This window comes from Phlebotomus argentipes, unplaced genomic scaffold (genome assembly GCF_947086385.1).
Source record: "Phlebotomus argentipes unplaced genomic scaffold, Phlebotomus argentipes genome assembly scaffold_18, whole genome shotgun sequence".
In the NCBI taxonomy this organism is placed as follows: domain Eukaryota; kingdom Metazoa; phylum Arthropoda; class Insecta; order Diptera; family Psychodidae; genus Phlebotomus; species Phlebotomus argentipes.
Window position 1 is genome coordinate 2,877,457 of NW_026776177.1, and position 534,311 is coordinate 3,411,767.

At 41.8% G+C, this 534,311-nt stretch overlaps 56 protein-coding genes and 4 non-coding genes across 102 annotated transcripts; 33 read left to right on the forward strand and 27 right to left on the reverse strand.

The window, feature by feature from the left end:
* Window positions 1–7,101: 7,101 nt before the first annotated feature.
* On the forward strand, window positions 7,102–42,839 carry LOC132260101 (glutamate receptor 1-like). Its single transcript, XM_059758030.1, has 13 exons — window positions 7,102–7,737; window positions 9,639–9,791; window positions 22,089–22,216; window positions 25,803–25,932; window positions 27,463–27,716; window positions 28,791–28,955; window positions 31,209–31,463; window positions 33,484–34,095; window positions 36,904–36,997; window positions 37,333–37,667; window positions 37,992–38,236; window positions 40,251–40,563; window positions 40,626–42,839. The coding sequence occupies exons 1-13, from the start codon at window positions 7,638–7,640 to the stop codon at window positions 40,704–40,706; spliced, it is 2,865 nt and encodes a 954-aa protein (XP_059614013.1). The 5' UTR covers window positions 7,102–7,637; the 3' UTR covers window positions 40,707–42,839.
* Window positions 42,840–44,162: 1,323 nt separating this feature from the next.
* On the forward strand, window positions 44,163–71,480 carry LOC132260559 (gamma-aminobutyric acid receptor subunit beta). Its single transcript, XM_059758767.1, has 10 exons — window positions 44,163–45,898; window positions 47,223–47,320; window positions 49,391–49,458; window positions 57,593–57,819; window positions 57,896–57,978; window positions 60,970–61,107; window positions 63,882–64,019; window positions 65,645–65,929; window positions 66,509–67,002; window positions 67,196–71,480. The coding sequence occupies exons 1-10, from the start codon at window positions 45,783–45,785 to the stop codon at window positions 67,358–67,360; spliced, it is 1,812 nt and encodes a 603-aa protein (XP_059614750.1). The 5' UTR covers window positions 44,163–45,782; the 3' UTR covers window positions 67,361–71,480.
* A 128-nt stretch (window positions 71,481–71,608) lies between these two features.
* Window positions 71,609–79,048, forward strand: LOC132260549 (BTB/POZ domain-containing protein 8). The gene is made up of 6 exons (XM_059758750.1): window positions 71,609–73,784; window positions 73,887–74,874; window positions 74,944–75,789; window positions 75,976–76,101; window positions 76,158–76,750; window positions 77,056–79,048. The coding sequence occupies exons 2-6, from the start codon at window positions 73,887–73,889 to the stop codon at window positions 78,550–78,552; spliced, it is 4,050 nt and encodes a 1,349-aa protein (XP_059614733.1). The 5' UTR covers window positions 71,609–73,784; the 3' UTR covers window positions 78,553–79,048.
* Window positions 79,049–79,873: 825 nt separating this feature from the next.
* Window positions 79,874–86,592, forward strand: LOC132260552 (protein SCAI). 3 transcript variants are annotated; one of them, XM_059758754.1, is made up of 9 exons: window positions 79,874–80,451; window positions 81,446–81,570; window positions 81,629–81,811; window positions 81,881–82,234; window positions 83,432–83,688; window positions 84,099–84,483; window positions 84,558–84,619; window positions 84,917–85,129; window positions 85,192–86,592. In XM_059758754.1, the coding sequence occupies exons 2-9, from the start codon at window positions 81,473–81,475 to the stop codon at window positions 85,434–85,436; spliced, it is 1,797 nt and encodes a 598-aa protein (XP_059614737.1). In that variant the 5' UTR covers window positions 79,874–80,451; window positions 81,446–81,472; the 3' UTR covers window positions 85,437–86,592. The 3 variants fall into 3 exon arrangements, with proteins under 3 accessions (XP_059614737.1, XP_059614739.1, XP_059614738.1); XM_059758756.1 differs by having other exon boundaries at window positions 84,929–85,129; XM_059758755.1 differs by having other exon boundaries at window positions 81,459–81,570.
* A 481-nt stretch (window positions 86,593–87,073) lies between these two features.
* LOC132260906 (lipase member H-like) lies at window positions 87,074–88,238 on the reverse strand. Its single transcript, XM_059759301.1, has 2 exons — window positions 87,755–88,238; window positions 87,074–87,698 (listed from the first exon to the last, which is right to left on the reverse strand). The coding sequence occupies exons 1-2, from the start codon at window positions 88,236–88,238 to the stop codon at window positions 87,316–87,318; spliced, it is 867 nt and encodes a 288-aa protein (XP_059615284.1). The 3' UTR covers window positions 87,074–87,315.
* A 1,176-nt stretch (window positions 88,239–89,414) lies between these two features.
* On the reverse strand, window positions 89,415–101,978 carry LOC132260907 (hemocytin). Its single transcript, XM_059759302.1, has 10 exons — window positions 101,872–101,978; window positions 100,838–101,382; window positions 100,493–100,780; window positions 94,559–100,434; window positions 93,943–94,519; window positions 92,891–93,883; window positions 92,355–92,829; window positions 90,678–92,287; window positions 89,750–90,532; window positions 89,415–89,693 (listed from the first exon to the last, which is right to left on the reverse strand). Exons 1-10 carry the CDS (start codon window positions 101,976–101,978, stop codon window positions 89,485–89,487), a joined length of 11,463 nt encoding a protein of 3,820 aa, XP_059615285.1. The 3' UTR covers window positions 89,415–89,484.
* A 538-nt stretch (window positions 101,979–102,516) lies between these two features.
* LOC132260908 (gustatory and pheromone receptor 33a) lies at window positions 102,517–104,451 on the forward strand. Its single transcript, XM_059759303.1, has 5 exons — window positions 102,517–102,802; window positions 102,874–103,117; window positions 103,185–103,313; window positions 103,395–103,821; window positions 104,123–104,451. Exons 1-5 carry the CDS (start codon window positions 102,517–102,519, stop codon window positions 104,399–104,401), a joined length of 1,365 nt encoding a protein of 454 aa, XP_059615286.1. The 3' UTR covers window positions 104,402–104,451.
* Window positions 104,452–104,582: 131 nt separating this feature from the next.
* Window positions 104,583–108,968, forward strand: LOC132259682 (CTP synthase). Its single transcript, XM_059757414.1, has 6 exons — window positions 104,583–104,848; window positions 105,098–105,268; window positions 105,327–105,499; window positions 107,505–108,381; window positions 108,443–108,763; window positions 108,829–108,968. Exons 1-6 carry the CDS (start codon window positions 104,644–104,646, stop codon window positions 108,966–108,968), a joined length of 1,887 nt encoding a protein of 628 aa, XP_059613397.1. The 5' UTR covers window positions 104,583–104,643.
* Window positions 108,969–109,250: 282 nt separating this feature from the next.
* LOC132259683 (SURF1-like protein) lies at window positions 109,251–110,375 on the reverse strand. Its single transcript, XM_059757415.1, has 4 exons — window positions 110,146–110,375; window positions 109,962–110,083; window positions 109,698–109,892; window positions 109,251–109,638 (listed from the first exon to the last, which is right to left on the reverse strand). The coding sequence occupies exons 1-4, from the start codon at window positions 110,323–110,325 to the stop codon at window positions 109,260–109,262; spliced, it is 876 nt and encodes a 291-aa protein (XP_059613398.1). The 5' UTR covers window positions 110,326–110,375; the 3' UTR covers window positions 109,251–109,259.
* Window positions 110,376–111,115, forward strand: LOC132259685 (NADH dehydrogenase [ubiquinone] 1 alpha subcomplex subunit 5). The gene is made up of 4 exons (XM_059757418.1): window positions 110,376–110,463; window positions 110,526–110,586; window positions 110,649–110,810; window positions 110,876–111,115. Exons 2-4 carry the CDS (start codon window positions 110,566–110,568, stop codon window positions 111,062–111,064), a joined length of 372 nt encoding a protein of 123 aa, XP_059613401.1. The 5' UTR covers window positions 110,376–110,463; window positions 110,526–110,565; the 3' UTR covers window positions 111,065–111,115.
* A 63-nt stretch (window positions 111,116–111,178) lies between these two features.
* Window positions 111,179–111,896, reverse strand: LOC132259684 (uncharacterized). 2 transcript variants are annotated; one of them, XM_059757416.1, is made up of 2 exons: window positions 111,315–111,896; window positions 111,179–111,267 (listed from the first exon to the last, which is right to left on the reverse strand). In XM_059757416.1, the coding sequence occupies exons 1-2, from the start codon at window positions 111,712–111,714 to the stop codon at window positions 111,200–111,202; spliced, it is 468 nt and encodes a 155-aa protein (XP_059613399.1). In that variant the 5' UTR covers window positions 111,715–111,896; the 3' UTR covers window positions 111,179–111,199. The 2 variants fall into 2 exon arrangements, with proteins under 2 accessions (XP_059613399.1, XP_059613400.1); XM_059757417.1 differs by having other exon boundaries at window positions 111,179–111,244; window positions 111,315–111,771.
* Window positions 111,897–112,719: 823 nt separating this feature from the next.
* Window positions 112,720–129,840, reverse strand: LOC132259488 (transcriptional repressor p66-beta). 9 transcript variants are annotated; one of them, XM_059757142.1, is made up of 11 exons: window positions 129,305–129,840; window positions 121,922–122,520; window positions 120,350–120,827; window positions 120,072–120,273; window positions 118,421–118,528; window positions 118,026–118,127; window positions 117,683–117,923; window positions 116,484–116,814; window positions 116,105–116,346; window positions 115,922–116,029; window positions 112,720–114,866 (listed from the first exon to the last, which is right to left on the reverse strand). In XM_059757142.1, the coding sequence occupies exons 2-11, from the start codon at window positions 122,184–122,186 to the stop codon at window positions 114,739–114,741; spliced, it is 2,205 nt and encodes a 734-aa protein (XP_059613125.1). In that variant the 5' UTR covers window positions 122,187–122,520; window positions 129,305–129,840; the 3' UTR covers window positions 112,720–114,738. The 9 variants fall into 9 exon arrangements, with proteins under 9 accessions (XP_059613125.1, XP_059613124.1, XP_059613129.1 ...); XM_059757141.1 differs by having other exon boundaries at window positions 120,350–120,830; XM_059757146.1 differs by having other exon boundaries at window positions 118,430–118,504; window positions 120,350–120,833.
* Window positions 129,841–130,177: 337 nt separating this feature from the next.
* On the reverse strand, window positions 130,178–131,057 carry LOC132259818 (acireductone dioxygenase). The gene is made up of 4 exons (XM_059757603.1): window positions 130,885–131,057; window positions 130,612–130,817; window positions 130,457–130,550; window positions 130,178–130,391 (listed from the first exon to the last, which is right to left on the reverse strand). The coding sequence occupies exons 1-4, from the start codon at window positions 131,005–131,007 to the stop codon at window positions 130,269–130,271; spliced, it is 546 nt and encodes a 181-aa protein (XP_059613586.1). The 5' UTR covers window positions 131,008–131,057; the 3' UTR covers window positions 130,178–130,268.
* Window positions 131,058–131,509: 452 nt separating this feature from the next.
* On the forward strand, window positions 131,510–147,479 carry LOC132260567 (activated Cdc42 kinase-like). 3 transcript variants are annotated; one of them, XM_059758780.1, is made up of 8 exons: window positions 131,527–131,839; window positions 132,150–132,222; window positions 133,747–133,930; window positions 134,002–134,172; window positions 136,890–138,757; window positions 138,833–139,043; window positions 144,901–146,202; window positions 147,226–147,479. In XM_059758780.1, the coding sequence occupies exons 1-8, from the start codon at window positions 131,833–131,835 to the stop codon at window positions 147,406–147,408; spliced, it is 3,999 nt and encodes a 1,332-aa protein (XP_059614763.1). In that variant the 5' UTR covers window positions 131,527–131,832; the 3' UTR covers window positions 147,409–147,479. The 3 variants fall into 3 exon arrangements, with proteins under 3 accessions (XP_059614761.1, XP_059614762.1, XP_059614763.1); XM_059758778.1 differs by lacking the exons at window positions 144,901–146,202; window positions 147,226–147,479 and adding an exon at window positions 140,259–143,223 and having other exon boundaries at window positions 131,510–131,839; XM_059758779.1 differs by lacking the exons at window positions 144,901–146,202; window positions 147,226–147,479 and adding an exon at window positions 140,259–143,223 and having other exon boundaries at window positions 131,510–131,839; window positions 132,153–132,222.
* Window positions 147,480–149,394: 1,915 nt separating this feature from the next.
* LOC132260570 (phosphatidate cytidylyltransferase, photoreceptor-specific-like) lies at window positions 149,395–153,454 on the forward strand. The gene is made up of 4 exons (XM_059758783.1): window positions 149,395–149,927; window positions 150,158–150,312; window positions 150,382–150,478; window positions 152,284–153,454. The coding sequence occupies exons 1-4, from the start codon at window positions 149,853–149,855 to the stop codon at window positions 153,286–153,288; spliced, it is 1,332 nt and encodes a 443-aa protein (XP_059614766.1). The 5' UTR covers window positions 149,395–149,852; the 3' UTR covers window positions 153,289–153,454.
* Window positions 153,455–153,914: 460 nt separating this feature from the next.
* LOC132260571 (zinc finger protein 865-like) lies at window positions 153,915–154,548 on the forward strand. Its single transcript, XM_059758784.1, has 2 exons — window positions 153,915–154,115; window positions 154,188–154,548. Exons 1-2 carry the CDS (start codon window positions 154,009–154,011, stop codon window positions 154,429–154,431), a joined length of 351 nt encoding a protein of 116 aa, XP_059614767.1. The 5' UTR covers window positions 153,915–154,008; the 3' UTR covers window positions 154,432–154,548.
* Window positions 154,518–159,050, reverse strand: LOC132260569 (integrator complex subunit 14). The gene is made up of 2 exons (XM_059758782.1): window positions 158,596–159,050; window positions 154,518–156,138 (listed from the first exon to the last, which is right to left on the reverse strand). Exons 1-2 carry the CDS (start codon window positions 158,755–158,757, stop codon window positions 154,600–154,602), a joined length of 1,701 nt encoding a protein of 566 aa, XP_059614765.1. The 5' UTR covers window positions 158,758–159,050; the 3' UTR covers window positions 154,518–154,599.
* LOC132260568 (dnaJ homolog subfamily C member 2) lies at window positions 156,216–158,425 on the reverse strand. Its single transcript, XM_059758781.1, has 2 exons — window positions 157,903–158,425; window positions 156,216–157,836 (listed from the first exon to the last, which is right to left on the reverse strand). The coding sequence occupies exons 1-2, from the start codon at window positions 158,175–158,177 to the stop codon at window positions 156,261–156,263; spliced, it is 1,851 nt and encodes a 616-aa protein (XP_059614764.1). The 5' UTR covers window positions 158,178–158,425; the 3' UTR covers window positions 156,216–156,260.
* On the reverse strand, window positions 158,896–160,122 carry LOC132260909 (glucose-6-phosphatase catalytic subunit 1). Its single transcript, XM_059759304.1, has 4 exons — window positions 160,058–160,122; window positions 159,358–159,988; window positions 159,177–159,298; window positions 158,896–159,118 (listed from the first exon to the last, which is right to left on the reverse strand). Exons 1-4 carry the CDS (start codon window positions 160,120–160,122, stop codon window positions 158,896–158,898), a joined length of 1,041 nt encoding a protein of 346 aa, XP_059615287.1.
* A 3,715-nt stretch (window positions 160,123–163,837) lies between these two features.
* On the reverse strand, window positions 163,838–171,064 carry LOC132259948 (segmentation protein even-skipped). The gene is made up of 3 exons (XM_059757792.1): window positions 170,932–171,064; window positions 166,365–166,552; window positions 163,838–164,531 (listed from the first exon to the last, which is right to left on the reverse strand). The coding sequence occupies exons 1-3, from the start codon at window positions 171,053–171,055 to the stop codon at window positions 163,998–164,000; spliced, it is 846 nt and encodes a 281-aa protein (XP_059613775.1). The 5' UTR covers window positions 171,056–171,064; the 3' UTR covers window positions 163,838–163,997.
* A 4,059-nt stretch (window positions 171,065–175,123) lies between these two features.
* Window positions 175,124–178,208, reverse strand: LOC132260550 (spermatogenesis-associated protein 20). 3 transcript variants are annotated; one of them, XM_059758752.1, is made up of 4 exons: window positions 177,956–178,208; window positions 175,888–177,887; window positions 175,530–175,820; window positions 175,124–175,357 (listed from the first exon to the last, which is right to left on the reverse strand). In XM_059758752.1, exons 1-3 carry the CDS (start codon window positions 178,021–178,023, stop codon window positions 175,573–175,575), a joined length of 2,316 nt encoding a protein of 771 aa, XP_059614735.1. In that variant the 5' UTR covers window positions 178,024–178,208; the 3' UTR covers window positions 175,124–175,357; window positions 175,530–175,572. The 3 variants fall into 3 exon arrangements, with proteins under 3 accessions (XP_059614735.1, XP_059614734.1, XP_059614736.1); XM_059758751.1 differs by having other exon boundaries at window positions 175,124–175,820; XM_059758753.1 differs by having other exon boundaries at window positions 175,124–175,820; window positions 177,952–178,208.
* A 223-nt stretch (window positions 178,209–178,431) lies between these two features.
* On the forward strand, window positions 178,432–179,511 carry LOC132260558 (putative inhibitor of apoptosis). The gene has a single exon (XM_059758766.1). It carries the CDS (start codon window positions 178,818–178,820, stop codon window positions 179,394–179,396), a length of 579 nt encoding a protein of 192 aa, XP_059614749.1. The 5' UTR covers window positions 178,432–178,817; the 3' UTR covers window positions 179,397–179,511.
* A 147-nt stretch (window positions 179,512–179,658) lies between these two features.
* LOC132260555 (baculoviral IAP repeat-containing protein 3-like) lies at window positions 179,659–180,943 on the forward strand. Its single transcript, XM_059758764.1, has one exon. The coding sequence runs from the start codon at window positions 180,128–180,130 to the stop codon at window positions 180,926–180,928; it is 801 nt and encodes a 266-aa protein (XP_059614747.1). The 5' UTR covers window positions 179,659–180,127; the 3' UTR covers window positions 180,929–180,943.
* Window positions 180,944–181,018: 75 nt separating this feature from the next.
* Window positions 181,019–189,475, forward strand: LOC132260554 (death-associated inhibitor of apoptosis 1-like). Of its 5 annotated transcripts, none has more exons than XM_059758760.1 (2): window positions 181,019–181,135; window positions 187,851–189,475. In XM_059758760.1, exon 2 carries the CDS (start codon window positions 187,855–187,857, stop codon window positions 189,121–189,123), a length of 1,269 nt encoding a protein of 422 aa, XP_059614743.1. In that variant the 5' UTR covers window positions 181,019–181,135; window positions 187,851–187,854; the 3' UTR covers window positions 189,124–189,475. The 5 variants fall into 5 exon arrangements, with proteins under 5 accessions (XP_059614743.1, XP_059614746.1, XP_059614742.1 ...); XM_059758763.1 differs by having other exon boundaries at window positions 181,076–181,168; XM_059758759.1 differs by lacking the exon at window positions 181,019–181,135 and adding an exon at window positions 182,563–182,741.
* Window positions 189,476–190,576: 1,101 nt separating this feature from the next.
* Window positions 190,577–192,250, reverse strand: LOC132259703 (uncharacterized). Its single transcript, XM_059757435.1, has one exon. It carries the CDS (start codon window positions 192,167–192,169, stop codon window positions 190,868–190,870), a length of 1,302 nt encoding a protein of 433 aa, XP_059613418.1. The 5' UTR covers window positions 192,170–192,250; the 3' UTR covers window positions 190,577–190,867.
* Window positions 192,251–193,559: 1,309 nt separating this feature from the next.
* Window positions 193,560–196,919, reverse strand: LOC132260910 (palmitoleoyl-protein carboxylesterase NOTUM). Its single transcript, XM_059759305.1, has 6 exons — window positions 196,908–196,919; window positions 196,447–196,807; window positions 196,086–196,382; window positions 195,816–196,022; window positions 195,342–195,761; window positions 193,560–195,171 (listed from the first exon to the last, which is right to left on the reverse strand). Exons 1-6 carry the CDS (start codon window positions 196,917–196,919, stop codon window positions 194,762–194,764), a joined length of 1,707 nt encoding a protein of 568 aa, XP_059615288.1. The 3' UTR covers window positions 193,560–194,761.
* A 17,519-nt stretch (window positions 196,920–214,438) lies between these two features.
* LOC132260911 (antigen 5 like allergen Cul n 1-like) lies at window positions 214,439–215,317 on the reverse strand. Its single transcript, XM_059759306.1, has one exon. The coding sequence runs from the start codon at window positions 215,204–215,206 to the stop codon at window positions 214,439–214,441; it is 768 nt and encodes a 255-aa protein (XP_059615289.1). The 5' UTR covers window positions 215,207–215,317.
* A 120-nt stretch (window positions 215,318–215,437) lies between these two features.
* Window positions 215,438–218,858, forward strand: LOC132260138 (molybdenum cofactor biosynthesis protein 1). Of its 2 annotated transcripts, none has more exons than XM_059758084.1 (4): window positions 215,438–216,026; window positions 216,167–216,994; window positions 217,058–217,178; window positions 217,526–218,858. In XM_059758084.1, the coding sequence occupies exons 1-4, from the start codon at window positions 215,925–215,927 to the stop codon at window positions 218,209–218,211; spliced, it is 1,737 nt and encodes a 578-aa protein (XP_059614067.1). In that variant the 5' UTR covers window positions 215,438–215,924; the 3' UTR covers window positions 218,212–218,858. The 2 variants fall into 2 exon arrangements, with proteins under 2 accessions (XP_059614067.1, XP_059614068.1); XM_059758085.1 differs by lacking the exon at window positions 217,526–218,858 and adding an exon at window positions 217,331–217,519.
* Window positions 218,257–219,574, reverse strand: LOC132260142 (probable prefoldin subunit 2). The gene is made up of 2 exons (XM_059758092.1): window positions 219,343–219,574; window positions 218,257–219,251 (listed from the first exon to the last, which is right to left on the reverse strand). The coding sequence occupies exons 1-2, from the start codon at window positions 219,480–219,482 to the stop codon at window positions 218,942–218,944; spliced, it is 450 nt and encodes a 149-aa protein (XP_059614075.1). The 5' UTR covers window positions 219,483–219,574; the 3' UTR covers window positions 218,257–218,941.
* Window positions 219,575–219,820: 246 nt separating this feature from the next.
* LOC132260143 (uncharacterized) lies at window positions 219,821–220,493 on the forward strand. Its single transcript, XM_059758093.1, has 3 exons — window positions 219,821–220,034; window positions 220,125–220,180; window positions 220,254–220,493. The coding sequence occupies exons 1-3, from the start codon at window positions 219,985–219,987 to the stop codon at window positions 220,397–220,399; spliced, it is 252 nt and encodes an 83-aa protein (XP_059614076.1). The 5' UTR covers window positions 219,821–219,984; the 3' UTR covers window positions 220,400–220,493.
* A 117-nt stretch (window positions 220,494–220,610) lies between these two features.
* LOC132260141 (F-box only protein 28) lies at window positions 220,611–222,966 on the reverse strand. The gene is made up of 3 exons (XM_059758091.1): window positions 222,759–222,966; window positions 222,566–222,693; window positions 220,611–222,489 (listed from the first exon to the last, which is right to left on the reverse strand). Exons 1-3 carry the CDS (start codon window positions 222,840–222,842, stop codon window positions 221,688–221,690), a joined length of 1,014 nt encoding a protein of 337 aa, XP_059614074.1. The 5' UTR covers window positions 222,843–222,966; the 3' UTR covers window positions 220,611–221,687.
* A 265-nt stretch (window positions 222,967–223,231) lies between these two features.
* Window positions 223,232–224,864, forward strand: LOC132260140 (kelch domain-containing protein 10 homolog). The gene is made up of 3 exons (XM_059758090.1): window positions 223,232–223,751; window positions 223,811–224,016; window positions 224,076–224,864. The coding sequence occupies exons 1-3, from the start codon at window positions 223,356–223,358 to the stop codon at window positions 224,758–224,760; spliced, it is 1,287 nt and encodes a 428-aa protein (XP_059614073.1). The 5' UTR covers window positions 223,232–223,355; the 3' UTR covers window positions 224,761–224,864.
* A 253-nt stretch (window positions 224,865–225,117) lies between these two features.
* LOC132260139 (TRPL translocation defect protein 14) lies at window positions 225,118–236,774 on the forward strand. Of its 4 annotated transcripts, none has more exons than XR_009468345.1 (10): window positions 225,120–225,543; window positions 229,196–229,263; window positions 230,594–230,631; window positions 231,342–231,379; window positions 232,167–232,310; window positions 232,388–232,524; window positions 233,736–233,949; window positions 234,038–234,368; window positions 235,347–235,677; window positions 236,257–236,774. XR_009468345.1 is itself a non-coding variant. In XM_059758086.1 (10 exons), the coding sequence occupies exons 1-10, from the start codon at window positions 225,489–225,491 to the stop codon at window positions 236,331–236,333; spliced, it is 1,284 nt and encodes a 427-aa protein (XP_059614069.1). In that variant the 5' UTR covers window positions 225,122–225,488; the 3' UTR covers window positions 236,334–236,774. The 4 variants fall into 4 exon arrangements, 2 of the variants coding, with proteins under 2 accessions (XP_059614072.1, XP_059614069.1); XM_059758086.1 differs by having other exon boundaries at window positions 225,122–225,543; window positions 235,347–235,528; XM_059758089.1 differs by lacking the exon at window positions 235,347–235,677 and having other exon boundaries at window positions 225,118–225,543.
* Window positions 236,775–236,906: 132 nt separating this feature from the next.
* On the forward strand, window positions 236,907–260,845 carry LOC132260595 (helicase domino). 3 transcript variants are annotated; one of them, XM_059758819.1, is made up of 21 exons: window positions 236,907–237,115; window positions 238,139–238,721; window positions 238,806–238,971; window positions 239,596–239,713; window positions 241,146–241,247; window positions 242,080–242,772; window positions 242,847–243,196; window positions 243,279–243,378; window positions 243,464–243,729; window positions 243,800–243,926; window positions 243,992–244,304; window positions 244,375–244,561; window positions 244,648–244,784; window positions 244,869–245,055; window positions 245,135–246,418; window positions 246,667–247,524; window positions 247,838–248,056; window positions 250,373–250,408; window positions 250,587–253,406; window positions 253,476–253,850; window positions 260,407–260,845. In XM_059758819.1, exons 2-21 carry the CDS (start codon window positions 238,150–238,152, stop codon window positions 260,413–260,415), a joined length of 8,919 nt encoding a protein of 2,972 aa, XP_059614802.1. In that variant the 5' UTR covers window positions 236,907–237,115; window positions 238,139–238,149; the 3' UTR covers window positions 260,416–260,845. The 3 variants fall into 3 exon arrangements, with proteins under 3 accessions (XP_059614802.1, XP_059614801.1, XP_059614803.1); XM_059758818.1 differs by lacking the exon at window positions 260,407–260,845 and having other exon boundaries at window positions 253,476–254,091; XM_059758820.1 differs by lacking the exons at window positions 241,146–241,247; window positions 260,407–260,845 and having other exon boundaries at window positions 253,476–254,091.
* Window positions 239,407–239,515, forward strand: LOC132261352 (small nucleolar RNA Me28S-Am2589). The gene has a single exon (XR_009468420.1). It is a non-coding gene; the product is annotated as a small nucleolar RNA Me28S-Am2589 (small nucleolar RNA).
* On the forward strand, window positions 241,854–241,960 carry LOC132261351 (small nucleolar RNA Me28S-Am2589). Its single transcript, XR_009468419.1, has one exon. It is a non-coding gene; the product is annotated as a small nucleolar RNA Me28S-Am2589 (small nucleolar RNA).
* A 7,714-nt stretch (window positions 260,846–268,559) lies between the features above and the next one.
* Window positions 268,560–300,357, forward strand: LOC132260137 (BMP-binding endothelial regulator protein). The gene is made up of 8 exons (XM_059758083.1): window positions 268,560–269,936; window positions 287,097–287,249; window positions 291,507–291,595; window positions 295,588–295,687; window positions 296,898–297,074; window positions 297,552–298,151; window positions 298,213–298,577; window positions 298,639–300,357. Exons 2-8 carry the CDS (start codon window positions 287,165–287,167, stop codon window positions 299,251–299,253), a joined length of 2,031 nt encoding a protein of 676 aa, XP_059614066.1. The 5' UTR covers window positions 268,560–269,936; window positions 287,097–287,164; the 3' UTR covers window positions 299,254–300,357.
* Window positions 300,358–301,378: 1,021 nt separating this feature from the next.
* LOC132260136 (diacylglycerol kinase 1) lies at window positions 301,379–344,851 on the reverse strand. 2 transcript variants are annotated; one of them, XM_059758082.1, is made up of 16 exons: window positions 344,261–344,851; window positions 343,034–343,228; window positions 322,618–322,693; window positions 320,837–320,913; window positions 310,672–310,870; window positions 310,437–310,601; window positions 308,291–308,458; window positions 307,316–307,438; window positions 307,104–307,228; window positions 305,763–306,000; window positions 305,076–305,693; window positions 304,956–305,009; window positions 303,763–303,920; window positions 303,071–303,676; window positions 302,595–303,002; window positions 301,379–302,535 (listed from the first exon to the last, which is right to left on the reverse strand). In XM_059758082.1, exons 3-16 carry the CDS (start codon window positions 322,688–322,690, stop codon window positions 302,428–302,430), a joined length of 3,120 nt encoding a protein of 1,039 aa, XP_059614065.1. In that variant the 5' UTR covers window positions 322,691–322,693; window positions 343,034–343,228; window positions 344,261–344,851; the 3' UTR covers window positions 301,379–302,427. The 2 variants fall into 2 exon arrangements, with proteins under 2 accessions (XP_059614065.1, XP_059614064.1); XM_059758081.1 differs by having other exon boundaries at window positions 303,754–303,920.
* LOC132260630 (endoribonuclease ZC3H12A-like) lies at window positions 319,136–319,810 on the forward strand. Its single transcript, XM_059758874.1, has 3 exons — window positions 319,136–319,304; window positions 319,371–319,472; window positions 319,531–319,810. Exons 1-3 carry the CDS (start codon window positions 319,165–319,167, stop codon window positions 319,808–319,810), a joined length of 522 nt encoding a protein of 173 aa, XP_059614857.1. The 5' UTR covers window positions 319,136–319,164.
* Window positions 321,023–322,014, forward strand: LOC132260631 (protein KHNYN-like). Its single transcript, XM_059758875.1, has 3 exons — window positions 321,023–321,138; window positions 321,199–321,491; window positions 321,881–322,014. The coding sequence occupies exons 1-3, from the start codon at window positions 321,023–321,025 to the stop codon at window positions 322,006–322,008; spliced, it is 537 nt and encodes a 178-aa protein (XP_059614858.1). The 3' UTR covers window positions 322,009–322,014.
* Window positions 344,852–345,938: 1,087 nt separating the features above from the next.
* LOC132260917 (protein PTHB1) lies at window positions 345,939–349,571 on the forward strand. The gene is made up of 4 exons (XM_059759312.1): window positions 345,939–346,681; window positions 346,748–346,881; window positions 347,628–349,015; window positions 349,299–349,571. The coding sequence occupies exons 1-4, from the start codon at window positions 345,939–345,941 to the stop codon at window positions 349,569–349,571; spliced, it is 2,538 nt and encodes an 845-aa protein (XP_059615295.1).
* A 24-nt stretch (window positions 349,572–349,595) lies between these two features.
* Window positions 349,596–350,326, reverse strand: LOC132260860 (ARL14 effector protein-like). Its single transcript, XM_059759240.1, has 2 exons — window positions 350,158–350,326; window positions 349,596–350,092 (listed from the first exon to the last, which is right to left on the reverse strand). Exons 1-2 carry the CDS (start codon window positions 350,234–350,236, stop codon window positions 349,596–349,598), a joined length of 576 nt encoding a protein of 191 aa, XP_059615223.1. The 5' UTR covers window positions 350,237–350,326.
* A 335-nt stretch (window positions 350,327–350,661) lies between these two features.
* Window positions 350,662–350,734, forward strand: Trnam-cau (transfer RNA methionine (anticodon CAU)). The gene has a single exon. It is a non-coding gene; the product is annotated as a tRNA-Met (tRNA).
* On the reverse strand, window positions 350,666–352,189 carry LOC132260859 (probable trafficking protein particle complex subunit 13 homolog). Its single transcript, XM_059759238.1, has 2 exons — window positions 352,073–352,189; window positions 350,666–352,016 (listed from the first exon to the last, which is right to left on the reverse strand). Exons 1-2 carry the CDS (start codon window positions 352,113–352,115, stop codon window positions 350,791–350,793), a joined length of 1,269 nt encoding a protein of 422 aa, XP_059615221.1. The 5' UTR covers window positions 352,116–352,189; the 3' UTR covers window positions 350,666–350,790.
* An 88-nt stretch (window positions 352,190–352,277) lies between these two features.
* On the forward strand, window positions 352,278–353,782 carry LOC132260856 (differentially expressed in FDCP 8 homolog). Of its 2 annotated transcripts, none has more exons than XM_059759235.1 (2): window positions 352,278–353,037; window positions 353,095–353,782. In XM_059759235.1, the coding sequence occupies exons 1-2, from the start codon at window positions 352,317–352,319 to the stop codon at window positions 353,748–353,750; spliced, it is 1,377 nt and encodes a 458-aa protein (XP_059615218.1). In that variant the 5' UTR covers window positions 352,278–352,316; the 3' UTR covers window positions 353,751–353,782. The 2 variants fall into 2 exon arrangements, with proteins under 2 accessions (XP_059615218.1, XP_059615219.1); XM_059759236.1 differs by having other exon boundaries at window positions 352,278–352,968.
* A 17-nt stretch (window positions 353,783–353,799) lies between these two features.
* Window positions 353,800–355,868, forward strand: LOC132260858 (RNA-binding protein 45). Its single transcript, XM_059759237.1, has 3 exons — window positions 353,800–354,488; window positions 354,557–355,160; window positions 355,643–355,868. The coding sequence occupies exons 1-3, from the start codon at window positions 353,989–353,991 to the stop codon at window positions 355,865–355,867; spliced, it is 1,329 nt and encodes a 442-aa protein (XP_059615220.1). The 5' UTR covers window positions 353,800–353,988; the 3' UTR covers window position 355,868.
* Window positions 355,869–356,722: 854 nt separating this feature from the next.
* LOC132260855 (glycogenin-1) lies at window positions 356,723–366,219 on the reverse strand. 5 transcript variants are annotated; one of them, XM_059759234.1, is made up of 8 exons: window positions 363,889–364,103; window positions 363,383–363,693; window positions 362,815–362,988; window positions 362,448–362,744; window positions 361,225–361,836; window positions 360,560–360,770; window positions 359,829–359,922; window positions 359,622–359,735 (listed from the first exon to the last, which is right to left on the reverse strand). In XM_059759234.1, exons 1-7 carry the CDS (start codon window positions 363,911–363,913, stop codon window positions 359,864–359,866), a joined length of 1,689 nt encoding a protein of 562 aa, XP_059615217.1. In that variant the 5' UTR covers window positions 363,914–364,103; the 3' UTR covers window positions 359,622–359,735; window positions 359,829–359,863. The 5 variants fall into 5 exon arrangements, with proteins under 5 accessions (XP_059615214.1, XP_059615213.1, XP_059615215.1 ...); XM_059759231.1 differs by lacking the exons at window positions 359,829–359,922; window positions 363,889–364,103 and adding an exon at window positions 366,082–366,219 and having other exon boundaries at window positions 356,723–359,735; XM_059759230.1 differs by lacking the exon at window positions 359,829–359,922 and having other exon boundaries at window positions 356,723–359,735; window positions 363,889–364,060.
* Window positions 366,220–367,733: 1,514 nt separating this feature from the next.
* Window positions 367,734–399,137, forward strand: LOC132259804 (guanine nucleotide exchange factor DBS-like). Of its 6 annotated transcripts, none has more exons than XR_009468326.1 (15): window positions 367,734–368,079; window positions 375,894–376,302; window positions 376,623–377,210; window positions 377,634–377,811; window positions 377,879–378,187; window positions 378,247–378,456; window positions 380,256–380,429; window positions 391,161–391,286; window positions 391,888–391,983; window positions 395,306–395,491; window positions 395,555–396,070; window positions 396,131–396,336; window positions 396,539–396,782; window positions 396,940–397,266; window positions 397,621–397,729. XR_009468326.1 is itself a non-coding variant. In XM_059757576.1 (15 exons), exons 1-15 carry the CDS (start codon window positions 367,914–367,916, stop codon window positions 397,999–398,001), a joined length of 3,633 nt encoding a protein of 1,210 aa, XP_059613559.1. In that variant the 5' UTR covers window positions 367,734–367,913; the 3' UTR covers window positions 398,002–399,137. The 6 variants fall into 6 exon arrangements, 5 of the variants coding, with proteins under 5 accessions (XP_059613559.1, XP_059613560.1, XP_059613561.1 ...); XM_059757576.1 differs by lacking the exon at window positions 396,940–397,266 and adding an exon at window positions 397,904–399,137 and having other exon boundaries at window positions 397,621–397,747; XM_059757577.1 differs by lacking the exon at window positions 396,940–397,266 and adding an exon at window positions 397,904–399,137 and having other exon boundaries at window positions 377,676–377,811; window positions 397,621–397,747.
* A 27-nt stretch (window positions 399,138–399,164) lies between these two features.
* On the forward strand, window positions 399,165–400,229 carry LOC132259805 (uncharacterized). The gene is made up of 2 exons (XM_059757581.1): window positions 399,165–399,275; window positions 399,341–400,229. Exons 1-2 carry the CDS (start codon window positions 399,180–399,182, stop codon window positions 399,923–399,925), a joined length of 681 nt encoding a protein of 226 aa, XP_059613564.1. The 5' UTR covers window positions 399,165–399,179; the 3' UTR covers window positions 399,926–400,229.
* A 583-nt stretch (window positions 400,230–400,812) lies between these two features.
* LOC132259310 (band 7 protein AGAP004871) lies at window positions 400,813–418,538 on the forward strand. Of its 2 annotated transcripts, XM_059756877.1 has the most exons (6): window positions 400,813–400,870; window positions 401,645–401,779; window positions 401,849–401,866; window positions 415,978–416,243; window positions 416,312–416,515; window positions 417,276–418,538. In XM_059756877.1, exons 2-6 carry the CDS (start codon window positions 401,659–401,661, stop codon window positions 417,642–417,644), a joined length of 978 nt encoding a protein of 325 aa, XP_059612860.1. In that variant the 5' UTR covers window positions 400,813–400,870; window positions 401,645–401,658; the 3' UTR covers window positions 417,645–418,538. The 2 variants fall into 2 exon arrangements, with proteins under 2 accessions (XP_059612860.1, XP_059612861.1); XM_059756878.1 differs by lacking the exons at window positions 400,813–400,870; window positions 401,645–401,779; window positions 401,849–401,866 and adding an exon at window positions 409,230–409,336.
* Trnaa-agc (transfer RNA alanine (anticodon AGC)) lies at window positions 403,802–403,874 on the reverse strand. Its single transcript has one exon. It is a non-coding gene; the product is annotated as a tRNA-Ala (tRNA).
* Window positions 418,539–418,572: 34 nt separating the features above from the next.
* On the reverse strand, window positions 418,573–420,040 carry LOC132259309 (protein-serine O-palmitoleoyltransferase porcupine). Its single transcript, XM_059756876.1, has 3 exons — window positions 419,822–420,040; window positions 419,354–419,766; window positions 418,573–419,294 (listed from the first exon to the last, which is right to left on the reverse strand). The coding sequence occupies exons 1-3, from the start codon at window positions 420,009–420,011 to the stop codon at window positions 418,581–418,583; spliced, it is 1,317 nt and encodes a 438-aa protein (XP_059612859.1). The 5' UTR covers window positions 420,012–420,040; the 3' UTR covers window positions 418,573–418,580.
* A 107-nt stretch (window positions 420,041–420,147) lies between these two features.
* On the forward strand, window positions 420,148–421,835 carry LOC132259726 (transmembrane protein 104 homolog). Its single transcript, XM_059757474.1, has 3 exons — window positions 420,148–420,262; window positions 420,329–420,947; window positions 421,012–421,835. Exons 1-3 carry the CDS (start codon window positions 420,227–420,229, stop codon window positions 421,761–421,763), a joined length of 1,407 nt encoding a protein of 468 aa, XP_059613457.1. The 5' UTR covers window positions 420,148–420,226; the 3' UTR covers window positions 421,764–421,835.
* A 783-nt stretch (window positions 421,836–422,618) lies between these two features.
* On the reverse strand, window positions 422,619–424,401 carry LOC132260918 (uncharacterized). Its single transcript, XM_059759313.1, has 4 exons — window positions 424,260–424,401; window positions 424,042–424,194; window positions 423,190–423,578; window positions 422,619–423,128 (listed from the first exon to the last, which is right to left on the reverse strand). The coding sequence occupies exons 1-4, from the start codon at window positions 424,399–424,401 to the stop codon at window positions 422,619–422,621; spliced, it is 1,194 nt and encodes a 397-aa protein (XP_059615296.1).
* Window positions 424,402–424,762: 361 nt separating this feature from the next.
* On the reverse strand, window positions 424,763–465,833 carry LOC132260417 (FH1/FH2 domain-containing protein 3). Of its 6 annotated transcripts, XM_059758497.1 has the most exons (17): window positions 452,623–452,658; window positions 451,245–451,298; window positions 449,021–451,029; window positions 448,133–448,954; window positions 448,026–448,062; window positions 438,999–439,108; window positions 438,863–438,921; window positions 431,671–431,855; window positions 431,156–431,379; window positions 430,143–430,364; window positions 429,775–430,028; window positions 429,561–429,701; window positions 428,432–429,105; window positions 426,277–427,331; window positions 425,594–425,832; window positions 425,411–425,498; window positions 424,763–425,214 (listed from the first exon to the last, which is right to left on the reverse strand). In XM_059758497.1, exons 1-16 carry the CDS (start codon window positions 452,641–452,643, stop codon window positions 425,434–425,436), a joined length of 6,171 nt encoding a protein of 2,056 aa, XP_059614480.1. In that variant the 5' UTR covers window positions 452,644–452,658; the 3' UTR covers window positions 424,763–425,214; window positions 425,411–425,433. The 6 variants fall into 6 exon arrangements, 5 of the variants coding, with proteins under 5 accessions (XP_059614480.1, XP_059614479.1, XP_059614481.1 ...); XM_059758496.1 differs by lacking the exon at window positions 425,411–425,498; XM_059758498.1 differs by lacking the exons at window positions 425,411–425,498; window positions 451,245–451,298; window positions 452,623–452,658 and adding an exon at window positions 465,753–465,833.
* On the forward strand, window positions 457,444–465,263 carry LOC132260418 (paramyosin, long form). Its single transcript, XM_059758502.1, has 12 exons — window positions 457,444–457,595; window positions 457,794–457,956; window positions 458,074–458,130; window positions 459,449–459,535; window positions 459,604–459,770; window positions 460,525–461,396; window positions 461,463–461,590; window positions 461,650–461,762; window positions 463,393–463,912; window positions 463,976–464,071; window positions 464,278–464,559; window positions 464,624–465,263. The coding sequence occupies exons 2-12, from the start codon at window positions 457,846–457,848 to the stop codon at window positions 464,819–464,821; spliced, it is 2,631 nt and encodes an 876-aa protein (XP_059614485.1). The 5' UTR covers window positions 457,444–457,595; window positions 457,794–457,845; the 3' UTR covers window positions 464,822–465,263.
* On the reverse strand, window positions 465,215–467,252 carry LOC132260419 (queuine tRNA-ribosyltransferase accessory subunit 2). Its single transcript, XM_059758503.1, has 3 exons — window positions 467,068–467,252; window positions 466,028–466,980; window positions 465,215–465,973 (listed from the first exon to the last, which is right to left on the reverse strand). Exons 1-3 carry the CDS (start codon window positions 467,182–467,184, stop codon window positions 465,757–465,759), a joined length of 1,287 nt encoding a protein of 428 aa, XP_059614486.1. The 5' UTR covers window positions 467,185–467,252; the 3' UTR covers window positions 465,215–465,756.
* Window positions 467,253–467,326: 74 nt separating this feature from the next.
* On the reverse strand, window positions 467,327–474,288 carry LOC132259772 (uncharacterized). The gene is made up of 2 exons (XM_059757530.1): window positions 474,198–474,288; window positions 467,327–468,989 (listed from the first exon to the last, which is right to left on the reverse strand). The coding sequence occupies exons 1-2, from the start codon at window positions 474,215–474,217 to the stop codon at window positions 467,390–467,392; spliced, it is 1,620 nt and encodes a 539-aa protein (XP_059613513.1). The 5' UTR covers window positions 474,218–474,288; the 3' UTR covers window positions 467,327–467,389.
* LOC132260207 (uncharacterized) lies at window positions 469,135–470,099 on the forward strand. Its single transcript, XM_059758184.1, has 2 exons — window positions 469,135–469,317; window positions 469,383–470,099. The coding sequence occupies exons 1-2, from the start codon at window positions 469,189–469,191 to the stop codon at window positions 470,052–470,054; spliced, it is 801 nt and encodes a 266-aa protein (XP_059614167.1). The 5' UTR covers window positions 469,135–469,188; the 3' UTR covers window positions 470,055–470,099.
* On the reverse strand, window positions 470,167–472,367 carry LOC132260637 (glucose dehydrogenase [FAD, quinone]-like). Its single transcript, XM_059758883.1, has 3 exons — window positions 472,214–472,367; window positions 471,798–471,931; window positions 470,167–471,732 (listed from the first exon to the last, which is right to left on the reverse strand). Exons 1-3 carry the CDS (start codon window positions 472,365–472,367, stop codon window positions 470,167–470,169), a joined length of 1,854 nt encoding a protein of 617 aa, XP_059614866.1.
* Window positions 474,289–534,311: the final 60,023 nt, after the last annotated feature.

The window sequence follows — 534,311 nt, forward strand, 5'->3', positions numbered from 1 at the left end:
CTGCAGTGTCAAGATTCTTGGTCACACTTTCGACACACTCGCAAATCCATTTAGCGAAGCCGAAGGAGTGAGAGAGAGAGAGAGAGAGTGAAGAAAGTGGATTTGCAGGAGTCTTAAAGGCGAAAATGCATGAGGAAAGTAAGCAGAGGAAGAGGAAAAGCTTGTTGGGAAAGTGCTGAGGTCGATTCATGCAAAAAGAGCTTTCAAATTATCATCATCCACTCCAAATGCACTGAAGAAATGGGTTTCTCTTTTTAAGCCATTTGCAGAGAAAATGGGAAATCCGATGAATAGATTTCTAAAATCATTATACTTTCATCTATTAAACACCTATTACTGCTCCAGTTCTTGCATTTGCCCATTTCTACACAGAATGGAATCAATTTCACACTCATTGCAGCACACAAATCACCATCAAAGTCACTCAATACTAATGAGAATGTGTATTTAGTTTTTCGTCAGGGGGAAGATAATACAGTCAGAAGAGGTGTACAACTCAATGAAAGTCTTGGGAAGTAAAAGTGTCTCAAAAACTTACAGACTGTTTCTTTTATAAACAAATTGTCACAATTCTTAAGATTTCTTCTGATTTTTCACGTAGAAATAATCACAATAATCAATTTCTAGGTTATGTGATAAATTTCACGGACGGATTTAGTGAATAAGTCGCACTAGAACATCAATTCTTATGCTCAAATGGAAAAGATTAAGCATTTACATGCAATAAACTTGGCTTTTCTGAACCTTTGATGCCAAGAAACACTGAAAATTGTGTAAACATCGAACATAACCTCAAAAATTATCATTTAGGCTTGAAAAATGCTTACTTATAAAACTTTCTGGACAATTTTGATTTTGAATCAGCAATTATTTTATTTGCAAAGCATAAAAGACGATTCTGTGATCTAGAAAGCTTCCAAATGGAATCTTTAAAGATTTATTAGTGATATTTTGGGGTTATGGTCGAAAAAATACTCTAAAAGCAGTTTAAAATGAATTCTTCTAGAAATATCGGATGGAAACTTGGGAGATTTATCATAATTTAAGAATAAGTGTGCAAATATCCTTAAAATTGACTGTATCCTGAAATCCTTCATGATTATTGCTAGAATTTAATTTCTAAACCTGTTTAATTTTCCACTTTTTTAACAGCAAAACCAATTCGAAACCACATTGAATCTGATACAAAACTTGAAATTCATGAATCATTTGGAATGAATAGATTTTGTATACAAAAAATAAACTTTAGCCAAAAAGGATGCTGTATATTTGAACATAATCCCATAAATTGGCTGCACAGAATTTCTGATAACACAGTCTATTTGTGCGGAGTGAAAAAGGCCAAAACTATCATGACAACAAATCACATTGTTATCAATAATCGCAACCATTGGGAATTGATGATGTTTCCGGAGCCACGCATTTTGTCAAATTCACTCCATTACGGTGGAATTTTCCAATTTTTCTCCATCAATTATTCCCATCGGCGTGAATGTTTACACCACAGAACCCCTTGCCGCCCAGTTTGGGGGTGAATAAAATGCTCATTTTCATCAAGGGTGTGCTTGGAAGCCCAGAGAAAATATTGATTGTGAGCCCCTCCTTCGCTCGTGCTCCGCCCGGGGTTGTATTTGCGCAATCATTTGGATAATCAATCAATTTAGAGGCAGATGTTCTCCGGCTGCATGTGGAAGAATGCCCGATTTTATATAATTACCACCCCCGCCACTGGGGCGATCCTTCTTCTGCGTCTCTCTTCTGTTGACACGATTCGAGCACATCATTCAGTCCGCACCATCACGTTTGCGGGTCGCAATCGAATGTTGTGCTCCATTGGCCGCTTATGGGGCCGTGAGCCAATATGTCTCAATGGTGGGCGATGAGAGCGGCTGCAGGTGCACTTAATTGGCGAGATCCTCTCGCCGGCGAGGAGTCCATTCACCCCAGAAGCCGCCCTCCATCAGATCATCTCTGGCCTCGCCGCGCTGGCGAAAAGTGCGCGTCAACTTAATCACTGGGCGAGAAGGGGTTTGTTGATTTTGCCCCAAAAGTTCCTTAATTAAACTTTCAAAGTTTGCCATTTGGGCGAATGCAAAAAAGGACTTCCTCACTCGGTGCGCCGGCCAAAAAATTCAAATGTTTTCCAAACTCTCAACACAAGAGGGTGGAATGAATTAAGAATCACTGTGAATTTTTCATTAGGACACATTAGCCAACTCTCTCGCCTTTGTCCCACTGATCAACCTCTTTTGCATGTGAGCGAAGCATTAGCAGTGGCTCATGTTGCGAAGAATGCTGCACGTTTCGCTTCAATTGGCCATTGTGGTGGAATAAAACAGACCACAAACTTGTTGTCACGCTATAAGATTCCCTCAACCGACCAATGCTGAGCGAAGCTCGGGTTAGAAGCACTAGAAGTCTGTGTTTCTGATATTGATTTAATAAATTTTGATTTGAGCCAAGGGGGAGATAAAATGGCTACAATCTGTACATCACTATTTTAACTGTTATAGAATCTTAAGAGAATCTCAGAAGAAGTCACGAGAAACTTCTGATATTGTGAGCCTAAGTTTATACTGTTGCCTCTACCATCAAATATTGCTAGCAGCGAGAATCTCGTCAGAGGGAGAAGGCCGCCATAACCGTGGTATTCCCGCTACAATATCTCCAGGGATATCAATTGGGCAGATTTCGATGTGTTTTGCCGGTTGGTATAGAGAATTTGACTTGCAAAATGTTATTTTTCAACTTTAAATAAGAAATTTAAAAAGCTCTCGATCAATATTTCTGTGAAAGGTGTTTTTAATAACTTTTCTGGTAATTTTTCCTATCATAACCAAAGAAAAATAACTTTAGCAGGCTTTAAACAAACGCTCCAAACATTTAAAATATACAAATGGTATATTTTCAACTGTTTCAATTCGTTTTGAAGCTCATAATTGAAGATTTGAGCTCAAAATTTGGAGTGAAAAGATTCTTTAAATTGATCTGAACCACATCTTTGTGGTTATGTTTCACTTTCATACAATTTGAACCTTTTTTATTTGCCGAAAATGCTTAATTCTATCGATAAAGCAGATTGTTTCCACTCTGACTGCTTTAAAGTCTTGCTTTAATTCATCACATAACCTAGAAAATTACTTTGAAGAATTCTTCCAGAGGATAAATAGAATGAGTTTCAAGTTCTTATTCAAAAAATGTTTCAATTGGCTTAGAAAGTCCTTCTGCTGAGCTGTACTTCTGACTATTGTATCTCCCCCTTGATTTGAGTGATGCTCGAGCATTTCTATGTAATCAATTGGATGTGAACTTTCAAATCGAACGTCTGGCGGGCATTTGATCGAAATTCATTCAAATGAATATCACAAATTTCCACCCCCGAAAGCCCCGATTGTTTTGGCAGTATTCACAAGATAAACTCCAAGTCCATTTACTTGTGCATCCCAGTTGCCCATCCAGGGACTAAACCAACACAACTCCCTGGCATTCACTTCATGATAATCCCGGACTCTCAACTATTTTACTTGATTAAAATTTTCTCACGACGCTTGCGAAGACGGTGGAATGCTCGACGCTTCAGCGACCCTTTTGATAATGAAGCAGACGCTGCAATTAAAATTCTTATCTGACTCTTCATAAACAGACTCCGCATGTAAGAAAACTCACAAGTGCCCTCAGCTGAATCCTCGGGACGCCGAGCGGCTTTTGGGGGGGGGGGGGAATCAGTGAGAAAAGAAGAAAGTGAGGGCCCTTCTTGCCACTCCGGCTGGGCTGCATTGCAGATAATGCCAATTATGTTGCGAGCCATGAGCGATTAAACTTGCAACATAATATTGCGTGCGTGGCAAATGCTTGATTGTGTGCGATATGGCGAATTTGTTGATGTTATGACACTTTCCGCTGTTGCCGTGAAATTAATGATGTTCAAATAATACAATATGAATGCACTCAATTTCGCAATTTGTTTATTTATTCAGCAGAAAACACAGCCCCACCATATGTGAGGGGGTGGTGAAACCGTGCCCCGGGATTAGGGACGTTGCTCTCGCGCCCGTGAAGCCCGACAAAAATTGCAACCCTGGTCCAAAAATGCTCTCGCGCGCGCTTCCCCCCCAAAAAGGGGAGCCGGTGGAATTGGGAATTGATTCGGATTGAAGGGTGTGTGGGGGGAGGCAAAAAGAGCTGTATCGGATGAAACAATGGGATGAACAAATAGCGTACTTGAGGGTGCTTCTGCGAGAAGACTGCGGTGGATAATGGTGCTTCTCGCTGGCAAAGGGTGTATTATTGAATTTAATCTGTGAGAAAGTTGCTCACTCATCTTCTGGAAAAAAGGCGATGAAATGAAAATTCAATGGGTGAGCTGGTTTTCCCCTTGATATAAAGAGAGAGAGCGTCGACGGGTGGGAAAAAAACAAAGAGAACTCCCCGTCAAAGTCTTCGACACATTCATACATAGGATTCACTCCTCGGCAGAACTTTTCCATTCGCTGAATTACAATGTTGAGTTTGTTTCAAAAGTTTTCATCTTTCAGAAAAGTTCCACACACACACACTCGCACACATTCACCCCCATTTTTGCCCACCAAATTGGAGTGAGTTTAGAGCCCAGAGAGAGAAGGAAGAAGACGGAATACGTCGGAGCTGAGAAACTCACCCTTATTTACCAGATTACAGGCGCAGACTTTCTATCTGCAGCATGATTGTTATGATACTCACTACTTTATACTCTTGTGTGTGCAGAATGATAGAAGAGATAAAGTTCAACTTGACTGACACGGAAAATATACAAAAGCCATGAGACGAAATACGAGAGACAGCAAAAGTGAAGTTATAAGAAATTCATCATAGGACTTTCTCTCTCTCTAAATAGATTTTTATATCCCATTGAAGACTCTTGGCCACACACATACACCACATTATTGGCTGTTTATTGTATGAAATTGGCAGCTTCTTCGGCGATTTAATTGATTCTACCCCAGCACACAAATTCCCGCCACGCCACTCATCCCTCCCGAAATTTATCCACCCTCGGCGCACAGCCGCCCCAAAATCTCCATTATCATGAAATTTATTCTCTTGTTAAACAAATAAAAATCAAATTTCACCTTCCACAGCGCCATTTCACGATATGACTTCACGACAACCTCTTAAAGTTTGCTCAAGTGGAAATTCTTTTTCACCCAATCTTATACCCAATTTTTTCCGCCTCCGCCGAGGGTGGAAAAGGTCACAAAATTTCCCCGTGACAAAATAAGAAGTAATGTGCTTTTCAAGTTTTCTGACTTTTGCAATATTCGCAACACACGCACGCCTAGAGTTGGGGCGTTGAGCACAAGCCTGCGGAGTATCTTAAGATCAAAAGCAAGTTCACAATAAGAATCTTTCCTGGTCAATGGAGATGTACGAATTTCAGGTGAAAAAAAAACGAGGTGAAAGTCACGAGCCAATTTATGAGGAATCTTAATGGTCGCAATCAAACATTTTAATATTGATTTTTACTTTAAGATAATAAAAATTGAATAAAAATGGTCAAAAATGATTATTTTCCAAGGAAAATTGGGCCAATTTTTGGTGCTAAAAATTCAATATTTCCTTCAATTTTCAAGACAATTACCTTAAGACATAAAATGGCTAGAATTTCATAATCTTTCAAATGACGTAGAGATCATGGCGATATCTTAATTTTGTGCTGAGATATAGCCAAATGCAGAGAGAGATGTGCGTAAGAACAGCGAAAGTTACGTTGTAATTTTTATTGACGAAAGAAATTTCTTCACTTTGATCAATAATCAAAGTTTGAAAAAAAATCAAAAATAAAATATTTTTACCAACATTTTTAAATTCACAACACAAAATTTACTACAAGTTGAATTAGAACACTTAAAATTAGGAGGAAATACAATCGAAACTCCAACATGACTGTGAAGTTTAAATATTTTAATTTTGATAAAATATCCAGGACTTTTCCGTTGGGAAAAAATATGTTAACTGAGAAATTGAGCAATTTCAGCCTGAATTTTTAATTGAAAGATCAACTGCGGATGGTTTTTGGATCAAGATTATTATTCTGTGAGTGCAGAAATTGAGTCAACTCGTGATTACACGACGAAAGCGTATAAAGTTAATTCGGGCAGTGGGAAGATAAGGCTTGCAATCAAGAGGGAAGAAGTGAATTTCTGCATTACCTTTATGCCCACATTTTGACCTCTCAAGCGGAAGCGCTTGGCATTGCGACGGTTCATCTTGTGAAAGGACGATAAGGAAAAGTCAAAGTCTGCACAAGTTGAAATTATAAATACCTGTGCTGCCTTTTGAGCAACTGTCTTGTGTAATGTCGCTGTGCCTGAGTTTCCGGGAGGTTTTTCCACCACCGCCGCGTGCGCGTCTTGTGGCAGCAAGACTGTGACAATTACGATGTAATTGGGTATTCTATTGGTGGATAATCTGATTAGGAGATGAAATATATCACATGGTTTGGTGTGTAAATGTTGCTCATCCTCTTTAAATTTGCTGCAAAGTGCTCAGAAGCCCGCAAGAGTTGCATTCCGCCTTGGAGGAAATCCAATTAGACTGGGTTAATTTTGTTGATGGACTGAGAACAGATGCAGCTTAGCCAGGCTCTCTCCTCCTTTTGCATCCTCTTCCTGTCTCTCCTTCGCGGTCTCCGGATGAGCACCGGGGCTCACCAGTTAATTTCTGCAATATTTTCTGTAATTCCGCACAGAGAAGCCAGTGGTGAATTGGGAGTGCGACTGGTGTGATGTATAAATTATGCACAGACTGAGGGGAATATATAGTGCGCTATGATGGAGCATTATTGCGAATAATTTTGCATTTTGGGCCAAAGTTGGGGCTGAACTCGCATTTGATTTGTGTGAATTTTCTCTTAATAACAATTTAATACCTTATTCCCCGTGATCTTTCTCCCTCTCCAGCACCCATAACTCCTTATCAGTGCACCCTCGCCAACCCTCTCGGCGCTGGTGGAGAGCTTTCGTGGCGGAGAGGCTGCGAAAGCTGGGCGTCTGCGCGGGTGAACTTGCAGATTCTCCCGATGGACTCGAGAGCAAGCTCTCCTCCTGGTGACACTTTTAGTACAGTGGAGCATCTCGAGCTACTCGGTCATGCGATCACGCGCGTCTTTGGTGAAATCTCGCGAACACCTCACAAGGATTAATCTTGAGGAAAACTCACCGATTTATCACCCCCGAAACAGTGGATGTTTGGGCCCGTGTGTGGCACTGCAAGTGATTTGATTGATTTCTCAATGTGAAGCTGAAAGAAGAGAGAGAGAGTAAAAAAAAAACCCGTGTGTTCTGTCAAGTGTGTGAGGATTGATCCTTAGGCCTGAGGAGGAGAGAATTTAATACTGCCGGATTGTGATGGATTTTCTACCCTCCAATTGCGATTGATGAGATTTCTGGTTGTTGGGACGGGGTGACGGGGATAGTGAAGAACAGGCTGGGAAGAAAAATGTGCGACATGGGAAGGATTTCCTCACTGCAGCGAGGAAATTTCTGAAAATTTCCCACGAGAAGGCCCGGAAAAAGGAGCATAGAAAAAAACAGTGAAAGAGGAGGATTAATAAATCACGCGCCGAGGCAACATTTTTGTCTTAACCCCAGCACAGTAAAATGATTTTCACCACAAGAGCATCAATCTCACTAATCATTGTGGTTTTGACCACAATGGACAGTGGATTAACACAGATATCGACGGAAAAAATACCCCTTGGTTAGTACAACACACAAATGCCACCCTTTTCTCAGTGCATTGCCGAGCTTGAGAGGAGCTTTTCCCGCCACATTCGCAGCCAAATCCCACCAGATCTTGCGATAACTTGTGCCATGGCATTTTCTGATGTGTATCATTAATTACGAAAACATCAACATGACTAATAAATCTGTGAGGTTGAACTTTTTCGCCTGCCTCGCAGGCACAAGAAGTTCTGCCGCTGAAAATCGTCACTTGTATCAGCATTTGTGCTATTTGCATTTTTCCAGCGCCGACAATCTTCCCAAACTACCATCAAAATGAAGATTGTTTCATTACAGAAGTGTGTTGTATAGAAAATTAGAGCCTCAGGGAAGTAATATTAATTCTCCAGAAGGAATTCTGGGCTAAACAGGATATTTATTCTGATGGAATAAACAGTGAAAATCCCTCGAAGGGGTTTACAGAAGCTCCACTGCAAATTCAGTGGAAAGCATTCACTCTTTTCCACAAGAAAGTTTTCAAACTCTGGAGTTCTTCTCGAGAAGTCATTATTGTAATATTTTCAAAATACATGGAGAACATTTGTCGCATTCTTAAATTCTTCCCAAAGTGAAATGTAAGAAAGACTGAAATGCAAGTTTCCTGTTTTTCCACACTGTGAGAAAATTGCAATTCAATTCACTTCAATTCCGGACTATCTTTTCCACACATATTTGCTGAATTGGAAATTGTACAACTTTTTATTCGCCAAAATTAACTCAAAATACATTTAAGCAGAAATATCTATGAAGCTCGTGTCTCATTATTAGTGAATTGAGGATTTAATTGTACAATTTTGGCTTATTTAACTGATTTTGTATGAAATTCACACGATTTTCGGACATTTTAACACGTTCGAGAGTGACAAAGTTTCGCGCCAAATGATTGACAATAGGAAGTTCCGCTTACACAAGTATATTCGTGAACATCAAAAGCTCCCAGATAGCATTTATGTCGATGATGGCAACGAAATGTAATATTCCTGGCAGAGCGGCGGGAAAAAAGAGTGAGATGGGAAGCCTCAGGGTGTATCTCTCCTTTGATATCTAAACTCAAACTCCCCGCGCGAAGGGGTGTTTGTGACAAAAACAGGGCGGGATTCGCACCATCAAAGCACAGCGATAAACTAAAAGCTATAGAAAGTAGAGGAGTGTATAAACACTTTCGCCACCACCTCTAGAGGGGATGCTGTCTTGTGATGTTCACTTTCAAGTGACGCCAGACTTGCCTTTAAAAGTTAGCGACAAATGCGAGTTAAATTGAAGGGTGAGAAAGGCGGTTTCTTGGAGCATTTTGCAAATATGTATAGTGAAAGATAGTTGGGGAATGCCGTGTGACCCCAAATTCCCCCAATCCGACCTTCAATGGTGATTTCTTCACCTCACAGACTCCCCGTCACAGTGTGGACACGATGAGCAAACAACTTTGCATACCGGCGACGCTTAAGCAGCGGCGGTAATTAAACTTTTTGGTAGCCTGAAAGCTCAGCCCCACCCACAGAGACGCTTCAATCTAATCCGCCATGGCACATCTTCGTCTCCCCGGGCCGCCGAGAATGATAAATGAAAATAGTAATTATCAAATAATTAACAAGTGCTTCGGGAAGACATGAAAAACCCACCTCGCGCCCCAAAAATCATCAACTCCGTGGGTGGGAAAATTAGAGAAGGGTGAAAAAGAATCCCTTTGGCGACACTTTTTCCCAACCAGACAAATAATTGCGTCAATTGAGAGGCGCTTTTTCCCTCCCCCACGCCATTTTCCAGATCAATTAGGCTCTCTCGGCTCGGCGAGGAAAAGCGGCAAAATCAAAGAGAAAAGCTTCTCATGCGTAGCTGAATAAAAGCTTGAGTGGGTGATTGAATGGTGGAATTTTTCAGGTGCAATATTCGAACAGGGAACAGATGAAGTGCAGAGTGCTTTCAAATTTGCTGTCCTCAACCACAATTTGAACATTTCAGCCAGGAGATTTGAGTTGCAGGCTTATGTGGATGTTATAAATACAGCGGATGCATTTAAACTTTCCCGCCTCAGTAAGTAACTTTGTACACTAAATTTCTGCATGCACGTACAAAAAGCTCTCTCCTCCCTTGTGGCAATATAATAAAGCGATAAATCACAAAATACCCACCGCTGGTATTACAGTGAAATATGTCGGGATTGTGTCGACTCCGTACGTGAGACACTGCAGTGGAAAAGTACAGTAGAAATTGTCACTGACCACTGAAAAGCTCTCGTTTGGGGAAAAATTAATGTTGCACTTGAGTGAAATGCGAGGAAAATACAATTTGACCCAATCTAGGTGTCTTTCAGGAGCAATTCCAGCGTCGTCTCTGAATGTTTTATGCTCCAATTCAAGAATGGAAAGCCACTTGATACAGAACGTCTTGGAGTTAAGCAATGCAATTCCTTTATCAAGTGACATACAAGTGAGCTTAAGTGACTTTAATATAGAATTTATTAATAAACCATAGATTAATATTGAAAGATTAAGTGGAAGTGTTGCAATTTATGCAGTATTTGGTTCACAGCTTCGGGTTTCTGTTGATTATTTTACTCTCAGAAATACATTTAAAACCAAATCTTAGTTTTGACATATTTTTCTAGGTTTTGGGACTGATTTAAAACTAAATAATATGATAAGAATTGCGTCTTTTTACTCAATGAAAATCGTGATTTTAGGAAACAACGCAAAAATCGAACATAACTTCATCTTTTTTTAAATATTCGGTCCCAATTTGAGTTAGAAATAAAAAAAGAATATTAATTTAAGGATTATGATTAAGAAAAATACGCAAAAGTGCAATTTTAGCGGAAGAAAATCAATAAATATTGTATGAAAACGTTGAGTTTTAAGGTTGTCAGTTAGATTTCAGGTATATTTTGGTTAGATTTCGGTTAAATCATCTGTGAAGTCTGAAGTCCCGAGAAGTGTTAAGGATTCTTTATAAAAATTGCGAAAGTGTCAGAAAGTGATGTACAAATTTTAGACATATTATCTTCTCCTTGAATTTTCGAGAAACTTTGAATTTATTCAATGAAAGAATATTTCTGACTCTGGAATTAACTGAAACTTTCTGAATTATTTTTCTCAGTTATTTATTCTTATCATTCTTTGCTCTCAAAGTCCGACAACTTCGCTCCGACTGTGCTGAACTGCAATAGTTTATGCTGAGCAGATCATTCAACTCAGGCCATCGTGTGAAGCAATTTTTCCCCGAGATAAATTCACAGACGACTGACGGATAAATAAGAATGAGTAATATTTGATTCCATGAGAAATTCCTCCGCAGTCCTTTTTCATCCATCTCAATTCAATACTATCGGGGAAAATGATTTATCGTCTTTTTTTCTCGCGCCGTTTCACTCTCACTCAAATGCACAAGGGGAAATTTATGGGTTTTTAAAGAGGTGGAAGGAATGTATCTAAGAGAGCGAATATCTTGCGCGGGAAGCCAGATAAAGTGCAGCTTCCGTGTTAATATTTCGTGTGCTCCTGCCACTAATTGCACCCCAGGATTATTGATGGAATTTCCGGCGAAATGTGCGATGGAGAATTTTTCAATTATCCACTCTCATGATCGAGTGCTGGCGGAATTTTCGTCCAGGCAAGAATTCACTTTGCTCCGGCGAAGAATCCGTGCTGAGAGAGATTGATTTTTAATTCGCCACCCACATGAAGAATAGAGGAAGAAACTTATTAAATTCCTTGTCATCCACCAATTGAGATTTATGCACGCGATGAGCAATCTTGGCGCGGTATTTTATTTCCACAGTCTTCAAAATTAAATATCAATTTCACTCATGAGGGAAAATTCTCATGTATTCCATTTCCAATTTTTCATGCAGGTTTATCTCAATTGATATCAAATTACTCCCCCCGAAACCGTCATACATATATTCATGTTTGTTTTTTTCTCGGCCTCTTGGCTCCTCCACGAAAATACGCTGGAAAATAGGCCTCACACCACACATTCTCACAGAGAGAAAGGGAGAGAGAGTGAAAAAAAGAAGCACAAAAGACAATATTTATCGAACACAGTTCAGTATTTTATGTTTATTTTTCCCATCATATCAAAATAAACACACCATTTACAGTGAATTGCTTTGCAATCATATATTACTGGGAATGAATTGCGTCAAGTTGCTGAGAATTCATTAAAATAATAAGTCAGAACTTTCAGAATTGAGAATCAAAAATGCACTTTTAAAACAACCAACGATTGCAAAAAGAACTTCATTGAACAATTTTTGCCATGAACAGCGAAAATGCACATTTTCAAAGCTCTCTCGTGGCCTTTTTTTATAGCTTTTCCTCTGGACTTTTTTTGTCTTGCGCTCTCTTTTTCTGCACTGAGAAAAAAGGATAGAATACAAAAAGCGAGAGACAATTTGAATGAAAAATGCGATTCTGAAATCCTCAGGCTCCATTTCCCAACATACAAACTTCTTCAGCATCTTTCGCTTACTTTTATGTTTATTGGGAGATTTGCTCCAATGTGATTTCGCGCTTCTTCTTGCATCAGATTTCTCCTTGAGCTCCTTTTCGCTGTGAGAGAGAAAACAAATTTGTTTGTGAATTAAGTGATGTTTTCCACAATAAGCATTTAATTTGTATGAATATTTACATCGCTTTTCAGCAGTGCAACGTCACAATTAGGAGATTTATTTCAGTTTTCACATTTCCTCAACTCAAAGCTTTAAAGAAAAGTCTGCTGAAAGTTTATGACAACTTGCATATTCACGCCTAAGAACTTGAGTAGTGTAGAAAAGATGTTGCAAAAGCATAGAAAGTATTATACTCATTAAACTTGTATATTTTCCCATTTCATATTTTAAAGAACTTTTCATCCTTTTTTCCCATCAAAGTTCTGTATAAAAGAATATTTACACTGAATTGCAATAAAATCTTGATCGAAAATCCAGCAAAATATCTTTTCCAGTCTGCAAAATCTTTAATATCAAGACAATGTGGAGATAAATATAAAGAAAAACGTTCAAAAGCTCCCAATTCTTTAGATTTCTTTTGATGTTTTCGCTAGAAATCATCACAAATAATCCTTTTATAGGTTATGTGTTAAATTTATGACGGATTTAGTGAATAATTTGCATTCTTAGCACATTAATCGCTACTTATTAGAAGAATTAAGCAAAAAAAATCGAATGCGGACTTGAAAAATGTAAATTCAATAAACTTTCTGGGTGATTTTGACTATGAATTAGCAATTTTTACTTCATTAACAATTCATAAGAGCTAATTTTGTGTCCTAGAAAGTTTCCAAACAGAGTCTTTGATCTCCTATAGTAATATTTTGAGGTTATGCTTGGAAAATGATCCGAAAAAAGCGAGTTTAAGTCGATTATTAGCATAGAAACTGTCCAAAAACTTGAAGTGTTGGAAGCGTTAAGAAGTGATGTACAGATTCAAGGCATATTATCTCCCCCTTGTAGCCAGACACATGGATCGATCCATGTTGTGTGCAAATTAGAGGAGAATTCAGAGCAATATTCGCACGTCTGAGCTGTAGATCTTTTCAATTCTAGCCCAAATTCGCGCACAATGAAAGGTATTTCTCACGCAAAAGCACACGGAGAGTCTTCTAATTAGTGAGACATTTGTAGACAATTTATTAATTTAATGTGTCTGTAGGAATTTGTGTAGAAGAACATAGCTAGGAAGAAACTTTCGGGGAATTTCGTGTAAAAACATTGCGTTCAGAGTGGCACAATTTAAGCACAGCGTTTAATTAAGGAGAAATTTAGATGACCAAACAATTTGCCGTGCTGTGCTGAGGAGAGCTGCAGCAAAATATGATACAATTTATAGACTTGTGTGTCAGAGAAGAATTATCCTGTCACGAGGAATTGTAAATCAAATGTGAAAGAAATTCCTACGAGAAGGAAACAAATGTAGAAATTCGCCAACATGTATTCGCAATATTAAAGATTTTCGATATGTCATGCTGCGCAGCAGATCTCCCAAGAGCCCGAGGGGGAATCCCACCCCCAGCCACCACCACCCTTTAGACCCTCGAGATGTTGCGAGGGTTGGAAAAAAGTGAAAGCTCACACGGATTTCAATGCGCCGAAAGTGGATGCAAAGTGGGTAAAAAGAAGGCATTCCACGTGAAGAAGTCACAATAGTTGGGAAACTTTTGCTATTTCCCATCGCATTTTCATATTGCATCCGAAATATTTCCACCACGTTGCACAAGGAGAAAGGGAAGCCGCCGAAGGCAATGGGACGCCCTATACATAATGCTCTGGCAGCGTGAGGTGAAAGCAAGGGGTTTCTGTCTCACAAGATTGCAAAAGCCAAGGAAGATATTAAATTCAATTTACTGGCTCTCATTGCAATTCACGATGGCAATTGAATCAATACCAGCCAATGAGCAAAGAAGAGCAATATTAATAATGTATTTTGTAGTACAGATAGAGAAAAAGCACAAAAGTTCAAAAGTTTTCAACGCAACAAGGAATCAAACATTGATTGTGATACAAATACAATTGTATCAGATGTGAAAGATCTATAATATTATATTGTAGAATTTTACTGTAAGCATAAAAGTTGGAAATAAAACTCAATAACATATTCAAATGCAATTGAAAATTATTTGCTGATAAATCAAAACAGCGCAATTCCCTTTTTTTCTTCCTTGCTGCTTCACTTCTCTAACCGCCATCAAATTATTCAGAATAACATTGCCAAACATGTGAAAATCAATGGTAGCAATATTAAAATATTCATGGAAAACATATGAATTCAAATGAGTGATAATAATGTGTAATTCACTCAACTGTCTAAAATTACCATATCAGACTTTTCAATCGCAATCAAGTGAATTATCACGGAATTTGTCACAGCATAAACGGATCATAAATTCTGCAGACTTTATGCTCTCTTTTTCTCCTTTTCTCTCTCTCTCCGTGAGAGCAATTTGCAAAATTCCATCCTTGGACTGGCGCTGAGAAATTAAAAATTTATTACCAGCACGTTTTCAGCACAGCAAAATCAACCGCCGAAGTGCCATTTAATGACCCGAAATATTTTCGAGATGATAAAATCCCCATCGACTCACATCCGGGAGTGAGAGCATAAATGCTTGCAAATTTCTATTTGATATTCACCCCTTGTTCTTGGCTCGCAAATAAAGTGTGAGCATAATATCAGATATATCGATTACGAATGTGTTTGCATATGTGGTGTATTAAGCATTCTAAAATACCACCCCTTCCCTCCCCCACCCCGCCGGATGGGGTGGCTGTATATATTTAGTACCCAGCCCGCACCTTTGACGCTCCTAGAGGTACATAGTCAGGAGATGGCATCATCAAAAAGGGATCGAAATCCATTTCCCTCTTTGCCCTGAATAGAAATCGTGTTTTTATTCCACTCCCCTGCGGTTATAGATCAATCGTTTTGTGCGATGAAGACGACGTCGGAAAATAATCATATATATAAGGTCGCTGGGAGGGAGTTCTGGTTGCTCACGAGGGAGAGGTCTTATCGCAGTCAGGGGGCGGTCATCCAGCCACAATGCATACCTTTGGGAGCTTCACGCGCATTAAAGATGGATTTCATCGCAGATGAGTTGGAACTAATTATATCATTTAGCTCGGTTATAATCACACAATGTGTCGGAAATCATGGACTCATGTAGGGGAGAGCGGGGGGAACAAATTCAGTACAAAACTGCCCTACTTTGGAGTCATTTCGGACAATTTTGCTGCACATTTTGACTGCAAAAAGACAAAGAAAGCCTTCGAATGACTGAAAAATGTTATTTCATGGCCAATAGATTATCTAATTAAGAATAAACTTAGAGATTTTCATTGGGTTTTCTGACTTAGCAGAGAAACATTTAGTGGAAAATTCATTTCTACAATTCTTGGAAGAACACTATTGAATAAAATGAAGAATATCAAGATATTTAACTTTAAAATACGTGACTTTAGTTCTATTTTCTCTTCGAAAAAGACGCTGTACAAAGCTGCCCCACTCAAAATTCCTGCATTTGCAAATAATTTATCTAATTACTAAAATATACTCCCAAGAAATTCTATAATAGTAGATTTATTTCTTGTTCTTTCGTGGCCTGGATAAGAAACACGATGTCTGAATTCAGCCTACTCCGATTCTGCCCCTCTCTCCCCTACAGAACATCCCGTCTGTGTTCTTCAGGCCTTTGAATACAAGAAGCAGACCAAACTGAAGAGACAGCGACTGTTTGGATTGACGAAGGGAACTATTTTAGTCCATTCAGAAGAGTTCTTGAGGAATACTTTAACAGAAACTAAACAAAAGATTATTATTTCACTTAAAAATCAACACGTTTTGCTAGAAGAACTTCAATTCGCAGTTCTTGGCCCAGAAAATAGCCATTCATGGTCGCTTTCTGAGCCACACAATCAATGTCTCTGCGCTACAAGACGAGAAGATTACAAGTGAAAAGTGATAAAAGGGAGGTTAAGGAAGAGTTCAGCTATTAGCATCTCATCATTTCTGCGATCGTTAGTCAGTGTCAGCTGAGTTGCTGCCATATTTTCCCAATTCTGCGACTATGACTGTGTATAAATGAGCGATTGGATATATCTGAGCCTCGTGTGGCAATTTTCCGCTCAATTAGTCGCCCCTCGAGTGTGGTTTTCTTCACCAACGCGTCATCACGTTGGGCGAAAGCTTTCGTCTGATTGATAACTAGCTGGCATTTCAATCAACCGTCATCGTCACTTCAAAGCTCCGTCGCTCCGCATCCTTCCTGGGCTACACCTTGTCAAAAGCAGCCCTCGAGTGGGTGGCGAAGGGGGTGGCGAAAGACAAACCGAAGAAATGTGGTGCGAAAGGCGGGAAAAATTGACTGTTGTCAGTGTTGGAAAGTCTCTTACACGTCCAATGGAAATTTATGTGGAGGAAAAGTTGCACACATAAATCGTCGTGTCAGTGTAGAAGCCATTTGAGCGCGCACAACATTTACACAACTATCAAGAATTCATTTGTAGGAGATTAAGAGGGGAATTGAGGAAATGGCAGAATTGTAGAGCACAAAATTTTCTACCATGTTTCCCGCGTGTGCTTTCGCGAATTAAGTGCATATATACCAAACATTTTTCATCTCTCCCGCGTTTTGGCAAAACACGCCGGTATGATGGTAAGTTCTTGAATACAGCTGAAAGTCTTATTGCCATCTCACTTATTTATGGAATAAATTCTAATTATCTTGTTAAGGAGTGGAGTCTATTAAAGTTATATACATCCCCAATGTGTTCGCACAGCGCGCCTCGCACTGTTTTGTATGCGAAAAGGCAAATTCTCGCCCTCAACTTTTAACAAACACACACCCCGAGACACAAGGAGATACAGGAGCAACTTTTTGGGGGTGGTGAAAACTTTCTGCAATGCCCGTCTTCTGCCACGGGTGTATTTCCTCAGTCGTTTAGAGTCCGTGGGCCAAAAAGAAGGGGCGACGGCGGAAAAAAGTGTGCGATATTTTTGCATTGCAGCGAACAAGATGTAAAACATTTCCATAAAATTCCGCCAGCAAAGTGAGAGAGAGAGAATAAAAAAAAAAGTCCGCCCAGCAGAATTCTGTACAGAATATTTCCATAATTCATTAAATGCATCGTGTTGTGTCTGTATCTTTTTGTCCATTTCACCCTCTGTCAGGGTTGCGCCAACGCTGTGGCGTTATTAGGGAGTTTGATGTCGCTTTATTTGATTACACACAGAGTTGAGCTGGATTTCCACAGACTGGAGCAAATAATAAATAATTACAAACCAGCAAATATCCCTTGATCTCAATTTGCTAAGACAAGAGTTTAACTATGCAGAACATCAGCAAGAGTAGTTTTTCACTCATTCTCCCCCTGTTGAAACTTAATTCAAAGGGGCAGATATCACGATTAAAAGTGGTGTACAGCTTTCAAGGAAGAGTTAGCAACAAATTGAGGCATTTTCTATATTATTTTGCATAAAAATATCACTTTTCTTGCTTTTCTAGGTTATGTTCTTGATTTTAGACAGATTCTGTGGTGATTAAAAACACTCAAAATCATCAAATTTTGTGTTCAAGCTAAGAATATTTCTCTTTTTCTGAGCAGAGTTGAGCATTTTGTTGCGAAAAAGCTTCATATTGATTAAGAAAAAGCTTTCAAATCAATCATAACCTCACAAAATATCATTTCAGCGTAGTAAAATGTCTCTTTGATTAGTGTTTCCCGCGGTTTGTGCATTAAACTGGCAAATTCAACCTCAATTTCTTGTAGAAACATTGAGATATTCGCAATATATATCCATTTTCCAGATTTAAAATGGTTAGTATAGACATTAAAATCATTTCTTACAATCTTTAATCTAAACTTTTGAAGAGCTTAAGCTTCTTGAGACGGAAAAGGAGTCTAAAAAGCGATGGAAAATGTCTGTAAAGGCGTTCAGAAGTGTCTGAAGTGTTCAAGATTCTGCACAGAGGCTAAGAAAGTGTCAGAAAGTGGTGTACAAATTTAAGACAAATTATCTCCCCTTCGCCTAATTCAAGCGTGCAAAGTTATGCAAATATTTTGGTAGTAAAGTGCAAAACACGTTCTCCAATTAATTAAAATGCAAAAGAATAGTAAATAATTTAGAATGGCGTGTCGGGAGAATATTTATTGTGGGTATTCTGTGAGGGGGTGGCTTTTAGTGACAAAAGTGGAGCAAGAAGGAAAAACCAGCAGTGGAAATTTTTGATTCTCTGCGGCATTTTGGTGAATATTGAGGGGCAAAAAAAAAACTGTTCGATGGACTCCAATTAGTGCCATTTTTCATGTTAAAACATGAAAATCTTTCACTGTGCATTTTAATCTGATTTCAACTCGCCCGCGAGTCACATTAATCAATGACAATTGTATTAAAATCGAACGCAATAAAACTTTATGTCCATTTTTGTGTCACGAGCATCGCGGGAATTTGTATGGAGTGACAAATTAATTAGGGAAATTTCCACGTAGGGTTAACATGGCAATTTCATAAAATTGGAACAATTGAATACAACCAATCAGAGGTGGTATTAAATATGTAAATAAATTGATTTACGGTTCGTGTTTATCAAACAATGTATCACAATTTCACATCTCGAATTTCCAATTAAGATCACATTTCAGGAAACCAACGAGATTGCGTCATTATGCGTCAGCACAAGAGCCTTTAGACTTCGTGTGCTGGGATATTCTGAGATGGTCTGGAATTTCCAGCAGATGTAATTCTCATTTTTTCCCAGTCATTTTTCCTGGGTGGAAATACCTCAATTCGCGTGGAAGTTCTCTAAGTGCCTTTCTTTCCACCTGCGCATGAACGTCAAAATTGAGTTCAATGTATTAATTTCAAATGGCAGCTTTTTTGGGATGAAAGTGGAGAAATAAATTAGAATACTTAAAATGATTGCGATCCTTTCCTTCTTGGGCTCCCTTGGGGAATTTATTTGAAAAGTTTTTGCAGATTTCTCCTCTGCTTCTGCCGTTGGAGAAAGAAAAAAAAGTCCTGGTAAACGCGTTTTCGTCATTACTCTTCACGAAGATTGCAATTGAGTGTCTTGAAAGAGGAGCTCGCTTTTTCGCGGAACAATTTTATAATGTCCCCATTTCAGCTATTTGTACTTTTTTAATTGCTTCCGCGTCTCTTCGCGCTCCTCTCCTTTTGCAATGGGAAATTTAATGAGTACTGGTTGCATCTGTAATGCACGGCGTGGAATTATTGCGCGCAAGGAGTTTGTGTGATTGCCAGAAAGGATGTCTCTTTATGGAGAGAATCAATTACACTAGCACGTTGGAGAGACATAGAAAAAAAAACTCCATCTCAGATCCTTCTTGGAAGAGAAACTTTGAGCATTATCTGCCATCAAATCCTTCTTTTTTTCCCCATCTATTGACTTGCATGACTCTCCTTGCCGGGTGTCTCTCAGGGGTGCTTCGGGGGACAGCGAAGAAGCTCTGGGACGACGCCAGATGAGAGAAAGTTTGTAGGCGTTGTCGGAATAATTAAAGGCGGATTTGCTCGCCGGGCACAATATGTTACATGTCAGGCGATGGAGAATTTTATTTAAGGCTTCAGCAGGAGCACAAAAAAAACGAGTGGTTTGAATTAAATTTGAAATGTTAATCCACTGAAATTTCCCAAACGAAAACTCCCTTAATTTATGAGGGGGTGGAAAAAGCCACGGAAAGTATCGATCCCCAATTCATCATCCAACAAATTATATTGAAGAACGCTGAGCAAAAACACTGCAATTCCCAGACGAAATACCATTTCCGCTCTCACCATTCGCGCAATTTTGTATGGAATTTTTAATTGGATTCCTCGCTGCAAAAACAATAAATTGGAAATGAAGAAACACACCCGTGCGCATTGAGAAATTGTTAATCAATTTTATGATTTATATTTGCAAAGTGCTCAAAAGCCCAACAATATTTGTGTGTGTGGGTGAGGAAATTGAGCAAGAAACAATGAATGGTTTCCCACTTGGCAGTTTGTGCTGGGAAAAAGTTTCCCTCAGCGCCTCTGCAACTTTAGCAAATGAATGAAATTGACCCCCTAATTGTTGGTAATTAGACGAGAGGACCCATTTTGAAATTTGTTGTGAATATTTATTCAAGAGATTAAATTATGTCTGCTTCCTCCATTGTATTGTATAATATTCTGTGCTGTTGAGCTTTTGGCAAGTTTCATGGCACTTTTTCTGGTCGTTGTCCTCTCCCCAAAAGCCCACCCACTGGGCGGCCCTTTAATTTAAATGGGTCACAATCTCAGACGAAATACTGCGCGCCCCATCTTCCAAAAGGCATTCCTCGGGCCGAGGAACTCCCCTAAAGAAAATGGCAAGAGAAGCGCGCAAGGGAGAAAAAGATAAATTATTTTGCTCCATTCTCAATCTCATCTCGCAACTATCACACAGTGTTGTAAGTCAAACACTATCACGGGTGAGCGAAACTGGGAGGGTTTTTTGCCTTCTGCAAAATACAATTTTGCCGGGGTGGAAAAGAAAATCGGAATCCTCGAAGATTTTCGCCTCGCCATGTCATTTCTGCTGTGCAACATTTTTCTCAACATTTCTCTGTAGCTCCAAGCGACACAAATCCACCTCTTATTGCTGGATATCCACTCACTTTACTGCTGGATTATATTTGTAATGAGAAAATTCCTCCCAATTGAAAACAAAAAAGCATGCGAACAAGCGAAATTGTATAATTGCTAATTGTATAAAAGCAAGATTATAATAATATTCACTAATAAAAATCCTTTTCACGCTAAATTTGCTAACTTTGCACAAAAACCACAACACAATTTGGCTAAACAGGATCAAAACTTACTTCCGAATTGTTTTTAGTTCTATCAAGGGGGAGATAAAACGACGAATAAAGTCAAAATCAACAATATTCTGCAAATTATACTACCAATTTTGGTTTTATCCCCTGAAAATTAACTGGAAATTAACTGGAAACTAACAGAAATACAACTTATATTTAAAAATTTTCATCCTTTTACTGCCTTTTTGATCTTAGTTCGATTCTTTCTAGCTTAGAATGACAGATAATAGGTAAGAAATTGAGGTTATGTTTTACTTTAGCGCTGTTTTTAACAACTCAGCTTCTAAAATCATGATTTTCATTGAGTTTAAAAGAAAAATTCTATTAATAAATGTAAATAATTACAATTTATGTGAAATATTTCTTACTTCACATAAAAGTCACATAACCTAGAAAAATATATCAAAATGACGATCTAAATAGTAAAAATGAATCCTAAGAGTAAAATAATGAATTGAAATTGCTCAATTTAACCACATCCTCTTCCTAATACATCTGGCTAAGCTGTACACCACTTCTGATCAGATTATCTCCCCCTTGATTTATGTGAAACACGAAAATTTATAGAAAATGTTCAGTGATTTCATATGAAATACGCTTGAAACTCTTCTCAAATTCTCATTAGCATTTTGCGCGGAGTTTTCACGTGAAACTTTCGTGATTAAAAGAACATCCTTTGTACTTAAATTTTAGCAGTAAATTTTCATAGAGCTTCAGCCACTTGCGGACACTCTGGGGCGAATGAAAGCCGTGATAAATGATTGTGGATTAAAGCAAAACTGTCGAGTGTCAGAAAAAATTTCAATGCATTTCGTATGAAATGGAATTTAAGAACCTCCGGAATGACATGCCAAAAAGTCACTGGACGCTTTTCAAACCCCCTCTTTTTTTTCCTCGCGCATAACAATTGAGAGTGTAAAGTTTTTGCCATTTGTCTTGAGCGCCTTTTCGCTGTGAAATTAAATAAAGATGAACTTTTTCTTCTTCCTTTGCAGTCTGCAACCAATTCTCGCGGGGCGTCTTCTCGATGCTGGGCGCCGTGTCACCGGACTCCTTCGACACCCTGCACTCGTACTGCAACACATTCCAGATGCCATTCATCACACCCTGGTTCCCAGAGAAGGTGAGAGACCGCGAGGGTGGCTGTGAATTTTCATTAGATCTCATGCCATCGCGCTTCATCGCATTATTTAATAACGTCATTTATCACACAACTTTTCTGATATTTCACCATTTTTTTTCGCCGCGCACCCATTCCATGTCCTTTTAGGCGCAATGCCGGTGGAATCGCGCCAGCCCACTTGGCGTGGAGTTTTATTTAATGTTTTGTGGATAGAATGGCGAAAGGAGAGTGGCCGCTGAAGAGGGTGTTGATAATGAAAATTTAATGAGTCGCGCCCAGATATCGTGGTTCATTGAAAAAGGGAACCACGAGGAAAACTACCACGCCGAAGGAGGGTGTGTACTTAACAATTTTCGGACAAAACATGATGTGATTATTCGATGGGAACAAATTAATAATGGGCCAAGATTGATGATGTTGTTGTGTTACGGATGAGTTGCCATCGAGATTGTATGACACATAATAAGGCGAAAGAAAGTTGAATGTTATTTTAATGGATAGAATTTTCCATCCAATACACACACAAGGAGCTCACCCTTCGGCACTCAATGCTTCGCAGATTTTACGATGAAAATCATCTTCGGGGGTGCTTTTATGATAAATTTCCACCCGCGGTGTATGCGTGAAAAGCCCCTGGTAATAGAATTATGCCATCGAGCACTTCAAGTCACGACATTACAGCTTTCTCTTGTCATTCGCACCACCCCTTCCTTGGCCCACCCACCGAGGCATTTTCACCTCCACAGCGCCAAGCGGCGGGGGTGGGGCGGAAAAATACTCTGGGCGACAATTAAAACAACTCGAGGCACTTCCGTTTCGGAGTGTCGTAAATTTGTGCTGTTTATCAACTCAACTCCGCTTGGCAATGTGACAAAACTTATGTAATCGCTCTGCAATCAATTCCTGTCGGATGTATCAATAAAAATCTCAGTTTCCGCTGACACTCCAACACACACACGTGGACTTTCACGGGACAATTACGTGTGTCTAAAGGGATGAAAACCGAGGGGTTGCTAATACAGATTTTGCTGATGCTGAGGCATCAAGAAAGCTCCGTTCAGGATTTAGATCTTAGAAAATATGCCCAAAATGACACAGTCGAAGATTCTGTGTGGGATTTAGAATAAAAAAAAAGTGGAAAATGAAGGAGAAAAACATATTTTAGGTATCAAATTGTCTCTTCGAGAGATGCTTTAGGTCTTAAGATGGATTTTAGAGCGTTGAGAGAATCATTTCAACCCAGTTTTGAGAACATTTCCAAAGTCTATAAGAGAAGAGAAGGAATTTGAGGTGAAGTTTAGGAAGGATATTGAACGATTAAAGAACAGTTTACGGTTTTTCTCTACTCTTGATTACAGATTTTCGTCAACAATATTAATAATCAGAAGGTTTTCCAGGTTCACAGTTGTTTTTATCGTAAAACCTTGAGTAAATCCGAAAATATTCGACTTAAGATCAAATATTAAAGTAATATTGTCCAATAATTGATGCTTGCAAGCTTTTCAGCTGAGAAAATTTTTTTTTAGTCTTTAAACATTATAAGAATGATAAAATATCTGTTTTTTTATAGAGAACAACTGCAAAATGCACTGAAAATTAACCCTTTAGCAATCCCTAGGCTGCAAATTGTCTTATTTGGTGATTTAGTTTAGAATCTTGTGTCCTGTCATCTTCACTTGAGTCTCTAAATAATTATTCCAATTACTATAAACTCTCCAATCAATATTTGAACACTAATAAAGCACGTTTCGATTAGAAATAAACTAAATTTCAATGCATAAGTTTAACATCAATGGTGAAAATGGGAAAGTTTTCGATACATTTTTGTAGTAAAGTTTGCTGATTTCAATGCTCTGAAAACGTTTAAACACCGACTAAAGAAAAACATAATTTGAATAATCACTCAAAGCACTGAGAATTAATAGTTTGGCAGCATAAAATTTCAATTCCTATCATGAAACCATCGATCTTGGCGTCATTGGGATAAATAATCCAATTCACAAATGGAAGAAAGGATATATTTTCTGTGCTCTCAATCTTCCCGGTGGTTTTTCTTTGTTCTTCTTGTCCCTCTAAATAGGATTCATTGTTAAAAATCGTGTTGAGATAGTCTGAAGAAAAGCTTATTCTCGATGAGTTCAAAGAATTCACCACATTTCTCGAGAATTGATTCCTCCTTGAGAGATTTTCTCTGCCTCCTGTGTATCCATATAACCTAGTTCAGAATACAATTACAATGCATGAAGGCATTGTGGAAAGGGGGCGGAAATGTGTAGAGCGGAAAATATTACATATGATGAAAGAAAGCAACGAAGTACTTTTGTGAAGTGAAACTCTGTGTGAGTTTTTGTAGCAACATTTCTCCAGTTTATTAAATTTCCATTTGTCTCTGGGCTGCGGGGCAAAATGATAGAACAATAAACACTGGGCGCAAACGACAAAAGCCTATACATTTTCCCACCCCCTCTCCCCCTTCTCGAAACAGGAGAATTAATTCAACAATGAAAATCTCCCTTTTTTCCAGCCATTCTTCTTCTCCTCGACAAAATATTCCCCAAACAAAGACAAATCTTCTTTGCTCAGGACTCTCTAGATGTTAAATATTATCCACTGAAATTTTAATGTTTAACCAGACAGCATAAGAGGTTCTAGCATTACTTATTTACAATAGGGTCGCTTTCGCACAACGATTGAAAACCCCCTTTTCTAATGACGTATTAGAGACGTTTCATTAGAGTGCTTTAAATTTTAAATGCTTCGCCATGTCATCTGTGGCGAAGTTCCACATTAATTCAGGGCAAAAGTGCATAAGCTGAGGAAATTGTAACACACAAAGTTCAACTTTAAGACACACACTCGCCCATTAACATCAGCTGTGACGCTCGAGGAGGCGAGAAAAAAGTACACCGCAGCTTTTAACCTCATTTTAACACCCCATGTTCGTTTTACTCATTAATTTTATGGTAAAGAATAAGTTGCTTTTGCCTGCGCTTATCGCGGATATCTTAAGACATTTAATTTTATGACTTTAATAAGATTTTTTTTTTCGAGAAGAGAAATTGCTGTGTAGTTAAATTTTGCTGCTGATTTCTTTACGGTCTGCGATGGATAATTGGCAATTTGGAGGAAATCAGTTGGAAAATAGAATGAAAGACAATTTCCCTCAAATTTATAGTGTTGCACTTCATTAGGCCGAAAGTGACGAGATTTGGCAATTTCATGATTAACTTCACATGCAATAAACTCTGGGATGAATTTGGGAATTTATATTTTATAAATTTTTTCTCCCATGAAAATCTTAAGAGCATAATGCAAGAGGATGAATTAGGGTAAAAATTTGAGAGGGGGTGGGATAATAATCAGCCACTTCCCCTTGGCTTGGTCGCGGGGGATGAAAAATGAGAGCGACGGAATGCCATCAACTTCTCATGTTGCGGCATTTTGCTAACCGCGAGTGATTTATGCCAGCGCGAAAATCACCCTTTTGATCCATCTGTATCGCGCGGCGAAATTGAATTCCGCACACCTCGCGTTTCAGGGTCGCCAACATGTTTGGGCGTAAGTGAAAAATTGCCCCTTTTTGCAGGTCCAGAGTCCGTCGTCGGGCTTCCTGGATTTCGCCGTGAGCATGCGGCCCAATTACCACGAAGCCATCATCGACACGATCCGCTTCTACGGATGGCGGAAAATCATCTACGTGTACGACTCGCACGATGGTAAGCGATTGTATGTATTAAAGGGGGTTTTTCATCCCACCGAAGATTTACAAACCGTAGTGCTGATGGAAATGATAGAATTTAGGGTAATTGTGGTCAGTTTGGCGGAGAAAGATTTATTTGAAAAGATACATAAGAAAAACACACACATTTACGATTGCCATATATATGATAAAATATGATATATTTTATTACTCCATGTAATATAACTTCACTCATAAAAAATATTACCCAATTTACACACAGTCACTTAACCTTAAATCTCGTCTTTGGTTTTACGATTTTGCCCGAATTCTTACGTTGAATAAACAAAGTCAACGTTTTTTCCATTGACTGAAAACATTCAAATCAAGACTTGTTTTGGTCAGTTAAATATTTAGAATGGTAAGTATAAAATGCAGTAAATAATTCTTTTGGTCAGTTTGGAGGATTCGACAGTTTAATGACCAAAATTACTTATTTACTGACAAAACTGTAAAAATATTAATTTTTACTATCAATTTTACTGACAAAACTGATTTTTATACCGAGAAAACTGAAATGTAACTGAAAACACACGATTAGAATCACTAAACTTTAAAATTCGTTTTTAATTGAAGTTTCTCCGTTTAATTAAAAATCATAATTTGAGAAAAATAATAAAAAATGACTATTTTCTAGGTAAAATTGCACAATTGATTAAAATTGATTATTTTAGCAAAATATTTAAATAAATTTTATTATATTTTATATTTTCAATATATTTTAAAAAATCACAAATAAAATTATTCAAACATGATTATTTACTAAGTAAATTTGCAAAATTGATAAAAATTGTATATTTTTGTCAAAATATTTAAATAAATTTCACTATATTTAAATATTTTATATAAATTAAATAGCAAAAAGTCACAAAATCTACCAGAAACTGGATTTGAACTTGCCTTTAAAGTTGAAATTGCTGCCCTCTGGCGGCAATATATGGAGAAAATAGTCGAATATTTCAATTTTGATAAAATATTCCGAAAAAAAATCAAATAATTCTAATATATTTTGATGAAATTAACAATAAATATAGAGTATTCACAAATTTAGTTGTCTTAAATTGCGAATAATTTTCCTCCTTGCTTGAAATTTCAAGAAATTCAAGCAAAACAGGAATAAAACAGTGCAGAAGAATTCAATAAAAGTGCGCAAAAATTGAAGAACAACATAAGAAGCGGGAGAGAATTTCGCCATGAGAAGCACTTCAGGGTGAAATACTTGCAGAAAAGAGCGGTGCTTTTTTTCCACAATAAATTTAGTGAATAAAAGTGGCATTTAGTGCCTCGCCTGGTCAGATGAACGCCCTCCGTCCGCATCCCTTAATACTCTCACTTGAGTCTCGGAGATTATAATGCTAACTCGCACATAATCTCTCTTGATATGAGTTTTTTGTGTGAAAAATGAGAGTGGGCGGCCAATGGGTGGGGCACGTGAAGAATGAAGATGTTGGAAAGGACAAATCCCACGACCTTTTCTCACCCTCCCCCGCCGTCGTTGTCGTTGCAGGACTTTTACGACTCCAGCAAATCTACCAGGGCCTCCAGCCGGGCAATCAAACATTTCAAGTGGAAACTGTAAAACGCATATCGAACGCCAGCGAAGCGATAGAATTCCTGCGAGTGCTGGAGAATGTTGACCGCTGGTCGAGAAAGTACATCGTTCTCGATTGCTCAACTGATATGGCTAAGGAGATTATCGTGAATCACGTTAGAGACATTTCGCTCGGCCGTAGAACTTATCACTACTTGCTGAGTGGTCTTGTAAGTATTTTATTTTCCATCCGTCATAAATTGTGTGCCTTTTATATCCATTTCAGTCACCCTTTTCGCCCCACTTTCCCGTCGCCCGCCCACACTCCTCGTCCCGCCCACTCCCGCAGGACACGGGCTCGTGGACAGAAAATCATGTTACGCAAACCCCTCAAGTTTCCATCTTCTCCCCATCCGTCCACTGAGCAGCGTATAAAATCCTTCCTGAAGAGAGGCTCAATCCGAGAAATCTCGTGAACTTTGGAGATTTTCTCCCGCCACGAGAGTGAAATTCTAGGAATTAATGATCACTCTCGTCCCGTAAATTCTTTAGAGGGTCTCCTCGTTTGAATAATCCTGCATTTTTCACACACCGCCCGAGGACATTTCGTTCTCTATTCAATTGATATTCAGAGACACCTCGCAAGGACATAATTTGCACAATATAAGTGATTTTTCATGAGGTGAACTTTCCCGTGGCACGGTAAACTTCTCAGCGACACACAATTTTTCCGGGGCACGGAAACTTTCTTCATTTCCCCCACATTTTGATCCTCTTATTTTCGGACAAATCTTTAAATGTATTATCGCCTTTATACCGAAAGAATAATAAATTCAATTCAGTGTGAAACATTGGGTGGAATATTATATATATATATATATACGAATCCTTCTCAGCGACCTTCAGTGCTAAATATCGCTTAAGTTGGGAATTTCTTTGACTGTATTTCAATGTAATTTTGAGAGAAATCTTGGGTTACTCTTCATGGAATCCCAATTGAAGCCTTTACTGGAGAAAATTCCTTTCGATTCCTCATAAGAATTGTCTCTTGTCCTCCCCGACTTTTACGAGCACACTCAATTCCCGCTCCATGACTTTTCCTCTCAGTGTTTCAAATTTAGAGATACAAATCTTCCGAAATTGGACTCTCGGGGGGGGGAGAGACTTTGGTGAAGATATGGAAATTGGAACCCAACCGAAATTGTCACTGTAAAACCGAGCAAAATGTGCTCCCATTACGCCAACTGAAAAAGGACATGTGAGCGGATATTTTAAGTAAAATTGTAATTTATTGTAATTCACAGATCATGGATGATAGATGGGAGACCGAAGTGATAGAATATGGTGCCATCAACATAACTGGCTTCCGAATTGTGGACACGACGAGGCGCTATGTGAGGGACTTTCTCGATGGCTGGAAGAAGCTCGACCCGGCCACGTCTCAAGGGGCCGGCAAAGAATCAATATCGGTAAATTACTTTTCCCGTCTTTTTACACCCTCGCCTTTATCTCACCCCACGCCACACACACCCGCCACAGCTTTTTCCCCACCCCCCTGAGCTTCTTGGCAAATAAACTTTTGCCCACACACACACACACACACACATATTTCCACCCTTCACGGATTCGCCTGGTGTGGAGCATTTTTCATATTTTATCTCCCCGTCCAACAATTCACAACTTGATCTCTTGACACATTGTATTTAATAGTTAATAGAGTCTGGCTGAACTATTCGTGTGCTGAAGCTTCTGGGGGAGGAAAAAGCGACCATGAGACGAGCTTTTGCTTTTTCTCATTTTCATCTGTGGAAAAAAAACAGAGACACAAAAGCATGGCATTTAATAGAGATGGAAGAGGCGAATTAATTGCAAATTGAGTGAAACAAGCGAGTAGATTTTCCAGCAAAACCATATGTGGATTGATACACCAAAAATATGCAATCAATCATTTCAAATTAATGGGATTTCACGGGAAATGGATTACACGTAAACAAGCCCAAGTGCCTTTATTGTTATTCAACCCAAACTACCCACGCGCGTGTCCCAAAACGAAAACCACCCCCCAAAAAGCTCACTCTCTCACTCCTCATTGTGATCTGCCATCTTCCCAAAGCCATAAATTGACGGTGATGAGTTCGTTATGACAACATTATTTTCCACAAGAGAAGATGTACTGCAAATGCCCCCTAATTAGAGCTGCCCTGCAAGGGAATGCTTGAGATTCCACCCATGTAATCTCATATGAAAGACCTCCGCCTCCAGTGGCATCGAGTGAGGCGAAGTCTAAATTTGATTAAGCTTGTTTGCGCAGCATAAAAAATATATTAATCCTATTGATGGCATGCCATTGAGGGCTCCGTCTCAATGCGGAATTTATTTTTAAGGACGCCTGAATTGAATGTAAGGAGAGTCAATTCAGAGGGATTTCTCAACTCAAAAAGATGTTTTCTTTTTCCTCCGCAACCACTGAATCGTCGTAATTGATTGGCCAGAGTCAAGAAAAGTACATGAATTACCTCAACATCCATGAGAATATGATGAAATATGAGAATATGGATGAATCTAGAGTTCGTTGAGTATGATAATCAGGCAATTTCAATGACCGAATTTCTATGATTTCACTTTCTTTGATCCAAAATCCATTAATATACACACATATTTAATGAGACCATAATTAGAATGGTGCCAGAAAGGGGATTCTTCACCTTACAATATGAAGAAAATTAAGATAACAAGTCAAATAAATTTAGAAAAGTAATTTACTAAGAATTGTAAACGATTCTTAGCTTTTGAAGCGATTCCCATTAAAATGAGAAATGTTAAGAATGTGTTACACCCTATATGTTTAGGGTTTCCGACGACAGCGCGATCGACAGAAATTTGCAGAATCATTTGACAGCTCAAAATGCACAAAATGGCGGATATTTTGCGTATGATTTCGTGCGGGCTCTTAAAATCATTAAATTCTTCTGTGAATCTTCCTTTTTCGTAGTTGCAATGTGAATTTTTACGCTTTTTGACAAAATCTAGACGAAATAAACAAATCAAGTGACAGCTGAAAGCCGCACACGGAGCAAAATTGTCGCTAGTGTCGACAAAGAAGAATAACTCCTGACTGTGTTTAGCGCCAAATCAACCACAACTTGTCGCTGATCTAAATTTTACACACAGCAAGAAATTATTCCAGATTCCGTCGATTTTTTAATAATTCTGGCAAATTTCGCTTCTGTCACAATGTGAAATCGCCTTGAATTTCTTAACACTCCTCAATTTTAAGTGAAATTTGCAGCCATTTATTTGTGGAAAATTCACAAAAGTTGGCACTTTTTGTTCGAATCCATTTTGCAAAGTTGAAAATTAATTTTCCCTAAGAAGATTAAAATCGAAAACTTCACGAATTCTCCAATAAATGAAGGGAGGACACTCGGCGTGGAGCGCCTAATGAAGTATACTTGAATGGTTTGGTCACCTGAATTAAACTCACAGTTCATTGCTAGAACAGTGCATTTATCACTTCTTTGCCGCTCCGCCGAGCATTTCATTCGAGTGCCGTGAAGCTTGTTCTTTTGGCGCATTGTAAATTAATTGAAGCGGAAAATATTCCCCATTTCATCCATTTTTGTAAATGCCACAATTTACACCCTCACGCCCTCGTCGCATTCGTGGAGGGTTGGAAAGGGTGAGTCGGTATCAGCAATGGCAGCGATTTTGTTATTCCACAGGCGCAAGCTGCACTCATGTACGATGCTGTGTTCGTGCTGGTGGAAGCTTTCAATAAGCTGCTGCAGAAGAAGCCTGACCAATTTCGCAGCTACACCACAAGACGAAGTCAACCGTTCAACACCTCCTACGCGGCCGCCATGGCATCTGGTGGCTCCGCGGGAGCCGCAAACAACAGGGGATTGGATTGCAACACCGCCAAAGGTTGGGTCACCCCGTGGGAGCATGGCGATAAAATTTCCCGATATCTCAGAAAGGTGAGTCTCAACTGGGAGAGCGCAGAAATCACCATATATTCAAATTTTCCCCCAACACACACCCCCAAAAGTGGCACATCTTTATTTCGACGGGTCGCACGGAGAAATTTATTGGCGTCCCTCGTGGAATAGCTAAGAAAAAAGTTGCGGAAGAAGAAATGAAGAACCTTCTCTGTCGCTGAGAAAGTGGGGAATTTTCTTGGGATGAGAAAGAGTGTGAAAAGCCACCTCACGGACACACCCAATAGAAATGTCCGTGGAAGAGGAAATGGAAGTCAATGTAGGACTTTTTTTTTACTGTCCTTCTCACTCGCCTTAGGCCACACACTATTCACTGTGGGCTTTTCTCCTTGTCCCGATATTGGTAAAACCCCAAAAGTCTGGGCTATTCTCTGTCATTGTGAGCAATATTTCACCATTTCTCCTCCTTTACACTCAATCCATGGTAAAATATTCAATCAAAATGTGACTTTTATATTTGAGTCATTTGCATAAAGATATTTTCCCAAATAGGATCTTTTTCTCATTTAAACTTTTGCCTCTGACTTGTCACTTTTCCGCCCCGCTCCAACACGGAATTCAACACATATATATATATATTGAATAATTCCTAATGTGGCTGACATAATGATTGTCCTTGAGAGTTTTCTTAGGGCCCCGAAAAATCAGGAGAAAAGTTTCACACTCTTTTGTATTTAGTTTGCAAATTGTCCAAAGAGAGGCGGAAAGAACAACTTTTTCTCTTTTCCAGCCAAAGCTTTCGAGCTTTTTTCCCGCGTGTATTTTGATGAGTTAAATCAATTGATGTTGTTCCATTTATTGTGTCGTCGAATCAAAAAACTAATTTCAGTAAATAATTGCTCAGCATCGCAACCACTGAGATAACACTGGCAGAACTATTGATTGTCAAGCAAACACAAATTTCCATGAATGAACACCACCAGGCGCCTCCACTGGACTATTCACAACAGCCTGGCAGAGTTTGTCATTCAAAACATGAAAAGTTTTAGAAGCACAATAAACTCAATTACACGATACATTTTCCCACCAGCGCGAATCGGATTTTCGGAGGCGAAATTTACTGTCGCGTTTGTAGAAGAAAAAAAAGGGCTCAGGCTGTGTTTCTTGAATCACAAGATCAAAGATACACTCCAGAGCCATTGAGTCCTTTCGTGAGGAGCTTCATAATGTCTCAATCAGATTACTTTAATGGCTAAACTTGGTGATTTTCATCGTGGATTACACTCTCGCCACGAGAAGAGGGTTTTGAATATTATATCTATGATTTATTTCAAGTGGGGACAAAATTTTATCACTTCACTTCATCTCTAAAGCAAAAGAGCTTTCCACGGCTTTCCCTGGAAACAATCGCGTGAAAATTTTGTCTAAAATTATACAGCTTATAGTAAAATTAAAATTATTAACGAATATATTTCAATGCAGCGCTTCCCAGTTAAATGAGAAAATGAAAAATTAATTCCCATTAGGTGGCTTTTGAAACATATTTCAGCGCTGCACCGCATAAAATATGAATGAAAAATTTTGTACAGGGAAAAATATACACATTAAATTAATGCACTTTAGTGCTGCCACACCGGAAATGCTCACTTAATGGCTCACTGAGGGAGTTTAGAGCGAAAGAGAGGCTCAATCGATATAATATTGCAAACTATTTTACCTGAGTTATGCCGTTTGATCCGGAAACTTTTGCAATTTAATTTATACACTCTGCTGCATCATTCTGGAGCATAATCTAATTGTTCGTCATGTCAATTAAGTGATATTGAAAAATAGTTGCTCGTGGAGAATTTAATTTCCCATAATAACGATGTGTTATTATGAACTTTTGCTCTGCCCAAAATGGATGTTTTACAGCAAATTATTATTGCTTTTCGCGGTGCAATTTGTGAGACACAAACTGTGCACTGCATTTTGTGAAATTTTCATGAATTTCAGGCTGTTTTTCATAAATCTTAACCGTTTTTGATATTGTTTGCCTGTTTTGTATACTAATTTGCAGGTGGAAATTGAGGGATTAACTGGCCAAATACGCTTCGCTGCGGACGGTTTGGCGTGCAGGAGGAACTACACGCTGCATGTGGTGGAGATGACTGTCAACAGCGCCATGGTGAAGGTGGCAGAGTGGTCGGACGTCTCCAGGTTCACACCTGTGGCGGCCAAGTACGTCCGCCTGCGACCGCACTCGGACATCGAGCGCAACAGGACGTACGTCGTGACGAGCATCATGGAGGAGCCGTACATGATGGAGAGGGCGGCGGAGCCGGGCCAGGTGCTGGAGGGCAACGACCGCTTCGAGGGCTACTGCAAGGATCTGGCCGAGCTGCTGGCCAAGCGGCTGGGCATCAACTACGAGCTGCGCATCGTCAAGGACGGCAACTACGGCGCGGAGAACTCCGAGGCTCCCGGCGGCTGGGACGGCATGGTTGGCGAGCTGATAAGACATGAGGCTGACGTGGCAATCGCATCGATGACGATCACAGCCGAGCGTGAGAGAGTCATTGATTTCAGCAAACCCTTCATGTCGCTCGGCATTTCCATCATGATAAAGAAGCCCATGAAGCAGCAACCTGGAGTCTTCAGCTTCCTCAATCCGCTATCCAAGGAGATTTGGGTAATTTTGCACTCTGTGGCAACCACTTGAATGGGTATTATTTCTTCTCATATTTTCTCCCTCCGAGACAATCTCGGTGGAATCATCTCGGCTTGGCGTGGCACACAATTTTCTCTCGAAATAGCTCAAAAGGGACGGATTTCTTCTCCACTGTCACTCAGCAACGAATCCCCAGGACCAGAAATATCCATTCCGATAATAAAAAGGAAAACTTTTCTCTCTCTCTTGCACACTTTGCCACTGATAAAATTGCGATAAGACAAGGGTGGAAATGTTGGCAAGTTCTCTCCGGATTTCATAAACTGCTGGGAATTAGCATATAGAGAGTAACGCGGATCAGAATGCATTCGCCGATAGCTTCCCAACCATTGAGCTTCTGAGCTCTATCTGTAATCGCGCAAAAAATCAAACGCCGCAAAATCGACTAAAATGACATCAGGGAGGCTAATTATGACGAAATCCGTCGTAAAGCGACTTGTAGTGCCTAAACGGTTATAGATATCGACATGCGGTTTTCACCAAAGGTCAAAAGTCTTACTGTCGCTGGAACTTAGTGATGTCAAAACCAACCCCCCACCCCTCCGACGGTCATTTTGAACACCCTCAAAAAACGTTTTGCTCATTTGTTCACCCCCTATGACATAGATCTGCCTCAAATTCCAGTATGTTATAGCTGGCATCAAGACCTCAAGAACGAACCATCATTTAAGAACCTAAGTCCTTCCGGATCCTAGATATTAGGGTCCATATTTCAAAAATCAAAATGGCTCTAACTCCGGTTATAATTAACCGTTCGGAATGATTTTGTATTCATTGGAAAGGTATCGTAAAATGCCATATCCTACCTGAACAGCATAACTTAGTAGGACCACCGCTAGAGGCGCTAAAGTCGAAAAAACCATTTTCAGAGTTTCAAAATCGAATAATTCGGAAACTAGATCTTCAATTTTCTTCAAATTTTAGTATGTTGTAGCTGAGGTCGAGACCTTTCCAACGAACCCCCATTTGTGGGGCTTGAAATCATAGGAGGGGAGATATGGGGGTTTAAAGCTCACATCTTTAAATCGAGTCTGGTGGTCATGTGATAAGCGAACGTACGCGTTGGCTTATCACGTGTCTTGGATTGGGTACAAATCCCACCCACACTTTGGCACTCCAGATGCAATGTTGCGAGACACTCTTCGCGCCACTTGGCAGTGTAAATAATTTTGAGTTTTAAGTGCAAGTGCACGAAAAGACAGGAATAATGAGGGAGAGAAACTTATATATTCGCCTGTGCTGTAAATCAAAAGTCACAAGTATGTGCAAAGAAACGAGAGGGTGGAGAATTATTTATTTCCCGCCACTTGGGAATTTTCGCGAAGTCAACAAGCTACCCTTGAGGTCACTGTGCCAGTGAAGAGGAGAGCACCCTGAGGGAATTTTTAATTTGAGCACTAATGCAGAATGCACAAGTCCTTGTAAGTTTTCTCCCAACAAAATAAGCAGAGTCCTTCGAGAGAGAGAGACTCTGAATTGAGAGGACGTCATGCGTGAAATTTATGCAAATTCCCAGAGAGAAAGAACTGCAATAGAATTTCTCTAGATAGTAAAATGATTTCGCATCGATGGATTTATCAATACAATGACTGTGATTCAATTCAATTCACCACGAAGAATGGCGTATTTTAAGTAACTTAATAAGAGAGAATTACACATTTTCTCAGTGGTTTTCAGAAAATCCTCTTTCCATGCATTGTTTCAGGAAACATTCTCTAAATAATATAATAACTCCTTTGTCAAACTAATCTAACCCTTATCTGGTTTCATTCCTTTTCATCCCAATTCGTTGGTTTCTGGGATAAAAATACCCCATTTGTGGAATAAATTGTGATAATTTCATCGTTAAATGGGAAATTCAAACCGAAAAGTGCCTCGAAAACCAGCAAATGTCAAAATCGGCATTTTTCAGAAGAGCAAATTGATGTTAGAGACTTGAAATCGCTTTGTGATTTCCATAAACTTCCTTTTTTCTATAACTTCTAGTTGATTTCATTGGTTAGTTATTGAAATATTAACTAAAATGTGCAGAATAAGTACAATAATGCGATTTTTGATAGTTTTCTTTGTGCTTTATTTTGAATTTATTATTTTCTTTATCCAAATAATAATTATGTAACTTGCTTTTCCAAATAGAATTTCCAGATTTTGACTGATCTTGCATATAATTTCATTGATTTTATTCAGTATTTTGAATTATTCAATAAGATTCTTTTCCTTATTTACTATTTTTCACCATACAAAATTATGCCACACTAATTTCTGTCGTTTTGAGAGATTTAAAGTTGATTTAAGAAGGCAAAACAACTGAAAAGATCTAATATTTCTGAACTTTATTAAATAAATCAAATTTCTTTCATTTAATTTTCGATACACTTAATCTAACATTTTCAGACGTACAAAAAAACATTAAAATCTATCCAAAAATGCATAAGACGTCAACTACTTAAAGGCGATTCAATTCAATTCAATTGAATTTCTGCATAAATTATCGGGTAACTCGAGACTTGCCGCAATCTTGATAAAAAAAAACATTGTTTCAAAACAATAAGAAATCCGTTTGGAGAAAGAGAAATATTTCATGTGTGGAAGAACAAAGAAGTTGAGAAATCCACATTTGTTCCCCTGAGCAATTTTCCCATCCATTCGATGCAGTGTTGTGATAAGGAAAATGAAAAGTGAGCAATACCCACGAAGTGATATCTTTAGTATATATTTTTCTGTGCCACTTCAACCACCTGTACGATGTGTATTTGTTAAAATCCACAGGTTTGCGTGCTGCTCAGCTATTTCGGCGTGAGCATTGTGCTCTTTATTGTGTCCAGATTCTCTCCCTACGAATGGCGATTATTCAGTTCCACAGGTAAGAGATAAAAATGAGGAGCCACCATGTGCCACCCGTAATATTCCGCCGTTTCCTCCCCCCATTTCCCAGCCCCGGCTGCTCCTCTTTTGTCCCCGCCGAGCAGTGATTCCTTGTGTGTGCGGCAAGAAACAAAGCTCTCTTTTTTAATAGGCACCCCTCAGCAGACGATGTAAATTCTAAATGCGATGTAAACTCCCATCCATCCTTGTGAAAAATTTCAATTTCATTCCTTTGTGTCCCCGAAGCTCTCTCTGCGCCTTTTTTTTAATACAACACTTTGTATTGCGCCGTGTGCCGCCTCCACTCATGCTCCTTTTTGTGACTTCCAACAGGAGAGGAGAGCCACCACCTTGAACAAATTTCCGGGGGCCAAACGTCGCACACGGTCGTAAATGAATTTAGTATTCTCAATTCATTTTGGTTCGCCTTGGGAGCTTTCATGCAGCAGGGATGTGACATATCTCCACGCTCCATATCTGGCCGCATTGTCGGATCCGTGTGGTGGTTCTTCGCCCTCATCTTAATATCATCCTACACCGCTAATTTGGCCGCTTTCTTGACACTGGAGAGGATGTCCTCCCCCATTGACTCACCGGAAGACTTGGCGGCGCAAACTGACGTTCAGTACGGCACACTCTACCACGGCGCCACTTGGGACTTCTTCAGGGTAAGAATCTTCTTCGCCCACGCGCCAGAGCGTCTTGCAAGGCGGAGTGAAAGCGAGCCAGAGACTTTCTTACAGACAAAAACCGCGCTGCAATTACGAACAACCAAACAAACCGCAGGCTAATGAACTTATATCACTCCTCGTCACACATGTGGAGGAATCCCTTCACAAGGATACATTTCGCCATGCAAAAAGCACTTGTCTTTGACGATTTTCTGCGCTCGCTTCCATTCTCTCTCTCACCCCCCCACACACATATAATCTTTTGTGGAATTTAAATCATTCATGCGCCCGAAGTACATGAGCGCCTCTTCATCATTCCAGAGATCCCAAATAACGCTGTACACAAAAATGTGGGAGTACATGAACTCCCGGAAGCAGGTCTTCGTGCGCTCCTACGACGAGGGTGTGCGACGTGTGAGAACATCCAAAGGAAAATACGCCCTTCTAATTGAATCACCCAAGAATGATTATATTAATGAACGAGAGCCGTGCGACACAATGAAGGTCGGCCGTAATCTCGATGCCAAAGGCTTTGGCGTCGCCACACCACTCGGATCCCCCTTGAGGTGAGGCGCACAGATTAAGATACACATCTCATGCCACGCATAGTCTGCGGATCAAGAACTTATAGCCACGATATTTCAATTGAGGTCTAACAATTTTAATAGGATTCACCCACACTCTCTGTATTCACATGTGGCGCTTTTGGGGATGGAGGAATGCTAATATGAGAAGCAGAATGCTTTCCAAAGCACTGTATATATGCGAAGATTATGGGCAACCATAGGATGGGTCAATGCAATACGTTAGAATTTTGGAAACTCATGCATTTCCACATGAGCAAAGCCAGAGTCTTGCTACATTTTCATCGTGGAAATAAGGTCACAGCAGAGCCGTTACAGGAATTAACGAGAAAGATTCCAAAAATTCTTATCTTTTTTCCCTTGTGACATGATGAAAAAAACGTTTTCAACTCAATTTTCAGTTTTAATGTAATTTTTTCGTGGCGTCAAGGGGGAGATAATAAGACTTGAACTCTGTACACCACTTCCTGACACTTCCACAATTTCTGTGAAGAATCACAGACACTTGCGGAACTTCAGCAGTGCCGAAAACATGCGTTTTCCTTATTTTTGCAACCGTATAAAGTATCATAACCTCAAATTTAGGACTCTTTGACCCATAAAGACGCCATTTTTGCAAGTATTTTTGAAATATTTGAAGTTTCCAGCGGATATTTTGATGTGATTTAATTTTCAAATACTTTTTGGATGAACTTTCGAACATAACCTAAAAAATACTTTGAGATATACAAAAGAATCCTTGAAAGAAACTTATTCGGAGTTTTTCAAAGGCTAAACCAATTGACAATAAGTTGAAATTTTCTGTTTCAGAGTAGAAAATCAATCAAAAATCTCTTGAAATAGACATTTTTGCATCCTGAAACAATATTTTAGAGGTTATGATCAATCTCAGCATAATAAACATCAATTTAACATTGAAAGCTTGTAATTTCCAACAGATTTCATTATTATTGAGTCAGTAAATAGCAAATTACATCAGCTTAGCGACGGGAATGAATGATTTTAGAGGTTATTTTATTGCAAAATTTGTCTTAAATTCACAACATAACCTATAAAAATGTAAAAAAAAGCTCTTTTTCATCAATTATTGTAGTAATTCCTTTTGAAAGTAACTTGAAAGCACTTCCAAATACTTCTACTGCGCTGTACATCACTGCTAACCATAATATCTCCGCCTTGAGTTGCGTAATATCAGCACATTTCCTCTCTAAGCGCGGGGTTTAGTTATTAACTGTGAATCATCTCACCTTCAAAATTTTAATTAAATTCATGAAATACTCTGCCACATGCCAATATTTTCCCCCAAATTTCCGCAGTTGGAATTTATGTGTGTGTGTTTTGAAGAGATTGTTAAAATTCATACTTAAACATTGCACTGGCGGCATTAAATCGATTGACCGTCTTCCGGTTGGATGTTGAGCTGATGAGAAGTGTGCATAATTCATGGGTGTTTGTGATAAGTTCTTGCAAATCCACAAAGTTTTTCACTGTTCATCGTGACCCATTTTCTCTCTCTCTCCCTTAATTAGCATTGCGGCTGCCAATTCGGCACGAGCAAGTCCACGTCCGCCTGTCCATCAAACAGAGAGAGAGAGAGAGAGAGTATAGTTATTGAGAAGTCAGAAATTTGCACCAATTAATCATTTTCTGACTCCTCGGGGACTTTTTTTTCCATGGCCTCCCAAATGCGGGTGATATTGACAGAGGAGCTGTTCAGGAAGTGTGACCCAAAAATCTATCTCCGTCAAGCACGAGGGTCAGTTTTGATTGTGCTGTGCCTTCGGAGGTACATTTCTTGGCTGCGTGGGAAACCCTTTGGGGGAAAGCTCCCCCGGTTGGGGGTGACATCTGCGCGAAAGCTCGCAAACTCTTCGCGCGGAGCTTTGTGGTGTAGCGAAGCTCTCGCGAGCTTTCGCCAGTTGAGACACTGACAGTGAACTCGCGGGGATATTGCGACGTGAAGAGCGTGGACTGATTGGTGGTGCATTTCTTTCAGGGACCCCATAAACTTGGCCGTGCTGTCGCTGAAGGAGACCGGTGAGCTGACCAAGCTGATGAACAAATGGTGGTACGATCGCACCGAGTGTCGCCACGACAAGTTCGATACATCCTACAATGAGTTATCGCTGAGCAATGTCGCTGGCATCTTCTACATCCTAATTGGTGGTCTGTTGCTCGCACTCATGGTGGCCCTTGTGGAGTTTTGCTTCAAGAGTCGCTCGACAAACAGCCAAATGGACGCTGTGAAAACAAAGCCCAAATTAACAATTCAAATGACCGGCCGAGAGTTTGATAATGGGCGTGTTGGGGTGAGTTTTGCTGAATGGGGAGAACAATTGGGCACCAATTTCACGGTATTTTCTTCCGCCAGTACTACACACCGTCCAGCCAGATGCCGGGCCATGTCGAACCACCGGACCAGATGCACGGCAATCCCCATGTCCAGGTCTGACGGGAACTTGCGCAGGAGTCCCGCCTATGACGGCCACCCTGCGCCCCATCGATACGCCGGATATTGGCCAACAGCCGCCAGGAGACGGAGAAAATGCTGGGCCACGACACCCTCAATCGACACCCTGTCGGGTCATCGTCATCCCCCTACCTCGAGACCTGAGCCACGGGGACGCAAACTGGCGGGCCGACGGTGGAAGGCACAATCAACACCCACACTTCTAAATCAAATCCACTGATGGTTCATGACGTGGCCTCTCCGTATCACTCGTGAGAGGGCGTCTTTTTTTGCTAAGGATACACACAATAATTTATTACGATGAGGGAGTCATTTTGGCGAAAATGGACGCTCAGGCCCCGGACATGCTATATGCGAATACAGGAGTTTGTGTTACGGTTCTTTTTTTTTGTATAAATGAGAATGATATAACATTATTTTCTAACATTTGAGATATTCATCAAAGAAAACATCTTTTTGTCATACCAAATCTCCATTGAGATCCCTATAAAGAACGCCCAGTGGAGTTTGCTGAGGAATTTCATGCGATTTATCCCATGTTCTCTGTGAAATTTCCCATGAATTAAGCCAATTATTATATTTTTTAATCAATCAAACACACTTTTTATCAGTCAATCATGAGCATTTTGTAGTAAATTTATGTGACTTGCTGTTAGTGTAATGCTTTCATTATATGTTTTCCCAAAGAAACCCCTCTTAATGTCAGTGGAAATTTCTTGGAACGGATTTCGAATCAAAATCAGTTACACGGAATCTGGGAGATTAATTCTTTATAGGGATGCCCATTTAATAGATAAATTATACATATAATATAATGAAAAGAATAATCGTAAGATGAATGAAAAAGTCTAAAATCCACCCCCTAAATTATTGTCTTACAAAGAGAAAAAAAAACATTATACATTATAATCCACAAAATGAAAATTCCTAGTAGTTACATTAAATGCTGTCATAGATAGTTGTTATAATCATATCCAAATTGAAATTTATTACTGTGGTACTAAGAGTGAAAATGGATGAATCACACTAATTACCTGTACATAGTCTTCATTTTGCCCCCCAAAAAGGATGGATAAAATCGTCAAGTCATGTTCAATCGTGAACGCATATTAATTAATCTACACAATAAATAAATGTAAGATGAATCTCTCAGATGAGATTACGCTTAAATTTTGGAGGTGAGTTTGTACATATTTTTCGTAATTGTTAAACTAAACAAACACTTTTCATACATTCAGTGCTCTCTTCGTGACGAAAGGGCGCGGGAAAGAGAGGGAAATGTGAGGTGCTTTTCTTAGAAAAGGGCATAGAATGTGTGGGGAGGAGGGTGCAAATGATCATTGCAACCCTGGGCTTCATGGCCTCGGCAGAAGGCTTTTCGCGTGTGAAAGGCGGAAAAGCACTTCACAACAATCAAGTCCACAGTTTCGCGCTGACTGAAGTATGGTTTTTTTTTTGGAGAAGGTAAATGGAGAGGCGAAGAGAAGGTTGAGGCTGTCTTGGCGGCGGATGGAAAAATGCAATTATGACGGAAGACACACTCATTCGCGTAGCATTTCATTTTGCGGTAAACACATCCCCCAGCATTGCTACATATACATATCCGCCCCGAAATCTCTCTGTCTTATAACATTTTCGCCAGTGAAACACCCACGAGAGTCATTATCGCCAGTGGAATAAAACACAATAATAACCCTCGTAAAATTATTCGCATCAGCAAACATTAATATATCCCCCTCCTTGTGCGAAGAGTATTGTTTACACTTGAAATCTCATTCTCTATCCCTTGGAAAATATTTATATTGCGCGCCATAATTGCGGAGTGTGAAAAAAGGAGCCGCGCGACGAGAAAAGTATTTATTAGTGAAATTAACTGATTTCATAGATAAGAGCAAGAGAAAGCGAGAGAGAGAGACAGTGTGTGTAAGGGTGAAGAGTGAATTTATATTGTTTCCACTGAGATGAGATGGAATATGAAATATTTACGACATTTAATTGGACTGACTGGTGTACATAGAAGATTTATTAAAAATAATTGTATGTTCTCCCCAAGCCCATGACAGTGGAGAGAATAATTCGGAGACTCACAAGTAAATAAAAATGAATTATGTTACAGAAGAATGTCAATTTTATCTTGTTTCTCTTTTACTCATCGCTCACCCTCCCCCGAAAAAAAAGAAGCGTCGATGGAGACGCCAGGTTAACCAGGCGTCCTCATCGTTCAACTTTGACATTTTCCGCGGAAACTCCAGAATAAATAAATAAAAGCGACCGGGAATGTGGGGTCGCTGGGTGGGGCGGAATAATTCTCCAGGGAGGAATGGATGCCCCTTTTAGCCGGGGCGCTCATCTCACCCCCCGCAACTACATCACACTGAAAATAATATGCTCTTGTCGCCAGCAAAGGGAAGCGATGTGAGATGAGAGCAGTTGGATGTTTGCTGCAGATTTTCTACCGCAATTTTATACAGAACCACCAAGCAGGGTAAGAAAAACACACGGCTTTTCCCTCTGTGCTCCTCAATGTTGTGTCTTTGACACAAACTGTCTACGACGTCCACAAAACGTAAGTTGAAACAGTCTATTTACAAATAAACCATAGCTCTTCTGTGGCTCTTCTTTTGCTGGCCGAAATGCCACGCCCACTCAGAAGCCCCGCCCAATATGTGTCGCCTTGCTGTAAATGGTTTCACCTTCATCGACCCTGTCGAAAAATAAGCAAGCGACCGCTTGAGTGTGGACAGATTTCTTCATTAAAAAGTTTCGGGCACATAAATTAAAGAGCAGCTCAACTCTCAATTCGCAATATCCCCAAAATCCGCGAGAGCAGGTCCTTCGCTTATTGATCGACGAGAGAGAGAGACGCCGGGTCAACCAGGCGTCTCCATCGCATTTTCTACCGTCGCAAAAGGCATGTGCCGAGCATATTTTGGCAAAAACGGCATCTGTGGAGGCTCGGGGAGAAAAAAATTCCTAGAGCCATTCTCTACGAATATGAAATATGTCTCTCCATCTTCAGTGGCAGTTTTTCCCCTCCGCCGAAGCGCCCGGACTTGAGCTTTTTTGCCACGGTGCGTGGCAGATTGAATTCTTCAATTCACCTGACCGTTGGGGGTCGCCTACATTTCGCCAGTGTGTGTGCGTCACCACGACAGCGGGAAAAAGTGAGGCCCCCAGTGTAAATATTGCCCCACTGCCGCCCTCGAAAATATGGTTGGAGAAATCACAACTTGGGCGCGCACAAATCAATATCCCAAATACAGAGCTTTCCACAGAGATTCCCGGGGAAAACGCTTGCGCTCAAAACAAGTCCTTAGACTGGGCGCACCGCCCCGTGTGTCACTGTGCGCCGGGGTGCCGTCTAAGGGTGGCCAAATTGAACGCAATCCTTATGACGTATGTGAGAAATTCAATTCAAGAAGTACGTTCGCGAATTTCGCTCCGTGAAACTGTGCTTCGTGCAACGGTTGTAGATCGAATGGAACTTTCATACCTTACACAACTCGATTCGCGGGCGTATGCTAAAGTTAAGTGACTGGAGTGAAAAACTTGCAGGAGAAAAAATGATTTAAAAGTGTGTTTCAATATTTCGCGTGTGATAGTCGCGCCTGAGGTGGGCGAATTTCTCCCGGAGAGACCAGAGAAAGAAAGGAAGAGAATTATGTGACAACGGATGATGTTCACACCAGGAGATAGGCCATTTTGCAAGACGTAAAGACACTAAAGCCGTACTTAGTTGGGGGAAGAAAGCACTGTGAACTCAAGTGAAAAAAAAGGATAAAAGGGAAGCCAAGGAGAGTAGTTTTTAAGGAATAACCCGTGCTCAAAAGCTGTGATTAAAACCTCATATAGAGGGAGAGTTGTAAGGGACAGTGTGAGAAATCCAGATACACACCCCAAAAAAGGCCATCACCCCGCGCAGCCCTCTTAAGTAAATTATTAAGTATCATCCTCGCAGGTGGATCCCCTCGGCTAAGGGACATTTTGGGACACCACGGCAGCGACACAGGCACTTTAATTGCCACGGAGGGTCAGAGAAGAAAAAAAAATCGACAAAGTGCTCGCAATTTGTGTGCTCTTTCCCCAAGCTCGGAAAGCTCCACACACACACACACACACACGCGCAGGCAGAGTTCTATATCTGTGCATATATCGCCCTGAGTGTACATAGGGGGTTGCATGGGCGCAGGCGCGAGGCTCGACACGAGAAGGTCTTCTCCTCGACGGGTCGCCAGTGTGCGTGAGCCGTAGTGAGTGTGGTGGTGAGAATTTTGCTTTTCCGTGTCCCGCCCAACATTTTTGCTAGTGCAAGGCGGAAAATTGTCTGTTACGGCTGTCGTGTGTCGTGTAAAAGGGAAATTTTTTCACCACCACCTTTGGTTGCCACTTGTACAACATCCCAGCCATCCAGAATCGGTTCTCTCCTAAGCATTAGTTCGCGCCCCATCGCAAAGTCATCTCCGCAGCACACTCCCTTTTTTCCCAACCAAAAATAATTTCACCACAGAAAGCCACCCCGCCCAGCCGTGCGGAGTCGAGAATCAAAACAGTATATATAGTGTCAAAAAAGAAAAGCTCCATTTCACGCTACTAAAAAGCCCCAGTGCAATGGAGGCGATTAGTGGGGACACTTTGGCAAAGCCGATGATGGAACTGAGCGCAGAATGAAGGGCCATTTGCACCTCTGAGAGTGTCCTTTTCTTCAGGCCCCCTTGAGAAAACGCCCTCGCGCGAGAGACTGTGGACTTTCTCCGTCTTGGCACAAAAAATGGAGTACCCAATTCATCTGTGTGCAGATCAATATGTGATGCTGAACACTAATTGGGAGAAGTGTGTTCGGTGAGATGAGCTTCTCTATGAAACAATTGGGGTGACAAGAGTGCATTCAGGGGGGGCGCAAGGCACATTGTCGTCAAGAGATATAAACCTACATAGCACGGCACCCGTATAATACGTCTGGCATTGGGGGTGTTGCGATATTTCATCCCCCGAAGACCACACGAGAGAGGCTGCAAGTGGATTAAGCGACACTGACAAGGTACACACCGAGTGATCAACATGCACCTATTGAAGGATACACTTCTGTCGAAAGCCCAATTCGGAGCACTCTGGGTGGTACTTACCTTCGTCATATTTGTACCCCCGTCAAGGAGGCTGGCACTTGTCGATGCTGCGTGAGTATTTAGAAGTTTAAGCGCCCCAAACCCCCCGTCAGAGCGCCCCAGTGTGGCAAGGGGAGAGCCGCCCAAGATTACAATGCAAAAGGGGGGTGTGTGAGACCCACCTTTGAGTACACATGAGCCAAAAAGTCCCGCATGAGCATATTTTCGCCATGAGTGTACACAAGAGCTCAGTATGTATGCATTCCCATACGATGGCGCACACTTTACACCCAATATAGAACGAGGGAGAGAGCGTGCACAAGTCTGCGCCCCATGCCACACGGGGTGGCATCCCCAAGAATAAAATCGATACGTGAGCGACACACAGGGCAAACATTGCGATAAGCCTGGCTGCTGGAGGAGTCTTCAGGGATATCGAGGCACTCCATGGCACCCCAGCTCCCCGTAGAGTGGCTCAGCGTTGCGGGGGGGTGTGGTGCGGAGGGGCGCGCTATCAGAGTGAAAGTGCCTCTTCGTCTTATGTGAAGTGGGAAACAATTCAATTAAGAGAACAATCTTAACGAGTGCGGCACTTGTTGTTTTATTGATCCCACACAGCCTCTCCTTTCCTGCACTCCAAGCCCCATTGTGGCCCCCTCCATCGATTGATGGGAAAAGAGCCTTCACACAGACACTTGCCGCCCTACGCCCTGGAATTCACGTCAGAAAGAAAAGTTCTACACTGGGAAAATAAGGGAAAAAATGGGTTCGTTTCACGTCCTCAAAGAGCGCTCATCTTGTGGCTTCTCTTGCAGAGATTTTTGAGACCCAATATAGAATGCATTAGTTCTTCTTTAGGGGCTCATCAATTGCCAAAATATCATAAATATAAACCTCTAATCTACAAACCAAAGTGACCTATCACGGCAGTTGTATACAATTGCCTTCCGGGCATCAGACATGGTTTGTTAGGCACATAGACAATCCCCGAGTTCAATTTTCCATGGCAGATATTTAGGCATAGATACGCGACTTGAAGTGTATATGGAAAAATCCCATTTCCCAGAGATGAATGAAGGGTAATTTTTCCTCATTTATTTCTCACCCAGTCGTGCTGATCTGGCGCGGAGCGCGCTTTTTGCCACATTTTAATGCGTGGCATATTAATCATCCATAGTTGAAGATGGCACAATGTGAGTGGCGCGGAGGGGGAGGGGGGATGAAAAGCTCACTATTGTTGCGAGGGGTGTGTTGCACCCCAAAGCTCTCCCCCCGCCGAAAGCTCTGTCAATTTATGCTCTGCTGATATAGTAATTTCTCAGTTGAAATTTATTACCCTGAAAAAAGCTCCGCAGGGGAATTTCTCAATTTTCCACCCTCCCTTCTCTCTTCACAGCACCGGGGGTGGAAGTATGCTGGGCGACGTCAACATATCGGCTATTCTGGACTCCTTCAGTATTAGCTATGACAAAAGAGTAAGACCAAACTATGGAGGTAAGACATTTCTTTTCCTGCTGCTCGCCTTACGTAAGACTTGTCACACTGTACTTAAGCCACACCACTTCTGCCCCGTCACCCTGCGGGCCATTTGGGGCTGGACCGCGCGGCACTTCTTGCAGAATCATTGCAAGCGCAGGCATAGCGCGGGGAGGCGAAAAAGCCGCGGGAGGCCCGATGGGGGCGCCTAGTAGCTCGGGTTTTGTTCTATTTTTGTTGTGCAACACACAAAACACACATAAATAGCTCGGTACACACACAAGAGCATTACTTGCGGATGAGAGGAGTCGCGGCCCAGGCTGCGGCTACAGCGGCGCCGGATGGGAGTCTGCGGCGGAGGAGAAATATAAATACCCAGCGAGAAGTGCCCACCCCCGCCTTGCCAGACGCAATACCCCCACAGACTCCGATACTCCAGTCGCCTCGCAGTAGAATGTGTCAGTAACAAGGGCGGATCCTTTGTACAGTATATGTATAGCGAAAGCGGGGAGAGATGCTATAGAGATACATTATGTAGAGTTTGGAGCATTTATATATCCCTTTTTATATGTACCCAAGAGAGAGTGGTTATATATAGTTGTGCTCCCAGAGCTTTTGCTGGGCTTTCGCCTCTCGTCGACATCTCACCGATCGATTTATGGTAACCATGCCGACCTTTCTAGGCAACATCCCGCTGCTGTCCGTCATTTATATTCTCTTTTCAACAACACACCGAGTCGCTTCATTTTCCTTGATTTCCTCCACACGATTCGCACTTTTTCCCACCCTTTCTCTCCCTCTCTCTGAGTCCCCTCGGACCCCATCAGTCCCGAACTCTTTTCCACCGCACTATCCGGACTTCTTTCTCCGATTTCCCAAATCGCGCGGATGATAAGAAAAAGGATTCATTAAGCGCGCAGACACTATTAAAACTGCAAGCTTACGCGATAGTTTAATTAATAGCAACTGCCGGTTAATGAGTAATAAAATTTTACATATTTAATTAACTTCATGGCGAATAAAAAAAAGGCTACCATAAAAGCACTGGAAACACCGTGCAATTATAGTGTGTGAGCGCGTTATAAAACTATAAACAAATCTGTAAAATTGATATTTTAATTTTAATAACAAGTTTAATAATGCAAAAAACTTCCTTTACGATTCAAAGAGTGAAACTTTTATGCATTTGCACAACAACAAAGCACGGTTTAACCCCAGGAAAATTCCCATGAGTTTCTTAGAAATCATTGTCACGATCGTAAGTTCAAAACCTCCGATGTTAGGATTGAGATGTTTCAGTGTAGAAGGAAAGAAAAAATTTATTTTCTAGAAATTCCCACAGTGATTTTCTGCTATGTTAACCACGCACAATGGCCTTATTCGGGAAAAAAAAACCTCCCTGAGCCACCCTTAAAGCCTGACCCTCTGCTCGAGGAAAAGTGTGTTTCCATTGTCCGGAAAGGGTCAATAGCAATCACGTCCGGTTTCTAGCCGTGCATTGCTGTAGAAGAGGTAAAAAAAAATCAATTATTACCTGCTCCATTGAAAATCGTGTCTAATGATACTGGCAATCTCATTAAAAATACTCACACCCCTTCGGCAAAAGGGGGCGGAATAAGGGGATGTGGAGAAGTGTGAGAGTCTATAATTAAAAAATAGTTTCATGTGGAATTTCAAGAGACTCTCTTTGAGCTGATTGAGTCGTGAATAGAGTCTAATTATAAACTCTGGTAGTTGGAGATTAGATAACAGAGGATAATTTATGTGTGTGTGAGAGTGTAATATTTCACAAAGGACATTCACGGATGAGCAAAGCTCAACATCATATCCAATTTTATGTGTTTAGAGCGCCAAATCTATTTTCTATCCATGCCCGGAATGAAGCGATTAAAGCTCTCTTGCAGCAGTGAAAAGCTTTATTGTAGAAAACACCCCTATTTCCCAATTCTCTCTCTCTCTCTCTCTCTCGCCCCTGACTTAGTGTGTTATATTGTAACCATAAAGAAACTAGAGACGAAAGACTGAATTTATAAGAAGCCAAGAAGGCAACAATAGCGTGTTTTTTCCTACTACTTATCCGTATTTCAGGACCTCCGGTAGAAGTTGGAGTCACCATGTATGTGCTGTCCATAAGTTCGCTGTCTGAAGTCAAAATGGTACATGAAGACTTTGTACCTTTTTCCTCATCTTTTTTCTGTTTTACTCCATTTTTTTTCCTTTTTCTCTCTCTCTGTTTCTTCTCACCATTTTGCCACCTTCAGTGCCATTCATTTACCTTTTCACAAGTGATATATTTTCCGCTCTCTTCTTTTTTCCCAACTCAAATATTTACGTACACCATCAAAAATGAGAAGCGCTACATTTTTCATAAAGATTTTGTGTAACACGAGAAAGCTCTTAATTTCTGCGTTTTCTTTTCTTGGTCATTCCTCTTCCACACCATCTCACTATCATTTCGCCTCCTCCAGCCCACATTCTCCCTTTGCGTAGTCAATTATTTTTAATATTTCATCACGGACTCTCTCTCTCCATCCAAAAAGAAAATGTGTGAATTTTTATCATTTATCTCATTCTGTGTTCCTCCAATCATTTCAATGTTGAAATTCCCCTTGTTAAGATCTCTGTTTTTGCTCCAGAAAATTCTTTTTCTTTCTCTTATTCACCGTTTCACGTAATTTTTATCTCGCATATGAATAATAATGAAACTTTTCGTAAGAAAAAAAAGGCGTTTTACATTCGCAAAAGTATAATTGTGTATAGAAAGTGTCACACTCTTGCCTCTGAACTCTTGAACTTTTTGCGTGTTAATCACAAGTTTATTTTAGAAGACAACATACTTTTTTCTCTCTTTCTCTCTTCTCGACCTTTTTTTTGCCAACTTCACACGGAGAAAAAAATGGCCAGAAAACTAATAACACTTATATTAGAAAAATATGAGATTTTTTAAATCTACTGAGTTGGCGCAAGAAATAAGTAGAATTTTTTTAGGTAGAAATTTATCAATTTTATCACCATTTATTTTTTTCTCTCTCTCTCTCTCTGTGCAATGAAATCTCTCGCTTTCTTGCTGTCTTTTGAACCTTTTTCCACTCTAATATCATTTTCTTTCTTCTTTGGATATTTTGCGCATAGAGAAATCTCCGTCACTATTCATTTTTTGGGTTGTTTTGCTGATATGCTTCTTATTTTTTTTTGTTGTTGGTCCCACATTTTCCCTCTCGTCACCGCGGAGAGAAGAACAACACACCACCAAAGAAAAGCGTGGTGTGTGTGTGTGTGGTGAAGAGGCAAGAAAGCAATGTGTAATAAGTGATAAGAGAGAACATGAAAAATATGTTCTTTCTGTGCGGCGCCTCGTCGGAATGACCCGAAAAAAGTGCCTTCGAATGAGATAAAAGTTTGATTATTAGATGAAAAATTAGAAAGCTCACCAAGTCACACAACACACACACACACTTATGTACTTAAGCATAGTGTATAATTATGTATATGATGTAAAAGAGAAAATGAGTGGAATTAATGTTACAGGACATACACTGCGCAGGCGATGGGGACACATTGAGCAAATGTTGCAAAAGACAGCCTTTTGCAAGAAGGAAAAAGATATGAAAGAATTTTCATGTGAATTAGCACTTTTTTCTTACAACTCGTGACAAATCCACCTTGTCTCGACACATTCGACAAAGACATTTTTTTTGTGCTGTGCGATTTACCACGTCTGTTGATTTGGTTTTCATTCAGTCTCCTTGTGTATGAAGTTTTTTTGCCAAAGAGAGATTATCCCTCGTCAGCGACACTTTTTTTCTTCTTCTTCACAGTCCTCCCTTCGATACAACCCCCCTCCCGATTATAGGAGAGATTGATAAGGGTTGCGATTCTCTGAGTCCAATTCTCACCCTTTACAATTCCCATCCGCCAAAGAGTGGGTGTTTTGTGAAGTGGCGCCAGAATTGCCACCCTGAAACACAGTTGGTAACTTGATAAGGAAATTGACAGGAAATTGTTTTGAGAAATAAGAAGCAATTGTTAAGACTTAAGCCATAATGCAATTAGTGTATTAAGTGTAACCACATATTTCAGGTCCCCCCGTGGAAGTCGGCGTCACCATGTATGTCTTGAGTATCAGTTCAGTTTCGGAAGTTCTCATGGTACACAACTCAACCTCTTTACCTTTACCTCTCTCTTTTCCTCTATTCTTATCTCACCAACAAAAGTATAGTAATAAGACAGTATTTTTGACAAACTAAAGGCCATTATTCAACTTTCAGTTTCACACTTTTCTTTTCTCTCTCTTCATTTTCGCCCAAAATTTTACATGTCTTTCAGTTTTACCCCTGTTAATTTCAGTTATTTACACCCCCTTTACCACCCCCTTATATCAATTCGAAAGGCCGTGATTTTACACAGAAATTTACACCAAAAAAAACTATAAAATAGTAATATTGATTTTGGGTTCTTTTCTGTTCACAAATCAAATCGGTTTTGTCAGTGACTTATTGTCCGCTACTTCAGAATACAATTCACCAAATCTCTGTCTCTGTTTTATGTTGTCAGTGTTTCCTGTCTGTACTCTATGAATATTTATTTTCAAAAAAAAAAATATCATTTTTCACCGTAAACTTTGTTTCATTTCTCAAAATTCACTCTAAAACAATAATTATTCAAATTATGTGATTTGAGAAGAGACGTTGTGGCTTTTATCACCCTCACACAGATCCTTGTTTCTTATCTGTTTTTCATTCCAGTGATATATATATGAAAATTTATATATATATGCGTATATATTTGTTTATCAATGAGAACGAAACAAACTTATAGTATGTCTCAGAAAGTCTTCCTTTTTATTACCATTATTTTTCATTCGCTTAATCACACATTGATGTTGCATTTAAATTGGGATATAATCAAATTTATGTTTTATTCATCACATATATCGTCGGTTCGAAAGCCCGCTGTCGTAACTGCAAAAGAACCTCTGCAAATTGACAGTGAAAATACGGTTTTTCAGCTTATTTTCATCAATAAAATGACTTAGAATCCCAAAAGAAAATCAACCGAAAGACGTGAAACTACAGAAAAATTGCAGATACGACAGTGGATGATGGAACCAACCATATATATATATAGAGAGAATTCACAATGACCGAACTTTATGTATGATTTTCGTCATCATTTCTCCCTCACCTTTGATACGGCATTAGTGGAGCGAAATTTAGGCCACTTTAAATGGTTCATTGATCATGTGAGAGTCGCAAATGACTGTTATTTAGAGCCAGAGAACCACCCCTGCCCATAGCCAGCCGATTTCTTTATTCTGTATTTGTGTTATGTTCCAGAACGCACGCAAGTCTGGACAGTGACTGGTTGACCTGTGCGTCTCTGACCCGGCAATTGAGTCCCTGAGAGGCCAAATCATATGCGTCCTGCCCAGAGAGAACGGAATTGCTAATGATTCTCTATTTTCTCTAATATAGATTTATGGAGAAATTCTCAGTCACACACAGACACATGTTAAACTTCAAACATGTTAAAGTTAACCATTCGAAATAAATAAAGGAAAAAAATCGTGAAATTCCAGTTCATACTTAGTAAATCCATGATAAAAAGAATTTACTGCAAATATCTTTCATGTTTATGCCCTTAAATGAGACTCACAATGACAGATTGATTCATTATTGCAAGATATTAGCAGATTTCGATCTGTTATTCTGCTTTTTACACACTGAAAAATGAAACAACTTCTGGAGATCGTGTTAATATTAATACATTCAGACGAATGAAAATGGTTTAACACATGTTGGCCAGAATAGAAAATAACACGAGTGGTAAAATTTTTAACATGTGTGACTCAGAATAGCAAAGGCGTGTGTTAAACTAAGTTAACACATTTCTTACATTCCTTGTGTGACTGAGAATTGCTCCATTAATGGCTAAATACATTTGCATGGCATCAGAAGCGAATAAAAAAGCATCTCTCAGATGATACACTCCAAGCCATCAATATAGATCCACTGCGCTCTTTTGACATGATAGTTTCGCTTTTGGATGTTGAGAATTGCGGCGCGTCGAACCATGAAATTTAATTTAATCCATAAACATTTTAATTATCGTCCATAACATAAAGTTGCCGCTGCTCATGGGCTATTGTATTTCAGGCTCTATTAACGTGGTTTTAATGGTCTTTTATTCACACACACATACTGGAATATCTGAATTAGCGAGTGGATTTATATTTATGCCCGGAAGTGTATGGCTTCCCTCCACCCCCAAACATCTCCCACAAAGGGAGGACAATTTAGTGTGAAATTTTGCAGTAAAAGCGCCGCAGTTATTGCAAAATTGTACGCGCGAGAGATCCTGAATTCTGCCTCAAATTGACTCTAATGAATAACAACCCCATAATTCCTAAGCTCGTGCTTTTGATCATCCCTTCTCCTGGTGGTTGAGGACACATTCTCGGTGGAAGACGAAGATGGCAGAGAAACACACAAAGCGATCATTTTTAGCATTATTAATTGCATTTGTATGTGGGCGATTGTGGCGAGTGGAAACCAAATCAAAAGCTCAAGAATGGCAAAATGTATACAAGAAATTTTTGCCATATCGAGAAAAAGTTTGTCAAATGAACAAAAGTACATGAAAATGATGTTACCAAAGAGATCAAAGTCACTACAAAACGTGACCCATTGCCCGCCTGTATTCGTGTAAATAATCACAAAACCTCAGAAGTACAATGAGAGTGTTGTTAGACTTTATTTCTCACACTGATAATAATCATTTGCAGGTTTATTTCTGTTCACGCTATCAAATCTATTCACCTCCTTTCATATTTCTTTTCTTCACTAGTCAGAAGAAATATACATTATTACAACTTCTCATATTTCCACCACCCCAAAGAAAAAAAAAATGAGGAGAGAATATTTATACTGAAAAATGTTGGAAAAAATTCCTCACCATTCTCTTTACATCTCTCTTGTGATTTTGTGCTCGTTTGCTTGGTCCCAAGCTATTAGTGTGTAAGATCGACGCGAGGATGTCGTCAAGATAGATTGAAGAAAAGGAGGACAAATGCTGAAAGCAGTGCAAAATGTTGTGGAAAACAAGATGTCGCAGACAATCTATCTCAGAGACCAAAGCTTTCTCAAATTGAAGTGCTTTCTTATGACTTTTTTTTCTCTCTCTCCTTATGATTTCTCGAAAAAAAAACTCCTTCACAGCATGTCTCTTGTCCCACCTTTTTCTCTTTCTCGTATCTTCATTAAGAAATGCGCTTTCACTGCCAGTGTTTAGGGTAAAAATGCCATACTTCTGCATGTATTTATAGTGGCTGAAGCCTTTTTTTTCTTTTGCTTGCCGCACGCCGGAAAAAAGCTCTCTCGCGCGCGCTGTTCAACTTTTTCACCAGCATAGAAACAACACACGCCCCATTCCATCCATCTGTTCAATTAAAATCCACACCCTGAAGACGTTGTGGCGCAAGAAATGGGGCAAAAGTGTTTTTCACTGTGATGGAAAGATCCTTGAATGTGGTGAGACTTTTCTTGAGACCATTCTGGGTCAATGTTTCAAATTCAGCCTTCGAGGTATTGAAAATGAGGGTTGTGCGGCGCTATGGTGGAAACCCCAAGGAAAAATATCTCATGAGAGCATGACGATGGCGGAAAAGGGACAAAAAAAAGCACCGACTAAATGAGAAATCCCTTTTCTAATTTCATTTTCTCACTGTTGTCCTTTTTCTCCTGGCCACTTCTCACGCTGCTCCACTTCTTAGCACACTTGCTTACAATTGAACACAGAGAACAGTGGCGAAAATAACAGCAGGACAACACAGGAGCCACAGAAGGATAACTTGAAAGACATAGAAATCTAGTTGCAACTTTCGAATGATTTCAATCAATTGTCTGGCTTTTAGCATTGAACTGCATTTTGCTTTAATATTTGCAATTAATCTGCATTGAAATCCTTAAAGTCCTTGGAGACTGTGAAGTTCCATTATATCGCTTTGAGTGAAATCCACCAAAAGTGACGAAAGCTTCTTTGAAGAGTGAATGAGAAAGCTGAGAAATCATTTTCGTTCATTTCATCGCACTTTTTACTCCACTCAAAAAAGGGGGACAAAAAAACACATTTTTTACATATAATGAAACATAGAAATAGCATGGAAAGAAGAAACAATTTTCACATTACTTGGAATATTTCTACACTCGCAAAATACACACAATTTTCCACCACGAGAAGAAAACAACCCCACCCAGAGAGCTTTGAAAATTCGTTTCGGGAAAATTTACATTTTTCCAATTTTAATATTCGAATCCTGCAAAACAGTAATATTTTATCCGAGCCATAAATGTTGTTGCATGTTACGGGAGCATTGCATGTAGACATTTTTTTTTCTCTACTTCTATGAATTACATACTAAACACATACACTTGTGCAATTTTTTGTGCTAAGCCATGAGTGTGTTGTGCTGGTAGAAGAGAGGCAGAAAAAGGCACAAAATAGCACTGCATTATAAGCTTTTTTCTGTATATTATAATAACTTTTCGAGAGCAAAATATTCCCCACTTATACACACTCTGACAAATTACAATTTCCATTAATTGGTTTTTGTGATAAAACATGGCACACTATATATGTACACTTTCGAGAAAATCTCACATGAGTCACTGCAATTGCTCTTTGCATACTTTGAGTTGTGACGGTTTTCTCGATTCACTTTGAAAAGCGCATATCCTTAACACAGAATGTATAATGACACTTTAATATATTTTTTTTTAACATAATTCAGCAATTAACACACTTCACTTAACATACATCTTTGACCCACATTCACTATACGAGCCATTCTCAACTTTGCCAGACTTGCTCGAGAGCAGTGATGGGATTTTAAAGAGTCTGACCATTAATCCCGACTTTGCAGACACTCGCAAAAATTTGGATAGGGGAGAGTGGGGGAGACTGGAGCGTCAGATTGCAAAAACAAATACATATATACAGCAGGCAAACATTTTCATGGAAAGAGTCAAAACTTTAGTTTGTGCGCAAGATTCATCAGATTTTGGCACCCCTTAGCAGAGCCATCAAATTGATGTGAAAATTGAATAAAAAGATTCATACATTATAAGAGTGACGAAACTGACCAGTTTGAAGCAAAAGATGAGTGAAATAATCAGGGATGGTCAAGATACAAAAGGATACGATCATCAACGCCTCAAATAAATATACGAAGTGCGTACAAATCTCACTGTTTCCAAATACTAGAACACAGCAGAGTGAGAACAGATTAGGTTTTTCAATGACAAAGAAGCAATTGAATGTTCCAGATGAAACATACGCTTCACTGAAATTGTTGTCTTGCGCTCTGTCCTTAAATATAAAGTGGTAGACGTTAGAACCATTATGGTTGGCCGGCAAATAGAATAGAATAGACTATTTATTTACACTCAAGCCTCTTTTACATGGGATTACAAATAAGTCTGCGAGTGGCGGCCGCCGCCATCATTCACAAATTGACAATCTGCCGCTGTTAAAACAAATTTGCCAATGGGAGTGACATTAATTATATGACAAGTTCGCAGAAACGTTGAAACCGCTGAAACGAAAGCAAGAAAACCTAAATTACGCTGTTGTAGATTCATAATGACTAAGATAGGGATCATATTATTCGGGAAAGTGGGGTTGCCAGATTAAGAGGTGTTACGAATCAGAAACGGACGCGAGGAAAGCCTTAAGCTGAGATCAATTTGGATTGAGCTAGAGTTTAAGGAAGGATTGATTTGCATATTTAATAAAGCAGACTAGGACCAGGATGACAGCTCATATAACATAAGTTCTAGCTACAACTGTACTGTCCAACGCTTCCTCCCTTTCCCCTATTGCAAAAGTGGTTATACAAAGTTGACAAGGGTCGATTGCCCCATGGATTTTTATTGAGAGACATTTTATCACTACTCTCGATTGTCAGTCTTCAGAACTTTAATATTCCTCTGTATATATATAGTGCCTTGCTGTTTGATTTTTTAGTTCTTTATTATTAAGAGAAGAACCTACAACCCGATCTCTAATGAACGCTCTTTTAAATCCCGAAATAAATTCCTCCTTAGATGTAAAGAAAAATGAAGATTTCTTTTATTTTACAAAAGCTTTCCTATATTTCTTTATTTTCTAATTTTTTTATTTCCTAATTTATGTAAAAATTAGTAATTTTTTTTTCCTTGGAAATAATACAAAACTGATCGATTTTCTTCTTTCTCTCTCTCTCCAAAACCACACTTTCTCCACCTGTTGTAGGACTTTACACTGGATTTCTACTTTCGCCAATTCTGGACGGATCCACGATTGGCGTATAGAAAGCGACCCGGTGTTGAAACGCTTTCCGTCGGCTCCGAATTCATCAAAAATATATGGGTACCTGATACATTTTTTGTAAATGAAAAACAGTCGTACTTCCATATCGCAACAACAAGCAATGAATTTATAAGAATTCATCATTCAGGTTCCATAACTAGAAGTATTCGGTATGACAACACTTTGTGTCCTGTTTTACCCCTTTTCTTATCTGACTAACCTGAATTCTTGCTCGGATTCTTTCAGTCTCACAATCACAGCATCCTGTCCAATGAATCTTCAGTATTTCCCAATGGATCGACAGCTATGTCACATAGAAATAGAGAGCTGTAAGTATCACAATTCTCCAAATTTATCACACACTATATAGATGCAAAATCTTACAATGAACTATAGATTATAGGCCCGAGAAATACTAACAAAAAAAAATTTCTTTCTTTGACAAGAAATGTTGATTCACAAAATTAGCGTGGAAGAGAAAAAATTATATAATATATTGAAATAATATTTCCAGGGGGTGAAAACAATAAATAAAAAAACTATCAAATGAAATCAATTTGTGAAAGAGCAATGAAATCTGTTGTTGAATACAGATAAACTCGCACATTAACTATACTTTGACTAATGCCAGTCTTCAATGTTCTTTTTGCAAAAAAATAAGAAACTCAAGATTAATTAAACAGCCCCTGTTTGTGTTAAACGGTTATATATATTTCAATATGTATATTCACATATACAGAATATTTACTATTTATTTTATCTAACAATTGTGTATATTATGAGTAAATAAATATTGTTTGATATTTATTGGTTGGTTTTCGGTCGCCTTCTCTCTTATACAGCAACCGCAGAAGGTTGACTTGTTACTCTATATATAAACATTGACTAAATAGACTACAGAATAGTCTCTCAGTGTCACCCACCCAGGTGGAAAATATTGCACTATGACGTGACAAACATATAAGAAGTTCAATATTTGGCAATAAACGTGCCCGAGAAGAAAAAAAAATGCCAAGCAGCATATAAGAGCTCAGTGAGACAGAAACACAAGACGGTTCCATAAGACAATGGCAGTTGATTAACAACCGAAACTGTCGTATTCGAAAAAAAATAACCATCAAGGTTTTCGAGGCATTTTAACCCTCTTTCACTCTATCTTTTTCATTCTCTGTTACTCTCTCTCTTTCTCTTCTCACCACCTTTAAATGTGTTATGAGAACAAGCAAGAAAAGAAACCCCATGAATTTTCATTTTCAAGACCTCCTTTCTTTTCACCAAAGAACATGTATTTATTATTGAATTGAGAAAGAAAAGAAGAAGAAACGCTAAAGAAAGTATAACCATATATTGCTATAATATTTTTTTTGCTATTCGGAACACGACAATGACACCTCTTAAAAATAAAAGTCGACCTTTTCTGCTAATATTTCTCACTCTTTCTCTCTCTCTTTTAAAAATTGCAATAGGTTGTGTAATTTCCATTTGTTTCCCACTCTCTTCGAATTTCTTTCTTGAACTCTCTTTATATACAATTCTTAACCACATATCGATAAAAGAATGCGTGAGCAATTTTCATGAATTCTTTATTTTTGATGAAAAATAAAAAGATATGCCAATTGAATGAAATATATAAAGACAATCTTATTGAGGACAGAACAAACTAAGAATATTATATTGTGAAAAGATGACACATCAAAGAAAAATGTTGAAGGAAGTTGAATATAGAATTGCCGGAAATCTCGTAATTGGTACACCGAGTCCGATTTTTTTACCTTATATCTTCTCATTCAGTATTTTTATACTCGCATATTTTATTATCCATTGACTTTTTTCAATAAACCATATGACAGAAAGAATTATATATATATACATATCGATAATATTTCTTGCATGTCTAATAATGCTTCTTTTAGTCATTTATTTTGTACATTTCGTATTAAGATCCATTGAAAATACGCCAAAATATCTTGATTTCTGTAAATTTTAATCACTTCACACGATCAACATTTAGGATTTATTATAGTGACAACAAAAAGAGCTGTTTAGTGTCCCGATTTTGTGTCCCCCAAAAAAGGACACACAACAAAATCATCCTTCAGTAGTTTTTTTCTTTCAAAATGATCGATGAACACCAATTTTAGTGGCATGTTCTCTCATTTATATTTTACTTTCTTCCCTCTACTTCGACATTTTATACCCCTTTTTTGATCTTTTATAGGCTCTTGACATTTTTTAAACGCCTAACATTCAAGACATAAAAAGAGGACATTTTTTTTTATATCTCTAGCATAAAATATCAATAATCGAGACTTTGTGGTATACAAAGAAAAGACAGAGACCAAAAAAATGTTCACATCAATATAGTTTGAGGAAGAGGAAAATATAGAAAATCATTTGCATGTTTATCCGCAATCTGCATGACTTGGGTGACATTCGATTGTTAGTTCTAACTATATTTTTGTCTCATTTCTTTGTGACTTTTGTATATTCAATTTTCTGTGATTCTTTCTTTCAAATTCTCTCTCTCTCTCTGTAGTTTATCATTTTTATGTGTCATTTTCGTTCTCCTGATTTTCCTCTTATTAGTCTCTCTCTCTCATTTTACGTTCTTCACATCGATTTATAATCAAACAGGAGCGCTTTAATTACAACTATACTGAAAGATTTTTTCCCATTTTAAACAAATAAAAGTTCCAATGTGAAATGTGATACCTTTTTTTCACCTTCTGTACTCAAAATGCTCAGATCTTAAGAGTGAAAAGTTGCTAAAATCACATAAAGAAAAAAGAAAAATGATATGAAGGGTAATGAAAAACTTCATTGTGCATGATTTTTTCTAACCTTTAAAAGCATAATGTTTCATATTTTTTATTCCGTTTGCTCAATACATTCCATAAGCTTTTTCAAAATTGACCATTTTCACATATTCGTCAAGTGTTTGTGATTAACTTTGCGCGCGACATCTTTGTGAGCAAACTGGATAGGAAGTGAAAGATTTTTAGTTTGTCTTTTTTTTCTTTTCTCCTCTCAATCAGGATCACAGAAAGATTTTTTGATTTTCAAAAAAAAAAAAAAAAAACTTGCAATGGAACCAATTTTTTTTTACCATGAGAAATAAGGAATATATTTTTTTTGTTTTGATTTTCAAACTTCTCCAAATATTGTGTTTGTTTCTTGCGACAATTTTTTGTGACCGAATTTTAATAACAGAAAAAAGAAACCATATATTTTTGGAATTTGAACTATCTCATAACTTGGCTGACATTGACATTGTATTTGGTGAATGATGGCATTATTTGTGTATTGTTATGGCTCTGGAGTCGGTTACACAATGCGAGATATCCGTTACTTCTGGAGAGATGGCCTAAGTAGTGTTGGAATGAGCAGCGAAGTCGAACTTCCGCAATTTCGAGTTTTAGGACACAGGCAGAGGGCGACCGAAATTAACCTAACCACAGGTACCCAAACAACACGCTCTCTCAATCAAATTTCTTTTAAGCCCATATCAACCTATACTTTCTTTCTTTTTTTCCTTTGGTTCTTGTCAACACCTCAGTTTCTTGTCTCTATGTCTCCCTGTCAGCTGACAGGGCAAGTGTGACAACAACTAAACCACCTTGAATGGAGTGTTGAATCTTACATGTTGTTTTTTTTACGTTCCTTACAACATATCACAATTTCTTTTCTTCTCTTATTTGTTCGTCTTGTTTGGCTTCATTGTTTTTTTCTTTTTCTTTTACACTCGTCTCCTTGTGTTGGACTCTCAGTTGTCACTGTCCACGGAGATTCTCTCGACCGACCCGACTTTTGTCAAATGCTTTCGTGTTGAGCTTCACGATCCCCCAAACAAACTCCCACCCCCAAAAGAACCAATCTCTGAAGAATCTGTCTGTGATTTTACCGCGTTTCGCGCCACCAAAAAAGTGTCCAACAGTGGAGAGAAAGGCAAAATCATCGTCTCCGTCGAAAGCGCATCAGAAGAAAATATGATGTTAAGAATGTTATGCGATGGAGACGATGATGAATTATACCTTGACTCAGTTTTTCTTTGATTACAAATTAATTTTCCAGCGAAAGTATATATATTTTTGAGTGAATTTCAACAAGAAACTCACACGCACGTAACACAACACCACACAACACTGCAAATATCAAAGTGGTAAAAGAAAATTAACATAATACCTTCAATCTTTAGAACACACTCACACTACTATTTTCAAAAAAATACACACGATGAAATTAGGGCGAATAAATTTTAGTAATTTTCTTGTCACGTTTTTCAGTTCTCCCTTTTTCCACAAACACACACACACACACACAAACACACACACAGACACAAAATGCGATCTCGTCATGAATATACATATGTGAGAAAAAGTTTATACATCAACTGCATAAGCAAAAAAATACAGAATGTGCAGTGCAAGAAGAACCTTATCTCGTTCCTCTTAATCCTTAAATACTGTTCTCTTAAAATGATGCTACTTGGAAGAGAATAAAAGACATCTTTTTTTAAAACTCTTTATTGAAATGAAGATGCGAGAATTTGACTGAATGCTCGATTATTGCCCGAAAGAAAAGAAAAAAAAACACTGCCAGAAACGGTACGTTGTGCAGTGCTCGTAATGTTTTCTCAATCTTTCCACTCACTTCATCATCCCACCCACTCTCGAGACACGTGAAATTACCCAAAATTTCCGTAAGAGTGGAGAAAATTGTGGCAATTGCAATGTATATAATAAATATATTATATAATTTACATCACATGAGGACTCCTAATGGGACTACCATAATGTCCGCTGAGTTTTATCGCTGCAGCATTTAGAAAAGTATACATATATATAATCATTTATGGCAAATAAATAATTATGCATAATTACGCCCGAGTTGCTGGATTGTTTGGAACTCATCAAAATCACATTTGAATTAATTCCAAATTACACTGTTGGAAATCAGTGACTTTGTGCTAATCCCATTGGAGATCTTCTAAAGGAATATTAGCAAATTTAACCGAAAACAATTAGTGAAAGTTATCGAAAGTCCAGTAGAGACTTTATTGGATAAAAAATCACCCACGGCACTGTTCAAATTTCACAAGACGCTGAAAAAGTCATAAAAAATACCTAGAAAGAATCACTTTTGAGTGTTTTCTAAAATAGGGGAGAGCGGGGACCCACAGGAAGATATAGGATAGGAATAGAAAGATAGGATTTGGAAGGCGTAAAACATTTAGAATATTTGCATTGCAAAAGCTTCTGTTTCATCTAATTGCTTTTCTAGGTTATGTGTTTGATTTAAACCAGATTCTGATGTTCAAATAACCCTCAAAATCATCAAAATTGTGTTTAAATTGGGAATATTTCTCTTTTTTACACAATTGAACATTTCTGCTCGTAAAACTTTAGATAGGGTAAATTTCTGAAGTAAAAAACAGCTTTAAAGTCAAACATAACCTCAAAAATGTCATTAAAGCCTAGAAGGATGGTTTTTCCGCGGTTTGTACGTTATTATCAAATAAAAGAATTGTGATATTCTCTAAATTTCCTCGTTTAAAAATTTTTAATCAGTCCAAGAAGGTTTTAAAGCTGATTTTCATAACCTCACAATTTGGTCAGAATTTTTCTTGGCATTTTTCGAAGATAAAACTAGGAAATTAAGACAGAAATTGTTCATTAATAAATCGTGAGACACAAAGATTAGTTCATGAAATCTAAAATCTAAACATTTGTAGAATTTAAACCTCTAAAATACCGAAAATACCTTTAAAATGTTCAGAAGTGTCTGACGTGTTAAAAATACCAAACAGAGGCTAAGGAAGTGTCCGGAATTTGTGTACAGATTTAAGAAGTATTATCACCCAATTAGATATCAATTTAAATGCTTTTAAATTAATTAAGGTAATTTTACATTTCCTTTCCTCTCCCGGAAAATCTTCTGCTTCAGTAGTGAATTTGAGAATTTGTAGGTTAACGGCTTCCGCTCTCTCCTAGAACTTAGAAGAAGAAAAAAACAACCTGAAGAAGAATTGGAGGAATTGTGAAGGAAATTTGAACTTTGTCGCGGGTTTTGCGACTTTTGAATCAGAAGAGCAATGTTGTTATGAAGAACGAAAAGGCAGTATCACGCCGGTTACTCTTTATTTGTGTATGCTTGCATTTTTCTATCCAAACCATAATCAACTTGCGACCATCGTACGCTTTTTACAACCCGCCCGCCAACTGTCCACCAACAGTCGGATACACAATGAGAGATATCCGATATAAGTGGAACGAGGGTCCCAATTCGGTTGGTGTCTCGAGCGAAGTGTCTCTACCCCAATTTAAGGTTTTAGGACACCGACAGAGGGCAATGGAGATCAGTCTTACCACAGGTACCTGTAGACGGTCACCGATTAAAACTTTTATTTCATTCTTTTCCAAACTTTATTATATACTCTCTCATATTCTTGATTTCCTTTTACAACAACAACAAAAAATACTTTTTCCAAATTCTCAATATTCATAAATAGAGAAAAAAAGATGAAAATTTGGCTAATCAAGAGATGGAATAATTCAAAATGGACAGATTTTTATTTTTGGTTTTTGAAAGAATTTTCTCTAAGAAAAAAGAACAAGAAAGAAAAAAGAAGAAAAATGTACTTGACTATGAGATGAGACTCTTAACTTTTTCTTTCCATATCTCAGACATACCTTTGCCAGTGATAAGATCATGTCCATAAACATTTTGCGAGATAAACAGATAACCAGTTTTTGAATCTTGTCATATAAGAAATAGCTTCATTTTGTTGTTTATGCTATCTTGAATTGAGAATGATTTTACTGAAGACAATTGATAAAAAAAGGAAAAACAACTCAATTCGCATCAAATGCACTGTCGAAAAAAAAATCCCAATTGGTCAGAATTAAAGTCTACAGTAAAATATTTCAAGACCTATATTGGATGCATTTGCGAAATGTTTGTCATGCGAATCTTTCAATTATTAATTTACATAATATTCATCTTCTCTGTTGATTAAGCATCAAATAAATATATAGTATTTGCAATTTCATTAATTTTACAATTCATTCCACATAGTTTTTATGGTAGACAATTTTTTACTATTACATTCCCTTGCATTTTGTGCAATTATAATAAATATAATATAATATAATCATAGCTATATTTCTCTCCTCTTTTTCTCTTTCTCCAGTTTTTTTTTTTCTTTTGTAATTTCCCTAACAAACTCCTTATATGACATTATACTGAAAAATTTATCTAGCCAGTGCATTTGATATATTGTAACATAGAGACGTGTATTTTTTCTTCAATGTATACAACTAATTTTCCTCCCGCAATAAAAAAAAAGAAACACCCTCGTCCGAGTGAGATAGAGTTGTGAAAAAACCCGGGAAACACATAACAAGCCGAATATATAGCCGAAGAGTTATAGCGCAATAAGATAATTACAATTTTTTCTGCATGCAATTCACGAGAAAGGCAGAAGAGCATTTTTTGAGTTTGTTTGTTTTTTTTTAGGACATAAATCCGCAAAAAAGAAGAATAAAAAAAACACATAACCAAACAAATACACCATGCAAATTAATCAGAGATTCGTTTTTACCCTGGATGCCAAAGAAGAAAAAAAAATATATATGAGCAAGAATTTATTTACAGAGAATTTTACACCAATATTATCGATTAGCCTGAGTTTTGGTCACTTTATTTAGTACCTATCAACAATTGAGACACCAAAAATGATACGCTTTGTAAAATCCACCGTCCCAAGATTTTTTCCTGTTTCTTTTTTAGTTTTGTGTATTTCCCATCGTGTGTGAGCAATTGTTACGTGTTGATTATTGTTTTTATTTGAGAGATATTTTTTCCGTTGTATTTTCTATATAGACATGACTGAATCCTAGCCTCCCAGACAACAAATTCCCTGTCCTTGCTGAGTGTCTTGCCATCTGAAATTTCGATCATAAGCAATTCTATTATCGCTTTTATTATATCTTCTAGGAAACTACTCACGACTCGCGTGTGAAATCCAATTTGTGCGATCGATGGGATACTATCTCATTCAGATATACATCCCATCGGGATTGATTGTGATCATATCGTGGGTATCGTTCTGGCTCAACAGGAACGCCACGCCAGCCAGAGTTGCTCTCGGTGTTACCACAGTGTTGACCATGACAACACTCATGTCGTCTACAAATGCAGCTCTGCCGAAAATATCCTACGTTAAATCCATTGACGTTTATTTAGGAACGTGTTTCGTCATGGTTTTCGCTAGTTTACTGGGTAAACAGACTATCTTACCGCTGAATCGTAACTTTGATGTAATGTCCCAAACACTGTATTGTCCCTTAAGGTGACGGCACGTCCACGCGACAGGACGGCACACCATCACTTGCTTTCATTATTGTGTCGATGTGAATCATTTTCCTTAATTTATGTTGCTCTGGTAATAATCTTCCCCTTAAAAAGGATGCAGAGGTGAAAAGAGAATTGTGACGAAACACCTCTGAGTTTGAGAAGACTTCTTGTAGAACACACATTCAAACTCCTCCATCAAGCCTTTTATTTTCTCTCGCTTCCCTCAAATCTGACCCCCATCAGAACGGACAAGATTTTCTCTCCACTTTTCATATATATATATCCTCCTGTATTTGGTGTTGAGTGTCATAATCGGATTGAGTATATGTGACAGCATGGTATAAACGTGTTAATTTCTGTGGTCACGTTCAACAGGAAAGCCACAGAGTAATCGCTGTATCTCCTCTCTTTCAATTTTTCACCAATACCTCTGTGGTTGAAGTCTCTTGCACCCCTCCCACCCCGACGCCACCGACTAACACACCCTTGTTGATGCTCTTGCAGAATACGCCACGGTCGGCTACATGGCGAAGCGCATTCAGATGCGCAAACAACGATTTATGGCAATCCAGAAGATTGCCGAGCAGAAGAAGCTGCAAGTAGACGGCGGCCAGCCGCCACCGGGCGGCGGTGGCGGCGGCGGTGATCATGGACATGGCCATGGCCATGGACACAGCCATGGGCACATCCATGCACCGAAACAAACAGTGAGTAGCCGCCCAGCTGGTTTTTCAAGTGTGCAACCAAACGTTGGATCGCGCGGTTGCTCGATAGTGGGACCCTTGTTCCAGGAGGTGCGCTTCAAAGTCAACGATCCCAAGGCTCACTCGAAGGGTGGCACCCTCGAGAACACAATCAATGGCGGTCGCGGCGGCGCAGCAGGACCAGGCGGCGGAGATCGCGGCGGCGGCGGCGGCGGTGGCGGCGGCAGCGGCAGTGGACCCGATGAGGAGGCCGGCGGCGGACCATCACCTCCTCACCTCATTCACCCGGGAAAGGTAGGTTGAGTAGCCAGACAGACGGCGCTGCAGTTGAAACAAGCCAGAAAATACCGCATTCTGGGCGGAGCACGAGAGTGGGCGGAGCCTCGCGGACCAATAATGAATGGCTTCGCTAAACTGCAAACGCTCTCTAAATGTTTTCTGCAACAATAACTCAACTGATCGATGCTTTTCTCTCTTACTCTTGCAGGATATAAATAAGCTTCTAGGAATAACACCGTCTGATATTGACAAGTACTCTCGAATAGTCTTTCCCGTGTGTTTTGTGTGCTTCAATCTTATGTACTGGATAATTTATCTGCATGTCAGCGATGTAGTGGCCGATGATTTGGTGCTCCTGGGTGAAGATAAATAGATAAGATATAGCGAAAAGAAAAACTCCACCCGCATAAGAACTGAAGTTCTCATTCTACACGTTAAAGATTACACTAGACATGAAAATTCAAGAACACTTTTTTATATCAAAAGAGACAAAAGTTTACAAAAAAAAAATCCATTGAGTCATCCCGATGTGCTTTTCTGTTAAGATTTAAAATGCCCGGTACCAAAATTGATAAAACTTGTAATAATGAAAAGGAAAAACACTTTTCAAGTGCTCTGCTCTTTAAAGAAGAACAAATATTTTTTAATTTTTCTCTTTTCGTGGAAACCAAAAAATTGCGAGATAAATTAACTTTGTGTGGTGTAAGAATTTGCTTCCAACTAAGATGCCAAAGATATTTAAAAGAAAGAAAAAAAACGACGTTATAAGATTTGTGTTCATGAGACATTTCGCGCTCTCTATGTAAAATTCTCTTTTTTCTATTAATGAGTGAAATCCTGCACAAATCTCGAATATTGCAGCACACTTTTCTCTCTTATATCACACAATTTTTCACACGCATCGGGATGTGAATTATTGCCAAAAATCCAATTTATTGCATTTGAGAGTGGTCCAACATTCATTGCAATCCGCTTAAGTCATCGAAGGCAAAAATCTTCTCTTTTTTATCACACCACACGTAAAATCTAATTTCTAAAAATAAATAAAGAAATAAAATTCTCTCGATAATGTGGGAAATCCAGGATGAACTTGAAAACGCCAGTGGATTTTTCTCATCGAGTTCATTTGTGATTGAATATCCAGAAACGCTTTACCCCAAGTGTAGCCTTGAGGTTAGGTTCACAAGAGAGTGTCGTAAACATACCCTCAGAGCACCTTGGCTCAAACCCGACAAAAAGAAGTAAAAAAGAAAAACACGTTAAGCAAAAACAAAACACGGAATCAAAAGAATTAATCAGAAATAGATTTGCAGAGAGAGCCATGCCAGGATATTCGGTGGGGAAGACGTGACAAAAATGTGATGATATATTTGAGTTGAAGGAGTAAACGGTCTTTCAGCTCCGCGAGAGACGCGCGCGCGCGATTGTCAGGCGGAACGTCCGAAGTCCCTCATTGCACCTCACCACAAATCGTCAAGTAATTAACAAAACATAGACGTGTTAGAATTTCAAGAGTCCCCGCCAAAGTCATCAATCAAAATGTATCATTGAGATTTAGATGTAAAAAAAAAGAAAGAAAGTCACATTTCAGACTGCAAAATCCTCCTTCCGCGGTTTGCTCAATTTAACGCAATCATTCTTACTAATGGACTTCTTTTGCTGTTCTCTTAAGAGTCACTCTATTTTCTTCAAAAAGCGATCTGAATGGGGGCTAAGAAAAATAGGGGGGGGGGTCATAAATTTTCATGACAAATAAAACTGGGAGTAATTTCACAAGGAAAACTCCGCGAAATGCTCCACAATCTCTCTTATCTATTATGAGAGAAAGAGAGAGAGACAGATTTTCTACTCTACTTAAGTCACATACACACACAACTTAATCATTTCTTTGAGTGTCGTACGTCTTTTTCTCGGTAAACAAGTAAAAATTTTTCTTTCGGTTTTTAAAGAAGACAAGAAAGTAACCTTAGGAAAATACGGGGCGAGCGAAAAATGAAACGAGGGGACAAAAGTAGATTACTTAGAGTAAAATTAAAAGGCAGGGTATTATAGGAAAAAAAAACCATGATAAATTATCCTTCATGTTTGCATTGAACCTTACAAATAAGGGAAATATTCACGAACGAGCACTTGAGGTTTTTCACACTATAATAAAAATGACGATGAGACAATTGTTATGTGGAAATATGAAATGAAAAAAAAAATGAAGAAAAAAAATTCATTGTAAGTTGTGAAATGCGCAAAAAATGAATTTTGAGTCGCCTCAGCTAAAAGAAAAAAAAGGTGAGAAAAAAGGACAGCCAATTGAGAAAATGTGTATCCAGGTGATGAAGCAGACTTAGTGCTAATAGTAGGACAATTAAAATGAACAATTGATATGATTAATGCACCCTGAAAACACACATTACCACACCAGTTTATGTAAAGTCAAGTTACATTACAAAAAAAATGTATATTACATAGCGATTATTATTAGTAAATTTACTACACACGAAATCACACGAAAGTGAAAGTAATCTAAAGAAAAAAAACTATACAATGCTAATATATTAATATTATATATTGAATAAAAGAAGTGAAAAACACCTACATATTATATAATCGTATATATACATTTATGTATAAAAAAGATTGAACGGAATTCCAAATGTAGATGACTCAAGCCCAATATGGCGCTGGCATGGCGCGCGCTTCCTTTGACAGCTGTCAAACGCAGCGCACGTCTTGTCAGCGTGTGAAGTTTAGCTGTCAAATTTATTTTAAGCGCAGAACAACCATCCAAGTCTTTCTTTACTATGGAATAAAAAAAAACCACTATATAACTACAAAAAAATCTCATTTCACGTTTAATGTAAAATGATCATTGAAATTATTAACAAAATAAAAAGAAAACTGCACACAAATTCATTGTAGATTTAAAAAAAAAATAAAAATCACGCTACAAGATATTAAAAATGAAAAATTCTAATAGAGATGATCGCAATACTCAAACTCATTATTTCACCAAAAAATGAAATGTAAATTTTATATAGATATTAAAAGATGCAAGGAAGTTAAATGAAGAAGAGAAAAAAAAACAGTCACGAGGAAGCTGAGGAAATACCATTTTATCAAGTCCTTTGAATCAATGTGCAAGTTAGGGAAAAAAAAATTACTAATGACTAAATGATGAGGAAATATGACAGAAAAAGATATATTTAAAAGTTTAAGCAATATCTTTTCATACATAAAAAAAAGTGGAAAAAAGTGAAGAATAAGTAACCTAATAAATTATGAAGAAAAAAAAAATAATAAAAAGTAATATTAAACGTATTTAAAAGTTATTATAAAGGGTAAAAAAAGAAAGAAGGAAATCTAATGAGGAGATGAGAAAAATTAATAAGGCACGTTGATTCTGAAGCCACTTTATATAAAGAGAAGAAGAAAAAAAACGTATTGGATGTAAACGTATAGGGGATCCCCTAGGCGATGACACTTTGTCAGGTTCTCAACAACAACAAAAACAACCACTCGGAAAATGGTTATCATTCTTGTTCACGCGATCACACGCATTGAAGCTCTGAACCTGGCCGCGTGATCACCACCTAAGGCGGTGCCTGTTTATGTCTGCTACAAACGAAATTCTAAATTTAAATATAAAATATAACATAATTATATGTAGATATTACACACATGAAAATATACCTACAATATTAATTTAATATTATTTGTAAGGTGAAAATGATGAAGAAAAAAAATCTACCAATTACAAGACGTGAAGTTATGTTATCGAAGAAGAAGAAAAAAAAACAACCAAATATGAAACTTCTTTACTTTGGTGGGACTTTTTAAATTTTTGCTAAACCATTAAAATCGGTGAAAGAAAAAAAAAACTCTGTTCTCGCTTATCATCTTCTCTGTGCGCATTCATTTCATATATATAGACATGTTTTCGGAAAACATACTCCCCTTTTTACCCACATGTTATGGCTCTGAGTTTCCAATGATCCAATGAATAGTTGGTGAAAGTTAAAATGTCCCACTCAAGCAAAGTTGAACACAATTTTCCCTCAACCCCATGAATTCCCCCATCAAACCATGAGTGAGCAAAACTTGTGAAGAAGGTGAGAAAAATTCCAAGAAGAACTCCATTTTATTCGGCGAAAGAAAAAATCCTTATTTTCTATATACAATCCAAAATGTCCATCAAAAAAACACACTCATGGAGCGAAGCTAAAAAATTCTAAGGGAAAGTCAAGCAGAAGGTCGTGCAATGTAAACCAAGACAAAACAAGAAGAAGATAGTGAAGAAAAACAACAAAAAATACCTAAATGTGTTCTTTTAGTTGATTTTTGTATAAAAAAAATGAAACTTTTTAATGAGCTGATGAACAAGCGATGAAAAAAACAACTCTCAAAAAGGACAGTAAATTTAAATTTGTAAATATTAGATGAAAAACAATACACTAATTTCACCCCTCCAAAGTAAAAAGGCAAAAATTACTACAAAAAAAGAAGAAGAAGAACGAGATAAGGATGTGAGAAAAAAAAGTTGTATTGAAGGCAAAGAAAAAAGCAAACCTTTTGCTTTGATTTTTTCATTTGAACTGTTCGAGGAAGTCAATTTTAATGTACTTTTAATATTAAAAGTAATGGATAATATAAATAAAGAATGAAAGTAATGAATTATATAGATAATTAAAAAGACAAGTGAAAAAAAGTGAAAATCTCTTAATAATTTGCACAATTTTCTATATAATAAATGACAAAGAAAAAAATTAGGCACATTATCATTTGTGTTTTTTCATATAATAAAGCGATTTAAAAAAGAAAAGGTGGAAGAAAGAGAACTTAACAATGTATTAAATACACCCATAAAATGAGATGAAATAATAAGTTACTATTCTAAAATAGAGATTATTGCATAAATAAAAAAATAATGGGAGCGATTAACAAAGGATAAAAAGACGTGTCATTTCCTACAATATTATAGAAAAGAAAAAAAATTTCAGAAAATCGAACAGAAAATGAACCTTTAGAAGGTCAAAACATACTTTGCAAATTTATTTTTTCTTTCTCTCCATTGCATAACGTCATGTGAGATATTTTCGATTGTTTTACATGATAGAGTAAAAAATAGTGACAAAAAAATGAAGTAAAAGTTTTTATATACAAAAAAACACACACACATCAGATATGCATTAATTTTGATGAGCGTTGGAAAAATTTGAAAAAAAAAGAACATATTGGTAAAATTTATAATTACCCCATATTTAATATGAATTAGATTTGTTAATTGTATATTTTTTGTATCGGGAAAAAAAGTTTAAAAAAAAAACAAGAAGAAATATTGGTTTAGTAAAGAATCATTGAATGAAATAAAACTGATAAAGATTCATTAAGATGAAGAAAAAAAAAAGAAGAAAAACTAAATAGTAAACAAGAGCCGTTGGAATGGAGATGAAGAAAAACTAGCTACTCTAGAATAAACAACACATATTAAAAGATGAATATATTCTAAAGATATAAAAAATAGAAAGCATTTATGGTTACCAAGAAAAAAACAAATACGGTAGTTATATTTTCATGAGAGATGAAACATTAAACTGAAAGTAAAAAAAAGGTGAAATATACAAATTGATAATTTAAAATTGCACACAATTTCTAAAAATAAACTCGTATACTCGATGAAAGAAAACAACAAACCATTGCAAACGGTTCAGTTAGAGAATCTCTTCAGCCATCCTTATTATTAAAAAAGAAAAAGAAGAAAACCCATTTATTGAAAAGACGTAAAAAGAGTCACAGTGAATGGAAGAAACAAAACAGAAAAAAACACACCATAGAAATGAAAATTGATAATTATTTGTTATAATCTCTATTCGACGTTAGATCACAAAGTGGAAAAAAACGTGAGAAGAAGAAGAAAAAATTATATGTAAAACTATATTGAAAAGAGGTAAAGAAAAAAAATCAATTATTTCATATTTAAACTCTATTTAAACGACACATGATATTATTGTACTTATCTGATTATAAATTATGATTATTGTTACTGTTGAACAAGAATGAAAAAAATGAAATACAATTTATGTTTATGAAGATGAAAAAAAACAATGATATAAAAATATAAAAAATTTTAAATGGAAAAATGAATAACTTTTCTATTTGAAGTGACAAAAAAAGTACTTTAAAAATGAAGAGAAAGAGTTAAAAAAAAATCAGATGAAAAATATGAGAGAAGAAATATTGGAAATATACGAGAAATAGCGCAAAATAAAACCAAAATAATTTTGTTATACAAATAAAGAATGAGAAAAAATACAAAAAATACCACTTTTATCTCTTCTCTGTCCCAAAATTCCCCAAAATCCGACGCATTACCAATTCTGACCTAAAGAGTAAGTTACTTTTTGAAATGTGCACGATTTTTAGCAGTGTTTAACGAACATATTTCAAACTGTTCCGTATAACGACGCATGCCAATCCACCAGAACCCATCCAAAGTGGGTTTATCTCTTTGTCTCACTCTCGCCAATACATCTGCACAATGCCTAAAGTCAGAATAAACCTCTCTTGTGGTATGTTTGATGCAGAGAGACGACACAAGTTGGAGAGAGCATTAATTCGGTCTCTCGTCGAAATTGGTGGTTTTTAGCATAAAAATATTTGGAATATATCAAGTGCGGTGCAGAAATTCGCGTCTTGGACAGCGTCCAACAATCCCAGAGTGGAATTTCTCAGTGAATTCGCGTCCCTCCCGCGCAGCAATGTAATTAAATCTGTGGGTGTTGTGTGAAGATTGTGGAAGAAAGAAGGTAGGACGGCACTGTAAAATCTGTCTGAATATCGATTTTCCGTAATTGGACTCACACGGCATTTGGATGATTTAATTTTGCACGCCAAATCCACTTGTCCAGATGAGCGACAGCTCAGCCAGTGAGTCACGGCGTCTGCTGGGCGGCGATGAGCGACCCAGGGCGGCCAAGTCGTCATCCAAGGAGGAGAAGCAGCGCCACAATGAGGAAATTGTGACCCTAGAGACCAGCTCAGTGTCGTCAGAGAGTGGCTCTTGGGAGATCTTCCCCGCGCCCTCGAAGACCGCCAGCGCCAGTTCGCTCATCAAGCAGCCACTGTCCCTCCAGGACACCTGTCGCCAGTTCCTGGACCATCAGTCCGACGAGAAGGCAGAGGTGGAGACGGCCAGGAATCCACCAGTGTCTGCGTGCTTCATCGACGCCTCGACGCTCTTGGACGACACTGAGCTGGCGTATGCCTCACAGGCCAGGACCAGAGACTACGACATCAAGGATCAATTCTCCGGGGCTGAGGCGAAATTCCCATCGGGACTGGAGCTGTTCAGCACAGATAATCCGCCGAGGGAGCAGAAGAATGTTGTGAAGGAGTGCGAGAAGAAGCAGGGCAGCGTGGTGTTTAAGGGCGCCATCCGGCAGTATTCTGGTCACTTTGTCGATCCCGCTCTCGTGGACGAAGCTCTCAGCGAATCCTCAGCCTCAGCCTCTAACCAGATGCCAACTGACAGGGAGGATTCCGATGAGACGCCCTCCTCAAGGAAAGGCTCCACATCGCCTCCCATCATGTCTGGCGGCGTGTCAGTGGAGGACTTCTCGCCCAAGGTCTTCAGCAGTCCGCACTTGAGGAGGCGGACAGAGATGTGTCCCATTCTGTCTGGCGGCGTGAGCCAGGAGGACTTTGCCTCGTCCTCCAAGCCTGATCTCCTGAAGCACGCCACCGTGAAGCAGGCTTCATGGGTGATTGACATGTCTCTGTCGCCGAAATCCCACGAGCCAGACATCATCACGTCAGAATCCCTGGACACAGACTCCCTGAAGTGCAAGAGCGCGCCCATCGTGGTCACCTGCGAGACACCCATGAAGAAATCCACAGGTAAACTCACTTATTAAGCCGTAAAATTCTCAGAAGGCTCTCTAAGCGCACTTTTCTCTGGTCTTTCAGGGTTTTACATTCCGCTGAACAGCGAAGAGGTGAAAGAGCCCACCTCTCTACCTGACCTGGGCACTTCCAAGAGCGGCAGCAGCAAGAATATCTTCTCAATGTTCATTGACATCGGCGAGAAGAAGCCAGTCGCAAAGAAGGCACCAGTAAAGTCACGCCTCGCCAAGACATTGGCGCAGTCGAAGGAGGAGGAAAAAGGTCCGTCAACATCTGTGGAGTCTGGCAAGTGCATCATGAACATCTTCGAGAGCATTCCCATCCTCTCGAGCTCCTCGTGCACATCCAATGACTTCACGGCGTCCAACAAGGAGTCATCGAACTCTGACAGAGACAAATCGCTGACTTCTGAGGAAAATGCTCCAGTTGAGAAGATGAAGAACGATGAGACGTACGTGATGCCACTGCAGGAAGGTGGGAAGCTCTCAAACACCCTCTCCCTCACCTCCATCGCCACGGACGTGGAGGACAACACTCTGCAGAATGGTGAGACTTCGGGATGCTCAACGGATGACCAAGAAACGCCGGGAAGAAGTGGGAAGAGTGTCAAGATATCAGATAAGGGAGACAGAGCCCACACTATGGAGTCCCTGAGGGCGACCATTGAGAAGCAGAGACAACTCCTGGACACCGTGGTGGAGGGAGGAGATCCGGGATTTGTCAGATTGTCAGATCTCGACAAGCCCAAGTCATTTCATCTGAAACAGTCGCAACACAAGCGCGTCAAATCGTATGAGAAGAGCCTCTGGAACATGTCCAAATCCACGGAATTCGGCAACAGAGTGAACTTGGCGTCCTCCTTTGAGAACTCACGCAGTCTCAGCCGACTTTTTCCGCACCTCAACTCAGGTAAGTTTCAAGTGTCTCAAGAATAGATGAGAGTTTAAAAACAGTCATTATTACCGAGCTGAGCTTCAGGGCCATAAATCAAGCAAAGTTTTTTTCTTATCTGCCCTCTGGCTTTGGATGCAATCCAGAAGAATTGGCAGAGATTGCATTGTGTTCTTGGCAAAGTCTCAAGTGTCCATTTTGCAGTTTTCAGCCACAGCCTGCCGAACAATGTAGGCGAGGAGACGATATCGGAGATTCAGGACATGTTCATCTCAGACATGTCGGGAGAATCCAGCGCCACCAGCACCACTTACAGCCGATCCGGATTGGGTAAGGCATTTTAAGGCATGTTTGCCCTGAGATTCAACGCTTCGCTCTCTTCTCAGAATCCGTCGATGAGTCGACAATATCAAGTCGGCAGCCGCGGCGCCTCGGGGAGGATCTGCTGAAGCTCTTCCTGCAGGAATTGGGCACAGATGTGTCCATTGACATTGATGGGCGCAAGATTGGAGCCCACAAGTGCATCCTTCGCTCGCGATGTCAGTACTTTGCGGCCATTCTGGCGGGCGATTGGATCACCACTGCCGGCAACACCATCCCACTCCCGGGCTACTCCTACGAGGCTGTGCACTTCGCCCTGTGCCACATCTACTCGGGCGCCACGCATCCGCCGGAGGGCATCAGCCTGATGGAATTGGCGGCGCTGGCGGACCTCCTGGGACTCGAGGGCCTCCGGGAGATCACAGCGTACGCGCTGAAGACCAACTACTGCCACAACTTCCACAAGCCGTGCTCCAGCTGCATCGACGGGGTGCTGAAAGTGCTCCCGGTGGCGCTCACGCATGGACTGGACGACTTGTACAGGAAGTGCCTGAAGTGGTGCTGCAAGTATTACATGAAGATCTGGAGCACCAGAGCCTTCAACAATCTCTCGTCCGATCTCAGGCTCAGACTTCAGCAGCAGATTGTCAACCACATTGTAAGTGAAGGCTTTGCTCGGCCACTTGACATGACTTTAAAGATCTCTCCTTCAGGTGAAGATGATTGCCAAGAGAAAAGTGATAATATGGGTAATAATTTGGGTTCTTCAAATTAATTTCAGCATTGAATTTAGATTAGATTTGACTTGTTGAACTTTTTCAACTCAATTCAGTTAAAGTGTTTATTAGATTAGTGACTTTTTCAAGGTTTTTCAATACTCTGTTCCTCTAGATTTTAGTCACATTTGTAACTTTAATTAGTCTCTTTATATTCAGTGTTTTAATGACAATCCTTAATTTCCAGACCAGCGAAAATGTGCTGAATCTCTACTTGGAAAGTGAGGATCTGCTGTCTGTTCTTGCACCTTGTCGCTGGGCTCTTCACGTGGATCACACCATTAGAAACATCATGGACGCTGCTGCTGTTTATGTGTCTGACCACTTCTCATCACTCCTGGCCAGTGATTCCTTCTTGTCTCTCGGCCACGATCGCAGTGGTGACATTGCACGCTTGGAGACTTTCCTCCTCCGCACAGCGACCACACTCAGTCCAGAGCAGGCTTGCAGGACTTACCAGAGAGCCAACAGACTCAACATTGTCCTGACGGAGAAGAGGAACATCCACGAGGACAGGGACTCTGTGGACTGGAGCACTGACTTCATCCATCTTGTGGCTGCAATTGTGTCGGCAGTGGAACAGTGCCTGGTGAGACAGTGCTCAAAGGCGATGCGGACCAATGCGTGGCAGAGGATGGATGGTGAGCTGAAGAAGAAGATCCAGAAGCTCTCCCGAATCCCAGACAATCACCCAGAGAGGAGATCTCGTCCCATCAACAGAGATCTACACAATCAATCGCCCAGTTATCACAACAGGAACCAAAGTCTCCACCAGATCAGACTGGCGATCCACGCCCACTCTGCTGGGCGTCACATTATTCCACCGATTGTCGCCAGTTCGGGCAGTCTGAGGCCCAGCACGTACACTCAGACATCCCATGCGGTTGACAACCACACTTTGCATGCCTATCAGAAGGTGGACAAGAGCGTTCAGGCCAACAGAGACTTGTCCAAACCAAAGGTGAAGGAGGAAGAGGCTAAGACCCGGAAGGATCCGGTCAAGACCAAATCTACAGCTCCTAGGACCACCAAAGCGGCTTCTAGCAATCCCAACAATGTCTTCAATCGCTTGAGCAACACCAATGCCTTCCCCAAGCGACTGAAGCCAATGAAAGTGGAGAGTCTGGAGTCAGGGAAGTTGCAAAAGAAAGACTCCGGAACCAATTTGTCCATTGACTCACTGGCAGAGTCCGTGAAGAGCAGTCACAAGTCTCAAGAGTCACTGAAGCGCAGCAACACAAAGTCTGTGCAGAGTTCCTACAGTGACTTCCCATCGATCGCCTCGACGGTGGCTAACAATGCTAAGAACAGACCCAAGAGTGGCAGCAAGATTCCCTTGTCAACCATGCCAACCACAAATCCACCGTCGGTGCGGAAGAGCTTCCTGTCGGAGAGATCCAGGCAGATTCTGAACAGAAAGAAGGCGCAGCAGGAGAAGCTGCAGGTGCAGGGAGAGGAGAGCAAGGACTCCAAGAGCTCAACACCATCCAGGCGAACGCCTCGGACAGCAACCAAAGACGGAATTAAGAGAGGCACTGAGAAGAAGACAACCAAGAAGCCGGCGAAGGAGAAGAGCGACGAGGTGATTCTGAAGGAGAGCACCAGCAAGCTGGAGAGATCCAGCACATTTTGCAAGGAGAAATCTGACATCCCAGGCTTTGACCTGAACATCGTGGAAGATTAATCGAACCAAAGGCATCCTTAACTCCCTGTAATGTAGTTTGCTTGAAGCCAAATTGCATTAGGATCTTATCAAGTTAGGCTATGTGTGTGGTAGATCTGTACCCATTTTAGATGATAGTGTACTCTAGGTTCCGTTCAGTCCCTTCCTAGGTTCTCAAAGTTGCTCCTCTTCGAATATTTTGCCATTCCACCTTGTGATGTATCTCTTGGATGTATTTTAATTTAACCACAGGGCGAAGTCTAGGCCAGACAGAGTCACTCTAGGCTCTGCTGTGCAATCTTACGTTACTCAATTGTAGACATCTAGCTTTAAGTGGACGGAACAACTCAGTGAATATCAATCACAAACACCGAAAGCTAGTCATGAAACGTACAAAATGGTATTATTATTAGTTCTTTTTATTAATTGTATTAAAATATCGCTAATGCAAAAGTTATTCCATTACGCAATTTCTGTGTCTTTTCTTTGTGATTCTTCGACACACAAAAAAATAAATCTCATGTGTTTATTATCTACAATTCTGAGCATTTTTTTCTTTCTGTGACATTTTCTTGATAGAACATTCCAAGGGGGAGATAATACAGTCAAAAGTACTTAAGAAGTGAAAGTATTCTAAAGCTTAAAGCATTCCTTTCGCGAGTGCTTATTTTACTGACAAATTGTGCCAATTCTTTGGACTTCCTTCGGTTTTCACGCAGAATTAATAATAAAAATCATTTTCTAGGTTATGTAACGAATCATGGACAGATTTAGTGAATAATTCGCACTTAATTCATCACTTGAGCATCAATTCTTATGCTCAAGTCAGAGAGGTCGTTAGTTTCTGCACCATTGCTGCCAAGTAGTTCTAGAAGTGTCAGGGGAAATTTGGAAGTGTTTGGAAGTGTTGTGCAGATTTAAGACATTTTATCTCCCCCTTTGAGACATTCGCTCACAATGTGATCATCAATCAAGCACTTGCGTTGAACAATTCATGGCAGTGTGTCTCAGAGGAGGACAACTGTCGCATGACTGAGTCCAGATTGTTGTTGGAAGCCCTGAGGGTGCAGAAGGGTTTGAATTTCCCCGTGAGGTGGCATGAATGTCGTGGCATGGCAGGAAAAATCGATAGTTAGAACAATATGCCGGATTTTCTCACCCAACCAACCCTCATTTCTGGCGAAAATCGCGTGGGAAAGTGAGTTTGTCGCGCTCACTCTCACCCAGCCGGGCATCTTGCCACCCCCTCGCTCGGGTGTGTACTAAAGGAAATCGGCGGCTGAGGGGTGCCTTCAGCCATCGTCGGAGACGCCATTGTGATTCGGACTTTTTACACACCACACACACAATATTAACACCTTCTTTTAGTGAAGAAAAGAATACTGCTTTTGCCTTACTACCAAATAATTACTGTATTTGATTACTCATCGTAGCGAGTTCAGCGTGTGTCGTGTGATTAGAATTTTTTAAAAAAGAAGAGCCCAAAACCCAAAGGGGCGCTGCAGAGAAGACCAAACAGTCCCCGCGATGGTGTGTCGACAATTTTAAAGTTGTGATTTCCTCCGTATCTTCAGCTCTCGCTCTCTCTCTCAGTCTCGCTCTCTGGCCGCAAATTTTTCACATACGTAGGCTTCTATTCGCGCTCAGTAGGCAAGTTTGATAGTTAATTGAATTGTGAAAAAGGGAAACAAAAGTGGTGAAGACGGTGAGGGTTCACCGCAAGAGTTGTGTGCCCAATTCACAAGTGACACAGATATCGGAGTTGTGTGCGATTTGGAGGGCAGTGAAAAATTTCTCTGACAATCCCAGTGAATCATTGCTGTTGAGATTTTGAGTCACGGGAAGTAAATTGCACAGACTTGAAGTGAAGGCAATATGTGGCGAAAACGTTGAGTTAGACAGTGTGTCGTGGTGTTTGAGGTGAGAACATCAATCAATTATTGCTCCTCTCTCCTTCGCTCGTTGGCCCAAAATAGCCGCTCTGCTGGAGTCCAAAAATAGCCCCCAACAAAACTCCCGGACAGCCCACGGAGGCGAGGAGGATCCCGTGTGGCTCATTTCACCCATTCGAGAGCCCGTACACATGAAAAAATCAATATAAACTACACATTTACTCACTGCACAAACACACCTCCAGCCCAATGTTCCCCCTATTAGTGCATCTTCAGGGGTTGTGGGATTGTTGTTGGGCTGCGGAGGGCGAGCGCGGCGCGCCCGAGGGGTTGAGGATCGAAGGGGTTTGGCTCGAGAAGTGGGACTTCGCCACAAGGAAACACGATACCGAAGAGTGTCCGGCAATTTCCCAGGATAAATTTAGAGCGATTGTGGGATAAAAAAGAGTGGAAAAGTTGCGGGAAAAATCAATTGTGTGCTACACCGCCCTATATTTGCAATATTGCAACTTAGTCCCGCCTGATAAATGCATCTTCAATCTCCAAGCAATTCCATCACTTTGCCCACCCTCGCATTTTTACACCACCACCACACACTCACATATATATACTGTGTGGCGGTGACCAGACTTGGGGGAAGATTACTCAGGATTTTTCCCATTACCGACAGTTTCTTCTCTGCGTAGACTTTGAGTTGTTGGTAAAGAAATCATTCCAACTTTCCAAGAAGTATGTGCAATTGTGGACGTTTTTTCCACTTTTCTCCGATTCGTTGGCATTTCTTAATTGATTACACACATTTGTAGTGTATTAACCCATCCTTGGTAGCAATATTGCAGAGCGGCAAATCACTCAAAACACTGCAGATATTCATCAACATTCTCTGGCCGAGGGTGGGAATAAAATATGTTGAGGCATTGGCACAGATCTCCCATTAAATTTAAAATCTCATTTTTCGCCACCCTCCCGGCCGGCATCCCGGCCGGAACATGCCACTGACGTCCATCTGAAATATTCACAAGGATGATTCGTAAGATTGCCAAAGCGGAATGGTGAAAATGGAGTCGAGTGAGGAGCAGGATAGAAAAATCGTCTTGGAATTTTGTCACCTCCTGGAGAAGTCGAAGCAGTTGTTCAATGGACTGAGGTGAGACTGGTGAGGCTTGTGCATTGAGGATGCTCTAATTCAAAGGGTTTTCTTGCAGAGATTTGCCTCAGTATGGCCATCGACAGTGGCAAGCTTACTTCGGGCGCACATTCGATGTGTACACAAAGCTGTGGAAGTTCCAGCAGCAGCACCGCCTGATCCTGGACTCCAAGTATGGTCTCAAGCGGTGGCAGATTGGCGAGATTGCCAGCAAGATTGGGCAGCTGTACTACCACTACTAGTGAGTTGTGTGGGCAGTTTGGGGCAGTGGCGGATGGATTGTTGGCAAAGCGTGTCTCTTCTTCCGCAGCTTGCGCACCAGTGAGACCAACTATCTCAATGAGGCGTACCAGTTCTACGCCGCCATCCGCGGACGGGCCTACTACTCGCGGGCCATCAAGGAGGACCGGCCCGACCTGATGGTGAAGAAGCTGCGCTACTACGCGCGCTTCATCGTTGTGTGCCTGCTGCTGAAGAAGATGAAGCTGGTGCGCGAGCTGGTCGTGGAGCTGGACAAGCAGATTGCCGAGTACACGACCACGTACGAACCGGAGGACCAGCTGGAGTGGTCGCTGGTCCTGGAGGAGATCAAGGGCTTCATCAAGGCGGAGGCGGCCGTGGCCGTCCTCCATGCAGACACCAATCCCATCGTCCTGTCGCACAGGTGAGAGGAGCCTTAGACGCGTCTACACGCCTTTCCTTCACATCTCTTTGTCAGTATCTTTTTTTGCCAGAAAAAAAAAACGTTCTTTCGACCAACACTAGAAGCCAAAGTGTAGTGTAGTTGAGGCCCGTGCTTTCAACAAGTTTTTGCCTTTTTGAGCTCACTTATTTTTACTTCTCTTCCTATATATATATATATATATATATATATATATTTGGTCTGTAAATTTTATAAATCAATTTTCCGTCCAGACTAACACTCTCAGTTCTCTTATTTTGTTTTTATGGGTTCTTTTCATCTAAATAAATCAATCACCTGTCCACTCAAAACACAACACAGTTGAACATTCAGATATATGTATTTTAATTCTGTTCCTCACCTTCTATTTTTGAACTCGCTCACCGATTTATTTCAAAACTACACTACACAAAAGTATATGTTCTAACAATGGATATAACACATATATAACAGAATAAAATGCAATTAGTGTCGCTACACGTTAACACGTAAAAGTCAGCTTCTAAATTGTGAGTGTGTCTAGAATATTTATTATTTGCTGTATCTTCTGTGTAATAATCTTGCTATTGTGACCGGCAAAGATGGACTGTCTTTGTGGTCACAATTGCCTATCTTATTCTTTTATTTGAGTCTTTATCCAAAGTGATGCTATTCTCAGTGTCCAAACTTGTATTTTTTCTCGTATAAATGTGTGCTATAAATGGATTCTGTGTTTCTTCCAGGAGACTATAAGTAATATGTAAGAAAAGACTGTGATCATCCCATGTTTTAATGAATTTATTTTTCTGAATGAGAATCATGACAAATTGGCCCGTTTAGGATGCATCTCAAAGTTCCCTCATCAAAATTCCTCTAACGTTCATTCCATGAAAAAAGGTTGTAGGCGATCACCGCCGATCTTATCACAAAACCGCCCTTCTCTTTCAGTAACAATCCAAAGCATATTTGACAAGAAGGTAGAGACGCCAGCCGTAAGTACACCACCATATCATGTCACGTAGAGAGATTTGCCATAATAGAAGGAGATCTCACATCTCCAAACCTCTTTAACTTCATTAACTCATTCGATCACACATCAACACCACACATCACATTTCTTTCGAAAGCACGGGCCATTTGTGTGCGGCAGCAGAACTGCGCGGCTACACCTGTTAATTGGTCAAGTGGTTCTGGTTCCAGGCTGAGTCCGCTCACGACTCCACCGTGCGAGCGGTCGCCCCACATGACGCTCACGCTGCAGGAGATCCTCATCGTGGGCTCCACTTGCGAGCAGGCCAAGTTCTCCGAGCTCACCATGGACATGTTCAGGATGCTGCAAACCCTGGAGCGGGAGCCCCAGGAGTCTGCCGCCGCTCATCATCCGCACGTCAGTCACGTTGTCCACGACGCCAGTCCGGCCGGCGGACGGAGCTACGGATGCGTTCCAGGCTCAAAGGGTGAGTTGACCAGGGAAGAGTTACTCGCGATTTCAGGCCATAAACTTTGATTATTTTCGCTGCATATTTCCGCCAGAGGGCAGCAATTTAAGCTTTAAAGGCATGTAGAAGTTCAATCAGAATTTCTTGGGCTCAAATTTCCTTCTCTCCTGATCAGGATCACGTTAGGAAGTCAAGAGATAAAATTATTCGGAAAATGCGATACAAATAGCGTCCCCTACGCCAACTTTGCTGCCCTCTGGCGGCAATATGTGGAGAAAATAATCAAATATTCAAATATAATTAAATTCTACTCAAATATTCAGAAAATTAATGTGATTTCTTTAAATATTTTACACAAAATATTCAATTTTTGATTTTTCCCCATGAATCAATACAAAATTCAAGCCTTTCTTTCACATCCTCCTTAGGGTACATTGAGAATGGCGATCGGCGTCACTATCGAGACAATCCACACAAATATCTACTCTACAAGCCTTCAATTAGTCAACTGTTAGTGTTCTTAGCTAGTGGATTGAAAGAATTGCCACCGGGCGGGGCGCTGCTACTCTACATGTCTGCAGACGGCTGCTTCTCCACCACCAAACACCCCGAGGACTATGGATACGAGCTCGGTGGCCTCGCGACCAGCATAAAGCGCGACGGGACTGACGCTGGACTGTCGAGTCGCGGCAAATCGACTGTGTTCAAGGAGCCTCATTGCCTCTACCCGGGTGATCTCTATCCCTTCACCCGCCGCCCCATGTTCATCATCATAGACTCTGACAACTCCTTCGTCTTTCAGCACATTCCGAGGTTCGCACGCCACAGGACCCTTCCGTCTCCTTGCCATCATCATCTCACACACAAATCTCTCTCTGTCTTTGCAGATACTTTGGTCAACCTCTCGTTACACTCATGTCGCCTCAGGATATTCCAATTGCTTTCCAAGGTAATAAATTTGCCGCCTTACTTGGCACTCGAAGACGTAATGCGAGCCATAAAGTTGCAGGACCTTTCATGCGGTTGACAAAAGGGATTCTTGGCACAATTCCGCAAGTCAATAATCTCTGAGACTATTGAAACTAAAACAAAAGGCTCTAGAGAGAGAGTCATTTTCCGCGCCACATTTGCAAACGTGGAAGGATTTATCTAGAGATGTCCTGCATTTTTCATCGCGTCCGTCTTCGAGTGCAATTGAGGGCGTGTGTGTGGGCTGAACTTTGACACGATGGGGCTTTATGTGAAGAAATCCGCACAGATATGCAGCACCACGGATCTCTGTTCACGCTCTTCCTCCACTCGCCCCTGACCGCCATCTGCTACGTCTGCCACGTTGGCGACGTTCCAATTCATCACTGGGAGCGATGTCAGGGATATGTGGACCGCTTCGTGACGGAAGCCTCGCGCCTCGTCACCCGATGCAGAATTGATGAGATTGAGCAAGGAATTGGATATATCGGTGAGTCATTCAGCCAGCATGAATCTTTTTTACAGTCAATTCACCCCCTCGCGTCTCCGCAGACTCTTCCTATGTCCAGTTCTTCGGCGACGACTTCCTGCGAACGCTCATCCTGCGGTTCGTGTTCTGCGACGTCGTGCTGCGCCTGCACAGGGGCTTCAGGGGTCGCCATCAGCGTCCTCGGTGCGAACCTCCGCTGCCGGCGGCGGAGCTGCTGGAGCATCCGTCGCTCTCCCACATCATCCTGCAGCTGGCCAGCGCCCTGGACGTCAGAGGGCACTTCTCCGAGGGCTCCGAGGGTGAATGATTGCGCGATGCCGCGAGCAGAAATCCACGCTCTTCCCGCGGAAAGGCGCCACACCAAGTCAAGCTGTTTTCCCTGCAGAGCCACTTCATCTTCATATAGGCATAACTCTTTGGCACTCTCTGCTCCCCCCAAATTCGCAAAGGTAGAACTCAGTTCAGTGTAGGATAAGAAGAAGAAAAAAAACCGAAGAGAGATCGCATACAGGTGCCAAAAACCCTTCAGTTCCATTTTCATCATCTCTAGTTGTCTTCAGTATCAGAAATTCTGTTCAGAGACTTTTTGCAACACTTCAACCACAACAGTATTCTTTCCCTTCAAGCGCTATCCTTTTTCCAACACTCGATGGGATATTTCCGTCCGACTTTGTATGATGATATTTGAGAGAAATAGAGATGTCGAGCATGTCATCACAACCCAGTGATTTCTCTGCATTTAATTATTCCTTTTTAAGAGAAAAAGAAAAAAAACGCGCCATTATTTCAACCAAACTTTGTATGTCTCTTCTCTTTCCATAAACAATTTCTCACAAGGAAGAAAAAAAACAAGAAAAAATACCTTTGACTCTCTGTAATTCGTATATAAGATGAGATAAGGAATAATGAAGAAAGAAAAAAAAATTGAACAAGATAATATTCAATGGGCTTTTCCATCATGACAATTGCGTGTATTTAAGGATGAAAAATCACAAGATTCATAAAGAAAAAAAAAACGTAATGTGAAACATAATTACAAATTTATAAAATGACAGAAAAGAAGTAAAAAAAGACATTATCACTGCCCTCATAATGAAGAATAGAATATACAAGAGAAGAAGAAAGAAATATGAGAGAAAAATATGTACTCGTAAAATGTACATAAGGAGAAAATAAAATTATATACAAAATGTACTATAACGGCATGTGAAGTGAGGATATTGCAAAGACAACTTATATTGTAATCGTATGAGAAGAATAGAGATCAATAAAAACAAATATGTAAATATAGAGATATTTAATGAAAGAAACATGAAAAAAATGAACAAGAAACTAATAACTATAATAACTTTTAATACCTTTTTGCCATTGAAAATCAGCTTTTTCATTTCCCCTCGAGACATGATAAGAAATTATTGAAAAAAAAATTTAAGAAAAAAAAACGTTTCCCCTTTTAAGATGAAGAAGAAGAAAAAGAGAGCAACACATGAATCCAAGAAGAAAAAAAAAACAGTTTACTGTATTATCATTTAGCTGTTAAAAAAAAAAAGAAGAATGAAACAAACCAAGACATATGTAAACTTATATAATATTGGTGCTGATTTATGTAAAAAAAAAATTCTCATAAATGAAGAATGAACAAATAATGGAAATAATTTCAAAAGAAGTGAATGAAAAAAAAGAATCTTTACTCACAAAGGATGAAGCGATAAATTGTCGATACTCAAATAAAATGCTTATGGGAGATAAAGAAGAGATTTTTTTCTCGTACAAAGAAGCTTTTAAAAGTATATAATTCCTTTATTAACCACCATTTATGCGATGAACAGACAACTGCACTTAACTTTCATGATAAATCTTAGGCTTAAGTTACAAACAATTCCATATCTAACCGAAATTGCCAAGGAAATTCCATATGTTATTGACCCCTCGATAGACTTTCCGAAATTCTTTTAAATTTCATCAATTACCAACTGAAGAACCGAAACTACATTTTTCGCTTAAAAGATATCTCTGTTGATATTTGCTAACAAATTTATGGTTCATTTTTCTGTTGTGTTTGATAAAGTTGACGTCTGTTTGCGAAGCTTTTCACTGTTTTTCCCCCAAATGTGTGTCTCTTCCTGAGGAATTTCAATTAGCCACTCAAGCAGGTGCTGATGGTAGAAATTAATAATAATTAGCGATTAATTGTAGGGAAATGTTCGCGTGGTCGCGGCGTAAAGTGTGCCGAAGACTTTATGCTTGCGTCTCTCCATGTAGCCCATCTGGAAGTTCTCGGGATAGTCAGTGCAGTCCCTCTCCGTCTTGGCGCAGAAGGGGGGCTTCGGGATGGCTACGAAGGAGCTGCGGAAGGCGCTGTTGTAGAAGTAAGGACACAGGCCGTGGGATCCCTTGGGATACGGTCCAGCGCCGATTTGGCTTCTTCCGCACTGGCCCATGTTCCAGTTCTGGTGGCAGTTCCTCTTGTGCGTGCCCTTGTCGGCGCTCGTGTGCACGCACTGGACATTCTCGGCGGAAATCGTGGCGTCGGGCATATTTGGGAAGCCTGGCCCAGCAGGATCGCACACTGAATCACAGAATATTTAGTGATCAATTCACTGATATCGCTGTCAAATCACTCACCATCGATCTCTTTGACCACTCGCTCGCCAAGCAGAGCCGCCGATTGGAGACACAAGTGAGCTCCATAGCTAAACCCGAACATGTACATATCACTGGGATCCAGACCGGATCTTCTGTAGTCCACTAATTGTTCGTAGAGAACATTATTGATCTTGTCAAATTGTCGCACAAGGGCGAAATAGTCGGGATTCTTGGAGAAGCGACTGTAATCCATGCAAACGATGCATTCGCCACGGAATTCAGTCAAATTTGAAATGAGATCCAAAACCCATTCAGTTGAGCAACTCTCAGTCCATCCGTGAACAACCATTGCCACCTCATCGCCCGGATTGCAGAAGCCAAGATCAACTGGATTTCGAGTGGAATATTCAGAAGTGTTCCTGGGTTGATTGTCTTTATAAACGATAAAGTGAATCTCTTCGGTGAAATTCTGCGCGAGCGCCGAAGTGAAGAAGAAGGAGAGAAGAAGCCAAAAATCTCTCATGATTGCAAGAAGACAATTTAGAGTTCACTCACTGAGGTCTTGAAGCCGAAAACTGAGGTTTGCTGAAGAAGGTGTCTTTTATATGGCAAAGACACTGAGCAGTGATAAGCTTGTTAGGAGTTAAAATTGCCTCAACACACTCGTTCTGAGACAGAGGCGTAGTTTTTAGTGAATTTGCAATTATCAAGGGGAAAATAATAAGGCTTAACTGTGTACACCACTTCCTGACACTTCCAAAACTTTGGGTGTGCTTAAAACATGCTTTTTCCTTTTTTTTCAACAGTTTAAAGTATCATAACCTCAAATTTAGGCGTCTTTTACCTAAAAAGACGCCATTTTCACTTTTATGACCTTGAAAACTTACGGAAAAACAGTACTTTTGAAATAATTGAAGTTCCCAACGGATATTAATAACATAACCTAAAAGTAATCTTGAGATATCAAAAAGAATCTTTAAAAGAAATTTATTCAGAGTCTTTCAAAGACAAGACTAATCGACAATAAGTTTAAATTTCCTATTTCAGAGTAGAAAATCAATCAAAAGGCTCTGGAAATAGACATTTTGCATTCTGAAGCAATATTTTAGAGGTTATGATTGACTTTAGCGTAATTAACATCAGTTTAACATTGAAATCTTTTGATCTTCGCAGATTTCACTTATTATTGTGTCAGTAAATTGCAAATTATATCAGTTTAGGCTCAAGAATGAACGAATTTGGAGGTTATTATTGGCAAAACAATGCAAAAATCACTTCTTTTTCTCCAAATATTGCGTTAATTCCTTAAAAAAAAGTGACTTTTGAACGCACTGTATTCGAAATATTGAAGCAATTTCACTTCCAAATACTTCCACTGAATTTTTCACCACTTCTGACCATAATATATCCCCCTTGGTAATATTAAATCACTCAATATTCATAATAAATTTGCCTTAAAGTGCATTTCTCAACCATACAAACTATTTGTGATCTTACAATCAAGTCCTGATGGAGGAATATCTCAACTACGCCACTGGTGGAATTTTTCAAATTTAACCAATATACTTTCGCGACGAAATATTTCACGACAGCGAAGAAAAACTCACATATTTTAACAGTTGCACTACATGTCGATGGCGCGAAAAAAATATAGAACATTAGTGATAAAGTGTCTATAAAATAGTCGCTTTTATGTGTGTACTGACGACCTTTTATTAGCATCAAATAATACAAGCCACACTTACCAGTGGAGTTATTATGCCTTCTCTTCAATGCTTCACAAAGCCAGGACATTGAGAGCAATTGCAAGTCTGCGGAATAGGAACCTTCTTGCTGATCTTGTGTCCATCTGTGCAGGTGAGGAGAACATCGAGGAGCGGCAAGGGAGTGAGATTTGTGCACTGGCCATGATCGGGAGTGGATTGTGTGACCAATCCGACTGTGTCGCTCTCGCTGTGAACCTCCGGAATACATTTCTCTGCGGAAGAAAGGCAAGTTAAGTGTGTGCAGGAAAACCAGTGATAATATCCTTACTCTGATCAGAAATCTCCGGCTGACAGAAGACACAGCAGCCCTTCGTGTATCTCTTCTCCTGCGGACAATCGTGCACATCCGGACAAGACTCCTGCTCGGACACAATGTAGAACTGGCCATCCTTCATCTCACACCGGAAGGTTGTGCAATTATCTGAACTCCTCCACGTCGAGCCGATCTCAAAGAATCCAGTCACATCTTTGCAGTGTGATTGAACGCATTCGCCGCAGCATTTGTCGGATCCCATCGTGGGCGCCGCGTATTTGAAGCCCATTTTACAGTCATCTTCGCAAATCTCCTTCTCAGCACTCACAATGACGCTCCCACTCAGAGACACGGTGCAGACGAGAAGGAGACAAGGATCGGATGACTTCCACTTGTCCCCAATCTTCTTGATGCTGTTCTTTCCATTCTCCTGGACAATGCACACTCCCTTGGGCTCTGTGCACTTGAAGGAATCACAGCATTCGTCGCTCTTTGCCTCCGTCTTCACCACCTCGAAGAACTCCTCTGAGCATTGAGTGATCGGCGGCGGACAGAGGGATTTGTCACATTCCAGCCGAGCCGTCGGACAGCATCCTGAGGTGTCCTCGAACACCTTGAATCCCGGCAGAAGTTGTGCTGGGAATACTTCAGGTGGCGGACAATCAGAAGCTGGTTTGCATTCGCAGATGATTTTCGTGCAATTATTGCTATCATACTCGATCTTCTTCACCTGATCCTGACCACACTTCGGCAAGGCCGTCAAAGGACACTCCTCCTTCGGCTGGACTTCCTCGGGAACTGCAGAAAGAGAAGAGAATTGCATCATTTGATTTATCAGGTCAGTGGGTTTGGGTCACAGAACTAGATCTCCAAACCCTAATAAAACGCAAAACATTATCTTTATTGGCGCACATTGTGAAGTCATTATGAGACAACAACTCACCGCAGACGAACTTCTTGCAACATGAGTCAACAGTGGGCATCTCAATGGCTCTGAATCCCCGGCGACACACCACATCATCAGCTGGGCACTCTGTCTTCGTGCAGATGATCTTCCCATCGGCGAAGCATTCGCATCTGTTGCACTTGTCTTTGAACCAAACATCTCCGGCAAAGTGATCATCATCGCAAGCTTGGCACATCTTCGGCACGATGCAGACGCCGTTGTGGAGGAGTTTTCCCTCCCCGCAGAAGCATCCCTCCTCGCGATTCACCGTGCAAACGTCGAGGAGGACATGCTGCTGTTCCTTCTTCAGGAATGACTCACAAGAATCTCGACATCCACACGCCTGATACTCAAGCGGCTGCGGACAGTCGTGCGGACAGAAATCGGGCTTTCTCCAGTCAATGCAGATCCCATTCTGAGCGCATTCTCTGGCGTAGGCAGCAAGGGATTCACACGAGCCCTTCTCATTCCGACAGAGATCCTTCTGACAGGCGGAAACGTACATGATAGGATCGACAACTAAGTGGCACTGCGCGAAGACATCCAACTCAAGTAGCTTCATACAAGGATCCGCGTCATGCTGAGCACACTCAACTTCCTTCCTCTCCTCACTCACGCACTCATCGTCAGGCAGATTGAGGGCGGGATTTCGTGACTGCCAACTCATGACAATGTCCTGAACAGTGGGATTTTCCACCACTGCCACCTCTTTGTTCATCACAAGATCATTCTCATCCTCGCCATCACAGTCTCCACACAATCCCTCCAACTTCCCGCCATACTTGAGACTCGGCACTCGAAGGGAGAAAGACATATCCTCGAAAGTCGTCGTCAGCTCGAGGAAAGACAGCGGCAGAAGCACTCTAATCAGTTTCCCAGGCTCCTCAGTGACTTTCACCCACTCCTTGGCATAAGGAAGTTGCCTCACTTGAGCCCCATTCACGAAAATCTCAATCTCCGCCGTTCCCTTCTTCCTCTGCAGATGCAATATGTTGTCATTGTGCAGGACATGAAGAGCTTCTGTGCACGTTGAGCCTCCTTTGCATCGACCAAGATTCACAAACACCTCAAAAGTGTGCAATCCTGGGAAGATCAGATCCCTCGTGAGCAAATACGTGCAATTTCCGTCGAAAGTGAAATTGCTCCTGTCGTAAGTCACATATTGACTCTGTCCGAATCCATCACAAACGCAGTCCAGACACTCCTGCGTTGGATTCACGCACTTATCGCCCTTCCTCACGGTTCCCTCGGGACAGTAGCAGCCTGAGAAGCACGTTCCCGGCAAATACGGACAGTCTTCGCTCTTCAGCGTGTCGCAGGAGAGCTCGCAACGTCGTCTGTAGCAATCGCGATGGACCAAGGATGGCGGACAAGGCAATTCACAGTCGTAAGTTGACCTCCAAGTGTCCAGATGCACTTTATCATCAGCCGCCAAGCACTCCCTAACGAATCCCTGAAGAATTGAGCATTTGCACCGATGCGCCGGGGATTTTCCAGATGTTTCAGAACTCTTGGAAGATCTCAGACATTCACAAGCAGTTTCAATGCACTTGGAAGTGAATTTTTCTATATCCATTGATTTCTCACAAACACTGAAAGTTTCGCCACTGAAAGCAAAATAAATCATTATTTTGAATATATCTAAGATTGTTTGAGAAATAAAATTCTTACGACACTGCATTGCAGATCCTCCAGGCTTCCTCTTGAATATCCCGCGGACAAGCATGAGGCTGACAATTCTCCTTGGACATCCGATCAACATACCACGCCTCACCAAACTCCACTGTCGACTGAGCATCATCGCCATTGGGCAGTCTCTTGTCGTCTCTCATCTGACCGTTGAAGAATCCACAGAGTCCGTCCACTTGGGATGAATACTTCTGACTCACTCCGATCTTGATGTCTCCGTACTCATCCAGAGTCACCCAGAAACCGTGATTGTGTGAGACAAAGACGATCGTCGCACCAACTTTTGACACAGCGAAGTTCATCTTATCCTTGCCCTTCTGCAGCTGATCCACAGTGTAAATGTAGCCATTGTACTTCACCGTCAGATCAGGATAGAGAGTCACGATGCACTCCAGCTCAGTGTCCGTGATCTCGACTTCCTTCGTGCAGAGAAAATCGCCGGCAGAACAATTTTTCAGCACTAAAAAGGAAGAAACATTGAACAGCATTTATTAGTGATGAATTTTAGATGAAGAACTTACGAGTAATTGTCCAATTCCCTCCTGAGAATTCTCTGGCCAGAACGTGACTGCAAATATCAAATTTAAATTCCATTCCATCGAACGTGTTGAAATTCCTCCCAGTCACATTGCACACTGCATCTCTCTGTGGCTGCGGTTCGCAGTCGAAGACAGGACAAATGCTGGGTGGAATTGGCTTCTCCGACACCAGATTGTATCCTTCTGGACACTGAGGCTTCACGCACTTCACAGCCACAATCGTGTCATTCTTCGGCACAAGCATTTTCTCCGGCACGCAAATGAATTCAATGCACTTCTCAGGCTCGTCGACAATTGATGGTGAGCTTGATGGCGTGGCGAGATGAGAATTGTAGCGATTCTTGTGGAAATTGAACTTTGAGTATTTCGATGGTTTCTTCCGCCATCGTCCTTTGGTTTTATGCGTAAACATCGCCGATTCGACGGGCTTCTTTTCAATCACCTTCACCCGATAACCAGGCAGACAATGTGGAGCTGGACAAGTCTTTGTGATATTCAGAACAGTCTCAATTGTTGGTCCTTTCGGTTTGCAATTGATCTCATCATCAGGACAATCCATCACGCCGTTGCACCACAAGTGCTCAGCAATGCATTCTCCACTTGTGGGACAGAGAATCGTGGATTGTGGACAAGTTTCGCAGGAACATTGGCAATTGGGAGACTTCACCGGTCGCAGTCCTTTCTCACAGGCAGGACACACTTTCTGCTGACACTGGGAATTTCCTCCCAACACGCAAACACACTCTGAACAGTCCTCGAGTTCAAAGTGCGCTCCAACTTCATAGGGAATGTGTCCAACCATGCAAGGACATTGGCTGGGCTGAACACACTCCTGACCGTTCCACACTTGAGGCGGATAGCAATTGCAAACGCCCACAACACCAGTGAGAGGTGGAAGAACTCCTGCACAAATGCCACACTTAATCTTAGGCACAGACTTGACCTCCTCAATTTTCTTCTCCTGCTCAACATGCGCTGCAAAAGAAGACAGAAACTAACTTTCATTGTCCCAGAATTACATCTCAAATACTCACGATATGGCTGGAAGCATCCCAGTGGTTCGATCTTCATCTCAATCTTCTCCTGCCACTTCTCAGGGACGATTTTAAGGTATCTCGCTTGGATTGGATACTTAAACATGTTAACCTTCACAATCTGGCTATCAATACAGCCGCCAAAGAGCTTTCCTGATCCATCAGGACCCTGAATAAGATTCCAGAGCACCTCATCCTGGCTGTAGTAGACCCTGAAGGCCGTCACCCATCCGTAATCACCTCCCTTGACCTTCAATCCGGTGAGATTTCTCTTCTCCAGGAAGTCGAAGATGACAAATTCATTGGGTGTGTCCACATTGGGCAGCCATCCTTGAGGAGAGGACAACTTCAGCTGCTCTATGGCGCTCGGAGGTTTCCTCAACACCAAATGATCAGCCTTTGAGGAGCTGAATTTGATCTGTGGCGGACTCATCTTTCCATTTTCCACCCCCATCGGATCATCACAGATGGGCTGAACCAATTCCTCCGTTATCGACGTGGTGAGTTTGATGGGAATCGGAGTGGATTTCTTGGTTGTCGCTTCAGTGGTTGGCTTGGGAGTGGTTGTCGTCAGCACCTTCTTCTGAGGCAGCTTCTGAGCCGCTTTGGGCAGGACTTTTCCACAGCCAAGCAATTCAATCCGGATGGCGATGGCTTCATGCCACTTGAGTGGATAAATTCTCACCACCTTCGCCTCAATGGGGATGCTGAAGAGAGACTGAGTCATCGCACTGGACTCTACAGGGCCGTAGAAGAGCTGATCTTCAGCTGTTCCGTCCTTGAGACAGCTGAAAGCCACCCCATCGTGACTGTAGAGGATCTTGAAGAGCTTCACATAGTGATTGTAGAGAGGACTTCCGCTGATCTGCACCCCATAGAGTGGCATTTGCTGAGGGAATGTGATCTGAAGATACTGAGAATCGTCATTGGTGGCAGGAGACCAGCTTCCGCTGCAGATTTCGCTGGGCTTGGAGTTGATCCTGGCAAAGTGTGCCTCGAAGAATGATCCCAAGACACTGGACGCCGAGAAGGCTGAATCTGGCATGTGAGTATCTTCGCCACTGAGCACGGGAATCAGCTGATACTTGGTCAGATCACACACTGGCGGCGGAGAGACTGTAGTTTGGATGATCAGCGGACGCTCAGTGGTGACTGGTCGTGTGAAGATCACCGGAGGATGTTCAGTTTTGTCCTCAACAGCAACAGTGTACTCGACTTTCTGTCTTGTACACGTTGAAGTGTCGCAGACATAGGCATTGTCTATGCACTGACACAGCTCACAATCTGACTCCCTGAACACTTCTCCAGGCTTCACCAGAGTTCCACTCTTGCTGGCGCAAGTGCACTGATTGCGCTGCACGCATGAGGATTTGTCCCTCCAGAGTCCTGGAGCAGGGCAAGGGATCTCCAATTGACTGGCGTCAACACATCCACCAGCACATCCCACCAATTCATCCCACATGTTGCTGCAGAAGCCATTCTTCTTCAGCACCCACACGTAATAGTGGCAAGAGTTCGCACAGGGAATCACACAATCTGTCCACGCCTCGCCAGGAGGACACTTGTCAACCTTAATCTTAATGTCTTCCTTGGGCTTTCCGGGTTTTCCACACTCTGGCTTGATCTCCATCACGGAAAACACCCAGTCGCAGATCATCGTCTTGGGATTGAACATCATTGTTGGACCACAAGTCTTCTCCGCATATTGCCACGATCCATCCGGCATTGGCATGCAGTGGCGGAACTTGAAGCAATCTCCGGGATACTCAACGTGAGGAATACTGGGATCACACACTGTCACAGGCACTGAAGCGATGGGAGCCAGTGTCTTTTGCTCCACATAAGTTCCATCGCAGTCACACAGAACGCGGATCTCGTAGTCTGAACAGGATCCCTCGCAAACGAGTCCTCTCTCGAGGGAACATTCGCAGTTTTCTCCCGTTGACTTGACCGATTTGTGATCGCCCACAGTTCTGCACTCAATTTTGCTGATCTTGTCCGGCGAACAAGTGGCTCCAATGACGTTCTTCATGAGCAGATAGTTAGGAATTGGTTCCTTCTCGCCAATCTTCTTTCCCTTCTTGACTGTCTTCACACCAAGCGTGGCGGAAACATCTTGATTGATCCACTCAGACCATCCGCTGACACACTTCAAGTCCTCATCCTGATCAGGCTTCCGTGTGACGAACATATGATCCACTGTCGTCACACCTTCAGCACACGGAGCGCCGCTGCATATCTTCTTGTTCCTGGAACAGCGGCACGTCTGGCAGAGATCAGACGACAAAATGTCTCCTTCGTAGTAAGAAACGCCATTGATTTCCATGCACAACGGTTTGCAGATTGATTTGGGAACACAATCAGAGAAGGTTTCGTTCGAATAGATGTGTCCTGCTGGACATCCCTTGAGTTTGCATCCCTCCACGCACGAATCCTCGCTGCACATCCACTTGTCCTTGCTCGTGGTGATGACATTGTCGCACGTTTCGACAGGACACGAAGAAATGCAAGGACTGTAGGATGAACACTCCGGATCGCATTGCATTGGGCACAAGTCTGGAGTTCTCCAGCGGATCGAGACGCCTTTGAGAGTGCAAGCGTGTGCATAAGCAGCCAGAGCAGTGCAGAGACACTCACAATCTCCTCCCTGATCGCAAGCGCAAGTGTCGTGAGTGCAGCGTTTCAGGAAGTTCTCCACGGGAACCTCAGCGTGACAGGCCTGGAAGACGCCACTCTTGAGTATTCCGCACTTCCTCTGAGCCCACATGGTTCTGTGCGGATGCTTGGCGCACGAATCCACCTGTTCCGTTGTCTTTGGACAGTAATCCTGAAGCTTCCACGAATCGCCAAAGATGATGGGATTCGTCTCAACTCCGGCTGAGGGTGTTTTGAAGTCATCCTGAAGATCATTGTTGAAATTTCCACACAATCCTTGCACTTTTCCACGCCATTGATTGCTCAGTGTGATGTAGACTCGTGTTCCTCTGTCCCATTTCACTTGTAATCCCATCTCAGGCGCCTCCACGACAATAAATATGCCTGCCCTGTAGACCAGAAGGGATTTCAGAGGAGGACTCTGCTTCCCCTTCTGCGCCACTGAGGTGTCCTTCATTCCAGGAATTGGAGAATCCGCTGAGAGTGTTAGAGATTCCGAATTGCTGCCCAAGATTGAGATGTGAACAGATTTAGAGCATGTTTCGCCCAGAGAACCACAAAGAACATTCTGAATAGTCACGGAAAATCCTCCATCGGCGCCTAAACTTCCCTTAGAGAGGACATAATTGCACACTCCCTGGAAGTCAAAGTCCTTTCCGTCGTACGTCGTGAAGTGTGAATCTCCCCAAGACGTACAAATTCCCGGACACTGATGATCTGTGCACTTCCACGTTCCTCCTTCGCACTCGCACTTGTTGCACAGCTCCGTAATCTCATCGCCATCCTTGTAGCTGACGCCTCCGTGGTGGCAGGAGCAGTCCTTCGGACGGACACACTTCTTCGTGGCCATGTCCAGCACGAAGCCTTTCTTGCAAACACACCCAGCAACACACTCCATGGGCGATGATTCCTGGATTGTGTGCATATTCTTGCAAGTCACCGGTTCCGGTGGTTCGCACGTTGTGAACTCCTCATTGTTGCTGGCCAGGCATTTGCTGCGTATATCAGCCGCTGGTGGATACTTCGTCGCATCCTCATCATTCGCCTCCGCGCAATCCCACTTTGCACTGGAACACGTGCACAACTCCAGGAATTTGCTTCCTGGACGCACTTCTTTGTAGCCTGGCCGGAAAGTGAGACCCTTGTAAGCACACGGACACATTCCGATCGGAACGCACTCATTGTCCTCATTGAGAGCCTGTCCGTCCGGGCAGCGGCATCCCTCGACACAGTGCTTCCTGCAGGGATAGTCCCCCTGGAGATCCTCACACGTGAGCGAGCAGGAATCGCCGCATTCCTCAAACACTTGTCCCGGAGGACACTTGACGCCGCATTCAGTGACGGAGAGTCGCCAGTTGATCACGACTCCTTGGCGAGCACACTCGGCTGCGTAGGAGGAGAGAATCGGACAGAGACAGGCATTCACGTCGTCTCCTTTGCACGCGCACACATCGTAGAGACAATCCTCATAGAAGGGCATGTAGTCAACATACCAGTGACAATCCTCGAACACCTTTGCTTTCAACTTCCCGCACATCTTCTCCGCCTTGCTCTTGTTCTCCAGATTCACCTGGCAAGGATGAGGCACTGGAACTGTGTCTGTCACATAGGGACAAGTCTCTTTGGTTCGCCACTTGTCAGCGAATGGCTCCACAACGGACTCAATGTCTCCTTCGGGAGTGAGAAAATCGTCCTGCTGATTGGAATTGAAGGTGCCGCAGAGTCCTTTGGTCTTGTCACGATACGTAGCCGGCGTGTCGATGTACACTCTCGTGATTCCATCCCACCAAACCTTGAGACCGTCCTGAAATTCCACAGACAAGAATGTCGAGCTGGCCTGACGGATCTTCAGTAGACCTTGGACGAGAGTCTTGGGCAGCTTAATCACCTCTTGATCATCCACAAACACTGTTCTTCCCTGCTTCAGCTTGATGCTTCGCAGTTTATCTCCGATCTTATACGAAATCGTCACAGATTTCGTGCAGGAAGGCAAATCAAGACTTGTGGGGATGAGTTCCATGGCTTCAGAGATACTTCCTGGACAAGCCACATTCTCAGCATCGACTGTGACGTTCTCCGTGAGGAGGAGGCGATAGGAACACTTTCCCATGAAGTCAAAGCGTCTGCCATCGAAGGTCACATAGTGAGGATCACCAATGGCTCCACAGCGAGATCCACAGCTCACATCCGTGCACTTCCACGATCCATTGTCACAAGTACACGTGTTGCAGTCCTTCTTCACCTTCGATCCGGGCTTGAAGGACTTGCCACGCAATTGACAAGGACACTGGAAGGGATCAATGCACTTTCCTTCGTGTTGAATTGTTCCCTCAGGACAGAAGCATCCTTCTCTGCAGTGAGAATCCTTCTCATTTGTCACGGCCACTCCACAGGATGGCTCGGAAGAGGGTCCGCAGGCTCTGTAGATCCTGCCGTCAGGACAGGGAAGAGGACACAACTCCATATCTCTCCATCCGTGTTCGAGTTCAACTCCTTGAAAGGCACAATCCTGAGCAAACACGGAAATCCCATCGCAGGAACACTTCTCGGGATGCTCAGTGTCCGGACAGAAACAGTAGTCAGAGATGCAGGACTGAATGAGCATCTCACTGTTGTACTTCTCCAGACACTCGATGAACTTTGAGCTCTTCACGAGATTCTCACAGATAATCTTGGCTTTCGCCTTCTTCTCAGCATCACACTTGGCCGTGTCCATATCCTCCACTGATCCCATGATGCACTTGCTCTTGTCTATGTCCACATTCGGTGTGCGCCAGGAGTCGACGAATGTCCTGGCCAGTTTCTGCTGCGCGCCAGTCTTAGAAATGAAGTCATTCCTCACATCCATGTCCATGGTTCCGCACAATCCGCCTGTTCTGTTCCACAGCGAAGGCGAAGCCTCCACGACGACGAGCTTGTCTGTGTCCCAGAGAATAGAAGTCTGCACAGACTCCAGGACAATCTTCACCCGATGCCCAATCATCGTCACCTTCATTCCCGTGAGCTGGGAAGGAATGGGCAAGACGGACTTTGGACTGGAGAAGCGCACACTTCCGTTGACATTCTCAAAAGTGTACATCATGTTGAGGAGGAAGACAACCAGACTGTGTGAGCATGGCTGAGGAGATCCCATCGGACAGGATCTCACAATGACACTGAAGGATCCATCAACCTGATCGTGGATCAGTGTGTGGGCACAGAAGAGCGGTGAGCTGTAAATGAGGCCATCGAACGTCTTCACCTTGTTCCCATTCCAGGTCATGCAGATCGAAGGCTTCGGCTGGCGATAAACTATTCCCACCTCATTGGAGATGTAGAGATTGTACACTCCAGGCAGCTGAATCACCTCGAACTCCTCCCCACCGCCATCAACATAGTACTTGTCGCCATCCTTGTACTTCCTGGTCTTGGTGATCTCAATCTCCTGATATCCTCCGCCACCGCCGCCGCCGTGGGAATACGACCAGCCGCCGCCGTGGAGCGTCTGACCAGTGCGAATTTGAGTGCTCTGACTGTATCCGCCCATCGACACGACATCCATATCACTGCTGAAGATGCATTTGGGCACAAAGGAAGGTGAGAAGACGCCACTGGCGTAGCTACAAGTGTATTGAGGCGCTGGCTGCTGGTCAAACTCCACTCCTTGAGGGCAATAAAGGGTACAAGTGATTGTGTCGCCAGTGCCTGAACAATTGTATCCACCATTGAACTTCAGCTTCTTCGGAGCACAATTCTCCACGCTGTACTGACACTGCGGACCACGAAACTCCGGAGGACACTGGCACACGTTGAAGGATAAGCAATTGCCGCCATTCCTGCACCGCGGAATGCAGACAGCTGAAGAAAAAATCAGGATTTATAGCTGAAAAGTCTCTGAAAACAATTATCTACTCACGTTGGCAATCAGGCACTGTTGACCAATCTCCTCTGGTCGGTTTCCACTCCCCATCGCGACACACCACATTCGACACAGTTGTTCCGTCCGGGAAGCGATATCCCTTCGCACAGGATATCGTGCATTGACTTGACGTGCACGTTTGCCTGGAATTGGAGGGCAAACTGGGTTTCTGCAGGCACATCTTCTTCTCATATTGACACTGAGGACCACGGAAGTTGTCAGGACACGTGCAGATTCCAGGCGACACGCAAATGCCATTATTCAGACACTGAGGCGAGCAAATTGCTGCAAAATCGCCGGAATCATTGCAAGAACAAGTAAGAAACTCACTGAACTACTCACGCTCGCACGAAGGCACTTGAGGCCACTCAGCGCCCTGAACAATCCACTCTCCTTCCACACAGGAGATCAGGAGACTCGTCTCGCCATTGGGGAACTTGTAGTCCGGCATGCACGTGGCTTTGCAAGTGTTGCTGTTGGATGTGCACTTGAGCACGGCGTTCAGGGGTTGATTGGGTTGTCCTGCGCATCCCTGCATCGGATTCACCAGTCCAGTGGGAAAGGATGCGCCCTCGTGCGTCCACTGATGATGATGCTGATGTCCGTAGGGAAACTTTCCCTTCACCTGATAACTATATCCACCGCCGTGATGCATTCCGTGATGCAATCCGGGATGCATTCCGTGCTTCTCATGCCCCAAAAACATGGACTTCTTCATGTCAATCATGTTTTCCATCAAGTTCTTCACCGCATGGGCGTCATTTTGAATCTGAGGCGCTTCCTCGGTGCTTCCGGTGAATGTGTCTTTCACCAACTGATCCAATTGGATGGGAATTTGGTCTCTAATCAACTCCAATTCCGGCCCAAACCGCATTGCCGGATCACCGCTGTGGGTAAAAGAAGGACTTTCTGCAATTTCACTTCGCGATAGCCAAGAAAGCATGTGAGAATTGCAATTTTCCCAGGCCTTGACTGAGTCGCGTCTCGTGATGAGGGAATTCCCGTCGTCACTGACTTTGCACTCTCAGTGGGTGTGAGAGGAAGAACAAGTGCGATAAATGTTGATCGAGGTTGAGGACGCGAAATGTGGAAGAATTACAAAGCGATAAACACAGCCAAAATTTGCAAATTTTTTATCATGCATTTCCTTAAGATATCAGCGCTTAAAGCGGATTTGGAGATCCGAACAGCCTTGAAAATGGAAGAAGGCGTTCATTTGAAAATGTTCCGCCGAAGGGAACAGAACGAACAGAATAAATTGAATGAATAAAGGACATTTGCTCCAATTTTTACAGCCTTTTCAATGATTTTAAGCAACTCTCAAGCTCAGATCAAGATTTTCACAAACACTACAAAAGGCAAGGAAAGGGAATTACACTGGCTGTGCATCCTGAGGAGGAGCTTCGGGATCCTGATCTGCAACAACACTGATACATCCAAAAACTGCCAAGAGCAGAATTCCCACAAATCTCTGGGAATTCATCACTCCACAAGCACTCAATTCCAACTTGTTCAGAACTTCACTTCACCACTTATTTGCACTTCTTAAAACCACCAGTAAATCCGGAGAGAGACTGAAAATCTCGGCGCTCCTCTGGCCCTTTTATAGTGGCGCGCTTATCGAATTGGCACATTTTTTTGTGGCCTCAGAGAAATTATCAGAAACAGCGTATCCTGGCCAGACATTTTTTCCCCTCCGGCGCCATATCGCGGAGCGACATTCCCGAGATGAATGTCTGACAATGGTTTGTTATAAATAGACGACGGGAGAACGGTTTTTTGGAGGTCAATTCCACCCAGAGTCGCGTGGGATCGCGAAATCGATAAAATTGTCCGCTAATGGGATTAAAGAGGGCGATTGGCAGGATAAAAAGGAGCCCATTAGCTAATAGTCTGTGCTTGAGCAATTAATTATCCGCCATCAATTATTCAGCCAGGTGATTTCCATTATCTGCCCCAGACTGGGAGCTTCGGAAGTCAGTTTGTCCTGGTCAGTTATCAAGTGTGGATCACCTTTGACGATGTTGTCCTTCTTCGCCAATCGTCTGGAGGGTCTTCCCTTTCACGAGTCCTACGCTCCCACTTATGTCGTGTCGAAGATTCTCGGACTCCTGCCGTACTCTCGGAATAGCATTGAGGACAAGTCTGGCAAGAAGATCCCCGAAAAGACGGTGTTCAGCTTCTCCTTCGCCCTGTCCTTGATCACAATCCTCTGGGCAATATCCTACGTCATCTCGTACGTCCTGGCCAATGAGAGCGTCCTGGCCATTCCCTCCAGTCGCAACTACCCAATCATCAGCGTCGTGGGTGAGCGAGATAATCCCCCAGCAGGAAATCCTCCTGACCCGCTGACCCACTTTCTCTCCTCTCGCCGCAAGGTCACTTGATGCACATCTACTTGGGCATTTGCATCTTTATCACCAGCTACATTTTCACCCCACGCAAGATCTACCGCTACAACGTCATGTCGATCCGCATGGACTTCCTGGACTCTGAGCTCACCAGTATTTGCGGAAAGTCCGTCGATTATCGCACAACAGTCATCTTTCAGTACTTCTTCATCGTCGGCGGCGCTCTCCTCGTCGCCACGGCCTTCCTGTTCGACTACTTCGTCTTCATGGAGTGAGACTTCCTTGCCCTTGCTTACCCTTGAACTCCCGAAGAGTTCACTCGATTCCTCTCCTTGCAGCATGTACGGAAACTACATGATAATCATCTGCTTCGCCTACGTTTATCCTTACGTCTGTTCCGGAGTAATTCATCTGCAATTCATCGCCATTGTTCACTCAATCTACCAGCGCTTCAAGGCAATCAATACGTGAGTAATTCCTATTACTTCTTTTCCATTCATTATCAAGGATATCAGGAGTAAATTAATTGGTTTTCCACTCTCTTCTAGCTTCCTCCAACACATCGCCGACATCAATGTTCCCACATCCAATGCCGCTCTGCAAATGAAACTCAAGAGTGCGCAGACAGAGAAGCCCGAGAAGACAAATCCTGACACGAAGCAAGCCTTCGTCAGCAACTCTTCACTCCCGGCAAACGCTCACATGCGTCTCAATGAGATTTTCATCCTCCACGACAAACTCTGTGACGCTTCTGAAAGCATCAACGACATCTTCTCCCTCCAGATCGTGTCCAGCATCACGGCGGGCTTCATTATCATCATCTTCGGCTTCTTCATCGAGACAAAGGTGGCCTTCTGGGCCTGGGGACAGAATGTGACTCTCATCCTCATCGCTACGTCCTATGTCATCTGGGGAGCCATCAACTGTCTCTCCATCTACGTCATGCTTTCCTGCACGACCAATGCTAAGGAAACGGTGAGTGTTCAGTTGAGACCATTAACTTTGAGATTTTTATTAAAATTCTTATTATTTCATACAAAATTCAATCATTTATCATCATATATTCCAATATTTGATCATTTTCTCCATATTTTACCGCCAGAGGGCAGAAATTTAAACTTCAAAGACATGTAGAAGTTCCGATTGTATTTCCCAAACGCAAATTTGGCCCTGTGACGTTCAAATACAGCTTGTCGCAAGCTTTGGGACTTATTTTGCAATTTTACTTGGAAAATAATCATTTTTACAATCATTTTATACAATCTCCGAATTGTAGGCCAACGCTGCTGCTCTGGTTGTGCACAAGATTCTGCAGAACAAGCCGGCTTTCATGCTCAACGACGAGATCTACTACAACAAGATGAAGAGTTTCACTCTCCAGATCCTCCACCGGAAGAATACGTTCCACTTCAATGCCTTGGGGCTGTTCCGGCTCGATTACACCTTTATCTTCTCAGCCGTTAGCGCTGCCACGAGTTACCTTATCGTGTTGCTGCAATTCGACCTGACCGACTACTTGGTGGCCTTCGACGTGATGCTCCAGAAGAACTCCTAAGCCGTGCGGAGAAGCTTCAGGATCCAAAATCACAGTTTTTGTCACTTTTGTGGGAAATAAAGAGCACTCGCCTTGGCATTTGTGGGCATTACAAATCTTGGCGCGTTGACGCCATTGAGGTTATGTCGACCGATTCGCGCATGATACGCAGCCCGATTCACTGGAATCGGTTGGGATTTGAGTGTGAGCCGAAAAGGACGACAGCGAGTGTTTGGTAGCGTGACAGATTTGTGCGTACACAAATGAGCAAAATCGTTCAGACTGTGCAAAGAGTGGCGAAAATGAAGTACATTTTAGTGACTGGCGGTGTTATAAGTGGCGTGGGAAAAGGCGTCATTGCCAGCTCCTTCGGCACACTCCTGAATTCCTGCGGCATCGACGTGACTTCCATCAAGATTGATCCGTACATCAACATAGACGCTGGCACATTTTCTCCCTACGAGCATGGTTAGTGGAAAATTACACCATCTGTCTGAGGTTTGGGGGGGCAACGTGGGCGCCAGGGAGCCTCAGTGACCTCGGGCTCCGTGTCACGGGAATTTGCGTTGCAGACATATTCACGGCGCATGAGTGATTGGGGCTCAATAGTGGCGGAGAAGCACGTGGTTTGGCGCGTCACAAACCCATCGGCGCGGATTAGGTTATGCTGGGGAGGCAGAAGAAGCCTAATTGTGCGGCGTTTTGTGGTCATTTCAGGTGAAGTGTACGTCCTGGATGATGGCGGCGAGGTGGATCTGGATCTTGGCAACTACGAGAGATTCCTCGACGTCACGCTGCATCGTGACAACAACATCACGACAGGGAAAGTCTACAAGCATGTGATCGAGAAGGAGCGCAGAGGAGACTATCTGGGCAAGACTGTGCAAGGTAATCAGCATCCCAAATCCTCTCCTGAGTCCACTGACTAACTTCCCCTGCCTTGCAGTGGTGCCGCACGTCACGGACGCCATCCAGGAGTGGGTGGAGAAAGTGGCGCACCGGCCCGTGAAGGGCACAGCTCAGCCCCAAGTGTGCATCGTGGAGCTGGGCGGCACGATTGGCGACATCGAGGGAATGGCCTTCGTCGAGAGCTTCCGACAGTTTCAGTTCAAAGTCAAGGTGAGACGCGACGAGAGGCCGAGAGCGAGGTCTTGCCCTACTTTTCGCACTCGCGCCGCACTTTTCTGGCAAGCAATTTTCGACAGCACGACAGCTTCCGAGCCCCGCAATCGCGCTCCAGATTGAATTTCAAGACTTCTCAATTGGCGCTGATTGGATTCTTTATCTCAATCCAATGCGATTCTTTGTCACTCTGCTTAAGTATTAATATTTGCAGAAAATGTCGATGAAGAGCGAAACAGTTCAAGTGAGGCTAATGAGAAACTTTCACTGTTGTGCAAATTTATTATTCTTCCTTTAATTGGCAAATGCCCAAAAGCGAACGAGAGAAAACACACAAAACACCTGTTAAAGTGTATATATTTGGACTGAATATTGCCAATAAATTCATTGTCAAATCACAACCAAAATTTGGGGTAATTTTGGATCAAAATCTTCATCTCATTATTACCTATTTTCTAATTCAATTTAATGCCACAGAAAGCAATTTCAACACACTGTATTTCAATCATGAATTCATAGGGAGAAAATAGCTCACAATCTCTTATAAATTAATTGTATTGAAATTACTGAAAATCTCGTAAAGACGTAAATGCCTGTAAATGTCTTCAAGGTTAAAGACAAACCAATTAAGAGCAAAAATCTGAGCCATGAGGAAATCCGTGTATGTAAAAGCGCCAAAAAGCAGGAAAACAGAATTTAAACAGGTTTAAAATGATATTTAAGCGTCGTTGCAACTTTACTTTCATAACATTTTAAATAAGCTGTCAAAGTTATGAATTCATAAAACTGTGTTGCAAGATTACGATTAATATCATTTACGAAAGTGTTGAATTTATTTTCTGCGAGATTGTTGGCATTTATCTGGCTATTTATGTGATTTTTCGGACATCTTTCGAGTCTTGCCAAGGAAACTGATTGGTTTTCCAAAGAATTTGCAACTCTTTACGTTGAAAAGATCTCTCGGTAAAACGGAAAAATACGCTTCAAATACGGATAAATACGCTCAATTAACACTGACAAACATTTCCTTACGTCAACGTAGAGAAAATGGACAGAAATTGAGCGAAATTTGAAATATTTTGCCCTGAAAATCTCTTAAAACCGCTACTCAAAAGTTGAAACATGAAAATGGTTTTATGACACCTGAAATTCGTATTAAATAAATTCCCAACTTCGCTTTTCATCGCCTTTTCGTTCGTATCAAATTCGGCCACAAATATAAGCTATAAAAACGTTAAGTTGCAACATCAAATTGGTAGCTTTTACGAACTTAAATACAAAATCCGTAATGTTGCAACGACCCATTAATTCGCAGAATCGAGACTTTGGTAGTTGCAGTGTTAAATGACTAATCAAATAGGAAATATTGCGAATGCAGATTCTTGGATCTGCAAAAGTAAACTGCTTAGAAAAATAATTATTTCTGGGTGTGAAAATGCAACAACAACGTCTGAATTATAAGAAGTCCAAATGATAAGTTAATGATGAACGCTCTTCCCGAACAGTGACTTTTTTTCTATCATCTGTTCTTTTATATAAAAGATAAGATAAACTATATATTTTGATGGTTGTTTAAAATAAGAAATTAATCATTGAGAAGAGGAAGAATTTTCTGGAACATTGAAACGCAGGAATTGTATTTTATCTCTTCGGGGATTCACCAATTTCTGTCTAAGAAACATGTTTTATTTCATCATAAATGGCGTGATCAAGATGATCTCATCCTGAAAAGGCGTCGAAGGGCGTTTTCACCGGCTTTTACCTCTTTTTTAACTGCAAAATGTCACATCACAATTGAAACACACTCATTACGCACATTTCTCACTATTATTCACGTGATTTTCCGCCTAAATTATCACATAATTTAAGAAAAAAACACTAGAGAAGTTCCACTGCTGTTTTCCACACCGTTTGGCAGACACTGCGCGCATCGACACTTCATCTGTCTGCGGAAAGACAAGGAGTTTAGATAACACAATCCCGCCATTTTTTGTCTTTGCAGCGCGAAAACTTCTGCTGCGCTCACGTGTCACTCGTGCCAAAGCCCAAAGCGACTGGAGAGCACAAGACGAAGCCCACGCAGGCGAGCGTGCGGGAATTGCGCGGTCTCGGACTGAGTCCTGACTTGATTGTCTGTCGCTCTGAGGAGCCGATTGGCAAGGAGGTGAAGGAGAAGATCAGCAATTTCTGCCACGTGGCGACTGAGCAAGTGATCTGCATCCACGATCTGCCCTCAATCTATCACGTGCCGCTGCTGATGGAGCAGGATGGCGTCGTGGACTTCCTGGCCGAGCGACTGCAGCTGAAGATTCAGCGCGAGAGTCGCTTCATTGAGCGCTGGCGGAATTTGGCGCATCGCGTGAACACCATCAATCGCCACGTGCAGATCACGCTGGTGGGGAAGTACACGAAGCTGGAGGATGCGTATGCGTCCGTGACGAAGGCGCTGCAGCACGCGGGCATCGCCAGTGGCTATCAGGTGAATGTGAAGTTCATTGAGGCGTGTCACTTGGAGGAACAGATGAGATCTGAGGATCCGCCCAAGTATTACGAGGCGTGGCGAGAGCTCAGCGTGAGCAAAGGTGTCATCGTGCCGGGTGGCTTCGGGTCGCGTGGCATTGAGGGGAAGATCAAGGCTTGCCAGTGGTGCAGAGAGAACAACAAACCCCTTCTGGGCATCTGTCTTGGCCTGCAGGCGATGGTGATTGAGTTTGCGCGCAATGTGATGGGCTTGAAGGATGCCAACTCGACGGAAGTGGCGCCAGAGACGCTCAATCCCCTCGTGATCGACATGCCAGAGTATCATCCGGGCGACATGGGTGGCACAATGAGACTGGGCAAGAGGACGACTCTGTTCAAGGACTGCGACAGCACAATTAGTGAGTATTTTCAGCATGTCAGGAGAGGATTTCCTCATCAAGTTGTTCCTGAATCTTCCAGAGAAACTGTATGGGAATCCCAAGAGCGTGAGTGAGAGACATCGACACAGGTATGAAGTGAATCCGGACTATGTGGAGAAATTGGAGGCGAAAGGACTGCACTTTGTGGGCTACGATGCTGATAAGAAACGCATGGAGATTCTAGAATATCCCAATCATCCCTACTATGTGGCCACACAGTTTCATCCTGAATATCTCTCGCGGCCTCTCAAGCCTTCTCCGCCTTTCCTCGGACTCATCCTGGCCGCGACAGGACGTCTGGAGAAGTTTATCAACCAAGGATGTCCTCTGAATCAACGACACAGCGACGATAGTGGCGAAGGTGGAGCCTAAATGTCGGTTTTGTGTGTGAGAAAATCGTGCCTAACGAACATTCTCTCTTTGCAGATGATGTGATTGAGTTGCCGAGAAGAAGTCAACCGATCGTCGTCAGTGGGATTAATAAGGCAGTGAAGAGTGTGGAAATGAATGGCGTAAATGGCATTAATGGCCACGAAAGTGAGGCGAGTGAGGACAATGAAAAGTGAATTTTAGCACAATTTTCCTTCACTTCTCTTCTACTTCTTCCAACATCCTTGACTCCCCGAGTGAGGCGCAGGACGCGCGCGCCTTCTCATCGAATATCGGGTTGATTTTAGGTTTTTCCCAATTACACAATATTTTACAATGTATAATTTTAAGCTGAATAGTCTATAATTCTCAGCATAAAGTGGATATTTAGTAATAATTTGCATTTAAGCGAGAGACTACATATATTTTCTCAAATATTGTAACTTACGTGCATCCAATAAAGGCCATAAATGCGGAAAAGAGAGACTCTAGAAAGCCTTTCTCCTGAAGATCTGTCGATACCACATAAATGCCGTGCCGCCTGACAGGCCAAACCACGTGATAATGTACGAGAGATGCTCATTTCTCATGGTGACACGCGTCTGGCCACCGATTGGACCTCCAGGGAGGGATGAGGATTCCACAGCGTCCAGAAAATACGGACTTGCGCCCGTGATTGCGCACATTTTGGCCAAATCACGGTACAAGAAGTGCTTTCCTTTGCTCTCCGGCGTGAATTGTGGCCGTGCTTCGCCTAATCTCACAATTCCCACCAATTCCACTGCTTCTGAGACTTGTCCTTCGGCTCTGGATGAGGCTTTCATGCGATTCTTCGGCACCCAGCCGCGATTCACGAGGATGATTTCCCTGAAAGAAGGCAAAAAACGCTCAGAAATGATCTCAAATCAAGCAATTTGTCTGCTTACTCTCTCCCCTCGAGCTTCAGCGGAGTCACCACGAGATAACCACTGGTGTTTCCCTGCTTGGAGAACACGCTCGACTTGGTGGTTCCGTCGCCGTGCTGAATAAGACTCCGCGGACCCATGAAGATTTCCCTGTCGTGCAGAAAATGCCCTCGGACAATCACCGAACGATACTCCAGATTCTCCAGTTCATCCAGACTACAAGCAAGCGAAGGAAACAGGATAATAACAATCTCAATCTCTTGAAAATCCTGCTTGAAAACCTACTTTTCAGGCAGCTCAATTGCCGGCAGTTGAGTTTTCTCACCCAATTCCGCTATCAGACCTTCTTTCCACTTCTTCCGCTGCACTTGCCAGCAACCCAGGCTGAAGGTGGAAGCAGGGATGACCTTTGGAATACAGAGAGTAATTATTTCACTCATTTTCAAGAGTATTTCGCCAAAATACTCACCAATAAGAACCATTGCCAAGGAGTTATATATCTGGTTCGCACACTGGAAAAGCTCCTGTGCTGAATGATTCTCCAGTTTCCCGACACATTTGCCTTCGGCAGAGAGCAAAGATGATTTCTGTACTGACCTTCAGTGAAAATAGTTCTGCAAATGCGCGGAAAAACCCAAAATTTCAGCATTTTTCACACAGTGTACAATGCAAATCTTCAATCGGTAATTTTTTCCACCGGCCAATCAGCTGCTCTTCCAGTTGTCAAATTGGAAAAAGGCTGCGCGCAGATATACGCAGCCGTCGGGAGGATTGTTGTTTCTTTTGGGTAAATTCACAGGAAAAATTGTGTTTTCACCCTAGAAAATCAGTGTTTTCTTGCTATTTCAGTATATTATCTCAAGTGTGAATCCTTTGGGGGTGTGTGAAGATGTCAGGGGCACTGAAATTGGTGAGTTTTGTGCGTGAAATGGGAAAATCCGCAGAGTTAACCTCAATATTATGTAATTGTAGACGACAGGATTGACTGGATTGGCTGTCTCTGCGAATCCTCATCACACCCTCGGTGTGCTGTACAGCAAGATCCTCAGGGCGCTGCAGAAGATGCCCCAGGATGCGGCGTACAGGAAATACACGGAGAAAGTCGTGCAGGAGAGAGCGACAATCGTGTCAACTGTGAGTTTCCCTTCCGGACGCGCTTTCCTGTCTGTGGTTCGCTAATTTCCTTTTCCCACCTGCAGACAGCCGACGTGAAGGCTATAGAGTCCCGGATTGGGTGCGGTCAGGTGGAGGAGTTGATCGTGCAGGCGGAGAATGAGTTGATTCTGGCGCGCAAGATGCTCGGCTGGAAGCCCTGGGAGACGCTGGCCACCAAAGCACCTGCCAATCAGTGGGATTGGCCGCCGGCGCAGATCAAGCAGGGCCAGTAGATCACGTGTGACGTGTAGATGGATCCTTGGGAGAATATATATTGATAGATATTTGGCGCGAAATTTACTCTTATCACGATCCGGAGGTCGAGAGATCATCACACAGGGTGAGAATTATTCCGAAGGCATCTTTATTCAACTACAAGAACCACAGTTTGAGTTTGAGCGAGAAATCCTGATCTGCGGAGAAGCGAGAAGAGGAACTAGAAATTGTGGTGGAATGTGATCTTCGCCCCATAGCGAGCATTACCCGTGGGATTTCCGTGGACGCCAAAGTGTCGATTGTACGACGCCGAGCCGTCCAGGCGCGTCGAGGCGTCGTCATTCTTCCACAGATTCGTGGCCACTTCCGCTGACAAATCCGTGCCCACGTTCTCCTCATGGTCGGCCGAGAGCATGAAGTCAAACTGCCTCTTCTCGCGCAATCGCTTCCGCTCGTCCCGGAAGCGATTCTTGTGATACTCAACGTGTTGATTCTTCTCGTGGTCTGAGATTCCGTTCAGATGCAGCGCCTGCGGACGTCTGTGTTCCGGATTGAGGTGGGATTTCCCCAGAGGTTCTGAGCTGTCCGTGGGATTCTCCAGCGGAAGGCCGCTGAACAGAGGCAGCAGAGCACAGAGAACAAACAGAATCACAGCAACTCTAGACATTGTTTTGCTCGCGAATCTCGTCAACAACTGCGCGTCTTTGATTGTCTCTGAAGTCCCGAGAGATTCTCCGAAGGCGATAAGAGCTTTCAGAGGGTTTTTTCAGTTCCATTCCCAAGTTAAGTTGCGTGAAACACGCTGGTTTTACGCAACTTCAAAAGCCTCTGATGAGGGGCGAACCAAGGGGGAGATAATACAATCAGAAGTGGTTCACAGCTCAGCGGGAGTTTTGAGAAGCGAATCCTTTCCTAAAAGCTTCTTATGTTGACAAATTATCCAAATTCTTTGGATTTCCTTCGATTATTACGCAGAATCAATCAAAAAAATCTTTTCTAGGTTATGTAATGAATCAAGGACGGATTTAGTGAATATTTTGAATTCAAGCACATTAATTCTTAAGCAAAAATCGCCAAAACTGCTAGTCATTGGCAAAATAAGGCATTTTCATGCAATATACATTGCTTTTCTGGACAATTGTCCTTTGAAACTCGAACATAACCTCAAATACAGTCATTTGCACTTGGAAAATGTTAATTTAGAAATATTTCAACATTTTTCAGTTCATTAGTAAATTATAATACATGATTTTGTGAACTAGAAAACTTCCAAATTGGGTTTATTTTAAATTTCTTGGTTTTATTTATAGGTTATGGTCGAAAAAGATGTCCAAAAAGGGTTTTAAAATGGATTCTTGTAGAAATATTGAATGGAGACTTTAAAAATTCATTATAATTGGGAAATCAATGTGGAAACAGTCTAAAAACTTCAAGTTCTTTTTTTAGGGTGGATTTAAGGCACATTATCTCCCCCTCGGGGTGAACAAATGGCATTTCTCAGGTGGCAGAATTTCACTTGAGAACTTAAAGTGAGCCAAAAACCCAGCAAAAAAATACCAGACGATTTCAATCAACTACAAATTTATTATTTCTTTCTTTGATGAATGAAAATAGCACACAAAAGTGGAAGGAAAACCGGAAACATACACCTATAAATTTTTGTGTGTCTGTGTTTTAGTTCACTTCTTAAACTATTTTCTCTCCACATTTTATTATATTAGTTTCTGTCTCTTGCAAGAAGACAAAGTCTGTGAAAATGTTAAGTTCATTTTCATGCTGAAATTTACATAGTAGGAATTTTCAGTGTGATTTTTCATCTCAGTGATTTTTTTTTATCTCTCATTACAAAAAAGAAAAGATCACGCACGCATTCAATTCACTCTAGCCTTAAATATTAATTTTCCTTTTTAATTGATTATTTTATACTGTCCTTACTTTTATACCTTAAAATCCATCTTTATGACAAAAGAGCGGTGATAATTTTTCATTATAGATTTCTTCTTCAACTCCTTTCTTTTCTCTCTTCTCTTCTCTTCTTTTCGTGATTTGCTATAATTTCTCTTTCTTTCTTTCTATTTTTCTTGCCTTATTGAAATTGCTTTGAATGCTTCTAAATATTCTTTTCAGTCAAAATACAAAAAAGATTGTAGTATTTACAGCTTTAAAAAACTTTTCGATGGAGATTTTTCACTTTTTCCTCTCTTTCTTTCACTCATTTATACCGATAAAATTGCCTTAAAAACTAACCATCAATATTTACAGTGGTTCATGTTCACTTACGCGGATTTATCTCTAATTCTCTTACTCTTTTTTGTTGCCAAAAAAAAGGTGTCATTTTTATCTAATATATTAAGTGTATTTTTTTCGCCTTTTTTTACCCTCTCTCTTAATTTTCACTTGTTTTTTTTTTCTTTATAAATTTGTTAACAAAGACACTCAATTCCATGTTAAATTTAGTTTTATCGGTGTTTTCGGTTAAATTTTTTTTTCACGTGAACTTTTTTTTGCTAATAATTTTCTTTACCCTTTTTTTTTTGTTCTTGTTGTCTTCAAAATCAATTTTAATCTGCAAAATTCCAATTAAAGAAAAATAATAAACGAAAACGACAAAAGAATGCAGTTCCAAATAAAAATGCACTGAAATTATTTCTCTCTGTGTTTTCTATCATCGAATTTTCAATATAATTGACGTGACTATGTCTACAAAATGTCTATTTTACTCTTTATCAGTTTATTTTCCTATCATACACAATTTTCTTTTATCTATTTTTCTCACCCATTTTTCTTGTAGCTTCTCTTTAGGTTTCCTCTATTAAATCTACTTCACTTTCTCCGTCTTTCTCTCTCTCTTTCTGGCTTCAACCCCAAAAATGTGTACAAAGTTTAGCGTTATTTGAAAGGAATTTCTTGGAACAACCATTTAAAAAAAAAATCAAAATTTGCTGCATTTGTTTCATCGTTATCACAAGTTTTTCATCTACAAATATTTTATCATCCGGTTTCACGCGAAAGAAAGGTTTTAACACAAAAACAAAGAGCAACTAAAACAGAACTTGAAAGTTTTCTTTTTTCTTCAATGTCTCTCAATCGTTTCGCATTCGCAACACATTTTTTTTGTTGTAATCCTTAAACAAAAATAATACCATAAATTATGACAAACTAATTTTAAAAAAAGGGGGAAATTATAGGAAAAATCTACTGTGCAAAAATGTAATTTTGTGTTCCCATCTTCCATTGTATTTTATATCTTCATTTTCACCTCCTTTTCCTTTTTCTCTCCTCCCAAAAGAATTGGGCATATAAATACTCATATTTTCACATGATTCTCTCATTTCTCAATATATTCTTTCACTTCTCTCATTACGACAATATTTTACAAAAAAGGATTTCAAAGAAATGAGCTTTTCTTCTCAAAACTTCTCCAATAACAAAAATTTTTGCGCACGAGAACATGTAAAAAGTCCAAAAAAAAGCACTTTGCTTTCATTCTTCCGAGCAAAACACCAAGAGAATCTCTTCTCTGGCGCACAGTTTTCTTCTCTCTCTTTCTTTAATTTAAACAAAACGAAGAAGGGAAAGTGTCTAACGAAACCATTACTTAAAAATCGAGAACTAATTAATAGGAAAGAAAGAATCCTAAGACAAATCTTCTCTCACTTGATCAACATATCAACACAGCGCGCTCACTTGCTTATGTCTTCCAGTTGTTCTGGCGATTGTTGCTCGGGCCAGGCGGCTGAGGTGAGTTCATGTCCATGAAGAATTGCCTCAAGTCGGCAGCTCTCTGGATGTCCGCCAAACTGGCGTTCTTGCCAGCAGCTGCAAAGCAAACGCGAAAAGAGCGCCGTTAGAAATCAATCTTCCTCCCAATGCGCAAGCAATTGACGAGTCGTTGCAACTTTAAATGCCTTAAACTATTCATAGCTTTTATTGATGACTCTTCAGCAACTATCAATGTAAAGCACGAATGAAATACGAACAAGAATGCGTTACAAGGAAAAGTTGGGAGTTTATTTAATACGAATTTCAGCTGTCAAAAAGTCCTTTGTGTAAAATTTGCCATTTGAGACTGTTTTTGAGGCAGAATATTTCAATTTCACCCGGTTTTTAGCCATTTTCCACCAATTTGAAGTAAGAAAATATTCTTCAGTGCAAGTAAATCACAATTTTCAACTTTTCCAACGCGAATAATGAGTTCAACAGGACAAAATAGTGAATCCCAGTGACAAAACACTTTAATCTGCGACTGTTTCTGACATTTAATTTATTTAAAACGGGATATTTGAAGGATTCTGCTGACCGGAATGTCCGGGAAGGATGTATATTTGCTATGACATTGTATGTTAAGACAGAAAGAATGCATAAAATCAAATAGTTGCTTCTAAATCCTTTGGCAAAGCAATCAATTTCCCTGGAAAATGTCAAAGAACGTTCAGGAACACATAACCTCAATCTCGTGCATTGAAATGTGCAGAAATGACTCGAAAAACCCAATCAATTTGTACAAATCAACTTTAAAACATAAATTACTGCCTATTTCCTCGGATTCACTTGAATTTTCGCAATTTTACAAATCCTTAACTTTGACAGCTTATTTAAAATGACGAGAAAATAAAATTGCAACGACTCTTTTGCTATTTCTTCGGATGCTATTAAAAATAATATCAACTCTTCAATCCCTTTTTGCTTTCAGTGAATGACAAACTGTAAAATTTCCCATAATTTCAACCGTGTAATCAGATTAAAACCATCTTGATATATCTTTCTATGCTCAAAGTGATTCATCTTTCTCAAGAATTTCACAATAAATTCCACCACTTCTTCACACACTGCTTGCAACACAGTGTTTGTACTTGTGATGCACAATCTCTTACCTGCTGCTTGAGCCGCTTGTGCCATTAAGAATTGATAGGAGTACAGGAAGGGTGTAAACTGCATCATGTGGCTTGGAATATTTCCCGCCGCGAGTCCTTGTTGCAAACCTACACAGGAGAATACAAAATACACATTAACAACTCGCCATCTCTCATCGATGATGCAGAAAAAAAAACACTCACTTCTGAAGATCTGCTGCTGAAGAGCTTGCATCGCTGCCGCCGTTGGTGTGTTGGCCAAATTGCCAAGATTTGCGAGATTTCCAAGGTTGCCCAGATTTCCGAGATTGCCCAAATTTCCCAGATTACCCAGATTTCCTAAACTACTCAAATTGGCAAGATTACTGAAAGCACCAAGCTGGGCGGCTGGAAATTTGTCGAATTGCGATGCACTCGACGATTGAGAGTCATGTCTGGAGGATCGACTGCAAAGAAAAAGAAGAAAAGCGACTCTTGGCAACACTTTCCCATCGTGAAAATCACTCTCGCGCTCAACTAATTAATTGAGCCACTCTCTCGAAACTTGTTGAGAGGCCTGAAAAGCGGGTGGCTTTCGGCATACCTTGAACTTGCCGGCGGCGGCGTCGGCTGACTTGGGGGTGTCGGAGTGGGTCGAGGCGTGGGCGTCGCTGACGGCGTCGGAGTCTGCGATTTGCTCGGCACCGGACCCGGCGGTGGTGGTGGCGGCGGCGCCACAGAATTCACAACACTGGCCGCGTGCGTCTCAACAGGTGACGGACTGCTCTGCGTGGAGAGACGCTGCTCAATCTCCTGCTCCTGCTGCAGCGCCTTCACGAACGCCGTCTTCAGGCGATTCGTGTGCTCCGCCTTCAGCGCCTTCTTCACATTTGTCGTGACACACTGCTCACAGATGACTTTTGGATCCTTTCCAGCTGCAAGAGTGAAGCCAAGAAGATCGAATTTTGGGGACATTAGAACCACTTTGTGCCGTCAATTAGAGTTCCAAAGCAATTGATAGAAAATCTAATGAGAAGTGAGCTGGACAAATTGAAAACGAGCCTTAATATCGCAGCGAAGTTTGCCTAATTCACTTCAAAACCCCTCAAAACACCTTCTAATCGTTCGTTAAAGTGCTAATATTGCTCTGTAAGAATTATTTTGTGAATATTTCAGTTGATTTTACTGGAAAAATTGACAATATTACTTTCCAAAGTTGATTTTTATTAGTCTTCGAGTCGATTTTATCTAAAAAGTATCAAAAAATCTCCTTTTCAAACATTACAAAGAATTAAAAGATATGAGAAATATTTATTCAAGATCTAAGATGATTTTAAGATAAATTTTGAAAATCCTAAATTATTTAAGACGGTGTTTTTTCATAGATTTCGTCGCAAAACATGAAAATTTCATACATTTTTTACTATTTTTCCCCAAATTTTTGCAAAAGAAGAACAAATAAAAAGCTTTTCAAAACTGCATAAGACGTAAACTATGAAAAAATCGACTTTTCACCCCTCGATATTCACCCTCTTTCTGTTTATCTGTCCAATTCACATCTCGCAATTAATGATAAAAATGATTTAAGGACGGTGATTAGCGAACAAAAGTGCAAAATGTGCAATTTTTGAGCTTCACTCAAAACTTGCCTTCAAAAACCTAATAAAATCTACAAAAGCAAAAAAATAAGGAGCGAAATAAGCAATATTTCAACGGGGAATGGAAGGAAATAAAAGGAAAGCAAAGGCAACAAATTTCTATCAAATACCATATAAAAATGTTTCTTAATGAAAATGAATAAACCTGAAATGTCTTTGACAAAAGTAGCATCATTTCCTCTTTTACCCTGTTTCTCCCATTTCCAAACAGGTGTGAAATCGATTTTGCACTGTGCACAGCGAAAGGGTTGCGATGTCATCGGACCCTTCTTGTCCTTGGTCAGATAGTCCACAACATGCTCCAGTCCGAGCAAGTACACGAACTCAGTATTGCTCGGATTTGGGATGAAGTGCATTTCTGGCGGCGGCGGTTTTGGCGGTGGAATCTGCAAAACGCCAAATGCAATTTGTTAATCAATGTGTTTCGTCGTCACACAAGCACACCACAGAGCATTGAAGCACGTTTTCTCTGGATGTTAAACACTCACCTGAAGGAGTGTTTTCTCCAGTTGTTTCCGCAGTGCCAATTTGGCCGCTGCTTGCCTCTGTGCTGGCGTCTGTCCGTCATCGCGCGGCGTCGATCGATCACTCTGAAATGCACACGAGTGAGAAGAGAAACACATCTTAAGCCATTGCATTCCTCAGGCGTCCAAAGTGTCAAATAAAATGTTTGTAGTAAAAACCAAATCTCTTTCTTTTTTTTTCAAAGCTGTTAGGATAAAAACCAAAATATTGCGCAGAAAATCATCAATTTTTTTTTTGATTGAAGGGGAAATAAAATATTATCAATTTAGAGAACATAAAATTCACCAAAATATAAAGTGAGACAGAAGGTGGGAAAAAAAGCGTAGAAGAAGAAGTAATAATAAAAACGAACCGAAACCTTTGCTACCTGGTCTCCTGAATTAGAAGGTAAAGACGGTGCAGGTGTAATGGACACTGAACTGCTGATACTGCCCGTTGGCACCTTCGAATTATCCGAAACAGTGAGCTGCTTGCGCATTTTTGTTAGTTTTCATTAACATTACATCTAAATTTACGGGTTAACTTTTCTGACTACTTCTCAACATATTGCATCACGCCTAATGTTACAGAATTCAATATTTTTGCGTACCGATCAATATCAAATTTAACACACTTTCTATTTATACTCAGTAATTCTTTTGCGCACACACAAACACACATGAATAAAAGGTGATTTGTTGCAGAGAATATTCAATAAATGGAGCAATTCTCAGTCACACGAGAAATGTTAAAAATGTGTTATATTTGTTTAACACACGCCTTTGCTTTGTATCACTTGAATGTGTAGAAAAAACAGAGCAACAGATCGGAAACTGCGGAACATCTTGCAAAAATGGATCAATCTGCAATTGTGGCTTTAATTTTCAAGCATGATTACGAATAATTTTTGCAGTAAATTCCTTTTTTGTCACGAATTTACCAATTATAAACTTGAATTTTAATTTTTTGGAAAAGTTTACGATTTTCTTCTCTTACACATTGTGGAATCTCTTAAAACCCTGACGATTTCAGACCAAAAACTTTGTGATTATTTAATATTTATATGAATTATACCATGAAATATTTATATACTTGATTATTTTCTCCACATATTGCCGCCAGAGGGCAGCAAATTAACTTTAAAGGCATGTTGAATTTCCGATTATATTTCCTCTTGATTTTAGGTCTTCAAATCCGGCTTGTGACTTATTCAAATTTAAATATTTATTAAATTTTCTAAAAATATTAAAATATTACTAGATTTATTTAAAAATTTTGTCAAAAATATTCAATTTCTTTGTTATTATTTTGCAAATTTACTTAGAAAATAATAATTCTTGATTTTTTATTCAAGTTATATAATTTAAAAAGAAAAATAAATATTTAAATATATTTCCTTCTTCATTTCAAATGTTATTCTTTTACATATTTAAAGTTTAACACTCCCTTGTTTGACTGGGAATCGATTCAGAACTCGAGATGATTTAGGAATCAATTCAAGCTGTTTTGTCTTAGGAAAAAAGCAAAGAAAAACCACTAAATGGTGTGAAAGTTATGTGAAAAATTCGCGAATATTTCACAACCACCCTGAGATATTAGTTTACTTTAATTGTGCTGAAAACATGTCAATAAATATATCAATGGAAAAGCAAACAATAGTCTTCTTCACTTAATCTCATGTGCAAATATGGAAAGCCTCCAAAAATTATCACAACACTTTGTTATCTTCAATTGATCCCTTCTAAAGCTGCAGTTTTCTTATTGATATTAATCACCAAAAACTCTCATTTGGTAAATAAAGTGTGCATGTTTTGTTACCCAACAAGTAAAATTACACGTGAAAATTAATTTTGTGTGTGTGTGTCTTCGAAAAATGCAAAACCACATCCAAAATTCAGTCTATTCGTGCGCGTAAAAACCATGGATAATAATACGGGCTTTTTAGCCTCTCTTGTGCGAGAGAGAAACCAGGAGAATTTATCTGAAAGTATGCATACATATAGTGAATCGGAGAATACATTACAACTCACATTGCGTGGCTTTGATCCTGCCGGCGGTGCACTCGTGGGTGTAATTGTCACCGATGGAGTTATCGTGAGATTCGAATTGGTTCTCGCGTGTCCCAGCGACGAGCGGTGCGGCGGTCCGGGCGTCAGGGTGGCTCCGCCCGGGAGCGCCGCAGTCCGCGGCGGTGGCAGAACCGAAGTGGTTCTCCCTGGAGTCGGTTGTCCTCTGCAAAAGGAAAAGGAAGCAAACACACACGTGCTGGTCAGCGTCTGTGGTCATCAATGGCACCGCAAAAACTCACCTGAGAATAGCTGAGCGATTCTTGTTGTGCGCCGGCAATGGGATGGCCGTGGTGGTTGTGACGCTGAGTGTGCCCTTTGTGAGTGCCGCCGGAATGGCTGCAAGTGGATTGTTTGCATTTGGTAGATTTGTCGGTGTCACAATCAAATTCTCCTTCATCATCTGCTGTGATTGTTTCAACTTCTTGAGGAGCACCAGCTTTGTCTCCTCATTACGCAACTCCTCCCTCAGCTTCCTCAGGCCGCGCTCTCTCTCCCACAGTTCGGCCGCCGTGAGCTCCTTTATCGGATAAATGGGTGGCATTTCCTCATCATCATCATCGTCATCTGTCTCCGAATCGATATTCCCATTCTGTTGACGACCATTTATTTTAGCCGGCAGCAGCACGATGTCCGGACTCTCGGCATATGAGCGGGGCTCCGTGCGGGGACGCAGAACACGTCTCGTTCGATTTGCATCGTGCCCAACCACTGCTGCTGCTGCTGCTGCACACCCACCCCCATTTTCCCAGGGTGAGAGCAGAGTCGATGGGTGGATGGAATGGTGCAGTTTTGAACGTGGCGTGTGGGTGGGCATGGAAAAGAGGAAGAGGCTTTATTAGTGCACTCCATACATATTCACATATTGTCATTCTATAAGCTCTTCCATTCTCTCACACCCCCTGCCAACCCCTCAAGCCCATCTGCCCCACATCCTTTCTTGTCAATTCACACAAAATTCAACCACAACGGGGGGTCAAATGCACCCAACAGCAGCAACTCCACTCCGTGTCGCTCTCATCAATAGGCATTCAAGTGGAGGAAAAAAGCTATTTGCGTGCGATCTCCACAACTCATTCTCCCTCCCTTGCTCACCTATCAGCTCGCATTCGGTTGCAAAAGAAGATCATTAGAGTTTCATGTATTGGCCTACTTTACACCGCGAGCACCAATAAAATACCGACTTATTCTCTTCTTTTTTTATTGCTGTAATACAACCGAAATTTACACCCATTTTTACTCCATCATTAGCCATTATATGCACTCTTTTGGCCCCCCGTTCAACAATTCCTCTCATTCCACTGTTGATTATATTAACATTTAAGAAAGAAAAAATCATCATAAAATCATTGCTTAGAATACAAACATTTGATTTATTACTCCTCAATTTTTGCATAAGCATTTTTATGACTTACTTTGGCGTGTTGATATGGCAAATAAAAAGAATGTTTAAGAGTCTTTTTATGAGTTATTTTTCATCAATTGTGAATATAATTTAGTGAGCAATTGAAGAGGATCAATAGTCAATTATTGCTGTAATCTTTTACATTTAACAGGGAGAGATAATGATTATTATTGTTGCCTTGTTTAGAATATGATAGAATTTGTGTGATCAATACACAAACTCATATAGAATAATCCAACCAATGCGATCGATCCTCAACGGCGACACACTTCAAAACAAGAAGAGAGGAGCAGCAATTAGGTGCATTTGAAACCCCTCGCAATCACCCACATGACACTATCGAGCAGCACACATATATTATGTGTCTCTCTGCACAGTGAGATAACAAATAGAGAGAGAGAAGCTTCACCATTATCCGGAGCCACGGAGGACGAAGCCGAGGTGGCGAATGCTGTTCCACTGCTATTGTTCCCAGGAGCGCCACCACCAGAACTGACACCCACCGAAATGCCAGGGATGACTGGCGGCGGCGGCGGTGCTGGTGTTATAGTCAATCCCGAATTCTGTGTCAAAGCGCGCAAATCACGTGCCGTGGACTGAGTTATCGTCAGCGACGCGTCACGGCCCGATGCAATGCTCAAATCGACCACGTCGTCGACCTCCATTTTCTCCATCTAAACACACAAAACACTGCGCCTCTCTCTGGCTCTGGCACAATCCAACAACAACAACCACAGAGAGCGAGAGAGAGAATCACTACCGAAAACGCCAAGGAAAAAAAACAAACACCGCGTATTGCAAGTTGTCCAAAAAGCGCCCCAAACAAACCACTCTTCGATCGCTTTTCCCCCTGTTCACATTCACTATCAAACTCAATTATTAATTGGATTATTCAATTTTCCCTCCTCAACGCGATTATCGTCTTGTTCTTTTTGTCCACTTCACTGTCTTTGTCTCTTCACTCCTTAATAATCTCTTACTCCTCTCGCATTAACCGCAGTGTGTCATCTGAAAGAGAAAAATAAACATCAGCAATTAATGGCGAATTAATTGTATCACTCACACAAGCTATCTTTCATAAATACTACTCATTAGAACTACTGCTCTTCATCTTCTTCCTCCTCTGTACCTCTTCTTCTTCTCATGGTCAAAAGACCAACAAACAGATCTCCATTGAAATGGTAAGAAAATCCCGCTAGTATTTAAGAAACAATATCCATTTAACCTCTTCTTCTCTCACTGATATTATTACTGGTGTATTTCTCATATTTCTCCCCAAATCAGCAGAAAAATTAGCACCTAAATGCCAATTTAGCACCATCAAACATTCAAATTTCACGTCATCAGCAATTCCTTCGCCATTAATTTAATTATTTGCACTTTTGTGATAATCCAAAACCCTCATTCGCAAATGACGCTCACATTGCGCGCCAAACACACAAAATGTTGAATTGTTCTAAAAGGAAAATCACTCGCTTTCTAATTACGATGAAAATTGTGCAATTTTGATCGGATTTGCGTGCTCAGAGTTACACCTAAAAGTCATCCAATATCAAGGGCCATCCAAATACCCTTTTCCAATTCCATTGAATTTCCATAATAGTGTTTATGTAATACGAAATATTTTCCCTTTTTCTCCCCCCCACTTTTGTGGCAAACACACAGAGAAAAACCATTTCTTCATACCTTTCAACGTATATTTTATTATATATTGAGAATTTGGGATTGCGTTTAACATCACAATAAATTGCATTTTAATGCGCCTTCCCGACATTTCCCAACACTTTTCACAACTCCACATATTCCTCTCTCTCTCTGGCAAATTAACATCAATTACCTTTTTATTAAATTCAATTTTACATGTAATTCCCCACAATTGATAATCACTTTGACCAAAAATGTCAATAAACCATTTTCAACATATTTCCAATCACGATGAATAAATTACAAGACAACATTTTCATTTGAAATAAACTAATAATGCGCGCTCTTTCAACATCTCTCTCCTCACTCAGCTTATCTGATAGATAAAGATTATTCTTTCAACTATTATTATTATTATTTCTGTCTCAGAGATTTTTTTACACGTCCATTACAATTTGTCTGTTAAGCCTTCTCCTCGCAATACAGAATAAAAATTGCGAGCTTCCCTTTCCAAAACACACTCCCCCGAATGGTGGAAAGTTTTCCCCATTTTTCCTGACCAACGTTGTGTATTTATTTTTTAGCCCACCCACACTTTTTTCCCTCCATCTCGTCCGCAAAATTAAAGTGCATTTTCCCCATTTCCACACACACACACAAACACAGTCACACACGTTACGTTGTCAGAAGTTTCGCGCTGGACTGTATTTTTTACACCCTACAAAAAAATTAAATAAAAAATTCTGTGAGGAAATTTCTAACCAATATTTGCCATATAGAAGATAAGTTTCAACTTTTCATGAAATTTCACCCAGTGAAATTTTAGATTTCAAAGATAAGGATTTGTTAAAGTTTATCACGGTTTGTCTAATAATTTATCAGACATTCAATAAATAGCGCTTTTATGGATGTTTAAATTTTTTTAAAGAATTTTCTGCATAAATATTAACAAATATGCCTTAAAATTCTTTACAACAATTTGTAAAATTAGACTTTCAATTCCTATTGAATGTAAGAAATTGTCTTAAAGACTTGAAATGCCTAAAATTCCTTTCGAAAATTTCTAAACAGGCCGTGTTCCAGAGGAAAATCAAGAAAAGCTTCTGTTCAAGCTTCTCTTACTTCACATTTTGTGTCAAGAAATGAAAGATTCTGGTGTTAAAAAGATTTAGAACGCCTTTCGCTTACTCACTTCGATTATACATCGACAAATCTAATTGTTATCCACTAATTAGAACTAATTCTACACCATTAATCTGAAATTTCACTTCACCATGAAACTTTTAGCGAAACATTTCACCTTTCCCACGGAAGTTTCAATGCACAATGCGCCAGTTTCTATCATGATCTAACTTTTTCTCCGCTCTCTCTCGTCATCTGTGCTTGCTCTGTGGGCAGCAGTGGGCCACAGACTCACCCAGTTTGGCTGATGGGGTGGGGGTGAAACATCCCCATCCTTCTGGCCACTGTTTCGTGAGTGCACATTCCCCGAAACCTTCCTGAGCCTTGTGTATTTTTGGCGGCATCGCATCCAGTATGACTGTGTATTTCGCAATTTCTCTCTGTTTGTACGTGTGATGGAGGCGATCACCCACCCCAACCCCCACGGCCAGACTCAGCCCGCCACCCACGAGTCCCTTCTCGCTCTCTCGCCGTGGAGATGATACCCCGGTGAAGCAGATAGAAGGCACATACACAGCGCCAAAAACACACGTACAGCGCGCGCGGGCGACCGGGCGCTTTGGGGCCGGCGGGTGGCATCTGGGCGGCAGTCGGAGGGATGGTGATGTTCGAGAGAGCGACAGAGAGACAGAGTGGGCAGAGAGATGAGGAGATGTGTGGCGTGGGGTGGCCTGGGAGGGGTGGGGAGGGCTTTATTATAAAACGGATGTTGTACGCAGTCGTCGAAATGCGATGCATCGCTGAATATGTTATTGAGAACATTTTCAAGCGGCTTCACTTGGGACAGGCTCACGACTCTGGGTGTGTGTGGGAGAGGGTGTGTGGGCTCAGCGTCCCGGTGGGGTTTTTGAATTTTGTGCGTGGGCCAGAGCGGGTGTGAGCGGCTTGATTTATTCCAGCACACACACTCATTCACTCACTCACAGAGCATCAAGTGAAATTTGTGGCGATTGAGCGCCCAAACCAGCACAACCCCGAGTGAGTGAGACAACGAAACCGCCACGGTGGGTGGGCCTTTCGGGGGGTGGGGTGGGTGAGAGAGAGAATGAGGAAATTGCTGGTTTCCCACCCTCAAACCCACCCAATCTGTATAGCAGAAAACTCGTTTCTCTGTCTCTTCGCGTCCTCTTCGTTTGAATGTTTCTGAATTCACTCTCTCTCACTCTGTCTTTCACCCACTCACACCTCCGCCACCCCCTCACCAACCCGACCCAGCCCAGCCCAGCCGAAAAGCCCACCGCCACCCACGGTTGTCGATACACACTCCACACTCCGGACAACCCAAACCCATGGCAACAGCAGCATCAGGCAGCAACACAACACCGCCACCCCCGGAGCAAGCAAATACATGAGAAATCCACCCTCGGAAAAGGGGTGGCGGCGCTGGTGGAGCTCGAAACAGAAAAATGCCACCAGCACCAATGTTTTCGCGATACATCCTCGCTATGTAATTCAACGGAGAGATGTACATACATATATTATAACCTCTCTCTTCCTCTCCCCACTTCACCCCCCAAAAAAGCAACCCCCAACACAGGCGGTTTGAGTTTAGCGTGAATCCACCAGCACAGCCCCAACAAAGGTCCAGAATCACATAACATTCCCGTCATATCACACGCAGAGCCAGAGATGCACTTTCGCGTGCATCCAAACCACCGCCCAGGAAGAGACTCGCCTTTGATTGCAAAAACCACAAAATTTCACATAAATTAAGTTCCCCAAACAAAGACAAACGCGCACAAATGAACTCGATTCGCCATAAGATATTACAACAAAGTGTCCACTTTGATAGCAATGATAAAAAAAGCCCCTCAAGAGACCTCTTGAGTCGTCCGAAAAGGTGAACGATTGCAATCATTGGCAAAAGTGCTTCAACTGAATTATTGGTAAGAAATCTTTTTCAACTCTCTTCGCCACTTCCGCTTTTATGGCTTAATGAAATTCTTAGACCAAATTTCATCACCTCTTCTAATCACGTTCAGAGAAATACCAATGAGAACATTGCCATCGACCAGATAAATCAAAGTCCGGCAAATTTATTGCACAAGAAAGCAGAAATACTCCCAAATTTGAACATATTAACAGTGTTTTCCGGAGTCATTATTCAAGTATTCTATTTTCAATGTTCTGAAGAAAATACTCAGCGAGCACAAAATGCCAAGATCTCAACGTTAAGCATTAAAAAGCTAATTGTTTGGCTTTCTTTCGCTAAAAACTTGGAAATTCGGTTGATACACTAGCGAACGTAGCAGCGACCAGTCAAAGTACTGATGCGCATTAAAGTGCATAGATGTCGCAGCATGCCATTTCAATAATATACTTCGTGATAACAACACTCAAGTGAATTTTATAAATAGCGCTTTTAAAATCACCTCAAATTTGAGAGATTTGCATGCTTCAGGGCTTTTCCTTCATAGAAATTAGATTTCCTGTTTTCTTGCTAAGTTTTGATCAGAAAGAAGCCATAAATTTAGCAAAATATTCATCAAAAACAACAGGAAAATACACGATATTTAGAAAATTGATGAAAATTTAGCTAATTAAACAAAAAATCGGCTCAATATTTTGCTTAAAATTGCTGTGTTTGTAACGCTTTTGTTTTTCCTCCTTTTTTACTCAGTCACCTTAACAATTTTCAGCTAAATTAGCTGCTTTTTTGGCTCGCTGAATTCTGTGCAAGTTTCAAATCATACTAACAATAAAATAAAGACAGCGATATTTTTATTACTGCCCAAAATTTCCCCCCCACAAAACGCATCTCATAACGCAAGATTTTTTTTTTGAATATTTATAAAGACGATCATCAACGTTAGTCTTACATGAAATTTCATTTTTTTCTCCTTCTCTGTAACACATCAATCATTGAGCTCTATTTTATGTTCTCAAATAACGGTGCAATTCTTGCTAAAACAATGCTTTACTATCCAAATTTATACCACAACTTTTTCTCTCTCTCTAACTTCCTTCCTCATTTGAATTACAACTAAATTCATAATGACGAGCATAAAATATTTAATAATATTTGCATATCACCCAAAAAAAGCCACAGTTGATTTATCGAGAATTTGGAGAATTGTCAGCAATTTTGCGATGCAATCTTCAATGTGAAAAATTAAACACTTTTAATGGAATTTCGTACTTTCAATTTCATCTCTCAAATCCACAAATTGCAGTTGGAAAATGGTCAGAAAAGCATTCTCTTCATCTTGCGCTGAATCAAGAATTCAGCAATTATTAGAAGACTCTCCGCAAGAGTGGGAAAGAAGCGGTGAATATGTTGCAGGTCGGAAAAAATTGTGCATGAGCTTGGTATTTAAAAGTGTGGTTTATTGTGAAAGAAGTTAACAATGAAAATGGGGACGAGACTTCTTCACTTTTCTTCTCTCTCGCGCGCTCGCGAGTCTCGCATGTAATTTCTTTTCTTTTTTTCTCTCCCCTGAATTGGCGAGTGTGTAAATACAGAAATTGCTTATATCGAAAGAAAATTTCTGCCTCGACACTTCTTCTTCTTCTTCTTCTTGTACATTTTGGGAGGAAGCGGCAGAAGATGTCGAAGAAGAAGAAAAAAAACCGATATGTATATATACACGATTTTGTTGGAAATACAGAGACACGAAGCGGAACAAAATAGAGTGCCAGATGATGGGTAACTCTTCTTTCTCTCCTCTCTTCTTCTCCACATCTTTCTCCGTCTCTCTCTCTTCAGCCGCCTGGCCGAAGGAAGGGAGGGCGGAGGGGACCCGAAACCGTCAGCATTTGAACGCATTTTGAAAGGTAGAATCGCCGTGGATTTTTCTGAATTGCCACCACGAAGAAAGAGATCATTGGCGGGTACTTCCAAGCTCAACACACACTTGCAATAAACCATTTTGGTGACTCTTCGGCTCTCTCGCAAGATGAACTGCGAGACTCTCTTCAGTGTCTTCAGCTCAAGCTTTTCACACATTATCATCATTGCATTATAAATACGTCTCCAGAGAAGTTATTCAAGTGAATTTTTGCAAAAAATCTGGGCATAATAAATCGCTTTTCCCGGAAAAATGATAAAGCCAAATGATTAAGCATTTAATTGATAATCAAAATCCTTCAGACATTCACTCGCCTCTAAATGGAAGATTCCGTCCGATTTGGAGATCATTAACAGCCCTTTTTCTCTCTCTCTCTCTAATCAGAGAACATAAAATTGATTAGATAACCGCGAAATTTAGCATGACTTGAGCTTAGATTCTGGCTTTAGTCACCTTATTATTATTGAACACCATTCTTTGTCTTCGCCAGGCGCTTGATTGGAATGTGGACTAAAGGGAGTAAACGCGACAATTGGATTTGATCCTTGCGTGAATGTCCGAAGGCGAACGACCTTCACCTCATTTTCATTGATCAGCACGAGGACAATTGTGCGGCATTGGCGTGAATCTAGAGGATAATCCTCTTCACCTTTGACCCCAGCGCGGGAGGATTGGATTCCGCGGGAGCATTTGTGGGTGGCTGTCGTGGGAATCCTGGCGGCGCGAAAGCTCAATTGATTTTCCCAGCGATTGTGTGTCATTTCGAGTGTGGAATTTTTGGTGGTGATTTGCGAATGAGTCCCGAAGAGACTCGTGTGTCCCACAGAGAGTGGTTTTTCACAAACCAAGCCAGCCAGCGGAGATGATGATAAGGAAAGAGGCCCACAAATCTAATTATATTGCCTTATGTCGCGATCTATTATTATCCATGAAGGAGAGGAGGCGCACCGCGAGTGCAACTTCCCAAGCGGGTCATCCAGGGCCGCCGAAAAAGAGCCACGCCGCGGAGGGAAGGCAATTCGTGGCCTCGTCTTCTCCACTGGGACAATTGGCTGGGAGGGAATTTTTCCCACTCGCGCGCGCTGTGTGCGTGCGATTGTCTCAACCACCACGAAAGAGACACCAAATAATTACAATCGCTGGACTGAGAAGTTGCTCTCTGTGTTGCTTCCAATTACCTGCGTTTGCGGCGGGGTCAATAAATTCCAGCTCCTCGCTCGCTCTCTCGCCCACGGAGATTTTCCTCTCGGGAGCGTGTGTGTGGGGCGGGGGGCGCGCGCTCCCCCTGTCGCCGCACAAAACTCTTGCCGAAAAACCGGGGGGCTCCGCGGCCGACGCTGTCTCGCGGGGGCGCCGCGCGGCTTCCGCGATCGCACGAGATGAAAACGGTGGTGGAAAACAGAAGCGCCGCCTGCCTTTTCGCCACTCTCGAGCCCCGAATGCCGATGTGTTTTTTTGTCAACCGGAGCCAGCGATGAAATTGAGATCGATTATCAGCCGTCGAAGTTCACCACTTTATCACACATTTTTCCCAGCTCTCGCCACAGGTGAGCACCCCGGAAGTACGCTCAATCGACACACCAGCGCGTGCACTACACGATTGGTGTCCTTTTGCGCCCGCACTCGGCCACTGTAGGTGGTAATTTTTGCGATTATTTTCCCACAACACCGCGCGTCTCGACGTGAAGCTGTCATTCAATGGAAATCGCTCACGAGGGTTGCCAGATGCGCTTTATGGTCGTCTCGTGTCGTGGGGAAATTTGCTGGAGGTACGAAATTTCCCACTCACAGCATCGCCCGACTGACGCACCGCCTTCGCATGCCGGCTGCAGACCCGCAATTGCACCCACAATTCACTGCAATCTGCGCATAATTCTGTCCCACCACCGTTCACGCGAGAAACACAATCAACAGAAAAAGGGTGAAAGATTCACGACAAAATTGTTGGAAGGAATTCGAGATTAGCAAGCGTACGAAGCGATGCGCATAGTGATTATGGGCAGAGATTTACAGCCGGGAGACCGACAGCATTTCCCCATGCCATACAAACACACCATTTTTATGGCAAACATGCTGAAATGGAAATTTTATTGCTGATAAAATCTCCCAAATCCCAAATAATCACCCAATAACCGTGGAAAATCACTTGAAGCCCTCAGACAGCCTCTTCACGTACTGCTGTCGGCATTCCATGTCGTCAGCGGGGCGATTGTACGGAAGCCACACTGGCTCTCCGATAAAGTATCGCTTAGCCGTGATGAAGTTCTGCAAATCACAATAAATTCATTAATCAAACACTCTCTGTAGATTGCTTTTCGGGGCATTTTCACCTTTGAATCCAGCGTGAATCTGTGATAGATTCCACTGGGAATGATAATCATGTCTCCGCGCACAACAGAAATTCGGATCCACTGTTCTTCGCCACTGAAATTAGTTTTTAAGTTTCTAAACTGTCGAAAAAATATCTATTACCTAAGAAACTCACTCTCTGACATCGAAATACCCAGAACCATCCATCACCAGCCGAATCTCTTCATCCGTGTGCAGATGTTCCGTGAAGAAGTTCTTCAGCTTCGTCTCGTAATCCGGAAGGCATTCTTTAGAGCAGGTTATTTGATCTTCATAGCTATATCCACGCTCCTTCCGAATCTTCTCCAGGGCCTCATCCGCCTGCGGTCCGTCAACATTAATCTACAGCAGAGCAATGGAGATAGTAGAAAAACAATGCAAGTATAGATAAGAGAGGCAACAAGTTCACCTTGAAATACTCCACTCCGGTTTTGGCATACAAATCATCGAGGGAAACATATTCCGGCGGATTGCGGTGATGCTCCAGACGCTGATCAGTCGTCTCGGTGTCCATAAACCATGCTTGAACCATGATTTCACGAATATTAGGCACTTCTTGGATGGGAGAATTGATAGCGCAAAAATACACTGACTGACACTCAAAGGCGGGACTTGTGCTATAAAAATAACCCCCGTAAGATTCAGGAAAGGAAAATCAAAGAAAATTCCTACGAACTCTTTTAAAATCTTTACTTTTGCAGTAAGAAAAAGGTCAATAACCTGACAAATTGCAAGCCAAAGTAAGAAAAAAATACAGTCACTGACTGAAAAAAAAAGAAAAGAATGATAAACCATGGAATTTTAAGCTTCTTGTAAAAATATATTCAACATGGAAATCCATTCAATTCACAGCGCATAAATTTGTCGTTCCATCAATTTCAGATCCTCAAGATCTATATATTATTGTTTTAAGATGAGTTTTCTGGCTGTGAATTAGGAGGTTTAACTCCAGTTGAACCCGTTCGTCATCTCTGAATTTCTCTACGCCGCCAAGCGTAAAATATTGCCATCTGACCGCGCGATCTGGCAACACCAGTCCCGTCGCAGAGTTGTCAATGTTGTGTTTTTCTCGGGGAGCAATTGATTTCTTTTTCCCTTTTATTTCCCACTCAATGTCCAGCGCGGCGGTGGAAAAGGTGCTCAGTGTGTAGTCAGGTGGCCAGAGCGTGGGTGTGCGATGAAATTGGGACGGTGCAGTGCCTGGCGGATGTGATAGGGCCAGTGGATTTTGGTGCGACGCCCCTCGAGCGACTCTGTGCAAAAACTTGGGCGGAAGCGACGTCGTCTGTGTCTTCCGACGCGGAAAAAGGCTCCATCGCGCTGCTCGAGCTCACTTCCTGGACGCCCTCCCGGCAGGATGATGGGTAAAAAACCGTCCCGGAGCCACGCGGGGCGCCACTCGTGCGGACTCGCATTCCCAGACGCCGTTCTCTCTTTTGTGCTTGCGAGAAGAAAATTGATGGTTTTGCGGGGGAAAAAACGCCCAGCAAATGTGTGAATCGCAGTTTTCTCTTCCTGTTTGCTCGCACCGCAGTCGCGAGACGGCGGCCGGCGCAAGAGAGACGCGGCGGAACGCCCGGAATGCGGGTCCAGCATCTATAAATACACACACAAACGCCGTCTGGTTCCGTGGAATTCCACGCAGCATCTCACGAGCCCTTCTCTCTCCTCCAGCAGAGCCCAAGTGCATCGATCTGTGCGAGTTCCTGGCCGAGTCGGAGCTGCAGCAGTACTACAATTCCATCAAGTGAGTCCCATTTTGTGCCTCTCAGTCCAAAGTGCCCCTCAAGAGTCGGAAGTGAAACACTGACGAACACAATTCCCAAAACACCATCAACGCACTTTTGCTGGATTTGCAGTCTCTGTGAAAATTTCCAGCAGAAAAGCTTATCAAATCGTAGATTTATGCCAATTCTGCTGAATTCCTTATCAAAGATAAGTTAAGAATAAGATTACTGTGAAGAAGTGTTGCAATCATTAAAGCACTTTTACAGACATTTTGCAGCCAAATGTTTTCTTCGCACAAATAAAATAATTAAAGTAAATATGGGAGAGCGGGGCAGAATTGGAAGGGTTTTTTTCGGTCAACGTGTTTCTTATCCAGGCTATGAAAGACCAAGGAATAAATCTGCTATTACAGAATGGTTTGGGAGTATATTTCAGTAATTAGACAAATTTGTTGAAAAAAATCGATGGATTTTCAGTGGGGCAGCTTTGAACAGCGTCTTTTTCGCACAGAAAAATTCAAATTAAGTACGTATTTTTACTATTTTCAATTATTTAGCGTTGATAAAGTTTAATGTTATTCATTTTATTCATGATTTGCTTGTAAGAATTGAAGAAAAAGTGAATCTTGGTCTCTAAGTTACAGAATTCAATGAAAAACCTTCAGTTTTCTCTCCATTAGATAAGTCTATCGACCAGGAAATAATGATAAAGATTTCCTTAATCATTTCTTAAGGATTGCACTGTAAAAATAAGAGAAGAATTGTCTAATTATGCCCCAAAATTGTCCGAAAATGCCCCAAAATTGGGCAAATTTGTACAAAATGCTGTGAAAACTATCTTTAGAAAGTTCGAAAATGCATCGACAGTTGATAAAATACATTTTCCCTTGGGAAAATCGTTAAATCTTGTGAATAATACAAGAATTCTTATCCTGAGTGGAAGTTGTGAAAATTTCAGCGTTCCAAACTTGTTGCAGAGTCACTGTATTGTCTTCTATCTTTGAGCATAATCAATACAACATAGCTTAATTCTTCCGAAGATTAATAAGACAGATATCAGTCTTATGTAAAGCGTTGTCATGCTGTATTAGGAAAGCACAAAGGATATTTTATATAGCGTCCCATACAATGTACAGAAAGTCTCCCGCTAATCTATACTTTTCCTCTCTTCGCGTGTCCTATGTAAATTCGACCAAATGTACGTATAAAATGATGGATTTGGCTTTTTTTTATTGTTATTTCTAAATAATTTGATAATGCACTTTATATTATGTACAAGAGAGAGTTTTGGGAGCATATTTGATTGTTTACTCATTCGCCCACACACAGAAGGGAAAATGGACCATGTGAAATGGCAGGCAATTGTGGGAAATTGGATCGATAATTGTGTTCGCGGGTGTAATCATTCGGAAGCGATGATACAAGAGAGGAGATGAAATAGTGTCCTACTTTTCTCCCACCAACACACACACACACACACACGTGTCATGCATATTATCTATGAATTTTCCTGTTTTTCTCTCCCTTTCCGTCGTTTTGCCCAGAAATGAGCTAAAAATAACCACGGTTGTGCATCTGAAGTACGCGAATGACGAGGACCTGAAGCAGATCGGACTGTCGCGTCCGGAGATTCGGCGCCTAAGGAAGTTCTACGACAAATACTACCCACACGGGTATCTCAGCAAGATCAAGCGACTCCTGCAGAATCCCAAGGCCTTCGATGGCAATGTGAGTGTGTGTGGAATCGATTGGGTGGATATTGAATTGGTTTGGTTGATTCTGGGCAAATATTCCGGCAGGCCACAACACCTGGAGCCACATCGGATGTGATGAAGACCACAAGTTCTCCCAGCAAAGTGCCAAGCAACAAGCACATCATTCCGCCCGATGCCATCTGTGTCAACAAGCAGCTCGGGATTGGGGAGTTCGGGATTGTTCAGCAGGGCGTCTGGACCAATGGCACTGAGAGAGTGAGTGTTGATCTATTTCCCAGCCACACTTCAATTCCTCATTATCGCTGGCTACTCCTTTTCCTCACTCTGTCCAAGCTAAATCCGGAGGGTGAATCGAAAACTGTGAAAAGTCAATTTTTCACAGATTACGTTTAATGTATTTTTAATAAAACTGTTTATTTGTTCTACAACAAAGTAGTAAAAATCTTATTTATCCAAAAAATCGTCTCAAATTGCAGTTTTACGCGTAAAACGCCTCTTTAATAAACATATTAATTCTGGATTTCCCTAAAATATTCTTAGACTTTGAATTATTTGATTATTTGTCACATCTTTTGAATTCTTCACTTGAAAACTTACAAAAAAATCATGTAAAGTGAGAAAACTTGATTTTTTAGAAGTTGTTTGGATAAAATCGAATCGAAGACAATTTTAAATCGACTTTGTGAACTTATATTTTCAGTTTTTCTATTAATTTTGTCATATTTTTAAATTTTTCACTTGAAAATTGTTAAGAAAAGATCATGTGAAGTGTGAAAAGACAATTTCTTAGAAGTTTCTTGATAAAATGTACGCGAAAACAATTAAATATCGACTTTGTAAACTGATATTTTCAGTTTTTCCATCATCTTTGCTATATTTTAGTCAAAAATTCCAGTAAATACCAATAAAATCAACTGAAATATTCACAAAATTAGAATTACAGAGTGATTAGAAAGTGTTTTGAGGATTTTGAAGTCAATTTGGCAAATTTATCAGCGATATTAACGCTAAATTCTCAACTCGTTCTCTTGAAAAATGATGATTTTGACTTTTAATCGTTTTCGATTCACCCGTCGAACCACGCGAATGTGAAATGCTCAGCAAAATCATGAGTAACAGAGTCAATATATTATCTCGCTTGCATATTCCAACTTCTTATCATCTCTGGGAGTAAGAATTTTTATAAATTCCTTCCTCACATTTATATTAATATCGTGGATTTATTATCTGTGTACATTATTATTTAGCATTAAATACATCGCGGGTGGAAGACAGAGAGAGAGAGAGCGAAAGCTTAGAGTGCAAAAAATTGCTGATAATACTATTTATCTGCAGAATAACAATTGAGCAAATTCCAACAAGGCACCAAAATACTCTTATTTCTCGACTTAATTTCATGCAATGCCACTATAAAATTTCCATTATAAAGCAATATTTTCTCCCCTGTCTCGCCACAAATTGTGTACCAGCGAGAATGGGCGGAATGAGGGTGAAATGTGTGCGCGCCCTTCCGCGGGTGAAATGCAAAGAAAAGCCCAACACGATATTTTGGGGGTTGATTGTCAAAAACAAAAAGGTGGCTGAAAGTGGAATTTACCTGCTTTTTAATTGCTACAAGTTTCTGTTGGATTGCAATTCAGATGGATTTAAACATAGCAGAAAACTGACAGGATAACTTTTGAGAAACTCGCCTTACTTTCCCTCAAAGGGGGGCGGCGTTTTTGTGGGTGGGTTGGAAGTGTGGATGGGAGAGTTTAAAAGAAGTTCTCTGTCAAATTTATCTTCATTTTCATGCATGAAGGCAAATTAAAGTGAACAGTTTGTGAAAAGTGCCACAGACATTGAGACTCTCTTGTGCACTCAATTTCATTATTATATATTTTCTCAGTTTTCACATGAATATGAAAAGGCGGTGAAGAAAGTGAAGGAAAAAGAAAAATATGTAGTGAGAATTCTTTTCCGAAAAAGTCTTTCATTTAATGAGATGCATAAATTTTATTATGAAGATTCATTTCAATAAAGAGACACAATGAAAGAAATTGAAAACTATGAAAAAGCGATTTTTCATAGTTTTCGTCTTATTTTATCAAAAAAAAACATGAATGTAAAAAATTTTCATCTGTTGCGGCGTAGAAGATGGAAAATCGAGTTAAGAAAAGTCAATTGAACTTCGAAAAATAAACTTTTCAAAAATATTTATGACGAAAATTATAAAAATCGCATTTCATAGTTTTCAATTCCTTTCATTGTGTTCTTTTTATTGGAATAATAAAATTTCTCATTACGCTGTACTTTTTCCAAGGTCCGAAACTGTATTAAAAACGTATAAAAACACTTTTTAGATACTCAAGACTTGTTCTAAAATTCCCATAAACTTTGAATAATAACAATATTTATCATGTTTATAAAAATTTTTACTTGAAACTCTGAAAAAGTACATGAAAAGCATGAAAAATTGATTTTTAAAATCTCTTTTGGATAAAATGTATTTGAAGATTTATTTAAAATCGTCTTTGGAAAGTAATATTTTCAATTTTTCTATAATCTTTGCAATATTTTAGTAAAAAATTCAATTTTTAGCATTCTAATTATCGATTAAAAGATGTTTTGAGATAAATTTGTTAAATTTCGCACCGACTTTAACACTAAAATTCTCAATTCGCTCTGCTAAAGAATGTTGCTTTTGACTTTTCATAGTTTTCAATTCACCTGTCGTGAATTGAAGTGGATAAAATCCAGTTGCAGTGAATTTTTTACAGGGAGAAGAATTGAAATGGAGTAATTACAAGTCGACATTTATCCGCATTGAGTGTCCTGGAAGAGCGTGGGTGGCATTTCAGTGCTTCCGAATATACGTTGTTCGGGGCGTAATTAAATTCCCACATACCTTTGACGCAACAATTAGGTCTCATTTGTTTGTCATAAAGCAATATCCACATGGTTGTCTCTCTTGTCTTTTCTACTAATTCCAGATTCAAGTGGCCATAAAGTGTCTGTGTCGAGAGAGAATGCAGTCTAATCCGATGGAATTCCTCAAGGAGGCCGCCATTATGCATTCAATTGAGCACGAGAACATCGTGAGGCTGTACGGTGTGGTGCTGGACACGGACTCACTCATGCTGGTCACCGAATTGGCTCACTTGCGTTCCCTCCTTGAGTGCCTCAAGGATTCCGGATTGCGCGTGAGTTTCCTCACAGTGCCGACTCTGTGTGAATTTGCTCAGCAAATTTGCAATGGAATGATGTATTTGGAGAACAAGAGACTCATCCATCGGGACTTGGCGGCCAGGAATATCTTGGTGTTCAGCAAGAATAAGGTGAAGATATCGGATTTTGGCCTATCGCGTGCGCTTGGTGTGGGCAAGGATTACTATCAGACGAATTTCAATGTGAATCTGAAACTGCCAATCGCCTGGTGTGCTCCGGAGTGCATCAATTTCCTCAGATTCACGAATGCCTCTGATGTGTGGGCGTATGGGGTGTGTCTGTGGGAGATGTTCTCGTATGGATTTCAACCCTGGGCCGCTCTCACGGGTCATCAGATTCTCGAGGCGATTGATGAGCCGAACTATCAGCGTCTGGAGCCGCCGGAGTGCTGTCCGCGTGAGTATTACGCCCTCATGCTTAAGTGTTGGCAACACGATCCGAACAAGAGGCCTAAATTCTCTGAGATTTACGGCACATTGCCGGACATGAAGCCGGAACAGCTGAAGACGGTGACGAATTGTGGTGAGGCGAAGAAGGATCACTTGATGTATCGACAGGGGGAGATTGTCACGGTGCTGGACAAGGGGGCGAATTCACCCTATTGGAAGGGTGTTCTCAATTCCGGCAAGACGGGACTGTTTAATCCCGCCAACACGGTCACATATCTGGGCAGTCTTCCGTCATCCACGAACAGGGATGCCTTCACGCGCAGCACCGATCGGTCGAGCAAGAGGAAATTGCGCACAGAAATGATATCACGACCGCAGAATGATCTCAAGCACACAGGACATGTGGGACTTGATGGTGCATATTTTGGGGATGTGGCTTTTTTGGCCTCATCTCAGCCCTACAATCATCTGCCAAGGCAAATTGTCACGCCGTACAAACCATCTGAGGACATCGAGCAGACGCCACTGCTTCATCCAACCACGCCAACCAGTCCGGACTCCATTCAGACGGCCAGTGGATACTTCTCTGAGAATGTCAACGCGTCGACGAATCATCTCTTCACGCAGTCAAATGGTGCTGTCAATCCTCTGGCCACCAATTTTGGCTCCTATTTCGATTTTGCCGGCGGTTCTGCTGCTCAAGTGCCAACCACGACGACATTCAGTGACTCCAATCCCTTCGCCAGTGCGGCCAAGGATGAGAGGGACTTTGCTCACACTTCCGGACGCGATGGACCCTTCTCCAGCTCCGATGTGCTGCACGATATGTTCCACAGTGAGGCGAAGGGGAGTGCCAAGTGGCCTGAGACGACGGTGGATGGGCCGCATGAGTACCATGAGATCTCGGATGATGAGATGCCGGCGGAGAAATTCGATCTGGGACCTTCTCTCCTGGATGAGATGGATCTCATGTTTCGCTCCATGACAGCCACCACGGGCAATAATGCCCAGGCATTTGGCCAGGGCCCAGATTTTGAGCATACGAACAAGAAGAATGAAATTGCCGAGTTGACGTCGAAGCTGGCGAGGAAGAACAGTTCCGGAGCGGGAAGCAGTGTGAGCAGTTCCGGGAATTCGTCCAACAGCAAGGCGAAGAAGAAGGCAGGAACGGTGAAACCACTCTCAGTGAAGGATGACAAGATTCTCAATCAAGCCATTGAGTTTGCCAATGAGATCAGTGCCAGGTGAGAAGGAGAAACTTTCCTTATCGATGTTTTTGCAGAATGCTAAAGAGATGAATCTCTGTTCTTTTTGCCCAGATCCATGACGGATTTGGTGTCTGACGGTGTGACGCAGAGTCCCAAGAGGAAGTTCAGCTTTCGCTTCCCAAATCTCTCAGTTGCGGGCTCACATGGTGGTGAAAAGGATGCCACTGTGAATGGAAGTGGCAACAATTCCAACTCAAATACTCTCACGAACAAGGAGCGAAAGAATTTCTCTGAGGAATTGAAGAATGTTCCCGATTTGCAGGTGAGTCAAGAAGCATTTTCTTGCCAATCATTTCACGCTGTTTTTTTTTTCTCTCGTAACACTGTAGTTTTATCCGTTCTTATGGTATTTTTTTTTTTAAGTATTAGTTTCACTTAAGTTTGGGATGTGTTGGAAGAGAGAGAAAGTGTAGATATATTTTAGAGAAAGAGCTAAGAAAAAAATGCAAATTGAGTGATTTATATTATATGTCTTATATGGTTTTCAGAACAGAAGTAAAAAGAAAAATAACTTGTTATTTTTATCGTTGACTTCCTATAATTTCCCCTTTTTCATTATCATTTTTATTGATTGTGTTTTATGATATATCATCACCTCTTAATGCTTCTCCATCTCTTTTATTGGTTCTTTCATTGTTTTTTTTCGGATTCTTATGCATACATTTTTTTCCACGTCGTGTGTGTGTGACAATTTGCTGTGTTTCATTTTCTGGACTACAACATTTCTTACCATTCTTTTGTCTTAAGTTTGTTGAGTACATTGACAAGGCAATTGATTTGTAAATTCTTGTACAGATAAAGAAAAAAAAAACCAGAAAGGGAACATCAAGAGGAATTTTATGTTTTGGCTGTTAATAATTATGATTTCTGTCCATCAAATGCGGTTGATATTTTGAGGCGTGCAATGTAAAAAATGATTTGAATGTGTTGTAATTCAAGTGGGCGGGGCTTTAGAGTGGGCGGAGCTTCGCAATAACAGCCGCATTTGGTGAAATTTGTGTGCTAAAAAATTGTCTCTCACATGCCAAAAAGGCCAAAAGCAAAAAAAAATGAACAAACGAAATGCTAAAATTGTGTTAAATCTTTTTTTTCGGTGAAGAATATATATATTTTTTATTTATGATTTTGTGCCATTTGTGATATTTCATTCATGCCGAGAAAGTCTGCATTATTCAACAGTTCTTCAACATAACAATACTGATTGATTTACTAAAAAAGGAAATCACTTGTACACCTCTTTTCTGAATCCTCCACTGAATACTCCTTTAATTTTTGACTTTGTTTTCTTCAAAAAAACTACGTTATTATTTTCCTCTCGCTGTTTAATCAAACACTTTATTATTATTATTATTATTCCATTCGCTGTGATGATATTTTGTACGTTTAACTGTTGGGCGTCTGGACGAATTCACACACACACAAAACACACACACTCGAAAACATTGATGTGAAATGCAAATTTGGTCGTGAATTGAAGCGTTTTCGCTCGCTGACGGAAATTGAAAAGTGCCACAAACAGTCGAATATACGTATTCCATTGTTTGATAAAGAGACTGCGGATTTCTGTTTTGAGAAATCCCGTGAAATTCTCACGAAGCCCTTCAATTTGCCCACAACGCCTCTGGGTGGGAAGGAGGAAATGGATCGCAAGACGAGAGATTTAATTGGTGAAAATCTCATAGATATTGAGAATACGCTGAAGGCGCTCAATTTGGACTTTATGCAGACGTACAATGAGTTGGAGAAGACAGATTCGGCGGAAACTCTCTTTGGCGATGCGAATTATTGTGTGGATAAGAACCCAAAGATACGCAATTCGGCGATAAAGCTGTCCAAGTTGTATGATTTGGGAAATTATGGGGTGGAGAAGATGTCCGGAAGGCGATCACAGACACCGGAAGCACTGTCATTCAGCCCCAAGTCGGAGCAATATAATAATGTGAGGCGAAGCAGTGCGAGTCCGCAGGAGAAGTCCTTCAGTCCGCGCGACATGAAGTTCTCGTCGCATGGCTATGTGAATTTGAACAGGGAGAGCGCGGGATTTGCGACTGGGAAGAGTGTGATGTCAGCCTCGCCGCCGGTTCGCACGAATTACTCAAGCAATAACTCCATCCACACACTCATGCAAATGTATACGACGAATCAGGCGCAGGCGATGCAGCAGCAGAGACTGATGCAGATGGAGAATGAGGGCACATTCCCGCACAGGAAGCGCTCGATGTCCTTCACGGAGAACTATGAGCTCAAGTCGCCGCCGCAGCCGCTGGGCACGGCGCCCGGGCAGCCGGCGTTCGCGCGTGGTCAGGCCACGGTGCGTGTTCATGTGGGCAATAAGTCCAAGAGCGCCAAGGCCAGGACGCTGCGCCGGCTGAGCTACAATCCCATCGTGCTGGACAGCAGCTCGTCGTCGAGCAGTGAGAGTGAATTCGATCGCTCCATTGCGCATTCGGAGTGTGACATTCGCACGAAGATGCTGACGTCGCGCCGGAAGAGGCAGTATTTGAACAGGAAGAGTGTCGCCAACTCCAATCCGGACAAGCTGTATGGCTCCAACACCAGCATCAAGAGTGCGCCGCAATACAACTACTCCAACGGCAGAGAGCCCAATCGCAATCAGGGCAGGTATGGGGATGAGCGATTCGGGGATTATGGGGAGGATCTGGCGCTGCGGCGGGATATCTATGACTACAGCAATGGCTATCAGAAGTTCATTCAGCCCAGGGAGTTTCTCTATCCGCCGGAGTTCGATGTGAGCAAGCTCACGGGCAAGAGTCCCACTACGCAGGGATTCTTCCCACCTGGACAGCCCACGAATGGCGCCGCCGGGGCCACAACATCGCGGCCGGTGTTTCAGTGGCCGGAGAAGATTCATGCGTCCACGGTGAAGAGGAATGATCTGCTGTGGCGACAGCGTCAGGAGAGGAATCACAACGTGAGGCGATCGGAGATGCCCACGTACGAGTTGGGAATGGGACAGAGCTTCTCCAGCGACAGCTCGTCATCCACTGAGACGGATTCCGTGGACTTTCAGCACGTGGGAGAGTTTCCGCTAAGCACACGAATGCCACCAAGTCCGGCACCGTAGAAAAGTGTGTGAAATATCATTTTAGTCTGTAGTCTTGGTTTCGTTGTAATTGTGATTTGTCGCGTGTGTGAAAGCAAAACTTTTTTCTATAGCATTTAAGCTTCTTCTATACTTCTATAAAAAAAAAATGAGAAAGAGAAAAGAAATCATGGAGATACGTAATGGAAAATTTTCAAGAAAAAAAAAATGTAACATTTAAAAAAGTTAATTGTATCTTTAGTGAGAAATAACTCAGATCGCCTTTCATGGAGCTAAAAAAGAAAAGAAGAAGAATCTTGTGAGAAAATTAAAAGTAATAAGGAAGCCGTTGAATAGCAAAGCTTCTCAAGAAGAAGGTTTTCCAAAAATAAAAAAAAGATAAATTGACGAGTTAACAATTAAATGTGAGGTCTCATATTCAAAATCATGCTAATTGGATGTAAGAAATTTTCATATAAGAAACAAGAATGAAAGAAAACATTAGAGAAGACAGTGCAATTAGCAAAACACTTTGCGTGTGAATTTAATTGAATGATTGTTTACTGCACAATTTCTATGCCTTTCTGTCTGTTTTTTTCTTTCTTATCATTCTCTCGTCAGAATTTGTGCTGTGCATTTAACTCATTTTCTTTCTTCTTCTTAATGGCCGAGAGGAGAGAATATTTATACAGAAAACTAACTCATCTACCTCTGATGGTTACTCAAAGAATTTACACACCACTCAAAAGCTTTCAATTCTGTCGATGATTTTTATACACCACAAAAGAAATACTTGTAATTATTTCAAAATACAATCGCTATGCAAAAAAGCTTCTCTCTTATTGATAAAGTATCTAAAAAATGCTCTCTCAAATTAATACCCACTAATCCCTCTCTATTTGATTATCATTAGAGCACACAAAATATCCAAAGCTAACAAACAATCCCTCAGAATCTTCTTAGAAGATTAAACTTATATATTTCTATCATGTAGAATGCAAAGAAAAGCCTCTTGACTTAATATCTCTTGCTTGTATCAAGTATTAATGAGCGGATGAGGAGTTTTAGGGTTGGACTTCAGGTACAGACACACTCTGAATTCACGAATGAATATTAAGTTGGCTATGAATAAAGTGGCAACTTAGGAGTCGTTGCAACATTACAGATTTCGTATTTCAATTATCATAGCTTATAGTGGCGGCCGTCCGGTGGCGCTAGTGTGCAGTACGAATTAAATACGAACGAGAAGGCGTCGCAAGGCGAAATTGGGAACTTATTTAATACGAATTGCGGCTAATTTGCTCTGTGATTAGATTAAATTTAGATTTATTATAAGTTACAGCCTATTTGCGGCCATCGCCCGCCGTCTTAGCGATTAATTATCTTTTTGAAGGCAGAATTTTCCAAGTTCCACTCCAGTTTCTGGCCATTTTTCTCCAAGTGAAAGTTAGAAAATGTTCTTCACTGTAAATGATACGCAATTTTCTGACAAATCTCAAAGAACTTCCAGTAGTTTTCCGCGATGTTCAAGGGATATTTTGAATTCTAGTGACAAGATATCTTGAACTGCGAAAATCCTGGACATTTGGTGTGTTTTCAATGGGATTCTTAAAGAATTCTGTTGATCAGAATGTTCGGAACGAAACGTGTGAACAATAAATAGGATTAAAACAAGGTTTTTAAATTTTCACGCGAATTTTCCGACTTTTCCTGTCTTAACTCGACGAAATATGTTAAATAATTTCAGTCGCCAAAATTTGATCAGTTTCGTAAATATTATGAATCACAATCTTACAACGCAAAAATACAAATTAATAACTTTGACAGCTTATTTAAAATGGTTTGAAAGTAAAGTTGCAACGACCTCTTAATATCCATCCAACAATAAAACACAACCATATTGCACCTTAAGTGACTCCATAATTCATATATCAATCAACAGTGGCGTAGAAAGCAGCAATTTGAATAAATGTTATCACACAAAAATGCATTTAAAAAAAACCTCAATTTACTTGCTGTACTGGAAAAATACTCTTTTTGTGTTAATCAGTTTGTTAAGGAAGCTTCTGCGCCACTGGATAATCAATAAAATAATGTAATCATTGACCCACCATGAAATGTTGAATATTTTTCCATTGAGACAGACGTCCAATTCAGAAGGCAAAGAAAGAATGCACATTAGAGAAAAGAGCATGTCTTGAATTCCCTTTTGGGTATTTTAATAGTGTGAAAAGTGGAGCGAGAAATCCAGTGAGAAAATGGAAGATTTGTGATGGTATTTTATGCACAAGGGAATTTGAAGGAAAGGCGCGGGAAAAGGTGAAAATTTATCAAAGAGTAAAAACTCTTGAGAAGGAGTGGTGGTTTATTGTGTGTGTGGTGAAAAGTATATAAAAACACTGATAACACGGAGAAGAGAATTGTAAGAAAGTGACTTGAGAAGTTGTACATAAATCACAAGATACCATTAAAAACATATTAAACATAATCATGAGAAAAGGGAAAACATGGCAAAATGGGTGTGTGTATTTAACCAAACACGTACATATGTGTGTGTGGGGTGGCGAGAAAAGGGGGTGGAATCGTTCCTTTGCGCTCCCCAAACAGTATTTCTCTCTCACATTTACTTTTTGAATACTTCTTTTCCACGCATATTTTCCACTGTACAAATTTTTCTTTTTCGGCGAAGGACTAACAATTCAACATGTTTTTTTTAATGCTTCTGCGAGTCTGATTTCTCTCTTTTATTTCTTCTTCTTTACTCAACTTACGAAATGGTTTCTCTTTATTGAATAATTTGAGGAACAAAAAAAATGCCAATTTGAGTGATTTTTTGTTGATTTTTTTTATGATTTAATATTACAATTTCGTTATCATCCTCCTCTGCCTCACTGTCGCCTCTCTCTCTCTCTCTCTCATTTAACTTCCTCTTCCTTCACCATCACGGTCAAATCACCTCCACCCTCATTGGCAAATGCATTGTCCCTCGTTTTCTATCACTCCTGATCCTCCAAATCCGCTCCTCTGGTCTTTATTTCTGCCTCCTCCGTCCCGACTTGTGGTCTTTCCGTTGCAGAGCTCCATCACGGAGGAGCACAGGCAGGCGTACAACAGTCTGGTGGAGAAGCCCTCGTCCACACTGTCCAAGTTGGACTTCATGAAGACGTGCTTTGACGGTGGCGCTGATGAGGACAGAGATGACGCGAAGCACTCGACGACGCTGCCGAGGAATCTCATCAGAACCACTCTGGCCAATCGACGCACCGGCGGCAGTCTGGGCAGGACGAAGGAGGTGGAATTGACAGTGCCCAGTCATCAGGCGCCTCGTCCTGAAGTCACAGACGCCAATCCGCTGAGGATTCTGCGGAACAAGAACTTCCCAATTGTGCGGCCGCGACTGAAGCACTTGCCGAGCGTCCAGGGCGACAGTCAGCCGCCGGTGGAGGCTGGAGATGATGCTGGACTGTGCGAGAGTCCGAGTTACTTGGTCAACATGGAGTACACGTATCCGGAAAGGGATGTCAGCGATGCAGCATCGAATCCCATTCCACTGCCGCCGCGTGATCGCAACAAGATCATCACGACGAATGCCAAGCGACACGTGAGGAAGCACGCGCTGATCATTCCGGCGTCGGGACTCCAGAGGACGCTTAACAAAGTGTCGCAGGGATCGGAATTGAAGGTGAACAACGTCACGGACAACAACTACAACACGCATTCGCTGATCAAGCGAAGCATGCAAGTGTCGAAGCTGCCAGAGATTGATCAGACGGACGCTGTTCTCCGCGGACTGTCCAGGGCTTCGAATGGGCACGACTTGCCGGACACGCCGGGCATCAGTGAGAGCATCAACATGTTTGCCTGCGACAGCCCCAATGCCGACACTGCCAGTCTCCACTTCGAGTCCATTCTGGAGAGTGAGATCAACAAGGTGGGCGAAATGTCGTCGCCAGATGTGGTGGATGGCTTCTCGTGCTTCGAGATCCAGAAGGACACGTACGACAAGTACTGCTCCAGCTTCGAGGGTGGCGTGGGCAGTGATTCTGAGCTAAGGAATCTCGATACGGAGCGCAAGAAGAGATTCGCCCAGCGCAATGAACTTGCCGACAATGCGCTCTTCAATCGCGTTCGGGAGTCCGTGAATGCCGCCACGGGCGCTTCACGGGTGGCGCCAAAGGCCGTGCCGGAGAGCAGTGAGAGCTACACGACGTCCGATGAGGAGCAGATGATCATGGCGGAGCCTCAGCGTCTCCAGGAGGCGTCCAACTCTGTCAGCTGTGAGGATTTGCTGGAGTTCTCAGAGAAGAAGCCCAGAGGACGCGAAAGGGGCGCCGAATCTGACGAAGTGCGCATCATGATTAAAGTGTTGGGGAAAAAGGTGAGGCTTTGATGGTTTTTTTTTTACCGTTCTTTCTATCACACACACTTTTGTGCTGAAAATATGGCGAGTTTGTTGCTCTCAAAAGTTGAAACTTGAAAATCTAGCATGGAAATTAGAGCCTATTATTTACCAGCCACAAGGTGTTTCGCAAAAATTGCAAAGCAGTGCAATTAATTGATCATGTTCTATTGATAAAATTGAGTTCTTCAGTATATTGAGCAGTCAGACTGATTTATTTCTCTCAAGGGGGAGATAATATGGCTTATTTATGCAAAGATTCTCAGACACTTAAAGTATTATAACCTAAAATTCAGAGTTTTTAGCTTGAAAAGACACAATTTTTACTTGTATAACCTTGAAAATTTACAGAGAAAAAGCATTTTAATTTTTTCTTTAAAGTTCCAGGGTTTTTTTGTTGTGATTAAATTTTAAATCGCTTTTTTGATGCACTTAAACACATAACCTAAAAATAAGTTTAAGTTATTGAAAATAATCTTTGAAAGAAACTTATTCGGAACGTTTTAAAGGCAACACTGGGGAAAATGTGCTATTTTAGAGTAGAAAATCAATCAGACAGCTATTCTGAAACAATATTTCAGAGGTTATGATCAATTTAAGCGTAATTAAAATCAGTTTTCTATATTGAAAGATTGTAATCTTCATCAGATGGTTTTTATTATGTTGTCAGTGAAAGAAATGAATGATTTTGAAGGTTATTTAATGCCAAAGTATGTCTTAAATTCATAACATAACCTAGAAAAATTCTTTTTATCCCAATATTGCATTAGTTTCTATTGAAAACAACTAAAACAGACCATATTGGAAATAGTCAAGCACTGCTACTTCCAAATATTTCCACTTCTGACCATAATATCTCCTCCTTGATTTCTCTCAGTGTTTGCTGTGATTAATTTGTATTTTATGACAAATTTCGACCTCCAATGGAATTTGAGAGCCATGAAGTGAAGAAAAGCGTCCTTGTAGTCGCGATGAATGCTGAAACCTTGCAATTTCTTGCAGATTCCGCCGGAAATGTGCCTGGAAACGCTGGAACTGGTGGATTGGGATGTTCACAAGGCCATAAAAATCATGAAATTGTCCAATATGTGCAATGTGACGACGCTGGGAACTTGCATGGATGTCCTGCAGGAGAACGAGTGGGATTTGCCGAAAGCAGCTCTGAAATTGTCCACCAGACAGTAGTGAAGAAAAATACTCGCAATTGGAAGGGATCACATGAAATCAAAAGAAGAGGAAAGAGGGAGAGAGAGAGAGAGAAAAAGAAGTCGTACTTATTCGGTATGTGTTGCTAATTGACCTAGTGGATATATTTTATATGGATAAACTTTTATACACGCAATTTTTTATATATGGAAAGAGAAAAAAATGAGGAGAAAAAGGCCTTCTTATGTATGTCCGAATAAAGAGAAAATCTCCAAGTGTTTAAGAGAGGAAAAACCACAGTGTATTCCGCTGGTGTGACACCAAAACAACTCTGCGTCAGAGTGCATTTAATTAGCATCTTTCTTATCTTCATCTGTGGGAGAGCCAAGTTTAATTGTATAGACGCAAAACAAACAATTCATCGCAACGTCTCGTGAGATGACTTCGCTCACAGTGCGCGCCGTGATTCTGCCCGAGAACATAATCTTCTCATGGGACAAAGTGCAATCGAGTCGGAAGTTCATCGTATTTCAAGTACAACTGCTTCTCAAATCTCTCGCCAGTGTAAAATGTTGCTCTGCGCGACTTGTGAATGTCGCGCGCGAGCTCGTATTCCAAGCGTTGCCCAATAAGTAAATCAACAAGAACGAGAGTGTTGTTCAATTGACTGTGGCCCAAGAGTGGCTGGTTTTAAGACGCGTCGGAAATGGCAGACAATTGGTGGTTTTGAGAGCGAAAAACATTTGTGTGTATCGAAAACCTTGAAATCAATATTGGTTTTAATTGATCAGTTTGCATGCAAAGTCGTGCATGCGATCGATGATCTTGCTCGTAATATATTTTTAAGGCACTGGTGAAAAAGCATATTGTTCACTTCCTGGCGATAATTCAACAGATTCATTCGCAAAATGAGGACGCATTCTAAACAGTAAAAAATGTTCAGTTGTTAGACAGACACAAATATGAAAATGAGCTAAGATTTCGATCTAAATTGGCTTATGAAAAGTGAGCTCATCGTTCACTTAATGAGCGTGTTGAGCAACTGTGAAACTCATGCAATTTCTGCCAATTCAATTTGGCTTAGAGCAAGACTGTGACATTTTCATAATTCATTCAAGACATTCTAAGTGTCTAGCAAGGGGGAGATAATATAGTCAGAAATACTTAAGAAGTGGAAGTGTTCAAAAACTCACAATCATCATCCCAATTTTTTCGATTTCTTTTGAATTGTAGGAAGAAACAATCATTTTCTAGGTTATGTCACGAATCACGATCGAATTTAGTGATTATTTCGCATTCTAACACATCAATTCTTGTGCTAAAGTCACAAAGATTGCTAGTCATTACTTTTCTAAACCTTTTATGCCAAGAAATACTGAAAATTGTACTGAAACTCGAACATAACCTCAAAAATAGTCATTTGAACTTGAAGAATGCTTATTTAGAAAACTTTCTGGACTATTTTGACTCTCTTAAGCTTTCAAACGGAGTCTTTTAAGATCTCCTAGTGATATTTTTGAGGTTATGGTCAGAAAAGACGCTCAAAAAAGCGGTTTGAAGTGGATTTTTACAGAAATATCGCATAAAACCTTTAGATATTTAATAAAATTTACAAACTATTGTAAAAACTGTCTGAAAATTTGAAGTGATACACATTGAGAGCACATTATCTCCCCCTTGATGTATATCAAACTGGAAGATCGTTCGATATTCTGCAGCAAAAGTGTAATTTACGCTTCAAGCCCACAAAGTAATAATCCATCACAAAAATGGGGTTCTTTTCCCGAAAATCTCGGTGATTTTGGTGATTTTCTTTTCGCGCAGTGCATCAATAAATCACGATACGCGATAGTGTTAATACCTCAAAATGCTCGAAATCCACACTGGACTTATCCAAGGAGGCGCTGTGCAATCGCTGGCAGTTGTTTATGAAACAGTCTGTGAATCATTTCTCATATTTTTCACTCCTCCCGAGTGCCCAAGTAAAAGCAAAAGGCATTTTTTCTAGCCAGACGGTCTCTAATACGCGTAGAATAAAGCTCTTGGGCAATTCGAGTCTCTCCGCATTCCGCTTTCATTCTCGGCGGCACACCAGCGCGAAGAACCGCGCGCCAAACTGGAGTTTCGGTGTGTGCGGCGCGCGATCAGTGCGCGGAGGTGATTCCACGGCGCTGGTGTGTGGCATTGATAACGGGCTCCGAGCGCGACCACCTGACCTCTCCCACCTGAGACGATCGCCCGCGAGCCCACTTGGCGCAGTCGTTCGCCAGCACCCGATGGAAGCGTCCGCGGAAGAGGCTGGCCCGGGCATTGTCATCATCGCGTGTCGCCTGAATAGCAGACAACTGCGAGTCTGCTGGTGAAATTGCTGTGTGGCGTGTGGGAATTTTCCTCCTGGAGAACTATATTCACGAGGTGGGGCGCCATTGATGGGAGTGCGCGGAGTGTGAGTGCGAAGTGTGAGTGAAGTAAACACACAAGAAATGGACGCGAAGAGTGCGCGGCGGCGCAGAGCGGCCGCGGAGTCACCCAAGAAGAATGACCATAAGTTTCGTCACGTAAGTCCACCGAAAAGCAAAGGTCGCGCAGCGTCGAAAAGTGGTTCGATGCACAGCCAAATTGATAAGGCGCAAAGTTGAGCTTTTCCAACTAACATCGGCGTTTCTGTGCGCTATCGGGAGAGGTCGAATCAATCAGCGGCCCAGATTAGTTCCACGGCTTCTCTCGCGCCTTATCGCCCAACAACAGCCCAATAACTCAAAGATCACCGTGCGCGCGCTCTTTTCAGGACATCCGCGAGACGAACTCCAGCACAAATGAGGAGGAGGAGGAGGAGGATCTGCCCGGCGTGTCCAGCACAGCCGCTCTGACCAAAGAAGTCCCCCAAGGCACGGACAAAGTGCCCGAGATATTAAGGCATTTGCTCATCAGACTCCCACACAAGTGAGTCGAAATCGCTTCTGGCGTCTCGGCGCGACCCTAAAATCTCTCCTGTTATCCTGTGCCTTCCAGATGGCGAAATGCTCTCGTGCGATCGATCTTCGGCTTCGTCATGATCTCATTCTTCTCCCTCATCATCTATCTAGGACCGATTGGACTCATTGTTCTGGTAAGAAATGCGCGCCGCAGAAATTTCACTGCCGCGCAATTTCATTGTTTTATTTCCACTTTTGTGTCACCCGAAAATCCGTCGGAATTTCACCCGCAAACTTGCAGCGTGACTAATTCACAGTGGGTGGCAAAATGTTGACAAACGCACTTAAGAATTAAATTGAGAAATTCGTCGTCTTTGAAAACACTGAGATATATTTTAGGTGACTCTGCAGAAAATGGTATATTATAATCTGTCTGGCGTCGTCACGATAAGAACAGTCATACAAAAGATTAGTTTGCCGTTCATTTCTGTATAATTTATTTCCATTGATAATAATTAATATAATAATCAAGGGGGAGATAATATGTCTGATAGCTGTACACAATTTCCTGACGCTTCCGAGACACTTCTGAAGGCTTTTAAAAGACATTTTCCGCATTTTCCATTGGTGTAGTTTCTAGATTTTTCGTCTGAAGAGATTTAAATCCATTAAACGACTTAAATGCTTGGATTTAAGATTGTAAGAACTGGAATTTTTTGTCCCAGGATGTGTTCATGAACACTTTATGTCTTAATTTCTTAGTTTTGTCTTCGGAAAATGCTTAAAAAACTTCTGATCCAATTGTGAGGTTATGAATCCGGCTTAAAAACGCTATCTTGGACTAATTGTTATTCCTTTCAAACATATTACAATGCTTTTGCGAGATATTAACCCTAAATTTCCCAATTTTAATCACAAACTGCAGAAATAATGAATCAAAATGACATTTTTGAGGTTATGATTGACTTAAAAGCTATTTTCTACTCTTGAAATCCCATCAATCTGAAGTTTTTCAACAAAAATACTTAACTTTACCAAGAATACAAGAAATTTTCTCAGCATAAAAGTAAATTTAGCGATTTTGAGGGTTATTTGATCATCACATAACCTAGAAAAGCAATAAAAGCAATTTTACTAATTAAAATAATTTACAAAATGCCTCAATTTGTTAAAACAATGCGAATATTCTAAATATTTCACCACTTTTAATTTCTAGCACTTCCGCAGAAAGCTGTACACCACTTCCGACCACAATTTCTGCCCCTTGGCAGTAATTCAATCCAGAAATCCGTAATGGATTTGGTCTATAAATCGTATAATATTATTGATTCAAGGCGAAAATGTGAAATTTACACTTCTTAATTAGCAAACAATTCTTAGGATTAAAGCAACCGCAGAAAAAAAATAATGAATAAAGCGCGTTTTTGTGATAAGGTTGAAGAAACAAAAAGAAATTAGAATTAACGTCTATGTCAAAGTTAATGATATTAAAGCTTCACAGCGTTAATTGCAGATTTTATTTGTGCTTGAAGTCAAACTTTCGCTTCTCTCGCAGTGTTGTAAATATTCGCGTACAAAAACATCGCAGAAAAAGCCAAAGTCAGCAAATTCAGCAGTAGTTTTTGATTCCTCATTTCTGTTCTTATCAGTTCTCGAGGCAAAAAAACCGCATTTCATTGACCAAATCGACCAAATCTGATTAATGAGCGGAATTATTTCTTTTACAATCTCACTAAAGCAATATTGATGATGCAAGATCGCTTCGCGAAGGGCTTTGAGGGACTCTGTTGAGCTCTGGGCGAGTGATTTATTGGTAATTCCGCGAGGAAAGACACCATAATTTATTCTTTCGCCATGTCTTTGGCGATAAACCGTGAAATTTCTTGTATTTCAAGCGCCACAAAGAAGTTTATTGAATATTTATGGGAAAGCCTTATTTACACACACGCTCGATTCAAGGCAAATTGATGTCGAATCGTCGCCTTTTGTGCCATTGCAGATCCTGGCGATTCAGGTGAAGTGCTTCCAGGAGATCATCTCCATCGGCCACTCGGTGTACAGAATCCACGGCCTGCCCTGGTTCCGCAGTCTGTCGTGGTATTTCCTGCTCACGACGAATTACTTCTTCTACGGCGAGAACGTGATTGACTTCTTCGGCGTGCTGGTGGACAAGGTGGAGTCGCTGCACTTCCTGGTCAAGTACCACAGATTCCTGTCCTTCAGCCTCTACTGCGTGGGCTTCATCTGGTTCGTGCTGTCGCTGGTGAAGAAGTACTATCTGAAGCAGTTCTCCCTGTTCGCCTGGACGCACGTGGCTCTGCTCATTGTCGTCACGCAGAGCTATCTCATCATCCAGAATGTCTTCCAGGGCATCATCTGGTTCCTGGCGCCCGTCTCCATGATCATCTGCAATGATCTCATGGCGTACTTCTTCGGGCTGCTGTTCGGGCGCACGCCGCTCATCAAGCTGAGCCCCAAGAAGACCTGGGAGGGCTTCATTGGCGGCGGAGTGGCGACTGTGGCCTTCGGAGCGTTGCTCTCGTGGTGCCTCTGCCACTCCAGCTACTTCACCTGCCCAGTGGAGTTCGACGAGGCGCTGGGCAGGATCGTGGTGAGCAGCTGCAAGCGCAGCTACATGTTCCGGCCGCTGCCGACGGAGGTCTTCGGCTGGCACTTCTCCGTCTTCCCCTTCATGATCCACTCGCTGTGGCTCAGCCTGTTCAGCGCCGTGATCGGACCGTTCGGGGGCTTCTTCGCGTCCGGCTTCAAGCGCGCATTCAAGATCAAGGACTTTGGCGACGTGATTCCCGGCCATGGCGGCATCATGGATCGCTTCGATTGCCAATTCCTCATGGCCACCTTCGTCAACGTGTACATCTACAGCTTCATCCGGACGGCGTCGCCGGCCAAGCTGCTGACGCAGGTCTTCACGCTGAAGCCCGACCAGCAGCTGGACTTCTACCACACACTGAAGGAGCATCTTCAGCAGCTGGGCGTCCTGTGAATCCACCTGTATTACCCTGGTTATCTGTCTCTGCGGCAGTGTTTGTACAATTTCTATTATAATTTCGTTCTAATGTAAAAAGGATATTCCGGACCGCGTTGAAGGTCTTCCAAATTGTGAATACATAAAGAGGAGAATATATAATATGTTGTGTATTGTAAAGGAAGTGATTTGTTGTTGCCATTGAACTTGATCCGTAGCTTATCTTGAGATACGAAAAGAGTGATTCATTTCCTTGAAATGCTTGCAGAAGCGCTACTGTGGCCTCTTCGCTATCAGAGGATCAACAAAAGGGACTGAATGGGTTAAATCATAATCCTAATTGATTTCTTCTCAGGATGCGAAATTAATTCAATGCAATATGGCGGCGTTTGCTGTGATAACACAGAATAAAAATAGATTTTGCGGATTTTGCTTACTGCAGCGCTCATGCATATACAGAGAATGATTAATTAGCAAACTAGATTGCTAATTAGAAGTTTGAGTTCCATTGACCTGAAAAAAGAGCCAAAAAGGCAGCAAATTCGTGAAATGAACATTGCGATGTCGGACAAGTCCAGCGGAATTCGGCGCGTCGTCGCGCGACGTCTTCCCGGCGTGCTGGCATGCCAGTGGGGAGTTGACCTCGCAGGGTTTTTTGTACGGGCTGACAGTTGCTGAGGAGGAGGCGAGGAAAAAGTGCATCACTCCCGTTTTTCGGGATTTTCACTTGGAAAAATAATGAAAAATAAGGCTGCTGAATGTAGCAGTGGTGCGAAGAAGCGCAAGAGCAAGGTGAGCACTGCCAGGGGGCAGCAGGCGCCCAAGGAGACGACCAAGAGTGAGAGGTAAGCGCTGCTGTCACTGCCCTTTCTGGCGATGGTCAGATTCAGGAGGCTCTCCTCGCGCTTCCTTTGCAGCATCAATGGCCACGACAATAAGGCGGAGAGACCCTTCAAGTGTGAGATGTGCAGTCGGACGTTCAACGTGCGACAGGCCCTCACCACGCACATGAGACTCCATCGCCTGGACGAGGAGGAAGCGCCCGCTGGCGAGACGAAGGACGTGGTGGACTTCGAGACACTGATCGACGAGACGCGCTCCAGCGATCCCGGCTCCCTGGCGCGCCCCCCGCGGGCGGGCAGCAAGCGGAAGGCACCGTAAGCAGTATGAGTGAATCTCTTTTTGTTCGCAGAACGGAAAAGACTGGCTGAGAGATCTTCGAAATTATGCGCATCTTTCTTAACAACTTATTTTCCTATTGAATTTTTATTTATTATTGATAATTGTGAGAAAATGTATACTAATTTAAAGAGTCACCCACTTCGTCCTCTATTGATTGTACTTGGTGGGATACGGCACGATCGAGTGCTTCATGTCGCGACTCAGGTTGAACTTCTTCAGCTCCATCGCGGCGTGCTTGAGTTGCATGGCGCAATCCGGGCTGGCATTGGGCGGCAGCGTGGGTATTTCGCGCTCGAAGATGCACGCCAGGCCCTCGAGGAGCTCCACGAAGCCCAGGGAGAGGGCGGCGCGCCGGATGCGGTTGAGCTCCTTGTAGAAGTGCTGCGTCTTCTCGGGCAGCTTCTTGGCGTGGCGCAACACCTTCTGGATGTCCGACTGCAGGCCGGATTGCTTGATCCACACCACGCAGTTCTGCGAGTAGCTCCTCTTGTCCGGCTTCACGGGGAAGCTCGGCATCGCCTCGCCGTGCATCAGATCCTCCAGCGTGCCCAGGAGCCGCAGATCGCCCAGCCACGGCACCACATCCGCTCCCGGCGGCAGAATCGTCAGCATCATGTTGGACTTCTTCTTGCTGTCGGCATAGGAGTAGATGAAGCCGTACCAGTTGTCGCCCAGGAGCACCAGAGCGGCCATATTCTCAATCTTCAGCGCTCCGTGGAGCAGCACGCAGATGGACTCGCGCGTGGACTCATTGGACGTGGCATTGCCGGAGCCCTCGTCGTCGGAATTCGTCTCGCCCTTCGCATAGAAGTTCTTGATCTCCGCCTCCAGACGCTCATAGTCCATGGACAGCAGATCCCCGCCCTGGCGTCCCGTGCGCAGGATCTTCTCGTTCTTCACCGGCTTCTCCTCCGTCTTGGGCATCAGCAAGTGTCGACTCACGGACATGGGCGAGCCGATGTCCGAGATGTTGATGAAGCCGCACACCTCGATCTTCCGGGAGATGTGCCTCGTGCTCTCCATGCCCAGCAGATCGGTGGTGGTGTAGGGCAGCGGCGGCGGCCAGATCAGCACCGGACACTCCAGCTTGAAGTAGCTGCCACAGTTGAGGATGGCATCGAACTGCCTGTAGTTCATCTCGCACACGCGCTCCGTCATCTCGCGGACGCTCTGGCGCGTCAATCCGGGCGCAATTGGGATTTCCACCTTCACCACGTCGTCCTCCTTCGAGGAGGACGAGCCGTACTTGTCCTCCTTCTTGATCTTCACAAACTCCACATTCTCTATCGCCTTCGGGATGAACAATTGACCCTTCTGGCCACTGATGTCCAGCATTTTCTGGTACACTTTCGTCGCGTCCAGGAATTGCGTGTCCAACGTGTTTCCCAGGCAGATGAAGTTCAATTTGCTGGGCGAGGCGAAGGGCAGCGGTTGCTTCGTGGTCACAATCCGCTGGATGACATTGTCAATGGACGTGGAGCCGAAGCCCAGGCCACAATCTGTGAAGACCAGGATTTGGCAGTGATTCTGCGTGCCCCAATTCGTCAGCAAGATGCTGTTGAGCGCGTGCAGGACATTCTCCAGGCACGTCTTGTCATAGTGATCCACCTTGCCCAGAGCCTTCCGGATGGCGTCATAGTCCCTGGTGAAGTCCACCACAACTTCGTACAGGGAAGAGTAGATGACCTGCAAGAGGAAGCAGGAAGAAACCAGTGAGAAAGCGACAAAATCAGGGCGTAAAGCAGAAGATAAAAGACGCAAAATTTCTTCTCCTGGTGGAAAACAACAGTTTATTGATTAGCTTCTCGTCACTTGACACTCTGCTGGGCTTCCTTCTTGGCATTCACGCGATCCACGAGCTCCTTCACGCGCTTCAGGCACTCCTTCTTCGTCCTATTGGGGATGCACTCGGCAATCCTGTCCCAGCGCTCTGGGGTGGAGATGGGATACGTCTTTATGGCCTGCTCCAGCAGCGCTTGCTCCTCTTTGGTCCACGTGCGCGCCTCCTTGTCCGCCCCATTCATCTCAGCCCTCTCCGCCTTCTTGGGCTCCGCCGCCGCCTCGTCCTTCACACTAATCTCCGCATTGTCCACCACCTTGAGATCCTTCTTCGTCTTCTCGAAGCTCTCAAAGGCATTCTCATTGGCCTGCGCCTTCAGCACGCTCTTGGAGAAGTCTCCACTCTGCAGCACCTTCGCCTTGTTCAGCACATCGCGCGACGTGTACTTCTGCTCCGCCGCCGTGGGCGAGTGCATGTTCATGAAGTTGGCAATCACATCCCAGCGCTGTGCCGTGCCGGCCGGGAAGAGATTCACCGCCTTGATGAGGATCTGCATGTTCTCCGGGCCCCACATCTGGTTCTTGTCCACCATCCGGAGGGCTGTGTTGAGAGACGTGGACGAAGTGTTCTTCGTCAGCATGGCACGGCGTTCCTCCTCCAGCTTCTCCTCCGTCTCGCGCAGCACCCGCAGGAACACCTCCTGCCCACCCGACTGCAGCTCCCGATTGAACTCCTGCAGCTCCAGCGCCTTCATCATCTCGCAGATCTTCTCCACGCCCTCCATGTTCTTCACGCGCGTCCTGTCGTCGTCGCCGGCAAAGTAGTTGTTGCTCTTCGCCAGATCGCGCAGGATCTTGCGCTCCTTCTTCAGCGCCTTCTTCTGCTGCTCACGCTCCAGCCGAATCCCCTCGATGCGCTTCTGCTCCTCCTCCTCCGCCCGCACGCGCGCCATCGCCGCCTCGCGCACCAGTCGCTCCTCCTCCGCCTTCTGCGCCTGGATGGCGTCCTGCTTCGCCCTCTTGGCCGCCATCCGGCGCTCCTTCTCCTCCTGCTTGAACTTCTGTATGCGCGGATCGTGATTGTACGCCAAATCCACCAGAGCACGTATTCTGGACATCTCCTCCTTCTTCCTCTTCGCCCGGATCGCCTTGTTCTGCTTCTCAATCCACCGTCGCTCATCCCTATCCTGGCCGCGCTCCTTGTCCTCCTCATCCAAGTAACTGTACTCGCGCCACGATTCGAAATTATACCAGAAATTGTAGAAGAGATCCACATGCTCCCGGCTGGACTCCATTGTGCCCACGCTCGGCACATTCTTGCGCTCACTCCAGCGTGCATTCAGCGCAAAGGACTTTCCCATCGCGCGGAAGAAGTCCTTCTTCACCTCCGCCTCCGTTGGCAGATTGTCATCGAACTCCGGATCGACAGAATCGTAGGAGCGGCGCTTAAGTGGCGTGCCAAGAGTCTCATAAGCGCGCGTGATGCACGTGAAATAGTCGTCATCCTGCCTCACATCCTCGCCTTTAGCTTTTCTCTTGTCCGGATGGTGAATTAATACAATTTTCCTATAAGCTCGCCTAATGTCCTCCTCAGTGGCGTTGAATCTGCCGAGAAAAAACACCCCGAAATTAGCCAGAATCCTCCTGAGAAAGCCTCCAAATCCAACTCACCTGAGACTCTTCAATCCCAGCACAGCATAGTGATCCTGATCCTTCCACTCCTTCGGATCCAGACTCCGCAGAAAGTCCACATCCACGCAAAACTTGTCGTCATTCTCAGAGATGTCCGAGTCGGAGTTTGAGTGGGAAAGCCCAGACTCACGCTGCTCCCGGACTCTCAAGTCGTCGTCGTAGGGCTTGAGAAAGGGCGATTCTGTGCACACCAGTCGGATTCGAGTGTACGGTGATATCAGTGCGACTGTCGTTACGGTATTTTCCGGCTCCATTGTACGCGTGCTGCGCCCCAAATGCGCCTCCAAATATGACAGCAGTCTCTAACCTCAAACACGTGGAGAACACCTTTTCCCCACCTTTTACGCCTAATCTCTGCGTGATTGATCAATTTTCGCAACACTATCACCTTCACTATCACAAGCACCAGCCCTTTTGTGCGCTATATCGCGAAATTGAGGCGCAAAAGCGAGATTTTTCTCGCGTTTCCCAGCTTCTCGCGATTCGGTCGATGCAGAGAAAGTGGTATAAACTGCACGAAAATGGCCAATGCGCCGTATAACACCGCAATGCGAATGTGAGGTTATCTTGTTTACCTTTCCAGAAACCCTCAAATTCAGCACCAAATGACGAATTTTCTCACATTTCCACACACAAATCAACCACTTGGCTATTTCACATGCGCAAACTTACCAGAGATACAAATTCCAACTTGGAATTATTGGCCAAGAGATGATCCAAGAATTGATTGACTGCCGCTATCGCCAATTGATGATATGTCGTATTTTCACTGCCCTGCGTCGAAACACACCTCGACATCGATAGAGACACATCTAGGGCGATTACTGTGGGCATTTTTGTGCTTATTTCATTTGTAAATGTGGTATTATTTGCAGAAATCCTAGTCAAAACACGATTATTGTTTGCTCTTCTTCTAATGTCACTGTATGTCAAGATTACAATTTTTCACGCCAGGTGGCTTCGTACCCGCCATTATTCACTTCCCGCCTTTCCCGCGAATAATTTGAGTTTTGTCGGTAATTTCAGCTTGAAAATGCCGTACAAAAGGAAGTAGTACATAGCGTAGAAAGTCACTGTGGTTATGTAGTAGATGTAGACTCCCTGATGTCGAGGCATATAGTGGAAAATGAGCAGTCCAACAGTGATTTTCGCGATGGTGTACAAGGAAGACACGCAGCAATCGACAACGCATGGCCTGAAAGAAAGGCAGAATCAGCAATTTTGCTGTGGATTCTTTCCCTCTTTTCACTCACCTGCAATTGCTGAGCGGCACAAATGCTGTTAGTCCGATAAAGATTCCCAAATTCCTCATCAGAGAATAAATTATGAGCGACTCTGGCAAAATTGCGTCAGAATTTTCACAATACATGAAAGACTAGAGAAGGATTTTTGTGAGTTAATTTGACGAAATAGAAGGACAATAAAACATCTTACCATTCTCGTTGACCAATTCGGATCGACTCCAAAGAATTCCAACAGTGAATATGTCACACAGTCAGTGGCAAACATCCCGATGACGAGGAGAGAAGATTTGTATCTGGACAAGTTGAAGACACTGTCGATGAACTTTGGGGAGGAAAAGATGCATCCAATGATGGTTCCTGCAATTGCTCCCAGGATGCATTGATGAAGGAAGTGCAGCCCCAGGAACATCTGGCCGATCGTCTGGAGGATCATCAGAGCCACGAAGGATGTCCAAAGAAGACGATTGCAGCACTTTGTCAAGCTGCATCGCTTCTCGAGTGAGCTGATGAGGATGAAGAACAGCGCAGCGGTGATCATAATTTCGCTGGACGGCGATCCGGGAGTGCATTCGCACGTCCCGTCGAATTGCTGCAGCCTCAGGCGCTTCCCATCGTTCTCATGAATCCACCAATGCGGCCGAGGCTCAGACAGAAACCACTTCATCAGCAAACTGCAGTAATCCGCCACCAAACCGCCAAGAGTCATCCTCAGGAACACATCCTTGTCCATCCCGGAGACGATTGGCAGGAGAAAGTTGAAGAAGATCGACGGATTTAGGGCATCGTTGAGGAATAGGAAGAATTTCGAGTGATTTTGCAGGCTGAAGAGAAGAAATTATCAGCATTGAAAAGTGGATTTAACAGCTTTTTTCAACACTTCTTTCACTTACTTCGACTGCAAAAAGACATTTTGAGAAATTTCGTATTGGTAAATTTGACACTCCTCAGATTCCATGGTGTGAAAAAGAGTTGAAAATTATCCGCTGAAAAATCTCGAGACAAAATATGAAGACAAAAAGTGAATCAATGAATAATTTGATTGCAATGCTGAACATTTTCTCATGACTTTTGCGAATAAAGCGGATTAATGGCAAAATGTAGCGTCAATTATACACATGTAAAGGGGAAAATAATATGCTTAAATTCTGTACATATTTTCTTAACATTTTCAAATATCAAATTATAATGAATCTGCTAAGTTTCTATCCAATATTTCTGGAAAAATCCATATAAAAGCACTTTTGAAGTATCTCTCTAACCATAACCTAAAAATATTACCGAAACATCTTTAAAAACTTTAAAATCATTTGTTATCATTTACCAATCAACAGAAAATTGCTCATTCAGAGTGAAAATCAACTCAAAATTATCCAGAAAGTGTTCTAAATAAGCATTTTTCCAAGTTCACATGACTATTTTTGAGGTTATGTTCGAGTTTCAGTACAATTTTCAGTGTTTCTTGGCATCAAATGTCCAGAAAACTAATGTTTATTGTATGAAAATGCTTAATTCTGCCACTGACTGCCGATCTTTCCGACTTCAGCGCAAGAATTGATGTGATAAAATGTGAATTATTCACTAAATCTGTCTTAGATTCGTCACATAACCTCGAAAAGGAATATTATGATTGATTCTAAGTGAGAAATAAAAGAAATCCACAGAATTGGGATGATTTATTAATAAAAGAAGCACTCAGAAAATGAATATTGTAAGTTTTTGAGCACTTCTACTTCCCAATAACTTCCGTTGAGCTGTAGACCACATTATTTCCCCCTTGAATAATTCTTCGCATGTATTTTGCATTAATATTTAAAAAAAAAGATCTCAGAAGGTAAATATAAATTCTGTAATAAACACGTAATTTTGTTCATTTCTCTAGTGAAATAATTTTCCTAAATAATAACTACAAATAGTAAAAACAATTGTGTTTTAGAGATTTTGAAAAGACTTTTATTGCGCCAATTTTGTGCACCAATAAAAATTCATGAAGCCAATCAGGCGCACAGCCAGAAGAGAGGGAGAGACAGAGAGTGGCCAGGAGGAAGCTTCTGCTGGTGCTATCATTTGGGATTTAAATGCTAATACCCCAGAAAATTAAATAAAGCCCCTTTCATTGAAATCCCTGCACGTTTTTTGAGGGTGTGAATCTGACTTTCTCCCATCTGTGTTGGGCTCTTCTTTGTCAAAATAAACAAATTATCAAGTGAACAATAATTGGAGGATGACATAAAAAACACGCACCCCTTTTTATTGTTGAATAATCACAAGTGGAAAATATGTTTTCCATTTTTGCCCAAAACCCTCGGGGTGAAATTGCTCTGCGCGTCTCATAACATCGCAACCCCCGAAATGAGAAATGTTTTTCTCTCGTCGCGCGCGCATGAATATAAAAATGAGTATGAAATTGATGTGAAATGATGTTGAATCTTTATGAAAATATGCGTATGATGGCCATAGTGAGGGTGAGAGAGAGAGAGATGAGAGTTTTGTATCTCTGAGATCCCTTTTCTCAGCTATTTCCATAATTCCTCCTTCTGTGCGCGGCGGGACAGAAAGGGAGGAGGAGATCGGGTCAATTATAATTGTGTTATGCGAAAGGGATGGCAGAAAAATACAGCCCTATTAAATATTTATCAACTTGATACTGTTTTTATTATTTTGATACACCGATAGATGACACGGAGAGAGAATTACAATTGGATAATTTGATATTATCTCTGCATTTTCTCGGGGCGACAGAGGGTTGATTTTTGTCAAGGGGACGAAGAGTTAACTGGGCGAAATCTGTTGTTAACACAACATCCCCCAGTATTTGATGGAGGGTTGAATGAACCGAAGCGCTTTATTAATTTGAGATAAATCAGTTTTTTCTGATCGTTTATCTTATTGCCGCTTTTCGCGCAAAATCACTTTTTCTCTATCGATTTCTTGGCCAACAAATCGATTTATCTAGCCTAGAGATTTCCTGTGTGCGCTTTGTTCACCACGCTAAAGACTCTTTATTGCCTGCGTAAATGCATCCCTGCGATCCCGATAATAGGCTGACCACCTGGGAAGCGAGATGGACAACAATGATCTGGACAAACGGTGCGGCATTTTAATTATTTTGACCACAAATTGACGTCGAGCGAAAGGCATTTAATTGTGCGATCAGGATAATACAGGGTGAGTGATTTAATTTTCCCTCGCACAGGAGGAGCGCAATCAATGTGACAATATTCCACCCTCGCAATATCCAATAAATACTTGGGCGATAGGCAGGCAATTTAGCAATTAGACACGTTATTTGGTTGCACATGCCATTTAATTGCTCCGCCGTTTATCTAGTTACACATAATAGACATTTATTCTCCCCCATTCTGCCGCTCCGTGTCCTTGTTTATCTCATTTTCGGATGCTGGGCGGGCGATAAAAAGAGATTCCGATTATTCATTGTGTGGCCATTTGTCTGCAGAGGAAGACACTCTCGCGCTTGATATTGATGGGATGCTCTTCATCCGTCCACATGTGGCAGCTCAGTCCGTCGATTTGCATCCTCAGCAAGACCCTCCGACACCTCGTGGGCACTTCTGGCCGGCAGAACCGCTCCGGCCGGGGAAATCTTAGGTACAATTTAACCCATCAACTCAAGGGGTTGCTTTTGCAAAGCACGCTGAAGCTCTCTCTCACCTTTAAACCGTCTAAAATGATATTTCAACACGATTAAAGAGACGATTTTACATCTTCTTGGAGAATTTTCAGTGGAAACTCAAGGAAAACGTGAGGATTGAACAGAACATTTCACCAAGAGGTAGATAATATGCTCTTAATTTGTACAAACCTTCGATATTTCTGTAAAAATCTACTTGAAACCGCTAATTTGGATGTATTTTTCGTCCATAACCCTAAAATATTACTAATAAATCCTTAAAGACTCCGTTTGGAAGCTTTCTAAATCACAAAATCGACTCTTTAAATTTGCCAATGAACTTAAAATTGCTGATTCAGAGTAAAATCGTCCAGAAAGGTTTCAAAATTAACATTTTCCGAGTCTAAATGATTATTTTAGAGATTATGTTCGACTTTAGCACAATTTAAAGTGTTTCTTGGCATTAAAGACTCTAATTATTAATGAATAATGCATGCAAATGCTTAATTTTGTCTATGATTAACGATTTCTTCCACTTGAGCATAAGAATTGATGTGAAACAATACAAATAATTCATTAAATCTGCTCTTGATTCATTGCATAACCTAGAAAAAGTAATATTACGATTGTTTCTGCGTGAAAATCAAAGGAAATCCAAAGAATATTGTAAGTTTTTGAGCACTTGCGACTTCTGCACTCAATCCTCACCTTTCCAATATCTTCAGGATGATGATTATTCGCCTAACTTGTGTGTTTAACACTAAACAGCAAAATCTCTTCATGGTTTTTAGCAGTTCTTTCTTCTCGCATGCTTTACATGGAAGTGAGCGCCTTCTGGAAACTTGAGAAGTGCGGAAGAAGGAAGAATGGCATGAGCCTGAGAGGCTGAATGGACTCCAGTAGTCCTGAGACTAATTAGATGTCTCAAGTGGCGATCCGTGTAGTGTCAACAGGGTGAGAAGATGAAAGAGAGACGCACAGAGGAGCTCCTTTTGACCGTCGAGTAAATAATGTGACATCTTCGAACAATGCGATTTTCATGTTTATTCCAGTATTTTACACTAAAATGGTAAAATTGCCTCCTCAATCTCGCTCGTACCCTAATTTGGATCACCTATTTTTCTTTTTTTTATCTTTACAATTAGCACATACAGACTACACTCAAATACTTCCAATATCGGCTAAACACTTGGGAACTGTATTTACATCTCTGACTTGTAGGGCTTAAATAGCTTTGGTTTCTCAGGTAGCTTCGGCAGGCTGGTCTGGCAGCCGCCCAGGTCCGTCGGCGGCTGCTCGGCTATGCACTTGAGCGGCTCCAGCTTGCTCATGTCGGGGCTGAGGGAGACGCCGTCGGAGTGTGGCGACGCGGGGCTCTGCATGTCGTGCGGCGGCGGCGTGTGCGGCGGGTGTGTCATGGGCGGCGTGTAGTCCTGGTGGCTGGGCAGCATGGAGCCCGGGTAGGGCGGCATGGGCGGCCCGGAGCGCTGCGGAATGGGGTACGGGGCGTAGCGGTAGCCGTAGGAGAAGTGGTTGGAGGAGAGCTGCGGCGAGATGACGGGCAGCTGCGGCAGCAGGTGGTGTCCTGGCGGGTAGCCGTACGGCAGGCCCACGGAGTTGGCGGCCGCCTGGAGGATGGAGGCGGCGAACGCGGGATCTGAGTACACGGCGGCGTACGGCCAGGCCACGGCGATCCTCTGCCGCTTGTCCTTCATCCGTCGATTCTGGAACCACACCTAGAGAGCGACAGAGAGAGAGAGGGTCGTTTAGAAAGCGTCCTTGGGCGGTGGGAAGAAGTCACGATTGCTTCTGGGAAGGATGTTTGCAGTCGGTAGACTAATAAGCTCTGCCGCAACTCGTCATGGTGCGTCTTTTTTATTATGCCGTGTGTGTGTGGAATACTGGACAGCCTTGTCACATGATTATTAATTTGAGAGATTTCTTAGCAATATTGCACACACACTCTTCTTCCCAGACTCCGCATGCCATCAAAGCATGACACAAAATGATGACTTTAAAATTACAGTCGTGCCTTTTTCTTCATCCGGCCATTGATGGTGTGATAAAAATGAATCGTGGTGGTTGAAAACAAAGGCACTTTTTGACTATGGAAATTGATGAAGAACACAGAGGAATATCGAGGTTTGGTCACTTAGCACCCATGTGGCAAAGTGTTATTATAAAATGTCTTTATTTCGGTAGCCGCGCTTTAGCCATCACTTGCCAATTATACATATTTTATTAACTGCTAACAGCTTATTTAGAATTTCGAGTTATACCTCTTGAAAAATATAATACATTGTAACCGAAAAGTTAAACTCATTATCACATACATTGAATATCTGTATGTCTTCTCTCTTTCTGTCTCTGCTTCTTGGATGCCCAATAAATGCCCCGAAGTGGCCTCAGCATATCATATTGTACCGTCTTTGGCCGGTGTGAGATCAAAGGCACAACCATTGTGTGAAGCATCATAATCTTACCATTGTTTCAATTAGGAGAGTTTATTCCTCACGAAGCGGAAAAAAGGAAACCGTGAAATTGCTCCCACTTATTAAACATCGTGTAAAGGATTCGATCAATCGTCTTCAATTTCTTCAGCCACAATTTTGCGCCTCACTGTAAAATTGTCTCTTCAATTTATTCCCCCCATTTTGTCTTTTTTTTCTTTTCTTCTCTCTCTCACGACGCTTTGACGCCCACAAGAGGCAAAGAGCGAAGATTTTTAGAGACCTCCTAAAAGAGGAAATTCGTCGGAAAAATTGCCTCTCACTTATGTAAAATGAATGACTGTTTATATTCCTTAGCAGTTAAATCATGTTGGTATTAAAGTGGCACTCAATATGCCTGAGAAACAATTATCCAGTGTGTTTGAGACGGCATGGAAAAATTAGTTTTATGGATTTTTTTTACCACATTTCACACCTCCAAACCTCGAAAAATGTCACTGTGGCTTTTTTTATTCATACCAACTGTCGAATTGATCATCTTTTCACTCAACATTTACTCCTAATGAATTCTATTTTTGTCCACCCGCAAACGCTCCAAAATCATTCTCTTCTCCTTCAAGTTGTCAAAAATATCGTGAGAATTTTATATGAGAGCCTGTGAAGGAGTTCTCAAGAGTCTCATTGGTCGACAGACTGTCGAAGGGAAGGGTTTTTTGAGAGTGCCGGAAGTGTTTACTTCTTTTAATGGAGTATTAATTGACGCCAGAGAAGAAAACTTTTATCTCAATGAGCCCATTAGGCACATGTCATTGATAATGCCTCGGATTGCAATTAATCCTCACCCAATTATCCTACACAAGGACGACTTTAAAATGCCAACTCTGGCGATGCCCAACAAAGATACTCATTGCAATTTTATGCTCAAACATCCCTTAAATTGGCCAAAAAGCATGGGGAAATAACTTTGATTCTCAACTGCGATAGAAATCAATTTGGTCAGATTGCGAGTGTGATTTTTGCTCAAGTGTGCATAAATTGTGATATTTTACGGGTTTTGGCAAACTTCTTTTGCAAAACATCCCCACACAGTTGAATAAATAGAGAGTATGGAAAACCAACCTTTATTGTGGATTCGGGTAAATTGAGTTGAGCCGCCAATTCGCATCTTCTTGGTCGTGAGACGTAGTTTTCCTTAAAAAATTCCTTCTCTAATCTCGAGAGTTGATCCCTCGTGAATGCCGTTCTGTACCTTCGCACCGACGGATCTGCGGGAGCATTTTGATTGTCCGTGCTGGAATTTGAGCCATCTGCAAAGAGAGACAGTTGGACAATCTTATTTACAGCAGATTTGCAAGTTTAAGCAAGTGAAAGTGTTTCAATTTATGCAATATTTGGTTCACAGCTTTGATTTTCTGCTGATTATTTTACTTCTATTGTTTTATTTCTGGATTTTTGATAAATTTAAGACTAAATAACATGTTAAAGTAGAAATTCTAGTGCTTTAATTGAAAATATTGTGTCTTTTTATTCAATGAAAATTGTGATTTTAAGAAATAATGCTAAAGTGAAACATAACCTCAATTTTTGTTAATAAACTGTTTCGATTTTGAGTTAGAAATAAAAAAGAAGATAATTTAAGCATTCTTAGGGGACGAAACTCCTTAAATATTGTATGAAAACGTGAATTTTAAAATTGTGAGTAAGATTTCAGTTAGTTTTCGGTTAGATTTCAGTCATTTTTGAGTTAAATCCCAGTTATTAATTGATTTTAGTCTTGTTTTCAACAATCCATGAAGTCTGAAGTTCTAGAAAGTGTCAGGAAATTGTGGTGTACAGATTTAAGGCATATTATCTTCCCCGTGATTTGTTGTAATTTATGTTCAATAATATCGTTCTTTGAATACAACAGCAAAATTTAAGGGAAAATCAAAGTGAATTTTTATTGAAACTTCTTTGTTGTATGTTTGATTGGATTGAACAAGATAAACAATAACTTTCTTCATCGCTGATCAGCATACATTCTCCTTAATATATGACCAAATCTTCTCCGACACGAAGCCAGAAATTTCCGATACTTTATGCATCAGGCAGAAAAGGAGTTCCTCGTCAGCCAGAAGGGAAATCAGGCTATCGGACTGTGTGAGAGTGCTGAGCAATTTGAAGTCGGGCGATTGACCAGTGTTAATATTTGATGCCACGAGAAGCGAAGAGACAGCAATTGTGTCGCCCTCGACGGAGGGAAAAGCGTCTCTTCCAGCTCCGCTCGCACGTCTTTTCCCCGGTTCCGGAGGTTGCGCGCGAAGCGGGAAGGAGCCATTGAGGGCGGCGCCAGAGAGTGGTGAAAATGGGATTTTGTCTCAAACGTGAAAATCTTCTATGCTACGCCTCCCGAAAATGGTGAAAGAATGGCTACACGGTGGATTTTTCCCAACCCAAGCAAGCACGTCGGCGGCGGGGTTGTGGAAAATGGCCAAAGAGGGAGACCGTTTTTCGTCGGCGCGCAAAATTCAAATAATAATGTGCCCAAAAGGGAGGGTGGAAAAAAAATATACATTTTCCTCCCGGGATTTCAGTCAAGCATTTGGGGAAAATGAGAAGCCATAAGCTGGAAGCGAAGGGATTATCTGAGCCGGAGAGAAAATAATAAAGGGCGACCGGGGAGAGGGTGAAAGATGAAAATCAGCAGGTGGAAACTCTGCGTGTGACTCATGTTTGAGTCGGTGAAAAAACACACACACACTGGCAATAATGTGTCGTAATCGAATTTTCGTCCTAATCTCCTTAAAAGGTGCTCGAGTGGTAATTGGAGAAAAACGGGCTGAGCAATGAACTAAAAGGATTAGCTTTATGCTGATTGCATGTTGTTCGGCAGTCATATTTTTGTGCGAAGGATAGAATTTATTGCATCTAACGGGACTCGGTCAGTCTAAGGAGAAATTTATTGTTCTTGAAAAAGAGCCTCAAACCCCCAAAGTCACCCAAAAGACAGACCAGAGATACTGAGAAAGGAGCCCCGAAACAGGCCAATGTTGGCCGCGCCGAGGGAGAAAAAGTTTTTCAAGGCATCGCAGCAACTTTGATTTTTACCGACCATTTATGACTTGTAAATTATTTTATTACACCATCATTAGGTACACCATGGGGATTTTTTTTATCTTTTATCACTATATTGACAATTATGTATTACTAATTTGGCATTTTCGACGCATTCTGCCCACATTTTTTTCCCTCCCTTTTGACAGTGAAATTTCGCTGAAACCAATTCACGCCATGAATGCGCGCCTATTAAATCATTTCCGGATTTCGACCATCTTCCGACAATTTTCGTGGCGAGAGAGATGATCCGGTGGGAAAAAGGAAGAGCGATTAAAAGTGTTGGCGACCAATTTCCGTGCGCCACTCGAGTTGAGGAAGGAAGCCAAAAAGACAGAAAGAGTCTCGTTGTCTAGTCGATCTGAAGTGGAAACATGCAAAAATGCCTTCTGATTTGCCGTCTTATGAGCCCAAAGTGGATTTCTTTGTTCAATGTGTTGCTGAATTAGCTGAGCACGTGTTCCTAATACACTTATTTACGGTAGAATATTTGAGACACTGGAATCTTTACCAGTTTTTCCTCTCAAGCTTCGCAAATAAACTTTTCGATTTTGGCTAGAAATAAGCTGTCTGATAAAATCCTGAGATTATTGGACTGAAAGAAGTTATCGACACTTATCGACACTCATTGGAAAGTTACTAATTAGTCCTTTAAATGTCAGTTTTAACTATTTTTTCCCATAAAATTGTGCTAGAAAAGGAAATGGCATGCAAACTGTATCGATCAAGAGGGAGATAATATGCCTGAAATTTGTACCCTACTTCCGAACACTTTCACAATTTCTCTGCAGGATCTTCAGCACTTCAGACACTTCAGAACGCCTAAAAAAGGCATTTTTCAGTGCTTTTTAGAGTTTTGCCTTCAGAAAATGCTTTAAAGAATTCAGAACAACTTTTTAGGTTATGAATTAAACTTAAAAATTCCTTTCTGGACTAATTTAGAACTTAATAAACTAGAAAATTAGTGAATATAGTGAATCTCTGAATGCTCCTACAAGATATTGAGGTTGAATAAAAGAATAATTCTTCTAGACTGAAATAACATTTTTTTTAAGGTTATGATTGACCTTAAAACTTTCTCTCAATCAATATCAAATTTTTTTTCTATAAAAAATGCTCAATTCTGTGGAGAAAAAGTGTAATAATCCCATTTTAAGCACAAATTTAATGACTTTGAGGGTTTTCAAAGCGACAGAATCTGTATTAAATCAATCACATAACCTAGAAAAGCAAAAATTTGTTTATCTAAGTAATATTTTTTAGAAAATGCCTAAATTTGTTGAAACTGAAGCTTTTGCTATGCAAATATTCCAAATATTTGATCACTTCCAATTCCCAAACACTTCCACAAAGCTGTACACCACTTCTGACTTTAATATCTGCCCCTTGGTATCGATAACTTCAGCGCAAATGAGATAATGCGCTAAGATTCTTACGGCGTTATCGCACGATTTTGTTACGCGTATTAAATTGACAGAGTCTGAAGAGTGCAAATCTTTTGATTCATCACCGCCTTTATTCTCTCGTGTGCAGGAGTGAAATCAGCCGTTCTTAAATTAACATCTCTTATCCTGAGCATCATTTCCCAGTCTGGATGACTGTCTCTAAATGGTAAATCAAACTTGGAAGCCTTCACCATTTCCGCTTTTGCCGCGTCGCGGTGAACCCTTCATCAATTACCACAAATTATTATCGGTTATTTGGCCCCCGAGGTGATCTGGACGGCCGAAGCAAGGAAAAAAAAAACGTGTTAAAAGAGGCTGCGCGTGTTTCAAACGTCGCAGTATTTTGAATTCTTTAATCGCGTAAAATTAGTGTTTGCTGTTTCTGGTCTTTCGTGTAAATTAAGACCATTTATAAACTAATAATTCTCGTTTATACGAAAGCTTGAGAGACTTTAAAAATTCATTTAGCAATATTAGCGCACTCTTATTAACTAATGTTTGTGGGCTTTCTTGCCGAAAGAGAGAAACAATTAATATTCGGCATTTTCATATGCCGCGCAAGGGTCGTAAAATATGAAAAGATGGAATGTGCTCATCTTGATCTAGAGTCACGAGAATTTTATTTAGTTTTTGGCCAGCAATATAAATGCTATTTCTGTTCTTTGCACAGATTTCTCACACTTTCACGAGTTGGGCTTTAATCTTTAAAATTCTTCTTAATTATTATCGAATGCCGGGCGATGAAAGTTGATGATCAAGTGCAATTACTAGGCTTAAGATGAATTGCTGCAGGTTTGCTTTTGGCAAGGGTATTTCAGAGATAATTTACACTTGGTTTCTCGGAATGAATTCTTAAAATAATTAGTGATGAACGATCTGTTAATTTTTCCGAGAAAAAAAAGCCTCAAAACGCTTCTGCAAATCTTATGGGCAGTAATTGAAGATTCTTGGCGATGTGTTGTAGAGTTTTCGTACATCATTATAAGGACATTTCTTACCTGTGTAAAAATTTCCCTTAAGCCTTTAATGATTGTAAACTTAATCCTATTACGACATATTAGGAGGGATTTTAGCCAGTGCAATAAAGAGTTACTTGTCGCACGTGGTTTCTTACGGTTTTGGGTGAGCGTTTTTGGGGTGATGCTTACCGTTTAGTGGCGGCGTGGGTGGCGGAGTGGAAGACTTTGTGTATTGCGAAGGCATCAAATCAATGATAATTTGCTGCTGATCTCTCTTGGGTGTGTTGAGGGAATATGCATGGAATCCTTGCATTTTTCTCTGTCCACCTCTTCACTGTGGCGCGAAAAGGAGGCTCAAAAGAATGTCCACAGAACAAACACACTGGCTAGAAAACGTCCACAGGTTCTCGCTGAAGGATATTATAGTGTCTGAGGGTTGGGAGGATCACTCTGGAAAATGTACGAAAACTCGATGATAGGCGAAGGGAGAGTGAACAGACGATCGCTCGCGTTCGACCGACAAGAACTGGTCACTGGCGTGGAGTGTTCGGCTGGCTGAGCGCAGTGAAGTCGGCGTTGGGCAGGCAGGGATGAGTCTGACTGAGGGGCGGAGCCTCGAGATGAGACGCCAGCCAATGGCGGACGAGTGAATGGGGCAGAAGTGCGCCCGAGATGAATTGATAAGCGACTCTGGTGGATTCGATAAATATTTTATCCATTTTATATTCAGCAACATAGTGGGGAGTTAGCATATAATCTGAAATAATGTTTTAAATGAGGCGAAATGTACCATATTATACGGGGAGCTTTATTCCAACTCCAACGAGGGTTGGTGGGGCGGAAATACCCGGCCTGGCCTCCGCACCCCCGCCGCTCAGTTATTAATCATTGAGGATTTTATAAGCGGCAGCGCCTTTCCCGTCGGAGAGACGCGCAGCAGGACGAGAGGAATGAGGATATTGAGCGAGTCTGGGACGGGGAGGAAAGGATGCATTAAGAACATTTTATGAGCTTTTATTCTCTCCCCCCCACAACCCCCGAAAGCTCTGCCCCAGCGCCAGGGCGGAAAATTCCATCTACACAGGCATATATATGCAACGTACCGTAATTGCTCCATATATAATTGTTATATATTCACCGAGTTTATCCCTCGCACCTTCCTTCACAAGCCAACCCAGAGCAATTTTCTGACAATTTATTATTGTTGGCAAAGTTTTGCCGTTGATGGCACGAGAGAGAGAGAGAAGAAGAAGCGGAGGATATTTGATTAGGACATTTATGAGCTTTATAATCGACAATTATGCTGCTTATGTACAATTTCAAACTGTTTATTATCTGATACGTATCAGAAGCCAACAGATAAGCACACCCACTTTTGCCCGAAATTCAATGCAATTTATATGTTTATCCAAAAAAGTGTATGTCTTCATTTTGTTGTGTGTTTGGTTATCTTTTGGACGGGCTTTTCTCATTCGCTTTTTGGCGCTTTTATTAAATGCCAACGCATTTGTATACCTTGACGAGGTGATTTTCCCTCTCCAACATCTTTTCTTCCCTTTCTCTCTCTTTCACGCGTGGCGCAATATTGGACGAATATATGTGAGACTCTTTAGGGCGAATGGATGCTTTTTCTCCTCTATTTTCACCATTTTCACAACGTAATGAAAATCGCTAATTGGATCATTTCATGCTATATATTTTCTCTGCGTCCTTTTCACCAGCACTAATTGGAAACTGTGGAGGTTTTTCCACCAGATAATCAAGATATTTTCCTCGGCGCTCCGGCACATTCAGATGCCGAGGAATTATTAAGACACCCTTTTATGAGGTGGGAAAATTATCCAGAGATAAAATGTTTATCTTGGAGCCTCTAGAGTGACTTTTTACCAATTCCTAATTCATAAACACACACAAAACACAATTAATAAGCACCACTTTGAGCACGATTTCTCCACAATTTAGTATGCAAATATGCCCTGAGTGAGAATTGAGATGCTTCTTCGTCTCTCTGCAAGGGGCAGCTATTGTGGTCGGAAGTGGTGTACAATTTCACGAAAGTGTTACGGATTAGAAGTGTTAAAATCGTTAAAATATTTTAAGTATTCGCACTGTCTAAGCTTTTTTTCAGCAAATTTAGGTATTTCCCAAAGTTATTTTGCTAAAAAAATAGAATTTATTGCTTTTTTAGGTTATGTGATTGATTTAAGACAGATTTTAGTGATTAAACATTGCTCTGGGAATAATATCTGAGATTATTTCTGTTTTTCTCGACAGAATTTGGCATTTTTGCTCAAAAAAAACTTTATATTGGTTGAGAAAAATCCCTAAAATCAATCATAACCTCAAAAATACATATTTCAGTCTAGAAGAATGTCTATTTTCTTAGTTATTTCCGCGGTTTGTGCCTTAAAGTGGGAAACTAAACTGAATTATCTTGCAAAAACATTGAGATATTCATTATATTTATTCATTTTTAAGTCTGAAAGAAATAAAATTAGTCAAAAAAGGGTTTTAAGACCAATTTCATAACCTCACAATTTGTTCAGAAGTTTTCAAAGCATTTTCAGTCAGAATTGAGTGTGAAAAACAGTTGAAAATGACTCTAAAGACGTTCATAAGTGTCCGAAGTGTTTGAAATTCAGCACAGAATCTGTGGAAGTGTGAGGAAGTGGTGTACATATTTGTGGCACATTATCTCCCCCTTGTCTCTCTGTACATAATTTGAGGATAAATTTCTTCGTGAGGCATGAGTAATTTACCGAAAATACTTTATAGACCCCGCGAGAGTGAGAGAAGATAATTGCTGGAAGCCCACTGAAGCAATTTGAAGACGCTCTGAGCTGATTTTCCCGGCGCGCGGGCAAAGTGAAAGTTTCCCTCCGCCGTCGGAAGTGGCGAAGTGAGGAGAAAATGCGCGGCGGCGACGGAGGAGGAATTCCAGGGCAGGGGGAGGAGGACAAAGAGAGTGCCTGTGTTCCGAAAACCATAAAAATTAAACTGTGCGGTTGAGTGTAAACTGAAGTTTGGAGTCCCGCATCTTCAACACCCCATCGATATAGTTTACCACCCCCGCGGTGAGTGTTGTCCTCTATTTTCGGTAGTTCCTTCCACGAAGAATTCACAACATTTTACGCCTGAATTAGGGAAATACAGCAAAACAGTGAATTTCTCCAATCCCTGCCGGTCCCGCCGCAGTCCTCGGAGGTGGAGCAAATGGGCATGACATTCGGCCAACAATGACGAATGTCCGCATCGCCTTTATGGCATAGTTTCTGGCCTATCGGTAGCAATTTAGCATGTTGGGCGAAGGCAATCGCTCTGCCACGGAGTTTCACAGGACAACCAATTTCTGTGAGATTGTAAAATATTTACTAGAAGGTCGCTATCGATTATTAAAAATACGTCCTCTTCGCCTCTTTCTTTCTCACTCTGCGGAGGCCAAATGAGGCATTCACTCCTGAGCCAAAGGATCTCAGCGGAATGTTCAATTCTCTGACTTTGTTGGACAAGACAAGGAGGAAATAATATGCCTCAAATCTTTACAACACTTCCTAACACTCCTTAACCTATTGAAAGGCATTTTTCATCGCTTTTCAGACTTCTTCAACTGTTTCTCACACTCAATTCAGACTTATCAGAATCTAATCTAAGTTTTGCCTTCAGAAAATGCTTTGAAAAATTGTGAGGTTATGAATTCGACTTAAAATATCCTTCTTTGACTAATTTTAGTCCTTCCAAACCTGGAAATTAGTGAATATAGTGAATCTTTGAATGTTTCTTCAAGATAATGAGGTTGAATTAGTCACTTTAAAGCAAAAACCGCGGAAATAATCATGCAAAGAAACATTCTTCTAGACTGAAATAATATTTTTTAAGGTTATGGTTGACTTTTAAACTTTTTCTCGGACAATATGAAATTTTTTCGATGAAAAATGCTCAAATTTTTCAAGAAAAAGAGAATTATTCACAGTTTAAACATAAATTTAATGATTTTGAGGATCATTTAATTACCAGAATCTGTTTTATATAAATCACCTAACCTAAAAATTCAATAAAATTGATTTTTTAAGTTAAATTAATTAAGAAATGCCTCAATTTGTTGAAACTGAAGCTTTTGCTATGCAATGATTTTAAATATTTTACTACTTCCACTTCTCTAACACTTCTACAATGTTGTACACCACTTCCGACTGAAATATCTGCCCCTTGGACAAGAGTTTCTCGTGTCAATTGCATCGATAACACTTTTCACTCAAATACATTGAAAATATCCTGAATTAAAGACCTGTTTAAGGAGGAAGGAAAGTCTTTTGATCGCGTTTAATTCTAGAAAGAGATTTTTACTCCGGAATTTCTCTCTGTGCTGAAAAACCATAAAACATCATATCAAATGCCATTTATTTATCTTCCTTTTGTATTTCCATATTTATCTGTTAAACAAATACATGTGTTTTCCTGAAATCCTTCCCGTCCATTGCATATAGTTGGACCTTTGCAAAGCTCAACACTTTCGACGCCTTATTGAGTCGTTTCGCTGCCGTTTCACTCTTCTTCTCTTTCACCCATCTTTCCGCAATGGTCATGGTCGTTTCGTAATTATTCCTTTTATTGAGGTCTCTGAGGCAGAGGAAAAAGGACACATATTTTGAGGGATTCATTTATTTATGAGGGCGCAATATAGTTGGGAAAATGCATTATTTACACATAAATATTTTTGAGAAAAAATCCCTTTTTGCAAAATCGCACATGCGAAAACATAAAACAATTTACTCTCTCTCAACTCTAACCTTTCGAAGGGTGGAAAAGAAAGGGGATTTCGGCGAAATTGCCTCAATTGCGACTTGTGTACTTTTCCGCCAAGATTCGCCTGACATTGTCAACACTCGTCTCAGGCGGCAAACAAGTCTGATTGAAGCAAATGTGCACTGTGGGCAAATTATTGAGCATCTTGTGTGTGTCCTTCTTGATCTTCGCAAACTCCTTCGCACTGTCCGTGTTCACACGGAAGATCGTCAGTCCGGGAATATAGAATTCTCTGATCACCTTGACAAATTCCATGCTGGCCTCATTGTCAGGACCTGAGGAGGAGTGTGAATCAATCAACATTCTGTCTCTCAAGGGCAAAGGATTAATCTCTAAACTTACCCACAATGACGATCTCATTCACGCCAGTGTCGTGAATCAGAGCCGAAGACATCATTTCCGGCAGCGCGTATCCAAAGTGACTCATTGCACTGAAGTGCTTGAGAGTGTTCTTGGCCTTATCGCGATAATCACTGCTATCAAAATACCCGCCAAGCAGGAGGAGATTCTTCACGCTCATGCTATTGCCCGAGGGTTCAGCGCCATCGTAGTCTTCCTTCATCCGCACAATCAAATTGTCCGAATTGGCCTCCGTGTAGAAATATCCGCCCTTCTCGGCGTCCCAGAACAATTTATCCTGGATGTCCTGCAAGTCTTTGGCGAAGAGCAGAACATCTTCTCTCAGGGAGAATTCATAGTAGTCCAGAAGACCTCTGATCATAAAGGCATAATCATCCAAGAAGCCATAAATGGGAGCATTAGAGGTGCTCTGCTCACTTGGTGAGTAACAAACTCTCTTCAGCTTCCCCGCTTCGTGGTCAAAGAAGTTCTCCTGGATGAATTTGAACAGTTCTCCGGCCACTTTGCCACAATCTTCCTGCACTGAAGACTCCTTGAGCGACGCCAGCTTCGACAATCCCGTCAAAACCAGCCCATTCCATGAACACACCATCTTCACGTCCAGATGTGGCCGCGGACGCTTGTTGCGAATCCCGTGGAGAAACTCATTGGCGATGCTGAGCATCTTCTGGAGCTCCTCAACGGATATTTTGAAGTGTTCCGCCGTCTTCTGCACAGATCCTGTGATCATGAGGATGTTTTTCGACTGAAGATGTCCATGAGGATCACTCCTGTGATCCACATTGCCCTCTTCCTTCGCCGAGTAGTGATGCAAGAAGACTTCCAGGGCGTTGAAGGAGAATTCAGCAAGTTTCCCTGCATTCTCCTCGAAAGCCTCCTCAATTTCACTCTGCAACCACGCATAGAAAGCGCCCTCGATCTTCTCCGGCGACGCATGAGTGGGAAAGGAGTCAGCATCCTCACCACTGAAGAATGCCCCTCGAGACTCCCTCAAATCACTGCACATGTACTCAAACACTCTGTCCACGACGTCCAGGAAGAGCTTCCGCGGCCTCATGCGATAACTATTGCAGAGAATCGTCATGAGTTGCGCCTGATCGTAGAGCATCTTCTCGAAGTGCGGCACGTGCCACTTCTGATCCACGGAGTAGCGCGAGAAGCCGCCAAAGACGTGATCGTGAATGCCTCCGTGGCAGATTTTCTCCAGCGTGTACGAGACGGAATGGAAGATGTCCTCGTCCGTCTTGCCGAGGAAGATCTTCGCGTGCAGAAAAGCGTGGAGGAGGAAATTGAGACGAGAGACTTCGGGAAACTTTGGCGAATGGCCAAATCCTCCCCAGACGCCGTCAAAGCGACCTTTGTAGATTTTCGTGCACTCCTTGAATTTCTCCTCAATCGCCAAGTCATCCGACGTGTTCTCAGCCATCTTCAGGCTCTCCTGCATTGCCGCGACAACGGACGAACTGAATCCCTCCAGCTCGCCCGAGTCTCGGCGCCACTTGTCCGCCATCCGCTGCAGAATCGTCCGGAAGCCCGGCTGACCCCAGCGATCGACGGGCGGAAAGTACGTTCCGGCCATGATGGGACGCAACTCAGGCGTGATCCACACGGACATTGGCCAGCCTCCGCCTCCGCTGGTCATCTGGATGAAGCTCATGTAGATTCTGTCCACGTCCGGACGCTCTTCCCGATCAACCTTCACGTTCACGAAGTTGTCATTCATCACCTTCGCGATTGTCTCATCCTCGAAGGACTCCTTCTCCATCACGTGACACCAGTGGCACGTGGAGTAGCCCACGGACAGGAAGATGAGCTTGTTCTCCCGCTTGGCCCTCTCGATGGCCTCCTGGCCAAACGGATACCAATCCACGGGATTGTGCGCGTGCTGCAGCAAATACGGCGACTTCTCATTAATCAGCCGATTTGTGTGCTCTCCACTCGTGGCCATCCTGATTCCTTGCCAGCAATTCCCCACACTTCCTCTGCAGACACACAAAAAATGCGCAAATGAGGTGGAAAACGGGAGAAAACAGTGGAAAATTGTACCTGCCTTGTGAAGTCACTCAGTCGTTGCGTGATCTTTGCCGCTAGTCTACCAGTGCTGAGAAGTCTTGCCATAACACGGCAAATTGCCAGTCATTCAACTTCTTTTCTCTCCTTGATGTCTCAACTCGCAAAAATATCCACAATCTCACCGCTCGTGTTGCTATTTAGCCGAATATTTCCATGCCAAAAAACACAACCGGACGCTCAGCTTCGCAGCTGATGCAACTTCACCTCTTCACTCAGCGAAGCGACTCCTTGCGGCGAAGAGCCTTACTAAGCTGTAATAAAATGTGTTCGGTGTAAAATTGACACCGAAAGATTACACTTCGTTTTTAACACTTCAAGGAATAATCTTCGAAACTCTACTGAAATGTTTAATATCGATTTATTGAATTTTCTGATGGAAATAAATCGAGAATCAGACAAATCATAGCAGGAAATTCGATTGACAGAACTTTTAAAAAAGATTTCCTTCAAATCTCTTAATTATTCCGCGCAAAACATTTTACTTTGAAAACATTTCTTATCAATGAGAAGCGCATGGCGCCTTTCTTTCAATATTCGATATTTTATGCATCGTAGCTTCGAATTCCTATAAAAAATATGCTTTTATCTTATCTCGTAAAAGTTATTATCATTAAGTGTTTACTAGTATTACCGTCATTGTATCTTATCTTATAATTTCCCAGCAATCCAGGCGACAGTTTGGCGCTCATTTTGTGATAAGAGAAATGCTTAAATAAGACTGATTTCTTGCAAAGTCCCTTTGAGTGGAAAGAGAAGCGTATCGCGAAGGTAGTAGAGCTTTAGATTAACTGCAAGGAAAATGAAAAAAAGGAAGAATTAAGTGCTATTAGTATTTAAAAATGAGTGTTATTTCGAGTGCAGTTGATGGCGTCGGATCTGTTCGGCCGCTTTCTGCGGATATGTGTGGATTCGATCGACCCAGAGATCCGTACAAGATCTACAAACATATCTACAGAAGGCAAGCGTCAAGGGAGGCGACATTCAAGAACTGGCCGCAGCAGCTCAATCCGTCACCCAAGGAGCTCGTGGAGGCGGGATTTATCTACAAGGATCGCAACGACATTGTCAAGTGCATCAGTTGCAAAGTGAGACTGGGCGGTTGGCAGCCTGATGACGATCCTTGGGTGGAACACGCCAAAGCCAATGCTTCCTGTGAATATCTAATTCACCACAAGGGAGAGAACTTTGCACAAGAAGCTCTTGAGCAGCAAAATCCTTCCGCTGATGCCGAAGACGATCAACCCTCGGCGCATCTCGATGCTCCTGTTGGCATCTGCAAGCTCTGCGGCGAGGAAAAGTCCAACATTATGTTCATTCCTTGCGGACACATCGTCACTTGCGCAAACTGCTCAACCAAAGTCAAGAAGTGCTTCTACTGCAACCACAGAGTCGATAAATACCAGAGAGTCTATCTATAAAGTTGTGATGAATTAATAAACTCATCCATCCGTTTCATATAAGTGTGATATAATAATAAAAGTAGCTTTAAGGATGAACTGATGCAAGTTTTCTTGGAAATGCGGTCATGTGATTCATTTGAACCGCTAAAATTCCTCACTTTTTCACAATTTCCGTGATAAGAGGTTCGAACGTCATTGTGATAAGTTCAAAAAGAACAAAGACTGATGGATTGAAGGAATTCAAATGTTGGTTTTTCCCAAGCTCATTATCTCTTATCTAAAGTCCTAGAATTCCTGATTTATTCAAATATTCAGAAACGATAAATTTATTTTTAAATCAATGCGTGAAGAAAGTGTTAGTCAGAGTTCTTAGAAAACGAGGAGCATTTCCGGAAATTTCTTGATGACTGATAACGAAGTACGTGTCTTGTTTACCAGGATTTCCTTCCGCAAGGGCTTAGACCAGGGCTTAGACTCAACTCACAAATGACTAAACTTCTTAGAAGGGTGTGAATATGAACATAATGATGCATTGTTTAGCCGTAAACACTTTAAACATGTCAATTTTCTATTTCCACTGAACTTGAAACACTGCAAATTGTCCACAAGTGTTTCTCCTGAGGACTTTATCTTATCAGGCATTTATTGACAGAGATACAAGTTGGCAATCAGTGATCCGAGTTCAGTACAAAGAAGACTGGCACCAAAGTTGAACGAATAAATGCGTTCTTTCGCCACCCTAATTAACCATGAGTGATTTGAATTTATTTAAAGAACGTGATCGTCTAACTACCTTTGAAGCCTGTCCTCTTGATAACATCGACACGGGATTCCTGGCCAAGTTGGGCTTTTATTACGACACTCAAGATCGTGCGGTGAAATGCAAATTCTGTGATCTTTCCTTCGACGTCTGGCGAGAAGAGTATCGCAATCCTCTGCTGTATCATCGCGTCTTCTCTCCAGTGTGTCCCATCGTGACTCACCAGGCGCACAGGAATGATCCTCTAGTGGTGGATGATCTGACACGCGTCAGGAACGATGTGGAGGACGTCTCGAATTGCTGCAATGGTCCAAACGAGCATTATGTGACGCTGGAGAGTCGCCTCGAGAGCTTCTCCAGCTGGCCTGTGGCCATGCAAACCCGACCCGAAGATCTCGCATCGGCTGGCTTCTACTATTCAGGACGCGGCGACATCGTCTTCTGCTTCGTCTGCGGCCTGAGGCTGAATCAGTGGAGAGTCAGTGATGATCCGCACGTGAGACACGCTAAAATGTCCCACAATTGCGAGTTTCTGCGATCCACGAAAGGTCAGGACTTCATCCAAGGTGTTCTGCAAGCCGAATTGGAGCGACAACACGAGCTGGAGTCTCAAAACTACGACGATCTGCCAGATGATGAGCTGTGCTCGGTCTGTTATCTGCGCAGGAGGGCAATAGTGTGTGTGCCTTGTGGACACTTTGTCATGTGTGAGCAGTGCAGTGACTTCCTGGCCAACTGTCCACTGTGCGGACAAACACTGTGGAAGAAAATCCCCGCGATCATTCTGTGAATGAAATTGCAAACAATTCCCCCCAAAAACATGCGTAAATTATGACTTTTTCCTTTCTTTTCCCTATCGCGCCTTATCGTCTCTGTTGCTGATAACATGTTGATGGCTTTATTGATTTACACTACAACTGTTGCTCACGATCAGTTTCCGAGCAGATTCTGAACAGAACACACGCGTTCTGCCGTGTGATCGCAGTTGTGGTTGATTGTAAGTGATTTTGAGATGGATTCAGAAACTAAGGTCATTTTTAATTAACACTATTAACCAAGTATTATGTCACCGCATTTGTTGCAATTTTAATTACTTATGCCACTGCTGTTTGTGAAGTCTGTGCGAATAATTGTATCACTTCATAAAATCACCCGAGCTTGAAGGCGTGAGCGGAAATTGATTGTGAAATAAAAAAATGCGCAGTTTAGGTAGGAAAATTCTCCAAACACCTGAAAACTCATTTGAATATGCGACGCAAAAGATGGAAATAAGTCACCTCATTACGTCAATTCACCCTTTGGTCAGCAAGAATGAGAAGTCAATTGAGAAAATCGCGTGGGCAGCAATAAAACCAATAAAACAGATCATGAAAGGTCAATTTTGGAGCATCTTCTAAGTATTAACAGGCGCCAAACTAAGGGAATTATCACACTACGTTGAAATATCGTTGAGTTATTGAACTTACCGATACTTATCGACACGAACTTGAATTTTAACCAGGTTTTAACACAATTTTAAGGGAAAAATAGAACTAATATGGACTATTTGGTTCTTAGATTGTCGATTTTTAACTATTTTTCCCCTGAAATTGTGTTAAAACTTGGGTAAAAATCATTGTCGATAACTAGTTTGTCGATAACTCCTTATTTTCACGTTATTTTTGCAAATTTGTGCATAAATACACAAAATTAATTTTGCAAATCATCATTTATGATTTAACTTTGCATAAAACACTGATTCTTATGTTTACTTCTGTCTCTTTGGACTTTGCTTTGCATTCCATATTGTTATCAGTCGCTTTAATATTTCACATCATGGCATAATATTCATATGAACAGCCTTTGAACAATATAATTAAAAGGTTTTATCTCTGCTATGAAAATCTGTGACTCATTGTTTGTGGCATTTCATGAAGAGAACCTCTCGAATTGCGATCTCGCGCTGGCACGTGATCTGGAAAATTACATTTTACCGCGGTTTGTCGCTAGAGATGCAAATACGAAAAAATCCCAATCACCCATCAATTAATGAATGAAATAGTAGAAGGTCACTCTTGGGCTTCTGCGCGATTGCGTGTGATCTTGAGATGTGTGCGATATGAAGAATGTGTGGGGATTTCCGTTCATAAAATCGCGATCGTGCGCGAGTGTTGGTGATTTGTGAGTTGTTTCCCACCCCATCCCTGCTATCTGTAATACTTTAGCACTGTCATTTTCTGGGTTATCCATGTTTTAACCCCAAAACGCGTGACACTTTTTTGAATCTTTTGAATAACATTTTTTGCAACAGCTCCACTGAAATTTTTGCAAAAACCGTGACGCTTTGAATTTTTGAAAAGCGTCGCTCCGCGTGCAGCGCTCCCAGTGGCAAATAGGCGAATATGTGGTATTCCACTTCCATTTGTCGCTTTTTTTCGAGTCTCTTTTATTACACACTGCGCATTTCACAAAGATGGCTTCTAGTGCCAAGTAGTCGCGTTGTCTGTCAAATTTTCTCGTGAGTTTTTCGCCACTTTAAACCCAAATCTACCTCTCGAAAGTACTGCAAAGTCAGTGTTTGTGACCTTCTTCACACTTTTCAGCAGTCGTTAACGCAAAAGCAGGTTTGTGAAGTGCTCAAATAGTCCCTCAAGTGAGCAGCATTTTTCACATTGAGCTGTCCTCAAATGTGAAAGCGCTGATTTTCTTAGTGTACAGCCAAGAAAAAAAATACAGACTTTGCGCTAATGGAGATGCTGGGCATAATCTAGAGAAGATTACCCTCTCACAAAACCGTAACACGCACTAACATTACCATCTGGGACGCCATCAAGTAATTATTCGAAGAAAATATCCTCCCGTTTTTGTGCCAACGTAGAAGAGTTTTTGTGTTAACTTTGAAGTTTATTCTGTGGTTGAGGCGCTTTTTGCATGCTAAAAATTATGTCTATTTTCTTGCTATTTTCCCTCGTATCTCCAGTGCTTCTCTCTCTCTGCAAATTGCTGGGCTGTGTTTTCAATAACTCCGCTTTTTCCTCTGTGATAATCATTCGGCCTTTTGCACACGACCTCTATTATATGTGGAATTGTTGGGTGGAAAAGTACTGTTTGCCATTCGAGCCCCCTTTTTCTCGCGCTCCCCTCGTGCTCGAGCGCCTGGGTAAATAATGTACTTTCCATTCAACACCGTTCGCAACTCTCAATAAGCAGAATAAAGCGACGGCTTTGCCAACTTTGCAATTGCACGGCAAAATAAAGCCGAGTCGCACGGAGCCCAGAGAGAACAGGCGCCCTTCTGGGCCTCTCCTGACCCTCGCCTGGGCTGAGAACAGCTGCCGAGGCGCACAAGATGTGGCCGAAGACGAGCCAGGTGCGGAGCCCTTGAGAGACTTTCGCGAGGGGAGTTTTCGGGGGATCAAAAGAGGGAATTAGAATACCAAATTTTCAACAAGGTGCCGCCAGAGCAGCTGCTCAGCGAGACGAAAACACACTCCAATGAAGATCTCTAGAGTCACCCGGACTTCCACGAATTCTCGCGTGAATCACATTCTTGCCAAGGCTTCAGCCGAAAAGTAACATTCCGTCTTGTGACGTAATTCTCGATCTCAAGGACATGCAGTTTGCCAAAGGAAAACACAAATTTGTGGCTTTGGTTTACCACTGGATAAACCTCTCTTTCTGCAGTGTTTTTATCCTCCGCACGAGGGCGTTGGTGTCGGAGAAATCAGTCAAAACACTCGACTTGCGATAGAGTGGATAGAGTTATTAAGAAATTGAAGTTTTAGCAAGATAACAGCAATAATTCTTGAGTTTTGATTGTCTTGAAGATGCCTAGAAGAAATTTCCTTCATAAGAGGTCTTTTTACAGACAATTTTGACTTTTTTTTGGTCCAAAATCTCCTCTACAGAAGTCAGAACTTTATTTTCATGACATTTTAAATATGCTGTCATATTTTTCAATTCTTAAAACTGCGTTGCAAAAAGAAAAACCTTAAATTTTACGTGAAAATCAAGTAAATAGACAAAATCTATGTTTTTTAGTTAATAAATACAGATTGTTGACATTTTATGTCTTTTGGATATCTTTCGAGCCTAGGCAATAAAACTAATTGGAAAACAACTAAGTGAACTGAAAAATACGCTTCACTGACACTGAAGAACATTTCACGGCTGAAAACTGACAATTGAGAGCTAAAATCGTATTAAATAAACTACCAAATTCGTCTTGCATCGTCATTTCTTTCGTATTTCATTCGTACTTTACACTAGCGCCGCCGGGCGGACGCCAATATAAGCTATTAAACTACGTTAGAATGTGATTGTAGAGCTAGAAGTTAAGCTAGACTGTTGTTTTAGGGAGGATTTCAGCTTCAATTACTCTCATTTTCTCATCATCGCGAGAGTTTCTTCACCCTCTGAAAGCGCGAATATTAAGCAACTTCACAATTCAGCATTGGGCGATTAAGTGCTGAAATGGCGACTGGATTGGCAAGAATTGTGTACCCCTTAATCCGCGAATTTCCAACTGTAGTACGAGAGCAACTTTTTGCTCTTACATCACCAACAACACAAGGCAGGAACCACACAAAGAGATTCGTGACTGTAAACCGAATTTTACTCACTCAACCATGATATTTTTCGCAGACTCTCGCTGAGGTTTGTGTTTTCGTTGAGCGATGAGTGTGGCGAGAATTAATATAGAATTGCTGCTGTTGTCTGCAAAAGGCTTTGCCTGTGGCTAAATGACAATGAGCAATATATTAAAATGTTTAATTTGGTGTTGTTTTTGCACAATAGCAAAGGAGAGAGATATTGATGGGGTTTTTTTTTTGCTGAGTTGCTGACATTTTTCTCAATTGTTTCTCGGCGTATTTTCCCAATTGGAAATATATATTTGCTGTGGATATATTTTCAAGATCACCCTGCCCACAAGAGTTGTGTTGTATGGCTGTTTATGCGCCTCTGCTGAGTGCATATTTCTTGGAAATTGCTCTCTTTCTCCCTCACACGGCGTGTCGCTGAGCGAGAGAGACTCTATGTGGCCAGTCTTGAGTACATTTCATGTAATGCTGCTGTTGTGTGGTGTGTTTTTTTTCGTGAAAGAATGTTTTTTGTTGACTTCTTCTCCTCTCTTTTTCCTCTAACTAGTCCGACTGCATTCCAATGTAGGTTCCCATGGACGTGGGGTCTCTTTTCGCGCGCGCGGCATTAGAACCTCTCCTGGGGCCGCGCGGATCGATGCATGGGAGAGAGTCAGAGAGAGAGTCTCTCTGCTGTCCAGGTGATGCGATCTCTCTTCCACTCACGGTTTGTTTGCACGGGAGGACGTGAGCAGACGGACGAGACGCACACACACACGCGCACGCGATGGATTTGGTGCAAATGCACTCTGGCGCGCGAGAGGAGAGAAAAGTGGTGGAAATGTACTCTTGCACAGCATCTCGGTGGTCCATGGGAGAGACATGTTTCCACTGCACTTCGATCCATTGTGTCTCTCACAGTCGTCCGGAGTGCTTGCCAAGCAGAGGCTCTCGAGCAGTGTGTGTTTAGAAGAGTGTGATTGGGTGTTGAGGATTTTATTTAGAGGAAGAAGTTGTGTGTTGAAGACTGGCAAAAGAAGAAGAATATTGTCTCTGAGAATTGTGAGTGTTTATATTCTCTTCTCTCTTTTTCCCTCTTTGGACGAATGATGAGGTTTATTTTCGTGTGTGTTTTTTTTTTTTGGGGGGAGGAAATGAAGAATGCCACAGTTTTGTTTTGTATAAATTAAAATACTTTGTCTGATTCTCTGTGGAGTTCAGTTGCGAGCCTCCCTCGAAAGAAATTAAAAGAAGTAAAAGAACTCCAGAGAGGAAAATTGAATGGAGAAAAAACAAGACATCAAAGCGAGTGAGAGAGAGAGAAAGACGTGAAGTAACGAGAGACTCATTGGGTTTGTGGCTTTTTTCTCTCTCCACACACATTTTATATACAAAACCCAACCATATAGTGGGTATTTTTTTTTTCATTATTCCTCTCTTCCCTTCGGAGCTCAATAATAAATGAAAATAAATAAGAGCGCGCTGGAATGTGGGTTTTGATAGTTTGTGTGTGAAATAGTAATAGTGTTTCCGAGCTCAATTCATACGTTGGCTGGCTTATGTGCGCTGTGAGAAAAGAGGAAGTGTGGGCCGGATTCATGAATCACAGTTGCACATAACTTTGTTGTAATTGAGGAGAGAGAAAGAGAAAAAATGTCAGAATTATTAACATGCATGAGCGCAAATGCACACAGGATTTCACCTTTTCTGTCCAATTGCTTCAAATATGGCTGGTCATAATTGTCACCGCACTGTGTTTGATTTGATGATGCTTTGGGCGAGTTTGTGTGGGTGTTTTTGATGCACATATAAGGATGGATTGAGGAAAAATAATGCATATTGTGGGAATTTTCTCATGACACTCTTGCTTTGAAGACTCACAGAAACAGAGATTATCTTCTCTCACAATTGTCTGAGGCGCAATTGAGGGAATTGTGAAAGAAACCAGCAGCAATTTCACTCCCTCTGAGAGTTGAGTGTGAATTTTTACGTTGATTGAAGTTGAGAAAAGATGGTGAGAAAGTATCTTTTGGCTTCAATGAAATTCTTCTTTTTCTTTACCGCTTTGTGGGGGTAAAAAAAAAACGAGTTTCAATGTTCTTATTTTCAATTTTGCCTTGCAGGCATTCTTAAAGTTTATATTATCGAGCGATGTTTGCGCTTAGCAACTCAGTAATCTCAGTGTGTGAGTAATTATTGAATGATTATGACTATTCTCAGAAGTATTATCTCACACACTTGTTGGGGAATTTGAGCTTTGGATGTCAATATTGTTGGGGCGTTTTCCGTTCATTATGATATTATAAGTTGATTATGAAAGTATTTGCGGCATAAAAGCGTCGTTGCAACATTATGGATTTCATATTTCAAGCATCATAGCTTATATTAGCGGCCGCTCGGCGGCGCTAGTGTAAAGTGTGAATGAAATACGAACGTAAAGCGATGCAAGGCGAAGTTGAGAGTTTATTTAATATGAATTTGAGCTGTCAATCTCAATTTATTGCATTGAAATGTGAACAAAATCTTGTTAATCAACCTAAAGACATCCTTTCTGTCTATTTTCTTGGTTTCTACGTGAATTTTACAGCATATCTTGAATTTGCTTCAGATATCGATGTTTGAAACGTTTCAACAGCTTTCTATGAATAGTTTTTTTTGACAGCTTATTTTAAATGTTATGAAAGTAAAGTTGCAACGACGACAAAATCTGTTTTTGCACATTTTTTACACTGAGTTGCGATTAGAAGTTTTGAATAGGTAAATTTACTGGATAAATCTGCTTTTACAGCACAAACTCTCAGCTTTTTCTCATCATAAATCAAAATAACAATTCTAATCTTATCTAAGGCTATTTTACAGCTTAAGATTGATTATTTTGATTGATTTCTCATAAGAGATTTGCGCTGTAGAAGAGCTCAAAGAATGCAGAGGCTTGAATGAAGAGTACTTGGCGTTGTTATCATTAAATATTTGCTTCTTGTGTCTCACTTAGATAGTTCTATTTGGTGTAATTAGCTTCGCTGCACACGTTCTCAATACTCAAGCATGCAATTGTGATTGTTGTGTGTCTTCTTGTGTTGTACAAGTTGTGAGATTGTGTCTCTTGTGATTGATATTTATAGGGTTTTTGCCTGTTTTCTCGTATCATTGCAGACAAATGCTAACTCTCGATCTTCTTCTGAGGGCTAAAATGGCAGTATGTCAATTGCTGCCAAAAATTCACAAATACACAAATCCAGGCTACGATTGTTGTGACAATCGCACGAGAGAGAGTGGTGAAAGTGCAACGGATGTTGGCTCTGGCTCATCATCTACTGCTGCCAGTTCAAATTCTCAAGCCGTTGTAGGCAGCAGTGATGATGTGGGACCGACGATAAATCGCGCTCAGGCGATCGCCTGTCGTCCGACGCCCGTCATGTCCACAATTGAGGAGTTGCATCGCGAGGAGAATCGTCTGCTGACGTTCGAGAATTGGAGTGTTGAGTTTATTGATCGGCAGAAGCTGGCGCTGCTGGGATTCTACTTCCTCGGCTATCAGGATGTGGTGAAGTGTGCGTTCTGTCGTGTGGAGATCGGCAGGTGGGAGCCGGCTGATGATGTCTTCACCGAGCACTACCGCTGGAGTACAAATTGTCCACTGTTGCGTCGTCGTCCCACCGCCAATGTTCCTATTGACGCCGAGGCGCTCAATCGCGTGCTGCCCAGCGTCTCGTACGACACGTGCGGCCCGTGCGGCGTGACAACGCAGCGTCCGGCCGCTTTCGCTGAGGCGTCACATCCCAGCATCAGCACGGACACATTCACGCCGGCCGCGGTGTTCTTCAGTCCGCCGCGGCGCTGCGACTATGCCGAGTTGGAGATTGAGGCCAATCGGCTGGCCACGTTTCGTGAGTGGCCGCGGAATCTCAAGATGAAGCCCGAGGAGCTGTGCGACGCTGGCTTCTTCTACACAGGCATTGGCGATCGCGTGCAGTGCTTCAGCTGCGGCGGTGGCCTCAAGGATTGGGAGGACAATGACTGCGCCTGGGAGCAGCACGCGCGGTGGTATGACAACTGCGAGTATCTCAAGTTGATCAAGGGCCAGAAGTACATTGATGAGGTGAAGGCGAAGAATGCACAGACACTCAGTCCGTCTGAGGGACTGCAAGAGTGCTCTGCGTCGTCCAGCGTCTCGCCCGTGGCGGTGGTCAAGGAGCAGGAGAGCCCCAAAGTTGAGGATGTGGCGACGACGGTGAAGCCGATCGGGGCGTCAGCGGGTGATGCGCTTGAGAATAAGCTTTGCAAAATATGCTTCGTTAATGAGTACAACACGGCTTTTTTGCCATGCGGTCACGTTGTTGCGTGCGCCAAGTGTGCATCGTCAGTCACGAGTTGCCCACTGTGCCGGGAACCGTTCACCACAGTGACAAGGATATACTTTTCATAGACAGAATGATGATGATGAATTATTTAACAATGTTTTTGTATAAAATCTTCCTTACTAGTCCAACCCATGCAAATCATTTTTCTCTGCTCGCGTTGCGCTCACGCTGATCACGTGAGTTATTGGCGTGAGCGCGACAATCACTCGATTAAGCGTAAAATTATATACTATGTATAGAGCGTATATGAAAATATTCAAGATGATACCTTTTTTCGTGTTAGTTATTATGATTTATTGCTTATTAAAAAAGAAAACCATCAAAAAAGAAGAAATACTGAAATGATGCGTTAGATTAACTCTTTTTTTTCAATTGATTTAGTGTAAGCTTTGAAGAATAAAATATGTGAAATTGAAAGGAGGCTTTTTGCTTTCATCATTATTATTGCAATTCTCGAGGGGCATCGAGGCCAATTAACTTTGGCGCCTCGCGCTGAGGCATTGGCGGGAAATTCGGCGGTATCGCGCCTTATCAACCGAGATTATGCGCCGCACAGAGTCACATTTTCGCGGTGGAATTGCCAGCAAGTGGTTGTATTTTCGCTTGGAGGCACGATTTCGACGCACAAGAATGCAAATTAGAAGCATTCGTGCGATTCGTGCTCATTTCTCACCGGAGTTGTGAATTGTGGTCAATGTCCACTATAGATAGGATTGAAACTTTTCTTGTGTTTCTCTTAAAATACATTTTGTATGGATTTATCAAGGGGGATAATATGCTCTTGGTCTGTATATCACTTCATAACACTTCTAGCAATTCAAATTTTTAGACGTTTTCCGCAATAATTTGCAAATTTTATAAAATATCTTAAGGTTTCATGCGATATTTCTGTAAAAATCCACTTAAAACCACTTTTTTTAGAGTAATGTCCGACCATAACCTCAAAAATATCACTAAAACATCTTAAAAGACTCCAATTTTAGGCTTTTTAGAATCAAAATAGTGCAGAAAGTAATCAAAATAAACATTTTTCAAGTTCACAGTGCTCTTTTTGAGGTTATGTTCTACTTTAATACAATTCGCAGTGTTTTTTGGCATCAAATGCTCCGAATTGCGATGTTTATCGTAAGAAAATGCTTAATTTCGCCAATTATCAGCAATCTTGGCGACTTTGGGATAAGAATTGATGTGCTAGAATGTGAAATATTCACTAAATCCGTCCGTAATTCGTTACATAACCTAGAAAAGGAATGTTTTTCCGTATGCTTTCTAAAGAAATTGAAAGAATCGGGATGATTAGTCATTAGATTGTAAGTTTTTGAGCACTTTTGCTGAGCTGTAAACCACTTCTGACCATATATTTCTCCCTTGGTGTGGATTTCTTTGCTGAATCCTCATCTTTATCTTGAAACTGCAGACGAAGCAACTCTTTATGCACTTATTCACACTTGATGACTCTATTTCTCTCTATGATATCAAAATAGCATGAAATATGTGATTAATAAGGCAAAATTTCACATGGAACAGTTTTATTGGCTGCGCAGTGGAAAAGTTATCGTGAATTGTATGATAGATTGCACGCAAAAGTGGCTCTTGGGCAGCACTTGTGTGACCCAGTGCGGATTGAGTGAATGTCGCCGCCAGTTGACATGCAAATAGAATAGCAGCATTCCGGAGGTCGTCGTCGGTGCAAGGCTGCTGCTCAGAGAGTCTCGTGAAGAATTCCATTCACTCTGACTCACACCGATGCGGAGGCTGGGAATGTCTGGGAAGGTCACTGTCACCAGGATCTGCGGGGAGAGTCTGTCTCTAATAGTCCATGTTGAGGAGCGGCGAAGTCTTGTGGGCTTTGTGGCGATTTGTGTGCAAGGCAATGTCCAGGAGATTCGACGACAGGATGAAATCCACCGCCACGGCGTTGGCTGTGAGACTCCACGGACCGCTGAGCCACGTCGTGAGGTTCCTGTTGATGGCAGCCGCTCTCTCGCGCGAGGATTGAAGCTTCCTCGAGCCGCCGATTGTTCCCTCGATCGACTGAACACCGTAGAAAATCCATCCGAAGTTTTCAGCGTCGGAATTCCTTCGGCCGAAGAGATTTCTCACATATTCCCTGACTTCTGAGTCTGTTAGAGCGGCGCTGGAGTGCTTCTCCCAGGATTTCCACAGGATTTCACTCTCTCCACTCACTTTATCATCTCCGTACGTGACGATGAGAGTTTTCCCGGTGGATTGAATCTCATTCAGGGTGAAATCGAAGGATTCTCTGGTGTCTGTGTGTCGATGGAAAGCCACATCCTTGAGTTCCTGCTCGAGAAACACTCTCAATTCCGCGTGTCTCTCGTGATGACCACGGAATCCCAGTGGAAAATCGCCAAAGTCCAGAATCACCACTTCTCCAGTCTGCTGGACAAATCGCCGGACGTCCTGGAGGAGTTTCTCCAGAGGCGACACCATAATATTGTCGGCAACCACCCAGAACTTCCCACTGTGATAGCCCACGCTGACGTCCAGGAATCTCACGCCGAAGACAAGTTGCGTCCACACGTCGAAGTCCTGCGTGAAGACGAATCGCCTCAGGAGCTGCATTCGCGACTGCGTGTCGTTCACGAAGCACGCGGAACAGTGCGTGCCCGGGATGAAGAGCTCCTTGAGTCGCGAGTTGCCGATGAGATCCTTCATTTGCGTCTGCCACTGAGGCTGAATCTTCAGGCAATCCAGCGCCACGAGATCATCACCCGAGAATCCGGCCACGAAGTACGGCAAACACTGCGTGCGGAAGTTCTGTTTCTCCCCAGCGGAGTCCAGCCACTCTGTCGGCATGTCCAGACGGCCCAGCTGAATGCCCGTCATCTCGTAGCCGGACGCCTGGCTGTGCGTCTCGAGGTAGTGAATGGGCTGCTCGTTGTACAGCGAGGGATTCTTCTGGAACACACCAATCCACATCTTCTCCTCACATTCACTGCCCCAATTCACCTCCAGGAATCGCTCTGCGGCATTCCTCGCCAGTGGCGTCAAGGTGAGATAGATTCTGCATCCTGGCGCACTCTCGACTCCACGAACAGTCAGAATCACAGCGGCAATAAGAAAAATCCCCAACTTCTCCAGCTCCATCGCGTCTCAGAACTGATTCTGCGAAGATTCTCCAAGACACTCAAGTGACGCTCAAGAGTGGAAGATAATTTGCTAAATTGACGCCCACACGAAGAGATGTTGATGATGATTTCCGGGCCATAAAACTGCCTTCAGACCAAGATCACATTGCCTTTGATGAGCAGAATGCACACGCGAATTGCGATCAGCGTATCTTAAAAGTCTTATCATCTTATCAGTGGATTCCACACATGTTGATCTGCTGAATTTTCGCAATTCTTTCACCTAAACACAATTGCGCAAGTGTTTTTTAATGGAATTTTGGCTCATTTTTGATAGTAGAATTTGAACTGTGTCAATATTGATATCCCGTTTTATTGCCTGGACTAAATCGTGTGTTTTTTCAGTTTCTTTCACACCTTCAAGAACAAGAATGATGTGAAAATTACTCTGAAAACTCATCTTCATATCCTTAGAGCGTTATTCCACTACGACTAATACTACCACAACTACTAATACTACGAATTATATGAAATTTTCTCTATTTTAAGATCATTTTAAGGAGAAAAATAGTTAAAATCAAGAATCTAATGGAATTATTCCACAAGACGTTGAAATGTCGGTAAATTATTGAACTTAAACTTATAAGAAATGCAAGAAATTTTCTTAGTTTAGTCCTCAGACTTTCTATTTAAACCTTTTTAACTATTTTTCCCCTGGAAATGTGTTAAAACTTGGTTAAAATTCATTATCGATAACTCGTTTGTCGATAACTTTAAAGCAGATGGAATAACTCTCTAAGAATAAGTGTAAAATTGCTCAAAATCCGGTAAAATATTCTAATGATTTAGCGTTTGAATCATGTTTAGTCACTTGAATGATTTTCAATTGAAATTTGTGACTATTGTTATGTTCTTTAACAATGAAAAGCCGAATTTCCCACCAATTTATTGTGTGCAAAACTCCTCGAAATTCTTTTCAACTTGTCCACATTCAAATTCAATGGATTAGAATTAATCAACGGAATTGATAATCAATTTATCGTTGTGTTTTCACGAAAATTCCGTATGATTTCATTCCTCTTTATCTCTCAATGCACCGCCGAAGATGAAGAAGGCAAATAATAACTTCTTCGTAAGCATTCTTAATATATTCTGAGAATTAACGATTGGCTATTTTGGTAGTGTGAGAACATTGTTTTCTATAAATCGCTACGCATGGCCAGAAGTCTCTTGTGAATTTCACAATGATGACTCGCGCTGCTCGAGTGCGAAGACGATGCGAAGAAAATGTGAAGAAGTCAAGAAGTGGAAACGACGACGACATCCTCATTCGCTGGTCTTTTCTATTGAATAATTGCACGGGGCGTAATTGAGTCAAATTGACCCAACGCGCAGGTTTAATTACGAAATTTTAGGCAATAATCGCTTTTATTCAAGAGACTTGCTTTTCTCTCCTTCTATACAAAAGTGTGAATAATAAAAAAAAAGAAGAGTTCTTAATGCTTTTTTTCTTCTTCTCCTATTTACAATCGATACAATTGTTGTGTTTCCACAATCTAGAGACAAAACTAAAGAGTAGAAAGAAAGAGTGAAATTAAATTAATAATTTATTATCTTATGTGCTAAAGCTAGAGAATCATTTCAATGGGGTTTTTGCATGAGAATTTCCACTTGCATTCTTCGCTGTTGACAATAAAACTTGTGGGGAATGAACTGATTTTCTTGTGCAACGCCAGACAATGGCGACTGTTTGTCTCCTTATTGGCGCAGTTAAGTGACTAAAAACAGGTACTATTTATGCTGTTATCGTTCATTTTGGGCACGATAACCTCCTTTTTTCTCCGGCTGAATTGATTGTGAACAATGAATCTCATATTATAAAAAATTTACAATAATTAATTACTTTTATTCCTGAGGTAGATAAAAAATGATTATGTCCAAAAATAACCCTCTTATCATTCTTAAAAGACCAACTAAATGAAAAGGGTTTTGTGTGTGTGTGTTTTTGTGTGTAAAAAAACAGGACAGTCTTTGTTAGAATTTACCAGAAGAGGAAAATCTTCTTTGCAAAAAAATATTTAAATTAAACTTACAAATAGAATAAATAAATTAAATGTTAACTTACTTAACAAAACATACTTTGACTCTCTTTCTCTTTCTTCTAAAAGTATTCGAGTTCTCTTAATTCCTTTAAGAAAAAAAAATACAATGCAGAGTTGGAGTTTCTGCTTAAACTCCACAAAAGACTGCCAAAAACTCTGCCAAAGCAACGATTTCGTGCCATTTGATTTCTATGTACAAAATACGATTTCATGCGTTGTTGTTGTTCCTCAGGAAGGATCCTCAAGTCCTTTCTCTCCCCGTCGTGTGTGTGTGTGTGTGTTTTGAATACTGTTTAAGCCTGGAGAGTGATTCCTCGCTCCTCCGCGTTGTCCACAAGTCCGGAAAGGACATTTTTCTACTGTAAGAGCTTTGACGTGATAAAAAAACAAAAATAATTGACTAGAACACCCTGAACAGGAATTTCAGTGTATCCCGAAGTTGTGCCATGAGATTCATCGAGCATCCACACAACTCCCTCGTGAGATTGTCATCCGGCGGGCGGCGCGCGCTACGTCAGCACCGTGATGAGATCCATATTCTTCAGCGTCTGCATGTCCACGCCCAGCGCCGACGCGGCGGCCTCAACTTCCATGCCGAAGGACGACAGCAGCTCCAGGTCAGTCATCTTCTTGCCCGTCACGGGATTCGTGAACGTGGGACAGGAGTGATTGCACTGCGGCCAGCTGCAGCGCTCCAGCAGACGCAGCGTGGAGCACTTCTGCGTGTCCGGCGCGCGTCGCTGATTGTGACGTCGCTTCTGGTTCTTCCGCTTCTTGCGCTGCCGGTTGGACTGCGTGGCATTCGCCTCGTCCTGCACATAAGTGGCCGTGTCATCTCCGCCCGCCGGCTTGGCCATCAAGAGTGTGTTGAGATTTCGCTTTGGCATTCTCGTGGAGCGATTGTGGTTCTTCTTGTGCTCTGGAAAAAGTCAGATTAGAATTTGATCACAAACACGCGCTTTGTCAGCAATATGAATCAGTTTTCCCCCCATTAATCGGTGTCAAAGTTTGAAGAACCGTAAATAGGGGAAATGATTGTAAACAATAATATTTACTCTCTTTTCAAGCAGCTTAAAAGGGAAAATCTACCTTGATTCTTTCTGTGCTTCTTCACATTCTTGCCTTGCTCTTTCTTCTCCTGAGCAGCATTCTGCTTAAGTCTCTTCTGGAGCCTCTTCAGCCTTCTCTCCTCCTGCTTCTGTCGCCTCCTGTCCCTCTCCTCCTTTGTCCTGGGCTTCCGACGCGTGCGCTCCGTCGATTGCTCCCAGCAGCGAAGCGCATCCGACAGCGAAATGTTATTCACGCGAATGTGAAGCCAATCGCGACTGTTGAGCACAGAATGGCCAATGCAGGAGGGCGCAAACACCGCTGTCACATTGTCCAGGGAGTCTCTGAGTGCGTTGCCCATGCCGTGGATGTAGTCCCACTGCTGAGGCGACTTTGGGGCCCACACACTGTCCGCCTTCATCTGCTCCTCATCGAACAGCCATTGAAAGACGAAGAGAGGAGCTGAAAATGGGCAAGATTAGAAGCTTCCTTAAGATTGTTTCATGTCTCTCTCACCTTTCAGGGTGGGATACAGGCGATGGCCGAAGTAGCAGCGCCAGGGTTCACTGGGATGCTTCTTGCGACAAGCTTCCGGAATCGCGCCATTCCACAGATTCCATCCTTGCTTCACAACATCCGTCGACGCTATTGCTCCTGGCACGTAGGGCTCTCTGTCCAGAAACCATCCAGAGTCGCTGATGCCTCTCACAGTCACCTTGAGACCTGGAACACAGACACAGAGCGTTGAGAAGAGTGATCAAGATGCGTGAAATTATGGTTTTTTACCTCTTTCCTGCACGAGAAAGTGACGAATCTTGTCCAGGTTCAGCATCACACCAACACCACCGGCGGACGAGCCGGCGAGGAGCAGTTCAGAGCCCTGAGTATTGCCCAATCCCAGTGGAATGAGATCCGATATGATTTGTCTGACGATCAGAGATCCCATGAAACGCCATCCATCTCTGGTGTCCGGCGTGGTTTTCGTCCCACTCCAGGAGTCACTGCTGCAGTAGGGCACCAGGACGTGATTGGCGTCGTGCCAGTAGGGATTCTCCTCCGGATGAGGTGACAAAATGCCTCCGACTAGAGCAGAATCATCAGTTAAATTGGGTGTTTTTGTGGAGGAAAACACTAACAAAACTCTCACCATCTTTCGTCTCTGACCACTGCGTGGATGTCATGAGATGACGCACGTTGAGCCACCTGTCGCGGCAGGACTTCTGGTCGTAGCAGTGCATCCCGCCCTCCAGGTAGACAATCCATCTCCGGGAGAAGACGGAGGAGCGCCTGAGATAGAATCCCGCTTGCGAGCCATCGTTGCACGCCACTGTTCGGTTGGACAAAAACACTCGCTTGAGGCCCGACACGGCCCGACTGCGAGACTCGGCCAGCCGACGTGTTTCGCCTACCACCCGCTGCACCGAGTTGCTCTCGATGAGAATGGAATTCTGCCGAACAGCTGCGGCCTCATTGGCGGGAATGTGGACGAGTGTCAATGCGAGAAGAATCTGCGGGAAAAGTAATGGACAATTTGCTGAGAAATGCGCCAAAATCGCAGTCTTTAGCAACACCATCAGCCATGGTAAGTACTCTTGTATCTTTTCTCACAGACATTTGCATTTTTACAGCTGCAGAAGTGTCTTTATTTCAATTGATTCGGCGGCATTCATTTGAGTGCTCAGAAGAGTCAGAAATAATTGTGGTGAAGGAGAAAAATTTTGATTATGGACAAATATCAGCTCAAAGGAAGGTTTTCTCATGTAAAATACCCTTTAAACCCGATCATTTCCTCCTAAAACCGAGTGTCAGAGCTTAGAAAGTGCAAATATCGCCAAACGTGAGATCATTACATAAAAACCTGCCTAAGGCGTAGGCAATTAGCTCTCCGACAGGCTAATCCTGTAATCCTAGCGCTTATCCTTGGGAAATCTATTCGGAAATCCCTTCTGAAATCACATCCCGGCGAGGAAGTGTGGCTGATGGAGAGAGAGAGAGAGAGAGAGAGTGGAGGAAATGGAGATGTGCCACGACATTTGTCAAGAGGCGAAACGATCTTATTTCACACTCACGGTGAAAATGATCAAGGAAAAAGGGGGATGAGAAAAGAGGGAGAGAGAGAATTGGCAGACGAGCTCAGGTGCGGCGGTTGTGCGCGAGCGAGAGCGAGAGGTGACGTGAGTGTGGAAGTGAGAGGGAATGTTTGGCTGGTGCAAACGGCGGCATTTCACTTTGATGTAATGACCAGCTCCTTGCTCGCATTCTGATCAAAGACTCCGCCAAAACACTGTTTACCTGTTTACGTTCTTCGAGTCTTGGGGCTATCATCATCAGCAGCAACAGCAGCCGCAGCGATCCCGCCGAGAGCGTGTCTGTGTGCTCTCGCGGTACAATAAAAATCCACGAGAGTGCGAGTGCGCGCAGAGATTTGATCGGGAGAACGCGCCAAAGATGAAGATCACAGGCGAGCAGCTCGCGCAGCGCGCCAAATAGGATTAATAGGGAAGCGCGCGGAGATCCTTGCCGCGAGACCGTCATCCAGCCCAATGGCCATTAATTGATCGTTTAATGGCGTTCAATTGTTGAGCAGCTCTTTGGTTGTGCGCGCGGCCAAAAGCAGCCTCTCCACATCTTGGAGACTTGGTGCCGGTGTTAAATTACCCCATGAATTTTATTACCGTAATTAAAGTGTGCAATTCAAGTGGGATAAATTGCAGTAGTTGAGCACTTTTGATGGGAAAAATCAACAGCGCGCACTTTGCGGTGGAATTTTCTTGGTGTCTCCCCGAAGAAGAAGAGAGTTCAGAAAGGTCATAACATTTTGCCGTTTTACATTCAGCTTCATTAGTGTGGTGGTGTTTATTGTGGAGAAAATAGAGACATGGAGAGCTTCTGAAGAGCCAGTTATGCTGTGATTTCAATTGGCAATTTGGTGTTGCTATAAAAGTTAAGGATGTTTCGCAGCTTTCACTGCGCGGAAAGGGTTGAGAATTCGTACAGATAAATGGTTGATTTACGTGTAATTTAACAACACATTCACAGCCAAGGCAAGTGGTTTTCTATATCTATCGGAGGGAAAGACGATGTGGGGAGTTTTGTAAAGGAGAGAGAGAAGAAAATGACAAATACCCTTTAATTACTTTTTATCTTCGATTGCAGGTAGCTTTCATGAGTGAGTGTTCGGCTGAGACTTTACGGTTAAACCCCAGCGATAATCTATATAACATAATTAATTAGTCGAAGACATTTCAAAGGCATACAATAATACTTAAAAACGGAAAATGGAGAGAGAGAGAGAGAGAGAGAGAAACTGTGCAGCAGAAGCAGCCAAAGTGATGATTCCTCGATAAATGTGCGCCTTTAATGGTGCCGCGGCGCTTCGCATTTCATTTTATATATGACCCTTCCTTTCTCCCCCCCTTTCACGATAGCGCCCCGCGCGCTTCTCCACCAGCCAAGCACACATTTTAACATTGAAAAATTGAGCGCCACAACTCGCATTCTCAAATAAATGACTCTCACTCTTTTGGCTCAATTGCATTGGCGATCGCGCGCGACGCTTTGGCGGGCTTTTCACTTGACTTCTAGGCTGATCGCGAACCTGGAGAACCTGGCGAAGAGTGTGATTTTTAGGCAGGCTAGAGATCCGTCGCGCGCGAAGGATGCTCAGAGGCTGCACATCGAGGAAATGTTGCATGAGTTATAACCACTGGAGTACATAATCAAGGGAGCCGACAAACGAACAGCAATTTTATGCTTCACCGCATAAATTGGGGTGGAGGAAGAGAGAAAGAGAGAGCCGAAGGAGGTTGAGAATCACCAACAAACAGGTGCTGATTTATAGCAGTGTGAGTTCGTTGGGTGTTTTGGTGGAGCGAAAAACGGGGCGAGGAAAAAACTGCCACAATCAGAGAGAGAGTAATAATGTTGGAATAAGGAATGGTTGCGAGAGGCACAAAGAGAGATATTTATCACTGGAGGGAGCCCCACATGAGGCCCCACAGCAGAGTGCTGCCCCTCTTACGCCAAATCACAGCCCAGGAGCCTCTCGGCAATTGCGGAGATTTTCCGGGACTTCTGCAGCACTTTTTCGGCTCTCTCTGTTGATCAATTTCTCCCATCTAAGACCGCGCCTTTGTTATACGTTCCAATTGCGCCTCCGCAGGAAACCAGAGATCTCTTTGAGCTAAGCTAGATATTCCATCTTGTCGCTCTTTTTGCCATGCTTCAGCGCACGAATTGCGCTTTTTGTGAGACCTTTTATCAATGGAGCTCTTTTTCGTCTGTGTCAGCATCTTCTCGTGTTTCTCGGCTGATCTACAACACACCATCAAAGGCCGACTGAGTAAGAAGCAATGATGATAATAGCAAGGGGGAGATAATGTGCCTCAAATCTGTACAACACTTTCTGACACTTCCACAATTCCTCTGCAGAATCTTCAACACTTCAGACACTTCTAAACGGCTTTACAGGTATTTTTCATCGCTTTTAAGACTACTTCAACTGTTTTTTACACTAAATTCTGACTGAAAATGCTTGAAAAACTTCTGATCAAATTGTGAGGTTATGAATTCGATTTCAAATATCCTTCTTTGACTAATTTTTATCCGTCCAAACCTGGAAATGAGTCAACATTGTGAATCTCTGAATGCTTCTACTAGATAATGAGATTAAATTTGCCATTTTATAGCAAAAACCTCGGAAATAACTAAACAAAGAAACATTCTTCTAGACTGAAATGAATTTTTGTGAGGTTATGATTGACATTAAGGCTTTTTCTCAATCAATATGAAGTTTTTTGGATCAAAAATGCTCAAATTTGCCAAGAAAAAGAGAATTATTCTCAGTTTAAACACAAATTTAATGATTTTGAGGATCATTTAATTGTCAGTATCTGTATTAAATCAATCACATAACCTAGAAAAGCAATAAAATCTGTTTTTCCAAGCAAAATGACTTAGAATATGCCTCAATTTTTTGAAACTGAAGCTTTTGCTATGCAAATATTCCAAATATTTGATCCCTTCCAATTGCCAAACACTTCCACAAAGCTGTACACCACTTCTGACTGTGATATCTGCCCCTTGGATAATAGGAGAGGGACAGACAGCATCCGAAAGAGGGGCGATCGGAATGGATGTGCATGAAAAAAGGCGGCAGACTTTGATTATTATTTGGGTGCACACGAAGCCAAAGAGAGAGAGAAAGAGAGCGTGAGAGAGAGAGAGAGATGGGAATGGAGAACAGGTGCAAAATTTGCATCATTTTCCCTTATCTATTTCGCACCCAGAAAGCACAGACGAAGCCCCGAAAGATGCCGCAAAAGTCGTACGGAAAGAGATTTAAGTTGTGTGTGATTGAGTTTGGCGCATGAAATTTCCACCCGCAAAAACACTCAAGACTTTGTGGAATCTGGCCAAATAATTGATGTTGCTCTTCACTTCTCATTGCGTTAGGTCGGGAATTTCTGTATTGAAGCGTGCGTGAAGCCCCAAACACACTTTTCATCTCACTCGCTCGCGCATTGGCGCTCAGTGAAATCTTTCACATAGCATTTAATAAATTCGTGGGATTGCTTAGCGCGGGTCTTACCTTAATGACGAATAAATTACTCCACATTTTCGCATGAGTTTCATCAATGTTGTGGCGCACTTTTATGCACAAACGGAATCAACACGCACACTTATAATCGTTCAAAATACAACTAAATTGTTTTCTTTCAAAAAATCACTGTTTATCAATGCAAATCTCACTCACTGAACACTTCCTTTTTCCTCACACTCTCTCTCTCTCCCTCGAGATCCGATCACAAGAGGTTGAAGATCGCTTGGCAAGTGCGGTGTGAGTCGACAGGGAGCAGGAGAAGCACTGCGCTCAGGCACATCTTGTCGCGCCAACAGCTTGAGACGAAGTGAGTGAAGTTGTTGTGGCGGAGCTCGAAGGAAATGCGCGGCAACTCACCTTACAAATTTGTTATATTTTTATTTTCTTTCAGTCTCTCTTGCCTTTCGGTTATTGGTTCAAATATTACAACTCTCGCGCGGGTCTCCGTGGGCGCGCAAAGTGGATGAGAATTTCTTCATCGTGCGTGTGCTTCAAAAAGGTGAATTTTTTCACCATTGCGCGCGCTGCAGCGCAAATCAAAATCACGACAATGCAGATCAATTGTGGGAAAGTGTCTCGGAAATTGTGGACAAATCACATGGGATGGCATTAGATAAACACAAGAGTGAGAGAGAAATGTGTGGAAACAATTATACACCGAGAGAGTGTTCCATTCGTTCATTCATAAAATGATAAAATAGCATTCATTCTCCGCCAACACGTCTCTCAAGAGTCTCCCCACATATATCTCAGGCAATTGCTATATACAACTGCACAAACACCATCAACCCATGGGTGGTGTTTACGCTGTGCAAATAGTACAAAACTCCTCGACTTTGGAGCTCGCGATTGCGCGCGCCACTTGATCATCAAGCCGCACAAATAACTCATCGCGGGCTTCATGGGCTCGTTCTCCTCCTGCGCAGACACCCAACAACTCCCAACAACTCTTCGAATAATAATGTGGTATTTTGTAAACAGTGCACGAGAGATAATCCCAGGAATTGTGCCAATTTGTCTCCCCGAAAGACTTCCTCTTGCCAATCAACCGAAAAATTGAACTGCAACATTCCAAGAATTCCATCGCGATTCAAGCAAAGGAATGCGAGCGCCTGAGAGATTGGCTTTGAGATAATTTTCACGTAGAGTGAAATATTGGCGAATTTTCATCTCCTATGAATGAGATCATAAATTAAGTCAATCTCTTTCTCCACAATGTATTTAGCAAAATTGCCAAGAGATGGAATTTTCATTGCTTCTCGTGCTCAACAGTGATCAATTTCACGCGTGTCTCTTTGCAGGGAATATATTTCTCATCTCCACACGGTGTGTTGAAAGGCTTTTTCTCTGGCCGCGCGGCGTTATCAGCGGAAAAACAGTGAGTATAAAATTGTATATAAACAAATGATTTCCTGTCGAACTGGCCAATTCCTCAATTGCACCGCGGCGTGAGCTGGGGAAATTCTTGGCTCTCCGTGGAATTTTCACTGGGTGGGATTTTCCCAAGTAGCTCAGCGAGGGGCCACAACACATCTGAGTGGATGCGCCAAGAGAAGTTCTTAATTATCTTCCTCTCTGCGCTTCAATGATGTTTTTCGTTTGTTTGATGTTTCAGACCTCATATATTTTTCGTCACCCAAACAAATTAAATCCCTCTTGGATGTTTTTCTCAAACTTGGCGCGCTTTTGTGTCTCTCTCCCCCTGACTTCACCTCGCCACCAGTTCAATTTTTAATTTCTCAGCACAATAAAAGAGATTCGGAGTCATTTGCTCTCCACCAGCGATCATCGCGCCATGGTGCATTTAGTCTATCACGAGAGTGGGGCGAAAAATAATAAATAAACATGGACAAATTCCTCTTGATCTTCATAGCTCCAAAGAGTTTTTGAGTAGAATATATTCTTGGGTGCCTTCGCCATGAGTGTTCTCTCGTGCGTTGTGACGCCAAAAACAACACGCACTTCTTTCACAAGAAATTATTATTATTATTGAACAAGTGCCGAATGTACACAGAGACTAAATGAGTAAAATAAATCCTCTAGACCATTTTCTCTTCACTCAATATGACCGTACAGTGGCCAGAATGTGAATAGCACACGCTACAGCCAATGATGTGAATATTAGATAAGCCACGCCTTCTCGAATGCTCCGCCCTCTTTTTTTGATGTGAGCGTAATATTTGAAGAACCCTGAGAATTAGCAGCAATAATTCTTACACAATCAAAGAGTTATTGTTTCATTTAAGCGTCATTTAAGCGAAGTAGACTTAGACTCGAACTGTTGAAATGTCCTTTCTCTTTCCCCCGATAAAGTCGCTAAAACACTTTTACGACTAGCAGTGCTGCAGTTGATGATGTGCTTAGCTTGAAATCCACGTGAGAACCAGAAGAGTAGGGAATCGAATGTCGGACAAAGTCTGCACAGTAAAAGGCGCCGAAATTAATTTTAATTTTAATATCCCCACCCATTTGATACCTCCACTAATTTCTGACTCTATTTCACTATGAAGTTGCCCGCGAGGCAGTAACAATTTGCTGATATTATTCGTTTGGAATATGCGAGGGGTTTGCAACTTGTTGCTGGGAAGTTGCAAACATTTTGGATTTGGCACTTGATGTCAACCCCCGGCTCTTGACTTCTCACGACCATTTCGTTGGCCTCTTTGTGCGTGTACGCATTTCTTTTGCCACAGATCCGACGATAGACATCAAAGACGTTGCGGAGTTGATGGTAGGGACAGTTTTTTTTTGAGAGCAAATGATGGGTGCGAGGAAGAGATATTGGCATTTCTCACAGCTCTTGATTTATGTCCACTAAATCGTCTCTCTTGGGTGATAAAAAGAATCACAAAATGACATTTATAGCTTCGATAATTATGATTTTCACCGGAATCTCATCTATGAGACGAATCTCCTTTATTATTCTGATGATTCTGATGCTTCATTTTCACGGTGTGTCTCGAGAGAGAGAGAGAGAGTTTGGAGGGAATTCACATGCGCAGAGACGCGATGCGTGATCCTCGTACGCACTGGAAGACGGCACAAAAGTCCACGCACACGCAGAGGTGCGCAGAGAGAGTGTGTTGTGCTCGATGGGGCGCTCTTTTGGATTGAATCTGGGAGAACATAATACGCGCATACTCACCACAGTGAAAGACGCGGGGAAAAAATCGCTGTGTATGGTATCAAATGATCCTCTTTTTTATCCCCCAATCATATAGCGAAGTGAGTGAGACAGAGAGCCAGTGAGGGCCCGTAATGTGTGCTACGATCACGTATTATATTATATTGATGTGGAAAGAGATTCGTACAGCTGTTACCGGTCGGCACCTTTCATCTTGCCACTCTATTGTTTCCGTATCAAAAGACCACTATTATGTAAACAACAGCTCTTTTGAACTGCGCCGCTCGCAAAGGCGCACCGACAAATGGAGTGCTTTCCCTCATTCGCGCTCACCGATCGTCGGATACGACTGTCCCATTTTGGCGCGCGTTCGCCCAATCCAACCACCACGGCGCGCATTTTCATTTGTCAGACTCCCCCTGGTGAGATGGTGGAGATTGATCGGCCGCGGCATTGGCGCGCGGGGTGGAATTTTCCTCCTCTTCCGCTCTTGGCGCGCACACAGCCCAGGAGGAGAGACACACTACCGCGCGTTTGTCCTGAGTGATCTTCAGCGCGGTCTGAGAAGGTCGATTGGATCGCTTGAGTGCATTTTCCCCGGCATCTCTCGTCCTCTCTGTCGCTCAGCGGGCATTCCTGGCCACTTCCCTGTCGCCGTTCGTCTCGCTCACTCATTTCTCACACGATCTCTGCACTCAATTCTTCGGCAACCGCAGATCCAGCGGCTCCTTTGATCTCACCAATGGCGTGTGCCCCAGTGATGATATCGTTTTTTAACTACACCATCGAACTGTGGTGTACAAGCACTGCCCGTGCGACTGTGTTCGCTGCCAGAGAGCGAGACGGGACACTCATCGGCTTCCCTGTGTGTGCGACTCTTTGGCGGGAAAAAAATCACCTCGATCGCCACTCTCTAGCCAATCTATCCGCGTACAATTTCAGCCTCAGCGATCAATTCCATGGTAATTTCTTGGGGGCATAATTGCCCCGCGACAGAATAAAGTCTCCGCGAGAGTGTGTGTGTTGATCGAGTGATCGGGAAAACCAATGACAATTTCCATGAATTGATCTTGATGTTTTGCTCAATTTTCATATAATTTCATGCTTTGCAAAAGGCGCTGTCAAAGGAAACGGCGACAAAAGTGCGATTAAATTGATTATAGAAGATGATCTGGAGGAAATTCTGCAACATTTCTCGGAATTCTTTCATAAATCAGTGGAATTTTAAGCCCAATGGATTTAACGTGAAATCTTTCACACATCTAATCTTTCAGCAAACACCTCAAAGTCAATCTCTCAAAAGTGTTCTTGGGGCTTTTATTGTATGTGTTTGTGCAATTTAACAATTTAATATCACATCTTTTGCGCGCCGCGCCAATTTAATAAGTTAATATGAAAACAGGAGAGAAAGAGAGAAGTTGTATGATCACAATTATCATGCGAATGAGCGTTCTATAAAGCCTCTTTTTCGTTTGTAGTGTTCCGAAAAGGCCTCGAGGCGCGGCGGCGAGTTGGTTGGGCTAGTTATATTTTTCATTTCGAATGGCATCTATTATTATTAATTATTAGATACGTAATCACACCGACATGAAGGAGAAGCATTACTTCAAGTGTGTATTACTGGCGTTGTGTGTCTGAGTGTCATGTTCGAAATGAGTAAATAATTGCACGTGGAAGAAGAACTATTCCAGAGTTGAGGAAGAACACATTCCCTATTTAGAATGCAAAGTGTTTTGATGTAACCACCATTTAATGTCCATAAAGAGAGGAAAAGATGTTGTGAAGAAGGAAGAAATCTCGCGCTTGACGCGCGAAAAAATACGCGTAATTGCGTAAATTGCTTCTTTTAACCTGTCCAAAAAGGTGATGGTGTGGATTTTCTACTCCATTAGAGTTGCAATAGATCGACAGTAATTGTTTTGAAATTGAATGGAATTGCTCAAATTTCCCGCCATTTCTTCTACCACAATTCACTTCTGGGATGTTGTCTTGTCTTTTTTTTGTGCGTATCACAGTAGCCAGCATCTCAAGCTTCTTCTCTTCTCCTCTCTCCATCGTGAAATGATGTTCCTCTAAATTGCTTTCGACATGGATTTTATAGCCCATCCCGCAAGAGAAGAAAACGTGCCGAAACCAATTCACCTCATCCCGGTGTATCCTTTTTTCGTTGCGTAATCTCATACCACAATTTGTGTGGGTTTTGTCCTCTCTTCCCAGGGTGTTTTAATGGCCTTTTCAGGTTCTTTTCACGTCCAAATGGTCAGGGACGTAACGCATTACGGATGCCAGAGAAATCATGAATTGAACGCATAAAATCTTGAATTGAAAACTATGTGAAAAATTGGTTTGATTCGCTGTGTTAAGCGAGAGAAAAGCACTTGCGCGTGGGCGGGGCAAGTGAGTGGGCGGAGCGATTAGTTGGTTTATCAATTACGTGCCAGTGATTGACAATAAGCTTCTGGACGAATTTACTCCATACAATGTTTGGGCTGAGAGAAGGGGAGAAGTTGTGAAGAGTAATAAAGGAAAGAGACAAAGCAAGGGGGAGATAATGTGCCTTCCAAATTTTCCTGACACTTCTAGAACATGAAATTTGTAGTCTGTTTCTACGTCCATTCGATATTTCTACAAGAATTCACTTAAAACTGCTTTTATGGGTATCTTTTCCAACCATAACCTTAAAATAACACGTAGTGATCTTCATAAACTTCGTTCAGAAGTATTCTAGATCACAAAATCATCTCTCATCATTTGTCAATGAATTCAAAATTGCCCATTTACATTCAGAATCTTGAAAAAAGTTTTGAGTTTTGAGGTTATGTTCAATTTCAATACAATTTACAGTGTTTCTTGGCATTGAAGGATCAGAATAAAGATGTTTATTTGCATGAAAATGCTTCAAGCTTAAGAATTAATGTGCTAAAATACAAATTAACCACTAAATTTGTCTGTGATTTGTTACATAACCTAGAAAAAAGATTATTACGATTGCTTCTACGTGAAAATCAAGAGAAATCCAACAAATCGGTATAATTTTTCAGTAGAAAAAGCACTCAGGAAAGGATTATTGTAGTTTTATGAGTACTTCTGCACTTCTTAAATACTTCTGCTGAGCTGTACACCATTTCTCTCTATATTATCTCCCCCTTGAGCCAAAGTTGTGCGGCATAATCTGAGATAAAAAAATGATAAAAATAAAATGATTTTCAATGGGTTTCTTTCTGTCTTCCATCCAGTGGAGCGGGGGAAAATTGTCGAGATTATTTTGTTTGGTCAAAGAGTGCCGCACTTTTTGGCGGGACACTGGATTGATGAGGACACAAGAGAGAAAGTGACGACTGAGAAATGTCTTCCAAGGATGCCCAGATCGGAGATAATTGACATTTCTTCACAGTTTGATGGCACTTTAGCAATTCTAAGTGACTCTCTGCCACACAAATTGCCAAATATTTCCATTATAGAAGAGTTTTTCTTCTCTTTTGCTGGAGGTCAATTTCGATTGGGGGACGAATTGAGTTAACTTTTGAGGTGATCTTTTGACGTGGACAAACATAAAGCGCCAAATTCTTGGAGATGTGGATATTTCAAATGCTGAAGAAGCGCGTCTCCTTGCGCCGGTGCCGAAGAATGGACAAGAGAAGAAGAAGCCAGTAAGAGGATGATTGTGAGATGACGGCGGAAAAGAAGCGATATTACAATATTTATAATAATAATAATAGTGATTTTTTCTTCCAAACCACCGACAATAAGCACGGCATACGGCATTTAATGTGATTGAGGTTGGATGAACTTAAAAAAAAAACTGTCATTGTCGGCGAAAGATGAAAGAGTCCAACAGTTGTTTTTCTGTTTTTCTTGTCCTCATACTATCGCCAGGAAAAATCAAAAGTAAAAAGACAGAATGAAAGAAAAAACTATAGAGATTGCGGGTAAGATGCGAGAAATTACATCAATTCACACTCCAATTTGGTATTACGGAAATTATGTGCGCACATATTTTCTCTAAATCCCTTTTTTCTTGCCCTCCTCGCAATCCGGATGGATGTGCGCGCCCTCACGTGAGGCTGCGGCGCGGCTTTGTCGGCTCTGGTGTCCTTTCATAGACAAAGACAATTACCCAGAGAGAGAGACATGAGGAGGAGGAGGAGAAGAGGAAGATTCTGGGGCCCCACGAAGCGCCTTCACACACGCATCTGAAAATTTATTGATTTGCCAAAAAGAAACATGGCACGAGTTAATTTATGGCGCCGCCTTCTGCACAGACACCCAGACTTTTTGGAGTGATAGAGTGTGATTGATGGAAATGCTATTTGTTAAATCGCTGTGAATTAATCAATTCACAAAATTTAACAATCATTCGTAGAAATTTTCAGGAAAAATGCACCGAAGAATCAAAGCGAATTCTCCGACGCGAGAAACGTCGAGATTGGTCATTATGATTGAACGTGCTCGTGGGATTAAGCATTTTCCCTGTCTGTCGCAAATAAATTTGTGGTTAGATTTAATCTATAACTGGAATTGTCGACCAGAGGCTGTATTAATAAGATTCAAATGTATTTTTAGGGCGAATTTTGCATGACAAATTTCGCATGGGGACAAAATAAATGAGAAAAGCGTGAGAAGCTCGAGAATCTTCTCCATTTCTTCAGTGAAATTGATACATTTTTAATTAAACAATCACTTGTGAACTTAAGGAGCTTAATGTGTGATGAGAAATCTATTTTCTTGCAAAGTTTTCTTTAGATTTAGAAGAAATTACAAGGGTAAATCCGGACATCACGTTTTTTATCCAGGCCATGAAAGATTGTAGATTGAAACATCGCGCAATCAATACCGCCACTTAAAATCACTCTTTGGACATCTTTTCCGACCATAACCTCAAAATATCACTAAGAATGCTTTTAGGACTCCATTTGAAAGTTTTTTAAATAACAAAATCACCAAAAATTGCTAAGTCAGTGTCAAAATTGGCTAAAAAGTTTTCTAAATGAACATTTTCCAAGTCCTCATTATTCTTTTTGAGGTTAAGTTCGATCTCAATACAATTTCTAGTGTTTCTTGCTATCAAAGATTCAGAATAACAGTGTCACTTTCCATGCTATTGTTTAATTCTGCCAACGAATAGCAATCTTGTCGACTTTAGCGTAAGATTTGATGTGCTAGAATGCGAATTATTCACTAAATCTGTCCTTGAATGTCTTAAAAGAAGTATTGAATGTTTCTCCAGCATTTAAGCATCGATATTAAGGTAATTTGTACCAAATTCCCCCGCTCTTCCCTATGAAAATGTAGCAAATTTTTGGATAATTTTCTTTATTCACTAAAATATTGTCTTTTAATTTCCAAGCTTCGCTTTCCTCTGTAATCATTCTTCACCTTGACACATTTGCGCGCTGACGATGGCGTGTCCTGATAGTGTCCTTCGTGGTGAACTACTGCGCGGCGATTTTTCACGAGGGTGAAGAAGAATGGCCACGTCAATTTGTTATGGGAATGCGCGGAATTTCGAGGCGAAAAGGTCCCCGAAAAAAATCGTTAAACGTATGGAGAGTTTCAAATTTCATTGGACTGCTTATAAATTATTTGACGGCGGCTCTTCTCAGCCTCCATGGCAATTATTGAAAAGTCTCCGTGATCTTATCTCGTATGTGGGTCTCTCTCTCTCTGTGCGCAATATTCTCTCGGGCATCACACAAAAGTGAAATGAATGAGTGAGGATCGGCGATTATTCAAATATTTCGGCTGTGTTTGATATCGAAACCGCGTGGTGGCGGCGTCGAGGAGCCCCCCGGAGGGCACACGGGGCAGAGCGCGGAGCGCGGAGGAGAGAAAAAAAGCAGAGAAGAAGAGATTCGAGTTTGTGGCCACAGAGGAGTGTGTGTTATAGGATGCGCCAATATAATAACATAAATAACATCTCAAATTGAGCAGTCAGGAGATTTATCGACCAACAACAATACGATATGTAAATAAATTTTTCTCATTATTAATATTGTGGGTTGAATTTGTATGTTTTTCCCCTCTGGCTGCCCCACCTCTTCGTCTTCACCCGCCGCCGTCGTTGAGATAAAACCGTCCAAACGGCAAAACTCACAAGCAGGAGATTTAAAAGGCAAAATGATCCCTAAAATTTTTACCTCCGCGTATAACAAATTGATTATTATCATCAACAACTTCTTGGACTCGCGCGCGGGAATCGCTTTTTTCTGCCATCCTCCGAGAAGAGCCTCTCCGCCGAGAGGAGATTGTGATCTTCTGTTCGCGGAGAAGCTCTTCACTCAAGTCTCGGGAAGCCACAGAGCGCGCAATGGTTCTAAGAATTGAACAAGAATTTGATTGTTACGTTTATTGTATTTTCTGTATTAGAGGCATTTCTTAGGCGCGCGGACGCATCGTTTGAAGTGCACCTTGATTAATATCGATGATGTTGATCATTCATCTCTTGACACACCTCATCATCGTCACGGACAGAGACAAACATGTGCGCCTCCACCGGAGATCAAAGGGGGTGGAAAATTGTTTTGAGCATGAGGTTTAAGTATTTATCGAGCACGCACCGAATAAACAGTCGAAAACAGTCAAATAAGACAGGCTCTGGACAAACACTGGGCTTACTATTGACACTCCTGTGGTCCTTGTCAACTATTCCTGGTATGAAATGTCCCAGGAATGTAGCCGAGAGAAAAGGGATAATTCCTTAAACAAATATACAGCATCTTGGCGGGCCGCCATGAGAATTCTCACGAAATGCCATCGCGCAGAGCATTTGAACCCTTTCGGGGCCTGAGGAGAGAGACTGATCAGCTGCAGAATTGACATTCCCGCGAGACAATGGCACACGACCTCCTTGTAGCGCAGCAGAAATGACTAAATTGAGTTGCTTGGGAGAGATTTGAAATTTAATTAGAGATACCGTCCAGTGGAGAATCACGCAATAAACGCCAAAGCCAGCGCACAGACTTTTGATCTCCGGCCGACGTGTCTCTGCATGACATCGGCGAGGAAAAAGAAAACATAGCGAGAGGTGGTGGTAATTAATTTCAGCACTGATTAATAAATTGTCTGTTTTCATGGAGATTATGGCGCTGAGACAAAATGGGACAAAACCAATGTCACAAATTGCCACATTTATTGATCTTTCGGTGTGGCGATCGCCGATAAATTGCCTCATTGATCACTCTGTTATAGAAAGAAGGCCTCAACTAACAATGGAAAGTAGAACTTCTAAGATATTCTGTGAATGAAAGTTACGAAAATTTTGCAATTTACTGTCAAGTTCCTTTCTTTTTTAATGCAAAACCAATGTGCAGATATAGGATAGATAAAGGAAGAGTTAGCAAATTGCAAAAGCTTCTGTTTCAACAGGATTGAGGCATTTTCTAAACACTTAGAAAAATCAATTTTATTGCTTTTCTAGGTTATGTGATTGATTTAAACAAGATTTTGGCGCTCAAATAATCCTCAAAATTGCCAAATTTGTGTTTTAAACTGGGAGTATTTCTCGTTTTCTTGCACAGAGTTGAGTATTGTGCTTAAAAAACATCAAATTGGCTAAAATTCAGTTGAAAAACACAGGCTAAGAACCAACCATAACCTCAAAATATCTTTTCAATCTAGAATAAAGTCACTTTGCTTGGTTTTTTTGTGGTTTGTGCTTGAAAGTGGCAAATTCAAGTTCAATATCGCGATTTAAACATTGTAAGATGTTTGAAAGGATTAAAATTCGTCCAATGTGGATATTTAACCTCACATTTTGGTCCAAATGACTATGTATTTGTCAAAAGACAACCTCTTTGTCTGTTTAAACCTCTTTAGACGTTTAAACGCCTTTAAATGCTAAAGATTCTGCACAAAGACTGCAAAAACACCCAATTTCTCATGAAAGATTTCAACGGAAAGTTTCAGCGCGAAGCGTAGTCTTTGAGAGATTCCCAGGAGCGCGATTGCCCTGGATGAGGAGGAACGCGAGGAGGTGTTGCTGGACCGTCTGCGGCCGAGTGTGTGGGGTTGCGGCGTCTGGGCCTCTGTGAGTCGCTTTTTGGTCACCGGAGGATGGCTTTCCCGTGTGATTCCCGGCGAGGTGCTCGCTTGTGTGGGTGGCGAAATCAAAGATCCGATTTCCGATTTGGTTTATTGGCGTGGTGCGACGGAATGCCAACAGTCGTGCTGTGTGATTGCCCAGAAATCAAAGCGGAAGAGGCGTTCTTTGGGGCGATCATAAAAGTCGCCGCGCAGCATCCTCAAAAGGAGTTTATTCCCTGGCCAGAGAGAGAGAGAGAAACTGTGGAGCTTCTTCTGTTGGTCCCGCGATCGCGGCAAGAGCTAATGAATATTGAATAAAATGGAAATTACTGGGCCATTGTGGGGCATCTGAGCATGGCGAGGAGGTGAAAAAGAAGTCGGCAGCGTCGATTGGCGTGTTTGTAAATTTATCTTGTTACGAAAATTATAAATCGAATCAAACACGACAGACAAGGGAGATAAAGTTTATTAATTACCAACATTCTTGTGTTTGAATATTTCGTGTGTGTTTGGCGTCTTTTGCGACATCATCGGGAACCGCGCGACTTGCTTTGGAGTTGTAATAAAAGTCCAATTTGGGTAGTTGTGAGCATTTCTGCATTTTTATGCCACTCAGCAGTTCAAGAATGCTCGTGCAATTACCATAAATATCTCCATTGCACACTGGACAATGCCTAGATTCTCTGGACTTGGGAGATCCTTGGTGGGAGATTTATTGGGCATTCACTGTGTCCCCTTGACTCGACCACCGAGGGATGATGATGGGCTGCAAAAGGCCCGACAATGGGGTGATTTCTGAAGTCAAACCCCGAGAAGAGGGGCTGTTGTGACAATGTCTCGCCTTTGAGCTCGTCGGCGGTCCTTTATTTACACGGCGCGGCTCCTTTGGCCAGGATCTCATTTTTCTCCGAAAATGTCACAGTGCGAGTCAAAATAGAGTGTTAATGCTCGTTCGTCGGGATGAAATATGATGGGCGACGATCAAAGGTGGCTGACAGTAGCTTCACGTGTTGAGTGATCTTTCCTGGGAAACTTCCTCGTCTGCCCAAGAGTGAGAAATATGCCGATGGTGTTGACCTAGGCCAGGGCAGTTTCTCTCTCTGTCTCACTCTCGCCTTGTCTCTCTAGGTCATTGGCAATGGGGAGGGACTGTGAGCCACCCGCGTCGTCGGCCAGTGGCTGTAAATTGACAATTTCCAGGGGGATTTGTGAGTGTGTGTGTGTGCGTGGAAAAAGGCATTCTCTGCGGCGTGAAACATTTCAATTCACTCTGGATGAGTGATTGCGGCACTCACAGTGTTATAATACACATGCGATGCCTCTTTATTCAGAAGTCCGTATGAGCAGTTAAGTTGAAACGAATTGAGAAAATCAGTCACTCCGTTTGATCTTCACCGATCTTTTGATACTTTGTCTCTCCACTTGTCCTGCCTCGGCTTCTCTCCTCTCTCGCTCTCTCTCCCTCTCGCTCTCCACCCCGATTTTCCCGCCATGGCGAGTCGGTGATTTTCCTGGCGGATTCTCTGGCCAGGACCACAGAGAGAATGGCCACTTATCCTTCGCCGCGTTCTGCCCTCTTGAGATGAACGCAAAGTGGTTCTCTGCTCTCTCGGCTTCAGGAGATGAGAGAAAGAACCAGCTGCATCGGAGATTTACGACAAGCGTATCATACCGACAAAGTTGTAAACCAAATCAAACGAGCCGACTTTTGGGACACCCAGAGCACAGGCATGAGCGAGAGAAGCGACTCCAGGCATCAGTCAAGCGGAGATTCCGCCAAGACAACCCCACAGATTTGGTTGCAAAACGAGGCAATGAATTGCCCGTGTTAAAAGGGGTAATAACTAATCTGTGTGAGGTCCAATTCGACACTCCTTCAATTCCACGCTTTCCTGGCTCTCAAAAGTGTGGAACAGAAGGTCGAGTTGTTCCTTGAATCTCAGGTTGAGGTGTAATTTCTTTATGATATTAACACAAGGCGAAAATCAGTAGCGAATTGTGATTATTCAATCATTTTTCTTATTATTCCATAAAATTTTCAATCATTCTTCCATTATGCCGAAATATATTGAAATATTTGATTATTTTCTCCAAATATTGCCGCCAGAGGGCAGCTGTCTAAACTCTAAAGACATGTAGAAGTTCCGATTGTCCTTCCCAAAGGCAAATTTGGCCCTTCTAATAACATTTCCATTACAAAAGATGTATAATTTGCTTTATTCAATTGAATAGAAGAGAGAGAATTGTGATTTTGCTCTGCAACTCGTCAACCCTCTGACTTTGACTGGTGAAGCAGACGAATAGAATGATCGTGCGCATTTCTGCATGCAAATGCCTTTTATATCTCCATCAATGCGCCACAATTAGTGACTTGAATTGATTGAGGACGGCTTAAGGAGCGCACAGAGCTTCGTATTCCTTGCTGGGCGCCTTACCGATGCTGTGGCAGCCGGAAAGGGGTGATCCTGGGGTGTAAATGGGCCTGTTGAGGATGTTTGTCTTCGCATAATTGCACGTGAGCAGGACAGCATTCCACTGGTATGAATCCTCGTGGTAATTGTACGTGATCATGGCGCATCCCACGCGGTTGTTCTTCTCGTTCACCATCACGGTAAAGTGGCCGCCTTTGAGATCGCTTCTCTCGAACTTGCTCACCACGGACTCATCCAGCAGCGTGTTCTCCGCGAACCACTCGTCAATCATGAAGCTGGATATGTTGACCAGAGGCTCCAGGTGTCCTGTGGTGGCGTGGAAGCCGAGATTTTGGCCGGCGTGCGGATAATCCGGCGTCGCGCGGCAGCCGTCGTGATCGAAATTGCAATGCTTCACGTGCTCAGTGGCGAGGAAGGCCAGCTCGTCGTCCCAGGCCATCTGCTGCATCTTCTCAGCCTGCGGGTACTTTCCCACGAGTCCCTGGGCGATGTCATTGCGATAGTAATTGTGCCTGTGCAGAATGCCACGCACCAGATCCTCGTCCATCTTCACGATCTTCACATTCGCGCATGATCCTTGAGGAAACTTTGTGTGCTTGCAAGCAATGTGCTGCTGTCCGCGACAGAACTCCTTCTCAACAGCACACCAATCCACGCAATTCACCACCGAAGCCCCGAAGAGGAAAACACGGAGGAAGAGCAGAAGAATCCTCTCTGAATTTCCCATCGTTTAAAGTCATACTAAAACGTATCACCAAATGTGCATTATCTTTTAAAGAGTTTGACTCCATTAAGTCACGCGATATTGTTCATAGTGTCACGTTTCCGGGGCGTTTGCACAAAAAACTGCTTAAAATTGCATCAAAAAGACAGATTACGGCAAAAAAATGCACTTGGCTTTTTCAGAGCGAGAATTATCGCTTAATAAACATTTTCTTTATTTGATAAAATATGGTGGAAAAATAAATAAATTTCAACACAATTAACATTATATTCTCCGCTCAACGTTCTCAATGAAGACACGCTTTTCGACGTATTTTCTTGTTATTCATTGAAAAAAAAAAACTATTGATTTTCTGCTTCTGAGTAAACTTTTTCTCCTGTTTTTGATAAAGTTATAAATACGCAACTGAAACGACTCAACGATTGATCAAATAGAGACACAAATAATGATTTTATCATCAAAAGTTTGCAAAGATGTGAAATTGAGGCACAAATTAGGGTTAAATTGATCGTAGTTTCGTGCAACTGAAGCTTTTGAGCGGGAACAGGGGAGTTGCATGAGACTGGTTTCCTCTGATTTGCCTACTTCGCGGCGCTTGAGCAGTTCGATTGTCAAATATGACGACATAGCGGACAGTTTTTTCTGACTGGAATTAATTGTTTCCAGCTTTTTGCCATCCATAGAATAGTGGGCCGTGCGATTGGGCGCGAGTGTCTGTGAAATGTTGAGACCGTTGGGATCGCGTTTGGGTGTTTTGGGTCGCTTTTGGGGCATTGGCGGCAGAAGTTTTTCCGCCGATCCACCACCTGTTGCTCCCGGAAAGGTGAGTCTCTTCCTGCTGCTGTCCTGCTCTCTTCGAGATTGCGTGTAAATTGGCTGAGTGGACAGAGAGAATGACTGGGAGATTGGCACAAGGTCGCTGATTAAGTGGATGATAATCAATGTTGTCTGTCTCGTTTGCAGAGCATTTTGGGCGACAGGGAGTCGCCCACGCTGACGGACACTTTCGGGCGCCACCACACGTATCTGAGGATCTCCCTGACGGAGAGATGCAATCTGCGGTGTCAGTATTGCATGCCAGAGGAGGGCGTGCAGCTCACGGCTGGCGGTGAGTTGCTGACCAATGCGGAGATGTTCAAGCTGGCGGAGTTGTTTGTCCGCGAAGGAGTGAGGAAGATCAGGCTCACTGGCGGTGAGCCAACAGTGCGGAAGGATATCGTCGAGATTGTGGGCACACTGAAGAGCATCCCGCAGCTGGAGAGTGTCTCAATCACCACGAATGCTCTGGTGCTCACGCGAATCCTCGTGCCGCTGCAGAGAGCCGGTCTGGATGCCTTGAATATCAGCCTGGACACGCTCGTGCCCAAGAAGTTCGAGAAGATCACCCGTCGCCGGGGCTTTGAGCGTGTCATCGCTGGAATCGACCTGGCCATTCAGCTGGGATATCGTCCGAAAGTGAATTGCGTGGTGATGAATGGCCTGAATGAGGAGGAAATTGTGGACTTTGTGGAGTTCACAAGGGACAGAAATGTCGACATTCGCTTCATTGAGTACATGCCATTCTCCGGGAACAAGTGGGAGACGGAGAAGATGGTCTCCTTCCGCGATATGTTGTCTCTCATCAGGGCGAAGTATCCGGACTTTCATGCCCTGCCAAATGGACCAAATGACACTTCCAAGGCCTTCAAAGTTCCCTCCTTTGCCGGCCAAGTGGGCTTCATCACATCCATGACGGAGCACTTCTGTGGCTCCTGCAATCGCCTCCGGATCACAGCCGATGGGAACCTGAAGGTGACTCCAGGCTTCAGCGCTTCCGCGCGCACATGCGCTAAAGAATCTCTCTCTGGATTGCAGGTTTGTCTGTTCGGGAACACGGAAGTCTCCTTGAGGGATGCTCTGCGCGGCGGATGCTCAGAAGGTGATCTGGTGGCTCTCATCTCAGCAGCTGTGAACAGGAAGAAGAAGCAGCATGCGGGTGAGTATCAGAAATCATCCATGAGAACTGTAGATAGTAGATCAGCCTCTCTAGTCGCTTCGGTTAGTTGAAGAAACGGGAGTTGAGATACAAGAAAAAGATGTCCCAGAAGTGCAAATGAGACATTGGACGTTGCTCTATCCTTCTTCTAGGCATGCTGAATTTATCTAAAATGGAAAATCGACCCATGATCCTAATAGGAGGATGACAAATCCTCCTCCTGTCCACAAAAAACAAAATCTTGCCACAACTTAGAACAAATAGATACTTAACAGTAGTCAAAATAGAACTTGTGTAGGTTCTTCTGTGGATGGGATTGAAACTCTCTGTGCTGTGCGCGATTGCAGATCCCGCCAAGGCAGTGCCGGGAGTGTCTCTGCGTGACATGACAGGGGATCTCTTGGCGGCGCAGCGCCCGGCCGGGCGATCGCTCGTGCGCTGCATGTCCACGGGCAGTTTGTCTCACGTGACGCCCGAGGGGAAGGCGAAGATGGTGGATGTGAGTGGGAAGAGCGTGAGCCGGCGCGAGGCCAGAGCGAGAGCCGTGGTGTCCGTGGGGCCCACAATCTCCCATCTCATTCGCAGCAATGAGATCCGCAAGGGTGACGTGCTGTCCGTGTCGAAGATCGCCGCAATTCTCGCGTCCAAGCGCACATCAGAGATCATTCCGCTGTGCCACAACATTCCGCTGAGTCTGGTGGACGTGACCACGAAGCTCAACACGCGCACGCACGAGGTGATCGTGGAGGCGCTGGTGCGCTGCGACGGGAAGACGGGCGTCGAGATGGAGGCGCTCACGGCCGTCACGGTGGCCTCGCTCACGATCTACGACATGTGCAAGGCCGTGTCGCACGACATCGTCATCCGGGACGTGATGCTGGTGGCGAAGTCCGGCGGCAAGAGCGACTACAAGCGCCAGGCGATCGAGAAGGCGGACGACAGTGAGGATGGAAATCTCAAGGAGATCACGCTCAAGTACAATCGTGATCCTCACGATGAGAAAGACGAGCGATTCTATCCCACGCCAATTTAGTCCTGCTTCTCTTTCTCTTTTCCCCCCTCTTTTCCTGTGATTGGCACGCAAACACTCTGTCCTTAGCAGCAGCCACGAAATCCTGTGCATTCTCTCCAGCAGCTACGCGCATTGTCCCTAATCCCGCCGCAAAACCAGGGATACTGAGTGATGAATTCGCTAAAATCTCGACAAAAGACTGATAAAGACACTTTGTTGGTTTTATTAGCGACAATTTTGAGAATATGCTAATAAAATCAACGACTTTTGGATTGAAAATCGAGTCAATATAAGTTTAGTTAAAGCCAAATGAAATCTCTATGTTGAATTTTTGTTTAGACGTGCCATTTTTCTTTCAGAACTAATTATCAGTTTTGCTCCAGTCTTAAAGTATACGATCTTTTGAAGCGTGATAATCTCATTTCCAAAGTCTCCGGAACTGTTTTTCTTCTATCGAATATGCTTTTATGCCAAAAAGAACCAAGAGAAAATATGCAGCTAATGGCTAGTTTCCATCCTCAGTATCCCTGCTCTTGCAGCTGAAGCTCCCAGAAGAGCAAATATATATTGTTTTACATCTCTTGCATTGACTTTTTAAAGGCTTTTATACATTGTTATACTCACGGAGGAATAATAAAATCTATTTTGTATAATCGTTTTACTGGAAAGAGGCTGATGTTTTTAATGTGAGAAGCGCGATGGTGAAACAAGACTTTTGCTTTTAAGTAAACTGGTGAGGAGCAGAGGTGATTCAGTTGTTCACCACCAGAACGTTCCTGCTCTGCTGGCTCTCGTCGGGCTTCGTGTCGGTCTCCTCGGCGGGCGCTGTGGCGGCGCCGGGTGTGCCGATTCGTATGTTGTTCTCCTCCTTGAATTTGTTAATCTCCTGCCCCTTCTTCGTCAGCTGCTCCGTGACGGCGCCGATCAGCTTCTCCAGCTGCTCCTTGCTGTCCGTAAGCTGCGGCAGGACAGCCTTCACGGTGCCCTCGCACAGCACGCCGCCGATCAGCCGGAAGCACTTTCTGCTCTCGTCCACCGTCTTCAGTGTGTCGATCACGGTCCTGCAAGGGGGGGCAGAGAGCAGTGGCGTCAGCCAACAGGAGAAGCGCCCCGATTGAGGGGAAAATGTGCAAAGAGTGAGGTTATGCGCACCTGTGCTCCTTCAAGTCCATCTCATATTCCGCTATCCGATTGGCTAGACTGCGCTGTTCATTGCGTAGTGTTTGAAATTCCGCGAAGATCTCCTCGGCCGTCTTTGCCTTGGGGGCCTTTTTCGACGATTCACTTGCCATTCTGTCGCACACGGAAATTTCCTGTCTACAACCCACACAAAACACAGCGACTGACAAAAAACCCCAGAAAATGACAAGTTGTGGAAAGAGATCTGCGCCGAGCCAATTACTCCAATTCCACCGAATCAACTCAGTTTCAACGATTCTGCCAGCTAAAGTTCGTTTCACTCTGGTTTAAAGCAATTGAGGAGTGAGAGAAAAGGGAGAAAAGTGTAAAAAATAGAGTAGATTCTTTCAATTTTACTCATAAACCGATGAAAATGAATGAAATGCTAGAGCGCCAGTAATTCTGTGGAACTCATTCTCACCGCCACGAGCGCCTCTGGCGGAAAGTTACGCGGCGAGAAATTGCAAGAGAGATTTTTTGTGGGCCGACAAAATATCAATTGAAGTGAAGAAATTGTACTTATCGCGCGACAATCCACGGCGAGTGTCTCGAGTGCCGGTGATAAAGCCTCAGTGAGTGTCTGTGCGGAGGCGTGAGTAAGAGGCAACTGAGACAATGGAGGCAATTTCGGGAATTTGGAAGTTTATCAGCTACTGGTGGTTCAGGTGCGGCGAACACAGGCCATTTCCTGCAATTTCCTGCCATTACCGGAAAAGTTTAACGCCCAGAATTCCTTCTCTCACTCTCTCTTGCAGATGGTCACTCGTCACGGAGATGTACATGGTGGAGAAGTGGGAGAGAATCACCATGAGTATCCTTTTTTGGCTGCGTGAAATTCGAAAGCTTGCGCTTCCGGTTGAATTTTCCTCAATTTTCGCGTGCAGATTGTCTCTTTGTCGTTCTCTTTCTAGCCTTCTGGTACTTCAACTACAAGGTCTTTCTCTCATTCACCACACACCTCACGGCCTCCCTCATTTGGGGCGACAGCGGCGCCGGCAAGGCGGACTCCGCGGTCGCCGGGAATCTCTGAGACCAACTGATCCACTCCGCGCCAGCTTCCTCCACATTCTCTTCACCTCTGAACAGACGGGAAATTCGTAAATAAACCACGAGATAAACACTCATTCCAGACAATCCGGCGCTCCCCAATCGCCCGATAAGGAGACTCGCGCGCGTCCATCAATCATGGTTGTGGGATTAGCGCACTGATTCGATTGCAAATTCATCCCTTTATCTCGCACCAATTGCGCGTGATAAGTTAACACTCCGGCTCGTGCATTATCACCAATACTCAGTCGACTCAGTCAGTGATTCCGGCGCTATCCCGATGGGTATCTCAATCCACGATCGACGTCCGCGATGATAAAGCGCCGCTCTTCATTCGCACTTTCGTGGCTTTGATGAGTTTCAATTCTGACGTGGTTTTGTTCAATTCTGAAGACTTTGAAATTTGTGAATCGTTGCAACATTGTGGATTTCGTATTTCAGTTCGTAAAAGCTACCAATTCGGTGTTGCAACTTTACGTTCTCATTTTTTTGGCGTCCGCTCGGCACGAATGAAATGCGAACGAAAAGGTGTTGCAAGGCGAAATTGAGAGTTTATTTCATACGAATTTTAGCTGTCAGAAAGTTATTTCATTGAACCTCTTTTTAAGTAGCGGAAAAGTGCAAGATTTTGCTCCAAGTTACGCTCCAGTTTCTGATCATATTCCTCCACATAGCTTTATATGAGCTTGAAAATGCTTTGGGAAACCAATTATTTTCCTTGGAAAGGATCAAAGAATGTTCGAAAATATATAATCTTAAGTATATGAATTGACGCCAAACGTCAATGCGTTTGAAACATTTCAGGTCTCTCGTAGAAGATATAAATTGAAGAAGATATGAATTGTAATCTTGCAACACCTTTTTACGAATTCATATTTTTGACAACTTGTTATGAAAGCTTAAAGTTGCAACGACGGTTTGGCTGAAGATCGAACTTTTTGTAACATATTCAGCACGTCACTGATTTTTCCTGATTTGTTGTACATTTTGAGAAGATATAATTTATTATTTTGTTCGCCAACAAGTTCTGTTGTAAATTTCATCTTTTTTCTTACAAAAATCCATGTCTACAGTTGATTAAATATATATATATCATTTCGTATTGAAATTAATCGCGTAATTCGTATGTTCTGTGAAATACACACAAAATATAAGTTCAAGAGAAGCAGTTTTGTAGGATTTACATTAATTCTAACGAGACATAATGATTTATGTGGAGAGGAGAGAAAATAATCGGGGCTGTGAATACTTGAGACGGCTCTCTGTGTCACTCACTCCACCGGCCGGAGCTTCTTCGAGCTCTCGCCGGCCTCGTCCGGCGCCGCGCTGCTGCCGGAGATGCGCCGCTTGAGGATGATCGTGGCCATGCGCGGCTTGATGTGACTCGTGCGGATTGGGGCGCTCTGCGGGATTTGCCCGGTCTCCTTGATTTGGCTGATGTTGGCCGAGATCTCGCGATTCTTGGCCTCAGACTCGTCCAGACGGCGCCGCAGGTCGGCGATCTGCGTCCTCATCTCCGTCATGTTGGTGACGTTGGCGCGCATGAGGCGCACCTGCTTGTTCTGCAGCTGAATCAGGCGATTCACCTTGTTCATGGCCCTGTTGTAGCGCTGCTCCATCTTGCCGATGGTCACGCGGTTGCGGCGCGCCGTGATGCAGTCCGGGCGATTCCTCACAACCTGGGCGTCCTGGGCGCTGGTGCTGGGGCGGGCGGGATTGAAGTCGGTCAGGAGGACGTGATCTGTGATGATTTGCGTGAGGCTGGGCGCGGCCGCGTGACGCTGCTTTGTCGTCTCGATGAAGGTCTTCTTCAGCGCCAGTGAGATCTTCTCGTCAAAGTGCTCGATCGCCATCGAGGAGATGTCGCGCAGCTCTTGCAGAATCTCGTGCGAGCGCACCTGCAGGGTCGTCTCCTGCACGAGACGCAGCAAACGCAGCACCTCGTCGATCACTTTGCCGGGAATGAAGCAGCACAGCTTCGCGTCAATGTACTTCCCATAAGTCATCGTGAGCATGGAAATGCGCGTCTCGATGCACGTGAGAATGTCCGCGTGGCGCGCCAGAGGATGATTCCTGTGGAGAGAGAGAGAGAGAGATGTGCTCATTAGGAAACACACACGGGAAAATGCCACTCAGAATGGCCAGAAACCTTCGCTCAGATTCCCTGCGTGGCAGCTTCGATTTGATCTTCTTCATGTTGATCCCGTGCAGGCGAACCATCTTCATGAAGCCCCTGTTGAGAATTCTCTGGCATATTGCGTCCACGCGCTTGCAAACCTGTCTCAAGGAGGAATTTCAATGAGCTCGTTGGAATGACGTGCGTGGACAAAGAATATTCTCACCAGGCGCTTCTTTGCCACTTCGTCGTACGGCAGATGCTCAAATATCTGAGCTATCATGCAGTCGGGCAGGTGGAGGATGTTCATCTTCACCCAAGGAGACTCTTATGCGGCACACAAAAGAAATTCTTACAGTGAGTTTTTCTAGCGAAAAAATGTCACCTTCTTCCCAAAAAACACACTTTCCCACCTTTTCTGCACGAGGGCGCTGCGGAGGAGAAACAGCTGATGAGTGGTGAAAAAGGGCAGCAAACAAAAACCGCTACTTCTCGTCGCTCAACTCTTCTTGCATTGCGATGTCACATTCCAGACAGCTTGTCATGGATTGAAGTAAATCCTCATGTTGCCACTATCACCTTCTACACTCTTTGCAATTAATCTTTTCGGGAAATTTCCGCGGAATTTCACAAGGAATTCAATTTTGAGGGGTGAATACGAAAAAGTGGTGAGATTCTTGACGTTGCGTATAACAGATTTGTAGCACAGTTGTGACACGTAGAACATGTTGGTTTTTCCTAATCGCGGAAGTATTTCTCTAAATTTGTGGTAATTTCTCGTGAATACGGCGTGCGAATATTCACGAAAATGCGTAGATAGATTATGCTGTGGCATATTGTCGCGCTAATCGAACTCTGGTTGGTAAAACTGCAGCAATTTCTACTGGAATTCTTCGGGATGATTCGACGAAAGAGGAGCCTTCCCGTGTACACTTTTCGCCCCTACCAGGTGAATCGCCTGCAATACGCGAGCATCGTGGCCCCCAAGCCACGGAGTGGCCACAGGATTGTGTGCAATGACCGCGAGATTTACTGCTTCGGCGGATTCAATCCGGACATACCGTCCAACACGGGACCCTATCGGGATGTGTCGATGTTCCAGGAGCTGTGGCGCTTCGACACTCTCACGCTGGAGTGGGAGCTGATCTTTGGGCCTGGCGAGCAGATGCCCGCCGAGCTTGCGTCGCACGCAATGCTAATGCTGGGCAATTCAATTCTGGTGCGTGGAATTTGCTTCCTTTTCCTGCATTCGCTCACTTCTCTCTCTTCCTCTGGCAGATCTTCGGCGGGACGTGCTATCCCTTCGGCATGAGCTGCTCGAATAAGCTCCACATTTTTAACATCACGACCAGGAAGCTGAAGACCGTGGCCACGACCGGGACTCCGCCGCAAGAGATGTACGGCCAGGCGATGGTGATTCACGAGGAGTTCCTGTACGTCGTCGGCGGCACGACGGGATATGACTACTCCTGCGATGTGCACAGGTCAGTGCCGATCGGGCAGATCCAGAGGGAAGAGAATTTGCACTGATTTCCCCTTTCAGATTGAACCTGATGACGTACGAGTGGGAGTTGGTTTATCACTGTGATGAGAATAACGAGGACGATCCGCCGGGCAGATATCGCCACGAGCTGGCGTACGACGGGGAGCGGATTTTCGTGCTGGGCGGCGGAACGTCTCAAGTGGCCTTCACACTCTCGAAGATTCCTGCCTTCAATCTCAGGACGAACACGTGGGCGATGGTGCAGACCAAGCCGGATCCCACAATCTCGCAGCCCGGCGACAAGACGGCCTTCCCGGAGGCGCGCAAGTGTCACTCGTGCGTGCAGATCGAGAGCCCGCACGGACCATCGGCGGTGATCATTGGTGGCTACGATTCGTGCTTCTACAATGATATTTGGCGCCTGGACTTGAGCACTCTGGAGTGGCGATGCTTCGGCAAGTTGTCCTCCTTCAGGCCGCTCTTCTTTCACGACGCCACAGTCACGCGCAGCGGCTGCGTGTACATCTACGGTGGCATCACGTGCAACGTGCTGACGAATGCCACGCGCATCAAGAGAACCACGAACATGTACAAGATCTGGATGGCGATTCCGAAGCTGTCCGAGATGTGCATCGAGGCGCTCAACTTCTATGCGCCCCGCCTGAAGGATTCCTCCACCGAGGAGCTGATCAAGCTGGGCGTGCCACCGCCATTCGTTGAGCGACTGACAACGAGGATCAACTGATTTTCCTCCTCTCTTCAGCTCCCAGTGTTTTGATGCCATTTTGGCGCTGAGAATTCTGCAATTTTTGCTTTTTGCTCAAAATTTACCGAAGCGTGGGTCGAAATTATTGGATTTGCGGCGCATTTTTTGGATTTCAAATGATTATTATTGTTTCCAACATCACAATGGTTGAGTGATACATATAATAAAACATCACATAGTCCGCTGTACAGGCTGTACATTGAGAGAAGATCACGGTGTTTTAAATGGGTTAAGACGACTGGCGATGGCGAGTTCGAAAGTCGCTTCGCGCGCGCGGCGACTTTCGAACTTTCGACTGACAGCGGCGAAGATGGCTTGACAGCTCGTCCGGCGAGCACGCTCAAGCGCCCGCAGTTCTTCACCATCCCTCGTCGGATTGGCAGCAATTTTCAGCGAGAGATGAAAAGCCTCCGTCTCGCATCTGTGTGATTTTCCACTGGGGAAGAGAGCGAGCTGAACGTGCAAGTCGCCAAAATGCATTTATCACTGGTGTTGCTCTGATAAATACCATCCATCAATCGCGGTGCGCGCGGTGTGTGTGAAAATTAAATTTCGTGAAAAGAGCGAATCTCGCGTGCGAAGCTTTTCCTCGTGTGTGAGTTGAGTGAGAGAGAGTGTGTGGCGAGGAAAAAGGGAGCGTGGTGGAAATCTGCTTGCATCTCAGGGCGCGTTCGTGAAGTTGAGTTCCACGGAGTCCCGGCGGACGGATGAAAATGGAGAAAAACCTGGAAAAGCGTGTCTACATGCTGGTGCTGACAGGAGGTGAGGCTCCTATTGATTTTCCGCCACTCTTTTCCCCCGCAATGCCTCGCGCCACGTGCTCGCGGAGACTTTGTGTGCACAGAGTTGGATAAAAAAGAGTTGCTGTTTGACGATGATTCCCCGGAAAAACGTGCTCTCGATGCCCGTCAAATTTAGAACGCAATTTCACGACCACGTTTTTCTCGTCTTTTTTTTTCTCCTTTCCCCCGCCAACATTAGCGCACGCGGTGAACGCGATTTTTCCACCGCAGTCGCGCGCTTGGGAAAAAAAGTGTCTTATTTTGCTGCTGCTGTAATTGTGGGTGGAAAAGTGGCAATGCAACAATTGCAAGAGACTTTCGCAATGGGCGGGAAAACAATTCAACAATTGGATAAACGCTGTGACGCACTTTTCCCAACTATTTTTAGCGTGTTTTGTAACTTTGGAAGGCACTCCTGTGAGATAGAACATCTCTGGGACTTTGTTCTCTCCCGCGGATCAATTGACCGCCAAATCACAGCTATTGCGACGGAGCGAGAAGTGCGATTTTTGGGGGAAATTTGTTGATCAATTTGCGATGTTTTCAGGGTGTTTTTGTAAATTGAATAAGTGTTGGAAAATAGAGGGTTTTCTAGCAAAACAATAATGTTAGGGGGTTTTCTCATACTGTAAAGTTATCTACAATGAATTTTGACACAACTTTGGGGGGAAATTAGTTAAAAATCGACAGTCTAAGGACTAATATTTTTCCCTAAAATTGTGTTAAAAATGTAATTTCACGCAATTTCTCAGCGAGCTAAAAAAGCTAAAAAGGAACTAATTTAGCTGAAAAGAGCAACAAAGCCGAAGTATTAAAGAAACAAATGAAAAAACGAAATGAGCAATTTCAAACAAAATATTAAACATCTTTTTTTGCTAAATTTAACGCATTTTTCATCGATTTTCTTAGCAATTTGTTCAAATTTTCCTACTTTTTCTTTGCTAAATATTGTGCTAAATTTATTGTTCAATACTTATCAAGGGCAACAGGAAGTCTAACTTCTATAGATTTCCCTAAAAGGCCTCAGAAAATGGAAATCTCTCTATTTTGGAAGAATTTAGATTGCGCTTTTTATACAATTAACTTTGTGTGTTGTTATCACGAAGTATATTATCGAATCGGCATGGTTTTACATGATGCGACATCTATGCACTTAAGTGCGCATCAGTATTTTGACTGATCGCCGCTACGTTCGCTAGTGCATCAACAGAATTGCTAAGTTGTTAGCGAAAGAAAGCCAAACAAATAGCTTTTTAATGCTTATCGTTGAAATCTTAGCATTTTTTGCTCGCTGGGATGGCAAAGATAACTGCTTAATTTCTAGACAAATAAATTATTCATTTTGTTCGTGTCTGGTCGCAAATTCTCCAAATTGTCTGGCGTGAGAATCCTTTGACACCCGTGAACTTGACATCGTCTATGAGAGGACTTTGGGCCACTAATCGTCTGTCGAGAGAAGAATTATTGCGGGATATTTTTAGCTAAAGAGACTCACTAATTTATCTCTGCATCTCGCCTTCTCTCAACTTGCCACGCATTCGCGAGCACAATCGACAGTATAAATTGCGACAAAAGCGCAAAATTCTTTTCGGGGTTTATTTATCTTGGAATTCCCACAATTTTCAAGCCATTAAAGTGGCGGTGATATTTTACATTTGATGAAAATGCCTCACAATCTCGCCAAGAAGTGGTGTGTTTGAGGGCCCCAGCGGAACAATTGGGTCACGCTTTCTATAAATGACATCCCTCTTTTTTGGCAACGCGACGCAGTGCGCGCGATTGAGGGAGAAAAGATTGGGAGTAAGGCTCTGGGAGTGCGAAGAGATAGCGGCGATTCAATGTCAACTGTTGAGCCGCGCTAGCCACGCTCTGTATGCACACAGAAATGAAATGAAATCAGCGAAATTATCGGGAATATGAGACTATATTGGTGGAGGTGTAGAAAAACAGCGTAAATTCACATGCCAAATTCTCATATCTTTCGCCGGGGCTTTTGTTGTGTGTGGGTCAACGGAAATTACGTGGCTGACTGACGACGGAGTGATGAAAAGGCAGGAGAAAAGTATAATTCGGGATTGCCAAGGTCAGCGAGAGTCTCCGAAGCACGTGGCTTGAGAGCTGCCATTGTCACATGGCCACGCAATTGTAATGCCAGATGACGATCAAATGAGGCCTAATCGCTCGGCTATCATTTCCCACCAGCAATTGCGGCGTGATCGGAAGAAGCTCAATCGGAGGTGAAGAGCGATAAGTTTGCAATCATGCGACATTCTAGATTTGCTCATTTCTTCACTTGAAGGCCTATTTTTGGGCGCGCGAGTTCAAAATGTCAAGTGAATTTTTGTATATTTTTCAATCTTGTTTATTTAGCCAAGAAACACAGACCATGAATCCTTTTTGCCAACTGCTTCGTTCTGCCTTAGATTTCTATGGCCAGTTCAAGGTGAAAAATATCTCAAGCTGGAAACAAATGTGCTTCACTTCCTTATAATTACAATGAAAAGTAAACTAGAAACAGTTTTATTACTTGAGCAATAAAGGAGTAATTTATAAAATTTTGCCAATTGTGCAGCTGTGAAATTGACTAAACAACTAATCAGTTGCGAAAATGCAACAGATTTCAGTCGTTTTCGCAATGCAACTCTGGATACAGAAGGATTAATTATGGAGTGATTCTCAATTAAACTTGAGAATGTAAAATTTATAAAATGGTCAAATTTGCCAAGATTCTTAAAATACAAGTAAATAGTTAGTAAATTTATGACTAAAATTTATTTAAGCTTGAAAATTAGAGCCACAATTGCAGATTAATTCATCATCGCATGTTATTCTGCAGTTTCCGATCTTCCAATCGATACAAATTGGCTTAACACGTGTCAATCCGAATAGTAAATAACACAAGTGTGCAGCGTTTCTTAGTCAAACACAAGAATGTTTAACTTCAAACACGTAAAAGTTTAACATTCCAAATGAATAAGGAAAAACAGTATTAAATTTGCCAAAATTATTGAAAAAACATGAGTATATAATTGAGTATGTAATATTGCTTAACACGTGTGAGACAGAAGAGCAGAATAGCAAATAAATCACCTTTTTAAGTCTTACAAGAGTGATTGAGAATAGCAAAAAAAAACACTCTGTTAAACTTATATAATATATTTTTTACAATTCTTGTTTGATTGGGAATTGCTTCATTAGAAAAGAAACCATTTCAATGTTAATTAATCTATGGTATTTTAAATTTGCAAGTCTACATCTTTATTTAAGCTAACGAAACTGAATTACAAATTTTTCCAACTTGTCATAAATTAGGTTGAAAAAATGACTGTTTCTCCTTGTTTGTTTACTTCTGTATTAATAAATTCTGCACATTTGTTTAACCGAATGCAAGACATTATCACGGGAGGGAGAAAGAGAGAGAGAAAAATTACACACTCCCACTCGTGAGCAGATGTAAACAAAGTGCGGAAAAGTTATCATGTTCTTGGCAGATGAGAGGAACTTATAAATTTCTCCCGCCTCTCGCCCAATGTGGGTCAGAGATGCACGTCAGGCGTGTGCATATTAATGGCGATAAGAGATATTTGCACTGTCACAACTAAATGATTCACTATTTTTATCCATATTTGCAGGACCGTGCGGAGGAAAAACCACGGGACAGGCGCGCCTGAGCACATTTTTCGAGAATCTGGGATGGAAGGTAATGAGAAATTGCGTTATCACGTTATCTGTAGCGTTGTTTATCTGTGAGATGAGACGGATTTTTTTTGGGGTGGGATATTTGGATTTCGGTGGTGTTTTGAGCGTGTATTTTTTTCACCTACTGCAAAATAAAGACACGCCGTCAGCGCTCAAGATAAGGAGAAGAGTGAGAGAGAGAGGATTAGTGCTGTCGATGGAGCACATCTTATCGGTGAAGAGCAAAGACTTTAATACTTCTGGCTGGTGTTAATTGATTTGCAAGAATATTGGCGATTTTCCATACGGAAAATGTGTGTTTCGGATGAATTTTTGTATATAAATGTCGTCTTGATAATTGCAAGTCGAAATGACGCCACTTTTCTCAAGGTGAAAACAATTTTTACGGCAAATTAACTCGACTGGTTGATAAACAATTCAATTGAGAGGGTGGGCGAAATGTGACATTGAGCGGGTGGTGGATTATTTGGCTGTGCTGCTGCTGTGCTGTTGGGGGTGGTAAAAAAAGAGGAAGAATTGCGCTCGGGAAGTTTGTAATGGAATTATAATTACACGAGGATACCTTAAAAGATAGTTTGTGTGACACAATTTTACCTCGAGTCACGTAAATACTTAAAGTCACTCCGCCAAGATGAAGAAGGGGTGGCAAAGTGGCTCCCGATCGATCGAATGTGAGGTGAAAAATTGAACGGGGAGAATGGGGAGGACTGATAGTAAAGTTTTCAATTTGATGAGAAGCCAGAAGAGTGTCATTGGCGGTAATTGATGAAATATAGGGTGATTCGAGATTTATTACTTTTATTTTACACTTTTATGGTTTATTTTGTTGATGATTTATTGAGGGTGAAAAAAAGAGAGACATATTTTCAGCAGTAGTTCTCATTTTAATAAAGTCACTGAAGTGATGAAATTATCATTGTTGTGTTAATTTCTTCATGTTGCGATAATAATGACAAAAATAAAGATCACACAGTATTTTTGGAGTGACCTTGATTGTAGTGAAGCGCAGATATTTACTTCAACCATTAACAAATTTTTGCCTGAGAAAACTGCTATTATAGCTGGGCATTATCACCATCAAAATTTAGGGTAGAACAAACTAAAAGAAAATAAAAGACAAACATGTGTTTTCATACTAGTTAAAGTCATGGGATTAACTGATAAAAAAAAACCCTGATAAATTGATTAGAGTCTTACATAGAGTCTGTTTTTTTTTTAGAGGAAGTAACTAAATAGCTTTATTAGGCATATTTCGTTCCTTTAGAATTCACACCGTCTCACTGTTTGACGGGGGTTTTTCTTCGTTTCTGGTTCAATATTCATTTTTTCAGGTGTTCCGAGTGCCTGAAGCCGCATCAATTTTGCTGAGGTACGGTTAAAATTTACCACAAAAATACCACTTTGCAAGCCAACAACAAAAAAACAATCTAATTAAGAAGAGCAATTAGTCTTTTATTAAAAAAAATACATAAATGTAATCTATTAGAATTAAATCTGCGAGAGAATTAATGACAAACCAAGAGAGAGAGAGAGAGAAACGTTGAACAGCAACATGCTTGGAATAGTAATGCTCTTTCTGTTGTTAGATTCTAGGATATTTCATATATAATCACTCATTTGTATCCCACGAATTTTTGGACTAAAATTCATCGAGAGATCACTTCATGCTTGAGTATAATTCATATGAATGGTGCAAAGATTACAATTCATTTTAGTGTTTCATCACAGCATTTCGTATTTGTTTTTTTTATTCTTTGGCTCATGAGAATGAGAGAGTTTTTTAGTGGAAAGTGGCAACTTTTTCTCTGTTTTGACTAGAGACACACTTCTTGTAATATGGAGAAAAAAAAGAATGTTTTTAGAATCATCTCTTCATGCTTTCTTTTCTTTGTGATATATGCCCATGTACAAGCATTTTTTTCTCAGCAGGAAATCCTCACAATGTCTCCCCATCATTATCTCTTATCTTATCCAACACTCTGCAGAAGAAAAATCACTTAGAACATCGACATAGAGAAGCGTTGTTATTGATTACAATAGATGACTTATCTTTTGCATCTTCTTTTCCTTCAATTTCAGTGGTGGTGTGAAGTTTTCCGAGTTGACTCGAGATGAAGGTGGGTTTTTTTTCTGCTGACCCAGCGAGCACAAAATGCTGAGATTTAAAAAGCTAATTGTTTGGCTTTCTTTCGCTAACAACTTAGCAATTCGGTTGATGCACTAGCGAACGTAGCGGCGATCAGTCAAAATACTGATGCGCATTTGAATGCATAGATGTCGCATCATGTAAAACCATGCCGTTTCGATAATATACTTCGTGATAGCAACACTCAGGGAATTGTATAAATATCGCCAAGCAAATAACCTCAAAAGTGAGAGATTTGAAGGGTTCTCAGGCCTTTTAGGCCACCAAGACATATTTTATGGCACGGGAAACCCTTATTCCATATGTGGAATAAGACGAGAATAACCAAGAACAAGTGCAGAATATTAGGAATAACATATTGTGAGAATAACGAGGAATAACTGACTGAATTGGGGGAAACCGGATGAAGGGAAGTTCATAGAAATTGAACTTCCTGTTTTCTTGCTAAGTTATGATCAGAAAAAAGCAATAAATTTAGCAAAATATTAAGCGAAAAATTGTAAAAAATTCGGAAAATTCAGAAAATTGATTAAAAATTAGCTAATTGAAGCAATAACAAAATTGGCTAAATATTTTGCTTGAGATTGCTGCGTTTATTGCGCTATTGAGTTTCCTTGAGTTTCATTTAATAAATACTTCGGCTTAGCACTTTTCAGCTAAATTAGCTGCTTTGTTTTTAGCAATTTTGGCTCGCTGGGGAATTGCTGTGCATTTTTTCAAGTTGTAGATGAAAAAACAGGCAATTTCTCTCCCTGCAGCCCTGCAATTCCAGGAGAATCTCGTGAAGACAATGCTCCAGCTCGAGAACACATACTATGAACTGGCGAAGGGACACATTCTGAAGCAGAATGCTCGAGGATGTCTCATTATATGTGATCGTGGCATAATGGATGCGGGTGCATGTAAGTTTTAATTGGCTCCTTAATATCTGATACACACAAATGGGAGGACTTTGCAAACTTTCCTCCATCATCTGCAGATATACCAAAAGAGGATTGGGAGAAGCTTCTCACGGCCAATGCTTGGAACACGGTTGAATTGCGGGACAATCGCTATAACCAAATTGTTCACATGGTGTCTGCTGCGAATGGTGCTGAAGATTTCTACAGTGTCGAGGTGAGTTGACTCTGTAATTCCCCACAAATGTGTGTCAATCGCGGACGTAACTTCTTATCAAATACACCCAGTGATTACGATACGTCACTTCGAGCGGTTGATATTGATTCAACATTGAAAATTTGTCTCTCTTTCCTCAGCTTACAATGTATCATCAGCAGTGAAAGAGAGAATGTCAAGTGCACTCAATTGCTAATAAGATTTCTGGATGACTGAAATGATTCTCATTCTTTCTTCTCGAATGTCTTTCATGCTTTTCCATGCCTGAAATTCCAATTGTAACACAGATACAATGATGATTGTTGTATTAAGAACAGCTGTATTAGGAAATTGTTATGGCTTCGTTAAAGAATTCTCAATTTCATGATCGATTCGTGAAACGTTTCTGTACAGTAGTGAAAATTTGCTTAGGACACCTAAGAAATTTTGAGTCAATTTTCCTCGTGGAAATGAAGAAATGGTACAAAAGCGTTAAACAATCAATTAATCAAGGCTTCTTATGATGTAAATGTCTTCTAGACATTCCAAACTCATGATTTAATGTGTTTATCTGTTTGTTTTAATTTAATTTTCACACTTTTCTCTGTATTTTGTAATATCTCAGCACAGAATTGAGATATCGCCATGATTTCAACGTCATTTAACAGATCATAAAATTCGAATCATTTTTCGTTTTAAGGTAAATATCTCGAAAATTGAAAGAAATATCGAATTTTTAGCACAAAAACTGTCTTAGGTGTCCTAAGTTAATTTTCTCTACTGTATCTCAGTGTTGAACAATATTAATTCACTGAACAAAAACTTCTTAACGCTTCTGGGTTGATTTATTTATTTAGCAAGAGCATCACAAATATATTAGTCATCAACTATATAAGTTTTATCACTGGTGAAATCCATTTGTATATGGCATAGAAAAAAAAACAGCAAACTTGCTGAGCACAGCAGAAAAAGTACTTGTGCGATGAATCATCCATTCTTTCTCACAGAGTTTGAAGAGAGTGAATTCTTGTGAAATTTGAAATTCTACAGAAAACCTTCCTGCATTCTTCTTGTCTCTCGGTGAATAAGAGGGAAAAATATTTGACGGGAATTGAGAAAGTAAATAGTGTTTAAAGCACATAGATGAAATTTGCTGAAAAATGCAGAAAATTTCCTCATCTAAGGGCGATCATTTCATCTCTCTTTCTTCTCTTGTCTCTCGCTCTGCACAGGGTCACAATTGCCGATCTGAAGATGTGGATCTGGCCCGTGAACTTGACTACAAGGCGGCCGCCGCGTGGGTTGGTCATCCCTATTTCGATGTGATTGACAATTCAACGGACTTTGAGACGAAAATAAAGCGTATGATCAGCAGTGTTTGCCAGAAGGTTGGCATCGACACCGGCGATCGTTTGTTGACCACGTCGAAGAAGCTGAAATTTCACGGTGAGTCGCGCGGCGCGTGATGCAAAAGGCGCGAGAGAGAGAGAGAATTTTGGGGGCTGATTGATGTGTGAATGTGATTTATTTGCAGTTCTTGGGCCTCTGCCACCGGATTCGGCGTTCCCGGCGTTTCAGGACTTCGAGGTGGAGCATCACTATTTGCAGTCGACGAGCGGCCGCGTGCAGGCGCGGCTGAGGAAGCGCGGCCAGAAGGGACACTGGAGCTACATTCACACCATCAGGAAGCCGCATCCCAATGGCCAGTACGTGGAGGTGAAGACTCAGATGACGGCCAGGGACTATAACAACCTGCTGAACCAGGTCGATGATGCCCACTTCAACATCATGAAGACAAGACGGTGCTTTCTCGTGAACAATCAGTACTTCCAGCTGGACATCTACAAGGAGCCGTGTCACTCCAGGTGAGAGCTCTTCGTGTTTCTCCACCTGCTCTGCGCCTCGGCAGTTGATTCTGAGAATGTGTGAGCTCTGTGAAATGCACACGGAGGACATTGAAGGACAGGCACGGCGAAAGGAATAGAATAATGAGGGATTCATTGGTCGTTGCAACTTTAATTTCATAACATATGAATGTTTCAAATGTTGGCGCATGAAATTAAACCATTAATTTTGTAGTTTGAAGGCAAGAAGAGCTGAAAAATTCAGGTGAAAACTAAGAAAATAGTCGATATTGATGTTTTCTGGTTACTAAATATAAATTGTTTACATTTATCCGGACATTTTTGCACATTTCAATGCACCAAATTGAGATTATGTGTTTTCAGGCATCCTTCGAGCCTTGCCAAGGAAACTAAGTGATTTTCTAAAGCATTTGCAACTCTTTGTGTTGAAAATATCTCTAGATATTCGCCAAAGAGCATTTCCTTACGTCAATGTGGAGGAAAATGGTTAGAAATTGGAATATTCTGTTCGAAAAACATTCTTTAGAGCCGGAAAGAAATGGCGTTTTAACGAAATTCGTATTAAATAATCTCCCAATTTCGTATTTTGGCCGTCAATATAAGCTATGAAAACGTAAAATTGCAACACCAGAAATTGATAGTTTTTACGAATTGAAATACAAAATCTGCAATGTTGCAACGACTCATCAATTTAGTAATTTATGTTTGGTTATATTTGTAGGGGGGAAAAGAAATCGTCGAGAGAATTGTGTAGTTTTCGTCTTGGGTTAAATCTTAAGCAGTTATTCAGAAATGCACACAAACACATAATAATTAGATGTTCTTTGACTTTGCTAATTTGTTACACACATTTTCTGGAGTTTGTTGACTAACAAGAGTTGAGCTCACACACTTTCTCACATGCTTTTCCCCTTTTCACTGCCGCACAGCCAGAATGTTATCTCTAATAATCCTGTTCTCATTTGTTTCCCCGTGCAGATGCGTTGGCTTGATGCTCCTCGAGACGTACACGTCGCTCGAGGGCAAGGCACTTGAGGATTGCCTGCCGAAATTCCTCAACATCAACAAGGAAGTGACCGGCGATCCCAATTACTCCATGTTCAATTTGTCCCTGCGCGAAGAGTGGGATAGGACGCAGAAATTCTGTCGCTCCTTGCATGGTAAAAAGAACATGAATGATGTGTGCAGTGCAAATGCCCGTGAAAATGATGATGCATGCAATGAATGTCAGCATCAAGGCAAATAACTTCCAAAAAAAGAAAGAAAAACCAATGCATTGTTCAAAAAAAAAAACACTGTCCCAAAGAAGGTACACAAAACAAACATTTCTATCGAAAATATAAATATCATTGAGGGGTGTGCAGAGGACGAGATTTGATCGCTGTTTGAAGCGCGAGGGTGGAAATGTACAGAGGGTTAAAGAGTATTTTTTGAAATGTGTGTTTATAAAGAGGGGAAAAGGTCAAAAGTTGATGAAAGGGGAGAAAAAGCAGTATTATCTATACAACTTTCTAGAATTTTTTTCCTTCAAATTTCTCAAGATTTGTGTGTAAATAGAATTTTAGGAGCAATAGAAGTGTCAGTAAATTATAGATAGTAATTCAAAGGGGGAATTTTTCCTAATAAACATACTTTTTATTCATATATTTTCACATAGATTTTACGCCACATAATCAATTTTACTTTTTTTTCTTCTTCTAAAACCAACGAAAACAACCGAAATTAATAATAATGAGCTTAACAAATTTTTGTCAAAAGAGAGAGAAGAAAAATGCTTTCAATGTTTATTTACTGCACATATGATTTATTGAGTTATCATTTCTTTCTTTTCCTTTTCCACAAAGCACATTTTCATTTATCTCGATTTATTTGCTCTCTTATTTTTCAGATGATGGCGAAGTACATAAGAAAATTAATGGCTGTTCTAATCCATACATGAATGGAAATAAGACTGGGGCCATTTAACATTTGAGGAAGAAGAGTTTGAAATATTATTTGATTTTCTCCAAACATTAACTATAAATTTTTAGTTCAATCTTTTTAGCACTTATTATTTAATCAAATTGATTTTTTACTGTTGTTTTTGTGCATAAATTGCGCTCGAGCAATGGTCAAAGGTCAACTGCTTCTTACCTCATTTCACAACATATATTGTTTTTAAGGATAAATTGAAAAGATTACTATGATAAAAAATGCGGAGAATGAATTTTATTGAAATTCTCGAATTGATTTGAAATGGATTAAAATGAAAAAATAGTTTTACGCTGCAAAATGAGTGATTCAAGTACATTTTGTGCCCCAAAATAGTGTTAATGTTACTGACGAGTTGCCACCAAATTGAGTACTTACAACATGTATGATTTTATTCACTATAAATAAAAAAATGAAGGATGAAATACAAGAAAATCTCTTTTATTCGCGTGATTCACTTGGTTTTGAGCGCCCGTGGAGTTGTTCGACTTTTTGAATGGCGGTTCGCCGCGCCGCCTTTCGAACATCCAACATGGCGCGACTTTTCGGACGTGGCACGATGCGCCCCCTGCGAGCGGACATTCATGAGCACGTTCTCCTCAGTTCAGTTTTTGGTGCGGTTCAGTGTGAAAATTCTGGAGAAAATTGCATTTTTCAACTAGTGTATGGTGATTTTGTGGCTCAATAGTGAGTTGAGTGCGTGGTGAAAGTGTTTTCTGTGGCGTGAAGGTGGGAAAAAGCGTGAAAATCTGCCCATTTGTCGACACCCAGGCGAGGTAGGTGTGTGCTTGGGTGGCTTGAAAATTCTCTGCTGCGGAAACAAAAGCATCAACATGGCCGCCCTGAAAAATGTCTCACCGTCTCGTTGAGGCGAAAATAAAATAAAATTCCCCACCAGCGACCGTGGCGTCGCATTTCCATGGGGATTTCGCGGGGAGTCTCAGTGTGGGGTGCTGCACAATGGAAAATTACCACCATTGGCGCCCGGGGGGCGCTTCGCACCGGCTGGCGAGTGGCTTTTCTGTCCGCCTTGTGTGTGTGTTTGGGAGTCTCTCTAGCCAGCTTCCACCCCTCGGAGTTCCTCTTCTTTTCCTTCTTCGCGCGCGCCGCGATGGTCTTGCGCGCACGGGAGAAAGAGAGACACTCCACCGCTCGTGAGACGGGGAATGTTTGATGCTTCGGAATAAAGTTTCCATTTGTTGAAAATTGCATGAACACGTTTTTTCGGGCGGATGGCATGAGCTGAGAGCATGAAGAATTGGACGCTCTTTCCGCACTTAAAGCGGCCACAAAGAGCAGAAGAGCGTCCGGAAGGGTGGGCAGTGTTTTGTTTCCGCACAGCAGATAAGCTGTCCTGTTTTGGCGGGAAGGGGGCTGCAATGGCATCCGTGTGAGCCCGAGATGGATTTTCCAGGGTTGCGACCTCTTTTCCATCACTTTCCCTCACTTCAATCTGACCCATTTATTCGCGGGCATTCCCTTTAATTGCTCAGCGCTCAATCGAGAGACGCTTACCTGTGAATGCTCTGCAATTCGGGGGTTTGAAGCTGAAATAAATCCCCCTAAGAACAAATAGTCTTGAAAATAATAGCGTCAATTCAGGTGGAAAAAGTCAAGAGCAAACGAAGATATTGACAACATGTGATTTCGGGGGTTCTGAAGGATATTAAAGTGTCTCAAGAGAGAATTGAATTGCAGTAATTTAATGGGGGAAACAAAGCTGGGCAGAAGGAATTGCTCGTGTTGAGATATTTGGCCTGTTGTGATTCTCTAATGCGTGTGCTTTCGCCCCGTTGCAGATGCATCAAACATGAATGAAGCTGATTCAGCAGGGGGGCCCCGAGGGCGAAGCTCAGCCCCTCCTGCTGCAGCTGACCGCAGATCGTTGAATTTGACAGCGGGTACAGCGGTGCGCGTGAGTGGGGCATCTGCGTTGATAAATCCACAGCAAATGTCCCGACTGGCCGCGGACAATCGTGTCCTGTTGATGAGCAGCAGCAGCCCGAGGAGTCAGCAGCAGCCTGGCCAGGGCAATTTGATTTTCATCTCGACGGCGGCGGCGTCGGGTGACTTGAGCGGTGGCAATCTCAATAGTATTAGCGGTGGTGTCGTCCTGAGGACACACGCGGCCGCCGGTGAGACGTCCAGTGGCATTGTCGGCGTCGGCAATGTGACGGGCTCCGTTGTCTCATCCACGGCGACGTCAACAGCGCTGGCGTCTGTGCAGGAGGCGACGATTGTGACGACGTCGTCTGGTGATTTGCACAATTTGCTCAGTGCACAGCGAAAGAGGGTGAAAGTGGAGGATCGTGATAGTATTGCTGCCATAAAGAAGCGCATCTTGGAGCACAAATACTCGCGATTGAGGAGTCTCAAGGATAAGTAAGTGTTGGCTGACTTCTTGGTTGTGATGTTTGACGAGGATTTGGCAATGTTGAGTGAGTGTTTCTTGATGTCTTTTGCCAGGCACACAGAGCATGTGGCTGAACTCTTCTTCCTCCAAGCGTCTGGCAACATGATGGATTATCCGACGTGGCGAAAGAAACCACAGACGCCGGAATTGATTAATTTTGCCAAAACATGGAGATTAGATCAGACAGCAAGTGCATCTGATGATACAGCAGCCAAACTGGTAAGGCTTCTTCCTCTTCTTGTGCTTTTATGCGAAGTTGTATATATTTGAAATTCTAACGCTTCTCACTGTTAAAAGTTTCCACAAGTCGCTATGAATAATTCATGGGGACAAATTGTTGGGGATATTTTGTTGTTTTTTGAAGGGAGTTCATGATCTTCTTTCCAAGAGAAAGAGATAGAAAGAGAGAGAGAATGAGAGATGTTTTTACAAATTAATTGAAGTTGCTGATGAAATTGCGATAGTCACAACAATGACCTTCACAAATTTGTTTTGTGTTTATTAAATAAGACTCTAGTCAGTGTAATTTTGTAGTGATTGTAATCAAAGTTAAGGATGTTTTTGTTGAAAATATTTTTGACAAAAATTCAACAGTCGAGAGAGAAGTTCATTGTAAAGTCAAAGCGTGTGGAAGCGAAGGAAGAGCAAAACAATTACAAAATGATGAATTCACCACCACTGAAATTGTGTAAAGTTCTCTATTCTTGAGAATTTAACGCATATTCAAAGAGGATGTGTCTTGAGGCATTTGTCTGATGAAAATTTCACTCTCTTAAAATGGGATTTTTTGAATTGTGTGTGTTGTTTTCGCTAATTTTATTTTTCTCTTTTCATCTCGCCCAGCTTCAAAACTCATCTGGACAATCGTACGGGACAGAGATTAAGATTCCCGGAGTGGGAGTGACTCCAGTGGCTGTCTCGACAACTCTGCCAACAGCTGTTGTACAATTGACACAGCAAGGTAAATGTCCGTCTTTGTGTTTCTCTTTGAAATGTGATAAATCACTTTGGCAAATTTCAATATAACACGCGTGAACACGAGTGTGTGTGTTTCCTCAAAGTGCGCACATTTATCAAAATTGAAATATATCCTAAATGTAGAGATATACATGTATTGCGAAGGATTTATGGCAAAGCATTCGTTTAGCCTCAATTGAGGGATGGCTGAGGAGGAGGTGTGGTTGTGTCGCTGAAGGATTCTTTGCCACAAACTCTGACATAAAATCACTTATAAAAGAAGCAATTGGTAGTTCCAGAAGCACAACGAATGTGTGAATTGCTTGAGAGCACTAGCGCGAAAATAGTAATACTTTTTCTTCTTCTTTTTGTTTTTTAAATGAAATTAACACTGAATTTCTGCAATAACACAATCTCTGGAGATTGCTACAATATTTACATGTTGTTTGGACCAAAAAAGAAAAAAAACAGAAACAAGAATGTGAACAGAAACGAAGATAGAGAGACAGAGAGAGAGAAGCATTAACTTGAAATGTGGAGTTCGTTGTTCTATTGGTTCTACAATTTATATAAATATATATATTTTGTGCTATTTTATAAAATTTGTAAAAGAAAAATTAGGAATAGTAATGTTTATTGACTGACAAAAAGAGTTGAAGAGTAAATAAAAAAAACACTGTTTCGACGGGTGAATTGAAAATGATGAAAGGTCAAAATTATCATGTTTTTTCAAAAGAAAGAGCGAGTTGAAAATTTAACGTTAATTTCGTAGTGAAATAATTTATTAAATTTACTTCAAGATCATAAAAACAAACTAATTTTGTTAGTATTTATTGGAATATTTGACTGAAAAATGGCAAAAATAATAGAAAAACTGAAACAATTACTTTTCCAAAGTTGATTTTTATTCATCTTTCTTGTCTATTTTATCCAAACAAGTTAAAAAATTAACTTTTCATACATTTCATGAACATTTCTTTGGGGTTTTCAAGTGACAAAAATTAAAAGATATGAGAAATATTCATTCAAAGTCTGAAAAACACTTTGTGATTAATTTAAAAAATGTAAAATCATTTCACAAAAAGGCGTTTTATACGTTTGACAGCAATTTGAGACGATTTTGAACAATGAATAGTTGACTTTTTATACTTTAATGTCGCAAAACATGATAATTTCAATCATTTGTGCTTTTTGAATGAATAACATTTTATACAATTGTCTCATAAAGAGCTTTTCAAAAATACATAAGATGTAAAAACTGACTTTTCATAGTTTTCGATTCACCCCTTCGAGCGTGTTTGGAAATGAGAATGATAGCAAAGAAAAGAAAAGATAAAAAAAAGACACACAAAAATATTTTGTGGCGGATAAAAATTGGTGAAAAACGGAGGGCAAAAATGCAACTTGCCGACTTGATTCTCTTTTCCCTTCCATAGGTCATATACCCGGAAGACCCCAGGGGGGTCGTCACGGGATGGTGTTTGGCCAAATTCCGGTTCCTACAACACAAGGCAATTTATCGATTCCTCTGGTGCCAGGTAGCACCCTTAAAGTCATTCTCATTCTTTTCTTTTTCCAAGATTTGTTCAATTGATTTTCTCATTTTTTTTTTAAATTTAGTTTCTCTTATTTGATCTCATCATCTTCTTTTTTTGTCTTTATCTAAGTGTCGTGTCAATATATCTTTTTGCAAAAGTGTTTTTCTTTTTGTTTTTTTTTGGTCTTCAAAAATTATGTAGCATGAATTTGGATTTTCATTTGCTCTCTGTTGTTGAGAGTCTTTTTTCGTTATATTTTAGTTATTATTATTATTATTATTATTTTAGTGAAGATTCTTTGCTGAAAATTCTCGCATGAAAATTTAATGCTTTTCAAAATACATTCATTAGAAAAAAAAACTATATTATAGAGCAAAAGAGAGAGAAAGAGCGAGAGAGAAGAGAGAGAGAGAACGTTTCAATATTGTGAGAGAGCGAGAGATCTGTAAATTTGCGCAATTCTCCAATGATTACATGTTTAAAAAAATAAAAAAAGAGTGGAAATACAAAAGAAAGAAAGAAAGAATGATGAAAGGGATTGATTAGTAATCAATATCCTTTCCATCGACACCAACCCAACAATTTTCATATATATATTTATACATATATAAAATGATGATAAATGTCAACTGATTGTGATATTTTTCTCTATTCTTGAGAAATTCTTCACATTTTATGTTTGATGTGAAATGAGGCATTTGTCTGATTATACTTTATAACCATTGATTTTTCTTCTTTTGACTGTCTTTTTTGTGTTGTATTTTCTCGTGTGACTTGTGAAAAACTAATGTCTGATTTTGTGGCATCATTTCATGTTGTGACACAACAAAAGGTGGAACACCTTTGGTACCTGAGACATCATCAGGAGTCGATGCGCCTGATAAGAAGCCACTGCTGACGTCCATTGCGGCGCCATCGACACCCACGACGCCGGTGACTGTTGCCACGGCCGCGGCGGGTGCTCAGGAGCAGTTCTCGGTGAAGGCGAAGCAAGAGGTGTACGTGATGCAGCGCGTGTCGGAGTTGCAGCGCGAGGGTTTGTGGGCGGAGAAGCGACTGCCGAAGCTGCAGGAGCCGTCGCGGACGAAGGCGCACTGGGATTATCTGCTGGAGGAGATGGTGTGGCTGTCGGCGGACTTTGCCCAGGAGCGCAAGTGGAAGAAGGCGGCGGCCAAGAAGTGTGCCCGAATGGTGCAGAAGTACTTCCAGGACAAGGCGCTGGCGGCTCAGCGGGCGGAACGCGCCCAGGAGGCACAGCTGAAGCGAATAGCGGCCTTTGTGGCCAAGGAGATCAAAGTGTTTTGGTCAAATGTGGAGAAACTCGTGGAGTATAAGCAGCAGACGAAGCTGGAGGAGAAGCGGAAGAAGGCATTGGATCAGCATTTGAGCTTCATTGTCGATCAGACGGAGAAGTTCTCGCAACAGCTGGCCGAGGGCATGAATAAGAGTGTTGTTGATGGCAGTGCAGCGCCAAGTCTCAATTCCAGTCGCATCTCATCGCCAAAGCGTTCAGCACAATCTGATGGTTTGTGCTTTTCTCTGAATAGATGGAGAGAGAAAGAGATTCAATGGTTTTTTTCTGTTTTTCTCTCTTTGCAGATGAATTTTCTCCGGGAAATGAATTGTCGGATGACGATGAGGAGACAATTGCAAAGGCTGAAGCTGAGGCAACGTGTGTGAATGAGGAAATTCTTGCCCTACAGCGTGAATCTGAGATGGATTTCGATGATTTCCTGAAGGAGTTGCCAAAGGATTATCTGAAGAATCGGGAAAATATCGTTCTCTCAGATGACGATGACAATGGTGGGCGTGAGGATGAGAAGATGGAGAGTTCGGGCGATGAGGAGTTTAAAGCCACCGCCTCGAGTACGGACGATGAGGAATCAATAATGGAGCAGGAGAATAAGGAGAAGAACAAGGATCATAAGAAGGAAATTGCCGAACTTGAGGTGGGATGATATTTGAGATAAATATTTGCTCAAGGCGCAATTTTATTGATATGACTATTTTTGGGACTCTTTTTCTTCTTAGGCTGACAATGAAATGAGCATTGAGGATCTCATGGCGAAATATAAGACCTTGTCAAAGGCGGAGAAGATGGAAGTGGATTCGGACGATGATGATGATGAGAGTGAGTTAATAGAGAAGAATTTGTGTGATATTGAGAAATTTGACTAAATGTTTGTTGTGTGTGTTTTGTGTTTGATTTCTTGTAGCATCAGATGATGAAGGTTCAGATGACAAGTCGGAGAATGAGAGCGAAGAGGAGGAGGAGGAAAGTGAGGAGGATGAGCCGAAGGACGATGGCTTAAGTCTACAGAATTTATTCAATGAGGATGGCGGCGGAAACAACAAAGATCAGTTGATTGATGATGCCGCCGCGATTGCTGAGAGTATTCAACCGAAGGGAAATACACTGTCGTCGACGAATGTTGTCACAGAAGTGCCATTTTTACTCAAGCACACCCTCAGAGAATATCAGGTGAGTTTTAATGTCCTGATAAAGGGATATTAATTGATGGGATGATATTATTTTTTTTCCTTCTGAATAGCACATTGGATTGGATTGGCTCGTCACGATGCATGATAGGAAATTGAATGGTATTCTGGCTGATGAAATGGGCTTGGGAAAAACCATCCAGACTATTTCACTTCTCGCCCATTTGGCTTGTTGCAAGGGTGAGTTTTTCATTCATTTATTGTTCTTCTTCTGTGTGAATTTTAATGGTTAATATGTTTTGCAGGAAATTGGGGTCCTCACTTGATTATTGTTCCGTCATCTGTGATGCTTAATTGGGAGATGGAGTTCAAAAAGTGGTGTCCGGGATTCAAGATTCTCACATATTATGGTAATCAGAAGGAGCGAAAGGCCAAGAGGATTGGATGGACAAAGGCGAATGCATTTCACATTTGTATAACATCATATAAACTTGTCATACAAGATCATCAGAGCTTCAGGAGGAAGAAATGGAAATATCTTATACTTGATGAGGCACAAAATATTAAGAATTTCAAGTCACAACGTTGGCAATTGTTGCTCAACTTCCAAACAGAACAGTGAGTAAAGAGAGAGAGAGAGAAAGAGAGTTGAGAATATATTAACATAATTGTGTGTTTGCTTTTTCAGACGACTTCTACTTACGGGAACACCATTGCAGAATAATTTAATGGAACTCTGGTCCCTGATGCACTTCTTAATGCCACATGTTTTTCAATCACATAAAGAATTTAAGGAGTGGTTTTCAAATCCAATGACTGGAATGATTGAAGGAAACTCAGAGTACAATGACTCAATTATAAAGCGTCTTCACAAGGTGATGTTTCTTTAATTACTGTGTATATAAATTGTGTGGATTTTCTGGAAGTGAAATGCTGATGAAATGTGTGTGTTCTTTCTCAGGTTTTGCGACCATTCCTCCTGAGACGATTAAAGTGTGAAGTGGAGAAGCAAATGCCGAAAAAGTATGAACATGTTGTGATGTGTCGACTTTCCAAGCGTCAACGATATCTCTATGATGACTTTATGAGTCGTGCAAAGTAAGAAAAGAAAAGTGCAGTGAATTGAAATTTGTGCAAAGAAAAAAGACTACAATCAACATACTTTTCCTTGTTCAATTGCAGAACGAGAGAAACTCTTGCATCTGGAAATCTACTCAGTGTCATCAATGTGCTTATGCAATTGCGCAAAGTTTGCAATCATCCCAATTTGTTTGAAGTTCGACCCACAATTTCGCCATTCCGCATGGATGGTATTAAGTATTGGACAGCTTCGTTGGTGTGTAATGTATTGGATTACAATCCATTGGAGGTAAAAGTTTAATTATTCTTCATGCATATTGATTTGGTGTTCACTTCTCTTCTCTTTTCCTCTCTTTTTTTTCTTGCAGCAAATTGATCTCCACTCTTTGAATTTAGTGTTAATTAATTTAGAGCTAAGTCTCACAGCGTATGTGGCGCATAGATCTAAGCAATTGTCAACGCCGAGGAAGTTGATTGAGGAGATTGACACGGCGCCGGAATTGCCGCCACAGTGTCCCACGGGAAAGTTGCGATTGCACGTGAAGGTGCGCGATGGTCGTGTTCAGGAGACGCTGAGCGGTGGGAGTGTGAAAGTGGGTACAAGTCCGGCAATGCGTGTGGAGGGAACGAAGTATGTGCCGATTGCAAAGTTCCTAACAGCGACGACGAAGAGTGGTAGTAAGATTGGTGGTGAGAGCGATGTGGCAACAATAGCGCAGATTGTTCAGTCCACGAGTGACGGTGGCTCGTCGTCGGGGACGCAGCAGATTGGGGGTGTGCAGACGTCCACGGTGGTGGTGAATAGTACATCGCCTGGCGGCGGCACGGCGACAATCAATCTGAGGCGGCGACATGATCTGTCGAAGGTGATTGGCGAGAATGCCGGGATGATTGTTCAGACTTCCAATGGGCGACACATTCTCATTCCCACATCATCGACGGCGGGCACGGCGACGACGGTGTTTGCACAGAATGGACAGCGATTGACGGTGGTGAGTAAGAATATTGGGCAAGTGAATAAGATCACGCAGCACGTGATCACGAAGCCCATCTTCAAGATGTCACCACTCGTTGGTGGCAACAGTCAACCGCTGGCGGCAGTTGTGGCGCAGCATCTCAAATACTATTCCGCCCCACCGACAACTGGACAGCCGGCCGTTGTCAATCAGACAGTCGAGTCGGAGTTTCTCGTTGCGGAGACTGAAGAGGCGCGCCGTGAGAGGCGTGTTAATCAATTGCGTCTGCTGAGTCGGACAAACAGGAGACGAATCGATGCCACACCGGTTTATGGTGAGGATCTGAGAGAGTCAATTGTTGACTTGAGCAGAGGCAGAGCGAGAGATGAGGCGCCGTGGACGTGTCGAAGTTATGAGACTTGCCAGTATGCCATGAAGCGCCAGAGGCGAGATTTGGACACCACCTTGACTAGCACGATAAAGACGTATGAGGAGAGGACGCGAGATTTGTCGTCGATCTTCAATAATTTTGTCACTTTTGTACCAAATGTCTCAGCACCAATGCCAACACTGCACGTGTCCCACCCGTCCCCGTCGCGCTACAATGAGGAGCGCGACAGACAGACTGTCATGCAGGAAGAGTTGTCATCGAAGCTCATCCTTCTCCATCCCATCATCTCAGCCATGAGCACACAGGTGAGTTTGGCAGAAGCTTCTCCTTCTTTCTGTCTTTTGTGCATCAGATAAATCAATGAATTATACTATTGACTCAATGTTATCATTCATTTTTGCACTGATGCAAGAGAAATTGCGTTTTTAACAAAGTCTATATCAAGTCAATATTATTCTATTGATTGATTTTCTTTTGTAAATTGCAACAATTGAAGGAAGATGGAATTATTGATTGAAATTATATCTTATTGTGTGTGATTCTCTATTTACAGTTTCCCGATCCGAGATTGATTCAATATGATTGTGGGAAATTGCAAACGTTGAATCGTCTGTTGAGGAAATTGAAAACTGACGGACACAGAGTGTTGATATTCACACAGATGACGAGGATGTTGGATGTGTTGGAGGCTTTTCTCAACTATCACGGACATATTTATCTACGTCTCGATGGTACGACGAGAATTGAGCAGAGACAAATCCTGATGGAGCGCTTCAATGGTGACAAGAGGATATTTGTGTTTATCCTGTCAACACGATCCGGTGGTGTTGGTGTTAATTTAACTGGTGCTGATACTGTGATATTTTATGATTCCGATTGGAATCCGACAATGGATGCACAAGCACAGGATCGATGTCATCGGATTGGACAGACGAGGGATGTTCATATTTATAGATTAGTTAGTGAAAAGACAATTGAGGAGAATATCCTGAAGAAGGCAAATCAGAAGCGACTTCTCGGTGATTTGGCCATTGAGGGTGGAAACTTCACAACGGCCTTCTTCAAGTCATCCACCATTCAGGATTTGTTCAATGTGGACACAACTGGAAGTGATGCGTCGTCGCGCTTTCAGGAGCTCCTTGATCGTGACAAGGAGCGCAAGCAGAAGTTGTATGAGAGCATAGCGGGACCTTCTGTCGTGCCGGATGAGAGTAAGCAAAATGTGGGCGCTTTTGAGACAGCTCTGGCCGCTGCTGAGGACGAACAGGATGTTCAGGCGGCAAAGACGGCCACAGCTGAGGCTGCTGCTGATTTGGCGGAGTTTGACGAGAACATTCCACTCGAGGATATTGCGGAGAAGACACAGGAAGTCAGCAAGGCCGATCAGGAGGTGGAACACCTAATGAAACAGGTATGAAGAATACTCACTTATCAATTCATCTCTCTTTGACGATTTGTGCGTTGATGTTTTGGAAAATTCTCTTGATTTTTCACACTTGTGAACAAGAGAGAGAGAGAAAGAGTGAATTAACGCATAGATTAAGCATGGATTGCCAGACAGAATACAATTCATTAACAATAGTTGTAGCCTATCACTATCAATCCGACAGAACAAATTGCCTGTGGATATTAATGAATATTTCTCTTGTGAAGCTGGGCGGTTCTGTGTGATTAATCATGACAACTCCTCTATACATCTTGACTGTGTTGTGTGTGCATTTCAGTTGAGCCCCATTGAGCGATATGCGATGCGTTTCGTGGAAGAGACGGGCGGCGCTTGGACGGCGGAACAGCTGAAGGCGGCTGAGGCGGAAATTGAGCAGCAGAAGCGCGAATGGGAGGCAAATCGTCAGGCGGCGTTGCTGAAGGAGGAGGAGGAGATGAAGCAGGCTGAGGAGGAGGATATTATGCTAACATACTCTAGTGAAGACGCCAAAAATCAGGTTAAACATAACAATATGAAGAGGAGGAATAGGGATAATCGTAGGAATAGCGATAGGGAGAATTGTAGGAAGGGTGGGATGATGGTGAAGAAGAAGGTTGTGAAGGTGACTGGCGGAGGGGGAGGAGGGAAGATGACGATGAAGAAGAAGGTGAGGCGGTGTGTGAGGAATAATCTGAAGCCAGTGAAGATGCTGAAGAAATCGATGGATGTGAGACAGAAGAGGCAAAAGCAGCAGCAACAGCAGCAGCAGGAGCAGAAGAGTGTTGAGAGTAGATTGAGGACGAGAGGCGGTGGTGGTGGTGGACTCGTGAGTGGCGGCGATGTGCAGGAGAATAGCGTGAGCAGTGGCAGGAGTGAGACAAATAGTAGTGCATCGAATGGTAGTCAGAGATCGGATGAGGATGATTTTGACAGTGAGTGCAGTTTGGATGTGATGATAGATTCAAATGATGCTCCAGAATCGACAGATTCCAATGTGAATAAGAATGATAATGACACGGCGTCACTGAATTCCCTGCCGGCCAGCGATAGTGGAAGTGTGGCATCGTCAAAGAATTCAGATGATAGAAAATTATCGTCATATCTGCCGAAGAATCATGTTGATGTGGTGAATAGTCCGCGCACGAGATCACGTGGTGCGGTGAAGATTAATTTGTGGACACTCGATGTGTCGCCGATATTGCCAAAAATGCGTAATCTTCGCAACACTCCTGGACGAATGACGCGATCGTCAATTGGGGAAAATACCGCCACAGATGATCCGGAGGTGGAGAATGTCAATGGGAATGTGAGGAATCACAAGAAGGCCAACTCTTTGACACCAACAAGTCGTGTCACGGCCAAAAGCACACCCAAAAGCGCCGCTGCTGTTGCTTCTGCTGCTGCTGCTGGTGTGAAGAAGAGGAAGTCAGTGCTGGAGAGTTCGGGCAAGAATAGCACTTTGGACGGTTGGGTGACGAAGATTCCGCGATTGGTGGCTCAGGATGGCAGTGAGACGATTGTGGATGAGAGTGAAGTGGCGAGAATGATGAATCCGACGGTGCGTCTCACGCGCAGACAGTCCGTGATGAGGGCGCACATGGACGGCGGCCCGTCGTGACAGGTTGGCGTGAAGAGTGGCAGGAAATGCGCCAAGTAACAACTGAACTGATTTGTGGGTCAGGAATCATGTCAGAGTCGTCCCTTTGAGGGAGGGAATTGCATGGGAAGGATGCGTTTGTATAGTGTGAATTGTGTCTTCATATTTGTGGGGAGGGGATGAAATGGGGGCGTGAGGACATAACAACATTATTGTCTAAATAACGTAAATTGCAACTATTGACGATAAAAGATGACGGCTAAATGATAACAGAAATATTATAGCAGTTTATTGTAATTCTGTGAAGCAAGAGAATATGAAGAGAAGAAGAAGGAAGAATGTCCGAATAGACAGGCAAAGATAGTGAGAAAGAGAGAGCATTTAAGGGCAGAAAATGGGTAGAAATCTCAGACGTTGACGATAAAGAGCGTAAGAGAAACAGAGAAAGAGAGAGAGAATTAAACGATATGATGTAAAAACTGATAAATTGACCTTTTCCTTGCTTTCAAGTTGTGTTGTTTTACTCCCCCGTCAGAGAAATGTGCCGCGAAAACGATGGATTTGGAATTGGTATTGCCTTGTTTTGGTGTCACACTTGCAACTGTGTTAATTGTTTCAAAATGCGAAAGAAAAAAAATGATAATTGATTGTGCTCGCGAATACAGAGAGAGAGAGAAAGAGAGAAGAAGAGAGAAAATAGATGCGATTTTTGTTAAGCAACATGATTTCCAGTCTTGCAACATTTAATATGTTTGGCAATGGCATAGGCTCTCTGGTGGATCTCGAGCAAAATAAGATTGTTTTCCATGCTAAAATCTTGTCAAATCGCGCACACAGAGTGTGAGATGAGAAAGAGAAAAGAGGAAGATTAATATATATATTTTTAGCATTTTTGAGATACTTTGGCACCAAAACAGCCTTGCCATTCCAAACTCTGTTGTAAAAGAAGACAGAATTAATATGAAAAAAAATACATAAATAGTTATTTTGGGGCGTTGAAATGTGAAACAGCACAGCGGCAAGGTGATTTGGAGAATTTTTCATAACTTCCAACAATCACAATCGGCAAATTTTCCTGTTTTTTCCGTTCTTTTTCTTGTGAAAAGATGGGAAAAATTTGACGATTTGTGATTGGATTTTTTGTGTGTGGTAGAAAAATTCTCACCAAAACAAATTTGATCTTAAGTGATTGAGTGGCAGTACTTAATTCTATCTTTTTCTCTCCTCCGTGTTCAGATTTGGATATCCGATAAAACGGGTGACTTAATGCCGGTAAGTAGAGTGTTAGATTGTTGTCCTTTCCTCGACTGTGAGAGACATTTTCCAATCTAACAATGAAGAGAACTTCATACAAATTCCTTCCATTCTTTTCTTTTCTGTGATCAATTTTCTCTAGTCTCTCGCTCAAGTCTCAATAAGCGATGCCAATAATCTTGTTATCCTTCCCCAGATGTGGTGTCCACCGACTCCGCCGCAGGACGACAATGATCTGTACACGGACTTCTCGCTGGGATATCTGTATGAGTTGGAGACGATGCCGGAGTCTCAGCTGCCGCCGGTGTATGTGAAGAAGGAGTACAAGAGGAGTCGCTCCGAGGCGGGATTGTACGTGGACAGTCGACGACAGGTGAAAGTGCGCAAGGAGGACACTTACTATCCGCCGCGCTCCCTGTTCGATCGTCCATCGCCGGCGCTGGCGAAGATGCGGCGCGATCTGAAGCTGCAAAAGTACAGAGGAATCTTCAAGCCGACTCTTCACATGGCGGCGGTGAAGCACCAAATAACACCAGTGAAGCCTCTTGTGGAGCCCGAGGGAATGATTGAGTGGTTCATCTATGAGGACATGGCAATGCTGAATGTCATCCAGAATCTGCAGGGCTTCAATCTCAGTCTGGTGCTCGTGTCGCCCGGTCACACGCCCAATTGGGATCTCGTGGCGGATATTGTGAATCAGACAAGCCGAACGTACAGATCGCCGAAACAGTGTCGCTATCGCTACGAAGCGGTGATTGTGCCGCGCGAGGAGGGGAAGCTGCAGGAGAGTCCGAAGAAACAGAAGAAGAGCAAGCACCAGCAGAAGGGGAGCATCAAGAATTGCCGGTCGATGCGAACGAGTCAGTTGTACGCCAGTGACAACAATAGTAGCTTCACGAAGCTGATGAGGCAGAAGTTTGACAATATCAAGACGGTGATGATGAAGAAGGCGCCACAGTTGAAGCAAATGCTGGTGAATCCCACCATGAAGAATCCCAAGCATGCCGCCCTGTTGGCAGAATACGGAATCACAAATTACGACAGTCCGCCCAGTCCGATGGAGATTGCTCAGCGTCGGGTGGACAGGATAACCAAGGAGAAGCAGAAGTTGACGCCTGCCAGTCAAGCTGCTGCTGCTGCTGCTGCTGCTGCGGCGCAGATGCCGGAATTGACGACGCCCACGACGCCAGGAGTGGCCACAGTGAGTCAGCAGATGGCGTCCAGGCAGGAGATCACCGTTCCGGCTGTGCTGCAGCAGCCGCAGACAATTGTGGTGCAGCAGCAGAGTCCGGCGGTACTCCAGACGCCAGTGGCGGCTCTCGTGCAATCCTCCACTCAGCTGCAGACCATCCGTGCCGTGCAGTCGGCCGTTAACATCTCGCAGCAGCAATCTCCGCAGATTGTCAAGGCTATTGTGGCTTCCGGACAGAATATCATTGCCACTCCCGTGCAGCAGATCGCCGTGGCGCAGGCTTCGGCTCAGGCGACAGCTGGTCAGGGTCAGCAGGGCGTGACGGGGAGTCCGAGTGGGCAGCAAGCGACACAGCAAACCGTCGTTGTGCCCTCGTCGGTGTCTGTCGTGCTCACAACGCCCGTGACGACGATTTCCAGTGGCCAGACGACGCAGCAGATTGTGTCCATTCATCAGGCAACGGTGTCGAATGCCAGCTCTGCGGCAGGAACTCTCGTGCAGACAATTGCCTCTTCTGTGCCGCAAGTCATGAGCCAGCTGCCGACTGTTGGAACGGTGATTGCCACAACAGCCCTTCCGCCAAATGCCACCGTGGCCACTTTGACCACGTCGGCGCTCAGGGCGCAGCGAATTGTTCCGGCAAATCTGCAAGAAGTTGTGCTGCATCAGCGCGGCGGTTCGCAGAGTCCAACGGTGGTGTCTGTGAGTGGACTTGGACAGGGATTGACGCCAGCTCATCTCCAGGCGGCGCAATTCCGTCTGTCAATGGCTGCAGCTGCCGCTGGTGGTCAACACGTTGTGGCGGCCGCCAAGGGCATTCCTCTGGGTTCAGTGACAACATCTCCGGCCAATAAGGCTGTCACGACGTCGCATCCGCAGATCCAGTTCTATCGGCAGCAATCCATCAGGCAACAGCTGAAGGTTCTGCACACGGCGCCGGCCAGTGGAACGCCGGGACAACAGCAGTCGGGCACAACGGCGGCCGTTGTGCAAACGGCTGGCGGCCAGACGACCCTCGTGAGTCCCGCCGGAGCGATAATCCAGGGTGGAATTGTGCAAGCGACGGGAAATCTCGCCCAGGCGGTACAAGTGCAGCAAGCCGGTGGCCAGAAAGTGGCCGTGGCGAGCGTGAGCGGCGCTCCGGCGAGCGGCGTGGTGACGAATGTGGCGACGGTTCAAGTGACACCCGGACAGCAGGCCCGAACGCAGTTCATTAAGCAAGTGGGTGGGAAGCAGACGACAATCGCCCGTCAGGTGACGGACAATGAGATGCAGGCGATCATGATGAAGCGACAGATAATCAATCAGCAGCACAAGGGTCAGGTGTTGCCGCAGGCGCAAATCTTTGCGCCCACCAGTGTTCAGATGCAGCAGGCCACATCGTCGGCCACGGTGGCCGTTGGCGGTCAGCAAGCGGCCGCCGGCGGCGCGGGGGCGCAACAGCAGGCGGGTCAGCAGCAGATTGCGACGCTGGTGAAGACGTCCACGGGCACTGTGGCCGCGGCAGCGCCGGGCATGACGTTCTCGCAGGTGAAGCCCAATCAGCTGAAGGCGACGGCAATCGCGAGTCCTGGACAGACGCGGCCGGTGCAGATTCAGCAGCAGATTGCGATCACGCCACAGAGGAAGCCGAAGGTGGCGCAGATCACGCAAGTGGCGGGCAAGGCGGGTGTTCAGACGCAGCTGATTGTGCAGAATCCCAAAGGACTGCCCGTGACGATGCAACAGCTGTTCAGGCAGGGCCAGCAAGGGATTGTGCTCAGCAAGAGTCGGGTGATTCCCGTCTCGATGGCGTCGCAGCCCAACAATCGGCAAACTATTCAGGTGAGTTTTGAGGGGGTGAGAATTGGCTTCCGGATGATTCTAATCCTGTGTGTGTGTGTGGCTTCGCAGGTGGTGACAGCTCCTCCGGGCGCTCAGACGCTGCGCACTCACGTGACGCCGGGGAATCTCACGGGCACTCTTCAGGGGGCCATCAAGGTGGCCGCGGCGGCTGGAGCCACGCAAGCTCAGCAGCAGCAAGCGCTCCTCACAGCATTCCAGAATCAGCAGAACCAGCGACAGAACGTGAGTCCGGTGCGCCTGCAGACGTCCTCGGGGGGCTCGCTGGTGGCACTGGCGGTGCAGCAGGCGCCGCAGATTGTCACGCAGTCCACCAGTGGCGCCGGCAGCATCGTGGAAGTGGCGGCGAGTGGCTCAGCCGGTGGCTCTGGTCAGGCTCAGCAGCAGCAGGCGCAGCAGCAATCGCAAAATCCTCATCATTCCCAGGTTGGTGGACGCAAACACACATTCTAATTGCTTGGCCCTCTTGCGTTGCTGAGGTTTTTAGAACAAGAAGAAAAAGGAGAAAAAGAAAGGATTTTTCTGTTTGCTTTCCACGCTAAAAAAAATAGATATTTTTAATTAATCAAAAGAATCGAATTTGTCTCTGTTAGGATATGATTTTGAAGGCTTTTGAAGGTGGTGAAGAAGAAGAATGAAACAATAAATTGATGTTTACCTTTTATAATTGTGAAGGGTATGAAAAATTGATATTCATCCAAGATTTTCAATTAATCTCTCTAAATCTCAGACGCTCTAAATCCCCTTTCTTAATCGCCAAAGCTGGGCAACAACTCTGTTCGCTTCCCATGTTTTTGAGCTAATCAAGCTATTTTGTAGACCTTCTAAATTATTCATGGCTTGAATGCCTGAAGCTGCGCTTTTTATTACTCAACAATGAAAGAGTCTTTCAATGAACCGCGCGAGCTGATGATGAACTCTCCGATTTGACGACATTATGAATTCCCTTCTAATAGATGCGCCGTGGTTTCTTCTCAGCTGCATGACAGTCGGAATGCCTTCTTGTACATGATATTGGATTGTGCAATTGTGAATTTATGCAATATTCGACCTCCTTGTCTCTGTCAATTCCGTCTCCCGCTCAAATATTGTTATGACAACACTCTTGGCGTTGTTCTGCCGCGCGCGGCCTTTGATGTCACATGGGCTTTGGGGGGTGCATGATGATGATGATGATGAGGAACACCTGAATTACTTGCGTCAGCATCTGTGTGACAAATTCCCTCCTCTGTGGCCAATTTGTGACTGGCATCGCGATGTGCTTCTCCAGTCTACGCAAGGGGGAGATAATACGGCCAGAAGTGGCGTACAGAGTTTGATGAAGTGTGATATTTGGTTCACAGCTTTGATTTCCTCTTGATTATTTTACTCTCAGAAATTAATTTCTATTCAATTTCTAATTTTACTATATTTTTGTAGGTTATGTTTCTGATTTAGGAGCTAAATAACGTCTTAAAGTAGAAATTCTAGCACATAAACTGAAAGTCTTTCTACTTTATTAGTAGAATTGCTCGTTTTTACTCAAGGAAAATCGTAATTTTAGAGAAAAAAATGCTTAACTGAAACATAACCTCATTTTTTAATAAACTGTTGCGATTTTGAAATAATAAAGAAAATTAATTGAAGGATTAAAATCAGGAAAAATACTCAAAAGTGCAATTTTAACGGAAGAAAATTATAAAATATATGAAAACGCGAATTTTAAAATTGTCAGTTAGTTTTCGGTTAGATTTGAGTTAGATTTGAGTTAAATTTGAGTTAGATTTCGGTTATTTTCCAGTTATCACTTGATTTTAGTCTTTTTATAAACGATCGATGAAGTTTGAAGTTCTGGGAAGTGTCAGGAAGTGGAAGTGTACTGATTTGCGGCACACTATCTTCCCCTTGAGTCCACGATCGTGGGTGTGTTCCACATTTCGCTGTCTGCAAATTTGTTAATTTCTTCCTCAAACACCTCTTCTCTTCTGCCATTCCATCTGGCTGTGTGTCGATCCGGCATTTGTTTGCTTAATTGCGCGCACATGGTTGAGGCTTCTGCCGCCAAACGATTTGCAACACATTTATTTGCCCGTCGACACAATTTATTATTCATCGCGACATGCAAATAATTTGTGACGTGAATTTGCCATTAAAGTGTGACTCTATTTTTTTTCACTCTCTTTACACACACGAAAATAATAATGCTCTGAGGGCGCGACGTCACACTTTGCGCGTAGTCACTGTGCAAACTGGGCGCGCGCTGTTCATCTTCTTGCACGCCACGATTTTTTTTTCTCACACTCGCCCTCTCGATAACAGAGACGCGATTTTGCTTTCTGCCGCGATCATGTTTGGCGAATGCGTGACGTAGGTTGAGCCGCGCACACGATAAGACGCCGCGCAATTGTCAGTGTGAGAAAAGGTGGTAAAAATCTGAGACACAGAGAGAGAATTTTTCCACACAAGAAGTGCACTTGAGCGAGAATCCATTTCCAGGGACTTTTGTCATGCCTCGAGAATTTGCAGCTATCTCTTGTTTTTTCTCCCCCTCATGATTGATTGGGATGAGTTGTGTGACCGATAAAGCCCAAATTATGCCGGTGATTGTAAAATGTTTATTGACCTTCGATGTGCACTGAAGAAAAGAAATGTGTCTCCTTGACGCAATTCCCTATAAAAAGACACACAAATGTCCGAGAGATTCAATAGTAAATCAACGCCTGTCTTTGCAGCAAAGAATTCTCCTCTCATGACCATAAATTACGCACTAGCCCAGAAGTTGTACTGCAATTAGTGCACATAAGTACTCCTTGGGATCAACTTTCAGTGCATTCATTAATCTCCTCCTCATCAATTAATGCGCGAGCCAAAGCAGAAAAGTTGAGGAGTTGGATTTGCATTAAATTGTGATTAATTTTAATAATAATAATTAAGAGGAGCGTTTTTCTCAAGCTCCAAGATTGATTTTGCGCCTGAATTTGTCAACAAAATCAATTGAAAAAGGAATATATGAATATTAATGTCCAACATTTTCATATTAAATAATGTGCTCGATTAATACGATGGACGCGCGATGTGTGAAAAATGCTCAAAAGCCAACAATATAATTAAGCGCCACATCGACAGATTATCCTCTCTTTTGTTTATTGATTGTTTTTGCATATAAAAATTCCTTCTGATTGAATTAATTATGTTTTTCTGTCTACATTGTGGAATTTTCCCGTGGAATTTTTGCAGGTAATTCTGCACAAAAAAGAATTGTGTCTGGCAAAATTTTGTGTCTTTGCAAATCAATCAATTTTTCGGTGCACATCTTAAGTACTGATTTATTTAAAATAAATATACTGGCTTTAACAGATTGTTTAGAACCGATTTTAAGTACATTTCTTAGCAGACAGACAACAGAAACTGCGTACGTCGTTTTCGTGATCTTCTGTGACCCAAATTGTTCCTCAGATATCAGTTCTACTCCACTTTGGAGCATTTGGAAAAGATTTGTGAGCCTTGAACATTTACAATTTTATAGAATCTTGGCTCGATTCCTGCTAAAACCGAAAAATGTTAGACTTCAAACATGTTAAGTTCAGCATTCCAAATGAATAACGAACATCAGTTCTGGCTATTCTCGCTAAAACAGTGTGTGGGAAATGGTCAAACTTACCAAAGACCTTGGATTTTAAGTTTATAAGTAGTGATTTAGTGATAAAAAGAATTTACTGCAAATATCTTTCAAGTTAATGCTTGAAAATTAGAGCCACAATTGCAGATTGATCCATTTTTGCAAGATATTTGCAGATTGTAATTTGTTTTTGCTTTTTACACATTATTTAAAACAGTCTCTAAAGGTCGGGTTAAAATTACACATTCAGGCGATACAAAATTACATGTGTGACTCAGAATAGTAAAATCGTGTGTTAAACCAATATAACACATTTATTACATCTGACTGAAAACTGTTCCACAGGATTTAATATATCTTTTTTCCACAAGTGGTGAATTTTTTAACACAATTGCTATTTTGCGGCCTTTATGTTTGATACAGGATTTTAAAAATTGTTTTTAACTATTATAAATCATCCTTAACATTCCTTAGTTGTAGTGAGAATTGCATCCATTTGTCAAGTTTGTAAAGCAAAAAATGCAAATAATACTGAGAAATAGGGAAATATCAAAGAATCAGATAAAGAACTTTAGGAAGCTTTTCCTGATCTTGATAAAAATTGAGCACTTTTGAAGACATTTCCTCTTGTATTCGGGGAGAAAAAAAGTGTAGAAATTCCGCAAGATATTCCCCAGCAGAGAGTTTTTGCAGTGATTCTTTTTATCGCATTGTCCAAAAATTCCACTTATCGTTGCGCCACAATGAGATGGCGAGTTTCTTTGTTTAGCCTCCACGATGTCTATCTATTTCACAATTTGGTCTCCTTCTGACTTCTCCAAGAAAATTGATTGTGGGACTTGTACGATGGAGCAAATCAATTTGCAGAGCGTGTGTGTGTGGAATCATCGCTGTGGAATTCTGACAAATTAATTTGATGTCGGGAAACTAATGGCGAACAGGGGGGTCCGGCCGAGGTGCTGTCAGTTCGTGATGGCATTATTGGGGCTCGTTAATAAATCAGGCGGAAAGATTTCCTGCGCCAGGGCGAAAAAAAGAGCCGGTTAATTTCGGGGAACGATGATGTGATCATTACCTGGAGAGGATCATCTCTCGGCGCTTTTTGCGCTGTCCAGCGAGAGCGCGCGATTGTGGTGAAAATAGAGGTGAAACAATAGAGCGAAGGAATGTCTGATAATGCTTGTATCTTCACTTTTTTTGCGCTGACACAATTCTCGTGGTGCGATTTATCGATGACATGTGATTGCATTCTCGCGTCCAATACACAAATTCTCGATTAGATCCGCTGAAAATCCCCCGAAAATCTCTGATATCACGACGCAGGAATGCAGAGAGTTGCGGATCGCTTTGCGGGAATTGCACATTGGTTTTTCGGGAAAAGCGTCGACTCACTCAATCAGTCGCCGGTGTGTGACGTCAACTGATAAGTTGAACTTTGAAATGTGCCAATTTGGGCCACTTATATCGAACTTATGCTCAGTATTTGATGAGCGCTTATCTCCAGTTCGACTGTGCGTGACAAGCTGAACAGCTCACAAACTTCCGCTCGAGACGTGATGCGCGACCGGGAGAAGAAGCGTGAGTCCAAGACAAACACTCCGCGCCATGATTCACGTTTTAATTGATACCAATCTAACATTTGACGAGTGTTGGCGCTGCAATATGAGCTGTTCTGATATGATAAAGGAGAGAATCTCTCTCTCTCTCATGTGTGACACATATTTTTCCAAGCTCTTCCATCAATCAACACTTGCGCGCGCTTTTTTGGCAATTGATCGCAGAGTGGAAAAATTAATTGATAGACACAATTTCACAAATTCCACTTGCACTCTGTCACGCGGAGGAAAGTTCTTTCCACTTTTTGGCCCTCTCTTTGTTTACAAACTGGCACATTTTTCAATTCTCCGCATGTGATTCTTTACGGTTTAGTCTATCACGCGCTTTATCAGTGCCATTGTTTATGATCCGAAACTGTGTGTGGCAAAAGTTGGAGTAATTAATACTTGTAATGCGTTCAAAGGCGCAATTTAAGCCATTTTCTACTTCATTCTCTAATGATTTTATTGTCAACATGTTGGCTTTTTTGGTATTTATACAATATTTTTTCGGCTAATAGACCAGAAAATCTGAAAATCTGACTCAAGACACCGCATTAAGAGTTTTATTCTGGGATTATCCTTTCTTAAATTTGAACTTTCTGGTATAAAATCAAGGGACAGATTGAGGCTGCTTTTCTAGGTTATGTGATTGATTTAAGACAGATTTTGGTACTCAAATAGCCCTCAAAATATTCAAAATTATATTTGAACTGGGAATATTTCTCTTTTTCCGAGCACAGTTGAGCATTTTTGTTGGAAAAACTTCAGATTGGTTAAATTTTGGAAGTGAAAAACAGTTTTAAAGTCAAACATAACCTCAAAAATGTCATTTTACCATAGAAGAATGTCTCTTTTCTCAGTTATTATCCAGTAGAAACATCGTGATATTCGCTATATTTACTCATTTCCACGTTTGAAAGGATTTAAGTTAGTCCAAGAAGGTTTTAAAGCTGGTTTTTCTGAGCATTTACCAAAGGTAAAACTATGAAATCAAGACAGAAATTATTCATGAACAAATTGTGAGGATATTAAGATCAGTTCATGCAATCTTAAATCTAAGCACTTGAAGAGCTTAAACATCTTGAGACAGAAAAACTTCGATCAGATTGTGATAAAAATTAGAATTGAGTGTGAGAAACAGTTGAAGCATTCTAAAAAGCGATGAAAAGATGTCTTTAAAGGCGTTCAGAAGTGTCTGAGGTGTTGAAGATTCTGCACAAAAGCTAAGGAAGTGGTTTAAGGCATATTATCTCCCCCTTAACGTATATAACAGTCACAATTTCCAAGCAGCATGAATGCAGGCGGTTTTTTTTTCACCTACTTTTGCTTTGTGATACAAAGTCAGCTGAGACAATGTGCTTCTGTATTTCATTTTCCCCTGTAATCTTATGAAATTGCCATTATCGCGGATTGAGGAGAACCTCTTCTTGTTGATAAAGTGTGAGTGGGCGTTAGAGATAAAGAACTTGAGCAGAAATTGGTGAAGACAATTGAGACAATGCGAGACAAATTGGGATTCTTTTGATTTCTTTTTATCTCTCCCTCAAAAGTCTTGATATGTTTTTGGCCAATTGCGTCGGTTTATTTTTCTTGTCTTCCCTTTTGAGTGGTGCAAAAAAAAACAGAGTTAAAAGATGAATTTGTGTGTCTATTTTAGTTGTTTGCTTGTTTCATTGAGTAATTTCACAATATTGTGTGTTTGGCTTATTTCAGTTCATGTTTCACTGTAATATTTTTGGTAGTTTTTTGCGCAAACATAACGACTAAATATTTCATGTTTTTGCAGTCTAAATAAGCAAACAACGGCCACTGAGAGTGACTTGAGCCACCAATTTGAGGCATATTTTGTGCTGGAAAAGGACATTTTGATGATTTTGCGTGAGAAATGAGAAATTTGTAATGTAAATTGTCAGATTGTTGCTTCTGATTTTTAAAATTCTCACTCCTTTTTTGTTCATTAAATTGCCGTTTCTTTTTTTTTGTCTGTTTTAAATGTGTAAAATATCCAGTGAATTCCTTTTTATTTCCTCCATTTTCAAGGGGGTTTTTAATCTATAGAACAATATGAATAGAATTTCAGCGAGATTGAGTATAATTGTTAAATCATGTAGAGTAGAGAGAGAGAGAAAGAAAGGGCGATGAAATGCGCGTGTATGTATAGAAATGGATGAAGTTTTAGGAGAAGAAAAAAACAGTGAGAAATGTGGCACTCATAAATAAAGTAAGGATGAAGAAAATGTTGTAGAATGAATACTTTATGTGTGCTGTATTTCGTTAATTTTACTTATATTCACAATGTGAAAATGTACCTTTTTGAGTGCAAAGGAGACAGTTGAAATTTTCTCATTTCACTAATAAGAGACTTCTTTCTTAAACGCTTATCACGGTGGAAAAGATGTAGAGAATTTTACCGGAAACAATAATAATAAAAACAAGAAAATTAACTGTAATAGATTCTTTTTGTAATTCTATGTACATTATAATTATTAACCTTGTAAAATTGACATGGAAATGCTTAAAAATGAGAAATGAAAGAGAGAGAAAAAACATCCTATGTTAAGTTGCAAATATTTATTTATAAGTGTATAGATTCTTTCAGTGAACTATCATTTTTTATACAGACTCTCATGACATAATAATAGATCATTAATTTCCGTCTAATAATCCATCAACCCTTAATTTAGAGAACCATAAATCAGTTGTAAGAACTGATGGTTAATTGAAGATAGGTTTTTAAGATTGCAGGCAAGAAGAGGTTAAAATACAAGAGAGAAGTAATTAAAAAAGCGTGTGTTTTTCTGGAAATTATCTGTTTCAGTGGTGAAATTGGCTGAAATTGCAACGTAACGCCGAGTCTGAGTCATGCTGAAATCAATGGTGTCAACTATCAGCGCAATTATGTCACGAAAAGTGACTGGAATTCAGGGAAAAATTTCAGTGTTTCATCTTCACCTCGACTGGGAATAATTTCACAACAATAAATCTAAGCGTCGTTGCAACATTACGTTTATGACATTTTAAAGGAACTGTAAAAAATATGAATTCGCAACGATTCATGACATTTATGAAAGCGAAGAATTTATAAAGAAATAGGCAATAATGATGCTTTTTTCTGTAGATAAACACATATTTATTGGATTTTTCTGGCTATTTGTGAAAATTTCAATGTGCCAGATTGAGGTTATGTGTTTCTGGAGATCTTTCGACCCTTTCCAAGGAGATTGATTTCTTTCCCAAAATATTTTCAAGTGCAGTTTTCTTGTGGTGAGATGCACGATAAGGCGACTGTTCTGAAATGTCACAACAAAGACATCTTCCTGGACATTCTGGTCAGCAAAACCCTTTAAGAATCCCACCGGAAACACGTTAAATGTCGGATAATCCATTAGAACTTCCCACTAGCGCCTCCAGGTGGCCGCCAATATAAGTTATGAAGGGCACATAAAGTTGCAACACCAAATTGGTAATTTTTACGAAGTGAAATACGAAATGCGTAAAGTTGCAACGACCAAATAGTTTCGTGAATATTCATTCAGCTCTCTGAGATCCTGGCGATAGCGCCGCGGCTCAGTTGGAAGTCTCTGTGGCCCCACGGCGGATGGCAGGTGAGGAGATGATTAAGTGGCCTTAGATTTGTGCTGTTTAATCCGGACAAATTGAGCTGTGTGTGCATTTCCGGTGGAACAATGAACTCGTGCGCTGAACTTGTGCCACTGGTGAGATAATTTTCCCGCGGTGGTGCGAATGAACGGGCGGAGTTCAAGGCTCCGCAGACGCGATGATCTCACTCACGAGATCTCTCCCCAGACGCCTCTCGATGCCACTTCGCCGTGGAAGTGCTCCTCCGCGGCATCGCGCGGAGGCTGGAAAAAAATCCCATCTCCGATAGACCAAACAACCATTGCGGCAAAAAGAGACACTTAGCGGCTCCGCCGCTGCCGATTGGCCGGCCAGATAGTCTGGGGCGCGATCGCGCGAGCGTCCCAGACGCGGGGACACAGTAAATCAATATGAATTGGCAATATTTGGAGCGAGAGAGTGTCTTCAATTTCACATTGCCAGAGAGCTAATTTATTGGCCCCGGCGATCGCCTCCCACAACGCTGATGATGCGGTGTCTGAATTTGACCGCGCGCAGTCACGCCAAAAGCGGCCGATCGCGTCTTGGGATGGCTTTTAAGAGTTCCTCCACGGTGGAGATAAATGACTTATCTGGGGAGAATTCTCGGCTGCCTCTCGCTCTGCCGCACATCCCAACACGCTAATGTCTTTATAAGTGGACGGTTTTCCATAAAAGACCATCTTCATTTTCGGCTAATTTTTCAATATTGAATTCTGATATGAAAAATTCCAGCAGGTATCGCGCTTATTGCCTTTAATATTCGAGGAATTTTCGTTTAATTTATACATCCGGCTGATTATTATTTGATAGTTTTCAAATTTCATATAAATGACATCCACACGTTTTGTCACTTTGTGTGGATTAAATAATGTATGATTCCTCGTGATCTCGATTGGAACGCGTAATCTTAAGCACTCTGAGATGGAGAGTGTGTAAAATTGGCCATTTGAAGTCTATTAGAGTCCATAAAAATCCATGCTTTGCAAGCATTTCGACCGGTGAATTGAAAACAGTGAAAGATCAACTTTTCAATTTTAGATTTCCAAGATTTTTATAAATACTTGTCCCTAAAAGACTTCATTTCTTCAATAGAGAATTTTGAAAAAAATTAATGAATAGTATTAAAAATTGATTTCTTATAACTTTTTGGGATAAAATGTTCCTCAAAATCTGTTCATAATTGACTTTTGGACACCAATATTAGTCAAGATTCCAAAAAATATTTAATTAATAATTATTAATAAATAATAATTAACATTATCAGGTGTTTGAGTTGAAATTCCTCAAAATTTGCACAGAAATAAACGCTAAATTTTCAAATTGCTCTTCTAAAAATTGCAATTTTCTAGTTTAGTTTTCTCTGCACTTGAATCGTGGCCAGTTGAGCTTCTTGCCAGAGTCATCACAGGCTAAATTCCTAACTCGGGACGTCATGAGCAGCCGCCCAATAAATCTAGAGACTCAACGAGCGCCGAAAGGGTGGCCAATTGGAGGGCAATTGGGCCGCCCGAGTGGATTGGTAATGAGATGCAGAGCAAGAGTCACGAGTTCACAGAGTCTCCGGCGTATGCGGCAGTTGTTGAGTCCCTGGCGAGCCTCTTGGCAGTGCAATGACGATGTTATTGAGTCGTGATGTCTCGATGATGGAGGCTCCGTTTGGCCCTCTCGTGCCTCCCCGGCGGAGGGCCATTGTTTCAAGAATGGAGGCGCGCACCGAGGGAGATAAATTTGTCTGGTGCTGTAATCTTCTTCCTCTGCGCGCTCTCCTCGCCGGTCCGCCGCGGCGGCGGAGGAGGAGGAGGGGCCACTTTTACGGGTGGTCTCGACAATCTTCCTAACTATGAAATATAATGGGTCTGTTGTTGATTCTCTCCCTTCTCTCCCTCACTTTTGGTCATTCTGTGGCGGATGGAAATTACGTGGTGAATTTGTTTTTTCCTTCCACAATTCTCTTTTTTATTTCCACTTTCTTCCCCGACAATCTCCGCGGGTCTCTTTCTGACCCTTCTTCGGCCGTGTGTTTTCCTCTCCTGTCTCGCTCTCTTTTTTTTCGCTGCTGCTGTTGTTGTTGCTTTTCGGCAAATGCCGCAGGCCGAGAGAAACAAAGGCAGAGAAGGAGAGACAGGAGAAAAAATCTCCACATAAATTATCTCTTAATTACACAAGTCATGATTTTTATTGTGTTTCTCCTTCAAGAGGGCCTCTTTGCTCCCGCCGAACACTCTCACGCGTCCCCTCATCTCGCCTGATCACATCTCCTTCTCAGCCCAGCGACCACCTGTGAGATCGAACGCCCAAGGATCCTCTGGGAGGAGCAGCGCTGCGAATTCTGCCCGTGCAAATTGTCTCCATTCGTTTGCCATCAAGGGGAAAGTCACTAGTCGATTTTTAGGCCATCCTAATGGTCTCAATCAAGTGTTTAAATATTGATTTTTTTTCTTTGTATGGAAAAAATAAAAATTGAGGAAAAATAACTTTAAAAATGATTATTTTCCAAGTAAAATTGCAAGAAAAATAATGATTCAAATTATATATAAATATCTTTATATATTTAATTATTCTCTCCACATTTTGCAGTGGTTAAAGAGTTAATAAAGGCATGCAAAAGTTCCGATTGCGTTTATGTCGCAATTCCTATTTTTCAGGAGTTCCTTTTCAGCTTGTGACAAATTTTGTGACTTTTTCTCCCTTTTGTGCTGTTCTTGATGAATTTATTGCTCTTTAAGATATTCTACATTTTAATATAGTTAATAAATTGTTTTATATGTTGAATATATAGCAAATATTTTAATTAATCTGCTTTGCAAATTTCATTTCTTCTTCTACATGCCTTAAAACTGCTGCCCTCTAGCGGCAATTTGTGGAGAAATAATCAAAATTTGAAAAAATTTGGGAAAAATCGCAAAATAATTGAATAATCACGAAGTTACTGGTCTGAAATGGCGAGTGATTTTCCCCTTGCTGGCCAATATAGAGTATTCGTGGGTCTTCAGAGTGCCATTGGAGATATTAATTAGAATGCGCTGCGTTATGAGTGCTCAACGGATCACAGAACAAGATCATATAGTGGACTGTTGTTGACAATATAAACCACTTGTGGTTTTCTGTTATCTAGTCCAATATATATTTTTACCACTGTGGTTTTTGCACATTTTTCTAAGAAGTTGTATATTCACTGTCTTTTGTAGCCATAAACAGATTCTCAAAATATTTCCTATACTTATCAGTTAGAAGACCGACTTTTTTTCTGTTCCCTACTCTCCATAGACTTCTTTCTCTATTTTCGTTGCCATTCTCTCTGTGTGTATATATCTGTTGTTTTATTGAAAACGTGGTGAAGAAGAAAAAAAATGGAGATATTGAAAATGTTTTTGAACAACGCCGAACATCTAAAAATAGACATTCAATGTTTGAATAAGTTTTGCCAATTTAAATATTCTACATGCTTTCACATCTCCTTATCAAGGTGGCAAATAATGGTTAAAATCAACTTCTTAGTTCTATTAATATGCATCGTGCAACGGAAATTCCTTCGAGATTTATGTGTTTAAGCAATTTGGATGGCAAATACATATTCTCAACTGCAAAGTGGCCCGATTGCGAGGAATTCAGAGTGTCTCAGATGCATAGGAGAGACAATCAAGGACTTGCCTCAAGTCCAAAATCGATCCAAGATGCTCTCACTCTCTGGGACTCCTCGGCGGTGCCAAGAGAGCTCCTCCCTGTCCTCGAGACGCGCGGTGGCTTTGGAAGGCTGTGCAGGCATGAGGAAGTGCGCTCCAGGCCGGCGGGATGACAATGAGATGGATTTTAATAGTGCAGTGGAGTGTAAGACGAGTCTTTTATGGTCACGCCAGCATTCCTCGATGGAATGCGGCGTCTCATCTGTGGCGATTTGCATATGAAAAACGAAACCCACCAATTTCATATCAACACCAGGGCGACCTCATGAGACGTTTCGCGACGGTGAGACACCTGTTGTTGTGTGTGACACTCGCCATCCCGCAACATCCGCGCGCGCGAGAGAGATTTCGGTCATTGCTTCCCCGCCAGACGACAATTTTCCGGCTCCGCGATCGGCTGGGAAAACGGTTTCTCACTCTCCCGCTCTTTCACTTCAAAAATTTATGCCGTGCGCGCTTGGCCAGAGAGTCAATTAAGGCAGCCACCTTGTCTCGAGAATGTGGTCGTGATATTTTGAAATTGAAATCACGAGAGATGCCAAAATACCATAATTTCCAATATATTCGCCTCTCCATCGAGATAAACGAGTTTAAAGAGTCGCCGTGGTCACCAAACGCTCTTCCATGGGCCAGTTGGTGAAACAATCTGTTTGCCACACACTCCCAACACTGCCAGAGAGACAGAGAGAGAGTGCGAAGTCGAAGGCTAAAGCACATGATTATCCCACCCAGTGCAAAGGCAGTTGTGGAATTCCTCCGCAATTGCATTGGTCGACATGGTTGAGCAAAAAAAAAAGTCCCTCATGGGAAAAGACAAAAGTACATGTGGAATGCGTAAAATTTTCTCGCCCAAGGACTTGGAAGACCTCTTGCCAGTCATAAAAGTCTGCAGAGTTTTTGCAAATTGTGAGTCTCTTAGGCGAGAGCTAATGGCTTCCCACAACGCCGAAGAGATGAAACCCTTTTGCCACACTAATGCATGCCAGAGAGAGAGCCTCTTAATTGTCCGAAGGCTCAGGCTTTTCCACTTGTATTGATTTTGACTGCCCATTTGCGTCTTCTTACATTCGCCATCCGAGCACGAACTGCAACCATGGCGAGAGTGAAATTCATAGAAATGGACCAATATATCAATAATTATTGATCAGTGATTGAATAACAAGGATTTCTGCAGAAAAATGTCATTTATCACGTAGTGTGTTAAGTACTTCCAAGAAGCCAATGTTTATGGACACGAAAATGTTTGTTAATTCCTTCCAGAGATAAACTGCAGAAGCATAAACTAATCACAGTAATTTTATATGTTTTAAAAATCATGTTTTCCCAAGGGGAAATGAAAATAGTCATAAGTGGTGTACAGATCAGTTTGCTTTCTTAACCGCCAAATTATCCTGTTTCTTTGGATTCCCTCTGATTTTTGACACAGAAACCAAAGAAGAAACTTTAAGAATAATCCTTTTCTAGGTTATGTAACGAAATAAGGACAGAATTTTTTATACTGAAGTCGAAAGATCGTTAATTTTTGATAGAATTTAGCATTTGGATGCAATAGACATTAATAATCTGAAGCTTTAATGCAAACAAACACTTAAAATTGTGGTAAAGTCAAACATAACCTCAAAAATAATCATTTAAACTTGGAAAATTATGATTTAGAAAGTTGTCTGGATGATTTTGAGTTGATATTTCAAAATTATGGTCGAAAAAGTTGCCCAAAAAAGCCTCTTTAAGTGGATTTTTACAGAAATATCGCGTGGAAAGTTAAGAGATTTGTGATAAGGTGAGAATTAGTGCTGGAAACAGTCTAAAGTTTCAACTGTTGTACAAATTAAGGACACATTCTCTTCCCCTTGTGCTTTTCTCATTGTTTCTGCCGTTTCTGCCGTTTCTGCCGATGAATGATAAGTGAATTCAAGAATATATTGACTAATCATGCAACTGGCATATTACAATATCTCTTTTCACATATTTGTCCGTGAAAGTGTGTTTATATCACACTTATGATTGAATTGGCATAACTCCAAAAGCATCAACTTTTTCCTCCGTTCAGTGCAATAGTTTGGATTTGCAGAAAATTTCGCATGACACATTCGATATGCTGAGCAAATTGGATTAGTGATTTTTTTTTTACAGGAAAACCTCTTTTGCGAATTCCACGAAGATCGCGCACAATTCCGAGTATTTTTCACCCAGTCATCGGCACAATTTGAGAAGCTCTTGCCTAATCTTATCGTCACATTTCTCTGCACTTATTACATCACTCGGGCAGATTTGCGTGTGGTTTGGCTTTTTTTCGCGCTCAGGGCGAATCAGTGACGAAAGTCGGCGTATGCACACAATTCCCCAGCGCGGAGATTATCTCCGGCCTGGAGTGGTGCTCAGCCGGGGCCCACGACTGCGTGGGCACGCCATTGGCTAGAGTTTCACGGGGGTGACTGCGTGAGTCACAGCCACCCCGGGGGTGGCGGGAGGCCCGCCCGGCGGCGCGAGCGAGACGGCGAGTGCGCGCGAGCGAGGCGGCCGCATGTGGGTATCTGGCTGGCAGTGTGAAAAGCTCGTGTCTCTGTGTGCTGTGCGAGCAGTTGAGCCCTGTTCGCTGGTGACTGGCTTCGCAGCGCGTCTTGGAGTTCACCAGAGACAGTTTCAGTCCGACTGTCGTCCAGTCAGCATTGGCCTCCCGAGAGCCCCAGGCGATGTGTGACGGCTTGTTCGCGTGTTTGTTTGCGCCCATCTCGTGAATCTCCATCGGCTCTGTCGATTCTGACCCCAGAGCGATTTTTGGCCAAGTCCGTGGCGAGTGTGGCGAGACTGAGGAAGCGCGCGCGCCCGCAGTGTTTGTGAGTGAGTGCGCCCGGAATCTCTGGGTCGCCCCCAGAAGTCAACGACGATAAAGACATTTTCGCATCTCCGCGGCGGGGAATGAAAACATAATTTTCTCCAGTTCGGTGGAAAACACAAACGACGAAGAGACTTTTGCCAATAGTCGATTGCACGATCGACATGATCGCGCAGCGATCTTGAAGGCAGCACAAAAAGTTGGCAAGCAGCGCGCAGAGAAGCTGCGAGAGCCGAGCAAATTGATAAATGTGCCTGTGAATATTTCACATGACACAGAGATAATTCCCCTGAGGAAGTAAATTTCCGAAAAGATCAGTGGAGTTTGTGATCTCTGGCACTTGAGATAGATCACGAGCGCGCCGTGCTCCGCTATCGTCGATTTCCGCGGGTGATAATCTTAGAGAAAATCGCAAGTGACGATCTAGTGTGTAAATCCTGCCAAGTGCACGGGAATAACAGCTGAATGGGTGGCGAAAAGTTGTGAAAAAGAGCAAGAGAGCAAGAAAGAGAGAGAGAGAATTGATGTTTGTGAGTCAGAAGCGAGGGCAATAATAATGTTGTTATTGCATCAAGTGTTGAAATGTTGTGTGTTAATTGTTTATATGGCTAGTTCATTGTATGCCGGTGACATCGAGGAAATAAGACAGTAAATCAACTGCAACGGCAGAGTTGATAATCGCCAAAGGGAGCTGCAAAAGGCGAAAAATATTGAAATACATCATCGAAAATAGCACCGTGAAGAGGCAATTCTTTCATCTAAAAATAATTTCTCTCGCATTTTTTATTTTAACCGAACGCTATATTCTTTATACTTGGTTAAATGCTCTCTTTTTAATATCTTGTCTGTGGGGAGAGAAGTGACACGAGTGTGTGTGTGCGTGTGTGTGTTGATAAAACGTGGAATTGTATGATTCAAAAATAGCAAAAAGATCGACACAAAGTCTATTAGATCCACACGATCGTGCCAGGCCATCAGCGCAAGAACACCTTCGATCACAGAGCCGACGAGTCCGGTCGGCGTGTCGAGATCAAGAGTGTGATCGAGCAAGGAAGAGAGACACAAATATATAAAATAAATTTAGATGTCCGCTGACGACGACAATTTTCCTCAGAGCACCACTCAGCAGCGGCGAATTATTGAGGAAATTGAAAAAAGGCACAACCACAATTCCACGTATGTATTCCGAATGGCAGTCGCACTAGCATAGGCCTGTAGAGTGTAAAAGGAGGAGGAGGAGGAGGAGGAGGAGAGAAAAAAACCATCCAGATATTCTAATAAATTATTCATTTTCTTCGTCTCACACACATGATCGCATGCGAAGTGACCTTAGATTGTTAATTATATTTGAGCTCATACAATTGTGCTACACTTCGATGTTCGATGATCTTTCATCTCGCTCATGTGAGCTGTATATATGTGGCTCTTGTCGATAAATCACTCATTTTTCGCGATCGTGCTCCTTCTTTGCCTTCAATTTCCTCTTTATTGGACTTTTTTTTCGGCTCCTCCTCGCTGCACAATGCGCAGATCATCAATTTTGCGTCTCCATCACTTTGCCACTTATTCACAGTCACTGAATTTTACTGTCTCTCTAATGGATATTGTGCGACCTTTCTGGGCTAAATGCACGACAATCCATTGAATTAAGCAATTAGCTCTGAAGGAGTTTTATGATAGAACTCACCAATGGCACAGTCAATTGCTCCAACGGCGAAATTTAAAAGTTTCCGCTCTCAAATAGTGGAAAAATTGAAGATTTTCATATCGTTTAGTGTATCTTAGGGAGTTATTCCACTTTGTGACACTTATCTAATACGAATTAAGTATAATTTTAGAGGGAAAATAGGACTGATATGGACTAATTAGTCCTTAGACTGTCGATTTTAACTTATATACAGTGAAATTAGCACTTTAGGGCACTGAAAAGTCCCTTAACGACTTAATTATAGACTCAGAAGTATTATTTAAAAATTCTGTAACACTTTTTGGACTATAAATTGAAAGATTAACACATTCATCCCTTTTAAGCTGAGGCTTAACAGATCTTATGTCCTGATTAGAGACTTTCTTAATCCTTCCAAACCACCTTGTGTGAAGGTTGAGACGAGAAATGTTAAGGATTAGCACAACTATAACACTTGGCGAAGAGATTCTCCTTGTGGTGAGAATTTGATTTTTCATACTATATGGATTTTTCCACCCTGCTGAGAATATAAATTTACAAACAAACGCAAAGCATATCGGGTACACACAATTAAGGCTGTGTGGCAGAAGGAGGAAGGCAAAAAAAAAGTTGCTACATGAATTAGAGAGAGCAAATGGTGTGGCAATTGTGTGGTTGGCAAATAGACGTCTGATCTCTAAATAATGCAAGAAAAGTAAATTTTCAGTTCCTTCTGGAACAAGTAGCAACTTTAAGAGATTCATCCTCCAATATTTGCCAATATACTAAAAATACATCGTTCACTATGTGGTTATTCTCAAGAGCGCACAAATGGAAAAATATTTTAGTCAAATAGAGTGACTCACGCGGGGCGGCTCAGTGGCACGGCGGGGCGGATTCGGAGGCGAGAGAATATAAGTGGCGCGTTGTTGCAATTTGTGCGCAATCATGTGTCCAGAGAGTGGATCCGTGATTGAGCCAGAACACACCTTCTCAGAGTCTGTTCTCTGTATCTCAACTGTCACCGGAGATTCCCTGATCAGTGCCGGGGGTGGCGCAGAAGCCAGCGTTTAGCAATAACCTTCCGCAATATCGCCACCAAGGGGGAAATAATGCGGTCAAAAGTGGTGTACAGCTCAGCAGAAGTGCTTAAAAAGTGGGAGAATTGAAAAACCTACAATATTCCTTTCCTGAATGCTTCTTCTAGTGACAAATCATCCAGGTTCTATGGGTTTCCTTCCATTTTCACGCAGAAACAAGCGTAATAGTCTTTTTTCTAGGTTATGTACCGAATCACAGACATATTTAGCGAATAATTCGCATTCTAGCACGTCAATTCTTATACTCAAATCGGGAGAGACCGTGAATCGATGTCATATTTATTCGTTGTCAAGAAACACTGAAAATAGTACTAATATTGAACATAACCTCAAAAATAGTCATTCGAACTTGAAAAATATTCTGGATAATTTTGAGTTCATTGGCAATTTATAACAGATGATTTTGTGATCTAAAAAGCTTCCAAACATAGTTTTTGAAGATCTCAAAGTTATATTTTGAGGTTATGATCGGATAAATACCCCCTAAAAAGCGATTCAAAGTCGCTTCATCTAGAAATATCGGATGAAAACTTGAGAGAATCGTTTTTATGTTCACAAATTTCATGTTCCCAAAGTGTTAGACACAGTTTGAAGTGTTTAAGGCATATTATCTCCCCCTTGATCGCCACCGAGCGCCGTTCTTGGCCCCTCGCATTTCACAATTTATATCTTTGCGCTCGGGCGTCCGCTTGAGAACACTCATCACGGCAGAAGTGTTTATTTTTGCGGGCGAGATGGACGCACTTTATGGGACCACCTGCCCATATTTTCACCTTCTCATTTGGCACAGTATTGGGAAAATTGACTAGTCACTTTTCACTCGATCACTCCTCGTCTGCTTAGCAACTCCTCTTGGCTCAAATCACTGACCTTGCTCGCAAAAGCACACCAGCAGATCATTGGTCCAAATTCACACGTTTTTCCGCGCAGTGAAAAGTCAGGAAATGACGCCGTCTGGTTGATGTTGTGTCTGTCGATCGGCGCAAGATATCGGCGGAAAAAATTTCCATACTCCAACTCAGAGATGCTCCAATTTGCCGTGCACAAAACGAGTCGATTTGCTTACATTGCAAAATTGCGTTATCACCCAAATTATATTCAGTTTTTTTTGAGGCAAAAACTCAATTAAATGATACTCAATTTGATGACATTTTCAATTCGAAAAAAAAACTCCTTCATATTGAATATTTTAATAGCCATAATTTGAATTTAATTAATAAAATCTGTGGCTTTGCAAAAATTCACCAAATACAAGTACTGCAAAATAATTTATCACTGCACTAAAGTGGCTTTCAATTGATTTGTTTACGGCAATTTCCAATGAAATGTAAATACTTGTCGCTGATTAAATTATTTTATTGGGTTACATCAGTTGAAATAAAGCAGATTAATTGAAAATCAGGCGAATTTCATCATGCAGAATTGCTGCAAATTCTCCCTTCTTTTTTCAAAGCCCAACGAAATGTCTCTGAACTGAAAATGTCTTTGGAAAAATGTGTGGATGGAAAAATGTGAGCAAAACACGGCGTATTTCGAAGGGGGGGTGAAGAATAAATTGCAAAAATGTCTCCGGAACGAGCGATAAACTATCCATTCATGAGATTTCTATTACATGGCTTACATTCTCAAAAAGTCCATAATTCGCCCATTTCCATCTCATAGCGTCCCATTTATCAACATGTAATAAAAATTTGCAGCAATTTCTGTCGCTCTTGTTGTGTAACATTTTCGGGAGGCGGAGAAGAATATTTGTATGATATTGTGTGCGGAGAAGTTATTGGCAATTCTTCAAAATGTGAATTAAGAAGTTGTCTGATGGAAAACAAAGGAGGATGAAGAGATTTTTAATGGATATCCGAATGCCATTGTTGTCCGTGCCCTTCTTCCGCGCGCTCCTCGCGAGCAACAATGGCACATCGGCGAGTCATGTCTCATGAAAACTTCTTCACCATCTCCACAGCTCACGAGAGTCATGATCCAAATGTCACCCACACACACTTTCAGCTTTACCCACAAGGCGCTCAATAGTCACTTTATATTTCTTGATAGATTTATGCACAATTTCTGGGACAAGGATATTACAGCATCGCTCAGTGCAGTAACAAAAAGTCTTGTAAAAGAGCGCGCAATGGAACAATTGGAATTAATAATGACTTTATGTCCCATTCCAATGGCACTCATTTTTCCATTAATATGCCAGAGCTTTTTCTCCCCCCTCCAAACTCACAATATCACAATAATAAAAAATAAAGCATCCCAAGAGGCGCACTTTGGACATACAGTGACTCCAAATTAAATAGAGCCACCCAAGGCCCTGAGACATATCGGTGTGCCGCGAATTTTCACGTGAAGCTAGAGATCTGAAATTTTCTACCAATCTTCCCTCATTAATGAGTAATTATCATGCCAAGTTTGAAAACATTCGGCTTAATACTTGATCCGTTCGTGACACTAAAACCGAACCTATGCATAAACGGCTCTCCAAATTAAATAGAGCCACCTGAGTAACATTAGAATTTTTTGCCACTTAAGTATGTTTTTTGTTCTTAATATGGTTTAAATGTATCCGGGGTGTCTTCGGGATAATTGTCCTTACGATTTTCATTTATTATCTCGACTTTGGAACTGTTTGATATAAAAATTTGAGTAAGTGAATATCAAGTTATGGGGCGTATACAGTCCATGACTCTGGAGGATCATACGGAGGTTTTTCGGCTGCGCAACAAAGGACATTTAATAAGGGGAATAACCAGAAGGACCTCTTATTCCAGAAAGAGAGTTTGGAGCGAAATTGACCGCGAAAAAACTTTGATTTCGCGGAAAAAGTGTCGCGGATAAGATCGCGAAAAACTTTTTCGACGAATTGTTCAGTTGTTTTAGGCGAATTCCGTCATGTCTGCTTCTAAGATCCATTAGAAATAGTTTCCTAACGTTCCTCCAATCCTATTAATACCATAAAGAACATATTTTATGAGTCTAGGACTGAAATCAAGAGCGACAAAGAAGAAATACATTGATTTTGAAACACAACCTTTTCAACTAATTCGCGTTCTCTATGAAATACGAATCTCGGGCATCAGGAAAATGGCAAAAGGTCCTGTATTTTGATGGACCGAAGTTCACCTGTCATGGATCTGATGATAAGAGATTCGTTTGGCACCTCAAAAGCCAATAACTCAGCTTACAATACACCATATCAACATTAAATCATAGCGGAGGAAATACAACGTTTTGGTGATTGTTGTTCCGCGCTCTTGATTTCAGTCCTAGACTCATAAAATCTGTTCTTTATGGTATTAATAGGATTGGAGGAACGTTAGGAAACTATTTCTAATGGATCTTAGAAGCAGACATGATGGAATTCGCCTAAAACAACTGAACAATTCGTCGAAAAAGTTTTTCGCGATCTTATCCGCGACACTTTTTCCGCGAAATCAAAGTTTTTTCGCGGTCAATTTCGCTCCAAACTCTCTTTCTGGAATAAGAGGTCCTTCTGGTTATTCCCCTTATTAAATGTCCTTTGTTGCGCAGCCGAAAAACCTCCGTATGATCCTCCAGAGTCATGGACTGTATACGCCCCATAACTTGATATTCACTTAATCAAATTTTTATATCAAACAGTTCCAAAGTCGAGATAATAAATGAAAATCGAAAGGACAATTATCCTGAAGACACCCCGGATACATTTAAACCATATTAAGAACAGAAAACATACTTAAGTGGCAAAAAATTCTAATGTTACTCAGGTGGCTCTATTTAATTTGGAGAGCCGTTTATGCATAGGTTCGGTTTTAGTGTCACGAACGGATCAAGTATTAGGCCGAATGTTTTCTAACTTGGCATGATAATTACTCATTAATGAGGGAAGATTGGTAGAAAATTTCAGATCTCTAGCTTCACGTGAAAATTCGCGGCACACTGATATGTCTCAGGGCCTTGGGTGGCTCTATTTAATTTGGAGTCACTGTATGAATTTCACGCGGTTTTCTCTTTCTTCTGCGACAAATGGCGCGCGCGGAGATTGCGGAGAAAAAAAGAGGGAAAGTCTCCGCAAAATTGTGACTCCGTGCTTACAGACGATTCGTCTCGATGGCCAGGAATTCGCCACAGAAAGAGAGAAGTGAATGTGAATTGTGTGAATCAACATGCGGTAATTGAATTAATTGGTCACCCACGTTCGCGAATTCCTCACTTTGTCAACACATCTTCTATGACAAGAGTCTCTCCGTGGGACGCGCTCTAGGAAGTCACTCCGTCGCACACAGATTCACTTCCAGTCGACTCACTCGCGATTTATGATCTCGCGCTCCCATGGAGAGATTTTCCAGGTCAAAATACTGCGCTCTGAAGCTTCCTTTGACGTCTTCGAAATTCGTAATTATACTAAATAATAGAGCAAGACTGCAAGAATTATATTAGAGCCTCTTTTGGCAATTTATAGACCAACTTTGTGTGCTTCATAGACGCTTTTTCTTCAATTTATGATATCGCTATGCTGCCGAAACATCGCACAGCAATAATTACAATTAAAATTATAATGAACGCCTCATAATTAACCAATACAGAAATTAAATGTCAGAATTAAAGAAAAATGAAGCTTGATGTTGAGAAAAGCGCTAATATTGCTCTGTAATAATTATTTTGTGAATATTTCAATTCATTTCATTGGTATTCAACTGAAAAAATTAATTTCTGAAGTTGATTTTTAACAGTTTTTCAGCGCATTTTGTACAAAAGAATTCTAAAAAATCAATCTTTCTAAGAACATTTTAGGAGCATCCTAAAAATCTAGAATTAATATGTTATTAAAAGAGGCATTTTTTTTTATTTACGCTGCAAAGCATGAAACTTTTTCACGTTCTAATTGTTTGGATAAATTTGATTTCTTACTATTGTTTAAACTATGAAAAATCGACATTTTCGGTAAATCTTGAATTGTTCTCTAGCTAGAAAATCGTCGTTTGGTATTAGTTTAACTCTGTACAGAGCCTTGCTGAGATTTTGCTGAAAAATCCCCTTCTTAGCTGGACTTCTAGTGACGTGATTGGATGTGGATTGGAGCCTAGAATGGCGTTAGGCGCTCGGTGGGGATGACTTTCATGATTTGTATTGATAGCCTCCACCCTCAAGACAAAGTTCCCCGCCGAGCTTATCATTAATTCAATTTATATTGAAATTCATATAAATTGAAACTGACATTGATTGGCCGCTTGAGAGTGTCGGCGAGACTTGAGAAAAATCAATTTGATATTTTCCATAGAAAATGGAAGCGATAAATAAGAATTGCATTTACATACTTACTGAAGTAGTCTCTCTGTGGCATTAAAAATAATATTGGCATATTGAAATAGTTCAATTACTATTACTGCGTCTATTTATTATCTGACAATCAATTCCTACAATGCACACTAATTTATGATCTCCTCCGTGCACGGTAATTAATTCTGTATTTACGTGTAATTAAACGTCACTGGGTCTCTATCCAATATTTGCCCACGATTTATGCCACACTGTCATGCCCAAGATTTGTCGTGAACCCAGAAAAAGAGCGTCGAAACACTCAAATAAAATACTGCAAATTGAAAATTTCATTTCGGCAAATCGATAAATGGGAGTTTTGTATGGACTTCTGAGTTGGTGAGAAGTAAGAAAAAAGCGGAGTCTTTTGGCACCGTGAACTAAATTTAATACAACTCTTGGAGCTCATTGAATTGAGCATTTGGAAAATTTATTAGATTGCTATCTAATATGGGATTTATGGATAATTGCAACTTCTTTTCATATATTCCAAATGTTCGACGGCGCTTCTTTCATCTCGATGGCGCCTCTGAGCGTCTCTCCTTTTCACACAAGTGTGACTGATCTACTCTTGCGGTGTCTCTCCTTTTGCGTCATTCCTTCTTCACTCTGACGTAGGCGCGTCTCATCCTCTCTTATCACTGCGCCTCCCTTTTGCCGCCACGCAGCGCGAGGGTGAGTCACGCTCGTGGCTCAATCACCCTCATTCACGTACACTTTTTCCCCTCTGCGGACTATGAATGGGAGAGAGATTTTTATGAATCATCAATGAAAATCAGCCAATTCAGCCGAAGAAGTTTGATATCTAGAGCAAACTTTGGATCACAATATCGCCTCACTCTCTTCGCCTCAGATTCGTGTCTCTGCATATTATGCTGAGCGAAGACGCCACAAGAATAAGATGGACGAGGGAAAAAATCTTCTTGACCCGATTCGACGCAATTGGATGCAATTCATAATCCAATTCGCCTCTCTCACTCACTCGTCATGATTGTATCGAGTGACCACGACATGGCAAATAGACGCTTTGAACACTGCTTTTCACACATTTTTCCCACTAATTCGCGCTGAAATCTGGGCAATTCGATGGCATTTTCCCCACTTAAAGTGGCGACGCTTGATCACATTCCACAATATCATAATTCACTGCGCCCGAGAGTCCCTTTAACGCCATGCACAGGACTTTTGGGTCAATGCGTAGAAGTCCCATTTTTCGCTATTTATCTGGCTCTTCCGATTTAGGTTGCTCGTCGCATCTCTTTTTTCTCGGCTCCTCGAGTGCCGCGGCGAAAAGCTTCCAAACGGGATGCCATTGTTTTGCATAAAATAATTCACTATGAGCAAAATTTATGCCCACTGCATCGGACAAGAGAGGAGACGTGGAAAAAATATGCGTGCGAGTCCGACGAAGGGAAGAGAATTCGAGCTTCCTTGTTGCAGTGTCGCTGGCGTCTGCCAAAAAAGGAGATGCCTTCTGTGGGGAGTTTGAAAGAAATCCAAAAATTCTGTGATTAATCATTGATGATCCATTTTAAATTCTACTCTGTTGGATATGATGAATATATTTGCCAGGACGAAGCACCAACTTTCGGTGTCACTTTAGGGCGAATTGGGCAATTTCAGACGCTACTGAAGGGGATGCAAGGGGTAGAAATAATTATAGATAGAAGTCTTAGGAATTGGATGTTTTTAAGACATTTTCTATATCATTTTTCTGTGTAAAATCAATTTTACTGTTTTTCTAGGTTATGTGATTGATTTAAAACCTTTTCTAACGATTAAAAACCAATCAAATTCATCAAATTTGTGTTTAAGTTGAAAATATTTCAACTGTAAAGCAAAATTGTAAAGCATTAGTGTTCAAAATAACTTTGTATTTGTCGGAGCAGGTTTAAAAGTCTATCACAACCTCAAAAATATCTTTTTAATCTTAGTTATTTCCTCGTTTTGAGCTTTAAAGTGGCAAAATCAGCTTCAATTTCTATTAGAAACATTGTGATATTCGCTATATTTACTCATTTCCGGCTTTAAAAGGATTTAATTTAGTCCAAGAAGAATTGCTTGAGTAGATTCACAACCTCACAATTTAGTCATAATTTTTCTAAACATCTTCCGATGACGAAACTAGAAAATTCAGAGAGAAATTGCTCATGAACGAATCCTTGGATATAAAGATCAGTTCTTACAATCTTAAATCTAAGCATTTGAAGAGCTTTAACCGCTTGAAAAACGATAAGAAACAGTTGAAGGAGGCTAAGGATTCTGCAGAGGAAGTGTGGAAGTATCAGGAAGTGGTTTAAGGCATATTATCTCCGCCTTGGGCTGATGAAACCGCGATGTTAATTTTGAATCGTCTGAGCTTATGTGTTTCTCTAGAATTTCACATCCGTAATCCGGTTCATCGCTGAAATTCAACTCTGGCGCGACATTTGAGAAACAATTAAGGAAGATGTGAAAAATTGTCCCAACAGAAAGAGACCCTGTGGCCAATAAAAATCTATACGCGGTATGAAAAATGAGTCTGCTGGCTTAAGGCGCGCGCGCGGGGGCGTTTCTAGAATCGGCGAGAGAGACGTGAGATTGAGCACAGAAAAAGAGAGCCTCCTCAAACAGCAACTATTAATGCCATTAATGAAATAAAATATTGAGTGAGCAGAGTGTCTGGCAGCCACTGGTTTTCATTTTCACCTTTTTTTCCTGCCTCCAAAACCACACGGGGTGATGTTTGTCAAATAAAACAAATGACACACTCTCAAATACGCCAAGTGAGAGACTGTGGAGGCAAGGTAAATACACTTTTTGGTCTCTTAGGCGGCAAACACTCGCCAGTCAACGGTTCTGAGTCGCGCGAGATGGCTTTCGCGCCAGCAAACGCGAATTCTCCCAATTCGGGAATTTAATACTTCTTTTTCACATCCGCATTCAGGCGGCCAGCTGTCGTCACGGAGGCGCGACGGTGGAAGTCGCCGCCGCTGGCGCTTCATGATCGATCGATTGCTTCTCTTCTGCAAATAAGATCGATCGCGATCTGTGCGAAATCGGAGAACTTTCCCAGTGTGTAGATCTCTGCGCCAGTGGCCAGAGATGAGCCACCGCGGAGACATCCTGCTCCGGCGACTCGTTTCATTGCTTGACTTTGGAAAATCCCACAAAGAGATGTGTTAAATTCCACAAATATTCAACTCTCACAATAAGTCAATTGATTTTTTTCCACCGGCTCTCCATCAACACATACGCACACGTCCAATTATTTAATTCTCACAAAGCGCAAAGTGCTTCAAGTCACTTTTAATGATATTTAAACAACAATCTCGGCGCTGAGAAGGACTGAGAGGTTTGTTTGAAGAATATCTCTGGTGGTAAACGCCCGAAAAACTTACGTGATCCAGCGCACTTTGGCAATTTACTGCATCTCGTAAATAGGCATTTCCCCAACTAAATTTCTTTTGATAATCTCCTCTCGGCGCTCTTCCCACTCCCGCCATCGATTTATTGTTCAGCTAATTGGAACATGTGTCTGGCATTTCTTTTTTCGGTGATTGGGTGTAAAAATACACGCACACACACATTGTGCGGCGTTGCACAAGAATAGAAAAAGAAAAAAAAAGATTTCTTCCTTGAAGAGATGAAAATGAAAGTTATAAAATCTGAGACGCTCTGGAGATTCCGAGAGACAATTTAGAAATTTTACTCTCACCGCAATAATCATTTCATTTTCTCCCCAAACGATTATTGGGTGCAATTAAAGAGGCAATTCTGGTCTGATTTTTAATTGAAACTTACACAGTGCGATGAGACATGTGAATGCAATGGGCTTCAAAGGAACGATTAACTTCCAGTTCAAGTGAATGCACGAGAAAATGACTCCCTTTCGTAATTGGAATATTTATGACTGTTGTGGTTATGTTTGGATTACACGTTAGACGCTATCTTAAGTCTCTTAAACATGTCAAGTTCATTGGTTTGTCACTCAGTATATTTATAGCATTATTTTGATTTTATTCTGCCCAAAGAGGGGAAAAATCAATTTGATTTTAGACATTTAACAACATCTTTCTGTGATTGAATTGCAAACTTAATGTTCTTCATAAACCGATGAAAAGTCATTCAGGAGAGCAAATTGAAAATTTAACTTTAATATCGCTGAGAAATTGGCCAAAATCACTTTAAAACATGCAAAATACCTTCGAATTGCTCTTTAATATTTTTTGTGAATATTTCAGTTGATTTTATTGGAATTTTTGACTAAAATATGGCAAAGTTTATGGAAAAATTGAAAATATTACTTTCCAATATTGATTTTTAATAGTCTTTTCAAGTATATTTTAGCCAAACAAGTTTAAAAAAAAGCTTTTCTTACTTCACATAAAATTTTCTTCAAGATTTTCAAGCATAGAAATTAGAAAGTATGAGAAATATTCATTCAAAGTCGGAAAATCGAAAAATTATTTCCATTAGTCATCCAAAAATATAAGACGGAAAATATGAAAAATTGACTTTCGATATTCTAGTCATTTTTCACCGCAGTTTTTCATAGGAAAAACCCTGAGTGATCGTATTTTGGCACACACTTAGTAATTCTGCAATGTGACGCTGGTTTAAGATCATGAATGAAGCCTGAGTGAATCAGTTATTACCACTTATGATATCATCGATTTGCAATTCCTGTGGGAGAGAGTGAATCTGCCGGAGAGTTGCTAAAATCCGTGATTCAGACGTCCCGTAAAAGTCTTGACTTTTGTCCACATGTGCGGCAGTGAAAAGTCCGCGAGGAGCGTCTGAAATAGCTGCGCATGTGACTCAATATGAGCGTGATGGATTTTCCAGGAATTGTCAAATAATCTCCACGAAGTGTGAGCATTTGTGCGCCAGAGTGGCGACATCGGAGCTCTCTTCCTGGCCCGTGGGCCTCTTAAATCACACACACGAAATGAGGTAGAAGATGTCCTTGTATAGAATGTGACGGCAAAAGAATTCCGCCCCCGCAATCCATCAAATCTTGCACCACAACAAACTCCAAATCCGGTCACTCTTTTTTATTCGCCTGACGCTAATTCTCGTTCTCACCAGACTCGTGATGAGAAACGGAGTGGCTCTTTTTAGCATTAATACATGGCACATTGATATGTCATGAGTCAACCCGACCTGATGGCGTTCCGGCGACCCTATGTTTTTCTTCAGACTTCGCCAAAACACTCCGAAGGAAAGTGTGCCATTGCGCGCACTTCACAGGCGAGAAAAACTGGAAAAGTCGAGCCTCAACGTTGAGCACTTTTGTCTGAGTGTGCAGCATCGCCAAAAAGTCCCCCCAAAGATGGGAAATAAAACATCTTTCGTCATAGCATCGGAATGGCTTATTTGTCCGCGTGGATTTTATTGTTATTGTTGCGATAACTCTGGGGAGAAATCGATATGTCACAAAATAGGATATGATTATTAGCGAAACTATTAAGCCTTTATTAGTGCCAATTTTGTCCAATTTCGTCGTTGTGTTCCTGAAACACGGCCGCAAAAAAAGCGCCAACGGAGTGAGAGTAATTCTTAGTCAATGATGCTGTGCGTCATCTCGCGATCGCGACTCTTTCATACATTGTGTGTTTGTTGCAAGGGAAACGCCAAAAGTGCGAAAATTGCCTCGCATGTCTCACACGATGATGGAGAAAATCATGCAATTGGCAAGTGTATTAGCATAATTGCACTAAGCGCCATTAATTTTCCAATCTAATGCGGAGAACCGTAATGTCATCGCATATTTAAATATTTCTCTGTGTGGCTAAATTTATGGAAATTGTATTCAGAAACACATTACAAACACGATAACAACAATAAGGTGTCGTGGAATTAACTAATAAATCTCCCCAAGCGCCAATTTTGTCAAAGCCACGGATGAATTTTCATATTACAGACGAGCAAAAAAAATCCGGAGATCGTCACAAAATGATCGCACGCGACATTCGTGGAAAAAATTAATGTCGCCTTTTTTCCACACTGACATTTAGATCAAGAATGTGTGTTGTTTATTTGGTCGTTTTGGGCGCAGAATCTTGAAAAAAATTCTCGATCAGTTCGCGCTTGAGGGCGGAAAATGGGCACAAATTGGGAGGGAAGAAAAAGACTTAAGAAACCTTCTTTTTTTTTCCTTATCTTCCACGCCACTCAATCACTTCTCGTCTGAGTGGAATGTATTTGAAAGTCTCTCTTGTTGCGCCAGGGGAAAAAAGAACCACGAAAGGAAAATCTTGTGCAACAACAAGTCGGTGAAGTTCCACCTTCGTGTGTGAGAGAGAGAGAGAGAGAGACTCTGATGTGGAATTCAATTTGCCGTGCGCGAGCGTCCCACAAAAAAAAGGCATCATTGGCACAGGTTGGCGAACAGAGAGACATGCTGGGGTAAAAATGCTAAAAACGCAGAGATAATTATAAATGCAAGTTGCAATTTATAAATTGCTCTGAATTCTCTTTACTGGAAAACCGTCAAATGCACTCGTCAATCAGGTGAGTTGTGCGCGCGCTTCCATCTTGGCTCTTTTGTGGTGGAAGACGTGAAAAAAATCACTAAAACCAGACTTGCAGTGCTCAAAAGTCAACTCATCTGGACTCATTTGGTGCTTCAGTGCGATGTTTTCATCAAAATGCCAGTCAAATAGTGCTCTGAGATTGGCTAAATTAGGGTGAAATGGAGGAACATTTTGGGGACAATTGAAAATGCAATTTAAGTGCCTTTAGTTCCACTAACCTTGTACTCCTTTCTAGGTGGCAATTAATGATTTCTCTAGAACGATTTTGAGTGCTCTTGCTCATGTTTCCAAGAAGCAATTCTCAATGTCTCATGATTCTGCAAAAGAAACTCTCGCGCGCGATCGTCTGAAGTATTGGCACTGTATGCAAATTCATTCGAGAAATATATCATTTGCGATATTTTCATTGAATCTCTTGTGTTCACAATATGAAATCGCGTAATGACTACTCAGCCATCTCTCTTGCAATTAATGCAAGTATTTCATTTTATAAAATCATTCCTGTGTGGCGTCAAGCATCTCAACATTGAAGTTTTTCACATGAAGCAATTTATTATACACTCAACATCTCATTTGTTATGATCTTGCAGATCAATATGGAAAGAGAGAAAAACAATCTATAGGTAATATTCACTCTTGTGCCTGAAATGTTGTGAGATTTTTCAAATTATTCACCGTGAATTGTCTCTGAATCGCAACAGTGCGAAAAAAGATGTGTATTTCCCGCGATGGGCGCGAGACTGAGACTGAGCAAGGGGAAATTATATAAACCTATAGATATATATGTTAAAATTGAGATTTGGATAAAATTCTCTTCTGACAGTAAAATATTCGTCAGAAAATCAAAACTGTGAGTCAAATATTGAGATATTTGAAGCACTTCAACTTCCTAAAACTCCTACTGATCTGTACACCACTTCTGACCACAATATCTCCCCCTTGAGACGCGAATGGATGAGAAAAATATAGGAATATCAATTGCACAAATAATGTCAGTTGCTGAGCATGCGAGAGGAAAAACTAATTGGCATGAGTGAGTGATGTATTGTGTGATTTCCCAGCGAGGAAAATTGCAAGTTTTCCCACTATTTCGCGCTGTCAATTTTGCATGGGTGCTGAGTGATCGCGATCGGCATCAAGAGATCACTCGAGTGGCGTCTCACTTTGGCATTGATATGAAAGATGTCAACATGAGGAATAGAGAATAATGTCAACAAATACAGAATACTAACCTAATTGAGCGTTTTTTCCGCTCTTTCTTGTGAAATAGAAAACAAAGTCCACGTCTGTGGTCGATACACTGTCAACAGCTATTCTTGGCGTGCTTCTTCCCAACTGTTTTTCCTCCCAACAATTACTTCGGATCTTTGGCTCTTGTCTCTGAGAGCATTTTGCAGTGTGTCACCTTCGGGTCCATATCCATGGCGTGAGTGACATAAATTGAAAGATAAAATAATCACATAATTAAAAACATGTTTTCTCACTTTATATGTAGGCGGATTTTATTCGCATTTTGTCGCTGAACTTTTTTTTTGTCCAACTCCCCATATTTCTAATCATTTGTCCCCGCTCTCGCTGACTTTTCAATTTTTCCAACCATTTGAGCGGCAAGTATATATATGTTTGAAATTCTTCAGGCCTCTTTTTTCGCCATCTCCGCGGTCTCTCCATCAACACTCATTTATCATGTGTCTGCGTGGCTCGCGCACAGGCAAAAGAAAAAGAGATGCTAAAGATGGTGATCAGGAGAGGAGAATTTATTCGAATTTTATAAGCTAATATGTCGATTCCTCCTGCTGTTTACAACTAAAACTAATGGATTTCAAATATGTACACAAAAACCTACATAAAGAGTCGAGATAAAGATGTCTATGCGCCTCCTTTCAACCGTACCAAAAGTCAGTCACTGACGCCGACCACGAGATCGAGTGTGATCTTCACGAGATCGGGACGCAAGGAGGGGGGATAAAAGGCTAAATTATATGGTTATATTAGTTTTATAGACAAAAAAGCATCCAGTGTCTGTTTTGTGGAGAGAAGAGTGAAAGACAGAGTAGGAGAATCTGAAAAATTTATGGACTTTTCGAGAGGTGGAAGGCAAAAAAATGCCAAGAGAGAGAGAGAGAGACAAAAGTGTGTAAACTCAGCTCCTCTGTGAGCCACGGGATTCTTATGATCATCCTGGGATGCTTTATTGCCATTAGGACGACTCTGTAGATCATCTCGAAGTGCTGAGCAATTTCCATCGTGAAATGTTTCTCGGAATAATTGCCAAAGAGTCGCAGTTGAAGCTCTAAAAACTTCCTATTGTGTCCGCCAAGGGGGAGATAATATGGCCAGAAGTGGTGTACAGTTCAGTAGAAGTATTTGGAAGTGAAGTGTTTGAATATTATCATTATATTGCGTTCAAATGTTACTTTCAAAAGGAATAAACGCAATAATTGGAGAAAAAGAATTATTCTTCACTTTTTTCTAGGTTATGTGAATAATTTTAGGCGCACTTTTCCACTACATAACCTCCAAAATCATTTATTTTTTCGCCTAAACTGGTATTATTTACATTTACTAGCACAATTATAATGAAATCCGATAAAAGATCACAATATTTCACTGTTAAACTCATGTTAATTTCACTAAAATTGATCATAACCTCTAAAATACTGTTACAGGATACAAAATTGTTTATTTGATGAGCTATTTGATTGACTTTCTACTCTGAAACAGCAAATTTCTGCTCATTGTCGATTTAGGATATTCCGAAGAAATTTCTTTCAAGGATTCGTTTCGATATCTCAACGTAATTTTTAGGTTATGATGAAAGTGCATCTAAAGAGCGATTAACAATTGAATCACATCAAAATATCCATTGTAAACTTTAATATCTCTAAAACATACTGTTTCTCTGTATGTTTTTGGGTTTATTAGAGTGAAAACTGCATGTATTTTGGGTTAAAAACACCCTCAATTTGAGTCTAAAATAGGAAAAACGCATATTTAAGGCACTGCCAAAGTGTTTTATCTCCCCCTTGATGTGCGCAGCATTTACATATAGCTGAAACCGGTGAAGAGATGACGGTTGAAAAGTGAAGATCGCGTATAATAGATTCCGCGGATGAGACGAGTTACTATTTTATGTGGCTGATTCAAACGTCCTTGCCACAGACACATTCGCAATTTGGCTATTTCACCTCAAAGTCGTAATTTGATGGTAAAAATTAATTAGTGTGGATCGATGGTCGTGTCTCGCTTCTTCTTTCCATCGTTTTCGGTGGATTCCTTCGCCATCCTCGTCTAGCAATTGGATGGCGTCAATTTACTGTACCGTGTGTCTGTGTATCTTTTAATTTACATACTTAATAATAAATCAAATGATAGAAGGAACGCTATTTGGAATTGTTATAGGAATTATCATGGAGGCGCTTCATGACTTGGCAATTTTCATCTTTTTTCCATACCATTGTTGTTGTTGTTGCTGAGTGGTTGGCATGTGGATGGAGAGGCAATAGAGAGCAAGAAGGTGGATATATATGGGAGATAAAGTGGTTGGAGAGGAGATGAAAAGAAATTCCACAGTAATCGATGGTTTGCCTCCAATTTATCAATTTTAACCTTTTCCAACTGCTAAATACGCTGCTTCCTCGTTCAGCTTCCTCGATCATCTTCTCCTGAGGCCCTGACGCTTTGGGCTCTTTGGAGTCTCTGGAGGGAGAATGTGACGGAATACTAATGCGATCTCTCTCTCTCTCCCTTGCAGTGATTTGGCACATTTTTGCGGTTAGAGTGGCAACAGCAGCTAGCATCCAATAGCTGCCGATTGCTGAAATGGATCGTCGTGTGTTGGTCACTTGGATGCTGACCCTAATTTTCCTGACCTCAATATCAACTGTGAATGCAGCTGAGAGTATAAGTGAGTACTAACTATACACAGTCAGTTTTCCCACCTTTTCAGCCATGAAGAGCACTCACAGTGACGCCTTTGCACACTCTGCAAAATCAGTTCAATGCAAAGGCTTAAGGATCACGTGAATCTCTCTCTCTCTGTAACTCAACTGCAAAGCTTTCGCACTGAGTACACCTACTATATAGCCGCGAATCAGGTTTAAAAAATACGCACAACATGAAAAGAAATCCATGAGCTGCCACAATGTCTTCTAGCGTGAAATATGCTTCGATCCTCTCTATCTCTCATAGCAAATAAACTGTCTTATTGAATGTTTATTTTCTCTGTGGAGTATTCGTAGTATCTCCTCGTTAACAATGTTACAATCCTCTCCTCTTTTTTCATCTCTCGCGCTCTTTAATTTGTTTGTGGCAATAACAAATCTCGTCTCGCTGTGGACTGTGTTTGCATTAACCAATTAGGTTTTTTTTTCTCTTATTTAGTAGGATCATGTTAAACTTACCTTCTCGCTCGTCAAATATTACCCACCATAATTGCAGTGTCATGAAAATTTCTATTATTGAACACTTTTCCATCAAACACAATTGTGGGCATCGCTTAATTTGACTTTGTTTACAAATTTGTGATCGATTTATTTTTAGAAGAATGTCAATCAAAACGATCAAAGCCCACCTCCGCGATCGCTTTTCAGAGGGGGGAGATCAAGACATTTAGATGGCCAATTCCGGTGCTGGAGGATTTATTTTAAGAAATCAATGCCATTGTTACAAAACATGAGACAATATTGAGTCCTAAAAAAGTGCCTGAAAAACAGCGCTCAATCTTGTCTCAAAGTTTATGCAATACAGAGTGGGTTAGAATAACATTGAAAAGAGAAATGTTAATATTGTGAGGAGGGATTGTGCAAGGGAAAAATTGGAGCTGACTTAGAGTTGTTTTTAAACACTGATTTTCGTCACTTAATGTCCAGAATCATCGAGATTATTGTCACTAAATGCAAAATGCTCACAATGTAATTGGAAATCAAAATCATTTCCAGTATAATTGCCACACGAGAACAAGTGTTTTCCCGATATTAATCACAATTGAGTATCTCTCTGTCTCTCGCCAATTACCTGACGCCTCGCCGCACGTCGTGTGGCGTCTGAGGCCGTGCTGACATTTTTTCCGGTAATGAGTGATTTGAGCCCACGGCAAGGGGGAGATAATATGGTCAGAAGTGGTGTACAGATCAGTAGAAGATTTAGGAAGTTGAAGTGTTTCAAATATCTCAATATTTGACTGACAGTTTTGATTTTCTGTTGATTATTTTACTGTCAGAAATTAAATTTTGTTTAAATCTAAATTTTAACATATTTTTCTAGGTTATGTGACTGATTTAAGACCTAAATAACATCTTAAAGTAGAAATTCTGACGCCTAAATGGAAAGTATTTTCACTTTATTGACTGAATTGCATATTTTTTCTCACTGAAAATCTTGATTTCAAGAAAAAATGCTAAAGTCAAACATAACCTCAATTAGAAAGTTTCTATACAAGATTTATAAAGTATATCTAATCTTAATTGAAGAATATGATTAAGAAAATACACGCAAGTGCAATTTTGAAAGTAAAAAATCATAAAATATTGTATGAAAACGAGAGTTTTGAAGTTAATAAAACCTTAATTTAATAAAATATCTCAATTATATCAAAAATGGTTATCGAAAACAGCAAATAAAGTCCGAAAATCATCCAAATACGCAGTCTGAAACAGAGATAAAAGACTATCAGTTAGATTTTGGTTAGATTTTAGTCTTGTTGTAAACACACCTTGAAGTCTGACATCCTGGGAAGTGTCAGGAAGTGGAAGTGTACAGATTTGAGCCATATTATCTTCCCCTTGGCCCGCGGAGCCCGGCCGCCGCGGATGTATCAGTGTGACTTTATTATACTAATTAAATTAAATGAAATGGAGGCGCATACATGCGTCTCGATATGGAGAGAGTCCCAAGAGTGGCAGCGGAGCCGGCAAAGTAACACGCGACTGACCATATTTGTAAAATGATACATGATCACGGGGACGCGTGAGGTGGGGAATAATTGGAAGTAATCGGTATTCAATTAAGCGACAGTTTACCGCCATGCAGAATCTCTCTCTCGATGTTAGAAGAATTCCCAAGCACCGGTTCTTCGTCGGAGCGATGGAAACTGGAAAGTGCGCCTCTTGAGCCACGTTCTCTGGCAGCGATCTCAGGGCAGTAGTCAGTCACTGGAGAGCACGAGACCAAACACTTCTTTCGGACTGGCGATAGTGCGAGGCGCAGAGTGGAAAATTTTAAACCGTCCGATTGTACAGTTAAAGTGGCAAAAAGTGATCATCTCCAAGTTGATTTTCATGTGATCATGCACGATCACCATTCACTTCTTCTGCAGCAACTTTGGGGCGACCCAGAGAGACAAATGTGCGCTGATGGCTGAGGAATTTGAATGGGAAGAAAGGTGACTCCTTTCGAGCGCCGCGATTTCAACCGCGCACAATGGCAGAGAATATGATGAAGGGTTCAAGGAGAACCACTTGAGACAAACACTCTCGCTAATAATTAATAATTGCAGCCTGGCTGCGATTTCGATGCAATATTGCACTAATATTGCAACGAAAAAGCCACCAATCGAAGAGTTATTGCATGACATTTTCGCAAATCAACACCGTCACAGTGACGCTGAATGCGAGATCTCCAGATGGAAATAGAATTTGTCTGTTTTCATAATGCACTTCAAGCCACACACAATGTATGATCAATGGAAATGAGTGCAATTGACGCACACACATGTGGAATTTTCCAATGCGCCGCACAAACTTTCAGACAAGGGGATGAATTGCGTTCTTTCAGCATCGCGACAATCGGGAAGGTGTTCCGCGATTGGGCTCTGGCTAGAGTGAAGGAAGCTTGCTTGATTGTTGAATTCCACATGAGCACAGAGAGAGAGACATGTTTGATTGCTGGCAAGAATTCGAGAGGAGCAGAATAGCTCGCGATCGTGTGCGTGTTGTGCGGATCGCGGCGATGCGCGAGTGCAGAGTGGCTCCGCATTGATGATGGAAGGTGCGATCGTGCGCCATCCGCGGCCATCAAGGCCACATTCCGCCTTTGGTCAACAATGTAATAACTGTAATGTGTGTAATCATTTAACAAGTGTCTGTAAAATGCCATAAAAGCCATAACGCTGATTGTTATATTCAAAAACTTGCAGCCCGAACAGAGAAATGATAAATGTGCTCTTCGCGAGCGCGCGCGGCCGCCAATTCCGGATCACTTGTCGAGGTCGATCTGCATAATGCCGAAAAAATGCGATCACGTTTCGAGGACTGCGGCGCGATGTCGCGGAATGTCTTCGGTGGGTGGCTGGCGCGGATCACATGCAGAAATGCTCCATCGCACATGATCGGCGCGCCATGAGATTGCGCGATGCTGATGTGCAGCCTCGGCTGCGTGATCGTGGTGAATAAGAGAGGCTGGAATGTCGTCCTCCCCCTCCAGGCGCGAGTATATATCTGTGAAAAAAAAATCAAGTTTTCCGACTGTTTTGATTGCCGTCTCCGCACATTAAAATTTGTGATATTCGTGTTTTTCCTTCTCCATTTCCATATCATTCCACACTGGATGATCACTCTCTTATTTCACGAGGTGCGAAAGAGAGGGAGAACCTGTTTGATCAATCGCGATCACCTGAAAGATCCGCGGCTGAGAGCGAGCAAAAATCGAAGCCAAGATCGACAGAGACGCGATCTTTTCCTTCTCTTTCACCGTGTGTCTCTCTCTTGGCCTGTGTTTGTTTTTCTTCCGAGACTTTAAGCTCACAGTACAAGATTTGATTGTATTTATACGATCACTGAATTGCCTGCAAGAGTGTCACCAGCGAGAGACTCTCGGCGGTGCAAAAAATGCTGAAGAACCAGTAAAGAATCCTCATTGTCAATTCAGCCACTATAAATATATGTTAAGGAAATATAAAGTGAACATAAAGAGAAACAGAGAGAGAGATGAGGAAAATATCTACATTTTTTGGAAATCTGAAATTCCATCTGCGAATAGAGAGAATGATCGTGTCGTAAATTAAATTAATAAACATAATCGTGATAGTTTAGAGAGAAATAATGATAATTAATTGAGATATTATTTAAAATAGATAGAACAATAAATGACACATTTTTGGTAATTTATAATATATATCTGTTGTTTTTTTTCTCTTCTCTTTTCATTTTCCTACAAATATTGACAGTGGGCAAACGAATACCGTGCACAAATGAAGGTGAAGAAATTTCCGTGGACGCCATCCCAGACGGCCATTGTTATCGGTGTATTTGTCTGGTGAGTCTCAAATTTCATATTCATCCGTTTGACCAATTAGCTTGACAATTAATCTTTGGCGCAAAAAAAGTGTGCCGACAGACTGAAAACCCATTTAAAAGAAATGGTAAGAAAATGTCTCTAAGAGTGGGAACACATTATTTGTTTCTCTCTTCTTTTTTTTTTTGAGTAAAAAGTAGCAAATTTTATGCGAACAACAATTGATCGATTGCTAACTTTAAACAGCGTTTGTGAAACTTTCTATGCAAATATTTCTTGCATAACAGCTGACATTTAATTTTACAAAGAACGGCTCAAGCCGCATGATCTGAACGATGAATAAATTTGTTCAATTCAATTTTAATTTCTTCGCAAAATCCCAGGGAGCACAAAATTCAAAGATCTCAAAGTTGGGATTTAAAATGTTAATTGTTTGGCTTTCTTTCGCTGAGATTTTAGCATTTCGGCTGATGCACTAGCGAACGTAGCGGCAACCAGTAAAAGTACCGAGGTCGCATCATGTCAAATCATGCCATTTCAATCATATACTTCGTGATAACAACACTCAAGTGAATTGTATAAATAACGCCATACAAATAACCTCAAAAGTGAGAGATTTACATGTTGTCAGACCTTTTAGTTGGACTTCCTGGTTTTTTTGCTGAGTTTCAGAAAAAGCAAAATATTTAGCTCAATATTTAGAGAAAAATAACAGGAAAATTTAGAACATTACTAAGAAAATGGATGAAGAATTAGCTAAATGAAGCAAAACAATTAGCTGAATTTCGTCCGCAGCCTTTTTGAGCTAAAAAACTAGTTTTTTTTAGATTTTTGGGTTTTTTACCTCGCTGAAATTGTACTTTCTTTGTGGTAATTTAACTCTGTCTCTAGAATATCACATTGTCGACACACGGCGGGCTTTTCATGAATTTTTCCCAGCGCGATTAATCCCCGAAAAAGGTCAAAGTGACAATCACACTTTTTGGCAAATGAAATCTCAAAAGCTATAAAGTCGAAAATTGCTTAACACCCAATTGACGGGCAAATGAAAGATCAGCAGTGATCTTCACTCTTTTTTTCTCTCGCCATTCCTATAATGATCTCTCATTGCTGCGCGGCAGCGCGATTGTCAACTTTATGTGCGCAGTGCGGAAAAAATCTATTATCAAATTATAATTTCCGGGAATTTTTCGTAATATGGAAGGCTTTTTCTATGTCTCCTCATCTGGTATTTAATTGTAATTATTTTTTCCAACTATAAGCACAAAGTGCTCTTAGTCTCCGCCAAACACACACACAAACACACAATTTAATCAGTGCGTTCCCTCTGCGAATGCCTAATTGAATTCGCAGAGATGTTGGACATGAGAAGGCGGAGGAGCGGAAGGCGAGTAAAAATTGTAAATAAAACATGCGAAAAATTGTATTGTGGAAATAATTACAGAAAAATGATATCGTGTGGCACACGTCCGGTCACTTGTTCTGCTCACTCTGCACTTCTCCATCCTCTTCTTGTTTTTTGGGGGGGGAGTTGGGTGAAGTGCAGAAGGAGGAAATTATGTGTGTGCTTTTTGCATGATGATTGTGAGAGGAATTTCATTAACATTTTGCAAAAATTTTCCTCCCGAAAGCGTCACACAATCTCCGCGAGTGCTGATATGTGTTGGAAAAATATTTAAATTCAATATCACAGCAATTACACATCGCGCCTCTTCTTTTTATGACTGGGCGAGAAAGAGTCAAATATTTGTGATACTTCTTTCTGCCAACATTTGGGGTGACTGACCTCGAATATTAAAATTGTTGCTCCCACCGAATAAATTTATGTGCGATCATTAGCAAGTGGACATGCTCCCCAAATAAATACTTGCCGAATCGCAATAATAAGATTCTCAGAGTGATATTTGCAATCACTGCAGTGGCATATTCGGCGTGACCTAGAACGCTGAATGATAAGAATTCAGATTTTTCAATTATAATAATAGATTTCTATACAACAAAGTTGAAGACGTGCCGCTTTTCAATCCAATGAGCCGCGCGCGCGCGCGCAATTCCCACAATGCTGACTCTTACACATTTTCTCATTTTACAACGTTAAAGGCATATCAAGGGGAAGATAATATGTCTTAAGTCTGTACACCACTTCCTGGCACTTCAAAATGCCTGTTTTTCCTTTTGCAAGAAGATATTGCTGCAAGAATCCACTAAAAAACGCCTTTTGAGTGTATTTTTCAACCATAACCTCAAAATATCACTAAGAGATCGTCAAAAACTTCATTTTGGCGTTTCGAAAATCACAAAATCATCTGTTTCTGGTTTGCCAATGAACTCAAAATTGCTGATTCAGAGTCACAATCAACATTTTACAAGTTTAAATGATTATTTTTGAGGTTATGTTCGATCTCAAAACAATTTTCAATGTTTCTTGACATCAAAAAGGTTCAGAATACATAGTTTATTACTTGCAAATGCTTGATTCTACCAATAACTAGCTATATTCTCGACTTGGGTGTAAGAATTGATGTGCTAGAAAGTAAATTTTTCACTGGTTACATAACCTAGAAAAGTTTAATTATTATTTCAATGTCAAAAATCAGAGTAAATCCAAAGAAACAGGATAATTTGGTAGTTAAAGAAGCACTAAGGCAAGAATACAGGAAGTTCTCTGATCTGTACACCACTTCTAGTCAGATTATCTCCCCCTTGGGGCGTATCAATCACGGCGCAAAGTGCCAAAGTATATCGTTTAAAGTCCAGAAGAAAAGTGTAACACATTGAGAATTGCAAGAAGTTAATTGACGTCAATATTTTCCACTATATAAATTTGAATATACACTTTATTGCTTATAAGCAATGGTCTGGTGCTGTAAAACGTAAGCAATTCTCGCGGTTGTGTATGCAAGAAAATTATATTTGATTCTTTTTTTCATGCGGTATTTACTCGCAATTTTGTGTTTCACTGCGCGTGATTTACGCGCTTTGCGCACTGCGCTCGAGTGCTCAGTGCTTCCGCCTTTCTTCGCATGTCCACCCACTTTTGACAGGGCGTCTCGGGCGGAGCACCCACTCACCTGTCCCGGAGATCTTCCAAACACTCCAGCAGACGCCGTGGCAGCGCTGAATTTATGGCGGTTTTCGCCATCCTCGCGTTGAGTCATGTTTTGATTTATTTTCGGGCCGAACATCTCTGGACCCAAAAACACATCAATTAATCCTCCTAATGAGCCGAGGATCATTAAGGGGTTCTGTGTGGTGGCAAAAAATGAAGCTCTGAAGCCGAGATGATGATCGCCGAGATGAAATTGAGTGTGTCGCTGAAGATTGGCTGATGTGGCGCAAAGAAATTAGTGCGACTTGCGCTTTTGTTGCAACTTCTTTTCATCGCGATGTTTTTCAATGTGACCCACTTTGGGTTTTCGAAGGATTCACCTGATATTTCCGTGAACACACGCGCGCTTGTGTGTACACTAAAATAGACATAAATGCGACTGCGAGAAACCGAGCCAAGAAAGGCTGGAGAGCAATTCAAATTAACCTGTGTTTGGGGAGTAACAATAAACCCGCGAGATGAGTGAATATGTTCCGTATCTCAATAAAATGATTTGTGTTGCGCGCGAGATCATAATGCATATATATATATTTGTGTTTTTTCTTTGGGCTTTTCTTGTCTTCTCAGCAAGAAACCGCCTCAAATTGGAGTGTGTGTTTCTCACAACAGAATTTCATCATGATCTCTGCGCGGCAATGAAATGATCTTGGGTGTCAATATTAGTTGAATTGAAGCACATTTTGCCGCCACGGCAGAATAAACAAACAATGTGTGTTCCCATCTCTATTTGGCTGGAGAGAGACATGACATCTGGGGGGATGTGGAAAGTGATCCTGCAGACTGTGAGTCTGCACGGAGAGCGTCGCGAAACAATGGCACATCTCACATTTCATCCGTGCCTCTCTGGCGGGCAAAATTTCAATAATTGTTATATATTTCTCCATTTTCCGGAATCGACATGCAGAATGGCTTCGTGGAGTGCAATAAGGATCAATGCCCTTCTGTCGATGACTGCTATATGCTCATAAAGAGACCACCGGGCGGCTGCTGTGCAAAGTGCAAAGGTAAGGCCTTTTTCTTCCCCTTTTCTCGCACATCCAGCTAAGAAGAAGAGCGCATGGGAAAGCTCCGCGCTCTCTCGCGGGGAAAGAGTGCCGAAGGAGGAATGCAAGAAGTCAACAATGGTGAAATAATACAATAACAGGCAAACAGAAAGACGAGAACGTGTGGTGTGGAATTTCGCTTGTTGTTTAATTGTTTCTGAATTGTTTCTTCCCCTCCTTTTCAAGTTCAATTGCCATTTTCTTCGTCTGATCGCCTCTGGTCGATAGTGAGATGAATTTTTTTTTAAATCTGCTGACCAGAAAATTGATGCGCGGTGTTTACTTCTTAAGACACAATTGCATTCTGACTCTGGGAAAATAGTTCGGTTTTGCTGTCATTGCTAAAAATGCACGTTTAATAGATTATTGAACTCTGTCTCGCTGAAATTGTTCTTCAAAATACACTCGAGCATAGAAATTTAATACATTTCTATGCAAACAATAAAATGTTCTCGTGTAAACTGTTGAGTCTGATTTCATAGAAATTTCACTCAAGAGTTGAAATAATTGTTTATTGTAATTTGAGAAAATCTATCAGTGGAATTAGTTGAAATTTTTGCTTAACAAATGTTTCAGGTATTAAAGGTATGTGAAACTTGAGTTTCATTGGAGTGTTTGAAACATTTTTTGAATCTGAAACGTTTGTGCAGCAAAGCAGTGGCGTAGTAAGAAGAGTCAATTTTTGGGAAAAATTAAGAAATATTGTGCCTAAAGTGCATTTATGACTGAAATTACACACGAAACTCTTAGAAACCATTCTCAATTTGGCATAATCGGCAAATGCAACATGCGGAATTGTGCAATTGCGGGGTGAAATGTGAATGGAGATGCAATCTCAAGGGTATTTACACTGCAATTCTTAATTGGGTCTACGATGGCGAATGAGGAGGAGACAATGCACAATCAATGCAGTGGCATCTCCACGGTGGATGCTGAGATATCTCGCGGCGTGAGATTAAAAAGACATTCAGGAGTCGCACAATTTAGCCGGTGGCGGCGGCTGGGACTCTCCCAGTGCGATTACTAGAGATCGCGAGGCGCCAATTTGAGATGCTGGAGTGGAGATATGGCGTTAATTTATGGGCGCACTTGAGGGGAGAGAGATGTGCTGTCCCAAATACAAGTAGCAATTTTCTAACCTCTCTCTCTTTGCCTCCTTCCTCACCCACAGAATGTCTGTATCGCGGCAAGACGTACGCCAGCGGCACTGAGTGGACAGATCCGGAAGATCCGTGCGCCAGCTTCAAGTGTGTTGCGGGCATCGTGACGGAATCGAACATCCAATGCTACACGCCCTGCGCCGATCCCTTCCCACCCAGACCCGGCCAGTGCTGTCCCACGTGCATCGGTGAGTATCTTCGGCCACAACTTGAGCCACTTGGCATCGCGGGTGATTCTGTGTGCGCAGCTTTTCCGCGATCTTGATCCATTGGCGAGACAATGGCGACAGTGTGTTTCTCAAGGAAAAGCCTCGGCGCTGGAGAATTTGCCATCAAACTCGGAAAAAAAGCAGCAATTTTTCCATGATATATTTATAGAAATTGAAGATCACAATCGGAAATGATGATCTTGTGGGTGGGAAGCAATTCTCTTGAAGACATTCTCTTTAATTAAATTATGTTAGTCATACGATGGAAAAGCAGAGTGGATATGATAGAGGCAATATTACTTAGCACAACTACATTTCCGGGAAAATCTTGGGGATTTGCTTGATAGAAAGAGTAAAATTTTAATGATTTCGCGCTCTTGTTTGATGATCACATTCGCATGAAAACCATTTTATGGCATCACGAGGCGATGTTTGACGCACTTTCTCTTCACGTAGGCTGCTTGCTGAATGGGCAGCGAGTGGACGAGGGCCGTGAGGTCACTCTGCGAGAGGATCCGTGTCTCAAGTGCCAATGCAGTGGGAAGCGGCTGACGTGCGTGAAGAAGGCGTGTCCGGTGCTCCAGTGTCCGGTGTCGAAGCAGATAAAGATGCCCGGCGAGTGTTGTCCGCGATGCACGGAGCGTCGGGAGAGTCTGCAAGTTTCCGGCGGCAAGTGCTTTCTGGGGAAGGGTACTCAGCCGGACAAGACGAAGTTCGAAGCCGATCCGTGCTCACCGTGCGTCTGCACGAACGGCACCAGCATCTGCAGACGAACCACGTGTCCGGTGCTGGAGTGTCCGCCGGAGATGCAGTACCAGAAGCCCGACAGCTGCTGTCCTAGTTGCCCACCACCCACCATGGAGCTGCAGTCCGTCTGCAGCCACAATGGGACTGTCTATCAGAACAACGACACCTGGGATCTCAGCCCGTGTGCCGCGTGTCGCTGCCATCACGGCACGGTGCGCTGCACGCAGACGAAGTGTCCGGAGACCAAGTGCCGACCCAATCACACCCTGGTCACACCGCCCGGGCAGTGCTGCGCCAAGTGCGAAGAGAGTAAGTCCTCAGCACGTGATTCCACAGGCTTTAGTTCTAAGACCTCCTTTCTGTCTCGCAGCCGCTGGCATTTGCACCGTCTTCGGCGATCCGCACTACAAGACCTTCGACGGGAAGTTCTTCAGCTTCCAGGGATCGTGCAAGTATCAGCTCACGGCGGACTGTGCACATCACACCTTCTCCATCCGCGTGACGAACGATGCGCGCGGCACACGATTCTCCTCGTGGACAAAGACCGTGACGCTGAAGATGGGCGAGACGAAGGTGAATCTGGGCCAGAAGATGCGCGTGAAAGTGAATGGGACGCGCGTGAAGCCACCCTATCGGGTCCAGGATGTGCTCAGCGTCAACATGACGGAAGACGGAGTGGTCGTGGACACGGCGCTCGGCATTCGATTGCTGTGGGATGGCGCCAATTACCTTCAGGTGAGAGTGAAGATTCGATTCTAGGGACTTCTTGTAAAACATCCCCGTGCTTCCGTTGCAGGTTCAGGCGGCTGTGAAGTTCAAGGGCCGCTTGTGCGGCCTCTGTGGCAACTACAACGGCGTGTCACGGGACGACCTCAAGGGGCGCCCTGGCACCAACATTAGCGACGACAAGGTGTGGCGCATCGCGAACTCGTGGCGCGTGGGCGGCCGCAAAGCGTGCGGCCGGCAGGGAGAGAAAGGACGGCGGGGCAACATGAATCGCGGCCGGCGGCGCTGGGGCATGTGCCGTGAATTGCGCGATAACTCGCGCGTGTTCGGCAGCTGCGTGAGCCACCTGAATCCGTCCAACTACTACGATTCGTGTCGCCAGGACATGTCCGAGTGCCCGACGGAGCAGTGCTACTGCGACAGCTTCACGGCGTACGCGCACGAGTGCGGCCGCCTGGGCGTGGAGCCGCCCAACTGGCGTCACGAGGCCAACTGCATGCGCCAGGACTTCCGCAGTGTCAATGCCAAACCGCTACCACCGCAGGAGCTAGAGCTCATCCAAAGACACACGAAGCGCACAAGAAAGCCCCACAGTCAGGAAGAGAAGCTGCGCAAGCATATTCCCAAAGGTGTCCGCGCGAACCAGCACAGAAGCGCGAGCGTGGCGAACCTGCCAATTGATTGAAGCCACCGCGGATCGTGCGATCTCACGCGGATTCTGGCCAAGTGTCCCGGAGGAGCGATCCAAGAATCGGACCAAAAATTTCACCCTCTGTAATTTTAAGTTGCCTTTTCTACATGATAATAACAAGATGTTCTCTAGCGCTCACGCCTTTCACGCCCGCCGCACACGCGGTTTCGGGCAGTGGAGAGTGTGGAAATGTGGGCGAATTACCCAAACTTCGAAATAACTAAAGGAAGAAGAGAGTGAAGAAGAGCACCTATCTTAAGCATATTGTGAGAATACGTTAGGGTATATTATTTAAAAAAAAACAAGAAAGAAAGAGAAGAGGATTTAGAGATACAAAATGCAGACTTATGTGTTACTTAATTTATACAGAGACGCGTAGAGTTTTAACTAAAATAGCATTATAGCGACAAAAAATGAACACAATACAGAAAAGTATTCAAAGTTAATGATAGGAAATTGGGGGGGAAAATGGGAGGATATTGGAGGAGTGGTTGATACAGAAACATTTAAGCTTTTAATTGAAAAAAAAGCCTCGATTCTCAGAAAAAAAAACTTCACTGCAAGAATTTTTAATTTAATATTTAAATTAAAATATTTTTATCTCTCTGAAAAATTTCCAATCTTTCACGCTTAATCCCAGAATCTATCGCGAGAGAAAGAAAGAAGAAGAAGAAAAAATCCCGATCCATGCAAGAAATGCAGAAACATCACTGGATTTAAGGACGTTTTTAGGCTATTATAAAAAAACATACGATTTATTTTGAGGAAAACTTGCATGTCTAAGTGTTATTTTAACAAAGATTTTACAGAAAGAAATACTTCTTGCCTGGGTCTGTAAGAACATTGAATGTAAATCAAGTGTTTGGAAGTGTTGCAAAAGTTATTTAGGCATATAATATAGTCGTGATTGATAGTAAAAGAAGAAAAAAAAACAAGAATATAATCAAAATTATATACAGAAATTACGCAAATGATAAAATATAAGGAAGCAGACTTGGCAATTAAAAATGACAATGAAATTTGATAAAGAGTTGATGCGAATCTTATTAGGAAATATTGAATATTATACAAATGAATAAATAAATTTTAGGAAAAAAAGAACTGCTAAGGTTGATCAGAATGTTAATAATAATATTAATATGTAAATTTCTTTGTCATGTGATTTCTTTCTTTCTTTCCATCCATCAAATAAGTTTTCCCAAAAACAAAAAAAGTTGAATGCAAATTAGTTGTGAGTTCGTAAATTGTAGAGAAGAAGAAAAAAATTCGAAAATTAACCTTTCTATTTATTTTTATTATTTAAATAAAATTATTTTACTATATAAGTTTTTTACTTATAATATCATATTTTTTCCTATTAATTTAACAAGAGTTTTTTTTAGCAATTTTTCACTCATGTTCATTTCGCCATTGTATTTTCTTTTTTTCTTTGTAATGTATTCACCGAAGGGCTTTTTATAGAAACATTTTTAATTTTTCAATTTATGAAACAGAATTCAGTAGAAAAATAAAACAGAAAACAAATATTTATGTATCATCTTACATTTATACTTTTTTATCTCTACAAATTGTATATCTTTGTGTACTTCACATACATTTCTTTTTTTTACAAAAAAAAAAATTGTCAAAAATAGGAAACGTTTCAACAGAAAAGTACGGAAAATAAAAACATTGAATAACTGTTGCTTGAGAAATGTAATTGTTTTCTTTTATTTCTATTTTTCTCTATTTGATCCCACTGAGTTTTTCTTTTATATCCTATCAATCGACTGACTGGGTTTTCTTCTTTTCTTTTTAAACTTTTGGATATGTTTCCTAACCGAGTTCTGACATTTGTTCTTCGCTCCTTAAAGCATTCTTTTTCTTTTATAGTAATTGATGGGGTTTTTCCTATGGATTTTTACGGGTAGTGAAAGCCAAAAAATGTTGGAAAGAAAAGAAAAAATCTTAGACTACAATTGTTGGTTCATTTCTTCACTGATATGGAATTCTTCATTTTCTGTATACTTTGAGTTTAGAGAGCCTATTTTTTTCTTCACTTTTCGATTCGTTCGCATCGAATAAGAAATTTTAAGCTAAATTGCTGCTAATTTTAAAGCTTTCTCCATTTTGTTATTCCTTTTTTTATACAAGATTTCAAAGAATTTTAATTTCACTGGGGATTTTCTCTTTTAGAGTTTTTTTTTAAATGTTTAATGGAGAGGAAAAAACGAAGAACTTAAAGTTAAATTCAAAATGTGGCACCTTTAAGACTGAGAATACCAACAATATAATATTAATTCTTGTCTCAGTTGAATTCTTCAGGTGAGATCAAGAATCTAAGACACGAAAAAAGCTATTATTTTCCATTATTCTTTACATTAATTTCTTTTTTCTCTTCATTTTACCAATATTTTCTATCTTAAATCGCTAGATTAGTTGTTTAAGTGACTTTTTTTTCTTTAATTTTTTAATACATTTGTCGCTTGATAGAGAACATTTTTTGAATTTTTTGTCTATGCTTTTTTTTTTGTTGTTTATAAGAATACAATATCAGATAATATTTTCCCTAAAATATTCTACTTCTTTTAATACTTTTTATATCTTCAATTTTTTTCTTCTCAAAGATCTTTTGGTTTACTTTCCTTTTTAAATGTTAACTGCTACTGTGGTGTTTCCGAAGCAAATTTATTGTTTGTTCAATAATCCATTTGCTCTTTAGACACTAAAGAAAATCATTTTGAACATAAAATCCATGAATAACAATAATTAGAGATTCCATAGTTTTCTATATACTTTTCTTTTTTTTGATATCATTGAAACACCTTCAATAAAATACACTTTTTTCACAGAAACTTTTCATCTTCTTCTCAATATGGCCTACATTTAGTGAATAATATTCCTATAATGACTAGAGACACTTCATATTATGTTAAATAATTTTAAATGCTATTTTTTCACTCATTCAATACTTTACAGTTTTGTTTTCTTTATCTTTCTCTAAATACAGTTTTATTGAGGAAGCTTTTAACCAGATCAATGTACTTTTTATACAATTGGTGAACAATTCCACTCAATAGTTGTTTTTGAAACGTCAAAGAATAAGAGTATTCTTGTAGCGAGTTCTACCCTAAAAGAACCTAAGTCTAATCAGTTGTTTTGTACACTTTGTCACAATCAGTTTTGAATTTACACAACATTTAACAGGTTTGTCTTTAAGAAGCTGAAAAATCCTTTGCCTTTCTCCGACCGTGGCGCCATCAGCATGGGAACTTGGTTCTTGTGTGTGATTTGAATCTGTGCGGGAGAATGCAAACGGTTAAACGGTGGGAATTCTGTGTTTCTCAGAGACTTACCCGACTTGGGCCCTGCATCCACGGCTCCCCGTCGATTTGCATGGGAAATGTCTTCTTCGTCACGATAATCACTTCACTGCATTGCGCCAGTCGACGTCCGGACGCTCTCAAGCCCGTTCTCACCTGTCCCATGTGCAGACAATTCTCCAGTCCGATCACCTCGATTCGGTGGTCGCCGATGTCCTGAATGGCCACAGAGAGATCCACTGAGTTGAAGCTGGTCGTGGAGAGATCCTTGTCGCTGCTTCTGAACTTCCTGGCCGAGCGAAAGGGTCCGTTCTTGCGGATCCTCTTCTGCGACAGATGTTCGCCCCACAGATTGCTGCCGCCGTGAGTGTAGGGGATGTTAAGCAGGGCTATTCCCTGCAGATGTGGTCCATTGGCCAGATCCAGAGAGACTCCATCACACTAGAAACACCGCAAAGACATCTTCCCTAAAGAACACCCCGTGGAATCTTAGTAGCCAAGCAACTTACCACAATCTCCAGGTTTTCATGCAGATTCTTGCACGATGCGGCGAAGGTTTCCGACGTGGCGTACTCAAAGTACCAGAGCTTGTTCTTCATGCGACTGTTGAACTTGTGCGGATTCCGCTCGCGCTCCAGATGGAACTTCACGCAGATGGCGGCGTCCACGCCCACGGAGAAGTAGTTGTTGATGATGTTGTAGGGCACGGCGAAGTCCTGCTCAGATTGCGGCTTCAGAGGACGCGGTGGGGCGGGCAGGGAGGTCTCCTGGCGGTCAGGAGCGCTGGAAGGGCGCGTGAGCAGCAGATCACCCTCGCTGATGCTCTTCACCACGCGTCCCACGGACGTGTCGGGCATGGAGAGGCAGTTATTGGTCCCATTGGCGGTGTCCTGGACGCTCACCTGCGACGCATCGCTGTCCCGCGAGGAGGAGGACGTGAACTCGGTGAGCTTCTCCATGGTGGTGGACGACGAGGAGGTCTTCACCCGCCCACCCACCGTGGTCACTTCGGTGGTGTTCCGGCGAATCTCTTCGTACGTCTGTATCACAGATTTCTCCACAATGATCCGCTGCGACAGCTCCACGACGCGCTGCACATTCTCCGACAAAGTCACCTGCAAAGGACACGACAGGGAGTCGCCATTAGTTGAGGCGTGAGTTCGGCGGAAGTGTGGGACGTTTGTCAATTGACCTGGAGTACCTTAGGCTTCGGCAATTCTGCCGGCTCCGTGTTAGTCACCTGAATACTCCATCGATCCAGCATCACCGTGTTCGCCCGCGATATCCTGTCCATGAGCTTGGGAATGCTCTCACCCTCGTAACCGCCACCCCAGCGCAGGCAACGCGCCAAATCATTGCCTATCGGAAACAGAATCACACATCATTTCCCTGGCAATCCAATCCAGCCCTTCACACCCCACTTTTCACCCCACACTTTTCCATTCAATTCCAGTCCGCCATCCGGGACAAATTGCACTTCAATGCGCGATTGCAATTTGAATTGGACGAATTGTGAGTAATTAAAAAATCACAATACTATGCAAATTACAGATAAGACTGCTGCAATATCACACTGACTTAGTTGACTTAATAATAATCCAATTTCAATGGCTGTCATCGCTGTCATTATGGTAATTATGATGCAATTATACTGCTTTTTGTCCGAAGATTTAGATGCAAAGTCATATGAATTACTGCATTATAATTGTCTGGGTGGATTTGTTAATGCGCACATATATTCTGTGGCTCTATTCGCTAAAAGGACATATTTTATTTTAATCAATGTCGCTGACAGGCTTTTATACGTAACTATTCAGAGAAAATTCCTCTTAATTATTGCTACTTTTCCGGCTATTTAATTTTCTGCACTCGTGAATTCTCTCTGAATATTTAATCAAATTTTCTATTTGTTAAATATCCTTTATAATTCACATTCAAATCGTCATTCTAATGCGCGCAATGCAAACAAAAAATTATGCGGAAATATTTTATATGAAATCTCCTTTTGAAAATCATTTAATTTCAACACAAATAAAATGTGAATTTCCGCATAAAACAAGTGTGATTTAACAAGCTTATCAATATCGTCACGTGGATAAATGTGAAAAATCCCCAAATCTCCTATATAAATACATGAAATTTGAACAGCTTCGCAATTCACAATCAACGCAAAGCAAATTGGGCAAATGTTGGAAGAATAAAAGCCTAAATAAAATCGCATTTATGATTGAATTGCAGAAGGTTTTAAAGCGAATGCATGCGCTGAAATCTCTGGTGGAATATCGAGAGTATCCATTGAGCTCTGCTGAATATTTGACGCGATGAATAATGCATGGGTATTTGGGACGTTCAGTGCAGGATTTATTGATTTGGCGAATGATGGATGCCACATACCTGTCCCCAGAGGAATAACTCCGACAGCCGGTTGCACTTGGAGGTCCACAGAGTCTGAAAGATGAGCGAGAGATGTGTGGGTGAAGTGCTGAGGGGCAGCGGAAGCGGCTGAGAACTCACCCATGGCCTCCAGGACCCAGCCCACTGTGCCGTCGCCGCCGCAGCAGATGACTTTGAAGTTGGGCACGTCCTTGAAGAGGGCCAGGCCCTCCATCGGCCCACCCTTGGACAGATCGTACACCTGGCGCGGGTTGAGCATGTACTGGAACTTACGGAGGATGCGGTGGCCCTGGCGGCCGCCGCTCTTGGGATTTACGAAGACCAGCAGCGGACAGATGTTGGACTCCGACGTGATCTGGAAGTGCATGGGAGCCGGCGTGGGCGTCTTGCCCTTCATCGTGGCCACGTTGACGGAGCGCTGGCGGTCCAGGACGGCCGGACAGATGGCCGTGGGTGGAATGATGAGGTTGGCGAACTCGCCCAGGTTGCACTCGGCCTTCACGGACGCGGCGCACCTATTGTGGATCATCATGTGGCACCAGCGACACGTGAGGCCGCTGATGCCGTGGTAGGACTTGATGCGCTTCCGGCACTTGGAGCAGCGCCCGTAGCAGTTGCCCTCCGTCCAGTGGTGCAGCAGCACCCCGCCGCCCTTCGGCTTCTTCGACTTCACGTATGTGTTGATGCAGGAGGCGGGGGCGCGCTGGACGCAGCGCTCGTGGACGGTATATTTGCACACTGCAAGAGAGGATAAAGTGCTCTGGGTGGACGCGCGCGACATGATTGAGTGGGCGAGCAAACACTCACGTGTGCAGCAGAGTCCCTTCTTGCCGAGACCCACCAGCATGTTGAGGCACAGGTTACAATAGGCCGGGCGACTGAAGTGCTTCAGGCGCCACACATGGATCCCATCCTCCTTCAGCGTGTTGTCCACGCCGAGCAACACCAGCAGGGGTATTGTGGTGAGTCCTCCGCGCTGCCACTCCTCCAGCGACACCGTCCCATCGGCGTCATAATCGATTTCCGTCATCATGTCTTGCAGAATCTACACGGCGGCCGCATTCAGCGTGGGCCAACAATGCCACAGCCAGGAGAGGAGAATTTCACGTTAATCAAATACACCACTTTCCGCACGGACTCATGGGAGAATTAATTGGGGGAATTTCAAGTGCGACAATCGATTTCCTGAAGGACTGGAAAACACCTTTAATGAGAATGCACTCGATTTTTGTCATTTCAAAAGTGATTTTCATAATCAGCAGAGTTTATAACCGAACACAAGGGGAAGATAATTATTAGACTTCATGGATTGTTTATAACAAGACTAAAGTCAATTAATGACTGAAATCTAACCAAAAACTAACTGAAATCTAACTGACAACTTTAAAACTCACGTTTTCATGCAATATTTTATGATTTTCTTTGCACTTTTGCGTATTTTTCTTCATTATAATCCTTTGATTAATTTTCTCTTCATTGCAAACTCAAAATGACAACTGTTTATTAAAAAATATTGAGGTTATGTTTGATTTGAGTATTTTTTTCTCAAAATCACGATTTTCATTGAGTAAAAATTTGCAATTCTAATAAAAAAGTGAAAATACTTTCAATTTAGGCGCAAGAATTTCTACTTTAAGTTGTTATTCAATTTTAAATTAATCACATAACCTAAAAAATATATCTCAAAGTTAAGACTTTGTTGAAAATTAATTTCTGAGAGTAAAATAATCAACAGAAAATCAAAACTGTGAGTTAAACATTGCATATATTGAAACACTTCAACTTCCTAAATACTTCTACTGAGTTGTACACCACTTCAGACCATATTATCTTCCCCTTGACAGAATATTCAACAATGCACGAGGTTAATTGATAGATAAAGTGCGAAAAGTAATAGTTTTTCATTAGATACTTAATAAATTGGGTTGAAATGAATGAAATGAATGCCATATAAATGACGTTCTCAAATATTCACAGCGATATCTCAACTCAGAGTCGAGAGACCGAAGCGAAAAGTTCATTTATTTTTGACGAATGATGCTTCCGGACAATGGAAAAACAGGGGGAAAATGCATCGCAACGGTGCGGAAAAATGGAAATTGGAAATATTCGCCGATGAATCTCCGTCAATGCTCTCTTCAGACATACCGGCCTCAATTCCGAGACATCCCAGCCAATGTATTCCGCCACGGACATCATCTGATTGACAATGGCATCGAGCTCCGTGGTGTCCAGCACGCCATTCCCATCGGTGTCATACAGGCGGAACATGACTGTGAAATGTCGGAGAAAAATGCTGTTAGACATTCACGCCCATTCCGCCCAGGCTCGTGCGGGGGTGGCGGGGCGAAATTGCTTACATTCCAATTTGTCCTCGGGCCTTCCGGCTTCCAGGAGGGATAAGTAGCACACGACATCCTTGAGCGGTACCTTGAGCTGGAGCGGATCAAAGAAGGAAGGCTTCCTCGACATTAGGCGAATGTCTGCAAAAGGGTGAAACTCTTAAATTTCAATCATCCACAAATCAACGGTGTGAGATTGCATTTCAAGGGGTCGGAGTTTGATGCTTAAAGGGTTGGAAATGGAACACATATTTTGGAGAGCCACAAGATTTCCAGGATTGCGGTTTGAGAAGTGAAATCGCTGTAAAACTCCAGAACACAATTCTCGAATTTTATGAGGGAAGAAATTTCACAGTAAAATTCTATATTTCGCGAACTTGACTTAATTTCATCTGATTTAACTCAATGAAAGCCAGTCGATGTTTCGCTATTCCAACAGGAAAATACGCTATATTCATATATATAATGTGTTCTGCATTATCGTGTGATGAAACTTTTCCATTCTGAGTTTGACTGATTAAATTATCTTCCCGGGAATTTTTTAATATTAATTTTGCAAAACATATAAAATGCGAATGTGAATAAATAATGAATTCCTGTGTTAATATTTAAAAATATTTCACAGAAAAAAAAATCCGAATATAATAGACTTTTCTGGCATCTCCAACTTTTCCTCTCGCACTGCATGAATTAGGAGGAAAAAACATCCTCAGCAATAGTAAATTGGACTAAATTGACAATAATCCGCCATTGTGAATTCCCGAAATTCCTCCTTCTTCTTCTTGTCTTCCAAAGAATTTCACCCCCGGAAAGTGCGAAGTGTTTTTGGGTTTGGGGCGCGGCGGAGTTTTCACAAGTGCGTAATGAAATTTTCTGACATTCCGGGTGCGGATGAAGTTAAATGATTGTCCCCATCAGGGATGGAGTGTGTCTGTGGCGGCGGGAAGTTCTTCTCCTCATGGCGAGTGATTAAAGCGTATTACAGGAAATTACCGTCTAATTTGCAATTGACGGAGTTATTGCTCTTCCTCGAAGAGTTGCGCGATATTTGGGAGTGACTGTGGCTGTGACTGTGCGATGGGCTCGAATCCGCTGAACGTCTCGGAGGCGGTAATCCTCCTAATGGGCTCGGCGTCACTGTCACCAGCGGATGAACCGATCCTGCAAGGCAGAGAGGCATTCCATTTAATTCCTTTGCCTTTCCTCCACGCACCCAAATGCGACTCAAGCGCCCTAAGTGAGGCGCCCCTCGCGAGGGGCAGCGCAGCGCCCGAGAGACAGGACAAGAGACACCCTCAATCAACTTGATCGATGGGACAGAGACGACAGATAAAATGTTTGACTTTGAGGTTCTTCTGCTGATGCCATTTCCCCGCCTTCGCGCCCGGGAGTTTTGCCAGAAAAATGACGAAATTTTTCTTTTGGCAAATGGGAGAAAAACATCTTCGGCACACAAGAATGCTCTCAACACACTTCCAGGAAATTTCATTTCACTTTCTCTCCCATATATTGAGAATTATTCACACTATTGACTTTTGAAAAAGATTATAGCGCTTTGGCTGAGTGTGAACTTTTTCTGCTTTTCTCCTTTAGAATACTTTCGCACGTCGATTTGAGAGTGTTTTGTGTGCTTTTATTGAAGGAATTTTATTGGTTCGACGTTAAAGAGGTTAAATACACATATTGAATTGTTAGAAAATCAATATTGTTTTGATAAAATTCCAATTATACCGAGAGAAATTGTGTGAATTGAAAATGCAGCATCTCTTCGCTTGCTATCAGATGAAGAGATCGAGAAATTGAGCACAAGGTGAATTTTCTACACGGATTTAGAGGCTTAAATGATTCACTGTTTGATTAGGTTATTTCCTCTGGAATAGGAAAATTCATACAAAAAGCCCAATCTTTGCAGAGGCTTTAAAACTCAAAGTGTTTATCCGTAATTTTGGTGTGTGTTTATTCAAAGGATTTATGAATTTTTCAGGATCTTCATGTGAAACTTGATGTCAGCTGTAATTTCTTTTAATTTCAGCCTTCTAATATGAATGAAGCGGAGTTTTGAAGAAACCTTAATTGCTCTGTTGATTGGTCGATTAAGTGGAATGTCTAAAAATTCACTAAACAATGCGAAATTGTACAAGAATTCCATTCAATTTAGGGACTTTTCCCTCCCAAAAGCGCATCAATTAACGCCTTTCTCCCCTCCCAACGTGCATTTCGGGGGGGGAAAATGATGGATTGGAAAGTGGTGGAATTGAGATTGAGGGCAGAATAAATAGCGCGGGAGATTTTGGGCGCCACTGTTGAGCGCATATGAAAGTCACTAAAATGGGCGAATAAATAAGAAAATTGAGTGTGTCAAGAGGGCGGGAAAGGAACCCTCGAAACACTCAAAATTCACCCCGGCTCTCAAATTAATTACCCCGAATGTCTCTCGAGCGTGGGAGAAATTGGACACCTTCGGCGACGTTTGGGGTGTGAGGGCAGAAGAGTGTTCAGTTCCATGGTCAAATAATGATTGTGTGTGTTTGGTGGATAATTGATTTCCGTTTAGGCGCTCTTCTTGGGTGTGTTTCAGACAAATTTAATTGGCCGTAATTGAGTTCAAGCAGAGGAAGGACTATAAATTTTCAAAGTCATCAACACGGATTTTCCTTTTTCCCAAATTTATTATCATACAAATTTCACTTTGGGGACTTTTATTGTCTCCCCCTCAAGATTCTCTTTTTCTTGAGTTTGCTCAGGAAGAACACATAGGATATCTCATCATTGCTCATGGGAAAATTTCATTAAAGTTATCAGAAGGAATTCTCCGACCATCGCAAAGTTTGAGAATTTCCCGTGAAAAGTGAAATTGAAGAGAAATTCCATAAGCCCGGATCATAGAGTATTATCACATTCTCAATTTCACAAAACATTCCTCTCATTTCCATGAAATTTTCTCTATGCACTGCAATTTTTATTAATATATGTATCTTCAGCTATCAACAAATCTCTCTGCAGAATCCGAAATGACTTCAAACAGGATTCTCTAACTGCTGCCTCTCCTTAAAGTTCGCCAACTGAAGCATTTCACGAATGCCGGGGCGAATGTGAGCCTGAAACATAACTCCATAATGTCTACAGCAGCGTGACTCACCAGTTTTATTCTTATCCAGGGTGGAATCATGTTGAGTTTGCCCGAGATGACTCAGCGATTGCAATTTGTCCGTCAGACCGTGGATCTTGTCAACGAAACTCTGCCGAGGCTCGAGTGAGACGTTGGGCGGCAGCTCCACGATGCTATTCAAATTGGGAATGGAGCCTGGGCGAAAGTGGGAGGCACTCGTGAGTCTTCAATTCAGATCACAAACGCGCCCAAACCGCGCTCATACCTTTTGTGTGTGACGTGACAGGAGCACAGGCGGCATTGCTGCTGATGGCCGCCATCTGACTGAGTGCCTTTCCCTGAACTTGAGCCAGGTTGATGGCCGGCTTGACAAAGGACACAAAGAGGTGCTTGGACAACTCTTCCGGTGTCTCGCAATCGAGAAATGCGTCCAAGAAGCTGCGAAAGCCATCGTAGTCGATGTCCTGAGAGGAAGAAAAGGAGAGAGAAAAAAGGTGAAGGTTGATGAGCAAAAAATTAAAATTAACTTGAATTAGAGGCAATTTCCATCACCCAGACTTTCATTAATTAGTTTTGCGAGGAAAAATCGTCTCTGTGTGGATTTCATCCGTTGCGCCGTTTGAATTCCACCCTGAGAATTTCCTCCCGGTCAAAGAGAAAACTTTTTCCACAACTTTTTCCCCCCCCTGAACTGCCTTCCTGTGAATGGGACGCTTTCAAATCCAATTTCTTGAGCCATTTTCATGGTGTTTTGTGTGTGAAAGGAAGTGAATGCTCGAATTAAATTGAGAATGTCTGAAGAAGGGACATAAGCTGATAAATTGGCAACAGAAGTCTTGATAGTCACTTTCTCTCTGAACTGTTTGCAAAATTTTCTTTTTTCAATCACTTGCTGAGAATCATTTGTCAACTGGCAAATTGTACTTTCTGCATCATCCGAAGGCTTTCCAATAAAGCTTCTGCTTGTCAACGATGTACTTAGTTGTGCCTTGTGGGCAAGCAAATATTTTGATGTTGACTCCTCGAGAGCGCAATATTTGGCAAATTTCAAGGAGTGACGCAAGCTTGAGCTCGAGCTTCTCGAGGTATTAAGCCGAAATTCTCCAGAATTGCCCTGTGACGGTTAATGAGGTTAAAGAGGGCGGCCGAGAAGGGTTGGCAAAATACTCCTTCACCGGCGATGACGCATTTATGGACAACTATCAAATAACAAACGTCGTCACCCGAGAGTCGAGGGAATGGCCACCCTCCTGCAATATACATAATGTGTGGTGGATATTTGAAGAACACTCTCGGCGGTTGGTTTCCTCTTTGTCGCAAATAATTGAGTTCTGTGGCAAATTGGTGCCAAAAATATGTTTAGTCTCCGCATATCGCGACACTTTGATACGCCACGGGTGGGCGTGGGGGTGATTTGGGGGCAGTTTCTTCACATTGTCTCCCCATTTGGAGTCGGCCTATTAGAGAGGGTGTGTTTGGTGGTGAAATTCTTGCTGATTCCAGCCAAAATAGGACACCCGATGTCACTGCGACCATCGCGACGATTCACAATCTATCTTATTCCAGGACACTTGAGTGGCGCATTTTCTTACACTCTCTCGCTGCCCTTTTACTTTACGACACAATAAAACTTTGTGCATTTCCCCCCGAAAGTCCCTCGTGAGAGTGTCACGGGGAGTCTGCAGAAATTGCACATTCAGACATCGAACTCCATTTAGCTTGGATTTTTTATGAGACGAAGATAAAGAATCCCACGAGTGGCATTGAAGGACATAAAAGCCAGTGATAAGCTACGATGAGTGGATAAGGACAAAGACATACAATTACTCTTCTGTCTCAAGTGCACTTGCTTTCTCCGCTCTTTCCACCCACCCAAAACGCCACCCCAAGGAGCCACCCGAGCTGCTCAAACACTCACTCACCTTCCCTCGAGCGTCTCCTGCAGGTGTCCAAATATATTATCGTCAAGTCAATTAAAATTATACGACATCCCTTTGGATATATTTCTGCTTTGAAGTATAAATTGGATAAGTTATTAATACACCACCCTTTCACCCTTCCGCCCACTTTGCGCATCGTCTTTGTGAACTTTGACGGAGAATTTTCTTTAAACAGAAATATCCTCTTACACCTCTTCCATCATTGCGAAAAATAACAACCACTACTTTGGGGGCGAGTGGGAGAATGGGGTGTAATAAAACTTAAGGGTGTGATATGAATTCAAAGTTATCATTAACATCCCTCAACTCGATGTACTAACGAGATAAGTGGAGAAGTGCCTCTTATCGGCATTTTCCTGAAAGATAGGGTGGAAAAGTGAAGGTGAAAGCACAGCTATCATGAAGAGGGTTTCGCAAATTGCTCGCCTGCCTCATTGGAAGAGAGGCTCAGATGACCTTCAGGTGACTTTTAATTGCCAAAAGCTCCGAACACGGGAAAACCTCCAGCCTTATCTCATTACGTTGGGGTAAAAATAAATCCTCAATAGACTCTTTAAATCCCACAAATTACATTAAATATCTAATATTTCACCGATCTTTAAATATTATAATAATCCAAAGGGTAGATTTTATGGTTTGAAGCGGTGGAAAACCGCACAGGAGTGTTAAGAATTAAGCTTTTGCATTTGATTTTCAAAAGAAAATCAATTTTATTGCTTTTCTAGTTTATGTGATCGATTTAAGACAAATTGTGATGATTATATAACCCTCAAAATCATAAAATTTGTGTTAAAACTGGGAATAATTCGCTTTTTCTCTGCAGAATTGAGCATTTGTGTGCAAAAATCTTCAAATTAGTTTTATTTCAATGATTAAAAACAGCTTAAAAGTCAATCATAACCTCAAAAATGTAATTTCAGGCAAAAATCGTCTCTTTGTTTAGTCTTTCAACTTCATTATCAAGTAGAAAAATTATGATATTCGCTATATTTAAGCATTTGAAGGTTCGAAAGAATTAAAATTAGTCCAAGAGGAATTTTTAAGTCGGATTTCTAACCTCACAATTTGGTCAGAAGTCTTTTGAAGCATTTTCCGTAGACAAAACTAGAAAATCCAGACAGAAATGGTTGATGAGCAACTCGTGAGACACTAAGATCAGTTCTCTCAATATGAAATCTAAGTATTTGAAGTGTGTAAACGTCTTTTGTTTGATTGTGAAAAGACTGAAATGAGTGTCTAAAAAGCGATGAAAAATTCCTTTTTAATGCGCTAAGAAGTGTCTGAGCAGGCATATTAGCTGGAAATATCTAGAAATATTCGTTTTCAGCTGTCTCTGCATGAGCGCGCATTTTCTCCAGGATTTATTATTCAGAATTCATCACATGAGATATGGATGTACATTAGACATGTAATATGCGAAGTGAAATGACCAGTGTGCACGTAGCTTCCGATTTCATTCTGCATATTCAGCAGCAGAGCACGAATGCATGTATTATTAGTTTGCTAGTCATAAATATCGGAAAATTGCATTATATTTGATGCGACAGGCTCACAAACGAGCCACCTTTGATATGCAAATAAACAGTGCTGGCTTTTCGCAACTCGCAGCGCTGTCTCACGAAGCTCAATGGCATCAAAGCTCTTGTCAAGCGCCTCCTGTTTGGCTTGAAACCCCCTCGAGAGAGTGAGCGAGTTGGAGCGCACTTTAATTCATCTGCCTGGGAGCATTTTGTTTTCATTCACATCAAACTAAAATGTCCCAATGGGTATTCACAACACGATTACTATTGTCAAGCGTTAAAGAGATAGTGGATAAGAACAAAAGGACGACGAGTGTTGCGGCGCGAGCAAGAGGGAGAGAGAGAGAGACTAAATGGATGCTTAGGGTGTCATTTAATAAATTCCCTTTTCTCATGTGCCATTTTTCTCCTCCTTGGCATTACGTGCGGTGCATAATCTTATCCAGAAAGATCTCTCGCACTGCTTCTCGAGAGCACCCGAGAGACATAGACAAATATTTTGATTTTATATACACACGAGCAGTACAACACTGTGGCATTCTTTATCATTTGCCATCCAGGGCTTATCATCTTGCCCAGAGGATTTGAAGAATCGCAAGCACGGAGAATAACGTGTAATTGTGGAAAACGATGCAATTTGCCAAACTTCAGATAAGTGCTTTGGATATATATAGAGTTTGCAGAGCAAGATAAGTAAATAAAATATGATAAAACATCATTCTGTGGCGTAATTCAATGACTTTACATTGTTTGGGTGTGAGGGAGAAAGAATGGCAATTGCGTCAAATTTCCATTGAGCAAGATTAAAATACGTCTGCCCACGAGAAAAGCGCTCCCCGCCCTAATAGTGTTTTCTGACAATATATCCCATGAATGAGCCTCTCAAGGAATCACCAAATATTTGCATGAACTTTCCTCGTCTCTCACTTAACAGAGGCCATTGTTGACGAGGAGGCACGTCATTTGGCAATCTCGATAGGCAATGACGACAGGGAATCGATTTTCCGCTATTAAAAAGTCTCACAAGGAAACTTCCTTCCCATTACCACTAAATGGATAGTGGGGGAGGCGCGCGCGATGAGATTTTCTTCTTCACCCACATCGCAATTGACATTCACGCCACGTTCGTCTGAGGAACTCATCTTGATACAGATGATCTGAGCGGGCGATTCAAAGATTGCGCTGAACAAGTGGAGCCCCTCAAACCTCGGGGTGAGAATCAACCCTCTGACCTCAAGCACTCTCCGGCCTCTGAAGTGGCATTTCGGCGGGGTCATGGGAATCAGGCCGTGCCGAAGGGGAAAGCGCACTTGCGAGCGTGACGGCTCGGCGGTGACGTCAGCCGCACAGCCGCCCCGCCAGGTGTGACGTCATTCGTTGCTATAGTGAGTCGTCGTTCTGCCAGCGGTGACGTCACGCGGCGCGGCATCGACTTTGGCGCATCAGCCTCGGCGGGGAGTTCACAGAAGGGCAAAAGGTGGTGAGGAAAGTTTGTACACCGCAATAATTAATAGACTGATTCCTATCACAACTTGACGGACAGTCGCCGATAAGGATAAGCACGTCGCTTTTTTTCTCTCTCCTTCGCCCCGAATCAACCTCACGTGCGTGGAAGCGTGAGCAGATAAATCCTCCCGTCTTCGGTCAATATGACTGGGTTTTTAATCCCGGGAAATATTTAATTGGATTAATGGATTATCCCGTGCAGAGGCTCAAAAGGCCCCACAAACAGATCCAATTCGAGCATCGATTCGGAGGCACTTCAGCAGAGCCTAAAAACTGCCACAACGTGAATGCGAAGCGATATATCAGATGATTTTTGGGTGAGATAAAAAAAACCCCGACAACTCAATCATAACTTTTCCATTTGACTGATTTGCCAAAGAAATCCACATCATTAGTTCTCGTGTGTGTGTCTGCTATCAATCTCATTCATATCGATATTATTCGTGTTCTCCACGCCTTGCTCAGCTTTCTCAGCATCTCTATTTGGCATCTCCCAGACCATAAATTCGGGCACATTCAACATTATTAACATATTGACTAAAGCTCTTCGGGGGTGAATGCGCTCTGTGGATTTTTCACAAGGGGGAGATAATATGCATTAAACCACTTAAAGACACTGCAACAGAATCTGTGTAGAATCCTTTAACACTTCAGACACTTCTTAACGCCTTAAAATGCATTTTCTATCGCTTTTCAGCCTCCTTCAACTATTTCTTATCGTTTTTCAAGCGGTTTTAAGCTCTTCAAATGCTTCGATATCAGATGGTCTCAGGGCTTGTTCATGAGCAATTCCTGTCTTTATTTCCTAGTTTCATCTTCGGAAAATGCTTAGAAAGATTCTGACCAAATTGTGAGGTTATGAATTTGACTTAAAAATCTAAGCAAAGAAATGTTCTTTAGACTGAAGACATATTTTTGAGGTTATGGTGGACTTTTAGGCTTTTTCTCAACCAATATGAAGTTATTTTGAACACAAATGCTGAAATCTGCTAAGAACAAGAGAAATATTTCCAGTTTAAACACAAATTTGATGATTTTGAGTGTTTTTTAATCACAAGAATATATTTTTAACTAACCAAATAACTTTGAAAAGCAATAAAATTGATTTTTTTCTCTAAGCAAAATCATTCAGAAGATGTCCTTATTTGCTGAAACAGAAGCTTTTGCTATGCAAATGCTAAAAACTTCCTCAAATGCTGTACACCACTTCCGATTATAATATCTGCCCCTTGGATTTTCACGCATCGCAACGTTTGAGGAATTGAGAATGAAAAATCATAGCATCTTTTGATTGGATTTACACTGACTTATCAAACACTCACAAGCAATTTGTCACATTCTGCATCGCAGTAATTTCTCAAAGAGAAAATTATATTTTGGCAAGCTAGAGAATAATAATTTTTCCCTGTTTGTTACACAGAGCATAGAAAATGAATCTTTATGGCCTGTCGTGCTAAATTTTCTCTGTATTTTATCACAAGTCAGAAATAAAACTATGTGAATTTCTGTATTTTCGAGAGATCATGACATTCGACCTTTGCGCTTGAGCCAACAATTTCAGACTCACTGCCTTTGTTTCAGTATTAATTCTCCATAGCAAAAACATCTCACACGTTTCGTGGTTATGTTGGTTTTACTTGAATATTGATTGGAAAGACTCTGCCTGCATGATTCTGAAAATCCTCAAGGAGACTTTAAAATATCTAAGCAAAGGAGAGAGAGAGAAAAAAAGCACCCCAACTCGGAATTATATTTCAAATCTACTTCTCGTTCTCTCTCTAAAACACTTCTCGGGCCAAGTATACATAAATAACTTCACCTGTTCATCCCTCCATCCCCTTGAAAAAGCGGGTGGATTGTTGCAAATCATTGTCGAGAGGAAATCAAGTGAAATGTGAGCTCGTTAGAAGCTCAATTTCTTTTGGTGGAACTTTCATCCCCCTGAGGCTCTTTTGCAAGTGCCAAATTTTATCTCCCTCAAAAGGTTTCCACTCCCAACGCCCCCGAAAGACTGGGTTATATCAGAAGAAAATTGATAAATGCACACACGGAGAGGCTTTTATTTGGTGGCGAAGAACAAAAACAGCTCTCTTTCTTGGAAATGGTCTCTAATTTATTGATTTTGGGCCTAACACGCCCCCAATTTATGTCTTCTGGCTGTGGAAATGCCTTTAATACTCACGTATTTTTAGAAAGATTTTACAATATTGATGATAATTATAAGAAATCCGGGGCAGTTTTTGGAAGAACAATTTACACAAGAGGAAAGCAGATAAATTAATGGGATTATTTTAGACGTTGTTTAATTTCTTGAAATTCCCAAGGGGAAGATAATCTAGCCAGAAGTGGTGTACAGCTTAGCCAGAAGTATTAGGAAGTTGATGTGGTCAAATTAACATCATTCAAACTCATTTTCTTATTCAGATCTTCAATTTGATATATTTTTTCTAGGAAACGTAGGAAATGTTTCACATAAATTGATATCATTTCCACTTATTAATAGAATAGTGGATTTAAACTAAATAAAAATCACGATTTTAGAAGCTGAGTGGCTAAAAACAGTGCTAAAGTAAAACATAACCTTAATTCTTTTACCTTTTATTTGTGATTCTAAGCTAGAAAGAATCAAACCAAGATCTTTTAAGAACAACTCAATGCAATTGAAAGATTGTCGTAAAAAAGACACCAAAAGTTCAATTAGAGGAAGGAAATTTTGAAATATCGTCAGAAAAACTGAAAAAAATGCTTGTAAATTAGATTTCAGTTAGTTTCCAATTTATTTTCAGCGGAATAAAATCAAAATTGACAGCATAATTAACTGTTAAGACTTTTTCTAACGAATCGTGGAAGTGTTAGAAAATGGTGTACAGATTTTTGCCATATTATCTTCCCCTTGGAAATTCTCAGAAAATTTTAAATTACACTTTTAGTCATTAGATCGACTTATTCTGCCTTTTCATACTAACATCTCAAATCTAATTAAAACTTCTCCACCTCCGAACATTTTACTGGAGGTTAATTTTCCAAATCTTCTTTGGCTTTTCTCTCTGCGGGGAAATCTATCGATCGCGTCTGACTCTCAAGCAAATGTGTGTTTTTATAAAAATTTCTTCAATATTCAAATCTCATGTATTTGAAAACCACAAAGTGCCTTTTCTTGTGTGTGCGAGAGAGAGAGAGAGTGTTGTAATTGGGGAGAAGCGGGAAAATGCCTCCCCAGCAAGGCGCGAGGGAATACCACGGAAGGCAGTTAATTGGCACCAGAGTCATCAAATTCTGAGGAAAACCACCCTCATCGGGACTTTGGGGGGAATGCCGGTGCTTAGGGAGGATTTCCCGGAGACTCTGTGTCCCCGGCCGAAGACATGGCAGATAAATGGGATGTGTGTTGTTATCAGAGGCACAAGAGGAGCCGTGTATTAGTTGGCACAGAAGGTCATTCAGCATTGTCACTCGCCCCAGTCCTCGTCAGAGCGGCTCCTCGCCTCGTCTTGTGGACTCTGTGTCGCCTAAATTTAATTCCTCCCACCAGATCTCGGGGTGGACGAGGGGATGCGAAGTGCCATCAGTCTCCGATGGAGTCGTAAGCCACACGCAGTAACTCTCCAGCCATCCCTCATTAGCATAAAAACTATAAAATTACCAAGATGACAATAATCATTTTTTCACGCCACGCTGATTTTTCGCATTTGTATCTAAGTCAGTGGCTTAATTTTGTTTTTCCTGCCCATTTCACGCCGTTTTTGTATAATTTTCTCCAACCAAAATCTAACGTTGTGCGTAAATTTAAGGATGTTGAAGGCTCTGTTAAGTATATTCAATGTTGTGAGGATTGGAAAAACCAATGGAAAACGACAAAATGACGCAGATTCAAGTGGAAACCGAAAAATGGCAAGAATGTACATAATTGATGGAACGGACGTGGCGATGACGTGAGTTGAATGTGAAGATTTTCCATCTTCAATTACTTCTTTACACCAAGACTTTCACCTTTTCAGCTATGGCGAAGGAAGAATCTTTTCTGTTCGCGGAATTCAAATTGCATTGAACAAGTATGCAGACATGAATTGCGAAGTATATGCAATTGTACCCCAGAAAACGTAGGGAAAATATCAAATTCTGCAAACAAATATATGATAAATTTGGTCCTTCTTTCAGAATGAAGAAAATCTTCACCGACAATCACACTTTAATACACGCTTTGCAGAAGAGTGGCAAAGTTTTCTGTGCACCAGGGAAAAATTTACCAAATGGTTCAATCACAGAATGCAATCCGCAACGATTTATCTTAGATATTGCAATTCAGTATGACGCAGTCATCTTGAGTAACAGCGATTTTGAAAGAGTCTCAGATGAAAAGACTGAATGGAGACAGTTAATTCAACACGGCAGACTGCAGCGTTATAAATTTGATGGTGATAACATAATTTTGCTGTAGAAATATTGTGTAAAATACACGTAAAAACTAATCATTTATGAAAATTAATAAATTGATTTTAAAGGAGAAAGAAATAATTATTTAATGTTTTTTTCTATTTTTTTTCATGCAAATTTCCATTATTTCTTTTATCATGCTATAAAAATCAAAATATTTGATTATTCTTTGTATTTTTTTTCATTATTTTCTGACTATTTAATTGAAATTTAAGTATTCGATTATTTTCTCCACATATTTCCGCCAGAGGGCAGCAGTTTAATCGCTAAAGACATGTAGAAGTTCCGATTGTATTTCCCAGAGAGAAGTTTGGTCGAAATTATAGTGGTTTATAGATTATTTAAAGGCTTTTTAAACCCCCCAGATTAAACCATTGTTAAATACTGAAATAATTTCAATATTCTGAATATATTTTTATATATTAATTTGATTCATTAAATATTACGTCGATAACAATGAATTTTTAAATCTTTTGCATTTATCTTGGAAAATACAACAAAGTAAAAATAAATATGTAAATATTTGATTGAGACTTTTAGTATCTCTTTAAAATCCTGTTGATTTTCATAACATCTTTTCCTCAAACTCTTTTGCACAAAAGATGATCAAATCATCTTTACTCGTTCGTATTGATTTTTTCTTTCTCATTTCCACAATTTCCTTGGCAATCCTAATAAAGTTTTTTTCCCCACTGATTTCCGGAAGCATTTACCAACTCTGGTGCTCCCCAAATTCGGCAAAAGAAGCCTCGGCAAAAAAGTGGAGTGGTTGAGAGAAAAATTGCTGAAAATCCATTACACTCCACGAGAGAGAGAGGATCACTTTTCCCACCCTCTCTCGTGTTGCTCGCCCTGCGGTATAAAACACTATCAGAGCCTCATCGAAGGAATTTGATGAGAGGGATTTTTATTTCCATTCGCTCGTCCTTGCCTGGCCATTGCTTGCGTGGAGTGATTTACGATGGACACGCGGATACCATGGACCAGAAGGACGCGCATTTGTGGGAATGGCAGAAGTGGAAATACTTACGCCGTCGGGCAAGAATCGATTTGTCGCTTCAGGAGATGTGAATTCACTTAAAACGTCCTGAAGTTTCCGGGTTGAGTCTGAAATTGGATGGATTGAGGAGAGAATTAAATGTAAATCAATGTGAGCCGATTGTGGTGATTTGTTTTATTTTGGAAAAAAAAGCTTTTGGTCGGAAAGTGCGTGAAAATGAAGAGAAAATCCTCTGTGTCACACGATGGGTCATCGAAAAGGGTTAAATTTGACAATTCTGCAGGTCCAAGAAAGCGTTTAGTGGTTCTCGATGGAAGCAACATTGCGTTCTTGTGAGTCAACATATATTTCCTCATGGGTTTCATTCCTATTAAATTCTCTATCATTTTCAGCCACTCGAATCACACATATTTCTCCGTGAGAGGCCTGGAAATTGCCATCGAGGAAATCATGAGAATGGGACATGAAGTAGTGGCAATTGTGCCAGCTTTTCGCATAAAACCAGGCAAAACCTCCGATCAAATGTTATTACAAAGTTTGGTCAACAGAAATCTCGTCAAATTAGTCTGCTTGAACACTTTTGAACGATGCTACGACGATAGCTTTATTCTGAATGAAGCCAAAGACACCAATGGCGTGGTCGTTTCCAACGACAACTATCTTGGCGAAGCCCAAAGCAGTGCAGGTACGATTCTTGAGGATGTGATTCTTAATTTTGGTGTCGTTGCAACTTTACTTTCATAGCATTTTAAATAAAACATAAAAAATATGCAGTCAATTCATGTATTTTGTCGCGTGAAGACAAGAAAAAGCTAGAAAATTTAAACTTTAAAGGCATGTTGAAGTTGCGACAGTATTTCCTCCTCATTTTATGTGTATAAATTCAGTTTGTGACGAATTTTGATACTTTTTGCTATCTAAATTATCATTTCTCCTAAACATTCTGAAAATATCGAAATATAATTAAATTTATTTAAATATTTGGTCAAAAATATAATTTTTTTTTATTATCAGTTAGCTTTTACGAATTGAAATGCGAAATCCTTAATGTTGCAACGATTCTTTATTTTGCAGAATTTCTGGAAATCGTTGAAAATCGTGTCATCCCGTTCATGTTTTTCAAGGACAAATTCATGCTTCCTCAAGATCCGTACGGGGAAAATGGACCTACACTTTCCTCACTTCTCAACAGGACTTCTTAGAGAGCAAAACACAATCAGAAAGCAATCGTAAACATCGTGTGCTCTTTTGTGTACTTCACATGAAAATACACTTTTTTTTGTAAACAGCACTTATTCTGGGTTTATATTCAATATGGTAAAGATGGCAAGAGTCTTGGATGCAGAGCAACTCGCGCTTGGGTTATTAACATCAATATCATTAACATATGCAACACAGCATTATAGCTTGAAGTGTTGCAAAGTTGTGAGAACAGAAGCTGGCGCATTTTCATTTATAAAATCATATTTCTCATCTCAATGGTCTCTCATATCCAACGTGTTGCTCCCTTGTGAGCATGAGCGCGTAATTATTTATTAAAATTTTCATTACAACTCTTGAAATGAGCACAAAATTCTCCTATACTTCCTGCACTTGGCATATTTCAAATTTAATCTATTCGATTCACCGGAAAAAAAAGAACTCTTACAAAAGAATGCGAATATTTTTTCATATTCCAGCACTTTTTCCTCCATTCACAGTCAACATTAAATAGTAATAGAGTTTTCCTTTCGTGTGAATTTTTTTCTGTTCGCCAAGGAAGGATGCGCGACCAAGAGTGTCGAAAGTGTGTGTTTGGCAAATATACGTACATGATGCGAGTTCTTGGAGCTGCTGAAATTCACTTGGCGACAATTTTTCCCAGCGGGGTCCAGCTGCAGCCATGTCCTGAAAAATTCAGATGAGAAAAGCGCGTGAAAAATATCATATTCACACAGTTAAATTCTAATTTGTGCTCCTCCTTGTCACAATGGCAGAGGCAAATAAACCGAGTGGAATTGTTCAATGGACAGCATTTTTCAAAATTAAGCCAAATGTTGGGAAAATCATGAATAATGGAAATTGAAAAATTGTGCTTCGCCATTTCAAATTTCATAATAAAAAGAAAGAATGCCAATGATAAAAAGGATGCTATTTTTGGGCAAAGTGATATATAAAAAATTGTCAAGTGCCTATCATAAATTATCTGCTAGATCCTTATTTCTTCCGCTGATTTCTTTCTATGTGCAATAATTTGTGGAAGATATGGCGCATTCATTCGCAATCCTCTGTATTTTATTATGCTAATGATAAGGAGACTGTCTTTATGTTTCTCCTCCACTTCTTCTCTTCTTTTTTTTTGTGTGTGTGTGACAAAACGGATAAGAGACCTAACACAAAAAAGCATCCCCAATAAAAAGCTTCTAGCATATTTCTTTTATGTTTTCGCAACATTTTCTCTCTTACTGCCATGAACCCTCGTCTCATGATTTGCTCTGCTGAATGGAGCATGAAATGTTGGGAGAGGCAGTGGTGGAAGGGAAAGAGTGTGTCTTTCTTTCTTACTCATCTGCCTCTCCATTGATTTCGGCGTTCAGGGCATTTGTATATCGACGGGTGAATCGAAATCTATCATAAGTCGCCTTTTGAGAGTTGACGTCTTATGTGTTTTGGGATAGATCTTGATGTCTTCTATCGCAACTGACAATAATATAATAGATTCATTGGCAAGAAATGAAAAGAAAATCAGATTTAACTATGGAAACTCGATTTTTCATAGTTTTCAGTCGATATTTTATAGAATTAGAGGAGAAATATTAGAACTACTGAATATTTGTCCTGTTTTCTTTAGTTCTTTTTCATCTTTAAATCCACTTTAAATCATTTACATGAATTAGACGAATTAGACATTAAGTTGGACATAATTTTGTATGGTAAAAAGTATCAAATATGACAAAAAATTGACGAATAATTCAAAATTCTGAATAAAATCAATGAAATTTAGAAAAAAACGAGTCTCATAATCATTTTTCGCAGAAAAAATCTCCTTATTTCAGTTGTAAATCATATGAAATACACATAAAATGTACAGGACAAATTAGAAAAATTACTTTTTTCGAACTGTTCAAGAAAAAAAGCACAAAGAAAACTATCAAAAACCGCCTTTTTATACTAAATATCGTGAATTTGTCCATGAATTTCTCTTATTTCAGTTAATATTTCAATAACTAACCAATGAAATCAACAGCTCTACTGAAGAATGACGGTTTTGGCTTTTGCTACTCTTCGAAGCACCCGCCGATATAAAGACTCTGGCAAAGTGTCTTTCAATACGCCAAAAATAACGTCTCCACAATGATTCTTCCTCCTTAACACATTCCTTTTATAGCAATTTAAATATATGGATATCCAGCAGTGTGATAAAAAGATGGAAATTTCTCTTTTTTTCATATCACCAAAATGAGAAAAAAAAACTCGAGGAAGGACCGTGAAGGCGAAGGACAAAAATTGAATTTAAACGTGCCGTAATTCTCTCTTTTGTTCCAATAACGCACCGGATCAACCACTTGGCTGAACCAATTGATTTTATTTGAAAAGTTATATCAATGAAAAATTGCTTTTTTCCTCTTTTCTCGCATGTTTCGCCCCCACTTAATGCCTCCTCATCCCAAGAAAAAAAACGATGCCTTTCATCAGCGTGTGAGGAAATCTCAGAGAGGAGATTTTCTATTTTCACGCTATACATAAACACACTCGCACACGTGATCCTAAGTAGCTTTTCCGGGTTGCTCGGGGGCCTCAAAGCCCACGGAGAATGTAATCAAAGAGTCAAATGTCAATAAACCGGAGCCCAAATTGCCCATACGGCGTCTCTCATCGATTGACCACATCATTTGCTGCTTTAAAATTGTAAATATAAAATTGGTGCTGAAAATTACACTTTGGAATGAGATGAACTGTTAAGCGATGAAAAATCAAATAAACAACACTGTTCAATATAAAAATTCATCAATTTGCGCCTATAAACACTGGGTGATTTCCGTCCCTTTCACGCCACTTTACAAAACTACCAGAAATCGCGCGTCTATAAAAATTGGCGGTGCTGAAGTTTATCTTTGAAATGAGATCCGGTACGGAGTTTGAGTTAAAATTAATTTCACCCAATTGAGTGGGATCATAAGAGGGGAACCTAAACATAATATGCAAATAGCATTTTATCCATTCACGATGATGATTGGAATTAGAATCGCATCAGCAGTGGCGATAACAGAAATTGCGTGTTTAATTGTTTTTTTGTGAATTGCTGTGGTTAACGTAATCATCTTGTATTAGCTGGAAGAACAAATGATACAATTTGCCTTCCAGAAAAGTAGAAGAGAAGATATTGGCAAATTGTTGTGGAAAATCGAGTCCAGATGGTTTAGTTTGGATTAAATTAACTCAATCATATCAAGCCATTTATATTCCAAGAGTTTTTACCCACAATCTTACCAAGTCCATTTGGTATTAAATTGGAAGAATCTGCAAAGCTTTCTTGCAATCTCATCACAGTCTGTGTGATAAGAAGAACTATAATGATGATTTTAAAGAAATCCACGCGTGAATACGGAGGAATTTTCTTAAACCTGACAAACGTGAAGGAAGTTTGAAGTGATGTCGCTGGAACTTGGGTGGATTGAACAGTGGGCATCATAGATTGAAAATGTGGCAATAAAGATTGGGAAAGTTTAGTGCCTCTGGCGCGTTTCTTTAACACTGAGCGAATCGCGGTGTGACAATGATGCGTCTGTATCGCGAATCGATTTGGCGTTGCGAGTCAATTGAGGAGAGGCTAGAAACTTCCATTCAATTTAGCTTTTCAAATCAGGGATTGAAATTGTTGCCTCTGGCTGGCGATGGTTTAATGATTCAATTCGCTCAGGGTTCGCAGGAGTTCAGCATGACTGACTGTTTCGATGAAAACATTCGTGCACGCCACACTGCGGCCATAAATCATTCAGTTGCATTGTAATTTCCCTCCCTTGGGATTTAACACACTCAGTCTGTGGTGCATTTGCGAGCTCCGGCGCGCGAATGTCCGCCCAAAATCCTCGGCATCCGGACGAGATCGGCGCAGATGTGAGCGGATTGATGCCAAGGCGCCAATAATGTGAAGTGCGCTATTCGCGCGCGCAAAATGATTCACAGCGTGCTCCGAAACAGACAAAGTGATTTTGGAGCTCAAAATAATACCCCAGAAATATGTATGCAATGCTCCGTGGCTGTCTCTCATGTCTGGCCTATTAATAATCATCTCGCACTCCCTTGATCGCCGCTGCCTGTTTCTTACGACTGTTCCGGGATTTTAAATAATGTATATATTATTAAATTTTACTGTACCGACCAAGGTACCGACGAACAGTTGTAAAAATTCACCACTTTAGAGCACCTTTGGCACCTTTTGTAGCAGTGCATAATGAAATTTCCCTCACTAATTTTCCTCTCCGCCCACGGTCTTTAGATTACTTTGAGGGCAAACGCAAATGTTTGAGGAACTTTGAGGTGTGGTGAGCCTCCTTGGTGCGTATTTATTCAAGCAATGCCACCCGTATTTTGTGTCACCCCTCCCGAAAGAGGGTGGATGAATGAAGCTCTCCCCCCAGTTGAATTACACGTTGTGATCCCTTAAACGCAAAATGCTATCACATTCATCGACGCACCTGAGTGTGAAAGCCGCGTGAAATCAGCGGTGAATGCACGTAATTCAGTATCGCGGCTTGGCTTTCATCCCTCAATGCACCTGTGCTCGTCGCAATCACACCACATTGTTTTTCCATTCACCCCGCAATGGGCTTCGATGATGTGTGATTTTCCAATAATAATTGTCGTTTGATGGGAAATTGTTTGGTGCCCACTTTCACCCACTTTGGTGGAAAGCACACTTCAGCGAACTTTGAACGTTCGAGTAGTTTTTTTTATTGGGTTTATGCATTTTATGTGCAAAACTTTTCCTCCACCACTTTTCTATGTGACAATTTCCAGAACGAGCAGGGGGAGGAAAAAAAAGTTAATTCCAACTAGAGCAAATGTTTTCCCGAATTTACACAGAAAAAGTTGCACAGAAAACTTGTCTATAGTAGCGAAAGTTTTCTCCCCCACAGAGAAATAATAAAAAGCATTCCTTCCATTTAATGTACAAATTGTTGAGGGGAATTTGGAGAAAAATTTCTCACAATATTGACTCAATTTCAACGAAAGGAAAATATCAATTGATTTACAATTTTGGAGCAAAAAGCTCTTAATCTCATCACTAATAGGATTTTCCCCGTGACCTATTTCGGCCTTGCTACGCCTCAAATTGGCCCAATGTGCGTTTATGGCGCCTATTTTTGACTACCGCGCGCGCTTCACACATTGTCTACGCAATCAAGGTTCGATTGCTAATTTAAATTTTGAGCCAAATTAACGCCTTCCAGGCATAGGAGAGCGCCAAGAGTGTGTTTTGCATCACATACGTGTGATTAGTTGATTAGTGAGGCAACTTTATGGCCCACCTACCCCATAAACAAGGTGATTTTGTGTATCAATTCTCGCGTCTGGGTTTCCTCGTCTTCATCTAAACATTTTCTCCACGTTGCGAAAAAATCTCAGTTTCGGAAGATGATGTGGAAAAAAAAGTCAGTGGACAGCTCTTGAGTTTTACTGCAAAGTTAACCATTTTCTCTGTAATCAATCACACTTTTGGTTTGCAAAATCATTTTCTTGGAATTCCTCCATTGCTTATTTATCTCTCTAGTGACGATCTTATTCGCCTGCCAATGTCTGTGTGATCCATTGTTCGTCTCTTATTGTTTAATTCAAGGGGGAGATAATGTGGCTAAAACTAGCACAATTTCTGTACAGAATCACAGAAATACAATTTTATACTTATGTGACTCTGAAAACCTGCGGAGAAGCAGTGTTAAAGAAATATTTGAAGTTTCCAGTGAGTATTTAATTGTAATTCAATTTTCAATCGCTCTTTTGGATGCACTTTGGAACATAACCTAAAAATTACCTTCAAATATCTGAAAAAATCTGTGCAAAAAACTTATTCAGAAGCTTTTGAATGTAACTTCGAACTGAAATTCGCTATTTCAGAATAAAGAATTCATCAAGAAGCTCTTAAAATAAACAATTTTGTATCCTGAAACAATATTTTTTGAGGTTATAATCAATTTTAGCGTAATAAACATGAGTTTAACATTGAAATCTTGTGATCTCTATCAAATTTCATTATAATTGTGCCAGTCAATGTAAATAATACCAGTTTAGGCGAGAAAAAAAAAGATTTTGGAGGTTATTTAGTAAAAAAGTGTGTCTCAAATTAATCACATAACCTAGAAAAAAAGTAAAAAGCAATTCTTTTTCTCCAATTATTGCGGTTATTCCTTTTGAAAGTAACATTTGAACGCACTATAATGACAATATTCAAACACTTCCACTTCCAAATACTTCTTACTACTTTTACTTATGATAATTTAAATATCTCCCTCTTGGTTTCATTTGATTGGAGAGGGAAAAGGGTGTGCAAGAGATATTATTTCATATTTGCCGTATGAAATGAAAATTGATACACTTGTATTGTGAAGTTTTGAGTGAAAGCATCAGCGAGAATACTTTGCCTTGAAAGTCTATAAATTGCCTTTTGAATTGAGAAGATTCCATTCATCTTCTATTTGATAATTCTTGTCTTTTATAGTGTTTCGTGACACATTTAACTCTTGGATTTCAGTGACATAAAAGAGGGCAATAACCGAATATATTTTTTAGCAATGCAGAGCGAATTTATAAGATTTACATGAAAAATATTGTGTTCCTTGAACTGAAAATCCTATATACTAAAAATAGGTTTGGATACAAAGTGGTGGTTGAAATGAAAAATATCCAATTTGGTACTTTCCGAGGAAATTCCAATGAATTTTCTCATTTCCACCCGCAAGCTGTAAACATTGCTGGCTTTGTTAGAAATTTGACAACTGGTTTGGAAACATTACAAGAGACTTTTCCTGCGAAAAAAATCGCTCTTAAATGTATTTTTTTCTCCTCTTCCTTCACTTCTCCGTATTTTCCGCCCAAAATGAAATCCAATATATTGGGTCACAAGATTTCAATACACGCACGAAATATGAAGAATCACAATAGAAAATTGAGGTTGCGCGATTCTCAAAGAATTTCCCTGGAAATGATAAACATGGGATGAAAAGCAAACAAGGAGGTTTCACATGACTCCCCATTTAGCGAATATATTCGGGCTCCCGAAGGGAGAGAATTCTGGAGTCAATTTCAAAAAATAGAAGCAATTCCCTTTGTAACACAATCGCCACGCTCTATAGTGCCAAAATGATGGTGTTTTTCTTGTTGTTCTTGTTCATTTCGCCAACACTTGGTAGATTTTCACAACTTGCCATTATCGTATCAACATTTCACGGGATTTCTGCTCCAATATTGCACCCTCTTTTGCAGCTGATAAATCATGTGTGTCTGCACATGCATTCTGGTCGGAGAATCTCATATCATCTCGCAGCCCGAGGAACACCCCCACATGGCACTCCATTCTATCTTTATCCTTGGCTGATGCTGTTTTCGGAGGATTGGGTCAGCTATTTTGAGCTGTGAGTTTTACTGTCGATATAAAATGATGATCCCAAATGAATTCCCAAACAGCGCGTAATGATTTCAGTTTAATAATAAGATTGATGGCTGTCGGCAGGATTAAACTAAACAAATTTTGCGGTTGAACACAAGGCAAATTCCCGCCCATAAATCTCTCAATTGGGACACAAAAGAAAATCTTCTTTTCCAACCCCATAATGACTCTCCTCTCCATTCTGTTTTTCTGCCACACCATTTATTGATTTGCCCACTTTTTTGGCGCGGGAAACGAGCGCGCCAAAGAAATTAATCCCATCGCGCGAGAAGTGGACGGAGACGAAAATTGAGTAGATTAATTGAGAGATTTTCGTTGTGGACTTTAGTGAGGATAATAAGATAAATTTCCCACTCACACTATCACAGCCCAATGAATGGATTTTGACAAATTGAATTTCGTCGTGGAAAAGGTTTGTGTTTTTGTATATATAATTTCCAGGATATCATAAATTATGTCCTCAACCTCAAGTTGTACACTAAACTTAAGCTCGAGTGACACAAAAGGCATACGTAAGTGTATTTTTCCGTATGGCTAAAGGGACATAAATCAACAAACCTTTCAGCATAAGTATTCAACAACTCAACTCATAATAGATCAGTGAAATTATGGTAAGGAATACGAAACAATGGGGGCAAGAAGAGAGTTATTGACACCATTTATGCTGTCTCCCTTCCTTCCTGCTGTACGCAGTAATGTAGTTTTATTAATACTAAAATGCAATAAAATATGCGTGTGTGTGGTTTGGAGTGTAATTCAAAGTCTTTAGCAATGCTTTATGACTGCTTTTATGACACCGTCTTAGACATGAAATGAGAAACAAGGGGGATTTTCTTCCTCCTCAAGGAGAGGAATTTCATTGAGTGGTTCCGTCGTGGTTTTAAGGCTCGGAATTGACATCTTTCATCGTGCCATCCACAAAATTTACGATGTTCAATTCAATTCAATTATGAAACATCCACGACCAACCGCCACGAGTGTCCCGAGTCAATACATTGGCCTCTGTGGCACCTCGCCTGTCTTCAGTATCGGAGGAAAGCGCGCTGGCACGTCTGAATTGATGTGCGTCGCGATGAAATGTTGTTTTATAGTTGACGGTGTAAATATTGTATCATATATTGGGGCGTGCTTTAATGCAAAAAGTTATATAGCAATTAGGTTAAAATTAGCACAAATTGTACTTCCTCGTGGCCGCAGGGTGGGTGGATTGAGGCGTTGCTGGGTAAAATGTGGCGCGCGCGCGTTTATAAATAAGCAAAATGTTATTGCAGAGAGGGAGACAGAGAGAGAGCAAAACTGATGAAAAATTACGCTACACAACATATGTACGTAAGTAAAATACGGCAGTGTGATGGCATTTGGAGTTTCGTAGCCACGCTGCACTATACATATGTACACCAAAGGGGAGATATTGTGGTCAGAAGTGGTGTACAGATCAGCAAAAGTACTTTAGAAGTGGAAGTTTTTAGCAGTTTCTGAACCAATTGATACATTTTCTTGACAAAGAACTTGAATTTCATTCAATTTATCCTCTAGAAAAATGAGAAAAATTCATCAAAGTAATTTTCTAGGTTCTGTGACTAATTAAAGAAAAACTTACTAAGAAAATAACCTCCAAAAACATCAATTCTTACAGTCAAAGTGGAAAAAATCTTATTTATTGGCAAAGCTAAGCATTTTCATACAATAAAGATCCAATAAAAAAGTTGAAATTGTACGAAATTATAACATAACCACAAAAATTTTTGTTTAGATTTAAAAAATTTCAAATTTAGAGTTTGTGTCACTCAATTTTGAGTTAAAATCTTTAATTTTGAGCCTAAAAGAGAGTTTTGAGCATTTGTTTAAAGCATTTGAAGTCTCTTAATTTAGTTTTTTCTTAGGTTATGTTCTGAAAAAGATTCCAGAAAAGTGAATTTAAGCAGTTTTTTACAAAAATATTCATCGAGATCGTTTGAAATTCAATATGAAAGCAAATTTATCACTAATTTTTATACATATATTCACATTTTTAGTATAAACTCTGGCTGACGACGATCTAAGAAGTGTCAGGAAGTGGTGTACAGATTTAAGCCACATTATCCACCTCTTGATGCACTCTTATTTATAATCACTAACAACGCTGTCCGATGCTCTTCAGCGATTGCAACTGCATAATGAGTGGAGAGATTCTGTTCTCGTGTCAACTGAAGGAATTCCAACTATTTCTGCATGCAGTTTGTAAACGTGTTAAGGCTGTGGGAGCGACAGTTGAGCTCTGCCTCTCCCCTTTTCGCGACGCACCGCCAGAAATCAATAAACAGTCCGCTGATTTGCCGGTATAGTTGATGAAATGAGGGTATGTGTGGTATCCTCAGCGCGAAATGGTAATAAATGCGAAGTGATAAGACAAAATGCGGATTTAAGTCCGCGAAGAAGAGCGAAGGGAATGATGAATAATATCCCTGAAGCATCGAATTACGCCATTTATCTCGACCCGATTACCAACATTTCAGTCAGTGGCATTAGCATAAAATGCAAGGATGATAGCATTTTCGTTATCCGATGAGAGGAGTCACGTTTCTTGATTTTCTCTCGTGTTATTACACCCTGCTGTGTGTCGCCCCTGTGAACCCACCCCCAAACTAACACAATCTCCATCATTGAGCCAAGATTTTCCCCGTCAGATTGTTCTCAGAAGCTCCCAAGGAAATATTGCGATAAATCTTGCACGCAATTCCACTTCGTCCTTCACTCCAGACACACACACACACACATCAAAGGACCGCATCGATTTATGAGGGTGTAATAAATATCGGGGAAAACTTCCGGGACACCATTCGCCGGCCACCTGCACTCGCGCCGGCTCCACTTTCCGGGAAAATCACATTTTAATTGACTTTGGAAAGCAAAACAAATCCTGTGGCAGCATAAGTCAAGAGAGGTGTTGAGGAATGTATCCAATTTGGAATGATGTTTATTGAGGCAAGGTAAATTGAAAACTTACTGCATAATTAATTCCGTGTCACGACCCAGAATCGAGCATACCAATTTGCGTCTCAGCGCTCTTGTCATGCCTCACACTTTGCCATCTGGGGATGAACAGATCATGGCTGTGGCATTACGAGCGGATAAAATATGTAATAGTGCCTTTGGCGCGAATTTTTGCATATATAAATCAATTCTTTATTCCGCTATAAAGCCCAAAATTTGATTTAATTACTGCCACTCCGGGCAGTGAAGTAATTATTTTTGAATTTATAATCAAATTTTTTATTCAATTTTCATACGTTGCATATGAGATGAACAGTCCATTATATATCCAGATTATATGGCATTATTTATTGTTTATTATATTAGTGGTTTTTGCATCGGAATCAATTTAAAATGACACGTCATAATAAAAAATACGATTCGTGCTAAATAATCTGGACTTTCAAAAATCACTAAGTCGATTATAAACGAGAATAAATCGACGGGTGAATTGAAAACGATAAAAAATCGACTTTGAAAAATATTATTTTCTGTTTTTCAATAAACTTTTTCATATTTTAGTAAAAAAAAATTGAAATTATACCGACAAAATCAACTGAAATATTCACAAAATAATTATTACTCAGCAATTGGAAGGTGTTTTAAGGGAAAATTCGGCAACTTTATCATTTCACACAAAAAAAACAGTGAATTCAAGCGAACTTGCAAAACTGCTGAATTTGAAACTCTATTTCAGCTCTTGATAAAATTTTTGCAATTTTGCACCTTTGAAATAACACTTTTCTCTCACTTTAGGCTCTTTTTTGTGCTTCATTCGTTAAAAAAAAGAGTCCAATTCATGCATGAATGAGAGACTCGAATGAGAAATTAATTAAAAAGCTGAGCTTAATTTTGGCCAATTTCCATATTTCGGTCGAAATGATAATGGCGCAATTTCGTGGGACATAAATCGCCTTACGGAAATACTTCAATGAAACTTTCATCTGGCAAACAAGCGCCGAACGACGATGGGGTGGTTCTTTTGCCCAGACAACATCCGCACACGAAAGGCACAATCAAGTTTTCTAGGGCGAAATTGTCATGCTGAGAAGGGAAAATTTATGATGCCCTCTGCCATTGAGATTCTGGAGAGATCACTTAATTTTTCCTCGCTCGCTCTTTCATCTTCACGGAGGGGGAATTATTAGAAACAACTCAAGAAGATGATTTCTTCCCGGAAATGTATTCTGGGCCGAAAAAAAAATCGGGTGGGGTTTTCATCATTATGCCGCCACCAGAGAAGGCAAATAAAAATTAATTTAGGAGTTTATTTGGTAAGTTAATTTCCTTGGCTTCTGCACGGCGAGATGATATAGAGAGAGAGAGAGAGAGAGAAAAGAAACCCATCTTCGCTCACTTTCTTCGTGGGTGGCGCGTCCTCTCATTAAGTATTCACTCAAAAATTTCACCCCCACAAGCGCGCCAATCCATTGAGCTCAAGTCCGATGCCTCGACGGGCGAACGTAATGAAGTCCAAAAGCCAACACCATCCCTTCTATATATAGTTTGTGGTACAATAGTCATCACATAAATATTCTCGGGGTGCTGCTCCGCATAATAAATTCATGTACATAAATGTCAATTTTCATCAGTTGGAAAATTTTATGGGGCCACCCCTTGTCTTCACCCCCCGCGCGCAGCACTAATTCAATGTCACACAATTTCATCTGGCAGCCAGATTATTATTCCACAAGTATCACCATATCGGTGATGGACGAAATTGCGGCTTGATCAGGCCGTAATTAGAAACATGCTGAAAACACACCTCGACTTTTATTTACTTATTTACTCCCTCTCATTTGCATGTGCGTCCAATGGCGGCTGTTGTACGCTTTATTAATGACACCACACTTCTCGCCCAGCCATCAACAGTGTATTATTGCTCCACTGCACACATAATAATAATAATAATATTGAAGATATCAACTGTGACACTGTGTCAGTCCGACATTCATTCTTCTGTTTAATTCATAGAGATTTGTACGAATTGGCAAAAACACAACAATCGCTCACAAAGACCAATCAATTAGAGAAGATTGACTTGAATATGTTTAAATATTTTATTGTCACCACTAATCAGAGAGAAATGCAAAATAAGGGGTCGTTGCGACTTTACAGAATTCGTATTTCAGTTCCTTTCCACAGCTTATATTGGCGGCCGTCTGGCGGCGCTAGTATAAAGTACGAATAAATTACGAACGAATAACGCAGAATATTCCAAGTTCCGCTTCAGTTTACTCATTTTCCTCCACTTGAAAGTTGTAAAATGTTCTTCACTGTAAATGATATGCAATTTCTGACTAATCTCAAGGAAATTCCAGGAGTTTTCCGTGATTTCCAAAGAATTTTTTGAATTGAATTATCAAAGTATTTTCATCCGCGGGAATCCCTGATATTTGGTGTATTTCCAATGGGATTCTTGAAGTATTCTGCTGGCCAGAATGTTTGGACGGAAACCAGAATATACACGTGAATATTTAATATATTAAAATCCTTTGAGAAACCAAATAGTTTTCTTGGCTAAGAACACTGTCTAATAAATTCTTGGTTTTTATGTGAATATTCTGACTGTTCTTTACATATGAATTAAAAACAAGATTAATAACTTTGACAGCTTATTTAAAATGTTATGAAATTAAAGTTGGAACGACTCCTAATTTGAAATAAGGATTGTGACACGTTGAAATAAAACAAGCAAGAAACACACAATAAATTACTGTTACAGAGAGTAAAATAATTTCAGCCCCAAAGTCAAGCACTCTGGTTAATTGCAATTTCAATGAAAAAGTCGACAGAAAAGTAGAAAAAGTCTCACGCAGAATGCACGATATAGTAATTAAAGTTTTGTGTAGTTTGAAATGTTTCTATAACAATATTTTTATGAGCCATTTAATTCTGAGCCAAATTGAATAACAAAGCATTTCTTACTGAATTGGAAAATTGCTTCAAAGGTGAATTGACGGGAAATTTCAAGAAAGAGCGCATATTTCTATCAAAAGGTAGACATATCACACTATCTGGTTGTGGAAGAGAGTAAGGAAAAAGGAAGGAGAAGGATGAATTTGAGTCTATATGAGGAAAAACATTTGTATAGAGCATTTCATATCATTCCTATAAACGATTTCGAATATACCGAAGCTTTATATTCCGTGCTTTCTCTGGGCTCTTTTCATGCCTAACGCGAAGTTATCCGCCAGTGAGAGAGAGAAAATCACACGCCAGAAAAAGGGGAAAAACATCAAAAATGTACTCAGAAATGTACTAGAGAGCAAATGGAAAATGCTCTGAAGCCATTTTATTTTTGATTGTTGTTTGTGTTCCTTTTGAAAAACTTTCACCTTTTGTCCCACTCACGCCCAAAAAGTATGTTTCAATGCTGGGGAAAAGCTCTGCTTTTGTATATGTTGTTGAAAACTCAAAATGCTGGAAGCAAATAAATCACAGAAAGATTTCAATAAACATCATTTTACATTGCCTTCAACTGTGATAATTTTATTCACGATTACGGCAAGTGTGATAAAATTGGATAACACACGGAGATTTAAGTGACGCACTCATAAAATATCCATGACGTCTCACTCGACCCCAAAAAGGGGGTGAAAAACACTCTTTGGCTCCCTAATTTTATCCCCCAAAATTGTGGCTACATTATCGGAAGATGGTGTATTATTAACAAAATTACAATGTGTTTGAATTAATTATGTTCATCCTCTGACACGAGTGCCCTTGAACCCTCTTTTGCTCGATTTTTCGGTCGGTCACACTCGAGTCTTGTGGTTTTATTTGTGGCACCCTTGCAATTTCATCCCCTCGCGCACTTCACACAAAAACGCCTCTGTGGATCCTGTGTGGGAAAATGGGGTTGAAAATAAAAAAAAACAAGAAAATGGTTCTTCCGCTTGAATCTCCAAATTAAGAATTATTGAATAAATTATCGTGATTTAAATTATTCCACTTGTGAAAAATAAATGTGACTTTTCACCCAAAACTTCCAACTGAATCGAACATTTTGCTCCTGGTCTTTGTGTTTCATTAAACATTGATAAATCCTTTTTTCCATTCTGTTCATATCCTTGCCTTTATCTCAATTTTCCCCATACTTTTGGTTTTTTTTCACCGTTTGCGTAGGGCAAATAATGATTTAGCCATTTTCTCTTCGCATTCATCGGCGGTGTTTCTAATAGAAAATTCCGTCACACAGAATATCATTCGCGGCAAAAATGAGAGAGAGAGAATTTAATGAATCTAAACGTCGCACACTTTTACGAAAATTCTATCTCTTGGTTTCCCTTCAATTGCCATCTTGATTGTTATTTGAAATGTGATGGAATACAAATAAGTGTATTAATTCAGTCTGATTGGATTTCTCATTTTCTATTCATTGCATTTGGCAGTGCTGAGAAGAAAACTCACACTATATATATTGTCAAGTTTGAGAGCATGTGGATTTCACAGTATAAACAGACAATGGAATTGGGAGAAGAGAACAATCTCATAAAAGCTCAAATTGTTTGTCTTTCTTGCAATTGCTTATTTTACTTGAACGAAAATTAGTTAATGTATTTGAAGTACGTTTATCACTCGTGTGGATTCACAGTGTCATTACATTCTATATCGCCATCACTCATGGTGAGTTTCATATATGCGGAGTTGAGGAGAGATTTTCATCAGTTCGGCAGGAGACTGAAGTGAACAAATGAATAAAGCAAGATAACATTGTGCTGATAAATAAATTTAACACACGTCAACTCTATCATGAAAATAATGGCTCATTAATTATTGATCATGCAGTGAATTATGAGGAAAATTTTATAGCATTTCAAGTGTTTATGTTCTCATGCGAGAGCTTCGTCATGAAAATAACATTACGACTAATTTAAAATCCCAGCAACGAACTCCCAGAGAGAAAACTTTGCATGAAAGACTTTTCTCATACCCAAAATTTTGTATTCAGACAGAAAACTCGGCATAATAGCAGTGAAACTTGTATATTTCATTCAAATGCTTTTGCCTCTGATTTAGATAGTATTTTCCAGCACAATTCCACACAATGCAATATGCTTGACTTCACTAAAGATATCTGGTTAAATTTAATTTGACATCAGCGCCATCAGCGCGAATTGGATGTTCTTATAGTAAATATGCTTTGGCAGGAATTTGTGCACTTTCTCAAGAGAGCTTTTATGTCAAATACATATTTATAACTGCATGAAAAGAGTTATAACTTGAGGATATCCTTTCCAAGTGATGCCAATTAAATGAACTTTTACAAAGTATTTATATTAAAAATCATCTCTCGAAAGACTTCAAGCAAGGGGGAGATAATGTGCCTTAAATCTGTACACGTCAAATTCTCAGATTATTTCCACACTAATTCACAAAATAATAAGGAATATCTTATGTTTCTATACGATATTTTTGCCAGAATCGAGGAAAAATTGATTTTTTAGATAACTTTTCCGACCATAACCTAAAAAGTAGCTTTTAAAAATCTTTAAATTCACTGTTTGAAAGCTTTCTGAGTCACAAATCATCTCTCATGATTTGCCAATTAACTTAAAATTGCTGATTCAGAGTCAACTTAGCCAAGAAAAGTTTCAAAATCAACATTTTCCTAGTCTAAATGATTTTTTTTGAGGTTATGTTCAATCTCAGCACAATTTGCAGTGTTTCTTGGCGTCAAATATTAAAAAAAGCAATGGTTATTTTGCGAATTATTAACTAAATTTGTCCTTGATTTATTACATAACCTAGAAAAGGATTATTTTGATTATTTCTACGTAAGATATCAAAATTTTACTCTATAAGAAGCACTCAGGAAAGGAATATTGTACGTTTTTGATCACTTCCCAAGACTTCTGCTGAACTGTACACCACTTCTGACTACATTATCTCCCTCTTGACTTAAAGAGCAAATATTTAGGCAAGACGTTTGCTTGATACTCGTGTTATTCGAGTCGGACTTGGCTTCTTATTACTCAAATTGCTTCAGAGTTGTAACTTTCTTAGTTCCCAAGCTCATGGTAACAACTTTCCTCATCCTCGTGAGTTTGTATGTGAAATACAAAGTAAAAGTTGCAAGATGTACTTTAAGTGCTACAACACCCACAATAATGCTCAGCATTTCATGAAATAATGTCAAAGATGTTGAGATAAGAAAATGTAATGCAAGACTGTGCTGTAAACTCGACGGTGAATCAATAAATAAATACGACAAGCCCGTGCTTTAGCCATGAAAACTACTGTTTTTCTCCACTTGCAGGGAGCACTAAAACCCTTATCATTATGACTTTATAGGTGTACTTAACTCATTCATGGCTTTGATTAACTTTTATGGAACTGTGCGCTCTCGTTTTAAAGCACGATGCCATGACATTTGGGAGAGGAATCCTGTGGCGTTAAGTGAAGCACAAATTGTCCAGAGCATCCCAGAGAAATCTTCACGCTTTCTTCGTCTTCTGGACCATAAACATTCCGGATAATATGTTCCATTTCGCTCGGCTCCTGCGGTGGCTTTCATTTCTGAATGTGATGCACATACGAAATTTTATTTCCCACTCATCCCCGCCAAATGGTGGTGGTTTTGTGCGTAGAATCGCGTGGGGTTGAACACAACAGGGAAATAAAATGACAAGCTCGCGAGTGCATAAACTTCAAGCCCTGCCACATTGTGTTTCGTCAGGGGGGAAAACATTTCCAGCCAAATCGCATGTGAAACACGTGCAAATCGACTAAAAACGACCATTTGGTAGTTCGTGAAAAAAACAGCCACTCTTTTGTTAGCTTCAACACATGAAATTCCCATTTCGCGTTAGTTTTAATCTTCCTGACATGTTAATTTCCACTGCGAAATCATCTCTCTCTCTCTCTGAGTGTGTTTGTGTTTTAATTAAGCGCTGCGCTAAGGACGGAAGTATAATAATTTTTAAGGGTTGTACTTAATTTATAGACAATTCGCGCGGGAGCGGATGAACTTTCCCCAGCAAAGTCACTCTGTCGCCACCCCAGAAATTGTGCGGAGAGGGTTAATTAAGTAAATGAAAGTTCAGCATAGACGCTTTGGATTTTCCAGGCGACAATGAAATGTTTGTAATTATGTTTTCTTCATTTTCACTTTTCTTCCTCCGACAGAACTGCAGTAAACTTTTGCTGAATTTTCCTCTTTTAGCGAGTGAATTGAGACAAACATCATTAAAATCTTCTGCATACAGGCTGTGCCCTTACTTACACACTTAAGTTTGTGAGAAAGACAAGAACAAGAAAGCACTCAATTTAGCAAGAGATGAACTTTTATTGAGTCATGCTTGTAATTCTTCTTCTGAGCGAAGCGAGAGCGCTTGTTTACATCAATCCGGAGATATTTATGCTCTTGAATGTCATTTAAATAATAGAGGGACAAATTTGAGTGAATGAAGATGGGCAAGGCAAGAAAGGAATCCGACAAAGATTGTGGGAAATTCTCATATCAAAGGGATTCCATCCAAGGAACAACACTGATGGAGTACATTTCCATGAGTAAATACCAGAGATTTCCTTCTTTGCATTGAATGTGAGTACATTCAAAACACACATATGAAGGAGATTAAAATATCCTACTTATCTCCTTAGGAGATCCGGAAACAGGGCGCGCAGAAGGATACCCTTTTCATCCTCTCCATGCAATATACATAAAGGCCACTCTTCTCTCTCTCTCGCTTTTGCTGAAAAATATATCTCTTCCGAAATTTGTCCGTAATCCCAATAAATCGGCCGGATCACGGCATCTTGTGGGATTTTCTCTGTGGGTAGAAAAATCTCCTAATTGAAATTGAAGCGAGAGGATGACGTTAAGAAATTACTGGGAAATTCACAGCAGGATCAGCACAGAGATTTCCCCACACTTTGATGATGGCAAATGTGCGGAGAAGATGTTAATGTGAATCCATTGCACAAGTTATTCAAATTTATGCACATAAACTTCCGTTAATTCGAATGAGGGCAAAACGCAGAGCTGCGACTGTCGTTTTCTCAGCGGTGTGTCCCTCCTTCCACCCCACAAGGAGCCTCCCAAGGAAGTGCTGATTCGGAAGAATTTCCCCATGAATTTTACAAAATTGCTAAATTAACCTATTTGATGAATTAATCCTCTAGCGAGTGATGACGTCTTCTCGAATCCCCAGCAATTTTCTTTCGCATCTCTGAGACAATGTTAAAGTCTCACCCACTTGAACTGCTCTCAAGTTTAGTTTCTGTGTTGATAAGTTTTTCAATCAATTCACGTGAAAGCAATCACATAATTCATCATGATTAACAACTCTTCAATTCAATTTCCATTTGAATTTCACTTAAAATTTGCACCTCAAATATTTGCCATGGAAAACTTTATGGAAATCAATGTGGAATTTATTTGATGTGCTTGAAGAGGGAAAAGCTTCTGAAAGGCGCATCTTAAGGCACCCCCAAAGAGAAGAACTCATTAATTATTTCGTCTCATCATGCCAACGGTTCCCTCCCTTGTCATTTCACACAAGACAAGAGAAAGCACAATAATTTTGCTCACTTCTGACTCCCAATCCTGTGACGACTGTTTAATAAATTAATTCACGGTGTCAAGACAGGAGAGATTCTCGTACAACAAATAAATCCATCTGACAAATGTGTCTGGATTTGCCATCCTCATTCGCCTTTCACCAGCACTTCAACACTTTGCCAAGCGCCGCTCCTTTTTCGCTATTCCCCATAGGAAATTGTGTCAAATCAACACTTGCCCAATTCGTTGCCTTTGGCGACTTCTTCTTTCTTTTCTTCAGCTGCCGCCCAGAAATCGCGTTTGGAGTCTGGAGATTGTTCGAAGTAATTTACAGAGGAAATATTTGCTTGTGCCGCCATTGAAGGTGATAAAATGCGATAAAGATTGCCTCTTAAATTGCCAAAAAATACTCTTTTCGGCGCTCTTTTTGCTTAATGCCGCGCGCTTATGGCGTCATCCAATTAAGGGAGGAAAAAAAACTCTCTCAAGAGGAAACTCTCTTTTTACGTGCCTCCAATATTAAAATGCATTTTGCATTTTCTTACATTCGCCTTGAGTGTTATTTGATTAAAATAACAGAATAGGAAGGACGGAAGACGAGAAACACGACAAGTCCAGACATTTTAATTAGTAACAAAATTGCAGTCGAGTTTAATTTATTTCCTTCAGCGCACCCGAAAAGAATGCAGAAAAACCACACTTTTCCCATGTTCTTTCCCAGCTTATTAAGCATAATTGTCCAAGAGCTTAGAGAGCATTTATTTATTCTCAACATAATTTCATCTCCAGAATTTCTCCGTGTGCTTTTTCACTGTTTTATATTGGAAGTTTAATTGGAACGTAAATGCAATAATTGTCGTGGAATCTAAATTGGAAGGGAAAAGTCACTAGCAGATTTTTAGGAATTTTCTAGTTACAAAAATTGCGAAATAATCAAAAATTTAATATTTTCTGCAATATATTTACATAAATCAAATTATATTTAAATATTTTCTGAATATTTTACTAAAATTTAAATATGTGATTATTTTCTCCACATTTGGTCGCCAGAGGGCAGAAATGTTGGCGTGGGGGACGCTAATAATATTGCATTTTCACATAATTCTCTCTGTCTTCTCACGCATTCTCACACTTTATGACTTCCTGGCGTGATCCTGGCCAGGAAAGAACTAAATTTGAGCATCAGAATGAAGTTCTTCGCGTAGAAAAAGCCCGGTTTCATCATTAGTTCATCAGCTGATAAAATTTGAAAGGCATCAGAAAATTCTGATTGTATTTCTTAAAGGCGTTTTAGAATATTTTGTGATTTTTCTTTCTTCTTTTTAGCCACTTTTTCAGGTGGCAAAATGTGAAGAAAATATTTAAATACTTAGAAAAAAAATCTAATCTAATTTTAAATAAAAATCACGAAAAATCACAAATTTAATGTTCTAAAACTGCAAATGACTTTCCTCTTGCTAAATTGTGAGAAGGAAAAGTTTAATGTTTAATGTTTTTATCCTATCAAAAACACCCATCTTTGTTTAACATGGCAAATTTGGGAAAACTACCGTTCTTGCATTTGTAATTGTGTGCATTAATTCATCAGCTTTTTGCATCCCTAATTTATTCCAATACACAATCAAGGATAGTTGTTTGGTATCAATACAATGAACGCTGTGAAATTCAGCTGTAATCTGAGCTCAAATTACATTGCACGCCGTGTTATCGAAGCCAAGATGAAATGAAGGTTTTAATCTTTAATCTAGGCTCAATGCAGAAGTGAACCGCATTGTCTACTTCCTCCGCAACAACACACATATGCGACTACACAAGCCATTGAGATGTTTTTCCTGCATTGGGTGGAGAAAACACTTTTCCCGCACTGATAATATACATACATAATGTACACATGGCGTGGAAGGCGAAAAACCGAGAGCACTGATGCCCTTTTTTCCCTTCGACCGTTCATTTGCCACGAGCTGGCGGGGGTGGAAGGGGCGCGAGTGGGGTTGCTTGTGCAAAAAGTAATAAATAAATATAATGTAGAAAACAACGTGATAAATGGTTGAATTTATACCTCTTCTTTTGTGCTTTCTGCTCCTTTTCTCAATGCTCTCTCTCGTCCTGGACGATCACTTTTCGCCTTCAACCCTCCACTTTGTAGTCTGCGTGATTGACTATTTGTCCGACATAAATGCGAATTTTTTTCTCACTTCTCGCTCTTTCTCTCTCTCTCTCACCGTTCTTTGATGGTGAATTTATGTGTGTGAGGCTGAGGAAAAAAGTTAAGTTTATTGACCAGATTCTCCCCAAAGTACATGAGACCGTTTTGTGGGCTGAAATTGCACAGAATCCCAATTTAGATGGCCAATTAATTAAGGTGGTCTGGTGAGGAAATTAGCCTTGTGCGGTTTCAGCTCAGAGGATGGACGCTTACAGGTCAGTTTTTCGCAATGATAAAAGCGAAAAATTGTATGTGAATTTTTTTAGTGTTTTTGACTACAAAAGAATCCCAAAAATTGTAGCAAAAGAGCTTTGTGGTCATTGTGGATCACAGAAAGTGACAGAAAAATACTGTTTCAGACATTTTTGCTCAAATCAGAGAAGGAATAAATAGTTTAGCAAGCACAATTGTTCTATTTTCTCAAGCTAAAACACCCTTAACTTCCATATTTTATGCTATCTCAGGTACAAAAGCGTCTTTAAATATATTGTAATAAATTCTGATCAGATGAGAAACAATATTTTTTGAGAATAAAGACTAATAAAACACGGAATATTAAGAAAAATGTTTTCTTTCACATCATAAATTCTGGTGTTATTTTATATATTTTTATTGCTCACTCAAAAAGCGACATAATGAAAGCTTAACTCCGTTTCTATTTTATAAAGATATACACACTTGACTTGAATTTTGGATTATATTACAATGGAAAACTGGTGAGAGTTGTGAGTTGATTTGAGTGGTTCTATTGAAGCCATTAAGTTTTTAAAAATAAACTGGGCTTCGGACAAATCTCGCGTTCAACCTCAAAATGTGTGGAATGACATTGAAAAATGTGGGAGAAGTTTTCTGAAACTGGAAATATTTTATTCAATTTCGATCAAATGTGACCCATTCCAGGACGCATGCAAAGGCTCCACACTCTTCTCTCTTCAACTACAATCTTCTTCACCACATGTCTCACATGTAAAATGTATGTGACTCGAGATGATCATGTAAACGCCCATCCCTGGCTCGTGCACACGCTTACATCCCAAAAAATAAATCTAAATGGGGATAAATAAGAGGAGAAAAACGTACACTTGTAGCATAAATTTTTCACCAAAAAGACGAAATCCAAGAAGCAATGTTTCTTACACTTTTCCTGTTATTCTTATATTCTCTCTTATTTGTACTACGCTATCAAGCACAACACCGAACGTGAAGAGATACACAAACACAATACACCAATTATTGTTGCCCGGAGGGAAACAATCTGCCGGGCTGAGGATGAGGCGCAGGCATTTGTGCTTCCGGGAGAGGGAATCTCTTGCACAGGTACGACGAGAGAGAGATTTATTTATTTTCTTTTACTGATCCTCTGGACCCCGCCTCGCCCCCTCGTTGGCCCACCGCGTCTCACCACTAAATCATCCAGTGATTTAGAGCAACTCTTTCACTTGGAATATCTCCACTGAGCAGGAAATTGCACTGGAAAATTTATCATCCACCATATTGCGTCTGTATTTGTGTAGATTAACGTCAACGAGATCATTTACAACCATGTGGAGTCTCAACTCTGACACATCTCTGGGTAAATAAACATTTTCCGCGAGGGCGGGAAAGTCGCGCGGAGTTGTGATGGTAAGGAAAAATGCCCGGCACGCCGGTTTTCGCGGATTTCCTCCGGCACTTTTTCGACTACTGCTGGTGGAAATTCTCACACGGCGCACACGAAATTCAGAATCTCTCCGACAGACGCTCCGAGACTTTTCCCGTGACTTTCCTCACTGATTCTTCACACACAACTGATGAAGCACTGCTGAGTTTTCCGCTGAGCCACCTCGTTAGACTACCGCCGCTACAGTGCCTGCCAGTGAAATTGCGCAAGACAATTTTATCGCGCCAACAACGAAAGTTTGTTCAGTCAACAAGATGTTAATATGAGATTCTTAATGCCTCAGCATGTTGCGTCTTCACTGCATCGCGATTTATATCGCGAGAAAATTTATATTTTGGGTCTGAAAATGAATTTTAGGGCGTTGAGAGAATTATTAAGAACAGAAATCTGTGTTTTAATACGAAATTTGAGGTTGAGTTTAAGAAGAATAATGAACAAATAAAGGACACTTTACGATTTTTTCTCTATTTTCGACTACAGATTTTCGTCGGCATTATTTAAGATTCTGTTATGTGTAAAAATTAGAAGGTTTTATCGTAAAACCTTGCGTAAAACCGTAAATATTCGATTATAGATCAAGTATTAAAGTAATGTTGTGTATTCATTTGTGTTTGAAAGCTTTTCATGTGAGAAATTCGCTTCTGAACTGCAAAATCATTCTATGAAATAAATTTAATAGAAATTAATTTATAATTAATTCAAACGCTTTCTCTGACAAAACTGCGATCATGATCTTGATAAACCATTAAGAGAAAGCTTTCCTTAGCAAAATCTTCCAGTCAAAGAACACAATGATCATTGAGACAGAGAAATTGAACACATTTGTTAAACTTTTGTTACGCCAAACAATCTTTTTCCCAACAATACATCGCAGTTCTTTCTTCATTTGCATCACTTCTGCTGTGTGTGGGTGTTTTTCATACACTGGAAAAGCCGCGATTGCGCACAAATCCCTCAATTCTCCTCTCTCTGTCGTGGGCAGTGGAATCCGCAATCTGGCAAGAAGGCAGGACTGAGAAGGCCCGAGACGATGCCAATCCGTTGTCATGACGCCGTGAGCGTTGTCAACACAGTCCAGTGAAAATCCACCCGTGGGAAATGTCTCTGTTCCGCGTGATCACGTGGTGGAAGACTCAGTGTCCCAGCACTTCCGGCTTCGACAGTCTGAGTCTCCTCTGTGGCCGTCTGGGTTTGTCGGAGGACGGCGAGAAGGATGCCATCGCCGTGGGATCGCATTCTGGCCACTTGAGCATCTTTGCGCCATCTCCACCCCAAAGTGGCGCCACTTTCTCGCCCACGGACGTGCTGCTGGAGGTGAAGCTGCCTCAGCCCGTGATTGGGCTGGCGTGTGGAAAGTTCTCCAGCAGCCGAAGTGACAACAGAAGCTGCCTGGCTGTTCTGCACCCCATGAAGCTGAGCGTCTTCTGGGTCACAGCGACAGAAGGTGTGGCTGATCATGGGGCGCAATTTCGCCTTCAGCTCGCCTACGAAAGCATCCTCACGAAGTTCGCCTTCTCCCTCTGTCACGGCGGCTTTGGTGGCGTGAAAGGCAAGGAGTTCCTCTGCATCACTCACATGGATGGCGGACTGAAGTTCTTCGAGCAAGATGGCATTTCCTATGAAGCGCATTTGCCAGAAGAACGAACCATTCCGTCGCCGATGAAGTACATTTCCCGCATTGATTGCTTCGTCACCGTCGCGCCATCGGGCTTCGTTGAGTGCTTCAAGTACCAGGATTTGGCTCAATCGGCGGACAATGTGAGTGGCCAGCAGATTTTCCCCTTCTGGACATTCTTCATTGGCGAAGGAGTCATCGATCTAGCTGTGCATCAAGTGACCAAGTTTGTCGAACTCAATTCTATGCCAAGAATGCTCTTTTGATTCATCTTTGGTGTCTCTTTTTCCAGCAATGAATCCGTGGTTATTGTGTTGGGTGAGCATAACTTATTCTGCCTCACAGACACTGGCAAAGTCAAGTTTATCAAGAAGTTGGATTACACCGCTGTTTGCCTTCACACCTTCGTTATCGGATGGTATTGGGGTGAGTTTTCCCAGCACAATTCTGCATTTTATTGCAAGGCGGAGATAATATAGTCAGAAGTGGTGTACAGCTCAGCAAAAGTACTTAAGAAGTGGAAGTGTTCAAAAACTTGCAATATTTCTTTTTCTGATTGCTTCTTTCATTGCCAAATTATCCTAATTCTTTGGCTTCCTTTTGATTTATTAAGTAGAAATAGTCAGAATAATTCTTTTCTAGGTTATGAAATAAATAAAGGAGTGATTTAGTGTTAATTCGCATCCTAATACATCAATTCTTGTGCTCAAGTTGGAGAAATTGCTAGTCTTTGGCTAAATTAGGCATTTGCATGCAATAAATGTTGCTATTTTGAACTTTGTATGCAAAAATACACTGCAAATTGTGATAAAATTGGACATAACCTCAAAAATAATCATTTAGACTTGAAATATGTTGATTTGCAAAGTTTTCTGAACAATTTTGACTCCGAATCAGTAATTTTAAGTTCATTCGCAAATTATAAGAGATGATTTTGTAATTTAAAAGATGATTTTAAAGATCTGTTAGTAATATTTTTAGGTTATGATCGTTAAAAATACCTAAAAGAGTGATTTTAAGCGGAGTTTTACAGAAATATCAGAGGAAAACTTAAGAGATTCATGATAAGTTAAGAATCAGCGTAGAAAAAGTATAAAATTTCAAGTGGTGTACAAATCAAGGGTGTATTATCTCCTCCTTGTTTTACCGAATCAATTTGACTTTACTTCCAGAACCCGATGTTCGCCTAATGATTGCCATTGCCACGGAAATGGGTTCCTTTCTCATCTACGAGGAATCCAAACTCATCTGGTCAGCTCAACTGCCCGAAGTCCCAGTCGCCGTGACCAGAGGCACATTTACTGATTTGTCAGGAGGAATTGTGACTTTGAGCGACACTGGAGTCCTAACTGTGGGATTTCTCGGCTCCGAACCGCAGATATTCAAGGTTCCGGCGCTCAATCTGAAGCACTTAACAGTGGAGAAGGCGCAGAAGGAGTTGGAGGATTTGGAAGGTGAGATAAAGTCCGGCATTGACTTCACCGACATTTCCCTGATCAACGCAGCCGCTGAGCGAGAACTCTCGGTCAATGTGAGCATCAGCAAGGTCCTAGTTCAGTCCATTTACGCGCCCAAAGATGATGAATCTGACGACGGCGAGAGTCCGAAGATGTGCGAAATCAGTGTCGTTCTCAAGGCCTCAATTGCCATCGATCATGCGCAAGTGATCGTGAACGCAGATCCGCCGCTCATGGCCAAAGATCCTGTCCACGTGTTTCGTGATGTCGAGAGCAAGGCGACTCGCCGAGTGTCCACGTGGATTTACATGGCAAAGAGACTAGATCCGCCTTCGCTGCAGATCAGCGTTCTGGTTTCCTCCATCAACAGACAAGGCATTCCGCGGGTGTGCGAGAAGAAGATCTTCCTGCCCATCGGGCTCGTGTACAAGAGTGGCAGCGCTCAGAAGGAGGCCAAATACAAGATTGTCGTTGAAGCTGAGAATGTGGCGAAGAATGTTGCGGAACTCTTCGCCGAGATGCAGTTTGAAGCTTCAGCGCAAGCCATTGCCTTCAAGTCAATCTACTCAGGAATTTCAACGACAATTGTCGCTGCAAAGAACTCCAATCGATATCGCATTCAAAGTGACAATCTGGAAGCTTTATCAGGAATTCTCAGTCTATTCTTGAGTCGCTTGCAAACGTCTCCAAACGATTCTGGCGAGAAGATCAAGATCAGCGGAGTTTTCTTCACGGAAGAACTCATTCACACGATTGACAATCACGCAAGATGTGCGCAAGAGATGAAAGATCTCATTGAAGAGATCGACAATCGTCTTAAGCAAATGCGACTGATTCAGAGAAGCATTCTGTCGAAGCTACAGAACAAATCATCAGAAGCCATCACTGGTTTGCACATGCTTCTGAAGCTCACGCACGAAGACATTCTTCGTCTTATGAATCTGATCAGAGATCTCGAGGGGAAATCCGAAGACATTAAAATCAATCTTTCCTGCATTCTCAACATCTTGCGCGAAACACTCAAATATTGCGGATTGCCGAATTATGTGACGGAGAATTTACAAAGTGTTCTCGTGACGCCGATCAACGATTGGACAGAACAGGTAAAAAAAGAAAACTTATGAATTATTTGCGCTTCAATTTCGTGTCTTTTTGCTTTAAGATCAATATTTATGTTTCTTCCAAAAATATTTATTAAGATATAATTTCGCTCTCAAACAACGATATATACATATAAGTGTCTTCATTCTCTTGCAGAGACACTAATTAGAAGTCTCGATAAAATAAATTATAGGTCAATTAAACATTTCTGTACAAAAATTCGCTCTAGACATAAAATTTAAGCGGATTTGTGATGCTTCAGTTCATTTTATGCTCGATTTACAGATTTGGGAGGAATCTATTGCGGCGCCGGTGGATCTCATGAGCCACGTGGGTGTCTTGAGTAAGCACAAAGGGATGGATTTCGATGAGAACTACTCTTTTCTGGTCACAAATCCCTTCGATTTGGCTCGCCTCAAGCGTCAGCTCGTGAATCTCTTCGATCGAGTCACGCGCCTGATCGCCGAAGGAACCTCAGAGGTGCGGGAAGAGGGCCAGAAGGAGCTGGAGATCAGTGACTGGCTCAATGAGGCATCGCCGACCATTGCCGATGGCTAAAAGATGAGGAGGAATAAAGGGAACTTACATGGGTTTATAGAGCAGAGGATTTCTCAGACTCTCGTCGGCGCCGTCAAAAACCACACTCTCGAACATCCACTTCCTCATGATGCGACACTTGGGGCCACACTTGGGGCTGCCGCACTTTGGGCACGAGAAGAAACACCCGCAGCACGTGAGGCGCAGGCAATCGCACAAATCCTGGCCATTCTCGATCAGCTGCGCGGCGCGCGTGTCGTGCGATCGACTGGTGGCGCTTGTCGTCTCCATTGGGATCTTCTTCAGCTTGTTCTTCTCCCGCTTCGACGTCTCCGGATTGAAGTCCTTCATGAACTTGTTGTCCTCCATCAGCCTCCGGAGGCGCTTCATGGCCTGCTGATTGCGCACCTGCGCCAGATCAGATGCACTCGGTCCGGAACTCTTGGCTGTGCTCTTCCTGGACATGTTGCTGCGCTGCGTCACACTCTGCTGTGTCTTCGACAGTCGCGTGCGCCCCATTGAGTCCACAGTGGGCGCGGAGGCTGCAGAAGAGGCGCAAAAGCGTCACTAAGAGATATTTTGATGGAGAACTTTCCAGGAGACTCACCATCGCTATCCTTGGACTCGTCTGGTTCACTATCATCGGAGATGATAAGGATTGACTCAGCGGCCGGTTCTGCAGACATTTCACGGCGATTTTCTTGAGAAATTGAGCAACAATTAAATATTTTACAAGCAGCCGGCAAATCTCTACTGTCAAAGTATCTTTACACTATGCGCCACTAGAGGCGTTCGGAACTAGAGAGGAGATCCATGGTGTTCGCCGCGTTCACAGATATTGTGAGCGATTAGGTGAATTTTATTAATACAAGTTTTATGAAGAATGAATGTGTCCAATAATTGGTCAACTTAAGAATCTCTGTTTCAAGAAAATAACTTTGCATCTTTTCTTTACTCAAGATTTTTATCAGTTGCTGTAGTTTAATAATTTCTGTTCAATTGAAACTGCGACATTTTCGCATTTTCCCTCGCGAATTGTATGAAAAATCAGCGAGTATTTTGTAAATCGATACCGTCTGCAGATATTGAACATCTCTCCGAGTGATGTTAAGCCTCGGTAGCGCAGTAGGTAGCGCGTAAGTCTCATAATCTTAAGGTCGTGAGTTCGATCCTCACCCGGGGCACTTCTTTTGCCTCATTTTCCGCCAAACATCATTTATTTTTCCAAACTTTCATCATTTTAGTCATAGTACTGGACATTCTCATCTATATTGAAGCTCTCCAGATCGTACGTCGTGTCCACGACGAAGACTTGGAGGAAGTCTTCGAACTTGTAGGTCTTCTTCAGGAATGTGTCCGTGAGCTGCAGATCCGTGATGGTGATCAGGCCGAGCTGCACGGGGAACACGGTGAGACTGCAGTCCGTGAAGGCACCGGAAGCGATGGAGCCCAGCGTGTATTCCGTGTTGCCGGTGTACGGACCGTTCTGGCGCGCCTTGGCCAGCAGACTCACGGCCAGTTCCATGGACTGATCGCTGGTGTTGGTGATGCGGCACTTGAAGCTGAAGGCACTGCCTATCCGGACGATGCTGGAGGCCTCAATCACGCTCAGTCGGAGGTCCTTGAAATCGATGGGACTGCGCTGCAGTTGACTTGTCTGCAAGCGTCCGCGCTCGCCCAGATTCGAGCGCCACACGATGTCCAGCTTCCCGATGTCGTTGGCGATGCGCAGGGCGTTGGGATCATCGGCCACGGCCGGAATGGGCTTGATGCAGTACAGGAATTGGCAGCTGTTGAGCGGCTGCAGCATCTTCATGGCCGGGAACACAGACTCCCCCGAGGCCAGGCTGTTCAGCTCCGTGGCAGTGTACTTATCCGAACTCTCCAGCTCCACCTTCTCCAGGCAAATCGTGCCCGCCGTGATGTTCTGGATTTGCGCCTCGAGATACACTTCGTCCGTCTCGGCATTGTAGAACTTCGTCTTCACGTCCAGCGGTTTCACCACCTGGAACTTGAAGAACTTCCGGAACGATGCCGGCAATCCTGCCGCCGTGGTGTACTGCACTTCGCACACAAGGATGTGCGTCCCGATTTCCACCACTTCGTGGTGAATCACGTCGTCCAGTGTGTCCTCCGGATTCAGTGTCACCGGCAGCTCCTTCCCCACGTGCATGGGCAGGTTGATTCGCGAGGTCGTGCTCTGCAGATCAGCCTTCACGGTCACATTGTGAACAGGATACTTTGTGCAGTTGTGGACGCAAATGTAGCTGGAAAAGGATTCGCCGAGGTAAATATTGCCGAAGCTCTGCGGCAGGAGCATAAAGGATCCCGCTGCGATCGTCTCCATGCCACGTGCAGTGGTCGCATCCTCCTGGAGCAGCTTGTGCAGAGTGTTCTGGGGCAGATCTTTGGCTTCCGCCGTCACCACTCGAGGCGTCACGAGAGTCGGTCGAGTCAGCCTCATCACTGCCGGAAAGGAATCATTATTCCGTGGAATTCTGACGCAAACAAATCCTCCTCACCTTTGAGTGCCAGAAGATGATCCCCAGACTCAGCTGCAGTCATTTTTCGCCGGGTTTTCACGGATTTTCGCGGAACACAAAAATCAAAACAAAACACCCACAAAGTGAGGTTACGTTCATCCCATCGGGCAACCCAAAATATTTTGCTGTCAAAGTTGTCATGTTGAATTGCAGAAATTCCTGCGACAACAAAGAGAAATCGCCCCAAAATTCTAATTAGATGGAATATTAGAGTTCCACGAGCATGGAATCAGTGCAGGGAAGGATAATAGCGTCCAGTGAGGGTGATCTGGAGGAGAATCACCCCGTGGCAGCGAGCTTTTCCAGCTCCTCAACGCACTCCGACGAGATCTCGACTTCCTCAGAAGTCTCGCAGGCCATCCCGCACGCCCTCATTCGGGAGCAGTGGCAGTTGGTGCTGGGCCAGGAGGCCTCCATGGTGGATCTGCAGAGCGCCATCGAGCTGTGCCGAAGGCTGGTGCTGGAGTATGACGAGGGCAGCTTGGAGAGAAAGTGGATTGTTCGTCATCTTGTGGAGCTGCGCTTTCGTCTGCGGGAGATTCAAGATGTGGTCGAGGATCCAGAGGGTGTGGCCCCACCGTCAACCAGAGTCATCCTGGGCCACCACTTCGTCACGCGGCAGTTGCTGAACGTGTCGCAGAAGCAGTTCTGCGATCACTGCACAGGAATCATCTGGAGCGTTGTGCAGGCGTCCTACATCTGCTCCGATTGCTCCTTCTGCGTCCACCACAAGTGTCTGAGCAGCGTGCTGAGGGTGTGCGCTCACGTGGTGGCCACGGATCGGAAGCTGCCCACTGACGATATCTGCCCAGAAGTGGGTCTGGCGGAGCAGAAGTACAAATGCGCAGAGTGCAGCGTTCCGCTCACGTTCACCAGTAAGTTTTCCCTGATGCCCGAACCTCTCCTGGTTGCATGCTTCCGGACCAGACCGACGAGGCTCGAAGGTTAGCCGGAAAGAGCCCTCTTTACCCTCTTTTCCGTCTAATCATCCTTCCTTTCAGAGCTTCCATGGACTGAGGCGCGCCTGTGCGACTACTCAGGACTCTACTTCTGCCCCACGTGCCACTGGAACAACTCCAGCGCCATTCCCGCCCGGATTGTGCACAACTGGGACTTCACACCCAGGCGAGTGGGGCGCGCGAGTCTGCAGGAATTGGTGCTGCTGCACGACAAGCCTGTGATCAACTTGGAGGAACTCAATCCGAAACTCTTCGTGTTCGTGCAGAAGCTGGCGCACGTGAAGAAAGTGCGCGTGGATCTGTTCCACATGAAGAAGTATCTCACTGAGTGTCGTCTCGCGGGCGCTGAGAAGCTCCTGGACGCTCTGCCCGGTGCCAGAAGGTATCTTATGCAGTCTCCTGAGATGTACAGCGTGGCGGATCTCGTGGCGGTGGAATCGGGAGTCCTGCAGGACTTCCTCACGAAGATCTACGACTCCTTCGAGCGACACATCCGCAAGTGCCAGATCTGCTCCGGGAAGGGCTACTTGTGCGAAGCCTGTGGCAATAATGAGGTCATCTTTCCCTTCGACGACTGCTCAGTGCCGTGCAGAAAATGCAATTCCATCTTCCATCGCGTCTGCTGGCTGCGCAAAAACCAGTCCTGCATCAAGTGCATTCGGCTGGACAAGAGGCGCTCCCAGGAGGACGCCAGCTAGCCTCTGTTTTGTTAATAATACATCTTATTTCCTGCCAAGCACCGTTACTTTTCAGTCCGCCGCGGTCTTTTCTAGCAATTTCTCGCGCTTTATAGCACCGCGTGACGTCACAGTTTGACACCTTTCGCTGGAAATTGTGATCCAGCTTTTCTCCTCCCTTTTTCCGCGATTCCCAGTGCAATTTCGCCCCAGGAGCGGTGCTCCCTGGCCAGGTGGCAGTGCACAGAAGAGGCAGACAATGGCGGCCAAGCGGCCCAGTTCGTTCCGGGAGGAGAAGAGCGCCCTGGATGAGCCCCCGATGTCGCGACTGTTCATCGTCTGTGGCAAGTCCCACACGGAGGAGGAGTTCATGACCCTCTTCCAGCCCTACGGCAATGTGGAGGAGGTGTGGATGGTGAAGGACAAGACGACGGGAGAGAGCAAGGGCGTCGTGTATGTGAAGTTCAGCAGGACGTCAGAGGCTGCGCACGCCCTGGAGGCGCTCAATGGGAAGGTTCTGGTGGAGGGCGAGCGCCCCATCAAGGTCCTGGTGGCGTCAAATCGCGCCCAGGGCGCCAAGAAGGCGTCCGACAATGACTACGAGAAGTGCGTGAGGCTGTTCGTGCTCATCCCCAAGACCATGACCGAGGAAGAGCTGCAGGCGGAGTTCAATCAGTTCGGGGAGCTGGACTACGTGACCATCATCCGGGACAGGAGCAGCAGGGAGACAAAGGGATTCGCCTACGTGAAGTATAGAAAGTGAGTCACGAATAATCTCTCTTTCTCTGCTGGTGAAGGGAAATTCACTTTCGCTCCTCTTTTTGCAGGTTCTCCGACGCTGCCAATGCCTTCGAGAATTGCGACAAGAAGTACAAGGCCATGTTCGCGGAGCCCAAGCCGCCGAAGAATGACATTATGGCCTCCCATGACTCCCTCCTGATCTGCACCAGCTCGAGTCGGCGCATGTCCGGCAGCGGATTGATTCCGCCGCTGCTCAGCGACTTGTCCACCACCACGAGTCGCTCCATGTCGTCGCAGGACGTCTCGCTGAACGTCATCTGCAGCTCAATGGTGAACCAGGATCAGCTGTGGCGCCTGTTCGACATCATCCCCGGCCTGGACTACTGTCACATCACCGGCGAGTTCAACAGGAACTCCAACTGTGCCATTGCCACGTACTCCAATCCCAGCGCCGCCGCGTACGCGCGCGACAAGTTGCACGGCTTCGAGTATCCTATCGGGGAGCGGCTGATCGTCAAGGGCGGCCCGGATCTGTCGCCGGTGCCGCCCATGGTGCCACAAGCGAGCGTACTCAGTGACTCCCTGGGCCAGGGCGAAGTCCCGTGCTCCGTCTCGCTGCCGCCTCAGGCGCCTCTGGCCAACTCTTCATCCGCAGTGGCGCAGAGATGCTTCATCGTCTGCGTGTCGCAGGTAATTTGACGCCCACGGATTCTTCCGAATAATTTAATATTCTTGCCACATATTACCGCCAGAGGGCAGCAGTTTAAATGCGTGTAGAAGTTTCGATTGTATTTCCCAAAGACAAATACGGCTTTTAGGATGTTCAAGTACAGCTTGAGGCAAATTTTGACGCGTATTTTCTCTTTCTGCCAAGTTTTGTATCACAATTTTAACACAAATGAGCTAATATGGGGGTTTAAACGACTAAATTTAGCGTAAAATGCAATAAACCGGGCGTTTAAACCCCTACAATTAGCATATCGGTTGAATTATGGGGCGAATCTTTTCTAACTTTCTATTTTTCCGTTTTTCTACTTGATCTGCTGATCAAATGATGAGGAATCCGGGTTTTTTCTATGCGAAAAGGACTAAAACCTTCATTTTCACGCTCAAATTCTCTCTGAGTGATGCAAATGCGTGAGAAAATAGTTAATCTTTTGCTCTATTTCAAGGCTCTCCCGACGCAAGTGCTGAAGAACGTCTTCTGCCGCTTCGGGGATCTCATCGAAGTCTACCTGCTGCCGAACAAGAACTGCGGCTATGCCAAGTATGCGCGCGAGGAGAGCTGCCGGAAGGCCATTGAGAAGCTGAACGGGGCGGAAGTGTACGGCGTGCGGCTGAAAGTGATGGAGGCTGAGGAGCCGAGCGAGAGGAAGCGACCGCGTCGCGAAGACTAAGGTAAGTTGCAGCTAATGCGTCTCACTTTCTCTCTCTCTCTTGCAGCTGCTGTGCGCGCGGGAGATTCGCAGGAGGCGCGGAAAGAGTTGTATATTTCTTTAATATGCCTTTGACTTTCAGATCACACATTTTTTCTCATAATAATTTGGAGTGTGTGAGTGAATTAACTGAAGTTGCACTCTGTTTCCTTACCATCTTTCGCAGAGAACAGAACAATGCGAAGAGACACACACAGATGACGACGACGCATGAACGCACATGAACTAATAGAAAAAAAAATGTAGTTTGATACTCAGTAGAATTCATATAATGAAAACGGACAGACCGCTAAAGGAAGCACGATCTTGACATTGAAGCTGATAAAACGCACAAAATTCTGACACTGACGACATGGATGTGAGCCACGAAGTGGACTTTATTGGTGGGTTTCATTTCTCGATGTTTTATTCTCTTCTATTGAATGTGGAACATGAACATTACTTAGGTATGTGTGTGAAAGAATGAAGATTTCCTTTATCTCCTCATCCTGTGGGTGATTGTGAGGAGGGGAGAAGTATTATTTGTGTACTTCTGTACTGCGCTAATTGTACAACAGGTGTTTTTTTTCTCGTAAAATAAATGGACTACGCGTTATTTATTCAATATTGTGCCATGTTTTCCTTGCCGTTGAGTTATTTGAGAAATTCAGCGCCCCGAAATGTCTTAAAACACATGCGACAGTCGCCCGACAATCCGTGTGATTGTCTCACTTCATCCGCTGCTGCGATTTCAGCGTGCACGAAGCATATGCTTGATGTGCATGATTGTAACTTTAAAAATGTTATTTTCAAGTTTTCCTTGACCTAAGGACTCTCCAACAATATACATACAAATAAAGGAAATAAAGCACTCCACTGGTTTTTTGATAATTTTTTTTCTTAAGAATTTCTTTTTTTGATAACGACGATAATGTGGAATTTGCAGAATTTGGCAGTTATGGCCATTTTGAAGTAGAAATTTTCTCGCTTTATATGATTTACTTGTTGAAAAAGACACGAATTTTTTGTTTTATTTGAAAAATAAAAACTCCACATAGACAAAGTGCAAAAAAGTCACACGTTAAGGCAAATAGCTGGAGGTGGACGCAGAGTGAAGACTAGATGCGATGTTCCGATGTCGAGGTGCGTAAGCCTTACTTGCCCTTGCCACCCTTCTTGTTCTCCTTCTTGCGCGGCGGCGGCTGTGGCGCTGCAATGGCCTCCAGAGTGGTGGATCCCACACTGGCAATAGCCGAGGAGCTTTGCTTCCTCTGTGAACTCTTCTCCGTTCGCATTGTGGTCACGGTCACGGTGCCTTGACCCGGTCCCTGTGCAGGCGTCACAGAAGTGGACGTTGTCGTCTTGGTGGATTGAGTAGACTCAGACGTTGTCCTAACATCAGCATTAACTCCTCCCACATTTGAAGTGATCATCTCGGACTTCTTCTCCGAAGCGTCTGTCGAGGCCGTTGTGGTTAGAGTCTGAGTAGCTCCTTCGGTTTTCTGCGACTCCTCGAGTGCCACCTTGGCTTTTCTGGACTCCTGAACTGCCCTCTTGGTCTTCTGCGTCGGATCGTTTTCATCCTCCTCCTCTTCTTCCATCTGAATCTCTTCCTCACCATGACGAACGACCCTCTTCATAGCAATGTTAGGATCATTTACAATAGAGACTTCTTGCTTCGTTGGACAAACTGCCAGTACTTTGCTAGGATCTGACACAGTTGGTTCTGTCGTCTTCTTCTGAGTCTGCTTCTTCTTCTTCTTGGTCGTCTTGGTTTCCTCTTCTTCCTCATACTCCTCGGTCTCCTCGACAATCTCTTCAGCATCATAGAAGGTCTTCATGTATGTTTTCTTCGTTCCATCTCCCAAAACCGTTGTGATCAATTGCTCATAGCCATCATCTGTTCTCTTCGTAACAATTGTAGTTTTCGTGACTTCATCAACTTCAGTGAGTTCTTCTCCAACTTTAAGATTCTTCATAGCTTCCGATGGAACGAATTCTTCCTCCGTTTCGTACGTCTTCACGGTTTTCTCAACCTTAATTTTAGGCTCCGGTGGAGGATTAGGCTGAGGATTGGTGGTTGTGGTGGTCTGTTGAACATTTTGAACTTTCTGGACGGTCTCTTGAGTCGCTACTTTCTTGCTGGTTTCTTCCACAGTTGTTGTTGAAGTCTGCTGCTGCGTGGTCTTTGCATCCACAGCTTCAAGCTTTTGTACAGGCTTCGGAGCCTCCTGGGGTTTAGGAGCTTCCTGGGGTTTTACAGGTTCCTGAGGTTTAGCAACTTCTGGAGCTTTGGGTGTCTCAGGCACTTGAGGAGCAGCAGCTGGTGGTGGGACTGGGACGGGATCAAAAGTGGTCTTCTTATGTGTCCTCTTTGTTCCATCAGTCAGGATCGAATTTGTGACTCTCTCATATCCATTTTCAATCCTCTTCGTGATTATTGTAACGTGTATTCTTTCAATAACTTCAACGATTTCCTCTCCAACTTTCAATTTTTTCATTGCCTCCGTTATGACTATCTCCTGAGTTTCGATCTTAGAAATCTCTTCCTTCAGTTTATTCAAGGCTTCTTCATCGACAACTTGAGTGACTTGCTCTTGGATGGTAGTTTGCTTAGAGCTTTCCACTGTCTTCTCGACAGTTTTCGTAGCATCACTTGTTGTTTCAGTAGTCTTGGTTATGGGAAGAGGTCCAGGAGTAGCTGGAACTATTGGCGTAACTTGCTTCGTCTCCTCAACGACTTCAGTTGGATCATAGATTACTTTCGTTTGTGATTTCATTGAACCGTCATTAAAGATTACAGTTACAGTTTTCTCATATCCATTTTCAATTCTCTTGATAACAGTTGTTGTGTTGGTTTTCTTGTTTTTCTTCACGATCTCCTGACCCGTTGTCAACTTCTTCATCTCCTCAGTGACGACAAAATCCTCTGTGTCTTGAGTTGTTTCCTGCGTTGGAGTCTCTGATGTTGGCTTAGTCGGACTTTGTGGTTCTTTAGTGATCTGAACAGTGTCGAAAATAGTTTTGGTGCTACTCTTGGATGTGCCATCCTCAAAAACCCTAGTAATTGTTCTTTCGTAGCCATTTTCAATTCTCTTGATTAGTGTTGTGGTCTTAGTTTTCTCATCAACAATTGTTATGACTTCTCCAGTCTTCAGTTTCTTCATTGCTTCAGTGACCACAAACTCCTCTTCAATAATCTCCTTCTTCTGAGTTGTCTCAACATTCTTCGTTGTTTGTTCGACTGATTGTTCCTCTGAAGCGACTTTCCTGGTTTCTTTAGTGATGTTGGTTTCCTTCTTGATAGTTCTCGATTCATCTTCGACAACTTCTTCACTCTCATCAACTTCTTCCTCAGCATCCATGAAAGTTCGGGTTTGGATGCGTTTGGTTCCATCTTCCATCACTGTTGTAACAACTTGTTCGTAGCCGTTTTCAATTCTTCTAGTTACTGTGGTTGTATTGGTTTTCTCGTCAAACTCAACGAGCTCCTTTCCTGCCTCGGGTTTCTTGGTGAGTTCCAAGGCTGGAGTTGGATTAGTCGAAGTGGCTGTTGTGACTGTTGGAGCCGCAACTTTGGGAACTCCCACAATCTCAGATTGAGTGACATTCGTTGTGACCGTGGTAGTTGTTGTTACAGTCACATTCTCTCCCTCAGTGATCTCTTCAGTCACGACTTCTTCCTCCACCTCATGTTTCGGGAAGATAGTGATGACCTTTTGGGTGATCTTTCCGTCTGGCCCCACGCTCGTGATAATCCTCTCCTCGGCGCCATCCTCCCTGCTCCGGACAATCTCTCCCGGAGCTAATTTCTCCTCCGTCACCGCAACGACAGTTTCCTTGACCTCCGCTATAAGAGAGAGTCGAAAAGAAGTCTATAAGTTGAAAGGTTGAAGTAATTATTGTGTATTAAAGGCATGTGAAAAAAAAGCACACGACAAACCCCGTCAATCCACACCAGCCATAAGAGCTTTTATGTTAGCTTTTGCTTTTCTTCTCATGCGATCGTCCCGGAAGCTTCTGCGTCGCTGTGGCCACTTTGTGATTGCGTAATAAGGGAAGATAAAGCACAAATTGTTTGTTAGTTTGGTAAGCTTGCAGGAATGCTTTCCAAAAATTCTGTGGACTGCAAAAGAAGGGGTGAGAAATTCACTCAAAAAGTTTCTCAAAAGGGTTAAATGCAATTGTCGAATAAGCATGATTATTTTTCAAACTCTCAAACTCAATTTTTACCAAGGCGATAAAGCGATCTATACAGGCTTATATGACTTCTTTCACCTCCTTTTCCCAACGACATACGAAATCTCTAGCGATAACCATTGAACACCGAGATGCTTTACAACGAAATTATGTTTTATCATGTGTTGTGAGGTCTGTGATAAAGGGTGATAAAGAATATCTGGGGATGATTTTTACAACAACAAACATAAATAAAAATGCAAATAATAGAGAAATCATGTTTTATTCTCGACAGAGTAAATCCTGCTAAAAATAAGGAGACACAAAAGAATATTTCAGGCAAATCGTATTTTTGACTAAATGGCTACAAAAAATATATAGAATTCATAGTGAGATTTCAGTTGTTTTGTTCTCTTCTCTCCCCAAAAATGAAGAAATGAGTATAAATGTGAGATTTGTGAAGGAGAGAAGAATGAATTGCAGTTCACTGATTACCTTCCTCGGTTTTTGCCTCAGTTGTTGTCTCCTGAGCTTCACCCATTGTTTCACTAATGCGCTTCAGGATGTTCTCGAAGGAATCTCTGCCCATGTAGTCAATATTGCCCGCCTCCCAGCATTGTCGTCTCATCTGGGACTCAAGAGCCTCTTGTTCTGGGCTTCTCTGCTCTCCTAGAGTCACACTGGCCAGAGCTCCAGCAATTCCAGTCTGTAAGGCATAAGTCATGATGTCAGAAGTATTCATAATTACAATATTGTTTCATGTTCTCTATGTGATGATACCCAAAAAAAACACTAAGAGACTTTCACCACTGAAATGAGGAACATTTAGTGAAATTTACCGTCACCGAATTTGAGAAAGAATCTACAGCTTCTTAAGATTCTACCTATAAAAAAAACTCCTACAACAGCCAACAAGAAGCACTTATCATGCAGTTCTGCATCAGAAGCATCACGGAATCTCCTTCTCTGGGAACACGGAATGGACAGCACTGAAGTCAACAAGAAGCTTCCAAATGATACGCAGAGATCACAGGATGAATGAGGAATGGATGATGTTTTGGGAGGTGATTTGTTAGTGTGGAGGCAAGTCTGTAGAAGAGGAATTCCCCCAAGAATCTCATGCTGGATGGTTTAGAGAGTGAGAAAGAATTGTTGCCTACCTCATCCATAATGCTCTTCACCTCATTAGCCCCTGAAATACTGATCACCTGTTTTTCTGGAGACTTGGCTCTCTCTTGGGGACTCTTTTCCACAGTTAATTGGCCAGAAGGTGGGCTTGGGGGTGGGCAGTTGGAATTTATGGGTTTGGGAGTTTCTTCCGTTTCTTCAGTTGGATAAACTGTCGGACAAACTGTCGCACAAGGCGGTGGTTTCTCAAGATTTTCCATCTGAGGTCCTGTATCGATTTCCTTCATCTCTTCTGCGTGGGAATTATCTGGAATATCTCCAGAATCTTGGAATTCAAAGTGATCATCCTCTAAAAGATCTTGTAATTGATCATCTTCCTGATTATCCAGGAATTCTTCTATGAGTACACTTGGATCTTCCACCTTTTCTTCTACTTTCACTTCAGAAATCTCTTCTTGCATCTCTTGATTATTGTCGTAATCCTCCCAGGGATCGAAGAACTCAATTTTGCGGTTCTCCTCTTGCCTTGTGATCTCATCTGAAGGCTGTTCTGTTTGATTTGAGGGGGAATCATGGGAATTGGTAAGGAAAGGAGGATCTTGGCGTGGTTCTTCGTACCATGCAGTCGCTTCTTTCTGTTGATTCTGTGTGTGGGAAAAGAAGGAGGATGAAAAGAAGGACAGCAATTTCATTTGCCTTTCTGTCTTCTTCTCGAAATTTCCGGACAAAAAATCATTCGGGAAACCCAAAGAGAAATTTTTGAAAAATAAAAAAAAACTATTTCGAAAGAGTGCTTAAGAAATAGAAAATCATTCAAATGGTATATAAATAAATTCAGTAAACAAGAACGCAAATTCTTGGCAAATTGCCAAGAAGAAGTTCTTCCTTGCGATTGTTTGATTTCCCACAACTTAAGCACTCTCTCTCTCTTTGCCAATTTCTTATTTCCCTTAAAGCCTAGAGAGGAAGTAGAGGGAAAAATTCCTGTGAGGAACGCATGAAAATGCTTCTGACATTAGTTACAGAAAATAGGAAGCTTAAGCTGAGGCTGCTTTTGGTTGTATTTGAGACTCAGGCTGGGCTTACCTCGAGGCTTGGATTGCCTTGAAACACGTGAGAGAGCTTGATTTGTGGCACGGAAAAGCCAAAAAATAAAATTGGTTTTGGAAAGAGAAAAACTCTGGTTAATCGGCCAAAAAAAGTACACTCTGAATTTCCTTTCTTCTGTTAGAACCCCCGAAGCGCATTGACTCACCATGTCTCTGGACAGTTGTGGGTGGATTTGATCGAAGAAGATGGACCACCAGGTCTGCAGATGACTGGCCAGGTGAGAGTAATTGTCCGGCGCCCGAACAGTTCTGCTCTGCGGATCGAAGTTTTGCAGCCAAGGCTTGGACGTGCCGATGAAGTGGAGAATCTTAACATCCCGGCCGAATTGCTTGAATGCCGGCAAATAGGAGTACGTGGCCGTTGAGCAAGTGTTGTACAAGAATGGAAGATGTCTTCCCATGTCGCCGTGCGCCCAGTCTGCGAAGTACAAATTCAAGAGGCCCTGAAAGCAGCACAAGAGGTTGATATTGCGAATCTTGAGTCTTAGTCTAGTGATGGGAAAGTATGATTACCTGATCACCTCCATCGAAACTGCCCGCCTTCACGGCGAAATCCAGCAGCTTCCCAAAGGTATCCTGGCTAGGCCGGAAGACAAACACGCCGGAGTTGAAGCAATCGGGCCATCCAACATCCGGAGCTGCGGACAATTCCTCCCTCTCGAACAATTCATCACAGTTTTGCAGCACCTTGAAATGTATGAAATCAGCACGTCAGTTTTATGTTTCTTGGCAAGAAAATCCACTATTCTGCCAGTTCATATGAATGGCGATAAATAATTTTATGCATATTCAAGATTATGTAAATATTTTAGCATGTTAACTTTACAAATTTTGTAAGAAATTCATGCGATGTTCATGAGTTTGGTGCTATTTTTGGGACCAGATAAATAGGGATCATTGAGAAATTCACCAAATTTTACGATCCAATTACAGATAACTTATCTAAATATTATGTTTGGTTTATTATTGTTTGAAGTGTATTTTCGCGAAGAAGGAATATTTTGGAAAATATGCCGTATTTCTTCCCCAACAGCACTTGCAAGGGTGTGAAGACGAACAGGACGTTTCGAGAAATCCTTACCAAAGTGTCCGCATCGAGGAAGACGCACTTGTCGAACTGCGTGAGGTTCCAGCAGTGGAGCTTCGTGAAGGTGACACCGAGTTCTGGTCTGGCCAGGAGGGCGAGATTGGCCGAGTCTCTGCTGTCCAGCACGTTTACTTCCTTCACCACATCAAATACTGTGCTCAGCTTCGCTCGCATGGCCGCCGAGACGCCGGGCGTGATCAGCACGGCGATTTTATGGGCCGTGGCCGCCCTCCGGAGTGACGCCGCCACCACAAGCGCCCCCAAACTGTACGAGTCATTGGTGGCGAGAGTCACCCACGCGAAATCTGCAAAGAAGTAGTGACAAATCATGCCCAAAGCCTCTCACTTTCTGCAAAATCCTACATGAGCGTAAAAATAAAATCGTGTGCAAAATGCTGACAAATTGGCGGTTGGGGCGCGAAAAATTCAAAAAATCAGCCCCTCAGGTTAGTGCGGCGTCAAAATTGTGGCATTATTTGTCGACGCATCTCCTTACGTACCTCGACTCATTTGCATATTGGCCATTTATCGTGTGTCTGTTTTTGGCACTCAATTCACAGAGACTCTCAAGACTCAACAAAACAAGAACAGCCGAATTGCGTGTAACAACCCGCCAAATTGACGATTGAGCCACACTCTTTCAATTGATCAGCTCGCTCAGAAACGATTCTGACCCCCGTGAGGGTTAATTGTCAATTGAAACCGCGAAACTATGTCTTCACTGTCCTTTTCCACTGCAAAGACCCGCCGGTTGGTTGATGAGGAAACTCAAGGGGAAGATATTATGGTCGAAAGTGGTGTACAATTTCAAGGAAATGTTAGTAATTGGAAGTGGTTAAATATTTCGAATATTTGTACTCCAAAAGCTTCTGTTTCAACAAATCGAGGCATTTATATGTAATTTTGCTTAAAAAATCAGTTTTATTGCTTTTATTTAAGGTTATGTGTTTGTTTTAAAACAGATTCTGGTGTCAAAATCATTAAATTTGTTATAATTCTGAATATATTTCTGTTTTTCATTGCAGAGTTGAACATTTTTTATCGAAAAACGTTCACATTTGTTGAGAAAAAAGCTGAAAAGTCAATCATAACCTCAAGAATGTCATTTCACTCCAGAAGATTGTCTTTATGCCTAGTTTTTTTGCGATTTTTTCTTTAAAGTGTCAAATTTATCGTCATTATCTAATAGAAACTCCTTTACAGGTTGGAAAGGATCAAAATTAGTCCAAGAATACTTTTTAAACAGGATTCATAACTTCATAATTTGACTAGATTGTGATAAGTCAGAATTGAGTGTGAGAAACAGTTGATGGATTTTGAAAAACGATGGAAAATGTCTTCAAAGGCGTTCAGAAGTGTCTGTGGAAATGTCACGAAGTCGTGTACAGATTTGAGGTATATTATCTCCCCCTTGAGGAAACTCATTGTTGGATTGCAAGTTTAGTGTGGGTGTTTTTAATATGAAATTTATTCAATTTTCTATCCGAAATTTGATTGCTTTTCATCCTAAAAATACGTTAATTTTGCACAATATTTCATCACGAAAGCTGATGATTCAATTTTTCCTTTGAGAACATTCTTTTGGTGAATCACAATAAAAGTTTTGAGATCATCTCCTCGAAAAGTGCGGAGGCCTTGTGCTAAATTCACAAACATTTCTCCTCTGACTCTCTAGAGTGAGTGTGGAGGATTATTATTTTTGGTGCGGATTTCTGTGCATTGGAAGTGAAATGGAATCACAATTCGGAGAGACGCCATTGCTAACGAGGCACTAAGATTCTGTTCTCTATTTTTAGTTTGTGTGAATAATTTAGACATTTTCCATTGGATATAAATAGACCGGACATTGAACAATTCGCAAAATTGATTCGACGAATGGAAAGTCTCACGCCTTGCCAGATTTTATGCGAAATCGCGCACTTGAATGGCACATTTTTGCCAATGAGTTTATCAACGTGACCACGAAAAGTAAAGTTCACGGCGCCTCAGCCAGATAATGGGGGAATGTTTGGCTGTTTTCTGCACACTTTTCTGCCCACTGACTTACTGGCCCATTTCTGACGGCGGAATCAGTCCAGAAGAAAAAAAACCTCCAGAGCGATTAGATTGCTCAGGTTAACCCTCAATTGCATGGAGTGAGTTTTGGATCAAAGTGATTGGAGTTTTGTAAACAAATTTTTGGGAAGTTTTTTACCAGAAATTTTCCTAGATTTTATCCGCGGCATTTTTCCCCATCAACTTTCACTGAATCTAAAATTAGAGGCATTTTCCAACGGCCACAGAGATTAAATCTGGCATGTCTGAGGCTGAAAAAAGTCACCGGCAAGAGAGAGAGAAAATCCTCCTCACGCATTCTATTTACACATATCGTCAATCTTCAAGGTTGCAGTTTAATCTCGACTGTCTTTCACCACCAAGAGCACATTATAGAGATTCACTTTTCAATTATAACTCTCCTCAGGCTTGCGTGGCGGATCTCGAGAGGCTTTTCCGCGGAAAAGAGCCACTGGAAAGCGGGGGGAGTGTCTGGCATTTTCGCGCGCGCTAAAACGGAAAGAGACGAGACGCGCCTGAAGGTCGAAAGAGGTCAAATTGGCTTTCGCAGAGACATCGCGATCGAGGCGAGGCGTAAATCCACTCGAAAGAAAATGCACTATCTGGCGGTCCTGTGGTCCTTGGCCAAGGATACTTACTACTCATGGCTAGGCACTTCCTCAATTCTCTTACACTCTTTCGCACGCCAATGGATTCCTCGACAACTTCAGTCGCAAGACTCCAAGTCCGCTCCGACTAACTGAACTCGAGAGACTGGTTCCCGAGGAGCCCGCGTGCGGCCGGTGGGCCAGAGCGGCGAAGCCAGCGCCAGAAGAGGAGCGCATGAGCCGCAAACACGAATGCATGATAACAGCCTCTCTTCTGCCCACTCCGGCCAGGGGCGCGCAACTGCGCGTCCGCGGTCCAGGTTGATGATCTCGTCGCCTGTCTTAACTGTTTCATGTGGACTTTCGCCTCCGCCACAGACGCAGGCGATTGAAGTGAGCGGAAAAATTGAATTCAGTTTGTACTTTGTATGTAAGAAATCAGATATAATCAAAATTTGAATAAAAATAATTCAAGTAAAATTGGAAAATAATCAAAAATTGAATATTTTCAGCAAAAATCAATTGTATTCAAATATTTTCTGAATTTTAAATTAATATTTAAATATATTTTGATATTTGATTATTTTCTTCACATTTAGTCTCCAAATCAAAAAATTATTTCATATTTTTAATATACAGGAAATATTTAAATTAAACTGTTTTAAGAATTTCATTTTACATGCCTTTAATCTGCTGCCCTCTAGCGGAAATTTGTGGAGAAAAAAAAATTAAATTTTGTTCAAAATCACAAAAAATCAAAAAATGATTGAATAATCACAAATTTAATGGTCTAAAATCTCGAGTGATTTTCCTCCTGTTTATTGAATTAAAAATTTGTCTCTGATTCTTCTTTCACCCCAAAATCCAACATTTCTCTTTGCCCAAACGCTTCCTCTAAAGCATGAAGAATTATTCAATTAAGTTCCTCTTCCATCATTTTTCAAGCCTTTAGTCAAAAATTCCAAATCATCCAGAACGACAACGGCTGAACAATACTTCTGGGCGTTTGGGTGGAAACATTGTGAAACCCTTTCATTCATGGCACAGACCTTGGCGATTTTCTACCCTCCCCTATTTTACACGTAATTAACCGCCAGTGGAGCGGATCGGCGAGCAAAAGTGAGCGCGCCATTCGCCGAATGGAGGGTTTGTTGAGGAAGTCCATTTATTTGGCAATAAAAACTACATGTCACACACTTTTGTCCCACAGGAAAACTCCCCTGCGTGGAAATTGTGAGGAAAAACTCTGCGCCGGCGCAGACAATGACGCCGAAGTGCGTCATGTGATAAGACGTATCATGTGGGAATTTCGCGCCTCTTTCCTTACTCTTAATCTCACATTATGCAATTGCGTGATTTAACGCGATTGTTTAGATGGAAATTAACTCGGTGTCCGCGTATATTTTTGGCTATTGTGCGAGTTTTTTTTATTTTCTTCTTAAATTGCTCAATTACTTGACTTGTTGAGAATACCAAGTAATATAAAATGTTACGAGGAGGTTTAATGATGTTTGACCTGACGGAGAAATTATGACGATTAATGGGAAATTAATAGAAAAATATTGAGAGTGAAATTTTGTCACATTTCTGTGCACCTGAAAAATTTTCTACGCCACTTCGCCGTGTCGCAAATTGGAGTGTAGAGAAGAGGCTCGAGTGTTGGAGTCCAATGGCAGTGCGATTGCGTCGCTCGACTCAGTTTTCTTGTGTGCTTCGCGTCGAAATGTTGGCCAAAGTGAAGAACTGTGGCAGTGCAACTCTTTGATTTTCCATCCCACCCAGTTTTTCTTCACCCCGTGGAAAATTCCCGCCCTTTTGGGCCACAGCAGTCGCGAGTGCCTAAAAAGTGAATTGAATAAAAGGCCTCTTGATGGTGCAAAGTGATGGAAAATCCACCCAATTCGATCGAGATGCAAATCGATAACTTCCTGGAGCAGTTCAAGAGAAGCGCCTCGAAGGCCATGGAGGGCGACTGGACGAGCACGAGCTTCAGTTCCATGCCCAGGTCCAGGAGTCGCCTGAGTTGCTTCGACATGAGTGAGTTTTCCGGTGAGTCGCCAATTAACGCCAATCTCGGCCACTTAAGCCCAGCGACGTGGGTTGTGTCCCACAGAGTGTCCGGAAGGGAGTGAAAAACCCCCTCATCGATTTTCCCACACTTTCCAAGCGCGCGGGGAAAACACACAAGTGACTTTCCTGGGGTTTCTCTCGATTCCCTTTGTCTCCTTATCAGTCCACATCGAGTGTCTCATGTTTGCTGAAGCTGCGATAGTACGCGCCAGCTGCTCTTCATCATGTTTCTTGGGCTCCGCAGCGGTTTTTGGGAGTTCAAAGGGCGGAGAAATTTGTATTTATGTGGAAAAGTGATGAGGGAAAAATCCCGAAAACTGTTGCATTTTGGGAATCGCATTGTAAATAATGGAGTGCTTCAGAGTGGAAATCGATAGGATAATTTAGAGAGTATAAATTTAGCGAGGAGTTATTTCATGCAAGGGAAATATAGTAAAGAAATGAGAAGGTACACCGCATATTTAACGGTGAAAAAGAGGTAACTTTTCCAGTAAGTGCGCTGCTTTTCCAACTGGAATAGAGTGTGACATTTTTAAATGAAAAGTTGCTGTGAATATTGAATTTGTACACCTTATTCAGCTATTCTTCTTGACTTGGGGAGTCATTCAATTTTTCATCCACCTTCTGCTGCAAACTGCGAATCTTGCAAATTGCAAAGTGCACTCAAAAACATAAATTATTTGCTGCAAATTAAGTCATATGAGAAATGAATTTGGCTTAGAGTGTATTTTACTGGGCAAATTGAGGAAGTTCAATCAATTAGCCTGTCTTTCGTCACATTATATTGGCCAATGTGGAGTGAAAAGAGTGTGTATTTTCGGAGGCAATTTCTCGCTCCTTCCCTTCCAAGGCAGGTGCACTTCTTTGCGTGCTCAATTCACAGCACGAGAGAGCATGACAAATTTTGTCTGGACACGAGTGCACATTTTGAGTTTCATGGATATTAGAGAGAGAGATTTGGCTGAAAATAGATTCTGGCAGAATCTCCCGTTCAGCTTCAAAATGTGGTTGTTTTTCGTGGCATTTCCGCACAAGAGAAGGTATATAAAATTGAGGGAAAAACTATAAGAAGCAGCGAGGCGACCAACTGTTGGGAGAGAAAGAAGTCATTATTGCCCTGAGTCACGTTGCTTTTTTCTGTCTCTGGGTCTTCAATTGTCTCAGGAGTTCTTCACCTTCTTCAGCTGTGGTGTCTCATTACGAATACAAAACCCATCACTTCTGCGTGTGTTTCGAATTAAGTTTGTGTGCTGAGTTTGGAGAAAAAGACTTGAGGAACATGAGGCTTTCGTCTGCACTTGTTGCACTTCTTCGGGGGACAATTGGGATTGAAAAATTATCCGAAACCATCTGAAAGCACAGGGTAAATGAACTTGTGTGCTGGAAAATATTGCAAAACATTGCAAATACTATTCTTTATATAATTTTGATGATGGATCACCTTTTTTTAATCTCTTATCCAACATGATGGCAACTCTGTTTTTTTCTTCGCCACCTCTTCCCACAATTCATAATATTTATTCCACCGAAAAAAAGACGCCCAGAGAAGCATGCAAGAGGTTAACGCATGTCTTTTAAAAATACTACCACGACAACTCTCAATTCAGTACGACTGCTTTAGCGTCTTTTCTGCCCTCCACACATAAACACGACACAGAGAATTTCTTTATGAATTTTTCTGTATGAAATTCCATATGCAGGCGAATTAGTGGAAATTGTGGGTTGGCAAATCAATAACCAAGGCGTTTTGTTTATTCACACACACATGAGGCTATAAACACCTTTTCTCATTTCGCTCTTAATTGAAAAGTTTGATGGCTTCTGAATGGCCAAAGAGTGATACAATTCTGTGTTTATTCTGTTCCCGAGAAGAGAGGCTTTATTTACGTTAATTGACGCTGTCTCTGTAGATACAATTCATGAATTTTATAATTGAAATTGCAGAGAAGTTTATTCAGCAATAAAAATCAGCGCCAGTTGCATCGTCAGTTGCAGCAACTGCGGGAAAAAGGAACGTTTCTTCTAGCTAGACAATGTTTGGCTTTGTGTCTTACATAATTGAGCAATAATTGGAACAAGAAGCATGTCTATTGTCGATTGGGGATAAACCCATCTGAAGATGCCAGACAGACTCATTGAAAAGTTCCAATTGAGAAGCTTCAGCGAAGGCCGGGAAAATATACTCTCTTGAGCATCGCAATTTTCTCCGTTGAAAGCCCATTCATAATGAAAATTCAATTAACAAGACTCCGCTCTAATTTCCGCGCGACGAAACGCGCGACAGACTTTCATGACTTCGAGCTGACGTCGACAATCACATAAATAATTTCCCGACGTGCGTCTCATTTGGAGAAAGATAAAAAGTCGCAGTGAAAGAATAAGGCCTGAAATTGTGCCAATATCTCGATGATTCTTTTTCCTCGCCACTCCATTCAACCTCAATCACGTTCACCGATAAGCTTAGCGCTGTATTTATTGAATTATCGATTTATTGGGCTGTCTTTCTTCTGGCTTCCAACGAAACAATAACAGTCTCTTTATTGCTAATTTTCTAGGCGAAGTCAATGTTAGGATTTCGCGTTGGCGGGAAAGTTGCGGGAATGTTTGGAAAAAATGGAGGCAAGTGAACTTTTGGACAGTCCGATAAATCTGTTAATTCAGGTGTCACTGTTTCGCTCTGGCTCGCTTTTGAGGGCCTCATTCTCAACTGATGATCGCCCTGATAGTTCCAACACTCTGATCACGGAAGACAGAGAGTCTTAATGATCATCATCGCGCCCTATCAAATTCCCAGAACAGATTGAAGAAGATAAGAAAGAAACGAGCATTCTAAGGAAAAAGCAATTGTCTCACATCGATTAATTAGAGCTGGAGCCACGCAGAGACACTTTGGGAAAATGTATGCAAAATGAAACGAGAATATCCACTATACTTTCACAGTGCCCGGTTTGCTCTCACTCTAGCCAATGTTCGCGGATCGCGACGATCGCATGGGCGCGCTTTTTCCGCTCAGTCTGCCACTGAAAGCCGACGAGTTAAGCGGGCCCAATTTGCTGTGTTATCAGTGCTTTATAAAGAGGAAAAGTGCGCAGAAAGTGAATTTTCACTGTTCATCTGTGAAGAATCGAGCGTGCGAACTGATCATCTGAAGATCACACTCGATCATGTGTGGATTGAAGACGTATTTTTCGGTGTACTTGTGACGTGGTTCGCGCGCAAAACAATGAGAAAAACCAGGCATAATTTCAATGTCACGTGAAATGAGAGAGATATAATTGCCTTAAAAAGAGGCCATCTGTGAAATTGTCTCTCACACTTTGTATTTTATTCAGCCTAAAACCCTCAAGAATGATCCGATTGAAGTGCTTCAATCGCGACAGGAGTCGCATTAAATTAGTGGGTAATTATCACAGTCTTTTTCCTCTCTTCGAACCTTCTCAAATAAATCATCTTCAGTATCGAGAGGAGGTGAAAAAAAAGTGTGAAGCAGTGCGGTTAATATTTATAAATAAACCGCAAATGTCAATTCTTTTCTCGTATTGACTCGACGACACTGAAAAGTGGACTTAAATATTTTGCAAATTGACGGAGTGCAAGCTTTTCATGGCTAAAAAAAAGTTGAGAATGAGGGAGATTTCTAGCATTCTCTCAAGCGCAGATGAGATAAGAAATCACATATGGAAGTTACAGTGCTTGCCGGGAAATGTAAGATCAGGGGCAGTTGTAATGTGCAATTATTGAATTACACAAGGGGGAGATAATATAGTCAGTAGAAGTTTAAGGAAGTGTTATATTTGGTTCACAGTTTTGTGTTTCTGTTGATTTTTTTACTTTCAGAAATAAATCTTTATGCAAGTCGCAATTTTGCCATATTTTTCTAGGTTATGTAACTGATTTGAGACTAAATAACATCTTAAAGTAAAAATTCTTGCGCCTAAATTGAAAGTACTTTCACTTTATTGGTAGATTTGCGTATTTTTACTTAATAAAAATCGTAATTTTTAACGGAAACGATGCTAAAGTAAAACATAACCTCATTTTTTTTTAATCAACTGCTGCAAATTGGGGCTAGAAATAATAGAGAAAATTAGTTAAAGAATTATGGATAAAGAAAAATGTGCTCAAGTGTAATTTTAGCGGAAGAAAATCATAAAATATTGTATAAAAACGTAAATTTTCAAGTTGTAAGTTAGATTTGAGTTAGTTTTTGGTTAGATTTTAGTTAGACCCATGAAGTTTAGAGTTCTGCAAAGTGCTGAAGATTTAAGGCATATTATCTTCCCTTTGGGATTACATTTGCTGATGAGAATCCTGTTCTGCTCGCATAATTTACATCAGGCACTGTTTTCTTCAATCTTGCCGTGATATCGACAAGTGTTGGTCTGAAATCTCTGAAGGGGAACTTTTGCAATTTTTTCCCGCCTTCCTGTTATAGACATACTTAATGAGAGTTTATCATGAGAAATCACTGGATTACCTTTTCCTTGATTCCCTTCTTTTGGTATTTGCTGAGCAAATTTGTCCTCGACAAACACACCCCAAAATCCTGTCCTTCTTCTTTTTCTGGTTTTTATTTGGGTGAGGAAATCCTCAGCAGACGAGGAATATATGCAAACAAGTCTTTCCCTCTTCCTTGCCAACTTCCGGCCCGTCATCGTCTGGCGAAGCAGAAAATATCCCGCATTTTTCACTGCACTCGTCAATCTCTTGCCCGTGATAAAAAAGCATAACAAAGACGAGAGATTTCGTAATTGCAGCCAATGAAGGAACAAACTGAGGGCTGAGTTGACAATTGCAGATAATTTGCCTGCGTGTGTGGCACTGAGGAAAACAATGAGTCGCTCGACGAAACTTCTGTTAACAATCTTGCAATTTATCCGGATGATCTGAGATGCATTCTCATTCCACTTCTCACCACCTTAAGAACCTTCTATTGTGGCATCAGAACGGGACCTCATTGTTCTCTTGATATCTTCTGCAATGGTGAAATTGTGTCGCAATATTCTTGCCAAGGTTTATCTGCAGTATTTGTATTTCCTTTGCCAAAAATTTATTGCTCTTCCTTCACGGAATATTTCTTGATTCATCATCCAGGAAAACCATTTCCGATAATTCTCAGCACAACAATAAAGGAAAAAAACACCCATTTCTCTGTCTCTAATCAGCTTGAAAGTCACCCAATTGTGGTGATTCACAAATGATCAAACATATTTTCATTCCAGTTCACTTGGTAAATGCGCTCTTCGAACGGGTTTCAAAACTCCATAACTTCTTATCATGTCGTCTTCACTTTCCAGACAACATCTTCGATTTGGATGCAAATGTGGAGGTGCGTTTCCCAGTCACTATTTTAATGCTGCATTCCAAAACATATCGATGTAATTTTGCGGTGGTTTCACTTTTTTATTCAAAACACTTCTTTTTCACTCAATCTGGTCTCTTCTTCAGCACCGATGAATTATTCCATTGAGTTGCCAAGGAAGTCGATGAGATTGTGGTTTTGATTTATGAGTTGATGGCGGGAAAAATGTTGCAGATTTACAAGGTTTTTGTTGAAAATATATTAGAGTGAAAAGTGGCATTTTTTCCACACTTTCCACCATACATAGTCGCGCCCAAACATGCTGAGAAAATCAGCGGGAAAACTATCAATTACTCTCATTCACAGACGCACTAACAATGTTCTGTTAAGGGGTGGATAATTTCTTTCATGGAAATGCAAGAAGATGAAGGATTTACCATCGATGCATGATAATTGAACCGAATTATCAAATGTGAGGAATGTTATATTGAATTTCTTAACTTTCCATTCGTTATTTCTGCAAGAATTCACTTTGAACTGCTTTTTTGAGTATCTTTTCCAATCATAACCTTCAAATATCACTGATCTTCAAAAACATCGATTGGAACTTGGCTTGGAAGCTTTCTAGATGACAAAATCATCTGATTAAGGTTTGCCAATGAACTTAAAATTGCTGATTTCGTGTAAAAATTATCTAAAATGATTTCTAAATGAACATTTTCCAAGTCCAAATGACTCTTTTTGAGGTTATGTTCGATCTCAGTACAATTTTCTGGGTTTCTTGGCATCAAAGCTTGAGAATAGTAATTTTTATTGTATGGAAATGCTTAATTTTGACAATAAATAGCGATCTTGGTAATTTTAGCATAAGAAATGATGAGCTACAATATGAATTATTCACTAAGTCTGTTTGTGATTCATTACATTGATTGATTTTTAGTGAAAATAGAAGGAAATCCCAAAAATTGGAATAATTTGTCAGTAAAATTAGCACTCGGGGATGAAATATTGTAAGTTTCTGAACACTTCTTCACACTTCTGCTGTTCTACAATACTTCTGACTATATTATCTTATATCATGCGTTAATATTCCTCTATAAGTGTGCCAATATTTCCCCACTTATTCGCCCCTTATTCTCTTGCTCTCTCTTTCTCTCTGCACTGGTCAGACAGCAGTCAGACTCCAGAGATTGCTTTTCAATTCAATGCCTTCAGTGTCTCTCCAGCCGGCTTTTGCTTCGTGTGTGATGCTCAGAACTCTGGGCATCGCATGTGACTTTTCCGCTTCTCTCGTGTCCGCTTTTCCACCGGAAACATTCCGTGAAGTTGTGCATTAGTGACGTCATCTATTGTGCACACTTTTGCCTTTGAACTGAACTTGAGCTGCCATCGAATATGAGCGATGGGCGCCCAATTGTCGTACTTCAGAGGTATAGAAATGCTTTCCATATTTGTCTCTTGCGTGAAAAATCCACGTGTGCCGACGTGAAATTGGAGAAATCACGCATGAAAGAGTTCGATGGCTCGCAAATTGATTTGCATTTATGATTCGGACTTAAAAATTTCCTCAACTTTTCACTGTGTGGATTTTTTTCTTCTTCTATTATTATGTTTTTGTGTCCAGTGAATTGAAGAAAGAGAAAAAAAAAGTTTTTAACTCTTTGGCGAGTGGTGATAAGGCAAGAAAACAGGCCTAGAATTACAGCTGATCCGCAATTGAAGCAACCGCAAAAAGTCTATTTTCCCACAGAAAAGCCAATTATATTCTCTCTCTCCGCATTCTAATTGCTACAGAACGGAGAATTCTCTCCTCATTCTTTGCATTCACGAATGCATTATGTTATGGCATTGCAGTGGGCAATTTTTACTGTAAAACTTATGAATTTAGAGTCTCTCTGAATGAGGGAAAATCATCAAGCATCGCGCGGCATCTTCTTGAGATGACTTTTCCGAAACAAAAACGTGCGCCATTAATTACAAGTTTAGCGACGATGATGAGCTGTTTTCACGAGTCAGGGTCATAGTATTGGATAAACCTCACAATTATCTTGTTTATTTGCTCCATTCGACGATCAGCGAGCTCTTGCCACGGTTGGAAACCTCTGTGGCTTTGCAGAGCAAATTGTGCAATTGTCTACCTCTCGAACTTCCTCGATTCTTTCACTGAGCATTGCACAAGACACCTTTCTGAGACGGATTATTCGGTCACTGGCGTTGTCCAGCGATCGGAGTAGATGTGGAAGGGGTGATAGATAAGATTTAGATAATAATTCTACCCATTGTATTGATATTATACCCTTAAGTGTGATGATTTTCGCCAAATATACTTTAAGATGTACTTTTTATCTTTTGACTATCTTATCTACAAATCAATCCACTCTGATTGAAGTTCCATCACGATCTTCGTGGATGATCTTTTGCAAGAAAACCATCCGGAATTCGATCATTTTCCCACCCAAAATAACAGACAATCGTTCTCTCTGTCTTGCAGATGACTCAACTGAGAAGATCGTTATAGAGAATCCGGTTCAGGGACATCATCCAGTGTTCCAGCATCAATCCTCTGTCTCATCCTGCGCCTCCATTCAGACGGTGCTCGTGCAGAATGGTCAGATGGTGGAGAAGTGCGTCAGCTTGGCGCCGCCGGTGCAGCTTCAGCCCTCAGGAAGTCTCAGTTCTCTGACCAATGGAAGTCTCCAGCAACCTCCTGTGACTGCCAATGAGGAACCGCTGAATGTGGCTGATGTGGCGAATCTTCTGCATCCACAGTATGCTGTCATCACGGGTGGGAAATCCAAGGATGGCTGTCCGCTGATCACCTTTCCTGACCACAACAACTTCCAGAGTTTGGCCGATCATGACTACCAGAAACTAATCTTGTATCTCACGTCAGTTCCATCGTGAGTATATTTTGAGCGAGGAAAATCAAAGAGAGATTTTTTTTTGGGATTCCTTTAAACAATGAAGAGCCGCAGTTTGTGTTGTTTATAGATGTTTCAACAGAGGAAAATTCATAACAGCTTTTTCTTTGTCTGTGATTTTAATTGAGTGGGTGTAAATCTGTACACAATTTCCTTTGCAAGATCATTTGTAGATCATCTTGCGCGAAAAGCTTGATCTTCGCCAGTTGAATGGGATCAATTGATGAAGATCAAGTGGAAGTTCAAGTTAAAATCATGTCATAATGCTGACAAGATCCTTGTTTTCTACTCTCTTGCAGTCTTCAGGAGGCGGATTTGGGCTTTCACCTGATTGTGGATCGTCGCAAGGATCGCTGGACGTCTGTCAAGTCGGTGCTGCTGAAGATCTCAGTGTACTTTCCGGGTGTCGTGCACGTGGTTTACGTGATCAGACCGGCGGGATTCTTCCAGAAAGCCATATCAGAAGTGAGTTCGAAGTTCTTCAAGGATGAGTTCCGCTTCCGTTTGGTTGTGTGCTCGAGCTTGGAAGAGCTGCACGATCACGTGTCGAAGACACAGCTGACCAGTGATTTGGGAGGAGATTTGACGTATTCGCACCACGAGTGGATTCAGCAGCGAATCTGCCTGGAGAAGTTCTCCAGTCTCACCCACCAAGTGTCCTGCAATCTGGACTCCTTCATCAGATCAATTCACGACACTGAATTCCCGAACTCTGTTGAGGCCACGCAGAAACTCCTTGACGAACAGGGTGCGGACTATGAGCGTCTCAAGGATGACATTCTGGCGGCGGCGAAGCACGGAGAGGGACTGCTTGAGGATCTCAAGACGAGAGACGAAGGTGGGAAGGAATTCTCAGAAAGAACGGGTATAATTAGCTCAATTGAACGGTGAGTAGAAAATCTCTAGCATTTCATTGTTGTGCTTCTTTGGAACTAAAGTTATTATCAGTTCCTTTTTGGTTACTAACTCTGCACTGGTTGTTGATCTTATCAAACATTTTCTATTCTGGATGTTGTTAGATTTCATACTGTGAAGTTGCAGAATACACTAATCATTCAACTCATTGCATGCCAGAAAGACACACAACTAAATACTTCCACTCAGACACTGTTTCGCCAGACACACTCCAGAAAAATACTCCACAATAACACTAAACCCGTAAAATAGATTTATGATAAAACCTGTCTGTATTCGTTTAGTGTCCGTATGACGATAAAGAGCGAGGAAGATCAATTTCATTTCATGCCAAATCGCGCCTCATTGACCTCATGTGTCTCACTCTGTGTGTGTCGATCGGGTTGCCATCCCAGTGCAGGGAGTTTTTATCTAAATGTACACCGTCTTGATGACAGTCGCGATTACCGCAGACTCCTGGTGCAACTCGAGGAGACTGAGAGGCGCTTCGATGAGTTCTGGAACGCCCACCTAACGCGCCTCAAGCACTGCTTGGAGCTGCGGCGCTTCGAGCAGGACTTCAGGGAGTTGCAGGTGAGTTGATCGCAAGGATAAAACCAAGATGAGGATCTATAACGGCTGAACCTCTTTTCCCGCACAGATAAACTTCGACGCTCATTTGAAAACGGTGTCAGAGATGACGGAGATCGGCGAGACGGTCCAGCGGGCGGACACGCTCGTGAAGGAGATCAGAGCATTTCAGAAACTGTGCCAAAGTGACATCGACCGAGCTGAGGAGGTCATTGCGACAGGACAGCAACTGATCAGCGCTCGCGGCGCGTGTCCTCGTGAGGTTGTGCAGCCAAAGTGTGACGAATTGTCGCGAGTGTGCGAGATTCTCGCTGAGCGCCTCTCGCGGCGCCTCGAGATTCTCGCGAAGAATCGCGATCTCATGGAGAGAGTCGAGAAGGTGAGAAACAGTCTCGGCGGGAAGAGAGTTTGAGAAGCACTGATTGTGTCTGCTTTCAGGCGAATAAGTGGTGTGCCAAAGGTGTTGAATTGCTGGCTTCGCAGCGAATTGAGAAGTGCTCCTCATCGGCTGAGATTGCTGAACAGAGTCTGCAGGAAATTGTGCAGTTTCTCGCCTCGGCATCGGACTTCAAGCTGTCCAGTCCGCGGGAGTTTAAGAATGTGTTTCAGGAGAGCACAACACCTGAAACGAAAGCCCTCGTGACACAGGTAAATGCTACGCAGTTTATTGGTAAATATTTGCTGGGAAAATAACCGCGGGTTTATTGTAGTTGATAAGGAGGGATTCCAATATTTGCTAATTTTCACGTTTTCACGATACGTTTTTATTATCTCGCATTCTTTAGAGGCTTTCCGGGAAGGTATTTTGGCTGTTGAAGTTTAATTCATTACTCAATGACTATTTGAAATTCATCCAGTTTAAATCAAATTCATTGCAAAATTTCATGATGGTGACAAAGCGACAAATAAGCAAAAATCTCCTGCGGTTTCTCTTGGGCAACAAAGCATTGTCAGTGTGTCTCCGTGCCTCTATTATTAATATTTGCAATTTAATATTCACACACGATCTCTTGGTCGTGCCTTTTCGGATCTTTTGCCTCAAATCTTGAGATATATTTTCGCGACAGAGTCTCTCTCACAGTGAGATAATTGTGGACGTAATCAGCGTCATGCGCTACATATTTTCAGGAGAGGCTGGCAAACTTGTCCGGCGATCTTTTCATTAGATAGTCGTGGCGTTTGGAAAATTGCAGACCTTCTGCGCATTCTCGCGAAGTGACAATAAATTCAGTGGCCAGTGAATATTATTTATTTTTCTAATTGCGCGCATTTGACAATGAGATTCGCAGTTTTCACTCCCTCAATGGTGTTTCCTTGGATGCGAAAACTCCCATAAGGCTGGCCGTGAGGCAAAGAATCGTGTTTATGTGATTTAATGATCTTTCGCCAAACGACTTTCACTGCTGAAGATGCGCCAAACGTAAGACGATCTCTCGTGTGCCTCGAAGACACACTCAAATATTTCCGATCTTTCTAATCACCGCATCTCACTTCTCATCCGTTTCCCAAGTTCGCCGTCTTGAGACTCAAGTCACATTTTTCTTGTGAAACATCTGCATCTCATCATGATTTATGGTCAATTTCTATCATCGAAATGTTTCTCGAAATATCTTTTTTTTGTTGTCGTTGATTTCCTGACAATGTTATTTTATTGGATTTTAAACGTGATCTTTGCGAAATATCTGCGATTTTTCTTCCTTTCTATACAGATTTATTTTGTGAAAGAAATACTGTGATAAGACACGTAATTCAGTCGTAAGTCATGTGTAGGTATTTTCTTGGCAATAAAACTGGATCTGGAGGCGTGGTTAGATTGAAAGTGAGCGATAATGAAAGAGGTTTTGGAACTGCATGACAAGAGATTTGTCATGGCAAACACTTTGCAATGAGACACGTGTAATTTGGGAAAGTTTGTTTGCCTTCAAGGGTACTAAGGCAAGATTTGGTTACATTTCCTCTAATCAAAATGACAACATTGGGAATTCATGTCACTAGAAGATTAAGAAGAAATCGATTTTCTTTCTTTTTTTTAAGTGATTTGAACTTGTATTGCCTTGAAAGTCTGCTTGACTGATTGCCAATGATCTTTCAGCGAATCTTAAGATATTTTGCGACGAAAAATTGGGCAAAACGGATGTTCTGGGTTTGCGTCAATTGCAAAAGAGATGCAAAAAATATTTAGGCAAAATTGAAATAGTTAAACAACTACAAAAAAAGACAATTAAATGGTTGACAAGTTTCTGAAATAGTCAGATTTTTTCTCCTTGAAATTCACTTAAGTTGGTAAACCCCTGAGTTTACTTTAGAACATGTTCAAATACATTGACGAAAGAAAAACACACGAAGACTGCAAAACTGCAGTCATTCGCAGAAAATGCCCCAATCAATCGCGGTATTTGGATCATGAATTCCGTCAGAAAGTGAGTGTTTATTGTGATATGTTGCAGGTTCTGCAGAGAATTGACGATGTGTCTTTGATGTGCGACAAGAGAGTGGCGAGTCTGAAGAAATTGGCCCTGAAACCGCCTCGTCCTGTGCAGACGGTGACTCCTGAGCCCGCGGTGCCCCTGCAGCCGCCCGGAGGAGCGCCTCATCCCTTCCGCACCAGGAAATCCCCAAAGGTGAGTCCTTGTTATGCAAGATCTGCCCACGGAATTACATTTGCGCACACGATATTAATTCATTTTTAATAATAACACCTGAGATGAAATGTCCGAGGCAATTTCGCCTCGCTTTTTATGCAAATTCCTCGGCAGTGTTGGAATTTCAACAATTATTTTCCAATGATGAGCTTTCGCCCAGCGATTGTGCAAGAGAAAATTACCATTGGTGTGCGGTGAAAAATCCCAATGTTTGTTGAGTTATTACCGCGGAAATTCACTCGTCTTTTGATGAATTTTCACCAAAATTGTCACTACAGTTGAACATGTTTTCCCAAAAAACACAAGACTGATTTATGGATGAGTCAGTGGATTATATTTCTTCATGGATTTTTGGTTTCTTTGATTGCCTCACAAACTTTCAGGCCACTAAAACTTGTGATATAATTGTCGAGAATTCACTTGACAATTTGCAGTGAGTAAGACTCGATAATTACCTCGTTTCCGATCATTCACTCGAACGTGACATAATTTGGTTTACTGGATTTTTGGGGGCTTAACGACACTCTCGTGCGTAATATTCTTGCACTGTTGGTGATCTGATTGTTTGTGACAATTTTATCACACTTTTGCAATACTGAAATTAAAAATTCCTTTTCCCGCCGTGCACAGCCTGGCTCAGCTCAGCTGTCCCATCTAATTACCATCCTCTCTAGAGTCTGTTAAACTGTTCTTTCCTCTCCGTCGCGTCCAATAAAACCACCATCGATCATCTTTCTCGGGCTATTAAGCGGCGGAAAAACAAGACAATTACCCATAAATTGATCTTTTTTCCCTCCTCATCGGCAAAGACAAACACTTGGGGACAAAAAGTCTGCTGGATTGAATCACGATCAGCCGCACTTCCTCAGGTTGAACGACTCTAAAGACGTGGTACAATTAAACTTTCTTTCGCGCCGCGAGAAGTGAGCTCAGCCTCTGGGATAAGCTTGAGGATTTGCGGAAATTCTCTTGAAACTCGACCTCCCGGGAAGAGACCTTTTCAATGGCTTTTTTTTGTGGCCGAGGAAGTGTTTTGGACTTGAATCGGACGGTGAAATTGTGTAATGATTTCTTTCTTCGGAAATGACCAATCAATCACGCCAAATCACTCAATAAATCGATACTATTTTCAGTCATTTTTTGGGCATGTCTTACGCAATGTGCGGATCGCTTTTTCGGCTGGTGCGCGAGTTTCTTTTTGTTGGCGCGAGAAGATTGTGTAAAAGGCTTAACACATGTCTAATTCGTCAATTTAGTACTCTTCTCTGGGCTCATCTTTTCGCGGAAGGCGCTTAAGATTGATATGGACACCACTTCCGAGCATTTCCCACCATTTCTTGGGCGCGCGCACATTTTGTGTAGAAAATTGCTCAACATCGCGATGGTTTTTTCTTGTTTCTGCGATGGTACAAAATGACCGAGAGTGCCATCAAGATGGCAAGAAAGTGTGTGAAGAAAGAAGAGCGATAAGATCGGCAAATTTCAGTTTCATTGTCAATGAGAAGTTAGAATTCACTTTTGGCGACAATTGGCAAATGTCTTTAATTGCAATCTTGTGTAATGGCCGACAATGGCGATCGTGAAGCATGACGTGGGCGCACAAAAGAAGTTTCTCTCATCCGCAAGACGAGTATCAATTTCCGCACCTTGTCTTCTGGGTGACAAAAATATGGAAATGGCGGCAATTAATTAAGTGAAAGTCTACCAGACACATGAAATTGCCAATTGGTTAGGTGCTTGTCAAGGGGAAATTGCAACGAAAAATTCATCAGAAACAATTGTCATTGAGTGATCTTCTCAGGCTTCGATCTTCACACGCACCGACTTTCTTTACATTGCGCGCACATTCATTGATGATGCATTTGGGACAAGCGCGTCTTTCTCCGCATCCATTCCTTTGACAAGAAAACTTTTCTGCAATGTGCACTTTTCCGACAAGTTTCAGCGGGAAATTTTGCTGTCAATATAAGACAAAAATGTTCGTGATGAGTTTCCTAAATGTTTTTCTTTTCTTACTTCTTTTTGCTGTGAAAACCCACTGAGGCAGTAAAGTTGGCAATTTGCAATCTAACACAAATACAAAACACGAAAAAAATGAATTTTGGCATTGAACTTATGTGTAATTCATGAAATTCACAAAGTGGAAAAGCACTCATTTTACACAAATTCAGCTTCTCTTGGTTTATTAAAATAAATTAAAATGCTATAAAGCGTCGAGTAATTTGCTTTTTGGATAGTATAATGGCCTATTTTCTTGTCATTTCGTGTCTTTTCTTTCTATTTTAATTGGTCAGATAAAACTTTCTTGGGAAAAATGGAGAGAATGATGGATTGAACAGGCCGAAAGAATCACCGCGTGCATTCTTTAGCGCGTGGCGATAGTAATATGAGGAAAGAGATTCTGACCAGAAGATCATTAACGTTATTGATGGTTTGTGAGACTTTCTAAGTCCAGAAAACTGTATTTCACTCCCGCAACATGTCTTGCAAATGACTATTTTCTGACGATACAATTTGCTCTTAATTGCGCGCACTCAACAGTTAACGTCTGACTTTGTGCTTTTGGTCAAGCTCCATATTCAGTGACCCATTTCTCAGGCCGAAAAAACAGTCATTACCTTAAGAAGATGAGACTGCGCGACCTTTGAGAGAATGCGTCAATCCTGCCCAAAAATTCTGTCAAAGAACAGTTGCGGTATTTGAATATCATTATGCCGATATAGAATAAATGGCATTATATGCCACGAAAAGTGTCAAGAACAGCTAAGACTAGAGAATTCTGCCCATGCCGCGCATTCTAACTGTTCTTGATCATCCATTTTTCTTCACGAAATTCCCATATTCTCATCAAGTGCCAAAATGATCTCAACGACATGCAAACAGGATTGGAATATGGGTCAAGAATATTGTCTCATTTGCATGTGAGCTTGGGAAGAGAGACATTCTGGTCAAGATCAATGACTTTCTGAAGGTTGCCTCGCAGACTCTGACCATGTTTCTGTCCCCAAATTGCTGACCATTATCGCGCCCACCTTTCACGAGGCTGCGGCATTTGCTGCACAGAAATACAGGTCAATTGCCCAGAAATTGTGGAGAAAAAGAGGTCGAAATCGCGAGGTTTTTAAGCGCTATTAAGGGAATTTCAAGCCACGCCCTTTCAAATGCTCCGCCCAAATGCACATTAAAGTTGCATCGCTTTTTTCCCTATTAAAATTACTATTCTTTCCTGGCGCTAATGCAATTAATCAATTAGCATTTTATCGAAGCGAGTAAATCGCTCTTTATTAATTACACTCTTTTCCACACTATTAACTTTCAAGGCAAGGGCGAAAGAGAGTGTCTCTTAATTGACTCTCTCAATGGATTTTTTTTCCTTAAACTGCGCTTTGGCCATGTTCTCAGCGTGATTCTCAGTCTAAAAACCATTAAAGATGATTAGCATCTCTTGTGTCTTGTCACTTATCCTGCTGAGAATCTCACCATTCCGTGTGATGACCCAATTTGTATTTGCATCTGGCTTTACGGTTTATCTGCATGTTAGTGTATTTCGAATGGCTCTATTAATTCAATGGTGCAACACAATTTTCTTAACAGTTCATGCGGGAATACTTGATCCCGGAGGCAGAGAACTTGTTTCTCCACAGCAATTCCTTAGTAACACCGTCACCTACCTTCCACAATGGGAGGAAAAAATCCTCCTCACCGGTTCACCTTCTTCCTTGTCCCGTTTTTCTCGGGGTTTCTTCTCAAGTGGCGAACAGGAATTCACTGGCCCGTTTCTTGACCATCTCAAGGCATAAATCGAGTGCGTTTTGTACTGTTATCTTTCACTACGTCTTTCGCAGAGTGTCTTGAGGAGAAATGCATCTTAAAAGTAAAGTGATTTATCTCTCTTTCAACCTCGAAATTGAATGTTGATCTGCAATCGAGTGATCGACATTTTTCCGCGAGGAAACAAAGTGGAAAGTTATGCAATTCGTTTTCTTCGTGGGTTAGTTTAACAGTGAAAAGCGCTCAATCATTAATCATTCAAGAATATATTCGTTGAGTCAGAAGCCAATTGGCAGAAAATTGCTCAAAAGTTCTATCTTCTTACTATTAATCACTATTTGATTAACAGCTAACTTCCAATTGACTCTCTTTATCTTCATTAACCAAAATGGTAAAACCATGATCTTCTTGGGTCACGACCGCCGAAACACCTGCAATTAATCATCTGAGCGCTAATTGAGCTCGATTGGATGCAATGTTTTGGGCAGCGGGACTGATAATGAGATAGGAATGAAAGTTTTATATTAATCGATTTTTGATTGAATGCGCGACGAAAGAGAAAATTACACTTGACGGGGAAAATAGAAAATTCCATGCAACCGAAAAGGGAGTGGAGAAATTTGCTGTTCGTCATCTTTTCACCATATTTGCAATTCTTCAGCTTGCATAACAACCGACAGAGTTCAATATGATCTCGCGTGATTCCACCGCGAGGGTCAATTTTGTGACGAGAATTTGGGTCTTTCTCTTAACTGTTTTTTTGTTTTCTGTATTGAGAATTAATTTAAAAACATTCTTAACCCACTTAATCGATGTTTTCTGATGTTCAACGCTAAAGAATGCGTGTTTGATAAGATTTTTATGCTGATTTTTATGTCATTTTCAATCTGCGCAGTTGATAATTGCTGAACTTTTCCTTCATGTGATTATCCAGTATTGTTAAAGTGTTTCCTAAGTCATCAAAAGCAATTTGTCCATAAAGTGTGACACCTTTCGCATCTCTCAAATATCCCCCCATTAAATCAATTTAAATCTGTAATTGATTAGCGAAATTGTTAGCGAGAACAAACACACACGGCAATTTTCCGTGAGACAGAAAGTGCTTTTGAAGCATTAGCCCAAATTTCAGTGGCTTTTGTCATGTGGCTTTTGTCCCCTCGAAAGTGATCTTGCGCCATGGCCTCAAAGACATGGTGAGGAAGTATGAATTTCCGCGGAAAATTGAGGCAAAGAGAGCACAGTTTGGGGGTCTATTTGACCCTCTTTTCCGCACACCACAATGATGAGTGTTCATTAATGCCAATTTACGTGAATTAATTCAATTTTCCTGCAGCATCTTTTCCCACCAGTCACGAGATTCATGATGTAAGTTTCATCGATGATCAGAGAAATGCCTTCACTCTTTCATCATCGCCAAATCTCAATTTTTATATCGCAAACTCGTCCGGCATTTCAATTTGCGTGGCAGAAAAATTCAAATGAGGAGCCAGAGAAAAGTCCAAATTACGACATGACTTTGGGATGAAAATTATGTCTCTGTGCCAAAATTGTGTGAGTTGCCTTCGCGATGCCACACGCTGTGTATTTGTGCATTTGTGAATTGTTTCAAGGTATAGAAAAACTCATATGATTGGATGGGAAATGCCTTTCATTTTTTGCGTTTCGTTGACTTTCCAGCTTGCCAAACATTTCAAGGAAGAAGTCATAATTGATCATTTCTTCACTGTGAAGATGAAAAATCGTGGAAGCAGTGATTTTTTTGTCTTGCTCAAGTCCAAGAAACAGCGAAGAGTTCATCAAGTGTTGAACGGTTCTTTGAATTGAACTCTCAGACCGATTTATTGATAATTTCCTGAGACGGCGATACAAATTCACTGCCAATTACACAAGATCATCGTGCAATTCTTCTCTTTCTACCCATTTATGTTGATACTGATCCCGAGAGTATATTCTAGCGGTTTTTCTTTCTCTCCCATTTTGCCACTCCGCGATGACTTACAATTTCAGCCCATTCTTGGCTCAATTCGTGGCCTTTTGACTCTCCATTTTTCCATCTTTATTCTTCGCGGTTGTTCTCAAGAGCACAAAGAAGAGTGCGCCTAGCAAATATTTAGAGAGATGAAGATACCTTGATTGCGGCGGGTCAAAATTGGAGCAGAACGAGCAGAACGGATTCTAATTAGAGGAGCGCCTATATATGTGTTTTCTTTACTAAAATGCTTATCATGGACTAATGCCCATGATTGGAAGAAACTCAAGAACTCATGAAAAATTCATAATGAATCCACAGAATGCTGTTATATATGTTTCTCTGGAGGTTTTCCAGGCGGAGATGCAAATTAGCGTATTTTGTCACCGAAATAAGTTGAACGAATCCCAGTAATTTAACGGTAACATAGGAAGATATTGAAAATACTATAATTTTTATAAAGATCATCATAAGACGGGTTGAAGATTGATTTGAAAAGCAAGTAAACCTTCAATTAAATATTACTTTCTATACAAATTACTATCATTTTACACAAATCTCAGTGCGTAAAAGTAACAAGTCTTGTTATTCTCTCATTTGAATAAATATTTTTAATTGCTGATGTTGCAATAGACCCTGAGTCGATACTCTACTAGAGGTTTGATTGGAAAAATTGATTTTAACACATTTATAGCATATCAGGTACAAAAAACTGAGAGTAATTAGAGTGAAGATGGCTTGTTTGTGGCGATGAATGCAAAGAAATTCCTCGAGAGAGAGGCGAGAGAGAGAGAGAGAGAAAGAGTGGCACCTGGCTGTGGCGATCGCAGGTGATCCAAGTCAGTGCGGCTCGGGCTTTCGTGGCGATCGCGCACGCGAGTGAAGATGTGAGTGGTGATCACGGAGTGCAATAGTTGTTCCCAAAGGTTTTATTTTATTAGTGATGATCAGGCAGGAGAAGATCAAGTATGGGCGCGAGGTGGACTCGGGCAGTGATGACTTCATTGAGGAGGACTTTCTGGACAATGCCGACCAGATACCTCAGATGGAGCTCCTCAAGATCAACTATGTTCGGCGTGTGCCTGAGGATCAGCGTCGCAGGAAGACGATGTCCAAGTACACGGTGTACAAGAAGCACAACTTCTTCGGCGGTCGTGCGCAGGAGGAGAGGACAGAGGACAAGGCAAAGAGGAAGTACCTGATCTTCGAGGGCCGCAGCAAGAAGAGCAGCAAGCTGGACAATATTCAGTTCTACTTTGACAATAAGAGTTATGAAAGACACGTGGACAATAAGTTGTACGGGACGTTTAACAACTGGAGAGATCTGCAGCATAGATGTGAGAAGAATGCCCGCAATGCCCAGAGGCAGAACGAGGTGGTGTTGAGGGAGAAACGACCCGTTTCGGCTGATCTGTCGAGGATCAGTCAGATCTTCGAGGGCGCCAAAAGGGAGTCTCTGGAGAGGCAGAAGCTGAACAGATATTCAATGCCGGAGGCGGATAAGAAAGTCAATAAGATCAAGAAGTTGGTGGACACGTTTGAGGGTAAGAATCTCTGCTCTCACGTGAAGATTACACCAACACCTGAAGATCAGTTGAAGAGAATCCTCGAGAGACCAACGCCAAAGCCTCTCTCCACTGTAATCTCGGTGGAGAGTCCTCGAGGAGTGGTGAAGAATACGTGTGGCTACAAGAATTGCAATTTCGCCAATTGTCCCATGTCAGCCTCTTCCTCTTCCTCCACAACCAGCGAAGATCACTCAACGTCGCGCAAGAAGCGCGTGTCCAGAATTCATCTCAACTCTGACGCAGATCCGAAGAGTGATCGTCTGGAGAGGCAGAAGAATATCAAGCAGTTGGAGAGCAAGATTGTCACGAAGCTCATTTCCGATGAGCTTAAGTTGCACAGCAAGAAGGCCAAGAGTCCCGAGATCCTCGCCAATGACAATAACACGGTGAAGATCTATATTCAGAGTGAAGCCAATGACTCTTCCAGTTCAGATTCCGGGGATTATGGATACTATGACCAAGTGGCGGAGAGCGTGAGCTCCACGGAATCTTCCCTGCGCAGTGATTTGGAGAAGATCGTCAACTTTAGCGATCGCTTCAACGCAAAGCTCGGATGCGATGGAGAAATCTTCTGGAATGACTGCTATCTGTACGACGACGAGGGCAAGTGCAGTGGTGAGGATGCCAAGAGCTGCGAAAAGTACATCTGCGTGTGCTCAACGAAGCAGGTAAAAAGTGATTGGTGAAATGCGAGTGATCTTGAGTGTCATAATTCAGATAAGGGAGTGATAGTGAGTGGCTCACTGAAGGCGTCTTTAAAGTGACATTGTCACAGAATTACCACTAAGTGATGGCGTTAAATGCATTGGAAATCAACAGTGCCCTTCACTTTTCAACCAGAGACTCTCGTAAAGATCACTTAAGATCGCACTTGAGAGTATTTTGTTAGAATTCTGCAGCTATCAAGGCAATTTCATATTAAACACTGGAGATTACGCCACAACATTCATGTTCATGTTTTGAAAGTAACACTATCAATATGGCTTTTATTTATCATTTTTATCTTATTTAAATACTATTTGCGAATGGTCATTGTGAGATCATAACCGATCACCTTGGGTATTATATGAATAAGGCGGATTTTAAAAGACATTTCAAAACTTTTTGCCCGCAATTTTTACCTTCTTTTTTTTATTAACGATCATGCAAGCAAGATCACTTTTTTTTTTAAACATTCCATAGTTATTTTCACATAAGTACTAAAGCATTTTGTGACGTGTTTTGGGGAGAAGAAAAAATAGAAAACGCTTTTTTTGCCGCGAGCGCACAAAATTGGCCGTTGACTTCGGGAAAAAAAGTGACTTTCATTTCTCATCATCGCGATCGTGAAAAATTGTAATTTTTTCTGACCCAAAAGATCGACTGTCGAGATGACTAATCAATGACCAGAATCTCAAATTTGAATAGATGTTTTCACTCATCTTTCCCGCGATAGATCACTGTATATATGGTCCCTTATCAAAAGGTGGCATTGTGACGATCTGGGCGCGTGATCTTCCCTTGGCATTGAAAGTGAATTGAAGATCCCAGGGCGGTCCGAAAAGGCGTGATTTCACGATAGTGAGAGAGAAAATCATTGTCTTCCTCACCCAGTTTCCATATTCTCTCACTTTTTCTTTCATCACCTGCTTAATTTATAATTTTTAATTGGCAATTTTTCGGGCATGAATAGAAGAAGATCTGCTCAGATGCAACTCTTTATTTCATCCTCACGTGTGGGTGGACCTGAAGAAATCCATGGGTAAGCGCCAGTGTTATGGTGGGAACATTGTGTGGTGTCTCAAAATCACAATGCGGCCCAGAAAGTGCAATAAAAAAATGCAAATTTCTCTCTCTTCATCTTGTCTCTCTCGCGAATGAAAAGAGAATCATATACACACACTTGGGAGTCATGATAATATTTAGAGCAAATATTTCCAACATCTCTCAAGTTCCCATATTCATCATTAATGAGGAAAACTATGCGAGAATATCTTTCATGTTTTTTACTGCCTAATAAACCACCACAAGTCGAGCAATAATTGCAATTAATTCCCCCTCAGCTCGAAGGTGTGCGCTATTGTTCAGCCGTTTCTCATGCCTGTGGCGGCGCGGCAGTTTGCCGCCGCCAAAGTGGCCATCGAACATGCAAGGAGGCGAATTTGCCATGACGAAAAGATGTAATGATTTATGCTCACGGGAAAGTCTTGCCTTCTGACAAATTCGTTTTGTTGTGACTCGCGCAATTGCGAAAACCGCGGCGCCTTATGTAAATAAAATGTGTTTGAAAACGAGAAATGCTGGAAATGCTTCAGTGGGAAAACACTGGATGGCACTCAAGAAAGCTGTGCCGTACAGCAATACTTTGTTGCCACTCTCAATCATTAAGTGCAGCTGAATTTGTGTGTTCTGAGAATGAGGAATTTTTCTTAAGACTTTCGGCAACACTTGTCATGATCACTCAGTCTGTCTTGTCTTGATTTATTGGATGAAAAGACGGCTTTTATTGTCGGAATTGAAGCACTTCCATCAAGATCCCATTGAGAATCACGACAACCTCATTGGATTTTCTATGTGTAGATCTCAAGATTAGCCAGATTTGCTCTAGAAAATAATTAAGTATGAAGAGAGAAGAAATTGCTGATGATTTTGTCGACACGAAAAAGCTCAGTGGAGCAAAATTATTTGCTTATATCGCGACTTGAGTCCATAAATCTGGGTTGAATTCCGGACTTTTGATCGTATGGAAGTCAATTTTGTATGGAACAATGGAAGAGAGATGAAAATGTCATGCTGAACAAACAGACAAAGAGTTAGTGAAGCAAATAGATTTTGCTATTGGCAAAAAGAAATGCCAACAAAGACGCTCTTCACTTTCCTCTCGATTGACTTTTTTTGCTTTCTTGAGTATATTTTGAATTTAAATATTATCTACTGCTGCCAATTAAACGCTGAGTGGATCCCATAAATCACTGGCAATGTTAATTGTTGTGTGATTAATGAAGATTCACCTGTATTAATTGAATCTTCAACGTGCAATTCCGCTTTCCGCGCCACACTCGATCGATTGATTTGTGTCAATGGGAGCCGATGAGCAAGATTTTTCCGATAGACTTGCAACAGCAACACAAGCCTCTAATTGCGACTCCTCGACGCTGGCAGGCACAAAAAAAGACACTCAAAAAGTCAAGAAAAAGCACCTCGTAATCACTTGATGACATAAATTCATCAACGACCGTCGCTGAACTACTTTCCATTAACGAGAGAGTCTCGCTTTGACCGTCAAAGTGTCAGAACTTTATTGGCGATGGGACAATAGAGCCGCGCACGCAAAATCATTGTCCGCGGATTATTCGGGCAGAAAGAGAATAAACCATTCTCCGGGCAGAGCTTAATTGGCTGTAACTGTGATCTCTGTTGCAGATCGATGGACTCGAATCGCGGCCGCGGTCCATGGAAGGTCCGCCGGACTCTGGCATCTCCATCAACGGCGACACCGGCTCCAGTCCAGACAGTGACAACTCTTCCCAGCAGTCTCAGAATCAATCGGTGAGCATTTCCTATTCCTCATTCTTGCGCTACTTTTCAGTTGCGATTTAACTCGGCGGGAGAGAAATTGCCTGAAGGCAGGCAAAACAGTGTGAAACGATGATTGATGATTGTTAACCCTTCCAGACATGATCAATTGAATTTATTCGCTTCCACAATATAATTGAGTTCATTTCGATTCAATATTAAATATTCTCAACGTGTCATTTGAATAAAATTTAACTGCAACACTTTCTGTTGTTGTTCAAAATGAAGAATTGTGAAGAAATCCTCCGTTGAGTCTTTTCAGGACTCTCTTTCTTGCCACAGAATATTCACTGACCTGACAAGCTTTCGTGACTCTTCAGCAGTCCATCAAGCTAAACTCTTCCTTCTTCACCGTTCATTTGAAATTCATTTCACTTTTCGACCAATATCTTCGCATTGATATTTAAACTTAACAATAAATGATGAATTATTTAACACCAATATCTATAACATTTGAAAATTTCTCTCTTCATTATTCAATCATGTTGCCTATTTTGGCTGAAAATTGAGCAATAAATTTGACAAATCGAAATGCAATCGGGTTAATGAGTTGCATGTGCATTTTTCTTCTCAGGACATCGAGGCGCGTCGCCTGAAGCGCGGTCACGTCCTGGCCGAACTGCTGGAGACGGAGCGAATCTACGTGGCGGAAATGGGATCAATTCTGAAGGTGAGCAAATAGAGCAGAAGCATGATTAGAGATTGAGATCTCTCCAGCTGATATTATTGGATTTACGAGAGTAATTAAGTTCTTGTGCATAAGTTCAACACTCCACATTCCGCTTCGTTGAATCTCTGCAGACGAGAGTCTGGCTAAACACCTCGCGAGTGATTCACCTCGATTAATTTGTAACTGCCATTGCGTACAAAATGAATTTATATATATTAGCCACGGGAGAGGGGCTTGTTAAGTGCCAATAATGGGATTACATTATTGTGAAAACGCACTTTTGCATTCAAATCACAAGAGAGGTTGAGTGGCTCGATTAATTTGCCGTTTGCGAGACTTCTATGGTAATATTTTTGTGTGTGGTGATTGATTTTGTGGAAAAATAACATCAAATGGATGGAGAGTCATTTGAATATGAAATGAATAAATGCAGAAGAAGAAAATCTCATTTCGCGGATAATTAAAACAGCAATAAAAGCTGCATGATAGAGAGTCATAAAACAGTGCAATTAGCGTGATTATCGCTGCCTTTTGGTCCTGCTGACCAGATGGAGTTGTGTGGCTCTTTTTTCCCGACGGAAAATGGCCGGGACAACGCACTGCTGGGCGCTTGGATATTGCGGATAACGATCAAATGTATGCGGAAGATGTGTAGCTGATGGTCAGCGCCATGTTGGTGTCGGTCAAGTGCATAAATCAGGCAATCTTGTGAAACAGTGCATCACATCTTCGATAGAACTCTCTGTGTGGCTTATCTGAGGTATGATGTGGAGTCAGCGAGTCGGGCAATTAGCGGTGCACAGCGCGATGTTGGGTGCACTGGCGCAAGTCTTGGATGCGTGAGCCATGCTAATGACTGGGGGAGCGGCACGCCAAGGGCCTCCGTCGAGCGGGAGGCTCGCAGAGCGATTCAGTGGGTGTTCGAGTGCACTCCGTGGACGGTCGGACTAGTGGGAATGAAGTTTGGCAACTACAATTTGGCCACTGCCGGTACGGACAAATCCAGGAGTCTCCTCTTCCGCTTCAGGAAAGTGAAGAACACGGCCAATCAGCTGGTGGGACGCTTTCATCACAAGATTGGGACGTTCAGGAAGAAGCGTAGCGAGTCGCCGCTCTCCTTCAGGGCGTCGCTCTTCGACAGGAGTCACCCTAAGGGGGCCGCCGCCGACAGGGTGGAGAAGTTCTCGCCGGCGGACTTCCCGAAGGCCCACTTCGCTGAGGACAATCACTATGTGTTTGGCAGTGACCTGAAGAGACTTGTGCTCAATCAGAGACTCCTCGGCCGCCGACAGCCAGCCATGGAGCATCTCTATTCCTCCATCGGGAGGCCGGATGTTGAGGAGGATCTCGCCTCCAATCCTGTCAGCACCTGGCGTACAAATCGCAGTCGCGGAGCCAAGATCCAACACGCCCAGTGAGCTTTCAGTGTACCTTCAGTGAAGTCCTCCTGTGTTCCTCCTTGCAAAATCAGTGGTGTTTTTCCTTCTGTGAAATATTACTCCGTTTTTTATGCCTCTTCACTTGAATGAAATTTTCAAACTTGTTGATCTGGCGTTTACGCATGAAAGATCACTCAATAATAATTCCTGCAATTACGAAATTGTGCCAACATTCGCACGATTTAAAATAACAAAACGTGTACATCTCATAATTAAATTAATTAAAAAGGAGTATGACAATTTTGAACAGTGCGCACGCAATTAATGTGCGAAATGAACACCACCCCTTAGGCGTTCCTCATTTTTTTTTCAATAGCCACGGTTTAATTAAGGAAAACACAATAAACAAAATACCACTGAGTTTGTTAAACTAATACATCGCTTTCTCTCGAAGAAGTTCAAGAGCGCGCGCGAGAGTGGAAACGGGAGGACTTTGGAGGGTGATGAAGATTGTGGGTGGCATTCTAAAGCGCAGACGGTTTTTCAGGGTCAGTGGAGAGGCGCGAAATGTGGACGCTAGGAGTGCTTTGGAGGCGCAACAAGTGGACGAAGCGTTGGAGTATCAGGTGCTGAAGGACTACTTCGACACCTACTCCTATTCTGAGATCATCAAGGACGCCGACTTCAAGAACTACCTGAGCATGAAGAACTACAATGACATCTTGGAGTATCTGCAGGCGGAAAGCGTGACCGGGAGTGCGGTGAATACGCTCAAGTCGCGGAAGTCTCACTTGGATGCCACACTGAGTCGTAACTTCCGGACGGTGAAGAAGAACGGCACGCTCAACAACTGCGGTCGCAACAACCACGCATACGAGGACGTCGAGTTGAGAAAATACGCGACACTGGAGTCAACGGTCGCCCGTCGTGGCCGATACAAGACAATGAATGAGAGCTACACGCTGCGGAGACATCCAAAACCCATCCCGAGAGTCAGTCAAGATCCGCCTGTGACCAGAGCGAGAGAGGCCAATATAAACGATCACTACTCAACCTTCCCGACGCAGTCGAAGGTGAAGAATAAGAACTTCACGCACAGCTTGAAGAGAATCAAGAATGTTTTCGCAACGGACAAACAGAAGCTGAGCAGTTGTGCAACTGTGCAGTCTCCCAAGGACAATGTGTACAAGGAGAACATCTTCAAGTACCACGATAAGAACTGTTCCTATGCGAAGAGTTATTGTGAAATCATCAACTTCTGTCAGGAGTTCTTCACAGAAGCCAGCAGCAAGAAGAAGAATCTGCCGTACTGTCGGAAGAAGAAGTTCTCAGAGAATGACTATAATCGCGTCATAGCGGCTTTTGTCAAGGCTAAAGGCTATTCTAGCGTTAAGGAGTATGTGGAGATGAAGTTTGGGAAGATCCTAGATCGCGCACTGAAATCAAATGAGATCTTCACGAAGACGAACAGAGTTAGGCGGGCAAAGCGAAGCCACGAGGATGAACGCAAGGCTATTCAGAAATTCCTCTACGAGGACATGTTCAAGACTTTCGACTACGTCAGCAGATTCCCACCGAGATCTGTTTGCAGCAGCTGCGGTCAGTTGACCAGCAAGGATGAGTTGTATAGGAATCCTGACACTTGTTTCAACATACGCTATCAGGACAGCAACTTGAGTGATGGCAGAATGGAGGCTAGAAGAGAGCAGAAGTGGGAGGATGACGAGGATATACCTGATTTCCATTACAACCTAAACTATCAGCCTGAAGATACTCGCCATAAGAGATCTCATCAACAGCCGGGCGTCTGGAATCCGCCTGACAGCCTGGAGGACTCCTCTGAGACCAATTGCTCCAGTGATGTGGCCGTAAGGGCCTATTCTAACCTAGCCAGCCTGTGAGATGCCCTATTCATGGCTCCATTTTCTCTCTTATCCTTGCAGGGCTATCGGGACCAGATGCTGTCGGAGGAAATGGCGGCGCTAGTTCCACCTGGACTTCAGGGGAAGGAAGATGTCCTCTTTGGAAACCTCCATGAACTGTACACATTTCACAGTGAGGTTTTTCTGAAGGATCTCGAGAACTGCATATCAACCACGGAGCTTGTTGCGCTATGTTTTGTTCAAAGAGTGAGTCTGCAAGGATGTTTTTATTCTTGGGGTAGAATTGACTGGAGTTTCTTCTCTCTTCAGCGTGACACATTCTATCGTTTGTATTCGTACTATTGCCAAAACATTCCCCGCTCGGAGCAGCTCCGTGAGACTCTGGTGGACACCCACTTGTTCCTGCAGGAGTGTCAGAAGCGTTTGGGTCACAAACTCCCCCTGGCCGCGTACTTGCTCAAGCCCGTGCAGAGGATTACAAAGTACCAACTTCTGCTGAAGGACTTGCTGCGCTTCAGCGACAACGGCACCTGCGCCAAGGAACTGCAGAAAGCTCTGGATTGTATGCTGATTGTGCTTAAGTGTGTCAATGATTCGATGCATCAGATCGCCATTACGGGCTTCCCGGCGGACTTGTCTCAGCAAGGTGAATTGCTGCTGCAGGACTCGTTCCAGGTGTGGACGGACAGCAAGAAGGATCTGCGATTGAGACTGAAGACACAACAGCGGCATATCTTTCTCTACCAGAAGGCGATGCTCTTCTGCAAGCAGGCATCGAAGACGGGGCACAACAAGAGCACGTATCAGTACAAGCATTACGTGAAGGTAAGAGGGATGTGGAAGTTGAGTTTTCTAAGGGTATTTCTGATCTTGATTCCTCTGCAGATGTCTCAGATCGGTTTGACGGAGTCAGTTCGAGGGGATCCTCGTCGTTTCGAAGTGTGGCTTCAGGGAAGACAGGAAGTTCACACAATCCAGGCGGCAACAGTTGACATTAAGAACAAATGGGTGGCAGAGATCAAGAAGGTCCTTCTCAACCAACTGGAGGAGCTAAAAGGCGAGAAGATCAAGCAATACGGCCTCAATCACAAGTAAGTTTTGGGCGTGGGGAATGTTGCCAGCTTTTTCAAAGGTATTCTCTTCAAATATTCAGGCCGAGAAGAATTTTGAACAGGATTAAGTCACTGTGAGTTCAGCACCTAAGAAGCTTGGATTGTTGTAGACTGATCGCTAGGGAGCTTCGCTTTGTGTGGTGGGAGAGAATGTTGTTCTGATTGTGGGTGTTTTTCACAGGCAATTGCGTCACACCACATCCTGGGATACTTCGGTGTCTGCTGGCTCCACGCCACAGCGAACTCTGAGTTGTGACTCTGGTGAGGCGAACAAGAACTCGAACATCTCCGAGGATCTGCCACTGCAGACGCCAGGCGTGAGCTCTTCCTCGTCGGAGCACGACAATCAGGAGGCCGGAGCCTGGAGTTCGGACTACTCCAACAGCGAGGATGAGTACACCAACCTCGAGGATGGCGTGCAAGCGGTAAGGCCTAGCCTCGAAGCCATAGATTATACTGTACAATGACTCTATCCACCCACCTGGGATCTTTGGTTATTCTGTCTCACGTGAAAACCACCCCTGAATCTCTCTCTCTCTGAGTCTGGCAACATACTGAAGACAATAATGTGTAATTATTTAGGAGGCATGGAATATGTCTGTTGCACCCACAATCCACGCTATAAACTTATTTGGCTCATCAGGGGACATCTGCACTGATGATGATGACATTAAGACCCAAAATAGACGATCCAATTCCACATTCTATGTACCAATTGACGATGCTTTCCATTAACAAATGTCCTGTAAAAGGGGGTTTGCGGTGTACATATGTGATGTCGTGTGGCCAGTGAAGGATAGAATGGAGGAAATCCAGGATTCACCTGGATAGAATTGGAATTGTGGGCAATTTATGGACACACTCCTTGAGTTCTTCCGTGTATTTTATTTGAGCAAAAGATCTTTTAAAGTAAGTTTGGTTTTACTTTCATTTGTAAAATCATTTTTCTCCTCTGAGCATTGGAAATTTTTACTTCTCCCCCCATGAGAATGCGAATGATATCATATAACAGTCCATGATTTATTTTCTCCTTTCTTACTCTATCCTTATGTATTTATCCCTCTATTTTCTTTTGTCATTTGGACTCACTGTGAATAACATAAAAGCACCAGCTTCTCAATAATTTCTGTTTATTATTTCTTTTGCTTGTTTTCCCCCTTTTTTTACCGCACTTAATTGATGTCACTTGATATTTGCTGAATATTGTATCATACAAAATGTTATATCTTCCTTCTCTCTATCGTTCTCTCCCTCTCAATTCAGGGTAGTAAGTTTATCTCACTTGCTGATTACTGTGCAATGGGCCACTCGGAAGTCTCCATGCGAGAAGGTGACACAGTTGAACTGTTGAAAGTTGGTTGTGCCGGCTGGTGGTTTGTTAAAGTTTTAGGTAAATCAATCGTTATTTCTTATACACCAAGCAAAATAGTCTTGAAAAATCACTGTACGATACACGAGCAATCACTTGGTTTAGAGGCTATGAATAGTATGATTGTTTTCTGTATTTTCTTCACTTTCTAATTCTCACTGTTTTTCCACTTTAAAGGGGCCAACGTGGAAGGCTGGGCACCGGCCGCATATTTGGAATCAATTAATCGGCGACCGGCGCGGATCCGGAGTCAGGATCGGCTGAATGAACACTAAGCTAAGAGCCAAAGCAATCTCTTTCGACTCCTAAAGCTCATCCCTAAGACTATATTGAGAGGCATTTTGTGAAAATGCTTCAAAAGCTCTCGATGTTCTCGCGCGCGCTCATTTCTACTTCAACTCTGCAATTGGAATGTAAAAGGTCTTCTTTGGCAAAATGTTGGTGGATTTTCACAAGAATGGGATTTCACAATCTGGATTTCTTTAAGTTGAATTCTAGTCCTCTTTTAAAACGTATTTAGTTAAGACATTTTCTATCTCTATTTTGGCTGAATTTGATCATTGCGAAAAGAGAGAAATTAATCTTAGCGTATATTTATCATGATTGTATATAACATTGAGAAGAATAACTTAAGATTATATCGAGCTATATTGTTGAAAAATGTTGTTGTAGATTCGTCGCTGCGTTTAAGAATATGTTTAAGACATTTTTGTGCTTGATTTGCAAAGGGTGCAAAGAGTGAGAATTTGTAAGCGGTGTTTTTGAAAAAAAAAAAGCTTTCTAACAAGTAAATATTTCTGAATATTTACCTTTTTTTATAAAAGTATTTCGACAAATTCTCATTTCATGTGTGCCCTTTTTGATCGTCACAAATCTCCGAAATCCCCAATAATATATTTAGCTTTTAAGGACAATTTTTTGTAGTAAGTTTCTATAGAGAAAGCTTAAAAAGAAAACAATCTTTCATACGCGCTGTAGCTTTTTAGATAAAGGTGAAAATTGTGAGAAAAAAAGTATAAACATGAGCATTTCCTCCATGTGATTGAAATTGTTATTCTCTTTTCTAAAATAAAATTAAAAATAAAGAAAACATTGTTGACATGCACAATTCACTGTGAAAAGTCTTCACCAAAATACCACTTAAAAAAAATATGTACCATCATGTTTCACTATTTATAATGAGATGCGATGTGAAAAGTTTGAAGAATATAGCATGAAATTCCATGATAAAACATACAAGGTCTTTTGATGATGTCTGAGGAAAAAGCGTCTGGCTGAAATGTTCACGCTCAACTTCACGTGAACATCAATTTGCGAGGCGTATAAAAAGCTTATTAATAGTTGATGAGCTTCGATGATGACTTTTTATTGGGCGATGTTCGCAATGTTTAATACAAGGTTTAATAAATAAAAGTCCCGTGAAGAGAAGCATATTTGATTAGTTGACGGCAAAATGTTGGGACTGACAATTGTGGTACTTTTGAGTGTCTTTGTTGGATTACTGGACGCTGATCCGGATCCTGATTGCTTTAGGAATCGCCCAACTGTTGTGAGTGACAGATTTCGAATATATGTTGATTGAGAACAGTGAGGAAAAGCTGCGTCAATTTCCAGACTCCGATGGAATGTTGCACTTTGCCGGACATTCTGGATGTGGACAAACTTCAGGAGTGCAGAGATGAGTTCAATGCCAGCAGTAATGAGATAGATACGCAGCTTCCGAAGTCTGAGGGCAGATCTAGAGATCACCATCGTGGGCACGGAGGTCATCACAGATGCTGGCACTGCTACACATGCTCGTATGAGTGTGTCTTCAATGGCACTGGATTGATGGTTGATGGACAATTGGAGGCCGAGAAGGCTCTTGAATATTTCATTGAGGCGGCAGCAACATCTGATCCTAGATGGACTAGAGAAGTAATTGAGGATGCTTTCAGTGCGTGCAATGACAAAGTAAAGATCATGAGGGAAAAATTCGCGAAGAGAGCAGCCAGAAGACCTCCTCATGCTGACGATGATCCCGAATGCAGTCCAATTCCGCAGCACTTGATCCGCTGCATCAACGGCCAGTTGTACAGAACGTGTCCGGATGATGTCAGAGTGGGCAGCGAGGAGTGCAGTCATCTTCAGGAGTACCTCAATCGATGCCACGGTCCGCTTGAGTGGAAGAAAGTCAGTAAGCCCGTGGTCGAAGACTAGATTAAGCGGAGACACGGGAATTCCCGACGAGAATTTCACCGATTTCACCTGTTGAGCGCACACAAGAGCCTTGCGAACTCATTAAAATTTATGCCCCTATCCTAAACACCAACAGTTTGATCTTTTCCCTCCTTTGCTGTCTTCTGCATCAATTTCGTACACTTTCCTTTTGGTGTTAGACGTGTTTGAGGAAGTTTAATCTCCCAAGAAATTGTTTATAAATCATCAAGAGATAAAGTTATCTTGTGTGCTTTTCTCCACTGGACTTTTATTTCTTGCGCCCCTCAAACTTTCTCAGCAAATAAAGAGAAGATGTTACAATTTCATTAGCCGTAAGTGTTATCTGTTTTTCGGTAATGCTTGGCAAATAAATCGATGGGGATTATTTTCTTCATTAAGGGTGAGAAAAGAAATGGACATAATTGTACCTTTAGATCCCCGGATATGATTGAAAGACTATTAATCAGAATTCATTCGCTGTCGTTGCGTTAACGTGAAATTTTTATCCTATAAAGTCATGCTTGAAGTCTTGTGTGAACACATCAAGACATACATTTGTTAAGAAATAATCCTAATGGATTATTGATTGGTGAGAGTGTGAGCAAAAATCAATTTTCACAACTAAAAATACCCCAAAATCCAATCTGGAGTCACCGAGTATCCACTGGCTTTGCTCAGGACACTTGTCCCGAATGCAAAAACCGCCACGCGTGTCGCCTCGGGACGGTGATTTAATATTTGATGGGTCAGTTATCGAGCTGGCTATTGATTCGCGCCGTGGCTGTTGAGACGTGCTTTATTAGAAATTCATATTTAGGTCAGTTTAGCGCCATCATTCAAGCACTTCAGTTGATGTTTCACTTCGACTGGTGATAAATCGTGCCCTTAAGCCAGCGCTGGTTTTTTTGAGGGTTCAGGCGAAATATTGCAGTTATAAAAATCGAGGTAAGGATTTTACAAATTTACTGAATGAGTGGGTGTGAGAACTTCCAAGGGTTTCTCTCCCTTGTAAGTTTGTTTTGGGTGAAAAGTAAAAAGTTGTTGATCCATAATTCATCGAGACATATTTTGTAGAGTGAATTATTAAGAGAGAAAAAAGTGAAATATTGTTGCTGTGTAAATCATTCAGGCGCAGAGTGATTGAAGAAAAATTCGACGTATTTGCTACATAATACATAATCTGAACTTTTCATGCAGCTTTCACACATCACTGAACTGCAGAAATTGCATCATTTCTCAAAGTTTTCTTCATCTTGTGCATTTCTTCTCAGTGGTAGAAATTAAGGGCAAAGTTTTTAACCCTATAGAAAGAAAACCCTTCTCGCTTTGAGAACATCAAGCTGGAATCACATGTACAAATTCACAGGCTACATATGAATATTTTAGTGAGTGAGTCGCACTGAAAACTGTAAAATCCTCTTCGATGGCACGAGGTGAGGTGGTAAATAACACTCTCATGATAAATTGGACAGGAGTTTGAGGCTGGTTAAGACATTAGAGAATGCCTCAAAACAGGCCAAGTTTTTGAGATCACCCACCCAAAATGTCCATTCATAATTGAAGCCTTTCGGTGGCGCAGTCAGTTTCCTGTCTTCTGGCCTGATTAAATAAATAAACACCAGATTTCTTCGTATTAATTGTGACCTCATTGCAACCAGACTACAGTGTCTGGAAGTGTCTCTGGCTGATCAAACGCTTTCGTGATTTCTTTGATGACAGTTGATCTGCCGGGAATGGTGCCGATGGATCCGATGGGACCAGCAGTGGTCAACAATGGTGGTCACGGTGGAAATCAGCTCGGCAATCAGCAGTTCAACGTCCCGAGAGATGATGAGTACAGAAAGAGGATTATTGGTGAATATAATCAAAGTGATTTAACACATAAACTGTGTGCTAATGTCTTGTCCTTTTTTTCCTCTGCAGCCACAATTGGACACGGAGGTGAGTGAAAATCTTCACTCAATGACCATTAAGATGTATATTTGATAATAGTTTTCCACTCTGTGCCCCGTGTCAACTTTAAATCCTCCCGCGTCAAATCCACAGAAATGCGGGTTGAATGATAGGTTGGATTCCACTAATTAATCATGCCATCATCGTTCATCTCAAGCCCCAGCGGATTTCCCATGTCGAGAAATTCTGGGGCGAGAAATATCGCCCAAATTAATTTCCTCATATCTTGTGCGTTGAATTTTTCATTTAAAACAATTAAATTGCTCCACATGCCCCAAATTCCCACCGGCATGAGTCTCTCTCTTTTTGCGCACACCTTCGCCGAAAAAGCCTTCGTGGCAGTGGCAGAAAAAAGTCCGAGAGGGAATGTAAATTATTTCCCTCCCCCCACCCCCCTCCGGACGCACCCCAAGCGCGCGATGGGGAAACCATTCTGTTTGAGAATAGGGAAAATATTGTGGTTGGTATGTGGTTGGAATTTGAAAACAAGAGATGTCAGTCGAAGGATCTCATTCGCATTCACAGGCGCCCTTTTTGGCGCCTTTCCCAGCATATCCAATCCACGCAAAAGGGTTTTCCTCAGCACACAGCCAAGAAGCCATGCAACTTTATGGTGCTCATAAAAATCCACTCTCAAAAAGCACCACAGGATTTGGCAGGAAGAACGATGGAACTTGAGTTTGGCAATGCAGAATTTCTATACAGAAATTTAATTGGAAAACTTTCAGCTATGATGTTTAAATTTGGGAAAATGTCTGTGAGCCATTCTCAAGTTGATAATGAGCATTTATTCAAAGGTGTAGTATTTCCAAATCACATAGAGAGTTAAAGGAAAAGCCCCAAGGCGTCAATGTGAATTTTCACGTTGAGCTAAAAATAAGATTTTTCCTGCTAAGTATTGAACATCCACTGTAATGAATTTCGATCCATTTCCTTAATTTTGTATTGAACTGCAAACATCACTAAAGTAGATATAAACATTTAGCTTAAATTATTCATGACTAATTCGACTTATTCCAATAAGTGCTATTTTACGATATTGAGACTTTCAATTTGCACATTCAAAAGCTCTTTCAAACACCCTTTTTTAAAGGCACTGTAGATTGTAGTCACGTAAGCAAAATAATATTTATATATTTAACCCTTTAAATTGATGCAATTTCTTGTGCAATTTCTTACTCGGAATGATTAAAATACCTTTTCAAAGCACCTCCAGTTGCGAAGATTATCTCGGTTTTGTCTATTAATGCCTCTTTCATTGAGCTTTCAGTGCTTTCATGTTCTTGGAATTTAATACAGAGAGTGTGCAAATGACAACCGTGAATACAGTGAACATTTTCAGCGGATTGAGCGAATTGGAAAGCAATTTGCGTCCGCAAATTCCGCTCGAATTCCCATTTCTCAGAGCTGCGATGTAAAAGCGGATTTTCACGTTATCATGCAATGCACGTCACTAGAATGACGTCAGTGTTTGTGAGAGAGAGAGAGTTCACTAAAATCCACTGACCCCATTTGATGATGCAATTTTTCCTTGTTGCGCGTGGGCTGAGCACTTTCACTCGTTTCGAGGCTACATGACGTGAAAGAGATCCTCACTCCACGTCTTTTATTCCCATTATTACATGTGATTGCACACGCATCGCCTCAATCCACCAGCACAAAGAGGACATTAAATCGGAGGGTTTATGTCACCCACCGCCCCCTCTGAAATGCTGTATGTGAAATGCCAAGAGCACGGCGCCAGGAAGCTCCTCAAATTCTGCCACACACACATATATATTCTTCGGGCTGTTGCGAAAAAATAAGGGCAAAATTAGGGGATTCCGAGGGATTTGTCACCCAGGAAATTCAATTTGCCGCCAGCGCGCGCAGATCGAGTGTATGTACATAGATAAGGCTGGTCAGGGATGCAAAAAGGATCTTTGGAGATGCCGGGTATCGATCCCGGTACCTCTCACATGCTAAGCGAGCGCTCTACCATCTGAGCTACACCCCCAGATACCTCCCAACTTTCGAAAAGTCACACCGAGACCCAAAAGTGATCCAGTTTTACTGCCTCACTCTCACCAATGTCGCGTCAACCTGAACAAACACGCGCGAAATGTTAAAAGTTAAAGACTGAAAGCCAATAAAATGGGCTCTTTAAGTCGCATGAGTGTGAGTGAATTGATTGAGTATTTACAACTAGTTGTGCATGTAGACAGATAAGAAGATTGATGCCACGATTAATGCCATGTCTTATCAGCATCACGAGAGCACAGAATCTAAACTGAAGCATATCAGCATCTCTGTTTGATAAGCTTCGTCAATTTAATATGCATTTCACAAAGGCGAACATGATGTTAGTCAGCAATCACACAACAATATCCAATTTTGTCTAACAAACATTTTCCAGGTGAAATGCAATTTATTGGTCAGACGGAACCGATATTGTTGACCCAAATAAACACACACACCGAATTGTGGAGCGCCATGAGAACTGCAAAATCTCATTATTTCATCATAATGCTTAATATTCATAGAATTCTCTCCGTGCGAAAGGTGCTTGAGAAAGCCAAGAAAAATGCCCGAAGCAAGAGCGTTCCTTTTGTTTTGACAAATGTAATTTTCATGGGGCGTCGGGGAGCTTTTGTGGAAAAGCTCCCGGTGGTCAAACAGGTGTTTGTGGCATGCTCAACTTTCAGTCTCTCCCCAATTCGTCTTCATCCATTCTCTCCATCCTGGGCGCGAGGATTGAAATGCCACCCACCGCCCCATTTGCTCCATTTACTGTTCACTGCACTCGCGCCAGAGGAGATGAATTCCATCAACCCCGTGACACGTTCTGAACAACTCCTTGCGGGGTTCATGCGCATTCCGACGCCCTCGTGGAGGCTCAACAGCTTCCCCGCGCGCTGTGTCAGTCCACGAAGGATCGCTCGGGAGGACAGTCGTGCGCTCCTGGGCTGAGCAATCGCGAGTTTGTGGCGAGGGACAGTGTTAGATGGCACCTACAATGCAGGCGCCACCACCCATGAAGGCACCTAGCGAGCATGGCGGTTCCATCCGGCGCCCCGAGACGGGCGCCTCGGGCTCCGCAATGTACCCTCACGGTAAGAATCTCATACTTGCACTGGGAGACAATGTTGAGATGCCACAGGGTGGGTGGGGAAGGGAGATTAATTACGCGCAACATGTAAAACTGTGATAGTTTAGGGAAAATGTGTGTGAAATGTTTGAGAGGATATGAGATTAGCACAGAAAATACGGTGGAATTTGTGTGTGGTAAACACGCCATGTGAAAGATGTTATTTTTCTTTTCATTTGACGCATACAGATGGAGAAAAATATTAAGGTGAAAAGCCATTGATTTAAAAATGAGTCAGATTGAGGACTTGATCGCTTTAGTACGCTCTGCCCTGAATTTTTATCATTTTCCACACCCCCTTATGATGTAAATGTCTGGACACAGTATAAATGGGCGGAGCTCTTGAGTGGGCGTGTCTCTTCAGTGAAATTATTTTCATAGACAAACATTTCAAAATTATTTCTTTATACATCGAAACAATATGCGTAAAATGCGTCTGAGTAATGAAATATGCATAATCAAACAATCATATTATCACTGCGTATTCGAAATATAATTTATTAAATAATAATAATGGAAAACACCGAACGATAAGTTGCAAATAAATCAAGGCATGAATCATATTATTGCCATGGGTTCATTTTGCAGAATCAATTAATTGCGATCCAGGAAAGCTTACTGAATTGCAAATGTTCATGATGAAATTGCGTAGAAATTCAATGGTGGAGAATTCAAAAATTGTTTTTCGCCATGTCGCTGGGGTTTGTGTGGAACAATGGGTGGCGATGAGAGCCACCCTCTTGAAGCGATACAGAGTATTTTATTTGCATCAATTGGGGAAGTGTGTCTCGCAGAAATTCCCTCCACAGGCTCGTTAAATATTTTTCTTGGCCTCTCCGCTTGCTCTCCGTGCCCTCGGGTTTATTGTAGTAATTTTTCAAGAGCCTCCCACCGCCGGGTCGTGAGGCTGTGTGCCCCCAAAGAATGGATGATGATACTTGTCATCGTGGCGATAGAGTTGGAGGCACGCTAGAAGAGTTTTTGGCTCCATTGTGCGTTATTTATGGGGTGGATAAATGGCAAAGTTCGCGGAAAATGATCCCTTCACTGTGCGCCTCTTCAGTTCAGGAGTTATTGAGAAACTTCCCGGGCACGGGATGGAGGACCAATTCTTACAAATTTCAATGGAGGTTCGCCTGAATTGAAAGTTTATGTTTGTGGGGTAGGTAAAAATTGAAAAACTTTCCAAAATATTGTTTTAGGCCTGAAATTTGCCTAGAAAAACTGCCCTTCCGCTTGTGTTTTCACAGAGGCAAATTGAATTTCCACCCAAGCATGTCCGCTGGGATTTTCTGGAGAAAATTTAGTCTAGAAGAGGTCAGACGGCTGTTGGCACTCTCTTTTGCCAAAAGTTTTAATTTACAGAAAGTTTTTTCAAAGACAAATCATCAGAGCTTTCAGTTTCGTTTGGAATTGTGATGAAATTTCAACGAAACTTTTACTTTCTACCACTCAACATTATCTTGATTTCCCGCCAAAAGCAACCTCACGCACCTAATTTATTGACATGCGGAACAGGAAGTCTTTTGCTGAGGCAATTTTTCACACAAAACTTTATCTATCCCTTTGGCAACTCACAAGGGGGGGGGGGGAGATGAAGACGTAACAATTTGTCATTAATTCAATTGCAAAATGTGTCTCAATGTGGCGAAAGTCTGACAACGCCACCGAAAGCACTTTACGGGAACTTGACTCCAATTTTATTATTACACCCTCCACGAAAAGCCGTGAACGCGTCTTGTGCCATTAAATTACACCTCAAACTAAAACATCCGCACAGATGAAACTTCCTCGTCATAGCATTTATCTGGCCTAGAGTTCTCTGTCCGTGATGAGTGACTCTCCAGGGATTTTCACGTCCACGGGAGATGCCAGTGAAAGATACTTTCAGTGCTTTAGCGGAGGATTTCGGGTGGCGCAGAGAAGAGCTGAGTAATTGGAGGGACTCTGGCTCAATGCATTATTAGGCGAGCTTTGAATTATTACTGAAGGACTGGTAATGATGGCTCAGATTGACGCCCTAACTACTCACTTGTTCAATTTTCATGACGCCAAGCAAATTGGCTCTGCCTTTAATACTCTTCACTCGTGATAAACACGCGCGCTTCGCACTGAAAATCTCAGTTTTTTTTCTGACTAGCAGAAAAAAAGCTGCTAGTCAGTAAAGTTTCAATTATAAAACCACCGTTGAAGTCCACAGTGTTCGCCAAAAGAGAGTCATTTGCATGGAGGTTTAATTAAAAAATCTCATTTTATGGATATTGATATTATATGACACAATATGTGGAATTCGCCAGAGAAATTTCAATATGAAATGAGTAGTTGAGAATTTAATGATGCTCGCCTCGTGAAAATTTTATCCTGACAATACCATATAAATTTTGTGGATGATTTTTCATGTGTGAAATCACAAAATGTAGCTTATGTTTCATATGTTTCTGCAATATTGAGAACCCTTTCGCTTGATATTCTCTCTATTGTCCTCCTGAAAGCTCAATTATAGCATTTTTTCCTCAACATTCACCCCCACAGCCCGCACTTTGGCATCTCGTAATCATCATTAAATGTGCTCATGTTATTTTATGTGTGTTGCTACAACACCCTGACAACTCATAGCTCAGGGTGGGAGAGCTTTCACCACCCACAAAAGCTCACACAATAAAAGAAGCACCACGACGTGTGTGGCGCTCGTAAAAATATTGTGTGTGTGTGTGAATTTGCTGTGAAATTTGAAACTCTCGATATTTATTTAGGATAGACGAGTGGATGTGTTTTCCGCTGGTTTTTTCGGTAAGAAAGTCACGCCCGATAGAATTTCTGTGAGCTTTTCCCCGATGCAAGCAATTAAGCAAGTTTGCTTGTGTGTGACCGATTGATTAGCCTGGTTTACTTGTTGGATAAATCGATTTTGCTTGGCAAATGAGCTAAAATTGGGGTTGGAAATTGGACAACAAGGAGGGAAATGAGCAATATAACCGTCATTATGGGATTAATAATTAATTCGCGTCGTCAGACAATCGCCTAAGTGAAGGTTCGAGAGTGAAAAATTCAACAAAAAGCTTCCGCGCAGCGCCCGAAGCGAAAGTTAATCAATTCGCGGAAGGAGATCCGAAAGAGTAATTGAAAATAATTCAAAATCTCACGGATTTTCCAGGAGAAATGGTTGACGTGAGGCGGATACGCGACCCGCTCTCTCCTTCATCCACTTAATAAATAATAAATTGTTTTTTCTGCACACCCTCGCCAGCGTCGCCAGAGTGTTTATGAACGTGTTTATTTAGGGTTTTCTCCCATGTTACTCCCGAGGTTTCACCCAGTGCTTCCTCTTGCCTTTTCGCTCTCACTTCCACGGGTTTGTGCTGCCCATTTTTTTTCCTGCGGAGACACTTTTGCCACTGGAAGAAGGTCACCTTTCTGTTTTTTTTCCTCCACTTCCTCCTCAAATTATTTCGCCAATTTTAACTGTACAAAGAGAGGAGAGCTTTTCAACACAATAGTAAATATTTGTCATGCGTTTCACCCCCAAAACTCAATTATGAGAACATCCAAATTGAAGAAAAAAACAAAGCGTTTTCATGCAGCGCCTTTTGTGGATGGAATATTTTTCAATTTGCTGAAAGCTTTCGATGCTTTGCAGCATTCTATCTAAAAATGAAATTGCATTAAACCTTTCATACGAAACATTCTCTTTTGTGCAAAAGAGAAACTATATATAGACCTGCATCAACCCTTATATTTTCATGAAGCAACAATGTTTCGTTAACCGAAATAACCGATTTAATTACCCTTCGTCAATGTGTTGTTTATACGCAGCACTACAATATGCATTGTGTATAGTGTAACTAACACGGTTTCCCTTTCAAATATCCACTAACTTTTCCTCTGTTCAATTTTTAAACAAGAACCCCGATAAAATTTATCACTTCTGCTCTTTAATTCTCCATTATTTCCCCAACGATATTTATGAATATATTCCAAGTTCCCCCACCGCCAGTTGCCCCTTGAAATTTTCATGCCGGAAAACGAAATTCTCCCCACTGGCTGGAGTGTAAGACCGCGCGCTTTCGGCATTAGCATGATTTGTATGGAGTGTCGTTTGGGCGCCAGCGCAACATCGCAACGCTCTTCTCCCTCACGTGCATTGTCCAGAAAGCTCCGGCTGGTAGTCAATGTCGAATTGTCCGGCCAGAACCACCTAATATCTGTGCGTTACAAATGGGCTCACGTGCCGCGAATTGAAGTGATTGTGTGTGTGTGTGTGCTTTTGTGACGCGAAAGGACATTTTCGGGAGGAGCAAGAATGCCTGACGAGAGAAATGGCTATGTTGAGGGTAAAAAGCGTTCCCAATTAGAGGATTTCACGCATGAAATATTCCATCCATTCTCCTTGAGTGACTGTGAATGATGAATAAGCCGTGGAGTGAGAAACCCCCGTCAAACCGCTGTCGATCATGGAATTTTCTCGCTATAGAGCGCCTCCTTTAGCTTCCACAATAGGCCCATTCTCTCTACGCAACACTCCCTTATCCTGGGCGTCTTGGATTAGGCGGAGATTCTCGAGTAACAATTCACATCCCGCCAAATTTGCCACGGAGTGAAGTTCTAAGTCTGACTGAATATTTCATAAGACACACTCTGTGGATGCTTGAATTTTGCTCCATGGTTTAATCTGTGTTATTCTCGAAGGAGAATAATGCTGGGAATAGTATTCCCACCCCCATGTGAAGGGACAATTTTCCGGAAAACACCCTCAAATATATTTCAATCCAATTGACAATGTTTCAGCACTCATCGTGGGAAAATCAGAGTGAAAAGTCTCCCATTCTCCTCATTCGCAACAAATGGTGAAAACAGAGAAAAGCCCAGAGAGAGAGAATGGCAGCACAGAATCCGAATAATAAAAGTGGGTGGCCTCTGTTTATGCCTCTCTCCCACCCACACCGTATGACGTCTTCACTTAAACACTAAGTCTTCTCAAGAAAATTCATACGTGTTGACCTATATTCCTGGGAATTTTCCTCGTCAAAATTGTATTGACTTATGACAATTTTTTTCCCTCTACACTCTCCGCATCAATCAATACTCCACCCAAATTTTCCCTAATACTTCGGGCTCTCCAATATTAATGCCTATATATTTTAGTGTCGCGACAGAGGCATATTTAATTGAGTCAAACATTTCCGGATGCTCAATCTTCACGAGCAATAAAACCGGGGCTCGGCTGCCAAGACAATAACTTCACTCACTCTGTGGGGAATTTCCCAGAGGGAAAAAGTAAAACACACCCAAAATTATCCGCAGACTTTTACCCCTGCTTGTCCCAATTATCATCTTGAGCGTGACGCGAGGAGCTTTTAGCTCTGATCACAGCCAATAAACTATTTCTGGCATCTCAGACACTTTTATCTCTCGTGAACTGTGGCAAAGAGAGGGAAGCAAGAGACGGGAAATTCACGAGAAGACCTCCAACTAAAGTCAACACTATGAAGTGGAAATATTTTCTGCATAATCAGGATGTAAAAAGTTAATTTGGGGGACATAATTTATTTGGTGTGAAAGTCAAACTTTAAATATAGCTATAAACTATGTCCAAATTATTCAATCTTTCAGAAATTCCTTCGATCTATGATTGTTCAATCAAAATATTTTTCTTCTCGCACAAAATTTTCGGTCTTCATATTTCTTCATTTTCAGCACTTCTTAGGCAATGTTTAGGTGAACTTCGGATATGATTGGAATTTGGATCTTTAAAGAAAACTTGACGATCTTCTTTTTGTCTCTCTTTTTTCATCAATTTTCCCACATTGATATTCTTGACAAAGCATAAAGTAAAATGACTGCAAAAGACATTGTGAAATATTAGAAAAAGTCTCATTTGCCGAAGCATCCCAAGAATCTTAATATATGAGTTAAGAAGAATGTGTGGAACTTAATTATGTCCCTTGCTCATGAGCAGGGGAAAGAATAATACCCGTTCTCATGTCAGTCATCATTCCTAGAAGCTCCCCTGTGGTGGCAAAATGGCTCTGCCCCCGATGGGAGTTCCATCACAGAGACAGACATGCGGAAGAATTGCGTGTGAGCGGAGAAGGAGCTTCGAATTTCACTTGCATTCGACACGGAGAGACAGAGAGAAGCTTTGAAATGCGACGCCGGATCTAAAGCGGGAATCGGAGAGCTTGACAATGGGGGCTAAAATGGGGTATGAATAGATGAGAGCCTAAATGCCCCCATTGCCCTATCAATTGTCTCCTCGGGCAGCGTCATCGACGGCTTGGGGTTTGTGGCACACTCGGGGCGGGGGTGACTTCTGGAGTTGATGGGTCACGCATTGTGGTGGAAAAAAATGGCATTGTGGGGGAGCGGATGAATTATTCAGCGGCACGAATGGAATTGCCAAATTGAATCTCACTCACTCGAGTGTCCATCAAGTGGCCGGTTTCATGCCATGAGGAGGATCATTCCGGTGAGTAGGTCACAAACACCACTGGAACCTTCCGCACAGTGACTTGGCGGAAAAGGGACTCTCTCTCACTCATCCTGGAGGGTTTATCAGCAGGACTAAAGAAGTTTCCTTTCCCCAAAAGGCCGAGACAATGTGTTCTTAAGCTGAGGGAAAATGGTGCATCGTTTATCCTGGGAAATCCAACCAAAATGTATTTCCGTGGGAATATTCATGATGGCAGCAGATGTTACCCTTAAAATTCATTATATGCACACCCTGCTCAAGATGTTGGGTATTAGAATATTATCAAATGTCAGCTGGCGATGAAACAATTCAGTCATTTCCCTCCATTTTCCACGGTGATGCAACGACAGTAATAATAAAAATCAATTGAACGCTAAAAATATACACCACTTAATTGTCCACCGTCATGAAGTTCACCCTTTTCCTCCAGTGCCAATCATCGTGTCCATTAGAATAATATCATATGATTCATTGGGGGAAAACTCATTTCCATTATATCTGAGATATTCTGGCAACAAAAATTTGATTAAGTGCACAGAATATTTTTTTGTGTTCCATCAATCAATTTGTGAGCTTTTTTTTCCCTCGTGTTTCACGTTCAAGCTTGAAAAATTCACCCTCAACACACTAGAAAGTGTAAAAAGGAGGAAGTAAACTTTAACAATCAATTTAACACCCGCCTTAGGGACTTTTCATGGGAATTTTATACAACGACCATCAACATGTTCTCTCGACTGAGCTTTTTTTCTTCGACTGCTCGTGGAGAAAAAAAAAATAAGTGAACGACGAAAAGTTTCAGCTGAATGAGTGAATGGGGAATATTCTTCACACCGTATAAATTCAGGGGATGCTCTAATTAAAAGTGGGTGAGAATGTTTCAAAAGGGGAAATAACAAGGAGAGGAAAATGAAATTGCAGATTGCCTGAAATGATTATATACTGTTCCGAAGGTGAATCATATAACATGCGCTCTTTTTTCTTCATCTTCCGCTCTCTCAATGGGAAATCATCAAAGAGCATCAAAGAAAAAACTTGCTGAATTTTTCATGTGTTGAAATAAATTTTCCCAAATTCTCCCTTTTATTCTAAGACTTCAGCATGAGGTTTTCCCTGTTTCGAACTCAATGCTGATTTTCTTTCTTGTTCTCTCCGAGAAGAAGGGAGAAAAGCTTTGTAAGCGACACGAGTGGAAGGGGGAGAGGAAAATTTGTTTTACCTCAGCAAACAGGGTGTGAAAGAAGTATGCTAATATTTTTATCAGATTCTTTCTGATGTATTTTCATCGAATGTCGCATATTCTTTTCCACATCCTGTGCGTTCGGATACTTTATCAATAATTCCCGAGAGCTTCACTTTCATCTCTCCCGACAATGTCCCAATGGAGCGAAGCAGGGAAATCATTGGGAAAGTCACATAAAGCATGCTCTCGTTCTGCATGAACGAGAAGCTCGTTCGCGTGTGGAAAATGTGGGAAAGCACCGTCAATCTCCTTCTCAAGATTGAACGATTTTTCGTCCCTCCCGCTTGAGAAAAAGAAGATACGCACAACAGAACCCAAAGAAGCATTTCACAGATAATTCACTTTCGATGTCGCCTTGAAGTTTTCACCATGGATATGGAAAACCACAACCAGAATCTGCATGATAATGCTTAAGACAAATATATCAAAGTGTCGTTACACAAGCGGGAAGGAAAGTTTCTCATCACAGCGCGATGAGGAGCAATTTAACCGCATTTTGCACCCCTTCTTACGTTGTGGATTCACTCGAGATCGATCATGAATAGGGATTTGGTGTGGGGTTAAATCCCTAAACTGAATTTTCAGAGGAATTTTCAATTTACTCTAATGGCTTTGCTTATCAGAAGTGAAAGCTGTCGATTTAGCCGAGTATTTGTGTATCCAAAGGGGAATTTGATCAACAGATGATAAGCAAAGTGAAGGCAAAACAAGTCTTATTTTTTTTACCCCTTCACCATCTTCTATGATCAATTACAGAGTTATTTGCCATGTGAGAATAATAAGAAATAAATGACCATCAGCGGTCTATCAATTACTTGACATCACATGATGATTGCGCTTTTCAGGATATTGAAATTTATAACCAATTCGAATGGCCTTTTGCCATGTGAAATTACACCAATTAAAATGTCTTCAATCAAGCGTTCACCTGAATCAATTACTTGTCAACCCCAAAAATTCTCTTGGGCGCCCACGGCATTAATAAAATTGTATTGAGATAATCCCTAATTGGTCTCCTTTGAAATTAATCCTCGGTGCGTTGGTGGTTTTCTTCTGGATTTTCCACCGCAAAGGCGATTGTGTCATCTTTTTCCGTCCTCCACGCTCTTTCTGGTCGAGGTAGAAAAGGAGAAGGGAAGAAAAAAAGAAGGGAGGCAAGACAGGGAGATGGGAAATTGATTTTTAATATTTCTTTCTCTTACACCCCACAAAAAATATTATTTCTTATTGTTCACCCTCACATCCCTTCTGCGTCAACAAATTGTGACGATCTTGACCTTTTGTGAGGGCGAGAAATGCGCCTTAGTGTAGCTTCACTAAGAAGCTTCAATTCAACGTAAACTTTCTATAAAGTAATTGAGGGAGAGTAAAAAAGAATTTTTCTTGAATTTCACTAAATACTTGTGCAAATTCAGCTGAAAATCGGGCTTCATTAGCTATTTAAGCGACGCAAAATGCTGTAAAGCGAGCACTTTCCTCTCAATTGACCACTTTTCTGACTCCACTGTGCGACTTAACGAGAGCAATTTCAGCGAATTCACAGGCAAATTGCCTTCGGGGTGCGTTTGAAATTTAATTGGGAACTTTTCTTTCCCTCCCCCTCCCTCTCCCCAAATTAAACTTGCAGTGGAAATTGATTTTCCATCGCTGGGCACTCCAACTTTCCCGAGGGCACAAATATTTACCACGAGACAGAAATATTGACCAGCACGCAAATCGCATTTTTGAGGAGGGACCGCCGGGAGTGCGGGTGAAATCGTTATTCAATAATCCTGCTAATAATTAATGACATGTCGATCAGACAAAAGGGACAAGAGACTTTCTCACTTGCACTGAGTCTAATGTACTTGTGGAAAATGGGGGAAAATGTGTCAGCAAAGGAGAAATAGTAAAAATGTGGTTCAAATATGTATTTGAAGAACTTTCTGTGTGTGTCACAAAATTACCATTATTTTCCAACGCTTTTTGACTATTTGCATTTCTCGTTCACCTTTCCAAAATCGATGCTTTTGTAGTCTTATTTTTCAGATTTATGCCCTTAATTCTCAGACTTAGAGAGAATTTCTACGATTATCTTTTGAAATTCAATATTGATTGATTTGTATAAAAATTTTATTGTAATCATTTATTTATGTATTAAAATAAATATTATATTTCCAAGCAATGAAAAATAAAGTGACTGACGAAATAGGCTTCCTTGAACTACTTAGGAATTGCCTTGATTGTTTGCTGTTCTCCACAAAGTTTCATGGAAATTATCATGGGTTTTTCAGGAATTGAAAGCCTTTTGATCCTTTCTGAGTATAGTTTCTTCCTCTCCCAGAAATCGACGAGTTTATTGACGTCTTATGTGTTTTTGGACAGATCTTTATGTCTTCAACCGTGTCTGCCATTAATATATTAGGTTCAACGGCAAAAAATGATAGAAATAAGATTTATTTTAAAAAATTTCTGGGTAGAAAAATTTTTATGTTGCACTGAAAAATTAAAAAACTCGGATTTCATGCGAATTAATTATTATTTGGCCTGTTTTAATTGTTTTGCACCCCTAAATTCACTTTAAATTATTTACAGTGATGGAGATAATTTTGTGTGGTAAAAATATGAAATATGGAAAAAAAATCTTAGCGAATAATTCTAAATTCTGAATAAAATCAATGAAATTACATGAAAAATCAGTCAAATTGTGAATTCTATTCGGAAAAGCAAGTCACAGAATCATTTTGCAGAATAAATCTCATGAAATCTCAACAAGAAACGGCTTTTTGTACGTCTTATCGTGAGTTTGTGTATCAATTCTGCATATTTTAATGAATATTTCAATAATTAATGAAATCAACTGAGAGAAATTATAGAAAATATTTGAAATCTTGATGAAAAACTGATCAATTTTATCAAATTGAAGGAGAAATTATTCTCATTTCGAAGCGTTTTCAAATCACAAACTTCAAATTGCTCTCCTGAAGAATGGCGCTTTTGATTTTAAAGAGTTTTCGAGACACCCGTCGAAATGTTGCCATCTGTTTGGTTGTGAAATCAAAAAGATATCGAATCTCTTCTTTTTTATCATGCAAATTCCTTCGCAACTTTTCTCATGTGAATATCAACCCAAATCCAGCAGGATAAAATCCTTGTGAAAGTATTCAAATTAGATTTTCCTCTTCAACAAAGTTCAGAACGTGTTGAGTGGAAAATTATACTTTTGGATCGAAATCGAGTGATTTGCATTTTCACCTCAACTTTCTTTTTCTATCTTTCTGCAGCCGAAGATGATGGCAATGGCGAAGGATCGACATGTGGACGCATCCTGATTCTGCTCTCTTGGCTCCTCGTCATCGTCACGATGCCTTTCAGCCTGCTGGTGTGCTTCAAGGTGGTGCAGGAGTACGAGAGAGCGGTGATTTTCCGTCTGGGACGTCTTATGCAGGGCGGAGCCAAGGGTCCAGGCATCTTCTTCATCCTGCCCTGCATTGACGCCTACGCTCGCGTGGACCTCAGGACCCGAACTTACGATGTGCCGCCACAGGAGGTGACAATTTCCCAAGGGTCCGTGCGCGCCCAGGAGTTTAAACCATCCCTTTTTGTCCTCGCTTTCAGGTGCTCACGAAGGACAGCGTGACTGTGTCTGTTGACGCTGTGGTGTACTATCGAGTGTCCAATGCAACAGTTTCTATTGCCAATGTCGAGAATGCTCATCACTCAACGAGACTCTTGGCTCAGACAACCTTGCGGAACACAATGGGAACGAGACATCTTCATGAAATCCTGAGCGAACGCATGACAATATCAGGCACGATGCAGGTGAGAACAGTGTCACTCAAATCTGTACACCACCTCAACAAATTTGTGTGCAGAATCTTCAACATTTGGGTTTCAGACACTTTAGAACACTTTTAAAGGCATTTTTATCGTGTTTTTCGTCTCAAGAAGTCTTCAAATACTTAGATTTCAGATTGTAAAGACGGATCTTTAAGTTACTGGATTCTTTCATGATAAATTTCCGACTAAGAAAACCCTTCTTGGATTAATTTTAATCCTTTCTAAATGTTCTTAAATGTTTATCAATTAAATTATGAACTTGAGTTTATTACTTTAAATTTCTAATCACAGAAATAATTAAGCAAAAAGACTTAATGCGTCAATTTGTTGAAACAGAAGCTTTTGCAGTGCAAATATTTTACTACTTCTAATTCCTAACAATTCAGTAAAGCTGTACACCACTTCCGATCATAATATCTGCCCCTTGGTTGGGGTGCAATGCAAATTAACGCTACACCGAGCGTGCAAAAGTGTGTGATAATTAATAAAATCTCCCCTTGACTTTGTTCAAATTAATTAAAACGTCAATTAAGGCGAGTCGAGAGGAACTATTCCCATCGACATTCTTCTCCTGGGAGCGTCGGAACAATGTGCAGCGCTGCACTTGAGCAATGTTTATCACGGGAAATCCTCTTGAGCCCGAATTCCTTCATTCAATCTTTATTAATTAAATTCGATAATTCCGCTGTGCAAATTTGCCTGAACAAATGTGTTCCTTTTCCAATGCAATCGTCGCTTGCAGAGCTCTCTGGACGAGGCCACGGACGCGTGGGGAATCAAGGTGGAGCGCGTGGAGATCAAGGATGTGCGTCTGCCCATTCAGCTGCAGCGCGCCATGGCGGCCGAGGCTGAGGCCGCCAGGGAAGCCCGTGCCAAAGTGATTGCCGCCGAGGGAGAGCAGAAGGCCTCCAGGGCCCTTCGGGAGGCGTCAGAGGTCATTGGAGACTCACCGGCAGCCCTGACTTTGCGCTACTTGCAGACGCTGAACACCATTTCTGCTGAGAAGAACTCAACTATTGTGTTCCCGATTCCCATCGATCTCTTCAAGTCTTTGATGCCAAATAGTCACGCCTCTGTCAAGCATACCGAGAATGCCGATATGTCCCTCTAAAGCAATCCCCAGAAGCGTCCCAAGACTTCTCAAGTAACTTGAATTTCTCAATGTGTGTAAAACGGTTTCTCAAACCATCAAAAATCTACGTGGAAAAAATGTGTGGAGAAATTACTAATTAATCTTTAAGACATGATAAAAATTTCTTTGTATGTTGTTGCGTCACTACACAACTTATCAACGCATTGCATGGATAAATTTTATACTTCAGCCATGAAGGAGTGTTAAGAGAAGAAGATTAATAAAAATGAGAGTAAAGTAAAATTAAAGTAAATTTCTAATGCAAAACAAAAAAAAAACCTGTTGACGCCTCAACAGATAACGAAACAATGAAGATAAAAGGAATAAATATATAAAATGTAATGAATTAAAAAACCAAATATTAACAAAAATTACGCTTAAATGAACGTGGTTAAAAGAACAATGGATAAAAGTCACTGAATAAACAAAGATGGTTCTATTTACAATGACTTAAAATTATTGATGAATAAACCTAAGATTTTATATAACTTAGTAAAGTGGAAATGAGAATGAGTGTATCAAAAAAAAGAATTAGTCATATTCACCATGGATTTATTAATTATCATTGTGACATTGCACGATACAAATTTATTGTTACAAAAATCTCAATGGGAAAATTTTACATTTTCGAAAAAAAAGGAAACAATTCTAATTGTCATTTTATTCTCTCATAAGTGTAATTTCTAATTACTTGATTTTTTCGGTGTTTTAACTCGATGTAGTGCGATAATTCAATTCTGTACATCAGATGCAGATTTTGGTAACAAGAACTTTACGGATTAGCCAAAAACAACCACAATTGTAATCTCTGCAGAATCCTGCGAGACGCATTGTAAGGTACTTAATAAATAATCGAACTACATATTAAGGAAAGTGTTTTAGATAAAAAATTGAAGGAAAATAATACATTCTGGTTTACGATGCAATGTGAAATACCACAGCTCCTGCCAGGATCCAGTGTCCTGCGAAGCCCAAGAGCCGCCACTTGTCCCACACCGCCACAGCTGCGGATGCAATTGAGGTGTGCTGCGTTCCATCAAACAAGGCGCCCAAGTATGTGAGTTGCAGCAGAGCAATTGCGCCAAAGAGGATGTTGATGGCAATTGTCCTGAAGCCACTGTTGCTGTGCTTGCAGTTGCTGCACTTCCTGGCCGCGATGCAGGCGCCGAACACTGAGGAGATCTTTCGACGGACTGTGAACTCTGCCCAGGAAGCGACGGCCAAGTGCATGAGGACAGCCGACAGAGGTGGACTCAGGCCGTGGAGAAGAGCTGAGATGAGGTAGGTGATGATGAGCGCAAAGACAGCTCCTCGATTCCGACAAGGATCGAAGATGTATCGCTTCAGCCAGGCGTGCATGGGAAGATTCCAAGCCACAGCGACGTCCACAAGAGATCTGGGCACTTCTGTCGCCAACGCGTGAACGATGGGACGCGTGTCTGAGGCTGCAACTATCAGGGAAGCTCTGGCAACGTGACTGACGAAGTAGTGACCCAGGCGGAAGGACAAGGCGTCTCTGTAGGCTTCCAGCCATCGCCAGGATGAAGGCACCAGAGATGCCACGAGACAATTTGACGTCAGGAGTGTGAAAGTGGCCACAAAGAGCGACCAGAGGCCAGAGAGAGCGTCCTGAAAGGAATCAATTGTATCACAAGAGATGTTTTCAGCCATCAGTGATGATGGCATACTTGAACACTCCACAGAGCTCGTCTGGGGGCTGCTGTGTAGTCCTCCAGTGGCCGCCAGGGTCCGAATATAAGTGCTGGCGGGTGCATTATGTATCCAACAGCCGTGTACCAAGGCACACAGCCTCCGTCAAAGGCCAGGGAGATTCCTTTCATGGCGATGCCCATGTTCACGCCTCTTATCTGCTGCCATCGATCAGCGTCTGAGTCTAGGAATTCGAAGAGAATGGGCGCCACCAGACCCACTCCAGTGTGCACTGCACTCGAGATGATCCTTCTCTGGACGCACTTCAGAAGGATAACGTGGAGGAATGCGATTGCAGCCACCCAAACTCCATTGGGTCCTATAATGAGTGTGAGCAGCGCGACGCCAAGAGTGGTGCTGATGAGGTCTCGCCAGAAGGGACTTCGAGTGCCTGAAGAAGGGCTGTTATTAGCATGAGAAGCTTGAGATTTGTGTAGCGGAATTACTCAAAAGTGAACTGCTGACACGATAAAAGGCGCTTATTGTGAGAATGACGCCAACTGCTGTGCCCATTTGCATGGCAACGGGCACCATGCATCCCTCCCAAGCGCCCTCCAGTCCCCAGCCCACCGGCACTCTGTCCTCCACTTCCTCCGGGTAGTCCTCGTAGTAGTCATCGTAGAGAAACTCCTCCATTCAGCAAAAACTACCGGCGAAGCCGTGAAACTGACAGATGGCTCGCGTGTGAAGTTGGCAGCAAACTGCGTAATGTTTCAAAATTTCATGCATTTCATGCGCATTTCGTGAAACTTTCCAGAGTTTATCGCTTGTCAATTTGCACAGCTGATAATGTTGTTCAACAATGGTTCTTGAGTGAAAATCATCGCCACGCAATATCCGTCGCCTGCACAATGCCTGAAGCTACACAGGATGACTATCCCACATGGGTAAGATTCAGCGGAGTCCTCCTAAATTCAGTGTTCTCATGATTTGCGGGGTGTTTTGCTTTGCAGCTGGGGATGGTCTTTGTGTTCAACCTCATCATAGGCACAGGGGCTCTGACACTGCCCGCAGCCTTCGCCCGAGCTGGCTGGCTGGGGGGCTCCGTGATGGTGCTCCTGGTGGGCTTCATCTCCTACGTCACAGTCACCTTTGTCATCGAAGCAATGGCCAGTGCCAATGCCATCCTCCATCTGCGCTCCGTCCTGAAGCGCCGCACCGCCAGAGCTGGGGCTTCAGACTCTGACTCCGACGCTGCCGAGAGCTCTCCCCTGGTCAGCGAGGAGGGCACGCCCTTCTCCCTGGCTTCGCGCGTCGAGATGGGCGAAATGGCCACAATCTACTTCACAGGAACTGGCGTGGCAGTTTTCTATCTCTGCCTCGCCATTTACCTGTACGGCGATCTCAGCATCTACGCCGCGGCGATCGGGACGAGTCTCAAGGATGTCATCTGTGCAGCCGGGAACGTGACTGATCCCCACGCTCCCTGCTGGCCTGATCACTCCTTCACGCGCATCGAGTGCTATCGCGCCTGTGTGGTGGCCACGGGACTCCTGCTCGGCCCCTTTGTCTTCTTCAACGTGCAGAAGACAAAGTACATCCAGATACTCACCGTCATCTTCCGGTGGTGTGGTGAGTTCCACTCTATTTCCCGCTTCCGGGCTGTTTCTCACTCACTTCGCTCGCCTCTTTTCAGCGTTCACTTCGATGATCGTAATGGCTGTGTCGCGCTTGATTCAGGACGGAGTTCAGGGCCATCCAGGCCCTGTGATCCCCACTGGAATCCCCAGCCTCTTCGGCACTTGCATCTACTCCTTCATGTGCCACCACTCCTTGCCGAGTCTCCTGGCGCCCGTGCGGGAAAAGCGTCATCTCACGTGGACTCTTCCACTGGACTTCATCCTCATCGCCATCTTCTACATCCTCCTCGCCCTGACTGGGGTCTTTGCATTTGACAAGCTGGACGACTTGTACACCCTGAACTTCCTCGAGAATCCCGGCGAGGGATTCACCCGCGTGATAGACTACTTCCTGGCCCTCTTCCCGGTCTTCACGCTCAGCGCCAGTCTTCCCATCGTGGCCATCACGCTGAGGAACAATCTCCAGGCAATCTTGGTGGCTGGCAGAAGAAATTCCGTCACTTGTCGCGCTCTGTTGCCTCTCCTGGCACTCCTTCCGGCCTTCGCGGTGACACTCCTGACCGACAGTCTCAGCTCTCTGGTGGGATTCACGGGAACCTACGCCGGAGCGGGCGTGCAGTACATCACGCCTGTGGCTCTGGTCTACTGCGCTCGAAGGCAGATCTCAGCTCTGATGCCCTCCTCGCCCAATCCCCACCGTTCTCCCTTCCAGGGCAACAAGTGGCTCCTGCTGGTGGTGATCTGGTGCGCCCTCGGAGTCGTTCTGGTCACGGTGAACTTCTTCACCAGCGTGGCTCATCCTCCCTGAACCGCCCAATTGCCAAAATAAAGATATTTACACTATTATTGTGACAAAAAGGATGATCGAGTTTTATTTTATTTTGTCTGTGAAAGGTTCTCAATGTCACCTGTCGAATGGTGATATTCATTAACTATAGTTAATCAATGGGCAAAATTGTCTTTTATGAGGCGTTTTCTCTCGTGTAAATGCTGTAAAATGCCATTCATGGCATTCATGTCTCAATTTAGCTAAATGTGTGTTATGAAATTTGATGCTCAGTGGAGCGCGGATAATTTTATTGCGTTGCTCTGCATTATTTCGACCAAGGGGGAGATAATTGCACTTTTTAAATATTGTATTCTTGATTAGAATCATCATATCGCTGGAGCATCTGAAAATACTGCCAGGAGTGATTAATCGCTCCTGTGCTTGATCATTATCAGCAGATAAGGATGTCTTCTCATATTGAACGCCTTGAGCGGAATAAATTCAACAAATTGCAGGGAGACAGAGTGAGTAAGACAATTCCAGTGAAGCGTATATTTCAGCTGGAACATTTCACAGCAATAGCACTTTGGACTTCTTTTATTTGCCATTAAAAAGGCCTAATTTTGGAATGAATGTGCAAGAATACTGCAAATTTCCAATGCTTGAAGAGTCAGATAAATTTGGGGGTGTTTAGGAAGTGGTGTACAGATTTAAGGCATATTATTTCCCCCTTGATTTCGAGCGATGTTCCGAATTGGAATTGAGATTCTTGCCACGCGTGGAAAAGAATAATAAATGATTTATTTCACTAACATTTGCAAACAAAAACGCACTACAACAATTTCGTAATAAATACAGACAATAGGCTAAGAACACGCAGGATCACGCGAGGGATCATCCATTGGTGCAGGGCTGTTGGACGTAATCTAGGCAGAAGCCGCGATTGTCCAAATCCGTGGGCGCTTCGGTGGAGTCCGTGTGGAAGGCGAGCCTGAAGGGACGCACACTGGAAGCGACAGTTCTCTCAATGTTGTTCACCTCGGCATTGAAGGTTCCGCCGCAGATCCGATCCTCACAGTAGGAGTTCGTGGGCTGGCGATCAGCCACTCGGGCGCAGCCGATCATCAGCCAGTCGCTGGGACAGGAGTTGGGAATGTTCTGGGCGCCGCTGCCCACCATGGCGGGCACCAGAGTGTTGCTATTCCCGGACAGCGTGAAGGATCGCGAACGATTGTTGACTGTGTCAGGACAGGCTGAGTACTGGATGCTGCAGAAGTTCCTCTCGCTGCGCACACAAATGCTGTAGTCTTGGTTCGAGAGCTGACGACCGTTGGTGAGGTCAAAATTGAAGCTGCGCACTCTGCCATTGACTCCAGTGTGGTACTGAAGACATCCCTGATCAGCCTGGCCATCAGAGCACGAGATTAAATCAGAATCTTCAATTTCCAACCCCCAAAAAACCCACCTTTGAGATGCTTCCGCAAGGGATTTGGGTGACTCTGATCCTCCAAGCGCGCCCGAAGTTAGTTCCACTCGTGATGACTGTCAGGATGATGGGATTGCTGACGCCCATCCCAGCGTCTATGTACATGTGATCCCCAATTGCTGTGCCACAAATTGTCGGCGCTGGACTTCCTCCAGACACCAGAAACTGGTCAGAATTGCAAACGTGGTTCAGAGTTTCCGGTCCCATCAATGAAAAGTGATCGAAGTCCAGTCTTATTTGGCAAATGTCCGGATGGAGTTTGTAGATGGTCAGTTGGCAACTTCCTGTTCCTTCGTAAGTGTCCGGATGGTTGGGATTGACAAAGTAGGTTCCATTTTCCCTAATTATGCCACCGCAACTGGCCACAACTGCAGATCAAGACGAAAAGAGGTTCAATCGAAGGTTGAGATCACAATTCAACGGGTATTTTTGGAAAGTTTTTTATCTTATCTAATAGTAAAAAAATCTTATGTTATCCAAAAAACACTTTTTTTATAAACTGAGAATAATATTTGTCATATCTTTTAATTTTTTTACTTGGAAACTCTAAAGAAAAGTTCATGTAAATTTGAAAAATTGATTTTTTTAGAATAATTTTTGGATAAAATGTACTTGAAGATGGTTTAAAATTGACTTTGGAAAGTAATATTTACAGTTTTTTACAAACTTTGCCATATTTTATTATAAAGTTCCAATAAATACCTATAAAATAATTATTACACAGCAATTTCAGTACTCTAATGATCAATTGGGAGGTGTTTTGAGGTAAATTTGGCAAATTTCTGCTGAAAAACTGGAGAAATTGATTTTCTCACTATAATTTCTACTCACAAACGCAACACATTCCGTAACCATTGGCACAGGGAGCGGCCGGGATTCCACCTCTCATTTGGCACTCATTCCCCGGGAAGCAGTTGCCCACCTCTCCCGTGGGAGCCACGCACTGTCCCTGACCCCACTGGACCACAGTGAAGAGGGAGAGCCCTGAAATTCACCCGTCAATCATCAAACTGAGCACTTCATCACCACACTCAATGATCCTCTCTTACATCTCGCATCTCTGGGCGACACCTGGAATGGTGCTCCGAATTGCCTGGATTTCCCCCAAAATCCCATTTCCCCGTGACTTCTGGCCACCAGAGAGGCCACAAGGAGCACCACTGAGCACAAATCCAGGACGATCCTGGTCATTTTCACCACACTTTCGCCGAAGAGACACGCGAACAGCGAATGAGCCCGGCTGATGAGTTGTGGTGTGATTTTATAGAAGAGCTTCGTGGTTTCCGTGCAAGCTTCCGTGGCGACGAACAATGAACAATGCGTGGATCACACCGAGAGTGACGAGCGCGAGTGTCTCTCAGGTGGGCAAAAAAGGTGGCAATTTAACGCTTTTTCGTTTAGCCATTTTTTTATATTTTCAATTTCATATGAATGAGCAAAAGAGAAAAATCATTGTCGCATAAATATTCGTCTCGACGCTTTCCCTGCATCGCTCACTTCCTCTGCAATTGCATTCCAAACCACGAGAAACACACAAGAGAAGAAAAAACCATCATTTTCCAATGCATTTAATCTCCATCTGTTTTTTTTTTATTCATTCCTCACCATCTGTACAGTCACAAAATGGTCCATTAATAGCTAATTAGGAAAAGAAGAGTTGTTGTTTCGATTGAGTTTTACTTGATTCATAATTTTTTCTTCTTGCTCTTTCCCACATGAAACAGTCGAGAATTTCCACTTGAGAAATTTTGCGTTCTTTTTTTTGTTATCTTCTCCCTTCAATTATTATCACAACTTTTGGTGCATTTTGCCTCAATCTTTTTTACTACTTGCGAGTATTTTTCTGCCCTCGAAAAAAGTAAAGAAAAGAAAAATCAGAAAGTTCAGCGTCGCTAATTTGGTATTTTCTCTATCTCTAGTCGCATGCTCTCTAGATTCCTTGAATGTAAGTTGCAACGTGTTGCTTCTCCTCCTCGGTCAAGCCATTCTTCAGCGTCCTGCGCACTGCAAAAGCCAATTGCGAGACTTAGTAAATATTCCACTGAACAAACATCCTTCAAACTCTCTCTAAATATTGAAAATATTGTTAGAAATCATCATCTTCTTCATCATTAAAATCGTCAAACTACCAGAGTTAATCGATCATGCAAAAGCGGTTCTCTTTTTTTTTTCTTCAAACACAAAACAACCAACAACTAACCCAAGATTAAAAGTGTCTCTTGATCATATTTCTGATGACACTCCAGTGCTTTCGACAGTGAATCCTTCGCGCGTTCTTGACCTCTTCACTGAATCATATTTGAAAGGGTTAATCCATCACCGATCGTGTGTCAGAAACTTGTGGGAAAGGAGAGTGAAAAAGACGCCTCGGCGTCACACTTACAGGACTTTCGATCGGCGTGTCGGGTGCGTTTTCGTTCGCGTGGTGTCGATCTTGTGCCCGGCGCCTTCGTGGCCGTCTTCACCAGCGACTCCAGGATCTCATCATCGCCATCCGTGAAGTTCTCATCCCTGGCGACCGTCTTGGGCGAGTGCAGATTCTCAGGACGACGTCGTCGCCACGTGAAGGCATTCCCCTTATCCGGTGTGTCCACAGTTGTCAATGGAGAGCCCAACAATTGCCTGGCAGAATGGCATGAAAAGACTTAAATTAACATCTTTCGTGTGCCGGAAATTTGGCATTTTAAGCACTTTTTCTTCAAAATTTTAATAAAAATAATGAAAAAAAAAGATTCTTTTCCAAGTAAATTTGCAAAACAATAAAAAAATTTCATATTTTCGGTCAAAATACGTAAATAAATCAAATTATTATTCAAAATTTTCTGGATATTTAATTAAAATTTGAGTATTTGATCATTTTCCCGACATATCGACGCCAGAGGGCAGCAAAGTTGGCGTGGGGGACGCTAAAAATATCAGATTTTTCGCATTTCTTTCACTGACAAATAATAAACTCCTTTGGCAAAAATCTGGTTGAAGATTGGTTCAAATCTTTTCAACACGAAGTTTCTGAAGCACCAAAACTCCGTAAACTCATCTTAAGACATTTTCCCGCAAATTTCTCACCTCAATTCTGCATCTGCTCTGTCTTCTTGCGTCTTAAATTTGCCCACATCGATGATCATCTTCCCTCTGGTCTTGTTCCTCTCCCTGTGATTGGCCTTCTTCTCGATCTGCTGCTGCACGCGCTCCCTCGTCGTTCTGTACTCCAGAGCAAACTCCGACACGATCCGGCAGAAATCATTGGGCTTCGACTCGGCAATTCTGTGCTGCGGCACGCCGAGCCACATGAGGAATTTCCTATATCTGTTAATCACTCTCCTGTGGACGATATCCAGAATGATGATCCTCTCGGCGCAATCAGCTAGGAAATCCACCAGCTTCTGCTTGAGATGCGGCGGACAATCGTGCTTGGAGATGAGCTTCAATCGATCCCAGGAAGCTTTGCATTCCTGCTCCAGATGCACAATATTGTGCGCCAGGTCGGAAAAGTCCGCCTTTGACGCTCGCGTGATTGGACCGATCTCTGAGTAGAGATCCGTGGTGTCTGGCGAGGATTCCATGACCATGTGACAGAGATGATGCAGCAGAGAGTGCTTGTGCACAGTGTCCTTCACTTCAGGCACCTTCGCCAGATACTCAATCTGAAATCCCTTCACTGGCTGACCATTGAGGAAGATTCCCACCTCCAGCAGTGTCGCCAGGATGCATTTGAACGTCTTGTTGGCCTTCAGGAGCTCAAGACCCTGCTTCAAATCCATCAGTGGCTCCGCAATCTCCTTCTCACTGATCTCAAAGTCCAACTTGAATGCCCACAACTTCAATCTCGCCGCCAATTCGGATATCGACGACAGCGTGAGGAGAAATTGCTCAGCATTGCCAAGTGGCAGTTCGGGATTGATCATCTGTGCTTCCTGGATCTTTCCTCGCTCCTCCTCCGTGGGCAGCATGTTGAGGAGCTTGTCGATGCCTTCTCTGGTCACAACAGTGGCGTCCATCTTCAAAATGGCCGCCTTTATTGCACGCGGCGGAGGAAGTTTGGTCATTGCAATATTGATGGCATTGGATCGCTTGTGATCCAACACGATGATCTCCTTGTTCTTGTTCATCTCCTGTTGTTTCTGCAGGAACACAAGACACTCTCAGAACCCATTTTGTGCCTCATTTGAGTAATCAATTGAGGGAAGGTGAAAATATCAGCTTCACTTTTGACGTGCTGGGAAACTCAACAGTGTGCAAAGAAACAGTGAAATAGACTACAGAAGGAGAACCCCAAATGAAAGAAGAATGAGCAACAAGAAACTTCTCTCAACCCAATGAAGGGAGAATATGTTAGTAAGAATGACAAATACAAGATGATGATCAGAGTGAGCAGGATGAGAAGCAGAGCAACAAAAGGAAACAATAAATACAAGAGAATATATAAAACTCACCTCCTGCAATAATCAGAATAGAGTGTGATGGCCAGAAAGCGTAAGTTTTTTTTTTGGTTTATAGTTTTTATAAAATTTGAAAAATATTTGCAAAAAAGAACAAAATACAAAAATATCAATTAGTAAGAGAAAACAAAACAAAAATAAGACTATGAATCTAATAGAAATATTTATAATCTAAGGCTAGAGACGTGATGGTGTAGGCGAGACTCTAGGCTAGAGTGTCTACTGATTGATCTAGAGAAATCTAACAGAGAAAAATTGAAGGTGTCCTAAAGAAAGGAAAGAAACGATATTTTCCAACAAATCTCATTGTAGTTTGATAATGGAAAATGATTTCCGGATTTACTTGAATCCCAAAGATCACGTTTTTTTTTTTGGCTACGCTCATGCTGTCTAGACATCTCTTTACAGACCTCTAAAGACGTCGTGAGGAAGCCAAAAACCGATCAGAATTTGATCACAATGATTGAAGACTTGTGCCAAGCGCGACACCTTGAATGGGCACACGTTGGAGGTTGAGCAAAAAGTGACTCCAATTGTTCGCGCAGTGACAAAAAGTGTGATTATGCATGTGAGTAGGATGAGGAGTCAAAATAATGCCAGATGACGAAAGCGCGTGAATTCACCCAAAAAGAGAAAAAAACGGCGGCAAAAAGCAGCTAAATCGCATTAGGAGAGGCGCAACTGTTCCAGATCAAGTCCGCGGCGCGGCATTGTTTTGACGACGCGTGACATGGAAATATGAAGAGAGAGAGAGAATCTGCAGATCCACAGGAGAGTCTTACCTTTGTCATGAGATCTTTAGCGCGCGACTCAAAGAGGTGCTCAAGTTTATCCGTATCCACATTGGCTGGCGGCAATTCGTCCCAAACTGTGCGTCCCACAATGGCTGGAATCATGTCTTCGCGCACTTCCTTCCAGAACAGCTTCACAGTCTTCTTGGTCTTCTTCACGGATGCGTCGCCATTGCACTTGCCCGGGCCATTGAGCAGCAGCGGCGGCGGCACGAGATTTGTCGGCGGCGGCAGAAAGGGTGGCGGCATGCCAAGTGGCGGAGGCGGCGGTGGAATTGTTCCGCCCAATCCTCGCGGCGCCAGCACATCCTTCTCATCCTCCGATCCGAGATCCGTGAAGTCCAGATCGCAGAGATTCAGCGGCCGACTCATGTTTCTCACCAACTCCTCCCAGTGCAGCTCATTCTCGGACTTCTTGGGCTCGGGCGAGGCCTTCTTGAAGTCCTGATCCACACTGGGCGAGCGTGAAATATCACCGCGACTCTTGCTCTTCGCCAGGCCCTCTTTGGCTTTCGAGATCAGGCCCGTCATGTCACCTATGCGATTCTGAGGCTTCTCCTCTTGCGGACTCATGGGCAAATTGCTCAGCTTCTGCGTGAGATCCTTCACTGTGTGATCACGCTTCAGCTGCAGCAACAGCTTCTTCTCCTCATTCACGTCAGAATCTGCAAGAAGGGACAAAATCAGGATGAGATTCAGTTGAAATGTCTCTGCAGAGGCGCAACATTTCACATGACGAGACATAGAAGAATGGTTAGAGCACTCATGATCAAAAGCTCAGAGAACTTGCCTGCGGCAGGATCGAGAGGCGGCGGCGCCGCTGCGTGGCCATTCTTCGACAGTTGTGTGTAGAAATTATTGAGGCGATTGGACTCCGTCTCGAACAGCCGATGCTGCGGACTCGAAGCATCGGGCAGCACTTTTGGGTAACCGGCAAAGCCATTAGTCAGCCGGTAGTTGCCACCGCCGCGGATCACAACCAGCGGCGTCTGCAGGCGCACCGGCACGGCAGTCACGAGGCCTTCACGCATGGTTAGTGTGACAACAACAACACACAGAAAAGCACAAGAGATGATTTAGTGATGATACACACACAGAGCGCGACAGACACTCAACTCACCGTGGCCATTCTCCTCGCCACTGTTGCCATTCGTGAGTCTGCTGGCGGCATCCTGCTGCTCACGCATGAAGCTCTTCTGTCTCTCCGCACGCTCACGCCGCCTCCGCAGTCCGGGCGTCACGCCAGCACCTTCACGCGGTGCTAAGATGAAATAGAGAAGAGACAGCATTGATTTCACGGACTGCTTCAATTTTCCGACTCGCGCAAATCATACTTTTGTCCCTGCACTCGCGGAAGACGCAGTTCAACTCCGTGGAGTTCTGCGAACTTGAGCTGTCCTCATCCACCGACTGTCCAGCGGGCATTGTGTGATTGAGCGGAAGTGGCGGAACTGGCGGCGCCGGCGTATTTCCCGTGCTGTGACGCCGCGATTTTCGCCTCTCCGCCGAATCCGTGGCTCTGTAGCGCAGCGTCTTTCTCACCGAATTGTCGGGAATGCGAATGCCATCCGTTTCGCCGTCCTCAAACCTGCCCCGGTGTGCGGAGGAAAGAAAGAAAAAAAGAAACGAGACGACGAAGCATGAGTGCCAGTTTCTCTACGTTCTTGGGGCTTATCGCCCGCGTGGCAAAAAGTTTAATTACTTGAGAACCGCTTCGTAGAGTTGCAACTGGTCCAGCAGATCCAAATCGGTGCCAGGTCGTGACATATACCTCTGGATCACTCCCTCCATGCCCTGCTGCTCGAGGAAGTCACTCTCATCGTAGAAACTGTCCTGATCACTCAGGCCGGACAGTGTCTTATTGATGAGGGATGTCGCATAGATGAGCAGCTCAGTATCCGCGTTCTCGTAGTCTTTCAGCAGACTTCGGATAAAAAAGTAGAATATGAGAAACTGCGCTTAGGCAATTGCAATGCGCTCAAGTTTCGCTGAAACTTTCACAAAGAGAGGAAAAATGATAACGGATAAGTCATCAAAAAGGCGAAAAATCATCAAAACATGATCTTCTTTTAATTTGAAATTTAATTATTTGATTATTTTTCCCACATATCGCCGCGAGAGGGCAGCAAAGTTGGCGTGGGGGACGCCAAAAAAAGCATTTTTCGCATATTTTCTCCATTTTCACACCAATTCTCACATTTTATGGCTTCCATGCGTGATCTTTGCCAGCAAAAGATGAATTTTGAGCTCAAAAATAAAGCTTTTCGGGTAGAAAAAGTCTGGTTTCATGATCAGCTAATCAGATCATCTAGTTAGAGAAATTCATGTAGAAGTTTCGATTGTATTTCAGATTATTTAGAGACGTTTTAACCCACCAAATTAGCTCATTGTTAAAATTGTAGTATAGATTGGTTTGTAAAAAGCAATCGGAAATCCTTTATGTCTTTAAACTGCTGCCCTCTATCGGCAATTTGTGGAGGAAATAATCAAAATTTAAATAAACATCACAAAAAAAACGAAAAAGTATTGAATAATCACAAAATTAATGGTCTAAAATCGCAATTGATTGCCAAAGAACATTGAAGTGAGGAGCTTTAAGTCTCTAGTATTGTTTAAATTACTTTCAGGAATCTCTGCGATATTTTCGCAGCGGTTGCAAAGCCTAATCGTGAGCGTGGCGAATGTGCGGATTTTCACCGCGTCTCGATCACTCACCGCATGATGTTGGACCAGGGCAGTGAGCCTCTGGCGGCGTCCACGGTGTGGATGGCGTTCACCAGAAGATAGCAATTACTCTCCACATATTCCACGAACACGAGCAAGAGCTTGAGCGCCGTCTTCACCACTAATCTATATTTTGAGGCGATCAGCGAGTACAACCATTGAACTGTTGGTCCATTTTTCATCACCCCATTCATGCCGTCCACGTAGAGCATCACCTTTTAATTGGACAGGAAGCATTGCCCAGCATTAATGCCGTCACTCCATCACAGATCCGCCAATCAGTCCGCTCGAGAGAAAGGAGAAGAGATGCCCCAAAACAAACAGATCAATTTGGTCTGCGCGCATTTCTCAGTAAATTAATTTCTTCTCCTTTCTCTCTGGCTGAAGGCCAAAAAACACTCAAAAGTACCACGAAAGGTTGCATTGTACAAATTCTGGGTGACAAATTACGGGCGAGAGTCTCGAGAGTCTCTCAATTATGCGGCGCAAAGAGGAGTGATTGTTACCTGTCCCAGCGCTCTCAGTATGTAGTTTTGGTAGTTCTGATCCGCTCCGCTGCCCACGCGCACGAGGCAATTGAGTCCGCCGAGCGCCACGAAGCCATGCACGAGATCCTTGTCCTCCTGGAAGATCTGCTTCAGCGAGAACAGCGCCCGGCGCAACTCGCGGCCCTCCGATGACAGGAGTTTCTCTGCAAAACACAATGAAATGCGATGAAATGGCACTTTTTTTTTCTTACAAATCCAATCAATCTCGACCGACCAAAGATCTCGCGGTCTTTTTTAGAGCAACCCAGAGAGTCACATTATGAGGCCATTTGGCTCTAATCACCGTCATTAGAGAGTCCACGATTGGCGCTCTGGGCGCGAGATTTCCCATCTCTTCTCCCCAATATTCCCAATTGGATGGAACATTGAAACCGATCGCCAATTGCGTATACTGATGGTTGAGACAAGGCAAAGAGGCACTCAGAATTGCCCGCGAAATGCTTCTTGATGATCACAACGTGGAATCTCACAAACCGTGATCGCGAGAGGCGAATAAGTGCATGAATTTGCAAGAACATCGCAACATATTGAGTATCAGAAAATCACATTTATTCACCTCCTTCTTGCAATTGAGAAAATTTCTATTGCAACCAATTTAAATTAACGGATGATATTGAAGTGTTTCATGTTAGAATTCTTTTGTGGCAAAAGTTGATTTTCCATGGGTGAAAAATTGTATATATATACGCGAAGATGGCTATATAGTGAAGAATGGGCACAGATAATGAGCATTTCTGCTGCGGAAGATAACATTTTCAATGAAGAATCACAAATTCAATGGGGAAGAGAATCTCAATTGCCGTCCAGGCAATTTTCTCTCTTTCTCTCTCGCTCTTGAGTTTCACAATCAATGGACGCGCGCGCGCGGCACTTCCTTATCAATTGCGGGGGTTTTTCTTCTCTCCAATTTGTTCCCCTTTTTTATCCAAAACCATCCCACACTCTTCCATTTGCCCATGATCCCGGATTTAACGCGCGCGTACGACGTTTTCCGGATCGAATTCGCTCACGGATTTAATTGCTATTTATGGGCGAGACGTCCACAATTGCAGAAACACACGCGCGCGCGCGCGCGGTGCGGAGAAAGATGGAAAATTCTCATCCACGAAATCGTGATCGTGATCTGTGTAGCATAATAAAAATTCTTCTATCATGTTTCCAATGTTGGCCATTCTAGGGCGAAAAATCCACACCGCGCGGCGGCGAAGACACTCTGAATGTTCAATTGAGAGCCTCGCGCGAGGCTCTCTTATTTTGCAATTGACGAGAAGAATGACACGATGTGGAAATTTAATTAAATCTCAAGAGAGCTTTCCATCCACCAACAATTGATCAATTCAAATTGATTTGCAATACCCGAAGAACGTGCTCTTGTATAGTTGATTTTTGTGACCACCTTCAGGGGATCTTCGTGCGAAGCGAAATGGTTCACTTTGGCGACTGTGAAACTCTCTATTTTCTCCGCAAATTATTACTTTGATCTTCATGGGCACTCTCTATATAGCCTCTGAAGGCCTTCGTATTCTGGCTAGCCAAATTTCTGTGGAGTTCTCAAGATGTGTGTCCTTGCTGGATATCAAAAATCCAAGATAACGCAGAGACAAGGGGAAGATATTATGGTCGGAAGTCTTGTACAGCCTTTTGTGGAAGTGTTAAGAACCAGAAGTGGTAAAATATTCCGAATATCTGCACTGCCAAAGCTTCTATTTCAACAAATTGAGACACTTCATTATTCATTTTGCTTAGACAAAGCGATTTTATTGTTTTTTTAGGTTATGTGATTGATTTAAGACAGATTTCAGTAATAAAATAAGCCTCAAAATTATCAACTTCATGCTTAGTCTGAGAATATTTCTTTTTTTCTTGGCAGAGTTGAGCATTTGATCTCAAAATAAATTCATATTTATTAAGAAAAAGCTCAAAAGTCAATCATAACCTAAAAAATATCGTTTTAATCTAAAAACAATGTCTATTTTCTTAGTTATTTCCGGGGTTTGAGCAATAAAAAGGGAAATTTAACCTAATTATCTTGTATAATCATTGAGATATATTCCATATTTACTCATCTTCAAGTCTGAAATAGTTCAAATCAGTCCAAGAAGGGTTTTAAACCAATTTTTTTAATGCATTGTGTGACGACAAAACTTAGATTTTATTGTGATAAATCTAGAAATTACTGTGAGAAACAGTTGAATGAGTCTGAAAAGCGATGGAAAATGCCTTAAAAGGCGTTCAGAAGTGTCTGAAGTGTTCAAGATTTGAGGCATATTATCTTCCCCTTGTTCAGAGACAAGAAACATCGAATGTTTCGCACTGGAATTTGAGACGTATGAAATAAGAAAACCAAGTATGATTGTTTTCGGGATCAATTGCTGAAAATCCCCAAAAGCTCTTTAGCCCCGCATGGTGAACTCCAGAATTAATTCCATTGTAACTCTCGCGGGCGTCAACTCTAACCTCTCCTCACCTTGTAACTGTTCTCCCCGTTTGCTCGGACTAATTTATTAACAATGTTTGATTCTCCCGCCAATAGACAAAAAGGCTTATTTATTGTTTTGCGCGGCGTGGAGAAAATTACCGGTTTCAAAATGCCTTCGCTAATGGTAATCAAACAAGAAATCAAACATCATCATTGTCGAGTATTGCATCCCGAAACATTTACACGCGGCCGATGCCTCGAGGGCTCCACAATATGCATATTGAGTGAATGACTTCTCCAGCTGATGGGCCGGATCTTAGCCAAGGAATTCCAGGGGCTTCTGATCGATGCCAGAGAGTCACGCTCAGCGGCACGACTTCGACCGATATTTCGCGTTGTGCGCGATCGCGGGCACAGGAAATCCTCGGCCATCGTGTCTTTGTTTGCGCGCCAATTTCCACCCATCAGACAAACACCGTGAAAATTGGCGGGAAAATTGCCCATCTGTCGATTCATTCATCAGCCGCGAAATGCCACGAGATTGTAAATCTCAACGACAATTTAGCGAGTCGCCGAGTGCGCCTTCTTCCCCGCCACAGAAGTGCACCTTCTTCTCCGTCTCTCTCCAGAGGAAGATATAAATCAGGAGGTCGACACAGTGTGTCTCACTTCGAGGCGCTCTCCGGAGGAAGTTGAGCATCTTTAGCGAGCAAATCATATGCATAAATGGTGAATTTGTGGAGACATGTTTCATCTGCAGCATGGAAGAAAAAAAGAACGAATCCAGCACTACAACATTTGCTGAGCTTCTGGGCTTTGCACTCTTCGGGTTCGCACTCTGTCCATATTTTCCATGTTTCTCCGAAACTGCTGCGCAAAAAGCCTTTTGCTAACGAACTGTACAACTATGTTTGAACTATTTGTCATTCATTGTCGTCTTGTTTGTACTGTCCGTCTATTTGATCAGCGCGATGAGGTCAAATGAATAAATGACAGTGTGCACACAAAACGGCCAATTAATTCACTTTCACCCACCCTGCATTTTCACCCGAAAAACGAAAGACTTGCGCGCGGTGAGAGATTTGGCACAAATCGTGACGGTAATTTTGAGTGTGTGTCTCTGTCGCTAATTAAAGTGACTAATTAAATGAACAAACATCGAGCGTGGAGAAAGGCAGTCGAGTTCTGACCAGACCAATCGATTCGTCACAAGAACAAGGCAATGATCGCGGCAAATGGAACGGGGCACGATGGCCGGACTTTTTGCACACCGCAAACGTAGAACTTTCAAGAAGACTAGAGAACCGCGAGCCGGAAATACGCGATCGTCATTCTAGTCGACACATAAAAATGATAATTAAGGTAGCAATTAGTGATCGACCGTTTGCTGAGAGGCTGACGGGTCTCTTCATTGGCCTTCCGAGCATGTCCCAGGGATGGCATGACGTGCGACTGTCCCGGCAGATCATCTTTTTGCCCAATGCGGGCGCCAACACTCAGAAAAACCCGCGCACCCGAGACTCAATGCTCCACAAATGCTAGAAATCTATGCTCATGATTGAGTGCATCCTGCGATACAAAATGATCTAATGGGCGGAGCATAGAAAGAGGCGGGGCTACCGAATATCTTGCCAAATAAACACCATTACACAATTTATTAAAATCTCTGCATTTGAAATCTTTAAACTGTTCTGTTAGTAGATTTATAATACTTTGATTTGAAAGCGATGAAATGACAATTTTGCAGCGTTTTAACCTCAATATTAATGATGGCACGTTTAAAAAATGCCATCACTAAACAAGATTTAGCAATTTGTGAATTCTTTCTGATTAAAAAATCAGTGTAAATTAGAAACTTCCGCCAATACATTAATGAATAGACAGTTTCCCGTGTCGTCATTGAGTGCTTTCATTAAAAGAACATTCGCAAAAAATGCAAATTGAAATTCATTTATAATTTCATCGACTAAATTAGCAGTCCAAATTAAGTCATTAGCAAACTAATTAACTCATCTATAGAATACAGAATAATCGAATTTCCTTGAGTAATTTTTCACCAATTGACTGTCTTAAAAGCATCTCTTGGTCTAGAAGAGGTATTGAGTTACACCCCTGAGAAGAGCAATCATACTGAGTCTTAAGTGCGAACAATGCGTCTTGAGGGGAAACAATGAAGACGATTTCCCTGCCAAGTGATTGATATTTGCATTTTGAGGCACTGAATGAAGTCTCTTTTTTCATCTTTATCGATGGCAACAATGAAGATGCCACTGAATGCAAAGAGAAGTTGAAGTATCTTGAGAGTCAAATGCTGCCCATTTGCCCGGATTGACGTCTCTCTCACTCACTCACTCTCCAGCCACACGATAAATTATCTCCCCATTTAATGCATAATGAGAGTTTCTCATTGGGAAAGTTTCCTCAACTGTCTGTGTGTGAGTGTGTGTTTTTTAGCCTCCCATTTAATTACACATCTCATATGTATGCTGGATACAGTAATTGTTTAAATGTGGAGTAATCACATGCAATAATTGTGAAAAATAAACACTCGCGCGAGAGTCACCTTTTGTATTTGGCCCCGAGGAGAAAGACGCTTTTGATAGAGAGCACACGAGAAATTGCTAATTTCCTCATAGGCCATTTTTTTTGTGTGGCGAGAGAGTGTTTCCATGCATTTCACTTTTGCAAAGTGATTTTCACAGGCCATTTTGCACACTTTGACGGGCCTTCGACGCTTCTCTTCCACATCAAACATTGCGGAAGACAAAGAAGAGTGTCAACAAAGGCTGTTGAATTGTTTGAATTACAACCCAGAGTTGCCTATCTTGGCGGTGGACTTTATGAAAGATACACGAATGTGCGATAAGACCACTTAATAGATGAAAAATTACACATGGCAGAAGTGAGAGATAATTATACTGATGAAATGCCTTAATTTCGGAGATATGATGACATTATTATACACCATTTCTTTCCGTTAGAAACAGTCTCTAAACCTCAGAAACTTTCCTCAAAATATTAATCTCTTTCCATTTGAAATAAATTGCATTGAGAGACTTTCATCCGCGCAATTCAAGAATCGCGAGCGTCTATCAGAAGAAAAGAGACTTAATATGACCGCATAAAGCCATCTCTGTGCCAATTAGTGAGAGATTTTAGAAAGGGAAATGCGCCTTGAGGCCCACTTTTGACCCACTGATATTTGTGGCGGAGCGAAAAGGCACACGAGAGATCAATTAGAAGTGGGTCCAAAAGGGGGAGTATATATATAATCAGATCTCTGCTGCTGCCGTTGGACACGCTTTCCAAGCGCGGGCATCCCAAGTGCGAATCCCACGCTGCGTCTGTCTCGGTATCGGCGGTCCATCGACAGGAATGATTCCGAGAGTCTGAGGAACAGAGAGAAGCCATTAACCCGTCGCGCTGACACTGATTGCCTTCGACGGCTATTTAGAATTGAAGAGTGGGTTCGCGCGAACAGCACGGACCACACGAGGATCGAGGGCCAAATATTGGAAACGCGACTTCTCCATACTCAGAGAAAAGTGTCTGTGTGCCCTTCGACTGCAAACGGAGTAAGATGGGTGGCAATGCGTGAAGAATTGTGCTGAAGTGCTCAAACAGTGAGTCACCAAGGGGAGATAATATGCCTCAAATCTGTACACCACTTCCTGACACTTCTGAACGCCTTTTGAGACATTTTCCATCGCTTTTTATACACTCAATTCTGACTTATCGCAATATAATCAGTGTTTTGCCATCAGAAAATGGTTTAACAAAATTCTGACCAAATTGTGAGGTTATTAATTAGACTTAAAAATCCTTCTTACACTAATTTTGATCTATTCCAAACTAGATAATGTTTCTACTAGATAATGAAGTTGAATTTACCACTTTAAAGCAAAAACGACGGAAATAACTAAACAGAGAAACATTCTTCTAGACCAAAATGACATTTTTGAGGTTATGATTGACTTTAAAGCTTTTTCTTCATCAATGTGAAGTTTTTTCGATCAAAAATTAGTCAAAAATACTCAAATCTATGAAGAAAAAGTAAAATATTTGCAGCTTAAACACAAATTTGATGATTTATATGGTTATTTAATGACCAAAATCTGTCTTAAATCAATCACAAAACCTACAAAAATTGCTTCAATTTGTTAAAAAAAAATTTTTATGACAAACTATTGATAAACTACAGGATTTTAGCTCTGTCCAATACTGACTTTGCAATACTTTAATGCGCAAAGCGACGATTTGCTGTGCCAGCGGAAGATACAGCGAAGGGTTAAGTGGGGTCATGAGCGTGAAAAAAGGCATCCCGTGAGTGACACAGCATTGGGCAGTGTTGCAAATTGTCAAGATTTAATACACACCATCATCAGTGTCTTCTAACGAGTGTGAATTGAGAGATAATTAAGGTACAATGACATGAAGAAATAATCTCGACATTGAGACTCCTTCCAACCACACATTTCCCACCTTTCTTCTCTCTCGCCTGTCATTCTCCGACGACGCCAGAGAGGTTTTTCCCACCGCCGGAAAGAGAGCCCAAAGAGATTTAGAGGCTCTCCTGCAACAATTGCATAATATATCTCGACGGGAAGTTGCAACTGACGGCTTTTGACAAGGCGCCTTTCTTGCCTTGCACTTGAACAATCGCTCGCGAAGTGAAAGTGACCCCAACCTGTGCAAATATCTATGTGCTTAATCATTGGAGACAAAACTTACCAATGATCGCGTGGACGCGAACGCTGAGCTGCGTGCGAACGACCAGGGAATTCTTGCGGCTGCAAAATGTTATGAAAATGTGTAAGAAAAGCGGCGGTGAGTTTGAGGACGCGCAGGACTGGTGGTCCGCAATTACCCTGATTGAAGGCCATCGATGTCTTCAGACTGCTCCGCCAGCGAAGACTCCAGATCCAGATAGGCTCCGTAGTCGCCGTCTTTGTACACCTGAAGGGCTGCATCGTCCAGCTGCAAAGAGAAGGAACCGTGAGAGCCGCTCATTCACGCGAAATCGCCAAGAGGGGGATTTTGGAGGGCGCGCAAGTGCCATTACGCTCAAGACATACTTTGAAGATCTCATCTCTCATTTGCATTACTGCTCAACCCCTTTTGGCACTCTTCTCTTGTTTTTGCCTCTTTTGTATCTTTTTCTCACTCTCTCAGAGAACTCAAAAGCCTTCCCTTTCCCGAAATGCACCGGGAAAATGACTTGAGTTTCTTCGGCAAGAAGTGCGCGACGCTCTTGAGAAGAAATTCTCACGTATGCAAAACACTCCTCTCGATCTTCCCATTCTTCGGTCACACCAAGAGCATCCATCGCGCTGTGGTTCTCTGTCTTTGTTTGATGGCCAAAGGGGAGTTGGAACCGTGGGTGGAATAATGACTTCCCGCGGGAATGGAGTCGCGCGCGCGCATCCCGGAAGACGGGGATTTGTGCCATCTTCTGCTAGGGCTTCTCATCTGGTCCATGATCGCGCCCAGAGTGCCTATTTTTAGCCGCTCCGCCGAGCATGAAACACCTAAACGATTGAATCTTTGCACTAGGTCGTGTGAACATAACTTAAAAATCGCGCAGCGCCCAAAAAAAAAGACAGAAGAAAGAAGCAAATAAGCGTCAGAGAGTAAATTATGAGAACATCAATATTGTTGTTCTATGAGAAATTTATTTTCTCTCTTTTTCCAACCATCACTCTTCACTGGCTTTTTTTTCCACCTCATTCGCGCGCTGGATCTTTTTAATCAACCTCACTTCTGAGTCCGAATGGAAAGAAAAAGTGTTAATTGCATTCTTTTGCTGCAAAATTACCGGTGAATCAGAGATGGATTATTTGTGAAATGTGGTCTAATATTCCGCTTTATTGCGTGAAAAACTGTTCCATTTCTCAAAAATACTTCTTTGTGACTTCACTGGTGTGTCGATTGTGTCGATCTTTAAAAATAAAAACCTGCGGAGAGACATTTGGATGAACACCAAAACGATCAGCACAGATTTCCGATGAAGACTCAAAGCCACTCTGTTAAAAATCTAACCGCACAAGAACCTCAAAATACCATTAAACTCCTCATTCTTATTTTTTTTTTCCTCTTCTTAACGCACTCTCGTCGAGCATTTAATATCCCACCCAATGATTGGATTGCGAAGATCTCTAAATTTTAACGAGTGATTTGGCATCTAGAAAATCACAGCCTAGGGCCCTTATCAAGACCTTGCCATCTCTCTCTCTCTCTGTGCATGCGAGAAATTTAATTGCCCGTCTGACGATCGTCAACTGCGGCAAAGAGTGACACGGCGTGACTTTCGCAGAGTCGCCGTGAATTTTTATCGCGCTCGCTGGCAAAAGAGCTTCAAAACTCCACGCATTGATTTACGGTAGACAGTGTAATTGGATTAATTTAATCAGCTGCAGCCACGTACAAATTTATTATCTCTGGCGGTGCATTGTGAAAAGCCTCAGCATCGCAAATGACTCTCTCGTGTGTGATGCAGGTTTTCTTCTTCGCCTTTTTGCCCCCTTTGTGGAATTTGATGAACTTGTACGGCCGTCGAGGTGTTGTGAAGTTTATTATTGTTTTTCACTTGACTGCCGTTGAATTTTATTCACCCAATCGCGGATGGTGAAATATACATCAACTTTTATGTCTTTCGCAGGCGGCATGCGAAATACTGGCCAATTGTCTCAATCCCGCGTCATTGTCATGCTTCGAGAGGATCAAAGTTGAGCAGTGGCTTAACTTATTCATTAAAAAACAGTGAGCTCAACGCGTTGAACTCACTTTTTTTAGGGATATGCGAGAGGTTTCAGACGAGCTCAAGATCATTGTGATCGGACAAGAAGAACCAAAGTTTTAGGACTTACAAAATCAAAAACGTTTGAACTTTGACCTTCCATATCTCTACTTCTACAATTTCAATCCTCAGAAGTAACGATTCGCTGGAAAGGTCATGATCTTAGCTATAACCTACTGAAATTTTAAGAAAATTCATCGTCTTGTTCTCGAGTTATACAACATTAATTTTTTGAAAATGTTTTTTTGAGATTTTAGCGCTCCTAGCGACGGTTGTATCAAGTTATGATGTTTGGGTGGAAGATGGCATTTTAGGAGACCTTTCCAATGAACCTACAATTATTCAAAATTAATGATTAGGAGCCGAGTTGAAGCAATTTTAATTTTCAAATTTTATTTTCTTATATCTAAGTTTTGCAAGGACCTAGGTCCTTAAGTAATGGTTCGATGGAAAGATCTCGAGGCCAGCTATAATATACTTATGCCACAATTTTGCTTAAAGTCTTAACGCTCAATCTTGCACACTATAACTTTGTGTCTACAAACGCTGAAGCACACAAAGCCTCATCGTGATTTCATTCTTTGCCTTTTCTTGAAAACTGAGAATTTGCCCATCCTTGGCTGAGAAATCAAATTCAAAGCTGCCCGAGATGCACTGATCCATATTTCCATTTGCCCATGTTGTACTGAAAATTCAGCTGCATTTCCTCAACGAGGCGGAGGTGGGCTGAAAAAAGGGCATCGAGAGTGTGGTTTGGTTGGCTTTCTTGCCTCTCGTTTTTCCACATGATCGCATGCAACAATTGCCTGAATATTTCTCCTCTTATTCCAACCGATTAATATCTTGAAGGTTGAGCAGACATTCTTAAACTTGTTCTCCAAACTCCCCGCCATACAGACTCTTTTTCTCTCTCTCGCACTCTCTCGTAATTGAGCCTTTTTATCATTCTCCCCAAGCAACACTGTACTTAGCCTGAGCCGCCGCGGCTAAAGTGCGGATTTTCACGGGGCGCGAAAATCAATCCCTTCGCGTGAGCGAATTAAATAAATACAGCATGTTCTTAAATGTGGGGAAACACTCACCCTCTGTGGAGCCTCGAGAATCCTCAAAATAGCCCCCAATTGCGTGGCCAACGGCGCCGTGGAGATGAAATTGTACGTCGGCGCTCGTGAGGGAATTGGAAACAGGCTGAGACTGTTGAAGGGGTCCGAATCGAGGAGGTACTGAATTCGAAGTGTTATCACTTCGTCGGGATCCATTTTGATCAGCATTTTCTCAAACACTTTATCACACAGACTTTGACATCACAGTCCCTAAAGAGAGTTCACGGAGCGCCTCCTGGGAATTCACTGGAGCGTCTGAATTGCAATCATCCACCATCATCAGCGGCTCCAGTCGACCAAGACGGCGACAAAGAGAGCCCGCGATGGGTGGATTTTGAGGAAAATAACCGAGATTATATTCACTCTTTCTTGTGACATCAGAGAGAGATCACTTTTCCGTCTCAGAGAGCGCAATAACGCAAGCGAACGTGAGAGCCGAAACGAAAGGGAAGGTGCGAACCCCCGAAGTCCTTGCATTGGGTGGTCTTCGATATTCCTCTCGCCCTGGGGCTCTTTTATGGTGTGTCATTTTTATTTATTTTCCGGCAATATTATCACTTTATCCAGTCACAAACAACAATCAGTCGCAGTGACTCTTCAGACTCTCTTTCAAAACAGCCAAATTCCCCACATATATTCGGACAATGGAATGTTTTCAGGTATTAATTCAGGTAGCTTCTCGGGAATTATGTAAATGGCCAGAGTGAAAGGGAAAGACCGGTGAAATGTTCCGTGAAATTCTAGACTCTGGCATCATTTTTTCCATCTCGTCACCATGGGCGATCGTGACCCGATCGCAAACAATAAATTGGATGGCGATTTATGAGTTTTTGGGGCTTTGATCAATAAAAAAGACATTTCAATAAATAATTTTTTACAGCTCAAGCACAAGAGTGCGCCCATTGGACAAATTACTTGACGATTGATATTTAAAAGAAGGAAAGAAAAAAAAATCTGGTGGTGCTTTTAAACTATTTTATTGGGCAGCACTTAAAGGGGATCTCCTAGCAATTTGCTGAAGATCAAATTTATTCACAGAGAGCGCCATGATGAACGTGACAGTGATTTTGCTCGTCTAAAGTGAAATTTATTGTTTGTCTGAAATGGGTATAAATTGGATAAATGACGCTGTGAAGCCTCGCACGACCGTCACAAAATCTAATTAGCGTGCAAGTGAAAGAAATGGCCTTTTTTCTCAGCATCGCGCGCGCTCTCGAAGATCAAGATGTATCTTCTGATTGATTTTCGATGTTCTCATTTTTTTGCCCGCCCCACGAGAATATCTTCTCTCGCTCTGCAATTCACATGGAAAACCCCACGGACTGTAAATTTCGGGTCAATGATAAAAGCAGCCAAATGTTCCCGATTTCTTATCGATTGACGACATTCACTTAACGCTCATTGGTGTTTATGTATTTTTTGCTTAAATACCGCGCGTGATTATTCAATTTGAAATTCGCATTTTATTTCCCTGCATGATTTAATAGATGCCTTATTAAATTCACGCTTTTTTTCTCCTACTAAAAAGGCATTACCCAATATTAAATGTTGCAATAGGCAATTTTCCTCGAGGAAAATTCGTGGGAAATGTAGGTTAATAATCAGCACCCAAAACTTGAAGCCTCGCATCGCGCCATGAAATTGCAACCCTTGACTTCATTTCTTGTCATTCGTCTCTTCGCATCTTTCAGGTTTTGGAAACATTGTCTTTTGCGCGCGATCGAGAGATGAATTAGTGGTTGGAATGTTGTTCGATGAGGTGATTTTTTGCCATCTTTATAGCTCACTCACTGTCTTCGTCAATTGGCAAGATGTGCTCATTTGCTAGAGGGTTTAGAAAAACCCAACTAACAGGCCAGTTTGAGAAAGATTGCGTATCTTTTTCTGTGCAAAGTGAATAATAATCCTTGAAAATTGGATATTTTTCAGTGTTTAAAAAGTGTTCTGAACCGAGAAAATTTCTACACAGCTCAAAAAGTTTTCCTTGACTTCAACTAGGCAAACTCTTAACGTCTCTTAATGCTCATTAAGTCAATTACAATCCACTCTCAAATCGTCACTTTTGACTAATTGAGTATAATCTTCACGGCAAACAACGGAGGAAATGTACTTTTAGCAATTAAATCACCAAAATGTACACACAAGACCACGTCAAACGATATCGATGAGCTGATAAAATTCCTCTCTACAGCACGCAATGACTTCAGGCTATAATGAGTAGCCGTTCCGGAGGCAGGAAACTATCAAAATTGCAGCATTATTCACACAAAAATTTCCCATGAAAAATAAACAGCAACTGATCTGATATGATTGTTATTACTTTGACTTTAATTAATTGCTCAGTAGAATTTCCGCTTTTACGAGGCTTCTGCCGCTCTTTCGCCTAGATTTCCAAGTCATAGGAGATGTTGAGGGTCTGGTGCGAACCCGAGACAGGCGAAAAAGAGTCCCATTGAATGATTTGCACCGTGCTAAAGACCGGGTGAAAGACGCCGAAGGTACAAAACTGAAGAAGAAATCCCATAAATTATGCCCGAGACTTGCTCTTCCTCTGGGATCTCTCTTGACCACTCTCTGCTTTATTTCCTCTCTTTTTTTTTACTCCTTATCGTCTTCTTTCACCGAAAAAATTGCAACACAACAATCTTCCACACACATAAAAACGAATTTCCACCTTGACTTGCGCGCAGCTCAGACGACATAAAATCATCATCTGAATAATGGTTTAAAATTATATTTCTTTTCGTGGAATTAGTGCATTGTTTCCCACATTTTTTCCACCGTCACCAGACCGTCTTCTCTATCTGCAATTCACGTTTTTACGGGTGAGAGACGAGAGCGAGGCAAAAGGCACACGAATAATGCTCGTCTCCTTCTCAACAAAATGCATTCCAACAGGCCACAGAACGCGTTGAATTCGTGGAAAGAGTAGTGCCCAATGCCTCTGTTGTCACAATCATCATTTTCGAGCATTTCGTTGAGCCCTCACACGGAACATTATTGCCCTCTCTCATATCATATCATATCTATTCCCCATTGCGCATCACACATTTTTCCTTTTTTCTTTCCACTCTGTGTGCCTCTAAATGCCTCCCAAAAACTCACTGCTTTTATTGTCCCATTGCAAGGGAAAATTATACTCTTTAAACAACCACTATAGGATAGATTAAATGTCTTTAAGGCCTCCCTCACACGCACTCAGTTTTCACTTTTGCCTTGCTTCAGTGCAGCGGCCGAGTTCAGCGACTGTTCGCGAGTATGAACCGTGAGCAACTGAAGTGCTTTGCTTCTTGCCATCCACTTTGCCGATCGGCCAGTTTAGGAAGTCTCCAAGTGCCGCACTGACTCCCCGAAACCACTACAACTGTGCAGAGTTGCTCAAAGAGCGGCCAAGAACCCGAAGGGTTGCCAATATCACAGTCAAATGTTCTTTGCACAGGCACAAGGAATTGTGCAAAGGTGTAAACTTATTAGTAAATAGGTGCATTTTCTCAGCTGACGAAGCCTCAATACGACTAAAATACATTCTCTAAAGCGTTGTACAACAGCTTAGAAATGACAAACCTCCGATTGAGAATTCTGCGAGTGTGTGTTCGCTGTTGGTTTGACTTAAAAAGTGTGTAAATAGCACAGGTAAACGTGAGCGAGTGAGACGGATGCAAGAACCACAGCTTGAAGCCTCTCGCCAATTTATCTTCTCATCTTTCGTGAAAAATTTCTCTCAAGATCGCGCGCCCGAATATTGGGTCTGAAAATTAATTTGCGCAAATCCCTGACAATGTGGATGGTCAATTAGTGAGGGTCGCGACGCTCTCCAGACAATCTCTCAGACACACGCGAAGTTGGGAGTTGAAAGAAAGTCAACCAGCGCGCGAATGTCTTTGGCGAGAAACCACCGCCAAGATGAGAAGTGCATTTATTTAAATGGCAGAGGTAAAAGGAAGACTTTGGCCTCAGCATGCAAGAACTGGAGCTCGTTCTCTCCGCGCTCAGGCGAGCAAACACACACACGCTGTGCAGCTGTCGAATACGCCTTTGATAAGGTCAAGAGTTGATTTGGAGGTCCGCACAGAGCCAATTGTCAAAGGAGAACAAAAAGAAAAGAGCGTGAGTGTGTGTTTGGCTCCGGAAAGCGGGAGAACCCGTGATGTTCTTTGGCCAAGCGCACAGATGTTTCACGAATGGAAGGAAGAAGACAATAAAAAATAGACCATGGATTAAGCTTTTGATCATGTTTCACACGAAGGAGGATGATAAAATAAATTTCTCGAAATAAATCATCGTCCAACTTTCAAAATTTCAACTCTCGCACTAAGCATGAGAATACAAACACCTCTTCAGCACACTTCTGGCGTCCGCATTGCCGGATTGAGTGTTTTTTCAGCTTGGGATTTTGTTTATAATAGAGATGATTAAGAAAAATAAAGGATTGTTAAAGTCAAAAACACATTTTGAGGACTCATTTCCTCAACAACAACAACAAAGGTAGAATTTTAGGTCGGGTAAAAAATCCTAATCACAAACCATTTCGAATTCACTCTGCGATAGCAAAAGTGAGAGTGCCATAAAACACCTTATCGATGAACTCATTTTCTACAAAATTCTGTAAAAAATTTCCGCAACAATTCAATGAGCAATTATATCGACTTTGACCCTGTGTACACAAATTGCCACTAAAACACTCGCAAGAACATCACTTTCATCAATAATTGCTGGGCCTTTTTTTTCCTTTCATTGACCCACTTAAGGAGTTCTCACTTCGCCCATTCTCAACTCTGCAGGACTGCAAATTGCAACACCACAAGTGGATGGAAAAATCAATAGAGAAGACGTGTTTAGTTAGCGAATGCAGACGCTGACCAGAGAGTTCACTCAGAAAGCGTTCTAAAAATCCACTTTGTGTTGAAGGCACTCTTACTGCGGATCCGCGAAAGGCATCAAATCCCCATCGCGTTAGATGGATTTTATTAATAATTCTCTTTAGTCGCGTCGCGTCACGGAGATTATGAGGTGAGAATGCCTTCCATGAGCTGATAATGAAAGAGCATTCGTGGCCAATGTAAACAGGTGTGTTGGGCAAGAGAGAGAGAGAGAGTGTGGCGATCGGGAGAAGACGTGATGAGATCCATCAGCTTATAAATAGACGTCGGATTCCACTCCAAATTCTCTGGATGGCACAGAAACAACAACACCGAGGGGCGGCGGGGGAGGAGGGACTTTAAATTTAAACATGTTACTCATCAGTCGAATGGGTTTTTTTTTTGGTTGAGGGCCAATAAATGGTGCAAATGCACGCGACGACCCACATTTTCCTCTTCTAAACACCTCTTCAATTTCTGCCGCAGTCGCGCTTTGAAACGCGGGGCGACTGACTTAAACCATAGCACAGCGGATTCAACCCTATCCTGAAGGAAATTCTCACCACACATGAATATTTAATGACACGATTATTGCATAAAAGAGTTTGAATTCAAGCACACACTTTCAAACTTCAAGAACTCTCTTATAATATGTGAAGACGTAGCGATTAAATAAAAGGGATAATGTAGTAATCTTGCATCTAAAGCGGATAGCTTCTCGTCCACGCCCATGAATTCATCTATCACAAAATGTTTGTGATATTACGCAAATCACAACTGACAAAATACACAATCTCTATCGCGATGTTTCTTCATTAAGCATCAATTTGTGACGTGAAATGCTTTCAAGATCATCTTATCTTTGAAAACTCATGTAAACATTTTGGCGAATATAAATAAACTGATTAAGTGATTCACCTGACTTCTCACTTTCTCTGAATCACACAGTGTTTGTAACTATTAATTTGCATGAATCTCTATGTTTGTTTTGCCAATAAACCATAAAAAAAAAGATTTGCACTTTCGCGCCAAAATACCGCATGAACAACGAAGGGTTAAGGGTCGATGACTCGCGGGAGGCAATTGATTGGCAAGGTTAGTTGTGGGAGTTTTTGGGGCGCACATGCAAAACTCACCAAGTGATTCTGGCCACCCGGACTCCAGCTGTTCTCCCTGTGCAGAAAAGATGGAAAAATGTGTTTTATTGGCAACATTGTGGCGCCATCTCACGGAGGCGGAATACCTTGCTTCGCCGTTGCGCTGAATCACGGGCATTTGAGCCGTGCTGTCGTGTATCCGCACTTGAGACGGCGAAATCTCCTCAAAGACGTCTTTAGCGGAGAAACGCTCCGACATCATAATTGGACTGGCGCCAAGAAGTTCATCGATGTTTGTGTGGCGCGAGATGAAGAGACTTCGCGGTGATTTTCTCGTCTTCTGCGGCACATTATCATAGGGAGAATGATTCCTTGTGGCTTCCAAGCCCTCAGGACTCGCCCTATCGCCAAGAGGATGATCGGCTTTCGCCACTTCCTCGTCTTCTGACGACTCTTGTCGCTTCGGTAGAGCCTTCTTAGGCTTCGGCTTTGGCGATTCCGGCGGTCCCAACCACCAAGCTCGCTCACCAGACTCAATGTGCCTTATCTTGTACTTGGGCGTATCGGATTTCGCCTCTGAACTGCTCCTGTGCTGCATCCTGAGCTTATCCGCATCTGTGGAGTTCTCATTGAGCATCCACCAAGCCTTCTCACCCGATTCAATGTGCCTGATTTTGTACTGCACTTTCGGACTGTCGTCTCTCTTCTCCTGACCACTCTCACCCTCACTGGTGAGCCACCAAGCCCTCTCCCCTGAGTCAATGTGCCTCAACTTGAACTTCATCGCGTCACCAACACTCGCAACTTCTGGCTCCGGAGTCCCGTCGACCGACCAGTTAGGCTTCTCGGGCGACAACTGAGCTTTGCCATTCAGCAGTGACACGGGCCCGAGTGCACGAATCAAGAATGACTTCGCCTCCTCATTTTTAGACGACACGACATCCGCTGACTCACTCCTTGACGTTGGCCTAGAAGAGAAGAAGAAAAGTAGGGTGAGTGCGAATCTCTGCCAAGAATCTCAGTACTTTACTGACCTATCCAAAGACAATTCGTCCGCCGAAGTGCCCAAGAGAGAGCCTTTAGAGGACTCTCGCACATTTCTCGTCTCTCCAGGATCATTGCTTAGACTGCTGGAGGAGCTGCAACTGGGCGATCGCTCTAATCTGTCACCAGAATCCACAGGAGATGATGAAGATCGTGACTTTCTCGGTTGATCTGACGGTCCCATGTTAAGAGCGGATTTCCTAAAGTCCTTATTTGCCCACTTCAGACAACTCTGAGCCGCTTTAGTGGGAGATTCCGCCTTTCCAGGCACTGGAGGCGGAAGACTTTTGCTGCTCTCCGGTGATTTAGACTTTGAACTCTTCGCTGACGATGTCTTGGATTTTTCACTCGAGGGACTCTTCGAACTGCTGCTCTTCTTCACTTTCTTATCGCTCTCCTCGCTTTTCTCCTTAGTCGACGTACTCGCTGAACTCTTCGATGGCGACACAGAGTTGGAAGTTGAGTATCTACTCGATGATCCACTCGATGGACTGTATTTTGTGTCCAAATATGACGTCCAAGGCACTGATGAAGTCACTTTAGTCGCTGAAACTCTAACATTTCGTGTTGGATCATCAAGTCTGTCAGATTGGATTTCTTTATCAAGCATCAAAGGTCTCTTGAGTGGTCTTTCGATGGTTTTCTCTGTGGTTTTTGCCACTTCTCGTCGGGTTTTCAAGTAATTCCCACCACTAGACTGAGGATTGGGTGATGTAGCTCTAGTTATCATTGTCACCTGAACCATAACTACTTCTTCCTCTTTCTCTATCTTCTCGGGCTTTAGTTCACTCTCTATCTTTGTCGGGGGCGTCTTTTCCTTTGGCTTCCTGATGACTGTACACGCTCTGGCCTCACTGTGAGTCATGTAAGACAAGGCAGGTCCTGTAGAAGTCGGTGAGTATTTAGAATAAGTGGATGGACTCGATCCCTTGTTGTACAATCGACTGTATCCACTCGAAGTGGCACCAAATCGATCCTTCAACTGTTCAATGGGACTGGGATCCCGAGATCTTCGCAAAAGCGTCGGTGCTGGCCTATCCACAGGACTGGGATCTCTACTTCTCACCCTACTGATCGAGATTGATGGCGACACCGGACTGGGATCTCTTGAAGTTCTCCCATATTTCGGTGTTGTCTTCGCCACACTTGGACTAGGATCTCTCGATCGATCTCCAGCGGGCTTCAGAAACCGACTTACAGTCCCGATAGATGGACTGGGATCTCGTGATCGTTCTCTCGGCACTTTCAACGTTGATCCGTAGCGGGTATTGAAAGTTACCGGTGGTCCTTCGGTCTTCTTCTCGCTTTTCTGCACTGAAGAATACTTAGAAGATCCTTTTGCATCCGTCGTACTGGGATATCTACTGGTTTTAGAACTGTCTGCCAAATTGCTCGTGGAAGAATAGTTGCTCTTCAAGTTCCCTGTGGATCCGCCAGCATAACTTCTCGTCGATGAGAGATCCTTTGTAGATCCTCCAGCATAACTACGTGTAGCTGGAGAAAGATCCTTAGTAGATCCTCCAGCATAACTGCGTGTAGCTGGAGAAAGATCCTTAGTAGATCCTCCAGTGTAAGATCGCGAAGCTGGCGAAAGATCCTTTGTAGATCCTCCAGTGTAAGTGCGTGTTGCTGGAGAAAGATCTTTTGTCGATCCTCCAGCATAGGATCGCGAAGCTGGAGAAAGATCCTTAGACACTCCTCCATAAGTTCTAGTCGTTGTTGATGGGAGATCTTTCGATGTACCATATTTCGATGCTAGGCTAGAAGTTTTCTTTGGAGTCTCGGGTTCTTTTGCCACTTTTTCGGGCTCCTTGGCTTCTTTGGTTGTGTATCGGGAGTAAGATGATGTCACGGGCTCTTTCTTGGCAGGAACACGATAAGTTCCACCTGAATATGAAGGTCGATAAGTTGTTGGACTTGCCAGAGAGCCGAATTTCGGTGTTGCAGCTGATGATGAAGCTTTGGATTCACTTGAGACATCGTCGCGCGATGAAGTGAACTGAAAGAGTCCAGAAACAACAACAATTAGAGTGGAGAAGAAGAGAGAAATTGGCAAGAAACTTAATGAAAATGTGGAGTGATAAACCAGCCAATTGTGGTGATGGAAAATCTACAAATTTCTCGGTGGAGGTGAAGAATGGGTTCAACACAAAACGTGAAGGAATGTTAACACTCTGAAGGGTGGGGGGTGATTGGTGAACAAGCAGTTCTTACCCTGCTACCACCATACTTTGAGGAATAAGACGAGTAGTTGGATTTCCACGGGATCTGCAACACAGAGAGCTGGGAAAGTGACTTTTGGCAGACAAGAAAGTGGGTGAGAGCTTTTTTCTCTGTCTCTGCTTTTACTGCCTGCAATAACTTTCCTCATTAATTTTCACAATGTAAATTGCATGCGATCGTCGTGGCGCCCTTAAAATCATGTCGTGTCGCGCGAGTGCCAAAAATTCTTCAACCAAAGTTCATTCAACTCCACACAACGTGATCAACTTCCTCGCGGGAATTTCCCCCCAAAAATTCACACACTCAAAAGAAGGTACTTTTCCCGCCAAAAAGCGCCAAACTCTCTCTCCATGATGGCCTATAAATAGTGGGCAATTCCCAAAATGCAAGCTGCATGCATTCCTAATCCTCCAAAGTCATCACGGAGATTCATCTCTCTGCGCTTGTCCTATTTCTGGCACGGAATCTCTCTCTTTCTCCTCTCACCACAGGCAGAGGAGCGACAGCCGAAATGATGACACCAAAATGTTTACGGCCTGCCCGGGAGCCGCGCTTTAAGTGCACCGATGCAATAAATTCCAGTGGGAAGAGCCATTAAAATTAATCAGCAGCAAATCACTTGTTGCACTTTTTTCCTCTCCTCGTTTTGTGGGGTCTTTTGGGGGCGAAGAATTTAATGAATTTTAGCGCATCACACTGGATTGAATGTCCTAAGAGTTATTGTTGAACTAAAAATGACATTATTTTCTGAATGCCCGGAATTATTCTTGCTTCTCGGCGCGCCCAAAAATGCGTTCAATTCATTTTTCTTCACTGGTTTCCTAAGCTTAATTTAAACAGATTCTTAAATATTAAAAAATCATATTTGTAGTTTATATTAATGATTGATTTCCTTCGTGAAAACTTACTTTTATCCACTTGAATAAATCTAAAAAGACGCTTCTTTGCTATAAATTCACTCATTCTTAGCCTAAATGCTTCCTCATTGCATTTCTGCCTTTCATTTTCATCTATCCAGCAATAAATTACTTTTGATAAATTCGCAACGCGTAGTTTGTGCCAAAAATTCCTTGGCATCCGGGAAATAATTTCCAGACATTCTAATTACGAAACGCCGCACTGTTTCCGGACTGGAGTTGCACAACATCCTTATAGGATGAAATTTCAATTGATCATTTGCGATATTTCGACATATATTTTCTATTAACACACTTTTTCACATCAGAGCAACACCATTTGTCTTCGGGACTATAAATATTTATATTTAGAGCACGCATTTCATTCTGGGCGAGCGGCGAAATTGAGGAAGAAGACCTCAATTTGCCTCTTTTTGCCTCCATTATCATCATGTTTATCAGCTTTCACTTACATAATTTCTATATGTTGACATTTTATCTCAGACGTGGCAATTTTCTCGACACTCTTCCGCAATTCATGTGTGCTGAGGGTTGACAAAAATGCGACTCCACTCGATTCCGCTGAAGATGATGATGTACAAGTACACAGTGTAAATGTAGATCCACAACTTCACGTGAAGACTTCCTCGTGGCCACACAATTGGGCTGCCTAAATGCCGCCGGCGGACTGTGGCCAAGAAGCGCCGCAGGAAGTCCACCAGCACGTACACGAGGGACAAGATGATGATCAATCGTCGCAGGTGAATCAGCAGAATAGCCATAAATTCTACCACTCAAAAACCTCCCCTATAATCACACCTTCATGCAAAATCTATGTGTAAAAAGCCGAAAAATCACCCGCAAAACCGTGAAAAGTGTAATTTTAGAGCGCGGCTTTAGTGCGCTTATTTTGCGCATTCGAGATGAGAACAGAGACGAGACTATTGTGAGATCGTCGCGACGTCTTGAGACTCAAGCATCACTGAGCAATACAGTGACATGAGGGTCTATTTCTGTGTTCGCAACAGGAAAATTCACACCAACACACAGGCGGATTCAGAGGGAAAATTCACCAAGAGGCTCTGTCGACACATGCAAGATGCTGAAGAGAATTGTGAGGCAATTGTCGAAAGGAAACACTTGGCAAAAAGAAACACGAAACTCAACAATATTTCGGTGGAAAATTAACATGAAAAAAACACTCAGGGTGGCGGAGTTTTAAAGTTTCAGGGTGAAATTCACAAAAATAGATTAAACACACGATGGAAATTTCACGAAAATCCCACTGAAATATTGAATCCTAAATGATTTTGCCTTTTGAGTGTTGTTTCTCAATTTATTGGGCGGTTTTATGTTCCCATTTCCCAGCAAATCTAATTATTACTATTTCCCATGCCGTGTTTTTTCTCTGAAGGACAAACAATTAAGAAATTAAATAAACTGCAATTTAATATTGTCCATTTCGTTTCACTCGTAACTTTTCCCTCTCAAGCATTTTCCGCCTAATTCAACGACAAATGCTCAGATATGCTTGAGAATGCACATTTTCTAGCGCCGCATTAATGGAAATTTGTTGGAAAATTCACTGGAGATGATCACTCAAGGGATTCCATGCGCGGGACGACAAATTTATGAGCATCACAATGAATTTGTATCTATTTCTGGTGGCACTGACAACTCTTTGTTTTTCCAAGCCGAGGATCCATCTCCGGAATCCATCCGCCGGAATGGGAAAGGAAAACAGTTGGGCAGCGACAGAAATAGTTTGCTAATTATTCAGTTCAGACACACAGTCAATCGTCGACTCAACTGCCGTCTTGACGCTTGGAAGTCAATGAAAAACTGACCCAAATCGCCTCTTTGAGAAAAAATCAAACACGCCAAATCGCTCCTCTAAATAACTGCTGATCGCACAGTGAGACGCCAAAGACGCTCACGCAACACTTCTTCTCAATTACTTCCGGAATTTATTGCAACTCAACGATGAGATATGGAGGGATGGCAAGTGGCATTTATGCAAATAAACCGACAACTCTCTGATTTATTCCCCGCCAAACAATACGCGGCACTGCAGCACGCGGCGAAAGCAACTGACGTTGAGTGAGAAATTGCCCACGGCCAGAGGCTGACAACTGCTCAAAGACAGGGTGGAATTTGGCAAGGAAGCGACACACAACAGGCGCTATGAATTGGGAAGAACTCCAACAAGCTGAAGATTAGAGCGGGATTTATGAATGAAGACAGGAAGAATTTATTGTGCTTAAGGGTGATCTTATGAATCTTTATTACACGAAATTGCAGATTTAAAGACAGACATTTTCAGGTCAAGAAACTTGTCTGCAGTCAATCACAATTCGCATAAAATGCTTGCAATTTATACGATCAGATTGATCAACATTCTTTTTCTTTTAACTTCAAGTAAATTCACTAAATGCCATTTGCATATTTGCAAAAAGCTCTTAACTGAATTGTCTTAGATTATTGCTGTATTTTCGAATGAAAATCAATTTTACAGTTTCTGTGCAGAATCTTTGGCACTTCAGACACTTCTGAATGCCTTTGAATGTATTTTTCATAATCTAATCTATGTTTTTTTCGTCACAGGAAGTTAAAAACTTCTTCAAATGCTTAGATTTCAGATCGTAAAAAATTATTTGAATTTCATCTTGAACAATTTCAGTCTTGATTAACCGCGAAAATAAGTCAGCAAAAAAATATATTTCTAGATCTAAATAACATTTTTGAGGTTATGGTTGACTTTTAAGCTCTTTTTTCAAATCAATATGACGTTTTTTCGATAAAAAATGCTCAATTTTTCTGCGAAAAACAAAAATATTACAAACTTGAGCACAAATTAGATGATTTTTAGGATTACTTAATCGCCAGAATCTGTTTTAAATCAATCACATAACCTAGAAAAAACAATGAACTTGATTCTTTTCAGCAAAATAAATTCGCTAATTGCCTCAATTTATTGAAATAAAAGGTTTTACAATTCAAATATTGAAAATATTTCACCATTTACCAATTCCTAACACTTCCGTAAAGTGTTGTACACCATTTCCGACCATAATATCTGTCCCATGCGTTTCAGTTCGATGTTATTTATTGAAATTGTGATAAAGAACAGAGAAAATATATAAAAATTTCAGAATTATTATGTTTAAAGGGCAATTTTCCAAAGGAAACTTTTTTCTTGATAGTTAAAGACGCTATGTGTGAATCCATGCTATTCTTTAAGGAGAATAAAATCAACTTTTTCCAGCACTCATTTTCCCCTTTCTCTTGGACAGCAGCAACTCTTCATGTCTCAGCAAATAAATCAATTGAACTATTTCTCTCCAACTCCAATCAATCAAATGCAAATCGAATAGCATTTGCAAGTTGAAAAATTGCTTCATTTCCTTCTCCATTCCATCTAATGATTTCCTCATTGCAACTCTGACGAATTTCCACGCTCCTCTCCCGCCATCTATTGCCGTTTTTCCACCGCGCTGGTCTCTTTGAAAGCTCTTCTGATGCTATTTTCGCATAGAAAATTCCGACCACTTTCATTACCATTGGATCATTTCTCTCGGGGTGTTTGCAATCGCTGGTGATTTGGCATTGTGCCACGAATGATTCGCAAAGTGAGCATTTGGAAAAGCTCCCTGCTGAGATGAGTGATCTTACCCGTGGATTATCAATCGAGATCATTCGTGATATTCATAGATTGTCTGCTTCATCTTCGCCCACAAATGAGAGACTCACGTTGGGACTTTCAGCCATAACTCATTCACGAGTCGTGTGGATCTGGCGAGCATAAATTTCTATATAACTCTTTTTTGCAATTGGAAGTGCGCGCGCTTCGAAGGCTATTTTCAGCATGGCAAACAGGCGAAACAACTCGCCACCAAGGTACTGCATTCCATCGCTAATAATCCTCATCGGAGCAATCTTCTTCTCTCAAAGGACGACTGTTTTGAGAAATTATCCACCCTCAACGCTGAAGAGGGGCTCATTCACCCCAAAAAAAAGTCGACCCGAAATTGCTTAATTGCCAGCAAAACATTCTACAAAGTGACCATTTCCCGCATCTTAATTGAAAATTGCCGCATTCAAATGCCAAGAAAGCGCCTCAACCTTTCATCGGCGAGTCTTTAACCTTGCCAAAAGCTCATTTTCGCATTTTTCCACTGCCAATTTTCATGCGAATTTATGTTATCTCTTTCTCTCCATTAGCAATTTGTCATGTTGAACAGAAATTGTTGAAAAACAGCTTGAAAAAACATTTTAAATACAACATAACCTTAACTAACCTAAAAAAAAAAAATTCTACAAGGAAGAAATTTCTAGTGGAATTTTAACAAAAATATTTACAGAAATGCTTCCTCACGAAGAATTTTTGGGTGGAAAGCCCCGACTTTGCGTTGTGTTTTAAATTAGACTCAATGATTTTCGCTCATGTGAATCACCTTCAATGAAGAGAAGAATCCAGAAGCATGAAAATTTACACTCTCTTTAGAGGCATTATTAAAATGGTGATTATATTGTGGGATGACTTTTTCGTCGTTTGAGTTGCGCAACAACTTAAACCGGCGTCTCGGCGTAAACCCAAATAGATTCTTGGCAAAGGGACTTTTCTGGTGTGAAACCAAAAGGAATTCATCGTTAAAACTTTATGACATATCTTCCATTGAGGATTCAGGAAGTTTTTGCACCCTGAATGGACGGCAAAAGGTCATAGATTACTTTGCGTGAAATTTGGCACTAATTAGGAGACTTTAGCAATTTATTAATGCAATGCATTACAACACAGAGGGTCATTATTTGCATGAAATTCTCCCTTCAATGAGTGTCGCGTAAATATGTATGCGATGTGGTTGAAAGCGAGATGATTTCGCTCAATGCTTGCAGAGAATGCGGAGAATAAGAGGATTAATGGGCGGGGCTAATGAGAAGGCGTGGCTTAAACAGCATTTCCTGTGACAATATTGAATTTTAGTGCGTTCCATCAATTTCATCGCTGCTCTTCTTCACGGTAAACCCTTCGAGTTGGTGCAAATAATCTCAACAAAGTGGATAAAATTGCGAGAGCAAGAGAGAGAGTGTTCGGCATCAACACACGTGAATTATCCTATCCAACACCTCAGGAATATTTGTGTGGCCGAGTGTCTAAATTTACCAGCGATCCTACACCAAAATCTCTTAACAGAAAATCAACGCGCGCACTTCAGTGCGCAAGATCGCGGCGATTTCGAGAGCCGAATCGCGAAATCGCCTGGGCTTTCCATAACACCTATTCGAACGGCTGAGGACTGATCGAATCAGTAGATCGTCAGCCTTGCTCCGGCGCAACAAAACTTTCTCGGGTGATTCGGTGGTTCGCGACAGTTCAACTTTCGAGTCGAGAAAGCTCACGAGTGGTCAATTGTTTGTGATTTTGCAGCCTCTTAGAGGAAATCCGGTGGGAAATTTAGTTAACAAATTGCAAATTATATAGCAGAGAGAGAGCTTTTCCTCAAATATATATTGTATAGGCGCAGTGTGTTTCTTGGGACGCTTTCTTTTAGAGCTTTTAGAGCGCTTTATAAGTGAAGAGTGCACGGACTATCCACACATTACTTGGGCTCTAATTAAGAAATCTTTGCAAACATCTTTGCAGTCTGTGTCAGTCGTCAAAGTGAAATAAAAGCCCCGAGGAGAGCTTTTTCAAAATGTCCACAGCCGTAAAAACATCGAAATATTCCTACCGATCGACAGGAGGCGGAAGTGCCGATGTCAACATTGAATACAGTGCCGATTTGAGTGCTCTCTCTCGCCTCGAGGTAAAGTCCTTTCTCCAACGAAAGCACTTATATAAGTTCTCTCGAAAGATAACATTCCAAACAGAAATTACATAATTTAGCAACGGATCTTCAGTGAGCTTTTGTGTTGTCTTGCAGGACAAAATCCGTCTCCTCCAGGATGATTTGGAAAGCGAGAGGGAGCTCCGTCAAAGGGTGAGTTGTGACACCGACGAAAATCACTTATTTACACAATTTGAAAAAAGCTCTCTCACCGCAAGAGCTTTTGACAAACAAAATTCCTTCAGACAAACATTCACAACCTCTGATAAAACGCAGAAAGTAAAGGGTTAACAACGACACTCTTTCACTTTGCGACAATAACCCATTACCTAATTCTCTAACCTTGCATCATCAGCCATTTCACTGTGGGTTTTACTTTGTGTGCCACTTTGGCACTCAATAAAAGTAAGAGTTTTTCCTTCCGCTGACAATCTCAAGAGCTTTTCTCTCCTCAATTTCACTGTGCTGAAAGACGCACCCTAAAGTGGGTTTCTAGAGTCATTCCAGTGCCTGAGAAAATTGATATGATGAAAAATGCTTCGTTACTTGTGTGTCGAGAGAGAGAAGAAGCATTTCAGTATGGCTGAAAATACCGATTTTGTGAAAATTCAGACTACAAGCTATTAATAGATGACTTCTGCTTAAAAATATTCATGAATCACTTCTCATGTGAGCCGCGTTTGAGAAAATGACCTACGTTTTCGTATTCCTGTTGATGATTCAAAGCGGCATGATTGCCTTTTCTCTTCCTCCAATGCATATAAATTGCCATTTCTCATCATCCCTTATCGTCTATTTATTGAATTAAATGTCGAAATTTCGAGAAATCATCACTTTGCCGATGATCGTTCTCACCTGGAGACTCACTCTTTTTTTTTAAATAGACCACTGGCGCAAGAAATCGCCAGTGATCGTCGGAAAAGCTCTCACACGGTAATTTTATCTTTTCAGAAACACGGAAGAATGTGCGTGGGTGCAGCCCATTTCACAGCCTATATACATGAAAATCTTACACAAATATTTCACTGAATAATTTTAGCCACACGCTCGCTGTGAAAAGTCTCTTCGCTCCGCATAATCTTTCTCATTTCGACATTTTCACCTCGCTTTTATTCACACAGGAGTGAAAATTTAGTGAAAAATGATCGGAGAGATTGGAAAAGATTTATACGAATTCCTCAATCGCAATGACGATCATTGGAAAATGTTCAAAATCACTCAAAAGATGTCATAGAATGATCGCAATGTACATAAAGTATGTATTTCGAATACATATCATGCTCTAATTAAAACATAAAGATCATGTTGAGCATGAAAATGAGAAGAAATCATATTTCCTCATCGATAATCCTTTTGTCCTATTTTCGCCATAGGATCAGGATCATCATTAATCTCGAGTTTTTGCTCATTATAATTAATTTCACTCGCCGTAAAGCTTAGAAATTGACCAAAATGCAACCATTTCTTCCAGATTGAGCGCGAGAAGGCCGACCTTAGCGTCCAGGTGATCGCCATGTCTGAGCGTCTCGAAGAAGCTGAGGGTGGTGCTGAGAATCAGGTGAGATCATGTGATCTTCAAATCAAAGAAACAACCTCTAACATCAATCCTTTCCCCCCGTTTTCCAGTTCGAGATGAATCGCAAGCGAGATGTGGAGATGACGAAACTCCGCAAATTGCTGGAGGACGTGCACCTGGAGTCTGAGGAGACGGCCCACTTGCTGAAGAAGAAGCACCAGGAGGTCATGGTTGACTTCCAGGAGCAACTCGACCTGCTGACCAAGGCGAAAGTGAGGTAAAGCTGCGTTGGCAATCAAAGGTGTTTGAAAAATTTCACCCCATCATAACGATCATCGATGCTCACGACGAGAGAGAAGAGCATTCTGAGCGGCGCATGCGAATCACGATCGATGAAGATATTTTTAGCATAAACTCTGTTTGCTCGACACTCCGGCCAAATATGTCTGCCCCTTCGCACAATGATCATTCTCGCCTCTTTTCGCCGACACCGTCAAATCAGAAATTTGATATGTGGAAGCGGGATGGATAGTCATAATGCTCAACACACTCCTGCTTCATTTGCCGAAATTCCACCATAATTATTGTACACATTTTATACACACACTCAAAAAAAAAGAAGTTCCGCGCGCGCGACGCATAGGAAAATTAGATCATTTGCTGCGATCCTCGCCGATGCACCACTAAAATTGTCAACTGTGGCGCGTGAAAATTATGCAATTGGAGAAAATATGAATTTATGCGGATGCTAAAATGTTGCAATTGCGTCGAGGTGCAGCATCACACCGACAGGTGGATGATAAATTATTGAATGTTGGATGGTTGGCATAAATAGATCGTGTGTGTGTTTCCCCACAATTCAGCCTATGTGATCATCGCGCGGCTGAGATTGCGAATGGGAGCAGAATCGGGTTAATGAAGAGATATACTTACAGTTGACGATATTTCAGCTGCGATAATCGTTATGACTGGAGATGAAATGAAGCCGCAGATTGAGAGCAATGATGATAAAATGTATCAATTATTTACAGGGCCGAGAAGGAAAAGTCCAAATTCCAATCTGAGGTCTACGAACTGCTCTCCCAAGTGGAGACGGTGAGCAAGGAGAAGGTCCTGGTTGTGAAGCAGGTGGAGAAGCTGGAAGTGCACATCTCTGAGTTGAACGTGCGCATTGAGGAGCTCAACCGCACTGTCCTGGACATCACGGCCCACAAGACCCGTCTGTCTTCTGAGAACATCGAACTGGTGAAGGAGGTGCAGGACCTCAAAGTCAACATCGAAGCCGTCATATACTCCAAGTCTCAGGTCGTGACCCAACTCGAGGATGCCCGTCGTCGTCTTGAGGATGAGGACCGCCGCCGATCCACCCTGGAAGCCAGCCTGCACCAAGTGGAAATCGAACTCGACAGCGTCCGCCTGCAGCTGGAGGAGGAGTCCGAGGCCCGTCTGGATCTCGAGCGTCAGCTGGTCAAGATGACCGGCGAGGCTCAGTCCTGGCGCGCCAAGTACGATGCCGAGGCTGCCGCTCGTGCTGAGGAGATCGAGGAGTTGCGTCGCAAGTACACCGCTCGCATCCAAGAACAGGAGGAACACATCGAGTCTCTGCTGGTGAAACTCAACAATCTGGAGAAGCAGAAGAGCCGCCTTCAGAGCGAGGTTGAGGTGCTCATTATCGATCTGGAGAAGTCCAATGCCACGGCTAGGGAGCTCCAGAAGCGCGTTGACACCCTTGAGCGCACCACCATTGAATTGAAGACACGCCTGGATGAGACAGTTGCCCTCTACGAAGGTGCCCAGCGTGATCTCCGCAACAAGGCCGCCGAGATTCAGCGTCTCAACCACGAATTGGACAAGGTCAAGGAGCAAAACAACACTCTGTTCCGCGAAAACAAGAAACTGGGAGGTAGGATCACAAATAGTGTGGAATTTAAAGAAATACCGGCTCTAATCAAATCCCATTTCTCCACAGATGACCTCCACGAATGCAAGGCCATCATTTCTGAGTACACCCGTCGCCTCCACGAGTTCGAACTGGAGGTTCGTCGTCTGGAGAACGAACGCGATGAACTTACCGCCGCCTACAAGGAGGCCGAAGCCGTAAGTATTCAACAAAGCTGGAGTTAGGCATCCTAGAATTGACTAACCAACATTTATAGGGTCGCAAAGCTGAGGAACAGCGTGCTCAGCGTCTGGCCTCTGAGTTCAACTCCTTCCGCCACGAGGCTGAACGTCGTCTTGCTGAGAAGGATGAGGAAATCGAAGCCATTCGGTGAGTAAGAATTCGATTTTGAAGGTTGTGTTGGCATTAGATCACGAACCCTTTTACAAAAGAAATTTCCTGACAAACAACGCCAAAAATAGTTTGAAAAAGGCACTTTGAGGTGACGATCGAGATATGATCAACATTGACTTGAGAGTACAACAATGATCTTCAAGTGTGTAAAAGAGTGCTTTAAGTGATTCAAACAACCGCCCTAATAGCATCTATAAATAGATGACAATTAAATTTAGCACTTAGCAATGCGTATTGTTGTTCTCAAGTCAGCCGTTTGACCTCAAAGTTGGGGGATCAAGTTCACAATCTGCTGCCCATTTTGGAGAAGCTGTGCAAATTGCACTGGAATGTGGTCGCGATTGATCGTGAATTGAATCGGCAATCGATTGCGCAGTAGGAAGTGAAGAAGCTCTAATCTATAATTAGGCCCTGAGATGCATCCGGATAAAAATATCACTCGTCGCGGATGATTTGAGGAATTATCACAATGCAGACTCTCTGCTGAAGAATGGCTCTGAAGGTGAAGTGCGACCAGTGAAAAGCCAGAGCGATAAGAGTGACCCATTTCAGTTGAGCGGTGAATGTCCTGAAGGTGCGATCGCGGTGTGTTCTGCAGAATTGAGATCTCGCACACCCTAAATCTCAATTGGCAGAGGGAACAAGTTGAGACTTGAGTAATTTCCCACAATTTGAGAAATTGAGCGAAAAGTGGACCGAAAATAGAGTTCAATGGCAAGCATGGCAAGGAATCGAGCACCCCACCCTAGAGCATCGCCTCTACATGGCGAACGATCGAGTGCAGAGGCACAGAGCCCAGCAGACAAGAGTCGATCGCGAGACTGGCGGGCCAGAACGCTCAACGTCGGGCAGGCAGTGCAGGCAGAGAGAATTGTGAAGATCTGTGAAGAGAAGAGTGGCATCGATCGCCTGATCGAGAGGAATAAGAAGCGTCGACACGAGGATTACCTGCAACTCCTGCGTAAACTCAACGACATCGACATCTTCGCCGAGCGGCACAACTTGCAGCAGACAAAGAAAATCATGGGTGACTACAGACAAGAGGTGCAGATCTCTAAGGAGTTGAAGAAGGCCATTCGTGGCAAGTCGGCTAATGCCATCAGCCGCGCCCTCCTGGAAGAGAGCACGCGCAACATCGAAGCGACGCAGGACCTCTCAATCGAGGAGGGCACCATCGTCCGTTCCAGCAGCATCTCGCGCGGTCGCAGCGAGGCCAGGAACATCCGTACGTTCCATGTGGAGTTCATGGATGACCGTGCCATCAATCAGCTCGAAGCAACAGTGACCAATTCGCTGGAACAAGTGAAGCGTGAACTCATTAACTTCAACTGCAAGTCCACGGAGATCTACCATGAATCAAGGTACAAGCGATAGAGAGAGAAAAGGTGCATCGCCGCTGAAAGTCCCTCTACGCACACCTCCCGTGAGCACACATACAATTGCTCTCGGGGGAATTTAGCCAGGAAATCGGTGCCAATGTTGCGCAAGAGCACGCAACTATAAATAATCCCGAGACATTTTCACTTGCCAACATGACCTCACGGTCCCACAGTACACACAATTCTCCCCATGAAATCACTAACCCCCGTCGCTTTTCCTCTTCCAGCAAGCAGACCGCTCTGGAGATCGAACAGCTCAACGCACGCGTGGTGGAGGCGGAGACCAAGCTGAAGACCGAAGTGGCACGCATCAAGAAGAAGCTCCAGATCACCATCACAGAGCTGGAGATGTCCCTGGACGTGGCCAACAAGACCAACATCGATCTGCAGAAGACCATCAAGAAGCAGTCCCTGCAACTCACCGAACTCCAGTCCAGCTACGAGGAGATGCAGCGTCAGTTGCAGCAGACCCTCGACCAGTACGCCGTGGCTCAGCGCCGCCTCACGTCAATGACTGCCGAATTGGATGAGGTGCGTTCCAACTACGATGTGGCCCTGCGTGGAAAGCGCTCCGCCGAGCTGGCCGTGGAGGAGTGTGGTACTCGCATCACCGAATTGAGCAATGTCAACGTGAGCCTCGCCTCGGCCAAGGTTAAGATCGAACAGGAGTTGCAAGTGATCGCCAGCGACTACGAGGAGGTGACCAGGGAATTGCGCATCAGTGACGAGCGCTACCAGAAAGTTCAGGTCAGTAAACCATAATTGCCATGCGATTGAAGGATAATAACTGACCGTGCAATGAAATTGCAGGTAGAGCTGAAGCACACAGTCGAACTTCTGCACGAAGAACAGGAGCGTGTGGTGAAGATTGAGGCCATCAAGAAGTCCCTCGAGGTTGAGGTCAAGGTAAGAAGCAATAGTATATTGTAAGAGTTACAAAAATCCTAGGGGCGGCTGTGGCTCAGTGGTCAACATGCTTGACTCTCGATGCTACAGTCGTGTGTTCGAATCCCTTAAATCCTTTAACGGAGAAGGACGTGTCCCTCAATGGGATGTTAAAGCCATATAAGTATATAAGAAAGTACAAAACCCTAACATGTGACTTTTTGCAGAACCTCTCGGTCCGCCTGGAAGAGGTGGAGACGAACGCTATTGTGGGCAGCAAGAGAATCATCAGCAAACTGGAGGCGCGCATCCGCGATTTGGAACTGGAACTTGAAGAAGAGAAGCGACGACATGCCGAAACCATCAAGATCCTGAGGAAGAAGGAGCGCACGGTCAAGGAAGTGATGATCCAATGCGAGGAGGACCAGAAGAATGTGCTGCTCTTGCAGGAGGGCCTGGAAAAAGCCAACGCCAAGATCAGCTTGTTCAAGCGTCAGCTTACGGAACAGGTCAGGAAGTTACATGAAGTCTAACCTTGGGATGAAACTGACGAAATCCCAATATTTTCCACAGGAGGGCATGTCTCAACAGTCCGTCACCCGTGTCCGTCGCTTCCAGCGCGAACTGGAGGCCGCCGAGGATCGTGCCGATGTGGCCGAAACCAACTTGAACCTGATCCGCGCCAAGCATCGCACCTTCGTCACGACATCCTCTGTTCCCGGCTCCCAGGTTTACCTCGTCCAGGAGACCAGGACAACAACCACCGATTAAGCCGTGACATCCATTCGAATTTTATCTCAGACACACACCATTTTACCTTTTTTCGGACAGATATTCTCTTTCCCCCATTTCACGAACCCCTTCCCCCTATTTTATTGTCTTTCTGTCTTAGTTTCTTTATTTTTTATTATCAAATCAATTCTGTCATCGCGCGAGAGAAAGCAAAATTAAAAATATGCACAACATTCCCGGCCAACTGAGGGAGATTGGAAGCGGAGACACACGCCATCATCACTCCTTTTTCACTCTTTTCCCCCAAAATGAAAAACAATCAAACAACGAGCGACACAGAGGGCGCAATTTGCCGGGATCCTCTTTGAGAAAAAAATAAAAAACTCACACACAGAAACTTAGAACTCTACTTGAGAGAGAAATCATTTTATAAAGAGAGATAATTATGATATTAAATAAAAAGGATATTTTAAAAAGTCCACTTTTTGCCCATTTGATTTTTGCGAGACATCACAACACGCGCGCGCACCATCTATTGAGGTGATTTCAAACGATGAGAGATGTTTTGACTTCACCTCAAATCAGTGAAAACATTATAGAATTTTAAGACAATTTATAATACATTTAAGAGTTTCTTTTTTTTGGGTGGTAAAACAAAATACTCCTTCTCACATAGTTTCTAAATAAAAAGGAAAAGAAAAAATCTTTAAAGAGAAAAAAAAATTACTTTGTAAGAGCAAAAGAACATGAATCTTCCTCTCTTTTCAACTTGCACAGACTTTTTTTTGTCATCAACACACACGAAGAGCTTCACAGAATAATTTATTTAGTGTAATAATTTCTTATGTCTAATTTACTGGGTTAAATACAAATGCAAAATACATTGTATAACTTCTACTTTTCACCATCTTCAATTGACGCTAAGGGCATTGAGGAGAAAAATAAAAATTGTTAAATTACGTCGACTTACCATTTTATTTGGCGTCTTCTTTTGCCTCTTCAGCATCGCTGTCGACTGTCGATGGTGTGTTTGAACTTCCCACGCCGTTTGTGGGTGAAGGAGGGAAGATTTCTGTGAAATTCTCCTCCAAACTCTGCTCTTCGATCAGCGCAATTAGACTCTGCAGCGTGTCTTTGGCAATGTGATGATGGATGGAGTGGAAGAATCCTCGATAGTGATGGAAATTGTGGCTGAAAAGATTAACAATTATAGTCTTGATGTGTTAATCCTTCAAATTTACTCACATATTGAGCAAAATTGTGCCCATAAGTTCCTTGCAGTCGATCAAGTGCCTCAAATAAGCCCTCGTGTGATCCTTGCAAGTCAGACAATTGCATCCCTGAAGCACTGGCGAGAAGTCTTCGCGGAATTCTTCACTGTTCAAGTCGATATGAAGCTTTTTTCTGCCTTCTTTCTTGTCCTCTGGCTCGAAGTCGAACACCAATGCTCTTTTCTTCAGGCTGTAGAGAAAAGGCAGTGAATTGTCAAAAGCATCCACTCCAAGTTGGATCATTTTCAGCATCAGCAGAGGCGAAAAGGCGCCCAAAACCATCCTCAACTTGTCCTGAGGAAGATTTTCATTGCAGAGCTTCACAATCTCTAGAGTTTCCTTCTCAGGGACGAATAGAGCAGTTTCGCCATTTCCATGGAGTCCATCAATGAACACCCCATCGATTTCCACACTCTTGACGAATTCTATGCTCTTTTGACGATTTTCTCGTGAAAATCCACCAACAATTGGTGCTAAAGTGAAGATTTTCCTCAAATTTTCGCTCTTGCTTCTCATCTCGAGGCACTTCTCTGTAAATTTAATGGTTCTGCTGACGGAATGCACGCCTCTCTTCTTCGATGACTCCACTGTTGTGTCCCCATCGCCCAGGAGATGACAGAAATCCGGCCGGAAAGTCTTCACAAAGTCCATAAAGCTCTCAGGCGAAATGACTTTCTTCCCGTATCTCGTAAATAAAGGCACTCCTGCCTTCTCATGGTGGCCACTCCGAGACTCTGTGCTTGTGTCCCGAAGACACAGGAATGTCGGGCATTCCGGAAGCGCCACAAAACATGAGATACTCTTCCCAGAATCCTTCACACTGTCCAACATTTGGGAAGTTGTGGTCAAATTCACAGAAATTGCTGTCTCTGACAGGTTGGAGGTCAATTCTACCACTTCCCTGGACATGTAGGGAAAGCTTCCGCCCTGAAATGCAGAGAAACCAAGAAAAACCGGGAAATAGAGACAGATTTCCATGGAGAAAGCATGAGAATATGAGGTTAGGATACAAACACGAGTTGTTTGGAGTAAAACAGGTGTTTTCAGCACCACATCCGGCAATCTCTCAATTCCAGTCAATGCTCCCAGTCTTCCTGAACACTTGCTGATGCTCTCCACCATGAATTTCATTGTTGTTATGAGGGAAAAGCAGAGAAATACGGAAGAAAACACGCGTATTTTTATTTTGCGCACAATCAAACTGTGAGCCAAAGCGGCGATATATCGATATAATCGATATTCCATTGAATTTTTATAATAACGACTTAAGGCGGTTAATTCTCTCTGTTTATTTTTCTAAATATTTCTACAAATTTCCGGGAAGATCCTCACCATTTCAAGCTGCACCCTCATACCATTTAGGCTTCATCCACTCACTTTGCTTAGGAGATTGCTTCAGCACCACAAAGGCATTCCCATTGGCGTCTTTTGCTGAGTACTTTGCATTCCCTTCAACCACACTCACTCTTTCCCGGATTCTAGTGGCATTCTCATCAGTTTCCTGACCACCCCCTGCAGCTCGTCTGCCAAATTTAGGAGATCTATATCTTCCCGATGGCGGATCGTCAACATTCTCCACCATTACCCGGAAAGTCGCTGACGAAGGAACTTCTTTTGTGGATGATCTTCTGCGACGCTCTAGATTATCATTCAAATCCTTCCGAGGAGACACAGCGGACGGAATGCGATCTCGTGAGGGAGTTCTCTCCTTTATAATGTAATCACTCTTCGCCTTGCGGTATTCTGGAAGAGCTTCGAACGGCATAATCTCAGGAGGAGTGTGAATATTGGGAGCTGGATTCTTGGTGAATCGTCTAATGTAGCTTCCATCTGGCATGGCGGAGAGACGGAAGTGAGAATCGGGTTTTCTCGTGACAGGACGAGAGCGAGGGAAATCCAGGAATCTGCACTTGTACTCTGGATTGAACTCTGTGTCTCCTTTGAGATTGAGGAAGGGTTCTCTAGCTTTGGCTCTCAGCGGTGGAGCTGTGATGTTGTGATCCTTGAAGCTCTCAAAGTACTCAGGCGGTCTCTTTGAGAACTCTCCGCTCATCTTCAAGTGATCATCCTTCCTCAGCAACTGACATCGTTCCAAAGCGGATCTCTCAGGCTCCCGAAATTGCTCTCGATACTCAGGACGCACGTCAATTTCTCCTCCCAGAAGCAAATTGTCTGGCTTCCTAATTGGCGTGCTTCTATTCACACTTTCGTAACTCTTGAACTTCTCAGCATACTCAGGAACTCCCTGGAAATCCCCCTGGAGCCGAATGTTCGTCATCTGCGGGATTGAGTGGCTCTTCTCGATGACTGGGAACTCCACAAATTTGCTCCTGTACTCAGGACTGTACGCGTTATCAGTTGGTACATTCGACATTGGGAAGTTGTGGCGATTTGTGATCTCCTGAAGTGGTCTGTCCTCGATCCTCCTCACTTCCAGCATGGAATACGGCACGTACGATGAAGCGTACTCGGGATGATAGTCAACTTCCCCGGTTAACTTGAGATTCTCTGGGTATTTGTAGGCACTCGGCCGGCAGTTGCTCAGCTCCTCTTCCAGAAACAGTCTAAACTTCCTCCTGTGCTCAGACTCCGTCTCCATTGACGTCTCAGCCACTTTGAGTGACGTTGGACGCCTCTCGAGCGGTGATCTTGGTGGGACGGGATTTGGGGGATCGTGGAAGCGCCTCTTGTACTCCGTCTTGAGCGCCGAGAAGGGCAGACTGGGCTCAGAGGCGTTGTACAGGCAGATGTTGCTGCGCGTGTAGATCTCAGGTGGCCTCCGTCGGCGATGGAAGCCCAATTCATCCACTGTTATGTACTCATGCGGCAGCTTCTTGTGCCACCTCGAAGTCTGGGGCGGTGACGAGTCCGACAAGTCCGGTTCTGACGTGGATTTGTTGCGGAAGAAGTTGCTCCCGTCCGCGAAGTGTGCTTTTCTGGGGGAGAAATAAGCATTTATCAGTTCTAAAGTTCATTTCGTCCATTTCCGAAAAATGATCGATCGTTTTGTTTATGTTTCGTGACATTTCCGAATCACGATCGATTTTTTTATTTCATACTCTCGATTTTTCTCTTGATGGGAATTGAAAACACAAGTTTGGTAAGATTTCTTTGGAAATTCGCGGAAAAGTCAAAATGTCTCATCTTCTAAAGTCTCCCATTGAGCTTTTAAGATTGTTTTGTGATGCGCAAAAGTGCTCAACGCCGAAATATCAAGATATTTCTCACATATCCAATGACGCCAACTTTATATATTCAGTGGAGGTTTGTGCATTTCCTCGTAAGGAAAACACTGTAATTATTGTAATAATTTCTAATCTCTTTCGCAGGCTTGTGGCAAGAGATCCACAGGCTGTGGATTCACAAGGGAGCACGCGAAAAATGCTGCTGCGCAGAAACTCCTGAAGATCATTCCGATTAAGCAGGAACCGCACGAAGAGCCCAAGAAAGCACAAGAAAATGCGCAGCCTTTCTTTAATTACGTGGGCAAATTGATGGAGAAATGCGTGAAGGAAAGGCTTCCAAAGCCAGTGTTTGGCTGCTGCAAAGATCCTCACGGATTCCAGGTTAAGTGCGATGTGATGAGATTGAGTGCTGTCGGAAGGGGTTCTACAAAGAAGGAGGCCAAGCATGCGGCAGCGAAGGAAATGCTAAACATCCTATCTTCTACGGCTCCTGCGCAACCTAATAAGAGTGGCCAGAAAGGCTCTTTCAGCTCATCTGTCGTCCAGCAGAATTTCTTCCTGAATATAGATCCGGATCGCATTGAGGCAGCGAAGAAGCTTCTGACTGAGGCTCCCGAAGGGAACAATAAGAAGCAGCTGGCGCAGGACATTTGCCAGCTCCTGGGAGTTCCATTTGTGACCTACACAATTTCTATCGACGACAAGACTGTTGAGGTCTTCGAACTGGCTGTAAATATGGTTCTCATCCAGCGAGGCGCTGCTGGAGAGACCTTTGAAGGACCTCTGAAGACCCTGAAGGACATTCTCAATGCTTGAGCTTATGATTTTATTATTACAAGGATTACAAAAGTCTTTTTGAACTGATTGAGATCATTATTACATGTATTTTTACAAGGAATAAATGTATTGAATTGAATATAAATGTGATTTATTTATGTCTCCAATCTTGTTTTATAAAATCCGCTCCTTTCTCGCCAATCATTATCGATGGGGCGTTTGTGTTTCCTCTTGGAATTCTAGGCATAATGCTGGCATCAATAACTCGCAATCCTTCAATGCCTTTAACTCTCAATCTGGGATCAACAACAGCGTCTGAATCTCGTTCTGGTCCCATTTTCGCCGTTCCCACAGGATGGAAAACCGTCGTTATTATATATCGGCAGTAACATTCCCAGTATTTATCGCTGTTGAAGTCTAAAAGGTCACATTCGGGGATCGGAAATGGCACTAAAGTTGCTCCGAGCGATTGATAAGTGGGCGTTGATAAAAATCTAAGATATAAGCGAATTGCCTTGATAAAGGTCACAACATCTGAAGATTCGGCAAGATAGTTTGCGAAGATTCTGGGTTTATCCATAGGATCGGCACTTCTAAGTCGAACTTCTCCTCTGGAATCTTGCGCCAAGTGTGACACTTCGATAAGAAGAATGTGTGATGTTTTAACTTCCTCAGCAGCGAAATCGATAATGTTCTTAACGTATCCCGAAAGCCTTAGAAATCCTGTGATTCCATCAACATCGCCCTTCTGGTAGAAGAGATTGTAGTACTGAAAATTGGGGTACTTTGCTGTTGGATCGTCAACATTGACGTATCCTAGAGTGGGCAAAGTGCCAGGAGCGGCGAAGTAACCTCTGCGTTCGTTTAAATACAAGGAATAGCGCCGCAATAATTCACTTTCCGTCAATGATGTTGCATTCCAGTGATTTAGTTTGATCATAAACACCACACCAGGATGATCTTGTAGATTCTTTCCAACTTGGAGGTCTTTAATGACTGGAATTTCCATTTCGCGCAGATGATCTGCAGGTCCAATGCCTGATAGCATCAGAATCTGCGGAGTATTCAAGGCTCCAGCGCTGACAATCACTTCCTTCTTGGCATAAGCCTTCAAGTTTTCTCGCCCACCAAGATTCATTGTCACTCCCAAGGCTACATTTTCACTGTCCATCTCAAGTTTGGTCACATGAGCGTGCTTAGCGATGTGCAAATTGGGTCTGTTCATGGCGGGACGCAGGAAAGCAGCGGCTGTGCTTTCTCGCACTCCTGATCTCACAGTTCCTTGAGACAGTGTGAATCCTATGTGTTCATTTGCATTGATATCAAGCACAAAGTCAAAGCCCATTTCTTCGGCTGCTTGAAAAATCACCCTATTAATTGGCGGATCATTGCGGTAGAATTCCACAGACAATGGTCCGTCTTTTGAGTGAAAATGTCCACAAGAAGCACGCGCAATTTCTGCATCGTGATTCTGTTCTGACTTCTTGAAGTACTCCAAGACATCTGAATAGCCCCAAGTTGGATTTCCCAGTGCTTCCCAGTTATTGTAATCATCTTCGTTGCCGCGCACATAAAGCATGCCATTTATTGAACTCGATCCACCCAACATTTTTCCTCTCAACCACCAACCAGCGAAGATGCTGGAATTTGACGGTTCTATATTGTAATGCCAGATTGGTTGCGCATTATCCGCGAACGCATTCTCAAATGCTGGTATCTAGAAGATTAATATTCGGTGCATTCTGTATCTTCAGTACTATTAATCAATTAATCAATTCTTACTGCTGATTCAATTGGAGGATCTCCTCCTGCTTCCAAGAGAAGAATCTTCCAGTCCGGATTCTCACTTAGGCGATGCGCAACAACAGATCCAGCAGATCCAGCTCCGACAATTATGAAATCATACTCGCCAAAACCTGTGTGAATTGTTGCGAAATTTGCCGAATTATAACTCAAAAACCCGCTAATAGTTTGATAAAGTGTGAAATCAATTTTAAATACATTTTATAAAGTTCTTTTTAAAGTTCTATATTAAAATAATTTAAAATATATCATATTATCTCATTTTAAGTCTTTTAGGAACAAACATTTGAGGAAAAATAAGCGTTTTTGCTAAATAAAATTACATGAATTATAAAAAAATTGACTTTTCACAGTTTTCAATTCACCCGTCGACATAAAAGACTGTTTTTTTTTACCTTTCTTCAGAGCAATTTCTCCATAATCTCTTGGCCACAATTCTGGAGATGAAAGTGAGCACTGAGATATTGCTAAGTATTTAATGAGTAGTGATAAGAATTGATTTGCCGATCCTGTACTTAAATTCGGACACGTTGATATTAATTGTTCCATTTCTTGTACACTTTTTCAACTTCTTTTCCACTTCCAACGCACTGGTTAAAGAGAAGTTTACACTTATACAAGTTGAATGCGACTAAAGTGTTCTTCGAAAAGCGCGGATAATATAACGATACATTGGAAAGTAATATAAATGACATTGAGAACTCGAAATTTAAGCACGCTTCGATGCATGTTTATAAGAGTGCGAAAGTTGCTTTCTGCGCTCTTATTTTTTGCGAGGTTCTGTTGGTATTTAAGTCTTCGTCATTCCCTAAATTTACCGTCTTTCTTCAGGAATTTCCCATCAAGAAACTCCTTCGCATAGCAACACTGCGTCGGAATTTAATCAATACAGCGCTGAAATCCGCGAATCAATAGTGGAGATTGATTGAAAACTTTTCACTATCATTTCCAAGGGCTGAACCTTGAACCCGTCACTCAATTCTCCAGGGAAATCAAATATAGACTCTCGTGGTCAATAATGCAGACTTATTGATGGGCAATGCTTGAAATCAATATGTTTGACCATCGGATTTACACACGGATTAACTATTCATTTACCCAGATGAAGTCTGGAGTGTTTGAGGATCTTTTGCTGTCTCTCACGGCCACTTAATTGCACACAAAGAGTTTGAAGAAGCTCTTCACTCGTCAAAAGCTCTCGCGACAATGCCGAGTCGCTCTGCGTGCCATCAATAAACTTCCCCTCCGTCGAATCGTCCTCAATTTAATCGCTTATTTACGCGACTTTTTCCAGGAGTTGGGGAAAGTCTGCCGTCGCTTGAATTCCTTGAATTGCTTTCAGTGGAAAGTTCACGGTCAATTTGCGCCACAAATGAATCGCCAAAAACAGGCGAAATGTACGGAAAAACGTTGAATTTTTCAAATTTTCTCATCCAATAGCCAAGAAGAGGAGGAAAAACACCAAATTCTGACCACCAAAAGCTTGTCAGGTGGTGAGAAAACAACTCTCAGTCACTCTGGAAACGGACTTTCGTGTGTGGCTTTAGCATGATTTCCATTTCGGAGAGTTTCGCTGCATTTTAATTCCTCCACGGAATAAACTTGCGTCCTATTTTGGATTCCTATTGACAAATGACTTGAGCTGCACTGCATTTGATTTCTGCCCTAGTTTCATGTCTCTAAATTTAATTCTGCAGTTGGAGAAATTATTGCCAATGTGCGGTCTTTAGTCAAGCACAAAAGCCACGCGAATCCATAAATAAATGTTTGTGAGGTGTTTGAATGGATTTTTACGCAAGGATAATGACTTCTTTTGTGCCTCGCTCAAGGTTACAATAATATTTTATTTCGCGTGAGAAATTAATTTCTCATCGGAATTTGGAGTGCAGAGTGGAGAAATTGAACTGAATTTCCAACTCAATTTATCTCTCCGAGCTAAAATGTTGCTTTTTACGTGATTTCTTAATCACATATTTGTATGATTTCTTGGCGTGTTCACACAAAACTTATCCTTTTTATTGCTTGTGTATATTTAACACTTTTTATACGCCCAAAATAAATCTCTGTGATATTTTTATGACCTTCTTTTGCAAATAAGAAAATCTTTTGGCTATTTATAGAGAATGAAAATCCATTGTCTTGATTGAAAAAAAGAAGAAGAAAGTCTCTAATGACTTCCTCGGGCGCGGAGTAAAAGTGCAGGGAAAATTCTCACGCGAGGCGAAAAGGTTAATCAGTGTGATTTGCATGCAAACTGGGCTGCAAAAGGGGTTTGGAAAGTGACATTAAACTTGCACTCCATGTGCAAGTTAACATCGTGAATCTTGCAAGTGGGTCAGAAAAAGGAATTTGTGTGAATATTGCATCAGTTTCACTCACTTTTTCAATTTTCTCCTCATTTTATCACTCTTTCGCTTCGATCAATTTTCCCTTCGCGCGATCGCGTGCATTTAAGCGGTGGAATTTACATAAAAATCCCTCTTCGTCGGTGGGGTTGATTTTCGTTTGAGACAATCTTGTAAAAAAAAGCTCCACAGCTCGCGACTTGAGGAGCTTTCGCGTGTGCTTCTCGCAGAACGACTCACGATGGACTGAAGGGCGATTTTCTTGAGTGAAAGTAAAACCACCGTCGAAAGGGGGTGAAAAGTCGCATTAGGACGTGGATTTCCGCCCGATTGAATGGGACTCGCGTTGGGTTTTCCAGCTCAAGGCTTCCCTCTGGGAGTTGAAGATTGATTTTCAGGAGAGATTCCAGCGAAGGTCGCCGATAATTAATGTCTTGGGCGAGAGATCTTAAAGCAGGGCGGGAAAATTCACGATTTTGAGTTCGTTCACTGGGTTGGATGGACAATTGACACAACAATGCGACAACCTTGGCGCCTTTCGATTCACATGACAAGATTTCTTCCAATGCATCGCCCTTGGAGCCCTCGAATCGTTCACACTCACGCAAATGCCAGAGTCTTCCAAAGAGCCCAAGAATTGGGTCACTGAGGAGCGTTTCTCGCTCATTTTCACACGATATCAGTGTGATTCCGCCCACTTTATCACTCATGTGGGCCCGTAAACATTTACGAGCCACGCGTCAATGGTCAGAGATGAAATATGAAGTGAATATAAATCCCTCGTGACTGCGAAATGTAGGTATATTGTAAGTTCTCAAGGGTGGGATTTAATTGTACAAGTAAACGAGAGATGAAATATGTACATATGTATTAATTATTATTGAATATTGAACAAGGTTTTCGATAGTTTAAAGTGCAAAAAGATCATTCGATTGAAAACTTTTCATTGACTTAGCCGTATTTGCGACTTTACTTTACTAAACTGTGTTATAAGATTACGATTCATAATATTTATGAAAGTGTGGAATTTATATTCCAGAAGGCAAGAAACCTATAAAATACACGTGAAAATCAAGAAAATTTACAAGAATGATGTTTTTATGTTGATTAGCACACATTTATTGGGTTTTTCTGGCCACTTGTGCACATTTTAATGCACCAGATTGAGGTTATGTGTTTCCGAACGTTGATATTTTGATTCTATTTATTGCTCACGCGTGCTTGTTGTGACACGCATAGCAAAAGCATCTTCTAGGGCATTTTTTTCGTACTGTTGAACTGATTCTTCGCGTTTGATGGCTGAAATTCATATTAAATAAACTTTAAGCTAAATATAAGATGTAAAAAGCGTAAAGTTGCAACCCAAAATCGTAACTTTTACGAATTGAAGTACGAAATCTTAATGTTGTGAGTGTTTTTCATATTTAATTAGGTACAATCTAAAACCGCAGGCAACACTGGTTATTTTTAATCATTGGAAAATGTATGTTTTTTTTTAACACTCATTGACTTTTACACCCCTTAATACTGGCCTGTTCGTCACTCTTCTGGTTCAGTTCTCGGCTGAAGTTTTCGTGAGTTGCTCGCGATGTCGCACACAACTGATTCGCAGCTCTTTTGCCACCTTTTCTTCACCCTTTCGCAGCCTGTCGGCGCCAAAAGGTGGGCGAGTCCCGACGGGAGCATTCCCCGAAAAGCTCCCCAGGGATTTTGGTGTGAGACTGTGTGGCGATGTTGGATGTTGGCACTCTGGCAAAGTGTCTCGACGTCTCGCGACGATGCACTGGCGCCAGGCGGAATCCCTTCGGCGTCGAGTGGAAAGGATACACACTGTGTGAATTGCACAGTGACTTTTGAGCCTTGGCAATTAATCACGCTCCGCTTCCCCAGATTGCATTAGGAGTCAATTAAGAGATTGACCGAGAGGAATTCGATCCTTGGCGGGAAACTGAGCAGATGGTCAGGCGCTCAGTTGGATGATATGCATCTAATTAGCATCTCGGCGAGAAGGCAATTGAGGGGGTATAAAATCAGTAGGCTTCCGAAGCTCACAGGCTCCTCTATTGTGCTAATGAAGGCGAGAGAGAGCGCGGTTTTGCGGGAATTCCTCAGCTTGGAGCGCGATGTAATTAGCACGTATTTGCTGAGGCCACGGGAGACACTTCCGCCGTGGCGAGGCCATAAATTGGAGCGGGATGGGGTCACAATTGGAGCACAGAGGTTCAGCGGGATCGCAAGACAATGGCATGTGATGTGAGAAGGAAGAGAAATGGCGCAGAACGGGCACTAAATTTCCAGTCCGTTGGCGGAGAGGAAAGTGTCTGAAATTACTATTGGATTGCAGATCTTGAGCATCCTTAAGAAAACTTTCAAACACAATGAGTCCAACAATTCTCGCACTGTTTTCTCCGTGAAATTAGAGACGCTCAGAGAGCAGAACAGGTTAGTCAGGTGCGGGGATCACTAAAAACTCTCCCTTGACTTGATCGATGAAAGTCCATTGCCTGGAAATCAATGCGAATCAATAGAGACCAACAGAAACGACACAAATTCCCCTCCGGAGATAATTGATGACGGCCTGAATGACTGCAATTAGACACAAACCATTGATCTGGGCGGAAAATTCTCAGGATGAAGCCATTGAGAAAAGTCCCGTCGTCGTCTCTCTAGCTGGCGTGATTTTTTTTGTTGATCGTGAAATTGAAGAATCCCTTATCAGCCATAAATCATTTTTCTTGAGACGGAGGGCCGAAGGGAGAGTCGCTGGCCGCGCGGAATGGCTCAAGCCAGCCAACACAAAACGTTTTAATCATGAAACAAACAGCCACTCTTCGTCTCCTCTTTCTGCGGGATTTTTGTTGCTGCCTCACCAGCAGCACTGCCTCTTAAAATTGCGCACATTCTACAAGTTCGCGAGGCAGAGGCGAATTTTCCATCATCCGGAGAAATATGATTCGCGCAGGTGAAGATTTGATTGTGATTTTCTGTGAGTTTGAGGATGATTTTCGGCAAAAATGAGATCTCTCAAGGGGTGATCTTGAGGAGGGCGCTTAATCCCCTCTAAGATCACCCCCTCAATTCGTTCTCGTGAATCACTGGAGCTATCGATCGCGAAATGCTTGAAAATGGAATGAAATAAATGGCGGAGGGGACAAAACAAGCCAGTGTCACTCACTTCACTCATATTGCATTTAATTGAATCTTTCTATATAAGAAGGGAGTGCAAGACAAACGTACGATCAGCACAAAGAAGCTCGGCTAAATCCCTTCGACCGAGGACGTCAAATCAGTTCACATTTGACGATCAACACCGTTGGACCGTGATCGCCCTAAACACTTTCCTCGCCGATCTCAAGTCCGCGCCTCTGCTGATCACGTGTCGTGTAACGATCGCGCGATGATCTTTTCTTTTTTATTATCTCCGCCGCGGAGTGCCAAAAAGTGTCGTTTTCTGTGGAGTTGAACGAGATTTCGTGCGCCCAAGAAATAATTAATAATGTCTGTGGCAGTTTTTTATCACGATGAAATGTTGACTTTCCAACCGGTTTGGCGCGATTTGTAGATCGCGGGCCCACCCACACCATCTCCCGGCCATGCAACACATCGATCGCGCGCCGATCTTGATACATTGTGAAACACTTTCTCATGGCGGACCATTAAACCTCTGCGCCCCGCGATCGTTAAGGTAAGGAATCGTGAATCATTTCACACAGCGCTGAGGATCATCTCTTGAATTTCAGACGCGGAATTCACTCAATAAAATTATTAATTGCGCCCAGAATATATCCAGCGACATGATGGAGTGTCGTAAAAATTAATTTTCTCTCCTCAGCAATTTCATTTTACGCGCTCAAACCTTCGGATTTCCTATCGATATCGCGGCGTTCTCGTTTTCCCATTCCGTTCACCCATCGTGGGATACTTTTTTTCCCCCTCATCTTGAGGCCAAATCGGCGAATGTTATGCAGAGTGTATAATTTTGCGTTCGCGGGCAACATTGTTGCGGGGCGGTGGAACGATCGTGCCGGCGATTAAGCGTGACAATGAGAAAAACAGAAAGTTTGGATGGAATTCTCGAATTTCTGTCTCAGAAATACACTTTGCAAGTCCTTCTCTTTTCTCCATTTCTCTACAATATATAATTCATGTTCTTATCTCACTCTCTGAAAGCTCATTTTCGCAGCGTAATTGAACATACTTGTATAGGATGCGGAGTGTGCGAGATCGATCAATGGCCGCCTCTATCTCGCGATCGTACAAGCCGCAGCATAAGTGAAAAAATACTGCTTGTATTCGTCGATCATCGGCGCAATATATTTATTTGCACCCTTCACGTGATCATTAATATGCAGCCAGGAACATGGGAGGAGAACATTGGGCGATGTTCCGCGGATCGCGGCCATAAATAATGCCATGATCACACGTGATCGCTCCACTTTGGCCTATCCCGGCCAATTTCTCCGCGCTCACTTCTCACGTTGGCACGCCGGCGAGCCGAAATGGGCTGTGTTACGCAATAAATTAATAAAACACCACAACTTCTTGTGATCTCCGGACGCTCAAGATCGCGCGCACGATCAAAGGTGTCACTCTCGGGATGGTATTTAATTTCCTCAACAGCATCACAAGCTAAAGACCATAACAGAGTGTCTATTTTGGTGTGCTGCAAAGTCAGCGAGTGAATCGATCATGTTCCAGTGAAAGTTTCCTCACCGCCACACGATCGCGAAGATCACAACATTCGCCAAGGCATTTGCAAATCGCGCGCAGTGTAAGTATTCGCGCTGCGCCCACAAGAATTAATCGCCAGGCAATTGTATGACATGAAAATTACTTTCGCACGATCATTTTGAATTTGGCTGAGAATCACCTCAAATGAGTGATCTTCTTGTCCGGAGTAATTTTCATGTCGATTTAGTGGCACGACAGCGAAACAAGTCCCCTGTTGATCTGTTTCTACGACATAAAACAGCAAACGATCACTTCCATCACGATATCCACCTTCTTGATTTCTTGTCTCTCCTTTTGCGATCTCACTCTGACATCGCAATTATTTATTCACCACGGCGATTTACAGATTCTAGTGGAGTTTAGAATGGAAAGGACATTGTTTAACACGAAGTGTTGGCTTGAGATTCTTTTTCTTGATATTCCAACACTAGGGAAGAGTTCCTAGGCGGTTTTTGAGGAATCTTAATAGTCTCAATCAAATATTTTTAAATAATAATACTCAAAAAATGGATATTTTCTTAGTAAATCTGCAAAATTTATCAAAAATTTAATATTTTCGGCAAAATATTGAAATATATTCTGAATATTTGTTTTAAAAAGATTTCAAAAAAGCAAGAAAGGCACAAAAGAATGCTTTAACTGATAAAAAAAACCTGGATTTTTCTACAAAAATGTTTCAAATTTGTATAGAATAAGAAAAATTTCAATAAAAGACACGGAAAGTCAAAAAAATGATTGAATAATCATGGAGACATTACAGGAATTCAGCAATAAATATCCTTAGGAAATTGCTCAATTAATGCTCAACATTTCCAAGGAGATTCTCTTGGTTTCTTTCGTCCTGGTTTTTTTGCTGAATGTCCACCATTAAAAATCGGTTAAGAACAAACACAGCGAAATGTGAATTATTTTTCCAATCCTGTGGTGCTTACCCATTTAATTAGAGATAATTTGATAAATGATCATTTAATTGTAATTACATAGAGGCGGTCCCTGCGATTGTGCGGCGCACTATTGTTGAAATGATCGCGCGTCATTCCTCTCCACGTCTTTTCGTTGCCATTTCAGCATAATGCTCCCAAGGAGAGAAGGTGTGGCGACGAGAAATTCTCTCCTCTCTGTCTCACTCTGCCTTTTCGTAATCACGTAATCTATTTAAATTTCCCAACCGCACCCCGAGACATTCTTGCAAGAGAGTCCCTGTCCGGAGTGGCCGTGGATGCTTAATTGCGTGTGCATTGCAGGTGAGGATCCGATATGCCGAAACCACTCAAGTGGATGCAGAAGATGCGACGCCGGAGCCACTCGGCCGAGTCCCGCAGAGGCGGCACCTCAAATGCCGACGAGGTCTTCTTTGTCATGGTCAGCGAACAGGTAGCCGGTGACAGTCCTCAGAGGCACACCAGCCGCCGCTGCCTCAGCAGCGAACAGTTATTCAGGTAAGACAGCCCGCGCCTCTCGAATTCCACCGCGAAACTGGCCATTTTCTCCGGGGCGAAAGATTAGGCTTTTCCGGCTGCGCGATGCGTCAATTTGAATTCAAATCAACGGACAAGGTCAAGGAATCTCCGCATGAAGTCGTGAGAACTGCACCGTGAACGGAAGGCCTTTGTCCCGCGCAGGTTGGAAGTGGCGAGATAACGAAACGGCCGATTTCAATTTGTTCCACAAAACCCCATGAAAGGCCTCATTAGCATTTCCATTAAACAGAGTCGAGATGAGGCCCGAGAGGAGCGTAAATTGTGGCATTAAGGACGTCTGCGTGGCGATTAAAAGGCATCGTAAGGTGGCTCTCCTCGTGTTCCTCTCTCTCGTGCTTGTCTATGGAAAAAAGGAACTGCTCGAATCCGTGAAATTGATGCTTAAAATGTGCCGCTCTTGAGGCCACCCAAATGGATTCACACACATAAATATCCCGACAAAACGATGACAATTTAATATTTATTCCTAATGGGATGCCTCGACATGGGTCGCTTGTAATTTGCTGCCATCTGACATGCCGAGATGCCTGAGTTCTGAATTCGGGGCGAGAGATGTGCACGTTTAAAGTGGGCTTCGTGGAAATTAAGATATTCCTAGGAATTCAACTGGTCTGGCTAGGCTTTAATATTTTATGTGCCTTTTATTGACGCTCATTAGATATGCGCAGAAATACATGCTTGAAAGTGCGCGAATATGTTGTGACTTTAGAGAGTAATTCTGGTTTGATTTACGGGGAATATTAATTTGGTGACAAATAAGGAGATCAGGGGTTGACAACTAAACAGAAATGCTGTACAGATCAGTAGAAATTTAAGGAAGTGAAAATGTATCAATTTATGCAATATTTGGTTCACAGCTTCCAAATATGCATTTTGACATATTTTTCTAGGTTATGTGACCTATTTTGGGACGAAAAATGAGCTTAAATTAGAGATTCTTGGACTGAAAAAGAAATTATCTTACAATACGATATTGAAAAGCCTAAATTAGAGCAGAAAATTATTAAAATTTTACTAAAATTTCCTAGGAAAATCTGAATATCCGAGTTATAAAGTTGGTAGTTAGATTTCAGTTAGTTTTCAGTCGTGTGGAAGTTTACCACTGAATTTGCAAAACTGTTTATTATGAATGTGAAGAAGTATCGCGAATTTCCCCTCAATTTCATCTCTTCGTCGCGTGTGATCTTTGCTGCCGCACTTTTTCTAGTCTCATGACGAGCAAGACCTCCTCCTGTTCACCACAATGTTTTGCTACCTTGGCATAGAGAGAGAAAAAAAAAGAATGATAGATATGGGAAAATGAGAGCGACAGCAAAATCGTGCCTGTGGGATTGAGGGTCAATTTTTGTGCTCGTGATGGAACAATTAGGCCGCAAATTGGCCAAGATAGAGTGGCTCCGAATGCAGATTCCCAGCCAATTGGCGTCCATTCATCAAAGCTCATGAATTTTCGAGCTTCTGTGCCGCCGTCTTAATGGTTTGATTTATCATTTTTGCCTTTACAATCAACTAATTGCCAGTGAAATACAGCCACGAAGTGGATTTTATGATTCACCTCGACATTGGGATAAAGAATCAATTTGGCTCAATTGAAAAGTGCACCGGAGAAGATGAGAAAAGCCCTTTTGTTGCCACAGCAGAGGCCATTCTTTGTGGCATCTCAATTAAATAATTGAACAAATTATTTTAATACTTCTACAACACCGCGGCAAATGGCAGATCGCGAACATCTGCAATTGGCAATTTTATCATCGGTCAGCGCACGTGAAAAAATGACTGGAGAATGACTTATGTGTCCTGGCGTAAATTATTTTAAAGCACACACAGTCGGTAAATAATGGTCTTTAAAAAATAATTAACGTTTGCCTTACTTTTTGATTATCTTTTTAATTGTGCAAAATTACGACGAGCGCAATTGTCGTAAAAAGCAATTTTATATACCATTTCTTGTGCCTCTTCTCTGGACTCTTTTATCATGCCTAACTGTGACTTGTTTCGATGTTGGAATTTTTGTGACGCTCTCACGTGATTGTTTTTAAATTTTTCTGTGAAATTTTTAATGAATTTTCACGGCTTTTGCAGTCTTTTTTTTATTGTGTGAACAACACAATGTGTCTGCAAATGAAGATGTTTCAATGAGCTATTAATTTGTGCTTAACTAAATATTTTCATTAGTTGCCATAGAAAGGGTGATTAAGCACCCAGTGTTGGTAGTCATGAATAAATATTTTCGATCTAGATTTCAAGTTGGGAAGACATGCGGAGAAATTGTGCTGGAAATATTTCTCAAAAATTCACTTTAATCTTCTTTAAAGCTTCAATTACATTGATTTTTGGGTCTTCTGGTGTGGGTGCAAAAATGAAAAATGCCCTGTAAGTATTTTTAATGATGTCTCTCGTGAAAAGCGAAGGGTCTTTCGCTCAGCAGTTGGGGGTCATCCGATGTTTCTCCCCAGCAAAACATCAGGAAGTCACGTCACGTCCTTTTGCTACAACAAATCTATCACGTGGAGGTGACAGGTGTATTTCATTTGTCTTGCAAGGCATTTTACAAGGGGAAGAATTCCGTCTCTATACGGTTCCTTCACCCCAGCTGAGACGCCCTCCGCATGCCCCACACCCCCGCACACCCGCCCTCAACCCATGAATATTTTCCTCAATGGAGTTTCTTCAGATCGATGCGAGTCAATCAGGGTCTTAATAAAATACATCAGCTCAGCAACACTGAAGGCTGAAGTTGCATGAAGTGTTTGATATTGAAATAAAGCAGAATGGCGAAGACAAAGCGATGAGAGAGAAGCCAAGAGGAGAGACGATAAATGTTTTCTTCATACGGCAAACATATCAAAATAAGGCAACATGGTCAAGCCAAAGAGCACAGCTTAATGCTGACAGTGAAGAAGTGACCGTTGAGTTTAGCAAGTAACTTTGAAAGATGAGAGATAATGAAATTGATCTCAATACGGCGCTGTAACACATCAAATGGGAGGGGCTTATTGGTGGGCGGAGCATCGGAAGATTTCTTCAGATGTGATCTACCAATGCATAAAGAGAAGGGGAAAATTGAGTATAAAGCAAATCTATTTAGCCACGCCCACTCGCATGCCCCGCCCAGATTCCTCTCTTTCTTCAGTACATTCACAGAAACTCACCCTGCTTTATTGATTTTCGATCACATTTCAACGGTGAAGAATCAGAAACACTGCTAAATGCAATATCCAGACCAAGTTGCAAAAGAGCGAGTCAGTGCAAGAAAGAGTTTAGCGGGTAAGCCTTGGTATTTGCACAAAGTACCAGGGAGAGAATGAGAGAGATAAACCGGTTCATCAATTCCTCAGTGCTGTTGTGGATCCCAAAGTGGGAATTTTATATGAAGATGATAGAGTGAAAGAGTCCGAGTTGCAGCGTCAAGAGGCAAGAGAAGGAGTCCATCATACATGGTTTTTATGTGCCTCTCTGTGCAACTCAGGAGACCATAGCGAGGCTATTTGTCTTGAGTGGGAAATATTTTTATTACGCCTCAGCGTCCTCATAATGACCTCCCGGGAAACATTCTTCGGGGCCCTTTTGGAATTTGTCTATTTGCTTCATTTTGCCCCCGAAAAAAAACAAGCCGCGTGAGGTCCGAAATGTAAGGTTGATCTCAGGAGAGGTGGACAAAAGGGCCAAATTGCAGAAGCTCTCTCTCTTCATGGCACTGATTCCAGTCAAGTCATCGTGGGATTCTTGGTGTAATTGGAAGCGAAATAGATGGAGTGAGACGCGCCTCTCCGTCAGCACTTCGTCAATCCCACACACAAGAGAAGGTGTTCTTTTCATAATTCCAGAGACCACGAAACGTGCGAATGCCAATTATTTTTTGGCAGAGTCAATCATCTCGTTAGAGTTGTGACATTTCCTCTGATTAGAGGCTGTTTTGGATGAGATTCTAATCGGAATTTCTCAACAAATTTGACTTGAACGATCGTCAAATTATGTGGGATTGGAATTATGGTTGAGCCGAAGAAGGGTCTTGAGTCGATTTTGTTCCCATAGAGTTTTTCTCTTTTTCAATTAATCTCCAACAGTTTCATATTCAATGAATGGTGAAGATGAAGACAGTAGAAATCCAGTGAATTGAGAAATTCCCTCTTCATGCATCAGTGAATTTTGCGCCCTGAGAATGGCGGAGAGCAAATGAATTTTGCCACACTATCAATCTTACAAACTTCCAAGGCGCTTCCAACAATACAGATTTCCATGTGAGATATTTTTGGACTGAAGCCTCCGGCTGAAAATAGGACAGTTCGCCGGTTGAGCGGGAGGACCTCCACTTGCTATTCAGCATGCCATTCGCTTTTTCTGCACTCTCGACGTCTCGCAATTTTCCCGTTTTCTCATAAATATTTCCTCTCATATTTTCCTTGAAGAAATATGAGGAATATTTCTCTGCGCTGGAAGCAGAAATTCATCGTATTTGTCTTGTAGAAATTCCATCCGTTTCATGTCGTGATCACTGCGAGAAAAGCACCCTTCATCGCATTCAAGACGCTCCAAGACGTTCAAGACGCTCAAGACACTCTCAAGGCGGCATTAACGCTGCAGACTCGCACTTTCCTCTCAGTGCGATCTCTTTCCGGGATGTTTTTGTACTACATCTCCACAGTCAGTGTTTCTTGGGCTGTTTTTTCTCCTCACCATTCCTTCTTCAAGCACCTCGAAAAACACCTCGAGTGAGTGTGTAAATAATTGAGTCTCATGGGACGAAAAGAAGCGCGGTTGGACCCTCCGATTTCCGCTGTGCCGCGCAGCCCAAAAAGGGGTTCTTTGGGAGACAGACACCAGAGAACATCGCGCATAAATATGTTTAACTTATATTTCTTGCACTTGCTGCATCGCTGCTCTTCATCTTTGTCTCTAAGGCCCAACTGTGCAACTTCTAAGCAGGGACGCGAAGAGGCAAAGGAGGAAGCCGTACAACAGTGAGTCTTGTACGCCTTGTCAGCTGCTCAGCGGCCACATTTAGCAATTTATGCTCATTCATTTGCATATACCATTCTCATTTTCGCGCAAGACCACAAAATCTCATGACAAGGGAAAATTCATCATTGCAGAACAGCAATTCCTCAACTGTGCGGCATTCAAACAGAATCCAGTCTGGCACTTTTGGATGCCAAAGTCGCGCTGGACAGCTTTGTATGGAATTGACAAGATGACGAAGGACAAAAAAGATTCCCAAAATCACGGCACACAGATCTCCAGCAGTGACTTTTGGTGACGAAGAAGTTGAGCGGCAGAGTTGAGATCACTTCATTGCGGATCTCATTGCAGATAAAGGTTAAAGATAATACGTGTAACTTGCCAAGCAGACTTGATGCCGGGAAAAACGATATATATTTCTGGAATTCAAGAAATGCTCAAAAATATGAATTCATAAAAAGCTTTTTTGTAAGATAGACATGATAAGGTCGGAAAATACACGTGAAAACCAAGGAAATGGACAATAATGATGTTCTATGTGGATTTTTCTGGTGTTTTGTGAACAATTCAATGCACCAGTTTGAGATTATGTGTTTCCGGACATCCTTTGATCCTTTCCGAGGCAACTAAGTGGTTTTAAAGAGGAAATCTCGCACTTTACGACTGCTCAAAAGTAGCCACAATGAAATGATTTTCTGACAGCTGAAATTCGTATTAAATAAATCCCAAACTTTGCCTTGCAACACCTTTTCGTTCGCATTTCATTCGTACTTTAAACTAATACCGAAGAAAACGTAAAGTTGCAACCCAAATTTGTAGCTTTTACGAACTAAAATGCGAAATCCGTAATGTTGCAACGGCCCAAAAGTTGACATATTGCAGAAATGGCGTACATAATCGCTGGCGATCTTTAATCTGCCACTCTTTCAACTCCGTTCGCGATCCTCCGCTGAGTCGCTCGGTTCGCCCTCCTCCAGGTTCGCGGTGAGTCTCTCCGTCTTGTTCTCTTCGTGGCAACTCAACCAGTTGCTTCCGAACCGTCGCGGTCTCAAGATTGTCAGATTCACACCTCGTCGTTCGACTTTTTCCACTTTTCTCGCGCGATCGCGCCCGATAAGGAAAGTGTGTTCCAGTTTTGAGTTTCGGAGTCCCTTTGGAGTTTTCCGACTGTCCCTTATCAAGTAACTGAGATCGGCGTCTGAGTGCAGTGACACGCAGAGTGTGGAAGGAGATTTTCTTGAGGTCCTTGATTGATTGCGATGTGCGGTGAAAAGGGATCGATTTCCACCTGATTTGGCTGGGGTAATGAAGTGTGTGAGTGAAGGTGAAAAATCGGATGCAGTGTAGAAGCTGGGGATATAAATCTCTGAATAGTCATTCGAGAGAGTCTGCAGACATCAGTGACTCCGGGATTTACCTCACGGATTGTCAAGACAGCAAAAGTTTGAGGTAAAATTCCATCCCTCTTCCTCTCATCTCTTTCAGCTTGTATGATTTTTCATGCAGAATTTGCATCTTCCGAGACCCACGTGGACATAAATCTGTCGCGAATGGAATGCCAAATCTCCCTGGGATTATCTTTCAATTTGCTCAGTGGTGGAAGAACATTGGGATGAAAGAGTCATCTAATGTTTCACATTGAATTATTCATAATTGACATGAAAGGCAAAATCAATGGAGCGTCTAGAAAGTTTAGCCTCGAGACGAGTGTACCGCAAAACACGTGGATTTCTCATGAATCCCAAGCTGCTGAATCCATACGGAAAACTTCCTCAATCTGTTAATATTTTATAGGGAATTTGTCGAACAAAGGGCATCGCGATGGTGAAACACCGTGGCCGTTTGTATTCAAGTCGAGTGAGTTCGTATTGTTGAGGAGAAAGGCAAGGAAAAACACAGACTAATAATGGCGATACACAAATTATTAACGAAGATATGCGAGATTGTATATTGAAGAGCCCCTTGGCATGTGACAACCGGCATTCTTCGTGTGTGTGATCGACAAGAATTCAATCCATCGCAATTTGTTGAACATTAGATAAGAAGACTTCTTATGGAGAGTCGCTTGACAGAACGACAAGGAAAAAAACTCAATCACCTTCACTGTGACACCCATAAAATATCTATTAATGCTTAATTGACTTCTGGAAGACATTCGTTAATTGGGTTTTTTTCCCCTCTTCGCGTCTCTTTGATTTTCCATCATAAATATGTCGCTTTATCACGAACATTTCGCTTCTCTTTTCTCCCCCCCCCCCATTATTAATTACATGCAAAATCAATCTTATCTCAAATGATCTGCCAAATTACAACGTGAAACTTCATCAATAAAATTCCTTTTGTGGTCTATTAAACCATTTCCTCACAATTATAGACTCGTTAAAGTCCAGGGCAATTCCCTCATGCATTAATTGCATTTGGCGTTGCTCAAGACCAGAATTGGTAATTAATTATTTAATTAATACAACGCGTCTCGAGACTACATTTTAGTTTGCATTTTAGCTTTTTATATATGTGTGCAGATTCCGTGTTTGATATAAATCCCCAACATTTTCCGCCACTGCATTTGATTCATCGTTGTGCAGAAGTGCAAAGTTATTTAGAGTGAAAAAGCTCAGCGGAGAGTTTTTGCCACTGATAAATTACCTCGTTACTTTCAATTTTATCCCATGACACAACTCATTGTGTAACCTGCGAAAAAAGAGTCAAAATATTATAGCCTTCACAAAAGTGAGCGACAGTTAAAGATCGCGGAGAAGGTTTCACGCTACACTTTTTTTTCGGCTGCATAGTCAAATGGTCAGTTCAATTGGCACACAGTGTGAGGTTCTCAGTCGCGCTTCTTCCGCAAAAGAGCGTCTTTATAGCCTGGGTAAGTAATCATTTGCTCTCCTCGAATGATCTCGCGCTGGGGAAACGATGATGCTTCTGCCTTTCCGGAGTCAATCGTCAATCGAGCATGAAATCTGAAAAGACTGTCCGCGAGCTCACCATCCAGATAAGCCACCAACGGAGTGGCTGAAATGGAAATGATGTGGAATTGAGCTCTGCGCCGTGATCTCTTGAGGTCTGCCCATAAATCCAGCGACTTTACTGGGCAATTTGCAGTTGCTGGCAATCCTAAATCATTAAGATCCCTGACTGATATCTCAATGGAGCTTCGTAATGAATTGGCAATATGGCTGCCATTCCTCATCTGTGGCCGCCAAGAAAAGAACTCCAGAATGGGCACAATTAATTAATTAGGGAAATGGGGAGATAATTGAATTGACTTTCTTCGCCAGAAGCGCGACATGGCCGATCAATTAGAGGGTCGTTTGAGCGACTTGAATTTGCTCAACAAGTTGTTTAAATTTACATAATTGCGTGATGTAGAATATTAGGGGCAGCGCAGAAATTACTACTTAGCGATGATGTGACCTATATTTTCAAGGGTCAACTGCACGCAGATGTTCTAATATCCACCTTTGCTGACTTCTATCGCTGAGTTCAGCACATTGAATGGCAAATTGAGTGAGCCAAGTTTGATTTAATGAGAAAATTTTGCTGATTTTCGCGTCTGCCTAGACAATATTTGATAGAGAAGATGGAAGCATGACGAAGAGTGGAAATAACAATAATATTCTTAATGAACAGCCGCTCTCAGGTGTGCTGAGGAGGTTCGGGGAAAAAAAGTCAGCAATAATAGACAGGCAAGAGAAAAAAAATGGTAAAAACGGCAGAAAAGAAACACATGTTTGAAGCTTGAGCAATTTCGAGCGGGAAAATTAAATTTGTACTCGACTTTTTTGCCGCCATGACGCTTGAGTATTCTTAAGAAATTGTGTAATTGGACTGTTTTGTCGGAAATTTTCGGGTGATTCTCATCGAGAGAGAGAGATCTTTCGAGGAGATTTTCACCTCCGATGGACTTTTCCATTCTTTCGGCCACTTGAGCGCAAGAGATTTATTTGGAGAGCTCAATTATGTCTCAATTTACCTGGAAATTGTGAGTGGAATTTTTGTTGGGATCCCAAGGAGGGGGCCAATTAATTTAATCGCTCGTAATCAATTATTATCAAAATGAGCTTCACTTGGCCATCGTTCATTTCTATTGCTCCAACTGAGATGACTTCTTCATCTCTGGGTGAAATAAAAAAGAAGGCCAATCCGGAGGGGTTCGAAGAGACGAAGACAAACACACAGTGAAAAAGAATCATCACAAACAATAAAAAGGAATATTTTAATGATGCTTCTTCCGGAATTGTTCACTAAATTAGTTACACAGAAAATAATTCGTCAGACAACATGAATGTTTATGGTTATTTGGAGTCTCACAGTGGCAAACAAGTGTGAGAAGAGCGTAGACGATTTTTCTTCTGAATTCCCAACTTGATGCATTTCATTTTGTGTCGCCCCTCAATAAATTCGTGGGGCGAATTAGTGAGGAATCTCAGGGAAATAATGTTAACAAGATCACTTGGCAGCTTCTGGAGGCCACACAATCGGCATGTCTTCACCCGGAAATAGAACCAGAGAAGAGAGCCAAAGGTCAATGCTTCAACGTCGAACTCGGGCAAACGCTGGGCTTTCGATAATCGACGGGGTTGAGGAATGTGGGAGTGAAATCCAACTCCATTTGGCGTTTCTTGGCAGAACAAGAGAGAGAGAGAGAGTCAGAAGAGCACATGAGAGCAGGGAAGGCGATTTGCACAGGCAGGTGTACAAATGAATAAAAACTCATGGTATTCCAAGAGGAAAGTCAAAGATTCATTGGAATATTTACTGAATATTTAATCAAAATTAAAATACAAAAATATTTTCTCTACACATGACCGCCAGAGGGCAGTAGTTTAAACTTTAAACGCATTCAAATGTTCCGATTGTACTTCCCAAAAGCAAATTTGGTTCTGTTTTTTTGAGTGTTGGCCCCTTATTCCTACTTTAAGTGTTAGAATCCACCAAATTTCATTCTTCCATGACTTCAGGAAGTCATAGAGTGTGAGAATGCGCGAGAAGTGAGAGAAAATTATGCGAAAAAAGCGATATTAGCGTTCCCCTCACCAACTTTGCTGCACTCTGGTGGCGATATATAGAAAAAATATTTAAATTTTAATTGAATATTCAGAAAATAATTTTGACTTATTTAAATGTTTTGCCGAAAATATGCAATTTTGATTTTCTCATACAAAGTAATAAATAATATTTAAATATTTGATTAAAATCGTTCAGTCAGACTGGCAATTCAAGAGCTCGTCGTACATAAATATTCCAGGATCATCAATAGAATGGCCGCAGAGGGAAAGTGGTGTACAAGTGATAATGTGAGTTTCAGTGCCTCTCCGGCTAAATTGTAAACAAATCTCGAATTGCCCGAGGGCGCAGACGCAATTGGATCATTAACTAAAACAAATCCACGAACTCTTCTGCCCACAAACTCTCAGCCTCATCCAATCGTGACTCGATCCACCGTACAATCATTCCGGGAACCACGAGAGCCTCTCCGGCGAGAGAGTCTGGAGGCAGAAAAAAGTGGAGTAGATTTGCGCGACTTTATGCAAATGTGGCAAAAATCTATGCGCGGGAGAGAGACACAGAAGCAGAGGCGCAACAATTAATTAAGTTGTAAATAAATTGCGAGCGGTGTGTGAAGATCTCTTCCCCATTCTCTATATATTCCTCTGCCTAATTAATCAATGTGGGTTATTCGCAGATTTTCACCTTCATCTCGCGCCCCACCAGAGAAGTGATTTGTGGTGGAAATAATTGAGCATTTTGACTCTCTGCTGAGATCAATGCACTTCTTCCAATGCGCGATGCTGTTTCTGTGTGTTTCTTGTCGTTTTTGTCGGGGAGAGTCCATAAAGTGTGGATGGAAAAGCGGGCAGAATGGAGAAACAACAAACTGCACATGCTGGAAATTCTCTCTCCACGATGCTTAGGTACATATCTAGTCCAGAATATCGAGGCCAGAGTGTACAAAATTGAAGTGAATGGAGTAAAATCTGTATTTTTAACTCACAAGAGTTTCTCCCCTTTCCATTTGGAACATAAACACAGGAATTTTTCCAATTAACTGTTCGCACGAAGAATGTTATTTCGGGAGATTGAGACGCAGAGGGTAATTTACCAAGATCGGATTATCTCTCTTAACCATTGAGTCAAACGTGGGCTCCTCAACGGCGCATATCATCAAACTTTGACTGGTCATAACTGAGGTGACAAGAAGAAAGATTCTTGCTGAAATATTTACGCTTGACTTGCAGTTCAATCGCCACATTTAGTATACCGTAAATTTAATGTTCTCTGATGACCTTTCAAGCGGAACATCCAGAAAATTGACAGAAATACTCACTCTAATGATTCTGTTCCTCCGCATCTGCAATGCCTCGACGTCTTCGGGGGCGAGTCAAGGAGGAGATAGTATGCCTTGAATCTGTACACCACTTTCTGTGCAGAATTTCCAACACTTCAAGACACTTCTGAGCGTCTTTAGAGACATTTTCTATTGCTTTTTAGACTCAAACTTGAGACTTAAGCTCTTCAAATGCTTAGATTTAAGAATTTCTTGTCCTGATTTGCTAGTTTTCGTCTTCGGAAAATGCCTAGAAAAATTCTGATAAAATTGTGAGGTTATGAAAACCAGCATTAAAACCTTCTTGGACTAATTTCAATTCTTCAAAACCTAGAAATTAGCAATTTTAGAATATATCACAATATTTATACTGGATAATAAAGTACAAACCGTGGAAATAACTGAAGAAAGAGACAATCTTCTAGGGTAAAATGACATTTTTGAGGTTATGTTTGACTATAAAGCTGTTTTTTACTATCAAAATTTACCCAATCTGAAGTTTTCCGAACATAAATGCTCAATTCTGCCGATAAAAAAGAAATATTTCTAGTTTAAACACAAATTTGTAGATTTTGAGGGTAAAATCAATAACATAACCTCTAAAATAATTTTTAAAATGCCTTTATTTGTTGAAAGAGAATTCCCAACACTTTCTCAAACGCTGTACACCACTCCTTACCACAATATCTGCCCCTTGGGGGCGAGCTTTCGTCATTCTAAGGCACTTTCGAGAGGCTCTCGTGTTTGACACAGTGCCGGGACAATTAATCAGGCTGGGAAGCGCGCGCTGGTCAGAAGAAGAGCGGAGGAAAGTGAGCCGCGCGGCGTGACTCACCTGACGCTGAGGAGGAACGCGGTGGACAAACGGCACCGGGCATTAAACGCTGCAAGAGTGATTATGTAACGGCGATGCTATTGAACATCCATCAGCGCGATAGCAACGCGGGGCACTTCCTGCTCGATAAGTCGCTATCGGCCCCAATAAATAACCCAGGCGAGCGCCGTTTTGCATTAGAAACTGGAAAGGAGTGCACCTACAATGAGTGGCGGCCAAAAGTGGGCGTCCATTCCCGCGGGAATTATTAGCAGACGCGAGATTCGAGCCGCGCGATTAGAGGAGGAAGATGCAAGAATTTATTGCCATGGAATCAACACGATATCGCCCATTTCCAGTGGCATCGGCGGAGACACTTTTGCCGTGCTAATAACTGCCTTAATGCCGACTGTGCGACTCCCAGAATGCCAATTAAAGGCCCACTCTTGAGCCCTGGAGGACCTCAGCTCGGACCCATGCGCGGGAATTGATGTACATTCATGCTTCGTCAAGTTAACGCTGGTGTAATTTATTTTCAAATCATGCAAATATTAATCCAGCATTAATGCGTCTTCTCTTAACGCCGTATCTCAATTTTATGCAAAGTCAAAGCGATAGGCGACTTTTTCAGACACTCCGCGCTTCTAACGTATCAATTTGAAATGGCGGGAGAGCTTTTCAGAGACACTTTTTTCCATTCACACGGCATTTGTGATGCTCAATAAAACTCAGAAATGTCATGTTAAATTAATGTTCCCAGATATAAATTGCCTAATTACGGAGTTTGACTCTCTGGCGTTCTTTATTCTTATTTTGATTCCATCCAACAATTGAATGTTGAGGGCAATTTTTCAGGCTCTGCTTTAAAATATTTCTCTTTAATCTTTTGTAATGAAATCCATACCAAAAATTCACGAAAAAATTTATGCTCAATTTGATTTACAATCGACAATTCACAAGTCCATAAAACAGTTGCAAATCCAATCTGAAAAATACTTTTGAGTCTTCAGCAAAAACATTTTTGATGACCACTTTTATTGGTGAATTGAGTTGAAGACCTTCGTGGATCAAATGACCGTCTTGAAGTCGGGTAAAAAAGCGCTTTATCACCAGAAAACACCCGCCATAAAATGCACCTTTCATTCAATGGACAGAATTTAAATGCTAAATATGCGCAATTGACGCTAATTGAGGGAATACAGTGATGATTATGGCAGTTCTCGCGGACATGAGACATTAAGGAAAATTCCCATCAATTTTCACACGTTGCATCGTCCAATGATGATGATGTGCCTGCAATTTAGAGTGCAATCAACCCTCGCAGCAATTAATCGGCCACGGAGTCTTGGGCAAATAGTCACTCGACCGCGCTCTGATGGTGTAATCGAGGCTGACAGGTGGACGGCGATGCCCAGAGATCAGAGAGAGTGATTCAGGGGAATCAATTGTGTCTTGGCAGACCGTCTCGAGTGGCTCAGGTTTCGATCATTACTCACAAGACTCCAGAATTTGTGCTGGGGCTGCAAGAGGTCGCAAAAATATGAAGTTTCAGCCAGTTTTTCACTGCTCTCTGTGTGACTTTTCCCAGCTCCCACGAGCAACTTTCCACCGCCAGTGATGCAATTGGCTGAAACATGAATTTGTAATGATACAATTTTCATTTAGAGCAACTTCTCAATTGCGTCTGTGGCAATTAGAAAAATTTATGGTCAGCACGACACCGTGCAGTTGAACATGTGCAGCCTCTCTGCACAGTAATTCAATGAATGTGACCGTAAAAATTACCGTGAGCCCATTGCATAAAATTATCAGGAATGCCAAGAATTTTTCACAGAACAATACTGAGTGATTTGTGGATATTGCAAAACTGCAGCTAAATGCAGTCCATTGATAGAGAGATTTGAAGAGATTTTGTGAACTGCTGAAATAAGCCAAGGGGAAGATAATATATCCAAAAAAGGTGTACAGCTCAGCAGAAGTACTTAAGAAGTGAAAGTGTTTAGAAACTTATAATCTTCCTGCCTTGAGCGCTTCTTTCACAGTCAAATTATCCTGATTCTTTAGACTTTTTTGTGATTTTTACGTGGAAATAATCACAATAATCTTTTTATAGGTTATGTGCTAAATCAAGGACAGTTTTAGTGAATAATTCGCATTCTAACACATCAATTTGGCAGAATTCAGCACTTTCATGCAGAAAACATTGCTAATCTCAATCTCTGACGTCAAGAAACACCGCAAATTGTATTTAAATCCTACATAACCTCAAAAAAAAGTTATGTGAACTTGGAAAATGTTGGTTTAGAAACCATTCTGGACGATTTTGACTCTGAATAAACCTTTTTGGGCTCATTGACAAATCATAACAGATGATTTTCTGATCTAGAATGCTTTCAATTGGTGTATTTTAAGATTTCTAAGTGATATTTTGAGGTTATGATCAAAAAAGACATCCAGAAAAGCGTTTTTAAGTGAATTCTTACAGAGATATCGAAAGGAAATTTCTGATATTTATAATAATTTGAAAATAAGTGTGCAAACAGTCTAAGAACTTCAAATGTTCTTGGATAAGTTTGTGCGTCACTATTTCCCGTGAAAGTTCAGGACCACCCGGTGAAGTTCGAATTTGAATGGCTGCAACGATCGACAGGCGAAGTGCAAATGAAATCCGCTCGCTCTGTGGGCAATTCAATCACTGTGATGAGGTAATTTGGCGAAAAAGAGCCTCTCAATGGCGAGAAGATCCGCATGTTGAGCCAAATTGCAGATGATTGTCTTGGGCAGTGCCATGGGAACGCGCAGATTCTGGCCAGATTACAAATCTTCGCGAGATTGTGCGTGGAAGATGTGCTGGTGAAAATTGCTTCGTGCCGTTGATTCTCGTGTGTTTTTTTTTTGCTTGCCATCATGCCAAAGCCTGTTCCTTCGCTGCCATAAATATGTAATTATACATTGTTTTTGGGGTGGCGCGAGGCGGGAGGAAAATGGGATTAAGCAGAGTCGCGAACAACATATCATACATATATGAGATGTCTTGGGCGCAAGTAATGCACCTCATTCTTGTGTTATGGGCTGAAAAACTGGAAGATTTGCGCCGGACGGAGTTGAACATGAGAAAAGAAGTGCCTCCCGATGGATTTAACCAGTCACATTGAAATGCGATACGGTTTCTTGTTTGGAATTTATGATTTTCATCGCGTCCTCGCCACTCTGCGATAACATCTATCTCACTCTCTCGCCTGATGTATAAATTATCAACGGTCGCATTGTGGCGTCTCATGATTAATCACGAGATGAGACGGAGCGTGATGGATTGAAATTCAGCCTGAATTTCAAGACAATTTTAGGGGGTTGACTTTTCCTGCACTCTTAAGATGATTGTGTGAAAAATAAGCCACAGATGTGACCAAATTTTCACTAGAAAAACAAAGGGGAGTGTTTCAGAGGTGGAAAACCTGCAGAGATGTTTTATTTCTTCCTGTAATCAAGAGCCTCTTTAGCCCCAAGTCTTTAGCAGAGAAACACAAATGATCCGCAATCTATTTTATTGGAGGCTCTCTGGCAAATGTCTTAATTCCGTCGAAAATTTGTGGGTATTTGAGATCATCAAAATGTAACCACAATTATCTAGTTAACTCGCCTTGATTGGAGAAAATTGACTAATGTTTTCCATTCCTAATTTCACCCCAATTCATCTTCATCGTAAATTGTCGTGTTGTGGCATGAAGAATTGCTGGGAATTTTCCTTGTGAGCGGAAAATTTCCTTGGCCACTTCTTTAACTCCACAAATCAATACTGGAAAAGATTGAGAGAAAAAGCGATAGAGAACCAATTTCAATTTCATGCTTAATTGAGGTTTCTGATTGGAGTTCAATTGAATTTTATCATTTTTCTCTTGTGCCGCACCACAAAATCACCAATTAATTCTCCCGCTAAACAAAAAGCAACTCCCACAGAATTTTGGGGAATAACTCAATAAATCCATGCCTTTGGTAGCTGTTCGCGATTCGTCACAGTTGAGCGTGGAGAAGCTGGAGGAAATGGGCGAGAAAAGAGGTGAAGAAGGTTTCCTAAATGCGAAGAGTCAAATGAGAGTTCATTGACGGTCATAATCGCGTATTACGTGTTCTGTGTTCACAAATAAATTGCCCAAAAATTGAAAGCAAAGCCCGCGAGATTTTGGAGAAAGAGAAGGCTTAAGACGATGATGAATCTCTGGGCAATTCAAAATATTTATAAATGACCAAATGATCAAACACGTGGATGGTCTTTTGGGTGAGATTTTACACTGGATTTACCATGAAAAATGATAATAATCCTTACCCAGGTCTAGTTAAGGTTTTAAAGGTTTTTTTTTTCTCCAACAAAATGCAACTTCACAGCTTCGCCAGTCAAAAAGTCACCCTAAAAAACATCACTGAAATTATTCCAATGTATTCTGGAGGACGATTTAGAGCGCACATTGAGTTTTTGCCGACGAGGGGCGAGGATTTAATACATAAATGCAGATCCGAACAATGGGTGATACTCTTGGAAATTCACAGTTGCTCTTATCGCTATTTATTGGAAGCAGTCGCTCGTGAGTTTCTCCAGCAATTGAATTTCCCCATTGAATCACATATTCATGAGCGCAGGCTCTGTGTCACCTGAAATCTCCAAAGACACCTGGCCAGGTGACAGGTTATTTGCAGATGATGATCACCAGCCTAATCGGCCAAATCCACCCCCCAACAAACACTCCGCGCCAACAGAGTTATGAAAATTTAATCAAAACCCAAATTAAATAAATTTCCACCCCACCAGAGTCACGTGAGACATTTCCTCAAGGACTCTCGTGGCACGAGAGGATTCCCTCCGGATGGTGAGGCTTTTCACCCGAATCTATGGCGACCAAGTCGCAGGGGTGAAAATGCAAGGGTGTATTTGTAGCTCGATGGCGCGTTTTAATTTCTTCTTGTACAAAAATCACCCTCAGTCGAGACTCGATACAAGGGAGAGACCACGTGGGCAAAATCTCGCTCTGTGTGCGTTTATGCTAGTCACAATGGCACAGATGACGGCTTAAGGGGTTCACAGGAAGCACTTTTGGGGGATGTATCACATTTCCTGATACACTTTTGCAGCAATCATACTTATAACCTGCGATAGTTTTCGGAAAATCAGTTCCTGTCGCTTCTGAAATAAGTGGAGCAATTCTCAGTCACACAAGAGATGTTATAAGAATGTGTTACATTGGTTTAACACACGCATTTGCTATTCTGAGTCACACATGTAAGGCTTAAAATAGCGATTGCGCAGAATATTCACCACTCGTGTTATTTGCTATTCTTGCTCACATGTGTTAAATCATTTTCAATCTGCAAAAAGACAGCGTAACATATCGAAATCTGCAAATATCTTGTGAGAATGGATCAATCTGAAATTACAGTTCTGATTCAAAGTTCTAATTTCGAAGTTTAACATTCCTGTGTTTGACTGGGAATTGATCCAAAAATCTCTCTTTAGAGAAACATTCTCCATATTTCCACTTCTTGCATTTTTTGGTTGAATGTTTCACGGCAATTTGAATCCTATAAACCCCGCGACTACGAGAGGGTTTACCCTTGGTCGTCCCCTCGAGAAAACACGCATCAACTGCAGCCCGTTAGGGTGCGAGGGCGTCTCATGGCCGGGCTTGCAATGTGAAAGTGCAAGACTGGCGGTAATCATTTTGTTGTTTGCAATCCTCCTTTTTAGTATTTAATCGACATTCACGCGGAGATCTCTCATTAGCGCCCATCCCGGCGACTCTGGGGCTCTTTGGGCTGTGCTTGTGTGTGATTTAGTGCCAATGGAGTACTCGGATGACGAAATCCAGTGCATGGAGCTGCTGGAGGGAAAGTACCAGTTGTGGTGGCCGTCCGCGCCGCTCTGGACGGCGGCAGCGCGGCCCGCGATCAAGATCGCCGCTGTGAGGTGAGGAATCCCAAATCCCGGGCGCGCGTTCACCGCAAAAGGGCACAAAGAGTGAGTGGCCATTGATTGTGGCTGTGCAAATTGCCACGAGCGATAGTTTGGCGCATTGAATCATTGAGAAATTCAATTCTTCTCCACCACAGCGAACATGCCAGACCACTTTCTTATAGAATATTCGCTCAGCTCGCTTCGTATTTCCGCATTTTATTGTCCTACACTCGCGCTCGCAAGTTGGAAACCTTTTAAGTAATTGAAAATCAGCGAGGGACTCATTCACAGTCAGTGAGAAATATTGATCCGAAAGAGCTCTCTGTGTGTACTTGAAATGCGTGGTGTTGCCTCGATAGGGGGATGTTGGGTATTTCGCCATATAACTTGTCGCCAATTAATTCTTTAATTCATACCTGAAATGTTGCATGAATACCTTCAACTCTATATGGATCGAACTGCCCACTCGTATTGGCGCACAGAGAGACTCGGCAGACAGAATATCCATTTAATTTCCCAGAATCATCGGAAAATCCCCATCAATTGCGCTCCATGAGAATTTATTGAAATGAAATGGACCGACAGAGAAAGAGCGTCTTTTGTATTCCTTCTCCCATTGACTATCTTATGACTATCTCTTGACCCTCGCCGGGATTTTAATAAATAACACATAAAAACTGTCCCGACCGTCCCCGAAATACGTTTATCGTATGGAATTGAGAAGAAGCTCAAGCATATTTTTCTCCATCATCCCAGAGAATAAAAATTGAACAATCAGAGAAGTGACTTGACCATTTGTTTGGATTTGATGTGGCCATTTCGGCAGATTTGTTCTCGGGACAGCCTGAAAAATGACCCAAACCGACCATCTGACCTTTCTCGGTGAAAGAACGTGGCCGGAATTTCAATTGAGACGCGCGCGCCTTTAGGAAAATTGTAATGGAAAATTGCATGAATCTCGTTTAAAATGAATCCTCGTGGCCAATGGCGTGGAAAAGTGCGTGACATCGTCGTGAACATATTGAGGAGATGTGTTTTCTGGCTCATTCACTCGATTTTGGCGATGGTCGTAAAATTAAGAAGAAGAGAGGGCGAATTTTTATGTCACTGAACACGAGGAGACGCATCTGTTCTTGCTTCCACGCAATCAATTAAATAAATTCAGAGGAAAACTCCCGCCACCGAGTGTGGTTTGCCAGTGTTTTTGCCACCCCCGCAAGCCAAAATCTCCTCCCTTTCTCGGCTATCATCGACAAAGAGGAGGAATCTTTATGACACTCTCAAATAGTTTTCCAATGGCAGAGGAAAAGTGTGACTGGCAGGAAACGCTTCACTGCTTATTGGTCATTGTTATCCTCTTTGTCGATGCTGTGAAATGTTTTTTTCTTCTCCTTCGTCTTCTTCCTTCAACTTTGTGGGGGAGACGAAGGAATCAGGGATAATGTATTGCCTTTCGGAGCAGTGAAAATCCTTCTCTCACATGCTGACATCAGCTCCCAACTTTTATTTCTCTAATAAAGTGCGCCTTATGGAGTGATTCACAGAAAGTGAAAGTGAAAAACGGATTTCACTCTCCAGGAACATTTGCACTGATTCTGCTCGCGAATTCATGGCTTCAAATTGCACGGAGTTTTCATGAGTTTTACTCGTTTTACTGTGACAAAAGAGATCGATAAAAGATTTATTGACCAAGTCTGTGAGATGGGGTGGAATTCGGGGTTGTTTATTGATGAATTTAGAGGGTATTTGCATAAGAATAACACTTTATGGGTTGAATAAAGTCTCCCGTTTAAGCGCCATTGATATGTTTTAGGCGCTAATGCAAGAGTTTTATGAGTTCTACGCGCAGATATTCGAAATAAAATACCATGGATAACAAGACAGATTCTCTCCTCTGTAATTAGTGGCTTCTCAATCAATTCCGCAGCCTTGAAAGGGTGATTTTCCCGAGAAACGCCTTAGCGATAATGAAGGGTTGAAAGCGATACTTAGGCGTGTCATCGAGTGCGCCTCCCAATCGATAACCCCTTCACAGCACCAGACACACTCAATTATCCCATGAGAAATGGAAGAAATGAGCCTTAAGACGTCCTCTTCGCCAGCGTCTCAAGGGTCTTGGCGTGTCTCTTGAGTTTGATTTAAAATTCAAGGCAGTGCAAATCAAACACGAGAAAGGAAATTCCCATTCCGACGTCGGCACAAAAAGGGAGGCGCATTCTGAATTCTTCGCCACCCCCAAACAAGACGCCCAACAAGAGGGCCAACAAAGAAAAGTCGGTTTCATATCAGTTGTGGAAATCTCAGTATTTTCACAATAGTAAATTTCCCTGCTGGATTTCTAGCTCAGGTCCCGAAGAGTCTCACAGAGATTGAAAGGCTGATTGCAATTTCTGAGAGACTCTGGGATTGAATCGATAATAATGAAAGCAATCGGAATAAATTCCACCACCCACAACTTTGGGTGGCTAAAAACCTCTTTCTCTCTCTCTCTCTTTCTCTCCACATTTGTGGAATTGCAATTTTCCATTCTGGAGCATTTCAATAAAGTCTGCGTCTTTACAATTTGCACACAAAAAAAACACAGCCGGATGACTTTTGCCTGTCGTCTGATATGCAACTTTAATGCTGAAACACTCTCAACGCGATTCTCTCTTAATTCCTTGCTAATGAGTTCACGCAAGCCATCTTCTTCATAACTCCATTCACTTAACACTGGCAATTTATGCGACAATGTTGGCACTTCTTCCGTGATTCTGGGCAGCAAATTGAGAGTTTTAGGTTAATGGGAAACTTAAGGTGGGTAATTTTTCTCTCCAAGAATTCAATGCAATGAAATCGGCCGACACTGCATATGAGAAAGAATTAAACACTTTTGCGCTTTGTGCCAAGAAATTGTTTATTTTCTGCCATAGGATTTTTACAACAAAGTGTTCAAAATAGTGTCTTAACTTGTGCATTAAGAATAATCAAATATCTTAAGTAATCAAGCATAGTTTTCTTGCGATTCTTACCTTTATTCTATACATATATTTTTTGTGTAAATGACACAAAATTACTGAAATAGACTCTTTAATGAACAAATTGGTCTCATTAGAAGAACACAAATTAGTAACTAACGTTTTGTTAATTACTCAAAGAGCAAAAGAAGGATTAAAAACAGGTGTAATTTTAAGTTTCTTTGAAGTATACAATGAAATTTAAATCAAAGTGTACAAAATGGTGCAATAGGAGAAGCAAATCTTTATCACTTGAATAAACATCACGAAATTAATATCATACATTCCGGCGGCTTTTAGTCCAAAAGTCTTTTGCGAAATCTTCATCATCATTAATATTTTCTTCTGATCTTTAATTCCAAATTCATACCATTTTGTTTTGTACAAATCGGTGAAAATTCTTTCAGTTTTTCCATAAATAAACTGTCCAAATACGCAAAAGAGAGCAAATTGTGCTAAAATTGTTGAAATCATTGAATAGTATAGAAATGTAGTTTGCGAATGCATAAGAAGATAAAAGCCAAGCAGAAGAAAGGGAACACTTGTTGCAATTTGAATCAGGAATACATAGTAGAAAATGTCATAAAATTTTCTTAGATTGTTAATAATGTCATTCTGAAGATTCACAATAATATTTAAGAGATCTTTGGCTAAAGAAACATTTTCAATATCATCAAATTTCAATATGAGATCAGAAAGAATATTCAGTGCTCCTATGAAGTAAATCCCAATGATAATCATAATAGTTTCCGATGTCACAACGTAGATAAGTGAAAATGTTAAGAGAACTGAGTTGATGATTCGATTCGTCAATTCTTGCGCAATAAATGGCAACTTCATGTAAAGTTTATCACTTAAGCTGTAGTAGAGAATCATTGTTGTAAAAGTCATTCCAACTATACCTAAGAAAATTCTGAATAAACAAAGGAAAGTGTAAATTATTTATTCATTACTGGAAGAGTGCTTTTGACTAACTTCAGAAATAGAGTTGATATTTTATCGATTTTCTCCAAATTCTCTTCCACAATTGTTGCTATCATTTTGTTCCTGATTTTCATGTGCAGATCTTGAAACCACTGCAGAATTCCATTTATTTCCTTCTCACTGAGCACAATAAAGAGAATTTTTGCGCCAACTTGGCAATGAGCTAAGACCAAAATTGCTGCCACAGCTAAAACCGTCATTATTCCATCGTTATTGATAACTCTGTTTGCTGAAGCCAAGAAACTAATCAATTCAAACATTCCTGGGATCACAAATGAGTATTTGAATTTTTCTTGTGGAAAAATTATACATATTTGAATGGATTTATTCAAAATTGCCATAATTTTCACAAATCTCGAGTGACACTTGAAATATTGCATTGTTAAGTAAGTGAAAAGCGACCGGAATGAAAGTCTTGTAACATCGACTGATCCAAGAAAATATTCTTATTATTTCTTTTACGCACTTTGTAGAAAACAAGCTGTTAATTTATTTAAGAACCATTGTAGGAAATTATTATATTCCCAAGATTGACCACTGAAACCAAGACTGAAATGTTGAAATGACCAAATCGATCAAGCGAGAATATATACATACAGTAGCGAAAATTAAGTTAGGACTCTTATGGAATATTGGGCCAATTTTTTTGGTGTTAAAAGTTCGATATTTCTTTCAATTTTAGAGAAATTTCAATTAAGACGAGAAATTATCAGAATCAAAATATTCACTAGTTCATTAACAATCATTAGATGTTTGAATTTTAGTTTTCGGAGTACAAAAATGCGGCGTTACGTGTCTTGAGAAAGCCTTGTCGCGATCTGTGAACAGAATTCAGGCCGTGGTTGTGCGGAAGAAATGGTACAAAAGCGTTAAACTGTCGTAAATGTTTCGAAAATTGAAAGAAATATCGAATTTTTAGCACCAAAAAATTTGGCTCCTAAGCTAATTGTCGCTACTGTATAATAGCTTGTGCTTGGTAGATTATATATAGAAATAGAGAAGGTGAAGAAGCACATAATTAAATTTTTATCACTTTAGTAGCTGTCAGTCTCAGAAGTATTGATCACTTTAAAAAATGCGTAAGTGTAAATATTGCGTTCCAAGATATTTTATATTAAGGAGTACAAAATGGTGCAATAAGAAAAGCAAACCTTTATCACTTGAACAAACATTACAAAATTAATATCGTACATTCCGGCGGCTTTTAGCCCATAATTTTGCTCAGAAATTTTCATCATCAATAGCAAATTTCTTTGATCTTCAATATCGAATTCATACCATTTAGTGTTGTACAAATCTGTAAATATTTTCTTGGTTTTGTTGAAAATAAACTGTCCAAAGAGGCAGAAGAGAGCAAATTGACTGACAGCTGTTGATATCATTGCATAATAGGCAAAAGTTGTCTGTGAATGCATAAAAAGGTAGAAACTTAGAAGAAGGAACAAAAGACTTGTTGCTATTTGAAAAAAGAACAACACGTAGAAAATGTCATAAAATTTCCTTAGATTTTCAATTATTGCACACTGATGTTTTATAATATGTTTCAAAAGATATTTTGCCATTGGAACATATTGATTATCATTAAGTTTCACAATTAGATCAGAAAGGATATTCAGAGCTCCTATAAAGTAGATTCCAATGAAAATCACAGTAATTTCCGATGTTATAAAGAAAAAGAATGAGATTGATAACAGAATAAAATTAACAATGCGATGAAATAAATCAAATTCTTCCGAGATAAATGGCAATTTCATCACAAGATGTTCACTGAAGTTGAAATAGAGGAGATCCAGAGCAAAGCTCGTTCCAATCACCCCTAAAAAGATTCTGCATAACATGTAAATTGAAAAATGGGTTTTTTTTTGGTAGAAATCACAGTTTATTACCTCAATATTAAGCTGGATAATTTGGCAATTTTCTCCAAATTTTCGTCAAAGACTTTAGTGATCATTTTATCGTCGACTTTTGCATGAAGATGATGAAACCACTGCAGAATTCCGTGAATTTCCTTCTTGTACAGCAGAATCGACATCATTTTAACAAACACTTGACAGTGACCAAAAACCATTAAAATTGCCACAGCGAAAATTGTGATTTCTCCATGATTGTTTAATATTTTCGTGGATGAAGCCAAAAAACTGATCAATTCAAGAATTCCAGGAATCAAAAATGAATATTTGAATTTCTCCATTGGAAAAATAGTGCATATTTCAATTAATTTCTCAAGCACTCCCACAATTTTGGTGAATTTTGAATGACACTTTAGGTAATCCATTTTGAATTATTATAAAACGTCCGATTGATTTGAAATTCTGAACGGAACTGAATATGAAGAAACGCTTTAGCGATGAAAATGTCCTCATTATAATCATGTGAATTAATAGCTGTCACGATGTTAATTATTCAAATAGAAAATTAGGGGTTTTAAAGAACTATAATTTACAATATTCTTTGATGTGTCACAAGAACTAAAGCTTCTCACTTTGTACTAAAGTGTCATTGGATAGAATCCTTTATTTTATTGATTTCACAAAAGTGCAAACAAAAAAGAACAGCTGTATTTTGTGTGACTTAAAAATAACACCAAACAAATGGATTTTGCTTGAATTGAGCTTTGGAGATGAACAAACAATTCTCATTGGAAGAAACAATAAAAGTTTGAAAGCAATCTTAATTATTCAAAGTAAGCATTATATAGAATGTTCCTAACTTGTAAAAGTTATCCTTTCATTAAGTTCAAATATTTATACTGTTTGTTATATTGATTTATTGATTTTTCCTTAGAATTATTCACATTAAAGTATACAAAATGGTGCAATAGGAGAAGCAAAGTTTTATCACTTGAACAAACATCACGAAATTAATATCATACATTCCGGCGGCTTTTAGTCCAAAAGTCTTTTGCGAAATTTTCATCATCATTAATATTTTCTTCTGATCTTCAATCTCGAATTCATACCATTGAGTTTTGTACAAATCGGTGAAAATTCTTTCAGTTTTTTCAAAAATAAATTGTCCAAACAGACAAAACAGACCAAATTCTATCAAAATCGTTGAAATCATCGAATAGTAAATAAAGTTTGTTTGCGAATGCATAAGAAGATAAAAATTAAACAATAAGAACATTAGACTCGTTGCTATTTGAATTAAAAAGATCCAATAGAATAATTCATAGAATTCTTTTAGTTTTTCTATAATTTGATTATGTAGCTTTATAAGTATTTCAAATAGATCATTTATCAGAATAGTTTCAGAACTTTTATCAAGCTTCCCTATCAAATCACCTAAGATATTCAGAGATCCTATGAAATATATTCCAATAAAGATAAATATACTCTCAGAAGTTGTGAAGGAGAGCAAAGAATACAATAAAAGAACAGAATTTATTATGCGTTGCCCAAGATTTCCCGTGATAAATGGCAATTCCATGAAGGGATTTTCACTCAAGTTGTAAAACATTAGCATTGTGAGGAAAGTTGATGCAATAGAGATCCAAAAAATACTGAAAATATAGATTTAATTGTAAATTGAAATATTCCTGCATGAAATGTTTTACCTGAGAATTAATCCGGTTACTTTTGCGGTTCTTTGCAAGTTTTTCTCAATGACTTCGCTGATCATCTTATTTTCTAACTTCAAGTGAAGTTGCTTAAACCATTCCAGAATCTTATCGATTTCCTTCTTCTGCACTACAATCGAGACTATTTTTGTTGCCACTTGAGCTTGGCCTAATGCCATAATTGTTGCCACAGCGAAAACTGTCATTTCCCCGCTGTTATTAATCACTTTTCTCGCCGAAGCAAAGAAACTGCTTATCTGGAGAATTCCAGGAATCAAGAATGAATATTTGAATTTTTCTTGTTGCAGAAAAGTGCACATTTCTATGGATTTATTGAGAATTTCCAGAATTTTGGCGAATTTCCTCTGACAATCAATGTAATTCATCGTGAAATACAAAAGCGTCCGTTGCTGTGAAGCTTATAAAATCGACTAAATACGCATAATATTTCGTTTGACAAGTTGTTAATTTATTTAAAGGAAATTTGAAGGTTTACATATGATACAAAAGACGAACAAATACTTTTCCAAGTCTTACATAAATGTGTACAAAATGGTGCAATAAGAGAAGCAAAGCTTGATTACATTGACAAACATTACAAAGTTAATATCGTACATTCCGGCCACTTTTAGTCCATAATTCTGCTTAGATATTTTCATCATCAGTAAGATTTTCTTTTGATCTTCAATCTCGAATTCATACCATTTTGTGTTGTACAAATCTGTGAAAATTCTTTCAGTTTTTCCGTGGATTAATTGGCCAAATAGACAAAATAGACCAAATTCAGCCAATATCGTTAAAATCATGGAATAGTAAATAAAAGTTGTCAACGAATACAATATGAGATAAAAGTTAAATAGTAAGAAAATGACGCTCGTTGCCAGTTGAACCAAAAATATCCAGTAGAATATATCGTAGAATTCCTTTAGTTTTCTAATGATTTCGTTGTGAAGCTGAATCATGGTTTTCAGGAGATTTCTTGCCATAATTGTTTCAGAGCTTTCATCAAGCTTCCTTGTAAAATCACTCAAGATATTCAGTGATCCGATAAAATAAATGCCAATGAAGATCATCGTCGATTCGGAGGTTGTGAAGGAGAGTAAAGAATATAGATAAAGAGAAGAATTGCTGATGCGTTGTTCGATATTTCCCGTGATAAATGGCAATTTCATGAAAGGATTTCTACCCAAGTTGTAATACAAAAGCATTGTGATGAAAGTCGTTACGATGGAAATCCAGAAAATCCTGCAAAATGTGTGAAATATATTTGGAAATTGCGATAATTTTATTCAATATTTCACCTCAATACTAATTTCGCTAGTTTTGCTGTCTTTTCCAAATTCTTTTCCACAACATTAGCAATCACGTCGTCGTCAGTTTTCTGGTGAAGCTGATCAAACCACTCTAAAATCCTGTCGATTCCTCTCTTGGATAAGATAAGGAGAACGATTTTCGTGAAGACTTGACACTGTCCTAAGGCCAGAATTGTTGCCACAGCGAAAACCGTCATTTTCCCATTGCTATTCAGCATTTGGTTTGCAGAAGTGATGAAACAGAAGAACTGAGCGATTCCCGGAAGAATTGCGGCCATTCTTGAATCCTCTTTGATGGTGAAAACGCTAGCGCGACGGAAGAATTTAAGCAGCGTCACTAATTTTAGAAATTCAACATAACTCTCAAAATATTCCATAGCTCGTATTGTTGAAGACACTTTCCGATATCGACTGAATTCAAATTGGGGTCAATTAAGTGTAAACTGCCAATAGATGACAAAATAGTTGTATAAATCATTTATGCAATAATAGTGTTTACATACAACAGAAACAGATTAAATTTTAAGCAGTATTGACGCGAGTTTTCTTAAAGGTTCTTGTATTTTCCAAGAATTTCCTCGCTGTTCAGGTGAATTTGAACCCCAACAGTGAATAAATAAGGCGTCCGGAAGAGCATTCCGGCGACAAATATTTATGTGATTTTGGCAGGCACTCTCGCTCTCCCACTTCGTCAATCTCGCCTCTCCCCAAAATGGGTAACATCTTGTTTCCAACCCCTCCCCATCGCGGCGGCTCCCCAATTTTCGCGCCACTTTCGCGCGCGTATCGTAAAAAGCCGGTGTCTTATCTCTGTTTTTGCAGCAAAAGACGCGCGCCCCTTTGTTCGCGCGCTCAATCTTTTCCCTCCTTGCCCGACTATAAAATTTGAATATAATCGCCATAAAAACGACAACTCTATAGGACGGGAAAAACACATGGAAAAGCGCGGTTCGTGTGTGAGACACTTTAGCCTTTGCGCTATACTTGATATTCAGAGCAGCCGCACAGTTTATTATAAATCGACAGAGTCATTTTCACCACCATCACGAGCAACGCGTTTTTCACCCCTCTTCTTGCTCAGGAAAAATCGAAATGGAATTCTCTTTGCTGACGAAAACAAAGGAGAAACGATTTGGGATGAATTCTTATTACGGGAATCTTAAAGACTGCGCTTAGACAGGTGTTATTTTATGTTCAGCACATTCTATTAATCTTCTCTGTATAAATCAAGTGAAAGTGAAAGAGGCAAAAGGTGAGAAAAGTGCCATGAAATAGTCCAGATTTATGGTCCAGAACGATAGAAAAGAATGGCCAGAAAGAGAGAGAAAAGTCGGTAAACATTTTCAGAATGATAAACAGAATGAAAATCCCTCATTTCCACCTCAAGATTGCCCTCCTCATGTTCAGAATTTCTCTCGGCACAAGATCAGAATACAAAATCTCTTGTGCGGTTGTTGGAAATAAAATTTACCGCCGCACATGTGAAAGTTTCTATGGAAATGCTTCAGGGCTTGAAGACTTTTCCTTCCCAAAGTTCACCCGACAATTACTCAAAATAGCTCTGCCAAGAGAAAACTTCTTGCGTATCTTCTCAGTGTGATTTAGAGTCAGTTAATCTTTCAAAAAATCGACCTCATTGAGATACACGAACAATTCCTCATTGATATTCATTCTATGCAATTCACTGTGGCAGAAAAAGTGTCTCAAATGGAGGAAAAATCAGTGGACAATGTTGAGATTATTTATGAAATTCTCCTGCTTGAATTCTTCAATGGAACACAATTGAATATTTTCGTCTAGTCCGCAGAATTCAATCCCTTCGTGGCTGAACTTCCTCGTCGTTCTTTTTGCCTTCACAATTTTATGGGCAAATTCAATTGTGGAGATTGCCGTAAAACCATATGCAACCGCGCGCATCTAAGAATAATTACAATTCGTAGATGCCAGGCGAAGAGGCAAATTTATGGGCGAAAGATATGACCATCTTCCGTGATTCTTTCGGCTTGAGCATAACAGTGAATCTGTGCATTTGCATGCGGCGGAGAAGAAGGAGTTTCAGGACATAAATTGATGGTAATCGATGCAAGGCATAATTAGAAGCACAGCAGCAATTACGAGTGGAAATTAAGTGGATAAGATGGCACAAGTTTTGGCTATTTGGCCCCCGAAAATGTGACTCAATTGAACTCTGACAGCAATAGTTGTACACTGAGGAAAACAGATGCGCATCCAAGAATTTCTTAATATGGATTTAGATCTCAGAAAATATGTCCAAAATGACAAAGTCGAGAATTGTGTGTGGAATTTAGAGAAAAACTATATTTTAGGTGTCAAATTGTCTCGTTGGGTGAAGTTTTAGGTCTGAAGGTTAGGTTTTTCGAGACAAAAATGTATTTTGTGGGTAGAAAAAGTAAGGAAGAATATTGAACGATCAAAGGACATTTGTCGGTTTATGTGCATAAATTAGAAGGTTTTTCCAGTTACACACTCGTTGTTATGGTAAAACCTTGCGTAAAACCGTAAATATCCAATTAAAGATCAAGTATTAAAGTAATTTTGTGAGTTCATATGCTTTTTGCAAGTTTTTCAGTTGAGAAATTCGCTTTCTACTCCTTGAAAACAGAGATAACAAGATAAAATATCTTTTTCTTGCGAGAACAACCGCAAAATCGCAACCCCTTGTGCGATATTTTAGTTGCACGCCACGCCCACTGAGAAGCTCCGCCCACTTGCAGATTAATATGACTTCATGCTCTAATAATTCGTACATTAGAGATGCCAAAGAGATTATACAATATGCCAGTGAAACTGTAACACGAAATCCCCAAAAGGAAATATCATATTCCACTTTTCTCACTGCACGTACAAGTGACCCGGAAGGGCTGCGGTTGTTGGTTAGAATTTGAAGTCCCCACCCGATATTGTGACAATAAAAGGGGGTTTGTTCGCCGGCGGGGCTGATTTTCCAACATGGAAATCTCCCCTTAATTGAGCGTGTGATTTGATATTGCGTCCTGTGTGAGTCTCTTGGCAAAAGGCAACATATTCAGGAGAGATTTCACCTCCCCAAACTTCGAGTTGGGGGTGGAGAATGAGGCAAATATGAGAAATTATTGTGGTTGTTTAAATTTTAATAAAGGACTTATAATTGGGGTTGGTAAATTTGAGGAGATGCACACTGTTTGGGAGCCCAATTTGAATTTCTCGTCTTGGAATTGTTTGTCATCCAGATTTTAATGAGTGTTTTTCTTTGTCTGTTTGCAGGTAAGACTGAGCGGCCGTTTTCTCCCTTCAATGGTAAAATCCCCAAAGTCTCTAAATGATGTATTAATGGTGGGATTATCTGATGAATCCCTCTCGCTTTTCCGGAGATATTTCCACGCTATTTTGGGGCTTTGGCGGCAGAGAAAGCAGGATTTTGGGGGTAAGACTTAATCGCTATGGAACAGAGTGAAAATTGTCAGAGGCACAGTTTGCGCTTTGGGATCAAATTGAATTATATTCCCAATGACATTGGCCGCGAATCACGTTCATCCAGAGCACGAAACTCACTTGTTTATTAGCAATCTTAAGGCTCATCATCAATCGAACCGCCCGAGATTTCCTCACGTCGATGCCGTAAAATGAATTTCTGTGGTCTCTTTGGCACAAAATTCTCCATTTCCGCTGTGATTGCACGAAAAATTGCCGACCACAAGATGTGAATTGAATCAATTGAATTTATATACTGTCGAATATTTTCTTTCCACCTCGCACGATTGCGCGTCTTGCATACGAAAGCAGGTTTGAAGGATGCAAACGAGTCCATTTGCATCTGCACGCAATGCTTTAAGAGGCATTTCGGAGAGACCCAGAGAAGTTAATTAATTGGTTTTCTTGATTAATCGATGGCAAAGTCACCCCAAAAAACAGCCGCCATTCGAACCAATAGAAAATACACACCTTTTGTCGTGAAAGACGCAAGAGGCGCGCATATGTAAATGCCCTCAGAGGAATTCCATTCCGTCCGGAAAGTGACTCGGCAAAGACATTGAGAGTTGTTCCTGTGAATTCTAATTCTTTCCCCGTCGAGCATCTTCGGATTCACAGAGCGAGAGGAAAGAAATTTCTATTATGCAAATTGTATATGAAAATTCCCTCCTTTCGCATTTCCCATGTCTCAACCATAAATCATTGGCCGTGTGAGTCACTGTGCAATTTTCCACCTCTCATAGTGTTGACGATGGCATCTCTCGCCATTGTCATGATCGTGAGATGTCGTATAAATTTTATTTGTTTTAATAAAGCAACACTCCGCATGAGATTCATGAATCGCTCCACCGAAAAGTTGCTCCACTGTAACGACGACATAATGGATAATGGCCACTTTGAAATTTAAATGAAATGACACTCCTGAAGAGGGTAGAAAATGATCATGTCTTCTTGTGTGTGTGTGTGTTTTGGGGTTGTTGAACAGCTGGAAGCTGTCGAGAAGCTTCATTCAAGACACAGTTCCTAATCAAATAATTGCAGAGAAGAATCCAATTTTGCTATGAAAATTCAATTCTTTTGATGGGAAATTCCACACCAATGCCCTTTTTCCGCGGATTTTCTTCGTCTCGTCGGCTCTTCTTTGATCAAATATTCTAATACGTGTGGTGAGTTCCATAATTTCATCCGCAGCGAGAGAGAGAAAATGTATCGCAAAGAGAATTAAGACGGACTCCTCATAAATTTGAGATGCTCTCTGTGTTCTGCATTTTCCAACATGAAACGGGGAGGATTTTCATGAACAAAGAAGTAACATAAATTCACCAGTGGAAAAGCATTAAATATATACCTAGAGAAATTCAAGATGATTTATTGAAAAAATATACTTTAACGCTGCCTTCAAACGCTGATGGGTTAAGAAGCGTGTTTCTTGAGGGAAAAATATGCGAGGAAGTGAAACGGAAGCTTCTTTTTTCCAGTCCTTCCGGGGAATTTCCCTCAATCGCGGTGAGCTCGCAATTTAGCCACCCTCCGGAGGTGCTCCTGAGACAATTTTCCTCAATGACGCCCCGCAATGATGGGGGAAAATCGACCGTATAATGAGTGTGTTTTTCTCATACAATTTGGCACTCCTTCGGCAAAACTGCCAGAAAACATCCCCGAGAGAGAGAGATCAGTCCGATATGGACCTCCTAATTCGCTCTGTGTGCGTCTTTGGGGGTGGGAAATGAGGAGGTCCTTGAGCGTTATCGCATGTGACGGATGGTGGATTGGCACTCTCTGTCCTGGCGATTAGTAATCCTTTGACAGATTACATGCCTCACATGCTTCGTTAGCGAGAGATCCCTATCGTTCGCCTTGTTCTCAAATGGTCTCCCCTTCTTCGTCAGGCAAATCGATAAACTCGTCTATCTCAAGAGCCCAGTGAAACTTGAAGATGCTTTCAAGTTTCCAAGGGAATCCTCTTAAAGCTGCCACCCGAAACTTCAAAAACATTTCAAGATGAAAGGCAGTCTTGAGTGATGTCGTTACTCCGAATTGTTTTTCAACTTCTCTCTCTGGCAAAACTGCATGGGTTCATTCAGCTGCTGAAAAACTGCCATTCTTCCGCACCCCAAATCCTCAAACAGCCTGCTGCCGGGAAGCTTCCTGTTCTGGGGGGGGCGAAGTTGACAAATTAAACGGCATGGAGGGTGGAATCTTGAGAAAAAATGCGTATTTAACAGCATCGCTCTCGAGACTGAAACACAGTGTCGAGTTTAACCCGAGCTAAATTGTCGAGGGTGTCGCAGTGAGTCCCAGGGTTGTGGGGGCGCGTCCTAATGGGATAATGGGTGAAGTGACATAAAGTTTATCGTCATCTTCTGGCGCACTGATGGAGTCCCCACTTCGTGTCTTCATATCGACAGTCGCATATTTTGAAATTTTAAATTAATTCAACCCCTCGAACTGCCAATAAATCTCCCCCCAAAAACTCCAAAAAACACACACACTTTGGAAGTGCATCGCTCCCCGAAATCCCAGCCATTTTTGCTCACTTGCGAGGCGCATTTCATCATTTTCATGACAAAGTACGACCCGCGGAGTGGGGAAAAACAGGCTCAGGGAAATCAGCTCCACAGTAAATGGGAATAATAAATTTTCCACCGAAGGGGAGAAAGGAATTTTTTGCAAACATACGCTCTTGTGCTGAGCAAACAACAATTTCTGTCACTCATTCCGATTTATTCTCATTCTGTGGCTCGAATTCACTTCAAATTTTCACTGCTCTTCCGTTAAATTTCCGTTCATCGTTGGCCCAATGTGATCTGCCAACAAAACAGACACGCCACAGAGTTGATTAGTGTGATGATTTTCTAGATCATACTGCAATTTCACAAGCTTCTGTCCATGAAATGGAAAGAAATTATACAAAATTTAATAAATATCTTAGAGTTTCATGTGATATTTCTGTAAAAATCCAATTTAACCCATTTTTTCAGCATCTTTTCTGATCATAACCTCAAAAATATCACTAAGAAATCTTTAAAGGCTCCTTTTGGAAGTTTTCCAGATCACAAAATCATCTCTTTTGATTTGCAAACTGATAAATCAAAGTCATAATCGTGCAGAAAGTGGCCTAAATAAACATATTCCAAGTCCACTTTTTGTAGTTATGTTCGATTTCAACCTAATTTGCAGTGTTTCTTGGCATTAAAAGTTCAGAAAATCACTGTTTATTGCAGTCTTGGCGACTTTAGTATAAGAATTAATGTGCTAGAATCATTAAATCCGTCTGTAATTCGTTACATAACCTAGAAAAGGATTGTTCCGGGGTGATTAATCAGTAAAAGAAGCACACAAGAAATGAAGATTGTAAGTTTCTCAACACTTGTACTTCTTAAATACTTCTTCTGAGCTGTACACCAGTTCTGATTATATCATCTCTGTCTTGTAAATGTCCCCAAATCTCTGTTCTATCAGCCTCTCAACTCTACCATCTGCGGATGCTTGATTGCGGAATTTATGGATGTACAAATGAAACACTGCGAAATCTCATCGGGGGAAAAAAAGGTGGTGGTGGAGAGCCTCCCTCATTGCAATTGGGGTTAAGCTGTGCCTCAGCGAGTGTTCTTGGGAAAGCAAACAACATTTTGAACATCCGAGGAGATTCACCATGACGCTGAGCGTCCGAAGAGCACGCGGAACAGATAATGATGATGATGGGGAAGAACTGTAGCAGCGAATCATTTAATCCGAAGCATTCGAGACACAAGGCAATTTAATTGAAGACTCAATATGATTTATGAGATTGAGAGTGAATTCTTCGCCTTCACTTTTGAAACCATGACTGTGAGACCGTGAAGATTGTTCAATTTCTTCCCCGCATTGTTTCTGCATTGCCTGGATTGATCCTTTTTCCACAGGCTTCATTAGCGCACAGAGTAATTCATCAGCATTGTCTGTGGGGCTATTTTTCGGCTGTAAAATTGACGGCACACGCGTGAGGATTCCAAATACGACCATTTATGACTTATATTGACTTCCGGGCCGGAATTTTACTCCCCCTTCAAGTAATGACTTGTAAATAAATAACGCACCCGAAGGCGCTCCGGAAGCTCCCTTTCTTTCCACTGGGGAGGCTTTTGAATATTGAAAAGCGGACCCCAAACGTGATGGCTTCAAAAGAGTTTGATGGAATTCAGCCTTTAAATTCAATGAAGAGCTTAAAGGGTGTGTGAAATCCTGTAAAGATCCTTCCATTTTATCCATCATGCAGCTTTTTGTGGTGGTTTTTCTTTGAATTATAATGAAAAAATACTTTACAATATCTGAGCAAGAAAAACCTCTCAATGTGGAATCCCAGACTTGGGGAATTTCTCAAAATTTCACTCTCACGCGACGTGATTATTGTGGGCAGCCTCTCTCGCGGCTCCCCAAAAGCGAAGAGCTTAGCCCCTTATCATGGACACGGTATCTTAATTTATGCGCCAAATTGTATTTCCCAATTATGTGTTATGGTCATGGCGAGACCTCACGCGATGCTCCACGATGTCCGAGTTTCACCCCCGCGATGCAATCACTATAAAAAACTATAACCGCACCCTCTTGCATTCCGCTGGTATTAACAATTAAGCCGCTGTCCGCGGGTGGAAGAAAAACGAGCGCCTCTGAACTTTCAGCGGGTGAACTTTTACGACCTTTTTATTTGCTGTTCTACCAGATGCAATTGCCCGATTACAGTTTAGAGTCTTGTTAGAGGAAAAATAAAAATTGATGCTTTCTCACTTCACCACATTTTCCAACACCTTTTCTTGGGCTCTTTGACCATTTTGGCCGGGAAAAGTTGCGACTTTTTCTATGTGTGTGTGATTTACGAAGTAGAAAAATCCCTGAATTATCTGAGAAGAAACTGAAGGAAGCAAAAGACTCAGAGGAGATTCCATTTAGCCACTTATGCCATCAACAGGTGGAGCGCAGTGACTTTTTAATTAATATGCAAAAGAGCGCGCAAAATCTCATCTGCCACAAAATGGGGTCACATTGAGACTATATGGCGAGAGTTTACCTTCCCACTTTGTTGGTTTTTCTATGGAGAAAAATTAAAATTCCCACCCATGAGCACTTCTAGGATGTTTATTCAAAAGCCCAGCGAGCTTTGCGCTGCTGGGATTTTTTAATTAAAAGCATTTTTCATCTGCTCGTGGTCAAGCTGTGCTCCCGTTGAGGCACTTGTAATGAGACTGAGAGTGGGTTCCGGTGTCCCACAGGGCGCTTTGGAGTTCGGGAAAGAGCCTCCCGGAGAGGAATCAATTGAGATGAAATGGAAAAGACGCCTTTTCCATCTATTTATTCTCCACAATCGTTTTTTTCTCTTCTTTTTCTCTTCAATTTGAGCTGAAAGCCTCGTGCTGGGGTTGAAAAAAAAAGACAGGGATTTGCCAGAGGGCCACATGTGTTCCTTGTTTGCCAGGAAATTTGTCATTGATTTTACTCGTCTCTTCCACCTGAATGGAATTATGAATGACGCTGGAGAATTTGCAGATTTTCCAGCGAGCAATTTTCTCTCTTCTTTTTTTCCGCTGGCATTGCTGAGTTTGAGGACTGTATGAAATATCCATGAAGTCAGTGGTTCTGCACTAGAGGGAAAAATGATCAAATAAGCATAAAGAAGTGCCACTGACAGTGAACAGCAGGTGGTGAGAATTTATTGGATTTCTTTCTGCCATGGAACACAAACAGAGACACAAATACACATAATTCTGTGGAGGGTGGCAGAAGCAACTCATAAAGTTTTCCAGGAAATCCCCTCACGAGCAACTTTTCAACTCGTGGCTGTGGCGAAAGTGTCGTGAAAACTGCGAGGAAAAATCAATAGGAGCGAAAGAATGACTTAAACAATTGCGGTTTGATCTTTCTCACTTCACTCTCACCGTCATGTTTCATTGGTGTTTCACGCAACCCCGCCGCGACTTATTTACACAAAATCGACCACAATCAGCTAAATAACGGCTCCTTCCCCATCTTTCTGCCGCCTGGAAAATTTTAATTAGGATCAGAATGTATTCAGTGTGTGAGCTTTTGCTGTTTGCTCAACATATTTGATCTCTCGTGCGGTTTTCAGCGCTATTTGCTCGCGCTTGTTTGACTTTGTGCGCGGGCAAAAGTGAAAATATATAGCCCAGGCGAGAGGATTCCGCTCATGAGAGTCCATGACGAAACTATTGAAATTGAGTGGAAAACCGCGGGAAAGAGAAAACGGCTTTTGTGGTGAATTCTAATGCATGCATTGTGTGCCATAATTCACCTTTATGCGTGCCCTCGATTGGATTAGAGTCACCCGCGCGCCAAACTTCCTCCTTCGTGATATTTTACCATATTTTCTCCTATTCTTTGGCAATTTTTCCTCCCTATTTTGGCCTCTTTTCACCTCCCCCACAGAACGCATTTGCGGGGAAGCGTCCCGAGAAAATGGCTATTGAAAATTAAAAGGGAATTAAGTCAATTTGGTCGGGGGTTTTCGGTGTAATTTAAGAGAGTGAACTTCATCTCACACTTAGGCAAATTGTGTCACATTTCCTCGTAAATAAAACTTTGTCGATTTTCCCTGTTTTCCCCATCCAATCACGCGCCTAAATCACGCACTAAATGGCTCATTTTCGAAGGGCAAAAGGCACACGAAAAATTCTCTCTATCGACATCGATGATTATGAAGTAATTGAGGAACAATTGTTGAAGACTCGCGGCATTGTGAATGGAGCCGAAAGCTCTTGTCGCTGGTGCGCAAGTCAAGGAACTTCTCCAGCTTTGGACGCTCTGCTGGTTGCCGACTGCGAGGCGCTGTTTCAGTCTCACTCAAGTTGCCTGGAAAGTCGGTCTTCGCGCGCGTGAAAATCCCAAATAAACTCTCGCTGAGTTGACGAGGTTTTCCGGTGCCTGAATAAATTATTTATTGGCGTGCAAAGTGCGGCTCGGACGAGCCTTAATCACTTCCACTGATGGATTTGGGCATCTTCGACGCGTGTGCGGTGATCGAGTGACTAAGTTATTCATGTCCCACATGATTGTGTCAAATGTCTGTGATTTATGCTCGGGGATGAGTTGCAGTGGGAATTGCCCGTCGTGGAAGCTCCCCAGGGACACGCGCTAGATCATGCATGGTAAATATTGCAGCTCTCGAGACGAGTGACAAAACCGCAAGCTCTGTCGCTTGGAATTTACATTTCCCAACACATCATGAGCTCTCGCCTGGCTTGCAGTTTGCTGAAAAGCTGTCGAGAACTCTTCTCTGCCAGTCCATAAATCTGCTCGGTGGATTCGAATGTAGTGTGCGAGTCTTTTGGGGGTGTTTTGGGGATGTTTCTCCTGGAATTTATTGGATAAGGAATGCGGTTTAAAAATGTCTTTGAAGTTTACATCTTTTCTACATGGAATGTTATTTCTGAAAACTCTATAAAAATACGCTGAAGTCTTCAAACAAATTCAGGATCTTTCTAATACCATAAATTTCCTCATACTTTTCCGTCACTAAAACAATTTAAAATCATGCTCACTAAATCCCAAGTCATTCACAGCTAAAAGTTTTTTTTTTTGTGAACAGTTCCAACCAAGGGGAAGTTAATACAGTCAGAAGTTAAAACATACAATATTCATTTCCTGAATGCTTCTTTTATTCACAAATAATTCCGATTCTTTGGATTCCTTTTGATTTATATACAGAAAAAATTACAATGATCGTTTTTATAGGTTATGTAATAAATCAAGGTTAGATTTAGTGAAGAAATCGCATTCTAGCGCATGAAATCTTATGCTCAAGTTCGAGAGATCGAGTAATTGACAGAATTATGCAATAAACATCGCTTTTCAGAACCTTTGATGCCTAGAAACACTGCAAATTATACTGAGATTGCACATAACCTTAAAAATAGTCATATGGACGTGAGAAATGGTTGTTTAAAAAACTTTCTGCACAATCTTGACTTTAAATTATCAAATTTGGAAGTGTTCAGAAGTGGTGTACAGATTTGAGGCACATTATCTCCCCCTTGATTCCCACTTTTTGGTCACAAAGTCATAAGTTGACTCGCAATTTCGTCCAACTCGACAGAGAGTTAATGAAAGAGTGGCTTTTGAAAGGATTTGATGCATGGCAAAGCACTAACTTCTCTGCTCTTTGTGGCAATTCAAAATTCCTTCATCCCAGTCTGGGCAATAAATCCCCAGATTTGTGTCACACACTCTCACTCTCTGGGCCAGGAAAGAGACCCGGACAATCGTGCCAAATTTCTGGTGAAGCACCTTCATTTGACTGAATGGCAGCGGCAGTGTATAAATTCAGATAAAACACGGCAAATGGCAGAAAAAGCTCCTTCAGGGGTGAAAATCATGTGACGTGACAAAATAAATAAACCCGTCGCATTGTCATATCCATCGAGGGTGGGCCATATGCTGGGGTGGGGGTGCAAAATGCCGCTCGGAGCCCCCGGAGGTGGATATAAATCCGTCTCCGGGATCGAGAGTGACGGAATCTGTCGAGAGTCGAGGAATTCGTGGGTGAGAAAGGGTTCAGAGAGAGAGAGCGCCTGGGGAGGACAGGAGCTCACCCCCGGGGTGGGATTGACAGGGGATGGCCCTAAATGTTGCACATATTTCCAACATTGACGCCGCGCCGGGGGGTGGAAAATTATTGAGTTTCCCCCTTTGGAAATTTGCTTTTCGACTCTCTCTTTGAGGCTTTTGGGCTTCGCTTTTGGGTGTGTTTTTGACACACAAATTCATCAATTATATATTTATGAGGCGCATTATTTTCAATTAATCAGGAAACACGCTTTGGCGTGCTTTGCAATCATGAGACGCGATTCTAATTGAAAATTAAATTGCAGTTTGAGAAATTCAAATCCCGCACTTTCCATGGGAAGAGAACACTGGCGATTATTGCCACTCTTCCCATCAGCAACCCATCAAGCTTCCAAGAAGAAATTATGTTAGAGAAATGCCTCGAGGCTGCGATCCCTGCCTTAGACAGCACCCGGAAGACTGCGGCATCAAAACTCCTAATGAGAATTTGTCTAAGTCATCGTCAATTTGTGACGCGCAGAGGGAACTTTTTAATGGGGAAACTGTCATCGAATTTAATTATTTAAAATGTGATTTTACACGACTGTGACACGGAATTAAATTAATTAATTTATTCCTCACTCTTCCCTGCTCAGCGACTCTCACTTTCGGCTTCGCCCACGGGATTTTCCCAATCCAGAAACTCTCTGTGTGTTTGCATTAAAATTCAAATAGCATGCATGCGAGTGTATGAATATTGCCGACACGTTCAGGAGGAATTGTTTGCTAAGGAAGATGGCAGAATCCTGAGGGGAAAACCTAATCCGCCCAAAAATCGAGTTGGAATCAATTAAACTTTCATGCGGTATCATCTAGGCAAACTTTTTGCCCAAAAACCCACGCGCGGATTAAAATCCATCGTCATCCTCGGGAGTTTTCATTATAAATTGGCGCCATGGAGGCTCAATGAATAAATTTCCGCCCGGCGAAGCTTCCCCGGGAAATTTTGGGCGGGGGGCAAATGTAGTGCAAATGTTGATGATTATTAAAAGAGTGGAATTTAGCGGGGGTGGCGAAATGAGAAAAGTGTGTCGAGATATATTGCGGTGTCTGATGAAAAATTGCATTTCATAACTCAAGCAACTCCCATTGGGGCCTCCTTGACTCCACAACAGGTGCAGATAATTCCTCACAACTTCACGACAAGGCGGCATTCCCTCGAGTCCTGTCGCCAGGTGAAAATTATTGGCCTGAACTCAGAGGGCCATAAAGCCACCCTCCTGGATGTGCTTTTGGAGCTTCGCCGCCGCGAAGCCACAGTATCGCCTTTAATTGCAGCCACCAATTAAATTGCTAAACTTTGTCAACTTGCGCACAATCGCGATGGCTTTTTAATGGCACTCAGCATGAGGGCCTCACTTTGCCCGGGTGGCTGCCGAAGAGTGGGAGGCAATTGTGGAAATAGTAAAATGTGTTTAATGCGCGATTTTATGGCTCTGCTGCGCCATTCAAGGGTTATTCAATAATTAGACGTTGCCGAGGATTATTGAGTTAACAAATTAATTGAGTCGCCGTTCAATGGAAATGCCTCTGATTTTGTCTAACATATTGTTCAACTCAAGGGACAGATATTGTGATTGGAAGTGGTGATATATTTCAAAAAATTAGAACTCCAAAAGCATCTTTTGTAACAAATTTATGCTTTTTCAAAGCCATTTTGCTTAGAAAAAATCAATTTCATTATTTTCTAGGTTATGTGATTGATTTTTGAGAGATTTTGTGGGGTAAATAACCCTCAAAATCATCAAATTTCTTTTTATTTCGGAAATATTTCGCTTTTACGTGACAAAGTTGAGCATTTGTATTCAAAAAAATTCATATTGGACAAATTTCAGTAAAAATAAGTTTTAAAGTCAATCATAACCTCAAAAATATCATTTTAGTCTAGAAGAATGTTTATTTCCTTAGTTATTTACGCGCTTTGTGCTTTAAAGTGGCAAATTGAGCGTCAAATAATAACAAATGTCGACGTTTTAAAAGATGAAAAAGATTCAAATTATATCAAAAACGATTTTTTAAACCGGATTCATAACCTCACAATTAAGTCAGAAGTTATCTAGGCATAGAAATTTGTCACAAACAAATCCTGAGACAATAAAATTAGTTCTTACAAACTGAAACCTAAGTATTTGAAGAGTTTTAACCACAAAAAACTTCAGAATATGCAGATTAATCAATAAATCCTGCTCATTATATAAAAGTGAGTTGCCAAGGAAGTTCCCACAGTCCAATCTAATCCTTCTGCTTCCTAAATTGCTGGTAATAAGCATTGCAATTTCGCAGTGAGAAAGTTTTCTTGGCAAGTAAGAAAATTATTTCAATTGCATCCTGCAAATTTTCAGAGGGATTCAGCAATTCTAAATCACCCAGGAAATTGCTTGCAACTATCCTGGCAGAAGTCTCATCCTTCCGTTCTCTTGACTATTTTCCGGGAGGGCAAGGAAAGAAGAAGAAGCACTCAAGAATACACACTTGGCGGAGACGTCGGGCAAACAGTGTGAGTTCGTCATGCGAAAAGGACTGCCCACGTCTGGGCTTTCCGTCTCAATTGGCTCTGGCAATGGACAATGGAAGCTGGGGAGTCTCGACAAACATTTGCATATGAAAACAATATATCGAACTCGAGCGGGTGTGTCGCTGTGAATTGCGAGCCCCTCGAAACTGGCAAAGAGCCCTCGATGGCGAGTCTCTGGGACAATTAACCGAATACAATGTTCAAATTTAAACGATTTATTGGGATCCTTTGTCCTCGAGGAGGACACCAAATGCGCACCATGTGGATTATTTGCCTGTTTGCCCAGCATTTTGCCATGTTTGCCGCCCTCCCGCCCTCAGCATAATTCAATCGGCCGAAGAGTGGTTTGTGTGGTCGTGAAAAGTTAAAATATCTGCATCGTCGCGGGCCCTTTTCGAACCCCAAATTAATGGCCCGCTTTGTCACAATTTATCGATTTTGCCTATTCAATTAATTGGAGTGCCGGATGGTGATTTATCAACATTGCAAGAGATCATTTTTCCCCATCCTAATTGCCCGATAAATTAGCCACAACACTATCCGCTGCAGGAATTAATCAACACACTCGTCAACTAATTAACACCACAATTATGTTGCTGTACATCTTGTGCACAACATGTCTTTGCGTCGCAACCTTTTGTGGACACGTTTCGATGGAACAACTCCATATTTTTCATGTTGATTTACGACTGAAGATAGAGTGCGAAGAGACAATTTGGATGCAAATTAGATGGGAAATCAATCGCCTCTTGGCTAAAAACAAATCCACTAATTGAGCCGAGGTCGCATTTCATATTGAATATCGTTGAATTTGAGAGGTTTTTCGCATAATTTAGTCATCAATTTTTAATGGCTAAGAGACACAATGGATTCTTGTTTACAATTTGTCATCTGTGGAGAATTTATCGATTGATTCTGGGGATGAAGACTTGAGGAGTTCTCTAAAGGACTCCTCAATTAAGCCTTCCTATTAATCAAGAACTCGAACGAGAGGGACTGAAAGTCACCATGATGTATAAATCTCTATTATTCAGCCTTCATCACTGCGTCCCTGCGAGACGCCTCATTTGCCCTGTCTCTTTGTCCTTCTTCGGCCCCGAGACAATGAATAATTATCCTTTAAATTCATCCCCGAATTCACCCAAACCGGAAAGATTATCTCTATACGAACCCGAATTTCCTGTCTCTGCAACTTTCCCCAAAATCGCGGGGTAATTAATATGACGGCGTGTGTGTGTTTGCCGAGCAAATATTGGCCATGAGATAGAAGGTGTTTCACTTCGCCACATCCCCAAAAATTAATGTGTGCAAACGTGTAAGATTTTAATGAGATACATATCACCACAATTTACCTCCCTCCAAAGAAATTCCCAGCCCGCCAACACGAATCGATAATGACAAGATGAGGCGCGAACAAGGTGAGAAAATGAGGTAAGAGAATTGAAGAAAATTAGAAAAATCCTCTTTTGGTGAAAGACTCCCAGACAACACCATCAGCGCGTGTCATAAACCTCTAATCTTGCGCCCAAAGCCGCACTGGGAAAGTCAGTTTGTTCCGACAAATCGAATAAGTTCCCTTTCACAGCGCGATTTGATTTACGGCTGATTGGAATTGAATAAAACTAATTATAATATCCCGACTGAGTCTCTCTCTCTTGGTGGCATCAAATGACGAATGGGGCGACTGTTTGGTAATCAGCGGACAATTTTTGGGCGCATTTCGTGGGAGTTTCTGAAGGTGAAACAGGTGAAACGACCGCCAAAAGTGCCTTCATCCTCTCTAAGTGTTCTCAAGCCAAGGGGAAGATATTATGGCCAGAAGTGGTGTACAATTCTAGTGTTTCAATATCATCAATATAATCCGTTCAAAAGTCACTTTCAATAGAAATTAATGCAATAATTAAAGAAAAAGAATTGTTCTTATTATATTTCTAGGTTATGTTGTGAATTTAAGACAATCTTTTCCACAAAATAACCTCCAAAAATAATTAATTCTTGCGCCTAACTGCTACAATTTGCATTTACTGTCGCAATAATATTGAAATCTGATAAGGATTACAAGTTTTCAATGTAAAACTGTGGTTATTATGCTAATATTGATCATACCCTCAAAATATTGCTTAAGGATGCAAAATTGCCCTATTTTAAGAGCTAATTGATTGATTCTTTCCCAGTGTTGCTTTTAAATCCTTCTAAATAAGTTTCTGTCAAGAATTCTTTCAGATATCTCAAAGTAATTTTTAGGTTATGTTTAATAGTGCATCTAAAAGAGCCATTAAAATAATTAAATCACATCAAAATGTCCATTAGAAACTTCAAATATTCTTTAAACACTGTTCCTCTGTAAGTTTGGAGGATCAAAACAGTAAAAATTGCAACTTTTTTGGCTCAAAAACTACTAAATTTGAGGTTATGATGCTCTAGGCAGTTGGAAAAATCTATGCAGTTCCGAAAAAGGTGAAGAAAATAAGGAAAACGCATATTTTAAACACTGCTGAAGCTCTGGAATTGTCTGTGATTCTGCACAGAAAATGTGGAAGTGTTAGGAAGTGTTGTACACTGTTTAGCCGTATTGTCTCCCCCTTGACTCAAGCGGCACACAAAATCGTGCATTTAGTGTGAATTTATGTATTCTAGAAGTCTTTTTCCACTCAATCCACGTGTGTAAGCAAATGTGGGACAATTCTATATAAAAGAATGTTAGAAATAATTCACTTCGCAGTCGCTTTACTGACCGTTTCGTGCTGTTTGGGCATCTTTTTGTAGAGTATTTAATTTTTTATAACTTTTTCCATGCAACTTCCTGGTGATTTCCAATTTTTCTGGGCATTATATCATTATTTAGACTTCAAATGTGTATCTCAAGCAGACCCACGTCAAGTTGACCCTCCCAGAAAGCCATCATCAGAGGTCATTACGTCTTGAGGTATTTCTCGTGAGACCCGCGCCCATTATTGGGATCTCCAGGGCGAAACGGTGGAAATTGTGCGTGATTGAGACACCCGAAAGGATGTCTGAAATTACGTCAAAGTCCATCTTTATCGCTTCACTTGGCCGAGAAATTAATCATGAGATCATGCGGCATGATCATGACCGAGAAGTCATGAGGCGAGTAATTTTCTCTCTATTTATTTTTCTGTCACTGTCTTTTATTGGGCGAACACCGGAGAAAGATGCCGGCAATTACGATGTTCCTCATGGGCAGCAAATGGCCTGTGAGTGACCCAGAAGTGGGCTTTTCTGGGGGTGTCAGAGGGTGGCCGTTGCGAAAGGGTGGGAATCTAATTAAATGTGTGAAGCTTAGCCACCTGCCGGGGTGACAAAGAGTCGGATGGGGGGTGTTGAAAAGGTGGGCTGAGTAGCCCTGAATATTCATGAACTTGAAATTTCTCCTGGGGCCTCGCATTTGGGGCGTCATTTGGAAATTCATGGAACAATTTTAATGACGATGAAATACTGTCGGGCCCGTGATTTACTCACCGGCACGGCGTCTCAATGAGATCGAGAACATTGTCTGTGAGTTGGTAATCTGTAATTAAATCTCAATTGTTGAGCTTCATCCGCCATCATCTCGAAATTATCGATTTATGTGCTCTCACACACGCCGGAGATTTGGATGATTTGAATGAGCGGCACCATCAATCTCTGTCGCCCAGGAAATTTGCAGGGTTTCTCCGCACTGGTAGAAATTCCCTTTTTATCACCCAAGATAATTGTAGCATCGCTGCGCAATGAAACAATTACGCCCAGGCCACACAGCGTCGAAGTGTATCAACTCCTCTGAAAGAAAGATCGAAAGCGGAGACTGCGAGAAACTCAATGCCGACATGAGGTTGAGTTTCTGTGAAAAGGGCATAAAACCACATCCGTAAAATTTAACAAACTCCTCTTCTCGTGATGGCGAATATCAAATTATGTCCCATGAGACAGTCAAAGGAGGAAATAAAACCCTCACGCTCGAATACCTGAACGAGGGAGGCAATCATGCTCAGTGGTTTCCTGCCAAGCTTCACGTTCGAGGTTTTGACTGGGGATAATTTGGGCGACTGATTAATCAGAATGGCCAAAATAGTGCTCAATAGATTTCAACTCCAATTCAGACTCTCATGAGTTGCTTTTCACAGCAAGACGCCGCTCGTGGTGCTTCGATCTTTCACATAGTGGATCAGCTCCAGAGGTTTGAAGCCTGCGTCTTAATGTCGTTTTCACTGAGCAGAATATGAAAATGCGTGCAGGTTTGCCTTCCCTGAGCGCCTTATTCAGCCATATTCTTTATTACTTAATACCTTCTTCTGCCCATTTCCATCCAGCTGAGTCTGTGTCGTTCCTTGGTTGGTATTTTTGATGCGCGTGATTCGTGAATTCTTCTAATTATTCCCTCTCCTTTGCGCCCAACATTGAATTTCACACATAACAAATGATTGTTTGGGGCATTGTTGGAGGTATAATATCTCGTCTTATTGCTCAGGATGGAAAGGCAGCCACGGCGCGAGTGAATGAAATAAGAAAAACAATTGATTCCATATTCTGCCGTCATCTTTTCACTGCTATTTCTCAAATTATTAGACCAATCATTAATATTTACCCCCGTCTCTCTTTTGCCTATCGTTTCAGGTGAGCCACAGAAAATCACACACAGAGTCTCTCTTTTCCACTCTATTTACACGGATCCGGAGAGTGACGTGCTTCTGAATTAAAAATGATCCCTCAGCGTGCAGTTGCCGGGCGAGGCGATGGCCTGACCACGATGGACAGGCGAGCGGGAGGTCAGAGGCAGAGGAATTCAATTACTCAAACTTTCAGTATTAATTTTCTCGGCAAAGTGAGCAAAAGATGCGCGGCGAGGGAGGGGCAGGAGGTTAATTAAAAGATGGACATTGGGTGGGCAAAAAAGGAAAGTGGCCACAAGATTTATTCCTCCTGCAGATATTGATTCATGAAATATGATCCACTGGCACGGTATTCAATTTGCCTCTGGCACTTGGTCATGACCCCCATTAGGCGCGCGATATTGCACGTTAGAATTTCATCTCAATCCACGATCCCTTCTCGACCATCAAGGCGAGGGCGCCGTAAATCAGGGAAAATTATTGCCACTCAGCCGCATTTTCCATCGCTCGCCGGAGACAATTGATTGGGAGGCATGAAGAGATGGCGAAGGAGTTCGCTGTCTGCTAATCTAATAACTGGTTCAGTGCAAATACAACTAATTTAATTCACAGATCACAAATTAAATTTGCAATTACACGAGCTCTTTCCGGCGCCAGACAGACACGTTTCTCGCTCGCAAACATTATTATGGACGCAATAACTCAATCCTTATATATGGTTTAGATAAGGCCCGAATTCTTTCGCTCACATTGAGACCTTTCCAATCACTTAACGCTCTTGATCTAAATGAAAAGTATAACTTGAAGAAGTTCATTAAATTCAGGCAGTTTAATTCATCTCAATTAACGTTGTTTTCGCAATTTTTGAGAAAAATATTTACTTTTCACAAGTCAAAGGTCAATTGAAAACCATGAAAAATCGATTATTTATCGTCTTTTCTGGGAAAATTGTCTCAAATTGTAATAATTTTAAATTATCAGAATGAATATTTCTCATATCTTTTAATTTTTTACTTGAAAACTTTAAAGAAAGGTTCGTGTAAAGAGATTTTTAGATCTAGCTTAGATAAAATGAACTCAAAGACTGTTAAAAATCGTCTTTGGAAAGTAATATTTTCAGTTTTTCTATTGATTTTGTCATATTTCAAGTAAGAATTTCAAAAATTACCTATAAAAACAACTGAAATATTCACAAAATAATTATTAGAAAGCAATTTGAAGGAGTATTGAGAGTTTTAAAGTAAATTTGACATATTTCGCAGCTATATTAATTCTAAAAGTCTTTTTAGACACTCAAATAGATAAATTGAGCCATTTATTTTAATAAATGCTAACAATTTAGCACTTAATTGAACTCTGGGGTAATTAGAGATAAACGGACAAGTTTTAAGGACTTGATTGAACCCTTTTCCCGGCTAAACTCTTGCCATCTTTATTCATTGACACCTTCGGCAGCGGAAAAGTGCGCCTATCCGCGACTGTGGCTGTAATCAATAATTGATTAAAATTCTTTACCTGGGAATTTCCCATCAGATTATTCAATGATCTTCCTTAGGCGCCCAGCCAGAGAGTGAAATGCATAATGCATAATAGCGGTAATTGTGAAAAGCGAGCAAATGAAGAGAACCCAGGTGCGGTGCAAGAAGTCGATGGGGTATTTCAAAGAGTTTAGGAATTGTTCTCTTCCAATACCGGAGGGAAAAAAAATCTATTAAGAGAAATGCATAACAGTATAATTTGTAATTAGAAAGAGAATTGAACACATCTTCATCGTACGGTATCGAAGAGAGAAGAAAGGCGAGGGAAAAATGCTACAATTGAAGTCTTGAGACGACGTAATTACACATAATTACCCAGTCAGTTGAGTCAGTTTGATATTGTAGGATAGATAAGCTGTGATTTGACAGCTTGGCAGCTGTCACAATGTGTATTCAAATTTGAATCAGCGATTCTAAGTGACCAGTGAGCAAACATCGCCAATCGCTCCGGTGCGATAAGTGATGGCAAGAGAGGAGCAAAAAAGGCGCGAAAAGATGATGAAATTGAGTGAAGGCAGAGCAAAATGGCAGGAATTTATAATTACACCGGAGGGAATTCTAATGCCGGGCAAATTAGCTTCTGAGAAAATAGTTTGCGTGACTTCATCTCGATGGCTGTGGATGAAGGCAGGAAGCATATCAGCCTCGAGGCCTCATCCAACATTGTCATCTTGAATTACCAACGATAAATCAGTCCATCAGACATTGTTTTCGCGGCCCCCGAATAGCAAACAATTCACGCGTGATTATTGATCAAACGATGGCTTTTGCGGCGATGGCGAAAAGTGCCGCTGAATGGTTGAGAAGAAATTAAATTTTATTATTCAGAGGGCATTTGACACACTCTCTCGTCGGGAATTGATTAGGCAGATGTCTTGGGGAACACCAGTGAGCAAACAAGGGGTCAGTGAACGTGTGTGAAGAAAGGAATTTCTGCCAGTGTTTGGGAAATGGCAAGATTTCCAACCGATATTGTCAGATACACTCTGAGAAATCAATTGATAGCATTCCTGATATCACTCAAATACGGTTAAATTGTTGGGTGGTGATTATGACCCATAAAATCTGTACAGTTTGTCATCAATTACTTAACTTTTACTCGCGATTCTTATATGAACTTCCCCCGGATCATTAAAAAGCACTAAAATCTGTGAATTTTTCAAACATATCCTCACAATGGGCGTTCTTCGTGTATATTTAACAAAATCCCGCCCCGTGAGCCGCGCTCTTGAATTTCCATCCCATTTTACATCTTACAAAGTGTCTCTCACTCTCAACTTAAGATGATCATACATTGTAGATGTTTGTAGCCTAAGCTATTACCTTCTGTCTCGCCATTGTTCCGACCTCTCTCTTGGCTCTTTCTCTTGTTTGCCAGGCAACAAGTGTCAGTTACAGTCAGCCAAGGAGAAAATTACTCGTGCACAGTGTGGAATTACAAGAATTTTAAGAAGAACTTTTTCCCCAACAACAACACCTGATAAATAATTCACACGGTCTGTGCCGTAAATTCTCGAATGCGTGAACACTTGAGGAAAGTCTCCATGCCTTCAAATTTATTTCTCTCCGGCGCACAGAAGTCCGCAGATCCGTGCGCGATCTTCTCTCCATCTTAATTGATGATTGCTCTCGCGAAGAGTCACCAGAATATTTGACAGCACATCTCATTAATCACGCCGCGCCACGAAGAAGTGTTGAGAACTTGATGAATTCCTCAGTGAAAATCATTAAATATGATAAATTATGGGAAATCTCATCACAAAAGGCTCACCCAGCGATGTGCGCCTTTTTTCGGGCCTTGCACGCTCGCAATCGGAAAAATGCCAGATATTGCATTGTTGGCGCAGAATACAGTTTTCCATCTCGTGAATTTTTGCGCAATTCTAGCGCGAAAGATTGTGTAAAAACATCCAGTTCACGACGCGTGTTACTTTCACATTGGCCAGTGATTGAAAATCGTATTAAATTGCACGTGAACGTGCCTTTTCACTCAACACCATATTTATTGCCTCTCGCCATAGAGATCAATTCGAAATTATCGATCAGATCGCGAGTTAATCGCTTTTTAATCAAGTGCGATTAGATTGACGCTCATTGCATGACTTCAATACAAATTCCCTTCGGGAGCAGATCAACTAGATCACCGTCAAATCCAATTGCCGAGGAAATTGCTGTGATTTTGCGGCGTGAAAACTGGATTTTCATACGTGAAATGTTAAAAGGACACTGATAGCCATTCCATCTGCCTTTTCTTTGGGAAACTAGATTCTGCGAAACGCTGAATATCGCATAAATATTCAGGGCAATTGAATTTCTACAATAATAACTGACAAACAAGGCGATTTTCGAGGAATCTTTGTGGTCTCAATTAAATATTCAATTATTGAATTTCACTTTGTATGAAAAAAATCAAATTTTGAATTAAAATACTGAAAAAAAGATTATTTTCCAAGTAAATTTGCAAAACAATCAAAAATTGAATATTTTCGAGCAAAATATTTAAATAAATAAAATTATATTCAAATATTTTCTGGTTAATTTATTAAAATCTAAGTATTTGATTATATTCTCCACATATCGCCGGCAGATGGCAGCAAAGTTGGCGTGGGGGACGCTAAAAAAATATCGCATTTTTCGCCTAACTCACGCATTCTCACACTTTATGACTTCCTGACGTGATCCTGGCCAGAAGAGAAGGAAATTTGAGCATCTCACGATCAGCTGTTCAGTTGATCTGCGCTATTTTGACTCTTCTATCGATTACAGAAATGTGTTTTATTAAAAATTTATCTATTTCCAATGTAGCATTTGAATCATGCCTTGGAATTTATCCCTTTATCGACAATCTTTTCATCTCCTCTTGACGGATCACCTTTGCAGAAAGTGTGAGCCTTTGTGCGGAGTTCTCTTTCGCCGTGAATAGCCTCTGAGATCAATTCACGCAAATTTCAACAGTCATTATGCTATAGTGTGCAAGAAAATGCGATAATGGAGCGAAGAAATCATCGATAAATTCATTCTCACGTGCTCAATCTAATTCCGAGGGCGTTGCATAAAGAAATCGCCGTCGAGATGTTGCCCAATTCCGTTCCATCTTCACGCCCAACGGATAAATGTTGGGATAATGCCTGAGCTCGTTGTCAAAGTAATGGTCAATGCATCAAAATAACTTTCATTTTTCATGCGCCAAAGTGAGGAACTACTGTTTTTTTTGGCGCCGAAATTCGTTAGTCTCCGAATGCGATGTCTTGAGAGCGCGTCTCTCTCTCTCTGGCTGAAGATCGTGGTGTGTGGAAGAAGTGTTCAAGGGCGATGGAAGAAGAGCGATGTAATGCAGAACGAGAGAGAGATAATTACAATTTGACCATCAGGTAGTACCAACAGGTTTTCCATCTCTCGAGGGGTCTTTAATGGCGAACGACGGGCAGCAACAAACCCATTCATTTATTACAATATCACCGCGCGCACAGAAAACGTCTTCACTGTGTTGAACTCCTCACCACAACACGCGATCGCGGGGTCACCGACAACTACGAAGAAATGGGCAATTCTCTTGGTCTTTAGCAGTGTTCTCGCATCAGCTTTAATGCCTTTCTTCGGGGGCTTCTTCTTCAGCGGAGAAGTTTCGCCACTCGGTCAACTTTTATTGATCCATCTCGAGCGATCCTACGCTCGATCGTTCGCCAGAGATGAGTTCCAGGGGCCATTTTTGGACGGCACGACACTCTCATTCCCAAGGAGGGTTCATAAATTGAGACATAACTGGGAAACACTCAGAGACGAGGCGAGATTAAATTACGCACACGGCTTATAAGACATTCTAGCTCGATAAAACTCTCTTTTGACACTCTCTGGGACTTCCTGAATCCGCCTCCGAAGGCAATTTACAACTCACCAGCCGAAGACAATCTCACTGAGTGTCATGAGTTGATAGTGAGTCAATCAATCCCGTCATAATCTTTATTATTTGTCATGCTGGATATCTTCATTTACAGCGCCAATTGGCCGCACTTCAGCGCGCTGACTTTATCTTGGAAGCATTCCGAGCAAGAAGTGCTCGAGCAAAAATACCAAATACCGCGATTCTCAATCTGATTATCATTTCCACCATCGTGGAGTCGCGAGATTGGCGGCAATAAAGTGGCCTTCTTAATGGCAATTGCCAGAATATGTTTCTCAAATCATGGATTCCATCATCTATGTGGGGTACAGTTATGTTTTAGCATCATAATGGCCGAGAGATGGTTCTTCCAGGGAGCTCTTCTGGGCGGAAAACACTCCATTCGCCAACTCAACTGAAGTGGGTGAAGTTGTGAACATCCAGCTAATGAGCTGTTCATCGGGAGCCAAAGTATTGACAATCGATTAACCGTAAGATTGAGACTTGGACTCTCCAATTGTTTGGCATTCCAACAAAACTCTTCCCTTTGACACCTTTCTCACCATCGAATAAATTCACCTCGCGAGGTTATAAAATCCACGTGAAATTCTGGCTGAATTCGCTGGACCCACTTTTGGGGATTCACAGGAAATTTATCGGCAAGAAATGGTAATTTTTAGTGGTCGAAGAATGGGAACAGGCAGAACAGGTGAAATGTCCGGGATCAACTCAAATTATAGCAAAATGTTTGTATTTTCTCTGAAGACGAAAAAAAACAGAATACAACGGCGGGAAAGTAAATAGCTCACGAACGGTTTTACTGTCTTTGAAGTGCGTTGTTTTCTGATAACAGAAGCGCAAGATTTGCACAAAAATAGCTGTCATTTGTTTATTTGATTTTACTTATTTGCACTGCCAAAGCTTGTTTTTGAAGAATATAGGCATTTTCCCAGTTATTTCGCTTAGAAAAAATCGATTTTATTGCTTTTCTAGGTTATGTAAGTGATTTAAGACAGATTTTTATTATTAAATAACACTCAAAATTATCCACTTTATGTTATTTCGTCTGGAAATATTTCTCTTTTTCTTGGCAGAGTTGAGCATTTGTGTTCGTAAAGCTTCATATTGATTGAGAAAAATCCTTAAAGTCAAACATAACCTCAAAAAATTTCATTTAACTCTAGAAGAATGTCTATTTTCTTGGTTATTTCCGCGGTTTGTGCTGTAAACTGGGAGATTAAACCTAATTTTCTTGTAGAATCATTGAGATGTTCGTTATATTGACTCATTAGTCCAAAAAGAATATTTAAACCTATTACATAACCTCACAATATGGTCAAAATTTTTCTACGCATTTTACATAGATAAAACTTAAAAAGTAGGATAGAAAACCCAGGATTAGATTGTGATAAATTAGAAAAGAGTCTAAAAAGCGATGGAAAATGCCTTTAAAGGTGCTCAAAAGTGCCTGAAGTGTCTGAAAATTCTGCAGAGACGTTGCAGAAGTGTCAGGAAGTGGTGTACAGATTCAAGGCATATTATCTCCGCATTGTCAAAAACGATTTCCAAAAACACTTCCATTGAGAATGTGCATCATTGAGGAAAGTGCTTGACGAGTGAAAGGCTACTGCATTTGCCTCGGTTCTCTCTTTCTCACTCTCTCCCTCTCTGCGGCTCTCGTGGTGAGAGAGAAGGCGAGAGAGAGGCTCTCTTGTGAGAAACCGCGGCCGTTGCGCGGCTGCCATGGACTCAAGACGGCAGTTGAGCAGGTAACTCGGCCGAGATCGCATCCGCGGCTCACCTGTTGATCGCACGCTCGGGACTTTAAGTGCATTCCTCTGGCAGAATTGGATTTAGAGTGGCTCGAGTGGGTGGATTTGTGATCACCTCGAGCAAGAGAATTGCCTGTGAATCTGTGGAGTTAATAGAGTGTGGCGTTCGGATGAAATACGCGTTCACTAAGAGAAGCCCCTCGGAATTCCAGTGCAATTTGAGCCTTTCGCCAGCATCGTCAGCACGCAAGTGGAGCCCCTGCAAAAAGGGGTTGATCATGCAAAGTGAAATGAGTCCCTGAGGCTCTGGCAAGAGAGGACAAACAAGTCCTGTGAGAAACTCAATATTGCACGCTATTTTATGGTCAGTTCAACCAGAGAAAACTCTGCCGAGTGTTGTGTATTTGAACAAGATCGCTGGGCAAATGTTTATCCTCGGCAACAAATTCCTCAACATCTCTCTCCAAAAGCCATCAGCCTCTTGACAGCTCTGCATACGGAATGACTTTTTTGCCCTCATCCTCAATTTAGAAAAATTGTTTTTCTCCATACACTCATGACTCGAATTTTCCCTTTCGATCCATCATCGAAACTTCGTGAGTTATTCTACCAAACAGCCAAATATTTATTCTACGCACTTCGCGCGCCGCGA

What these genes read in the sequence shown, in the direction of transcription:
- LOC132260137 (XM_059758083.1), top strand. Translation starts at nt 287,165, where the DNA reads ATGGATCGTCGTGTGTTGGTCACTTGGATGCTGACCCTAATTTTCCTG. An exon ending in GTGCTGTCCCACGTGCATCG is followed by an intron (nt 297,075 to 297,551) that starts GTGAGTATCTTC and finishes CTCTTCACGTAG; the next exon opens with GCTGCTTGCTGAATGGGCAG. An exon ending in ATGGCGCCAATTACCTTCAG is followed by an intron (nt 298,578 to 298,638) that starts GTGAGAGTGAAG and finishes CTTCCGTTGCAG; the next exon opens with GTTCAGGCGGCTGTGAAGTT.
- LOC132260569 (XM_059758782.1), bottom strand. Translation starts at nt 158,757, where the DNA reads ATGCCCACAGTAATCGCCCTAGATGTGTCTCTATCGATGTCGAGGTGT. An exon ending in AGTTGGAATTTGTATCTCTG is followed by an intron (nt 156,139 to 158,595) that starts GTAAGTTTGCGC and finishes TTCCTCTTGCAG; the next exon opens with GTCATCTACTCTTCCCTGTA.
- LOC132259726 (XM_059757474.1), top strand. Translation starts at nt 420,227, where the DNA reads ATGCCTGAAGCTACACAGGATGACTATCCCACATGG. An exon ending in AGGATGACTATCCCACATGG is followed by an intron (nt 420,263 to 420,328) that starts GTAAGATTCAGC and finishes TTTGCTTTGCAG; the next exon opens with CTGGGGATGGTCTTTGTGTT. An exon ending in CGTCATCTTCCGGTGGTGTG is followed by an intron (nt 420,948 to 421,011) that starts GTGAGTTCCACT and finishes GCCTCTTTTCAG; the next exon opens with CGTTCACTTCGATGATCGTA.
- LOC132260855 (XM_059759230.1), bottom strand. Translation starts at nt 363,913, where the DNA reads ATGGCCAATATGCAAATGAGTCGAG. An exon ending in CAATATGCAAATGAGTCGAG is followed by an intron (nt 363,694 to 363,888) that starts GTACGTAAGGAG and finishes ACTTCTTTGCAG; the next exon opens with ATTTCGCGTGGGTGACTCTC. An exon ending in TCCTCGATGCGGACACTTTG is followed by an intron (nt 362,989 to 363,382) that starts GTAAGGATTTCT and finishes ATACATTTCAAG; the next exon opens with GTGCTGCAAAACTGTGATGA.
- LOC132260918 (XM_059759313.1), bottom strand. Translation starts at nt 424,401, where the DNA reads ATGACCAGGATCGTCCTGGATTTGTGCTCAGTGGTGCTCCTTGTGGCC. An exon ending in GTCGCCCAGAGATGCGAGAT is followed by an intron (nt 424,195 to 424,259) that starts GTAAGAGAGGAT and finishes GGTGAATTTCAG; the next exon opens with GGCTCTCCCTCTTCACTGTG. An exon ending in CTTGCGGAAGCATCTCAAAG is followed by an intron (nt 423,129 to 423,189) that starts GTGGGTTTTTTG and finishes TCTGATGGCCAG; the next exon opens with GCTGATCAGGGATGTCTTCA.
- LOC132260140 (XM_059758090.1), top strand. Translation starts at nt 223,356, where the DNA reads ATGCTGTGGCATATTGTCGCGCTAATCGAACTCTGGTTGGTAAAACTG. An exon ending in TGCTGGGCAATTCAATTCTG is followed by an intron (nt 223,752 to 223,810) that starts GTGCGTGGAATT and finishes TTCCTCTGGCAG; the next exon opens with ATCTTCGGCGGGACGTGCTA. An exon ending in TACTCCTGCGATGTGCACAG is followed by an intron (nt 224,017 to 224,075) that starts GTCAGTGCCGAT and finishes TTCCCCTTTCAG; the next exon opens with ATTGAACCTGATGACGTACG.
- LOC132260637 (XM_059758883.1), bottom strand. Translation starts at nt 472,367, where the DNA reads ATGGAACAATTAATATCAACGTGTCCGAATTTAAGTACAGGATCGGCA. An exon ending in AGAAATTGCTCTGAAGAAAG is followed by an intron (nt 471,932 to 472,213) that starts GTAAAAAAAAAC and finishes CAATTCACACAG; the next exon opens with GTTTTGGCGAGTATGATTTC. An exon ending in ATCCTCCAATTGAATCAGCA is followed by an intron (nt 471,733 to 471,797) that starts GTAAGAATTGAT and finishes TTAATCTTCTAG; the next exon opens with ATACCAGCATTTGAGAATGC.
- LOC132260549 (XM_059758750.1), top strand. Translation starts at nt 73,887, where the DNA reads ATGAGCGACAGCTCAGCCAGTGAGTCACGGCGTCTGCTGGGCGGCGAT. An exon ending in TTTTCCGCACCTCAACTCAG is followed by an intron (nt 75,790 to 75,975) that starts GTAAGTTTCAAG and finishes TCCATTTTGCAG; the next exon opens with TTTTCAGCCACAGCCTGCCG. An exon ending in AGCAGATTGTCAACCACATT is followed by an intron (nt 76,751 to 77,055) that starts GTAAGTGAAGGC and finishes CTTAATTTCCAG; the next exon opens with ACCAGCGAAAATGTGCTGAA.
- LOC132260567 (XM_059758778.1), top strand. An exon ending in CAGTACTACAATTCCATCAA is followed by an intron (nt 132,223 to 133,746) that starts GTGAGTCCCATT and finishes CGTTTTGCCCAG; the next exon opens with AAATGAGCTAAAAATAACCA. An exon ending in GGACCAATGGCACTGAGAGA is followed by an intron (nt 134,173 to 136,889) that starts GTGAGTGTTGAT and finishes TACTAATTCCAG; the next exon opens with ATTCAAGTGGCCATAAAGTG.
- LOC132260911 (XM_059759306.1), bottom strand. Translation starts at nt 215,206, where the DNA reads ATGGGAAATTCAGAGAGGATTCTTCTGCTCTTCCTCCGTGTTTTCCTC.
- LOC132260570 (XM_059758783.1), top strand. Translation starts at nt 149,853, where the DNA reads ATGGACGCGAAGAGTGCGCGGCGGCGCAGAGCGGCCGCGGAGTCACCC. An exon ending in CTCATCAGACTCCCACACAA is followed by an intron (nt 150,313 to 150,381) that starts GTGAGTCGAAAT and finishes TGTGCCTTCCAG; the next exon opens with ATGGCGAAATGCTCTCGTGC. An exon ending in CGATTGGACTCATTGTTCTG is followed by an intron (nt 150,479 to 152,283) that starts GTAAGAAATGCG and finishes GTGCCATTGCAG; the next exon opens with ATCCTGGCGATTCAGGTGAA.
- LOC132260136 (XM_059758081.1), bottom strand. Translation starts at nt 322,690, where the DNA reads ATGGCTGCAGCTGGACCCCGCTGGGAAAAATTGTCGCCAAGTGAATTT. An exon ending in ATCGATTCTTGCCCGACGGC is followed by an intron (nt 310,871 to 320,836) that starts GTAAGTATTTCC and finishes TCTTCCTCTCAG; the next exon opens with GACATCGACTACGATGGCTT. An exon ending in ATGTCTCGGAATTGAGGCCG is followed by an intron (nt 306,001 to 307,103) that starts GTATGTCTGAAG and finishes GCCGCCGTGTAG; the next exon opens with ATTCTGCAAGACATGATGAC.
- LOC132259683 (XM_059757415.1), bottom strand. Translation starts at nt 110,325, where the DNA reads ATGCTGAAATTTTGGGTTTTTCCGCGCATTTGCAGAACTATTTTCACT. An exon ending in GCAATTGAGCTGCCTGAAAA is followed by an intron (nt 109,893 to 109,961) that starts GTAGGTTTTCAA and finishes GCTTGCTTGTAG; the next exon opens with TCTGGATGAACTGGAGAATC. An exon ending in CTGAAGCTCGAGGGGAGAGA is followed by an intron (nt 109,639 to 109,697) that starts GTAAGCAGACAA and finishes GCCTTCTTTCAG; the next exon opens with GGAAATCATCCTCGTGAATC.
- LOC132260141 (XM_059758091.1), bottom strand. Translation starts at nt 222,842, where the DNA reads ATGAACATCCTCCACCTGCCCGACTGCATGATAGCTCAGATATTTGAG. An exon ending in AAGTGGCAAAGAAGCGCCTG is followed by an intron (nt 222,694 to 222,758) that starts GTGAGAATATTC and finishes TCCTTGAGACAG; the next exon opens with GTTTGCAAGCGCGTGGACGC. An exon ending in CGCAGGGAATCTGAGCGAAG is followed by an intron (nt 222,490 to 222,565) that starts GTTTCTGGCCAT and finishes CTCTCTCCACAG; the next exon opens with GAATCATCCTCTGGCGCGCC.
- LOC132260558 (XM_059758766.1), top strand. Translation starts at nt 178,818, where the DNA reads ATGAGTGTTATTTCGAGTGCAGTTGATGGCGTCGGATCTGTTCGGCCG.
- LOC132260910 (XM_059759305.1), bottom strand. An exon ending in GTGGTCAGAGACGAAAGATG is followed by an intron (nt 196,383 to 196,446) that starts GTGAGAGTTTTG and finishes ATTCTGCTCTAG; the next exon opens with TCGGAGGCATTTTGTCACCT. An exon ending in CCTGTATCCCACCCTGAAAG is followed by an intron (nt 195,762 to 195,815) that starts GTGAGAGAGACA and finishes GCCCATTTTCAG; the next exon opens with CTCCTCTCTTCGTCTTTCAA.
- LOC132260907 (XM_059759302.1), bottom strand. Translation starts at nt 101,978, where the DNA reads ATGAATTCCCAGAGATTTGTGGGAATTCTGCTCTTGGCAGTTTTTGGA. An exon ending in TTGCAAGAAGTTCGTCTGCG is followed by an intron (nt 90,533 to 90,677) that starts GTGAGTTGTTGT and finishes CTCTTTCTGCAG; the next exon opens with TTCCCGAGGAAGTCCAGCCG. An exon ending in GCCGGAGATTTCTGATCAGA is followed by an intron (nt 89,694 to 89,749) that starts GTAAGGATATTA and finishes TTTCTTCCGCAG; the next exon opens with AGAAATGTATTCCGGAGGTT.
- LOC132260908 (XM_059759303.1), top strand. Translation starts at nt 102,517, where the DNA reads ATGTTGTCCTTCTTCGCCAATCGTCTGGAGGGTCTTCCCTTTCACGAG. An exon ending in CGCTTCAAGGCAATCAATAC is followed by an intron (nt 103,314 to 103,394) that starts GTGAGTAATTCC and finishes ACTCTCTTCTAG; the next exon opens with CTTCCTCCAACACATCGCCG. An exon ending in CGACCAATGCTAAGGAAACG is followed by an intron (nt 103,822 to 104,122) that starts GTGAGTGTTCAG and finishes TCCGAATTGTAG; the next exon opens with GCCAACGCTGCTGCTCTGGT.
- LOC132260859 (XM_059759238.1), bottom strand. Translation starts at nt 352,115, where the DNA reads ATGACTGCAGCTGAGTCTGGGGATCATCTTCTGGCACTCAAAG. An exon ending in TCATCTTCTGGCACTCAAAG is followed by an intron (nt 352,017 to 352,072) that starts GTGAGGAGGATT and finishes CCTTTCCGGCAG; the next exon opens with TGATGAGGCTGACTCGACCG.
- LOC132259682 (XM_059757414.1), top strand. Translation starts at nt 104,644, where the DNA reads ATGAGCAAAATCGTTCAGACTGTGCAAAGAGTGGCGAAAATGAAGTAC. An exon ending in GGACTGCGACAGCACAATTA is followed by an intron (nt 108,382 to 108,442) that starts GTGAGTATTTTC and finishes TGAATCTTCCAG; the next exon opens with AGAAACTGTATGGGAATCCC. An exon ending in CAGCGACGATAGTGGCGAAG is followed by an intron (nt 108,764 to 108,828) that starts GTGGAGCCTAAA and finishes CTCTCTTTGCAG; the next exon opens with ATGATGTGATTGAGTTGCCG.
- LOC132259804 (XM_059757576.1), top strand. Translation starts at nt 367,914, where the DNA reads ATGGAAAATCCACCCAATTCGATCGAGATGCAAATCGATAACTTCCTG. An exon ending in ATAATTAGCTCAATTGAACG is followed by an intron (nt 377,211 to 377,633) that starts GTGAGTAGAAAA and finishes TTGCCATCCCAG; the next exon opens with TGCAGGGAGTTTTTATCTAA. An exon ending in AGCAGTCTCAGAATCAATCG is followed by an intron (nt 391,287 to 391,887) that starts GTGAGCATTTCC and finishes TTTTCTTCTCAG; the next exon opens with GACATCGAGGCGCGTCGCCT.
- LOC132260142 (XM_059758092.1), bottom strand. Translation starts at nt 219,482, where the DNA reads ATGGCAAGTGAATCGTCGAAAAAGGCCCCCAAGGCAAAGACGGCCGAG. An exon ending in ATGGACTTGAAGGAGCACAG is followed by an intron (nt 219,252 to 219,342) that starts GTGCGCATAACC and finishes CCCCCCTTGCAG; the next exon opens with GACCGTGATCGACACACTGA.
- LOC132260559 (XM_059758767.1), top strand. Translation starts at nt 45,783, where the DNA reads ATGCACCTATTGAAGGATACACTTCTGTCGAAAGCCCAATTCGGAGCA. An exon ending in AGTAAGACCAAACTATGGAG is followed by an intron (nt 47,321 to 49,390) that starts GTAAGACATTTC and finishes TCCGTATTTCAG; the next exon opens with GACCTCCGGTAGAAGTTGGA. An exon ending in TCCATAACTAGAAGTATTCG is followed by an intron (nt 57,820 to 57,895) that starts GTATGACAACAC and finishes GGATTCTTTCAG; the next exon opens with TCTCACAATCACAGCATCCT.
- LOC132260207 (XM_059758184.1), top strand. Translation starts at nt 469,189, where the DNA reads ATGTCTCATCTTCTAAAGTCTCCCATTGAGCTTTTAAGATTGTTTTGT. An exon ending in ACTTTATATATTCAGTGGAG is followed by an intron (nt 469,318 to 469,382) that starts GTTTGTGCATTT and finishes TCTCTTTCGCAG; the next exon opens with GCTTGTGGCAAGAGATCCAC.
- LOC132260860 (XM_059759240.1), bottom strand. Translation starts at nt 350,236, where the DNA reads ATGTCTGCAGAACCGGCCGCTGAGTCAATCCTTATCATCTCCGATGAT. An exon ending in CGAGTCCAAGGATAGCGATG is followed by an intron (nt 350,093 to 350,157) that starts GTGAGTCTCCTG and finishes CCTCTTCTGCAG; the next exon opens with CCTCCGCGCCCACTGTGGAC.
- LOC132260568 (XM_059758781.1), bottom strand. Translation starts at nt 158,177, where the DNA reads ATGGAGCCGGAAAATACCGTAACGACAGTCGCACTGATATCACCGTAC. An exon ending in CTGGGATTGAAGAGTCTCAG is followed by an intron (nt 157,837 to 157,902) that starts GTGAGTTGGATT and finishes TTTTCTCGGCAG; the next exon opens with ATTCAACGCCACTGAGGAGG.
- LOC132259310 (XM_059756877.1), top strand. Translation starts at nt 401,659, where the DNA reads ATGGTGCCGATGGATCCGATGGGACCAGCAGTGGTCAACAATGGTGGT. An exon ending in ACGATGTGCCGCCACAGGAG is followed by an intron (nt 416,244 to 416,311) that starts GTGACAATTTCC and finishes CCTCGCTTTCAG; the next exon opens with GTGCTCACGAAGGACAGCGT. An exon ending in CAATATCAGGCACGATGCAG is followed by an intron (nt 416,516 to 417,275) that starts GTGAGAACAGTG and finishes CGTCGCTTGCAG; the next exon opens with AGCTCTCTGGACGAGGCCAC.
- LOC132259309 (XM_059756876.1), bottom strand. Translation starts at nt 420,011, where the DNA reads ATGGAGGAGTTTCTCTACGATGACTACTACGAGGACTACCCGGAGGAA. An exon ending in TGTCAGCAGTTCACTTTTGA is followed by an intron (nt 419,767 to 419,821) that starts GTAATTCCGCTA and finishes GCCCTTCTTCAG; the next exon opens with GCACTCGAAGTCCCTTCTGG. An exon ending in GAGCTCTGTGGAGTGTTCAA is followed by an intron (nt 419,295 to 419,353) that starts GTATGCCATCAT and finishes GATTCCTTTCAG; the next exon opens with GACGCTCTCTCTGGCCTCTG.
- LOC132259948 (XM_059757792.1), bottom strand. Translation starts at nt 171,055, where the DNA reads ATGCAAGGATTCCATGCATATTCCCTCAACACACCCAAGAGAGATCAG. An exon ending in ACCCACGCCGCCACTAAACG is followed by an intron (nt 166,553 to 170,931) that starts GTAAGCATCACC and finishes CTCTCTTTGCAG; the next exon opens with ATGGCTCAAATTCCAGCACG. An exon ending in TACCCGAATCCACAATAAAG is followed by an intron (nt 164,532 to 166,364) that starts GTTGGTTTTCCA and finishes GTCGCTCTCTAG; the next exon opens with GTGTGGTTCCAGAATCGACG.
- LOC132260419 (XM_059758503.1), bottom strand. Translation starts at nt 467,184, where the DNA reads ATGAAATTCATGGTGGAGAGCATCAGCAAGTGTTCAGGAAGACTGGGA. An exon ending in TTTTACTCCAAACAACTCGT is followed by an intron (nt 466,981 to 467,067) that starts GTTTGTATCCTA and finishes TCTGCATTTCAG; the next exon opens with GGCGGAAGCTTTCCCTACAT. An exon ending in GGCACAATTTTGCTCAATAT is followed by an intron (nt 465,974 to 466,027) that starts GTGAGTAAATTT and finishes TAATCTTTTCAG; the next exon opens with CCACAATTTCCATCACTATC.
- LOC132260917 (XM_059759312.1), top strand. Translation starts at nt 345,939, where the DNA reads ATGTCTCTGTTCCGCGTGATCACGTGGTGGAAGACTCAGTGTCCCAGC. An exon ending in GCTGTGCATCAAGTGACCAA is followed by an intron (nt 346,682 to 346,747) that starts GTTTGTCGAACT and finishes CTCTTTTTCCAG; the next exon opens with CAATGAATCCGTGGTTATTG. An exon ending in TCAACGATTGGACAGAACAG is followed by an intron (nt 349,016 to 349,298) that starts GTAAAAAAAGAA and finishes CTCGATTTACAG; the next exon opens with ATTTGGGAGGAATCTATTGC.
- LOC132260552 (XM_059758754.1), top strand. Translation starts at nt 81,473, where the DNA reads ATGGTGAAAATGGAGTCGAGTGAGGAGCAGGATAGAAAAATCGTCTTG. An exon ending in CCCATCGTCCTGTCGCACAG is followed by an intron (nt 82,235 to 83,431) that starts GTGAGAGGAGCC and finishes TTCTGGTTCCAG; the next exon opens with GCTGAGTCCGCTCACGACTC. An exon ending in TATTCCAATTGCTTTCCAAG is followed by an intron (nt 84,620 to 84,916) that starts GTAATAAATTTG and finishes CTTTATGTGAAG; the next exon opens with AAATCCGCACAGATATGCAG.
- LOC132259684 (XM_059757416.1), bottom strand. Translation starts at nt 111,714, where the DNA reads ATGTCTAGAGTTGCTGTGATTCTGTTTGTTCTCTGTGCTCTGCTGCCT. An exon ending in CGTCCACGGAAATCCCACGG is followed by an intron (nt 111,268 to 111,314) that starts GTAATGCTCGCT and finishes CACAATTTCTAG; the next exon opens with TTCCTCTTCTCGCTTCTCCG.
- LOC132260139 (XM_059758086.1), top strand. Translation starts at nt 225,489, where the DNA reads ATGAAAATGGAGAAAAACCTGGAAAAGCGTGTCTACATGCTGGTGCTG. An exon ending in CGAGTTGACTCGAGATGAAG is followed by an intron (nt 231,380 to 232,166) that starts GTGGGTTTTTTT and finishes CTCTCCCTGCAG; the next exon opens with CCCTGCAATTCCAGGAGAAT. An exon ending in CATAATGGATGCGGGTGCAT is followed by an intron (nt 232,311 to 232,387) that starts GTAAGTTTTAAT and finishes CATCATCTGCAG; the next exon opens with ATATACCAAAAGAGGATTGG.
- LOC132260550 (XM_059758752.1), bottom strand. Translation starts at nt 178,023, where the DNA reads ATGGCAAGACTTCTCAGCACTGGTAGACTAGCGGCAAAGATCACGCAA. An exon ending in CGACTGAGTGACTTCACAAG is followed by an intron (nt 177,888 to 177,955) that starts GCAGGTACAATT and finishes GTGTGTCTGCAG; the next exon opens with AGGAAGTGTGGGGAATTGCT. An exon ending in GAATGAGATCGTCATTGTGG is followed by an intron (nt 175,821 to 175,887) that starts GTAAGTTTAGAG and finishes ACTCCTCCTCAG; the next exon opens with GTCCTGACAATGAGGCCAGC.
- LOC132260143 (XM_059758093.1), top strand. Translation starts at nt 219,985, where the DNA reads ATGGAGGCAATTTCGGGAATTTGGAAGTTTATCAGCTACTGGTGGTTC. An exon ending in ATCAGCTACTGGTGGTTCAG is followed by an intron (nt 220,035 to 220,124) that starts GTGCGGCGAACA and finishes TCTCTCTTGCAG; the next exon opens with ATGGTCACTCGTCACGGAGA. An exon ending in GTGGGAGAGAATCACCATGA is followed by an intron (nt 220,181 to 220,253) that starts GTATCCTTTTTT and finishes TTTCGCGTGCAG; the next exon opens with ATTGTCTCTTTGTCGTTCTC.
- LOC132260631 (XM_059758875.1), top strand. Translation starts at nt 321,023, where the DNA reads ATGAAGAGAAAATCCTCTGTGTCACACGATGGGTCATCGAAAAGGGTT. An exon ending in GGAAGCAACATTGCGTTCTT is followed by an intron (nt 321,139 to 321,198) that starts GTGAGTCAACAT and finishes TATCATTTTCAG; the next exon opens with CCACTCGAATCACACATATT. An exon ending in CGAAGCCCAAAGCAGTGCAG is followed by an intron (nt 321,492 to 321,880) that starts GTACGATTCTTG and finishes TTTATTTTGCAG; the next exon opens with AATTTCTGGAAATCGTTGAA.
- LOC132259685 (XM_059757418.1), top strand. Translation starts at nt 110,566, where the DNA reads ATGTCAGGGGCACTGAAATTG. An exon ending in TGTCAGGGGCACTGAAATTG is followed by an intron (nt 110,587 to 110,648) that starts GTGAGTTTTGTG and finishes ATGTAATTGTAG; the next exon opens with ACGACAGGATTGACTGGATT. An exon ending in GAGCGACAATCGTGTCAACT is followed by an intron (nt 110,811 to 110,875) that starts GTGAGTTTCCCT and finishes TCCCACCTGCAG; the next exon opens with ACAGCCGACGTGAAGGCTAT.
- LOC132260418 (XM_059758502.1), top strand. Translation starts at nt 457,846, where the DNA reads ATGTCCACAGCCGTAAAAACATCGAAATATTCCTACCGATCGACAGGA. An exon ending in CGAAAACAAGAAACTGGGAG is followed by an intron (nt 461,397 to 461,462) that starts GTAGGATCACAA and finishes ATTTCTCCACAG; the next exon opens with ATGACCTCCACGAATGCAAG. An exon ending in CCCTCGAGGTTGAGGTCAAG is followed by an intron (nt 464,072 to 464,277) that starts GTAAGAAGCAAT and finishes GACTTTTTGCAG; the next exon opens with AACCTCTCGGTCCGCCTGGA.
- LOC132259772 (XM_059757530.1), bottom strand. Translation starts at nt 474,217, where the DNA reads ATGAGGAGAAAATTGAAAAA. An exon ending in ATGAGGAGAAAATTGAAAAA is followed by an intron (nt 468,990 to 474,197) that starts GTGAGTGAAACT and finishes TTTCTCCCCCAG; the next exon opens with AAAAGCACACTTCGCGGACG.
- LOC132259703 (XM_059757435.1), bottom strand. Translation starts at nt 192,169, where the DNA reads ATGGAGCTGGAGAAGTTGGGGATTTTTCTTATTGCCGCTGTGATTCTG.
- LOC132260101 (XM_059758030.1), top strand. Translation starts at nt 7,638, where the DNA reads ATGATTTTCACCACAAGAGCATCAATCTCACTAATCATTGTGGTTTTG. An exon ending in TTTCCCGATATCTCAGAAAG is followed by an intron (nt 31,464 to 33,483) that starts GTGAGTCTCAAC and finishes ACTAATTTGCAG; the next exon opens with GTGGAAATTGAGGGATTAAC. An exon ending in CGCTATCCAAGGAGATTTGG is followed by an intron (nt 34,096 to 36,903) that starts GTAATTTTGCAC and finishes TAAAATCCACAG; the next exon opens with GTTTGCGTGCTGCTCAGCTA.
- LOC132260858 (XM_059759237.1), top strand. Translation starts at nt 353,989, where the DNA reads ATGGCGGCCAAGCGGCCCAGTTCGTTCCGGGAGGAGAAGAGCGCCCTG. An exon ending in GCCTACGTGAAGTATAGAAA is followed by an intron (nt 354,489 to 354,556) that starts GTGAGTCACGAA and finishes CTCTTTTTGCAG; the next exon opens with GTTCTCCGACGCTGCCAATG. An exon ending in TCATCGTCTGCGTGTCGCAG is followed by an intron (nt 355,161 to 355,642) that starts GTAATTTGACGC and finishes CTCTATTTCAAG; the next exon opens with GCTCTCCCGACGCAAGTGCT.
- LOC132260909 (XM_059759304.1), bottom strand. Translation starts at nt 160,122, where the DNA reads ATGGAATCTGAGGAGTGTCAAATTTACCAATACGAAATTTCTCAAAAT. An exon ending in CGAATTGGTCAACGAGAATG is followed by an intron (nt 159,299 to 159,357) that starts GTAAGATGTTTT and finishes ATCCTTCTCTAG; the next exon opens with TCTTTCATGTATTGTGAAAA. An exon ending in GTGCCGCTCAGCAATTGCAG is followed by an intron (nt 159,119 to 159,176) that starts GTGAGTGAAAAG and finishes CCTTTCTTTCAG; the next exon opens with GCCATGCGTTGTCGATTGCT.
- LOC132260138 (XM_059758084.1), top strand. Translation starts at nt 215,925, where the DNA reads ATGTTGAGACCGTTGGGATCGCGTTTGGGTGTTTTGGGTCGCTTTTGG. An exon ending in CAGCCGATGGGAACCTGAAG is followed by an intron (nt 216,995 to 217,057) that starts GTGACTCCAGGC and finishes TCTGGATTGCAG; the next exon opens with GTTTGTCTGTTCGGGAACAC. An exon ending in GAAGAAGAAGCAGCATGCGG is followed by an intron (nt 217,179 to 217,525) that starts GTGAGTATCAGA and finishes GCGCGATTGCAG; the next exon opens with ATCCCGCCAAGGCAGTGCCG.
- LOC132259805 (XM_059757581.1), top strand. Translation starts at nt 399,180, where the DNA reads ATGTTGGGACTGACAATTGTGGTACTTTTGAGTGTCTTTGTTGGATTA. An exon ending in TTAGGAATCGCCCAACTGTT is followed by an intron (nt 399,276 to 399,340) that starts GTGAGTGACAGA and finishes GTCAATTTCCAG; the next exon opens with ACTCCGATGGAATGTTGCAC.
- LOC132260417 (XM_059758496.1), bottom strand. Translation starts at nt 452,643, where the DNA reads ATGTCAACATATAGAAATTAT. An exon ending in ATCGATGGCCTTCAATCAGG is followed by an intron (nt 438,922 to 438,998) that starts GTAATTGCGGAC and finishes AACATTTTGCAG; the next exon opens with CCGCAAGAATTCCCTGGTCG. An exon ending in TGGCGAGGAGAATGGCCACG is followed by an intron (nt 429,106 to 429,560) that starts GTGAGTTGAGTG and finishes CCCTTCTTGCAG; the next exon opens with ATTCTGACGTGAATGAGGAG.
- LOC132260595 (XM_059758818.1), top strand. Translation starts at nt 238,150, where the DNA reads ATGAATGAAGCTGATTCAGCAGGGGGGCCCCGAGGGCGAAGCTCAGCC. An exon ending in ACACCCTCAGAGAATATCAG is followed by an intron (nt 243,730 to 243,799) that starts GTGAGTTTTAAT and finishes CCTTCTGAATAG; the next exon opens with CACATTGGATTGGATTGGCT. An exon ending in TGGAACACCTAATGAAACAG is followed by an intron (nt 247,525 to 247,837) that starts GTATGAAGAATA and finishes TGTGCATTTCAG; the next exon opens with TTGAGCCCCATTGAGCGATA.
- LOC132260555 (XM_059758764.1), top strand. Translation starts at nt 180,128, where the DNA reads ATGAGTGATTTGAATTTATTTAAAGAACGTGATCGTCTAACTACCTTT.
- LOC132260906 (XM_059759301.1), bottom strand. Translation starts at nt 88,238, where the DNA reads ATGAGAGATTTTTGGCTTCTTCTCTCCTTCTTCTTCACTTCGGCGCTC. An exon ending in AGTGGTCAAAGAGATCGATG is followed by an intron (nt 87,699 to 87,754) that starts GTGAGTGATTTG and finishes TCTGTGATTCAG; the next exon opens with TGTGCGATCCTGCTGGGCCA.
- LOC132259488 (XM_059757140.1), bottom strand. Translation starts at nt 122,186, where the DNA reads ATGGAGAAAATGGAGGTCGACGACGTGGTCGATTTGAGCATTGCATCG. An exon ending in TGGAGAAAACACTCCTTCAG is followed by an intron (nt 117,924 to 118,025) that starts GTGAGTGTTTAA and finishes GGCGTTTTGCAG; the next exon opens with ATTCCACCGCCAAAACCGCC. An exon ending in TTTTGTCAAAGACATTTCAG is followed by an intron (nt 116,815 to 117,682) that starts GTTTATTCATTT and finishes TCACTCTTGCAG; the next exon opens with CTGGAAAGGATCCAAAAGTC.
- LOC132260554 (XM_059758760.1), top strand. Translation starts at nt 187,855, where the DNA reads ATGCTAACTCTCGATCTTCTTCTGAGGGCTAAAATGGCAGTATGTCAA.
- LOC132260856 (XM_059759235.1), top strand. Translation starts at nt 352,317, where the DNA reads ATGGAATCAGTGCAGGGAAGGATAATAGCGTCCAGTGAGGGTGATCTG. An exon ending in CAGACCGACGAGGCTCGAAG is followed by an intron (nt 353,038 to 353,094) that starts GTTAGCCGGAAA and finishes CCTTCCTTTCAG; the next exon opens with AGCTTCCATGGACTGAGGCG.
- LOC132260571 (XM_059758784.1), top strand. Translation starts at nt 154,009, where the DNA reads ATGAAAAATAAGGCTGCTGAATGTAGCAGTGGTGCGAAGAAGCGCAAG. An exon ending in GAGACGACCAAGAGTGAGAG is followed by an intron (nt 154,116 to 154,187) that starts GTAAGCGCTGCT and finishes CTTCCTTTGCAG; the next exon opens with CATCAATGGCCACGACAATA.
- LOC132260630 (XM_059758874.1), top strand. Translation starts at nt 319,165, where the DNA reads ATGTTGAAGGCTCTGTTAAGTATATTCAATGTTGTGAGGATTGGAAAA. An exon ending in GGAACGGACGTGGCGATGAC is followed by an intron (nt 319,305 to 319,370) that starts GTGAGTTGAATG and finishes TCACCTTTTCAG; the next exon opens with CTATGGCGAAGGAAGAATCT. An exon ending in GCAATTGTACCCCAGAAAAC is followed by an intron (nt 319,473 to 319,530) that starts GTAGGGAAAATA and finishes TCCTTCTTTCAG; the next exon opens with AATGAAGAAAATCTTCACCG.
- LOC132259818 (XM_059757603.1), bottom strand. Translation starts at nt 131,007, where the DNA reads ATGGTTCAAGCATGGTTTATGGACACCGAGACGACTGATCAGCGTCTG. An exon ending in CCGGAGTGGAGTATTTCAAG is followed by an intron (nt 130,818 to 130,884) that starts GTGAACTTGTTG and finishes GCTCTGCTGTAG; the next exon opens with ATTAATGTTGACGGACCGCA. An exon ending in GATTCACGCTGGATTCAAAG is followed by an intron (nt 130,392 to 130,456) that starts GTGAAAATGCCC and finishes TGTGATTTGCAG; the next exon opens with AACTTCATCACGGCTAAGCG.